This window comes from Emydura macquarii, unplaced genomic scaffold, assembly GCF_026122565.2.
Source record: "Emydura macquarii macquarii isolate MOO-44397 ecotype Brisbane River unplaced genomic scaffold, CSIRO-AGI_Emac_v2 contig_1253, whole genome shotgun sequence".
NCBI lineage: Eukaryota > Metazoa > Chordata > Testudines > Chelidae > Emydura > Emydura macquarii.
In genome coordinates this window covers 25,413,016-25,902,250 of record NW_027131390.1, presented here as the reverse complement: position 1 = coordinate 25,902,250, position 489,235 = coordinate 25,413,016, and the positions used below count along the sequence as shown (strand labels likewise).

Genomic DNA, 489,235 nt, shown 5'->3' with positions numbered 1-489,235 from the left:
TGATGTAGTTGATTGAGGGAGATACCTTTTTCAATTCAATGGGACCGCTCCTACTTACAAGTTAAGCCTGTTCATATGTCTTTGCAGGACTGGGGCTCTATTTTGTATAAGGAAAGAGTAATAAGACCTAGCTCTTATACAGCATTTTTGATAAAGTACATTATAAAGGAGGTTAGTATCATTCTTCACATTTTATAGCTGGGAATAATGGTAAGATAGTGTGGTAAGCAGGCCATTCATCTGGTTTTAAACCACAGTCCTCTTTTTTTTCATGGTTTGTCCCCTGTTCAATCCGGAGACAAAATCGGATGTGGTTTTGTCCAGTATAGGATGGGCGACACCTTGTCAAAGAGCACATTGCTCCATGCCTGCTGGTGTGACCTCACACACCATGCAAGTGAGTTCATGCTAGTGAAGGTAGATAGGCATGCTCTTCGAAATGGCATCCTCTGTGACCTTGTATATACCATGTGTGCACAGTCATGCTGGTGGGGGTGGGCATGGCCATGCCATTTCCCCAAGTACTGGAATGTCTGGTATTCTGGGAATGTGAGAGTGGCCACCCAAGATACCAGGAAAATAAAAATATACAGTGGTTATTGATTAGACTGCACCCCCCTAATTCATCATTGTGATTGTTTAAAATTCCTTAATTTTTTTAGTAACGACTTGACAGGCATCATTCTTTGTTTTCAAGATTGTGGGAATACAAGTAAATCAGTGTTTTTAAATTTAAAACAGCATTAAAAAAGTAATTTTTCCCAGTACATTCTTCCTGTCTCTGTAAAAACGCAGAACAGTGGTAACCATCTTAGTTCCCTGCCACAACTATAAAATTTCAGTTTCTAATCTGCTGGCCTTTTCAGTATTAATTTTGGATGTTAGCTCATATCACCACCCTTCATTGGTTCCATGGTATCTTCCTTATAAGAGGTATATAGCAGTCAGGTTTTTTTTTCCAGGTGGTTATAGTTTTCCTGAAACTATTAGACACTGAAGGAAAACAACACCTGCAAAAAACAAAACAAAAAACCATGAGTCTGTTCATGTAAATCCTAAATGATGAGCGAGATTCTGTATTCACTGTAATCTAACAGATTGAAGACATAATTTGGAGTCTCCCAGAAAACATTGTCAGGAGCCTGTTTCTGGACCTCAGTTTGCAGAACAGGGACACTTTTGAATATACTTGTTTAACTTTCTGAGAACAATAAACTATTTTGTTCCCTCTGTGTAACAGATATTTCTAACCAGCACAGGAATAAAATGAGCACTTAATGGTTATACTAGAACGGACTTCACTGAATAAGCAAGATTCCTTTGAGACCTAACCCACAGTATCTCTGTTCTAAGGACCCTATCCAAAGCATGGCTGATTTAGCATTATTTGATCATTTGAGCACTATTTGATCATTATTTGAGCCTTTATGGATTTTGCCTGTTGTTTCTGCCTTGAGCATAAATCTGTGTAAACCTAATGGCACCACCAGCAAAGTCTTTGATCCTATGATGGATTACCAGCTGCTCTCTGCTGAGATAACTATGGCAGAGTTGCTCCTTTCTTAGCCCCTGGCAGTTTTTCAACCCCCAAAGGTCTATTTCACAATTTAAATTTATCAATTATTCTTACTAAGAACGCTAGGGTGGGTAGCCTCTAGAATGAGCACTTAGACCGACACTGTAGCTGCTTTTTTTTCCTCTCTCTCTCTCTTTTTTTTAATGGATAAAAAAGGTGGTGCTTTCCCATTTCTGAGACCCTGACATAATTTTGCTCCGCTAAGGAAAGTAATGAAGGACTTGAATTTCTAGGGTGAGAAAATACAGTCTATCTCATAGCTTGACTAAATAACCTAACTGTGAAGTTCACACAATGCAACTAGCAAAACATTTCTTCTTGAGAGTAAACATGTTTTGATAATCATTTCTAATATCTTATATGGTGTACGCCTGGAAAATGGCTAAGTTTCAACCTTAAAAGATTATGTTCATTCATGCTCATTCACTAAAAAATAGTTGGGTTTTTCTACAAAATTTTCCAGCTGAGGTAAAGAAGCTAACCGGAAAATGAAGGGCATCTTATGACAAAAAACAGGTGTGGGAAATAAAAAAAAACAAAACAGGTGTGGGATAAATGTTATCCATTTATCAGATGTATGTCCTCAGCTGTGAAAGATAACCAAGAGCAGGGATACATTTTTGAACAATCAACCAAGTACATCACCACCCTGAAACATGGCAGAAGCTATGAAAGTGACTGGACTAATTAATATCAGTGTCTTCTCCCATTGAAATAGGAAACTTTAATAATTTATGTTTCTGGGAAGCAACAGAGCTGGAAATATACTTCAAGCTTCTGGGAAGAAATAAAGTAGAAAAGTTGTTTCAGGTATCTAAGAAGTTACGTACTGCTGACATATACGATTTCAAAGGGGGAGATATTCTGGAGGAAATTAATGAATCAGAGAAATAAGAAACTGGATCTTCCAGTCTGACCTGGCTACTTTGGGCTGAACCAATGATGCAAAACAGCCAGGAAACCAGCTTAATGAATACTCAGATGGGGGTAAAACTGCTGTAATGACTTGACTTCTGTGCACACTCTCCTTCCCAGCAGAAAGGGATTTAGGCATATCTGTGTTGCCACACCTAACTTTTAGACACCTTTAAAATCAATAAGATTCAGAAAGCCTGAGTTAGGTTTCCTATAAAATGAATGGAGGAAGATAGGCACCTAAGAATGGGACTCATAAAAGCCAAAATACTAGGTGATGCCCTACCTCAGCTAGCCAATAGGAGATGCCAAAGGGGTAAGAGCTGAGAGCTCAGTCCCTAAGTCTGGGCTGGAAGCAATTACCTGTCTCTTCTTAGGATTCTCAGCTCTCCTGTAGTCAGGTGCTTAAGGGATTTCTTGCAGGAAGCCATGGGGGGAGGCGGACCTTCCTCAGAACTTTTAGCCCGATGGTTAGGATATTTACCTGGGGTGTGGGAGACCTTCCCCCTCTTCAATTCCCTGCTCTGCCCGAGAGGGAGAAGGGAAATGCTACATGTCAGGAGAGTACCCTATCTACTGGGCTATGAGATATTCTGAGCACGGGAGGAGGTGCCCTCAATCTCTCCTGTTAAAACTGTTCCACTCTGGATAAATAATTAAAGAGTCATTGCAGCAGAGGGACAAGGTCAGGTTGCAATGCCTGGAGCAGATAGATAGCAGAGCGATGGGATCCGGAGTTTCCCACATGCTGGGTGAGTGCTCTAAGCACAAAGCTATAGAATCATTCCTGTGCCTGTGCTTTCTCTCACTTCTGCCCCCTCTCCTCACCCTCATTACTCTTTATTTATCCAAATTGGAACAGCTTCAATGGGCGAGATTTAGCTTGGACATCAAAATATCATATAAGTCAATAGTTAAGGTACTTGCCTGAGAGGTGGCAGACTGAAACTGAAATATTGATAAAGTGGAAAATCTCGGTGTTTTGTACTGTTTCCAGATTTACACATAAGACATGACTTTTTAAAGATGTTATTGTGGTTTGTGTACTCTGCTTTTCAGTGTGCTCCTTCTATAGAGTGAAATCCAAGCCCAGTTTAAGTCGGTGCAAGTTTTTGCCATTGAACTTCAATGGGGCCAGAATTTCACCCACCTTTTTTATTAATGTTAATGGGAGTTAAGTAGTATTGCCTTTTCAAGGGGCTTTATACCACATTAAAGTTATTATTCACACATTATGACTGACTGTTCTTCATTTTAAGGACAGTATTCTACCCCCTTAGCCTTTGAAATCTTCTAAATCTCATTGTTCTTTTTGTGGCACTTCTTTGGGAGATTGCTTCCTTCTCTTCCATACCCAACTTTATTGTTTGTTTGTTTTTTTTAAATAATGTATCTAGGGAGTCTGTCTTTCTTTGTGAGCAGGGGATAGCCAAATGTAGCTCTCACCTTGACTGGGGTATTTAGCTGTTACTGTAATACAAATACAGTAAAAAATAAAAACAAATAATGAATAATGTGCTAACTCACCTCATTTATGAGAGGAATCTGGTGTCATGTGCTAATCAGTATCAAAGTTAACTGAAAACTACTGATTAATGTGACATGCAATTTTGTGTAAAATTGAAAATATGCTTTAGTATTCCCTAGTGACCCTTAAGGTGGCAGTCGTAATCTGCTTTTATTGTCTCATCCCACCATCACTCATACTTAAAAATTCTGTCTTTCTCCTTTAACAGTTGTAGGGTTTGATCCTTCAGACAACTTACAGTCATGAGTAGCTTTACTTACCTGAATAGTCCCATTGTACTTAGTGGACTACTCTTGTGCATAAGTGTTTTCAGCATCAGGCCCTTAGATAACCCCCAAGTAAACATTAAGGTGTATTTTTCACATTTACAAATTTCTTCTCTTCTGGAGCATGCAATAAGACTTTGATGGCTTTTTTTCTCAACTTCTTGAGTGCTGGTCCAAACCCTGATGCTCACATTTTAAATAAGTGAATAGTAACTCTCACTTGAAAGGAATGGGAAAGCTGATTAAATTATAATTGCTTTGGCTAAAAAGCTTGTTTAAACAGCCACCTCAGGATGCATGATATTAACCACACAAAGTTTCAGATAATAAAATAAACCAAAGGGTGTTACTAAGAAAAGTTAGGCTCAGTGCTGAATCCATGCAGGATTCTTACGCCTGCACAAATCCTCTTGCAGGACTGAGACCCAGGTTGGGTAACCGATTTTAATTATATCATGGGATAAAAGAAGATAGAAGCACAAAATTAAGTGCAGATAATTCAGTTTATTGAAGTCCAAATTTACAACTGAAGTTTACAACTTATTTCCCCCAAAACAAAAGCTACTTTTGAATTTAGGAGGAATAAATGTCCTTTTCATAATTTACAGACTATATCTTTTAAATAAGTTAATATCTTTGAAAAAAGAGCAATATGTTCCTTTTTTAATGTTGCAGTGCAACTTACAACTTACACGTCTGTGCAATGTACCATGAGGTATATGCCCAGTGAGCAACACACAGTGAAATTTTCCATTCATAAATTCTCATTGTAGACACACAAAAAGTTAACCTGTGATAGAAAAAATGCAGCCAGTTACAATAATTCACACAGAACTAATTTGAAAAGAGAAAAGAAAAATAAACTAACATTCATAGCCTATATAAACTAGTGGATCACCTTCCAACATAGGACAAGTATAAAATTAAGTATACTGTTGTGAAACTGAAGAAGTACTGTATTATCCAGGGGTTGAAATTTAGTTTTACCTGTATGAGTCCAGAGCAATTCATTTTCTATCTCTGTAGCATCAGTGAGCTAAAGGACTTTATCTACTACAGAATCTAAATGGTGTCTACTCATAAAAAGGACCTTCAGATATAAATGTGATGGTAATTATTATACTGCAGTCTCAGAATACCCCTGTATAAACCGTAATACATTCCAGGTTTCTTCCCTGGCTCAGACAGAGGTTTTGTCGTCACCTCTCAGTTTTATTTCATAGCTAATTAGAAGAACATACAGTAGGTGGGGCTGAAACATCTGTAATGTGGACATACTGGTATTTGAAGCTTTGAATCTTCAAACTTCTTTTCAGGATGGGTCCTACCCTACTAAAATACTTTTTTTCTCTTTATAACAGAAAACATACATTTTCTTTTAGAAATAATCAACCACAACATAACTTTGTGATAAATAACAGTTCTGCCTCTAATACATATATACATATTGTCTGTAAACAAAAATGCCCACAAATCATGGAGTCTCCATGATTTTTATACAAGGCGCTATAGAATTTTTTGTTGTTGAAAACAGTCCTAGTGAAAGTTTGGTTTATAACCTCCTATTGCTACAGAAATAGTAAGAATGTTCATATTTACAAAAGAAAGACCATGGAGACTCCATAGCATTATTTGCTAATGATCTTAAGTTAGCAAAGTTTTCAAAATACACTTTGTGAGCTTGTTCAGATTTGCTTAACAGTACAGGTTGAACACCAGCAGTTTAATACTCTAGTGATTTGGTATTTCAACCCCTGAATATACAAAGACATTATTACTACAGCCTACTTCACAGTTTATATGCAAGTAAAGTGCAAGCCATAGTACAAGGGTGTCATACATTTTCATACATTTAAGCATTATCTAAAATAGGCTCTCTATTTGTACAAGTCGTCTTATCTACTTTAGTAAACTAGACAGAAGTCACCTATGGCCCAGCAATTAATGGTGTTACAAGGATATTTTCTTTGTAATTAATACAGCTTCAGTGTCAAATGCAAAAGGATCCTTAATACTAGTGCCTTCCTCTTATTGTCTATGCTTTTCACTTCCTAGCTTCTTAGACTGAAATGCTTCAATTTCTTGGTAAAACAGAAGTCCTTACTGGATACTAAGCCTAATTTAGCGTTTATAACAGGTCTCATTGTTACTTTGACCAGTGAACAGGATTTGTTGGTTAAGACGTGTTTTGTAATTGCTGTGACAAAATTCAACAGAGACTCAATATGGAAATATAAGTTATTTGCAACATTCTGCCAGATGCATTTTCAGTAATTAAAAATAGCTGTATTGAGACCCCACAAATGCCTGAGACTGTAATACTCTAGAAGTTTGGGGACAGAAGTTTATTGGGCATTTCCAGTCAAGCAACATAGTTTTCTACCTATTTTATCACTGGTATAACATCAGCACTTACATCAAGTACTGCATATGTAGTGGCTGTAATGCACACTATACAGTACTCAACTGTCATATTTAATGCATGCAGTGAGAGTACATATTTTAATAAAAATAGACAGTTCCATTTGTTTATTCCAGCACTGGCCTGTATTAAGAATTGACTATAAATATTTCCTGAATATTGTGAATATACAGTCAGCATCTTTTTTAATAAGGTGTGTAACATTTTCATTAACACCAGATTGCAGTAATATATCAGCCATCTCAAAATCAGACAAAGGCCAAAACAATATTAATTTTAATCTTTCTTCCAAATATGGAAGCATGGCATAAATTGTAACATGAACAAAGTAAGTTTTCTTTTTAAAAAATGCTCCTTAATCTATTAGTTATATTAAGAATAGAGAATCAGATGCCGATACATTAATAAATAGAGCTGATCATAATTAAAATACTGGTTCTGCTAGGGAAGCTAAGGAAATAAAATCTTTTAAAAATGAACCATAAAAAAATTAACACTTTAATAGCCTTTACTTAAATAGTACGAAAAAATATAAAACAAATTTCCATTCACTAATGGATAACATGACTGAGATTCGATATAGATACTAAGTGGTATGTGTTAAGTCAGCATCTTCGCAGTGCCTAAACTACAATATGTAAATTTATTTAAGTGCAAAAAGGAGATAAAAGAAAAAGTAAAGAGGAATCTAGGACACCCATGAACGCTACTTTGCAGCTGAAGTTTAATGAGAAAAATCTGATAGAAGGAACAGTAAAAGCAGGCAGTTCAATAAAATCTGATAGGTCAAAAAGGAGCTATAACGCCTCTCCTTAAATAAATGTAACAGTCCACAAAAAATCTAAGGCCCCAGCATAGCAATTAATCACATGCTTAACTTTAAGCAAGTATGTAGTCCCATTGACTCCCATGGGACTTTGCATGTGCTAACATTTAAGCGCCTGCTTAAACGTTTTAGATAGATCAGGTCCAGAGTGCTCAGAACCTTGCATGAGTTAGCCCTAGCTGAGTTAACATTGCCATTGCCATCATTATCCAGTTTTTGCATTCTCCCCCTATGGGATCCTAGAGCCTGGACTCCAGCCTGAGCTCCAATGTCTACCCTGCAGTTTTATAGCCCTGTAGCCTGAGTCCCGTAAACCCAAGTCAGCTGACATGGACCAGTCGTGGGTGTTTTATTGCAGTGTAGACATACACTTGTGTCTTCCCTACAAATGCCTAGTTTCCAATTTTTTAAAACCTAAACCAACTGAATACCACTCTAGGAAGTTCTCCCTTGTAGATATTACACTAGCATTTGCGCAGTTTGAATTGGGGTGTGCTGTGGGGGACATTTTAGAGGCACAAGTCCCCAGTCCTGAAGAACAGTCCATGCAGGCAGATCCCTGGTGTCCTTGCTGACCCTTTTCAGAATTGGATTCATGGGCAGTAGCCCAGTTTTCTGATTTACCTATGTCAGTAAATTGGTGTTTAATCCATAAATTAGATTATACTACAGATATCATTGGTAAATTGACCCTATACAGTCTCAAGTCTCACAGGTCTTTCTGGGGCACTTGTGTCATAGGAGAGCTAAGCCATTGGGCTTAGATTCTCTGGAGCAGCTGAGTGGAACCTGGCACAAGTCCAGTGTGTTTAAAGAGAGCAAAACTGCTTTAAATCACCAATCTGACTCCCTGGCCCTGAAGCCATTAAGTAGTGGCTTCCAACAGCTCCAAGAGGCTGACAGCCAAGGTTTGCCAGGATGTCAGGAAGCCCCAGCTATGTACCCTTTCTCACAGGCACATGCATTGTGCTGGTGAGTGAGAGGACTTTACACTGCACGGTGGCTCCATGACACTGGAGGATTGCAGGAGATTGCATATTGAGACAGAACGCAGAGGCCAAATCAGATGGTCTTAAGTGTTGTTTGTGTCACTGGAGAAGCACAAAACAGATTTAATGGGCCTGAGAATTGGGCCTTTGGAATTTCCTAATGTTCCTCAGAGATGTATTTTAGCTTAGGCACATGCTATGGAATTTCTGCCAGAATCTTAATTTTGTGTCAACAGTTATGTCACCACCGATAACATTCCCAGTCTTTACCCTATCAATGGTCCAATCTAAATCCCCTTAAAGTCAATAGTAAGATTCCCACTGACTTCAGTGAGAGGTTGATCAGGCCTCAAGTCTTCAGGAGAGTAACTGGAGAACTTCCTTAATAAAAGCTCTTCAAAAGGTACTCTTCCCCAAACTGCAACACTTTGACACACACAGAAAGCATACTTTGACCTAGAAAACTATAATTACTGAGGAGAGTGGGGGTAAAGTCTCTACTACATCTCTACTATATTATTATATTAAAGAATATTGATGCTGCAACTTGTTAGAGTTTCTCTTTTCCTTTGATTATTCCTTTTTATTAAATAGAATGAGTTCAGGGACATTTTCATTTAAAAATATGACAAAGAAAAAAATGCCTCAGACCCTGCTGGAAGTGCTGCTGAGATAATTACTGAGATAGATAACAGGATGATCAAAGAACAGTATTTAGAAGAAATGGAAGAATAACAATATTAAATAAGAGGGTGGGTAGTGAAAAGCATACAATCAGTTGCAAAATGAGTATCTAGCAACAAAAAGACATTGAAGTTTGTGGAGTCGCAGGAAAGCCATGCTGATTGAGTGATGTCTTTGGTTAAAAATATTACTGGCAGAAAGTCTGAATAAAGGCTCAAAGTGTTTGGATAACTTTGAAAATGTTTGAATAAATAAAATGCATCCAACACATTGTTTATGTGGTTAAAGAAAACCGGATTTATCTGAGTATTCAGGCAGGAATTCTGTTTAACTAACAAATATTATATATTGATTCTGGGCTTGATTTTGCTCCACCACTGAAGTCAAGGGAGAGCCAGATCCTGCCCTGATACAAGTGCAACCATATTGATTTCAGCAGGACTGTACGGGGTGTTACGTCACATTTGGCCTAGGAAATTTTGCCACTGATTTCAATGAAAGTATGATCAGGCTCACTGTTTAAAGTAAAAGCTTTGAATCAGAACTTTGGATTCCAGCTGCTTAAAGGTCACAAAACCCAAAACAATTTGTGCTAAAGCAGGTTTGTGCACCATTTGTATAATATATAATATCTATAACAGTATCTGTAGCTAGATACTGTGGAAGCTGGATTTATTTATTTATTTATCAGAGAAACGCTATGGACTCCAACCCTCATTGCACTGGAGCAGAGCTTGGCACAGCTGAAGCAGTGGGGAGGCAATGGTGGCTCTAAGGCATCTTTTGTCTTCCCTGAACCTTAGAGCTTGCTAGGAGCTGAGCCAACTATGAGCACAAGTTGGAGCAGCCTCAGTGCCATTATGCCACAAGATTCATTAGAATGCTGTGTTCCCTGGCCCTGCCCCATCAAACCTTTTACACCGGGAGTAAGAACTGGTGAAGTAGATCTGTCTATGCTGTTTTTTTCAGTTCCTGAGATTCTTCTATGCCAAGATAAATCTCTAACAGCCCCTTTTAGGAGCTTTTTGACTGTCTTGCATCACCTGAGGAGGCAAAACAGGCAGAAACAGAGCAAAATATCTGACCCCATATGTCAGACAAGATGTCTTTATTAACCAGCCTAGTAATTTATTTTATCCAGTGGAAAAGATGGAGGCTACTTTTAAAATGCAGGATGGATAATTCACATTTTAAAAACAATTTCTTGTTTTAACTTAAAGAACTGCACATCTTTATTCTCCTTGAAGCGTTTTTTTTTAAACTTACATACAGATTCTGGTCTTGTTTAGTTTAGGAAGTTAAACTCTGCTTCTCCTAATATTAAACTGAAATCAGGAGGCATATGTTGGTTGACATTTTCTTAGCAAATCAGCCTTAACTGATCCTTATTTATTGTACAGAATTTTGTATGCATATAAGTAAATATGTCATAATTCTTCTGGAAATACTTTGTCTTTATTGATATATTTGTGATATTTGTAAAAGCTAAAAGAATAAAAATACTGTTTTAGACTTAGAAATAAGTTTTTCCTTGTTCTAGGCCCGTGACTAAGGATTGTTCCAAACCTATCTCCCAGTTTGTTTCAACTCCAGCCATGGGAAACCTCTTCAGAGAATATGAAAAGGAAAAATAGTTCGTTTTCCTTATTAGCTCACTTTTTTTTAATCCTGAATAACCAAAATACATTTTAGCTTCTTTGATGGGGATGGCTCTCCAAGAGCAAAATATATACTCATATCACTTAGTACTTCAAAACGAATAGACACACGCCAAGGAAAGCTTTTTAAGAAAATATGATCAAAAGAAGTTGTGATCTTTTAACCATGGGAGAGAGTAGTTTTATGGCCCAGACTAATCTCAGCCACTCATTATCTTTCAGAAATATCTGATTATTTTTCTTTTAATTATACTAAACCCTCTGAGAAATGAAGGTTGTGATCTAGTCTCTTTAGCTACCATTTTTATTTATTTTTAGAGGCACATATCTGCTAAGAAAAATTATTCTTTTTCTATTTTATCTCTGTCCAATTAATATTTGAGAAGAAAGGAGTGAGTTCACTTTAATGTCTACTGAAGAGTTCATTTAACATGTTCTCCAGTCAATTGGCATTTTCTGATCTTTGGGTTACAATACAGTGGAATCCCTCTTGAATATTGTTTTAAAATCTTACTGGTCTTTTTAGTACAAAAGCACCAACTGGTTTGGGTTTGAAACAAAATGCAAATGTTTACATTTCAGAACATCAAAAGCACAACCCATTTAATTAGTATTCTGTGACTATCTCTAGCTTCTTGTTAATGCACATACAGTATGCAGTACAATTCCAAAGTGGTTTTTCCACTTTATACCATTGCTTGTTTCAATACATAATACTCCTCCCACACTGTATGGAGGACAGCAATAAAAAAATAGTGATACATCTATATCTATCTATATCTATAATATTTATAGATCTGATATGAACAAAAGTTAGAAAGATAAGAACTCTCTTCTCATGCTCTTTTTATTCAGTGGTGCACTAATTAAAATGTTCACATAGTAAATACATTCAGATTTGTGTTTACTGTTTGCATGAATATCGTAACTCTGATTTTGGTGAATGTGTGATGGTAAGTTTTTCTCTCTCTGTTCCCTGCACCTTCATTATTGCTCCAATTCAGCAAAGCACTTAGGCAGAGGCTTCACTTTAAGTGCATGCTTAAGTCCATCATTATTCAGCAGAGCACTTAGGGCTTGATCCTGCTCCACTGAAGTCAATGGGAGTTTCACCATTAACTTAAATAGGAGCAAGATTGTGCCCTTTTAAGCTCATGCTTAAGGTCCCATTGACTTCAATGGAACCTAGCATGGATATAATTGCTTTGCTGAATTAGGGACCTGTATGCACTTATTTTGTATGCTCTATCCAAATGTAATTATAATTGTAGTGCAACGATTTTATGATTCAAGAGCTGATGTGATGTGGAGAACCCAATACAAATATCAGTAATACTCTTCTACTACTAATATAACTGTATCTTGGAATTATTTCAGAGTGAATTCTTTTTACCACTCTGTCCACTGTGGTTCAAATAAATGCTGGTGTAATAGTAATAACAGAAAAATAAGTCTGAGTAGCATTCTTTTTTTTCCAGCTACTGTATCGTAAATGAACTAAACAAAAGGATGCTTTCTCACTAAATTCTTGTCTCTGTAAGGTAAGTAAATTCCATCTCCTTGAGCCATTTTTTTCATTCCATATCACAATGGATAATTTGAACTTTACAATCTGATTCTTTCTGTGACACTAGAACTGGGCAAGTACAGCAAAAACTTTTTTCTACAAATATCTGTTCAAATTTATATACGAAATTGTTTTGATTGTTCTGTTTGCTTTCTGAAAATATTCTTAGTAAATTAGTTTACTAGCAGGAATGTTTGTGGAAATTTTAGTTTTAGGTGCACATTCAAGAATATTTATGGAAAGCAGATTTTGTTTTCATAAATACAAGTATTCACTCAAAAAACCTGATTCTTTAAATTCCTCCCATCCAGGCAGAGAACAAAAAGATGCCATTTGATTTTACGCATCCAATCAAAACCAATACAGACTAAATTTCAAATACTGAATTGAATACTTTCAATTAACTTGTTCATGAACTATCCACAGGTAAAGAACTTTTCACAGAAATTATATGGTGAATAATTTTGAATAATAATATGAATTATTTACCCAGCTCTATGTGACAGTCTGATATACAAACAATTGATCAGTTCAAGAATCTTTTACTTAATTATCAGTCTTGAAGCAGCAGATAAAAATATCTGAATTTTATGACTCACAGGCTTGTGGCACTAAATGCACAGTGGCGAGATTATGAAAACTGCCATAGCTACCATCTTCAGAAGCAGATGGTTTTCTTTTACCATGAAATACTTCAAAGTAAATGAAAAGTCAGTTCAAATTACAGAATCAGAAAAAAACCAGCTTTGTTCTACTTGTATCTTAACCTCTTCTGTGCCACACTTGCATGCCTATAGGGCCACTCCTCTTAAAGGCAAGCGCGTTCTTTTAAAAACAAGCACAGCATCCAAATGGCATGTACGGTATGCCCATAAGGCCAATGGAGAGTCTATTTGCTGGATATACACTATACATTGTAAGGCACACTAAAGTGGTTAAGTTTACTTTATTACTCTGGTATTCTCTAATTTCATAAAGATGGTAGCTACCACTGCTTGGAAATGTTGGAAAAAAATGTGCATCCCTAAGAATAGTCAATGTATTTTTTTTCTCATTTTATATTTCCTTCAAGAAAAACTTGTGAAAAGGTGAATTTTAGGGTATTTTTAAAAATAAATATAAACTGCCATGTTACCTTTTATATATGTAGATATGTTTATATATAACATATATCTAAATATATAAAATGGTTGTAAGAACTCATTACTATAAGCTTAGCTTTAGTACAGTCCTTAAATAAATATACTGGTGTTTATTTTCCATTACACTTCTGCACTGCTCCTTCTAATGCAGAACTTGATACACATGTTGGTTGATAATAGCAAACAAAAATAATTCAGAACAGAATAATACTGTCTTATCATGCAATGTAGTAGGCATCCTGTGGCACTATTCTCTTATCCAAGTTATTTACAATACTGCTGAGTACATTATTTACAAATATTACAGTGTTTGCCAAATTAGATTTCTCATGGCACCCAGCAAGTGTTCCCGGTGCTAGTCCTGTCAGACATGTGTTTCAATGAATGAATGTGTGTGTGTCAGCAGTGGTGCTGGGGTTGCAAGTTCAGAGGCTCCATTTTGAGGTTTCAGAGCAGTGCTGTACTCACAAATATCCAGGAAAAATTCATAGTTCTTTAGCTTCCACTCTTTGAACTTCTTTGATGTCAAGTTGGGATCATCCAGAAGTTTGTTGATAATTACCAGATCCCCTTCCTTTGCCTGTAAAAAAAACCAAAACACAGCATATTTCAGAAATACAATTTAAGCTACGTTATACTTTGGCCTTTTATTTCTCCTTGAGTGCTAATGAAAGGTGCTAGAGCAACTGCAATGGACACTAAGGTCCTTTTATCTATACACAGAACTGTTATAGCTCACACAGTGCAATGCAATCTTCCCTATATCTGTTAGCATGATTCCACAATGGCTTTCAGTGACCATCTCTAATTGTAAAAGTGTAGTAAATTAGGTCTTCTTCACAGTTGAGTCTTTGGCATCCTCCATGAAACAGGTAATAAGAGCACCAAATAGTGGCAATGGTTGTGAGGTGGACACCTGTCCCCTACCTTCTGTTTCTCTCAATACTGCAAAGTTTCCTTGTGACTTAATTCTCTATCTAAAATAAAAATCCATACAATGAAAAATTTAAAAAGCTACACTGTTACAATTTCATGTTGAGCATAAACATTAATGATAACAGCTTACTTTTAAAGTGCTCTTGAGAACTCTGATGTGATGAAGCTTTTCATTGATAACTGGATCATTGCACCTCTTTACAAAAGACTTCCGGAATTCCTGCTTGGTGGAAGGACGCTGCTCTCCAAAGGCTGACAAGCTGGCCTGTTCCAAAGACTTGTACAGCTCTTGCAGACCATCTGTACTTTCCCTGATTTCCTGTATGTTTTCTGGAAAAAAATTACAATTTTTTTAAACAATGATCCAGGCAACTTTGAGTGGGAGGGTAATGGAAGATCCTGAAAAGTCCAGAATTTTGAAAGTTGCTTCTGGAATAACTGCCTGATACCTTTTCCCAATTAGAGAATTGATAAAATCAAAACATTTTGGTCAACAGTAAAGTTGGAATCACAACATACATAGACTTTCTGAATGAAAACTATGGTGTAGTAACTAATTCAATCACCATATTTTAAGCTTTTTTGGAAATTATCAATCTGCCACAAAGATACCCATATAAAGTCTGATTATTCATCCATGAGGTCAATGGCAAAGCTGTCATTGATTTCAATGGTGAGTACTGGGGCTACAGTCCCTTCAAAATCTTACCTTCTATACAGAAACTATTTTGCTTTTTTATAAGAAGTTTCTCTTCAGGCTTCTCTTCTGTTATGCCTGAAGACTTTACACGTCCTTTGCCTCTGACATCTCTGTTTCGTGGAAGGCTTTGACTACGTTGCTTCTGGGGCCTGTTATGGGAACTATATCCTCTTTGACACTCCGCCAAAGGGAAAGGTCCATCCCGTTCATGATTGTTACGTCTTTGGACTGGTAACGTTGCCTGTCTTCGCCTCTCTGGTGACATTCCAGGTCGGCCACTCATGTATTCTGGGTCAGGAGGAACAGTCTGAAGAAAATGGAGCCCTGAACTGGTTAAGGGGGTCTCTATCAGGTCCTGCCATGAGCGCCTTTCTCGGTAGGGAGGTCTACATCCTGACGAATGTGTACTTCCTGTGGCATCTTGTCGGGAATCCTCCGCAGAAGAATGAGAGTAGGTAGATTCACTTGAAAAGTGTCGACCATGTTTGGGTTCAGGGAATGGACTTGAAGAATTCACCTAAGAGGGAATGAAAATATCTGATTATAAAGGCATGATTATGACTAGACATTGGAGAACCACAACACATACAGTTCAGTATATGGTTAGTACTAACCTAATGATCTAATTTGTATATTTTGGTATGTCACAATATAAACTCTTAGTAAGCAAGACATAACTGTGTAATACTTTATGTAAGCACTACATTTTTAACCACTCCCTATTCTTGTTTTGACACATTCTGTGCCCAAGAGCAACTCCTGCTGGAAAGGACAGGATAGCACTGGAATAGGTTTTGTAAAGACCTACCCAGTTTACACCAAGTCCAGCGGTGTGTTGTAAGGAAGACATGGAAACCCCCAAAAGAAACTATAACTGGATTTTCTTTCTTTTCAGGGGGCAGATGTTCCAGCCAAACAGGAAAAAAAAAAAGAAAAAAAAGACACTTCAGCACCCAAGAAGATATTTAAATTTTAGGGGACTGCTGAGCTTGTCCAAATTATTTTAATTAAATTCTGCTTGGTCTTTGTAGCATTTTAATTAAGAAAAAAAAAAGAGAAAGGCAAAAAAGTGGAAAAACAGAAAGGGAGGGGCTTAACCTGTATCCCAGTTGATAAAACAGCATCACATGGGTGAAAATCAGTCTGAACTTCACCCATGTGATGCTGTTGCCTCAGTCACTCTTTCTTTGGTTCTGGTTGTGTGAGGATCGTGTCATTCACGCTGAAGAAAAATCTGAAAGAAAAATAGAGAACAGTCCTATCTGTTCTTAGAAACAAAGATTAAATATCACAGCCTACCTATGTACTGTATAGCAGCAATGTTTTATCAGCTATCGGAGCCTGCACATACACTGTGCACCACAGCTTTTATCAGTTACTTTTTGCTTTAAAACACTTAAGAAAAATATTGTAACTGCAATGGGTACTTTACACAATGCTATATTTTGAAAGAAACTGGTCTTTAAAGAAATGTTTCTTATAAATGAAGTATTTTTATCCAGATCATGACTACTGTATGAATACAATCTAAAAATCTTAATTTCCAGTAAATATGGAACATTGTAGATACAGTATAAAGTCTGTTTTAACAGAGGTGACCCCATTACAAGACATTTAATTCATAATGGAGTCAAAATCTATGTACCCTTTTCATATTGGATTTTTTAGAAGAAAAAATTGGCTTGACCACACTAGGTTAGCACATCAGAGTAAGATGGTAGTAGCCTCTTCTTCCCATGTGCTTCCATCTCTTATTTTCAGAACATTCACTCCTGATCTTAGCCATTAGAAATGATAATATTCTCATAGTTTACAGCTGAGAACCACATTTGTTCTGCTCAAATGCCATTAAAAACATGCAAAATACCAATTAAAGAAGCATGAAAATGTATTTCTTGGCCTTATATAGCATGTAATATTCATGACTTACTGAGGGTGTTCGATGGTAGGTGTCACACAGTGTGGAGGGGCCTTCCTGTTTCAGTGTTAAAGAGCCATCAATATCGTCCTGGTCACTTTCACTCCAGTAATCTGGTAACAAAATATTGTATATTTCCTTGAAATATTTACTCATAATATAGTATTGGCAACATTTGCAAAACATCATTGACACACTTTTTCTCTGATATAGACAGAGTAAGTTTTCAAAACTGCCTAAATGATTTAGGACCTTACGTTCCGTTCTCTGAAGCATCTAAGGGCCAGATTTTCAAAGACATTTAGGTGTTTTAAGATGTAGATAGGTACCTCATGGAATTTTCAAAAGAGCCTGAGCAGATTAAGCATCTAACTCCCATTGATTTCACAGGGAGTTAGGTGCTTAACCTGCTCGGGCACTTTTGAAAATCCCACTAAGTACCAATCTGCATCTTTAAGCACCTAAGTGCTTTGAAAATAGGGTCCTTAGACACTTACGATGCATCTACAATGCAAAAAAATCTGCTGTAGCATTGAGTCACAGAGCCTAGGTCAACTGATTTGGGCTCATGGGGCTTGCACTACAGAGCTAAAAATAACAGTGCAGCAGTTCTTGCCCAGGCTGGAGCCTATCTGAGACTCACCCGCTTTACCAGATATCTGAGTCCAGGCTCCAGAAATGTCTATATGGCTATTTCTAGCTCCATAGTGTGAGCCCAACAGCCTAAATCAGTTGACCTGGGCTCTGAAACTTGCTGCCGGGAGATTTCTTTTGTAGTGTAGGCATAACCTTAAGAACCTCAGTCCCACTGACTTTTAGTGAGACTTTGGGCTGGTCTACACCACACAGTTAGGTCAACATAAGGTGCCTTATTTTGACCTAATTATGTCAGTGTCTACACTACAGCCTTCCTCCCACATATATAAGTGCCCTACTATACTGACATCATAACTCCACCTCCACAAGGGGTGTATGTTGGTGTAATTACAGCGATGCAGTGTCTGTGTAGACATTGCATCCCTTACACTGGCTGTTAACAAGAAAGCTGGGCAGCTAGAGCTCAGCTGACCCTGCTCCTCTAGAGAGCTGGGTAACTGGATCCTGCTCCTGGATATGGAGTTGGGGCAAGAACCCAGGCAGCGTTTCCTGCTCGCAGCTGGGAGCTGGGGCGAGAAACCCGGGCAGCCCTCCCCACACCTGCTCCCCGGACCCTTATCAATTTCACAGTTTAGACAGAAAGTGGGGGGAGGCAGCCCGCCGGGAGCTGTGGGGCAGTTGGCCTCCCTGCAGGGAGCTGCCAGTGGAGCTGAGACACCAGGCTCTCAGCTCCCTACACTGTCCCTCTGAGATTGATGGAAGCACTCCTGGTGAGGACACACTCCATCGACTCAAGGAGCATAGTAGTATGGACATGCATCACTGCACAAGTTGATCTAATACAGGTCGACTTACATTTCTAGTGTAGACATACCTTTAGGCTCTGAAGTGCCTAGATCACATTGAAAATCAAACTCAGACGTCTAAATTACTTAGGCACTTTTGAAATGTTTACCCCAAGACATATACACAAGCAAGCATAAATATTCCAAACATGTTTTTAAAAATTTTTTTAAAATTCAGGTTTGATTTTTTTTCTTTTAGAAAAGCAATTTATAATGAATGAGCCATGTTCTGCCCATTGTGTATATCACTGTGTTCATTAGCTGCCTATAGGCATACTTCCTGGATGGCTGAAAGGCACTTAGCTTTCAGCCTTCTGCCTCAAAACTCACCCAAGGAGTATACCAGTGACTTATGAATTGAGGCATTTTGTGTTGTATTACTAGTGTAATTCTCTTCCTGAACAGTAATAATCGGAAAGGAATTGCATAGTTCTTCACAGAAGACAAAAGCTCTTTTACAAACTGCAACATCAAAATATTCAGGCAATCAATCAAGCCATTCTATTATCCAAATGTTCCTGGGTATTTTATCATAACTCCTAGGTGATGGTAGAAAAGGCTGTATCTGGATTGCATAATGTAAAAACAAAGTATACTTTTTCTCAGTTCATTTTTCATTCTACTGTTTACTATTTTCTCTTTAAATGAGTGCATTCCCCTTACCCCACCTGTATGTGGCCTGCTTACTGGCTGATGGAGAAGTGGGGGGCAGGGCTCTTACCCTGTCTCTGTGGTGAACAAGGAAGTTATCTGTATTATTTTTTATGAACATCATATGCAACTGTACCTCAGTTTATTGGCTTGATATTATCCTGCCTAATTTCCAGCAGTTAACTCAAACAAGGCCAAGGGGGGGAACAAAGAGAAAATTAAACAATGGCAAAAATAAGGTACTGTCAGAGAGGCAAAGTGATGTCAGAGAGCAAGGTTTATTCTTCTCAGGCCCAAACCAGAGATCAAAGGGAATACTAAACCACTAAAGTTCCCAGCCTTGGGAGGAAGCAGGGATTGAATGGCAGCAATGACTTGAGGTGAATCTCTGACAGTGAGAGACATGGAGAATACTGCAAAGGCTGTCGTCTATCACTCTCAGCCAGTAGTAGGGATTGCTGGGCTGAGAGGGACAAGGAAAGAATAAAGTAATGTTAGAATAAGGTATATAGGCCTTTTGTTGTTTTATCCTTCTTACCTTCTTACTATTTATCTCTGGAGAACAAAAATATGTTTTGATAAAACCTTTTAAGTCTCTTTAATCAGTTGCATGTCACAGATTCCCAAAGAGAAAATTTCTTGCAGGTGCCAAGTATATTTGGGCCTGTTGCATTTACATGGTTGGGAATCAGGGCTGCAACCCAGAAATCCAGGCCATGGGTGGTTGGATTTTGGGATTCCACCCCTGAGAGAAATGAAGGAAGCCAAGCCTGTCACCTGAAGAGTGCACTCGAGAGGGACTAAACGGGGTTTAAAGTGCAACTTATAACTATGTACAAACAAAGTACAACTATGCCTATGACACTCTCCCATTAGGCAGATTAGCACAGCTGATGGCAGTAGCAGGGAACTATGCCAAGCCAGCTACTTTCATTTAGCATTCTTGTACTAAATGTAAAATAATAATTTTATTCATCATCCTTGTTTTCCTAAAGAGTATTTTCCTTAAGAATGTTTTCTTTCTTCTTTCAAATGATCATTCGGGGTTTTATTTTTTCTGCTGTTTACACAGTTAAATATATTTTTAAAGGGATATAAATATCTATGAAAACATAAAAAGTTAAAAGATACGGTCTACATTAATGAAGAAGAATTAATTGTGATATATCTATTTCTTATGTCCAAATCATGAGTTGACTTAGTTAACTGAAGCATTTTCAGATCTTTCTTTCTTTTTCCTTCCCTCTCTAAATTAATTTTGATTAAAATCATAACAGCCTTACCTTCGTCTGGCCGAATATCCTTGTCATCGGGTGTGTAACCAATGGCTGCAAGACCCAGACGGTTCATCCATCTAATAAAATAATAGATAAGGGAGAAGAATATTGAAAGGATCCTCCAGTGATAAATGCTGTGACCTACACTCTCTTATAATGTGGGAAAACAGAGAGAAAAGAAGTAGTAGTCTGAGAACTGGATGGTTTTCAAGCTGTGAAAAACCTGACTCATACTTTCATCGGAGTAGTGAGGTTACACAGAGGAGGCAGCCATTGAAGTACATAGAATCTGAGGAGCCATGGAGAAATCTGATCCCAACCTACAACTTGTGGGACATCCCTGTGGAGAACCAGACCCTCTATGCTTCTCTCTGTAACTCACTCTGTACCAGCATAGCACATTTAAGAGCCAGGATGCCAATGGTCCCCCTATCATGCCACCACAATGGAACAGCAAACAAAGCACACCAGCTAAAACTGCAGATAGCAGAATTAATTAACACTGGCTTTTCTACACATATTTCCACTAGATACTTAGAAGACATGCTGTGTAGAACAGAGACTTCCTAATTCTGCCCCCGTCAAGTGCAATCAAATATCCTTTGAACCCCAACTGCACAGTGCTTGTGTGGAAGGGCTTCCATAGTCTCAGGGGAGGGGAACATACTACTTTGGTTCTGATCCCTCTGCTGCTTGTTTATGGGCTTTTCTATCCCTTTATGGTCCCACACAACTGGCTCAGAGACAGATCACTTGCTGGTGCATCTACTGCCAAAGTAATAATTACTTCAGAAACCAACAACAGTATTTTCCATGGTGACATCCATTGTACATTTAAGGTGATAATACAAGACAGTATTCAAATAAAAACAAAATGATGCTCATGATTTCATGCAAACATAAATTAGGAAAGAAAATTCAGTACTTGTAGAATCAGAAATCTAAAAGTGAAAATGAGACTGTAGTATATGATTGATTTCTGAAATATTAGTCTAGGTGTAGATACTACTGGAATCATGGAAGCAAATTTTAATCTTTTCATCTTCTTATGGCTTTGCTTTTATCCAGACAGGAATATACCCTGACAGCATCTATAATAATCTAATCTATAAAGGAATATTATCCTGACAGCATGCTATAATTCTGCACACACATTTACTCTTTACATTCCTGAGCTGCTGCTTGTTTGACAAGAATATCTGGTATTTTCAAAACCAGACCCTTTAGATAAAGCATATTTTTGGACTGATTCCCAAAACACTATCATTGTTGAAAGACACTAATTTTGATTTATACAATGTATTTACTTGAACTGTACAAAAAGAAGAAAATGAACAAGATTAAAGAGACGGTAGATACTTGTTTGAAATAGTACTCTCCAGAAGGAAATCTATCAAGAGTAATTCACTTCCTCTTGCCTGCACATAGAATGATCATGTTGCACTGAATGTATCAGTCAATTTTCAGCAACAATGAAACATCAAGATCACAACGGATGATGAAAAAACCACTAATATGTACACCAGTGTTTTCTATGCCAGATTTCTCTTCATAACTAAAAACGATTCTCTCATTCAGAAATATTAAGAATGTGTGTATAATAGAAATTGAGAACAATCAAATACTTTCTTAATCAACAATGACTTAGCTGTCTAAAGGATAGCAATTTCCTTATACAGTGAGATTACGGGCTTTCTGGAAGCAATTCTGCCCTCTTTTAAATGGCACAACTTGAAGCTGATACAGTCAATCAATGAAGTATAAAATGATTAGCCATGTGACAAGATCACCCTTCAAGGGTTTTTCATAAGAGACAAACATTCGTGAACAACATATGTATTAAAATAAGGTTGATTTTTGTGTAAGTTACATGAAGAAAGATAGTTTAATATATTTATTTTCTACTTAGATGAGCACAATATTCAACAATAAATTTCTAACTCACTGAATTTGAGAGTATTCTGATGGTACAGCATGTGAAATGGGGTGTAAAATGAGGGAAAAGTCAATGCTACCATAACAAGAAGGCAGATAAAATGAGATAAACTGGTCTAATGGTTTGCACAAAGACTAATGAATCAGAATGCTTTTGTCCTAATAAAATACTGGATCTGTCATTGACTTACTGTGTAGTCCTCAGCAACCACTTAATTTGGCTGAATCACAGCTTTCTCAGGTGTACAATGAGGACAATGACCAACTTATTTTCAGGTTTATAGGGCTGTTGTGACAATTAGTTTGTGTGTAGATCTGTGAAGATGTAAAAAACTAGCTACTGAAATGCTAAGTATTCTTGTTATTAAATAAAAAAGTGGTCCATTTAGAAAAAGGAATGAAAATGCAAATCACTTTTCACAAACATCCGGTGCAAATGTTAAAACTGCCTACAGATATCTAATTTATGTAATTTGCCTTGCCAAATTATTGGAAGTCATTTTTAAACAATGAAAAATTCTTTAACATATCCTCTACTATAATACCCAGAAATGTAAGTTCATACAACAAAAGTCATGTTTATATATATGTGTGATACTTGCTTTTCTTGACAAAAACCTATTATTTATTGCAATAACTGAAATCACATTTTCCTTTTGTTGATTACTAATAACTTATGCTGGTAATTTTTAAATTAAGTGTTCTTGAATTGCCAAATTACATATCATAATATGGCACTGACTGTGAGTACAAAGTTCTCACTTATGTAATTATATATGAGTCGTTTGCCATGTTTCTTTTTCTTTTAGTTTTATTAGTTTCTTGCTTTAGAAAAACACTGTTATGGTCTTTAGGCACATATGGACTGATACTGATCTCATTTTCTTTGCTAGCTAATAGTACAAATTATGACCTCATCCATCAGTCCTTACTCAAGCAAAATGACCACTGACTTCAGCTGGCATTTCATCTGAATAAGGACTGCAGTACCAGGAATGATACTGCAATCAGAGAAGGAAGATTATTCCATCATAAACCCATAATAATTTATTTTTGTTGACGTTTACCTAAACTTCAAACTTATGTTAAATTCACAGAAAAGCCCTGAATGTACTGAACAAAATTACTATATGCATATGTAGAATCTACCTATAGAAAAGGGACTACAAATATGATCATAGTGAAGATCCTGTGGAGTAATTAAAATTCCCAAAAGAACTGAAAGAAAACAGCCGATTGCAAACCTGAGACATTTTCTCTTGAATCAACAGAGGCAAAACTGTATTTGCATACAGATGTTATCCCATTCCACCTCAATAATCTAAACATTGGAAAGACTTACATTTTATTCTTTTGTAATCTGAAAATTATTTAGGTTTTTAGATTCAATATGTATAGCTGTGAAATAACTTACATTATTTGATATCATAAACTATATCAACTTATCTTTAACATTTTTGGACTTACTTGTATTAAGTCAGTATGGTCATAAGGTTTATCAAAAGTACTGTATTTAGATATATTCTATTACAGACCATCTCACTGTATATAATTCCAAATAAATTGGGAGATTTCTAAAGAAGATTACACACAATTCAGTTTTATTTGTGCCACAGACCTACAAAATAGAAAGAATTTAAGAAAACCAATTACTTGGAATAAGAAATGTTATCAAGGAGTAGTCTATCATTTGCTCACGTCATGTATTAGATTTGTGATAAAAATGGTGTTAGTAAAAATGGACTATAGCTTCAGTCTGATTAACTTCCTTAGTACGTAGCGTGTACCAGTGTCAAATAAAGATAATCATAAGGCGACATCTTCATAATTCTTATTAATTAATGAGACAGTGTTTCAACATCTGATTTTATCAAAGCCCCCTCTCTCCCCCCATAAGAAAAGGTTACTGACTTGATGAGATGCTATTTATTTATTTCACCACAAAACCCCTAAATCCAAAACTTTGCAACTAAATCAGTCTCTGCCGATGAACCATCTGCTTTCTTATGTGTTAATTCCTCAGTAGACACCAAGCATTAGTTAGGTTCCTAGGGCTAGACTGTCAAAGCCTGTACTTGGCTGCACCAGGGAATAAGATTGAATAAGTCTCCAATTAGTCTTTTGCTAGACCCCCTGCTCTGATTGTGACTTTGGTTGTGATGGAGAGAGTAAGGACTCTTTGCCTTCTAATCCTTGTTGCAAGTAAGTGGGGAGGTGAGGTGGAGAAGAGAAGCAGGAAGTGGGAGGAGCCCAGACTTCCCTTTCTCTCAGACCGCTTGTCAGCTAGAATAGCTTAGGGAGAAATCAAGCTGCTCTATGGATATAAGTGAAGTAATTTACTCTTCCCCTAGATCAAAGGGTGCCCTGGGGCCACTTTGCAGATCTCCAGAAAAGGTTCTGCCCAAGATATTGAGACAAAACTTTTTAATGTGTTCTGAGAATTCCAGCCTTTATATAACTTTCTAAATTAGCATATTTTGTCCATTTGAAAATGGTTGTATTAGATGTTTTGAGACTTTTGTTCTTGCCAACATTAAGAGATGAGCTCAGCATCTGACTGTCCAGGAAGAATCTAATAGTTCTGTAGACAACCAGACAAAGCAATCTGGACTCTTGAGGATGAGCAGGTTTAGGCAAGTGATGTCTTGACTGAAATGATAAAGAGAAACAAGTTTCGGCAGGAATTCTGGGTAGCCTTGAGTACTACCTGATATGAAGGAAGTTGAAGAAAAGGCTTTTTGATACAGAATGCAATCAACTCACTGACCCTTCTAGTGGAAGTGACCACATTTTAAAAAGTAACCTAGACTGAAAGAGTCAAAGTCTTCCAGATATGCTGCACACATTGATTAGTATCCAATTTCCAGGAAGTTCACCCTCTTAAGTTCCAATCTGTCAATGAGAATTTGACTAGATCCTGCACTTTTTGACCCTGCACATTAAGATTGTCTTTTAGGTATAGATTCCCAGGAACATATAGAAGCATCTCTTGTAGATGAGAGAACCAGAGGAAGTAGAGAGCTATCTTTCTCACCTGATATTGGCTTTTCTGGCAAGGAAAGTCAAATCATGGATCAGATGGCCCATCAAGCTGAATGAGATATAGGAAAGTTGCAGGATATTTCTTCTGGTGCCTGGCACAGAAGAGATCCATTTTTAAATGTATGGTTTGACTCTATTTTAGTAGTGCTCCCCCCAGAGGAGAAACAGATAAAGAGAAAACAAGGAAGTTGAAAAAGAGGAGAGAGTGAATGTGATCTCTATAGCTCTCAGATCCAACCCCTTGAGGCTCCTCAGTTTTGCCAGAGACCACTTGCCTTGATATAAAAGCAGTGCTTTTAAGATACACTAATTCAGCAGCTGCTTTTTCAATTTCTAAGTTGAGTCATAAAAAAACTAGCCCTGCAAGGAATGGCCCTGCCAACAATCAAAAGAAAACAATGAAGTAGAGATAAACAAAGACATTTAATGAACAATTTCTGGTAGGCCCAATTATTCAACCCTAAAGAAGACATCAGAATAAAGGGGAAATTGTACTATGTCACTTTATAGCTTAAGGGGAATTATGACAAAATCAATTACTATAAAATGGTTCTCTCTCCTGATTCAAAAAACGCTCAGTGACCCGGAGCTTTAATGCTGGTAGAATAAATCCCACCTTCAGGTTACAATGCAGTATGAGAAAGTTACTGACATATAGAATTACCATTGCAATTTCATTGAGACAAACTACCACAGACACATTTTTAGAATTCTCTTTTCTTCCTTTGGGGTTTGAAGAAATTCACTATATAAGCTATTAAATTGCCAACTGGGGCCTGGATGACCAAAGGGATTGATGATGAGAAACAGTCCTCCATGTACAGTTCTCATATTTGCCTTCAGTTGATAGCTGATAGTCATCTGATAGCTGTTTTAGTGGCCCACAATGAGTTGATGGTCTCAGTCCAATTCCTAGTGTGTAGCTTTATATATAAAGCATCCATATATTCTGCACCTTTCCTTCAAGGGCATTCAAAATGCTACATTAGTAATTAAAATACATCTCTCTACATTTCATTACTATGGTATCTGAGCACTAGCTCCAATGCAGTACAGGATACAATACAAGGAAAGAACCATAAAATAGAAAATATAAAACCAAATAAAATACCATCACCATTGGGACTAATTGTCATACGTCTGAGCATTTTCTCAAGAGAGGCCAATAAGTGAATGGAAATAGAAACTGAACCATTAGAAATGTTCTTTTTCATTACTTAACTGTTTTACACACTATTCACTTTGGCCTCCTGATAAACATTACACTACCGATTACTGTTTCATAACTTTGGAGGGAATCATAAATATTCCTCAATCCCTTTCAAAACTGTTTCATTTCAAAATCAATAAAGATGTCACAGTGAATACATTAATGCTAACAGTTTGTTATAGAATGTCACATGAATACCAAGTAAGTGTATTTTAATTAATATTTTTACTAGGAATGTCAAAAGAATTGCTAAAAACTAGTTACTTACCGTACAGTAACTGTGGTTCTTTAAGATGTGTTGTCCACAAGTATTCCACTCTTGGTTCGCATACATTTAATGTGCTTGAGATTGGAATCTTTTGGCCAGCAGCACCCACTAGGCCATACCTGCACCCTGAGTGCCCCCAAGGGCATAAAGGGCAGAGTAGGACCAACCATCCCTCATCAATACACAAGGTGTTATCAGACACTGCAGTAGCGGGAAAGGAGGGCATGTTGTTGAATACATATGGACAACATGTTTCAAAGAACCACAGTTACTGTAAGAAGTTTTTTCTCCTGCAAGTGATTGTCCATATGTAATTCCAGTCTTACAAGCAATGACCTGTTATGAAGGAAATGTATGCTCAGAGTCTCTCTAAATAGTAAGTGTAAAACAGTTCTGCCAAAATGAGCATTTTACCTACATGTTTCAACCAGGGAATAGTATTTTGTAAAAGTGTTTATCAGTCACCAGGTAGCTGCTCTACATATGTCAGAAATGGGAACACTTTTGAAAGAAGCCACAGAAGCTGCCTGACCAAGATGTTCAATAGGAGGTTTAATACAATCTGAAACCCATTTTGATAATCTTTGGAATGGTATAGCTTGTTCCTTCATTCTATCTGCAAGAGCAACAAATAATCTAGGTGAGACCCTGAACTATTTAGTTCTATCCAGGTAGAAAGACAGGACTCTAAGTTCATCTAAACTATAAAGTTTTGTTTCTTGGGAAAAATGGGGTTTACAGAAGAAAACTGTTAGGTATATAATCTGTTTTAGGTGGAAATCAGCTATCACTTTGGGAAGAAATTTAAGACGGAACCTGAATGTGATTCTGTCTTTGTGGAATACAGTGCACGGTGAGCTTGCCATCAGTACCTGTAACTCCTCTATCTTATGCACTGAAGGGATAACCACTAAGAAGTCCATCTTAATTGAAAGATGGAGAAAAGAACTAAGTGACATTTTTTAGTGCTTGAAGAGTGGGACCCATCAATCCAGCTAGAAGAATATTGAGATCCCATTGAGGTGGGGGAGGAGTTCCCACACTGTTGTAAAAATAGACAATAGACCTTTTAGTAATTTAGCCTCTATAATCAAGCCCTGTGTGGGACTATTTTTTTAATCCCACTCCCGTCCCACCCCCGCATTGTTTCATGTATTTTTATCCCGCACCTACACACAAAAACCTTAGATCCCGTAAGAGAGAGAGAAAGTCCCCCATGCTACCAAAAACAAAACAAACAAAACAAAATAAAAAAAAAGGAGTCAGTTATTATATATAAACAGAATTCAGACACAATTTTTACCACTAAAAGAATAAAACATCTTGCTTAAACTGTGTAAAAATACTTGAACTCTTGTTATAATATCTCTTTCTATACCTCACTTACATTTAAGTATTAAAAAACTTTACTTAAAAAAAAAAGATTGTGTTGTTTTCCTGCAAATTACCACAGTCTGGTTTTTTTGTTCTTACCCAATCCTGCCCACAACAAAGTACATTTTACCTGCTCCCGCTATTATGGCAGTGGGTCCTGCTAAATCCCTAGTCCTAGTCCCGCTGCAGGGTTCTACACTATAGGGTGAGAGATATCTTGTGACCCCGTATATGGGGATAGTGTGCTGATATAGTTAGCATGTGAACTCTGTAGAGCTAAGAGAAAGCGTCAAGCTGTTCACAGTGACAAAATGTACTCTTAGATGTGAGGGATTTCAATCTCGGTGGGAGAGCGGTTACATTATTTCCAGTGCTTAATTTGTAATGAAAGAGATGCCAGGGCTCAAGCAATTAGGTGTTGGGGCTCAAGCAATTTTTTTACATTCATAACTGATACAGCAAGCCCAGAGGTGCCAGGGCTATGAACCGTCAACCCTAGAGGCACTGGGATTTAGCGCTGGCCCAAATTAAGTACTGATTATTTCACCCAAAAAGAAAATCTTTTCCACTTGTCTGCCTAAGGCTTCCTTACACAGTATTTTATACTTCATACCACAATGTTTTGTATATCTCTAGAGGAGGTTCCCTCCAAGTTTGTTAATTAGACAGCATCCACCCTATGTGATGTAGAGAGGTTGGGTCTGCATGGAAAAAGTTCCCATTTTCCTGGGAAATTATGTCCAGACTAAGAGGTAATGCTATTGGTGGTCTAACAGAAAGTTTCATGAGGTCTGGGTACCAGTACTGTCTGGGCCAAACTGACAATATCAATATCATTACTGCTGCTTCTTGCCTGACCAGATTCAAAACTACTGGTATCAGTGGGATTGGTAATTATGCATACATCACTCCAGGAGTCAAAGGATGAGGAATGCATCTGCTTGAGAACCAGGGTTCAAACCCATCATCAGCAAAGACACTTATTGTTTGTCTCTATGGCAAGCAAGTCTATAACTGGAAGACCACACCTGTGAAATATCTTCTGAATGACAGCATCCTTTATCTATCACTTGTGATTGCAAGAAAACTGTTTGCTCAGGTGATCTGCTAAGGTGTTTGTAGTCTGGGCAGAGGCAGAACTATTGGGCAATTTTGTAATTGATGCATCAATTCCACAAGTGGACAGGTTGCTGGCATGGAGGGGAGGACCAGGCTATACCTTGTCTGTTCACATGAAACATTGTCATGGAGTTGTCCATCATTATCTGAACTGCTTTGCCTTAAATCAGAGGAAACATGTTACACAGGCTAAATTGATCACCCTGAGCTGTAGGACACTGATGTGAAGACTAGTCTCCTTGCACAACTGTAATCCTTGAGTTTGGTGGTGGTCCCATGGAAGCATCTGTTACTATGTCTTTGTGGATAGAGATAGAGAGAATGGAATACCCCTGCAAACCTAGTTGAGGTTCTTCCATCAATTTAATAATGAGATGACTTGTTGAGGAATTTGCATTGCCATGTCACTGTGATATTTGTTTGGGATGAAAATGGACTTCAAATCACCTATGCATATAACAAAGGTGAAGTCTGGTATGTTGAGTTGTGAAAATGCATGAGGACATGTGGCCTACTAGCCTTAGACATATTCTTATTGTTGGTCTGAGGATTGTTCTATAATTGACTTATGAGATCTGCCATGAGCTTGAACCTGGTCTGAGGTGAGTATGCTCTTGCAGTTGTAGAGTCTAGAAATGCTCTTATGAAGTCTATCTTTTGGGCTGGCACTAAGGAGGACTTTTCCTTGTTGCCCTGAGTCTCAAAGGGATGAAGAGCTGTAATATGTAATGAATGCTATCTGTGTCCTGTTGAGGTTAGTTCCCTTAACCAAGCCAATCATCAAGATAAGGATAAACCCATACTGTTATCTCCTTAAATACATTGCCTCTACAGAGAGACATTTTGTGAAGACTCTTGGTGTTGCTGATAATCCAAATTGCAGAGCTCTGTACCGAAAATGTGAGGTCCTTGCTTGAAATACTAGATATTTCCTGTGTGCTGGATATGTGGAAATACAGGGCCTGGAGGTTGAGAGCTACAAAATAGTTGTGTGGATCTAGGTATAGGATTACTGAGGCATGGGTTACCATTCTGAATTTGAACATTGTGTTTTTTCAGATCTAGAATTAGTCATCCTCCTTTTTTGGGGGGAATAAAAATCTCTCCCTTTGTACTGAAGGTAGAATTTATTTTATCATTCCAAGAAATAGTAACTCCACCTTCTGTTGCACCAGTCCCTCAAGAGAAGGGTCCTTGAAAAGGGATGGGGAAGTTGGGCATGGGGAAAGGAGGCCATGGACCTATATAGAATATCCAAACCTCAGTGATTTGCAGGACCCAGCAATCCGAGGTGATATTCCAGGCTGCCCAAAAGTAAAACAAATGGTCCCCAAAGAAGATGAGGAAAGGGTATATATAGATCATTCAAGAGTGGTTTTAGGTAGCTCTCGACTGAACTGTCAAACTGGCTGTCATGAGAAGGGTGACAGTCTCATTGCTGATGATTAGGAAGATACTGAAGGTCTTCACCTGTGGATTTTTTGTTTCTTCCTCGGTGGCTATGATGGTCTTTGTTATGTTGTATAGTAAGTTGAAAAAGGCATCTGCCTGAAGTAGGTCTAGTGTTTTGCCTGTTACCTTCTGGGATGCAGGGTATGTATCCCTAAGGACCTAAGCATAGCTTTGGAGTTCTTCAATAAGTGCTGTGTCATCGCTCAGTAGAGTATTGCTGTCGCTAAATGGATTAGAGTCCTTAAAAGGACATCTTCTATTGTGGTCTGTACTTCCCTAGGGATCCACGAGGATTGCAACCAGTCTCTCCAACAGGGCAGAACAGTCCCACCCCATCCCTTCCCCTCCCCCACGCCACCCCAGACCCCTCCCCCACTCCACCCCACACCCCACGCCCTCCCCCACTTGCCACTGCATCCATCCCCCCATCACTCGGTCCCCCTCCTCTCTTCCATACTCCCCCTTCCCTCAGGCAGTGATAGACAGCTGTGAGGCTGATCGGGGATGGGGGGAGGGGAGGAGGATGGACACGGTGAGCAGCAGTGGGGGGGAGCAGGGGAGGAGAAGAGGGATAAATGTGTTGAGAAATGGTGGGGGGGCCTGAGTGGGGAGAGGGGACGCAGCTGTGGAGAGACCAAGCAGGGAAAGTGGAAGAGTGGAGGGGAGCCAAGAGGTGGGCTGGTGGAGAGGGACACGGCACCAAGCAGGCCGAATGGGGCAGGGGCAGGGCCTGGGGCAGAGTAGGGGTGGACTGTGGTTGGGGGCCACAGGCAGAAGAGGCAGAATGGGGAGCTAGCCTCCCTGTGGGAAAGCTTTCACCCCACTGTCCATGGCCTGGACCCCTTTTAAAATTGCCAGGGCCCCCTTAAAATTGCCAAGCTCCTGGGCAATTACGCTCTTTCGTCCCTCTATCGGCATGCCTGATTGCAACCATGATGCTTGCCTTGTAGTCACAGCAGTTGCCATTGATCTTGTTGTAGTGCACCAGTTGCAGCCCGCAAGGAAGTCCACAGTGCAAACTGATGCTCAAAAATCAATTATCTTATTTCCCGTTTAGACTCCTGCATTAACTTGAGAAGAAAGTCCAACACCTTGTGCCAATAGAGGTAATTGTACTTGGAAAAAAGTGCCAAGAAGTTGGCAGTTCTGAGCTGGAGGTTCTCCTGAAGAGATTCAGATACTTGGGCTCCTTTTCCTTATATGTAGCCTTGGAGCTTTGCTATCTTGTCCAGTCATGGGCCTTAGTGACCACCAATGATTCAGGTCTAGGATAAGTATAAAATTATTGAAATCCTTCTGAGGTACCTGGTACCTTTTATCTGCTTTCTTAATAGGAATGGACACTGGTGTCTGCCACAAAAGCTGCGCTGGCTCTAATACTTCTTCATTCACTGTATAGCCAATCTCTCTGGCAATGAGGAGCACAGAATGTCAAGCAGTTCATGCAATTTTTCCTTCATCTTAACTGGTGTTGCCAATCAATGTCTCAGTCATTCTCTGCAGGATGTTTTGACAAGACTGATATACTAGTGACTGCTTAAATCACAGACCTCTGAGACTGGGTGTGAACACACCCTTCAATTAACATAACTGTCAGGTAAGTTAATCACAAGCCCCCCATTTGGGAGAAAAAGGGGTTGTGAACCTGCCCAAGAGTTTTTGCACTGAGTGGGCAAAGGGCTTTTGCTGAGTATTGGTTTATGTTTGTGTGCGTGAATGCAGAACACATAGAAACTGAGAACAGACAGAAAGAGAGAGGCAGAGGTAAAAATCAAGAAAGTCAAAGCAATAGCCAGTGAGCACAGTGTGATCCTGGAAAAAAGCTAGAAAAAGGGCTTTTGGTCTGTTGGCTAAAGAGCCTTGGAACTGCAAGCTAAGAAACTGCTTTTTTTGTCTTTGGTTTCTCCTGCATCTGGAGAAGTGAGACTTTGTACTCTCTTTGGAAATAAGACTGCATCAAAGACATACCTGGCTATCACCAATTTCTTCTCCTAACTGCAAAATCCCCCAAACCCCAGATTTTCATTATCTGCTTGGGTTGAAAAGAGGCAACAAACTGTATAGTAATCTGGATGAGATGATATAAATGGGACCACAGCCTCATCAGGTGATGATGAAGAAATGGTTGCTGTTCATCAGAAGCTTGCAGTTGGGCAGGCTCAGGCCAGGCCAGGAGTGAGAACAATAAGCAAAGTGAATAGAGTCACTGTGGTGGAGAATACCTGATGGGATAAACCCTCTCTTTAGTCTCTGCATCTATTATCATAGCTTTGAATTCTGGAATCCCTGTCAGAAGCATAGACGGCATATATGTGAGGTCTTGGGCAAAATGAAGGTGACTCTCCCCCACTACAGTTTGAGGCAGAAGAGGATAAGGAATACTCTTCTATTGGTGAAGTAAGCTTAACAAGGGTCTCAGGACATGATCTGGGATGATCCCTTGTTCCTACCAAAGATACTGAGGTATCAGTATCAGGACCTGGTACTGAAGTAATGGTGCTGAGCACATCAGAAGATTAGAGAGCAGATACCATCAGATCCTTCAGGACTGTGAATCTCAGTGCCAAGGTGGTCAGTACTGTCAACAGCAAATTACAAACTGTCAGCACCGCAGTAGGTGATGCCGATGAAGTTGATACTGAGAGAGCTGATACCGGTATAAACCCGCCAGATGTCAGTACTGTGCATTTGAGGGTGGAACTGCCAGGTCAGTACTGAGAGGCCCGAGGATTGTATTGTAGGGTCGGCACCAGAGACCATGTGAAATCTGTCTTTAGCCGGTACTGAAGTGTGGACACTAAGGTTCACAATATGCCCAAGGGACTTAGATCAGTCCTTGTGCTGCCCTTAACTGAGGTAGGATGAAGCAATGTCTCCTCCTTTTTCTTACTAGGTACCACAGATGATGACCTGTGATTGCGCTCATTAGAAGAGTGGTGCTGAGTCCTACTCCTGTCAGCCAGTGAAAAGGATTTGAAAGCAGGAACTGAAAAGGTGTGTTTTGAAGCAGTCGGGATCCTGGTACTGGTTGCAGAACCAGTGCTCATCAGGGCAATTCTGAAGGAGGACTGTTCAGATCTGGGCAGATTTTGTTTACCCAGATTAGAAGTGGTTTCATAGACTTGTCCAGAAGAAAAAGTTTCAGGAGAGTCTTTCTTGTCTGTTGTGTGTGGGTTTTTTTTTTTTTTTTTTTAAATGAATGGCAAATTGAACATTTGTCCATGATGTGCCCTCTTGCCTAGACAAAATAAACCTTTTGATTGACTGTCATTGAAAGTCATACTTGCCTCACATGAGGGGAAATTCTTAAAACTCGGAGGTTTTTTATCAGTCATGAAGGCTGAATGCTAAACTAGCCTAAGGGAACAACTATTTGCAAAACTTTTTACGTTCACAGGTGCGCAAGAGGTAGAAACACTGCTCACAGTTCCATGTCATGGCCACAGGTGATAAGAAGGAACTGAAGGATGTTGGCCTTGCTCTACTCTTTATGCAGGTGGGTGGCAAGAGGGCACTCAGCACGGAGGTGTGGACCAATTAACACTGCTGACCAAAAGATTCTGATCTCAGATGCATGGGACACATGTGAACCAAGAATGAAATATATACGGACAATCACTCACAGAAGCAAAAAAACATTTCTGATTACAAGGGTTTCCTTCAACACCAATTACCTAGCTGCTAAAAAATTTGAGATGATGGATGTTTTCCTTACTACCTCATTATAAGTCTCTGGGAACCTCTACCCCTTATTACCTTAGAGAGACTTAAAGTAAAGTGATTTAATAGATTCTGTCCAGGTTCTCTGATTTTTAAAGGTTAATAGTAATGAAGGACAATTTGTTGTTATAAAGCATTTATACATTACAGTATAATAGTTAAATGGGTTGTAGGCTGTATTTGATCCTTTGACTTACTATGTTATGCAGTATTTTAATCACCTGAAAAAAACAAAATCTGAGTGCATATAATTACAAAACATTCCTAATTGCTTCACAAAGGAATATAAATATAACTTAAAAATACCTACAAAATTCATCAAGGATTTTCTGAATCTTATCTTACAACCTATTATGCTGCTTGAGTGATTTCAAGACAATATTAATCAACAAAATATTGCACCTTCTGTATATTTCAAAAGCAGCAGACAATGAATCAGAACAAAGAGAATATCTGATCACCAAAAGGCTCGCAAAGCAATGGTAACAACACACAAGAAAGACAAAGATAAATAATGTAAAATGGAATAATTTATGTAATCTGAACACATACAAAATGATGGATTTAATGCGGTAAAATTCTTATTTTAGTTTAACTGAAGATCCAAGTTCTGCAACACAAAACTGTAAAATAATACTGTAGAATATACGTACTAATATATGATTTGTGAAAAAAACACTGTGCTAGTCATTGTTAGATTTCTAAATTAGAAAGTCTCTGACAGCAGTTCATAGTGATTTTTATCATTTTTTTTTTCAAATACATATGGTGCACAGAGATGATAGTTTGTTTTCTAACATAATGGCATCATCAGTCTTTCATTATAAAGAATTGTCAAACTCTTAAGGGATAAAAAATGGTACAAGCTTTATTTTCCTTACTGTTTTAACCTTTTAAAAGGTATATAGCTAATACCTTAAAGAGATAACATATATAAAAAGTTAGGGCAAATGCTGCAAAGAAAATTTGACTTTACAGTTAACATTAGTTAGATCTTTCACAATAAATATAAATCAAAATCAGCTCAAACAGCCTATTGAATAGGTCAATAAGAGCTTCTTTAACTCTCTTTCACCTCACACATGCATCTTGGTTTTTTTCTAACCACGTTAAAGAATGCCCTTTATGTAACACATCTGAAGAATAGCCTTTAATCTTCTTGACAGGATCAGGAGTTCATCCCTTTAGTCCATTTAATTCAGTCAGAAATCTAGGGTTGCAACATGTATGTTTGATGAATATGTTACAGGAACACGCCTCTATAAGAAACAAATACACAGTCTTAAACGTGAATGGTATTAAAGTTTTCTTAGAATCCCATTATTGTGTATTTCCAGTGTAATGTTAGTTATTACAAGGCATTAGAATGTGCAGCATGAAAACAACAGAATTCTGAAGAAGTTTAGAGAGGCTGATGTGTCTTGGAAATTAAGAAAATAAATTCTGTTTAGAAATAATTCAATGAATAAATCATTAGTTTCCGGAGCCAAATTCAGGCCAAAAATGTCAAGTGGAGATGAAAAGGCAGAATGTGTAGGGACAATATGTGCTTGCATTATGAACCATAGACTCATAGAATCTAAGGTCAGGAGGGACCAATATGATCATCTAGTCTGACCTCCTGCACAACGCAGGCCACAGAACCTCACCCATCCACTCCTGTAATAAACCCCTGACCTATGACTGAGTTATTAAAGTCCTCAAATCATGGTTTAAAGACTAAGATACAGAGAATCCACCAGCAAGTGAGCCATGCCCCATGCTACAGAGGAAGGCGAAAAATCCCCAGAGCCTTTGCCAATCTTCCCTGGGGGAAAATTCCTTCCTGACCCCAAATATGGCACTCACCAGCCAGATACCCACAAAAGAATTCTCTGTAATAAATCAGAATCCACCTCATCTAACATTCCTTCACAGGCCATTGGCATATCTACCACCAGTAGTCAAAGATCAGTCAATTGCCAAACTAGGCTGTCCCATCATACCATCCCCTCCATAAATGTATCAAGCTCAGTTTTGAAGCCAGATAGGTTTTTTCCCCATTGCTGCCCTTGGAAGGTTATTCCAGAACTTCACTCCTCTGATGGTTAGAAACCTGTGCCTAATTTCAAGTCTAAACTTTCTGATAGCCAGTTTATATCCATTAATTCTTGTGTTCACATTGGCGCTGAACTTAAATAATTCCTCTCCCTCCCTGGTATTTATCCCTCTGATGTATTTATAGAGAGCAATCATATCTCCCCTCAACCTTCTTTTTGTTAGGCTAAACAAGCCAAGCCCTTTGTGTTTCCTCTCATAAATCAGGTTTTTCATTCCGTGGAGCCCTTCTCTGCACCTGTTCCAGGTTAAATTAATCTTTCTTAAACATGGGGGACCAGAACTGCACACAGTATTCTAGATGAGGTCTCACCAGCGCCTTGTATAATGGTACTAACACCTCCCTATCTCTACTGGAAATACCTTGTCTGATGCATCCAAGGACCGCATTAGCTTTTTTTCATGGCCACATCACATTGGTGGCTCATAGTCATCCTGTGATCAACGAATATCCCAGGTCCTTCTCCTCCTCTGTCACTTCCAACTGATGCGTCCCCACCCATAGATATCTGTAGTTGAGAATGTTCCCAACCTACTGTAGGAGGGGCTGCTCAAGGAATGGTTGCTATGCTCTCCACCATGTCTGTGTGGTCAATATGGGAAGGCAATTCAAGAAGCCTTTCCCAGCACTTAAGTTAACTTAGAAACTCTTCTAATGCACCCAGTAAGAGAGACTTTCTTCTCTCTCCTGTCATGTTTCCCATCATAGCGTCTTCCTCCCTTTGACTATCTCGTCAGTATTTCACTTCAGCTCTAAAATGGAATAAGTTACATCTCTTATTGGTTCAGTCTCTTGGGCTCTGCATGTCGTATGGGTGTATCACCATCAGAAATGCATTAAGAACATTCTGTTTTTCTAATGTACATCTCCACTTGTGGAAAATCTGGACGGCTGACATTCCAAATGTTTGGGTGGTAAACTATACATGGGAGTGACTTCTGGTACATAAGTGTTTTCAGTTGCAGGTGCTATTTTTACCAATGTGTGGATCTCAGATCTGAATCATGTCCTATACTTGTCTTCTCTTGTTCTTCATGTATGAGTGGAAGGTCTCTATTTCTTACGAATTCATTTACTGCTGCATTTTCCTATTCCCCAGCTGAATTCAGAATGAAGTCCTGGCCCCATTGAAGTCAAAAACAAAACTCTCATATATTTTAGTGGGATCAGGATTTCATACACAGTTTTCTATTTATGGCAAAGTCCTCTGCTGCTATGATGTCACAAAAAGCTTGGAGATCAACTTCCGGTGAGGAATGCACAGCAAGAGTCCAGGATTCTTTTTAAAAGGAAACATGAATTTCCTGCTGCTGAAAGGTGTCAGAATGACAGCCCTGTAAATTGAAGTCTCATTCAATCAAAAGAATATGCACAATATGTGCAGTGGTAGTACAGTCTTCCTCACACTGCACCACCAATGTGCCTCAGCCTTAGTCTGAAGCGATCACCTTTATCGGTGACAGAATAATTTCATCTAAATGTCCATTCAATTCTTGGTGTCTCTAATAAAAGGATGCAAATTGCAATGATGGGTTCTGTGTAAGCAGCAAATGAATTAAAAAGAAACAAAGAACCTGTGTTTATACAAATGTCTGTATTTTAAAAAGGACTGAGAAGACAACTATAAGAGAAAATGGAATTAATCAGAAGTTTCTCACAAAGAAACATTTTTTAAAACAAGTTTTTCAAATTGCTGAAGCAGGTATTTAAGGATTAATATCTAAAAGAGAACAACAATAATACATTTATGGATGCAGTTAATAGCAGAAAATAAAATTCAAGGTTCATTGCCATGCATATCTGCTGCTAAATATGTGTTTATTATTTTCTTCTTTCTAGAATAAGAAATAGTATCTTTTTATCATGTTCTAAGAGCACGCTTTCAAAAAATTCAATCTACTGTTCCCACTCTACCCCTGGCAAACATGGGTGGATAAGGGGGCCCCTGGGACAAGAGCTGCCTCTGCCAGATTTACAACAGAAAGTTCCATTCCACAAAAGGGTTATTTACAGTTAAACTGGTTATGTACAGACAGAAGCCAGCCACTTTTACACCACCAGAGCAACACAAAGGGACCAGATTATACTGGATAATCTGGCCCATTGTACTGCCTCAGTCAGTTTTGGATTATGCAGATGTCCTTGGTGAAAACGGAGAAGAGACTAGAACAAAAGTCATTACTTCCAGCAACTCCAGAAGTATTGATATTCTGGGAGAACTGACTAAATTAAAACCTATCAAGGATAATACTGGTAAATCAGGAAGACTGAAAATATACTTGAAAGACAATTAATAAAAAAAGGCATTCACAGAGGCACCGTACAAAGGCATTTTTACTGCAGATCTAGAGATGAAAGTCAGGCTATGCATTTTTCATGAGATCCAAGAAGAAAATTTGAAACTTGGATGGATGGATGGATGTTATCCACATGTGTCCAGGCTTAAAATGAAGGTGGAAATCACAACAGTACCTATGCCCCTTCTTTGATCTTTCTTATTAACTAATTCCTTTATGCCTGTCCTATTAGACATGTATGTCTATGTGTATATTGCAGCTGGATGAAAAATGGAAATGTGAAAATTGTTATAAAAGATGTCTCTTTTTTGTTGAACATTTTCAAAATTTGAAAATTTTTGATGGGGCAGAGAGAGAAAGAGTTACTAACATACCCTTTTTCCTCCCTCAGAAAAAAAATTAATTGAGCTAACATGGTGTTTGCAAACCAACACCCCAACTACTATTTCCACTCCCTTTGTCTATCTTGTCTATTAGACTGTAAACCCTTTGGGGCAGAAACCATATCTTACATGGGATTATATAGTGCCTAAAACACTGGGGCTCTCTCCTGATTGGGGTTTCTACTTGCTACTGTAATACAAATTAATACTGCTAAATTAGCAGCTGTGTAGAATACATCTTCTTATATTAGAAGCTGCTACTTTGCTGATCTTTCTCATCCCAGCAACAAAACATCACAGAATTTCCTACAACTGTTCCATATAACCTGAATTTCACATTTTACCCAAATACAATATTACAAAAACTTTTCTTTACGTAAACTATTTGTTAATACGTTTAAAGAGCAAAGACAATACAAACCAATTTGTTTAACAACAAACATTATTGTAAAATGAGCCCTATGAATTGACATGGCTTTGTATTGTAGTATTTCATTTCATGCAAATTTTGTTTACAGGAGTAATAGTCTTATGAATAAATGTGTGCCATTATAAAGGAATTTTACAACTCAAAGACAACAGTAGCATCATGGAATGCAGCTGTTCCTATGGCATTTATTTAGATTGTTACCATAAAGAGTTGTGTGTGTCTACATGCTTCCCAAATATCTTAGAGATCTTTTTGGATTCAGAGTTTTTTCTCTTCTGAAGAGCAAAGATATTCAAGTCTTCATTTGGAAGTCCTTTTCACAGGTAACTCTGACGCAGTTGCTCTTTGTCAAGGTATGTAACAGAGATATCAAGTGACTCACATGGAATTACAAAGACAAGAGCTTGTTCTGATGGGAAAAATAAATTGCTCACTTTGAGGCTTTGTTCTCTTTTTAAAACATGCAGATAAATGCAATTAAGTTTAATAGAGAACTAGGGTTGGTGAAGTAATAACTTTTATTGGACCAACTCAATTAAAGCTCGAAAGCTTGTCTCCCTCACCAATAGAAGTTGGTCCAATAATAGATATTACCTCACTCCCCCATCTCTCTAGCATTTTGAGACCAATATGACTACAACAACACTGCATACATTAAGGTTAATGGGCGTTACATATGTGCTCCAAGGAAGCTATAAATCCTTTGTCTTTCCAAGGAAATGCAAACAAGGATGTGGAAAAGTTAGAGAGAGTCCAGCGGAGGGCAACAAAAATGATTAGGGGGCTGGAGCACAAGACTATGAGGATAGGCTGAAGGAACTAGGCTTGTTCAGTCTACAGAAGAGAAGAATGAGGGGGGATTTGATAGCAGCCTTTAACTACCAGAAAGGGGGTTCCAGGGAGGATGGAGCTAGGCTGTTCTCAGTGGTGGCAGATGACAGAACAAGGAGCAATGGTCTCAAGTTGCAGGGGGGGAGGTCTAGATTGGACATTAGGAAAAGATTTTTCACTAGGAGGGTGGTGAAGCACTGGAATGGGTTACCTAGGGAGGTGGTGGAATCTCCATCTTTAGAGGTTTTGAAGCTGCGGCTTGACAAAACCCTCACTGGGATTATTTAGCTGAGGTTAGTCCTGCTCTGAGCAGGGGGTTGGACTAGATGACCTCCTGAGGTCCCTTCCAACTCTATGATTCTATGTGACTAAAGTAAACCTTGAGAAATGTTAGGAACTTGAAAGGAATTTTGAAACAATGTGAATTTTTAAATTAATTGGGTTTCCCAGGAAATCTCTAGGAGAGGATATAGTATTGAAACCCCTCTATTTAGGATAGAACTCAGCTGTTTGAAGCTTCACCAAAGGAACCCATTGTCTGGTTGATCACCCATTCATAGTCTCTTCAAAGACCCCCTAACTGGATAAAGGAGTCCCCAACAAGTTCATGGGGGTTCCTGTTCTGAGGAAAGGGAGTTATGAACTTGAAACCACAGGAAAGCCCCTGTGTGGGGTTTGAAGGACTGCTCACCTGGCAGAGCTCATGTTAGATCTGAGGTGATCTCTGGTAAACTGATAAGCATGCATGTAGGTCCTTTTATTGTTTTTAGTATGTTTTCTCTGTATTGCTATTACTTTAAGAATAAAATGTGCTTGATTAGAAAGAGCGGTGTGGTAGATTAACTGTGGTAATTACACTAACCATCTCTGAAGAGAAGGCAAAACAAGCTTACTTAGGCAGCCTCTCTTTTCTGGGGATATCACAGTGCTGGCAGGGGAGTGTTCAGGCTGGAAATACCCCCGTCAGAAGGGAGAAAGACACATGTTTTCACCCAAAAGAGGCAATGGCTGGGGAGCTAGAAGCCTAGAGCAGGTGCCCTTGCTGGACCACAGAGGAGAATACAAGTGCAGTTGTCCTGAACTATGACAAATGGTATGGGGACCATGGAAGACACACACAGCCTTACAAATGGTATGGCGGGAATGGTGGGGGGAAGAATGGAACACAGAGCCATTGGCAGAGGGGTGGAGAGGGTGCAGGGAGGTCCTGAAATAGAGCCCCTGGTATGTGCAATAAGTCCCACTTACCAAAGCTAGGATGTGTGTGACCCCCTACTGATAACACTTCTTTAACTTCAATAATTAATTTACATGCAAGAAAAACAGTTTTTTGTTAAAGATTCAACTCTCTCACCCCTTCAGTTAAGGTGTTAAAAAGTTACAACAAATCTTCTGACCTCCCTTTTGTACTCCAGCAAAACCATGGAAGATTAGACTTGACATGTCTGAATTTCTGAGGTAAAAACCAACCAGGAAGAAAAGCAGTTAAATAAAATCTTCCAGGGCCTTCTCATATACATCAGAATGAAGAAAAAATGTCTTTTGCAGATCACCTTTACATTTTGGTTAGCCACTGTTAAATTAACCAAATTAAAAACAAAGGAAAAAAAGATTTACCCTAAAACAACTGCAAATGTTGTTAGAGAATGGCAACTTTGACTGAAAGATCCGTTACAGCCTTCAAAACAGTGACACGCACGTGTAATACGTAATAACTATTGTGTAGATTTATTTTAATATATGTTCTAATATACTAAAATTGTATTTTATTTTCTTAAAGTATAACTCATTGCAATTATTTTATTAATCACTTGTACTGCAGTAACACCTGGAAGTCCAATGAAGATCAGCACCCTGTTTTTCAGGCATAGATGCACTGTAAGAGGCAGTTCACTGCCCCAAAGAGTTTACAATGAAAGACTAGATCCTGCAAATGATGGCACTCAGGCACACCTCTTCAGGTGTAGAGGCTCATCCCGCTGGATCCATTTGCAGGATCTAGCCCTAGAGAAAGGAAGAATTATTATCCCTATTGTATGGATGAGCAATGGAGGCACAGAGAGATTAAAGGACTTCTCCAAGGAAATCATGAATGCAGTTTTCATGTATGGATGAAAAAGAAGCTTGTAAAGTTCCTTTGCAGAGGGAGTAAACTTAGTTGCAGCATCAGGAAGTAAAGGAAACGTGCCTTGTATTATTTAGCTTTACCCATCAGGCTGCTTAAGGATTGATGCTGCCAAGTGCTTTGCTTGGAGGAACAGTGGTTATGATGCAGTGATGTGCTGCCAATATTTGAATAAGAGGCTCCCACAAAATTATTCCTGATCACTCCAATGAGCCTGGGTTGCTTGTGCTCCCAGAGGTGAAGACTAGGAAAATCTATTAATTTGTTTTTTAAATTAAACAATAGTCCCCTCTCATATTCACAGTGAAGGTAGAACACAATATCCTTAGGCAAACAAATATATATTAAGATGCACTTTGCATGAAGGGTTATACATTATTCGTGAAAAAATGTACCAAGTATATTGCTAGAACAGAACAGTGTTCAGTTTGTGTAATTTGAGAGATGGGGGATATAGTGTGTACTTGACTGTTGGCAGAGGCTAGTGGTATTTTTCACTAGCAATTAAAGAAAAGAAAAGAAAACTGGCATTTGGTGAAATATCAATTCTAAAAGCCAAAAAATTGTTCTTTTGGAATATTTTTCTGAGTCTCCATGTCAGAGTCCTGTTATATTTAGAAGTCTTCAGAGATGGTAATGGATCCAATCACCAATGGATCCAAATCACCCATACTTCCCTTCAAACTGGTGGCAAAAATTTAACAGGGGAAGCCCAAATCCAATATCTTCATAACACTGTTGTGATGCAGGTCATGGGGGAAGGCAGTAAAGTAGGAGGAAGTAGATACATTCTTAATTCTCTGCAGGGAAGCTGTTACAAAAAAGTGTTCCCTTTGGAGTTCTGCTCCATGATGCGTCTCCTTCATTACTTCCTTAGTGTTTCTGACACAACTCAGGTGTGAATGTGCAATCAGCCCCTCCCCTTCGAAACAATGAACATAAAAAGAATCAGATTCAAAATAAAGTCAGGATGTAATGATCTCATTGTTATTTTTATCTTTTCATTTTGACAGCTGTGTTGGCTTCCCTCCTTACTGAAGTTTGAGCTTTTCTGGAAGCTTGGAAGCTCAGGAATATGGTTTTTGAACTCTCTTCTTTGCATACCTTGTAGACGAATGGCAGGTCTTAAAAATGCAAAGGGAATATATGTCAGAATTCAAATCCCTAAGGGATAGCTGGTTGCTAATCAAAGATTAGGCAATGAAATAACTTATGCAATACCTGTCAAGCAGCCACAATAAAAAACCAGGAGATAATTTATCCTATTTGGTTATATGGCTGTTTTTCCACAGGGCCCAGAATTCCATGTGATCACAGGAAGAGGAGGGGGTTTTGACAGATCTGCATATGTCAAACATACATGTGTCTGTGTGTATCTCAGATCCCTGAGGCACAGACTTTCACCTCTCTTCCTCCACAAAAGCTATCTGGGTTTTATTGCTCTTCTTTGATTCACTTTTCATCCCAAAGAGTAGACAGAGTACAACATATACTTTGTGCCATGCAGGGTGCACACTTTTCTATGCTACTGAGAATTTATGGCTATGCCACTCAGTCACACAGTCTGTGTTCAGGGCCCCAGGCTGAAGGCCCACATAGGGGAACTGACTGCCCAGGTGACCATTTAAGGGTTAATTAGTAAATGCACACTGGACTTAATAAAGGTCATCCAAGCTTGGTTAGAGACAGCACTACTGAGGAGAGAGGAAACTCCTGAGGAGGGAAGCTAAGTAGAAGGTATGCTCCTAGAGACAGAGAGGTCTCTGGGGAGCCTGGAAGGATGCTCCTAAGATGGGAGAATTCTAGAGAGAAAGCTGCATTTGGCAGACATCCAGCAGGGCCTGGCCTCAGCCAGAAGATCCCCTAAGCAACAGCCAGAAGCCTGGCCTGCTAGGAACTATGAGCTCTCATGGGGAAGAGCTGTCCCAGGGAAGGGCTACTCTTGACAAATCTCCATAAACCTCCGACTCCGCACAAGGACTCTATCCTGAAAGCAGCAGGAGACCTGTCTCTAGGGGCGGCAAGCTGAGCTGAGTGAACTCCAGGTGAAGAGCCTGGATGAGATGAGTAGTGGAACAGATGGACTGGGACTGACTTGGTGTCTCAGCTAGGAAGAAGGTTTTGTTTATGCTTTGTGGTGGACTGTCTGTTAAATAAATCAGATCCTCCAAAGAGGGTGCTCCTTAATTTCTAAAGCCTACTTGGACTCATCTACACTTGGAGTGAAGGGAAACTGAGGCAAGTTTCATTAGCAACACCATGCCTGGCTGCAGAGTGGCATACTGGGGCAGCCTGACTATGACAGATAAACACAGAGGATAATAACTAAATTACATCTCCCCTTCTCCTTCAGCTTTCCTTTCTATCTATTTTCCTGAGATTCTTCCTTACTCCTCCTTACCTTCCACCCCAGGAAAACACTCAGCTTCCCTTGCTGCATCCATCCTCCCAAATCCCTCCACCTTAACATGAGTTGGTTAAATATATATACACACATATATATAGGCTGTTTAAATTTTGGGAAAAAATTAAAAATATATTGATATTGTTATATCATTACCAATATGTTGCCTAATATTCGTTATTCTGTATTAAGATGTGTACCTGTACATGTCAAGACCAATGTAATTGCAATGTTTTAATGTAAATTACCCAAGATACCAATACATAAAATCTTTTCCCAAAACAAATACAATTATGAGGATCTTGTCTCCATGAAGATACAGCCTTGTTTTGTCAAGTTAAGAGTCCAGGGTTCACTAGAACACTAAACAGGTAAAAAGCCCTTCTCTGCAGAGAAGGGGAGGAGGTGTCAATTGTCATGAGGTGTCCAAGAAGACAGGCTGACACAGAGAATCTGTGCAGGCAGTCTTCAGAAGTTGGAATTTATCCCCTCCAGATCCAGGGAAGAGTAAGTTTTAAGGAAAGCCAGGCATGCTCATAGACTGGGTTATTGTTTTTAAGATTTGTTTTCTCTTATATGTCTTGGTTCTAAATAAATAATACTTTGCTTTAAGAAGGCTGTTTGGTCACTGGATACCTGTCATAGTTCCTGGAGAAAATTACAGGATCTGAACCTAAGTTAGACCTGCTGAGCTAATCATGGTTAGTACCACAGGAGAAGTTTAAATTCATTTGCAGAATATTTAGGTGTAAGAAGGGGAAAATATTAGATTATCATCAAAATGAGGTAAGCATTTTCCCAAGTATACAAGTCCTATTATACTTTGCTTAAAACTTGTGGAACCCAATACAAATAAATAAATAGCTTTTTTACTTAAACAAATGCAGTAAGCATTTAATTAGCCTTTATCTGGGAAAAGCTCATGTTTCTTGTTTCCCTAAACAGAAATGTTTTTAATTTGGAGTGTCATCTAAAACCCCTACAGTGAATACAAGTGTCCACAACTTTCAAATAAAAATCTACAGTTAAATCCCAAAACATCAATATCTATGGATACTGTTTCCATTATACCATATTCACCACAGTTTGTAATATAATTAGGAGAAAACTAAAATTAAAGAGATTTTTAGCTATAGAGTATGAATTTATCTCACAGGAATCTAAAGGCAGCTAAATTTTAGAACTTATTAACAGAACAGACTGACAGAGATTACTAACATTTCTGGAGCAACTGTTGACTTCATGTACAAAAGGTAAAGTGATTCTGTATGCTCTTGTTTACATTAGGGATTTTTCTTTTAAGTGTTCTCCACCATTGCTAACAGTGTATCAATTCAGAGCAGGTCTAATTGACATAGTGCTTAATACACTGGTGGCAGCAGGGCTCAGCCTATACCAGGACATCTCAAGTTGCTAACTCTGGTGGAATTTAACTGTGAATTAAAAAAATAATAAAAAAGGCCTATATAGATAAGGCTCTAGGGCTTGATCCTGTAAACATTTGCACAGAGATTCACAATTTTTTAAGGTCAGGGGAGACAAATATGATCACCTATTCTGACTTTCTGCATAACGTAGATCAAGAGTGTCACCCACTAACTCTTTCTCTAATTCATAACTTCTGACTGAGCTCAAGCACACATTTTAGAAAAACATCCAATCTAGATTTATAAATTGTTGGGACAGGGGCTTGACAGAGAAGAGGTAATGCACACTTCAAACCGCATGGCTTAGAGTTGTCCAAGAAGTTTTACATTTGAGTGAACCTGATTCAGGCCATTTGACTCCTAAAGACTGTTCTGTCATTGCCCATCAATCCTTATTTGCATACTTGTATTCCTTCCAGAGTTGACACCTGGGTCTTGAAAGGCTAATGTACTAACAACTACACCATCTAAGTCCCTGCTTCAAGCAATTTTTATTTATTTATTTATTTTTTTAACCAAAACCCCATTTAAATTAGTAATATTTGAAATTTTCCCCAATTTTAGATATACTTACTTTAAATATTGGATGGTACGGATATAGAAGAAACAGTTTAAGTCAGTTGGAAAAAGTAATTAGTGGGCATAAATTCAAGAAAGATCTAATTTCAAGAAACAGCCCCTTCTTCCTTTGATTGTGTCTTGCTGCTAGAATGCAAATTGCTTCAGAATGGAAGCCTCCAAATAAAATTTCAGTCAGTAAATAGTCTGTCAAATTTTGGGGCATGTAATCTCAGGATGAACTCATTAGCCTTAAATACCAATGTCTCATCATGCCTCCTGCTTTCTTCCTCCTGACCTTTATATCTCCCTCTCCCCATAACCCTCCATGCCCTCTTCCTCCTTCCCGTAACACCCCCTACATTTCCCTGTCTGCTATTATCTCCTATTTTCACACACTCCCCCTACTCCCTCACTCATAGCACCATACATCTTCTACCCATGACATTCACGTCTAAAAACTAATATATTTATAAAAGTACCTATATACACATTGATACCTATCATGGGATGCCAAGATATGCACATGACATACTATGTAATTATATACCTGTATATTCTCAACCAATGTGATCCATTCCTCCATTTACCCTGCATTGATTGCAACTCATTTGTGGCTTATCTCATATTTGCATTGTAAGCTAGCTCTTTGGGACAGAGAATAGGTCTATCTTATTTGTTTCTGAAGTGCCTACCCTGCTTTGGGGTGTTTAAAAAAAATTCACAGGAAGCTAGAGTGGAAAAAATAAACATAAATAAAACCAGATAAATACATTTTTAGTTTAGTATCATACGGATTCTCTGGAATCATTTATTAGGTAGTTGTCATTTATTCTGTACATTTTATACTGCCATTTTGACTGAACTTTATATTTCATCCTCACATTACAGCAAGGTACTTAAGTACAATACGGAGTTAACTACAATGATTTAGATGATATAGTAGCATTTTTAAATAATTGATTGTGTATCATGTGTCCTTGCTATTAGTTTATCATTATTATTATTATTTTTTTTTACTTGAGATTAAAAATATATTCAACTAATACGTATCAGGAAATCAGACAAATATTATTTTCACCATTTTCTAAGGTAGCATAGGTCATGTGTACATGTGGGGTTGAACAAGCATTTATGTAATATGTAAAGCTAAATTGGACATGTCTTACAAACATTCAGTCCTTTGTTTTCCTTGGAGGAAAAAGAATCATAACTGACTTTCTACTCCGAAATAAAAGGGTAAACAGACTTGCATTAATGAGCTCATCTATCCAAATACATCAACTCTTAGCAGACCACATTTCTGCTATTGTGTCTGTCACCGTTGCTGGATTTTGATAAGTAAAATCACTCATGGGATAAAACTAAGTGTTCTCTCTGATTTGATAATTTGACATGATTCTGTTGATCTTGTTTCATGCAGTGTCTACTTAAATTTGTCAGGCCTGAAACAGATGAATAAGCTCTAGACAGCTTAACAGATGACAAGTGAACCATAACAATTCATGGTCTCTGTGTGTGTGCATCTATTTTATGCATTTAATGGGATTTTTTTTTAACTTCACGCTATCAAATGAAGGCACAGTTACGTCGTTTTAGCCGGAAGCCTGTTTTCCTTGCCCTAGTGGCACTGTTAAGCCCATTATCTCCGTAGGGGAAACCACTGCTTTGATAGTGCAAAAACATCGTCATATTGCACAAAAATCACAGTGTGCCACAGAAAATATACCAAAAGTAATTTTATAACACACTGTGGCTTAAAAAAAATCTAACAACAGTCACATGACACAATCAATTGGGACCTCATTATTATTATTAATAATACAGTATTTACATATATATGTTTTGGTAGCACTCACAATGTACTGTGCACTTTCAAGATATCCAGAAAGAATGGTCATCACCCTATGGGGCATGATTCTAAAGACCATAAGATGTTCCTTAAAAGGAATTTATTAAGATAAAAATATATTTTTAAAGTCCTTATCTGTACTGCTAAACAACAACTTGGACAATTAAACAGTAACCTTAAAAATCAAATGTTTTTTCATCATTTATTCTGTTTGGTTTTGCATTTCACTTTGATGTGCAAATCTATTCTGATTTTCATTACCACAATAGCACTATCTAAATATTTAAATTTAGTTGTCAGGGAAAATGCTTCATTTAAAAAAAAAAAAATATCAGTATTCAGTGCAAATAAAAACAACCACCACCACCCCTCTCCTGATGAAATATTTCTGTTTCCCCATTTTATTTTATGTCACCAAAGCACCAACATTAAATTTTGGGTTTAAGCTACCTGACACAAAATTCTTCCATATGTTGTTTTTCATTATACATTATTCATTTTATATTATATATGGAACTCTTTCAGCACTCAGAATGCAGAGATACTGTTTAGTTACAGAGACATAGCTGTACTTTCCCCTTATTTATGCAATTTCGTGCAATCTGATTCATTCTAGGGTGTTATTTATATAATCACTTTATGTTTTATTCTCAGTTAATTCCTCAATATCTATGAAGTTTACTATGACTGGCTCCCAAAATAAATTCTATGGTTATTACTCAGTAACTATACTCTGAATATATACATTTCTTTCCTCAAACTATTATAATTGTTCAGCTTTGATTGTTTCCAGTATTAAGTTCTTTAAAACTGTTTGCCAGCAACAAAGATGCTACCTCTGATTCTCACTGCCTTCTTCTGAAGCAACAAAGACTCCATCATTTGAATGTTAAAGAAAAATGGGATTTATAAACCAATGTTAAACTCAGATTTATTCACTTCCCTTCTTCCTGCCTAATCCTGCTTCATGTGAAGTCAATGGAGTTTTGTCATTGACTGGTCTATACATAAAACTGGTGCAACCCCCTATATGACACACTGAAGCCAGTTGTAAAGTGATTGAAATTGATGTAGCTTAATTCAGCAACAGGGTATGCTATAGTTTAATTAAATCAACTTAAAAAACTATTTTAGTTAAACCAATGCAAGTTTTGTATGCAGATCAGCCCTCATATGGAAGCAGGATAGGACCTTTTTCTTTCTCTACCTCCACACACAATCCTTCTGTCCTTGTTAGGCAGGGATCTTGTCCCCACAGCATTAAATATTTGTGGACTGGGTGTTTCTTTGCCTGCTTTTTTCAATTCATTTTTGAAACAAAATAAATATTAACCAGAATATATGAAAGTGGGGAGAAGATTGTTGCTGATCTGTATGAAGGGGAACGGGATATGGGGAAAATATAGGGGAGATGATATTATGGAGTGGGAAAGGAAAGGCCTTAAAGATTTGCACATTTTTTCAAACTTACAATTCAGCATTTTCACAACCCATTTCTGTGGAGGCGTTTTCCCTTTTGTTCCATTTAACATTTGCATATTTAATAAAAACAATATAGTAATCAGAATATGCTTCCTATTAACTCATTGGGAGTTCTGGTTAAAAATTTATGGCACAATATACTACCATAGTCTGGGCTAAAAACTCTTCAGCCTCAGAGTTTATTTTCAATTTAGAAACCCAAAACAATAAAAACGGTAAAACCCAGTAAAAGGATAACACACAAATAATATAAAAAATGCAACGAAGGAAAACAAACATTTAAAACTTCATGATTTAGCTATCTACAGTTATACAGCTTGATTCTTTTTCAGGCTAGAATTGTGAAAGATATTCTCTCTATGAATTTCATCTCCATTTACTCGTCTGTTTTTCTCTGGAGAGACTCTCTAGGACTTCAGTTTTAGGGCCCAATCCTTTAAACACACATGTAATTTTGTTCATGCAAATAGTGACAATGAGCTCAATGGGACTACTCACTTGTGTAGTCATTTTTGTGCATAAATATTTGCAGGACCAGAGTCTTAATTAGTACAATATGCTAACCTCTTATTTTCACCGTGTCCAGTGAAATCATTCAACAATATGTGATTAAATGAAAAAAGTCTCATCAACCATAACAATATATTTTCTGATTACAGACATTTGGTACTTAATGTTTATAGTAATTCAGATGGGAACATTAAACTAAATTTAGAAATGTGTTTTCTAATATTTGCTTCAAATCCATTTAATAGAACATATCTTTAATACTAGTATGTGTTTAGAATGAACAATTGATATTGTCTATCAGTTAGAACAGGGCCTTAGGACTCAGGAATCCTGGGTTCTATTCCCAGCTTTTCTACTGACTTGCTGTGTTTCTATGGGCAAGTCAACTAAACTCTCTGTGCCTCATTTTACTGCCAAGTATTAGCTACTGTATATGTGCACCACTTCTCTTTTGCTGGATAAATCATTAGACCTGCTCCATTGTCTGTAATCATGTAGCCTTCCAGTGTCTGACTCACCAGTCTAATACTAATACAGTTAAGAAAGAAGTGATGATGAAGGAAGATAATGTTGTAGCATTACGGATTTTTACAAGAAGCTCCCATGCATAAGCAGGGATGTAGGAGAAAACACAAATATGCTTGAGTGAAAATTGAACTAGTGGGTGATGCTAGCATCATTGGCAGAACTATTATAAAATCCAGTTTTGGGCAGTGGCTCATCCGGCCCTAGGCTCTCCCATGCACTATAGGGTTCTAGCCTCTACAGGTCACTCCTAGGAGAAACATCCAGAAGATGTGGTAGAAATTATAGGTTGACTTTTAAGATGGATTTCAACCCAGGTTCCATTTGTGGGTACAGTTTTTACTTCAGTTTTTCATATTATAACATGTTATCATTCATCAAACTGCACCAAATACTGTTCATTTATTACCATCTATTAAATCCAGGATAATTTCATTGACTCCAAAGGAGTCTTGTATAACTTAGAGCAAAATAGGACTCAATAAGTTCATTTTACAGAGTAGACTTATTGTGGGATATGTCCTGAAAATAATGAAGTATCATAGAAAAGCGCTCATTTAGCAAATCTAAGAAAATCTCAATTCCAATATAGTTGGGCTAAATTCACCACTAATAAATATCTGTAGGTGCTACATAATGTACAGGCTACTAAAATAGCAAATCTAACACTAATGATCTAAACAATTTTTGAGTTAAGCGGAAAACACACACAAGAGGCTTTTTTTTTTTTTTGGCAAGTGGAACCTTTCATGGTGAAAGTCTGTAAATTCTGATAAGCTAGCCTCCCACTAGCAATGTCTCATAGTGCTATATGAGCTTCAGGAACGTTTCCTGTTAATACAGCTAACATGTTTCTGGGAAAGTCCTCGTACAGATGATTGGAAATTTTACACCAAAAAGCAGTTTCCTGGGACCCCATGCAGATTTTGAAGGAGGATCATTTCTCTCTCTCTCTCACTCTCTCTCTCTCTCTCTCTTTTTTTAAATTCCTTAGCCATTTTCATGGGTTCCTTCCAACACAATATGCTTTTTGTGGGATGTCCCTTCATCCATGCGTGGGAAAGAACATACAAAAATCGGCAAGGCTCTTCAGGCAGCGTTTTTTGTTGTGCTTGTAACTAACAAAACTAAAACAGACACCTGTCCCTTTGGGGTCCAGTTTACAAAACAACACAGCACACTGGGTGTTGACTTCTACAGAAAATCTATCCAAGCGCTACAGTGGAAGTTGCTAGGTACTCTTAAAAATCTGGTCCTTATTTAGGTATCTATATGGGAGCTGAATTCCTTTGAAAATCTGGCCCTAAAGGGCTAAGACAAAGTCCTCCAATCAGGAACTCTATGACAGGGTGAAACATGCAGGAAAGAGTCAAGGGCTACTTGCTTGTCATGTGACTCAACCGGGGATTTAAGGAAGGGTGTCTCCTGTTTCCAAGGATGAGAGATACATAGGGAAAAGCCTCTGGGGATTTTTGCAGATGCTTATCAGGCAAAATGTTTTGGGTTTTTTTGGGTCACTCATGAGTTTGTGTTTGAACAATAAATTGGGCCGAGGCAAGGACCTAAAATGGAGTTGGGCATGGCATTGGTTCTTTCCTGGGCTGATGATATAGCTCTCCAGTTTACAGGCACATACAAGAAGGGAAAAGGAGACAGACACTAGTCAACCTGCCTGATGACAGTACTCGAGTATACTTTCATTTTAAGGCTTCTAGCCCAGAATCATCCTTCCGTTCACTCTGTTTCCTTCGGCAAGAGACTCACAGATCCTCTACAGATCACCAGGTTCTACTCCCTGGCAGATTTCTAAAATACAGACAGACAGCTGTGAGAAGCAGATAATCGTCTTTCACTTGCCCAGGAATGGGGTGGTCAAGTTCTTGCTTAAGAGTGATAGTATGAGGTGCATGTGTTTTATATACTAAGTAGTCTCTTTTTTTTTTTCTCAGATAAGTATTTATGTTTGAAATCTTTAGTTGTAACTGTCTGTACTCAGGCCCTCATCTATTTGCAAACAAAGATGGGTCTACGTAATGTTATAAGAGAAGTGTTTATGTGGGCCCATATTGTGACTTGGCAGGACATAAACACAGAGCTCCCTTACAGAACATACCTGTCCGGCAGAGAAATAGTCTGCACAGCGTAGGGGTGAGTGAGGTTCAGTGCTAAAATATGCTGAACACCTGAGTCTTTATTTCAGCAAATTAAACACCATGAATTTGTAACAACTGTCCCCTGTCTGGCACCTCTCACACAAATACACATGTAGAGGAGTTGACCTGAATTTTGCCTATCATCTGTATGCATTCAATTCAGAATCTTCCAGTTTTGGAATGCAGTGTCCTATTAATATGTGAGGAATTGTGTTAGCAACTCCCATTAGGATTAATGGGATTTACCTGCAAAAATTCAAAACGGACCCCTTTATATAAGTGCATCATCTTTCAAAGCTTCTTCACAGCAGGGATACTTATGTTTTTAAATGAATGCAACAGTTTTAAATTGGTTACCTAAATTGCAAATTAACCCCATTTATCCGATTAAAAAGTACAATATTGCTCTTTTCTAGTGTTTTGATAGTTTATAATGAATTTCTGGCAACCTAACCTTTCAAAGGATAGGTTTTCTTTTTAATGTCATCAACATTAAATGCAACATAAATAGCCTCTGAGAGCAAAATGTTCTCTGATGTCCTTAGCAGTCATGTTTTTAAAATCAGTAGGACATAGTTTAAAATATTAATAACCTGCTGCTTTCCCTAACTGGAATTAATGTAGGAGACCTTTGTATTCTATTGCATACTTAGTTCACATGAAAAGATTTAATAAAAAGTAGAACTGCACAGATGAATAAATATCAAGTTTATTGTCGATTTCTTTAAATGTATGAACCATACAATTCTCCATGCCTGATGATTAATTTTCAAGGACATACGTGGCAGTGACACGAAACACTCTATTCACACCCTCCACACTGTTGTAATAATCTTTGTACAAAATATGCCTTGAGAGATTTCAGTGGAAACTAATAATATTAACCGTGTACAGACATCACACAAGGTGTATTAAGAGTTATGAATATATGCTGGAATTATAACAATAGTGTGAGCAAACCAGGTATGTGAGGGGCAGTTGGTGAGCAGAGCTATCCTAAACAATTTGTATGATGGGGTGCTGAGAGTCATTGAACCAAACTGTAAGCCCTCAACATGATGCAAACCACTTCAAGCCAGGGGGTGTGGCAGGACCCCCAGCACCCTTAGTTCCAGCACCTATGAAACAAAGGAATATGTGCTCCCCTCAATTTACATGTAAACAAGACCATCAAGACAGCAATAGGCGGAGATGGCAGGAAACAGAACAATTTGCATTTCACCAAACACAGCGTGGAGGCTCTTTCACACAGACTCACATTGCCTCCCTCAGTGCTTGAATGAACTTTACTTTGAGGGGTAACCTTCAGAAGAATCCATTTTAAAGGTTTACTGAACCTCAAGGGATAAGCAATCACCTGATTGTATACAATATTACTGTATTATAAAAGTGTATAGAATGAGATATCTGAAAGCTAATGACACATTAGTGATTACTTTTCACAAGGAAATATGAATACTTAATGATATTATGTTTTAAAGTCTGTGGCCAAACTGGGAGAAACAGGTTCCCACCCAGACAAGAAAAAAGACAGCTATTTACCTGTCTCCTATGTAAGTTAAGCATCGGGGAATCAAAACAATGGAAACCCCATTTACATACAGTGGGACAGGAAGCCCACAGGAAGGAAAGGACAGCATTGAACTTTGGAAGATAAAAGCAAAAAGAGACATCATCTTTGGCATCTATCACTAGACAGACACAAGGGAACAGCTCTTCCAAGATGAGAAAGGTGGGTTCTTCAGCATGAGGGACGCTGAAGTCTCTGGAAACTGGATATCAGTGAGAAGGCATCTTGAACAAAGCCTGCATCTTGCCAGATTAGGTTTAGGATTCATGTTTTCACTTTTATTTGCTTGTAACTTTTTCTACCTTGATTCCTTTTACTTGGCATCACTTAACCTACGTCCTATTGTTAATACCTTAGTTTTATTTTTACTATAAACAAAGTCAATGCTGTTTTTAAATGAAAGTTAAATTAGTAAGTTGTAATGTGTCTCTAGAGTTAGTAAGTTTAGAGACACAAACTTATTAACTTGAGGAACAAATGGACCTTATCATTTCTCTGAACTGTCCAGGAAAGGGATGGACATTGCAAAGCCCGTGGTTTTGAAAAACTTGGAGCTGGCAGTGTGTTGGGGTAACCTTGATGGTTGTCACCAAGGCTGGTGGAAGCCAGAGTGGGGCTGTAGACAGGCTGACTGGGTCAGAGAGCTGCTGAACCAGGGCTGTCTAAACACACAGATACTTGTAGACTAGTTCTGAGCATCCCACGGTGGGAGCTACAACAGCAAAACATTGTGAGGCATCCAGGGTTGCAGGGCAAGTGGTGACACAACCCCCTCATTGATCTGGATTACACCCTCGAACCATCACAGCAGCATGAGGCTTTAATCAATTTATGAGCCACCTAGTGACCAAGACAAGTGAGAGATGAGTTAATTAATCTAATTATTAATTCATTTTTAAGAACACAAGTATGCTTATGTAGATCTGACAAAACTGCATGTGTACATTAATTTTGCAGAGCAAAGTCTGTCTGTAGCATGCAACACAGCAGGAACAGAATCAGCAGCAGAGCAAGTGTATGTGTTACAAACAAGTCAAATGTTACTGAGCGGTACTTAACTCTTTCAGGAATTTAGGACATGTGAATAATTGCACAGTGTAAAAGAATACATTAATTACTGTTCAAGTGCAAAAATACTGAATCTGGACTGAGAACCTGAAGTAAAATTAACTGTCAATGAGAGTCCAAGCTAATGCCATTAACTAAGTGGATGTACTTTTCATGTTTTGGATGCAGACATTCTATTAAATGTTCTATTCATGTTTTTCAAATAAGAGAATCTCAAATGATATGATCAGATTGTTCCCTCTGTGGAAAACCCAATGGAATCCTATGGGTATTGCAGGAGTGGGTAGTGACACCTTTAAGATAATACTTCCTCATATTTCATGGAGCCCCTTCATTGATGGTGAATGAATAGAGCTGAGGAGGTGGGTACTGCTGTACACTGTCCTTAGCCAGTCCCCAGTCCACTCAAGAACACCCTCTAAGTCTGTGGTGAAAAGTAGGGGGTATAGGATCACTGAAGCTTTTTGTCCCCAGTTGGAATCCCCAAAGTGGCATAACGGGGACAGAGCCAGGGGCTAGCATGTGATCCAATGACTCTAAGATGTGGTGACTGCTCCATTCGTGAGAATGGAACAGTAACTTTGAAGTGTCAGATGAGTTACACATCAACATTGTTAACTTTTTCATTGTTTTTAACTCCAGCTGAAATTTTCCATTTTTCTGGGAACGTGGACAAGTTTGAGTACAGTCCTATCATTTTCCTCCCAAAAACTGATCCCGCTACTTCTACCAAAGGAGCTGAGTCTGAAATTTCAACTACAAAAGCAGTAACAGTGCATTCAAGTTTTGACAAAGTTTCTTCCACCATTCAGGCAGAGATTCCTTGAGCCTATTTTAAGCTTGATTGTTAAAGTGAGACTAGAATTTTAGTGTTAATACCAACAAAAATCCAGAGACAGAACAAGAAAACAAAACATTTGGTCTATCCACAACATTTCGAATTATACTTGGAATTAGGATGATAGAAAAAATCTTGAAATAACAGAAAAGTTTGAAGTTTTAATAACGTATACAGTGCAGCTATTTAGAGACCTTTTAAAGCCTCATGGAAAACTTTAAGACATATTTGATATAGAGATAATTCTGTTAATATAATATATATGTTTGTAGTTCTGTTGCACTTTCCTTTATTAACAAGAATATTTGTATAAGAAACATCATCCTTATTCCTTAATAGTTTATCAGTTTACACAGTTGCTTACCTTCTACCTGCAATCACAATTCTCTGTTTCTGACCTCACAACTGGGGCTAGCGTAATAATGTCATCACAGATTGCAGGTTGTAACATCAGGATGGGAATAAGCCACAAGCACAAATGACCTTTCATAGACCAAAGCTACTATTTTAATATAAATGTATTACTAAAAAAGCAAAGGAAAATCCTTCTCCTTCCACAATGGGATTTATGGACAGAATTGTCTATAAAGAGTGTATGTGTGTGTTTTAGATGAAGTGTCAAGTGCATTTTAACACTAACGGTAGAGGTGCATTTTAAGAAATCTCCTGGAATTGAGACATCTGGGCACAGTTATATTGGCTAGTGTGTATTTTATATTAGTGGAACTTATTCTTAAAGAGGTAGAGAGCTGCTTCATTATCAAGTAGAGTTGTAGAAAACCATACAATTGTGTGACATCCTGATACCGAATTGTTTTAAAGTTCGTGTACCAAGATAAAATAAAACTAATCATGGTATCATCACCCCACCTATAGTGAGCTATAGTGGTCTCTATTAAAAGATCAGTTTTTATCTATGGTTACCATATAGTAGTATATCAAATATAACTGGGGTTTTTTTTGTACTGAGAAACAATTATGATATCTCAGACCCTATTGTATACCTGTTGACAAATCATGACTTTTAAATGATGACTATTGTTTATGCAACAGATTCCCAAACACCCCACTCTTCCAATACTGTATGTTAGCAGGTGCTTTTATGCTTCAAAGGTATGCACAAAGAGGAGCACAGGAGTGAGAAGCACTTGGTTTCATTGTGAAGGAATCAATAAGAACACTGCAGTACGGAAAGAAACAACAGAGGTCCTGATCTGAGCCCACAGTAGCTAATGGAAATTGGATTTGGATTAGGCACATAATGAACACATTGTTAGGCCAAAGAAGAAGTTATATCTGACAGACAAAATGCAAATAATAAGGCAGAGGAATGCTGCTTCTGCTATCATTCTACTTACACTGCAATACAGTTACACTTAAAATGAATATGTAGTGTACCATCAGCACTTAACACAGAAAATGAAATAATTACCAGCCTTCTCTTACCTTGAACACCTTTGAAAACTCCCAAGACAAAAGACATGTACAACCTGGATGTACTACAATAATTTACAGCACTCACTAGCTCCAATCTACCAACTGTACTATTAAAAGCCTATATGGGCCAGCCCACATTTTAAGATCATTGTGGAGACAAGTATTAACATAGGGATACAATCACAAATAGGCAAAACAGCAGACCTGATTAACAGCTTTAACTTACATTCTTTTAATCTCTTGTACAAAAAGAGCCATTTGACCTTTTAGCTGGAGCTTTCTATAGACAATTATAATCAAATACACAAACAATTTCAGTTGGATGACTTTGTTAAAAATTCACTAACAAAAGGAGATTTTGCCAACAGTATTTATAAGAATGTGATCATCACAGTGCAAGTACAGTGGCAGAAGTTGTCACTATATGCTGAACATTTGCAGTGAGAATAGAACATCAGGCAGGCCTATGTATAGGAGCTTTGCTGTTAGTACTTGCCCATTTCAGACTATTATCTAACTGGGAGTATATGTTTTTATATTTATTTCATGAGTTTGTTACACTGTGGAATGAAGAGAGAGTTTTTTATGATAAATAAATAGTGCCTTCATTTGTGTGGGAGCCAGGAACCAGGCTGCGGGGTTCACCTCTTTTATTACTGATGTGCAAGTCTTATACTGTATATATTAGTGTAAAAAAAAGTTGCTGAAACTATGACATAATTTATATAGTATACATTCATCTGTATGGATCCTTGACTCTTGAGGTTGTCAAATATTATTGCATTATTTTAAATACCTTGCTCACTGCATTTTAAAAATATCTTTCTGTATATTCTGTAATAATAAATGCCAAGACAATTAAAACAAATTTTATACTATCAACAATTTCAATATGCAATGTGTTTCATTTTTTTTTTTTAAAGTGAGACGCTTCAACTACCCAAGAGTGTGTGATATATATTATGCACATACATACACACAATAAAAATGAAGGTTACTAACTTGTTACTGGAGTTCTTTGAGATGAGCCTCTGCATAGTCACACTTATGGGAATGTACCACTCAGTGTAGCATAGATGGTACAGCCTTCTCCAAGCAGTGCCTATCAGAGTGCTTGTGTGCCACCTCCTACTCTTTGTGAACATTCTGAGCGTGAGGCTATAAAAGAGGGTTCAGTGCCTTCTACTGCCTCAGTTCCTTTTAACTGTAGCCAGAGCCGGTGCAAGAGTATTAAGTGCCCTAGGTGAACCTTCAGCCTTGCACCTACCCTCCATAAACTTTTGAAAATGAATATTTGTATTAGTATGAATAAAATTCTGCATTTATAATTAGAGATTTATTTTACATGAAAAAAGAGCATATTGTGATACTGATTGTACATTCTCATTGACCTTTAATTCCCACTGCTGAAGTCTGTTTGTTTACTTATGTAGTTTCATGAATTGTTCATTCAGGTTTTTGCCACCCCCACAAATTTTGCCTCTCTAAGTGACTGCCTAGTTTGCCTCGTGGTTGCACCGGCCCTGGCTATAGCACTCTGCAGAAGTGAACCCCTCTGGATCCAGTGGACATGGAACTTCTCTCTTAGGGCCATAATAGTTGTTAGTTCTTCAGTGTAGTTTGTTGTTGTGCTTAGAGTTAGCTGTTTATAGGTAAAGTTACTATAGGATTAGTCTCAGTTCCTTTCTACAGAATGGCGGCTCTGTAGTAGTAGTAAGCGGGATTCAAAAGGTGTGCTTCCTGACTGGCAGTTTCCCCAGCATTGAACAACCAGGTAATGTTTATCGGAGAGGGACATTATCCATCTAGATGTACGATATACTCTACATTTATGCCTAGAGCATGCTAGGGGAGACTCAATAGACTTCAGGAACACCATCACCTAAGCCTTTCCAGATCTGAGAAGTTGGAGCATAAAGGGAAGAGACCTATGTTGGTTCTATCCTCATCACCGTGCCTAAGATGACTGTTGAATTGGCACTGGATTTACCTCCATGTATTTTCATAAGCTCTGAGGTCAGAACTTCAGATTTGTTCAACATTTATAAAGTGCTGAGGGCACTTTCTTCAAAGATGTGGAGCAAGCCTAAAGCTAAGCCTTTGGATCAGTCAGTTGCGATTCTGAGGAAGAAGGCTGCTGCTAAGAGAGTCACTGTTAGCAGGGCCTGATCTCAGACAGGTAATGCATCAGATCCATCTGACTTGGATCCATCTTCCTCCTTTCCATGACAGACATCAAGACTGGATCCATGAAGCAACCCCATCCTTGGACCTGAACCTGCAGATCCAAGAATTTCCCGAGGTCAGAAAACTTCTAAAGTATCAGACTGACACCAGTAGTTTTATCAGCTTTGGCACAATATCAGATCTGAGGAAGACAGTGGGTTGTTGCCAAAATCCATCACAGGGAGTTAATTCAGCCTCTGGATCAGAGTATCATATCTTCTGTGGAAAGAAGAGAGAGGTTCCAATGGTGGTTGTTTCTCAATCTTCTACTCCTCATTAGAGGTGTAGGATGGAGGACATTATTAACTTTCCAGAGTTGCCATGGTCTCCTCCTAAAATTCTATGGGATCACCAGACAAATCTTTCTGTCAATTCAGATCTATCCATCTTCTGGTTCTGATGTTGTTTTCTATAAGATCATTCTGTTACATATCCAAGATTGGATCTGCAATCAGAAGTAGTTCAGGACACATCTGCTCAACCTAGACAGCCTAGATTTCAACTACCTAGGTCAGAATTTATGGACCATTTGGACCTCCTTATCCCATGGGCATATTTTCAGAGAGGAAGTTTTGGCAAGAATGATAGCTTTGGACTCCATGGAGAAACTGGCCCCAACTAGGTATTTATGGGATCTCCCCAATATGACTGAAAAAAGGGAGTTTCTGTTGGTAAAGGAGAGACCATATCAGTGCCTCTGGATTCTGTAGCCCTGGATCCCTTAGTCTGCTCCTACCATGAGTTGGTGATACTTGTCAAAAGAAGATGAGGAAGTAGTTGAGCATATGAAACATCAACAGTTTAAAATTAAGACTGAATCAGATTTGTCCCCAAATGAAAATAGGGCATACTCTCTCTGTTTTCTCCTTCAGAAGATGCTCTCCAATTGCATGAGCTGGTGTGGTTTCAACATTAAAGGTACCTTTTGTGGCTGTGGAGGAAGCTGCTCATTCTGTGTCTGATATTTTGGGAATTCCCTGAAAAATAGTTTCTTTGTCTATTTTGGAATTTTTTAAAGAGCCTGCAAAAGCTATTTGGGCCAATCCAGCTTCTTGCTAACCCATTTCTAAGACAGTTAATAAACTGTACCAGGGTGTCACGTCCCATTACCAGTTTCATTTACAGGATAAGATGGAGAAGACTACCATCTAGGCTGCACCAGGTGACACATTCCTATGAATGGGAATATGCAGAGGCCACTCAAAGAAGAATCTGGGGTACATTGTATCCATAGTTCCCAGACAAATAGAGCTATACTACATTATTGGTCCAGTCCTGGTCTATGGACTTCAATGGAACAGTTGGGATCTGTAATGTACATGGCCCTAGTTTTCAAAGATGTGCATGTCCAAGTGCCAACCACCAATCTGGGCATATGAATCCTTACTGTATGCAAACAAGCAGGGATTGCATACGCACACACATCAGAATGTGCAATACCAACCTGCAGCTGTTGTGCATGCACTAAGGATTTGTGCACCAAGGTCTGCACACACATAAGGGAAACTCACCTTTGAGAGTTTGGACCCAAGTATGTTGTTCTAAATTGTTAAGTGTCAGCTATAAAGATTAGGAAGGACAAAGGTGTCATTAAACATAGTTATAAAATAGCATTTATTGGGGAAGCAATCACATTTGCTGACAAGTGATCTGAAATGTGTAGCTTTTAGAGCAGAGAACAAATTCTGTTGGCAGGTACACTGCCCCATTGAACTCTATGGAGTAGCATGCATGAACCGGACATCTGAGTTCAGATATGCACCTATGTATTTTAGAACTCAGGTAAAACATTACACATTCTTGGTGAAATTTTCAAATATGAAAATCCCAGCCCCTTTCTACAATTGTGATAATAGCAGCACAGTTATGGAGTGGTATAGTTATTAAGTGTGCAATTTTTGTTGAAGATATACAATTCTTGGGTTTTGGAAGCATTTGGCCTTCAAATTTGGGCCTTAATATTTGTAGGCCTAATCCTGCAAAATTTATGTGCAGAAGGAACTTTACTTATGTGAGAAGGCTCATGAACTTAAACGAGATCAACTCATGGGAACAAAGTTACTAACATGCATGTTTACAGGATCAGGCTCTGTGGCATTGCAAAGAACCTTTCACATGTATTGCTTCAAACATCACATATAGAATGAACTGAAGAATGAAGCATGCATGCATTATAACAATATTAGCAAAGATATGAAGTCACATAAATCAGTAGCAAAGTAAGGAGCATATATTGAAAGCATCGTGAATCTGCTTATTATGATATTCCCTCAGTGACATTTATGTTCCTAGAACAGCTGATATAATATTTTCCTGACGTGCTATTTTACATATCTCAGTAAAATCATTATGGTATTCCTATGAAAAATATAGGAAACTTACCTATTCATTTCTTCAAGACAGTCAGTTGCAAAGTAGAAGCTCTTAATTTTGGGGTGGCAGGCTTTGAAGGCACTGTAAAACAAACAAAAGAGAAAAATGTAGTTTTCTTTTCAAATTGTTTGTGTATAATGATTTTACTCCCTTTTGTTGATAAATTTACATGATGAGGCTGAAAAGTCCACCTCAGACTCACTTGGGTTCTTCAGCATGTTATAGAGTTACACATACATTTTTCTATGGAAGTTCAATGAAAATGATAAAAGACAAAAGCACCATATCACCTATGGGTGAAAACTCTTCTAAGTGATCACTCTATAACTGACCTCTCAAATCTTCATCCTCAAAGAAAACTGCTCAATACCTTCAAAAGATGAACCTGAGAGCTTAAATTCATAACTTTGTTAGACAGTAAAAATCACGGACTTGATAAAGACACTGGATTTATAGCTCATTACAACAATCTGTAACTCACTAATTCGCCTTTCCTTTCCTATGATGGAAGTGGTGTTAACTGGACATTTCACCTTGAATGGTCTCCCTCAATATATCTTACTACTACTGATAGTTCCAGTATGAGAACTAAACAATCTCTTACAGCTTGTATTTAGCTGTGACACTGTGAGTATCTTTCCTAGACCTAAAAAATAAGAGCTCTGTGTAAACTTGGAAGCTTGTCTCTTTCACCAAGATAAGTTGGTCCAATAAAAAACATTACCTCACCCATCTTGTCTCTCTAATATCGTGGGACCAACACGGCTACAATAATGCTGCAAATAAGATCCTATAGCACCCAGAATAAATTTACCTATTCACTTCTGCATTTGTTGTGTCTCTCTAATCAGGGATTTTCATTCAAATTGAACTTGATGGCAGCAACTTTGTCAGTCTAGGGAAATATAAGAAATAGAACTACTTGGTAGACAAGTGAGCAAAAATGAGGACGCGCTCATGAGTTGAGGTGTCCACCTACCCCTGGGTTCACAAATAGCTTCTAAGTGTAAAACCAAAACCAGCCAAATCTCAAGTGGTTTGGGGGTTTGTATTTACTAGCTGTGGTATTTTTTGTTTGTTTGTTTCTTGTAGTCACAATGGGCCCAATTAATCTCTAGTGTAACTTCACAGACGTCAATGGAGTTACATCAACGGTGAATCTGGCTTGATTTCTGCAGTTGTCATCATCTGTGTGGTCAATGCTTTATCTTTCACATACAACTTTTTTAGAGTTGAGTTTTCTTGCTGTGCCTATTGTCTAGATGATTTACCATTTCCTCAGTTTTGGGACCAGCCTCTGGCTTGTGATTCAGGATGTATATATCTCTCTGAATCTATTGTAGCATCATTCTCTTATAAAACTCCTGGGAAGGCATTCATTCAACAGTTTTCTGTTTTTTCACTAAAGAACTCATCCCAGGTCACTAAAAAGCTAAAGGTAATATCCTGCAATATGTAATCTTTCATTTCCTGAAAGGTTGTCATTTCAGAATAGGTATCTGCTGTTCACGCAGGGAATTTTTTGTAAAAAGTCACTTCCTTGTTTCAATGGCTCTGGCATTAGTTAGCAGAAAAATGAAAAGCATCTTAGTCTGTAGTTTTCACTGGTAAAATGGATACAATGAAGAGTTGTCCATCAGCAAAATAACTATGGAGGATAGAATAGGTGATGGTTCTGCAGGTGAGTATGTTACTATGGAGACAAAACTCTGTACTTTAAACATAATTTGTTAACCGTATCTTCAGTTATCTATGTTTCTTGAGTTTACCTATTGTTGCTGACAGTATTATAAGCTTAAAGCATGTGGGATTTGCATACAGAAAAAATAATCTCATTTTATAATCACCAATACAATCTGCACTAGTTTTAGGCATCATTGTGAACAATCCACGTAAGTACTAATCTTGGATTCCGTTGACTGAGGACTCCTGTGAATCCTGTTTTGAACTTCATATGCAATAAACTGTGGAAATAACATTTTGTTCAGGATAGTTATAAACATGTTTCTCTTAACAGTACTAGACTGTATGTTACTTGATAAATTCCCCTTAAAAACGTATCCTCCCACCATAGGGAAAAAAATGTGTGTGGGAAGGCATAGACAACAACTGCTGATTTAGAAATTTAGAATCCATGCCGATATTTTCATTTTTAAAACATTATCTTAGCTCTATATTAATAGAAACTCAAGTTAATGTGGTGCTTGTGAACAAAACAAGACTGACAATGTTACAGACCGACACTCTCTAATTATCTACAGAACAGCAGAGGCAAGCTTCTTGCACACAGCACCGCAAATGTCTCATATCTGGTCTATGGGACCATCTCTTGAAGTGGGCCTTTATTCTTGTTTTATTCTTGTTTATTCAGTCTTTAGCTTATCTGTTGACACTGCCATGTGGGTGCCAATCATATGGACAGCTGCCCACCAAGAATTTGATTGAGACTCCCAAATGATTTTCCACGTAGGTCACTAAAACAGACATCTGATAAAAATAAGTAGACAGTGAAAGGCTTTGTATCCTATTATTAATTTCTAAATCAATTATGTAGAAAACCAGGGGGAGACTTAGTCCTTCAAAGTTAATGGATTATTACCTAAAAGCACCCATTAAACTTTGGATGAGCTCCCTAACTTGAAAAATGTTCTTCTACCAGTGTCCTGATTCATCCAGCATAGTCTCAGGCAAGCATCATGGTTCAGAACAGCATTTATCAAACTGTGCATTTGGTCTGCAGAGAGCTGGTTGGTTACATAGTACTTCTGTTTTTAGCTGCTTTTAAAGGCTGGAAGTGGCCCACTTCACTTGTCCATGTACTTCACTGAAAAAACAGCTTAGATGTCTATAAAACGAGCTGGAAAGAAGGAGAAGCCCTAATATCTGTTGCTACGTAAGAGGATGTGAAGAAAGTGGAACTGCTGTCAGGAAGTAAAGCCATCAGTGGGACACTAACAATTAACCAAATACTCTATCATTTTGTTACTACAGGGATGTTCCTCAGTAAAAATTGGAAGGCCGGCAGTCTACCCAAGTTAAGAGGCAGGGTCTTGCACAAAAGGGATTTGAGGTGCCTGTCCGAACACTAGGAACAGTGAAGACACTGTCATTCACGCTATGAAAAAGTGCGACAACACTGGTAAAAGCGTGGTGTTGAAGGCTAGGAGCTGAGACTGCTTAGTTCTAATTAATTCTCTGCCATTTACTATGTAGCCTTAGGCAAATCACAATCCTCTCTGTCTCAGTTTCACTGTCCATAAAAAGGGGATACTTACCTCACTTGGTTGTTGCAATTAGATAGTCTCAGCATAAAGCCCACTTAAGTCTCACTTCAGCCCATGAAATAGGATTTAGATAACATTTGTAAAGCACTCTGAAAAGTGCTATATAAATCCTAAGTGTTCTTATCATAGTAAGACCCCCATATCTTTCCACTTCCCTCATATTAATTCTTTCATTACTGATTATCTTTAATAGCTGTATTCTGTTAGTGGCTTTAAAACTGTTTCTAAAACATCTGGACCAGAATTCATTTTATATTTACAAAGTCAAAATATTAAGCTCCCCATTTTTATTTTTAGTAAGAAGTCCAAGGACATGATTTAGATTTTAAGACAGCAGGTGTTTTTGCAAACACCAGCAGTTCCTGTATATATACAAACCTAACGTTTTAAGATATGTAGAAAAATGCATGTTAAATTAATCAGGCCTAGATGTGCTGTATATATTAAAAGATCCACTAATAGTGCACATGTGGAGAGATGGCTGAAACAATCCCCCTCCCCCCCTCCCACACACAAGGGGATTAATTCATTTTACCACTGAAATAAATGGAGTTACACCAAGGAATAATTTTGCCCACTGTCACAAGTATATTTTGTACAATTAACTAAATACAAATTTTAATAAAAGCAAAGCAGTCTATTTATACTTTAACAAGAGGAAAGCTCCTTTCCTTCTGTCCTCTTCAGAATCTGATCATATAATATCATCAGATACCATATTTGTTACCTCCAAATGCCATTAATGTTGTTTCATTGACACAAAGGGGAGTTGGATTGGGCCTTGCGGTAATGCCATTTATGATGCATCTTGATGGTTCCAGATATACTTAGCCTCTTTTATTAACAGTTTCCCTGTATCCGTGTGGGGATTATGTGCATGCACATGTGTACATTTTGCTGCAGTTATATTTAAGTGGTATTATGTCTTTAGCAAATATATATTCTCATTGTTGAACTCTATAATGGTGCATCATAATCCATACTGTAGTGTATCTAGAAAAATTTCCTTTAATAACTATGATAAAAAGCTGTCAACAGCCAAGCAAACAAAATAAAATAATTATTATTTTATAGCTACATTATAATTCATTGTGTGTTTTATCACAGAATTTACTACCATAATGGTGAGTTTCATGTCTTTTACTGAGTTTCTGGTATAGACATCATCTTGCCCTCTGAAGGAGGCTGAATTCTGGCCTCAGGGTTTCCTAAGGCAGAAGTGTGATGGCTATATATTCTCTCTTTCTTTTTTGTTGTTGTTTTTTTTGTGTGTGGCTCAGGTTTGTGCAGTGCGCAATTTCCAGGTCTTTTAAAAGAAACTCATTCTGTCGTTCATCAAAGTGTGTGTCAAACTCTTTTGTTTGGAAAAGTCATTGGTGTGGCATCAAAGGAATATGTTAATGTTTATACTTGTTTTTTATAAGTGGAATTTTAAATAGTATTTTGGCTGCACTGTTTTACTTTGAGATGCCTAGAATGGTACGAGGGAAAGAAGCTGTAAGATTACAGGCTCTGTCCTATATTCCTAGAGTTCTCTCAACTCCCACTAAAGTCAATGACCCTAGCTCCTAGGCTAGTGTATGTCAGTCTTGCTTTATTGACTTCAGTGGACTGACAGATTTATATTAAGCAAGGATCAAGATCAGCAGGCCTGATTCTCATATCATGCTGACATCAAGTTGATTTAACTCCATTGATTTAAATTGGATTACTCCTGCATAACACTCTTGAGATCACAATCAGGCTCAATGGGAATTGGGAACTTTCATCACTTTGCAAGACAGGGCCAATATAGTACACACAGGTATGCATCTCTTTTAAAAGAACTCTGCCCTTCCGGAGTCATCCTCTTTTGAACTGCAATAAAATAGCTTTTGAGAGCTATACTAGTTTTGCCTAGCTCACATTTCCATAGCTATACTATAGAGGATATTCTTGACAAAGAAGCAAAGACCCCATGGAATGAAGGTCTCTATTATTCTGATTACTTATGAAATATTCCATGATTAATAATACCTTGCAATATCTAAATTAGAATACCCAGGCTTGTATGATAATTAATAGATGTAAGAATTGGATCAGGAAACAGTACACTTGGAGTTATGAAAAAAGCTGAGCTGAACACTTGTGCTATTAATATCCTAAATGTAAATCACTGTGCTATTTACCATTATGATTTATTCTAACTTTCAGAGACACAAAGCAAAGCTAGAGGAATCCCGTTTTGGCTGATTTCTTTTATACCCCATTGTTAACATTAATACATACAGGAGAGAATTTCCCAGGACAAATGCATTCAAAAAAGGTAAATGTGGGAACAGCAAAAGAATGCAGAATCTTCTTCCTGTACAGTTTCCTCTCTGTTGGCAAATTAATAATTCATTAGGGGGTAAAATTAACCCCTGGCAATGTCTAAGCATAAAGTCCACTTAAATCTCATTTCAACCCACAAAATAGAATTTAAGTGATTTATAGGCCTTGAGCTGGCTCTCTAGTCAGTGTTAATTTCACCCACAGACATTTTATATTCTCATCTCACTGGCTGATTACTGGTCATTTGCTGATGATTCAATTGTATCACAATCTCTTGTGACCAGAATTCGATGTTTTAATGAAGTTATGAGGACAAAATATCCAAGAAAAATGAGTTATTAATACCTGTTGGGGAGATGATGTAAAAGTTAAGGAAATAAGCAAAAGGACAAAAATACCGTTAATATTGTAATTGTTTTAAATATTACTGGGGTATTCAATTAACAGGAAAAATTCTGTTTTGCAAACGTAAACAGTGAATTCCCGAGCAACCCCTTGAAAGGAATGGCACATTCTTATGGTGCCCACTAGATGGCATACACCAGCTAATTATAAGTATATTAAAAATAAAGTTCCAGTACAATGGCTTTTTGGTTGTTATTGTTACATGTAAGAAATTATAGGTGGACTGTGATCTACCTGTTTGTGTGGTTTTTTTTTTTAATTTAATGTTTTTAGTAGCAGGGGACCTAGCATCAGAGCACTACTAGTGTCCAATTTATTAATCCTTGGCTATATCTTTCACTCTCCTCCATGCCAAATGACTACCAGAATTACTATGCATCTTTGGCAAGATAGATTGGACTTGTGCCTCTCTATGAGGTCCTGATACCAAATGAATGTGCATATACATAGTGGTGCTCAAAAGTCTACAATGAATGGTTCATTAAAATGGAAATTAATGCCCCTCACACCTCACAGGGGTGATATGGAAAAAAATTAATGTCTGTGAAGCAAGGTGGGTGAGGTAATATCTTTTATTGGACCAGCTATTGCTGGTGAGAGAGATAACCTTTAAATCTGACGAAGAGCTCTTTTTCAGGTTTGTCAAGCACTCAGATAGTCTGCTGGTAAGCGCCCTACAGAAGCCCATGAGGAAATTAATAACTGTTTTCAGAGCAGAGTTTGACTAATGCAGAATGGTATTTTTCCTTCTGTGGTTCCAGGTTAGTACAATGCCAGAAGTCAGTATCTGTTAGAATGGTGTTCAGACTTTCTTAATATGAAAAGCCACTTGTGTGGCATCAAAGGTATATATTTTTACTTATGTAGGTGGAATTTTAAATAGAATTTTGGTGTACTGTTTCATTTTGAGGTGTCAAGAAAAGTCTGGCAGTAAACTCCCATTAAATAAAAGGCCCAAACCTGCAATACTTGCATACCTAAAACTCATATTGAATTGTACGGGACTTTTGGGTGCACAGGGAATGTAAGATTGAGACCTCCAATGTTTTAGCATTATTCTGATCAACAGTGATTCATTACAGATAGATCCCCACTAATCCCAGCTCTCATAATTAGTTTTATAATAGGCCACCATAAAGCAGCAGCAGCAGCACATTTAGATTATTTACAAGAAACTTATAATATCTGAAAAACTGCTAATACTAAGTCTACTATACACACTGGCAAACTCCATGTCATAAGTGAACATATAAATACATTTTTTATTAACTGGGTGGAAAAAATGCAAAATAAATATGATGAAGTGCTTATATTTGGAAAAGTAACATGAATATACTAATGATACATATTGGGCAAACTAAACTGCTAGAATACTAGCAATATATTATGTTTAGAATTAAATGTTATTAAATGTTTTGAACTTGATCCTGCCCCAATTGAAGGCAATGGGTTTTTTTGTCATTGATTTTAATGGAAGCAGGATCAGGCAGCCTTATGCACTTACCATAGCATGATAACCACAAAATTGACAGTGTCTTTGGAAAAAGAGTATTTAAACAAGTGATATTAGTACTACCTCATATGAAGATTTAAACTATTTTGACTTCTGTTTCGGTTCTTATATTTCTGCTTAATATTAAAATGTTTTTTTTTAAATATGATAAGGATACTGCCTAGAATCAGTGGAACATCTTTCAGTGACATAAGCTACTCAACCTCCACTGGTAGCACCAAGGACATCTTAGCACCCAAATATTGAGCCTACAATCATTACTTTGACTCTGGAGGAGAGCTAAACCTGTGTGAGATAATGCCATGTCTCCTATTTATACAATTAAGAACCTTCATTAATTGCATTAGTGAAGCAACTCATCAAACTACATAGGGCACAGTAGTCCAACAGTTACACATTCTTGTCAAAGTTTCTCAATGTGTAACAATTATTCAGTAAAGTATCTTCCCCATGATTGATAAGAACACTGGAAAGAGAAACACCTATTTATTTTTGCTATAGGACCCAAGTTTCCTTTGTTCAATTAACTAAGGTCCCAATCCTGCACTCCTTACTCACTGAGAACTCTGAATTATGGCAATAGGTGCTCAGAGAGAAGTGCATGATCAGCCCCTAAATGACACACTACTATTTTTGGCTGTGCTCTGAGATAGTGAAAACAAAGTGTGTTGTGATCTCAGCTAGAGCTATTTATATACTAACAGTAAGCATTCCTTTTGGAATATTTTTCTTCTGCTTACTTAAAAAAAAATTGAAACCACAAAACAAATAATTGAATAAAAAAGAGTTTTCTTCTTCCCTGTCCTTATTTATGTGAAATATTAGGACTGATGCTCTTCTGACTTAAATCAGTTACCAGTAGTGTAGTTCCATTGAGTTCACTAGAGTTACTCATGAAACACAACAGTGTGTGAGGAGGATCAGGTGCCCAACTTTTCATGTTACTTGGGTCTGGGCTGAATGTAAAACAAGTCTCAAAGACCACTAGTGAAAAAAGCCCCATCCAGTGAAAAAGATCTCCGGAAGTAGAGGGAAGCAAAAGCAGGTCTGGTGAGGGCAACCTTCGTTAATCCCTCCTGAAGGGAGGAAGGAGGTACAGGCCAAGAGAGGTTTCTTTTTGCTCCAGTGGAGAGGAGAATTAACCGTGTCAGAAGAGACTGTCACCAACCTTTTCCATGTACAAGGGGAAGGCAGAAGGATCAGGCCAGGAAAGACTGTCCCTTCCCAAAAATCTCCTTTTCCTTTGGATTCACAACCTCCTTCAGACTATGGGAAGTCATTCTCAGTCCTCCCTACACAAAGATGGTAAGAAAGGATGCCAGAACCTTCAACAGGGAGAAAGAATACCTAGGATGGGTGTAGGTGGGGGTTGGAGGGTACCATGAAGGGAAAGAAGCCTGCATTAGGGTATGCCAAGTAGGTACATTTGAGGTCTCTCTCTTGAGGATGTGCCTCTGCACATTTTAGATTGTGTGTCTCAGGGGAGAAGGTAAAGGAATCCAAATATGGAAATGTAATGCCACATGAGTACTAACAGGTGTTTTTACAATGGGGGAATATATGAATGACACTGCTCAGAGGAGGAACTCAAGGTGAAATTGAGTAGGGGGGACTACAAGGGAACACTTGCAACCTCCTCATTATGGTCTTATCTCCACGACCTGGCTATTCTGGAAACTTTCACAACCTGCACGTATAGGGCGTCCCAGAATTGGGAGAGATCCCCACAAGAAGGAGAAGGAGAGAGAGGGAGGGAAGAGGGACTGACTCTTCTGGTACTTGGCTCTTCACTCCACAGAAGGGGAGGAGGGAGATGTTGACCTTATGCTGGAGCTGAAGCCATAGGTCTTAGCAAGAAGCAGGTCCTCGTGGTGGACTGAACACTGGGAACATGTCCCTCACCACTGATGAGACATGAAGGGAAGGGAGTTGGGTGTGTGGGATAGTGCCTCAGCTTCCTCCAGGCTTCCCCTGAGTAACAACTCCAAACGCAGCATTTTTTAAGCTTGCTCTCTATGAAGGTAATAGTGCCACAGCAGGGAAGGTACAAAGGGGGCCTTTGGCTCAGCAAGTGGGCTTCCTCAGTGGACCTATCCTTTGGATGACAGTGCCCCCAAGATGGGGCTTTATAGGGTTCTGCATCCCCATGGGTGATGGTGGCTCAGTGGGTGAGTGCTCTGGGGGCCTCCCACTATGGGTAAGTGTATCCAGAGTGGAGGCTTTCTCCAGGTTTACATTATATGGGAGGTGACAATAAATTGGTTCTGATAAAGCCCTCAGTGTGCTTGAACCATCCCTGCTCCAGGAGGAGATGGAAGGGAAACAAGCAACATGAGCAGTTTACTGTCATCCAGTGGAGCCTGAGGATTGTTTTTTAATCCTTTTTATTTAATAGCACTGAATGATGTTCGGACTGTAAACTAAAAACAGCTTGTGGTTGCTGACAGAGAGTATCACACAATCAGAAACACTGAGAAATAATTTTGACCCTTCAGGTATGCAAGCATACAGTACTATCTGGATGGACATGAAGGACCAGTCTTCTGCTTTTTAATGAAGATAAATAAAGTTTGCTACTGATTTCAGTAAGGCAGGATTAGGCCCTAAATCTGATAATTTAATAAAAATATAGTGAAAACTAGAATTTAGAGTCAATCTCTCTTTCTCTCTTCTATGGGAATTGTTCCCTGGGAGTGTTCTAGTGCTTAGACCAGGAGACTGGAAGTCATTCCCTGTTCTGCACAGTGACTCACTGGTGATCTTAAGTCAGACTCATTTACACCATCTATAACATGGGTACTATCCTGCCTATATTTTGGCTAAGTATTGTTGTTAGTACTTACTATCTTTTCTCATAGGGGTATAGAGCTAGGCAAAAGTTTTCAACCCAAACTTTTTTCAGTGAAACACCCCCCCTCCCCCCAAACAGATTTAACAACACTCAAATGTTTCACAAATTCATGTCAATTTTGCCAAATTGTTCATTTTGAAACCTCCACCCCCAAAATTGAAACATCACGTTTTGAGACTTTTTAAATGAAACATTTTGATTTTTCCATTCAAAGAGACTTTTTGTTTAGAAATTTCCTTTAATTGTATTTTAAAAAATTAAAGTAATTAAAAATGTTCAAAACTGAATCCGTTTTTTTCAACTTTTCAGCTCATTTGACACTCTCAAAAATAAATAAATAAATAAATAAAATAAATAAAAGGTTTTGGTTCAACTTGAAACTTTTTAAAATATTTTTTTCAGAATTGCCAGCAAACTGAAAAATCTGTTATACCTGGCTTTAATTATGAGACTCAGTTAATTTTTAATTTAATGCACCTTGACATCCTCAGATGAAAGGAAAAATAAAAGTGCAAGTTGTAATTCTGTCTTCTGTTTTTGAGACATTAATGATAGATACCATGAGACAATAATAAAAAAGTGACTAAGGAAAATTGTCATCCTGATCAACATTCCTTGTTCTAACTAATATAACCAGTGGTTTCCTATGCATATGATCACAATTGTATGAAGTATGGTTCTGAGAGACCAATGCCATGTTCATCATTTGAAGAGGCGTGACAAACAATGTAGGACATTAAATTATAACTAGGAAAGCTTTAGTAAAAGAATATATTTAATGTTGCTCTCTTCAGTTCCTGTATGCAGCAGATTTTCAATATTTTATAAGCAGTGTGAAAAAAAGTGATGGGAATAAATCAGGATTGCTTGAGGAAGTGTTAGTCTCAAAGCAGAAGAACTGTTGTGTCAATCCTGCTGTATTCAGCAGCTGTTGGTTACAACTGCAGCATTGCTGGCCAGATAGAATTTCCAAATTCTGTCAATAAATATCTAGCATTAAATATGCCAGAAAGATGGGTCAATTTATCATATGCTTTGTGCTAGGAGCACAAGCCACTCATAGTGATGAACAGCTGGGCAATGGAAAGGCTGAGATACTCAAGCTTCAGCCCATTAACCTTTGGAACTTGAATATTATAACAGCTGGGAATATCTCGCTCCCCTATAATAGGTTGAAAAATAACCACTTTCAGCATATTAACACCCTCTCCAAACTAACAGGCATAGCAAGTGGGAGGATTCTACTCTGACACGATTTGCTCTGCAGAAGGTGGTCCCATCCTTAAAGCCTAAACTGAATGTAAGTGTAATGGGTCAGTCTATAGCCAGGGGGCTAGTGGCCAGGCAGTGGCTCCACAGTACTTTCTGGCCTGGTCATTCTCAAGGGGGCGCCATCCAGGTCATATGCAGCGGGCCTCAATCCCTCTTGAGTGTTCCTTTCCCTCCTCTTAGGGTTCTGGCATGGGAGAAGTACAGAGGAGCAAGGTTAGGGGACCTGGGTCCACCCATTCCACTGGGTTCCAACCCAGGCCCCTAGAGAGGCATTGCAGTGTCTGGATCACTCGTTGGTCCACCCAAAGCTATACTACCCCCTGGTTGCTTCCTACCAGGCTGTGGCTTCTCTGTTTGGGGCAGTATCCACTTAATCTGCCTGTGGGACAATGTGCAATTGTTGCAGTTTTTTGGGAGTTTCCAACTCCTAAAGAGAGGGGGAATCTGGATCACCGCTTCCAGAGTACCCTTATCAATGCTGTAGCCATTCTTCACAGCGCCAGGCTTCAGCCTCACTTCCTGGTGCAGCCTGTAGCTCCTTCCCCATTTCCCCTGGCTTCCAGTGTCCTTTTAAACATTCCCTCCACCTGCAGCATGCCCTACAACAGCTGAGGGATGGGGCCTCCCTAGCCCATTACTGCTCCGTTCCTTGCCCTGGTTTAGTGTAGGGTCTGCAAACCCCATCAGAGTAAGAAAGTGTTATCTACTTCCTAATTCATACACTTTTCCCCCCTCATTCTTTCATTTCATTAAAATAGGAATTGGGTATTTGGATAGCTCAGAAAAGAGTTTTCTAACTGTTTATTTGTGTTACACTTATGCCACTTAATTCAAATTACACTTTTTAAATAAAGAAGACACACTGGTGCTCATATGAGGCTGTAAAGCAAGATCTGTCTGTTTCAGCGTTTTCTGTATAACTCCTTTTCCAGAGCTTTATGCATTCTTAGTACAGATTATAGATAAAGACAGACAGACTGCTTTCCTCAGTGCCCTACTTTACACAATATCCTTACGATGGTGGTCCTTTTACTTGTAGAACAACTTGACTCATACTCACTGTTTCCTTCTGCATTCGATGGCTCTATCTATCCTGAACTCCGGTAAACTGATGAATCCTTCTGCTTTTTCATCCTATCACAAGAGAAGAGGAAATGCAGGTTAAGATGAGTACATAATTGAGAAAAAAGGAAATGAGAGATGAGAAGTAGACAGCTGAGACTTATGGTCAAAAGCCAGGTCAAGTCCAATTAATAAAGATAAGGAACACATTATTCCCACACTGTTAATTCATGAAGATAGTTTACTTAAACATATACTGTTGACAGTTTTTTATAAAGTGATTGACTTGTCAGTTCACTATACATGCCATAATAACACCAGCCCTTCTGTGTTAAAGACAATAAAGAGCACATTCAAATGTGAAAATTACTTTCAACACCATACTGGGTATTTGAACCCATTATTAATAACTCTACAGAGAAGTTCTCAGGGTTTTTTTTTTAGTATATATTACATCTTAACAGTGACTGTATTGTGGACACCTCCTTTCCTATTCATAATCGTATGGACCACCTGCCCTCATAAAGGTGACTGAAATCATTACTGTGGCAATTTCAGCAATAGTTTACATGGAAAAGTAACATTAGGAAAGTATTCCATGTAATTTTCGCTTCCTAAAATGTGATTTAACACTGGAAGAAGAGGACCAGCACAACATGACTGGCCAGCTTTCTGAAGACCACCAGTAAGCACTGAGTGGATCATTGGTGATTCATGTACCACACAGCCTGGAAACCATTGGCACTCACAAGGAGCACCATCTTAAATTTGCAATCACATCAATAAGCAAATATACACACAATACAGGCATACACTCTTAAGCTGTTTTATTACTACCCAATATAACCTAGGAAAACCCAGTTTTGAGCTGGAATGAGAGGAATTGAAATAGGAGATAATTAATGATGCTTATAAAATTGCCAACTTATTAAAACACAAGCACACACTAAAATGACAGTAATTAGATCAGACCATGTGGAACAGTACGGATGTTAGTTTAAGAAACGGATGGAAAACATTATATATTTTGCCCATTTTATTATGCACCTTTATCTACACAAAATTTCTGCTTCTGTTAAAGTAGCTTTAGGTGTTAGCATGAAATGAAACATCATCATGAATGGTGATTTAAAAATGACATGCTGCAAACTCCAGACTAAAATCACAACAACAGAACATCCGTGTTTTTAAAAATAAGTCTCCATGCCTCAAATCAACTGCTCTCCTGAATCAGATTTTCATATTTGGTTTAATTTTTAGAATGTAGGGATGAATTCATCCCAGGTGTAACTCAACTGACATTCATGGTTAAATTTCCCCATACTGTTGATAACCAGGTTTGCTGTCATCTCACCAGTTTTGTTCACCTAATTAATAACAAATGTGGAAAAGTAGTACTGTTTATTGCAGACACTTGTAGTTCTTAAAGAATGCCATGTAGCTTTTGTGCTATTTTATTGTGCTAGACTCACACATAGCTGATTGAAGAGTTCAAAAGAATCATTGCAGCTGAATTTTTTTCCTATCCATATACAGGTATCACAGGCTCATGTCCAATCAGAAATTTAGTAAACTCTGCATAGTTAACTACTAATTGGTAAAAATTAACTTCCTATATTTAAAAAGTAACAAAATTTAATTTTGGCCGTTTTTTCTTTCTTTCAAGCATAGCATATACTTACATTCTGGTTTGTGTACCAGTATAGTGAAGAATCCTTCAAAATAAACCAGTATTTTTTCCATTTCTGTGTAAAGTATCCTTTGGCATCTTTTTTCTTCCACAGCCAGCCCTCACAGTCTCCATGGCCCAAGTCTTTGCAAGAAATCCTCCTCCTGCTCCCACTAGTCAGAGAGCTCCCTGCAAACAGAAGATAATGTCAGAGACTGAGGGATCCTATTGCTATAAAAATAAATACAACAACTTTATTTTTAAAACTAGAGATGAGCCAAAACAGGAACCTCTAAATTGAAACACTTCATATTTCAGGGATAAGTGTGATTTTCAGATTATAATTCTTGAATCCAGACATGTCCCATGATTTTGATTTCAGGATAGATGCAAAGATGGAAGAGGCCTGGTCTGTAATTCTGGTTTGGATTGAATAAAGTTTTATCCGATTATTCAATCTCAAAAGAGTTCTGCCATATGAGGCCAAAATCTCATGAGAATTGTTTGTGATATTTTGGCATCATCAAATTCAAACTAAAAACTTTGTCCTGATTTGACCTTTAACACAGTAGAATAAATTTAATCTGGATCCAGATCCAAACACTGCTTTCTCAGCTCATTTTTAGCTCTCAATTTTAGTAGTCCTAAAATACATCAAATTCTGGTAAGGAAGTTTATTTTCAAGAAAAAGTGAGTGTCATCATTAAGGTTAAGAGTCTGTCATGGGTATTTTTAGTAAAAGTCAGGGAAAGGTTATGGGCAATAAACAAAAATTCAAGGAAGCCCACAACCTGTTTTTTACTAAAAATACCCTGCAGGAGGAGCAGAAAACAGAACTGCTGGTCTTGTAGCTGCTCCAGCCCCACTACTCCTGTGGCAAGGGCTGACTGCTGCTGCTCCAATTCCAAGGGGGCTGACCCAACCTGGGCCACTGTTCCAACTGACTGGTGGCCGGTCAGCTGTTGGGTGGCCCGGGGCTGCCAGCTGCTCCAGCCCTGTCCCAGAATTCACGGAGGTCCTGGAAAGTCATGGAATCCATGACTGAATCATATCCTCAATCATCATTCCATAAGAATTATGGAATAGTGTATACCCACAGTACTTGTACTCTGAATTTAATTCATCAACAATATTTTAGCTTTACTGAACTCTGTTTAAATGCACTGTAACAGGAAAATATCTTATTTTCATTACTTCACCACATCCTAATTGATAACTGAAATGTCACTGTCTTCCAGATATCACTATCAAATATAATTTTTTCTTAATAGTGTATCATTTTTCCTTAAAAGCCTATGGCAAAGTTAATTGAAACATTAGACACTTTACAGTGAAAAATCAAGTTTACATTACCACATAAATTATATTTGTCCTACAGCTGTGAAGCAGTGCCAGAAGGTTAGATCACATTAAATTACTATCCTTTCCTTGATAGTATTCTACAGATCTTAACATTTTTTTCTTTTCTAAATAAGATACTGCATCCTGATCAGCTTTAGAAATACTAAGAATGTATTGACTGAATAAAGAAGTCTTTAGGCAGTGAGTTAAAATTGCAAAGAGAATAAAAAGGCCAGTGGTGCATGTACTATATATAAATTACACTGGATTACTTTTAAATTCCCTAAATACATTATAGAATGATAAAATAAGTGCCTTTTTATTTTAGAACTTTTTATCAAAAGTTTGTTTTCTTGATATTCTGAAATAGTTGATGGATAAAGAGGTAAGAAATGGCATAATATATATATGGCACTAACTTTCTCCCATTGAAGTCAAAGGAAGTTTTAACACTGACTTTAATGGGATCATTAAAGTACAGTTCACTTGAGAATTTATTAGCTAAAATGTAGACACACATATATGATATCTAGAAATACATGAATTAGGTCTGATCCTGAAATTGGATCTTTGCAGGTGACCCACACATCTCCACTGCCATAACAGGGCCTTCTTTTTCTAAATTCTGAATATTTATTAACTTAAATGGTTTACCTTTGGACCATTTTTTGGTTTTTACCCTCAGGGAGGCGTAGTGGAAAGACTATAAGCAGAGGGAAAAAAATATGGATGAGTACCAGTGCACGCAATATTAAACCATGTCATTATGTTGATATACAGTAATCTCATCATTACTTATTGTTTGTGCCTATGATCTTTCTATCTCTGTCATTTCAAGTATGATCAGATTAAAAATATTGTTACTATATTAACACAAATTACAGTTATTAGGCAGCAACAAAATGGTAGTAATAATTGGAGGTACCTTTGGTTTTATTTTGTTTTTTTCCTCCAATTAAAATAAAACAAACACCAAACAAAAGCAGAACAATTCAATGTTAATTTAATAAACTAACATCTGTATTTTCACAGAGGGACCTGGCGGTATATTCAGCCACATACCTCCCCATAAAGTCAACTGGAGCTCTGTGGCTGAATCCTTATGCAGTAGTGAGGAGACAATTTCATAGGTTTCACAGGCATTATAGAATATAACAGAAATTCACATATTCATTCATTTTAAGAATAAATTAAGCAGTTACATGCAACTAATCAAATAAAGAAGAAATTTCTGTCCCAAATCTTGTAAAGTTAATATGTGATTTTAGCCTCTGTTTAATGCCATATTAATGGGAACTCATATACAAGTCATCTAAGTATAGCCATGCATATGACTTTGCTGTAGCAATGAAATGACACCCAAAATTTAATAATACAGCATCATTTTATTCTTTAGAGAGTCAATAACTACCATTCTTTTGTGACTGCAGAATATACCATGAATTCTGAAAACAATGGAAAGTACATCATTCTTTATACTTTTAAAACGTAAGTATTATTTAACTGAGAATGGGGAAGTTTTTTATGCATGGGAATGGCATAGGAGAAAGATCAGACCAGCTTGAGGGAGAAGTGGACTGCTGGCGACTGAGACTGTAGTCACTGGCAGAGTGAAGGCAGGAGTTCATGGCATAGCAGATCACATACATAGAGCAGGGTCGCATTGTGAATGAAGGGCAGTCTTTTTCAGCCACCTGTTTTGTCCTGTTTGATATATAGATTGTGAGCTCTCTATGTCACGGACTGTTGTCTTTTTTTATTTGTCTGTATAGTGCTCAGCACTTTGGTGCCCTGATCCTTGACAGGGGATTCCTAGGTGCTATCATAATACAAATGAATAAAAAATAATATAATGTCTACATCCACCACAGAAACGTACACAGTATTTCAGATGTTTCTACCATATTAAACATGTATTTGTAACACTCTAGTAACTAGAAGAAGTTATTGTGGTTAAGCAGCAGGAAGCGGATCATAACCATAAGCAATAGATACTATAATGTAAGCAAATCAGAGTGCAGCATGCTGTACAGTTATTGAGCCTAACCGTATAGTGGTTATTTCCCCTTTTTGTACAATTCCTTATGCTGTGATTGCCTGTGAGGGGTTGATTTATCTCTGTAAGGATATTTCTCAATAAACAGTGTAGTATGTAAATCCCTTTCCTAGGTGACACTCCCTTCCCGTCAGCTGTGAAGGTATTTGCATAATCCCTCTGTGGTTATTTCTCAATGACCATACTGCACTGATCTTTGCTCTGATTGACTACTATAATCCCTCTCTCGCCAGATTGTTTCCTACTCTCAGGATTTTCAAGCTGATTATCAGCAAAAATGACACCACTTTAGCTTCTTATTTCCTTCACATGAAGCAGAAAACCCCCACTACCTATATGAAAAGGAGAAAAAACAAAGAAACCCACCACTTCCAAAAACCAAACCAAACAAAGAAACCCTGAGATGCAAAGAGAATGGGGCTGGGAAACTGTTTAAAGGGAAAACGTTTTCTAAATGTTTCAAAAAACCAAAACCCAATTCCCTTTTAATCATTACCCTCCCTCATGCTGCATCCTGCTCCCACTGAAGTCAGTGGTTCAGCAGAAGCAGCCTGGGGTCTTTTGTCTCATTTCTATTCTGATCTTACCCTACAGACCAGTAGGGCTCTTTTTGTTGCTTTAGTCAGTCCCTTCCTCCTAGTTCCATTTTGGAACAAAATGAAAACAAAATATACTGCAATCTGAGGGGTAAAGAGCCTCACTGAGACACAGAAAGAAAAGAGAGTGAGGAGAGGAAAAAAGACTGGATGGAGGCCAAAGGGAGAAAAGGGGAATAGTAGGAGGGAAAACTCAAATATCAGGATAATGACCATGATATGACTGCCTACACATGAGTAATATAATCAGTACAGTAGCCCAGCCCTTTTATTTATTTTGATATTAAATTTATTTCAGTGTGTCTCCACATTTTTATTTTCAATATGTTGTAGATTTTTGAATTGATAATGCCTTATTTCATCTCAGATGTTGTCATAGGTCTAGATGGACATTTTTGCAGATAGGAGGCAATCGGAGATTGTGAAAAAAGCACTTTAGATAGATATTTCTAACAACCAAGTGGAATACATGGGGCAGATACTACTTAAGTGCATTTGTTTCAGCCTGTATGCATATGCAGGCAGACATCAGTTTACACTCCATTCCTGTATTCAATGTAATCTCTGAAACCAATATGGGCTAAAAACATGTTTGTTTTTTTGTTGTTGTTCTTTAAAAAGAAAGTTTCGATTCTGGAGTTCAACTGTGTGGAAATTTTGGATTCTGCAGAAAATTCCGTAGTCATGGAATTGCAGAATACATGAAATCCTGAATAAAATACTAGATTATAATATGTGGGATGGCAACTTATTTTAGAATAACTGCTTACTATTTTATATGTTTTAGACCACAGTCAAAAGTTTAAGATAGTACTCTAAATTGAACTTATATTTTTATTTTCACACAACCAACTTAAATATACAAAACTGAGTATTCTTAATTTTGTTGCCAAAATAGTGGTTTTGGCTTGAAACTTTCTGTGCTGAAATTCAATTTTCATCAAATTCTTACTGTTCAGGTGTTTTCCCCTGAAAATAGACATTTATGACAGGAAAACTGATGGAACTCCAACTATATTGGCTTAGATTCCTTCTGTATTATAAAAATAGTATGAAGTGAGACTTGGGCATTCTGTGCTTTTTTAGGTTAGCAAGATCTTTCTGTTCAGGGAGGACATTCTGTAAAAGTAGCATTTTTCTGGATAAAAAGGCCAACAAATACCACTGCAAATAAACCCTGGTATGCTGTTCTATTCATTAGAAATTCCCCTGATGATGCAGCCTGAAATTAGAGACAAAAATATCTGAAAAGCTACTCAAGAGTGCAAAACTGTGTGCAGATACATCAGGTATTCTGAGTTAGCTCAGCACAAAGCAAAGATTAAGTAGTAAATCCCAACAAGATGGCATTATTAGCCTCTGACTATAGTTTGGGCCACAGAGGGAAGCTGCAAATATCAACCGCCCTTTGGTAGATATGAAATAAAAATAAGAACATAAAAAAATTCCTGCAGTTACAGAGAGGTAAATAATACAAATAAGTGCAACTATTTTTTACTTCTTTAAAAATTTACGATTTTATTTGTTAGTCAGGGGTTGTGTGTGCAGAGGCAATTGCAATTTAGTGGTTAGAGCAGAGGACTGGCATAAGGAGACCTGGGTTCGATTGATGATTCAAGCAATGACTAATTGTGTATGAGTCATTTTTCTGTGTGTCTCAATTTATCCATCTGTAAAATCAGAATAATGGTTGTTTTTGTAAAGGGCTTTGAGTTCTATCAGAGAAGGTGCTGTAATAAGTGTTTAGTCTAATTACTATTCATTGAGGAACATCCTTTTTCTGAGTAAGGGTTTGAACAGTGCAGCATAGATTATGTAATTTAGAATAATTCATTTTTAAAATATTTAACAAGGTTCATAATTTAAACACTGTGTAAGTATATCACATAATAGCAGCACCTGAAGATAGGAGTCTGAATGCTGGAGAGGCTTAAGCAAGGCATAATTTTAAATGACAGTGGTGGATGGGAGGGATTGTCTCAGCATCACCTTGGCCCTGCTTGTTGTCCCCTTACAATTCAGCCAGAAGAGACCTACAATATTTGGCAGCATGGGCACTTCCTGGCCCTGGATCTCTTGCAGGACTCAGCTATGCGGTACTTCTCTGAGGCCTGGTTCAGTGCACACCAGATCAAGTATCTACATGCAGCCAATGTCTATAACAATGCTTCAGAAGCACCTGTACACTAATGTGTGTCTAGAAAGTCTTGTAGTCTCTGAGTGATTCTCACCTTTCTAGACCTGCTCCTTTCTCTCTTTTCTTCAGGCCACTCTCCCAGTCAACAACAGATCAATGTCTGATATGCTGAACACAAAAAGAGTCAAACTCGGAGACTGACAAACCCCATAAATTTAACAGGTATGATGTCATCCAAAGACTTTGTATATTTTTTCCATCTGTTGGATGTGGGAACTGTATTTCAAGAATGTGGAGTGGTATGAAAGATTGAAGAGAGAAAAGCTAGCAGTACGTTGCTGTGTTGTAGGAGAAATATTGGAAACAAGGTCAGTGAATGTATGTTAAATGGGAAAAAGTGACAAAGAATTAAACATACAGGGATGCATTGTGGCTTTTATATATTTATTTTAAACTGGAGCAGTGAGGAGAGGAAGAGGTACTGTGCAACCAGACTGCCCCAGCATGCACACTCTCTGATGATGCTTCTTATGAATGGGGGTGCATCAGGAAGGACTAGGTTGCTCTCTTTAATGTACTGTCCCTCCTCCGTGAGCCATTACAGGTGACTGTGTCATGGCCCTTGCTTCTCTCTGTCCCATTTTCAAGATCATAGAACCATAGAATATTAGAGTTGGAAGGGACCTCAGAAGGTTCATCTAGTCCAACCCCCTGCTCAAAGCAGGACTAACCTCAGCTATATCATCCCAGCCAGGGCTTTGTCAAGCCTCAGCTTAAAAACCTCTAAAGATGAAGATTCCACCACCTCCTTAGGTAACCCATTCCAGTGCTTCACCACCCTCCTAGTGAAAAACTTTTTCCTAATGTCCAACCTAGTCCTCCCCAACTGCAACTTGAGACCGTTGCTCCTTGTTCTGTCATCTGCCACCACCGAGAAAAGCCCAGCCCTATCCTCCCTGGAACCCCCTTTCAGGTAGTTAAAGGCTGCTATCAGATTCCTCCTCATTCTTCTCTTTTGCAGACTAAACAAGCCCAGTTTCCTTAGTCTCTCCTCATAAGGCCTATGCTCCAGCCCCCTAATCATTTTTGTTGCCCTCTGCTGTACTCTCTCCAACCTGTCTACATCCTTATGGTAGTGGGGGGCCCAAAACTGGACACAATACTCTAAATGTGGCCTTAGCAATGTCGAATAGAGGGGAATAATCACTTCCCATGACCTGCTGGCAATGCTCCTCCTAATGCAGCCCAATATGCTATTAGCCTTCTTGACAACCAGGGCACAGTGCTGACTCATATCCAGCTTTTTATCCACTGTTACCCCCAGGTCCTTTTCTGCAGAACTGCTGCCTAGCTCGTCGGTCCCCAGTCTATAGCTGTGCATGGGATTCTTCCTTCCTAAGTGGAGGACTCTGCACTTTTCTTTGTTGAACCTCATTAGATTTCTTTTGGCCCAATCCAGAGTGTGCAATCCCCACTCCCCAGAGCGCTGGGAGTACAATGCTCTAGACAGCAAGGAATGAACCTGCAACCTTGTAGGTCTTCACTGCCAGCTTCGTGGCGATCGATTCAGTGGGATCGACTGAGCGGGTAGTGGAGACCTGTTCAATTGATCCCAGATGAGCTCTCTGGTCGACGCCAGTAATCCACCTCCCCAAAAGGAGTAAAGCTGTGTTGATAGGAGAACATCTTCCATTGATGCAGCACCATGAAGATACTGCGGCATGGCAATGTAAGTACGTCGACAGGAGATGTGCAAGTATGTTATGTAGCTTGTGTATCTCCCATCGACTGCCGGCAGCAGTGCCGGCCAGGCCTTAGTCTATAACCATGACCCTCTATCGCCTGAGTTAAAAAACCTAAGTCTGTTATCTCAAAGTCTATAGCAGATACACAAATCTGTAAGTGGTCTAGTCATTAGATTTGAGGGGGATAGAGATACACACTCTATAAGCATAGGTTGAAATGAATTTGTTAATTGATAAGTCATAACATCTAAAATAAATAAATTATATTTTCAGAACATTTTTAGAAATAGCTTTGACTGACTTTTTAAGGAATTGTAAGCAAACAGAAGAGGTTGAGAAGCAGAGTAGTAGGTCCTTAGAATGATCTAGAAAATGCCTATATCAAATTATTCATTATCCATTAAAAATCTCTAGATCTGATTCAACATAAAACAGGGTGAGAATACAAGCACAACAGATCAGAGAGAACAGAAAGGATTTGAAATTTTAAAAATCAATCAACCTCATTTTCCTTCTTTTGTGTGCTGAACAGCATATAAAATCACTTTGGTTAAAAGAAGAAAATAATTAAAAATAAATGGGCATAAGCAAATACACTGAGCAATGAATGCTTAATTTACTATTGGTAACTTGTTAAATTCTAGATTCAAATTTTAAGATGCAAAGGAACCAAATAATCCACTTTATGTAACACAGTGTAAGTAAACATTTAAAACTTGCAAAATGATTCACACAGTGGCTACCGGAACCAAGCAGAAAATGTGAGAACGTACTGTGGTTGTCAGCATTTATGACCTTCTTTCAAAACCACAGCATGAAGTGTGATGTTAAAAGAGCAGCACAAAACACGGGCAGACAATGTTCTGCATTCGTGAAGTTCCACCAGTGAGACAAACCTCAGCATAACCACACAGAGGAATATAATGTTGTTTAGCAGACACAAAACTACCTAACTGAAAAGCTGCACCTATGTTTAAATAATATTACAGAGATCAGTGATTTTGCTCAGTGCTGTACATAGCAGCAGGAATGGGCTTTTGGACTGGGAAGACAGAAAGAGAAAGAGAGAGAGTGCAACGGGTCAACCCATCATTCCCACCCATCTCAAACATGTTCCACATGGAACAGATTTTCTCCTAGAACATCACCTAAGAACATGTACTTCAAAGGGAGAGCTATAAATCACAGCAATTAGCTCTTATCCTGTATTTGTGTGCTGTCTCAGTCATTGGAATGGATATTTCATTAAGTGTACAAATACCTTGAGCACAGTTGTCACTGCGGATGGGAGCATCTACTGCGACTATATCAACAACAGCACAACTAGCTGGTGTAAATGGGGACAGGTCAGTACCGGTAAGTGGTGCTCCAGCATCTATCAAGGGCCAGGCACATGCTGAGAGAGAGTTCCATTTGGAGGAAGTTCAAGTGGCCTATTGGGTCCAGGAATCACAGTAACTACCTCTCATCACATATTTATCTGCCATCTCAGACAATAGAATAGGTGTTTCATGAAAGATCACTGTTTGCTCTATATGTAGATAGAAGAATTCATGTTCATTATGCTGGCCACTATGGAACTCATGCTTGCTGTATACAAAGGAGAAAAAATAACCAGGGTCATGTGGTCAGAACAATCTGGTGTGGAGACATGGGGAATAAGGATGTGTCCAATGGTCTGAGCAATGAAAAAGTAGGCTCTTTCTACATTTAAAATGGCAGAGCTATGGTGTGTCTTTCAGAATTACCCAAAGGAGTACATATTTATTGGAAGGGTGTTTCAAATCTCTTATTTAGACACAGGGCACACAGAAGGGCAGGAATTTGAGATCCACATACAAAATCGTGCATCTGATAATGCTGAAATGGTTACAAATAGTGAAAGTGAGGTTTGTGGATCCTCTGGACCCACTCTTAATTCCAATCTGAAGAGTATGTTGTTTGCCTTTGGGAACTAGTATACAAAATAACAAAAGTGACAAAATGGTAGAAAATGACAACGTACAGATATTTTCCATTATTTTAAATATCTTTAACAAATTGATACCATTTTATTATCACCAGCCTTTGAGAATCTTAAAACTTAATCCCACTTCCCCTATATATATAGCATGTGTGTGTGTGTCACTTGCAAATCTTTTAGAAAATATTGCTTTTTTATTTTCAAAATATATTTTCCTTGGGGGTAACCATTTGCAATTTTAATATTGTGACAAACCAAGACTAAGCACACCTAAATTTTAATTAAAAAAAAGGCTTGGAAAAGGCTTAATTAACAATGTGATTTTAATAGTGCAATGGATAGGACCCACCCTAGTTTTTATTAAGAAAACCAAAATCACAACAAACTAAAAACACTCCCCCTACAAACTACAATATGGGTGAAGGAGATTTAAAGGCTAATTTCCAGATTGATATTTAAAATAAGAGAAACAGCTTTAGGGCACCTCAGTACTTGAAAGATGGCAACAAACAAAGAAATTCATGGATATACAGCTAATATAGTTAAATGGCTAGATGAACTGAATTATCAGGAAAGATTTAAAAAAAACCTAAATGTGTATTGCTTAGCAAAACAGCGAATAAGGAGGAGATATGAAAATCTTTTACAAATATCTAAATAGTACAAACACCAAGAAAGAAGAAATATTGTTGAGGGAAATAATCCAAGGGTCAAATCCTGCTCCTTTTACTCATCTAAGTATTCCCACTCATGCCAATGGAATACTAGGATGAGTAAGAAGAATAGAATTTGGTTCCATAAGTAATGAGATGAAACTGGATTTCAGAGGAATGCAGATGACTTGGAGTCTTCCATATCTAATTTCTGTGATCCTGTTATTTACTTATACCTTATGGTCACATTTAGAATATACAGGAGAACCAGAGTTACAAACACCTTGGGAATGGAGATTGTTTTTAACTCTGAAATGTTTGTAACTCTGAACAAAATGTTATGGTTATTCTTTGAAGAGTTACAGCTGAACAATGACTTCATACAGCTTTGAACCTTTACTATGCAGAAGCTAAATGCTGCTTTCCCTTTATTTTTTTACTAGTTTATGTTTATCACAGTACTGTACTGTATTTGCTTTTTTTTTTTTTTTGGTCTCTGCTGCTGCCTGATTGCATATTTCCAGTTCCAAATAAGGTGTATTGTTGACCGGTCAGTTCGTAACTCTGAGGTTCTACTGTATATGGAATTATATTTACTAACACATGAATCACAGCCCCCTGTTCATACAGGCAATGCTGAAAGAAAGCTGGGAAAGGAAGATAGAAATCATCTGAATAAATACCACACTAGTATTATATTAGCTAATTTACATTTATACCACATTATTTATGATTATATTATCTTAGTTTCAGCAAATTCCTTTTCCACTAATCTAATTTCGCAATGAGCTGTCTCAAGTGACCGGGGCAGGATTTGAGCAGTTGGCATACTAATTAGACCCTATCTAAGTACTTTAGGACGTCTCTCTACAAAGTCAGTTTGCTAAACAATCTCATTTTCCACTGATGTGTCTCCAGAAACCCTGTAGTTCTTTCAACATTTTCAGATTCCCTCTACCCCTTTCATTGCCTTACTTTGTCCCTCCTGATCCTTTGCAGTATTTCCATATACTACAAACATCATCAACTTTTTTCCCTTTGCTACCCTCTTCATCTCTGTAAAATCTGCTATTATTCACCTTCTTCTTTAAAAGCATTTCCTCACAGTCTAACTTCTGCTATCTTTAATCTTCCATTTTCCAACAAAGCCTTCTCTCATCTCTTCTTTCACTTTGCATGCAAAAATATCTGTCCATAGCACAGAAATCATACTCCACAGCACGTATAGGCAAAGGGAACCACACTCATAGCTACTGTTCCAGCCCTCGCTCCAGTCCTGCCCTTTAGAATAAAGTCCACATCCTGTATCGGGGTTGTGGCCAGTGTTTCTTTACAGTAAAAGGTGGGGCCATATTTCTGTTCCACCCAGAGAGGGCTAAAGAGAGCGCAAGAAAAGAGAAGATGCTAAATAGTTATGCTCCAGCAGAGGCTAGAGTCTTCCATTCTAGTTAACAACAATTTAATGCAATACAGCTTAAAGGTGACCCCAAAGGGAAAAATATAGAGCTGTGTCCTGTTTTGCTTAATTTTGATACTCATAAAAGGCCTAAAAGGTTTTTTTCTGTTTTTTAAATTTTGCTTAATTCTTACATTTGTACTTTGAACCTTAGGTCCACTTCTTATTTTTAAACATTGTGTCTGTGAATTTCTTTGTTTTTAAAAATTATTTAAAACACAATGCATAAACACTAACTAAAAAAATCTATTGTGAATGAAGCTACATGACTATTAAAAAAAAAACCCAAAACTTTTAAGGCCAGGTTCACAAGAATTGTCTACTTCGTACCACTGTAGCAATATGAAGTTGCCATAAATTGGAGCAAAGCAGCCCATACTCTGGTGAATCTTGTCCTTAATTTACAACTGACTTATTGGTTTCCTTTTCCAAAATATTTTTAAAAAACCATTAAATTATTTCTTTAATACATAGGCTAACTTAGGAAATAAATTTCCAAGACACAAAACTGTACAATTTCACTTCTGAAATGTCAAGAAAATAGATATGATTAATTTTTTAAAATGTTGATTCTCTATGAAAGGTGAGACATAGATTGGCCAGCACAAAGCAATGAAACTGGTGAGAATGAGCTGAGGTAAGTGCAGAGTAAGGAGAATAGGGAGTAAACGGAAAAGTATGCGTTTCTGGTTACTGGAGATACCAGGAAGAAGGAAGGGAAAGAGGGTTTGGGGGGTATAGGAGAATGACTGAAGATATAGCAGGGGAAAGAAGATTTGGTGGCAATGTTGGGGATGGCATAAGGCCAGGGATATAAGTAGAATCTAGAGGAAGAGTGTCACATGAAGGATACTTGTATTGAGGGGATGTAGGCTGTGCCCATTGAAAAGCAAATCACAAAAAGCTATTTTCGTAAGGGTTTTGCAGGGAGTTACATGAAATGGGACACACAAAGGGATTCAATGGCCATGTAATTAGGTAGGACACAGTTTTAGTGTTCAGTTAGAAATGGCAGGGATGTCCTCTCTAGTGATATAATTCATTTGTGATGCTCACTTGTCTCTCAGATGTTCAGTTTGTTTTCCATTTTGTGCACTTAAATACTCAGGAAAGCATAAAAACATCTGCAAGTTTTTCAATACTTTATTATTACCATATTTCATATGCCCACAAGCATTTATTGTGGTAGAATATTTATATATATTCTAAACCAAAAGGAGGAAAAAAAGGATTATCAAACAACAGTTCTGATAGAAAAGTTTTCATTAAATCTAATTGTCCAATTGAAGGAAGAAGTTTGAAGTGACATATTAACTTATGTTTTTATAAACATATTAAATTTATGAAGAGTCTCCCCTTAAGAGCTTTGTTTACTTTTATTTGCATCTAATGGTAGAGGCAAGCAATGAACCCCTTCCATATAAATGACAATTATGAAGTAACTTGGATGGATCTTTTACAGCAGTGCTACAATCAAGTGTTCATTAGAGTTATGACTTTCTGGAGAACAAGTCTCTAGTCTCAGGAGCTCATTGCCACTTGTTACTGAAACTTGTAATAAAGAAACAAGTTGAAAAAAGCAGGCCACGGAGCTGCCAGAAAAATTTGAAGTGTTCCAATTGTAAGAGCTGACAGTGCAGCTGGGACTACAAGAACTATCCTTAATTTAGCATTTAGATATTTATGTAGTGTTCTCTCCCTTTGGTCATGAGGAAGCTGGGCCACAGTCTGTTGTGATGAATCACGTCATATGAGGATTTTCTGGCCTAACACTTCACTAATTAAAATAAATGTTCACAGCTGGTTGCGTCTGGATTTCTTTTATCATTGTAAACTAATTAAAATAACAAAAAATTGGTAACAAAAATGCAAGCATGTGGCAATTAAACTCGATACAAATTTTTTCCAGGATCTCCTTTTTCCCCATTTGTTCTATTACTTTTCTAGATACTATATTTTTTCCTAGTTCCCTGCCCACTCTTAATTACTTACATAATAAAACTACCTAAACGAGTGGCTGTTGCTATGTTGGTGGGAGACCATCTCCCGCCAACATAGCGCTGTCCACACTAACACTTATGCCGGCAAAACTTTTGTTGCTCAGTATGTGAAAAAAACATACCCCAACAGAACACGGCTACACATGCGCTCTTACAGCGGCACAACTGTACCTATATAGCTGTGCTGCTGTAAGTTTTAAGTGCAGGCTGGAAAGAGACTCATTGGACATCTTCACGTGAGAGGAGCCCAATATGATACCATCCAATATCAGGTAGGCAATTTCATTCATAGCTGTGAAAGCCAATCAGCACTAAAGCGTCTGAAAAATATGGAGCTGGTTCAAACTGATATAATCTGATATTCTGATTGGCTAATGAATATTCTTTTGAGGAATTTAAATTTTGTTTTGCAGAAAAGGTAGTACTCTTCCAGTTTCTTGTCTGGTGCATAAAGCATCAAAAACACGCTGGAGGCTCAGGCTTTACACAATATTTAAAATGGTTAGTTTAATGAGGGCTAATATGCCTAAATTCATGAGTGATTATCTCATTGGTTCTAGAGGCAAGAGTGCTTGAGTAAGGCCAGCAAAGACTTACACACGTGATTAACTTTATGCACTGTGAGCAGATATATAACAACACTCACTCAAATACACACTCATCGTATGAGCACGATTGCTGCCTAAGTTAGGAATTTCAGATAGTAGACTATCAATTATGTTTACATCTTACCAATATGGAGCAGCTTTAAACAGTTTCTGTCATGAACTAGAGACCAGGGGACAGATACTCAGATATAGCTCCTCAGCTTCACTGGAGACACACCAGTTTACACAGGGGGACCTGGCTCCAAAAGCTTGATTCTCTACAGTTTGGCACCTGTGATTGTGATATTTTATATCCATTACGGTCCTCACTTTGTATTGATGTAAATTACTATACAAGAGGCAAGGCAGTGGAGAATCAGGCCCAACATAGTTTAGATATTCCCCACTTTGGTTATCTATGTTAAATAGAGGATCAGAAAAAGATTTTCAGCTGAAGGTTAAATCCTAAAGTTCGTGTTGTATGCAATGTGTTGATGAGTGCATTTAAAAATAGAGTAGCTCCCCTTTTGAAGATCATTATAACGAACAACCAGCATTAGAGATGAAGGCCAATTCTAGGAACTTACATCCGGCCTCTTTACACAATTATTCTTACGGTCATCTGAAAGCATCCAAGTAGTAACTACAATTATAGCTGTTTGACTTATTCCCTTATTTTCTTACTGTTCCCAATCCATTAAAAGATATTTGTGAACCATGTTACATTGTTCAGGAAGACCTTCCTGTTTCTCCCTTAAATTATTTAGCCTGAAACTACCAAACAGTAGGTCCATCTGGCAGTATGATCATGTAGAGAGAATTAAAGATTTTTAAATAGTGGTGTGGAATTATCTAGAGTAACTATTTTTAGAGTCAGGCAATATATCACCTTCAGAAGATCATCCTTAAACTAAAGTTGCACAGACTAATAGTAACATTACACAGGGATTTTTGTGTATGTATATGTGTGTGTATATCTACATGCATCTGTTTCTGCAAATTATCACCAGTTCTATATACCAGGTAGCACAGAAATTCTTGGAAATGACGTTATCTTTCCATTTGTTCAGAAGGTAATATGATTTTTATGTCCTGAAATGTCAGACTAGAACAAAAAAGGAAAATAGTTATTTACAGTGGCCATGTAGGACAAGCCACAACTTTGGCCTAAAAAAGGGAAGGGAGGCAGTTTGATAAAAAAAATCCTGGCATTGTCTAAAACTCAGATGCAGTGGAGAATTTTAGAAATATAAAGACAAAAAGTACATCCCTCTCCCAATACTCATGCACGCCTTGGAACACAAGATTCCTGCCAAAACTTAATCCACCATTTTTGCAGTTCATTTGAATGCACTTGCAATGCTTTGAGCTTTAAAGAATGCACTACACTACTCTTTTTTGTAAATATAATGTTGCCCGTTGTTTCCTTTTTACTTGAGAACCCTTGACTTTTCAAGTCTTTCATCCATATAAACAAAACTCAGTGTATTCTTTACATCAATATAGGACAGTGAAACTTAGATTGTAAACTCTTTGGGTTAGGGACAGTCTTTTTGTTCTAGGTTTGTACAACGCCTAGCACAATGGGGTCCTGGATCATGACTGGGGCTCTAGGCACTATTATAAAACAAACAAATAATAATAATAATACATAATAATAATGAAATTGGATTGGTTGGGATTTTTTTGTTTTTAAGGTACTGCAATAATTATTTACCTTCCTCATGGATGTGCCTCCTTGACGGTCAGTGACAGAACTAGCGTACCTATAACAGAGATGAAGATGATTTTAGAATCTAAAAGAAAACAAATACAATCTAAATAAAAATGACATATATACAGGCATGCTTAGGGATTTAACTGCATGACTCCCAGCAACGGCAAATGCAAATCATTTAGCTAAATCCCTGTGCAGCACTTTGAAAATATTCCCAATATTTGCAGTTTATACAACTGAAGTATTAAGAACGAATCCAGATCCATCTTCAACATTTTGATTTACAAATGGACAAATACAGTCTAAGAAAGTCTGATCCCTTTGCAAGCCTTCATCCTAACCATCTTTTAAGTTGATTAGTTGAGGTCTAGCTAATGCAAATATTGACAAAAATAGATTTTAAAAAATTAGCTGAAGTGACTCTTTCCTCTGTGTCTTTAGTAAGTCTTGTATGTTCTAGGTTGCAAGCTCTTTGTGGCATGCATCACTTTGATATCTGTGTCTTATACCAATGGAACTTTATATGACTGGAAGAAGGCCACCCTAGCCATTGCACCCTCCAGGCCGAAAGCGGGCACCAGAAGATGTGGTTGGTTGCTTGATTGGTAGGTAGATTGTGTGACACTGGCAGACCAGGTGCCAGCTCATGTCAAGTCCCCAGGCCTCACTGAATGCTTGCAAAAGCATAGCTGGAAACCTGCTTTGCTTACCTGTGTGTTAGCACTATCAAAATAGATATTAGATGTTGCGTTGATAAGAATGTGTTTGATCTTTATAAAATGCTTGTAGGATTCAGCATGTATTGATGTCACTTACAGCCTCTATAGCCCCTGGTGTAAAGTTATACTGAGTGTTTGCATTGTAAACCTCTGTTATTGTGTAACTCACCAAACAGGAAAAGAAGCATTAATTAAGTTAAAGGGCTCATCTTGCATACAAGATGGCCCATTGAAGGCAAATGAAGGTATGGTGTAGCACCAAAGGAGAGGGGCCCTCTTGATTGCATTCCTAATTCCCTCCAAAGAGGACAGACCTACAAGTGAACTCATCCCATCAGTTTGGCCTCTGGGGTGAAGGGGATAAAAATCCTTGAAACTGAATCGCTTTTATGCTGTCCATGCTGTGAGGGGCAAAGATTCCTAAACATAAGCAAAGAGATCCCCCCAGGCATAGGTTAGCCCTGAAAGACATTTTGAATTGATAGATTACAACAACCCTGTCTCCTTTTGAAACACAGAGTGAAACTCATTTGTGTATATATGCTTGCTTGCTTTCATCTGTAAATAACTCTTATTTCTTCTTCCTAGTTAATAACCCTTCAGTTAGTTTATTACAGGATTGGCTACAAGCATAGTCTTTGGTGTGAGATCTAAAGTATAAATTGACGTGGTGTAAGTGACTGGTTTATTGGGACTTCGAGCAACCATAACATTTTGTGGTCTTTGGTGTAAATGATCATTTACCACAAGATAGCCTGCAGTGTCAAAGGGGACTGTCTGTGACTCCATTATAAAACTATTGTCGTACTTTGAGAGTTCACATTAGTTACTGGGTTAGTGAAATCTAATTATAGAACATGCAATCAGTTTGGGGTGCCTGTCCTGCTTTTTGACAGTCTTCCCTGAGGTTGGCACTCACAGTCATGAACGACTCCAGAGAGCAGGACAGGTAGATAGATAGGTATATAGAATATTTTTATTCATATTAAACAGCATTTTCTTGGCTTCTTCAGGAAAAATACAGTAATATCAGTTAAAATTGTGTGCATTTTGTTTTAAATGTCACCTATATTTTGTATTGTGTTAGTCTGTAGACGTGTGTTTGAATTGTGCCTTGTAAAAATAATGTATTCAATACACTAAGCTGTGTAAATTTATTATTTTCTCCCATATATTTATACAGTCACAACAGGGATAATTTGAATTATTTCCTGTGCTTTTATTTTAGCAACATATAAGGAAACATACGTACATACTGATGCTACTGATTGTGGTGCCAAAACACTAATTTGACCGGACTGGTAGGTACCACTTTTGTCACTGAGAGGAGATCCTAAACCTTTTCTCTCATTCTTATCATCCTGTGTTAAACACAGTTTCATGAGTCCTCAATCTGTTAGACAGTCGATACTTCTCTAATATGCCCTTCAGCAACTCTTCCCTCACATTATAGCTGCTAAAACACTGCTTAGTAAGACATGTAATGACACAGATGGTGACCTGTCTGTCTTTTCCTCTCTAAATATTTCAGTTTGAGTTTTCCAGAGAATCATATTATCACATCAACAAGACATGTAAAAAATATCGACACACACCTAAAATATGTTCTCTGTTTTCTCCATTTTCACAGTAAATAACAAGAATCTGTGCGTGCCTCTCACCACCTTGATAGAGCAACTGTCAATTATATAAAACAGAGAGACCATGGAGAGCAGAATAAGGAAGCCCAGAGAGGGAGGAAGGATCTAGAGATTCAGAAAGCCTGGGATATACTCTACCCCTGATGACCTAGAATTATATTCTTGGCTGGCAAACATGGTATGTAACTGTCACACTTGCCCTCAGAAAACAGTTGTCATGGCCATTTCTTCCAGACCCAGAAACTGACTATGCTAGGGAAAACGGGGGCTCACTTTTAGATAGAAAATGAAAGCTGAATTAACTGCCACAAAATAATCTCTATTTATGACCTGATTCCTGCTGGTATTGAACTCATTGAGATTTTTGCTATTGCCATTATTTCCCACAGGTTCTGTGGTACAATATGCAGACAGCCTTCTATAGGGTGTAGTTTGGAGCCACAACACACTGGGGAAGCATCAGGAGAATTTGCTCCTCAAGAAGCACAATATCTCTGGGGCTATATGGTCTGTACCCTCCATTAGGATGGCATCAGTTAGTGCCCTGGTCCACTGATCCTGCTTGGCAAGTCCATGAAAAGAGGGAGCAAGATTACCAATCCCTGCTCACTGGGATCGCCACTGTACTCTGCTCTGGTGCAGAAAGGGGGAGACTTCTTGCCCACTTCTCCCCCACAGCCACCATAAAGTGGGGAACACCCAATTTTCCATTCATGATTGCCTAAGTCCCTGATCAAACGTCTTTTCACATTCATTGGCAAAGACAGCCATTCATTTTAACGACTATGGTGAACAGTTTCAAAACCATATGTAGCAAGAATTCTACATAAGTCATGAAAATTTACCATCATGTACAATTAGGTAGGTGAAGTTTTAAATTGTTCTTTCGTTTCTTTTGGCAATTGTTCCTTAGTCACAACACTGCTTATTATGAATACAGCACTATTTTCTCTCCTAAAGTGAGATTATTACGAGGCTTAAAGTAGTTAGTGGCTGTTGAATAGTCAATGTCAAAGCATAGAGAGCCTTGTAAGAGAAAATGTACACTTTGGAAATGAAACTGAAAGCATATGTAATGTGCTAACGAGATAAACAGAAATAGCAGAAGGTTGGCTACACAGGACGTAAGTGTAGCTTACAAATAAAGCACATGTAACTCAAAGTGCAGAGACAACTCTCACACTATATAAAATTCACATACACTCAAGCAAATCATCCACAGATAAGCTGAAGGAAACAAAAAACAGAAGCAAAGGTCATAGGAAAATTATTTCTGATATTTAAACTTGATAAATCAACAACATTTTGGCTCGTGTGGGTAACTAAAAGCAACTTGGCATAGACAAAAGCAGAGAAGCCATATAGTATCATTACATCCAGTTACAAAGTGCTATTTTTAAAGTAAATAATTTAGAACAGAATTTTGTAATGTTAAACAAAATGCCCTAAATCCATTTAGCTACATCATTTTTTCATTTTTATAGCAAATATTCATGGAAAAATACTGAATTAACTAGTTAGAGGTTTGAAATCCTACATTTATTCACTGAACTTAATACAACTTCAGCAGGAGCAATAAAAGCTTCTCTTACCATAGCTCACTAACATGCCTAATCCCTGCTCTTCAGAGATTTTTGTTCAGTCTTTATTCCTGGGCCTCTCCGCTGAGACTTTAACCCGGGTACCATTTCTGATGATGATGTTGTGGTGATGACTAGTGCTGGTGCTAGCCCATTGGGGGCCCTAAGCGGGAATATTTTTACCCTGCCCCCATACAAAAACAGGCAAGTTCTTGTAATAAAAAGCAAATAGGAGGTGTTGATTGGAGCCCTAAGCAATTGTTTAGTCTGCCTAGCAATGGCTCTGGTGATGACTCCTGTCTACTACAAACTGGACTCAGACCACAAACTCTTTTCACATAATCCTCCAAAAACTCATGCAATGGTGATATCTTTCAGAACAAGTTGCTGGGTAAGCTTTAAATGTTTTGAATGTTCAGTACAGGAAATCCCTCTAAAATGCGGATCTGAGGCTAGCCGTAAAGGGAACTCCACTAATTCATTAAATTTATTCTAGTGCATTGCCACCAGTTTTACAGAGAACACCAGTGTCATCAATGAGGGCAACAGAGCTCTAGAAACAGTGTTTGCTGGGATTGAAAACAAATATTATGGGAGCAGAGGGAAAGAAGAGGGATGGGGAAAGGAAGTGGCCAGGTGAGGGGGGAGAGATAAGAGGTCATAAATAATTTTGTCGAAAGCAAAAGATATAGATATATAACTAAGTAAGCACCCAAAATTTTAGAGGACCTATTAGAATGATACACCCAAAACATCTGAATTTCACCCATTGCTAATAAATATATACAAACAAGAGCTAGATTGCGGACTTCAGATACAGACGTTTTCATTGAGATGAAGTTACATATGACTCTCCTATAAAGGAAGGCTGTAACTGAGTCCACAGCTTCTATAAATGCACAGGACACAATGCTACAATTACATTTGGTTTCAGTTTTAGTTTTGTCTGAGTAACAAGTGCAGGAACGGATCTGCAATTTTTAATGCTGATTATCCCAAATCTATTCTGTCAAATGTGTCCTCTTTAATCCATGGTAGTGAACAAGTCAGTTCTGTTGCTTTGTGAGCCAAAAGTTAGCACATCCCTGAGGTAGGTTAATGAAGGCTGCAGTAAATAGTCAGAAACAGTTATGTAAGTTGCTAACAGGATTAGCTCAAAAGACACCAGCTGTCTGAGCTTTCACCTGTAAAACATCAGATATAACTGAATTACCAGTAGTAGGTATTATGTGCAGTATAAGATACAGTAGAAGAAAGTTAAAATCATGCTGGGTTGACCCAAATTGGGCTATCATTTTCTCTTAATCATAGATGGTCAGGAGATTCCCCACAAACTTTTCCTTTTTTATTAGTTCCCTTTCTGGCTTTGTGTCACTGACACTACTCCTTTATCTTAGAAAGAATGGAACACAATTTAGGCCCATCAATCCTGTTATTTAATCAGCCAAACAGATGCCTGTGGAGTGATGTGATGCTGCAAACTCTGGGACTAAGTGCATTGCCTTTGCAACACTCTGAATCACTAGGGAATGAGAAAAGATGTATCTGAAAATCACACAGGAGTCTCCAGAATGACAGTGCAGTGAGGGACAGGGAATCCACAAAATTTGGTCCAGCTGATAAACTGTATTTGATTATTTATCTGGAATAGTCTGAAGGATAAGAACTAGAATTTATAGATATATTTTAAACAATATTCCCAGTTGTTGTGGTACATAAAAATCTTCTGCAACTACCACCGACTTCCTCAACCTTATTTGCACTCCTTAAAAGTCTCAAAAGACATGGAAGTACAACAATGCAGATGATAACAGCCCATTTGTCTTAAGTGGTTGATACAAATGGATCTCTAAAATTCCAGATCTCTTTGACAGAACCACAAAAATCCAAGCACCTTTGATGTCAAAGACAAGTATATCCATTTATGAGTGAAGAATCACTGGTACTCTGACTAACCCACATTTTCTAGCTATGCAAAAAAGAATTCCTACATAAAACAATTCCTGTAACAAATTGAAATAGCTTGTTATTTCTGCATGTACTAGATATCACCAAATGAATGCAATTGCATTCAATGCAAAACCACCAGATAAGGGCTACATGAAGAGCCATTTTACATGTAGTGCCATTCAGATACATTCATAGTCCACTCTGATTCCCTTTTTCCTGTTTGGGAACATGATTATTTCTTTATTGAAAAATGAAAAAGTTAAATAATTTTTTTAAACTGCCCCATAAATTCTCTTATGGGCCAGTTCTTCATCTGGCATAAATTAGCATCACTCCAGTGAAAGTGAAGCCTGGTAGCTGCCATTCATACAGACTAGGAAACAAAGTTGAGTCTACCTAGTTGTATCATCCTATTTCTCTTTGTATCATCTTCTAGGTCATTAAATCCGTCATTAAAGGAAAAGTCACAATTGTGCCAGAGCAACCTAACCCCCTTTCTAACTGAGTAAAACTGCTATCATTTTGGCTTCTTCACAGCTGACAGGCTGCAGTTAACAAATCTTGAAATAATGGCCATGAGTTTGGTTTAGAAAAAAGAGCATTATCTTGAACATTGTGACATCACATCACTCCACAGGCACCTGTTTGACTGATTAAATAACAGCATTGATGGGCCTTAGTTGTGTCTCATCATTTCCAAGATGAAGGAATAATTAATGACACAAAGCCAGAAAGGGAGTAATAAAAAGGAAAGAGTTTGTGGGGATTCTCCTGAGCATCTGTGATTAAGAGGAAATGACAACCTAATTTGGATCAACTCAAATTTTAGCTTGATTTTAGCTTTCTTCTACTATATCTTATATTGAACATAATATTGCAGAAGTCTGAAAAATATCCCTACTACTAATTCAGTTCTACCCTTAACCAAGTAGATCAGGTTATGGTAGCAATGTATCTTGTTGAAATATATATTTTTATACCTCTGATTAGCTACTGCCTACTAAGTTTAAATTATTATTAATTATTATAATTATTATCAGTAGTAATAAAAAATTTCTATAGTGCATTAAAACCAGATAAAATATATTCTCCATTAATTCTGGGATTAAATTATTTGACTGTAGTGAAGGTTGCATCTGAAAGAATATGCATTCTTGGCCACTACTGCTACCTGGGCATTTAGAAGCAGCTGGAGATCCAACAGGTAAATAACTAAATTGTGGTGGGCAAACTTCCTCAAACAACGGAGGTAAAATAAGACTACAAGCTTTATCACAGTCCAATCCAGGTTGAGTCTCAACCATCTGGAACCCATCCAATCCCTAATCTGGACCAACTGCACCATCTAGGACAGACTAAATGGAGTTGTCAAAAAGGGTAGCATCCATACCTGAAGGCAGAAGAATTCTCACCACTTCCTTATACCATAATAGCCTCATATGGCCTTTGACTTGGAAGGATTACAGACTAGATCTCTGTAAAACCCAGCATAGGATAACTCCTAGGGCAGGTGCCTAATTAGGCTCTCTTGGATCAATCAAAAGAGAAAGGTCAGTGCCAATAAAATGCTAATGTCAAGAAATGGTTTCTTAAGAAGAGACCTAATAATTGCTTCTTTAAGAGTCGCTGGCATCTTGTTCTTCCAAAAACAAGCAATGACAATCTCCTCCAGTGATGGACTCAGTACATTGCATCTACAGGCCTTCACTAGCAAAAGTCATGGGTGCTTGCTGAACAGATTTGCACTTGTGCCTGGTGTTTGTGTGCAGGTGGCTGTTATGTGTCTTCCTTCTCTACAGCAGATCAGCCATACCAATGGCTAATACAACGTGAAAATAAAAACTTGCCTTTTGATCTGAAAATATATCTCAGGTGGCCAGCAAGTTAAATACTGGTGACCAACAGAAGGTAAACTTTAAATTTCAAATTGGGGGAGAAAATGGTGCAATGTGACTTCTGATCTTGCAAAGTTGTTGGAAGTTCTTAGGGTTTACCAATGTTATTTATGAACATCATGTGTTTTCCTTTTAGCTTGTTATGAAAATTAAAGCCAAGTGACAGGAAACAAACTGTAACAAAGGAAAATCAGAGCACCGACTTATGTATGATGTGGAAAAATTCAATTGCATTAAAACTGGCAGGACAATATACATCTCTGGGCCAGATCCTCTGGTTCCATAAGGCTGCTTGTGCTGTTTGAAGTGCAAAAAGCAACTCTAAGCCTGGCTTACCTGGCTATTTCAGGATTCCCCATCTAGGGGAATCCTCAAGTGGTACAGTCACCATAAGAAGGGCATGGCTGAGTTGTCCCTGAGCCCTGGTGATTCGTTGTTGTCAGAACAACCTCTCCCTTGGGGCTATGGAAAACCAATGTAAAATAGTGCATCTCTGAGCCTACTCTTTTTTATACCAAGGACCAGACTTGTGGCCAGATGGCCCCAGGATAAGAGTGAGTGCAAGCATTTTCCAGCCTTTGTGCCTCACCTCCTGAGCTGTGCTGAATGCAATTTGGTCCCAGCTCAGGATCAAGACCCTTATATTTAAGTTAACGAGAAAGGTAGAGATAAGCTTTTAAGCACTTTCAGTTTTTCATTTCCTGTGTAAACTTTGCTCTATTCAGATGTAAAATGTACAGGGGATCTAAGAAGATAAATTAACCTTTTAACATTAGGTTTATTTGTAACAGTCCTTAAATAATTTTAAACTGCTAAAAATATCTAAAAGGACACAAAAGATACAACTTTGTCATTTAAAACCTTCATTGCAACCTATATTTCAGGTTTTCAACTTTTGACATTGAACATAAGTAGTAACATATTGCCCACAGCACTTGATACCAAATGTTTTCTTTCTGCCTTAATGGATCTATGATTGACTGCAGCACTCATTCAAAAGTGGTGAAGGGAAACCCATTAAAGTACAGACAAAAGGGACTAAATTCATCACTGGCGTAACTCCATTCCATCATTGACTTCAAATTCCATTATACCAATAAATGTTTGTAATGAGAGATACTATACTGTATATGAAATTTTACTTCTTGCTCACAGGAATATAAAACAGCAAAGATACCTCATATTTTTTAGATGCAAATATAAGAAAATACTATACATGTAAAAAAAGAAGTCTACAAAATATTTGTCCCTGTTTTTCTTTTTTGGACATTAATACAATGATTGAAATACTTATTTTTAAGCATGCAATATTTACCGAGGATGTGATTAATTCTATTTTTAGATGAGCACGGGAGTGCTGATCTTTACTGATATTCACTGAATACAAACACTAAGAATAGTTGTTAAGAGATTTCATGCTGACAATGATTTTCCCGTGCAAACTGAGTATTACATCCCCAGTAAACAAGGTTGCTTGAGTATGAAATGACAGTTCAAGAGAGCTCTGTGGAGACAGTGGCCTCTAATACTGTGGCTGAAATTGGAAAATGATGATTCCACTGCATTTTGGTCAACAGTAGCTATACTGATCTGTAACATCCCTATGCAATTTGATGGGCAATATAATTTTCTTTCCTTTTGATTTGAATACTTGGGCAACTAAAATAAAGGAGCATCTTCTTCTGCTTTTCCACATGGGTGTTCAGCAGCATGAAGAAACAGAGGAGAATGATGATGGGGAAGAATGGGGGGAATCATAATCTCACAACATTTCAAGATAGAACATATGTAATTCTTCACTATACTCTGCAGAGAGCAGCAAAACGTGGCAAGAAAGCTGCTAAATAGGTGGAAGGGGAAGCTAGGTGAAAGGATAGAGATAGGAGTAAGATGGGTGGGGCAAGAAGGAACTCCTAGTGAGAACTGTTCAGTAGTTTTTATTGCTCTAAATAGAAATAGCTGTTCCTCTGAGCATTCTACAAACTGAACGGGTTGGTGTGGTTAGACAAGCAGAATAACTCTGAAGGGCTCTTTGCCTATGTTCTTCGTAGTGATGGCATAGCTCTGTGGTCACATTGCTCACAGATCTCAGGAATGAGAAATGTGCAGGAGAGGGAGAGGGGAGGCAGGAAGCAGAAGATGGGGAGAAGAAGATAGGAGCTGGTGAGGGGGGTGAATAGGAGCAGAAGTGGAATATGTAGGGAATATATGGGGGAATATATCCACCCATGCCTAGAGGGAAGGATGCAGGAGCTGGAGGGGTAGATAGGAGTGCAGTTAAGGAAAGGAAGAGTTGGAGGTGGATAGGAGCAGGGTGAAGGGCAGGAACTTTGATGGGAGTCATGAATAGGAGCAGAGGGAGAGGTGGGCAGGAGCTCAGGTGGGGGTGTGTGCAATGGATTTGGCAGCTGTGGAAGAGGATAAGCCAGGATGGAGGAAGTGGATAGGATTAAAAGGAAGGGGGTTGGATAGAGGCAGACAGGGAAGGGGCAGGAGCCAAAGAGAGGGAGATAGCAGGGATGCACCCAGAAATTTTTCACAGGATATGCATGACTGAACCACTCTCACTTTAATTTAGCATGCTGTCTATAAGTATAGTATTTTATCTCACTCCCTTATCTGCTCCCCGCCGCTCCTCTTCCGGTGAGCTCCCCTGTGCAAGCAATCACTACAGCCCCTCGGCCAGCGCTTCCCTTTCTTGCTGCTGCTGTTGGTCCCGCTCCCGCACCATTACACCAGCCGGAGGTCAGGAAGATCTCCCCCCACCAATTGGGCCTTAGGCATGTGCCTACATTTGCTATAGATGTGAAATGCACTGTCAAATTGTGTGTCTCATCCCCCTCCAGTAGCTGTGTCACAGAGGATAATAGCCCATTACCACTAGCAGCTAGCTCAAGTCTTAGAGCTCTTTACTGTGAACTAAATGTCTGAATCCTGCTGATGTTTCAAGTGGGAGGTCATTGTGGTTTCACATGACAGAGGTTTGTTTTTGTTAAAAAAATCACATCCAAAAAAAAACTGTATTAAAAGAACGTTAAGGTAGCAGTCGAGCACCAAAAAGTTAGGAAATGCCACTATAAATGTTGCCTGTGCAACCTTAAGTTGGCCACTTTGTGTGTATGCATTATTATACAGTTTTTAATTACATGAACTTTTTTTTTTTTTTTTTAAAACCACAACTCCTGTCTCATTCAGTGCACAGAATGGACAGTGCTCTGGAATGAATCAGAGTTATGTAATTAATGAGATTCTCATCTGTCCCAGAAGTTGGAAGGCGATGAGGCAGGGGATTGCATAAGAGAAAGGACTGTCTCCTAATTAAGAAGGCTGAATGCCATCTGGGAGAACTGGAGTTTATGCCTGCCACAGAGCTAGCACCTGATGCTAGGCTTAACCACTTAGGCCAAACACTTACACCACAGTTCATCACAAATTCTGTGTTCTTCATTTTAGGAGCCCCTAATGTGAGACAGCTGAGGCCAGGCTTGCAGAAGTGCTAAGTGCTCACAACTGCCACTGAAGTTGACTGGACTTGTGTTTTGAGCATATAAATGGCTCTAAAGAACTCTGAAAACACAGGGCCTAGGTGACTCAGGTTAGGAACCCAAAATCAGTGGATACTTTTGACCTTAATATTTCTGTGCCTCGGTACCCAAGCTGTAAAATGTGGACAATAATACCATCAAATCCCACATGTGCATTGTGAAAATAAATTCTTTAGTGTTTATTAGAGAAGCATTTGGATACTATTTTGAAAGCACCATCAAAACACCCACGAGAATTTTTTTTTTTTATTCAGTGAAAGGTCTGATGGTTAAATAAAGCTTAGTGCCACACAGCAAAAGAGAAGGATAAAAAGAAATGCTGAATTGTTATCCAGACGCTGAGTGAAGCAGTGATTCTATGGAAAAAATAGGATGTGATCATGTAATTAAAAACTGTATCATAATGCATATGCATAAGGGGACCTCAATTTAGGTTGCATGGACAACATTAATTCTGGCATTTCCTAATGTTCAAGTGTTTGACTTTGCAACTTCATGTTCTTTTAATGTAGTTTATTGGATATAATCTTTTATATATTTTGTGCATAATAAGTCTAATTGTAAATTAATCAAAGATAGTGTCACTATTATTTGTTTCTCTGAATTTTATTTGACCAAATACAAACACTAGAAAATAAATAGAACAATAATTCCTCATCCCTAGTATTTATTAAAGAGATCCTAAGAAAGATGAACATTAGTTCACATTTTTGTGCAGATGGGACTAGCATTTAAAAATGCTGGTGGAACAAAAAATAGTCACAGAAAGGACTATTTCCTTGTTGTTTTCCAAAAATACTACTACTAAACATTTATGTGGACACTTTTCATCTTCAAAGTGATTTTGAAAAATTAATCCTTATAAATAAAGAATGAGAAAAGAAAGAAAAGGGAAAGACATTTACTCTCTCAACTGCTTATTACAGTTTTAATGTATTTAATTTATATCTGATACTATTTTAATTTTTAAAAGGTTCTCAAGAAACCCTTTAATCTATGTTCATACTTGAAGGAATCCGCAGGAGAAGCAGTTAAGAAATATACTGACTGATATTTATGTTTTTCCTCACTAAAATTTGGAAATGACTTCAGTCTCTCACAAAAACAAAACAAAACAAAAACATCCCAACAAAAGTGAAAAACTTCTCAAACTATAATGATTATGAACTACAACAATTTTGTTCATTCAAATGCAAGATGACAAAAAGTAATTACCTTTCAGAATCTCCACTGATTGTCTCCCCTGCTCTCTGTTGAGAAGAACAAAAAGTAGTATTTAGTATCTTGTTAAAAAAATACTTCCTCATCTGATCAAAACCACACTATCTATAGGAAAATGAGGTCACAGAAATAAACCATAACAGCAGCTCAGTAACTCTAAGAGGAAGGAAACTGAAAACTTAATTTTAATTTCAATATTAAAAGTGATTTCACAATAATGATACATTTAAAAAACCTGCATTTATAAAATAAACCTCAGCTGATGATGTTATTGTAATGAAGGCTCTTTAAAATACATAGTGGTGTTTTACGATTAAGTTATTATATTTTCTTCAGAACAGGGCATATACCAGGGGTGGCCAAATTCACTGACCCTTCGAGCCACATACAACAATCTTCAGAAGTCTGAGAGCCGAGACGCATTTGCTGGGGCTCAGGGCTTCAGCTCTGCAGCATGGTGATAGGGCTAGGGGCTTCTGCCCTGTGTGGGAGGTGCCTGCCGAGGCTCGGCCTGCTACTGCTGAAGCCCTGAGCCTCAGCAGGTGCACCTTGCAGGGCTAAAGCCCTGAGCCCCACCACCCCACCGGGCAGAAGCCCCGCGTCCCACCACTCCATTGCAGGGCAGAAGCCCCGAACTCTCCCCTCCTCAGTCAGGCAGGTAGAGAATGGGAGGGAAGATGGGGGGTTCCACGAGTCGCACTTCAATTGTAAAAGAGCCGCTTGTGGCTCATGAGTCGCGGTTTGGCCAAAAATGCTGTAATATTTGTATTTCAAATGAGCTGAGTGGGGATTTTAAGGAAAAGGAGGCAACTGTCAATTTAACTTACTTTGCTGCACAGAAATTATCCATATGAGGGCCTATAGATAAATATTTATATGCCAGGAGTAAGTGATCCATGGATAAAAGAAGAAAATCTTCTGGAAAATGTTTTGTTTATGAAGAACTTAAACCAACTTTCCCTGAAGGAGAAGTTTTCTCACCAGTTAAGAAAGCAATAAAATAATTTCTTCTCATGAAATCAACCAAACAGCTTGAAACCACAAACATATAAGTTCTAAAATTTTCATACCAATTATGTATTAGGAAACAGAAATGTGTGAGTTTTAAAAAATGAATTCTGGAAACTTTTAGAATTTAGTCAGTAACAGTAATGAATAGTATATTGTAAGAGCCTCGGCATGTACTAGTTTTCTTCCTCTGGATTTCCTATGTAGTAAGATATCTGTGTATCTGAATACCACTACACTGAAGTTTTACCATGAGGCTATCCAGCACACATGGGCTCAGAGAGGCGAGAGATTTTTGATTAGTCATGGGGGCATATTTCATATGTAGTGACAGGAAGTCTCCAAGTGCAAGGCACATTTCTTTGAAATTGCCTTCTCTAATGAAAATACATTGCAACCTGAATATTTAAAAAAAAACAAAAAAACAAACCAACCACCAAGATAAGACACTGCACTGCATATGCGTCTCTCAGTGGGGTGAAGAGGAGAGAACAAACAGCAAGCGACAGATGTGTAGTCATGTTGCTAAATGTCTTATTAAAAGGCACTCAGATGCTATGGTGATAAGTGTGGTATAGCAACCTATATAGAATAGAACCGAAAGTCTGTTGATTCTCTTTAACTATCTAGGTTACGAACAAAAATGTCAAAGAATTTTAAATAATCTTTCTTCCATTTATATATATGGGATTTATATGTAGAAGTATTGTTCAAGAAAACTTGAGGAACTCGTGCGTACAATAAAATCCACACCACATTGCAGGACAATGTAGTTTTGTGTTGAAACTACACAAAGTTTCACAAGATTTTGAGGCAAAATTCTAAAGGGACAAATCCTGCTCTTTTTACCTAGCTATTCTGGAAGTGCTGGGCCAGATTCTGACCTCTGTTACACCAGTAGAAAACTGGATTAACGCCACCAAATTAACAGAGTTACTCCAGATTTACACAGGTGTAACTGAAGCCAGGTCTACACACGCCACGAAATTCAGCGGCAGTCGATGGGAGATACATAGAGTAGCTTGTGTATCTCCCGACGACTTCCTAAATTCTAATTAGTGTGGCACCAATGGCAAATGCCATCCCGTTGATGCACTGTTACTCTTTTTGCGGGGATGGATTTACTCAGTCAACTTCCGCATTAATTGAGCGCGTCTGCACTGCTGCTCAATCAATCCCACAAAATCGATCCGGTGGCGCCAACAGTGCCACCGTGAGTGAAGATGTATCCTGAGATATGAAGATGTTCCTTTAGTCTGCTCTGGGTTCTGTAGGCATAGCTGGCTCAATTCTGGCCACCTGATCTGTCTGCTTTGCACTGCTCTGGAAAGCCTGCTTAAACCCTGCATAAAGGAAATCCCCTGGAGGTGCAGAGCAGGCATAGTGGCTCTCCTTGCCTCTGGCATAGGGGAATTGCCTGATTGCTTCTGCATTTCAGCCATTCCCAGCTGATGGAATGGCCTCTTGGAGCCAGAGGCAGCCAGGCATAAGTTAAAGGAGCCTTCAGACTACTGTAATTTACCCTATGGACTGGGCTAATCTATGGCCGGCCATGGAATCCAGGAGCTACATGGATGACCTACAGCTAACTTTGCCCTACAACCCTGAGCTGTGCTGAGCACCCTTTGGATGCAGCTCACAATGCTTACAGAAGCTCCCACAGGAAGAGTGCTCTTAACACAGGAACCAGGGGGGTCACCCAATGAAATTAATAGACAGCAGGTTTAAAACAAACAAAAGGAAGTACTTCTTCACACAGCGCACAGTCAACCTGCAGAACTTTTTGCCAGGTGATATTGTGAAGTGCAAAACTATAACTGACTTCATAAAGGATTTAGACAAGTTTATGAAAGATAGGTCCATCAATGGCTATTAGTTAAGATGGTCAAGGATGCTACCCTATGCTCTGGGCATCCCTAAGCCTTTGACTGTCAGATCCTGGGAGTGGATGACAAGAGGCTGGATCTCTTGATAATTGCCCTGTTCTGTTCATTCCCTTTGAAGCAGCTGGCATTGTCCCGTCGGAAGACAGGATACAGGGCTAGATGGACCATTGGCCTGACCCACTATGGCCATTCTTATGTTCCCCTGACTCTCCTGCAGTGCAGCACAGCCTGGTAATGACTTAATATAGCCATAAGAGCCCAATTCTACCCTCAGTTATATTGGTGGTACAAAATGATAAAACTAGGCTCTTCAATCTTTAGTAATGTCTTTGATCCTAGGGTGACAGAGTGCTGGGAGCTACCAGGTGAACCCACACTCTAATCACTTAGGCACCAATCAGCTCCACTGGAGAAGGTTGATCGGGGATATGCAACTAATCATAACGTAACTGATCAGGTTGGGAGGGCTGATGAATCAATTAGCCATCAGCTGAGAGGTATAAAAAGACACAGAAAGGAGAATCTAGGCTAGCTGAGTCCAGTAAGCTGAGATCTCAAGGAAAGGAGACCTTTGGGAAAGGGTTAAAGGACAAGAAACACTATAAATACTTTGCTGCACCACAATGTGTTGGTGCTATAAATAAATTTACACAAAGTTGCCACTGACTGGAGAGGTTGAGAAATTTCTGGGACATCAGAGGATGGTGATGGAATGTCCCCTATTACACCCAGCTATAAGTAGTTTTATAGCTATATAAGTACCAAACAGTATAAAATGAACTCACCAAATGGATAAGATTATTCTTAAATGTTACAAAATATCATAATTTATAGTTCATATAATTGTATTTAATAAAAAACAAATTGTGCCATTATTTACATAGAATAGGACATGATTCTGATCTCATTTACACATTCTAAGTCAAATGGAATAATGGTAGTATGACTGAGCCCTCCCCAGAGTTATATATTATTGTAATTCCTAATGATTTGCTTAAATTCAAAAGTAGGTGAACAATGAATGGGATTGCCATTTGCGTTCCAATGTCAGTTTGATATTTAATAATGGGTTTGTCTATTCTACAGTTTTTGTACTGATTTAATATAATTCCATAGATTTATGGAAATAAGTTGTAACAGTAAAAACACCTTTATACTGGTATTACTGCATATACACCATGGGATGTTTCACCAATTTAGCTATATGGGTTTCTAACCTGGTATAGTTAAACTGGTATAAAAAGTGAGTGTAGACCAGGCCAAAGAGAGATGTTTCTTCTTGATGAGATCTATAATTACCCACTTAATTACATTAACGCCTTCCTTGGGCCTGATTCTCCACTGCTCTGCTGCTGATTTGAATATGGAAGGATCCTACCAGGATACAGGGATCCTCCAAGATTGTAGAACTGGAATAGCAGCTCTTACTCTACACCCCTTCCCTGGAGACACCATGGAGTAGTTGTTGGAGAAAAGGTTGTTGGTTGAATAGGACAATGCTAGGACCTGCTGATTTCCAGATGCTTATAGCAGGCTCCTTGGGGAAACTGGCGCAATGTATACCAGCCTTCTTGTTCACTAATATATTTGTGAATGGAAAACACAAAACAGAAGAAAATTTAATTTTTCTTTTGAACAAATAACCACTGAAATGTATTTGAGGTGTTTCCCAGCCCTAGTTTAAGATACCTATATGTAACCCTTCTGCCACTTGGAGTCTGCAGCAACAATGGCTGGGTTCAATATCATGGGGTTCCTTTTCAATAATACAACACAAAACTAGCTTGAGACCCCATTCAGTAACCTGGGACAACTACATCACCCCTGGGGCACCTCTAGAGGCGATACTTCCTCTCTCGCATGCACAGAGTCTGTGTGTAGAAAATAATAAAATAATAAAAGGAGGAAAGTAACCAAGCATTAACTTGGGAAAATACTGCAAGCAAGATTCATAAGCATAAAACCATTAGCAAAACAACCCGCCCCCCCCAAGAGTTCATTGGGTAGTGTCCTTTTGCCTTAGATTCCTAAATCTAGCAACCAAAAGTTCCTATAACATGCCCCTCCCTTCACAACACCCCCCACAGTTGTTCTTGGTCAGTGAAGACCCAGAGTTCAGAGGTACATTTGCGGAGTTCACCCTCCCACCCTGGCTGGGAGAGAGGGGAGGAAGGCACCTTGCTCTCTCTGCTGTCCAGCCACTCACCGCTCTGCCATCTGCCCACCGCTGCGCTCTGCTCTGCTGGCCACCTGGCCAGTTGCCAACTGGCCACCCACCTGCTCCTCCGCTCCACTCGCCAGCTGCCTACTGCTCCGCTCCAGGATGTCTTGAGGTCCCACCACTTAACAGCTCTCAGTGATTTCAACTCCCACTGACTTCAGCTACAAATGGGAGAGCCTCACTGTTAATGCATATTGGGCAGTCTCTTGCATCAGAGACACTATCCCAAAGCAGGTCTAATGCTGAGACTTGGTTATCAGTGATTTCAGCTCTGTGGTGTATAACAAGACTCTCAATTAAGTCTTAATCAGCTCTTATTACATTCTGGAGAGAGGAAGGGTCAAATGGTGTACCTTAGCCAGTTATTCCCCACTTGTCTTTAACAAATTTAATCTTTTATTGATTTCAGACCAATTATCCAAATTATCAGTTAATCAAGATAATGAATAAGAATCCCAAAAATCTTAAGATTTTCTAAAATAATATATGTGTGAGTTTTAAAATTTGTGAGTTTTTAAATTTGCCTTCTGATTTTTCACTCTTTAAGGGGAAGCCACTTGCCCCCAAATATGTGAGAGCTTTTAAGGATCAAATTTCAGCTTCAATTCCACATGTAAAGATGTTTCCTTTTCATTACCTGCTCGGCCGGGACTCTCCTTACCTTCCACTGTCCCAACGGTGGGAGAGCTACCATTCTAGCCCCTGCATCTCCTACTCCTCATATTATCCCATTTCCCTTAGCCTCTTCCTGCACCCACATCCCTTTGCACCCCCCAGCCTTCCTCCTGCCTCCACATCTTCCTGCAACCCCTTTCTACCTCCTGTCCACACATCCCCCTCAGCCATCCTGCCCCCCCTTCTGACTCCTGCCACCAAATCCCTCTGCATCCCCATTGGCCTCCTGGCTCCTGTTTCTGTCCTCTGCCCCTCATATTCCCCTGATGCCTTTAGGTGTGCCTTCAGCTCCCCACTCAATCTCTCAATTCACTTTTTATAGTACACAGCCTGCTCCTCACAGTCCTAGTGTCCCATCTAGCCTCACCCCCACCCCCAAAAAAAGTCATAGAGTGGCAGCCATTTTGCCTGTGAGCATGGTCTCATTAAAAACAGTGATTGGTGGCAGCCATCTTTATTAGGAACAACCTCACATCCACATGCAGATAAATTGTAAGGAAATAGCAGCCATCTTGCTGGCTTCAGCCCCATTGACTGTTGTGGGACATTGCAGCCATTTTGAACAAAGGAAAATCCACAACTTGGCAGCCTTTCATTGTGTTTTCATGAGACAGGCAAATAAACAACACAGCATCACTAGATTCATAAAAAATATCATGAGAGTTTGCAAATTGTTGCAGTCTTGAGTGTCTAAAGTTAGGCATCCAAATCCATTTTGGCCAATAAGTTTTAAATTTCTATAATTCCTTCCATTTGAGAATCTCCATATACTTTTCAGGCTTTAAATCAGTTAGCCTCACAATATGTCAGTGAGATAAGTAGTATTATTCCCAATTTACAGATGGTGAAACTGAGCCACAAAGAAGTTAAGTGACCTGCAAAATCTGTGACAGACACTGGAATAAAACTGAAGTCTCAAAACTTCTCACTCTCACTTTCAAGTCTCTTCTGTCTACATCTCATCTCCCCTTATTCTCCTGCTTGGATTCTACACTTTGCTCACTTGGCATGCCACGTTGCTGTACTTCTCCCAACAGCAACTACAACTTTCTCATGCTGTCCCCTATGCTTGTTATATCTTTCCTGATCCTTTGTACCATTCATTGCCCTTCATTCTTCAAAAGTCACTTACTTCATTTAGCTTTCCAAAGCTAATCTCCTGTCCACAGTTCCTGCCCTACTTTATTCCCTCAAATACAAACATATTATAGTAGTGTACAAAAATAGGAAACTAAAATACATACCCTAACAAAATTCTAAAATGTTAAAGTAAAAAAAGCATGCAACTCAATCCTTTACACTTGTAACTCTCTTTGTTCATATAACCCCACCATCATCCACCCACCCATCCTTTGTTTGTTATCCTTTATTGTGCCATTTCTACTGTAGATTAAGTTGCTCAGGACAAGGAACTTTCTTTTTTTTATTTGTCTGTACAATGTATATCTATAGTTCTATGTAAGAAATAAATAGCAATAAATAATAAAAAACTACAAGATTTGTCCTTCCCTGTATGATGATGTTTTAAATCTCAGTGAAACATTAAGAAATGGAAATCATAAATCAAATATGATTCTTGAGCCTGAGTTAGGAATGTTTTAATATAATGTTGACTCCATTATAGGTCCAGGCTACAGAACTGTTAAATTATTTTTTTTTAAAAAAGGAACACCAAAGCTCAAATACACCCCATCACGCTGGCTGGATTGTGGGGCGGGGGGGGGGGAAGGGGGAGAAGCCTTGAGGTGTATTCAGGAGCTCTGATTACTCCCTTCTACACCAATCTCACGTTTGGGGTGTCACGCTGGCTAGATTGGGGGGCATTGGGCATTTATTATATTATTTAACATCAATGTGTCAAAATCATAATAATTAATATGAGATATGCCGTGTCAGGTATTGTTAGAAAGGCTATAATGTGCTAAGTAAGATCATAATATTTATGTTCATGTGTTATATGTCTAATGGAAGATATGGATATGTTTGATAAACCCTGTATTTCAAATTGTGCTGTGTCTGGGCAACACCCCAGATAGGATGGCTGCAGCAGTAGCCTGCTTAATGGCCCATTAAGAAATTCATAGGTACAAGGGGCCCAGGGGGAGAAGCCAGGGATATACCTGATGAGTCACCAGGACTTACTCATGAGACCCTGGACTCCATTTTATTCCTGTATAATTCCACAAGCAGCATGGCCAAGACCAAAGGACATAAAAGGCAGCTGCACAACATCCATTTTGTCTTTAGTCTGTCTTTAGTGTTCACCTACCTCTGGATCTACTCATCTACAACTGAACTGAATTTAAGCTGTGAAACAAAGGACTGAGACCCATCCAGGTACTGGATGTATACCAGAGGGACTATACAAGCCTGCAAACTCCATAATCCTTCTAGAAACCTGATATATATGGACTTTCAAATCATTTGTATGTACCTGATTGATTTAATCCTTTAACATTTCTCTTATAGTTTGTTTATTTCTTTTTATAATAAAGCTTTAGTTTTAGTTACTAAAGGATTGGCTGGCAGTGTGGTATTTTGAGTAAGATCCAAACTTATATTGATCTGGTACTGTGGCTGATCATTTGGGGTCAGGAGCAACCTTTGTGGTAAAGAGCATAGAGTTTTAAATAACTGGTCTCTTTACTGGATCTAGTGGCTGATTGGGAGCCAGAGACTGAAATGCAGTAAAGAGGGCTGTGTATATTTTTATTTTGGCTTTGTGATAACCAGTGTAGGGAATCAGAAGCACTGTTTGTGGCTGGTTGGGAAGTCTGACTTCAGTGTCACCCACCAGTGCTGAAAGAATCTGCTTTCCTTTTACAGCCTGCCCTGACCTTGGCATTTTCAGGTGGCTACCCTAGGCATGGACGGGTCACACACCCTATGTATACACTTTGAAAAAGGTCATCCATTCTAGTGAGGTTTAGGTAGGGTTTAAATATTCCAGATATGTACTGCAAGCTGTCACAATCTAGAAAGATGTTAGTTTGCTGCTATACTGATGTTACATGTAAGAATTTCTATACTATATCTATTAGAATTGGATGCTAATCAGATTCATTAATCATCCTTCCTGGCCATTTACCTTGGTAAGGTTTGAAAGCTTTCTGTTGAGAGATATTTGCATTAAATATAGGTTTGGTTTTTTTTGCAGTGACACTACTTACCACCATTTTTCTTAATTACTTCTTTTGTCATGTCCATAATACTTAACAGCCAGTCTCCTTTAAGAGCAAAGTGAGCAAAGTTTATAAATGGCACTGTGCTAACATAAAGGCATTAATGACAATGCCATTGCACTTGTTTAAAATATGACAGAGTTGACAGTCCATACCAAATGTCTCTAAAAATTGCATGGGAAATGAAGAGAAGTGTTTTTAATGTTAATTTCTTGCACATCTATTTCCATTGATTGACACAACCACCTTTGACAGAACAAGCAGCTCAGGATGACTGCAATCAGTGACTGATACTGATACTCTATATTTCAACTGCACATTCTGTTCAGATGTGATTGACTGACATTCAAAATACATGGTAGTGACAAATGTATCTGCATACATTGCCAAGATGTTTAAAATATTCTGTGGAGATCCTGTGTAATTATTATACATTAATTTGCATATTTGATTTATGGAATGTCTTTTGGATTAAAATGTTGCCATGGTAAATATGTATTTTTAATCAAAACCAGAGTATGTGCCAGTATTATTACACCGATAGTACAATATAAATGTAAAGACAATAAGTAGCATCTTTATTTGAAATCCTTTTTTCTCCTCAATTTCCTAGCTATTTTGGATTCTATATTGTTCAGAGGGATGTGTCTGTTCCCTCTTGTTGCTGCATACAATGACACTTTCAATGATCCAATTACAATAATTTATCTAATACCGATGTCAAAGATGGTCTTTCTTCAAATAATATTTTATAGCAGATGAAAAGTACTTCTATAACAACAATGTTGCACCCTGGCACCAGGAAGTCAGGGAATTTCATTATCTGAAATGATTGTTTAGTAATAGTGCATGAGCTGCCACTCAGTATAAAATTCTATAACAGGTTTCCCATTTATACTAAAAGTGAATAATAAAAGTGACTTCATTCCACCCAAAGTAAATTAGGAGGTACATGCCTCAGTACCTACAAGAAAAGAAAACTTATGTTGGAGTGATCTACATTTTCTTGAAACATAATGTGAAAGATCATTCAGCATACCATGTGTGTCAGCAGCACAGTATCAGTTAAAAGGGTCACAATAAAATCATGAATAATAAATGTCAGAATTTCTAGTGCAGTTAAAATGGTATTAAAATATGAATGAACCAAGTTGATCTCCCTAGAATTACAGCAGACAGCTAAAGCTACCTAGTAAAAGAATTTTTAGAGACAGCTGCATCATCTTTCCAACTGTACTACTGCCATCCACATATGATTTATTCATATTAAAAGGCTAAACAATTTTTTTCTCATATGCCTCTTCATTCTGGAGTTAATTTTAGACATTGAAAAATGGAAAACTCATTCAGTCCATTTAACTGTTTCCTACTCCACATGTTAATCAATGAAGCACTTTCTTTTTCTAGAAGTGCTCCCAATATACACAAAATTAGATTTAGGAACAGACTGAAATAATGAACAAAAAAATTAAGAATTTTTACAGGTAATGGGAACTGCCTCAGTGAAACAGATCACTGTGTAGCAAACCACGTCTGATAAATCAACTGGCACATGGGGTGAGCTGCTGACATAGCTACAGTGGAACACATGGCTGTACACAAGCAATGTTTCCTGCACATGCAATATGTATGTATTTCTTATTTGTGATTTCAGTATTCATATGGTTTCTAATGCAATAAGGAGCTGATCATACACTCATTGACATTGATGACAACACTCCCACTGATGTCTGTGGGTAGAGGATCAACACAAATATGTTATATGCACCTAACTTTCAACATAAGCAACACATCACTATATAGTCTTTCTTTACTTTGAGACAAGAATTTGTCATCATTTTGGTGAAGCACTGCTTTAAACAGTGAATGCACAATCCCATTTCAGCACACAAAAAACAATGATGGTACAATGAAATGCTAGCCGTACAGTCCACTACAAATAAACAAAAAAAAAAAGTATAAATGGGCCCAACCTAGAACTCCTTTGAACTTTTGGAAAATGAATCTGCATCTGAGCTTTGCAGCTCAGGCTAAATTTTCAGAAATTGCTGTACACTTGAAGACACCGTGACTTTAAGCGGGGGGAGGAGATGAGGGTGTTATCTGGCTTGTCAGTGGAGAGGGAACAAGGCTCAGAAGCTGCTGCAAAAAGAGGGAGTGGGTCAGCATGGCAATGCTGACTTATCCTCATGGACTGGAAGGGCTGGAGAGTTCAAAAGGGGCAAGCATGGTGGGAGAAGCCCCTTTCCGCTGGGCAAGACAGAGCAGCACTCACCCTTCTTCCCCTTTAGGTGGCAATATACCAGGTTTGATCAGGACCTGCTATGTGTATCATGCTAGCCGTTCCTTTCTAGGGGGACTGGGAAGGAATTTTTCCCTCACCACGAGATTAGCCTAGGTGGAGTGTGAGGGGGGTTTCGCCTTCCCCACAGAGAGTTTGGGGAGGGCTTTGTTATGGTGAGCAGGGAAGGATGTTAGGCTATGATGCTGCAACTCATTATGTAACTGTGGGTCGGATGTCCAGTACAGGTACTTCATAGGAAAGGTGTACAGTGGCCATATAAATAGCTTGGTAAAGGACTTAAAAAGGAGGTATTGGTTAAAGGAGTGGAAATGAGGGGTGGGGTTGGGGCTCCTATGACTGGTATGGCAGCAAGCCAAGCCCCCTTTCTTATAGCCCACCTGAATCCTCATTCAAGGTAGGGGATGGTAAGGTTCCAGCAATGGGTTGGCTGAGGACCTGGATGGAAAAAGAGGGGGGCTGGTGGAAGCCCCCCCCCAGTAGATATTGAATGAACATGGAGTTACCTGCACTGTACACTTTTATCTGCCAGACAGTCCCAGACATCTAGTAATAAAGTTGTGGACTGATTAAAACCATATGAAGTGTCTCCTGCTCTTCTTTCAGTATAGCTGGACAATGATGTATCTTTTACCTATGTAAAGGGTACATCATCCCCCATAACATACATTTCTCAATCAGTTATTACCTGCTATAAAATTTTGAAAAAACCTGCATAAATTAGCTTTTATTTTCATGATCCAGAACTAGTGATCTAATTGGTGACATTCATACTTTACATTAGATACAAGAATGTACTGTAAAATTGCAGACTATGGACGTGCACCAATCTAATGCATAATTCACTTGTATTGAAGTGCTGCAAATACACACACACACACACACACACACACACACAATATTAGAGTGTATCCAAATGCAGTAAAATGTGCACTAGCACAGAATTCCGAATTTTCTGTCCCATAGCAAAACCAGCATTCAGTATTCTGACAGTAATAAGAACATATACAAAATAATCAAAATGATGAAAATTTAATCACATGCAGGTTTCTGTACAACAGATGAAAGATCGAGACTGACAGTGGACAAATCAGGTCAATGCGGGGAAAATGTGTTTTAAAAGGGACTCTACTACTTTCCCTTGAGATAGCAAATGTTCTAACGGGCACACAGCCACCTAATTCCAATCAACTTTTTCACAGCTCACTCTTAAAGCTTTTACATTCTAGTGAACAAAACAGTAGCTAGTACCTTAGCCTACAGAAAAATCTGCAGATGAAAACCGTCAGTTTTACTCAATCAACATTCAATGAGATAAATTAAACCAAGTTTGAAAATGAACATGGGGAACAGAATAAAACAGGATTAGTAACAATACAGTTTTTGGCCTTGAGGTCACCAGTTCAAATATGGCTAATGATGATTAGAGCCCCAGGCCTGCAAAGATGTATGCATATGAAGAACTTTACACACTGCTTACTTGCATAAGTTTGTTCTCAACTTTATATGGCTGTGAGCAGTGTGTAAAGTTAAGCTCTTGCTTAAGTCTTTGCAGGATCAGGGCCTAAAAATTATTGTCGTCAAAATGTTGTTTGGTACTTTATGCAATTCAGTCCATTTTCTAGTTATTTTATAATCTAGTCACATCCACCAGCACAGCTGGCACTAATTAGAATCCTTTTTGGTCATGGTTTGAATGAATTTGGAACCCTCTATCACCTTATGGTATGTCTACACAGCAAAAAAAAGTGAGTTAACTTGGGTTAGCTAAATTTGAGTTAGCTAACTTGGGTTAGAGAAGTGAAAACATCAACTCAGATTTTAATTATGAATTAGCAACATACATTCAAACCCTACTATAGGCTTTCTCTCTCATTGCTAATCTGAGTTATAAACCAAGTCGCCTTGTCTTCACTGCTATTTTAACCAGAGTTAGCTAACCTGAGTAAAGATGACACCTTTTTTGCAGTGTAGACATATGTTTAGAGGTGACACTCCCAGAACAAGACGGAGACACATTGGTGCCTCAGTGTAAGATAGATGACACTATAGCTATCTGTGCCGTAACCTTTTTTGAATAGAAAGATTTAATTCTCCAGCACCGTCTATCTGGCACCTTTCATAAGTACTAAACTCTCTTTTAAAGAGAGATCAATGTTATGGAAATTGGGACATTACACTGAAAACACCAAACTTTTTTCTTTTTTGGTTGTTCTGCATAGTCCTAATCATTTGGACATTACATAAGGAAATCATTTTATTGTTAATAAGTATCTTATTTTTGGAGAATAGTAAAGTAAAATGTTAGGAAATAGACAAAAACAGTAGATTATTATTTATTAGGCTTTTAATTTTCTACTATTTAAACGAGAAAAATAAATTCTAAATTAAGTTTAATATGTATGAAAATTTGTATGCACATGAATATTATCAAAATAATGTGCATTTCTATAGCACCTTCCATCTTGCATCCAAAAAACACTTTATTGATACTAACAATTTAACCCCAAGATGCCCATGAAGAAGGTATAAGGTATTGCAATTTTATATGTGAAGAAACTGACACAGAAAGAGACGATCAGGAAGACTATGGCAGAGCCAGGTTAAAAGCCCTCCTACCTCCCACTGTTGTGTCTTACCCACAAAGTCTACCTTTCTTCCATTGATATGAACTAGGAAATAGACTTTGTTTGAATGCTAATTAAAACATATGTAAGTGTAATGTTACCCTGATAATTGTAAAAATTATGTTTCTATTTTAGAGAACAGGGGAGCTCTCCCATAACTCATTTTACATATGTAATTTCCCACAAGTCAGTAATTAAACATGATGCATGCTAATAGAAACAAACTTGCCTTGTGGTTTGGTAGAAAATGGGCTAAGATTCTAAGGTTGCAAGAGAAGTGGTTTCATATATTTATATTATTCAGATATGGTCTAATTTTCAAAAGGTCACACAGAGTCAGTTAGAGCCAAAGGCACACTGCAACTCTGAAAATCAAGTCAATATGTTATCTTATTGTCAAAAGAATCAATCTATTTGTATTTTGTTGTACCTCATCATTTAAATTGCTCCCACTTGTCTCATGTTGCTGATATTTTAGATAATCACTTCTTCATATGGATGACTGGCTCTTTGCTTAACTTTGCATCTCCACTGCACCACAAGTGAATTGTTTTTATTTCATATAACTTCAGCCACTGAGAAAATAAAATATGGTACTACATTTTTAACGTAAGTTCAGATAGTTAATAAAATACTACTAGTTTTGATCAATATTATATTAATAATTTAAAATTTTAAACTTCTATTCTATTCAGGTTCTATTCTATCCAGCACTGTAATGTCAGAGTGTCTTGAAGAAGTGCAGTAAGCGATGTGACTAATGTCTGTCACATTTGTTCTCTCATTTTGTCCCCAAAAAGAAATGTGTAGGGTTTGCTTGGGGTTTCATTTTATTTCAATTTTTCTTAAATTATAATTTAATATATTATATGTACCATGTGCTATCTGTTTATATTAGCAAAAGCAAAGTCCACGAAGTGCACCTTACACTTCGATGACGTTTGTGATGGTTCTTATTTCCAGTGGAAGTTTGTTCCACATTCTTGGACCAGCCTGAGAGACCAGCCTGCAGAGCTCTGTCTCCTGCACAGAGAAAATTTGTCATTGCAATGGACAGTTCTATTTTGCCTAAGGAGCACAGCTGTCATCTGTGTCATCTCCTTGTGATGGAGCTTTAGCAATTAGGTATCCTGGACGCAGATTGCTGCGTGCCTTGAAGATAAAAATGAACACCTTGAATTTGACATGGTATTCTATGGGAAGACAGTGTAAAAAGCAGGGGTCAGATATGAGGTGCTCATGGAAGCCTGAGTTAAGGAAATAGGCTGCCACATTCTTTAAGTGAGGGTAATTTTTAACAGTGAGGGTAATTAACCATTGGAACTATTTAACAAATGTAATTGTGGATTGTCCATCACATACAATTCTTAAATCAAGACTGGATGTTTTTCTAAAAGATCTGCTTTAGGAATTATTTTGAGGACGTTTTATGACCAGTGTTATACATGAGCTCAGATTGGATGATCACAATGGTCCCTTCTGGCTTTAGAATATATGTATTAGTTGGTGTTTTCTGAGGGCTGATGGTTTCAGGACCAAGTAAATAACATTGCTGTAGTCCAAATGGGAGGTGACAAGAGTGGATATGTACTGAGGTTAAGTCATCATCAGCCAGGATGGGAGGCAGTCTCCTGATCTGCTGTAGATGATATAATGTATTACTTGCAGATGCATATCAGTGAAGAATCCAGCAACACTCAAACTGCAAAACGAATTGACCAATTGTGGTTGTGCAATTTCAACCAATGGAAACTGTACCACACATGCAAACTCCTCAAAGTGATTCCCTTTGCATAATTCTCCATCTTGCTTGGATTCAGTTTTGGCAAGCTGTTTTTTATCCATAAGATGATCTCATCTAAACACTGCCAGTTTAGTGACAGTCGTGCTGTCATATGTTGTAAAGGATAGATAGAACTATGTGTCATCTGCATATTTTTGGCACTTGAATCAAAAATGTCTCCCCAGTTCCCTTAGTGGTTGGATGTAGATGCTGAATAGGGGTAGAGAGAGAACTGATCCTTGTGGAACTCGACAGTGTGTGGGGGTCTAATGGTGGAGTTTCCCATCACTTCTCCTTGGGTGTTCCCTTGCAGTAAGGGCTCTGACCATTTTAGCACATTCCCCTGGAATCCTGCTACCTACCTCAGGTGGGAAGGGAATATCTCATAATGCATTCTATTGAATACTGCAGGGGTCCAAGAATATGAGAATTGATCTCTGCTCTTTGTCCATTGACAAAGAGAGATCATCCATTAGTGCCACCAATGCTATTTCCATTCCATGTGCCGGTCTGAATTGTGCTAGTTCTAGGATTTTTGCTGTAGCATGGATGAGTATGAAAGTGGCTTTTGTTCAGCTTCTCTATGAGTTTGCTCAAAAATAGCTGTCTTAATAGAGGGTGTTAATTAACCACGTCAGATATATCCAGGGTGAATTTCTTAAATGTTGGTCAGACTAAGGCTGGAAATGGGGGAAGGAAGATTCCTTCACAAAATGAGACACTGGCCATTTCAGTCATGAATGGCCCAAGTTGCTTCTGACTGTCTTTCACCAACCTAGAAGGGTATATATCATTCAGACTCACAGATATTTGATCAAGTCCCCTTTAGATGCCCTATATGTCTTGTGGACTGAATGAACCAAACTCAAAGAGTGAAGGTAGGCATACAGAAATTGGATCCATATGTCTTCTGAAATCTTCCCAAATGTGAGTGAATGTAGAATGATAGATTAAAAAAGCCAGATTTTTCCTATTAACTTATCCTTTGAAAAAGATGAATGCACTAAAACCTTTTGACCATGTATTAATGTTAGAAATGTTGGCATTTACAATGATTATTTAATGGCCTGATCCTGCTCTTTCTGAACCCAGTGGCATAAAAACTTGTGCTTCATTAAGGGCAGAATTGAGCCTTAATTGTAATTTATAATAAATGAGCTTCAAAAGGTTAAACAGTGTCTTTGATATCAGATCTAAGCTATATGGTTTTAATCTGTAAATCATGGCAGTAAGTTGAAATAGTATCACCTGTACTGGGAAATAATTACAGCTATGTGAGTTTAGTCCCAAAATACTGAGATTTACATTGCGGGATCAAGGGGTTTCAAGTCAGATTGATCCAGATTTCTAGACACAAGCTAATGTATTTCAAAAGGATTTTGAGTGAATTGTCTACTCCCTGTTTTGAATTTGAAAGAGAAGAGAGCTGAGATAATTGGCCCTCCACAGCTCTAGCTGACTAGGGGAATTTCAGTCCATAAATGGGGTCGTATGAATGTATATATTATGAGTTGGTAATTTCTAACACTATTTGCTAGCTGTCAAGATGATCTGTTAACCTAACACTAACATTGTTTCCTTAACTGCTCATCTCTCTCCTATGGACTGGTTCTTCTCAACAGCCTGTTGGCCCATATTTATCCATTGAATCTGCTCCCATTCTTTCCTAGGTAAGGTTGGCTGACCTCCTCCCCCAGACTGAACTTTTCCAGCCCTGCTCTCTGGACAGGGCTAGCCTGCTCCTCTATTTACACAGTAGCAGCATTCATTGACATTGTGAATTGATCCATTTATTTATTGAGTTCCTTTTTTAATTACAAGGAGCACCTACACATAGCAGTTCTAAGCTCCTGTTTGACTAAAGATATTAAATTCTTAGTATAATTTACCAATTCTTTGGATATTGTTACAGAATTTAGATATACAGAAGACAGAATGTAATATGAAATGTGCTGATATTAACAACTTTTTAAATTAACTTTTTTATTTCTGTAAGTATTTCCTTGAACTCTTTGTAATCTTTTCCATAGTGAAGATCATATATTATTTTAAAAATATTTAGTTCTTTGAATAGTGTAATTTAATTAAAAACTGGTTGCATTAGAGCAGTACTGAAACCAACATTTTCCACCTTGGATGCCCTTCATTAGACACCTATTTCCATAATAAGGCTCCTATATAAATGAATGCTGAACCTCCACAATGTGCATTGATTTCAATAGGATTTGTAGAGTATCAATGCCTCTGAAAAACACTCATTTAGGTGCCCAAAAATGGATTTATGTGGCCAATTTAAAGCTCTCAGAGGGCTTCAAGTTAAGAACAGTCTAGGATCCAAGTCTGTATACGTTTGAGTGTTTAAAGATGACTAATTCCTAAAACCCAGAGACTCCACTCTTCTACTGCTCAGGAGTAGGTGCACTGGAATGCAGGCCATTAGAAAGGCCTAAGAGAATGCCAAAACTGTGATAGTGATGTCATCCTTTGTACCAAATATAGTACACACTTAATTGCCTTATAAATCACTTGACACTTAGAGGCACAACAGGCTATATGTGGTCAGAGAAAAAATGAAGCTGAATTTCCTGAGTGGAATAAGGAGCATTGTGCATACATCACAAGGACTTCTTCATATATACCTAATGGACTTCTGTATGAACATTATGAACATATTCTCTACCAGATCTGATCATTGACCACAGACTTAGCTAAAGGAAACGGGTTTTTAGAAGTAGAGGAAGGAAAACATTTTTAACAATTTTTTCATACCATTTATAAAAAGAAATTATTTTAAAAATGTATTGCAAGGTCATTCTTGCTTTAGATAAGAATTCCATGAAAAAGCAAAATACTATTTGCGTCATGGATCTACACAGTTAAGGTTTAAATTGCTGAGTTTCTAACTGGCAGTCGAGTGAACCCATGATGTGTACAATTAAAAAAAAATCCAGTTCCAAATAATGAGTCAGATTCTGAGCTCACTTACATTAGTGCTAATCAAGAGTAACTCTACTGACTTTAACAGAGTTACACTGATATGTAGCTGAGATCAAAATTTCACCCAATAACTACAAGATGACACTATAATTTTTTCTTCTGCCAACTTTAGGATAATTCCAACATTAGGATAATTCTTGTGCAAGCCTTAATTAAAAGCACATCTTCACATATTTTTGAAAATAGAATATGGAGCTTAATTCTGATTTGAGGAGACTGATCCAGAATCTGGGAAACTGCTCAAGAAGATGTAGGTTGAAAGCACAATTTTTCTCTGACTATTGCAAAGTGCATTCAGATATCTTGCATGCTAAAGGAGATTTAATCAAAATTAACTTGCTGGCAGGCCTGTAAATGGATATACACCACCACTGGTTCATTCTGGTCCCAAGATCAGTGAGATTATAAGGGAGATAAATTTTTATTGGTATGATAACAGCAGAATAGATTTCTGCCATTTGGAATAAAGGACTCTTTGCTCAGCTAATTCATGGAACTAGAAAACTCTATTCCAGAAGTCTGCAACAAAGACTGGTTAGGGGATTTGACAAACGTCCTGCAGTCTGATCCTTCTTCCACTGGAGTCAATCACAAAAATTCCATTGAGTTCAATGGTACAAGGTCTGACCTTTTGGAAAAACTAGTTGCCAGTCTTCAAAGAAAATAAGAGAACCATGACCTTCAATGGTCACACTATGGATTTAAGTAAAGCACAATAATATGCTCCCATCTAGAATGGCTTCCTATACATATCTTTGATAGTAATCTTTTGAACTTCATTGTTGTAATTTTATAGATTTTTGGATGCTGAATCATGACATATTCCCTTTTGTTTTGTTTGCTCAGTTTGTTTCTTATGGTTTATTGAAAGAAAGTTTCATTTTTAAATATTACCAAGTAATTATAAAGTCTTGCTGTCTGTCCTATAAAATACCACAACAGATATAAAATAAAATGTGTAATTTGTTGTAATCCTAAATTTTGCCTCTCTAATTGAAGCCTACTTTGTGTGTTATAACAACATTGGGAGGGGAGTTAGAAAATCACTTTAATTGTTGTAACTTACATTTTTACTCTTAAAAGAGATCCTGAATAAACTCAGGGATTGTTCTTGAACAAGACATTGATGGCATAAACTAAATTATATCTGGTCATTTGACTTCCCCATTTAAAATACAAAGACAAAAGGAAGACTGAATAAATTAACAGATGTTACAAATGGTGAATGTGACTGTTATAAGTATACCCTTGAATTTATATTGATATTTGAATAACTTAGTCTACCTTTTTTTACTGACTTCTAAATTTCTATTTACTATATTTTCATGTATTTTCAGAGGTTTCTGAAATTATATTTCTGTATCTGAATCAAAGGATTCTGATTCAGTTGCTAATCCACAAACTACTAACTATATAAAGAAATGGCTTCTGATTACTCATGTCCACACACCAACCCAAATATATTTACACAAATGTGTGTGTGTGTGTGTGTGTACAACTGTACACTTAATTTGCATGTGCAATTATGGCAAAAGCACGTACAAATTTGGTATTTGCACCTATTAATGACCAATTAGAAATCTATCTTCAATCTCAGTAATTGTATGCCCAAATTATGCAAGCTACCATGAGCACATTTTTATTTGTGGTCCTAAATTTCTGATCATCTGAAAATAAGAAATAGCTTACCCTAGTTCCCCCACTGCAATTTGAACTCCACCCATCTTTCCAAAGGGGCCAGTTTGGGGATCAGTGGCCACCAGGAAGCCCATAGAAGCATAATTCCTGCATAAATCATGATGCCATCAGGATTAGGGCACTGCTACACCATCTATATCAATGGGAGTTTTAATGTTTGTGGGATAAGGCCCTTGGGTGGTAGGCAGGCAGTGAAATTTTAATATAAATATTATAAGTTCTGAAAAATGATAACTCAGAGCAAAATATATGAACTGTTTCCATTCTACACTTCCAGTTTCTATTATTAATAATAGTCATTTATATCACAGTATCACACAAAGTCTCCAGTCAGGCTAGGAACTCCACTGTGTTGAACTCTGTACAGACACTAGTGAAAAAGACAGTCCCTGCTCTGGACAGTCTATGGTTAAAAACCTCATGACTGGTGCAGCAGCTACAGGATTGATTCTCCCCTCACAACAGTTTCACATCAGTGTTGCTTTATTGATTTCTGATTTACACCATTAGAAAGGAGAGGAGAGTCAGGCGTTACATTTTTCTCTATGCAAGCCTAGCAACAAAACTTGTGTGTAGTGTTCTAGCCAAAGCCTGTGAGAATTCTAATCAGCCTGACATTTTTGTAAATTATTAACATCCCTTACATTCATCTCTTAAATCACAAGGATTTTTACGAAAAAATAATTGATCTTGCTAAGAAATAAAAAGGTAATCCCATCATAAAATAAAGAGCTGGATCTTGGCAACAGCATGAAATCTTTCATAGTCCATCCCCTGTTCACAAAAACAAAGACTAGAATTCTATGGAAATCAGAATTTGTAAACAAAGAATCTTGATATGCTATCCAGACAATCTCAAATGCAATATATTCTATCTGGATATGTCATTTATTTTAGATGCAGATGTAGCTTTGCTACATCTTTATTATAGTCACTGTTCTGCTACACTTGGGCAATTCATGCTCTACAAAAATCCTTTTTTTATTGCTTTGAAACCCATGTATTCTTTATTCTAAGCATTTTCTACACTAGACTTGTTCTAAAGTGAAGCAGCAGCCTTAGTCCCAGAGGCTTTACATATCTCTCTAGTTCAGTAAGCTGATGCTTAACCCATCAAAGATACAACACTTGCAAATTTATTATGCTCAGCTAAAAATAAAAGCTGCCTTTGAGGTTTTTCTTCTAGTCGCTCATGTAGGGGGAGGGGGTGGAGACAGGAAGGTACTTTCCTGCAAGCTGCATATAGCTACAATTCACAGAGACATTTAATTTCTATGATTAAAAAACAGAAATGTAACAAAAAAACTAGGAAAAAAAACAGAAAAAGATAATTTCAAAATTCCTAATTATGAGATACTTTATACAGATTATGTTAGTGCACAGTAGGTAACAGACTGATCAGACAGAAGCATCCAAAAAGAAAGATTTCGTTTCTTTTGATTTTTAAAAATGCCCATCCAATTCTCTGGGTAAAATCACACTTAAAGCACAGCAACAATTTAGGATCAAAGTCCAGTAAACTAATCTTCCCAAATAGTCCTAACCCCAAAATTCTTTCACCCCCACCCACTAGCTCAACCTTCCTCCCCTACATCTCAGGAAAAGCGTGAAAGAACAAATGGGATTTACAGTATGATCTGTAAAACGAATGGGAGCTTTGGCAAACCAAAGAAGGAAATGCATCCCACAGCCAAGGATCCTTCACTGAGAACACCCAGCTTCCAACCTTATCACACTTAAACTAGAGATTAATTTGCCCCAGATAGCAATTATCACTGTCTCACACAGGGATATAGACTGCATCTGAGGAAATCAGAACTCAACTCATTTAAAACATTTTAAAGTCATTTTGCTCTAATGGAGATTCCAGGCATCTGTTTGGTGGCTGGAGATTGCATCTCTGACTTCCGGCAGAATATGCCCTCAAAAAGATCTGAAACCTTCATTGTGAAGGGGTTGGTGTCCATTGAGAGTTCATAACACCTTGGTTTGGAAGGTCATTGCTAGAATTATATTGTATTTCCTTCACCTCAATCCACTGATTCTAACATGACGAGCCATTGTGTTAATCAGAAATGATGATCTTTACACGTCTACTTTTCCCCTTAGCAGTTTTTATATTGAAACATCACATCATGATCCACGCTACTATCTGCTATATATTTTCATGGCAGGAAAAGCTGGTGTAGTACAAAGCAACAAATAGACATTATCTCAATTAATATGTATGGATACAGAAAATGCAACAAAACAAAACAAAACAAAAAGGGTTAAAAGAGGAGTGGAAATCTCTGCCTAACCAAATGGGTAGAAAATATGCAGATCATGAAAAATGCCTAAAACAAGGCAAAGAGAACAGGCAGGACACTTCACAGCAATGGTTTTTACATTACTGGATTTAACAGTGAGCAAAAGCCTAATTACTGATAATCCAGAAACATTGTTTTAAACAAATTCACATGCATCTGAGGTCTGGAAAAATGAGGTTTTTGCCTCCCTTCTTCAGGGAACAATGATAAAGAATGCATTCCCAAATAATATCCCTTGCCAGGCTGGGTTTTTTGGGCAGCTGGGAATGGCACAGTAACTTGTAACCAGAACCACAGGTCTTAGTTCTGTTCTTTTACGTGATTGGAACAGATGAGAGACATATTTGTGTTATAGCAAATTCAGCAATGCTCTAGTGTTTTGTGGAATTCACAATCTATCAATAGAGTATATTATCAACATAAATCCCTGCTAAGATTAAGGAGGAAAGGAAAAATAAAGATCATTCATCCCTGGTGAAAGCCATGGATGTTTGCATTTAACTGAAAACCTAATAGGAATTATCTGAATCTGCAGATGGAATCTAAAAGACACTTTTATACTGCTCATTTGAAATATCCACCAGAATTTAGAGAACAGGCTGTGGCTTGATCAGCGAAAAGTGGAATTTAGTGTCCCTTGGTAAGATGCAGTAAAATGAGCCTATAAACTGAAGGAAGAGAGATATTACACGTGGAAAATGGATTGCAGATCTCTTCAACAGAAGTTATCACCATCCATGGGAACCTTTAGAGTATAGTCTTCTAAGTAAACACTGCTCTTAGAAGCTCAGTCATGTGGGATATTGCTGATACTTACTGTTCCAAATGGAACAAGCTCCTGAACTGCACCTTCACACTATGAGCACTTGCAAGAAACATGTATTTTACCCAGTGAATGGAATTAACAAGAGACAAACATGCAGCAGTAGTACTTCTAGATCTTTTGGGCATTGAGCCCAGTTTGGCTTAATTTTATTGTGAATAATGTCCCTGACACTGAATGCTTCATAAATGTATCAGTTGACAAAATAAAATGAATACATCTATTAAAATGAAAAACTGAAATTTGTTGTTAGAACCATATGATAGCTAGCATTTGCTTACTTTGATTTTAAGATTTAGGAGGCTGGTGAATGGCGACCAGTTGATGGGGGGGGCGGTGCACTTGCACAGTTGGTAGCATACCCTTCAATGGACCCCCGGCCAGGGTGTCCGCTCCTCAGTGCGGGGGTCTACCCTCTCGTGGTGTAGGTGGCTCTGGCATGGCCAATAGGTCCTTCATCGCCTGGAACACCTCAGGTGTGAAGGGGACCAATAGGTGGTGTGGGCCTCTGCTACTCTCTGTGGTCAGTGGCGGTGCAGGTGCCCAGCTCGACGCCCGCCTGGGTGGAGACCCCTTCCGAGCTGACTCCAGCTTCCCTGAATTTTTTGTAGCCAGCTTCGGTGCTGGCGAATGCTCCTTCCCTGAGTGTGCTTTCTTTTGGTACTTCTTCAGCACTGGAGATGCTGAGCAGTGCCAGGTCAACTGATGCCAGAGGAGCACTTTTTAATCGATGCTGCAGTACTCGGTTCCGAGTCCAATTGTGGCTCCGAAGCCAGTCTGAGCATCACCTCCATCAGAAGGGCCTTAAGTCTAATGTCCTGGTCCTTCTTAGTTCTTGGGCAAAAGCTCTTACAGATCTTACACTTCTTGGAGACATGAGCTTCTCCCAAGCACTTTAAACAACTCCAATGCGGGTCGCTCAGTGGCAAAGGCTTCTTACAAGAAGCATAGGGTTTAAACCCTGAGGACCAGGGCATGCTCCGACCCTGGGAACTTATTAACTAGCTAATGAACTAACAAACCAAACAACCAACTTTTAAAAACTATATATACTAGGAATAGTTAGAAACCTAGAACCACGAGGAAATGGAGACTTGCGAGAGCAAAAGAGCTGTTCCATTACCATCACGGGTGGTAAGAAGGAACTGAGAGGGAGGGGGGCTGGTAGCACCATATATACAAGTGCATATGTGTGCTGCTGCAGAGGGTGCTAGAGCCGGCCCTATGGATACCACTAGGGGAAAAGCTTCTGGCACCGGTGCATGTGGTGCACACACACATCTAAATCAGAACGGACATGAGCAAGCACTCGAAGAAGAACCAGACAATACAAAATCAGCTATCACCTAAATATACCATGATAGGATAGGAGTAACAATAAAAAATAAGATCTACATAATTAGGCAATAAATGGGAGGGACCAGCATGAAGGGGAAGAAAAAGCAGAGCGGTCAGGTAGAATGGAAGTCTGGCATTCTTTGAGTTATCTCAAAATTCTTTACTACAAGGTATCAAAAAACAGGGACCAAATTTCTTCAAGTCCCCCCACCTATTGAGGGCTGGAGTTTTTTAAGTGATAGTCATGGACATTGACCAGGACTCCACAGAAAGGCTCTAATAATGTTATTAAACTTTCTAAAATAATATAGAGGGATATATACATGCAGGCAACTTAGTATATAGAGGTGCCTAGGCATTCATTTTTATTGCAGTAACCCTTCCCCATAGGCTCAGGAAGGGAGGATGCCCCTATTTGTTTCAGTAGTTATATAAGAGAATTCAGGATCTAAATTTGTCTTCACGAGTTTGTTAATGTTTCTTATTACTTTTATACCTAGGTATTTAATTGCATAAAAGTCTGCCCATGGAAATTGCATTGAGAAAAAAACCCATTTCATGAACCCCAGGAAATTTCCATTACTTCTGATTTTTCCCAATTTATGGTATAATAAAAAAATCGCATCTTCTGCCTATCTGCAGTTTATACTCCATAGAACCAAACTGTATGCTTCGGGTATCTGGATGAGCCTATATAGCCATTGCCAGGGGCTCAAGAGCCAAATCAAAAAGGAATGGAGAAAGCGGGCACTTTGCCTAGTATTCCGGGGTTACATTCTTGGTTGTGAAGTGAGAGGTCGGGTGAGAAAACAAGTTAGATACAGAAACTTGGATTTGGACACAAATCCAAATTTCTGTAGGGTATAAAATATACACCTTCAGCCCACTCTATCAAAAGCCTTTTCTGCATCTAAATATGGCTTATGGTTTGGGGTCATCATATTTCACTGCTACATCAATAAGTTGTTAAAGATTATCAGAGCCATGACAGCCTCTGACAAACACAACTTCATTCGGGCGTATGATAGAAAACAAAACTTTCTCCAATCTCATCATCAGAACTTTTGCCAATAGATAGCACTATTAATAAATGAACTTGGCCTATAATTGGAATGTATTGTAGCATCTCTTCCTGGGAGGAATAATTGATATTAGGACTTCACTTAGTGTAGGGGGAAGAGTGCCCTTTAGGACTGATTCATTAAACATTTTAAGCTTTTCGCCATACAGGAGGTCAAAGTAGTATCTATAGAATTTGTCAGAGAAGCCATCAGGCTCAGGGGCTTTCCACATGTTCATATTCTTAACCTCCATTAGATCTCATCCTCCATTAGATGCGCATCAAGATTTCTATGCTGGGCTGCTGTAATTTGTGGTACTGTAATATTTTTGCAAAATTGATCCAAAGCATCTGTGGAAGACTGTGTTCAATTTGTACAGGTCTTTATAGAAAATAAAGCACTCTTTATTAATATCTATAGGTGATGTACATAATTTACTATGTTTATCATGGATGGCTGTGATTCTACATGTAGAGGTGTTTTGTCTTAGGCAGTATGCCCACAACTTGCCATCTTTTTACTTGAGTCCCAGAAGTCCTACCTGAGTCAAAATAGAGCAAATTCAGCATGCACCAAGGCTTACAAATCTCTTACTTTTTTTTGAGGAGCTATCATATTTTCTCCATTGCTTCTTCTTGGTAGATGCAAAAATTATACTATCACCCCTCAAATATGCCTTGAATGTCTCCCAGAATAGTCTGCTAGAAGATGCTGAGGGTAAATTTGTCTCCGGAACAGTCCCATTTTTTTTTAAAATAATTTGAATTGGGAATCTAATGAAAGTGAAGTATTAAATCTTTATCTATACGGCAATTTCTCAGCCATATCTGTTATTTGAGGAGTTATAGGGGCATGAGCAGAGACAATTGTATTCAGGGGTAAGTAGATTACAGAATTAACCAAGTCCCTGGAGATCAAAAAGAAATCTATATGGGAATAGGACCCATATACCAAAGTATGAATAACTCCTACCCATTGGATGTATAAACTGCAAGGTATCACATAGTCCCAGATCTTTAATATGCAACTCCAGACTCATTCTCATTTTGGTTGACTTATAGCTCTGAGGCCAAGATTTGTCCACAAAAGGATCAAGCATCTCATTAAAATCTCCAGGAATCACAGTAGGGATATGGGCTTCTACATATAATTTAATAAAAAAAACGTATGCAGTGTTTCAGGATCACCAAGTTTAAGCCCATACATATTCACAATGATTAGTTAAGATCCATTTATGGTGACCTTAAGGATTAAAAATCTGCCCTGATCATTTTAAATTGATTCAGAGACTGTAACCATCAGTGCTTTATGGAAGAGGATGGCTACCCTTTTGGATGTGGATGAGAAGCAGCCAGACACTGCTTTTCCTACCCAGTCATATTCTAATTTAGCAGCCTCATCTGAGAACAAGTGTGTCTCCGGCAAAAGCTCTTACATCTGCTTTTGCTTTCTTTCTTTTGAACATTTTAGAATAACTGAACATTAAATGTCTTAAAGATGCAATAATACAGCAAAATTACTTATGAAAATATGGAATAAATTTGGATCAAACTAGTATTGTCTCACAGTCAAAACAGCCATCAAAGAGTCATCTTGAATTATAGGGCCTGGAAAAACTCCCATTGACTTCACTGGGCTTTAGATCAGGCTCCTAACCACCTTCTAGAACACATGGGGGATGGTGGTTAGATGAACTTCAGCATCCCAGCAATTTAGGAAAGTGATATTACCATGCTACAGATAGTTAAACTAAAGCACAGGAAGTGGTTACTAGAGGCTATAAAGCAAGTTCCCAGTTAAACTGGAAATAAAACTCAGAAGTGACTCTCAGTTCCATGCTTTGACCATGAGACTGTCCTCAAACAGGAAGTAAGAAATGAAGGGCCAGCACTTTTTCAATCACATGGAGCTGAATGCATGAATGTTTTCTCAGCCCATCTTATTATAATATGTATTATGGTAGTGCTCATCCAAAAAAAGGTGTTTGGTGCAGCTGGTACAGCCCAACGTTCACGTGTGAAGACACGAGTTAACTCTACATTTTTTGTTCAACTATTTCACTGCACATGTTTTTAGCTCTCAACATGTGCTATTAAATTCTGTACCATTTGTCAAATTGGCTTCTGGCAGTTCCAGAAATAGTTTCATAGCTTTTACTCCAGTCATCTATAAAAGCTCTGTACTAATGGACATGTATTAACAGCTCTGCTTGGTCAGCAGACAGAAAATAAATTGGAAGTTAAGCAAGCACTGTGAAACAATGATAAGCCCTAAACCATTTTAATACTGTGACATACTTAAAAAATAAACAAAGACATCTCTGATGTACTATTTTCAGTGACGCTGCTCCAGACTGGACTCAATTTCACTGTGTAGGGAGTATGGTAGTGAAAGCATCTGTCATAAAATTTGTCAGCATCCAGGATCTTCATCCACACATTAAATATATAAATCAAAAACGGGAAGATTTCAGTGTTTAGAATCTGATTTCTTTATTATGAAATAAAAATACATTGTTACTCAGTGGATACTGAGGACAGCTACTGTATTGTGAAATAAAAACTAGTGACCCCTCAACCTTCTTATTTAGGGGCTTGATGTCAAAACAACTAGATGAAATTCTATGGCCTGTGTTATGCAGGAGACGAGACTAGGTGATCATAATGGTGCTTTCTGGCCTTAAATTTGGAATCTGTGAAAGAAAACTTCAGCAGTTCCAGTGTAAACATTTTAAAGAGTACTTAATTCACTTTGTGGATAACCTTCTGTCTGTGCTCTCTCTGCCTATGGTACTCTTGCCCTGCCTTACAGTTCAAATTTTTGTCTGGCACCTTTTTCTTTCTGCTCTTTGTTTACTTGCTGGTTCCTGATGCCACACTATTATTCTCTGTACTGCTGCATGTCTATACTTTCTCCCACTATCTGGAGCCCAGTCTCATTATTACTAATCTTTTTGCTGTGGAACCACAGCATCACCAATGTGTTCTTAGAGCCCACTTTAAGATAAAGTAGATGAACCAGTTTTGAAATAATTAAGTAACATGAAGAACTCAGACCTTCAAAACTAGCTCAACTTGAGCAATACTTATGCATCAGAAAATGAATCCAATTCATTAAGGTTTCCCAAAGCCTTGAGATCACTACATTAAGATACGCAAAGAGTGCCTTCCAATTGAGACATAGCTCCCTGTTGGTTCTCCTGGTAGAACTGTGAGAATCAATAAAATTAATAAATAAGAATATAATTTAAAGTCATTTTCATGGAAAAAAATTAGAAATTCCTGCCCCTTTTCCCAATATCTCCATAGTTAGAAATGGTGCTGCTCTCTCTCAGGGTGAGCCTCCATTTTGCAATTCCCTTCAGGAAGTCCAGGGTGATGACAGCTGTTCTTGACAATGAGCTCAACATTTTTCTGTTTCAAACTATGTCAAACTATCAACATGGGAGTTTCCTCTTTCATTGTCATTGTTACATCAGGTACTTCAAGTATTTTTTAGGAATTTAATATTCATAATTTAATGAACTGAAGAGATTAGAAAGTATTTTATTTCACATAGCAGTTTTCCTTTGAAGATACTGAAACTTCCCAAAGCATTGATTTAAAGAAATTGATTAGCTCTATTAAAGGAGGAATATAGTGACACTAAAAAACCTCAAACAAAAATCCTCCATCCAAGGAAATGTTGGTAAAACCCTGAAATTAGAATTCCAAACTTGCACTGAAGGGGGTAGTATTTCCTGACATATTCCAATTAGCACAATCCTGTGCACCATTTTATAATCTGGGCACCCAGCAATACTATATTACTTAACTATCCATTTTATACAGCTAACTCTACATCCTTACAACAATTTATGAAACCACTCTAAATGTTTAAGATTCCAGTTCCACATTTATCTGGTATGATGGACTGATGTAACTATTAATTCTGTAAGACTATATCTATATTCAGTAGTCACAACTACTGTTAAATAAGTGTCATTGTGCTTACTTCTTCGTAAATGTCGTAAGGAAGAGGTGGTGGTTAGCCAAATTATACTGAGTCCCTGGTTTACTTATTAGTTCATATTATATTGATTATACAGAGCCCGTGGCATCACCCATGTTCATTAAGGTTGCATAACAGTTTCCATTATCATACTGTCATCCCAACTTTCCAAAATATTTACCTTTAATTATTTATTTATATATTTTCTAATCTTGGTTTCTCTCTAAAAGTGATTTTGGAGTGAGTGTGTGGGGGAGAGGGCGGGTGGGCAGGAATGTAAATTTGATCAAAAGTACTTCAGCAGTTTTTGAGTTAATTTACCTTTCCTATTTAAAAAAAAATCTTATTTAGGGCCTGATTCTGCTCCCTTCAAACACTTCAGATACCAGGGAAAACAGACGGATGAAAGAGAAAGAACCTAGCAGTGTTCAAAACAAATGGTTTCTGCATTTTTATAAGCCAGTAGCATAAATTAGTTTCACAACAAATTTGGTTTGATAAAACCACAGTCACAGAATCTGGTTGTCCTTTATACTATCTACTGTATACTCAAGTCTGCTAAAGTAAAGACTCATTATCTAGTTGGCAGTATGTAGCATACAACTTAAAATGCAGAAGAAAAAATTCACAAAACATTATTATACAATAAGGGGACAGTCTGCTCAGAGAAACTAAGCCTCTATTCAGAAATATAATCTTGTGTCATTTCCACTGTCTTTTTGACACCAAAATGCCATTAAATGTTTTCAGGCCCCTTTGGATAGCTGTATTTCAGGACAGTTTTGTCAACCAGGACCCTGTTGTTTTATCACTGTATGCTGTAATTTCCAGGGTTCTTGTCAGTGCTCAAGATGACAAGATCAAGGTGACTCTCACCATCCTCCCTGGTAAGAACCTAAAGAATCTGATACAGCAGAGAAATCAGTTACTTCTGACCATCCCAAGAAAAGAGAATCAGCAGAGCTGTAGATGGCTGGGATATTTTCACTGATGTACATTTACCTCTGAGGGACTGAAAATTCAGCCTCTAGAAGGCAGTACTTCTGGGACAGTGCTACATTGATATAATGGCAAGAGTCCTGTGGCACCTTAAAGACTAATAAATTTATTTGGACATAAGCTTTCGTGGGCAGAAATCCACTTCATTGGATGCACTTCTGCCCATGAAAGCTTATGCCCAAATAAATTTGTTAGTCTTTAACGTGCCACAGAACTCTTGCTGTTTTGCTAAAAACAGACTACCACAGCTTCCTCTCTGCAACTCATTGACATAATGCTGATTTATACTGCTACATCAATCCAAAAATGATTATCTTCCAGACGTTATCTTCAGTAATTACACCACATTATGACAGGTTCTGTACACAGATATTACCGTGATTATTAAGAGACCTGAGCATGGTATGTAGTATGACTGCTTCCCATGCTATTGTCTGCTTATAATTTCCTCAATTTCTTCTAGCCCATTCTACCTCACAGTTGACAACACTTTTTCTTACCATACCTATTAATTTAAAATGGTTGCAGCCTTGCAGTACGAAGTGCAGGCCACTGTTTTTGACTCAAAGAGTGAATTCCCATGTCTGTTTAAAATGTTTAAAAATGTTGTGTTGAAAAAGTATATGTGAGCTTCGGAAATGTCAAATATACTTTAGAATACGTATCAAGACTTGTAAAGCTATAAACGTCTTCAAAGGGCTCATTACTTAGGTGGAATGAATACAAAATATCAGTCACAGCAAAATAATTTTGTTATCATTCTAAAAGCTGTTTAATATAACTGCAAAATAAAGCCTTTCAAAGCTTTTAATGTGGCCAGGATAGAGTGAACTGGATAGTTTTCACACAATGAATCCAAGCAGGTGTGGCAGAATTTCATGTCTGACATGAATTTTATGTCATTGTCTACACTTGAAATGCTACAGCAGCACAGCTGCAGCTGCGCCTATAGTGCATCAGTATAGACACTACCCTATGCTGATGGGAGGGGTTCTCCCATCAGAGTAGGTAATCCACCTCCCTGAGAGGTGGTAGCTAGGTTGAGGGAAGAATTCTTCCACTGACCTAGTGCTGTCTACCTGGGGGATAGATCAGCTTAACTACGTTACTCGGGATGTGTGAATTTTTCACACCTCTGAGCAATGTAGCTGGGTTGACCTCATTTTTAATGTAAGCCAGGCTGCAGGGACCAAGCCACAGGAGTTCTTAGTTTTGCATACAACAAAAATGATAGCTAGTCAATCAGTAGAAATATGATACTGAAAATGGACATTTTACTGTATGTATAACTCAAACGATGATTGTTCTTGGCCCTAGAAGTAAAACAATATTTCATTGTAACCATCTAACACTATAGCTTGTCATATAGTGTTACAAGTCATTAACTAATAATCATTTTATAAACAGTGGATGCTTTTCCTTTTATTACATTAATTGGTAAGATTATATGTGAAACACAGAGTCTGTGTGACACAGTGAGGCAGGATTATAAAATGATGAAATAATCCCTTTAGGTTTGAAGCCACATAAAATGACTATCTTGCATACTAGTGACAGGCAGGTATTTGTACCCAGTTTCAAGCTGTATCGAATTACAACCCTATACTGTGATAATGAATTTACTCTTGGATTTCTATAACCACTGCTAAATTGCCTTTTTAAACTTTTAACCTGGGTAATTTAGGAAACTGTGGCTTCCAAATGCAGTGCACAGTTGCTTCTAACCAACTGCTGTAAACTTATTTACTGAGTGTATTTTCTTATTATACAATTGCCAAGCTCTGGTTAACTACAGAACATTTCTCACTATGGACATAATGAAAACAGGAATTTCCAAAAGGCCCAACTGTAAAGAGGCAGAGGAAGAAATAAAAGAAACTCATCTGGAATCTGAAGGCTTCCTCTTAGACACTTAACTTTTGGTCACTCATTTAAAACGACTTGCTCTAAGTGACAACTTTTCTTAAAACATTCCAGATCTAGTTTAATGTACCAGTCTGCATATGACTTTTTCCAGAACACACCTATCGATATATTAAATCATAAAAATCTATGTTCAAATAATAACAGTCTAATTTAAACCCATAACGTGGTTGCCACTTTCTTATACAGTATGGACACAAGGAACTTCAAAGTGGAATGAACTTCAGAACTCCTCCCTGCTCCAGAAACACTGATCTCTAAAGCCACAAGCCTTTAGCTATAAGTATTACTGGGCCTGTGTCACACAGATACACAATTCTGATTTCACTGTATAGATTGCTGAAGTACAAACACACACCTGCTAATGCAAGACCTTATATAAAGATAGCACTCTGTTTGGGAACACCTTAGTATTTATATCTAATTAAAAATGACTCAATACAGCATATTTCAAGGGTCCTTATAAACCCAGCCCAGGTTGCTTTAAAGGTTTTCTATGGCTTACAAACTTTTCAAATAAGTCATCACCAATTAATTATTTTCCCTCAAAATCAGGCAAAACTCCGGCAGTGAAATTCACCACACTGCCATTCATGGGACTATGCTGTTGGGAAAGGAAATTGCTAATATACTAACCAGCAATACTAGTTATAGTACCAACTAGCTCTATTTCAGGGGTTGGGCAGGAAGAGAAAGACAGGAGCTATGTAAGCTAAAGATTGTCAAAGATGGGAAAAGGAGAATAGATCAAACTACCACCTGATTCTGGATTTCAAACTCCAAGAAGCATGGAATTGTTTATTTCTGAGATTCTGCTTTGGCCCATTATGGATACAGCTGGATAACTTAGATTCACCCTTACGTGCATGGATTTGGGTAAAAATACTGGTAAATTAATACACTGTTTTACATGAATGTCCAAAATTACTTTAGAAAGGAATCTGGGGTGAGGTCAAAGGACCTTTGTCTTTATAAAAACGGTATAAGGGGAAAAGCTCCAGAGGGGTATCCGTGTTAGTCTGTATACAGCAAAAACAACGAGAATCCTGTAGCACTTTAAAGACTAACAAATTTAATTTCTGCAGGCATAAGCTTTCATGGGCTGCAACCCACTTCCTCAGATGCAAGAAATAGAAATCAGATAGGGGGTATATATATATATATATATCCAAAGGTAAGGAACAACAATGGGGAGGGTAAGTGTTAGCAAAGTCCATTCAATTAGAGTAGATGAGGCCTATTCACTACCATTGATTAGAAGGTGAAAATGTATGAACAGTGACAATTACTTCTTGTAATGAGATAACCATTCCAAGTCCCTATTCAGACTTGATTGTGTCAAGTTTGCATATGAGTTCCAGCTCTGCAGTTTCTCGCTGAAGTCTGTTTTTGAAGTTTTTTGTAAAGGGTATGGCAACTTTCAAGTCAGCTACAGAGTGTCCTGGAGATTGAAGTGCTCTCTGATTGGTTTATGGATGTTATCATTTTTTATGTCTGATTTGTGTCCATTTATTCTTTTGCATAGTGACAGACTGATTTGACCAATGTACATGGGAGAGGGGCATTGCTGGCACATGATGGCATATATTACATTAGTAGATGTGCAGGTGAATGAGCTCCTTATGGTGTGGCTGATGTGGTTAGGACCTGTAATGGTTTCACTAGAGTTGATGTGCGGGCAGAGCTGGCAACGGGGTTTGTTGCAGGGATAGGTTCCTGGGTTAGTGTTCTTGTTGTATGGTGTACGGTTGCTGGTGAGTATTAGCTTCAGGTTGGGGTGTTGTCTGTAAGCAAGGATAGATCTGCCTCCCATGGCTTGAGCGAGTGATGGATCATCTGCTAGAATAGGTTATAGATCCTTCATGATGTGTTGGAGAGATTTTAGCTGGGGGCTGTAGGTGATTGCCGGTGGTGTTCTGTTTTCTTTGTTGGGTCTGTAGTGTAGTAGGTCTTCTGGGTACCTGTCTGGCTCTGTCAATTTGTTTCTTCACCTCTCCAGCTGGTACTGTAGTTTTAAGAATGTTTTATGGAGATCCTGTAGGTGTTTGCCTCTGTCTGAGGGGTCGGAGCAAATCCGGTTGTACCTCAGGGCTTGGCTGTAGACAATGGATCGTGTAATGTGTCCAGGGTGGAAGCTGGAGGCATGAAGATATGTATTGCGGTCAGTTGGTTTTCGATATAGAGTGGTATTAATGTGCCCATCCTTTATTTGTATTGTAGTGTCCAGGAAGTGGATTTCTTGTGTGGACTGGTCCAGGCTGAGGATGATGGTGGGGTGGAAATTATTGAAATCCCAGTGAAATTCTTCGAGGGACTCTTCCCTGTGGGTCCAGATGATGAAAATGTCATCAATGTAGCGTAGGTAAAGGAGAGGTGCTTGGGGTCGAGTTTTGAGGAAGCGGTGTTCTAGGTCAGCCATAAAAAAGTTGGCATACTGTGGGGCCATGTGGGTGCCTATAGCTGAGCCACTGACTTAAAGGCATAGATTGCGTCCAAATCTGAAGTAGTTGTGGGTCAGGACAAAGTCCAGCTACCAGGTGTTCCATATCATCATCAGGGAAAATGTTCCTGATGGCTTGTAGTCCATCTTTGTGTGGAATGTTGGTGTACAGAGCTTCTACATCCATAGTGGCTAGGATGGTGTTTTCTGGGAGATCACCGATGGATTGTAGTTTTCTCAGGAAGTCAGTGGTATCACAAAGATAGCTAGGAGTGCTGGTGACATAGGGCCTGAGGAGAGAGTCCACATAGCCTGACAGTCCTGCTGTGAGAGTGCCAATGCCTGAGATGATGGGGCGTCCAGGATTCCCAGGTTTGTGGATCTTGGGTAGCAGATACTAATCCTTTAGTGGATGTGATTGCTATTATGAATGCCATCTTTATAGAAAGATGAAACAAGGAATACTCAGAGAAGTTCAAAGGAAGGAGACAAATTTAAATGAACTCAGTTTCATCTTGGTGGGTACAAATTCAAAAAACCTTTAAAAATCTTTTGACTAAGGAACTGGGAAAATAGATTTACTATCAATATGAATATGAAAAGCTACTGTCACTGCTAAATGGACCTTAAGTGAGGAGACAGACTAACCCATGGTTTTAGTGTAATAAATGTTTAAAAATGTAATGAATAGGAGCCGAGACTGGGGCACCTTATTAGACACCCATATAACATTTATTTCCACTCCAAATAATAATATTTTCTAGTGGACTGCTTCCTAGAATTAGTGAAAACATGTTGCACCTCAACAGAACATGAATTTTCTAAATCTGTCAAATTCCTATTGCCCAAACCATTAGGGGTCCTGGGTAAAAGACCTTTCCTTCCTGCTGGGAAAATAAGTCATTTTCACTGGGAGCAACCTGAATACTCCTCTGGATAGAAAAAGTAGATCAGTATGCCACTGCTGTCTTGGCCATGCAGAAGCAAGTAAGATCATCTTAGCAAAGTCCTGTCTTATTTCCTTATCTACCTTTAATATTAGTGGGAATGGAAGAAAAGCATATATTAGGCCCCTCCCCAAATGAAGAGGAACACATCTGTTATTGACCAACTTAGCCTGCTCTTGAACAAAATTGGGAACACTTGGTATTGAACCTGATGGCAAATGGGTCTATGGCCGGAAAGCCCCAAAGTTCAAAATAGTGCTGAATCACCAAATGTTTGAGACACCATGCATGCATCTGTAAGCATCCCTGTTCAGATGATCCATGCTCTTGTGATCTTCCATTACATGTAAATAATCAAATAAATGTTGTATAGGACACACTAGTTCCAAAGTTTTATCACCTCCTTGCAATGCTGAGGTGACTGAGCTCCTCATTGTTTGTTTACGTAGTACATTACAGACATATTTGTTGCTACTTGAATTCTGTAATAGTAGAAGGAAGGATTGGAAGATGAATAGCTTTCAGTTCTAACTCTTATACAAAAAAAGGATTCTTGGTGTCTCTAAAGACCACAAATGAAAAATTATTTTTAGATATGCTCTTCAGCCCATTCTGGAACAGTTTGACGTAACTATCACAGTAGGAGAAACAGGGTTGAAAAAAACTTCTTTGAGGACATTCTCTGGTTTCAGCCACCACTTTACAGATATTCATATTTTCCTCAGAAATCTTTAATACATTGCCAATGCTGGGTTTGAAATTTCTTGAAGTGACCTCATTTTGAGCCTGGCATAAGGTACCATATACATTGCTGAGGCCATGAAACCTAGCAGAATAAAGTTTTTGAGAGTGTTCTTGAAGTAGTTTCTGAATATTGGAGTGTAGCTTCAAAAACCTTTCCTCTGGCAGGAAAGCTTTCCCTATATTTGAATTGAAAATTGCCCCAATGAAGGGGATTTTTTGAGGAGGAGACAGGAGAGACTTCTTTTAATCTATTAGAAGAGAGTTTCTCAAACAGAAAATCAGAAACTTGAGTGACACTTTTCAATTCCTCTTCAGAGGAAGCCTTTAGAAGCCAATCATCTAAGTATGGGGAAAAGAAAATTCCTGGTCTCCTCAGATATGCTGCTACCAGAGACAGGCACTGGGAAAGACTCTGGGTGCATGGGAGAGGTCATATAGCAACACTCTGCATTGGAAATGGTATAGACCAAGTGTAAAAAAAAATATTTGTGATGAGAATGTTTTCTAGAAATATGGAAGTATACATCCTTGAGATCAAGAGCAGTGAACGAAATTAGAGTAGAAAGGGAAAAGATAATTGATTGCAAGGGTTAGCATTCTGAACTGAAACTTTTTGATGTATGTATTCAGACTTCTGGTACCCAGAAGTGTCTGAGGCCTTCATCCTTTAGGATCAGAAAAGGAATGTGTATTAGAATTCCCTGTTTTGGGAACTTACTGGGAATTCCTCTGTTGCTCATGTTGTAATAGAGCTTTTATTTCTCTCCTGGGTAACTTTTTATGAGAATGGTTTCTGATAGAGAAGGGGAGGGGAAAGGGATTGTATGGAGGCAGGGATTCAAACTGAATGGTGTAATCTTCCTTCACTGTGCCTAAAACCCATGTATTCAAGGTAACTGCTTTCCATAAATTGTAAATATGAGAAAAATGATCTCTAAAGGGATGAGTAGATTTTTCTAAGACTGATTCAAAGCACTTGATTGTTATGTCAAGCCTGTGGTCTAACATTGGGTAACGAGGGTGTACCTGAAGAATGTTTACCTCTCCTCTGAGATTTATAGGCCCTTTTCCTTGCTGCCTTCTTTGGGTAAAATGACGATGATGAAGAAGGAGTTAGGTAGTACTGCCTATGATACCTGAACATAAATGTTAATGTATTTCTTCTAAAAGGTTGAAGTAAACCAAAGATCTAGTTGTCAAACATGTCTCTCATTTTATCTAAAATTTCGTCAATGTTAGCACTGAAGAGTATATCTCCTTCAATGGGAAGATCCTCTATTTTAGATTTTGTCTCCACACACAGTGACAATGATCTTAGTCAATGGAGAGCTACTCATGAAGCAATATATATGGATGCAGTATCTGAAATGTCAAAAAATGCCCTCAAGTTCATGTTTAGCATCATTCTGGACTTCTTTATAAGGGCAGCTATTCATTTTCTTTAAAATTCTAGGGGGTTTATAGTGAAAAGTGAATTTTTTACCCAAAGTTGAAATTGATATCTGGCCATTACAGCTTGGTAATTGGCCACTCTCATATTCAAGGAAGCTAAAGAAAACAATTTTCTTCCTAAAGAGTCCAGCTTTTTCCCTTCTCTTTCATTTGGAGTGGAGTGTAAGAGATCCAGACTTGGATCTTTGTACCATTGCTATCACAACAAGTGAATTAGATGGAGGTGAATATGACATTAAAAAAAACTTTATATGGAATCAGGTATAATTTGTCAGCCTTTTTTGAAATTGTCTGACATGAAGATGGATTGGACCAGCTTTTGATGATTGCCAAAACCCTTCCAATATTGGCAAAGATATTTTATTTCTTGTAGTAGAACCTAATATTTTGAAAACCAGATGGTAATTTTAAAGTTGACACCATTCTGTCTACTAGTTCATAGAACTGAATAGCATCTTCTGAAAGAGATGATGCTGAAGATTATCCAACATTCCTGGCCAGAGATGAACTACTATCTACTTCAATTTCTTGTTTTTGAAATTCAACTGGAGGGAATTTAACTCCCTCTTCTTCTGAAAGTGTATCTTGTACTAAGTTAAGAGAATGTTCTCTAGCTATTGATTCTGATTGTATAGGAACTGATTGCCTCAGATTCACAGATTTAGGCTGTCCATGATCTGGAACCAAAGAGTCAGACTTTCTTACAGAGCAAGGATAAATGGGAAATGGTCAGTATGGTCAAGGCATCCAAGGTGGCATGTGCCAGTCCTGCCAGTTGCTCCAATCCAGCATCATGTCACATGCCTGTTGCATAGAAGGTCTAGGAGTGTCTATTTAAGGAGAAAAACCCTGACTCGGAGAAGTCTGTTGAACTTTGGGAAACATTACTGGATCCAATTCCTCTTCTGAGTGTGAATCTGATCCTGGATCTGAAAGGGAAACAAATGACGATAGAACTGATGCTGGAATCTCAAGAAACAATAATGGTGAGAGCCTTTTTTAGAGAACCAGTTCAAGTCTTAGGTGGTGGCAATATGGTCTCTGGAAATCTATCATCCCCAACATCCCAGCTGTCCTCCCGACAGGAGAAAAAAAGAGAGCTAATAGGATCAGATAGGTATTGTGGATATGCATGAACTTGGATTGTAACTGCAACATTAGGAACAAAGCAGGGGGAAGTAGCTGGTTATACTGGTCTCTTTTGGGGATCTGTTCTCTCAGAACCATCCAGAGCCTTTATGATTTTAGGTTTCAGATCACTATGTGACCTGTCTGAAGAGTTACATGAGGTATGTTTTAAATTCAAGCTTTTCTTTTTCTCAAAACTGAAGTGCTTTGTTCCTGCATATTATCTGATGCTTTTGAAACTTTGGTTGGAACGGACTCAGACGGAAGCTGTAACTGTTTTGGAGCCAGATCAGAGGACTTAGCAACTGAAAGCTTGGTTGAGTTGGAACTGGAGCTCAGTGCCGTGTTGTATACCTTTAAAATTGTAGTCTTCTTGTATCTAGAAGTACTTGGAGCCAATGCAGGTGTCTTATTCTTTTCCTTCACCTCTTTTAGAACTGTCCAATTCCCAGAAGCTTGGCTGATAAAGACTCTTGTAACAGAATGGCCTGAATTCTGTTCTGTCTCTCTTTACAGGCCCATGGGGTGAAAGAGCTGCAAATAGCACAGTGTGAAGGAGAATGTCTTTCTCCAAGATTCTGTTTCCTCTTCAAGTGTCGTCTGCATATTCCCGCTCATGGGATGCGCTGACTGCTGCAACTTAGATGGTGGAACTTTCTGATAGCAGTTCCTGTTAAAGAGCTCACATGAGGAGATGAGGAGGATCATGTAGTTTTGCATATCCCCAAAGATCTTGGAGAGATTGCTAAGAACTCTGTGTTGGCATTCAGTCACTAAACTGTTCAAGTACACCCCTACGGCTTTCCTCAGTTGAAAATGTCATGGCAATTCTTTAAAGAAAATAGCCATGCATATAATGGAGAGTTAACTAGGACTTTTCTTCTGGAAAAAATATTAAATAGATTGACCTAGATACTCTCACAGTTACAATTCTAGGTAAAACATCAAGGGAAGGTTATAGTAAGTATAATATGTCAAACACTTTCCATTCTAAAAGATTCTTGGGATTTTTTTATTTTATAAGAAGCTCTGACACCTCTGTCAGTTGTATAAACTTTAAAAAAATACCATTTCTCTTCTCTTACTTGCATTCTTCAGGAAAATTGTGGCAGTATGCCAGAATAAATGAACATGAATGTGCTGAACAGCCAGCACAAGCTGCTGCCAATGCAGCCACAGCAGCAGCATCATTGGAGATGCCTGCAAGCTACCAGAGCAGCTGTAGTGTCAGATGTGGGGAGAGGAGGAGACAGAAGGATTGTGCTCCCCATCCCTGACGTGGCAGACCCATCATGGGGTAAGAACTTCCTCATCCACAAGGGTGATGGGGACAGAGCTGGGCTTCCCACATTCCCCCCTGCCGCAGCACATGGGGTCAGCAGCCCACTCCGTCCCCTATGGGTTAACAAGCTTTTTCCTGCTGCCTGAAACTCAAGTGGTAGTTGTCTATGTTGCAATATTGAAATTCAGGGTTCCATCCCTATGGATAATACATGATGGAGGAGGTGGTAACAGTTGTTCATAATAATTTGTTTTACCTTTTTAATCTTAGGAAATGAGATACAAACAAATTATGTTAAAATAACATTATTTAGGTTATAAAGTCAAGCACTCAAAAATTAGCAATTGCCAGATATATAGTTGCCTGTGCAATATTAATTCTAGCCCTTGGTATGTATGCACTATGATACAGTATTTAATTTCATGAGCACATACTATTTTTTCACCTGTCTATTTAGTACACAAAAAGAACCCACAAGTGGGCAGAATTAAGCTTGCCCGGGCTACAGTAAATCTGGCATTTCCTAACTTTTGAGTCCTTGTCTTTGCAACCTAAATAACTTTCTTTTAACATAGTTTTTATGTAATTATTTTAAGTTCCCAAATAAACTAACTACACTCTTTATTTAGATTTAATATCAATGACCATTAACATTTTTTTTCCATATTCTCTTTTAAGTTTGCTATTTCAGCTACATTCCATAGCTATGATGTCAGCCAGTAGTTTTATAAAGTCTCTCATTAAATGTATCTCTCTGACTATAGCATAAACATGAAATATGTCATTTCTGCTAAAAGAAGAGCATTTCTGATGACATTCTATGATTATTTGATGAACTCAGCAAAATTCTCCATGCCAGTTAGCAAAGTCCTGGTAATAATGTTATTGGAGGTATATAGTAACATAGTTATAAAAATTACAATAAAAATTAACTGAATTTAAATTTGTGACAAATACTTAGGCAGACAGTGTTATAAAACTAATGTTTTTACTTATTCACAAGAGAGATATTCAATATGTGCAGTAAAAGTACAAATTTCCTCATACTGACTCACCAGTGTTATAGCATATTAATGGAAGGCTGCACACTTAAAAAAATACTAATTCAATCCTTCCCTTCCACAATATGACTACCAATAAAGTGGTGTTTAGGATGTGGACACATTTCCACTAGAAAGTGAGAGAACCACATGATTTCATAGAAGTCAGTGAACATTCATCTGAGAGAGTGATTTTTCAGTATCTATCAATTCATACTGGATTAAAAGCAATGACTTAGGTTTAAAAGGCTACGTATTCCACTGCAAATTTCATGAGTCATCGAGTCCCCCATACGTGACATTTTAAAAGTTCAGTATAAAAAATATACATAATTTTTCTCTATTTTACCAAAAAGATTTATCAAAGTATATAGAAATTGCAGCATTTACAGATGATGAAATTAAGGACATAATCCATAATAGGCACAAAAAGCTACAAAAAGAGTTACATCTAGTATGGACATAACAGGTAGTAAGAAGAGGTTCTTTAAGTACTTTAGGAGCAAGAGAAAGACAAAGGAAAGTGTAGGTCTACTAAGTGGCAGAGAAAGAGAGCTAATAAATGGATGACACCAAGAATGCTGAAGTGTTTAATACCTATTTTGCTTCAGTCTTCACTAAAAAGGATAATTGTAACCAGAAGCTTGACACAATTAATATTAACAGTAAGGGGGAAGGAACAAGACAGAATAGGAAAAGAACAGGTTAAAGAATATTTAGAAAGTTAGATATATTCATGTTGGCAGGACCTCATGAAATTCACAATAGGGTACTTAAGGAAGAAGCTGAAGCAAACTCGGAATCATTAGTGATTATCTTCAAGAATTCATGGAGGACAGGTGTGGACTAGAGAAGGGCCAACATAATACAAACAAACGACCAAAAAGGTCTGGAGTAATTTTTGACCAATTCGCCTAACTTCGATACCCTGAAACATGCTGGAACAAATTATTGAACAGTCAATTTGTAAGCACATAGAGGATGATAGGATGATATGCAATAGCCAATATGGATTTGTCAAGAACAAATCAGGCCAAACCAACTTAATTTCCTTCTTGGACAGGGTTACTGGCCTAGTGCATTTGGTAAGCAGTAGATAGGATATATCTTGATTTTAGTAAGCTTTTGGCATAGACCTAAATAACATTCTCATAAGCAGAGTAGGGAAATGTGGTCTAGATGAAATTACTATAAGGTGGATGCATAATTAGTTCAAAGACTGTGCTTCAAAGAGTAGTTATCAATAGTTCATTGTCAGACTGGAAAGACATATCAAATGGGGGTCTGTGGCAAATGGCCGGCTTCACCCTAGTGGGTCTCGCGCTTTTGCCTCTCGTAGTGGCCAAGGCGTCACCAGTTACCCTGTCTCCCCAGGGAGGGGGGTAGGGACCCAGGCCCGCCCACTCCTCTGGGTCCCAGCCCAGGGGCCCTATGCGTAGCAGCTATGTACTGCTGGTATCGTACTCACAGCTGCAGACTTTTCCCCGGGCTAATTTCCTCCCCCCGTCCTTCTGGCTTCTTGAGCCCGGTACCTTCCTCAGCACTCCTTTCTGCTCCTCTGCACTCCTTCCTGCTCTTTCACACAACTCTGCACTCCTTCACACAGCACAGCACAGCACAGCACAGCACTCCTACTCCTCCAGCTCACACACTGTCTGTCTGGAGCAGAGGGTTTCTATCAAGCACCTGGCTGGGCCTTAATTGGGCTCAGCTGCTCCTAATTTCCCCCCTCCTGACTTCTAGCTAGTCTGCAGGGAACAGAGCCCCGAGCATTCTGGGGCTTACATAGCTCCCTTCAAGCACTCTCCTACTGCCCTCTGCCCTTGCTATGTCACAGGTCCCACAGAGTTCTATGCTGAGTCTGGTATTATTCAATATTTTCATTAATGACTTGGATAACGGAACGGAGATTATATTTATAAAATTTGTGATAAACTGGGAGAGGATCCAAGCACTTTACAGGACTGGTTTAGAATTCAAAATGACCTTGATAAATTGGAAAACAGGTCTCAAATGAACAATATGAAATTCAGTAAAGACAAGTACAAAGTACTACATGTAGGAAGGAAAAATCAAATGCACAAATACAAAGTGGGGAATAAGTGGCTAAGCAGTAATACTGCTGAAAAGGATCTAGGAGTTACAGTGGATTACAAATTTAATATGAGTCAACAATGTGATGCAGTTCAATAAGGGAAATGTAATTCTGGGACATATTAACAAGTGTCTTACATAAGACATGCAAGGGTATTGTCCCACTCTACTCAGTACTGATGAGGTCTCACCTGGAGTACAATATCCAGTTTTGGACATCACAATTTAGGAAAGATATGGACAAATTCAGATGGGTCCAGACGAAAGAAACAAAGATGATGAGAGGTTTAGAAAACATGACCTATATGGTAAGGTTGAAAGAACTGGGCATGGTTAGTCTAGAGAGGAGAACACTGGGAGTGGGGAGGACATAAAAGTCTCCAAATATGTAAAAGGTTGTTATAAAGATGTTGGTGATCAGTTGTTCTCCATGTCCACTGAAGAAAGTAATCGGCTTAATCTGAAGCAAGAGAAATTTAGGTTTGATATTAGGAAAACTCTCTAACTTTAAGGATATAAAAGTACTGAAATAGGTTACCAAGTGGAATCCCTGTCACCTGAGCTTTTTAAGAACAGGTTGGACAAGCATGGTCTAGGTATACTTAGTCGTGCCTCATTATCGGGGGATGGACTAGATCAGTGTTTCTCAACGACCGGTCCCTAGACTGGCATCGGTCCCTGAGATCTCTCTGACACAGTATAGGAAGCTGAGTTCTGACACAGTATAAGAAGCCGGTCCCTGGTATCAAAAAGGTTGAGAAACACTGGAGTAGATGACAACTCGAGGTTACTTTTAGCCCTACATTTCTATGATTCTATAGTGGTCACTCAATGCTACAAAATCTCCCACAAAGCCATGAGGTAGTTGGAAACATGTACAATGAGTAATGTCATGATGGAAAGCCTTCTGAAGAAGCTTTTATGTTATTTTCTTTGGACCCAAGCACACACAGTCAGACCTTGATGTAATATTCTTCCAGATAGAAATAGCTCTTTGCAAACATGAAAAATAGCATAGCTGTTTTTTATTACTCAAAAATATCCTGATCAATTTTGCATCTGAACAGAAGTGTTAAAAAACCACAATCCCCTACCACTCTCAAACAAAACAAAAACAAAAGCCATTTGCACTCTGGTTCTAAACATTTTTTAACGGCTTAGAATATATTTTAAGATTACAATTATATGTTCCAATGGAAAACAATAACATCATTTTGAGTTGCACATTCATGCATGTAGACACTATAGTCTAAATTAAATATCTTTTGTTTACCAAGACTAATTAAGTGTAACAAAGCTAAATCCATTGCATAACAACTTAATTATGTCTCAGAGGTAAGCATTTTGCCTAGTTTCAGTGAGAGAAAGTATTTCTTCATGCTGACAAAAAAAAAGTCCAAATACTGAATACACTGCTGGAGCACTTCAAAGTAATATACTGGGAATTTGATAATGTAGATTTTTGATGTAATGGAGTTAAGATTAAATTAAATTATTTTAAAAAACAATATTAACTGAAATAGTGTTTTGGGATAACAGTTTTACAAAAGAAAGTTATAATGTCACAGTAACTTCACTTTCAACATTATTTAATACATGGCTAAGATTTGTCCCTGGTGTATCTTCACTGACATCAGTGTCATTATAATAAGTGAGGTTAAATCAGGGATGAGTGTGGTCCACACTGTGTATGTACTAATCTCCCTCTCACACACATGTACAACAAAGTTGATTTTGGTTTTACCTTGAATACTGAGTTTCTGCATAGCAGGCCAATCTGGAATGGCTTCTCCCTTCTTATCTCTTAACAGGGAGCTCCAACCCAAATGATTGCTAGGATTTTCAGGATATAGCCTTCTCCCATGTAAAAAAACTCTGCCTAAAGCACCAGCTGATAACTTCCTTTGCATCTACATTAAATAAGCATATAACTCTGGGCAAAAACAATAAATTGAGCAACATTTACATTACTGAAGTTTCCATATTATTGGTCCCACTCTGCAGAAACTCAATTTACAAGATAAGAACAAAAATGACTTTTTTTGCTAAGCTGGACACCAGTCTGAAATGGTCTGTAAATAGAAGTACCCTGTTCTCCTTGCACCATAACATAAGATCAATGGGGACATTCAATAACATAAAAAGGCAGGAAATTCAAAATGGATAAAAGGAAATACTTTTTCACACAATATGTAATTGGACCATGGAACTCATTGCCACATGAAGTTATTAAATACAGGAATTTAACAAGATTCAAAAAGAGATTGATCATTCATATAAATAAATTCATATAAATAAATCAGCAGAGTTATTAAATTAAGGACAACAAATATGTTGTGGAAGGCATATTAAACCCCATGTTTTAGGGTGTAGGCCAATTTTTGATGACAAGAAATAAGGAAGAGATCTATGGGGCAGATTATCATACTTCTGCCTACTCTGAAGTTCTGTTACTCTGAAGCCCCTGGTATTGGCTACTGTTAACAGGATATTGGACTAGATGGACCTCGGGTCTGATCCAGCATGACAAGTCATATGTTCCTTGTACTTAAACTCCAGGGGTGAAATCCTGATCTCTAAATAAATGGGAATTTCTCTATCAAATGTAATATGGCCAGGATTACACCCTGAGATTTTAGAAAGCACTTGCTTGAATGACTGAACCACAGGGTCTCAGGACAGTAGGTCTGCAATTTGGAGCAGGTCCAGAGGGATCCTGCCAATAAGGTTAACAGCTCTGAGTCTCATGACCTAAGAAAGCAATTAGTGACAGGGTTCCTCTGTCCAATTTTTCCTTCCTCAAAAGATAGGTAGATAACATGTATGTCAGGGAACAAACCTCTCATCCCACCATGATTGAGAATGGTTCCATGGTCCAAACAATGAGCTCCTTGTATTGACTACAGAAACTCAAACTGGGGAGGCTCACAGTCTCAGATGTTGCAAAAAGTTGATTATTAGATTCACCTAATGACTACAGACCAAACTGAAGATTTCCTGGTTCGGCATCAATTGTCCTGGTAGTAGAGTCTGGGATTTAGACAATCCTCTTGGATATGAAGAGATACCACTAAGTGAGTCACACTGGCCTTGTCTTCAGTAGGAATAAAGGAGTGTTTTTAACGTGTTAACTGATAGAAGTCAACTAATGTGCTAAAATCCTAGTGAAGACATGGCAATTAATATTTTTTCACATTAGCTGGTTGAAGTAAACTTTAGACTCTACTCTAGGATTCACCATGATCATCTAACATATTAAAACTACAGGTCACCAACCAGTAATCAAGATACATAAGAATGTAACCTTTGACTGAGGGAGCTTTTCCCACTGCCTCCGCTCTGCCAGAATCTTTTACTGTGAAGGGGAAAGGCTCTTTCAGCAGGACACCACACTGCTAAAAATAGCAGTGCAGATGTGGGAGGCACTGCTTGAGCATGTAGAAAGCCGTGCAGGGTTCTGGCCCATCTACTATACTTGCCTAAGCTGTGCCTCCCTGACTACACCACTATACTTACGCTAGCTGAACAAGCAACGTCTGCAGTCAACATGCTACTGCATGCATAGACCTACCCATAACGCACAAGTGTTCCCTGTATTATGGACTGAACTTTTTCATAATATCCAGATGGTTTTCAGATGAACTGTGTATCTTATAATATGAATGTGAAAAATGAACTGTAGAACCCTGCCATGCAATATGATACTGTAAGATATAAGATCATATTTCTGCTATGCCAATCCTAGTTCCATTGGCTATTAAGAAAAAAGAATTAAAACTTCAAATTTTTATGAACTTACGTGATAAAGTGGAACAGTGTTGCTTTCAGCTAGTGAAAAATTCAGGACATCTTGCTGCCCAGGTTCAAGCCTAACACTAACAGTAGACGTCAATGTAGATGGGCTAATTGGATAATTCGGGCTACTTGTGTTTTTGCCCTTTTTCCTTGACCTGCGGCCTGTATCCCTCTTGTTGTCTTTCTGTGTCAAAGGCTCTTCTTGAATCACCAAGATCTTGTCATCACTCAGGTATCGCAGGAGTGAATTCTCCGAGTCAGTTGTTGGAGGAAGAAGAAAAGAAATATAAATAAGACAAAACAAATACAACTTATAACCACGCTTCCCTTTTATATCTAAGTGCTCATGCACATATCTGTGCAAAAATAAAGCCTCACCGTAAACAGGATTATAATGGGTGTTGCAGTATGACATTTCAAATGGAGACCACAATCCCACAGTCTTTTATTCACATGGGTATTGTCAAGAGACTGTTTACTAAGACATGAGAAATGGAACACAGCAATTATCTCAGTCTTTCATAGCTGTTTGATCCAAAGTGCTTGCTGCTCTTGAGAAAAGCAGTCCTTATTAAGTCAGAGTTCATTGGCATATAGGGGGCCACTTTAAGCTATTGTTCTATATGGCAAGATAACTGCAAGTGCACATTACCTTGTTTCTTTCCCTCTGGAAACAGATGGAAACAACAACAATTGATTCTGCTGTTTCATTTACTGCACAAAGCCTCAAAAATCTTGACTTTTATGAGCTAACAAATACCCTGGGCTTCGTGCATTAACATTGTGAACCACTGAGATTCCTGCCCTGATCGTTTTCTCAAACTGTACGCCCTTATCCACTTTTGGCTTGGCTCCACAACTCTGGAGCCCTGTTTTTTTCAATTTTTTTGGCTATGCTATTTGGTTAACTCTTTCAGTACATTTTAGAGTACAGCATAATATATATCCAGGGAAGAGGATAGATACTCCAATGAAAGCAAATGTGCCATCACCTAATAATGAGGCACTCCAATGGCTTTTTTGTAGGTTTGTACAGCACACATATCCAAAATCCTGCCTAGCAAGGTTTCTAAAATGTTGTTAATAAAGCCTTTTGACTACAGGCATTTGAGAATGGTATTTTGTAGATCTGATCAATAGTTTTCTGATGAAATGTTTTTCTGTTGGAAAATGCAAATAGTTAAAAAACTACATTTTGCAAAAACATGTCGATTTTGATGAAAACTTGTTTCAAAAGACAGAGAAAAAGGGTTTTGATATGATCAAAATATGCCATTTCAACCTCTTCAGAATGGAATGTTTCAATTTTCCATTTTGAAATGAAGTCATTTAAATGTTTTTTAATTTATAATATAAAATGAAAAGAGTCAAAATCAGTGTGAAATGTTCCATTTTTATCAAAATATAATGTTTCAATCAACCCCAAATGAATTTTTTTTTAAATTTTGTTTTTCAGGAAATTTTGAATATTTTTGTTTTCATTCTGTTTCATAATGGGAAAATTTCCAGACTGCAAATTCCACCTGTGAAATGCAAAATCCAGTTCTCGCCTGCTTAGCTCTAGTGTTTTTGAGAAGTATTGCTTGCTGTGCTTGGATCAGCAATAATTATTAACAGTTAACTAGTAAATCAGAACAGTAACTGAGCTTAAGAAAACTGTAAATGTAGGAAAAAATCATTCTATAGACTTCCACAGAATTCCATCCTCGTTTCTCCAGGGTAAGAGCTTGAATCAATGACCCTCCTAGTCAGAAAATGTCATTATCAGGAAAAACTCTTCTTGGCCAATTACTGTTTCTAGCAGTTTTTTAAAGCTGCCTTTTCCAAATTAATCTTTTTGTAGGTGTCATATGCAAGGCTTAGGTTCAAATATGCTTGAAAATAATGCAACAAATCAGTAGAGGAGCTGGGAATAGAACGCAGATCACACAACTTCCAGTTCTGCACTTTAGCTGTAAAATCATCCTTTTCTATTCTTGGTTAATAATGGCTCTCAGCCAGTCAGCCTTTTTGGATCTGCACCATCACTGCAGGTTTATTTCTTATTATGACAAGGAATTGCCTCAGGGAATCAGAGGGCAAAGATATTGTCCAGTTAATGAACAATAGTGGTATGTCAAGGGATAGCTTTTCAAATTTGGGTGTCTAAATGTAGGCAACTAAGAGCTTGTCTATATAGGGATGTCCAGGAAAATTAACTGAAGGTGTGAATTTGAAGTGGATTAGTGAAACCTCATTAAATCACTATGTGAACACGCTCATACAGAATTACAGTGGCTTTAATTTGGTTTAGTTTAGTTCATTGCCAAAGTGAATTAAAATAAAACAAATTAAGGACACTTTAATTCTAAATAACATCATCCAGACAGGGATTTAATATGTTCTAAGTAATCCACTTCAAATTCAAACCTCTAGGTTTTGTCTACATAAATATTTTGTTTGTGGCAAATTGGGATATGAATCTACCCCACACTGTCCTGCCATGGACTCCATGTGGACCATGCTGATGTGCATTAACAGTTTGTTAAAAACACTTTTTGATCTAGTCATCTTTGAAATGGGACCAGATCAAATGAACACCAATGGGGTCCACATGGATAATTAGTTCGTGGCAGGCTAGTGTAGCATAGATTCACACCTCAGCTTGCTGTGAATTAATTGTTTATGTAGACAAGCCCCTAATTAATTCAGATTACCTTTCTTGGATGTCACACATATACTATATTTAGATAGTTAAATAAGTGACCTGATTTTTCACCAGGTGTGGAGTATCTGCAGTTCCCATTTTCATGAACATACATACAAACCTTCTCTTATATACAAGTTAATTGTAAATTCTTCAGGGCAGGAACCTGTCTTTTGTTAGTTTGTTTAAGTGTAATGGCAATATATAACAATAACTACTCATAAATGATATTACATTGGGAGGCTTTGCCAACTCCAGCAAGGGGGAAAAACCCACACCAAAACACCACCAACCCCCTCCCCCCCAAATGACAATATCAAACATGCACACACACACACGCACCTAGGAAAGTAAGCAATTAATCAAATAAGATAAAAATTAAATATAAAAATAGTATTTATCTGTTTATGTAAGGCCATCCATTCACACCATTGTAGTTTTTTTATGGGGAGTTGGGTGGTGCAGTATCTATTCTTAATACATACTATAGGTTTCCCTTTACTTAAGAAAATAATTTGATGTACTTGGGAGAAAACCATTCGTTTAAATTATGAAATTATGAGGAGCAAAAAATCTTGCAAACACAGACCATTTTCTAACTGAAAAATAGTTCATGAATCCTTGAATTCCGTAATGCCTAGCTATCCTAAAATCATCCTTGATGCATTGCAGCTGTAATATTTTATCATTCTGTCTGAAATATGCATAATTAACTTTATTTAGTAGCTACAAGGGGTGATAAACAACTGGTAATACTCCATTTCAGAGAGGAACTCAATACTTAACAGCCAACCAATTACCCAATTAGCCAACGTATTATAAAAAACTAACAATAACCATGATTAGTAAACAAAGAATATGTTACAGTGGGCAATATAATATTCAGTTAGGGTTCAATTTATAAATAGCAGATAGAATTGAGCCAGAACAGGATTGAGTATGTCATCCCAATCTCATGATAAATAAAATAAGTATATTAAACTGTCCACTGTAACACATCTACGAGTTTTTCTTTAAGTAGGGGAAAATGAATATTGGCAACCTTTACAAAGTACATACGACATACAAATATATTTTTATTAGTCATATATACACAGAGCCCTTGAGCCAAATTCTATCCTATTAATTTTTTATGGAGTTCCCACTGAAAACTGTGCATTCAAAGGCAAAATTTAGTTATTAAAATTACCTGAATTGAAAGACCCTATGGATGTCTGATCTAAGCGTGAATGCTTCCTATAATGGAAAATCCACAAAATCCCTTCAAAATATCTTTCATTATCCAATGTTATAAAATTCTTCCCCATATATTCAACCTCCGTACTTCTTGTTCTTTCCAAATTATATGAGTTTAATATAGCCCTAACCACTTCATAACATTGCTTTAAAGACCGTACTTCTAGAAAGTTACCAGATTTCCTTTAAATCTTCTTTTCCCTAAAATGAACATTCCAAGTTCTCTTTATTTTTCCTCACAGGTCTTAGTTTTCAAATCTTTGGACAGTTTCATTGCTAGCCTATGCTTTTTAAAACAGTGTCCAAAACTGAACAGGTATGCCAACTGAAGCTAGTATGTTTTTTGCCTCACTGCTGTATTGTTCACTCATATTGAATTTGTCATCTACCATAACCCTCCTTGTTATTGAAACAGGCCATTTTATTGGTAGTTTACAGAAAAAGGGATATTTGATGAGTTTCACTCTACATGCCAACAGTTGTACATCAATAATATGTGCTGTCTATGCACAGTTTGATCACCAATAAATAAATGGTCAATTAATATATTAAAGGTAGTTTATTAATCAGGGGTCTGTTAATCTTATTTACTGTATATGAGTGGCTTACACATGCACGTAGACCCACTGAGATCAATGCTGTTCTCACATCAGGATCCGGTTCTTATTTACCAACACGTTATAATATTATTTGAAGTGTACATGATTAATATGAGGGTCCAAACTAGAACATTTTCATCTAAACTGTTTTTCAACTTAAAATAATATTTTTATCAGCATGAAAACATTAAGAAAACATGTTGATTTTGAGAAAATTTTGTTTAACAAAACAAAACATTTCAATAACGTCAAAATTTCCTATTTCAACATTTTAAGAATGTTTTCTATATAGCTTTTTGAAACAAAGTCAAATACTTACATAAATATATTTTAAAAGTATAAAAAAGATCAAAATAATAATACATTTTTTGCTTTTATTTAAGCAAAATATTTTATCATCCCCAGATGTCTTTTTTTTTTAGAATTTAATTTCAATGTTTTTTTAAAAAATTGTTGTTGTTGTTCCTCCATTTTGGAATGGAAATTTTTTTGAAATTGTGGATTTCCCATGTAACAGAAAATACATTTCCCTCCCAGCTGTAGTCCTAACCTCTTTCCACTGAAGTCAAGAGGAGTTTTGCTATTGATTTTAACAGACGTAACACCAGACTCCTAATATAAAGTAGTAATATGGATTGAAAAACATTAGTGATCTGATTGCCTACAGGATATTGTATTTTCTCAGATATTTTTATCCCAATCACATAATTTCAAAACCAGTAAACTTTTAGATAAATAAAATTAAATGTTAATATTTAGAATAAAATAGGAAAAAAATTAAAATATGGTATGAAAACTTGATCGGATATGAATTAACAGGGAATTAAGATGTTTGCTGAGTTAAATAGGAGTAGCTGTATTTTGGAATGGAAGAAGTTAAATGTAATTGAAAAATATTATCAAATGTATTTTTAAACTCTTTATATCAGCTTTCAATTATACTCCTGAGTTTTCATTGAGCTGCAGTCTCACTCCTGTGAGCCCTCTACGTGCAGAACCTCCAATGATTATAATGGGAATTCTGTGTGTGAAAGACTCATTATCATCTATCTAGATATTCATATTGCACTCATGACTTTAAGAATCTCTGAAGCTCAACATCACAATCACCCTCATTCTTGCCAAAGAAGATTTGAACAGATCTTCATTTGAAGCATATTGTCCGTCCACACTGGAAGAAAGATCAAAAGGCAATGGATGTGGTTTAATTAGGCCACAACTTTACTCACCTAAAATATATCTGGCAGTACCCAGCAATAAATTGTACAATGCAGGTCATCATCATTTTCTTAATCATTTTCACATAATCCCCTACCAGGTTGCAGGCACCCCATTGCCGGGATTCCACTGCCCTTTCCTGGCATGAATGTTAAAGGGGGAGTAGAAAAAAGGAGAGGAGTTGGCTTCCCTGCTGCACTCAAGGTAGGAATACTGAACCCCCATTCCTAAACTCCCTTAACTAGAGTTAGCAAAACAGAAATGGGGCTGGATCCCCGCTGTACCAGATAAAAGAATCCCAAATCCCCCTTCCTCATAGGATGTTCTCCTTCAAATTCTTTGCATCAGACTTCACTGCAGAGAATAAGGGGAAGACTCCCAAACCTGAATAATTATTTTTAGGTGACAAATCTGAGGAACTGTCCTACACCATTGAGATGTCAACAGAGTGACTTTGGAACAAATTGATAAATTGAAAGTAATAAGACACCAGGATCAGATGGTGTTCACCCAAGACTTCTGAAGGAACACAAATATGATATTGTAGAACTTCTAATTGTGGTATGTAACCTATCACTTAAATCAGTCTCTGTGCCATATGACCGGAAAATAGCAAATGTAACACCTATTTTAAAAAAAGGCTCCATAGGCAATCCTGGCAATTACAGACCGGTAGGCCTAACTTCAGTACCAATAAAACTTATAATTTTGTTCTTTATTATAGTTTCAACCAAACACAGACAGAAACACAATATGTTGGGGAATAGTCGATAGCTATTTTAAAAGGAAATCATGCCTCACCAATCTATTAGAATTCCATGAAGATATCAACAAACATGTAGACAAGAATGATCCAGTGGATATAGTGTACTTTCAGAAAGCTTTTGACAAGGTTCCTCACCAAAGGTTATTAAGCAAAGTAAGCAGTTATGGGATAAGAGGAAAAATCCTCTGATTTTAGTAATTGGTTAAAAGATAGGAAACAAAGGGTAGGACTAAATGGTCAGTTTTCACAAGAAAGTGAAGTAAATAGCAGGGTCCCCCAAGAATCTGTACTGGGATCTGCGCTGTTCAACATATTCATAAACGGTCTGGAAAACGGGTTGAGCAGTGAGGTGGCAAAATTTGCAGACAATAAAAAATTACTGAAGATAGTTAAGTCCAAAGCAGACTGCGAAGAGTTACAAAGAGATTTCACAAAAGTGAGTGACTGAGTGACAAAATGGCAGATGAAATTCAGTGTTGATAAGTTCAAAGTAATGCATATTGGAAAACATAATTCCAATTATACATACAAATGATGGAGTCTAAATTGAGTAAACACTCAAGAAAGCGATATTGGAGTCATTGTGGCTACTTCTCTGAAAACATCCACTCAATGTGCAGCGGCACGTTAGAAACCATTAGGAAAGGGATAGATAATAAAACAGAAAACATCATAATGCTACTATATAAATCTATTGTTCACCCACTCCTTGAAAACTGTGTTCAGTTGTGGTTGCTCCATCTCAAAAAGATATATTAGAATTGAAAAAGGTGCACAGTAGAGCAATGAAGATGATTAGGGGTATGAACAGCTTTCAAGTGAGGAGAAATTAATACTGGGACTGTTCAGCCTGGATAACTAAGGATATAACTGGGATAACTAAGGAAGGACATGATAGAGATCTATAAAATCATGAATGGTATGGAGAAAGCGTAATTTATGCCTTCACAGAACACAGGAACTAGGGGGTCACCCTATGAAATTAATAAGTAGCAGGTTTAAAATAAACAAAAGGAAGAACTTTTTCACGCAATGCACAGTCAACCTGGGAACTCATTGCCAGGGAATGCAATGGCCATAAATATAACTGGCTGCAAAAAAATTAGATAAATTCATGGAGGATAGGTCCATCAAAGGCCATTAGCCAAGATGGTCAGGGATGCAACCCTATGCTCTGGGTGTCGTTAACTCTCCAACTGCCAAAGACTCAGACTGGCATCCAACAGTGGATGGATCACCCAAATTGCCCTATTCTGTCCATTCCCTCTGAAGTTTCTGGCTTTGGCTACTGTCAGAGAGGGGGTACCGAACTAGGTGGATCATTTGTCTGACCCAGTATGGTTGTTCTTATGAGCTGCAGTGAGCACATTATCACTGAATCTTAGTGATGAAAAGAGATTGTTGATGAGCCATGCAAGACACTTCCCTTCTCTTCCCTTTTCTTGGCCCAAGAAACTGAGTTTGCTGCATGCACAGAACTTGTACAACCTTTCAAAGAATAAGAAAGCTGGCCTGGAAAGTTTCATTTTTCTCTTACATGGTTAGTGCAGGTTAACAGCATTAAGTCACAAAACTAGACACCTGTTTTATTTTTAATGCATTTTACACCACATTCCATAATAAAGGTGCAGCAGAGCTGTACTCAACGTGTTTGGGAATACTTTAAGAAGAAGCTGATTGATAGTGCCAGTCTCCTGTAGAGGTTTCACTGTACAGATCAGAGGCTTGTGAGGCTGTTTTACCATATCAGGGAAATTTATTATACTGCACACCTTATGAAAGTCTACAGATATTAGTTTTAAAGTATGTTTACCTGGAAGACTAGAATTGATTTTTACAGCCTCCTTGTCTATTTGTCTTATATATATTTGTAAATATTTTCAGAGAAGCACTATAGTGTTAGCAATTTTGGGATCAGACACAGTTGAAGCACCATGGGAACTCAATTAATGCAGTTCAGATATAGATGAAATTGTAAAGGTAACTGTAAAAATTTCCCAGTAGATTCACCACAGGCACAAGCCAGACAGGCTTCCCCGTACAACATCGAGACACTACCAGTAGAATTTAGATACATCACCAAGAGCTGTGAGAGATGAAGAACAGTCAGTAAATTTCATCCACCACCAATCAAAGCTGAATTGTGACAAATACATTCTTTTATCTTTTGGTACTGTTTCTACCACCAGCCATCTTCCCAAGGACCCCATCCTGCATCCTTGTGTATCCAAAACACTCACTGAAATCAGTGGAAGTTTGAACACTCAGGGACTGCCGGACTGAGCCTGGATGTTGCAGTTTCATGACTAGATGTAAAATCCTCATCAAAGTAGGCCTTAAATTCACCAGATTGTATGTATAATGTATGGAATCATAAGGAAGATATTTATTTAAAAATTTTATAGACCATTACCAATTATCTGAGCCATATACCCCCTCTGGAATTTGGAAGGACATTTTATTTTATTTTATTTACAATTAAAGAGAATAAAACCCCTTAACTGACATAATTCCATTTTAATTTTCAGGAATGCAGAAGTAACACGACAGCTAGTAGACAGACTCTTGTGTACTCTCCATGGCATTCATGAGTACTTCAGCAGGTGTCTGTGATGCACATTTTCATCTTTCTTAAAGAATAGAGAGAAAAATCTTGGATCACAGCACTGGAGAAGGTACTCACCTCGGCTTCCTCTCTTGTACATGTTTGGTTCTTTTGACTCCCCTATCCAGCTGAACTCTGTAGGCATAGAAACAGGCCTCAAGTCACCTGAAAACAATCAGAGAAGAACTAATTTAATTTTTGCAACTCACTAATAAAAGGTTGTTCTATGGTAGAATAATTAATGCCTGTAAACTGGTTAGAAAAATAGCCCTCCAGTGTAATCCCTTTTATTAGCATCCATTTATTATTAATGTTGCAGCTCCCAGAAGCTATTAAATATCATAGGCCAGATTCTGCTGTTCTTTATCATGGTTTAAATGTAAACTCCACTGATTTCAGTGCAGTTGCTCCTTACCGTAAATGAGATTAGAGTTTTGCCCCATAGCTATTTCCTGGAAAAGAGTTCCCAGCTCAGCAAGTAGATGATTTTGGATGAACAAACAAAGCTTTCTAACGCTTCGATAAAATTAGAAAGATCACTGGTACACCCAAAATAATTCAGAACTCTCTACTTAAAAACAGTAACATCAATCTTGTAAAATTTCTGACTCTGAAAATTACATGCTGGTTGAGGCGGGCATCTCTTACCCACATAGAAAGTGGACTAACTGTAAATGCTTTGAGGAAAACAAAGGACACTTTATGAAAAACAAAAATTCAGAATTTATGGTTTCCATTAATCTTACCTTTACTCTAATGTCCGCACTACAACCACACTGAGTAAATGTGTACACCTCATTCTATATTATAACATTATTAGCTATGGTAGCAGGCCCATTAAATCAGGAATACTGCAAACTGACTATAAGGGATAATCTTTTTGACCTTGTCAGTGCAGATTACCATCAGTGAATGCATGAACCACCCTCTAGATTATGAGTCAACTCCCATCTGAAATACTCATCTAAAAAGAGCATTCCAAATGGCAAGCTGAGTCTAGTTTTGTGGTCTGCTTGTTCTGGAATCGAGTAATTTTCTGAAACATTAGACATTGCCCAACTATCTTGTTCCTAAAATAATCAGAGATCTGAAAACGCTGTACACAAAAGTTTCTTTTCATGTTTCCAATAGCTCATTTCCTAATTCTACTGTTAGTTATGGAAAGAAAAGCATTTATGGTGCATAGCTACTGTACTGATGGATGAATGGAGTTTGTTATTTACTGATATGTGAAGCATCTTCACTGACTGTTCTATTAAGTAAGGTGGCACTAATTTATAATATTAGTGCATACTATTAATTATTTTTGGGAAATTTTCTTTCATAGTAATTATGTCCTATAAAATAATAAATTATTATTTACCTCGTTCTATTGTTCTAATGGCACTTTTCTTTAATCCTTTATTTTAAAATATATATAATTATAATAAAAGGCATTTTTAGTATTTCTTATTTGGTTTTTCCCTGACATGGATTTTGCCGCCGTTGTATTTTTTTAAATACCTTTAGTTTCAGTTTTATGTATAATGTCTTTCACCATTTGTAAAGGCTGTATTGGGCATTGTACCTTAGAAGAACTAAAGAAGATTGTCCATCAAAATTAATTAAAAGGATACAGGTAGGCCAAACTTGACTGCAAGTTTTAGATTTTGTAACAACAAACTTTTACAAAACTCGAGATCAATAAAAATCCTTCTGTGAAGTTAAAAGACATCATTCTAACTGCAAACATTTAAAAAAAAACAAACCAAATCATTCTCCTCTAGGGCCTGCAACCCAAACACGGCAGCACTATGATAAGTGCATAAGATACTGAAAGTAAAATGGATTAGAAACTGATTAATACTAATTATGAATGCAATGTCAAACTTACGTGATAATGCCCTATTTTTATTATTTCTTATCTGGTACCACATGTCATAGGGAGGCCTCCAGGAGTAGATCTAACTTTCAAAAACAGAGTTACAGGTGCCTCTCTTTCTTGAGAGTTAAACAAAAGTTTTATTTACCCTTCCCTGAGATGGAAAAGGATATGCACAAAACATTGCAAACATAAAACCATATTGCTCATTTTCCAACAGAGTCTTCAGCCTGCAGTCTTCACAGGTTTAGCCCCAATACATGGAGCTTAGCATCCACAACATTCAGGTTCAGGCCACCTGAAGCTTCCAGTGTTTAAATTTGTTTAAATTCAAACCCAGGAGCTGTTTTTTCTGGCCCATGTCCTGTTCTGATTGGTCCTAGACTCTGCCTTCTTAACAATTTGGTCCAATAAAAGATATTATCTCACCCAACTTGTCTCTCTAATATCCTGAGATCAATGTGGCTACAACACCACTACATAGAATTAAATCAGGGCAATCATCCCCTGAGTTTTCTGCCTAATTGTAAGGCAACCCAACTGATTCCCAGGTGTCGGCATTCTCTGCTGCTCTGTTCAACTGAAAGGAAGAAAGCATGAAAGGAACTAGAATAGAAAAACGCTGCAACATAAACAAACATAATATGGGGAAGAGAAAGAGAACAAAAACAACAAAAAAAGAATATTTTCAAACTCTATTTGTATCACAGAGTTCCTTAATCATTTGCATGCAACACAAGAGTCTTATAAACTATAGAAACCTCCAGTAGTGGATCCAACCCCACAAAGCACCAGATCACTCTTTCACAATGTCCAAGCACTTTACAATACTGATGAAGACAGATTGTAATTTCTTAGGAGCAAGCAAGCTAAATTAAAATAGCAGAGTTTCTTTCCTTTTTGTTTCTCCCCTTTCCTCTCCACATTAACTTCTTTTGTCATTTTGTCATTTCTCATTGTATTATCATTGCCACATGAGACTGTAAATATCTTAGGGTGGACCATGTCATCTCTAAAGTCTATATAGAACCCATGACAAAATATATTAAAATAATAGTGAGTGCTGATTTGGCAGAACATAAAATCACAGATCTGCTCATTTCTATTTGTGTATAAACTTTGTTCACTGTCTCTCAGATTTCACGAACTATAAGTTCTTAAGACTTGGAGAGAATGTGAAAGAGGAAAAGACTACGACCTTCCAATTTATTGCTGAGCAAGCCCATGCTGAGATTTGGAGAGCATTAGTGCCAACCACTACAGAGCAATCAACATAAAAGATAGGAACTTGGGATGGGAGACGAACACAGCCCAAACAAAACAAATTGCTGATTTTGCATACTAATTCTCATAATGCAAAGTTCTGCTCCAAATACATGCAAAAACTGCCAATGTGTGCAAAATACCATGCTGAAATGTTCTCTGAACACCAGGAGTCAATATTGCATTGATAGCACTCCTAGCTCTGACTTTAAAAAGGCTTCACTTATGTATATTGTGTGTATCTGCCAACCAGAGTTAGACATTCACAAAGGAGTTAGGACACTGCTCTGCAGTTAAAAATAAAATCAGATATTTCCTGATTTAGATGGGACACCAGGCTGATGCATGAAAGAGCTGCTTGTTCCTTAGACAGCTTTTAAAATGGAGCTGGACTATATTTAGGTTTTTTTTTTTTCTTCTCTTCCTTCCAAATACATGCCTACTCCCTTTTTAGGGACTTCAGGAGTCTCATACGTTTTGGATTTTAACAGTTTGGCCAGGAGGAGGTGGTTGGATATGGATCTGTTCAGGTCTTAGTACAAATCATGAATAGGATTTAGAGTCAGGAGTAGAAATATTATGAAATTTGGAGTAAAAATGGAAGAAATTTCACCATATCATTTGTTATCAGAAGATTTCTGTTATCTTGAGCTAAAATTTTGTGAGAAGGTTTGTTTATATGAGATTCTGGGAACATTTTACATAGACTTATTAGGTAGATACCTTCTGATTTTGGATCTGAACTGATACCAAAGCTGTAGGGATGGGTTTGAATCAGGAATCTTGTCTGAAATTATAAAGGGAATTTAGATCTATTGATTTTGGCTCACCCCTTATTTATAAAAGAACTGCAACAGCTATATTGTTACTTCAAGGACATACAATGTGGATTTAAACAAGATGAAATTAAATTTAAATTACCACTGGAAAGGGTGATTCTTATAATGTTTTTGTCAGATTACAGTAGTTTTGCAAAACTCAAAAAATAGAAAGATTATAAAAATATTGTAACTTTTATACTAGAATTCTCCTGTCAAGTAAAATGCTTTGGGCAAAAATCTGTACTCAAAGACCATTAAAATTGTGAGACATTCTGTTCTCCATAACAAGGACATTTACCTATTGAAAAAATTCTCAAAGAGTGAGGCAGAATAGGATACAACCTGATAGTATGAAATGTCATGTTCTGCCATAACTGGTTCTAAAATCACAAAAAATACAAGAATAAATAATTATGTACTCATGCTTCTGAATTACATGCTTATAAATGTTTGTTTCTGGGGCAAAAAGCATAACAACTTACTATAAAACCTCCACATTTTTACCTAGGTTAATGGGTGCCATATAGTTTACAACATAAAAAATGGCCTTATGCAAAAGACCTGCAAAAGAGGCCTGGATTAACCTCTCTTATGAGAAAACTGCATCTAGAAAAGCCAACCAGCATGGGAAGAAAAGCAGCATTTTGACACTCAGGTTGCTTTATAGAAACTTCCAGAGTCATCAGATGAGTCAGCAACTAAGCCATCAACAACCATAGAATAATCACTTAAAGGAGCTAGACAGATTAAGATCAATGCACTAGAAAATAGCTCTGAAACTTGGCCTCTACAGCTGTTAAGCATTATTTTTATGCATATTGTACAGGGTTGCAGCCTGGAACCTGAGAAAGGTAACATTAAGGAGTATTAGGCATAACTAGAAGCAAGCTGAAATGTATTACAGTGCAATAGGGTGATCTATCACCTTCAAGGGCAGTAGAAAGTAGGTGTCAGCCAACCCATCTTTCATGGCATGACCCTTTAAGGCTCTAGGAGTTTTAAGATATGTGAGGGCCTAGTGACTGGCAGAGGCAGATATGGGAAAAGAGGGAGTGGCCCTAAGGAAATAGCATTTGTGGAAAATTCATGCTGTGGTTTCTTTAAGGTCCCAGGAACTCTTGTAGAACAGGGTGGGGCAAAACTGGGACAAGTCCTGGGAAGGAGGGCAGCATATGTGCTGCATCCTCCCTCATAAGCAGAGAGGCATTAGTAGGTGAGGACTAGCAGTCGCCATGTCCTGCGGAAAAATGATGCCTGAAATGAAGCGGAAATGATGCTGGAAAAAAGCGGAAACGTGACAAAACAAGCCCAGTCTGGCAACTGGAGGAAAGATGGTGGATTTTGCATTTCCAGTTCCAGTCACCTTAACAAAAATGGTGGATCTGGCATTTACGGTTCCAGTGGTGCTGGCACCAGAAGTGACAAGCCCAAAAACAAGCGGAAGTGGAGCTACAAGCCCAAAAAAAGCGGCTGCGGGAAGGCGCGACCCTCACGGGAAACTAGCACAGCCTCAGAAGGAAGACTGCGGGACTCCTGATCCTAGGAGAAGAAACTTGTGTGGCTTATAGTACAGGCCCCAGAAGGAGGGCTGTGGAATTCTTGAATACAAGCCTACCTGAATTATTACATAGGTTCAGAAGGAGGCAGTGGAACTCTTTAATTTAGGCCTGTCTCAATAAGCCCAGGCTCCCATCAGAAGGGGCAACAGAACTTTGTACTTGGAGTCATGTAACAGATATGGACTTCAGAGCTTCCATCCCAGAGAAATACACAGATGTGTTCCCTTAAGAAGGGCCCTTTCCTTCAGGCCTCTGCACCTGGAAAGGCCCTCAGTCCTACTTGGGCGGGACTCTCTCCCAGCCTCTGTACCTGTGGGGCTCTTCCCCTGGCATTCCACTTCTCCCTTTGCCCCCTCCTGGTTCTTATGCAGATCTGCACCTTTCAACTCTCCAGCAGTTCGCCTCACCCCCGCAACTCCTACCATCTGTCTGGCTGAAGGAGAGGCTTTTAACAGGCCTAAGGTGCCCTAATTAACCTGAAGTAACGCCTGTTGAGCTACCAAGGGAAAAGGGACCTGCTGATCCTGGGGCTGATATATGTGCCTTCTGCCACGCTCCTGTGGCCATCTGGCCTGACCCTGTCACACCTAGAAGCCTAACTTAGGCATGGAAATAATTCTCTGAGGGAAGGAAAACAGGAACATGAAACAAAATTAAAAAAAAATACTCTAAAGATCAGGAAGAGAAATTTCACAAGGTTGCCCTCAACAGCCTAATAAATTCTGTGCTGCCTAGTCCTATCTCTAAAGAGATCATGCACGTATTTGGAAATATGCCAGTCCCATTTTAAGGATTTTTAGAAATATCTATCGTGCAGTTACTCAGGCTTAAATAGAAACCAGTTCTTACAATTAAGCATAGAGGGCTTGTGGTATCCCCTGACTTTGTAGCAAAAATTCTGCCTCTGCAGTGTAGCCAATTATGAGATCATATTCTTATTAATCCTTTGTCCCTGATGCCACAGATCAACTGGATTCACCAAAGAGTATCCTTAACTTCCAAAAGCAAATTTGCTACTAGTTCTTATGCTTTTTCCTACGGGAGTAAGTCATGGAGCATGACTGTATTTAAGCGCTGTGACTTCCCAACAGCCAACCAAGCCCCAAATATGCAGGAATGCCAGAGGTGTACTGCCAGGAGTTTGGTGAAAGCAAGCCATATTGGATCCACTCTCCTTTTTCATTAACTTTAGGATTACTTTCATGAGTGGCATTGGTTTTATGCCCTCTATGGAGAAGAAGAGGTGGCAGCATTAAGCCCCAGAACCGCATCTTTCCAGAATTTAATTTAAAATCCAGTATCTTACTGTTAGTTTCTGCCAGTGCTTTACATGGGGGCTGAACAAACTAAAGTAGTGTAAAATAAGTTCAGTAGGAGACAAATAACACAGAACAGAACCTCTCCAAGATTCACAGTGTACATCTTATTTACTATTAAAGTTAGTTCTCCTGCAGTAAAAATGTCAGCAGGTAAAGAGTAGTGTGCGCTTACATTTACAAAGTTATAGATGTCACCTAAAAATCATTAGTGGAAGGTTCCTGTGTGTTTGCAGTTTCCCAGAGGAATTCCTGGACTCCAACTCTGCTTTTAATGAGTCTGCGAGAAGCCATTTCTCACAGTATTTACCATCATTTTTATCAAGAGTAATTCAAGTGTATGTTGGGAAGTGGAGGTCAGAAAGTTGCAAGCAGAAAGGACAAACCTACTATTTGTGATTAATTCCTGACAGTAATAGGTGCAACTATTTAGAATTATTTCAAGTGAAATAGAAGACCAAGGATGAAATTCAGCCCCAAACGTGCATATGGGCTGCTGACCGACTTCAGAGGGAGGCAGATGCATGTATCAGAAGACAGAACCAGTTTCTTAGGGAGTGCCCTGGCTGACAGAAAGGATCATTCTTTTTACTGGTGACAATGACAGGGAAATGTTGTCACTCTCGCAACTAAACAAAAATAAAAATCAATATGGTGTATTACAAGTTGCATACAAATATATATTTAGTTATAAATATGCTCAGCACATACCATTTTAAAGATGTGTGACCCTCACAAGAAAATAATCTCTACTGCATTGAAAAGAAAAATACCACAAATACAAGAAGAGTGAATTGGCTTCCTTTATGTTTCAGTGATGTTATTCTAAAGTTCACTGAGCATCAATGCTCATTTTAATAGATACAAATATATTTATAGCTCAGTAATCCTTTTACAATGTATTATATACAATACTTGATTTCTACCTAAAAATCAGAGTTTATTGTGGTTACAGTATCTTGCAATCATATTTAGCAGGAACCATCCTAGGATCTCAAATTGCATTGCAAGCATTATGCAATTAATCCTCACAATATCTGTCAAGGTACTAAATAATTATACCCTTTTATACAAGGTTAAATTAGGGATAACATTACATTTTTCAGATACTTTCATCTTCTAACAATGCTTTTTCAGGCAGTTCCATAATATTTTAGTAGCTCTGCAAGTTGCAGGTAGGAATCTCTCCAAGAGACTATAGGTAGAGACTAATAAGTGAAAGCAGCATCTATCTCCCCATCCATTCAAAATGTTTAAAATATTTTTCATACACAATCTTGTGAGTTTGAAGTAGATAATGTATAAAAAGCTCTTGTACCTTGACCCTGAATGTTTAATCATACTCATATCTAGTCACTCTTCAAAGCAAATGCATATTCCTATCAACTTTTGGTCCCAAACAGGTCATATTCTAGCGGTGAGTGTCTGAGAGTTGGGAAGTAATACAGTGTTAGTGATACAATTTGTTAATCTAGTCAATTTTTAGAGGCCAAAACAATCAGTCATACCATGAGTGGGTGTCTTTTCTCTTCTCCGAACCCCTGCGGTTCTCCCTCTCTCATACTCAGAGCCCATTGGATGGCCCTCACCTTCAATTAGTGTGTAATACTTCCCACTTTCATGCTCCAGAAAGTAGCTTGGTGACTCGGAGCCTTTCATTCCAGACTTTCCATATTTGCTGATGTCATCACAAGACAGTATTCCAATTTCATCCCTAAAAATGTTGACATAAGACAGTAAACCAAAAGAGATATGGGAAAAAAAGAGCATTTAATGGTGAAGACCTAAAGCAGATCTAGGACTCCCCACTCCACTCTAAACAATGCTACATCATCATTAGAATATAATTTATGTGAAAAAGAAATGTGGTATTTTGCACTATTGGACAGTAACTGAAAAAGAAAGAGAACGTACCTGTAGACAAACAAGAAAGCAGTGCAGAGCATTTTTTCCATAATTTCATTTTCTTTAAAATAATTAGCTGAAATGAATTATTTTGCTTTCAACATTTACCAGGCTTGTGGAACAAGGAGGACTCATTTTTACAAAACACAGTATAGGCATTGACTGTAATCATAAAAGAACAACCACTGTTTCCAATATAAATTCCTGATGTGCTGATCATCCCTAAAGACCCTGTGCTTAAATTTTACATTAAGTTAAAGAGGCAACAAATCTCAAAATTGTCACTGTGCATTAAGAATGGTTATTTACCTTATATTAACTGTGTTTCTTTGAGATGTTGCAGTCTGGGTGGATCCCGCAAAAAGTTTGAAAGTGCCTTGAACACCCAAGATCAAATTATTTTGAATAGCAGGGTCTGTCGTGGCCATATGTGCACTGTGTACTTCCCTCACACTCGTATGCAAGGGTGAAGAGATGCAACCATTTCTCAGGACCCTCACAATTCCTGTGACAGATGAGGATTCAGAAAGTGAGGACGGAGGGCGGGAACTGGGATCCACACTGACATGCTGAATAACCACTGTTACTGTAGGGTAAGCAATAGTTCTTTCTTCTTTTCCAACGTCAGTGTGGATCCCAGTGTAGATGACTGTCATATAGTATTTCCTCTGGATGGTAGGAATAAGGAGTTTTAGCTGCATCAGTCAAACAGATATTGTGGTACTGCCCTCTTGAACTTGGCATCTACCATGGTGGTAAGTCCACTGCATAGTGTTTGGCCAAGAGCAGTGAGTTACTTCATATTGCTGCCTTGCAGGACCTGGAAACTGGCACATTTCTGAAGCAGCTAGAGGATGTCTCTTGAGCTCTGGTGGAGTGAGCCTTGGTGTACAGTGGGAGATGTGCACCACCTGATTGGTAGCCCCCAGTGTTATGTATGTAGATACTCTTTGTGATGAGATGGTCTGGCCTTAGGAATGGCCAGCTATCGCCAGAAATAACTAGGGAGATCATCTCAATGGTTTGGTTCTGTTGATGTAAGCCCCTGGAAACACGCATCATATGTAACTTCTGTAGATACCCAGGATTGCAGAGTGGCTTAGGAGTCTTTTAGAGAATAGGGAGTTTTGTGTTCTGCTATTAAAGAGCTCCATCCTTCAAAGGGCAGTCCTGCATGGTTAACTGCACTTCTTTCGGGATGCCTGAGTTAAGCAGCTCATGGCTGTGTTGGGTGCATTCATGGCCATATACAAAACTGTTCTTGTCACCATGGGGCCCTCTTACGATCTCCTCCAGTTCCTCCCTGTTTTCCTGGGGAATTTTGGACAGCAAGGCTTTGGCGCTCTTCCAGGTAAGGAAGTTATATTTTGTGAACAGGATCTGGTAGTGCACCATGTGGAACTGTAATGAGGTGGAGGAATATGTCTTGTGCCCGAAGAGGTCCAGCTTTATAGGGTCCTTTTCCTTTTGAGGACTTGGACTTCTCTTACACTGTTAACCTAGATTTGGATATGCATAGAAGTATTCAAAGCTCTTTGGAGGCACCTGGTATCACTTATCCACTCACTGAAATGTGGGGGCAGAGTGGCAAGGATCTGCCACAGGCCCTTTGCCAGTTGGAGTGAGCCCTCCTTAACTGAGAGAGCAAACCTGGCTGTGGTTGTGAGTTCAGTACATTAAAGTACTTGTGAGATCTTTCTTCAATCAGCTTGATTTCAGGGGCCTGGGTCTCCACAAACTACAACAGGATAGCCTAGAAAACCATAAAGTTGTTGACTTTAGTGTTGGAGCCATGACTTCATTTGGTGATGATGATGATTCCTTAGGCGTGGACAAAGATTACTGCTGTCCCTCCATCACCTCCTGCTTTTGGATGCTGATATCTGGCTTTGGTGTAGGTTGCCTGAATATTGATGCTGGGAAGTGGGATGACCTCCACTTTCTTGATGTATGCTGAGGGGGAGGGGAATCCATTCTGTATATATGATGCTGGTCCCAGTATGGTCAATATGACCAATGTGGCATGCTATAAGGGTATTTGCCCGGTTGGGCTTGGCTGGCCCAGTGCCATTAACATCTTGCCTGAGGTGGGTCCCAGATTGGGTGGCTTACAGAAGCCTCCCTGACGTCACTCTCCAATGGTAGGGTAGAGGGATCTTTACTTGATACCAACAAGAATGAAGTAGAGTGGTGAGGGTGAGGAAGAGTAAGTTTCCTCAACTGGTACAGCCATAGTGTGGTGTGGTCCCATTGCTGGGGATGCTGGGGCTAGCTGCTGTTCTGGTATGGTAGATGTCCCTGTTGAGGTACAGATCAAACCTTTGACAGGCTCAGCACTGAGTACCAGCAATGAGTACCAGATCTTTTATCCTGCAGGCTAGACCGGTTCATTTGTTCACCTCTTCTGCCTCAGAAGAGATCAGGAGTTTGGAGCCTTTGTCTTTGCAGGAATGGCATTTAGAATTCTTGTTGAGTAGTTCTGTGTGGTGCTTGGAGCTGTGTTTGTGCCCCGTCTGGCCTTGCCTCTCAGAGTCACCCTCTGCTGCAGGGAGTGTAGGGGATCTATGCGGGTCATTGCCAAGGATGTCAGTGCCAAGATTGTTGGGGTTGAAGTTGTCAACATTGAGGTTATTGGTGCTGATGTTGTTGGTACTGTTTTCTTTCTGGACTCTTAGTATGGTGCCTTCTTGAAGGACTACTGATCAATGACGAATTTTTTTTTTGCTTTCATCTGACTGTTAGTGTTTCCTCAGGGTCAGAACAGATATAACTCGAGCTGAGCATCCTGGACTTTGAATCCTTGAGGAGACCTGTCTGGCTCTGTCCCAAGCACAAAAAGCATTGGCTATGTCGGTCTCTGAGCTGGATGAGGCTGTCACAGGACAGGCAGGGTTTGAACCTTGCCAACTTAGGCTATGTCTACAGTGCAACCTAGGGGTGTGTTTCCCCAGCTTGGGTTCATATACTCATGCTATCATCATATACTCATGCTAGCACAAACCAGTGGGTATGTACTCAACACAGCTCAGCCATGCCTTCTCTGCTCCCACCTGTGGTACCACAGCTGCACTGTTATTTATACTCATGCTAGCTTGATGAGAGGAATCACACCCCTAGCTTGTTGTGTAGACATAGACTTAGAGTCTGCCATGAGACATGGTGGTTGGTGAAAAGTGCCTCACCCTGCTGTCTAGGAGCTTGCTGATGAATGTTTTTTTCTTTCTTTTAAATGTCCAATTTGAAAGGGTTGAGAATATGATGTTCTTCACATTTTTTTTTGTGAAAAACACAGGTTTTGAAGCTCCCAAAGAGAGTAGTAGTTTGGACATGCACTGGGTTCTGTCTTGCTGACACAGGCAGTAACATGTTACTGAGGGTGGATAGTGACTGCTCTGTCCATTAAGTCCCCACATGGAAGCAAGGAGGCACAGGACACATGTGTTACCTGGGCAGACAGTGCTATTCAAAAGATACCAATTTTACATGCAGGTGCGCTTGCAGTGGAATCCATACTGACACATATCCTAAAACTCTGTTTCTTTCTGTGAACAGGGGAGGGGAGTTATCTAACAATAGAGGGAGAGAGGCTTGGAGAATTGGTCCATGAATTTCATGTTGAGATTTTTGAAAATTAAAAAACCTCAATTTACAACTCAACTGAAACTACCAAGTTTTACCTTATGTCAGGTCAAAAGTGCACAAAGCTACTGAGTCTTGCAAAACTTTCTCCCAAAAACAAACCTGTTCCTGCCTAATTTCAATTGGATAGCTTCCTCAAAACACAAGTTTGTCATGTCCACTCCACACTTCCAACATCTTCAGGGTTAACTCTCTCACCTTTCTGGCTCTTCAGGTCATGTCTGGCTAACCTACTCCTATTACCACCGCTATCTTTATCTTCAGGAAAGGCAGCAAAGTAAAGCTGATCTCACAATCCACAGGAAACTGCTGCAGAACATCAGATTTCCTGCCCAGTCCAATTCAGAAACAGTGGGATTGTAAATACTGCAAGTTTATCTTTCTGCTAATGACTGAGCTGGCTTTTAACTCATTCTAGAGCTGAAAGATGCCTTAGAATGCACTGGTACTATCTCAAGATATTTTCTTTGGAGAGGGAAAGAGATATTTACCCTTCCTACCCCTCCCCCCCCCCCCCAAGAAACAAAATATGTGGACTCATACGAGCTGACCATTCATGAAAAGCCAGAAAGGGATCATCTGGCTGCCTCCACAAAGGTGGCAGACAGAGGTGAAGGAACTACTACATCACAACTAGAAGCATAAACCTCTGAATAAAACATAAATAATCTCACTGAAGTCAGTGAGACTTCTCACATACTTAAAGTTAAGCATCTGTTTAAGTGATTTGCTGAATCAGGGACTAAAACAGGTCGCCTTGTCTTCTCCCAGTCAGTTGTTTAAGTGACATTATTAAAATAAAAAGTCACTCAGAATTTTGGTATCCTGGTTAACATATTCCTTCCTCTTAATTCCATTGCACATTAATTGGCAATCTAGAATAGTGCTAGAGTTTCATGGCTGCATGGAGAATGATAGTTATGACATTTTCTACACACAGCCACTCTGTTACAGCTTTGTATTCTAATTAAGTGCCTTGTAAAACACCTTGGAATACTTGATTATGTATAAAGTGGAAGGGAAGAATAAACTGTTTCTGTTTTCTAGTCTGAAGCAATTAACCTGTAAAATATTGTCTGAGTATGCTCAGGCTGATTGGGAGATTTACCTTGGGCCATAAAGTCCTGACATGGGAGAGAGGATGAAAACATCCTGAAGAGCAGAGCTGTCCATTTTTGAGGACATGCCCATTGTGCTGGTTGGAGTTGTGGCGCTGCTTGTCGGGCTGGTTGGAATCACAGGCTGTAAAAGAGAAGCAAACAAGTTAAAAATGACACTCGTCATTTCCATGCTACATTTCAGTGGTGTATAACAAAGCTAAACTATGTTCTCCCAGAAGGAAGCACCATTCTCTTGGCTGCTCTCTTTTTTTCTGGATTAGCAATAATTGCAACTGCTTTCAAAAGGGATGTTGTTGAAATTTTCCCCTGCTTTTATAAGCGTTGCAAGGCCTAAGTTATTTGGTGGAGGAGGCTGACCTAAAGCGAACTTATCTGTATTAGTGTTAAAGATGTCAATAAATCAATAAAGCATGATCTTTAAACTTCAAAAAAAATAAGCAACAGACTAGAGAATATTTAGAACACTGGAGTATGTTACACCCACCCTGTGCTGGACCGCAGGGTAGTGTTACCTAGCAGCTCTGTGTTCTTGGGGAACCAGGGCGCAAAACCCCAGCTGCTCACCCTGTAGGCTGCTTGAACCAGAAATCAAAGACATTCTCAATATGAAAAGGCAGGAGACACAACTGAAACCCTCCCATCAAGGGTGAGACAACTCCCCATGCCTCATAAGCATCTCAGTTAGCACATGAATGGAGAACAGAACCTTCATCTACATCAAAGATGGAACACGCACGGAATTCTGGGATTGGTACAGCAGGGAACGCACTGAACTCTGGGATTGCTGAAGCAGGGAAGCACTGCATGTTGGGAAATCCCTGCTCTTGATGTAAATGAACTAACACCAGTACACATCCAGCTCCACAGTTATCAGACCATTCTAGGTATTGATATGCAAAACACTGTATCCTGGTTGCATTGTGCACTCTATCTGAAGGAAGGATGCCCTTCCAAGAATGATCAGCTCCTTTTGTATCCATAAACAAACCTGGGATCTACAAAACCCCCCTATCAGAAATCAAGTTTTTGTTCTGATGCTTGGATCCAAACTCTGCATCAGCTCCACTGTAACCTGTCTTCTCTTCCTGACTGATCGTGTTGGGGGCTCTGCCAGACTCAAAGCCCTCCAGACCCTGAACTGGCAAACCTGTTCCTGGGAACCTCTGAACTGCATGGAGTGGTGAGATCAACCTCCCTTCTTCTTCCCCCAAATACACCTTTTCTCTTCCCCATCCCCCTCTCTTAGTCCAGGTATAACTTTCTATTTTTGTAATCAAACCTGGGATAACTTTCTCCAATACCTCAATTGTAATTGTATAATATTGTAAGCTCTCCTTGTAGGGTATTACTATTAGTATCATAAGTTTTATATACCTAGCAATAAATAACTGTTATACTCAAGCTGGTTGACACTTTCTTTCTCCCTCTCTCTCTCTCTCTCCAAACTGCATGTGCTCTTTTGTGTTGTTGGTCCCTATCTTGCTCTGTAGCAACGCTTCTTTTATCTAAGCCAAAGATCCCTGGAGTGCCCAAAAATCCTATGGGGTTTGCTCATCAAGGGGGTTACTGCGAGAACAATTGTGGGGTAAAGGGGCATATGAAGGGAACAGCCAGGAAGTGCTACTCTGCCTAGCCTATGGGGTCCAGGGGCAAATGAGGGTGCAGCTCAAGTGCTGTTTGACCCAGCCTGATTGATTCCAAGGGGCAATTAAGGAGAGTAGCCAAAAAGGTGCTGTTTGGACCCAGCCTGCTCTATTCTGGTGTGTTGCACAGGGGCATATAAGGGTAGCCACTGAGTGTGTGGTGTCACCCAGGCTGCTGAGTTCAGGGACACATAAGGGGTCAGCTGAGAGTGCTGATAGCCTAGTCTGCTCAGACGCACTAAGTTGAGCTGAACTGTGTATGTGTGTGTGTATCTGTGGGGGGGTTTATTTGAATCTGGTGCCTGAGGAACCCAGCCCTGAAAACCTTAGATCCTGCAGGATACCTCCATTGGGAGGGGGCTTGTAGCCCTATGAACACACAAGTAACACAAGCAGTACATTAGTAGAATCACACCCCTAGAATCATACCCCCCTTCCAGGAAGGTAACCCTAATAAATGAGCATACCCCAAGGTGAAGGGCAAATCTGGTAACAGTAGCCATTAATCAAATGAGAGTCAAGTTGCTTGTGGTTTATGTTCTCCAATGGATCCCCTCCCTGCTAATTAAGGTGGCCACTGATGCATCCTCAGAACACTGGACATTGTGATACTTCTGAGAACGGCGTGCGTCTTCCCTGCCTTCATGACCCCACCCCTGCTATTATGATCTCACATGTATAGTGCGTGGAAGATCACAGCAGTGGGGCGGAGTGGCACCCTTTCCAAAAGGGCATTCTCCATACCATGAGGCATGAAACCGGACAAAAACAAGACCTGTTTTATACCAGTACTGGACAGGGGACAAACCTTGGGGAAAAGAAACAGGACAGTCTGGTTTAGAACTGGAGGAATGGCCTGCCTATTACTAATTCAAACAGATATTTCCACACTTTCAGAAGCTTTCCTCTCTATTCCTGTGGGAACACAACACCCGTAAATTTAATTTATAGTATTTAGTCCCTGCTATAGGGTATGGAGTGGCTTCAAAAGTTGGGATTTATCAATAGAAATGCAATTAATTGTATACAAAAGTTTTTTGTTTCCAAATAGGATTTTCTCTTGGCAATATCTGAAGAGAGAACTTCTATAGTGTATCCCAGTCTAATTGTATTTAATTATAGACTGTAGAATAGCGAAGCTTATGAGTTCAGAACCGTAATATCGTGGGGAGGAAAAACTTCTCACTGCTCCTACTTCTCCCTTTGGAACATAATTACAGGATTCTTATGAAAACAGGATCTTTGGCCCATCCGCTCCAGCTGCTGCTTATTCCTCATCTGAAAGCATAATCCTGTTTGTGACGTTTGTGGCGCCATACCAACTGATTGTGATACCAACAACCTATGAAATATAAATTAATCTAAGGAATAAGCAGAAACAGCACCAGCATGCATCTTTTTTTTTTTTTTTAAAGTGAAATTCAACCCTGGTTGCAAGGCTGGTACCACATAATGTTCTGAATAGGGTCTCTGTGGGAGGTCAACTGTGTGCTTACCCATATAGGGCACTGCACATGCCCTGCATGACACAGAAATGGGCTCAACACTACCCTGCATAGATTGATGCATAGAGGCCATTTTGCAGTCGAACGGCATTTCAAGATGAGCCAGAGAAGGATCCCTGGATCTGAGTTTACATTGATCCAGTGACCTCTGTATCCCCATGCAATTGGCATGGAGGGGCTACGGTTGTTATTCTAGCCTAAAGCCTTGGGCTGGGGAGGTGGATTTCACCTTCCTTACATCTCTTCACTCTGTCTGCATAGAGGCCAGACATTTGGGCTCCATGTAGATGGAATTAATTTAATCCACAGATACTGTTTTCATGCAAATGTTTTAATAAAAACATAAAAAGGGGAAGATCAATACAGACATTATATAGATCTGTACATTACTTAGATCTGTCACTACACAGAACTTTTCAGAGAGGACTTTCTGGCTCAGGGGATTGGTAATGCAATGCACACCCATCACTCAAATGGTCATTCATTAGTTCACAGCTAACCCAGGTTTCTAACGATTGTTGGTTACTGCTAACAGATTGCTGCTTGAGTAACCTGTTGATAGTTTCACTCCAGTTCCTGGTGGAGAGATGTGCACATAACTAAAACCAAGATCATAACTAATCAGCTTTTCGGCAGTATCAGCAGAGAAACTCAGAGTGCTCTAGGCATGGATACTGAACTATCCTCTCACCCCTAAAAGGATGTCTCTCCAGCTCAGTGTTCAGGAATACTGGTGGTATACTATAGGAAACTTTGAATAAGACTGTTTAGTCTTTTTCTGTACATAGACAGAAGATGTCAGCATCTTTCCTGTCAACTATAGTCTAAATCAACTTTCAGAGCGAATTTTGGAGAGGGGAAGGGAATTAAAAAAAATCACAATGAAAAATCTGTACTCTTTAAACTTGTATTTTTTCCTAGAAATATTTTTAGTTTCTTTTTTTTAGCCTTTTTGTGACTATATTATTTTGTATGTTTATTAATACTTTTTTGAGGGGTGCTTAGGACATCTGGCTATTTACGCTATTTGTCCCTGTTTCACATACACTGATAATAGATGATACAAAATGATTTAACATAGGCAAAAATATAACATGAAGCCAGCAAATACAGTAAACTACAAAGTTTTTGTATAATACAATTTGATTTATATTAGAACATAGAAATAAGGGAAATATAGGAATGAACATACAACATGACATTAAATAATGGGCTGACCATATTACAAACTCGTATGCAAAGGCCCCGCGCACAGCTGTGACCTTATTCAGCTCATGATGTGATATAAATCACTATTTGAGAAGCCAATCTAGATTTTTTATTTACAATATAAAAAGGTACAGGTTACTACCAGTCAGAGTAATCAGCAATGACTTGTCTTCTCACATCAGCTTGAGGAGCCACGCCCTACAATAATCATATTTACAGGGTGGTATGATTACAAGTGGTTAGAATGATCTAATCATACAGAATTGAGATATTAGGTTAACGTCCTATCCTTACATGACACCTGCAGTCGAAGACAGATCCATTGATTACCTATAGCAACACCCACAGGATATTAAATAAATAATAAAAAATTAAGAAAGCAGGACTATAGAAAAGATAAATATATAAATGAATTTTAAAGTATAAAACATTAAGCACTCATTTTATTAAGCAAACTATTTCAGGCTCCTAGATATAAAGATACACTTTCATTATAACGGTGTTTTTCATAGGTGTATTATAATCTCTCTATCAATAGGCCACTCTATATGTATTTAGGGCATGGGTGCATATATTCATTTAGGCAGTTTGTACAGATAATTTATGTGGAAGCCTCCAGTTTGAAGACATATACATCTGTTTAAATACTTGCAACTAGTTTTCTAGCAGGCTAGAAGGAAATCCAACTGAATCTGGGAATCAGGTGGGGAAATACCAGAGTTCTCTAGAACCACATCTTTAAATCCTGACCCAGCTCAGTCTTTCTGATGTAGACAAATTGAACACTATGCAGTTTCATTTGTGGGAGGTATGTGGAGGGGTGCTGCTTGCTCCTCCCCCTCTGGGTTGGAGGGGGAATTAGGCAAAAAAGCTGAGTAGCAGTCTATTGCCCCAGGCCTTCAGGCAGGGTGGGGCAGGCAAGCAGCCTATCACTCCATCCGGTAGGGAGTGGAACACCAACAGTCTAGGACTCAGGTAAGGAGTGGAGCACCAACAGTCTAGGGCTCTGGTAAAGAATGACTGCCATGACTGGAGTATCAGGGGGTAGGGAGACATGGGCCCTCCCGACTCCACTGCATCCCAGCCTAGGGTCCTAACAGTGGTGGAGCGTTCCACCACTGGGTCAACGGGGCTCCAGCCAAAACATGCTGACTATGCCTCTGTGGCACTGCAAACCGACTGGAGTCGACTGCCCCTGGGCAACTTCCTATTCTTCCCTTTGGAGGTACCTGGCTCTGTGGGGCGTTCTGAGTCTCCACAGGCTACTTGGCTAGCAGCAGTCCCGACAGTTCTCTGGTAGACAGATGCACCTAGATGGGTAGTGGGCTTCTGGATTCGCCAGCAAAGACAGCAGCTCAGAGCAAAGAGGATGCATCCATCTTCCTCGCTGTTTTGGTACCAACTAAACCAGAGGCCCTGCTTCTTATACTTTCTGTCCCGCTTACCCACTTCCGGTGGGAAGGGCGAGGGTGTTCTGGCTCCACCCACCCAGGTATAGAAAGTGACCCCTCCCCGTCTGGCTCAGAGGGAGGCCACGCTACCTCACTACAGGGTACTTTCAATGAGATGCTAAAATTTCCATCCAATGTGAATAAACATAAGTTCCCATAACACTTTTCACAAGAGAGGGGATTTCCCCCAGTGTCCTTACCAAACATGTTCCACCACAACTGCTGTGCAGCCTAAAGCACTGCAGACACAGTCAGATTTTCTGTTTACTACTCCACTATTACTTCAATAGCCTTGTTTGTACACACTATGATCAGTAATGCTTGCAGAATTGTGAAGCATGTTAGGATCCTTCAAGATGAAAGGGGATAAACTGGGATCCTAGTTTCCCATTACAAAAACCACAAAATTCTCTGATTAAAAAAAAAAAACCCTTAAAAATCCACATTTTCTGTGATTAAAATGAAATTCTGAACTTCAGTTTTTGTAGTTACTATATATATAGGTATCAGTTGAACACAATGTTTTACTGATATACAGTAGAACTCCATTTATCTAAGCCTCCATTATCCAGCTCTCCGTATTAACCAAACCACCAGTCACCTTGGTCTAACCATCCAAGCCGCAGCCACACATTGAATAAGTGACACTGGTACTTTCAGTAAAATTTAGTTAATAGTTAATATATGTTTTTATTTTTTCACAAAATATAAAAATTAAATGTTCTCTGTAAAAACACAAATTCTGTATTTTTCTGTGGCGAACAGATTTCTAGGATCTCTGGTGATAAATAAATGCAATTATTATTTATTGCCTCTGCTTATCTGTAGAAGGTATCAGGTTTTCATGTCATCATAAGAATTAACACCAGGAGAGCCATACTTGGAGAACTGATATTCTAGCTTTAGAAAACTTGACTGCCTGCCTGAAGAACTGCTTTCTGGTGTTGTACATTCAATAATTATCAGTGAGGGATTAATCAAGGAAGTCATCACACATACACAGATTGTAGGATTACTCATTAATTTTGACAGTCAATCAATATTTTCATGCTTCCACATCTCCAAAACATCATCTAAAGATATAGACCCTGATTCTGGTCTCACTTCAGTGTAAATCAGGAACAACTCAACTGAAATCATTTGCGTTATATTTGTTTATAAGTTGTTTAGGCATGAGAAGAATCAGGCTTATAGGACATGTTTATGGTACAATCTGGAAGGATGATGGCAGCTCATGGAGGCATGCCTGAGCTAGCTTTGATTTAAGCTAGTAACAACAGCAGTGTAACCACAGCAGCATGAACAGCAGCACAGGCTACCCACAATCCTGGTCCGGAGCTTGTACAAAGAAGGCTAACCTTTGCCGCTGCCCATACTGCTGCAATTTTGATCTAGCTGGATCAAAGCTAGCTCAGGTATATCTACATGAGCTACAATCACATCTGATTTCAGTGTAGATATTCTCCGAGTTTCCTCCCCCCACGTCTGAGTCTTTCATATGAAATCAGTGTTTCCATCTCTGTAACTACCAAAAGAGAATTTGCCTTCCTGTAACTAATATGACTTTAATAAAATCTGCTGAAAGGAAAATTATAGTATAAGAATTTGCTTCACAGCATCTGTTGCTATACAGTGAAAAAAACCCTACTGTACAGGAATTTAAATTAAAGAAAACTTGGAAATAATTACAACCAATTGGCTGTATCAAATTTAAACAGTTTTGTCAGTTTAGTTATTTATATCCTGATCTGACAAAGCATTTAAGCAAGTGCATAACTTTACTCATGTTGGCAGTCCCGTTAAATTCAAAGTTATGTAGCTGCTTAAATGCTTTGCAGAATCATGGTTGAATGGAGAAAGAAAATCATTTATATGTGAAGCCTTAATTTAACATTTTTATTTGGAACTTTTTGTGTCCATTTATCTGTGCTGATTTACAGCAGCTCAGGAGCCAGCCTACTGAATTTTTTTGCTATCTGTATCATGTGCTTTGTATTACTCCACATATTTTTTAGCAGTAGCATCTGTATTACTGATGAATCTGTCTATTAACTACTATAGAATAGATAGAAAACATGCAGGTGGCAAATGCATTAAAAAACCCTGCAATTAGTTTAAGTAAACTGTTATATGTTTATCTGACACTATTATACAGAGGGAATTTTGGTGGTGAAAGTCCTGTCTGTTGGGTTGTGTTTTGTTTTTATTTGTATTTCTATTTTCTACAATGTGAAAGCATTCTCAGAGTAGCAGATTGGTGCTTTTTATGTTGTAAATTTTAGGAAGTAATTTTAATAAATGATAAACATCATCAGCTATTTACTATTAATGACTTCAGTTAAAAAGACTTTGACAAGTATTTGGGGCATGATTTTGACGTAATGTAAACTTGCTCTAAAATGATGATTCTATATATTGCGTACATCTGTGAGCACATACCCACACGCACACTTTTGTCAAAGAGAAAATCCCCCTCAGCAATCGAAAATTGGTTTATGTGGGGTCTCTGAAAAATCAATCCTTTTGGCTCCTTTATATATTATTTAGCATAATCTAACTATCAAAACCTATTCTCAGAGCAGTGATAGTATTCAGGATGCTAATATATAAGCCAGAATACAAACTAATTTGAATTTCAGCTCTTCATTAGAAACACACGAACAACTGTCTTGAAAATTGAAAGAAAAATCCAATTACTAAGGAAACAACATTTATTTTCATGCTTCTAAGAGTGTACTACCAATAATGGGGTTAACAAAAATACAGCTATTTAAAAATATGAACTTATGGCCTCAGTAAATCTTGCAAGAATCATAGAAACGTGGGGCTGGAATGGACCTTGAGAGGTCAACAAGTCCAGCCTCCCCTGCACCCAGGCAGGACCAAGTAAACCTAGCCCATCCCTGACAGGTGTTTGTCCAACCTGTTCTTAAAAAACACCATAGAACCAAGTGGTTAGAAGTCTGACTCTTGCCAGATTCAGGATTTATTGAGTCTAAACAGTCTACGACAGATGACTATCCAGCCTCCTTTTGAAGACCTCCAATGAAGGAGAATGGAGATTTCACAACCTCCTTTAGGAGCCTATTTCAGAATTTAACTACCCTTATCATTAGAAAGATTTTCCCAATATCTAACTTAAATCTCCCCTGCTACAGATTAAGCCCATTACTTCTTGTTCCACCTTCAGTGGAAATGGAGAATGATCACCATCCTCCTTATAAGAGCCCTTAACATATTTGAATAATATTATCAGGTCCCGCCATCTGTCCTCATTTCTTGAGACTAAACATACCCAGATTTTTTAACTTTTCCTAATAGGTTAGGTTTTCCAAACCTTTTATTATTTTTGTTGCTTTCCTCTGGAGTCTCTCCAGTTTATCCATATCTTTCCTAAAGTGTGCCACCCAGAATTGGACACAATACTCCAGTTGGGGCCTCACCAGTTCTGAGTAGAGCAGAACAATTACCTTCCATGCCTTACATTCAACACTCCTGTAAATATACCCAGAATGATATCAGCCTTTTTTTGCAACAGTATCACATAGTTGACTCATATTCAAATTGTGATCCACTATACTCCTCAGATCCTTTTCAGAAACACTATTCCTTTAGTGTGACCAGATGTCCCGATTTTATAGGGACAGTCCCGATATTTGGGGCTTTGTCTTATATAGGTGCCTATAACGTCCCACCCAGTCCTGAGTTTTCACACGTTATTTGGTCACCCTATTCCTCTTAACCAGTTATTCCCCATTTTGTAGTTGTGCGTTTGATTTTTCCTTCCTAAGTGTAGTACTTTGCACTTGCTGATTTCAGACCAATTCGCCAAGGTCATTTCAAATTCTAATCCTGTCCTCCAAAGTGCTTGCATCCCCTCCTAGCTTGGTGTCATCTGCAGATTTTATAAGTATACTCTTCATTTCATTATCTAATCATTAATGAAAATACTGAATAGTACTGGACTCAGGACTGATCCCTGCAGAACCCCACTAGATCCTCCAAGTTTGATAGCGAACCATTGATAACTTCTCCGAGTATAGTCTTTCTACCAGTTGTGCACCCACCTTATAGTAAGAGCACTGCAGTGTAGGGACAGCAGGAAGCTGGTAAAGCCCAGTAGTAATGCAGAGAAAGAAAGCATGAACATGGTTATCACCCCTTACCTTTTGTGAGGGGTTATGATGACTTAGGGTGGGGGTATTGAATCTCTGGCTTCTTCCCTGCGGGGAGTAAACATAATCCCCTCAACTCCTTCATGAGTAAATTAACCAATGTAGAGGAGTGACAGCTGTGGGTTTTCTGTGAATTTGCTCATGAGGTCACAACAGAAGGTAGCTTTATGTCTTAATACTTCTTTACAGGAAGGCCATTTTTAATTTTTGATCAACGATTCTTACCCAGACAGACAGTGGGCACCCAGTCTTTCCTTCCAAGTGCCATGACTCTATCCTGAAAAATTTTATTATGTTTTAAAAATGCTGACTGCTTGATGCCAGGACTTACTTTCTTTGCAGTATTATTGAATACAAAGGACTAAACTCCTCAGTACAAAATTCCTAATCAACCATTTTCTTTCCTACTAATTTGCTTTATGTTAGCCAAAGGATGTACAAAACTAGCCTCTTTTTTACTTCACTTTTAGGTTTTTCTTTCAAATTTTGCAAAACTACAGCAATATTTGTGAAATTTAACTGAAATCGAATCTGTAAATTTTCATACCTTAAACTGAAGCAAAAGTAAAGCAGCAGCACAAATGGTGAGACCTAAATTAGATTTTAAAAGTTCTATCAGGGCTGCTATTAACAACAGAGGTAAAATAATTTTTTTTTTTTAAATATTACTTTTAACTTAGAGTGACTGAGTGTCAAACCCTTTGAGATGGAAAGTTCTTTGCAGTTTGTTAAGAAAGTTTCTGCACAAGGAACATAAATATTTTGTTTTTCCAGGGAATATGTTCAGAGTCTACCGGTACATTTCAATTAAATAATCAAACAATTATTCCAGCACTTCATGATTATTTACTTTTTTTTCTTTGATTACTTTATTTACTTGCTGCATTTCATTGCATTCCCAGTGCTAACTAATGTAGGGACCAAATTCATATTACATAAAAAAGAACATACTTAAAATTGCAGAGATTTATAAATGCATAGAACTTGCAAATACTATAATTATACCTGCTGCTTTTCAGTCATGTACCATACCAATGAATTTTTACCAGCTTCATAGGAATGATTAAGCAATATTCATAAGGTGTTCTAATTCTGACTCCTGGGTGTTCTTTCCAGTAACCTTACTCATGTGAGTAGTCCCATTCAACTGAATGGGTCTACTTGGATAAGAGCTACACATTGAAGTAAGAATTTATAAAGTCAAACCTAGTTATGAAACCACTGACAAAAAATTAGAAGAAGGGCTTTCCCATAGAGGAAATACTAAAGCATAAAGCTGCCTTCTATTAAGACTCTCACTAGTTACAAAAGTCCAATAAGATGTAAGTTAATACAGTTAATATAGTTAGTAAGTACATAACTAGCTTAACAGTGCTTCAGTGTTAAACAAAAATGAAACCAAAACATGAACCCCAAAACAGCAAACGACTTTCTTCCCTACCTGGGCACATATTCACACACCTACATACATATGCACACACAGAATGCAATCTGTAGTTTAGATCACTTCTTATGCTATATTTTTTGTTATGTTAAGTAATTAGAATTTATTTCATTATGCTTTAACCAACAACTTTCAATTAGGTGCAAGATTTCCATAAAAATATTTCCAGCTAAGATATATTTCACAATATATATCCATTATCCTTCACCAACTCTCTACATGATGAAGACAGAATAAATTTCCTATTGTAAAATAATCTACATACCACTCTAAGTACTATTGGGGCACTACCAGTGTCCATATAAGTAGTATTAAACCTCACTGCTGCAGCCACTGGGTGAAACTAGCTCCTGTCTTATACCTCCACAGTTTAAGAAATTATTACATAGAAAGAAGGTCTTCACTTTCACCATCATAAACAGGGAGTGTTTGGAGAGAGAGGAAATTCATGAGGACATCTGGAGAGAAAAAAATCCCAAGCATCAATGTTTAACATAGTAGTATCTTCTTTGGGTCAAATTTCCACTACAAAATATTACTGTGCCTGAATACTGCTCATAACAGTCATGTCAAGTGACACAACGTTGAAAGAGGTTCATCTTAGTCCACATTGACTTCTAAATGCTAATCAGCATTTGTTAACACAATTGCTAGCAAGAGTTCTCAGGCACAGTAACATTATGTGGTGTAGCTAAAGCCTTAATTCTTTGCTTTTTCCTTCTTTGCCTACTTACCTTGGTTGAGAGAAGTTTGGCAAATATACAGACTATATGACAGCAAAGTAAAGCTCAGTTCTGTCAGGATACCATATCTGAACTGTGAACTGAAAAATCCTCTAATACAAAGAGAGGTAACCTCAGAGAGTTGCACAAGAACCATCAACTTGTCATTTGCCCTTCTATATTGCTCCCACACCTGCTCTTAAAACGTTACAAACATTTTCCATTAATAATAATATTGGTCTGCAATGCGGAATTCTATATCTCAAGCACAGCTGATAGCAAGATCTGTGTGCAGGGACTACTGCTTGGAGCAGGGACTACTGCTTGGAGCAGGAAGGATAATTCCACTTAGAAATAATCCTCTATATTTTAAAAAATGTTAATTGTTTTTAATTGAGTGAAGTTAGCAGTATTCATTTTTAATGAAAAAATAGAGAAGTATTTGTCATTGCCAATGGAAAATCTATTTTATACTGAGTGGGAAAGTGTTTGTGTGGATTAAAAGTGAAAACAGTCCTCCAACATCAGGTAATGTCCACTGGAGACAACAGTAGATAGGCTGGCAAGACTGACATGTTTTCTAATTAAAAGATGACAACAATGGAATAGAATATTATCATAGGATAATGGTCTCCTGCTCTTACATAAACACTGAGGCAAAGCCAAAGTATTTATGGGAAATGGAGACTGAGATGAAGCCAAGATCTTATTTTTAAAGAAAGATTCATAGATCATATGGCAATGATCTATTAAAATTGCATTATTTCTGTTATAACAAGTAATTTCTTTTAGAAATTAATTGTTTTGATGAATTTTAATAAAAATAATTTATATCTTAAACAAAATAAAAACAGTAAAGCACAGAAAAAAGCTGAAGAGTAAGTGAAGAACTTGTGTATTAGCTAGCAGAATCTGCATTCTGCACCTGGTTGGTTGATACTTACCTCACTTTTGCCTGGGAATTCTTTTGTCAGTTAGAGGTGAAGTTGTTATAGTTGAAAGTGCCATTATTAGCCCCAAGAGGCTTTATACACAACAAGCACCATAATTTGAAGCCACTGGTATGTCTGGGTGTAACTACAGAAGGGTCAGACTGGTTTTCTAGAACTTTTTGTAGGAAAAGTTTAGGTCATTACATGTTGCTCTTGAGATATGAAAGGAAGTTCGATTCAACTGTGGTTGAAAAATTAAAATTTTGAAAGTGAACTGAAATTCAAGAGGCTGAGCTTCCTAACCTCCCCTCCCCCCCAAAAAAAATTAGGGTCTGATACCCTTGCTCACATTGAATAGTATCTTAATCCACAAAGAGTCCCACTGAAGTCAAACATGAGTCATGGGTTTCCATCATAAGTCATGGTATCAGCATCTGGCTTTTAAGAACCATTTATCGGAAGCCCTAAGATTCACAGAAAAAAATGTCCTCTTCTTATGAATGTTTATTTTTCCTGATAAACACAGAGCAGAAGCACCTGAAATTTGGGTGAAATAGGGAAACAGCATGTGAATGCAATGAAAAATTCTGCATTAATTTGTGAAATTTTAGATCTTCCTGAAATAAACTGAGTCTCAAGAGGCACATATTCATAACTTTGGTTTCCTCTTAGACGTATATATGAGTGAGAGAGAGCATGCGTGATGTGGCTTTTTTAAATGTTATGCTGATTGAGAAACTAACATTTTTGCTTTTAAAAACACATTCTTTCATATCTGGAAAACCCCTAGTAATTTTAAATAATAAGAATGCTTATTGTTTATACAGCACTTCAAACCTTTTGAAGGCACATTGGATACAGTTTGGATTCCCTTGTACTTGTATGGAGGTAGTTGTGTTTGAGGGAGGATGGCACGCAGCAATACCACTATAGGAGCAGTCCTGACAGAAGCTCTGCAAGAGAAGAGCTGGAGCCTGGCCCTCCCTGCTTTGTAGACTACACTGTTGAGCTTCGCTGGGTTGGAGGTGGACTTTCCACTATCAATGCCTATTTGGGACAACTGAGGCCTAAAGTCACAGTTTCATATTTTACAGTCAAGATATATAAAATCTGAAAACTACATTTTACCTGTTATTTAACTATAAATATTGGGTAAAAATTTAGGGGACATCTTTTTTGGCACATGTAGCAGTGCTATGGAAGAGTCAGCTGAATTCAATTATGCTTTGTGCAACACCAACACAATTGTCAACTAAGGAAATAAAGAGTAGTTAGTCAGTTTTCAGTGGAGAGGTCCCCCAAAGATCTATATCAGGATCAGTACTGTTCAACATATTCATAAACTATCTGGAAAAAGGGGTAAACTGTGAGGTGGCAAAGTTAGCAGATGATACAAAATTATTCAAGACAGTGAAGTCCAAAGCTGACTGTGAAAATTTACAAAGGGATTTCACAAAATTGGGTGACTGTACAACAAAATAGCAGATGAAATTAAATGTTGATACATGTGAAGTAATGCACATTGGAAAACATAATCTCAACTATGCATACAAAATGATGGGGTCAAAAATTAGCTGTTAACACTCAAGAAAGAGATCTGGAAATCGTTGTGGATAGTTCTCTGAAAACATCTGCTCAAAGTGCAGCAGCAGTCACAATAGATAACAGTGTTAGGAACCATTAGGAAAGGGATAGATAATAAGACAAAAAAATATCATAATGCCACTATATAAATTCATGATACATCCACACCTGGAACACATGCATGCAATTCTGGTGGCCCCATCTCAAAAAAAGATATGTTAGAATTGGAAAATGCATAGAGAAGGGCAAACAAACATGACTAAGGGTATGGAACAGCTTCCATATGAGGACAATTAAAAAAGACTGGGTCTGTTGAACTTGGAAAAGAGATGACTAAGCAGGGGATATGATAAAGGTCTATAAAATCATGAATGATGTTGAGAAAGTGAATAAGGAAGTCTTATTTACTTCTTCACAGAAAACAAGAACCTGGGATTACCCAAAGAAATTTAAAAAATAAACAGGTTTAAAACAAACTTAAGGAAGTACTTCTTCACACAATACACAACCTGTGGAACTCATTGCCAAAGGAGATTGTGAAGGCCACAACAGTAACAGGATTAAGAAAAGAATTAAGTTAATGGAAAATAGGTTCATCAATGGCTATTAGTCAAAATGGTCAGGCCTTACCCGAGATAGGACCTAATTATGCTAGGTTCCATACAAACAGATAGCAATAAATAGCTCATGCCTCTATGGTGCTTTTTGCCCTCACTTTTGTCATTGTTTTGTTATGGATGACCCTGTGAATTCCTTGGGGCAAGAGCACTGCCATTGTGTACATCTGTAATGCATTATGTGCACATGACTATGTAAATAGACAATTAATAGCTATATGATTCTATCATATAGTTATGATGAAATAACTATGGTAATGCAAAAGATGCAAAATAAACATTTTTGATTTTAGATACTAGGATAAGTAGGCACTGTTGGTAGTTTCAAGAAAATAATTTTTTGATTTTTTCATTGAATAAAGCTAATGTAGTCATTGACAGGGGGAAAATACTGATCTCCACAATAAGTTTTTTAAATTTCCCCTTAAGTATATCCATTTTTTAAATAATGAGCTCTCGTACAGATCTTTATACCTGGGAAGTGTTTTCCGATCATTACTCTCCACAACATCCCACTATAGAACCTCTGACTGTATGCCCAAACAGAAATGGAACATAGTCTGAGAGGTCAAGTGAGTCAGCCACAGAAGGAGTTAGTGTCAAGACCCAGGACTAGAGCATGGGATTTCCTGGCTCCAAAAGCCAGTGCTCAGTTCTAAGACCATACCTCTTGCTCAGAGCATTCGCTAGTGCATTAAAGGAGTAAAGTCTACTATTGTCCACTACCCATAAAACAACAGTGAACTGGAAAATGAACAGGGGCTTGGAAGACAGAATCCAGTTTCTTAATTCATGAGCAAGGCATCATACACTCCTGTGTGGTCACTAATTCAGTCTCTGGATTCATATAGAAAAATAACCACCTTTGTCCTATATGTGGGTGTATGTGGCTACTGGATCTGTATGATCATGAAACACTTCCCCAATCCTCTTTATGACAGTCTACGCAAAGCTGGTTGCAGATAGAACAGAATCTCCCTGTGTGCCCATTATGCAGAATTGCAAAGGTTCTGCTGCACGGGGAAACTCCTGCAGTCCTATAACAAGGACAGCTAAAACAACTGTGGAAATAAGCTATAGGAAATTAGCATGATAAAGATTCTCTACACAAAAGAAACATTTATTATAGTTCAACCATGTGAGGTTGTCTGAAGGGTCTCATGAACCCAAAATAAACAAAATTCAGATATGTAAACAACAGTGTGAAAATATGAAAATACCATGTTCGGCACTCATATATGACAACAATGGGGGACACAGACAGAGATAGCTACTGCACTGATCGATGACGTTATACGTACACTACTTTTGAAGTCTATTTTATAAATGTTCAACTTTTCACATGCTTAGTTTGCTTGCAGTAAAAGTTTTAAATTCAAGGCCTCTGGTTTCACTGACTGCTTACATTGATCATTACATTAAGGTGACTGAAAAATGCTCACAAATTTTTACAACGTTTATTTATTGCAGATGTACAGAAATAAAATAGACAAGTTTCAATTCCACTCATTAAATATAAGTAATTATCCCTTAAATAAAATACTAGTTCAGACAATAGATAGAAAATCTATCTGCTCAATGAAAGGGCTCTGGTCCTTATAGAAGAAAACAGAAGAACATGGCATAAATTATATATTATAAATGGTACCTTTTAGGTCGCATTTCATGTTATCTAGCCTATTTGCCAGTAGTAAGTAATTAAGGGCCAGCTTCCAATACCAACGTATTCACTGGCAGTTTTGCCAGTGACTTCAATGGGAACATGCTATGTGATGAGAACATAAAACATAAAACTTTTAAATAAATGGAAGTTTAGATAAAAAAGGTTTTAGCATTTCTATCATGTTTAGATATTCTGACTTTAAACATAAATCATTCACATGACATATGTGCCAATACAAATGATTGTATATAATTTTATTGTTTCAGTGATATAATATATAGGGCCAAAATCTACCAATCTTACTCAAATGAATAGTCTCATTGGAGTCTAAAAAATTTCTTTCAGAAGTAAGGTACTACTAATGTGAGTAGGAGTGGCAGAATGAACCACAAATAATGTTTTTTTCAGGAAAAGAAAAAGAGAAACTTATATAATTTTTATTGATGTGGACACAAACTGTGTTTTATTCTGATCTACTATCTCCAGAACCTGATTAGGAGCATGATGTTGTTCATCTCACTGAAAAGAGCATGCCTAAAATCTCAGTCAATATGAAGTACTTATTTTAATCATGGAAAGGAGCACTCATTACAATTAACTGATCAGGTGATTTTGTAGAGTAACAAGGGTACACCCTATAGAAGATTAAAGTTCATAATCTGTATTGGAACTCTAATTCGCTGGTCTCATGGATTTATAAAGTATGAAGATGGTATGTTTGTATTTCAGGAAATAACACAACTAAATTATACACTTGTATTGATCCCTTCTAGATAAACAATGGGATATCATGAACAGCAGCTCTAGATAAAGCCTTTTATTCTCATAGCCATGGGGAAAAACTGTCTTCATGGGCAATTCTGACACAGAGAGGTGGGGGAGAAACAGAAACGATATACCTCAGAGTAAGATAGGAACCCTGACACTCCCCACTTCTAAAGCTTTAACCTATGAGGTGGAAGAAGATGATAGAGCTACATGACAATAACAAAACATGAGTTTAAAAAAATGTTTCTCTGTCTGAGTAGTTTCATATCAGCATCAAGCAGCATGTTTACATCACTTGCAGGCAGTAAAGAGGGATGGCCAGTAAATTGTTCAACTAATGCCGACCTACCAAATATTATCTCATTCACATAGAGCCTGATCCAGCTCCCACTAAAGTATATGGAAGTCTTTTCATTGACTTCAGTGAGTATGAAATTGGGTTTTAGATTAGAATGAAAATCTGACGGAAAGTCTAATACAATTTTAAAGAAAAATTAGTTTCCATTTCTTTCTCTGTGACCAAAAATGGGGTAAATGCACATCTGTAAAATCAAATATTTCTGGGGGAGATTATTTGGGTTAGAGAGAATGAAGATGTAGGTTAAATATCATGTTGGTTGGTGTCACCAACCCCAACCATTCAAAAATCTGAGTAAGGCCTCCCAAAATCTTTAGATAAGCTTGAAACTCAAGGGTTTTTTTTGTTTTGTTTTGTTTTTTAAATACATTTTTGGTTCTTTTTATTTGCCTTCCTGGTTTCTGAGCATTTGGGGTGCATTTGAGTCATGTCTACAAGTTTTTCTCTGGAACCATGAGGTCTACAAACTAACTTTTAAAAAATGTAAACTGATATTTTCACCTAACCACATGCCTCCAGGTGGTCAGGCTTTAAGAAAAACATCACTTATTAGGAGATTCCTGAGAAAATCTGGAGAGTTGGCAACACTACAATATTTGTCTCTCTGTTATGCACTGTGGAAGCAGTAGATACCTGGGCCAAATGTAGGTAAATAATTTTTCTTGATGGAAGAGCAGATTTCTATATATCACTGCAGTAGCTTAAAAGGATTCCCAGAAGTGTCCATTTTGTGATATTGACAAAAAGATTCTGTGGCGATTTGTGTATTTGTTGGGTTTAGTAAAGAGCAAAGGTATTTTAGACTCCTCTGCAAAGTAAGTCTGTATGAGATATTTACTACCCTACCACCACATGCTTCCTGAAGAGGTAAACCATGGGCCCAGAACATTCATACAGCTGGAGTTCTAGAAGAAGGTGCATTTAAGCTACAAGAGAGTCTAAGGAGTCACCACGATCCCACGGGCTGGACAGTGGGCCATGTGGTCACGGGCCATGTGGTCACAGCTCCTGTGAAGGGGTACTATGAACCTCAAGAGTGTGCCTAGGAGCCCCAAAGCCAAGGCAGTGCCTGAACTCTGTTCAGACTCCAGAGGCTTAAAACACCCACGGATTCAGCTGCTGGATCCTCTCACAGCAGTCTGGGTTCAGCAGGGGAGTGTTCATCTGAATCTGTCACAGGATCCTATAAACAAGAGCTGCCAAGTCATCTCTTTTACACCTTGAAGTTTGTTTGCGTTCCTGTTAACATGACCATGAGTCTCCATTAAACAGTTTCTTAGCAGAGAGATTACATTTACAGTAGAAAATCACTCCATAATATTTAATTCCTGTGAATCTTGGGAGGGAGGCAAATTATCTTTAAAAACCAAAGAATTCTTCAGTTCATGAGAGATTCAATTCTCAAGACTTTACAGGGCCACATTTTCAGCCTGTCTACAATATATTTTGTTTATGAAATCCACTTCTGCACTAAAAGCCTGCATTTGTGCACAAAAGTAGTTATTTATGTTCAAAATGGGAAGTTAACATAGTGGCACAATTATCTAATTTACGCATGCATAAAATATTGCACATGCATATATTAAATGCCTGGAAAATCTGTCACAAATTAGGCTGGCATGTTTTGGTGTCTCCTTGTTGTAAGATATAGATGAAATAAAAAATTGGTATTTTGAAATCTATTTAGGCACTTACACAGTGTTCATAACTGTGGCATCTGAGTGCCTAAAAGAAAGATAGATGCTGGGGGGTGGATGGGGGGCAGGGGGGGAGGGGAATATTGGCATTACAATTTTATTGAGTTCCTTCATTGTAAAATTTCCTCCTTATTGGGGAAGCATGTTCTAGTGGAGTGATAAATACAATATACCCTGCTAGTCCCTAAATGAAGAAAATCCATGGAATAATGTAATGCAAAACATCTAATTCCATACTGAAAGAGCTTCTTGGACTTGTGTTCTGTTCCTTTTCAGGTTCCTTAACTACATAAATAAGGTTCTGGTCCAAAGGAAGGATCTCTGCTTGTCAACCCAATTTTGCTGTCCAAGAAGGTTTCTCTTTAGGTCTTCAAATATTCTACTGGATAGGAAAGCTTTATTTCTTTGACCTATTGGTCGAAAAATCTGCATAGTTTTGAATTTTCTATGTGTCACAAAGTCCCCCTTAGAGGCAGGTTATTCAGTCCAGGTGTTAGCTTTGAGGGGGAGGAAGGAACAGAACAAAAGTCAGAGCTTCCAGACTCTGAGAATCAGCTAGAGAGCTAAATGGGGATGTGATCATTGTTGGGAATGAAAGCTGGGAAACATGGAAAGGCTGAAGAGAGGACACTCTTCTTTGGTTGTGAGTAAGGAAAGAGAAATATGGGACATAATCAAGTTTATTTATTCTAACTAGATTCAGAAAATTATTCACTTTTTTTGAATGAGCCAAACAAAATCTCCAAACCTGGTTTGTACATCATCATAAAAGTGCAGAAACTTCTTAGCGAATCTTATACAATTTTAAAAGGTTGAAATAGGCAGCCATATCCATTTGTTTATTCAGGAAAGATGCCTTTAGCAGTTTTCCTTTGAAGGCAGCTTTTCTTGCTGGGACAGTTTCTACCCCGCATGTCAATGTTTTCAGAAGAGTGTTCCCAGTTCCAAATCATGGGAAAGCGTAGGAAATGTTTAGTAAGTTCAGGAAAACCAAGCAGGCAACCACACCAACCCATTATTCTTTATAACTGCTTATTTTCACATTGGCAGGCTACCACAGAACATGTAAGCATCAAAGTATTACTGGCTCTACAAATGAGCCATAATCTTATTGGCCAAAAATGTAGAAATGTCAGAAGTCCAAAGGGACTGGAATCTCAGATTGAAAAGATTACAAAAGACTTGCTGTGAAATGATGGAAATGTAGATTGATTGGAAGGGCTGTATTGCTTTTGCTTGGAGACTGTAAACAACTTGAGTTGGAGTTGGCTCAGAATGGTAGATATATTGAATATATTATTGTCTGCAGCTATTTACTGTTTCTTTCTGACTCCTTTGGTCCCCACTCATACAAAAATATGGAGGAAAAACAATTAGCTTGATTGTAACAGAGTGCTGATTCTTGGGCCATGAGCGTGTCCCAGCACCCTGTTTCACTAATTTTTTTTTTCTGTCTGTCTGTCACAGGCTTGCAGAACCAGTCATTATGAACTGTGATATACTTTTTAAAGGTTACTGCAGCTTCTGTTTGGAAGGAATATCCACTTTACCACCTTCCTCTTTAACAAAAGATAGCATTTACCATAAAATGTTACCATTTCAACAACTTTCTTACCTGAAGTGCCAGAGGCTTCCACCTCACATTCTTCAGAAGTGCAGGAGCGGAAACCAGGGTGTTTTGAGGACGTTTCTTCAAGGTTAAGATCACTCCATTTGGGTCTTCCCGCAATGCATTTACAAGGTTCTTTAACTGCCAGCCAACCTAAGAAGACAGCCCATAATGGAAATTTGAAAGATTTCCACTTAACTTACTTAAATGTGATGGAAGTATTGTGTTAAACTGAAATGGTCTATTAAAATGAAACTGCTTTCATTACAGTCTATTTGTTGCAAATAGGAGCATCATTTAAAATTATATTTGATTTCTCTTTGACAGAATGATGCTGCTGATGCTGTTTTAATTTGTTTATTTTTTGCTTGTTTTTTATAATAGAGATGAAATGCCTATTTTATTCCTAAAGTAACCAGACATTTTTAAAAATAATAACGCAATGCTATAATTCTTCCGGTCTTTAAACAAACTGATAATTTTTAATTATCCTGGCCACTGAATTATCATTGTATTTCTCTGCAGAAAGAGGAATAATAGTCGTGGAATAATTACAAATTGCATCCTCAGTGTTATAACTGAAACAATTTAATTTTGGGGGGGAGGGGGGAGAGAAGAGGGGATATCATTGGGCAACAGTAATGTGACTTCTTCAAGGGATTAATTAAAGATAAAATACCATTTGTGTTTGAATTACCAATAGTTCCACTGAGAGGAATTGAAGTTCCCAAATTATTAGAAATGATAATTACAGCACAAAGCACAGTATCACTAACTCTGAAGGGATTTCACTTGTGTCTCTTGTTGAAAACCGCTTAGAGATATTTTTTTGGCATTCTTGGTTATTTAGTGTACTATTTTTTTCTGCTTTTACATTTGAACATTTAATTTAAAAAAAATAGGCTATGAATTTTCAGTTTGTATTAATGAATATACCCCTTATCATCCTATAAAGCTAAATGCTAAAGGGGATTTTAAAAGTTATATATTATACAAACAATGGTCTCAATGTGCAAAGAAGTGTATACAAGAATTTTTTAAATATTTATGTAGTCTACATAATTTTAGTAGATTTTATGCAGTAAAAGAAGCATGAATTCTGCCATGAGTAAAGAACTTTTTTTTATCATCATCAATAAATCAATATACACTGGATGTCAGCAAGGACCTCTTCATGAAGTATCATAAAGGAATGAAATTAGGAGATTGGATGAAGTCAAATATAGGGCTGTGGTTTCAGGTCCACAAGCTATTGTTTTTCTTCAAATACATTACAAAATAGGACTAATATCTGTTGTACTGGGCCTGCATGGCCTTAATTTATATGATTGTCATTTATGTTGAAGGTTGTTTCTTTGATGTAAATATCCCTTGAATATGATGAGTTTCTATTTCCTAGTAGTTCTTAATGAATTCCAAACAGACTACATCAGGAGAAAACACTGCCTGGAGGCTAGATCACACAACTTTGAAACAAGAAAGCAGCACCAAGGTTCTAGTGCCACCTCTGACACCAACCTGCTGTGTAAAGCTGACCAAGCCACTCAACCTCTCTGTGCTTTAGTTTCCCATCTGAAAAATAGTGATAATAATACTTACCTACTTCAGAGAGGTATTATACATGTATGTTTGAGATGCTTGGATAATAGGTTCTGTAGCACTCCACATTTACCATAATGTATTATGCTATCATTTCTGTTACATAGTATGAACATTTTAAAAGCAAATGATATTCTGAGCATATTTTCTTCCCAGGAAAGGCTAAAAATCTCCACATTTTATTGAGACTGTTAATGTAGTCATCTTTGCTGTCACTGTTATCATTCCCATGATATCTACATGTTGTGATCCTCATCAAAACACAGTTCTGGAGAAACTCCTTAAAAATCCTAGGAGGACTCTTTGGAGGAAGAGCTGGAGGGGAGAACTGGAACAAGGAGTGTATCTGAACAACACAGCAGAAAAGAGCAGGGACTTTCTGAAGAACAAGGACCTAGACACTCAGATCATGAGATATTTAAGGCCCAGTAAAATATATAGAAAGACTCTTGTTGAGCCATGCTCTCATGCATTTGAACTGTATCCTTGAAATAAAAAGAGAGCTCCAAGAATCCTCCTCTGAGTTTCTTTAGCTAGCTTGAGTATTTACTCAACATTATTTACTCTGAAGAAAAATGTTTGGTACAGTCATTTATTCTATGCTCAAATTGCCTTTTCCTGCACAACATCATTCTCTGAACTTTGCTTGTCCTTATTTTACAAGGCAAGCAAAGCACACTATAGCATAGATTATCACATTACCTCATATATCTGAAAACTATTTTATGTTAATCACATCAGTGTCCAAATCTCAGAAAAGCAGGGGCCTAAAAATATAATTCTTTTGCCATGTCTACAGTGTCAAAAGTGTTGGGTCTTTTAAAATTACAATGCGGGCTATTGTTTGTTTAAATGATAATAAATTGGAGAGTTTTCCATTTCTCTATCTTATGACTCACCTTCTAAATGTTCTTTTAGCTTCACAGGAACTTGCTGTTTGCCTCTTAGTTCTTTATTTCTGCTGCACAAATGAACCTCTAAGCATTAAGGCAGCTCAGCATGACAGCCTGCTCTCCCATCTCTCTACAAAATGCAGTAATTCTTTTTTTGAAACAATCTTAATTTTTTTGAATTTCTACATGCACAAACAAAATACAGAACATCCAAATTGGGCCAAATGATTGTGGATTTCAGTTAGTCAATGTGTTTGTTTGCTTGCTGGTTTGCTTTCAGTTTGCAAAACGTCAGGTAGGGGGACACTGTGGTATGACAGAGCCTGACCTTTTGATCGCATCTGAACCTTGATTAGGGGGTGGGTCTTCTCTAATGAATAGGCAGCCAGCCAGTCAGCAGCACAGAAGCCAGCAAACAGAGCTGAAAACAGGGGAGTATGAGTGGGCATTTGTGGGAGGATGGGTGTGGTAGGTGTTTGTTTTCCTCTCGACAGGAGTTTAGGAGGGGAGGCTATGACAGGTACAAAGACTGCAGTAGTAATGCCCTGAATAATGGAAGAGACAATGAAGATGACTGAATGTGGAAGGTGTGGGATGTGCATTATTCTGGAAAGGGTACCTGAAAGATGTTTAATGCGTATGAAGTGCTGCCTGATAGATCTGACAGAACAGAAGAGCTGAGGTTAGGAGACGCAGCAAGAAACTATGGTTGAGTTTCAAAGGGGATTTGAATGGACGATGGAGGGAAGGAGAGAGGAAGCCAAAGGGAAACCTCAAGACTGCAGATGCGTGCTGAACTAGAGAACTGTGACGGTGGACTGCTGGATAAGGAAAATGGCCAGTGGAAACATTTGACTACAAGAACAAGGCAGAGGAAATGACTGGCTAGTGAAGGAGAAACAGAGCTGAGGACCAAGTTTATTGAGTTAGAAAAATGAAGGGGAGAGAAAGCAGAACAGCTAGTCCTACAAGAAGAGGGGAAGAGACAATAGAGATAGCCAGAGTTTGAAGCCCCGGAGGATAGAGAATGACTTCCAGAAGATTGCAAGAAAGAACAGAAGACAAGACGACTTGCACCTAGAAATAACAGGAAGGGGAAGGCCAGAGAATTACACCAACAGCAGGAAGAAGCAGGTCTATGTGACTGGGGACTCCCTACAAATAAGACCAGACAGGACTGCCACCAGAGCTGTTGTCTGCTGGGAGCTAAGATACAGGATGTGGACCAGAGACTGACGAGGATCCAAATGGAAGCAGGAAAGAATCCACTGTTTGTCCATCATGTGGGAACAAATGACATTACTAGATTCTTGCTGGGACTCATCAAGGAAGGCTACACCAGGATGGGGAAGACACAAAGAAATGGAGGCTCAGGTCATCTTCATTATGATTTTACCTGTCTCTAGAGAAGGAGAGTGAAGGTGAGACAAGATTATGATGGATCAACAATGGTACTCTAAAGAGGACTTTCAGTTGTTCAACCACTGGGAGGAATTTATGGACAGAGGATTGTTTTCATGGGATGGACTCCACCTGAGTAGGGAGGATAATATACTTCTGGAATGGAGGTTGATACAGCTAATTAAAAAGCTTTAAACTAGGAATTCAGGGGAGACAGTTGGGAGATGCTCATGTAAGAGATCATGGGAGATCTCCATGCCTGATTCTAATTCTGAGCAGGAGGAAAATCAAGTAAAAGAGGATACAGCAATGGATAAAGGAACAACAGAGGGTAGGAGAATGGCCAACAAGAGCGAAGACAGTCCCAATATCAATGACAGTAACAGTCAGGAAGGCGATGCTGGCAGTAAAATGACAGTACCTAACAGGGTGAGGCCAAGTGAAAACAATTAAGATGGTTGTACACCAATGCAAGGAGCTTGGGTAACAAAATGGAGGAGCTAGAACTACTGGTGCAGAAAGTGAAATCAGATATCAAAGGGATAGTGGAAACATGGTGGAACAGTAGTCATGACAGAAATACGGGTATTGAAGGGCATTTTCTGTTGAGGAAAGACAGAAATAAAAGGTAAAGGGGAAGTAGTACCATTGTATATTAATGACTTATAGAAATTACTGTCAAAGGCAAGATACATTCATTCTATGTGTCAGTAGGGGTACCTTCAATTTAGTGATTTAAAATGTAGTATCCAAGGGATGGTACAGAATAAGTTAAGGAACTGGAACAAACTGGTGGGTTGGATCTTAGGTGACGTATAAAGTTGTTTCTAACTTGAAAGAAGGCACGCTATAAATATAAGTGGTTTTGAGTGCATGTCTTTGAAGCACACCTGTGTAAGGTGAACATGTTGCTTCCCAGAAAGAGGGTATGTAGATCTCCTTTCCATATTGTACCATTTAGTCACTAGACAATAAACTTGGCTGAGCCAGATTATTTGGTCTCAATCATTTTTAACACTGAACCACAAGTATAGTTGTGCATTAGGCTACACAGTTAATCAGTTAACACTAGAGCTATGCTAGTGTTAATTATTCACATTAAACCTTACATCCACTCAAACTGAGGATTGGTTTGGACATCTGAGTCTGTGACTGTCAGTCTATGATCAAAAAAATTCTGCAAATGTGGGTGGAGATGGCTTGCACAGCAAGGGAACTTCCTATTGTGTTCTCCCCTCCCCTAATAGCCACCTCCTTCTTGTCCCCAAAAGCCCTGGGGTCTCTTCTTCTTACCTTGTTGGCTATTTTCAGGGAACGGGGTTAGGGTCTTGTTGGAGTGTCTCTGAACTTGTGAAAGCAAGGGTGGGTCTGAGAGGACCACTGCGAGAGGAGAAATTTTGTTGTTGGATGTTTCTCTTTGTGGTTTGAGGTCAAACTTGAACCTTCCAAGTGACCTGTTTGGTTCACTTTCAAACCCTACAAACTAAACTACTGGGCTAAATTTGCAAAACTGTTTGTAGACAGCGCTGTCAAGTAAATTATATTTTAAAAATAGTTATAAAGATAAGGACATATTTAACTTTTTTTTAAAACCAGATAATGTACTTGATATCTATGCAAACTAATTGTAATTCCATATGAATGTTCTATCTCTGTGCTTTGCTTAGAAATTGACAAAGGCTAGTTTCATCACCACCTGGTTATGTGATGAAGACCTACCTACTTTTGATTTTTATAGATGGGTATACTTTTAGAATTCAGAAACCTCTGATTTCATGAGCTCCTCAGAGAAGAATGATAAATAATTAATTTGTTAATGATAAATTATTCTCAGGAGAAACATTAATGACAAAACTATTAAAACACTGATTATATATATATGGTGGCCAAACTGCGGCTCTTTTACAGGAGTCCCCTATCTTCACCCCACCCCATTCTCCTCCTACCAGACTGGGGTGGGGAACTTGGACCTTCTGTCCTACAGCGAGGTGCTGGGGTTAAAGGAGTCTCAGGGGATCGGTAAGTTTGGCCACCCCAATATAAGTTATTGAGGACAATATGCATCATTACCAGTAGACTATGATAAAACACTCTTAGCAATATGCACATTTTATTATAAATTGTATTACTAAAATTATCATTGAGAATTTAGAAAGAAGCCATTACTGTGGATTGGAAATTTAGCTAAGAACTGGTCCTTGATAAATGTTTGGTCATATTTTTAAGTCATCAGCCTTAAATAAAAGTCTGTAGCTTCTACGGTTTAGGGTCATTTTAAAAGACATGCATCCCTACACAGGGGATGCTGCTCTTCTACATTTTCTAAAGTATACATGCAGTTAATTAGACTAACTAATACAGACTAAAGGTAATTCACACAACAATGAAAGCTAACATTAAAATGATCCTAATGAAACAGAAGAGAGCAGTGAGGATGCTTAATAAGGTCTATCTGCATAAATGAGATCAGAGCAATTAGAACCACCACTGTGCTCATATCACCAAATACAGCAGAACATTATTGTATCTGCTTTGCACAGCATAACTGAACTTTTGTTAAGCTCTGAATTAGACGTATCTATATATTGTGACACTGTGCACTGCCTTTCTATCTTTGTGTTCTTTTTCCTATTCATAAAAAGGCATCACGAGCAGGGAGAGACTAGGAAACAAAAGTTGAGATATTCTATTCACAATCTCTGCACAGTATCAAGAACCAGGCATAATCCCCAACTAGACAGATGTTTCTGCTGAGATGCTTAGCAGTAGAATTATTTAAAATGTTGACATTTCAGTTTTCACATTAGGCTTCAGAGTTAACAATTATAGCCAACACTATCTTCAGTCACCAAAGCACTGGCTAGAGATCTGCCCTTTTATGGCATCTTTATCTATGGCAGAAATGATCACTTCACAAATGGGAGAAAAAGGTGCTAAAACCAGGGTGCATTGGTTGGGGGTCCAGTACAAGGATAGCCTCATACCAGCAGCAGTGCTGCTTTCACACACAATTCAGGGATCATGCAAGGTATATTGAGAAGGCAGCAGTGAGAACTGCTACCACCCATACTAACACCACAATTTTAATCCCTTCCTTTTTAAGTTATGTGAGCCTGGCTGGCTAAAAGTGTTCAAACCACTTTGTACTCTTAGCTAAAACATTTTCTACATGTTTAAAAGTAAAAACATGGAAAATCCTAAAATAACATGGAAAAGCTATCCCACAAATTGTAAGAGCCAGGCAAACCTTTTAGGTTCTTTGATGGATCGCATTTAAACTGTTCTGAATCAAATTCTATAGACTCATATCTCCAGTGTGAATAATAACAGACTAAAGAGACATATAGGGCCAAATTATTCAATGATTTGACTGTTATAAGACAGTGTGTGTGACACATGGGATGAAAGTACTTCAGAAAGCTGGTGTAAGTGCAAAAGAATGTAACTCACAAAATAGCAGCTCTAAAAATACGGTTCCACAAAACACTAAAATTTGTGAATACGAAGATACTGTGATCTAAATAGTCAGAATGTTGTGACACTTCTGCGCACCTAAAATCCCTCATTTTCACAGTTAGCACTGGAGAAAGTGAGAGAGATTTGTACGGAACCTATTTGTTCAGAAACACTTACTTGAAGAACTAAATAGGATTGTCACAATTACTTTTCATGAATCTGTGCACATCTGATTCTCCTTCTACCTCTCCAATCTTTTCTTGAATATCTCCCCTTCCTCTTTTCTCTCTTTCTGTGAAAGCCCATGGTCTCTTCTTCTATACCACATCTTTGGAGGCACAGGAGTGATTAAGGTTCTCCAATTACTATCTCCACTCTGACTTGTCCCATATCTTTTCCCAGTTTACCATCTCTCCCGACCCACATTTTTGCTTCTCTCTCAGTTGTCTCTTGTTGGCTAGCCAGCCACCAACTCAGACTATGATAAAACCATGAGTACTAATCAATTCCCACACTTCCTTCCATTTGTATCACTGTCAACAATATGCCATCCTTAGGTTTTCCTTGGAGCATGAACCTATATTTTTATTTATTTGTGAACTGCCATGCATATCAATTACAATGCAATCAATAATAATTATTATTATGTGTACAATAAAAACAGATCTCAAAGTCACTTACTGAACTTATGAGCTTCCCACTTCCCAACAGGCTAAAGGGGTTACTGGCTGTTTCAGATACTTTGCTGGGTCAGAGTTCCCCCTCAGCTCAAAATTCTTTAGGGAAGAAAAGAATTATCAGTAATTCTGTTCAACATAATCTCTTCTGTAAAGAACAAATGGCATTGAAACTCCAGCTATCAAGAAGCAAGGAAGCAAAAGATTTGAGAGTTGGAACATTCCATATAAGAAGACCTGGTCAGATCCCTCCCTTAGATATTTCCAAAGCAGAAATAAGGATAGACATAGCAGAGAAAGAAAAGAATAAGCAGCCCCCTTTCTCAGATGGAAAAATAGTGAGGAACAGAAAAGGAGAAGATGAGGGGACCACAACAAACAGAATTACCTGCAAGAAATTTCCCTTTGTTACACATCTCTTTCTTCTCCCTTCCTAGGAGTAAGCATTAAAGACAAATGTCAAAGGTAGCAAACGGTACCTTAATATGCCACTTTCAACACCTTTCTACCAATTTGGGTGTCCTATGCAAACAGCAGATTCATTTGAGACTGAGATGAACATGCACAGAGATAACCAGGATACTGCCTTGTACAACTCAGAGACAGGCACCTCAGTCTGCCCACAAGTGGCACTATCTAAAAAGCAGTTGGTCTGCTCATAGGCTATACAAATACATTCTTTAACCCATCTAGCAATGGTAGTCTTAGACGCCAGAGTCCCCTTGTGGCAGCCTTGAAAACAGAGAAAAGAAGGGTTACTTGCCAATAACAGTATAACTGCAGTACGCAGTAATGACTCCGCGTGTGATTTTGCTGAGTCAGTTGTGCTGAATCCTCAGCACCATACTCAATTGACCAGATAAGGGACACTACTGATGATTATACTGGGGCACCAAAGCACCATGCTTCATGGTGCTGAATCCCTGGCACTGGACAAGGTTGGCCCAGATGTATTTAGGACCTTTACTGCCCCTTATTGTGGTCATCAAACTACTTCATACGCAGTTCAGAGTCAACAGCACTGGACTTCATCAGATGGAGGAGACCAAGAACTTGGATGCTGCTTAAGCAAGGCACAGAGGAATTTTGAAGAGCCAATCTCAAAAGTTAATGCTGGATTTTCATCACCAGACTTATTCAAATGGGCCTGAACAGTCACTAGGTCAGTAGAGGTGTGTTAGCTGTTCTTCCCATTCCTACAAGTCAATGAGCAAAGACAATGCTGGATTTGCACATTTATGACAGGACTTAAGGAGCCTCCCTATCAGCAGGAGTTTGGCAATTGGTCTGTTCTGTGCAAGTCCAGATGACACCCATGCTAGACAGGCACTTTTCCTCCTTTCTGAAATTAAGGAAAGGCAAGTAACTGACCAAAAAAAAGAAAAAAGCCCCAAACCAAACCAACCCACCTGTTGAGGAAAGTATCAAGGACACTGCATGAATCTGAACTTGCTGCACCTTCATCTGTTAAGGAACTGAAGGGCAACTGGGGCCACTCCCCCTTTTATAATCTTAGAAGCCTCCATGTTGGAGGAGGGGGAAGATTTGGTGAACCATCCCAACTGGCACTGCTTGTCAACTGATTCCAGGCACCAATCCCACAAGTGGGACCATGCACAGGCAACACTTTCAAAGAACAATAGGTTAATTTTCCTGAAGTCTTGGGAACAAGACAAGTAAAATATCTGAAATCTTTTAACTGCTAAAAGAATGTAAACACTTGTCCAGAGGAAAAAATGTATGTAAAAAATTAAGATGAAACTCAGGGTTCACTTTGGGAATAAGCTCCAGAGAAAACCAGAGTTCAGAGTTTATTGGGAAAAAACTAGAAGTAAGGAGGAGAAATAACCAAAGAACTTATTTCTCCAGTCTTCCTTTTAGAAATAATTATAAACAATAAAGTCACTTTAAGAGTTAGGAATTTGAAACAAACCTGGCCTACGGAGTCAACAGGAGATTCCATGAGAACATGGATAACTAAGGAAAATTTTGGAAGGACAAGATTAAGTAAAGGTCTCTGTTACAAAAGGAAATAGAAAAGCAATTTGAAATAAGCTAAAATCCCTGTCAGTAATAGGGCCCTCGAAGAGCAACATAGACGCTTATACCCAGAGCACTCTGATTTAAAGCCCCCTCAAATCCTGCTAGTACAAAAATCCAAAATGTTCTTTATAGAAGAGGAAAAGCCCATGATGTTTTGGGCAGAAGCACAACCAGAGAAAGAGCTATCATGTTAGTGGAAGGTTTCCTACTCAAGAAGACAAATCTGCAACCTCCATTGAAAGGCAGTCTTTTCTTGGAACCAGCTTCACTCAATTTCTATATTAATTTCAAGTGACTGGATTAGGCATGGAACAAATGAACTACAAGATAAAAGCTTGGGTATCTTGAGAAGTGGCCACCATTGAGGTTAATTAAATAGGAGCACAAAGGACCCTGGGGCCTCTAAGAAGCTAGCATTATCATCACTGCCTTATCTTGTTTGTTATTTCTGTGACATTTTGGGTGGAGAGAGATTGGGGAGGCAAGATGGCGCTTCATACTCCAGTCTCAGAATTTTGGATTTGGTATTCCTCGAGCAGAAAGAAGAAGTTTGGCATTTGGCAGACTTTTAACTATATTTACCTGAAAAACCTGAATACTGAGGCTCCACTCTCATGAGCTAGTTTGCAAGAGAGTTGTCTTTCCCATTACTTGGAGGGAAAGCAGATGAGACTGCATCCCGGAGGAGAGAGACTGATATAAAAAGGGAGGCCCAACTCCAGGAGTCATATGTTCACATAAAAGCAGGTACAGTGTTTGCCTAAGTTCCTAAGAGATTTTTGGAAGTTCAGCCAGAGTGAGGGAAAGGTGCAGAATTTATGCTAGTGAAAAAGGACCATTGCAATAGAGAGAAGAAAGGAACTACTGTTGTGCTAGAAGTGTTACTAAGCAAAGGAGGGTGATGTGGGGAGAAGAGAATTCCTAAAGAGCTGGGCTTACCAGTAGTCTGGGGATCTGGCTGACAGGCAAGGAGCATAAATAAGCTGCAGCTGCAAATACCAACAGTTTTGCAGGAGAGACAGAGAGGGGGAGCTTAATGAGAAATCCTGGTTGTCTTCAAATTGGACAAACAATAAATGGTGGCAATAATTCTCAGAGGGAAGTGAGCCCAAGGAAACCCACTTCCTTTACATATGAAATCAGATTTCTGGAATGGCCAGTATCAGGTGTATGAGATGTTGAGATAGCTGGCTCCTAAGGTCTCTCCTGAGATACAGGAGCAGCCTTGCTGTCAGCAAGGAATTCAACAGCAGAGCTTAAAGCTCTGTCATCCGCATCTCTCTCTACAAGAAATCCCCCTAAAGCACTGCAGAGGGGATAACCAAAGCATTAGTCTTCTCCAATATGTAACTCTCCTTCTTTTCTTCCCTCTGTCACCTAGTAAGAAGTGGAGAAAAGGGTTTAGAAGAAATAGAGGAAGAAGGAACAATGCAGGAGGACTCCCTCCTTATTCGATGGTGAAGACGACAAAATGATGTGGAAGCAATCTGACTGCTGCTCTAATTGGCAAATCTTTTCCCTCCTCGTTTTCTAGCATGTGGAACTGTATCATCATCTGTCCTTCACTCAGCATTGCCAAATCCAAGAGATCAAAAATCATGAGATTTTAAAAGACAATACTTTTTTATCTTGTTTAGTTGCCTTCTGGATTTTGAGCTGTGAAGATCATGTTTTCAAGCATTTCTCCACAATTAAGAGAGCTTGAAACAAACTTAAAAATTAAAGCTGAAATTTTCATGTTATATTATTGCCTAGCTCTTACAAAGCAATCAAATGTAATCAAATTAGTCCAATAGTTGGAACTTTAAAGCAAAACACCAAATATAGAAAAACTTGTGATAAAACACTGTTTACTATCTCTTCTGAGGATAGTTTTAGAGAGATATGCAGTCATCTATGCACACACCCTTCCATAACGTCTCAATTTACTGGGAAAGTTTTATTCAGCAGAGAGTAAAATTAGCCATCTGAAGCAGTTTAATCATCTTTAATATGATCCCATGATGCCTCTCATACCAGCTTCCTTCCCTTCTCCACCATACTTTATTTTTCCTGTTCCTACCTTCTTCCATTGATACCTAATACCCAAAGTGAAGCTAAAGTCATGTTAGATGAGCTACTATGAAACAACTCTGCAAATGGAGAAGTTTAGTGCTACATTTACAGTTTTACCTTTATTTTTAAACTGAACGCTCGTTAGGATTCAAATTGACAGTTCATTAAACATGCTTCATATTAATGCAATAAACTCCATATCAACAAACATTAAGACTATGACAATTACTTCATTATGCCGTGGCTCTTCCTACACTGAACTGTAATTTTAGGTATGTAATTAGGTGCACAATGAATATTAAGAAAGAGTGTTAACCAGCTGATATTGCTTTTGCACAACATCTTTCATTCAAAGGAATCACAAATAGCAACAAGGATCTCTTTATCAGTCACTAAAACACACTAAAGCTACCTCAGGTGAAAAGAGCAGTTGTTTAGAAATACACCATTGCATTACACAACAGTTCAGGACAAATAGCCAAGAACATCTTTCCAATTGAAACTACAGGGAACAGATTTAGGTTGATGGAATCTAATTAATTAAGTTGGAATTAGGCTAGGACATAGGGTAAACACATCTAGGGTATGTCTACACAGCAGCTAGACACCCGCAGCTGCATCATGCCTGCTGGGCTCATGGGACTTGGGCTGTTTCACTGCTGTGTATGCTTCCACGCTCAGGCTGGGGCTCCACCTCTAGGACTCTGAGGTGGGAGAATCCCAGAGCTCAGGCTGCAGCCCGAGGCCAGAAGTCTACACAGCAGTCCGAGCCTCATGAGCCTGAGTCAGCTGGCACGGGCCAGCCATGTGTTTTTCTTTGCTATATAGACATGCTCTCACTATTGCTAGAATCTCACTATTGCTTCTTATCCATCAGCACAGTAGTCTAATCTCTGTCTTAATTAAGATACTGATTAAGAGGCAAGAGTGTCACCTACTGGATGATCATCACCTCTCCCAGTAGTACCTGAATGTTCCTGAAGGGCTTTCCATCTAAGTAATCGCCTAGCACAATGCTGGATGCTGAATCACAACTCAAAGTTATATAGCGTCAGACTATTCACCAATTTACATACAGTGGGCGTGTCTATACAGACTGTGTGCAATAAGCTAGGTGCAAATCTACAGTGCGCACTAACCTGCCATGCACTAACTGGTCATGTGGACCCTGCTACCGTGCACTAAAAGTTACATACAGCACTTTGCAAGGTAGTGATTTAAACTTCAGCATATTGTGCACAAACTGTCCATACGGTCAAGCCCTAGGAAAAAAGAAAAGTTCAGTACCTTGCAAAAATGGATGGAGCTTCAAATCTAGGAATTCAAATGAAATATTCAAAGCATATTTGCAAATTCAATTTCTATTCAAGCTGGGACATTAAAAAAGACAAAGGCTTTATGGCACTATAAAAGCACCTTTTTTTTTTTTTTTAAACAGTCTTTTAAAAAAATAAAAATCTGCCAAAGGCCTCTCAAAGGCTCTAAGAAAACTTGACAGACATGTAGAATACAGCAAAGTATATAGCAATATCCAAACCAAATGAGTCTGCAAAGCTTATTTATCTTCCACATTTTAAAATCGTTTGTGGCCAAAATGTCATTATTTATAAATGGAAAATAAATAAGCTTCATCAACTCATTTGGTCTGCATTTTGGTGTACAGTGAACCATACTCCAAGAGTCTGAACTTTATGCCACCGTTGCCCATGATTAAAAGAATGCCACTTCCAATTTTACTATAAATTATAGCAGAAATGTCTGTAATGACCCATTTAATTGCTAAAATACTTTGATAAGTTGAATTTAGAAGAAGGACCCTTACAAAAAAGGTCAAATCAAAAAAAGAATCCCAAAGGGAAAAATGAAGGAAATTCCTAACGATACTTTGCACATGTTAGTTTTATTTAGATTATGAACAGGCCATATTTTATCTCTGTAAAATACATTTAGCAAATTAAATATAGAAGCCACAAGCTGCCTGTAACTGAAAACGTCTCATGATTTACAGCATTTTAAGCTTAAATATTCAACACATCATCAACTCAGTTAAAAAAAAACAAAAAAACAAGGACTCTATTTTCCTTTTGATGCAAAGCTGCAATACAAGTATGCCATGATTTACATGAAACATGACAATATTACTACTGTTTTCACAGCCATGGAGTGAATTCATTAGATAATTTCTCAATTTCAAAATGGTTCAAGATGACTGAGAGAAGTATGTAGTCTTAAATCTGCTCCCTGGGCCACTGGTCATAATTAAAAATGGAATTTGACCCTCTCTACAGAATACAAGTTAGATACTCTTGGCTCCTAGAGTGTCAGCAAGATAATGCAGGAGGCAGACACAGCAAGGATCCAGGGAATAGGAGGAAGGCTGAGTGGGGCACAAGGAATTAAGGATGAAACAGAGGAAGAACGTGAGAGGCAGAATATATTGAGAGAAAAAGGGAGGAAAATATGGGGACAAGGAATTATGGGGATCATATAAGCAGAAAGTGTGTGGGGTAGGTGTGGGGGAGGACGATGAGAGACTAGGAAGGAAAGGAAAAGATAGTGACAAAGGGAGAGGATAGAATGACAGAACATAAGAACGACCATACTGGGTCAGACAAATGGTCCATCTAGTCCAGTATCCTGTCTTTTGACAGTAGCCAATAGCAGGTGCTTCAGAGGGAATGAACAGAACAGGTAAACATCAAGTGATCCATCCTGTTGCCCACTCCCAGCTTCTGGCAAACAGTAAGGACACTTCAGAGAATAATTTTGTCTCCCTGACCATCTTGGCTAATAGCCTTTGATGGATCTATCCTCCATGAACTTACCTAGTTCTTTATTGAATCCTGTTACACTTTTGGCCTTCACAACATCCTCTGGTAAAGAGTTCCATAGGTTGACTGTGTGTTTTGTGAAGAAATACTTCCTTTTGTTTATTTTAAATCTGCCGCCTATAAATTTTATTTGGTGACCCCTAGTCTGTGTGTTCTGAGAAGGAGTAAACAACACTTTATTTACTTTCTCCACACCAGTCATAATTTTATAGACCTCTATCATATCCCACTTTAGTTGTCTCTTTTCCAAGGTGAACAGTCCCACTCTTATTAATCTTCCCTCATAAGAAGCTGTTCCAAACCCTTAATAATTTTTGTTGTCCTTTTCTGTACCTTTTTCAATTCCAATATTTTTCTTTGAGATGGGGCAATCAAGATATGCCTGCAGTATTCATGTGGGTGTACCATGGATTTCTGTAGAGGCAATGTAATATTTTCTGTCTTATTATCTATCCATTTCCTAATGATTCCCAACATTCTGTTAGACTTTTTTACTGCTGCTGAACATTGACCTGATGTTTTCAGAGAACCATCCACAATGACTCCAAGATCTCTTTCTTGAGTGGTAACAGCTAATATAGACTCCATAATTTTATATGTATAGTTGGGATTATGTTTTCCAATGTGCATTACTTTGCATTTATAAATACTGAATTTCATCTGCCATTTTGTTGCCCAGCCACCTAGTTTTGAGAGATCCCTTTGTAAAACTTCACAGTCTGCTTTGGACTTAACCATCTTGAGTAGTTTTGTATCATCTGCAAATTTTGCCACCTCACTGTTTACCCCTTTTTACAGATCATTTATGAACATGTTGAACAATACTGGTCCCTGAGGGACACCCCTATTTACCTCTTTCCATTGTGAAAACTGACAATTTATTCCTACCCTTTGTTTCCTATCTTTTAAGTAGTTACTGATCCATGAGAGGACTTGCCCTCTCATCCCCCATTACTGCTTACTTTGCTTAAGAGCCTTTGGTCAGAGACTTTGTCAAAGGCTTTCTGAACATTTAAGTACTCTATATCCATTGGATCACGCTTGTCCACATGCTTGTTAACCCCCGCAAAGAATTCTGGTAGATTGGTGAGGCATGATTTCCCTTTACAAAATCCATGTTTACTCTTCCCCAACAAATCATATTCATCTATGCGTCTGATAATTCTGTTCCTTATAGTTTCCACCAATTTGCCTGGTACTGAAGTTAAGCTTACTGGCCTGTAATTACTGGGATTGCCTCTGCAGCCTTTTTAAAAAATTGGCGTCACATTAGCTATCCTCCAGTCATCTGGTACAGAAGCTGATCTAAATGATGCCTTCAGAACTTTTGGGTGAATACCATCTGGTCCTGGTGACTTATTACTGTTTAATTTATCAGTTTGTTCCAAAACCTCATCTAGTGACACCTCAATCTGGGACAGTTCTTCAGATTTGTCACCTAAAAAGAATGGCTAAGGTTTCAGAATCTCCCTCACATCCTCAACATTGAAGACCAAGGCAAAGAATTCATTTAGTTTCTCCGAAATGGCCTTATCTTCCTTGAGTGCTCCTTTAGCATCTCAATTATTCAGTGTCCTGACTGATTGTTCAGTAGGCTTCCTGCTTCTGATGTACTTAATATTTTTTTGTGTGTCTTTGACTAGTTGTTTTTCAGATTCTTTCTTGGCTTTCCTAATTACATTTTTTATACTTTATTTGCCAGAGTTTATGCTCCTTTCTATTATCCTCATAGGATTTAACTTTCACTTTTTAAAGGATGCCTTTTTGCCTTTAACAGCTTCTTTTACTTCGTTGTTTAGCCACGGTGGCACTTTTTTGGTCCTCCACTCAACATTTAAATTGATCCTCTATTATGGTATATTTAAAAAGTTCCCAGGGATTTCACTTTTGGCAGTGTATCTTTTAATTTCTGTTCAACTAACTTCCTCATTTTTGTATAATTCCCCTTTCTGAAATTAAATGCTACCATAGTGGGATGCTTTGGTGTTTCCCCCCGACAGAGATGTTAAATTTTATTATGTTATGGTCACTACTACCAAGCGGTTCAGCTATGTTCACCTCTTGGACCAGATCTTGTGCTCCACTTAAGACTAAATCAAAAATGGTCTCTCCTCTTGTGGGTTCTAGGACTAGCTGCAGTCAATTAAGCAGTCAATTAAGCTGTCAAGAAACACTAACTCTACATCCTGTCCTGAGGTGACATATACCCAATCAATACAGGGATAGTTGAAATCCCTCATTATTATTGAGTTTTTTATTTTTATAGCTTCTCTAATCTCCCTGACATTTTGCAGTCACTATCACCATCCTGGTCAGGTAGTCCATCCCTACTGCTATAGTCTTATTATTCAATCCTGGATTTACTATTCGTAGAAATTCTATGGTACAGTTTGGTTCATTTAAGATTTTTACTTCATTTGACTCTATGCTTTTTTTCACATATAGTGCCACTCCCCCACCAGTATGACCTATTCTGTCCTTCAGATATATTTTGTACCCTAATATTACTGGGTCCCATTGATTATCCTCATTCCACCAAATTTCTGTTATGCCTATTATATCAATATCCTCATTAAATACGAGGCACTCAAGTTCACCTATCTTAGTATTTAGACTTCTAGCTTTTGTAAATAAGCATGTAAAAAGTTGTCACTTTTTAGCTGTCTGCCATTATGTAATGTAATTGAATGGGATTCTTTTTCATTTGACTGTTACGCATCAGATCTTACACTTATTTTATCATCTTCCATTCTCTCCTCCTTACTGGGATCTAGAGAATCTCCATTAATAGATCCTCCCATAAGGAATATCTCTGTCAGAACTACATGCTCCTCTGCACCTGTCGGCTCTCCTCCAGCCCTTAGTTTAAAAACAGCTCTATGACCTTTCTAATTTTGTGTGTCAACAATCTGGTTCCATTTTGGGTTAGGCAGAGACCATTCTTCCTGTATAGGCTCCCCCTTTCCCAAAAGGTTCCCCATTTCCTAATAAATCTAAACTCCTCCTCCCTATACCATCGTCTCATCCATCAATTGAGATAAATTTATCTTAGGATCTGATTTTGTGCATGGAATAGTGAGTTAAAGTCTCACTACTGTAAATAGAAGAAGAGATCAAATGGTTTGGACCAACATTAGTTATTAATTAGCTGCTTTTATGGAGGAAACTGATGTTTATTTATGTATCATTCTCATCAATTACTCTTTCTCTCATTTATTTAAAGTATGTAAAGATTAATCTTTTCAATACTTGGGGCATTTTCTTTGTTACCTCTAGCTATTTCTCCAACTTCTCAAATAAAATATTTATTGATTTTTGGGAAATACCATCTGTTATCAGGAAGAACAGTGAAAAAATTATCCAAAAAAAACAAACAAAAAAACAAACAAACAAAAAAGAATTACTACACTGCAGCAACTTTAGAACAAGCAACTGAGAATAAATATCAGTGCATGAAGCATGTCAAAGAATGTCATTAACTTGATTATTTTACGTTTTAATGTCATAAGTCTTTCATTATTTAAAATTTTGTTTCTTTGTTCAAACAAAAATGAACACCAACCCAAAAAGTATTTCCTAAACAGGACTTAAAAATACATATCTTTTCATAGATTTCATGGTTACAAGAGAACATTAAGATCATCTAGTCTGCCTCCTGCATAACACAGGCCATAAAATTTTATCAATTCATTGCATTTCATGTTTCACTCAGAATTAGACATGGGCCCAAGACAAAACTCATCTCTGGATCTGAACTTTCCCAAGTTTGAATGTATTTGGATGTGGGATTTTGATTTGGACCTACTTCTATTCAAAACAGAACATTCTTACAAATGAGAAAATGGGTTTAGGTTACAGAAATTAGAAATCCTTTAAGTAACTACAATCTAAAGCGATAAATATAAAAATACTTCTAGTGGCAGATAGGAAATGGGACTTGTAAACCTACTAGTTCTGAAATTAGTTACATGAAACTCAGTGAAGTGTGTTTACTGAATTGGGTTCAGAGTTTAAAACTGCATTTTATGTTCCCTTCTCACCACCTTTTCTTAAAGGTTTTATATTTTGAGGTTAAAAATGGGTGTGCTGTATTCTAAAATTGTTTTAAACATTATTTTGGTTTGGGCTGCTTTGTGAATTAGTGATTTTATTAGCATTTATTTGTTACAAAATGCACAGATTGAATACATACAGCTCAGACTAATAACTGACTGCCAATCAGAACAGTAGCATGTCCCCTAAACTTTGGCAGTCATGCTTCATTACATCACTTTATTCACTTATGGTCTGTTACATTGGGCCACACTGGCAGTTGGTGAACCTCCAATGGGAATTTGGTGCCAGATGGCACAGAATGAATGCTACTTTTGAATAATTCAGCACATCTTCAAGATAAATGATAGAAGTAAGATTTAAAAAACCCATAAGCATACTGTAGCTAGTACAACTGTTTTCAAACAAAATCCATTTTAATGAATTTCTTAGCTGTTTTCAGTATATACCTTGCTTTGGATATAAAAGACCAAATAGTCAGAGAAAGCATTTAAAGAATAAAGTTGGTGCTAGTAAGCTTGAAACTACATGCACAAATAAAATGCAACTTTTTTTATTACTTCATTTTTTCTGAGATTTTTGGATCACATACTGAACACACATTGTGAACTTATAATAGATACAGCACTGTAAATGAAAAATATTTTCAGATCAGGAAAAAGGTTGTGTGCTCTAAATTGCACACTAACAACTACTTTTGTTCATTATCAGACATACTCATTCCTATTTCTGTCTCATTTGTACTGTACCACATCTCAAAGAACCTCAGTTACTGCACCAGATGAGTAACCTTCTCTTCTTCATCAAGTGTGTCCCTGTGGGTGCTCCACTCCAGGTGATTATGGAGCAGTATCCCTCATTTGGTGGAGGGAACTTTGGAATTTTGTCTACAGATGATAGTACAGTTATGCCTATGGTTGCATCTGACCTGAAATCTTAGTCAATGGCATAATGTTTTGTAAATGTGTGAATCGAAGCCCATGTAGCCGCTCTACATATGTCAGGTATGGGAACATTCTTAAAGAAGGCTGCAGATGCTGCCATCCCCCACTGGAGTGCATTCTAATCCCTAGTGGAGTTTGCACATTTTTCAGGGTGTAACATAAGTGAATGTAGTCTTCTATCTATTTGGAGAGTCTCTGATTAGATATGGACTGTCCCTTAGCACGGTCTGCTATTGATACAGAGAGTCTTGATGTTTGTCTGAAGGGTTTAGTCCTGTCCAAGTAGAACACTAGTGCTCATCAAACGTGTGTAGTAAGGCATTTTGTGCATTCTCATGTGGTTTTGGGTAGAAAGTGGGTAAGTGGATTGGTGGGTTGATATGAAACGGTGCATTGATCTTTGGCAAAAATTTCAAGTGAGGATGTAGTGTGACTTTGTTCTTGAAGAAAATTGTATAGGGGAGGTGCACCATGAGTGCCTCGATTTCCCCTACGCGTCATGCAGATGTTATAATCACGAGAAAAGATACTTTCATGGACATGTGTAGTAAGGAACATGTTGCTAATCATTCGAATGGGTGTTCGGTTATGGTGCACAATACTAAGTTGAGGTCCCGTGGAATAGTGGATTTGTGGATCTCTGGGTATGCATTCTGTATGCTGCTAAGGAATCATTTGATTAATGGGTAAGTAAAGATAGTCTTTAGCAGCTATAGTGGTCAAGTGAACTTTGAGATAACTGAGTGACAGGCCTGAATTTTTAAGTTTGAGCATGTAGTCTAGCACATTCGGGACTGTAGCAGATACAGGTTAGATATGTCTACTTTTGCACCATTCATTGAACCTAGTCCACTTTTGGAGGTAAGTTTTGCGAGTCATTGACTTTCAACTGTTCAATAACACATTTTTTTACTTGTGTTGAGTATTCTAGTTCTTCCCCTTGGAACCATGTAGGAGCCACACCGTGAGGTGCAGTTTGGCTGTGTGTGCATGCAGGGTGAGGTCGTTGTCCTGATGGAGAAGGTCTCCAGGTGTTGGGAAGGCTACTGGTGTGTGACCCAACATCTGAAGCAGGTAAGAATACCATACTTGACTAAGCCATGCAGTAGCTATGAGGATTACTTGTGCTCTGTCTTATTGTATTTTATGTAAGATATTCAGGATCACTGGTATGGGGGGAAACGCATACAATAGATCCTTATTCCAACTGATGAGAAAAGCGTCACCCATATATCTGGTACACAAGCCCCTCTGGAACAGAATAGTGGGCATTTCCTGTTCTATGGGGTTGCAAAGCATCAAGGGTTGGACGGCCCCATTGTCAGAAGATGTCTCCTAATACTGCCTCGTTTAGCTTCTATTCGTATCTCTGTGCGAAGTTTCCGCTGAGGGCATCTGCCATTATATTCTGGCATCCTGGGAGATATGAAGCTGAGATACTGATGCTATGATGGATACACAATCTCCATAGCCTCGCTGCCCCTCTGCATAGCAAATATGATCGGGCTCCCCCTTGACAGTGTATATAATACATGCATGCAATGTTGTCCATTATGATTTTTATCATTTTGTTCTTTATAAAGGGAAGGAAATGCAAGCATGTGTTGCGTACTGCCTGAAGTTCTAGCAAATTTATGTATAGACACATTTCCATTCGAGACCACCTGCCCTGTATAATGTGGTGTAGTAGATAGTAGACGTGCTCCCCATCTAATAAGGGATGTGTCTGTTGAGAGTATAATTAATGGTGGCTCTTGGTAGAATGGGATGCCAGTCATCATGTTGGAGGGGTAAGTGCACCACAGTAGTGATTCCTTGACGTGGTTGGGCATCATTAGCACTTTGAGTAGGCAATGTCTGCGAGGTTTGTACACTGTGGATAGCCATACTTATAGGCCACGCATATGTAGACTACATTCTCACTGGACACAAGTAGGTTGATCAGTTAGCTACAGGTGCTAAGTCCCATAAGTGGGAATGCACAGAGACCCTTAGAAGAAAATATGCCCTATAGTGAAAGGCTCAAGGAGCTCAATCTATTTCGTTTATCAAAGAGAAGATTATGGGATGACTTGGTCACAGTCTGGAAGTTCCTAGATGGGGAACAGGTATTTGATAATACCAGGTACTTCAATCTAGCAGATAAAGGTATAACAAGAGCCAACAGTTGGAAGACAAATTTAGACTAGACAAATATAGATTAGAAATAAGGAGTAAGTGAGGGTGAATTAACTATTGGAACAATTTAACAAGGTGCTGAATTCTCCCTCTCTACACATTTTAAACTTAAGATTTGATATTTTCCTGTAGTTCAAACAGGAATTAATTCTGTGGCCTTTGTTATACAAGAGGTGAAACTAGATGGCCTCTTCTAGCTTTATAATATGTGAAAATATGAAATAATTCTTCCTCTAATCACGAAAATATTTTTATTAGTAGACTTATGATTAACTAGTACAGTATCTGATTCCAGTCTTTACACCACATTTTATTTAGAAGCATATGACCTCTTGAATAAGATTCATATTGGAGGATTCAGCAAATTCCCAACCCTTTAAAAAAAAATCCGTTGTTGGCCTGACCATGCCTTTCTTAAGACAATGTGCAGACTGTGAAAATCTTTGTTTGGAACACAGAAGCATCTGAAGAAAGTACAATTCTGCGACGCAACAAGGATGGTGACTTATTGCATGTTATCTCAGATTTGCCCTGCCTCTCTCATGAAAGAACGTAAGACCTCAATTTTCAACTGAATTGAGAAAAACAGTGGTAATGGAGGAGGAAGCAGGAGAAGGTAAATGGAAATGGGAAGGGAACAGAGTAAAATAGAGAGAGAAGCAGAGGAATAAAAAGAAATTGATAAAGTTGGGAGAGGTCTAAAAAGAGAGGATGAGGTGTATTGTATTACTTTAGATGGAATATATGGATTGAAAGAGTCAAAGGTGTTAACATAATGCAGTCCCTGTCCAACTTTAAACAGTTTAAAACAAGGTTCAGGGTTTGGTATTCAGAGACCTCAGCCTGCTTAGTACTGTGGCAAATACACTGTTAAACATCCTTTTAGCCTTTTATTAAAGACATGGAAAAAAAGGAAAAATAAACGCTACAGCATTTGAAATGTGAAATATTAAATATGGCTATCATTTTAACAATATTTTTGTTCCCTTTAGCTGGGGAGATTTTTTTAAAAAGAAACACCCCATCCCCCGCCCATCTTAGCTGGTATCAAATATGGTAATAACTGTTCTCTTGGGGTAAAAGAGAAGAAGTTAGTTGCGATGGGCTGGAGCTGTTGTTATTGCTGCTGCTGTTACAGTCTGATCCTGTTTCCTAAGATGACAAAATAAGGCACAAACACAGAAGGGGAGAGAAAAGAACAGCAGAGATAACAAGTGCAGCTTCTGTCTCTGGTGTTGACTTTCACTTGCAATCTCACTTCTGGAAAAATACAGGCCACTTTGAGACCTGATAAACTTGTACCAATATTGGGCTGTTTAAAGCATTGCTTTTAGCTGTGTGTTTGGTCTCAAGCTTATAGAAGTATTGCAAAATATGCAGTGGTGGCTAACTAAGCCAGATTCTTATTAGACAGAAGGCAAAAGGTGTGAGCTAAGAAAAGAAAAGAAATAAGATAGGGAAGAAAAAGGACACATATGCAGTGTAAGAGAGGAGATGAAATCTCACATCCCAGATGCAGTTCGGGATTTAACCAGAGCTGGTGGAGATTGCAGTGTCATCTTGGTCCCACTCTCTGGCCTGGTCTGGCCAGGACATCTCTCCGGATCAGGACAAAGGAGGTCTGGGGACCCAGAAGACAATGGTGATGTTAGCTATGATGGTGAAGCTCACGTCTTCCCCTTTTTTCAGTCAATCAGTGTAGCCAGCCTCTTTTTTGAGGACCCCACAAAAGGAATGATGAGCAGAACAGTCTATCCTCTCATTATTTTTTGTTCACCAATTAGGCCTAATTTCAAATACAACAATTTTGGTTCACCTATTTCCTGTTTCACACTTTTCTTGTTTGCCAAGCATGATCTTAACACTGTCCTTGAGTTTTTGTTTGGACTAATTCAGTCTTTCTGTCTTGCTTTTGTACTTCTCCCCCCCCTCGACATTTATTGTTATAGTTTGTTGTGACATTTTATGAACTTTCACTTTTTACAGTTGAGCTCACGCGTAGGGTAAATTTGTAGGCTTGGTTATCACAACAGGGGGAAGATAAAGCAAGGAATTTACACAAAAGGCTTTGGGATCATAATGGAAGGGGGAGTGAGAAAGAGACCACAGGATAAGAGCAAGTGTCTGAGTTAAAAGATGCAGATAAACATGGCACAGGACTTTCTACTCTCCCTTGATATCACACATTTTCTTGGCAGTTCTGTTTGCACATATATATACACACACATACACACTACAAAAGGAAATCTGTAGTCTTTTCTTTTATAATTTATTTACAGCAACCAATTTATTAGTTCAAATGTTCACTTCTGCTATATATGGAAGCTGCAGCTCACCATGTGAATTGCTTATACCAGTGTTAGTGAATATACTGATTATACGAGGATTTACTGAGCTGTAACCAACAAATTATTCTAGCTCACTAATGGAAGTAACAGTAATTAAAAGGACCATATTGATTCATGCCAACTTATGATATCTGAGCAAGTAATAAACTACTATATATGGCTTTGAAGTTCAGCAACACACTAGTAAATAATAGAACATTTCTTCCTTCAAACTAGTCAAGGATAAAATTTCATTTACTTAGTGAAGTTGGAGCTTGCTCTAAGAAGCTAAAAATAAGCTTTCCTGAAGGTCATGTACTGGCTTTTTCAATTGCTTCCATGCAAGAAAGGAAACAAAGATTACTAATTTTAATACATATGGGTGCAACTGCTCGAAATTAGGTCCCATTATTAAAAAGAATAACCAAATCTGAGCTTTTTTTACAATCCGGTAATTAGATACTGAATGATGTTGAAACTGGTAGAAGACTGCACACTCATGGCATTTTAATTCAAAAGATAGACTTACTTTAAACAAAGGCTAAATATATTTAATGAAGAATGAATTCATATATAAATTTCATGAAAGTTTAAGCATTACTTTCGTTCCCAGAATTGGCCTTAAATGATCTGTTTAGCCTAAAATTGAATTTTAGTATTCATAATTCAATGGACTGTAGGGCTAACACTGATGTATCACTATTTATATTTTAAACCAATTTTCTATTGATTTTGAGTTATAGAATTTCTGCTGATACTGAAACCACCACTTATTAGTTAGATGAGGCAGTTTTTCTATTAAAAAAAACAACGAGAATTCTGTGGCACTTTAAAGGCTAACAAATTTAATTTTAGCAGGCATAAGCTTTCGTGAGGCTCAGCTCACTTCGTCAGATGCCAGGAAGTGAGCGGAGCCTCACGTAAGCTTATGCCTGCTAAAATTAAATTTGTTAGTCTTTAAAGTGCCACAGAACTCTTGTTGTTTTTGCTATATACAGACTAACACGGCTACCCCTCTGGAGTTTTTCTATACTTTCCCTTTTCAAACGGTAGAGTAGAGATGTTTTATTTGCACTTGTGTTAGTCTCCCATTTTTACAGTCTCACAGCAAACATGCTGTAAGCAAGCAAGCAGAACTGGTCTTGGTGAAATGAACCATCACATAGCTTCAGAGGAAGCAATGAGGAAGAAGTGCCTCTGCTGGAAGAGAGAGATCATCAGTGAGAGTGCTTAAAGCACCACAGTGGCCTTCCTGTGCCTAAGGACCCCTGTTCCGTTCCTCTTACCTTCTAGGGATAATGAAAATTCCCCTGGTGCCCCTTCTATCTCCTCTGGGCTTGGGAGAACAGGGGAACTGAAGATATCCCCATGCTCGGTCCTACAGATCCTCATGTATGTGGGGTGGCTGAAGGAATGAGAGGGATGTTTTTGAGAACTGAATGAATGAGTGGAGGGCAGAGAAAGAGATGATGGGTAGGTGCAAGGGCAGGAAAAGCTAAGTATAAGGAGGTGAGTTAACTGGGGCCGGGATCACATGTGCTGGGAAAATGGACCCCCACTTGGCAATTCTCATACTTCCTACAAAAATCCATGGGTGCTCGTGAAGTGAGAGGCTAATAGTACCAGCAATCACCAAGCACAAGTCTGAATTGTGCCTCTGTGTAGCAATGCTCTTAAAATGGATCCATGTACTATAAAACAAACATTTTAAAAATAGCATTAATGTGCAACTATATTCAGACCAGCAAAGGCCAAATTCATAGACTCTTCATGCAGGAGAGCTTTCTGTTAGGAGCTTTAGACATCTGCCTAGGATTGGGTTTTGGCGCTGTTGACTACATCAGCAAAATCATATGAGCTTTGCCTTGGTTCCTAGAGGCCCTTTCTAGGCTTGTGGATTTCCCATCGGGTTTTAGCATGCCTGGAGTGAGGTAGAAATATTCAGAGGCACTGGAACTAACCAGGGAAGACTTGCAAGTCCAGGAAATTAGGCTCTCTTAGCAGCTGGATTACGCTACTGAACTCCCTTCCACCAAGACCTCAGACTGACCACAAATACCACCACTTTCAGAATAAAACAATGATCCATCCTTCTTTACATTAGCCTTACCCTTAATGACTATCCTATACAGATAGTGACAAAAATGTCTACCAACTACTTTACATAAATGTATTTGTGCTCAGATATCACAGTGATGGGTGTATTCAAATACAAAGATTAAATAAATTAGATAGATGGTAATTTTATTATATGGATAAATATTTTCAGGACACAAGATCAAAACCACTAAATTCATTTTATACTTTTTATCGAAGCAGGATTTGAATCATGTGAGAAATCCATCTGAAAGGTAAGAGACAGGTTTTTGGGTTTTTTTGTTTTTACAAATTTCAGTGAGGGAAGTGGCATTCTTGTTTTTTAAAATTCAAAGAGACATACTTAATGATTAATTTTAGTAATAACGGATGAATTTTGATATTTGTAAAAGGCTGGCATAAAACAACCTGCATCAGTGGAGTTATTCAGTACTTATACAGAAGTGCTGTAAAGTGCTTTATAAGATATGACAGAGTCCATGTCTAAAAAGCTGACTGGTAAAAGACACAAGAAGGTACAATAGTGTCCACAAGAAAACAGGAGGAACACCATGGGTGTGATTTCTCTGGCTGGAAGGCTTCACAGACGAAAAGGGAATGGGTACCAAACTTGAATTGGGAGGGTGTCTGATAATTAGGGACAGTATGAGAGAGGTCAGCAAAGTCTCCTTGGCCTCCTTTGGGTCTTTGAAAAATTAGCTTATGAACTAATTTGCCAGGGTCTCCCCCACACTGATTGCTTCTCCCTATATTTCCTTCTGTGGGAGAGGGGAGGACGTTACTACATGAAAAGAGAAAGTAGGTAAATCAAAGTAAGGACTGTGCCTTTAAAGCACAATCTAGCTCTTAAAGACCCACTGAGTATCTTTTCTCATTCCTGTATTAATATTTTTCCTTTTTCCTCTGGGATAAAGCATCATTCCACTGCTATTTATATTACTGTTTAAGAAAAAGGTAACTTTGCTATCTACACAGTGAATATCAACTCACACCTCAAAATTACTTTTTTTATAGTATAGTAAACAGAGTATTGCAGCTAAAATGTAGAATTTATCGGAAAAAGCAGGCAATATTTTTATGCTAAAGAACCAGAGTATGATATATTCAAGAAAAATGTAGAAATGGTTCATAAACCTTCCACAGGCTGAGGGCTGACTGCAACAGAAGGATTATATGAAAAAAATATGGTTATTTTAGTTTTTCAGCCAGCTGTGGTAACTATGTCCCTCAGATTTCTTGACGGTTAAAATATCAACCAAATTAGGAAAAATATATAGCTGTGTAGGATACTGATTCAAGTGGCCATTAAAGTGAGCTGCTAAATCAACAAGCAATAGTAGCAGTCTGTAATATTTCAAGTACCAATGTATGAAGCATATTGTATATTTTTTTACATTGATTTAAAAAATAGCTCCAATAAAAATACTAATAATTAAACTAATAAAAGTAGCAAAATGTTTCAAATTATGACATATCTTCAGTCTAGACATTCAAGATAAATTATTCTGCTGGTAAGTATTATTCAAGCACTGCTGTTATGAACAGCCATACATTTGACAGTTGAAGGGTAGCAACTGACAGCATTATGAAGGTTTGCTCAGCATGTAGATAGGTTTACAGCCAGGACCATGATAGTATTCTAATTGGTAAGGAAAATATCCCCTATACAATGAGTGGACATAAGCTGACCATACTGAGAGATTTGTTCATTCTAGTCCCTTTAGAAAGGCTCTCAAGTTTGCCAAGTGCTCAGTCTATTGCAACCTGCAAGTCTAAACTAAAGAAATATCTGCCACATGCTGAACATTTCTGCACTGGAACATAGAAAATGTCATCCTGGCTCACACCAGTGGTCTATCTAACCCAGTACCCTGTCTCTGGTAGTCACCAGATCCAGGGAAAGAAGCATAAACTTCATAATAAGCAACTGTGGAATAATCTATTATCAAAGGGTGATTGGACCCTGTAAGGGGAGATGGAACCAGCCATACCTGTGCCATAAATAATTAGCTAATTCCAGCCTATGGGGGGACAGGGCAAAGGTGGATCAGGTGATAGTTTAAGGGATATCTGGGCTTTATAAAAGTTGAGAGAGTTCAGTCTGGGTGGGAGAAGGAGTCTGTTGACGGCCCTAAGCCATGGTCTGCAGAAGAAAGGGTACTCCAGGAAAAGCAGCCTGAGGGCCCAGTGCTCTATTCCACAACCTGAAAGACTTGTACAGGTAGCTCAGAAAAGGGACAGGAACAAGGCCCAAAGGGTGGGCTGAAAAGAAGCCCTGAAGGACAGAAATATCTTTTGGGACTTTTTAGTTGGACTTTTGCCACCCCAGAAGGGGTTATGTTTTGTCTATCACTTGGCCAGAGGACTAAGCCACATCTCCAGCGCAGACTAGTGTCTGCAAAGCTGAGGAGACAAACATAAGGCAAGGAAAGTGAGGCAGGGAGTGCTAGTCATTGCATGCTCTGCCAACAGGGGGCACTACAGGGCAGCTAGTCCCCACAATAGCTACCCATAGGGGAAGCTATTCCGAACACCATTAATTTAGCAATTCCGTTGAGCATGAGGGTTTCTATCACTTCTAAATAAACCCCTGTTTATTCTGTATCTAATGTACCTGTTGACTGAGATGGAACTGGATTCTGTCTTTTTAATTATGTTTACGTGAAGCATCCTAGGATATCCCTGTGAAGGACACCACAGGGATACATTTTGTTGTTATTCCTGTTTGTTGCAATAAATTCTTGCAAAAATATTTTAAAAACTTAAAAGCACCAAATTCATCTTTGACATAATGCCAGTGAAGTCAACAAAACTACATCAAGGATGAATTTGCTCCTGTTTGTTTCTACTTAGTTTCTAGAATCAGAATTGTAATGTACAAAGTTTATTGTTTAGAAATAAAGAAAAACCAGAGAAAATATAATTCCATCAGTTCTACCAAAAAAATTAAAACATAAAATCTTTACTTTGTCTCCTGTTTTTGTTCTTTCCTCTTTTCTCTCTCTTCCCTTCTAATATATGAATGTTTTCTATAACTCTAAAACAGCTGAATTTTGTCCACTGTAACTCCATTCTTCTCATCACTTATTTATTATAGATTTCTTTCTTCTTTGATTCCCTCTGTTTTCCCTTACGTTTCCTATTTTTTCATCTCTGACCCCCACTGTCTGTTTTCCCCTCTCAATTTTACTTCAACTGCTTTCATATGCATTTTTTCTGTGTATTATTTTCTTATGCATCATGTCTCCCCTCTGCTTCCCTAAGCCTCTCCCTTTCCTTTTCTCTTCTCCAAAACACGAACAGAGATTTGTTCCCTATTAGGGTGACCCTTTGTGTTTCAAAGATAAAAAAGAAACTACCTGAAATATTAAGGACAAGGCTCATGTATATAGGACTGTACCCTATAACGTTTTATTCCTGGCACAAAATCATGTGTGTCAGAATGTGATTACATGGTATAATAATTGTTTGGAAAATATTCGTTATCTGACCAAATGCTTCTTAGTGGCTTTCTTTCTTTCTCTCTCTCTCTTCTTTTTTTTTTTTTTTTTTTTAAAAGAGAGAGTAGTCATGTTACCTCTACCACCAAATAAAGGACATCCTTTAAAATACAGCCTTTTATTCTCTTGCTCTCTTCTGCTTCCATTTTCCCTAATACTTTCTTCTCTAATCACTCATTCCCCAGCTCTGTCTTTTTCTTCCCCTAATCTCTTTTTTCTCCCTATACTCCTGTAAGTTTAGGGCACTCTTGCACATGTGGCATCCCCAGAATCTCCTGCATCTCCTTGTTCGCATAGCAGGAATTCTCTTCTGCTGACCAGACCCATCACTAGCCAAATGTATTCTAATATAGCCAGTGTTTCTTTCTGATTCTACCATGGAGACAACAGCCAATGCTGCAAAGAGAAGAAACAAATGCATAGCAAGTGAGAGAGAGAGAAGCACTGATCAGTACAAGGGTGCACAGCAAGTTTTATCTTTCCCAATCAGAGAAAGCAAAGCAGTGAAGAAACAGTTATTATCCCTTTGCTGCAGCCAATTGGGAAATCCACGAGCAGACAACTCTATTGCAGGAATCTGGATGCTGCTCCCGAAAAAACAGAACCACCAGAAGAAACCAGAGTTGAGAAGTGTTAGGGCTGAGCTGATGCTTTTTTAAACTAAGGATGACCCAATCCAAAATCCCAGATCCAAACCCCACCAGACTTTGAGACATTTAAAATATAGATTCAAATTTTGCCACAAACCTCGTCTCTGCTTTAAACTATTCAGAGAAAATCCCAAAGCAGATTAAATAGGGGATTTGGGGTTTTTGCTCAGGGCTGCAGAGAGAAATATTTGATTCAAAATAATTCAGTTTCAACCATAGACATTTATTTCAGGAGTATAGAATCCAATTTAAGCCAGAGTACATTTTCCTCAGAACTAGTTATCCAACAGCAGAAAATACTGTCAAACGTTTGAGAGAGACCAGTGAGTTTCTAACAATGCGATAGCTCTACAGTAGGTGCACTGGAGCAGAACGGGCTCCAGACAGCCATTAACATTTAAAATCACTTTATTGTCTAACACTGTTCAGAGAAGGACTAGATGATATGGGTATAGGTCCTCATTTGGTGTAAATCAGCTCCTCCAAAGAAAATGGAGCTATGCCAACATACACCAGCTGAGGACCTGGCCCCTGGTGCTTAAAATGCCAGTATCCACCAGCTCCTTTGTCTACATTAACACATCTAATGTTGCCTCCTGCAGTGGAGTGGCATTGGTGTTTGAAAATGATTCTAATTTAAACAAGGCCTGAAACTACCATCCACTTGATATCAGTGAAGCACAGAATATGATTTTAGCTGTCAATATTTAGCTACTAAACAAATGGTACTGAGATTTCGCTGTGCACATTATTTCACATCACTCAGTTATCACTTCTTTTGCTTATTAGTATCTACTGAAAAAATTAAATGATTAACTATAGCATTCATTAGAGAATTAAAAAACAGAGACCCATTGTATTAGCCAGGCAACAGGTCAATCACTGTACAATACACACTGCTAAACTCTCATTCCAATATAATCAGACCTGATAGACACCATTCTTTCCAGATTTAATATCTATTTTATAGTAAAACTGGAACTTTTTTTGTATTTTAAAATATAAATGGAAGGCAATGTATGGTTGCAGGCAGATGTGTGTGACTGCTCTACATAATGCATCTTATCCTGGATAGCAGGGTCTTGAATTGAGAATCGTTAGTGGGTTTTGTTGTTCCAAAGAGATAGTTTTGCTTAATGAAAATTCAAGCTCTTTTAGGAATGAAAAGTGATGAAAGACAAAAGATTAAACCTTTCCCAATTTATTAAGCAACTCAAAGCAGCCTAAGATTAGCCCTGTAAACCAAAATCACATTGCTAATAATAGACACCCACAGAAATTCAAATCTGGGCAACTGCAGAAACAATTTCATCAAGAGACATTGGTGACACAGACTCAAGGCAAGAGTCTTTGGAATGACACTCTATATTAACAATCCGCATGGGGAGGTCTCACTAGATTTCCATATTTGGCCCTTATCAGACTGGAACAGAAGTAGGATTCTATCCATATTTTGATTATTTGAACAGAAATTACACTGGAACGAAAGACTGGTTGTGTAGGGAAATACTGTGAGGGAACAACTCAAAAAATCATTACCCTGGAAGCTCAAACAGATCTGTTAATGAAGGGCAACAACAATCAATTAGGAAGGAAAATACCACATTTGGAGAACACTCCAAACTATTCCAATTTACAGTTAGTGAATTTCCCTAAATACGGATGGTGATTTAAATTAGTAAAATTGCACTGTTCAAACTATATTTGACAGAAGGCTTTGATATTTCTGAAGACTGCTTCCCATTTACTGCAATGAGTTCTAACTAATTAGAAATCTATGTACTGAACTTAATTAAAGACATATAACTGAGTTACTAAAATGTTAAGGCTGTTCAGTTAAAATCACAAAACCCAGGAAATACAAAAGTTAAGGTTCCAACAGCAGTGTTATCTTTGCTCCATTATATATCCTATATATACTGTAGTCAAGTCTGGATTCAGGCAATCCAAAGAGAGACACACCATGACATCAGGGTTGTTTTCTGACTTTTAATAATAATAAAAAATGAAACCTAGCACTTACGTAGCACTTTTTGTTCTGTAGATCTCTAAAAGCTTTACAAAGATGGAGAAATAGCATCTCCATTTTACTAATGGGGCAATGGGGGACACAGAGAGATGCAGTGACTTGCACTGGATCACAGAGCAAGTCAATGACAGAGGTAGGATAGTTAATTTAACTAGGCAATATTAGGCCATATATCATAATATGACTGCCAACCTTCGGAACCCTACAGTAGACGGTGTTCTGGCTCTGGCAGCCATTTGCAGCACTAACTCAATTCCTGGAAAGAAAGAGGGAATTGCGTGTTTTTTTTTGTTTGGTTGGTTTTTTTTGTGATAATGTATAATATGTATTATATCATATGCACCTCAAGTTATCTGCTTAATATTATTCTGCCTGACTGCCAGAAGTTAAATCAAAGATGCCTGTTAGGGGGAAACAATCAGAAAAATGAATCAATGACAAATAAGGTACCTGCACAGAGGATATCAAGATTCCTTGAGCAAATACTTGGGGGAGTTATTAACTGGGGAATACCACCTGCCTGGCTACAGCTAAGCTAGCAAGGTATATTCTTCCCAGGCTCAAACCTAGAATCAAAGGGGATACTAAAACCTTAAAAATGCCAGCCTAGAGAGGAATGGGGCTTGAGTGGGCAGCAGTAGCGAGAGTTGAGTCTCTGACAGAGAGACACAAAGAATGCCACAGAGGCTTTCTGACTCTCCCAGCCCAGCAGCAGGATGTCTGAGCTCTGGAGAACTCACCCAAAACTTGCAAAGAAAGAATAAAATTTACATAAGAACCTGGTGTATTGGCCTTTTGGTGTTTTATCCCTTTTCTCTATTTCAGTGAATAAACAAAGCTTTGTTTTGAAGAAGATGTTTTTGAGTCACTTTAACCAGCTGCTGGTCACTGGCCCCTGTAGTCGTGTTAACACCATTGGGAAACAGAGGAGCTGCCATCCAGTGATCCTTTTCCAGAGTGGTTGGACTCAGGGTTCAATCCTCAAGAGAGATGAAAGAAGCCATGCGAGTAACCTGGAGGGTGAACTTGGGAGGCATTAAAGGGTGTAAGTGAGACAATCCCATAAGGGTCTCTAGCATAGACAAGAGCTGCATATTATAGTTAGGAAAACAGAAAGGAGCATAAATTCTGACAAGTCAAGTGTAAAAGTATAATTAGGCAGGCCAAGAAAGACTTTGAAGAGCAACTAGCTAAGGACACAAAATCTAACAGCAATATTTTTTTTTAAGTACATGAGAAGCAGGGGATGGCAATTACCATTGGTCTGACGGGATGGCAATTACAAGCCAGTAAGCCTAACTTTATTACCAGTCCAATTGGTTGAAACTATAGTAAAGAACAGGATGATCAGACACACAGATAAACATGATATGTTGGGGAAGAGTCAGTGTGGATTTTATAAGGGAAATCATGCCTCACCAATCTATTAGAATTCTTTGACGGTGTGAACAAACATGTGGAGAAAGTGGGACTGGACAACAGGGGATGGATCACTTGAAATTGCCCTGTTCTCTTCATTCCTTCTGAAGCATCTAGCACTGGCCATTGTCAGATACAGATACTGAACTAGACGGACCATTGGTCTGACCCAGTATTGACATTTTTATGTTATTAACATTTTTAAAATTTAATTTCTCATGCAACTTTTTAAGAGAAAATTATGTATGCTTTATAGCGATAAACTTTCAATGGTCATATTTCTGTGTTGGTGTTCACACCTGGCTGAAATGAAAGAGGTGGAAAGAGGTATGTTTCCACTTTTACTGCGGTTGTTTGGATGGAGACAGTTTTGTGCAAGACTATGTTAAGAGGCTGAACTGTAACTTTTCAGGGCACTGAGACGGTCTTTATTTTTCTTTATAATGCTATGTGCACCTATAGTGGTAAATACAAACGTTGAACAGCTATACCCCCCACCACACAGTTGTGGTGTCTTTCCAGCAGAGAAATTTACAAATAAAAATTAAAAAGTTGTATAATATTGCAGAAAGAACCAAAATTGCAGACAGACCATAAAAAACATTGGATTCATATTCTTAATTTTCTCCTATCCCTGATATTAAGGAAGTTTTTGGAGATGATTTTGCTGCATGTTTAAGTGATATAATTACAGTAATATATTCAAACTCATCACCAAGCTGAAAGCAACAGCTCCTGTAACTATCAGAATGGCAAGAGAAAATATATGGTCATATCGGATAGGACGAGGCTCTTCAATGGGGTGTTTTAGTACATTGATAATTATTAATGTTAATAAAAATTAGTATTAATGCAACATTAAGCTTCAGAAATCTAGCACTCAGAAGCCAGAAAATACTGGCCAGTGGGGTTACAAGTGGTATAAGTGAAGGTAGAATTCATTGTATGCTGTGGAGATGAATGACTGTTGTGTTTATATAGAAAATGAAAGATAGTCAACTATTGCTGTGCATGCAATTATGTAACATCTGTATAGTGATTAAAATATAAAATTGAGGAAAGATAATTAAAAGTACATTTATGTGCATACATGTTTTGTCTTGTAGTATTTTAGACTCTGATCCTGCAAATACAAGCATTTTTGTCATTAAGCAGATGAGTAGATCCATTGACTTTAACAGAACTGCTCATCTGCTTAAAGTTAAGCGCTCACGTAAGTGTACGCAGGATCAAAGCCCTAGAGATTTCTATCTACATCATAGTAATCTTGTTTGTTTTAAATAAAGTTTGGTTTAATTCTCCTGAGAATATTCAGTATTTCACTGTTACAGTACTTCTGCATTTATCCTCAAAATCCCAGATTATAAACAATTTAAAATCCATTTTAAAATAGTTGTACTAAATTAGTGTGCTTATTTATTATGAAAACCAAAGTGTAAGAATTAGAGTTGATTCAATGAAATAATGTGTTTCTGGATCTCCTTCCATAACATGATAGTGCACAGCAAATACAGAAATATACAAAGGTATTTCAATACCCCAAGGGATGGTTGATCAATCAATCCATTTCTTTCACATTTTCTGGATAACTTTTACTCATTCAACATTGGCTACCATATTTTAAATGCATATATAATAATTTACATTGCAGAAAGCTAACTACTAAGTGGAATATTTTTCATAGTGCTGGGAACAGAACAAACCCACACCACAATATCTACTAAGTACTCACCACAGTTTGATGGTTGACCTGGATCACCTCATCCCCTGCATGGATCTTCTTACACTGGTCTGCAGGAGACTAAAGGCAAGAGATAATTAATTTGGCAACCATGACGCACCAAGAACCGGTGGGGGGGGGGAGGGGAGAGACAATAGTCCCTGTCCAAGGAAAATCTATTCTAATAACAATTGTATTTATAAGGTGCTGTGTTTCCTTTCCCAACCACTGTATGCATACTACTATTGTGACTAGGTACTTTAGGTTCCCCCTCCCTACACCAGTGATCATCTTCTCCACTAAGCCCTGGTGCACTCTATTGCCCACCTCCCATCCAATGTAACTTGTAGTTGTACTACTGCGCTTGCAAATGTGAGATTAGGGCTTCAAGCAGCCCAAACTCCATCATGGGTGTGAATGCACATAGCTGAATGGAAGGTGCCAGGCACTGGCAGGTACAGCTAGGTCTTACATTGTTAAATCAATACAGTAGCCCAAAAATATTAGAGAGCACCAATATAGTTAAGAAAACAAAGCAAGTAGCAAAACAAACAATCCACTGAAATTTTAGGTTGCAACCATTATGAAACCTGAAATATCAATAGGTTTGCCTCTTTCCTTTAACAGGGGTGATTTACAGTTAGAAAGTATGCTTTTCTTTTCATATAATTCTGTGAGTTTGACTCTGTTCTTCACTGATGGATAGTGGCCTTGATCGGTGATTTTCTTAAACTTATTTAAGAGCAGTTCATCTACTTCAGACTAGACCTTCAAAATGAAATATCTTCAGTGGTCATAATATTGGTTGCTTTGGGCCAGACCGTGTCTTTACTTAAACATAAGCCAGGCAGTTTACAATAAAGCAAATATAGATTAAGGCCCTGGATTGGGCAGAACACTTCAGCTCTTGATCAGCACGTGCTCTGATCTCATTGGGCCCTAAGTATGCGCATCAGACATTTGAGAAATAGGGAGGAACTTGAGCATATGTGGTAAGTGTTCTGCTGAATCAGGACCCAAAAAACCAACAAGATTAACCCTCCAATTAAAACAAGACTAAAACTACAAATAAAACCAAGGTGCTGCGTCCCAGATCTTCTGAAATAAATAAATAAATAAAAGGGGTGGGGTGGGGGTAAAGACAACTTTCAAAGGTATTCGTTCTAAAGACTTTCTTCTCCCTAGAAGGAAGGCATGCCATAGTCCTGAGGCTACAGAGGCAAAGACCTGATGAATGACTTCTGTAGGGGAGAGACCTCAGTGTTAATGCAAAGATGATATTAATAATACTCTTTTTGCTCATTAAACTTGCCTATACCTTTACTGAAGCTTACAATATATTTATCCTTACTTTCATACACACGGTGATTGGAGAAAAAGTGCCTCATGCATATAATTCAGTTTGTTTAATTATATGAAATATTCATGCTAACCAAAGGAATTAGAGGAGGATACTACTTTCTCTCCCAAGGACAAGATAACCCCTCCTTAGCCATAAACCAATGGTTTATTGCCTTAAGAGTATCATACAAACATAGAAAAGCCACATTTTAAAAGTTAAAGCAAGGTAAAGTTTACACTCTTTTCCTCTGTGCTACGTTTAAAAGATATATTGGCTATTGAAATTTGTTCTTTGTACAAAATATTTAACAGAAGTTTAATTGTTGTAACAGAGAAATAGTAATGCTGGGGACCCTTGGTCAAAACAGAATCCCCTAAGAATGTCTTATCTAGATCAGGACATCTCCCTTTGTTTAAAATACCAGTTTAGTACAAATCTTTATTTCAAGAAAGCAAATCACTTAAAACATTCATATTTTAGGAAGAGACCTGATTGTGAAAAGGAATGTAGTGCTGTGTTATCAGAGCAATAAATCTAGAGGTCAAGTGGGCTTTTTTCACTTCCCCAGAAAAAATTATAACGCCTGGTCTACACTGATAATGTAGGTCGATGGAATGTGGCTTCCATCAACCACATAAAGTACGCATCTCTACTGACACGTCAGTTCTACCTACCTAAATCGCAGTAAAATTCGACTTAATAAAGCCATCTCCACAAGTGGCATAGCACTGAAGTTGAATTTTGTGGGTTGAATGAGCATCAGTGTAGGCAGAGTGCAACGTAAATCGACATCATTGGCCTCTGGGAGGTATCCCATAATGCTCTGTTGTGACCGCTCTGCACATTCACAGTCTGTTGCACTGTGACCACAAACAGGAAATAACTCCTCGCCTCAAGCCCCAGGAAATTTTGAATTCCCATTTCCTGTTTGGTCAGCGTGGAGAGACCTTGTCAGCACAACTGATCATAGCACCTGCACACTCCAAATGCGCTCCAGCCTGGAGTCGACCTGAGGTCTTGGATCTCATCAGTCTGTGGGGCACAGTGTCTGTTCTGGCTCAGCTCTGAGCCAGCAAAAGAAATTTGGATATCTATAAGAAGATATTTCACAGCATATTGGAGAAGGGGCACAACAGTAACGCACAGCAGTGCCTCGTTAAGATCAAAGAACTGAGGCAGGCTTATCAGAAAACTAGGGAAACCAACAGTTGTTCTGGCTCCTCACCAAAAACATGCTGCTTTTACAAGGAGCTGCATACGATTCTTGGCAGATACCCCACCACCATGCCATCACGCAGTGTTGATACCTCGGGGGAATCCGAGGCCAGGACGAATGAGGATGAGTCTGTGGACAAGGAGAGGAAGATGACGAGGAGAAAAGGGTGCAGGAGAGTGGGGTATCCCTTCTCCCTGAAAGTCAGGAGCCTTTTGCAACACAGGAACAGCTCACCCAGATGCAGCAACCTGTGACTGACTGGGATGCCAGGGAAGGCACATCTGGTGAGCATATACTGCAAATTACATGTCTTTGGTTATATCCCCAATCCAGAATCTTGTACCAATGAAAAAAAGTGGTGTGTGTGGTGGTGGGTCTGTGTTTCTTCATACTTGGTGTGCTTAAGCATTGGGTTCACCCCGAAAAAGATTATTCATGTGCACAGGGATGCTCTAAGAATCCTCCATGCATATTTCTAGGAAGCTTTCACTTAGGTACTCTGCAATCCTTTGCAGAAGGTTTCTTTGAAGGGCAGCCTTATTTTTTCCACCACGATAGGACACCTTCCCCCACCACTCTATTATTAATTGTGCAGGCTTCATCGCAGAACACAGCATAGCTGCATAAGGGCCAGGCCTGTAGCCAGGTGCTTGCAGCAAATCCTCCCTTTCCAACTGTGTGACCCTGAGCACGCTGATGTCACTCCAGGTTACCTAAGGAAGATGGCACACATTTACAGTACCCACTCAAGAAAGCTTTTTTAAAGTGTCTGATTGGCTCTCAGAGTTGCAGTGGCATCTGGCTGCTCAAAATTTGTGGCCAGCCTACCTGTCTCCACAACCCAACCCAATGGGAACTTCTCCTCCCTTGTCTCACAGACTTTATGGAGCACACAGCAGGCAGAGGTAACTATTGAGACTTTTTTCACTGAGGTCTAACCTAATGAGCAGACTGTGCCAGCATGCTTTTAAATGTCCAAATGCACATTCCAACACCATTCTGCACTTGCTGAGCCTATTATTAAAACGCTCCTTGTTGCTGTCCAGGTGCCCAGTGTACAGCTTCATTAGCCAGGGGAGCAAGGAGTAGGCAGGATCCCCCAGGGTTACTATTGGCATTTCAACATCACCAATATTTATTTTTTGGTCAGGGAAAAAAGTGCTCACCTGCATCTTTTTGAACAGACCTGAGTTCCTAAAAATGTGCACGTCATGCACCTTTCCAGACCACCCTGCATTGATGTCAGTGAAGCATCCCCTGTGATCCACAAGAGCCTGCAACACCGTTGAGAAGTATCTCTTCCGGTTTATGTACTCTGTAGCAAGGTGATCCGGTGCGAAGATAGGAATATGCGTGCCATCTATCGCCCCAGACAGTTTGGGAACCCCATCGCAGAAAAAGCCTTCCACTATGTCCTGTATGTTTCCCAAAGTCACCACCCCTCGTAGCAGAGTCTATTAATGGCCGGGCACACTTGTATCACAGCTGCTCCCACGGTGGATTTACTGACTCCAAATTGATTCCCAACTGACTGATAATCTGGCATTGCTAGTTTCCACAGAGCAATGGCCACTGTCTTCTCCACTGTCAGAGTAGGTCTCAAGAGAGCTCTCCACAAAGTTAAAAAAAAGTGGCCTTCTGCATTCGAAAGTTCTGCAGCCACTGCTCATCATCCCACACCTCCCACCAGTCATGGCTTGTTTCCTGGGACCAGAAGCAGTGCTCCACCAACTGCAGATGGTGCGTGACAGCCTGCAGCAAACAGGAATTGTTCCGTTCTATGGCTTTTAGCAAGGCGTCCTCTCTAACATCGCAATTTTCAGTGCTGCGGCTCCTGTCTCACCTCTGAAAATACTGCAGAGTAAGTTGTGAGGAGTTTGAGATTTCACAATAAAAGTGCAGAGCTGAGCGGCCTCCATTCCTCTCAGGCAATGGCATGCGTGAGGCAGAGAGTGAAGGGTTTGAAAAAATGGCATGAAAAGGCGATCGACTGTTTGTTCGGACTAGGACAAGAAGGGAGGAGGGGAGAGAGTACGCTGCATCATGGGAGGATGACAACCTTCCCAAACATCTCTGCTGACAGTTGCACTATGGGATGCTACCCATGGTGCACTGCTTTGATTGTGCCTCCAAATTCTGCAGCTCGGTGGGTGAAAGTCAATTTAAATTAAATCAACTTCACTCTGCAGTGTAGACATACCCGTAGTAAACCTATTAAAAAATTCCAGGAATATCCTTGTTGTAATAAACTTTATAATAATTCTAAAAACTTCATTCAGGAAAGTGTCTAGGACGTGTGTAGTAGGAAATTTTTAAACCTTTTATTTCTTAAATGTTGAAATTGCAAATACCTTTGTGAAACACATACTTGCAAAGATGTTCAATAAACGCACAACTCCTAATACAGCTCCTAAGATCATTCCTATGTAAATGTTAAAATGTTTAGGGATTAAATTTAAAAATGCTTGTAATAATTTTACTGAAATATTGAAATAAAATTCTAACTTAAAATATTAACAGTTTTCCTGTTAATCACCACATAGTTAGAACACATATTCCTGAAGAGGCAATGGAAGTTAAATGTGGGTAAATAAATTAATTTGATTAAAAAGTCGTAATAGTGGTTAATTGGCCTGTTTCAAGACAGCTCTTTGAATGGCAAATGGCTTAAGTTACTGATTTAGATATTTTCTTCAGTTTCATAGAATTTAATTAAAATTACTTTGCCCAGTTATAAACTGTCTGGTTGTTATCAGCAATAACCAACAAGAGCCACCTTTCCTTAAACAAAATTATTTTGCCCATTCATAAATATTTTTAGTTATCCAAGGACGGACTAAGACTGGCTTCACAATGATTTTGGGAAAGATGACCTTGGCCTCAATTTAACAAAAAACAAGTGCCTCATCAAATGCAGGCCCACTCTCAAAGGTGTAATCCCTGTTAAAAACTCTGCACAGAGAGACAGAGATTGTAATGGAAGTAACCAGTTTGTCATTTGTGTTGTTTTGTTTAATGTTTTCTTTAATACTAAAATAGCCATAGCTGTAAATTGTCATTAATTTTCTTGGTCTTCGTCATGATGTCCAATGAGATTGTAGAAGAACCCATTACTAAAATACTGAGAGTCACAGCCTTGAGTTGTTAGAGTAACAATTAATAAGAGCTGGCTTACCATTCCTTGCTTCTCTTAACTAAATTTTTATTATTTTTAAAAATCAAATTAATGGGCATTCAACTATTTAAAATTATCCCCTTTTACCATACCTTCCCTACCATTGCATACTTCAGGTTCTGACAGTCATATGCTCTTAGACCTCAGCAGGAGTAATGGTATATAGCAGCAAAGAGTTCCGAAAATATGAAAATCCATAATTTATACAGCATTTCAAACACCACTGAAATCCCCATCCTTTCTTTCTTAGAAAGCTGAGTTTTGGATCAAATGCTACCAGTAGGTATAACACTATATTTAGTTCACAAGAATTTTATTGAGCCTAAGACATTGTGTGGTTTAGGTGACATATTCAGGCCATGGATTAAAAACTGCTGTCCATAGCCACCTTTTCTGCATTACTGCAGGGTGCGTCGAAAGCTGATCAATTCTATATTTTTATTATGGGTGAACAAATGGCATTTCCATTCATCATTCAGGGGAGTTATTGATATGAGCAAGTATTATGACCATTATTTTTGACAAAACACTTGATATAATTTCCAGAAGTGAAGAATAATTATTTAAGGGAAGTGTATTTAATACGAGTGTGTTATATGGTGTTACTTTTTTTTGATTGTGGTTAGGAGAAAATGATTTAAATAGGAAAACTGATGAATTGCTATCTCAGTCCTTGACACTTCCTCTTTGCAGCCACATGCAAACCTGGCCAAACAAGGTTAAAGACAAACTAAAAGGGAGCATATTAATGGGAGCCCATTGTTAAATATTGATAGCACATTTCTCTTTACGGTTTTTATTACTATTAATAATATTTTTCACTGGCATATATTTCAGAGCATCTAAAATGCTTTACAGTATTATTTGATTAACGTCACAACATCCTGGAGAGATACATAGGTAAATATTTCTATTTCACCAATGTGGAATGGAAACAGAGGCACCATGTTTTGCCTCTTACATCAACAGTAGCTTATTTTGCACATAGCTGCACTGATTTCAGTAGGACTACTAAAGGAATAAGAAGCTACTCAATGAGTTAGTCAGGGTGACAGAAAAAAGCTGTAAGCAAATGTGCCCAAAAGCCTATATACCAAGTTGATAGCAGCCAATAAGAGAACCCCATGATTCCCAACTGCAGTAACCACTGGACCACCAGTCTTCCCACTTTCTGAATGCTGAGGCAAAATGTAGCCCACCTCTAGGTAGGGCTTATCTAGCAATTACTCTGAGTGCCCACACTATCCCCAATTTCTATATCTTATTATGGTGGGGTTCGGAAAAAACTTGCTAGAGCTGTGGGGATAACAGGCACCTGCAGTTCAGGCAAAGTGAGGAAATAATTAAATGATACTTTGTTTAGAGATAGCTGAAACAGTAGTAGCCACCACCCAAAACACAGACTGTATGTAAGGCTGCTCAGGAATTTGACCGTTTGGATGGAAAGGTTTCACTGTGGACTGAATGTAAAAGCAAGGACAGAGGATTGATTTGCCTGAAGCTATGAGAGTATGGGCAGAAACACCATAAGAGCACACAGGAAGCAAAGCCCGAGACGCTGCCAGAAAAGCCATGGTAGTATTACCCTGAAAAAACGCAAGGGGAGAGAGCTTTTGGGTAACATATTCGCTGGAAAGAGGTTTAAGTTTGCGAGTAAAGAAACTGTCTTCTGCTATTTAACTCCTACTGTGTTCAGGGGAAAAAGATTTTATGTTCATTCTTTTAAATAAACACAATTGTACCAAAGAAATACTTGATTCCGTCATCAATTTCTCCTCTGAATGGACACTATTTGCTAGAGCCTGAATTTTGGCTAATTGCTCAAATCAAAAGGGAGTCTACTTACTGGGTCACCCATAGGTGCTTTTAGGACATCTGCAGATACAGGATATTTCATCTCCATTTCTAGACCGTAAAGTCACTGTGTATTAAATTGCTATATCTACAGTGAATGAGAGGTGGATGGGAAAGAGAAAGAAATACCGTTGTTCCCAATTTGTTAGTTTTCAATTAACATTAGCTGTAAAAGTTAAGATCTGGCTCTTGTTCCTTGTAGGTTCTTTTTCTGGCTTTGAAAAAGCTGAGTTATTTATTATCTTTTCAAATTAAATTGTGGCTTTGGGGTCAATTATCCCTTCAAAAGGGATAATAAATTAATGTACTGAAATGCTGGAAATAAAGGTCTTTGAAGTTGCTTTATTTCTGGACACATTTTTAGCAGCAACTCTTGGTGGTGTCCTGTTTCCTTATGCCAGCAGCACAGCAGTTTGCAGATTGGAAATTAGCTTCTAAAATATTTATGGATTTCATTTGGTCTACTGACAATTTTTTCTTATTAAAACAAGGTATAAGCTCTTTAAAAAGAAATGCTTTTCCCCTTACCTTTAATAAAGTATATTTTCGTAAAAAAAAAATTCAAGAAATTTCTGTAACAAGGAAAATACAGGTTCTTTCTAGTTCATTACAAAGTTAGTTTCTGAACATTAAAGGCATTGTGCAATACTTCAGCCACCAACAACATTTCACTTAGAGTATGATTTGAGAAGCCATCTCAATGTTATGTTTATCACAAACCAGAAGACACAGAAAATTGGTTCACACAGCTTAACACGAAAAGGCAGACATTTAAAAAAAAAAAATCTGAGCCAAGCTTCACAAACCAACCAACCAAGTCATAAAGAATAAAGCGACGTAAAAGAAGAACTGGGTTACTGAGGAATTTCAACTAATAAGGGATTTTTTTTAATTCAATACAGTACTGGACTGGATGCCACTGACCTGAATGACCATATTTAAACAACAATGAGAAAATACGTACAGATGCACTGAATTAATTGAAAATAAACCAGAGAAGGAAATTGCATCACAACGATAGGAAAAATGTCAAATATTTTATGTGAATTGGGACATTTGCCCCTTAGAAGTATACCCTATACATGTCATGGCACAAACTACAGAAATTATAAGTCTGATGATTTTATCTCAATAGCACTAGAGGCTGTCCTATTTCTCCACTTGCCCACCTTGACTGAATTGCAAGGGCTTACAAATGCTATCTGACAGATGTGTTAGACACACAGATTGAAAATTCATCCATCATTATAAGGGCTACATAGGGAGCGGATGGCTGAACAGCAAACTTGCAGGAGAAATCCACAGGTAAGGTATACAATGGAGTTGAGTTTCATTCCAGGGTCAATGGCCAGTTATTTCAAGGGAATTCCAGGAAGGGCTGCTGGATTCAATATATCCAAATGTCCACTAATCCTCTATATAGTTAGCACAGATGTATCACGGCATCCATTTCATAACAGCAGATGCAGAGGACTACCACAGTGGGGTATGTATTACACCCCCCAAAAATCTCATATCCTTTTCCTACACAAAGTCTGTTTATTCTGCCTTTTCCCTGATGAAAAGCAAGTTGGGCCTGGGATAAGCTTAATGGTCTATATTATGGTTATGCAAACCCTATATTGTTTGTGTTTGTTTTAATTTCAACATCATTATGTATTATTTGTATTATCATAGTGCCTGGGAGTGCCAGACCTGGACAAAGACCCCATGGTGTGAGGCACAGTACAAGCACAGAACAAGAAGACAGTCCTTGAACCAAAGAACTTACAGTGTCAGTAGACCACAAGAGACAACAGATGTATATGGACAAACTGACGGGGGAGTACAAGGAAACAGTGAAACAATATTGATCAGCATGCTAGGTTGTGGTCTTAGCACACCAGTAGCCTACCTGTTGTCAAGCATTTTTTAGGTATGATGGCAAAGGAGAGTTTTGAAGTAGGATAGTAGTTAGTTTTGTGGATGATTATGGGGAACTTCTTCCAAACCTAAGTGCCAGCATGGGAGAAAGCATGAAGGTGCTTATTTGAAAGTGAGCGATGGAGGCTGACATTGTAGGCTGATCAGAGGCAGGAATCAACATTTTGATATTGACAGCAGCCCCTGGCATCAGAACAGACCAGTTCTTGGCTTTCCTCTTCTTGAACTCTAACATATGCTTCTATCACAACTTCCTTTTCTTTCCCTCCCACTTTCTGCTTCCCCTATTCTCCATCTACCTCTCTCTTTCTTTCACTCTCCTCACACCTTTCCTTCACTACCCTCACTCCATCTCTGCCCCATTCCTTACTTTTCCTCTGTTCAGCTCTTCCATTGTACTGTGGTCTGTTAGCCTTCCATGCCCATGTTCTCATGTCCTCCAATCCCATCTGCATTCCCAAAGAAAGCCCATTATCTGCTTTAATTCATTACACCATAACTATATTTTAAACAAAAGAAAACAACTATTTTCACCAGGGTATGTGCACAAAGTTAAGTACACTAATGATCTTATCACTGTAACTCCTCCTTCTTTGTCTTCACCACTTCTGTGAGACTCCTATGAGCTCTGAACCACCCAACTTGTGTGTCCATCTTCTGTTTTTGCACACCAGTCTCTTTCCCCTTCTGTGGGCACACAGAGGTGAACTGGACTTTGGAGAGGTAGGGAAGAAAAAGAGAGGTGAGGAGCTCATGGGACTAAGAGGGGAAATAGAGAGAATCATAATCATCAGGGGATTAGAAAAGTTTATCTTCACAGACAGAAAAGAGGGAAAGTTCAGAGGCAAGGAAAAAGGGTGTGCTAATTCACAAGAAATCTTGTTCATTAAGCAGAATGAAAACAGCAGGCACAGAAAACTCGTGCCCACTAATTCCTCATTTACCTTACATTCCTGACTATGGCCAGAGAGAGTGCCAAATTTAGGTGCTCTCTTTTTCAAAAAGATTGTGATAGGAACCTTCAGCTTTCTTATTTCATTACTCAAAGTATTATGAGTTTCTTCAGCTTTTCAAACCTTAAACAAGGACCTTGCTGTAAACAATTATTCTCCTTTAGGCTGTTGATAGTCATAATATTACATTTAATATGTTTACTGGAAATAAAAAAAGATCATTTTAACCTTCTGTACTGAAACGTACAACTGTGTCATCACAGCATAGCTAGCTATGCATGTTCCTCCTAAAAAATTGAAAAATACCTCCTAAATGTTTTATGAAGACTGAAATTGGCCTGATGCCATTAATTTATTGAAAAATACAGAAGCAACTGTTGTGAAGTAGATACATTTCCAGTGAAAATGTCCCTTTTAGGCATTGCATACACATTTTTCCTCTCTTGGCTTTTAATTGCAAAGAGCAGTTCTGTGCTGAAAAGTACCGCCCCAAAAAATTTCCCTGGAGTATCAACATCTTTGTGCTTCTTTTAAGTCTGCCTCCATCTTCCTCATGGATTTGTCTCCCAAAACATTAAAAGCTAATGAAGAGAGTGAAAGCTTGTTGGCATCGCTTTGCAAAAGCCTGCGCTTTCAGCTACAATTCCCTGAGAGACAACGATATGTTTGGCACAATGGCTCCTAAACTTTTCTTTTTTAAAGGATGTGCCTCACTTGAAGATGAAGCTGCAGCACATATCAGAGATTTCCTTCCCCATCATTTTAGACTTGCATGGTAGGCCTTAGATAATTTACCAAGATATTTCACATCTTACAGCTCAGGTTGCTGCATGTACTGCTTTCTTCTACAGCATTAGTTAATAAATACAATTTGGACTCATTTTTCTGCCTAGATGAATGTAGCTGACATGTTATTACTCATGCCAGCATAATGACAGATTTTAGTACATCAAGTTTCATCAAGAGCAAATCCTCTAAAAAGCTACAAACAAAGTATTTCTTAGAACTCAGAGCAAAAGGTTGAAATGAATGTAGCAGTTTAATGGCTAAATTTATGAAAAAAATAGAGATTTTACAAATAGGAAGAGGGTATGCAACATATTCCAACTCCCAGGAAAAGACGTACCACCATCATTTACTAAGTGTTTCTTCTCTATGAACAACTTTCAACGTTAATTAAAGAGGTAGATCCAGCATAGAGAGAGAAATCTGCCACCAAAAACAAAGCAGAAGCATTATAAAAGGGAGAGAAAGGTGCATAAAGTAACCCAGTTGGATGGGTTTACTAATGTGCTTGCTCTGTTATTTGAAGACTAATGTCTTTGTGTTATTTGAAGTCAAGAATAACGTTAGCTAACCAAATCCTCTTCACTATCTATCCATCAGTAATCTAGAATGGAATGGCATCATAATATGTAAGCAGTTCCACTTGAAACATATGCAAATTTAGGCCCTGATCTTGCAGAAAGCTTTACTTAGGTAAAGAGATCCATCTGGGGAGATTATGGTCTTACACTACACACAGACAAAAAGTACAATATATACCCAAACACTCAAAAGAAACCACTCTCACAAAATAGAATACCTATAAAACAATCACCTGTGATAGTGTTGTCAGAACACAAGCAACTGAAAAGAGAAGTCCAATATCTTGAGGCCAACACAGCTACAACTACACTAAGAGGAGGAGCATAAGGACTGGCTGATGCAATAAGCTTTAAATGAGGAATCAAGATGTCTTGAACATTTAAGCAGGATCTGCATTCCAAATGAAGTAAAATATGAGGAATTTTTTCACCCATGTTTCAGATTAATTAGAATTCAGCTGGGAAGAAGACAGACTTAGCCAGGCACAGGGAACACCTGTCTATCTTCAGAACTACCAATTAATCAATCCATCTCATTCTCTTCCTTTCACTCATTCTGGCTGTTTTATACCCCCCCCCCCCCCAAGTCCATCAGTTACTCAATTAGAGTACCTGGCATCCTTCCAACCAGCTCTTGCTGATCTATCTACTCATTAGTTAGTGGCTCACAGACAGTTAAGTGGTTCTCCTTCCTACATAATGCAGGGTGCTTTTGTAAACTCCTCTGGTTATTTGAAACAGGGTTTCCACCCCTTTCTATTTAAATCCTATGTGATATCCACTCACTCATTTTTTTCCCTAGAGGAAAACTGGTGGGGATAGTAGGAAGACAGGGACTCTTTGCAACAGTAAGTCTTAAGAAAAATGAGAGAATTAATAATGTTCAACTCCATTACCCTAGTGTTGGAATTCAGCTGCTGGAGTTTGTGAAAATATGTACATATGCATGTGGTTTTCATTCAATATGAAATTTCATAACAATAGGGTATGTATTTGTGCCATTTAGGCTGACCACCAATTGTAAAAGACACAAAACCTTCTCAACATACTACAGTCATCGCTTATAACCTTGCCAATTCCCTTGGATAACAAAATAACAACATTACTTCTGCATCTGTAGTATTCTCTATAGCATGTGCTGATAATTTAAGATAACACTGCAAAATAATGAGTGACTTGATCCATTTAAGGTGAAAATGGAAATTTATTTAAAGGGTGATCACTATAAGAATTGGACAAAATGCAGAAGCCCTACTTGCTTTCCAGCAAACAGAAAGTTAACTGCTTATTAACTGAGACTATCTATCCAAGTTTTTATACCATGCTCTGGATGCCCCACCCACACACACCCACACCCACACAGCAATAGCCCCCAGGGAAAACCCCATCACTCAGATAACTCAGGTTCTGATCGACCTTGCATTATTTTTGTTTGTTTCAAGCAATGTTACTCCAGAAAGCATCTCACCTGCTTCTTACATTTATCCTCATGAAGGTTGGCCAGTACCCACCAACAGCTTCAACAAGGTCTTTATAGATTAAAATATGCCTGCAGGCAGCCACCAATGCCCTCCAGCATAACACTATTATTATAATCAATTAACTCTAAGAAAACCTCAAGAATACATTTTGAGAAGAAATTTATTGACTGACAATTTTGTTGCTGAACCAGCACTTCGCCAGCTCAGGATCCCTTACATAACACCACTGTTAGCCCTACACATTACATTACTCACCATCTAATAATTCCATTATTTTACAAACATATATTTAATTGACTTAGCATACAGCACTGTTCGCCACTGCTGCACAAATAGTTACTGAAGTAAATAGGAGACTGGACAATCTGATTTTATTAGGTCTATCTAACCATCTAACCTACACTGGATTAAAGGTTTTGTATTGTCATAATGGGAACATATCTCTATGTTCAGAGATTTTTCCAGTCCTTTATTATTACAATTTACTGGCTACATAAAGTCAACCCCAAATAGCAATCACTGAACAAATGAGCCAGGATCTTTCTCTGATTCTTAGGAGTGGATTTGGAGAGGGCACCTTCTTCATAGTGTTCAGCTGTTCTGTAACGTGTAAGTAGTCTTCAGTCTACAAAGTCTCCTTGGATAAGATTCTCCTCTGCTTTCCTTTATTTCTCACTGCTTCAAGACTACAGTACATCTAATTAAACACGTCAAACATCTACAATTAGTAGGATGGGAATTATGGTGAAGGGGGTATTGAGGATGAGAACAGAAAGTTGAGGAGTAGTCTAGTGTGTTGGGAGGGATAGTTTGGCTTGCACAGCCCCGGGGGCAGAGTTTAGGTTATTGTGGGTTCTGAACAAGTAGCAATGGTAATATGTGTGCCTGTGAATAGAGGCTATGTACTGCCAATAGAGGGTATATATTTGCTTAGCTTTTCATTTCCTTGTTTATTAGTTCAGTGTCAAGTATGTTACGTGTGTGGCTACCTAAAATATTTAACAACTATGCTTTTTGTGTATTTACACACGTACTCAGATACAAATGCTATGTTAAGATGAAGTAAAGGTTGAGAGAACTATCAGTAATGGAGGGTAAAATACATTAACAGGGATGTTATAATAATCCCCCAGACAAGCATTATAAACCTAGTCAATTCAGAGGTAAGTTTACTTTTAAAAGAAATCCAAACATGTTCAAATATAGAAATGCGCAATTAGTGCACCCAAGCATCATTAACTCTGCCCTATATTGGTGCCATGCAATAACCATACAATTATGATTGAGACTTTTTGATGTTCATAGTCCAGATTAGTTAAAACTGATTTTTAAAAATACATTTGATTTTTTTCATCAAGATGTCTAGTAGGAAACTCATCTCCTCCTTAAATATGGAGCCATGACTCGGGGTGCTTCCATAATATATATTGCACTTACACAAACACACACACCCCTCCTTCATGTTGTCCCTTTCACTTAGATCCCCTCCTCAGTGCTGCTTGACAAGCCACCTCCCTTTCCTCATTTAAATCACTCATAAAGACTAACTCTTATGCCCTTCCTCCTTGTCTGTTGATGAACCTCACTTCTTGTATCATGTCAAATTTAGACTGTATGCCCCTCAGGTCTGGGTCCTAATCTTTGTTTTGTGAGAAGACTCGTACAATTTTTGAAACTTAACAAATAATAAATAAATTAAAAGTTATTCATAATAATAATAAAGCATATAGCTACAGTCTGGAAAGGGATAACCATATCTAAAACCTTAGCTGTCAATTTGTTTCGGTTCTTAAAAAAGGGCTTTCAGAATATGTAGTTGGTTTGACACTCCGGAGCTAATATGCTAAATATATATTGCATTAAACACAATCCTATAGAAACACATCCCTGATGGCTTCAATAATTGGAATTTAAATGGAAGCAATCAGGAATAATCTTTTGGTTAACAGCTTTCATACATTTACTACTATTAACCCCTATAAGCCTTATAGAGTTGATTATATTTCATACAATATAAATGTATTGTATAGTTACATTTTAGCTGGAAGAATGTGATGAGCATTTATAGAGACTTATAGAGACTACAAAAGAACAGAATCTAATATGAAGAAAGATCTTACTGTTACTTATTTTGTTTTCCCAATCTGGGAATGAAGAAATGATAAGTACACAGCCAGAGGCACAAAAAATGGAGATGAGCCCGGACACACACTTTTATATCTGTTATGCCCACTCTTCCTACCAAAAAAAATCCACATACAGGGTGAGGAGACAATGTAAAAGATAAATAATGTGAGATAATCACTGCTCCACTGGGTAGTGTGCTTGTTTATCATAAATGCTATGCAAATTGTCCAATTAATGGTAAAGGGTGGTATTAGACTACTTCAGGAGGGGGCAACTACCTACATCAAAGGGGACAGAACGAAATGGTTTGTAACAGTGTATAAAAGAGGGTGTCAGAGGGAAGAACTTTGTCCAGCCTAGGGGATAACGGAAAGTCCCGCCGTTAAGTTGTGCTGAGTCCATTGTAATGGAGCACTCGTATTTGAAGTGTACCGGTAGCTATTTTATAGGTCGCTTTCTATTGTGCTTAAACTGAAATAAACCTGGCCTGGGTGCCTTCGTTGCTCAGCTAATCCATGGTTGTGTCGATTTATTCGATCATGAGTGCCGTCTCAATTACCTGCGCAGAGCTGGGACAAAATCTACATGGGGACACATGTACGCAGCCTACACCGACAAGCACCAACACCGGTAATAACACCGATAACAAGTGGAGGGATAAAAAAAATTATGCTTCAGGATATAAGCCAACCGCTAACTGAGGGGGTTAGAAAAGAACTTTCCCTATGGGCCAGATATTATATTATTGCCAAATTCAAGTTTTCTTATACCTCCCTTTGAAACATCTGATACTGGCAACTGCCAAAGACAGACTACTGGACCAATGTGCTTCAAGAATGACCTAGAAGGATCACCTATAGGCATGAAAGAGGAATTCAATCTTTACTGTTAAGAATTCCAACAAGGATGTAAATAATGGAGGTTATGTTTGTTATGTGAATGAACACTAATTTACTTGAAACTGGACTGAGAGTATCAACTCATTTTACATAGGCCACTAAATTACCATCAGATGGTAACAACTTCTAAACACTATTGACCAGGGATGATGGTATCCTGTCTTTCGGCAGTGGCTGGTGCCAGATGCTTCAGGGGGAATGAATAGAACAGAGCAATTATTGAAAGATCCATCCCCTATTTTCTAGTCCTAACTTCTGGCAGTCAGATGTTAAGGGACACCAAGAGCATAGAGTTACATCCCTGACCATCTTGGTTAATAGCCATTGATAAACCTGTCCTCCATGAACTTCTCTAATTCCTTTTTAAAATAAATTATAGTTTTGACCTTCACAACATCCCTGGCAATGAGTTCCACAGGTTGACTGTGTGCTGTGTGAAGAACTACTGCCTTCTGTTTGTTTTAAAGCTGCTGTCAATTAATTTCATTGGGTGACTTCTTGTTCTTGTGTTCCATGAAGAGGGAAAATAACTCTTCCTTATTCACTTTCTCCACAGCATTTATGATTTCATAAACATGTATGATATCCTTCTTTATTCATCTCTTTTCTAAATTAAACATTCCTAATGTTTTTACTCTCTCCTCATATGGAAATTGTTTCATACCCCAATCATTTGTATCAGCCTTCTCTGTCCTTTTTCCAGTTCTAATAAACTTTTTTTTGATATGGGGTGACCACAACTGCATACAGTAATTCAAGGTGTGGGTGTACCATAGATTTTTATAAATGACATTAGGATATTTACGGTCTTATTATTTATCCTTTTCCTAATGGTTTCTAACACTCAATGTTTTTTGACTGACACTGCACATTGAGGAAATATTTTCAGAAGACTACCCACAATGACCCCAAGATCTCTTTCCTTACTGGTAACAGCTCATTTGGACCTCATCATTTTGTATGGTTAGTTGGGATTATGTTTTCCAATGTGCATTACTTTGCATTTATCAACACTGAATTTCATCCCCCATTTTGTTACCCAGTAACCCTGTTTTGTGAGATCCATTTGTAACTCTTTGTAGTCAGCTTTGGACTTAACTATGTTGAGTAATTTTGTACCACCTGCAAACTTTGCCACCTCACGGTTCTCCCTTTTCCAGATAATTTATTAATATGTTGAACAGCACTAGTCCCAGTATACATCCTTGGGGAACCCTGCTATTTACCTTTTACCCATTTTGAAAACTGACCATTTATTCCTACTTTTTCCTCCCATCTTTTAAGTAGTTACTGATCCATGAGAGGTCTTGCCCTCTTATCCTATTACCTCTTACTTTGCTTCAGAGGCTTTGGAGAAGGACCTTGTCAAAGACTTTCTAAAAGTCCAAGTAAACTATATCCACAGGTACTTGTCCATACATTTGATGACACCCTAAAAGAATTCTAATAGACTGGTGAGGCTTGATTTCCCTTTGTAAAAGCCATGTTGAATCTTTCCCAATATATTGTGTTTATCCATATGTCTGATAATTCTGTTCTTTACTGTAGTTTCAACCAATTTGCCTGGTATTGAAGTTAAGTTTACTGGCCTGTAACTGCCAGGATCACTTCTGGAGCTCCTTTTAAAAATCAGCATTAGATTATGTGGCAGATTGCCATAGGTCCCCTGCCCTTCTGGGTCCTCTCAGCGGTCTAGCCGTACAAAATAAATGAACTCATAGTCTTGACTCAATGCAATCACCCGTGCTCATTTATTTACAGTGTACAAATGCAAACCCCAGTCCAAACCGGGGCCACTTGGCCCTGAGGCTTTGGGCTGCTAATCCTTCCTTGGCCAGGAGGCAAACTGAGTAGCAGGGCTTCCACCCCCTCTTTGGCTAAGCCTCCCTTGGTTTCTCCATAGCTGGCTTATATACCCCTCCATCTAGGGAAACAGCTTTCCCCCATTGTCTCATTAGGCACAGTTCTGGAATGCTCTCATCAGCACCATCAGCTGTGGCTTCCTTGCTTGCAGTCTGGGACCCTGCTAGCCCACTTTACCCCACCCTAGGCAGCTGGGGTGGGGGTGACAGAGGCATGAAGGGCTAATCATCCTCTACTCTGCCACAGATTATCTATCCTGCTGTCATCTGGTACAAAGGTTGATTTAAGCAATAGGTTACATACCACAGTTAGTAGTTCTGCAATTTCATATTTGAGTTCCCTCAGAACTATTTGGTGAATATCATCTGGTCTTGGTGATTTATTACTTGGTGACTTATGTTTCATTTGATCAATTTGTTCCCTAATCTCCTCAACTGACAACTCCATCTGGGACAGTTCCTCATATTTGTCACATAAAAAGAATGGCTCAGGTGTGGGAATAATCCCCATATCCTCGGTAGTGAAGTCTGGTGCAAAGAAATTATTTAGTTTCTCCGCAACAGCCTTGTCTTCCTTGAATGTTCCCCTTTAGCACCTTGATTGTTCAGTGACCCCTCTGACTGTTTGGCAGGCTTCCTGCTTCTCATGTAATTTAAAATATTTTGTTGTTACATTTTGTGTCCTTAGCTAGTTGATCTTCAAATTCTTTTTTGGCCTGCCTCATTATACTTAAATACTGAATTTGCCAACTTATGCTCCTTTCTATTTTCCTCATTAGGATTTGACTTCCAATGTTTAAAGGATGTCTTTTTGTCTCAAACTGCCTCTATTACTCTCTTATGGTGGCATTTTTTTTTGATCCTCTTAATTTTTATTTTAATATGGGATACAGATTTAGTTTGAGCTTCAATTATGGTATTTTTGAAAAGTTTCCATTGAGTTTTCAGACATAAAATATCATCATAGAAGTTCAAACTCTTCCTTTAATAATCACAACTATGCCTTTTAATTTTCATTTAACTAGTTTTCTCCTTTTTGTATAGTTTCCCTTTTTGAAGTTAAATATTACTGTGTTGAGTTTCTTTGGTATTTTCCCCCCTGCAAGAATGTTATCTTTAATTACTTTATGGTTACTATTCCCGAGAAGTTCAGCTATATTCACCTCTTGGACCAGATCCTGTGCATCACTTAGGATTAAATCAAGACTTGCCTCTCCCTCTCTGGGTTTCAGGACTAGCTTCTCCAAGAAGCAGTCATTAATGGTGGGTAGAAATTTTCTCTCTGCAGCCTCTGTCCTGAGGTGACATGTACACAATCAATGTGCCCTCTAGCCTTCCCGTCTCAGCACTGTTAGTGGTTCCTTACGAACCCTCTTAGGTTCTCTTAGGTATACTCTTTTCATTCTTCATTTTACTTTCAGTGATGAGATTTCTAGGGTACTGGATAATGTATTTTATGGCAGGCTAAATTTTCATAAATAAATATTTACAAAGAGCAATTGCTTTAAGTAGCTGTGTTTAGCATACTAATGATTTAATGGTATAAAATAATAATATCAAATGTGATGTGATTAACTTTACAATCACTTAAAATTTAGGTGTTGGAATGGCAGTGATGTGTCTTATGTACTTCTAGCATAGGCTGCATTGTGGGCCCAGAACTGTGAATGGACAGAGCTCAGCCACCTGTGTATCACTGTCTCACTTCTTCTGGAACAGGCAGGTCTCTCTGAATGGTTCAGCGGTGTGTGTGCGCGCGTGCGCTGAAGCAGAGGTTGAAGACTGGGCATGCTAGGGGATGAGCATGGCCAGAGAGAAGGAACACTAGCCTCATTATGGCCCAGCAGAAATTACTCCCAATAACTCCGTGTAAGCTATATTATCTTCTGCACAGGCCTCTTTGGAGATTCCAGGAGGCAAAAAAAGTTGCCAAGTGGGCACCAAAAGCCAAATCCAGTGTAGAGGGACATGACATTTCTGTGGATGGCATTAGCCTCCTCTCATTCCCCAAGCAGAAGATGGTCCAATAAAAAAAATTACCTTACCCACCTTGTGTCTCATATCTGGAACCAACATGGCTACAACAACACTGCATATAGGATTCATACATATAGTATATATTAGAACATAGATAAATTACACCATCCAGACTCTGTGATATCAATATTTTTCCAACAATGGAAACTGACCTGCTGCAAGGCCCCTGAAATTTACCTCTGGTCAGCCCTAGGGGAACAATATTTCGCATTTTTGCATGCGTGTGTAAGTAATGATTTCTCTCTTTTAAACTAAGGTTCAGAAGTGAGCTTGAATATAAAACTTATTTTAATGAAAAATCATTAACTAGTGAAGTGTAAGAGTTTGAAGTAGGTTACTCTACCACAATGAGGGAAGAGCTAAAACAAAGAGTATGATTTGTAAACTCTGACTTGCAAATGATCATTAATACCTCTCCCTTCACTCTACCCTCACCACTGATTATACCACAAATAAGTTGCTTTCAGAGGAATTTTCTCTTTAGCCTTTCATTTGTTAGAAAGTTGCAAAGTTTACATTACAAAATACATTTTAAATATAAAAAGTTCCAAAACCACAGGGATCATTTCAGCTTAGTATGATTTCCCTATACCCTATATTTTAGCTCTAAAATATAATCTAATTTTAGTTGTTGTAAAAACTCATTCTTTGGATTTAGCTTAAGCAAGCATTTTTAGGTCCAAGCAATTAAACAGCAATATATAATTAAACCATAAAATACAGCATAATAGAAAATAGAGATGGAGAAGTCCAGTTAGTTCATGTGGTCCATCTTCTTGCTAGTGCCGAGTACTTCCCTACATTTTTGTTTAGTCCAGTTATAAATGACTCAAGCAATGAGACTTTTACTACTTCCCTTGGGAGATTATCCAATAGTAGAATAAATTTCACAACATTAGGAAAATTTTCTTTATATCCAACCATAGGTTTCCTTTGCTTATTTTCATTGTATTAATTCCCTGTTATATTCCTTTCACGCATCCTAAATAATTCCTCCCTATTTTAGGAGCCAGTTTCTTTCCTGTGCCAAGAGTGCCTGGGTGAGAAAGAAGCTGGTTATAGCTCCCTGATTCTCAAGCTGCCCTAACCTCAGAGCTGATAAAGCCTACGAGACAACAGCTGGCTCTGCTTCCTAAGGGATCACACATCAACTAAGATACACCTTTTATACTAGGGTAATGGGTGAGGCTGGTATCGGTGCACAGTACACAGAGCTGCCCACCTTACACCCATGTAACAATCCTACTACATGGTCTATGCCAGGTCAAATTTATACTATAGACGTTACTGTTTTATATTAGTATAATAGAACACTGCTTTATGCTAGTTATTATAAAAGTGAAATGGACTAGTATAACATTATTGTCCAAGCCAACCAAAATGCAAAAACATCCAGATGGCATAAATAATGAAAAATTAATTACATTTTGAAAACTCATACTTTTAATAATCTAATGTGTTATTTGTAACATATGTAAGACAATTTATTTTTAAACTGATTTTTACTTGACAGCATTCTTTCAGGATAGAGAATTTTTCCCAATTCTCATGTTTCTTTAATAATTATATTTGAATGACATAAAATGCTAAATAAAAAATAGGTTAATTATATCTTCTCAAAGACACACGAAGTGTGAGGATTTTAATTTGCTTTGCAAAGGCTGTGTGAAAGTATACAAAAGGAAACTGCACTTTCTTGTAACTACTTAAAAAAAGATTGGAACTAGGCAAATTTCACATTTCAGTTATATAGCTAGACAATGAACATTATTAAGTGAAAACAGTTGAATTATTAGGCTTTAAACAACAATTTATGTAAAAATATTTTCATTATTTATGTATTTCAGGTTGTTAAAGAAAAAGATATGGATATACTATGCTATTTTCTTAATAAATGATTATAGAATTATATTTATAATGAATTGTCACAGTCACTAATTCAACTGCAAAAAGACCAAGAGAGTATATCCTAATTCTGTAATAATATTTATATGATTTAATGTTAATCATCATATTTTGGCTTGCCCTAATGAAGGAAGCATTTTTCCTTGAATGCAGTAAACAGATTTTTTTCACTTATTCACTGGGTTTAAGTAAGAGGCAAGAAAAGTCCTCAGGACTAAACTCCAAATAAACTTTTTTGTAATTTCTTAAATTTTGCATTTTAAGCCTTCCCTGACCCCTCCTATGGAAGCTTTTCCTAATCTATCATACTCTGAACTAACATCAAGGCACTAATGAACAATGATCAAGTTTAAAGTCTCTCAGTCTCTGTTACAACAGCTTTGACAGCTCACGAATTAAATGTTCAAATTCAGAGAACTAATCTATAATAAAAGGACCTCAAAGTCTTGTGATGTTATCCACAAAGCAATGAAATTTACATCTCTGATACCTAGAAACGATAAAGCACCAACTTTAACATTATCCCATGATACTGTTATGGGCAAACATTGAAAAATTAATCTTTAAACTACAATTTTCTTTGCTCTTGTGGATTTCTCTGACAATCCATTACTTAATATCACATTAAAAATTAACCAGTTCTGGGTAGAGTGACACTGGTATGTACCAATGTGCCATACTGGCCCTTGCTCTACAGGTGATACTCATACTGTCTTCATCTAATCGTTAGCAGCATTTTTATTTTTCCAGTCAGAGCACTAGCGATGCATAGCTTTAATATTTGCTTTATAGAGTTTGAATACTGTTGTTTAGGGCTTTACACAGCTGTATTTTGGCAGAAAGATTTGTGATTTATGCTATTCTAAAATATTAACTAACTGAACAGCAGGAGAGATGGTTCCTCATCAGTCATAATTCAAAAGGTCTATCACATTCATTAGGATTTCATGGTTGAAATCATGCTCCTTTCTGAAACCTTTAATTATAAATTATGAATTAAACAACAAGTAGGAATTTGGAAGCTACTTTTTTTAAATTTCATCTTAAATATTGAGGGCCAGATGGTCATCCTTATTCCCCTTTAATAGTACCTCATTCCACGATTAGTTCCATTGACTTACACTGATGTGCTTTTCAAAAGTATTAAACTACATCCCTGAGCACCTTTATCTGATGTCTTGAATATTTCTGAGAATACAATAAAATGAGATTTAATTAATTAATTACATCTTTCCTTCTCATCTCTCCTGTATCTTTACTGCAACAATGGAAAAAGCGAGGATACAATGGTGCCTATCGGAGGGCAAGCTTAACTTCACCTTCCCATAATGCAACGTAATCAGGAATGGTTCACATCATAAAGGAGTTGCACACAGATTACTGCAGGTAAATTTTCCTAAGTAAGCAGTTATACAACAATCTTCTCCATCTATAAAACTTGCCATCTCACCCCAGCCTTTCCCATGACAAATGTGAGGAATTCATTTCCTTCATTCAATACAGAATCACCTTACTTTGTTATAACATCTCCTGCATCCATCCTCACATAGTTCCATTCCTATCATACACTCTTTAACAGTCTCCAGTGGTGATTCCATAAACTGAGTAAAGCTTTCTGGAGTTCCACAAATTTCAGTTGTCACACGTCTACTTTTCTCAGTCTATCTTCTCCCTAAATCATCTCATTGAGATCTTCAAACTTTCACTATCTTAAATACACTCAAGCTTTCAACTTACATATCTTTAAATGTCTTTAATAATTCATTCTTATATATCTTTTCTGCTTGTCTATGGCAAAGAAACTATGGCTTCATCTCAACTGCCTCAGTTATATTTCTCAAAAACAGAAATGCTTCTCTGAGGAAAAAGGACCACCAGCAAAAACAAATTCCATCTACTCTCTCTCTCTCACACAGAGACACACCTAGTCTCATCCTTTTTATCCTTTACCGACCCTAATCTAAACATCAGTTTAGTATTCTGCTTTACACTGAACCCTTCTTCTCTACCTGTAAATATGCCTTTTAACACCTTCACAACATGGCCCATGTACACAACTGACCTACTTCCTCCCCTGCTGCAATCCTAATTCATGCCTTCATTTCCTCTCTTCTTGATAGTGTAACATGCTCCTCCATGCCCTCCATAGGCCTCAGCTCTTCAAACTCCAGAATATATAAAATTCTGCAGGCCACTTCCCCACATATGCACTTCCAACCTCAAACAATTGTACTACCTAACCTAGTATTCACAGATAATTTATTTTTGTATTGAGTTCAAAATTGCTTTTCCTTGTTTTTAATATTTTTCTGTAGATTGTCTTCCTATTCCTTTCCAACTTTCTCTTCTCATATAGCCTGTCTCAATTTGTCCTTTCCTACAATCTCTCCACTATTAGTGTGACAAGTTTTCTCCTCAGCAGTGCCTCTCACCTTGTACCATCTTCTTATGTATCGGTGCATCACTGATTACTTTTCAAATCTCTTCTTTAAACTTATCTTCCACTATAGCCTTTGCCTGTCAGATTTTCCTCTCAGCATGTGTCTGTTTTCTTCAATTTATTCACTCATCTATACCACTACTTAAAAATGTGTGTGTGTATGCATGCACACACATGCACACACACACACTATCTACTATTAGTTTTCTTTGATTACCTAATTATGTAAAGAGTTTGAGGAACATTTCTATGAGTCAATCCCAGCAAATGCAGCATGACAGAAAGAGTGAAATATGTACCCATTTGCCTGAGAATGCCTCCAAAAGTCTACAATGCTCATTTTTCTGCCATTGTTAATAAAACCTGCTAACCTTTATATGTTAGATTAGGTTAGCTAAGACTATCTCTAGCACAATGATACAATTCACTTTGATTACACAAGGAAGCAAAAAAATATTTAACAGAAAATTATTCACCATCGCATAGCAATGTTAGTGCATAAATAGCATGATCATAATTAAGAGCTGCCAAACAGCAACTGCTCTCATCTGTGACTTTGTAATGGTATGAATGTTCTTCTCCACCAAATTCTGGAAGTTGCAGGTGCTTGCCACTTTTCAACATCATTCATGGGCACTGCATGGACAAGCAAAACCTTTCTGCTAAGTCTGAGGCAGCACAACTAAACAGGTATTAGGTGGACCAGAGCATATCTAATAGTATAAATGCATAGATAAGCTGCCTGTAACAAAGCAGGGCTTCTTCCCAGCTTGCAAAGGATCCACTGTCATGCACACAGTTTTATTTCTTAAAATAGGCAAAGCAAACAAAAACAGTTTTTCAATTCATCCTGGGCTACATCCCCAGGGGACTTTTTTCCTTTCTGCCGCTCAGGCTCTCATTGCCTCCCCTCCCTGGAGACTCTAGCAGTCCTGATGCTTCTATATCCTGCAGCTTCCTATTTCTGACTCACCTGGTGACAGTTTCTCTGTCTCTGGGTCTTCTTTAGGCCCAGATGCCCTCTTTTAAGATTAATGGGGGTCAGCTGACCAGGCACAGGTGCCCTGGTCCTGCTCCCTGTTCAAGGGCCAGCACTGCCTCATATTATGACTGGCCTGCTTAAAGACCAGGAAAAGATATATTTGTGCTTCATCTCAGTTGTGAAAAAGAGACACTCATTTATCTTCTCTCATTAGTTTAGGAAATACCAAGCTATATATCACTACTAAGTGTAGGAAAAATTATGATATAATATAATAAATATAATATATACATTAATACTAGCCTACAATACATCACTACTAAATATAGAGCAAAAGACTTATGCCAAGTTCTTAGCATGAAGTCTATATATAAAAATAGCCACATTTATACAACTCACAGGAGAGATTCACTGGGGAAATTAATTAATGGACAATGTATTAAATATTAATATGAAAAGTTTGGACCCACTCCACTCTGTTGTAGGTAACTCTCTGGATATAGTAAAGGTGTTTATTTGGTTGGAATGTTTTTCATATATTATTATTATTTAACCTGTATAATGCAGTAGGGTGTAGGTACTGGGTTAGGGCCTTACTGTGCTCCGGGCTGGGAAAACATATAGAGAGTGACAGTCCCTGCTTCAAAGACTATACAATCCAGAGGACAATACATACAAGGTGGAGAAGATAAACAATTGGTCTGATTGTGGAGCTGGCGAGAAAGGGTTAAAAAGTAGGATGCATGTGTAATGATTCTGAGACAATCAGAAGCAATAATCACAATTCTCCACCTGCCAAGCTATTCCTGACGCTATTAAGCGTTATCCACTGTATATATTTTTTTTTTACGTAATAATGAAGCTACTCAAAAAATTAAAGCATTAATAAATAGTGGCTTGATTTAAAATAAGTCTTAATAATATGAAATATACTGTAGATACATGTCTCATAGTAACTGTATGTGTAATAAACAAATCTCATTGGAATAAAGAAACTTACATTTTCCGTAGTCCCAGTGATTACATGCAGCCCGTCATACGTTGACTTGATATACATCCCCTAAAGAAAGAGTAAGAGAAGGAATAATTAGTATCTGTGGGTGGTTACTGCTTCAAAAAACTAGCTCTTTAATACTGCAATAAACAAACAATAGATGTTTGCACAATAATGTAGGAAGAACACTAGATAAAAGTCAATGGAGTTTCAGCAGATTAGAGCAGTGGTTTTTAACCTGTGGCCTGTGGACCCCAGGGAGTCTGCAGACTATGTCTAAATTCTAAATTTTATAGGGGCCCACAAATGAAAAAAGATTGAAAACAACTGGATAAGAGCAAACTGTGGCTGAATACAACTTTCAAAACAAAATTAAAACAAAAATATGTTACAAAACAATATAAAAATACATTTCTTTTTAATGCACTTCCATTAATTTCAGCATCATTAGATAAGAAATCTTTTGGATAGGATTTAACATGACTGGGGAGAAGGACTCATCTGGACACCTGAAACACACAGTAGTTTGTTACTTTACTAATCTGAAAAAGAACTAAAGTTGTCAGAGCCCAAGTAAAGCACAGAAATAGAGGCTTTAAACTTAAATAGCCCATACTCCAGAGGTCTACTGATTCAGTAAAAAATAAAACTAGGTAAGATAAAACCTGGCATGTCAGTAAGGTTCAGCAGTTAGCTCTCTTGCATCTTAGTAAGAGGGTCAAAGTTTCATATCCCACCCAAATACTTGAAAATCCATCTAATGCTGACAAGGTAGCAATGTGCTGTTAAATCATTATCTTTTGAAGAATTCTGATGTCCCTTCTGCTGTCTAAGACACAATTAAAAGCCTCACAACCAGAGCAGGGTTCTTCCCCCGCACCCATGGAAAATTTAGACTTGCTAGTTTAAATAAATAAATACATAAATAAATAAAAATCTGAAATACTTTAGCAAGAAATTTTATTCCAAAATGTTTTGCTGTACCTCCTTAGAGTTGTAGTCTTGGTGCTTCATGCTTCCGCCCGCACCCTCAACCACTGTTGTTCCCTACAGGCTATGTTCCCTGTTGGAACTACATCTCTCAAGACGAACAATGGGAAGCAGTGCACTATGGGAGTCACATGGCCAATATGTATGATAGGAGATGATCTCTATCTGGGAAACCCAGCCCATAGAAAATGAGACACAACTGAAGGACAAGTCCCATGAGGCACCACAGCAGCATACCCACATCAAAATATTTTTTTTTGGCCAAAATATTTAATTTAGTCTAACCCCAAATTGACAAACAGTTTAGATGGATAGTTTTCAACTAGCTCTATTCACATTTTTGGAAAAGGGATAATCTGTGTATCTATTCTAGCCAATATTCCTTCCCTCCAGTTTCAATAAATAGATTCCAGTTTTCAAGCCTGTTTTTAAGTTATTGTTGAATGCATAATATATAGCTGCCACATTGGCTGTATTACATTACTATTAACAAAATTACTGCTTCATAAAGTACTTTTAGAGTATGAAAGTCAACCTAGAAAACCATTTTACTCACTTTATACAATACCAACATCGGTAGGAGACTCTTGATAAAAGGAGGGGGGAAATAAATTTTTCCATAAATGTTGCAAAATCGTTCTAAAGTACCTAGGATATTTTACTTGCTGGGTTTGTTTGTTTGGGGTTATTTTGGTTTGTTAACAACTGTTCACAGTTTACCAAGGTATCTATCATTAAATTGATACTTTTGTCAAGTCATTTTGTTGAATAAATATTTATTAATCACAAATTATAATTTTAAGGAAGGAAGGATATTGACAGCAGCTGAACTGTTGCCAACTTCTGTGCTTTGCAAACTTCTTGTAATGTCCAGTGGCCAAGGTGGGCTAGGGGCAGTCCAGAACCATAGATTGAGTGAGTAGTTGTGTAGCCAGCAGGTCAATCTGTATTGGAGGCAGTCCAGGGCAATTGTAGTTCTCACAGAGGCCAGCAGCTGGGAGATGCAATCCAAGGGGCCAGGTCAGTGAGTTGCAGAGTCAAGATCGGGAAACACAGCACAGTAAGGTCGGATGAGGCAACAGGGCAACAAGGTGGCTTTCAGGCAAAGTAGCATGGCAAGGTGATCTAGGCAACGACCAGCAGGCAATGGTCTGTTGCTCAGACAGTTTCCTCTTGCTGTTGGGGCCTTTAAAAAGTCCAGGCACCCAATTAGAGTGTGTCTGTCCAGCCAATTGGGGTCCTGAGGAATGGATCCTATGGGCCTGTAGGCCTTTAGCAAGAAGGTTGTTGGTCAGGGGCAATATTTTGATGCATCACTGTGGCACAGTGGCTAAGAATGCCTCCTGGCAGGTCAGGATTCAATGGTAGGGTTCTGACACTTCTCTGTAACCCAATATTTCAAAGATCTCCATCACAGATGATTCATTGAATGTCTTTTTAGGAAGACTAAGGATTATAGTTGCTTTGCTATCCAGGGATCCACTATTGCAAGCTCTTACTCTTGTGAATAGTCCTTGTGACTCCAACAGAACTAATCACATGAGTAAGGATTACTGATCGCCAGATCAGGCACTAGGGATTCACTTTCAAACTACAAATGAGCCCACAAAAAGGATGAAATTTTATTGTATTCAACTTTCTTCATAAATGAATGAAATACGTTAATTTAATTGTCATGGTTAAATATATATGCATACGGTACTGCAAAATACTGTGATTCATAGAAACACTCTTTTCTTTTCCTGTTTGTGATAAAGGCTGTCATCTCTGCATTACTGTTGACAAACAGAAAAAGTAGAAAAAATGCTCTGGTATTTGGAATTCTGCTTCAGGATCAATTCTTAATGAGACCAATTCTTCCTTTGGAACATCACAGCACAAATGTCAACATATTGCAACATACCGTTACAACATGACAAAAAGTGATTTTGGAACCCCTATCCTTATTAGCAGACGTGCAGACTACTGATGTGCCCAAGAAAAACTACTATGATAGCACAAATTCCATGCTGGATAGTTTAGCACTACCAGGGTTAGCTGTACAAACAGGTTATGTCTAAAGGGGGATAAAACACCGTGGCTGGCACAGGTCAGTTGGGTTCAGTCTCCAGAGCTGAAAGAGTGCTGTATGGACGTTCAGGCACAGGCTGGAAGCTGAGCTCTGAGACCCTGATAGGATGGAGGATCCCAGAGCTTTTCCTCCAGCCCAAGCCTGAACATCTACACAACAATTTTTAGCCCCGCATCCAGAGTCCCACGAGCTTAAGTCAGCTGACCCAGGCCAGCTGCAGCCATGCCACAGGGCTTTTATCCCTGTGCAGACAAACACACAGACACCAGGAACTCTGGGTTCTGGTTTAAGCCAAGTCTCTCTATTTCTGGGGTTCTATATTTATTAGGTCTTTTACAGAACAAAATGCAGCTAAAACATATTAGGTTCAAGGCTTAGTGCTTCCTTCTGTCAGCAAGCATACAAAAAAAAATAAGAAAAAAAAGTATTAAGAGAGAAAAAGATATACTCCCTCCACTTATTGGATAAATCATGTCCCTCTATACTCTCAAGTTTGTGCTTCTGGCCTCCCATTGCCATTCCAAGAGAAGATCAGCAGGCTGTTGAGCTTTTAGTGGTATTGTAATGAAGACCATCTTCCACGTAACTCAGTGTATTAATTTCTGTTGAACCTGACTATATACCTGTAGTAGGTATAATTGTAATGTTTTGTGGTTTTATTCTTGAGAACAGTTTGGGATGGAGTACTTCAAGTCCATATGATTTCTCTGCCTGAAACCTAGAAGGGCAGTACACCACATCACAGATGGCAGATAGACAGGGTGGAGAGGGCGGCCTGTTCTGCCCTTTCGTGGATCCTGCACCCTTTTTGGCTATGCCGGCGATATGCCTGGGTGGGAGCAGGGTCCCGACCCAGGGACCCTGTGTTGAGTAATCTCAAAACTGCTCAGTCCGTGACTTACTCCCTTCCCTGAGTCGCCTGTCCTTGGCCCCACTGCTCGCGGGCCGCTTCCTGGAACCGGGTGGGGAGCGGTTCTCCCTCAGGCCTGTGTGCCTTGGATCCCTGACCATGCCCGGACGGGCACCCCCCTTGTCTCTGGTATCTTTTGGGTTGTGGTAGCAACAGTGTTTGCTCCAAATCCTGTAGCAGCTCTCCTCCACTCCTCCTAACTCCCTTCCAGCTGCCCCCGTCTGCCTGACAGGGAGGCTTTTAACTGCTGGGGCAAGCTCCTTGATTGGCCTCAGCTGGCCTCATTGGCCTAATTGCCCTGGAGTGGCCCCAGCTGGATCACCCAGGCAACAGGGATTTGTTGATCCTGGGGCTAATATAGATACCCTCCACTACTCTCCTGTAGCCATCAGGTCTGGCCCTGTAACACTAGTTATTAGAAGCAACAGCAGAAAGGTCAACCTATCTACTTCTATACATTTGTACTTTTTATGCAATGGAGTCAATTTTATTTCCTCTTTTTTCTTTCTTTTTTTAAGAATAGCATCATGTATACTACTGGACAATATTACTGGCCAGCACTTATTTGAAGCTTAAAAGCCAAGCTTAGTCTTGATATAGTTAATGGAAACTGACATTTTTCTACAAAGATGTATAGATTTTAAGACGAGAAGGGACCATTATAATCATCTAAGCTAACCATTTGCATAACACACGGAATTTTACCCATTAATTTCTACATTAAGCTTGTAACTTCTGGTTGAATTAAAGCATATTTTAAGAAAGACACCAAATAAGGATTTAAAGACCTATGCCATATAAAAAGGCAATAATAACTCAATACTCCTAATCAATGTTCTCCTGTTTCTTCATATAAAGTTCACGTTAGCCCTCTTCACCACATCATTACACAGGGGGTTCCTGTCCAATTGCTTATCCATTATAACCCCTAAGCTCTCAAAGTCACTACTTTTTAAGATATTTTATTTGTTTATTTAGATTTATTAAATACACCTATCCAAGGCTCTAAGTGCCTTAACATAATTAATTAAATAAATACAATTAAATGAAATCAGTTCCACAGGAATATGGCCAGTGAGCCAGCCACCTATCCATTTCATCTTCTAGAAAAAACCCTCAGACATTTTTCACCAACAGGTGAGCAACTTTCAGAGTCTCAGAGCTCTTACAGCAAGCTCCCTGCCATCTGTCCCTTTTCTTTGACAACTAGGGAGATCTAGCTCGAATGCCCCTCCTGACCACGGCTGTAGCAGTATGGCCAGAGAAGAAAGGCAGTCCTTCCACAAGGCCAGTTACACACCATTTAAAGCTTTTATAAGTCATACCCAACACCTTAAATTCAATCTGGAGACTAATGGGCTGCCAGTGCAGATCCCAGAGCACTGGTGTCATGTGCTCCCAGTGAGATGTCAGCTCAATAAAGAACAGTTACTTACCTCGTAACTGTTGTTCTTCAAGATGTGTTGCTCATGTCCATTATGATTTAGGTGTGTGCATGTGCACCATACGCACCAGTGCCTGAAATTTTTCCCCAGTTGTATCCATACGGCCACCTCTAGTGCCCCCTGCAGCAGCATGCATATGAACTTGTATATATGGTGCTGCCGGCCTCCCTCCCTTTCAGTTCCTTCTTGGGGATGGAGGGTGGGTTGTGGAATGGACATGAGCAACACATCTCGAAGAACAACAGTTGCGAAGTAAGTAACTGTTCTTTCTTCCTTCAAATGCCTACTCATGTCCATTCTGACTTAGGTGACTTACCAGTTGTGCCTTTGGAGTTGGGCAGGAATTCATGGCCATGAGGATTGCAGTACTGCTCTGCCGAATCCCGCATCATCCCGGGCTTGCTGCGTGATAGCATAATGGGACCTAAATGTATGTACGGACGACCATGTAGCGGCTCTACAAATATCTTGAATAGGCACATGTGCCAGGAAAGCAGCTGAAAATGGCTGGGCCCTTGTGGAATGGGCTGACAAAGACGCTGGAGGTGAGACTCCTGCATGCTCATAACAGGCAGTAATTCAGGATGATATTCGCTGGAAGGAAACTGGCTTGCTCTTCATCCTGTCAGCAATTGCTACGAAGAGTTGTGTGGAGCGGTGAAAAAGTCTGGTTCTATTGAGCCCTTTGTACATCAAGAGAGTGAAGGTGCCTCTCTTCATTAGAGCCATGAGGCCTTGGGCAGAATACCGTCAGGAAGATATCCTGATTAACGTGAAAATGAGAAACGACCTTCGGTAGGAACCCAGGATGAGGGTGGAGATGGACCTTGTCCTTGAAAAATACTGTATAAGAAGGCTCTGAGGTCAGGGCCTTGACCTCTGATACCCTTCGCACAGAGGTGATTGCTACTAGAAAGGCCACATTCCAGAACAGATGCAGGAGGGAGCAGGAGGCCAACAGTTCGAAAGGCAGAGTAGTGAACTGGGATAGGACAAGGTTCAGATCTCACTGGGGAACAGACTCTGTAATTGGAGGGAAGAGCCTCTCCAGTCCTTTGAGAATCTAGCCACCATCTCGTGAGAAAATACTGAGCTGCTCTGTATTGGAGGGTAGTACAGGATCACTTGAAAAGTAGACTTTGTCTGTGATATTTTTTTGACAGGCCGCCCAGCAGGTGAAGCGCTTCCATTTTGCTAAGTAGGATGCCCTGGTGGAAGGCTTCCTACTCTCCAGTAAGATCCTCGGGACCTGGTCCAAACAGTGACGCTCTTCCCTGTTCAGCCATGAAGCATCCACACTTTCAGATGCAAGGAGGCCAGATCCAGGTGAAGCAGCAGACCCTTGTCTTGGTAGATGAGGTTTGGGCACAATGGCAGAATCCAAGGTTGAGAGCTCCAGCAGCATCCCGAACCAGTGCTGGCGAGGCCATGCTGGGGCTATCAGGATGATTCATGCCCTTTCCCTCTTGACCTTCACCAGTACTCTGTGTACGAAAGGTATTGGGGGAAACATGTTCGAGGCCTCTTGACCATGAGAGAAGGAAAGTGTCTGTCAGGGAGCCATCCTCTGACCCGAGAAGAGAACAGAAGAGAACACATTTCTTGTTTTCCCTGGTTGCAGAGAGGTCCACTTGGGGTGTTCCCCACCTTTCGAAGACATGGTCGGTGATGGAGTGACCACGCATGGTGAGAGCAAAAGGATCTACTTAAGTGATCTGATAGGGTATTCTTCATTCTTCGAGGTGAACGTTGCAGTCCACACAGGGGTCTCAGTGATGTAAGGCTTCCTGGCACAGGGCTGAGGATCCTCCTTACTTGTTGATATAGTACATTGCCGCTGTGTTGTCTGTGAGAACCTGCACCATCTTGTTGGATAAATGCAGTAGGAACACCTTGCAGGCCAGATGGATGGCCTTGAGTTGTTTGACATTTATATGAATAGCTCATTCCCCTCTGGTCCAAGCCCTGGGTCAGCAGGGCACCCAGGTGGGCATCCCATCCCACGTCCAAGGCATCTGAGACCAGGGACAGTGTTGGTTCCAGGGCCTCGAAGGGTACTCCTACTAACACCTGCTGTGGGTTCATCCACTATGATAGAGAGGTGAGTATACAGGGGCGGGATCGTGAGGACTCTGTCCAGGGAGTGCCTGGATGGGGAGTAAACTGATGCCAACCACAATTGGAGGCGTCAAAGGTGAAGTCTGGTGCATTGTACAATGTAAGTGCAAGCTGCCATATGTTCTAAGAGACTGAGGCATAGCCTCGCCATGGTCAGGGGGTGGGACCATAGACTGGCTATAAGTCCCGTCATAGCCTGGAATCTGGTGTTCGGCAGTAGTGCTTTGGCTTGAATAGAGTCTAGGACTGCCCCTATAAAGTCTATTCTCTAGACTGGTATAAGTATTGATTTCTGCTCATTTATCAGCAGGCCAGTGACCGACACGTGTCTCTTACGATGCTGATGTCGCGTTGGACCTGTTCCCTTGAGCAACCTCTGATAAGCCAATCATCTAGGTAAGGAAACACCTGTACTGCCCTGGGCCTGAAGTGGACCACTACTACTGCCATACATTTGGTAAATACTTGAAGAGCAGTGGAAAGGCCTAATGGAAGAACTGTACACACTGGTAGTGTCGAGTGCCCCTCTGAAATGATGTTGCTGAGAGGATCTAAAATGTCTTCTCAACATAGATGGCCCAAGAAGTGTAACGTGACCCTTTAGTCTTTTAACTCATGCAGCCAGGAGTCGATCTAGTCCACGAATAGAGCAGTGCCATCAAACGGGAGATCCTAGATGGACTGCTGGACTTCTGTTGAGAGACCAGACAACTGGAGCCATGAAGATCTCTTCATTGACACCGTAAATGCCAATTGCCCATGCTGTCAAGTCTGCTGCATCTGAAGCCTCCTGTAAGGAGGCCCTGGTCACCATCCTACCCTCTTCCAGGATTGCCTCAAACTCTTGTTTGGAGGACTGTGGGAGGGAGTCAGTGAACTTTTTCAGCAATTGCCAGATGTTAAAGTAGTATTGACCCAGCAGTGCCTGTTGATTAGATACCCTCAACTGCAGGCTTGCTGTCAAATAAATCTTTCGACCAAATAAATCCATTTTCTTGGCCTCTTTATTCTTTGGTGTAAAGCTCATTTCCCATGCATGTATTGCTTATTGGCCACCGCGACCACTAGTGAACCCAGGGATGGGTGTATATACAAGTATTCAAAATTCTTAGCAGGCACACAGTACTTTTTTCACCACTTGTTTGGATGTGGGGGGCAGAGATGCTGGGGTCTGCCATAATGCTTTAGGGAGCTTCACCACTCCATTATGCACCAGAACAGCCACCCTGGAGGAGGCTGCAGATGCCAGGATGCCAAAAAATTTGTCAACAGGTTCTTTAAGTTCCTCTATCTTGAGGCCTAGATACCCACTACCTGCTTCAACAGCTCCTGATGCCACCTATTGTCGTCCAGCAGAGCAGCATAAGAAGGGCCTGCTACTGCCTCATCTGGTGAGGAGCACTTCTTGTCAATGGTGCAGAACTCGGTCCTGAATCCTATCACGGCTCTGATGTCGGTCGGAGAGCCACCTCCATCAGAAGGGCCTTAAGCCTAACGTCCTGGTCCTTCTTAGTTCTCAGGTGAAAGCCCTTACAAATTTTGCACTTCTGAGAGACATGAGCTTCCCCCATGCACTTTACACAGTTCTGTTGTGGGTCACTCAGTGGCATAGGCTTCTTACATGAAGCACAGGGTTTAAACCCGGGGACCAGGGCATGCCCCGACCGTGGGAAACTTGCTAACTAACAAACTAACAACTATATACACTAGAAACAGCTAAAGCCACTGGGAAAACAGACTTGCAAGAGCCAAGCGAGTTGTTCCAGCACTGTCACAGGCAGTAAAAAGGAACTGAGAGGGAGGACGGCTGGCAGCGCCATATATATGAGTGCATATGCACATCGATGCAGTGGGCGCTAGAGCCGGCCCTATGGGGAAAAATTTCCAGCACTGGTGTATGAGGCACACACACATACCTAAATCAGAATGGACATGAGCATGCACTCAAAGCAGCAGCAAGTTTATTAGTACAATTCCCCTCCTGTATTTGTGACCCACATTCTTTGCTCCTAGATGTTGGACTGTACATTTGGCTATATTAAATGCATGTTGTTTGAATGAACCCAGTTGACCATCAATCCATATCATTCCATATAACTGACCTGCCTTTATCATTATTTACCACCTTAATAATCTTTCTGTTATCTGCAAACCATACCAGCAAAGATTTTATAATTTCCTCTCTGATCATTGATAAAGATAATGAATATCATTGGGCCAAGAACAGATTCCAGTGAAACCCAGCTAGAAACACCGATGATTCTCCATTAACAACTATATTTTATATCAATTAGACAGTTTTTAATCTATTTAATAAGTACTACATTGATTTTGTAAACTGCTAATTTTTTTAAATCTTTAAATCTTTAATTAATTCTTTAATTTTTTTTAATCAGGCAGTTTAAAGTCACGTGTTACAGACTTACAAAAGTCAGAGTACATTATATCAACACATACTATATTTAGACTTAAACATACCATTATCAACCAAAATTGTAATCTCATCAAAAAATGATATAAAGTCTATTTGACTATCTATTTCCTATAAAACTATGTCCACAGACTCTCAGATTTTAAGGCCAGAACATACTATTTTGATCATCTAGTCTAACCTCCTGCAAAACACAGGCCATAAATTTCACCCAGTAGTTCCTGCTTCAAATTCATAAAACTTTTTGTTCAGCTTCAAGTACATCTTACAGAAGAACATCCAATCCTGATTTAAAGAACTCCAGTGATGGAAAATCCATCACATTCCTAAGTAAGCTGTTCCAAGAATAAATTACCTTTACTATTAAAATGTGTGCCTTATTTCTAGACTGAATTTGTTGATTATGGATTCACATTAATTATGGTACCATCCTTTAATTCTTTATAATAGATTCCTGTATCAGTCATTCCAAGATTTTTCCCAGGATCAAGGTCAGGCTAATCAGCCTATAACTACCCTGATAAGCCAATATATCCTTTTTCTTAAAAAAATATTGGCACAATGTTAGTTTATATCCAGCCTCCTGGAATTTACCCAGCATGCCAAGATTTATTAAAAATCAGCATCTATAGTTCAAAGAGCTCCTCACCCAATTCTTTTGAAACTCTTAGGTGCAAGTAATCCAGTATTTTTATTATCCTCTCCTTATTTTCATGAATCTGTCTTTTACAAAATATTGCTCTTTCAGAATTTGAATAAATTTTGCATGTGTTTTCCTAAATACAAGCATCAGACCATATGCACATACCTGCTGCACCTCTGCATTCTCATAGCTAAATATGACGTAGATTTAATCAATTCCATGTGAGTGAGATGTAATTTATTTGACTGATTTTTTTTATATCTTGAATATACTGCTGTTCTTGCTAAAAAATCTGCACAAATTTGGACTAATTGTGTAGCTAGGTTGAACAAAAATTTATATCTTGATATCTGCATATTCTCTCTAACTTGGTGAGTCTGGGAATCAAAAATAAATGAATACACGAGCATCTCTGTGCTTGAGGAATTACATGCATGAACCCCCAAACAGTGAATTGAGGCAGTATTATAAAAAGTTTCCATCCCTTGCCTCCACAAAAGAAAAATGAGCTAGTGCCTGTTTTTGTAAACTATTATTACAATATGTGAAGACAAAGAGAATTTTTAAAATTGTACTTCAGAAAGAATAATTCAAATGTGAATAAAATTAAACTACAAAGAATAGCATTTTTATCATGACAACCTATTTTTATAAGCTTGTATATAGTAATATGTGGCACCTATTTATCTACATAATAAGATTCTAGGATTGTCACTGTGTGTCACTCTGAAAACTAGAATGTCTGTTGAGTCAATGTAAAGTGATAGAAACAGCTACAAGCATGGCTGAGAGCTCTATTTAGAATATCACCAGGTTCAGTAGTCTCTGAGGGTATGTCTATACTGACAGCGGCAAAGTCGCCGCCGCCAGATCAATCTTTCTGGATCAATTGAGCGGTCAGTGCAGACCCGCTCAATTGATCAGGAAGTCAACCAAGTAAAACCACTCCCTCAAGTAGCGTAGCGCTGCATCGATGGGACCACAGTTCCCATCGGCACAGTGCAGTGAAGATGGTGCGCAGAAGGGAAGCACAGCAGTCGACGGGAATTACGCAAGCTACTCTGTGTAGTTTGCGGAACTCCCGTCAACTGCTGCCAAATCTCCAGGTAAGTGTAGACCAGGGATGAGATTCTGTTACCGTCCACTGTTTATGTTCACAACCATTTTCGGTTTATACACTTTATGAATTACACCCATATGACAGCACAAGCTTTCACCTAATAAAGCCATAAAAGACTCATATCATCTTGGTCTTTTTATTCAAGTTTTCTTTTTTCTTTTTTTTTAAACATACTTTGGTATGTGGAATATGATAGGTACAACTGTATTTTTCCATTGGGGGAAAAGATTTGACTAAAACACTGCAAAAACAAAAGAGAAAATTACTACAAAAGAGGCTTCCTGTTGTCCAGGGCACCTATTTTACAAGCCAAATATGTGCTGCTTAAAAGATGGCACTTCAAATCATCCTTTTCAGTGCTGCAAACATTTTTCATGAAACACCCTGTCCTTGATATGTAGACTGTCCGTGCTTGCCTGTCGTCTTATGCAGTGAACACATAGTTCAGTTTAGCTCTCGGCTGCATTCTCTGGTAGGAAGATCATCAAAGGACTCAGTGTAAGAAGACACTGACACAGAGATATATTGTTTCTAAAGGATAATGTATAGTGATACTAACTTTAGGGATTGCTTTGCATTATTTTAAATTAAGTTTTATAATGAGGAAAAATTGAACTTCTAGATTCAATTTCAAACAATAGTGAAATATGTTTAACCAACCCTTCAAACTTTCTGTTTGTAACATGGATGTAAAGTGTGCCAGAGATAAACAAAAGGCTTTCAGGGAGAATTTTCTTCCCACAGTCTCCTAAAAGCAGAATAATCTACCTCTGGCTCTGAGTGGTAGTTCCATTTGAAAGTTTGTGTGTGACTGCAGAATTTTTGATCTTTTAGACACAGAGCTTGAGCATGGCATAACATTCTGGAGTGCGGTGCTGGCATTTTTTTTAAGGAGCCACAACAGTGTGCTGGTACTTCTGCTGGTCCTGGGCCAGGTAGCTCCTTTCCCTCCTGTGTGGGAAGCAGGAGTCAGATCACTTAGGGAGAAGGCAGGGAAGAGGCAGTCTCTGCAGGGAGTTACTCCTTGCTTCTCCCGGTTGCCCCCTGCTCCCTCCCAGAGCTTCTCATCGCCCTGCATTCAAGCACTTTTTTAAGGACTCCAGAACTGCTGAGAAACCTTTTGTAAACTCAGTAAAAAGCACCTAGTTGATAAACTGATATTCACTGGTAGGATTAGGCAGAACAGCTGGACCTTGATCTAGATGTCTTCATTGTGTTTATCAGTGCTTTACCACTGAGGTATTCCCACAATGAACACTTTCCATAATGAAGCCTAATTAAAATGGAAATATATCTTTTACAGAATTCTTACACTTAATACCTATATATTCCATGCCAAAATATAGAGTTAATGAAATAAGACAGTTGAGAAACTGAACCCTCAAGCATCCAGTTTTTTTCTCGAGACCTAGCTTGTTTTGTAGATCTCACTGTAACACTTACTGCTGGAGTTGAAGAAGTGTGAACAATGATGGAAATTCTTTGTAAAATGTTTCTACTGTAAGCAAAGTTTAAAGCAGCCATATTGACTCAGTAACCCAAAATAGTGTTCTGTAATAACATTTTACATTTATACAGAAACTTTCATCTTAAAACACTTTATAAATTACATACAGAGGGTACCCTGTCCTGTATTACTGTAGTTAATAGAAGTTTTTCTATGGATTTTAATGGAAGCAGCATCACATCCTTACAATACATGTAGGACACTTCATAGTAGTAATAGGAAGGGAATATTCATATAACATTGGTGCAAATCTCTGTTCTTTGAAAATGCATCATGGGCTCATTAATGTCCACAGAGAGCTGACAGTACTTTAGAGTTAAGATTTTGCTTGAAAAGTCTACTGTAAACAGCTTGGAGCTCAGTTTATTAACCTTTGAGGAATGCAGAACTGAACAAAATCTCCAGAACTTTGAATCTGTGCTCCAGGAAAACAAAATGCTCCAAACCTAGCATTTAGATCAGCAAGTTGTCCCCTCCAGCAGAGCCTAAAATCCCACAGAACATATTTCTGCTAGGATCGGCTGGTTTTTTTCTTAGATCCATAAGAATTGTTAAGCCTGGTGTTAAGCCTTTGCTGGAGAACTTGTTGGGGGTCTCTGGTGTGGATTGAGAGATTTCAGAACCAATAAAAATGAAGAAGCAGGCTGATGAATCTTTCTGAAAGTCTGGTTTTCTCCCATTTATTCATTTGGTGCATGTGTTAGATAGATATTAACAAAAACTAAAACTATAAACTGTTATGATCCTCATATTCACACTAAGGCCTTTTTTTACAGCTCTGGAAATCATACTATATATACACAAGGGTGATAAATTAAGGTTGCATAGGTAATCTTAATTTTGCTATTCCCTAACTTTTGGGTTGCCAGCAGAGGAAAGGTGGGACTCAGGAATTTTGAGTTCCATTTACATAAGAAAGGCCATACTGGGTCAGAACAATGGTCCATCTATCCCAGTATCCTGTTTTCTGACAGTGGCCAATGCCAAGTGTTTCAAAGGGAATGAACAGAACAGGCAATCCATCCCCTGTTGTCCACTTCCAGCTTCTGGCAGTCAGTGGCTAGGGATGCCCAGAGCATGGGGTTGCAACCCTGAACATCTTGGCTAATAAGCCATTGATGGACCTATCTTCAATTAATGTATCTGATTCTTTTTTAACCCTGTTATAGTTGTGGCCTTCACAACATCCCCTGGCAACAAGTTGACTGTGCGTTGTGTGAAGAAGTACTTCCTTTTGTTTGTTTAAACCTGTTGCCTATGAATTTCACTGCTGACTGCTGGTTCTTATGTTATATGAAAAGGTCAATAACACTCCCTTATTTTATGGACCTCTATCATGACCTCCCCTAGTCAACTCTTTTCCAAGTTCAAAAGTGCCGGTCTTTTTACTTATTCCTCAGAGCGAAGCTGTTCCAAACCCTTAATCTTTTCTGCTGCTCTTCTCTGTACCTTTTCCAATTCCAATATATCTTTTTGAGATGGGACAACCAGAACTGCATGCAGTATTCCAGGTGTGGGTGTACCATGGATTTATATAATGACATTCTGGTATTTTTTCATATAATCTATCCATCCCTTTCCTAATGGTTCCATTTCACAATCTGAAGCGTAATGCCCAGTATTGGGCACAGTCTCTTCTGCCTGTTCTCCTCAAGCTTGTTTCCTTGTTCCTTGTATTCCTCAGCCTGTCCCAGTCCTACTCCTGTCTCTTGGTCCCATTCCCATTCTCTTGGCTTAATCAGTGCCAGTCCCCACACCTTAGGCTTCTCATTCCAGTCCCATTCCCTCTACCTAGCTAGTCCTAGTCTCCCCACTATGCTCACTGTTGGAAGTCCCAGTCTCCCCTGAGCAGTCTCTTCCTCCAAACAGATCTAGTCTCCTTGTCCAGCCCAGTCCTAGTTTCCCCCCAACTCTCATCCGATCTCAATGTTTCCAACCCCCTCTCCCATTTCCTTCACAGGCTTCAAGTTCCAGCCCCCACCGCTCAATAAGTCTCAGCCTTCCCACCATGCAGCAGTTCCCAGAGTGCCCTCCCCTTGATGGGCTTCCATATCCGTATTGTCTTGCCAGTCCCAGTCTCACCAGACTCCTTGTTCCAACCTACTCATTTCCCAGTCTGTCTTTTTCCCCCAGTTTATTAAAATCAGACAGCCTCCTCCTCCATGCTGCCTGGGTGTTAGCAGAGGGAGGGGTTATTCAGCATAGGCAAGGCAGGCTCCCTACTCTCAGTTCATAGACTCATAGATTGTAAGGCCAGAAGGAACCATTATGATCATCTAGTCTCACCTCCAGCACATTGCAGGCCACAAAACCTTGCCCACCCACTTGTCTAATAGGCCCATAACCTCTGGCTGAGTTACTGAAGTCCTCAAATCATGATTTAGACTTCAAGTTACAAAGCATCCACTATTTCCACTAGTTTCAATTTGTAAGAGGCCCATGTCCCATTCTGCAGAGGAAGGCAAAAATAACCCCAGGGTCTCTGCCAATCTGATCTGCGGGAAATTGCTTCCTGACTCCAAATATGGTGATCATTTAGATCCTGAGCATGTGGGCAAGACCTAGCAGCCAGATGACTGGGAAAGAATTCTCTGTAGTAACTCAGAGCCCTCCCCATCTAGTGTCACATTACTGGCTGTTGAAGATATTTGCTACTACCAGTTGCAGATCAGCTACATGCCATTCTAGACAGCCTTATCATACCAGACCCTCCATAAACTTATCAAGCTCAGTCTTGAAGCCAATTGTGATTTTTGCCCCCACTATTCTAGAAGGCTGTTCTAGAACTTCAAGCCTAAACTTACTGATGGCCCGTTTATATGTCTGGCTCAGAGCAGCTGAGCTGAGAGCAGCCATTACACGGAAAGTCCAGATTTACCTCTACATCCCTAGGCTGGAGCATGCTCCATTGTTCCATGGGGATGGCACACAGATGGCCAGGTCAGCACTAGAAGCTCGGAGAGACTCGTATGCTCAGCAAGAACGGAATCTTCTTCGACTTTTATCAGCTAAAATCAAAGACATCTCTACTGGGAATATGTGAACTGGGATTTTTTTTTTCCCCCATGAGTTTTATAACTTGGGCAAAGATAGGTGGATTTTGAACACCAAATTTCAAATCCCTTTTCTACAGCTATTCAAAGAAAAAATTGCCTTTTCTTTTTTTTTTTTTAATCATGGGCAAAACAATATATGTTTTTTCTTGGTCTCAGTCTCAGTCTCGTAAATGGCTTAACCATTTTGGCTGAATTTTTCCAAAAGAAATAAGTCTGAGGATACCTGGTATTTAAAATTTCAGCCCAAATGGTAAATGTTTGGGAAAGTTATAAGCAACTGAGAATAAGATCTTATAATGTGAGGTGTCAGGCAATCTACCTCTGCCTATAATTAGAGAAGAGAATAGATTACATTACTTAATAAAAAGTAGTTATATATTTAATTTTCTTTCATGCAAGCAGCATGCTGACCATTTTGAAAAACTTGTCTACTTATGCTCTTTATTTTTCTTCCACGCCCCCACCACTTGCCCTGTCATCTGTTTTATTGCCCTCTCTCCTGCTACCTGGTTTTCATGTCACCCGGGAATGTCTTTCTCACTAGTAGCTCTTGGCTTCCCTTCTACTCCTGCTGGATACTAGCAACTCCAATCCAAAGGCCACTTGTGTTTCTTGTCAGAGAGCAGTGAGCTTCAGTGAAGACAGCTAGGCTAGCTTCTCCTCCTCTCTAGCAGCTTTCACATGTATCCAGGCCCTTCTTTGCTATGCAGAGCCTGGGCACTTGTAGAAACATGAGAAAAGAGGAGGAGCCAGCACTATCTAATCTTGGATCAAGTGTTCCAGGAAACACAAGCTACATCTTAAGAAAATGTTATAAAACATAAGTCTTGACTGATGAATCTCTTGACTGTAATAACGAATATATGCCATCTGTGATAATCCACTGAGATCTTGCACAGTTATAATAAGCCTCTGAAAATGACTCTTTACACATGCTCAGCAGAGGTTTGCAGTATTGCCAACCCCAAGCTTTCAGAAGTCATGAGTCAGGCTCCCAAAAATAATAAGATTAGCTGCAAAAAGAGATATTTTGCGAAATAATAAATTTTGGGTTCTTTTCATTTGCCTTCTGTTTCTAAACCATTAGGATGCATTTGGTCATATTTTCAAGCTTTTCTTCATAGCTACAATCCTAGAAACTTACTTTATTAAAAATATGAAAGCTGAGAGTCTCATGAAACTTCTTGATTCCAGTAACAGGAGCTTTAAGAAACAAATATTGCCAGAGTTGATATCGCTGAGTTTGACTCTGCTAGACTCTGTGAAGATTCCGTGCATGCTGAGCATGCTCTAGCCTAGGGCTGCAAGGTCTAAGCAGGACTTTTCTTAAAATTGCTCCTCTTAGCCAGTAAGAGCCCCTGGGGTGCTGGGTGCCAGAACTGAAAGCAGGAAGACTCTCTCTCCTGTGCTCTTAAAGCTTCCCTGGCTGGTGCCCAGGCAGAGTGGTGAAAGGAAGGAAACAGCTTGGGTGGAATGCATGGGGATGATGAGCAGAGAGGGACAGACTGGGGAGGAAAGAGAAGCAGCAGGGGATAATTATAGGTTTGTGGGACATAGGAAGAGGCAGGGATATGCTAGGTGGGATAGGATTAGAGGGGGGACAGGAACTTGGGGAATGGGGTTTGGGAGGACACGCTATAGGGCAGGCAGAGGATGGCAGGATGTAGGGCAAGAGCAGAAGCATCTGGACCGGCTAGAAACTCCTCCTCCAGAATTGGCACAGAACTTGTGATTTCTGAGTCCCAAAATTCCTCTGTTATCTAGCAAGTAGCTGTGAAACTAATGGCAAAATGTGTATCATCCCCTCTAGTGGCTGGTCCACAGAGAGGATGACAGTTTACTACAGTTACTCCATTATCTCAAGTGGTAGATGTCTATGCTGTGGATCTAAAGGCTCCAACTCTGTTGGTGACCTGTCAGGAGTCAATATGGCTCCACGTGAGAACATTTTTTTTTCAGTTTGCTTTTTTTAAAAGAGTAGGAAATTACTTTAAAAAGAATTACGTTGAAAGAAGATTTCAAGACGTGAAACTTGTAAATCTGGATTATAACTGAGAAATAGAATGCAATATGTATAAAGAGACATGGGCCCAGATTCACTAGTATACTCTGGCTGCTTTTGTGCTTCTCTGTTAATGCAAGTTAGCTATAGACCTGGCTTAACTGACCAGATACACTGGGTTTACAGCTGATTTGTAAGTCTAAAATGGTGCAATGCAGCTGCACACACGGGTGAATATGGCCTAAAGTCTGTTCTGTAAATAGCATCTACAAATCTTTGGGGGTTTTTTGGTTGGTTGGTCAATTGGTTTTGGTTTTCCCTAATAAAGTAGTCTTGCTAAAATTTGAAGTGAACGCCATAAAAGCCTTTTGTCTTAACTTAATATTATGAAAAACAATATTCCAATGGCTTTAGCTATAATGTTACTTACCAAACCCTCACTGGGCATAACGCTGGTAAGGTGAACTACTTCAAGATGTGCTGACTGAGATACCAGAGAGTCAGATGAGAGAGAGATGATGTGGTCACAGATTCCACACAGAGTTTTACACTAGAAAGAGTAAACAAAGATAATCATAAGTACTTACGTTAAAGTGATAAACTGCTGGTACTAAAACACAGTTCAAGTGCGAGATTGTTTACATTGTGTTTATTTACTCATATTTGAGCAGCAGTACTTTTTACTTCTTACTGTTATAAGAACACAGAGCTGAAGTTCTATATTTATCACAAGGCCAACTACAAGAGGGGCAGGAAAAATAAAATTCTTATCAATGCCACAACTAGCGTTCATTAATCTACAGGACAGTAACCCAAAGGAACCTTCTTGTGAAGTAATAACCTAAATCAAGTGTGTGCACTTGAATTACCTTATTCATTCAAGCTGCAATCCCTAACTAACATGCCTTATAATACTATGTACAGCAACAGGTAAAACCAAGTTTAACAACACAGATTGAAGTCAGGCAAATTATGCAAATAGTAATTAATTTACACATTTATGTAATTACTTTTTTTGGTCAACAAATAACGGTAATTTATAAAGTCAAGCATTTATTTAAGATGTAATTCCACAACAAAAAAACATAGTGAGGTCTTTTCTTTATTAAAAATTACACTGACGGGTAAAATTAATGGGTCCTCCATTCCTTACTTAAGTCTCATGGTACCTTCATTATCAATTTTAATGGAAATAACCTTCCACATCACTGTAACTAAATAATAATGATATATTGCCATGGATATCAAAGCACTTGAAGTATGTGTTAATCCTCACAACACTCCAGTGAGATGGGAAAGTAGTGTCCCAATGTCACAGGTGGGAGAAGTGAGATAGAGGGATGAAAGCAATTTGTCCCAGGCCAAACAAAAAGACCACAGGAAACAGAACCCAGACCACCTAAAACAAGAGGCATTTCCCCAAAATAAGGGAAAAAATCTGGGGACAAATCCATGTTTTCTACATTTTTCTTTCAGACATAGTATGCCTAAAAATATTTGTACCTAATTTTCAACCATCCATATAGATATATTTCAGAATGCTCTTTTGGTGGGAATTCTATTGAATGCTTCCGTTTTCCTTCAGGGACTACATTATCACTTATTTTAATTACACTGAATGGTGGTGAAATCCCTTAAGGGAAATTGTACTTCATGTATTTTCAAATACATGATGAATTCTAATATCATATTTGACAATACATATATAAAAGCAGAAGAAGCAAAGTTGTTGCAGTGGATAACTACTGACTAAATATATAAACAATGTTTGGAATCATGTCATATTTACTCATTTAGAAACCAAGGTAAAGCTCTGGAGTACTGGATGCTGCATTTGCACCTCTGTATCATCTGAAAAATGTGTAAAATCACATGTATGCTTGCAGCTCCCTATTGACTATGCATTTGAGTCTCTATCAAATGGCCACTGGAAAAAAAAATTCCAATGATTTCAGTCAGCTTTGGATCAGGGCCTTGAAGAGGAATATATGCATTATTTATTCCATCAAGTATATGAAATATAGCCTACGCTTTAAATGTGTTCAGATGCTTTACATATTCCTATGTGGCTGACATGCAAAATAAAAATTTCATCAAATCACATCCCGTTCTTGGGATCTGTAAGCATGGACATATTATCCATGTGGCTATGTTCTTACCTGACTTTTCAATGTTGCAGTACCGCTGTATAATTATGGTTTGGAATTGAGACCCCCACTAGCCCTTAAAATTACTTTTATGCCACACATACAGAGTAGATATCAAAAGCAATTGCACAGTGAATCCTTTGCACTGTATGAGCCATATGTAAGTTTTCCTCTTAACTACTGTTTAATGACAAAAAAATCTAGTTAAGTAAATGTTAGAACTGAATAAACTCTAGGAAAAAAAAGTGCTCAGTGAGCAAGATGATGATAATATCTCAGTCAAGTCCTCACCAAGATTCAGAAACCTAATCACAGTCAAAGAAGAATTTTGATGCTAGGAACAAATATTAAAGAGCAATAAATAGAAGAAGAAGAAATACCTGGCCACTCTAACGTAGCTCAACAGACATCAGAGAGCCAGATGCCCAGTAATAAATGATGCAAAGGGTGGGATTTGTCGTGTGATAACTCCCAAGAGACAACAATGAAAACGCAAATAATGCACTGCCTGGCACTATCAATAATACAAACTGAACCAGCATCTGTTGCAGCATTTTTTGGATAAAATCAAAGGAGAGATTAAAAGCAAGTAGAGAAAGGAAAAAGCTTTCTTAAGTTTTCTCCAAATTTAGTCATTTCTAACGGATCTCCTTTCCAAACTACCATGAAAAAATAATAATTGATAATGATACTTTGTACTTGTTTAGCACATTCTAGCCAAGAATCTCAAAGCATTCTACAAACAAGTCACTGGAAGAATGGAAAGTATTGACCCTATTTTAGAGATGACACTGTAATCTGAGAAACAGAATTTAAAGTGACTTGAACACAGTCACCCATCAAATCCATGGCAGGCAGCACTAACAATAGGACCTAGGATCCCTGTGCTTTAGTCACAATACTATATTAAAAGCAAACAACAAGTTCTCCAAATGAAGCAATACTACTACACAAAGGTAGACTGAAAAATGTCACAAAATTGGCCAAAACAATGGATACTTCAAGTAGTTCAGTAACTGCTGCAGAGGGAAATTACAAGTACTCAAACTGTCTAAGACTTAGTTTTCTTATAAACAATTTATTGAAATCCTATCACTGGATCTTGACAAGAAAAGCACTTCCTCAAAACCGCTTTAAGTCCTGGATATACAGTTCAGCATGTGATGCATAGAGTGTTTTTATTTTAAACTAATAGACATTTCCAGGTTGGTATCATGGGTATCTGCAGTTACTGTGCAGAGAGAAAGGGGTGCTTTGGTATTGGTGTTTTTAGTATGGTATCAGTAGCTGTCTTGAGCTGGTATTAAGAATTGATACCATGGCTGTGGTCCAGGTAATAGCCTTTCACTGAGCAGTTACCTAAATCTGGGAAAACTTGACCCTCAGCATTACTTTGTGAACGTATGTCTCCAAGATGCTGCTCCAAGTTTTCTTTTTTGTAATTTTTCCTTTTCCATTATGCATGAGTTGCACTCTCAACCAGCCACTGAGAATTGATCAAGCCTCAGCATTTTAAAAGTTTCTCTCTCTCCTGTTTCTAGTAACATTACATAAATATACCTCTCTGACAATCTTGGATGCTTTCCAAAAATAAAAATAAAAGCACTTACACAACTTTAAAGTGCTGTTTCAGGTTATCCCCTTTCCTCCTTTTTCACATATGCACATTTTTATTTTAAAGCACTTACAAGTGAGCTTTTGGACTCCAAGTTCCCCTCTCCCTGGTTTCCTCTCAATCTTCTATTTTCTTTGTATGAACAAGACCGAAGTATTTAAGGAAGATGAAATCAAACCAAGACCCACAATCCCACACTCATGTGGCTTCTTTTGTTAAGTTGAGTCATGCAAAGAGATGCAACATCTCCAAAAATAGCCATGTGGGCATGTTAAAATTCTGTAGCTAAGTAAACAAGATGAGTTTTACAAAATATAATCTGAATACAGTTAACTCAGTCCTCTTCCCTAATTCAGAGGTCCCATGTGTGGTTTTATGATTAAAGCTATGTAGTTCTCAGGGGACTGATTTCATTGCTGTTTTTTCGGTTAGGGTGGGTTTCCATCCTAAATTTTGCTTTGTGTTTCAGTTTAAAGTGAACCAGAAAACTTAAAAAAATTCAGCTGAAACCAGTGTGTTTTATCAGACTTCCGGTCAATGCCATGGGTAATGACTGAATTTTGCAGTCACCAGAAAACAGAATCTTGACTCAGAATTTGACATTTATTTTATAAAATATGTATTATAGTTCTGAAATCTGGATCTATGCCTTGTACAGATACCCAAGAGCTCCATTTCCTCCCTCTCCCATCTCCTCAAAATTCCATATCAACTTCGGATTCAATCACCCCCTCTATCGCATTAGTTAAATTAAAGAAAGCAAATTTCTTCTTACAGAAAACATTAATCCTCTGCTATTGTACATCATTTCTGTGCATGTATTATTGTATGAATTTACTCTAAAGAGTAACTGTGTAACAATGTTATTCTCTTACACAACGTACCTACTCCCTGTGAGTGAAATCTTGGCCATTGACTTCCTAGGGTCAGGATTTCACCCTGGGTGTATTATTCATACTCATACAATATACTGACTTTAGTTTTTACTGTTTTTAGTCCCATTAACCCAGCAGAGCCAACACCAGTATAGAGTGAGCTGGTTTCTATTCCTTTTCACGTTACATCAATAGAACTGTTTACTAAGTTCCAGGCAATTATGTCTGTGCAAACCCACTGATGGTCATAGAGATGAACAGGTGTCACCAAAATCATAATTTGGCATGAAGAACTTTTATTATTGGTTGTTTGCTAAAAGAAAAGCCCCGATTGATTATCAGATCCCAAACTGAGTTTGCTGGGCTGTCACTCAGGGAAAATATATTTTATTTGTAAACTGAGCACATATGATATGGAAATGATTGAGATCAATAAAAATGGGACCCTGTAATGCCATTTGTACAGAGTCACTTATCAGAACAGAAGCATTCTTTAAGCTAGTAGTTTAGATCAGTCTCCTATAGACAAGTACCTTGATGTCACTACACTTTCCTCATTTTAAAACACATAGTATTAGCAAGCCCACCACTAAGGGTTATAGTGTCATTAGCACTGTGTTAAGAAAACTGATGCAGTACCTCAAGGGGTTCCTGTGGATTTGTAGCACTTTGACATTGAAACTCTGAGAAACCAGGCAAGATTTCAAAATCTGTTAGTAAGCTTCCATATCAGACTGCATATTGGTAATCTCAGTAGTGGGTAACACATCATATAGTGCTTGTGTATTACAAAATTACAGAATAGAGATAGGAAACTATTTCAGTTGACTTGGCTCTGCATAGTTTGACAGTTGTGGCAGTGTTCTGAATTTCCTTAACAGCAGTGTCAAAAGTTAATAGATCTGCAGGAACACACGTCAAAACAATAGACGCAAGTATCTTTCTTTTATTTTCCCACCTATTGAATCTGTTTCATTTATATATATGCATGCACTTAAGGTTCTCAATTTGTATTGCCCTCCCATCAACATTCACTATTGCTCAATTTACAATCACACATCATAACATTCTTTACAATTTAGGGAGGATCGGACTTCTCTGAAGTTTTCAAATGGTTTGTTTATAAATGTGATTAATCAACCCCATCTATCATTCATTCATTCCTACAAATATCAGTTTTCAACCTTCTCAGTACATATTTCAATACTTTGCACCCAGGGTAGAGCTGGATGAATAATCCATCTTCTTAGATAAGAACTTCTCAAAGGAACTATTTTAGCCACTTGTAATGTCCCCTTCAAAACTTTATTTTTAAATCTACAATTTTCTAATAGCTAGCTTTCTAGTAAAAGCAGAATCTCTACACTTAGGAATTGTCTGATAGTTCTTAGGCAAATGATGCACACATCTTTGCATCAAACATTATTATATGCTTCTGTCTGGTTTTGTTTCTTTTTTACTAGTTACTCTAGTGAGTGCATTAACAACAACAAAAGTAATGTACAATTTAAAAGCAAAAGCAATATTCAGCAATCATTAAATTAAAAGTGGCAGTATAACCCACATACAGGAGAGAACGTATTTTTTGTGCAACCACCCAGCAGGTCTTTTTATGAAGTGGAATGAACACAAAGCAATCTTTACAGTCCCAAAACGTCAAGTGCAAACAGTTAGGATATCAAGCAGAACATAAGATTAGAAGTTATATACAACTAAAAAGAAAAAAGGTTCCACACTGAACTCATTTAAACAAATTTTGAAATGGAAGGGCAGAGTGAGAGAAAAAATTAACAAGTGGACAAGGGGTTTTGTACAGGTAAATTCTATCACCACAGGACTTTAACATTTAAACCATGTACTTACAGTAATAAATAGAAAATAGTCTTTCCAAGTTTTATCTGTGCACATGGGGTGAAATCCTGGATAGGTTGAAGCCAGTGACAAAAGAACTGTCATTTACTTCAAAGGGACAAGATTTCACTCATGCTGTAATTTATTTTTAATACTGAAATTAATGGGAATACAAAAGGTTCTCCTCATTCACCTTAAAATTAGTTACCATTTATTAACCTGAAATTTGCACAAAGTACTCAAGACTAAATACTACTAGTAGCTGCTTAATTAAAATATCTAAACAAGTCTCTCTTTTTGTGATGCAGATCTATTTAACAAAGCTTGTAGTGTAAAAACACACATATCTAGAATGAAAATATAAATGAGCCGAAACAGTCTAACTCTATACCTTGAATTTATCTCTCATGCAAGGATTTTACACTGTGTTTCTGTTGAACAAAATGTAAATACTATGAATGACTTCCCAAACAGTTTTCTTTCATGCACTGCCTAGACAAAAGAGCTACAAAGGTGGTGATTTCTGCAGCCAACCAGACTGATTCATAGAAAAAACTATTTATAAAGTAACAAATATGTGGACACTGAAGATCTGCATGGTTGTAACTGTGTTGCACATTATGGTCACTTAGAACTTCTCTCAGAGAGCAGAATAGAACTTGGATCCCCTGCACATGAAAGGCATGTCCTTACTACATGAGTTACAGGAGAATCTCCCCTTAGTGTTAGCAGTATAGGTGCTATGAGGCATCCAGTAGAAGGCAGTGGTACAACTACACAGCTCATTGCAGAATTTGTAGCTAAATCTACAAAAAGAATGTACCTTATAAATGTTATTAATATTTGTGTTAATGATACTAACTAATGCATATGAAATAAAAAAACTTCTTCATTGCGGGCTAATTTAAATCATATTGTCCATAAGATTAAAACCTGAGATTGCAGTTATAACTTAATACAACTCACTACTGAATTAAAATGTTGTTTGAAATGTACTTCAATAGTAGTGAATGACACTTTCGGTTATATATTTCATCTTATTTTTGTTCTATCATAATTAAACAAACAAAGAATCTGATGTACCTGTTGTATGTGATGAATTACTATTTTATGATAAAGCGTTGGTAAAAATTATTTTAAATTCAAATTTAAATTGTGGAATTAGAGCAGCTGTCACAGTTCTGACAGACCACAAAAGAAAGTAAGTTTCAGACGCTATTTTTAACAAACATCAAAACCAGTCTTCCTTTAAATGATTATATGCATATTCTACAAAAACAACATCTTATAAGGTTCAGATATTTATGGACTTAAATAAATACTGAAAAATTCCAGACCAATAAATTAACTGAAAGAAATCTATTACTTAGAAATTCACCTTTAGAGACATAATGCCATATGACTAGTATTTCCACTGATAACTGAAATGTACAGATAGGCAAAGGAAGACCAATGCTGCTTGAGAACTGGTGTGTGCTTGATTTAAGGATATTTATTTTGTATATTTTGATGTGATATTGATAGTTTGTATTTTAATGATTACAAAGCTTTAATTTTTTGAATCTCAATGTCTGTCATTAAATAATTATTGTTTAACCTCCCCCATAATTTCCCACAACTGTTAAAATTTAAATTGATGATAAAAAAGCTTAAAATACATAACTGCACAATTGTAACAATTTTTTTAAAATGCTTACAAATAAATATAAATATTATCAATAGAAATTATTTTTTTTTAAATTGAATTCTATGAAGCCTATATGTGTTATGCTAATTAAGTTGTGATTGTGAAAATGCTAAATTAATTATGAACATCTATGCTTTGTTAAGTGCTGTTAAAAGCTTCATTTAAATAGTGATTTGAAATTAGCATAGAATTTTAAGTAACAATTCCTTTTGTGAATCCAGAATTGCATTAACTTAAAAAGCAAGGAATCTCTGAATGACTTGAAACAAAGCTGAATTTACCTACATGAGCTAAAGATCTGGCCCATTATCTCTACTTCCGTGAACTGACTAAAAATAGATTCTGTAATTAATTTCTTCTGTTTTACTCCAAAAAAGAGAGAGGGAATGTAGGCTAACAAAGGTGAAACAGAAAATGTTTGTGATCACTAAGGATTAGAATAACTGCAATTGGCAATACTTCCACATATATCTACTTCACAGGGAGTTTGGTAAGAATTAGACCACTGAGACACTTAAGTTACTTATATTTTTAGAATAATTTTCTTAAAAAGTAAACAAGTCTTTGCTCTGGAAAAGCCACTAACTTTTCAAGTAAGTCAGCTTTGACTTAGATTAAAATAATTAATTTTGGATACTGTAATTAGTGAACTATCTGATTTATCTATGATAAGCAAACAGGATTCCCTTTATACACCCCCCCATTCTTTTTATAATCAAGGTTCAGCAAATCAGGAGGCTCATGCAACACAACAGCTGCCTTCAATACCATGATGTTCCCCAACACACCCATCGCCAAAAATACTCAGGCATGTTTACCCCACAGTTGTCACACATGGCCCATGCCAGTTATCCCCACACAACTCAGATGCATAATTGCCTTATTCAGTGATGTACTCCTTGAACCCCCTCTGCTCCCTTTCCCTCATGACCTCATGTACCCCCATGCTGTCAGCCCCCTTTACACCATGATGCACCACCTCCTCCATGATATGATCTCTCGTATACCCACAGAATCCCTATGATGCATCCCCATAGCTGCCTGCCCTATTTACCACATGAGGCACTTCTCTTCTGTGCCCTGCAATGCAACACACACACCTAACAATTGTCCAACCCCATACCATCTGCACAGTTTACAGCATAGTCTTTGTCCAACTACCATGTGAGTTAGGGTGCCCTGCCCAGGGGGTGGTGGAGGAATCAGTGCACTCTTCCTTGGGGATGGAAGGTCTAGCTCCCTGAGAGAGATTCCTTCCCACCCCAGTGCAGACTGTGGATTACCCAGTGCGATCTCCTCTTTACTAAAAGTCAATCAAATCTCCTCAAACCTTAATTTCCAGGTGGAGTAGTTTAGTTCTGGTGATGTTAATATGGGGTTAATATTGGGTTTATAATGAAAAGCTAGTTTCAAACTTAACTGAGGTGAGACTAGTGTTTTTCCTCTGGTACACTATAATTCATACTAAGCTTTAGATCGGATATATGCAGAGTATCATAACACACTTTACAGAGGCAAAAAAAGAGAACGATTTAGCAAAACTTTCACTAACGGCAAATTTTACTATTATAATTTAAAAGGCATATAAAAATGTAGGTACTGGTTTTTGGGGGGCATTTAACAATATGCTGACATCCAGGGTAGTGCTCACTGAAACTGAAGTTTACACTTCAGCTCTACTTTATGTATAACTATTTATTAATCTAGAATGGAAGGTCAGAATTATATATAATTTCATGTTCCTGACCTATTCCTGGACAAAGTTATAAGCAAGAAGATTGTAATCTGATTTCATTTTGTGTCATTCTTGACATACTGCTTGACTTATTCTATTTACACATGCCTTTGCTTTTTTCTATGAAAGTCTGTTTAAAGAAAAAAATCATATTTCATTAAAAATAGCTTATGGAAGAGTCCTGTGATCAGAACAATAGGGTCTACAGAAATTTAATAGAAAATAACTTTTAAAAAAATACCTATTGAATTTAACAGAGACTATATCTTTTCTATAGGAGATTTTAAACCATCCTAAAGAATTTAAATGAGAATTCTCTCTCTCTGCTATAGAAAGTTCTACAAGTTATTTAAGAAAAACCTGTGGAAAAATTATCACATGATACTAAATCTCATAGGACTTTTCCCTCCTGAACAAAGCATATCTGGATATCTATATACTACATAATTTTGCAAGAAGCTACATATCAGCAGGGGATGGACATCTGCAGGCTCATAATTTACTGTTGGGTGTCCAGATGAGAAATCCAAAATTACTATATCCCCACGATGTATGGGCAAAAGCCAATGTATACAGAAAATGAATTCAATTGGCTGCTTAAAAAAGAATAACTGTATAATCAATTTTATAATAATTTTCATTGGTGGAAGTTATTCTGGTGAAGCGTTAAAAAAAAAGGGGGGGGGGCCTGCCATTATCATATCAGGATATCTTTTAATGCATCCTCCTCAAAGGCCAAATTATTACAACTGAATACTAAAGAGATTACAATTCTAGAAACAAACAAAAATGTAATAATGTGGTTCAAAGACATGTTCACGTTTTCTTTGTTATCATTACAGTATGGACCTAATGACAGGATAGCAATGTATTTGACTTTTATTATCTGCAGTGAATTATTTTAATTCTTTGCTTCCAGGTCTACATCTCCCTTTATTGCCTTGCTGTCTCTCAATTTACAATATTATCAGGGTATTTTTTCTCTTCCACACGCTGAAAAGACCATATGATGCTTTCTAGGGAATAGGGAGATGGCATCCTAGAAGCAGAGAAAGAAGTTTCTCATTACACTTCTGTACCTCATAAAAGGGCATCCATGGGTGCTCACGTCTGCCTCCTTTCTCTCGGTCCTGCTCTCTACAATACCCAGGCGTTCCTGTACTACCTTCAAAACTGGGTTCCTGGCCACTTTCAGCCCTAAGCACTTTAACCTCATCCACTGTGTCCTTACTCTTATCCTCCAGGGCTTAGTGAAAAGCACATTCTGCTTTTCAAAGTCTGAACATTAGTATGAGCCCTATCAAACAACATTCTAACTGCCTCTCTCACCTCTGAAAGTAGCTGTGAATAGCCTGGATCATCACGGGCTGGATTGTTCATGATGAGAGAATAAGCCCAAAAAAAAAAAAAGGTCACTCTATATTCCAGAGGGGACTCCTTATGTTTTTGCTTTACAGTATTGACATTGGTGACTGCTGCATCAGACCCAAATAAAACTCAGATAATCTCTGAACACAAGAACTGCCACTGTCCCTGACATCCATAGCCCTGTGGAATATGCAGCCAAACACCAGAACCAACTCCATTATGGCTGATATCTCCTCTGGTGAAAGGTTTTTAACATTCACCTTTGTGTATGTATCACCCTGGTTGTTTTGGAGTGTGGTTATAAGCTCCATAGGGGCAGCTTTAGAGTCCAGATTGCTCAAGAATGAATGAATTATAAGGAGATGGAGCCTCCTCAGACAATAAAACACTGTCCACATTAATGCTTTCTCTTTCCAAAAGTTTCACTGTCTGATTAAAAGTACTTGTCAGTTCTGTATTCTCCAGTTGCACTTCTCCTAGCTGTGCTTGTACAACACCATTCTGCTCCTTAGGAGACTCTCATTCCTAAGCTTTCTCAATCAATACCTCAGAACATGTTACACATTGTGCCCATAAGCTCAGTGACCTTGTATCTCAGTTCTTGTATCGCACCCTCCTGCACATCTTTGATTCAGTTTTATATTTTTTGCATTCTAGTTTCAGTGCTTCATTTTGTTGCTACTATCAAATCCTGAATAACCGCAGCTTTTGCCCTTTTCTTAGCAACCTTTTTGTTACCAAAAAAGTTGCTATCCAGCAGTTTAGCCACCACTTCAAGTGGATTCTGGCTTGCTAGGATGGATATCCACCACCTTAAGGGGACCCACACGTCTACATATCTTCCGAGCTACTCCACTGTCCCTTAAAAATGCCTTGAGCCCTTCAGTACTCCTAGGTAGCAGTCCCTGGGACATTGGCTGTCAATGTAATCTGCAAACTGCCTAGCTTGCCAGAATGTTGGATTGAAGTTCACTTCCTCAGCAGATGGGTCTAATAAATATTTATTAAAGAAAAACACTGTGTAGTCATCAATTACTCACAAGTGGGAAGCTATGAGGACTATCTTACCACATTCATCTTCAGCACTGGACAATACAGCTTCAACCTCACTTTGTTACACAAATTTTCTTCATAACTTTTTGTTATCTTTTCTTATACATATGTATTAGTCTCTTATTTACATGTAAACTCTCCTCCCCTGTCAGTACAGGTTTAGTATTAGGTCAAACCAGTCTTTTCTTGCTTTTTAGCTACTTTATCTTTTCTTGTTCTCACAAAGACGATTACTCAGGAATTCCTTACACATGAGCAACACTAAACATGATTATTCTGCAATTACTTACATATACACAGTTCTACTTATGCTTACACTATTAAATGTTATCAGAACAGACTCTTAAAATCCACAGCAGGCTTCTGTCAAGTCTAATATACCTTCACTACCAACACACTGGACTCGTGCTCTGGGAGTCCGCCAAAAGTATCCCACAGATCGACTTTCTTTTTCCTCTGGACAGTCAAATCTGGTGGACAGTCAAGTTTTCCCAAACTGCACCACGAACAAAAGGCTAGAACAATTATGTTTTAGGAGGGTGCTAGGAAGTCTGGGAAATGGGTGGTTGGACTCAGGCCCATATAATACAGTGTAGATGCTCGAGCCTCAGGTTGGGACTCAGGGATCAACAATTTCTAACCTGGGTTTACAAATGAGTGTAGATACTCATGCCAAAGGTTAACAAAAGCAGGATCTGCAAACTCAGATTCTACTAACCCTGGGGTTACATTGCAATGTAGACAGATCCTAAGAGACCATGCCATTGTTTGTGTTGTATTCCACAGACTTGCATTCTAGCATTTCTCTCATGTGATTCTTTTTTTCTGGTGGGGGGACGGTTCTGTCTCAGGAACTCCATTATAAAACAACCTCAAATCTGAGCCACCAATCTAACTCCAGACACTCTAGAAGGCACTGCAATTTTCAAGACAATATAAGGAAGCACATGAATTTAGAGTACTCAGAAAAATCAGCTGTTAAACAGCAAATTATTTTTAATGTTAACTATAATGGTGTTGCCACCCCACTATAAAAACTATGATTATATGCCAATTAAAATAAGGGTAAATCAGATTTCAGGTTTTAGTGCAAAAGCTAAGTCCTTCTGCCCTTGCACAGAACTGCACAATTGCCTAGGAATATGATGTGTCTTTTTTGTTTGGTCTTACTCCAATTTATCAGGTACGGACCACTGGTGGAAGACAGAATGTTATATTTACACATGATTGACCAATACTCTAAACTGGAAAGATAAAGCTAGTTGAAAATTAGGCCTACGTGGTGAAAGTAGGCAAGGTATCAATTGGTAAAGTGCCAGATTTGACAGGATTCTCTGCTGTGCTTCCATGCCACTATGTTTAAATCTCCCATGCTTAGAAGCCCCAGAGTGCACTATCTTCCAGTGCAAAGTGACACTTCTACTGACTTGACACCACAAATTAAGTGATAGTGATTAGTTCTAGGATCAAACTTTTCAAAACACCTAAATGTTTGGATTTGATTTGCGTCAAAGAAGAGGAATTGGTTCAGTCTGATTATTATCTGCTCCTAACTAATCCATCCAGCCCTAATTATTTTTAATTTGTTTCCATGTATACTTTTGTACTAAAAAGGTATAAAATTAATATGAAAATATGCATTTGCATGAGGAGGTAATTAAGTTATATAACAATGTTCTGACATCTACTACTACCAAAAATGTTATATAAATTGTATTATATTTTTATTTTCTGGATTGGTTTAAAAACAATCAAGTTAGCACTGTTGATTATTTCCAGACCTTTAAAAGAGAACAGTGAAACCATTCTGCATGGCTGGAGACAGACAATGATGGGCTGGTTGTGACAACTAAGAGAAAAGGACCAGGAGGAATTCCAAACAGCCAGAAGTTTCCAATCCTTACCATGTCCTCAGTGTGGAAACTGTAGAAGAGATCTCTATCGATCAAGCTGGTTGACTGGAACAGAGAAATGTGCGGGACACACCTGTGGATGACTGGTTAGTCTAACCCATAGGAATAATCAAGTATGTCCACAAAGATTATCCAACTATTCAAGAATACAGACAACACTGGTTGGAGATTCTACATCAAGAAGACAGGGAAAAATACACTGCAAAAGACAGGCAGACAACGGAGCAACATGTTGTCTTCCTGGACTGAAGATATGAGGCATGACTAAGATTGGACAGCATTCTGAAGTTAGGGGCAAGAACCTACTGGAAATGGTGAATATGGGTGCTAGTGACGCTGCTTCACAGGATACATCACAGATTATAGATGATTTAAGGGAACTCGGAAAGATGCTGAAGGAGAATGCCTAAGTGATCTTCTTGGAGATCCTTCCTATTCTGGGAGTGAAGGAAGTCAGAATGCAGAAGATTCTGGAAGTGAACCACTGGCTAGATAAACAGTATAAGGTAGATGATTTTGGTTTTGTGGAACAGTGGTCCACCTCCTATGGGAAGAGTATAGTTTGAATGGCTTCCATCTCATTATCAGTAGCAGGGAAACCAATCTTCATGGGGACAAGTTGGCTAGACTAGACAGGAAAACATTAAATTAACAACAAAAGGGGAGGGTGAAAAGAGTGGGCAAAAGAAGGGAGGGGAATAGCACTCTATGTCAAAAAGGGCATAGCCTGTTTCCAAGTTCCTGACAACTTGGAAGCAAATGATGATGAATGCTTATGGATCAATGTTTTAACAGATACAGTACAAGATGGGGTGCTATTTGGTGTCTGCTGCAGACCACCAAATTACACTAGAGAATAGGACAATCTATCCATAATGCACCTGTTTATAACGTGTAAGAAAAAAGCTGCATTACCATAGAAGACTTCACTCTGGGTGATATATGCTGTAAGTCTCATGCTGCCAGTACTAAAGCATCCTCGGAGTTTCAGAAGTTTCTAAATGACAATTTCCTAATTCAAAAAAGTGTTGCGTCCATTATGGAGGAATTTTATATTAGATCGTATCTTGACAGATAAAAAGGAAGTGATTACAAAACTAAAAAGTAGTGGTAGCTTAGATACCAGTGATTGTGTGACTTGATGACACTTGTAATGTGCAAACCGAATAAATTCCAAAGCATATACTTGGTGCTTTAAAAGGGCCAATTCACAAATCTGAAAACAATTATAAGCAGATCAGTTGGGAGAAAGAATTTAAACCAAAAACTGTGAATGATAATTGGGAACTGTGTCAGAAAATTTACTAATGGCCCAAATAGGCACAATCCCGCAATTGAGAAAGAAGGCCATACTGGTTTAAAAAAACCCAACAACCTGGTTTAGAAGGGAAGTGAATGCAGCTAACACAAAATTTAAAAAACGTATAACAGATGGAAGAAAGAAGAAGTTGATGGTAATGAATATAAATCAGAAGGTAGGAATAGTAGAAAGTTGACAATGGAAGCAAAAGGATCCAAGAAGAAACTTATGGCCAGCAGAGTTAAGAACCTATAGAAATGCTATTGGTCCATTATTAAATGAAATGGTAAAACTGTCAATAATAATGCAGAAAAAGTAAAGGTTCAATAAATATTTCTGTTTTGGGAAAAAGTCAGATAATATATTCATATCATATATGGTTGATAAAATACTTTCCTTTTCAACAGTAAATAAAGAGGATGATACACAACACTTACTGAAGTTAGACATTTTTAAATCAGCAGGTCTGAATAACTTGTAACTGAGAGTTTTAAAAGAACTGCCCACAAAGTTCTGTGTACCATCAGTGTTGCTTTTTAATAAGTCTTGGAACACTGGGGAAGTTCCAGAGGACTGGAATAAAACTAATGTGTGCTAATATTTAAAAAGGATAACTGGAAGAAGATGGATAATTATAGGCTCATCAACCTAATATAAGTCCCAGGCAAACTATGGGGATGGCTCATATAGGACTTTAAATTTTTTATTTATTGAGAAGATAATATAATTAATGCCAATCAATGTAGGTTTATGGAAACCACACCTTGTCAATGTTACTTGGTACCTTTTTTTGATGAGGTTACAAGTTTGACTGATAAAAGTAAAACCATTGATGTAATACACTTAGACTTTTGTAAGGCATTTGACTGGTACCATGACATTTGGATAAAGAAAATAAAACGATATAAAATCAACATGACACATTAAATGGATCAAATAGTGGCTACTGTAAAATAGGGAATCATCGAATGTTTCGAGTGAGTCCCACAGGGATCAGTTCTTGGCCCTACCTTGTAATATTTTTATCAATTATCTAAAAGAAAACATTAAATCATTACTGATACAGTTTGCAGATAACGAAGATTGGGGTAGTGGTAAATATTGAAGACGATGGGTCACTGTTAGAGAGTGATCTGTATGGCTTGGTAAGCAGGGCACAAGCAAAAAATATGCATTTTAAAGCTGCCAAACATAAAGTCACATCTGGGAACAACGAATGGCAGCCATATTTATGGGAAGGGAGCTTTATACTGGGAATCAATGACTCTGAAAAGGATTTCAAGGTTCCAATGGATAATCAGCTGAACATGAGCTCTCAATGTGATACTTTGGCCAAAAGGATTAATGTGATCCTTTGCCTAAATAGGGGAATATCAAGGAGAAGTAGGGAAGTTATATTACCTCTGTGTTTGGCAGTGGGGCAACTGCTACTGGACTACTGTGTCCACAATTTTGGTATCCACAGTTCAAGAAGGATGTTGATAAATTGGAGATTCATAGACTTTAAACTCAAAAGGGACTATCATGATCATCTAGTCTGACCTCTTGCACGTTGTAGGCCACAGAACCTTGCCCAACCATCCCTATAATAAACCCATAACCCCTGGCTGAGTTACTGAAGTGCTCACATCATGATTTAAAGACTTCAAGCTACAGAGAATCATTTACACTACCATTTACACTAGTTTAAACATGCAAATGACCCATGGCCTCATGCTGCAGAGGAAGGCAAAAAAAGACGGTTCAGAGAAGAGCCACAAGAATAATTAAAGTACTGGAAAATATGCCTTGCACTGATAGTCTCAAGGAGATAAAACCGTCTAGTTTAACAAAGAGAAGATTAAGGGGCAAGATGGTCACAGTCTGTTAGGATCTATATGGGGAATATAAATATGATAATAGAGGGCTCTTCAGTCTAACACATAAAAGTATAACAAGAGTCAATGTCTGGAAGCTGAAGCTAGATACATTCAGACTAGAAATAAGGTGCAAATTTTTAACAGGAAAGGTAATTAACCATTGGAACAATTTACCAAGGGTTGTGGTGGATTCTCCATCAATGGAAATTTTAAAATCAAGGGGTCCCCCCCCCCCCCTTTTTTTTTTTTTTTTTTTTTAAAGATACGTTCTAGTTCAAACAGGAATTCAGGGAAGTCCTATGGCCTGTGTTATACAGGAGGTCAGACTAGATGATTACAATGGTACCTTCTAACCTTATAATGAATAAAACTCTTAACTCCCAGTGACTAGTGTCATCCATTGGCATTTGCATCACCACTGCCAAATTCTAAGGAATCTCATTTTCCTACACTAGATAAAAAATATGTACTGTAAGTCTTGCAATTAAGTTTATAGTATATAATTTAAAAGCAGGAACATTAGGTTTACTTACCACATGAAGAATTTTATTTTCTGTTTCATATACTGTGCAATCCTATAGTAAAGGGAAGAAAAAAAAAAGAAATGTGAAATTATTTAAAATCCTAGACCTATGCACATTAATAAAATATTAACACTTTACACAGTTAGAATATGTCTTTTACATTCACACTCCCATGTACATTGCAAAGTCATCTCTCCAGGTTTTATATGAATGTCTAAAGGTTATTCTGTATTCTCTGGGAAACTTTACTACAGTAACTACTAATTAACCTTAGGGATCCATTCTATTTATATGACTATAGTTATTGTTCTTTGTAATGAGAACTATGCATCTGTATCGGGGCAAACAGACCATTAATATAAGCAGAGATATGTATGCAGAAACTCACTAGCATGTAAATGATAGGAATACATGGCCATTTAGACCTAGACACACGTGACCTAGTCCTAAAGTTCTCAGTCAGGCAAAAAAGCTTGTTGACTTTAATATGATCTTTTTTTTTTGAGCGAAGACTGTAGTGCCAGGCCCACAGCCATTGAGTACACATTTTTTGTATTACTCATGTACCAGATGGCATGACTGAATGATGGGAAGACAAGATGTTTCAGGGAATAGACATAATTTTAATGTTTTTTTAAAAAGTTGCGCTTGTCCCAGATTACAGGTATCATATCTGACAATCAAGGGTTTACTGCTGTGAGCTCAAAAGCTCTATATATCGCAATGCAATATATCACAGCAAGTTGCTATATTTTTAGACATTTGCATGTGAAATGGCAGATATCCCATCTTGAGTTATATTTACAGATTTTTGTGAAACAAAGCTGATTTGTCATTACTGATTTGTCAGGGACTAGAACCACATTGTGCTAGGTGCTGTTCAAATACAGAACAAAAAGATGATCTCTGCCCCCAAGACGTTATAACCTAATTATGTCAAAGAAATTCATACCATTGATATTATAGTAATAATATAAAAAAGAATATAAATAAAAATATAAAAAAACACATTACTTCTAAGATCAATTTTTAAAAAATAAGCCATAAAATTTTGCCCCCAGTTTTGGATACACAAGAGTTTTTCCATTTTTTTGTTAGCAAGAACTAAATTTTAACAGAGAGATTGTCAGAGATGTTACAGTTTACAAAGCCGGCAGCGCTTGCTCACACTGGAATTGAAGTTCCCACAGAAAATAATGAGAACAGGGATTTATTTTCGTATTTCTTGTTGATAGATTTTTTTTCCTAATAGAACCAGGAATTCTCCACCATCTTATTTTAAGGTAAGTGAAATGTTGACCCTAACTAAACTACTTGGCACTTCCTCTTAAATATTAAATGGACAGGAAAGAAGGGGACTGTTCACTTTATTCAGTGCAGAGGTGTTATAATTGCAAATGGCCACAAAGACATAGGTACATTTTATGTTTTTGGATGGACAGAAGTTGCTTACAGGAAGTGGACAGATATTTAAGAGGATAGATTATCTTAGACATGACAAGGAAATAAAGGTCCAAAATGTTCCTGACCCTTGTGTGGTTGCATAGGAAGATGTCATGGAGCTTCTTCTTCCGTGTCCTGCGCAAGGATCAGAAACAATTGTAGTCTCATGACATGGGGCCCACAGAAAGGAGCAGGCATCACCATCCTAAGGACAAGTGCAGCATGTGCACATGTCAGGGATCAGACCTCCTGTAGAGCAATCACTCCCCAAGCTCCCTGTGATAGCATTTCTCCACGTCACTGCAACAAAAGCCTGAATAGCACAACCTGGATCAAAATCTATTGGCAGTAGGGTTTTAAATACGCAAGAAATGCATTCATATTTCTTAGCTCATTTATCACAGCAAGGGTAATGAATCATGTCACTCTTGGTCAAAGGCTACTACTCCTTCATCTTGCACTTTGATTGAATCCAATTACAGGTGGTTGGACCATTAAGTGTTTTTCACTGGACCAATTACATGCTTTGATTTCAAGAATACACTTTAGGGAGAACATAAACCCTAATTATAAAGAACTAAAATATTGAATATTTGCAGATCAGATCAAATTATCCATCACCACAACAATGAAACAGACTGGTCTTCATCTCTCTTCTCATGACAATATGCTTCAGAGTGACCAGATTTCTGCCCAGCAGAGTTACATACAATATTAATACCAGGCAGTTACGTGCTCAGCTTGTGAAGCTGAAGACATTGGTTTTAAATAGTAATGTTGAACAGCATGGCATAAAGATATATGGACACATGCATGCTGCACAAGCCACAAAATACCATTTTATATCCTACAGATAGAACAAGTAAAATATTTGAGGTCAGATAAGAATATACAAGTTTCAAAACCAGGTTTTTTTTTTCTTCTGGTGTAATTAGACAAGTTCTGAAAACTTCACCTCATTAAGGTTCCCCAAAAAGAGAGAGAAGCAATCGTGGAATGAAGATGGCATTTATAACATTTAATTATGATTTCCTAGCCAGACATTACAGGAGATTCTTTTTGAATATTTAATGTGTTTAATAAGTTCTGAGAAAGACATAATTTTGCTATTACAGAGCTGAGGTACAATAGGGATTCTGGGGAAACATGAAGGGGCCTGGGATGCCTCAGCATGGCTGGTAACATGTCTGAATTTTTCATTCTCCAGCAGAAAAAGTCAGTCCAGCAGCACACTAGGATAGTGTGTAAAGGCCCAAAGTGTTGTATCTCACTGGAAAGGGGAGATGACCACTTCCTTATTACTAACACTGACGGTTCACTAAACTTTGGACCTTAAATCTGTAATTGGTCAGGATGTGAATGTTGTTCATACTGTACTTCAGAGCAGTAACATCATTTGGGGAAATAATATTTTCTTTTAAATTTTTAAATATTTTCTAATATTTTAAATGGCAGCTGTTTGAAACTTCTGGGAGTTTAGAATGTTGGAAATAGGTTTGACAGAGATAAATTCATGAGCAGACTGTAGATTCAGTAGGTAAACAGGCAATATTACATAGTTCTGCAAAACAGCATACATATATTTATGCCACATATTGCACATATATTTAAATACACACCTCTTACAAACTACAAGCAGTAACAATAGCTTTAAGGAATATCTTATTAGAACCCTTAAAATATGGTTTCCTATATTATCAAAGACCTGCAGAAAGAACAACTAGGACAATAACCATTTAGAATGCGTTAACAAAATACAGCATATCATATTTTAAAATATGTAAAGCTCATTGTTGCAATTACTACACAAAACTGATTATCAGAAGAGTTTAGCATTGTGGCTCATTCAGCAAATGATACTGTAAATTTCCATTACTATAACGCAGGCAAAAAATTCATCCCATATTGAACCTTACAATAGACTTACAGAAATTAAAAAATGCTTTTTTTTTTCCCATATAGTTTCAAAAGATATTCAGTTTTGGAAATTATTAAACTACAGAAACTGGTAAATAGCTTGTGATTATGATTCATTTTGTGTCCACATATCTCAGGAGTGTGCTTGGGGATTAAAAATAAAATATAATAATGTATAATCAAAATGTAATCCCTTTTGACATGACTAAAAATGACTGAAATGGATGAAATCTTACATTTGGGAAATGGAGAAGAGGTTTGCATAATAATAATTTGGTATACAATTTTTAAATATAAAACTAAATGCAAAAAATCCTCCTTTATGCCTTGTCTACACACAAAGTTGTACTGATTTAACTAAAATTGGTTTAAAAACTGATTTATTCTGGTGCAACCCCCCTGCATGCCTACTCTTGAATTGATTTAAATCTGGTTTATATTGATTTAGCTTACATTGATTCTTTACTGAGTTAAACTAAATTGATATAAACCATGTCTAAATTGAGTTTAAACAACTTACAAAGGGGTTTGCAACCTCTAACTAAATGAGTTTAAATACACATCTTTTGTTAAATCAGTGGAACTTGCTATGTAGACAAGGTCTTAAGGCAAACCTTTGTTCTAATGGCAACTTTAACCTAGCATATTGCATATTCTACATATCTACAACAAAATAGTTATTGCGCTATACATAATATGAATGGGACTGGAGAAAAATAGTCAGATTTCAGGAGGAACCTAGTTCAGAAGTGGAAGTTGCCGGCCATGCTGCTATCAAACAAACACAAATTTCTCCACAGCACCACTGGCCTCTATGCAAACTCAGTGATGATCTCTTTTCTCCAGCTCTGCTTGCCTGCTTGCAGCACTTACTGTTAACAAAACAGAAAAACTGAAATACAAAATATGGAGCCTTGAGTTTTACATTTCCTGACTTTTTTTGGTGATAATGATGTGATCCACATATTTTCCCCTTTAATAGCCTTGCTTTCAGTAAGAAAGAAAAATAAACACATTGGCCTGAATAATTAGAGTTGACCCTAAATAGGAATTCTCAGTTCTGCAGGAAATTCCAAAATAAAAAAAAGAATTGATCCAAAATGGAACAAAATATGAAATTTCCCATGGGATAGGAATTCCAAAATTTTGTTTAGATAAAGTTGAAATGACATCTGATTTTGATCTTTCAGAGATGTTTCCAAGGCTCACTGAGCTGTCTGGAGCCTACCATTCTGGGGTTCTTGGGAGCCCCGGGAACCCAAGCACCATGGCAGTCCAATCTGGTGGGCTGACTTGGAATCAAAAACATGGAAGTCCATGCTGCTGAGAATCCAGGAGCGCTAGAAGGAACCCCAGGCTGCTGAAGAGTTGGGCAAGCAAACTGGCAGGCAGCTAGACAGGTTTCTCAAATGGGTGGGAAGGGCACAGAATTCACACAGCACTGAAGTGGTGATAGAAGGAGCTACCACCTTTACTATTGCTGTTTGGCTGGACAGAGTTTTCTGCAAAGTTTGGTTAAAGAGTGCAGCAACACATTGGTCTATTTTTCAAGGTTAGGATACGGAAAAGGAAAAAGCTTGATTAAAAAAAAAATTAAATGACACTAACTGAATATAATTATAAAGATCTCTTATTTTAAGTAGAAATAATTCTCTGTAAAATAAGAGATCCAGGGATTTTTTTTCATGCCTACGATTTTCCTATCTCTGACATTCTTGGTTTTCGCATCTGAGAATTTAGGTGTCTTTCAATAAAATAATTTTTAATTTCTCTCATTTAATTTGTCCCAGAAGCAACACAGCTACCTTAGTCAGGTCAGGCCAAGTAGGTAGAATGTGCACCGTGTGGTCACAGAGGAGACAGGGTTTTTAAAAACAAACAAATAAACCTTCCAAACTCCCCAAATACTCAGCCTAGGGAGTATATTAACCAGTGACTTTTTTTTTGGTTTATAATTAATATTTCCATCTCAAAGCCTATTCAAAGCAAAGACATCAATGTGTGTTCGTGCTAAATTTCAAGTTACAAAATTCAATCTTTTTTACTGTAGTTCTCTTCTAAAAACATATGCTTAGAATTTCTTTATAACGACAATAGTAGTCTTTTCCTACTTTCCTATGACTAAAAAATGACTGAAGAAGTTTTGCTCAAACTTAAAAAAAATAGTCAGCGAAAGCCCAAAAATGGAAAATTGCAGCCCAAGGGCTAATGCTGCAGAAGAATACCCTGAATTACAGTGGATACTTTTTGCAGTGTTGTACTAGATTAATCGGTAGGCTCTGGAGTCACAAAAGAGCTATATGCCTAGATGGTTAGACTGAATTTATGGCTGCTGTGCTTTGCCAGAACAGCACAAAGCAGCTGGAACTCACTGGTGAATCAACAGCATTTTTTCCCAAGTGGGTACACTTATATTTGCCTTAGTTAATATTCAGTATGCATGATGGAGTACATTTCCACATGCAAGCTTATATCATAATATACCACATCTCGGACTCACAGAGATAATAATGTACCTTTACAGTATGTATATTAATGAACTGACTTGTTGGAACAGATGGACAGCATGAAAAATCCTGGTTTTAAAAGAATTGTACTCATATGCCCACTAGATCTGAACAGTTTACTTTAAGTTGTGAACTATGAGTTTAAAAATAAAATAATGAAAAATTTCAGATCATTCCAACATATCTTTTTAACAATAAAAAAGTTGAACATACAAAAAAGTATCCTCAGAATACAAATTATATATTTTTTAAAGGACGGAGCTTGAAAGTTAATGACAGATTTAATTAGCTTTAATTTTGAAATTCACTGCATCAGTTATGTTGCAATCAGGCCTTTAAATTTATAGAGTTTGTATTAAAAAGTTTAGTCATATGAGTACTGATAAATTAACAGCTGTACACAGCATGTTAGGACAAAAGGTGAAGAATAATTTAGTTCATTTCATTTGCAGTTGGGATTTAAAACACACCATGTATATTGACATAATTTGGGAACCTTTAGAGAAAAAAAGAATACTGGGCTCTAAAGCTCCACACTCGTAGTAAAGAAATGGCTCAATGGGTGAGAGTCTGGAAAACACAGGAAAATGAAAATCCAGACCAGTTATTAAACTGCCATAATTTAAAGATAAGATATTGATAATGAATACTATCAGTTAAGCAAGGGAAATGTGGCACAACGGTCTTAAAAATTCCATTTCTTCTTATTTTTCTGTTGCACTGGCAGGGGAAAGGCCTGAATTTACTAGAATAAAGCAGATGCTGAGAATAACTCACATTATATAAGGGATCAGGAGCTTTCTGTGCTATGAACCTGGCAGATTCCAGAAGATTTTGCAAGCCATCAGCAGAGGCTTGGCAGACACTTCAAGGCCAAAGAACAGACCTGACCAGAAATAATAGTATGAATTTTGAGTAGTTAAAACTTGCCCAATGCTGAAGTTTATCTTTCATCCACAGTGCTTAATTTCTGGAGTGAAAATATTATCATTAAAATTATAGTATTCCAGAACCCAAGCAAACAGTTTGACTGAAAGTATGCTTTCAAAATATTTAAGATTAAGAATTTTAAATTATGCAATTTCTTATTGCAATGCATGTATTATCAAACATTGTTTCTATTTGGGTGTCTGGGTGATACATTCGACTTCATAAATCATATAACTTATTTTGTGTGCTTGTTTGGGGTTTTTTTTTGCAAATTTCAAATGAGCTTGAAGATTTCTTTACATTCAGCCAGATGATGTTATTGAAATAGGTAGGCTCAACTATTTATCCCATTTTCCTTTATACTACTACTAATAGTGTAGTTACTGATAAGCATTTCCCACAATGTGTCTTTCATTACTATATTTGTTAATGAAGTGTTATGATGTCATGTTATGTTAGGCCAGCTCTCACTTATCTGTAACTATATCTGTGCCACATTGCTAATGAGAGGTACAAGGTTGGTAAGGTAGTATCTTTTATTGGACCAACTTCTATTGGTAAGAGAGACAAGCTTTCACATTTTTCATAGCTTTGTGAAATGTGTTCACCTACAGCTGACATGGTGCTTTTGTCTTTTATTGTTTCCTTGTGTGAGTTCATTCGAGAGTGTAGTGATTGTCCGGTTTCACCCACATAGTTGTTATTGGAGCATTTAGTGCACTGGAGGAGGTACAACACATGTTGGGATAGACACATGTAGGATGCAAGGATCTTGAAAGGTGTATTGTGGGGGGTGCTGATCATTGTAGTAGAGGAGATGTGTCTGCACATTTTGCATTTGTTGTTCTAGCATCACTTTTCACAAAGCAATCACTGTATAATATATGACCTAACAGACCTCATTCTCAAAGGAAACCTGCACACTTTCAAAAGATGAGCCTCAGAGCTTAAATTCATAATTTTCTAGACAATAAAAATCATGCACTGAATAGACATTGGATTTAGGTCTTATTATAACAATCTATAACTCAATACCAAACCCTCCTGAGCAGCTACTGCTCCTTTCCTCCCTATGACTGGAAGGGAGTTAGTGGCCACTTCACTTTGAATGGTCCCTTGAAATATATGTTACCTACTCAGGCTAAACAATCTGTTCCACCTTGTATTATTAGCTGTGAGACTAGGTTCATAGACCTGGAGAAGAGCTCTGTGTAGCTCAAAAGCTTGTCTCTCACCAACAGAAGTTAGTTCAATAAAAGATATTACCTCACCCACGTTGTCTCTCTAATATCCTGGGACCGACATGACTATACGAGCATTGCATATGTTATTAACAAGTCATTTATGACAAGTTATATCATATACCATATGAATTCATTGTTAATATTTTTTCTGCAATGATAGGTTTCTGGGAAGACTTCACAGACTGTTAACTTACATCTTTATAATCACCTCTACCACAAAGTTAGACATAATATTGACTGCCCAAGCCATCTGGATGCAGTATTCCTGCACCTCACATTGAAAATTGTGGAATATGCCCACTTGTATTCTGAGCTATAGAGGAGATATATATATATATATAACCATAGGACTGGAAGAACCTCAAGAGGTCATCTAGTCCAGTCCCCTGCAACTCATGGCAGGACTAAGGGATATCTAGACCATCCGTGACAGGTGTTTGTCTAACCTGCTCTTAAAAATCTCCAGTGATGAAGATTCCACAACCTCCTTAGGCAATTTATTCCAGTGATTAACCACCCTGACAGTTAGGAAGTTTTTCCTAATGTCCAACCTAAACTTCCCTTGCTGCATTTTAAGCCCGTTGCTTCATGTCCAATCCTTAGAGGTTAAGAACAACAATTTTTCTCCCTCCTCCTTGTAACAACCTTTTATGTACTTGAAAGCTGTTATCACGTCCCCTCTCAGTTTTCTCTTCTCCAGCTAAACAAACCCAGTTCTTTCAGTCTTGCCTCATAGGTCATGTTTTCTAGACCTTTAATCATTTTTGTTGCTCTTCCCATAGGATCTTGCCTACCAACTCCCTGAGTTTGCTGAAGTCTGCCTTCTTGAAATCCATTGTCTTTATTTTGTTGTTCTCCCCCTACCATTTCTTAGAATCATGAACTCTATCATTTCATGATCACTTTTGCCCAAGCTGCCTTCTACTTTCAAATTCTGAACCAGTTCCTCCGTTTGTCAAAATCAAATCTAGAACAGCCTTTCCTCTAGTAGCTTTCTCCACCTTCTGAAATAAAAAATTGTCTCCAATAGATTCCAAGAACTTGTTGGATAGTCTGTACCCTGCTGTGTTATTTTCCCAACAGATATCTGAGTAGTTGAAGTCCCCCATCACCATCAAGTCCTGTGCTATATATAGGAGATTATATATATAGAATTTTAAAATAACATAAAACTAAAATTGATGTCATGAATGGAACAATGGTAGGATGTGGCCCAGAGGCAATCCACAGAGTCCACTTGACCTGTACATAACGCATCTTCTCTTTCATGTTTTTCCAATTTAGTTAAGTTTTCTATATAAACATTATCTGAGTTGCATGCAACTCAGATAGACAAGAAATGTACGAGGGAGCCGAAACTGAATGCAGTCAGAAGGTTGTTTCTATGAACTGGAAAACAGACAAGCTATTGAAGATGACCACAAAAATATGTAAAAGTAAGTCCTTAATGTCTTGATGGAGTTATCACTCTTTATTTGTGCCTGGAAGCCCTGCCAGACTATCCCCATTGGCTTGAATACTATGCCCACTAACAAGAGGGGGGGAAAGCAGACATGTTTCCATCTCTGCAAAGAATTTTCTGTTGTCTATATTAACATAATAAATGTTCATGATGACTTAGGTGAGTTAGCATATTGTATTGCTTCTATTTTCATACCTGGCACAGCCAGTCTTGAGTTAGCAGGTGTTTATGAGAGAAGGTATACATCTGTCTCTCTCTCTCTCACACACACACACAATATTAGCTATTATACATACTCCAAAATATAACGCTGCTTACAGGTGACTGCATATTGCCTCTTCATCACACTAAAACAATGTCAGCATTTTTCATCTTTTAGAACAATGAATGTATATGTATTTTAAATCAAAGTAATTTGCTTGGGAGAGCTACATAACCAACTATTCGTTAATGTCCTTTTTTCTGCAGAGAAACTTATGCAGTTCCCAAGTTATATCAAGACACAAGATATGTTATAAATCCCCACATCAAATTAAATCAACAACATTATTTTTCACTTCTTGTCCTGACATGCTATGTAGAGTTTCTGTGCTTTGGTAAACAGCTGCCATATTTCACCCCACTGCCCATTTCAATGGCAATATTTCATTGGTGGATGAACTGATCTTTGTATAATCAATTTAGTGGTATAGATCCTTTGCTTTGGGGCACAGCTCCTTATGGAGCTCCCAAGTGGGAAGATGATGTTTGAACACCACTGTGCCCCTTAAGGAGGAGGTGAGCATGAGCTCCCTTCCGCTGCGTGGTGAGTGTGTGGTACAAAGGCACATTTAACTCCTGCCCTTCCCTGCCCCTTTCGGGTTGGCTTGCATTGCAAGTGAATACAAAGATGACGACTGTGGCTGGCCCCTGCTCTAGAGACGCTCCCCTTTTGCATCTACACGAGGGCCAGTCAAAATCTGGCACTAAGTGCTTTGGTATCCTTCAGGAGGAAAAGATACAGTTATATGCCTAGTTTTTAGATCATAGTTTTAAAAAAATTGCTATATGCAATTGATTCTTTTAAAAATATAATAGCTAGGTAACTTATGACCACTCTCCACAAAATATCCATCTTAGCCCTATTATAGACCTTACGTTCAAGCTCTGTGTTTCAATTAAAACAGTACAGAAATGTGTCTGCATCCACTATTTTCTAATAAGGAATTTAAAGGGAAAACATGGGACAACTTATCTATAGTGGTGACACTGCTGGTTATAACAAGAAAAGTTACATTTTTATTCGTGCAGCCTGTACATTTTATGTTAAAAGTTTGAGACCAGATATACATTTTTCAAGACTGTATGTGCCTGGGAAGATGCTCCCCTTGCACAGCAAAAATCACAAGCATGCTTTTTTATGCACAGTAAAACTGAAGTAAGGCTGTATTCACTGAATCTTTGAACCTACTGTCTTATATTAACACACTAGGACATCCTCTCAGTTCAACAAAGGCTTCTGTGTGAGTACGGTTATTCAGAAAGAGTCCATTTCAACTCCCACATAAAGAGTTAGTCCAAATAGTTATATCTGCCACGACACTTGCCTCAAACATAAAATTTCTCAGTAACATTTCCCTTTTCCTTAAACATTAAATCATATATTCTTTAGGTTGAAATATCAGCATATTTCTTACAAACCAACAGCCTGAAAGAGTCACACCGTCAATTTTGAGAGAGAGAAGGCAAGCAAATTTATGTTTTGATCGTGGCTTTATGGGGCAGCACGAACAATGGAGAATTTTATGGAAAATAAAAATGCTGTCCATTTGTAAGTGAAATGGTGAATACATATATTTACTTCATATTTTCACTTCTTTAAAAATGGCCTACCGCTCTTTCAGTCCCAAATCTATGCCTGACTGCTATAAAGTATTTGATTTTTTACTCAACTAATATATCTTAAATAGTCCTGCTAATTTTTTTTATATTTAAGAAAATTGCACCAAATTTTCAATAACTGCTTTTTCACTCTACAGTTCTGCAAATGATAGAAACCCTGTGAGAATCATTGATTTTGTATTATAGAGTATGTCACAGGGAATTATGTAGTGGTAGGCTTAGGCAAGCTTCTGAAGCGCAAGAAACTGGACTAGAAAGAACATGAAAACAGTCATTAAAATTCACCTCTTCCCATTTTTGGTCAGAACATAAATTCTGCAAAAAAAGCCACTCTGTCATAGTCTGTACTTTACTAATTGTGCTCCTGGCCCTAGCCTGAACGAGGAATTGTAGACACAGATGAAAGAGGTTATTTTTAATTTCAACCACACTGTTTGAAACTACGAAAAAGGCATACTGTGAATTCTAAGCAACAGTTTCGGAGGCTCATATTTTAAGCCAAACCGTGCATTTAAACCAAATTCCATTCATGCAGTTTGTTTGCATCTTTTCACTGAGGTTTCCTTTTGTGGGTTTCCTTTTTTCTTGAGGGAATCCAAGTACTGTTTGAGAAATGAAAAGAGCTCAGTAGGACAACACCTATATGCAGGCAAGCAAGGAACAGAAACTTTATAAAAACAATTGTAATGTTACCCAAGATGATTACATTAGAATATTCATTCTCTCCTTCTTTAACAGTTTCTGTTGTCTTACTATATATTGTTTTGAAACACATTGGTGGGTCTGACCAGAAACAAGAATTCTGTTTCAGGAAAAATTTCAAGGTTTCAGAATTTATTTTCATTCTTCATAAAAACAAAACCAAGCCCTTTGAAATTTTTTCAGAGAAAGAGAGAGAGACCCTAAAATTGCCAATAGCTTGGTGATTAGGACGCTCACCTGAGGTATGGGAGACTCAGGGTCAAGTCCCTGCCCTGTGTGATTCAAAGAAGGCACTTTGACCTGGTTTTCCCACATCCTAGTCAAGTGCCATAACCATCAGGCTATCCAGTCAGTCTCTCTTTCAATGTCTCCTGTGAGAGATGCTCCATTTCACATAAATAATTAAATATCTATCTGGCCAGAGAGAGACTGACTCAATAGCCTAGTAGTTAGGGCACTTGCCTTGGATGTGGGAAACCCAGATCAAGTCCCTGCTATAAATCAGGCAGAGCCAGGACTTGAACCTGAACCTTCCCACACAAGTGCCCTAATCACTGAGTTATTGGCTTTTGGAATGGGCTGCCCTCTGGTTTTGACCAGAAATTCCTACCTAGCTTTGAGCAACTTTCATCGAAACTGATACGTTTCCACAAAAAGTTTCAATTTCAATAAATTGGCATTTTTAGTGCAAAAAAATGTTTTGTCCAAAAAATTCCCGATCAGTGCATCACTATTTTTGTGATAATTAAATGTAACTCTATGGCCAGTCTGCTGTCAAAGCAGTATTTAGCTATGCTGCAGAACCAGATTCAAAAGTGATAAAAGTGTATGTATTTATGTAAATGTCATGATTCTGTTTTCTGTATGCTACACCTTTAAATGTAGGAAATTTTCTGCTTGCTTGCCCGGAAGTGGGAGAAGGGAAACAGTACTGACAAGCTACTTTAAATGATTGTTAACAAAGAGAAACCACAAGATATTGCTTTCTGCAGCTGTCATCTTAAACTGGCATTCAGCACTGCCCTCAGCAGCCTAGTAGAAGGCTCCCTGTATTTAAAAGTGCAGCACAAAGAAAGCTAAAATCACATGGGACTGAATCTCATCTCTCTGACATGAGTATAAATCAGGAATTACTCTATTATTTTCAATGGAACTGCACAAGGGTCAAAGCAAGCTGAGGGAAGAATCAAGCTCAGTACCTCCCTGCAGTGGGTCAGTTCAGCAGCCAGCTGGCCTAGTGATCACACGATGGCTCCATAGTTCTTTTCCATCCGCTTGTTATAGAGTGGGCCCTGCCGGGTCACGTAAGGAGGGTGGGAGAATGGCTCACCCTCCTGTCTATTCCTTCTTCTCCCCTTGGGGTCTTGTCATGACAGCTTTGAGGGGGAACAAAGGAGTTGGACCCGAGCCCTCCCACTGGGTCCCAAGCCAGGGCCCTAAAGGGCAGCATCCGGACCACTCGTTAGTCCACCCCAAGTCACACTCCCCCTGGGTCAGTTCCTTCCACGCTGTAGCTCCGTTTTGAGTGTGGTCACAGCCTTTGCTGTTTCAGCATAGCTGGCAGGGGAACCTCCCCTCCTTTGGGTTCCTAACTCAAAGCGGGAGGGAATATGGATCACCCAGCTTCCATAGTGGTCTAACCACATCTGTAGTCACTCTTCCATAGCTTCAGGTGTTACAGGTTGCACTAACAAATGAGGCTAACTCCTTTGACCCCAGCCCCTTGGATTCCAGTGCCCTTTTAAACTGCCCCTTCACTTGGAACAGGCCTGCAACTGCTGAGGGACGGCATTTCCCTGGCTGAGTACTGCCCCATGCCTTTCTTTGATTTAGTATCTGGTCTGTGAACACCATTATACTCCCCTCCATTTACACAGCTAAATACATCATGATAAGAACATCAGAAATTTTAGTAACAGCGAAATGTCATTATGGACCTACACTTCTTTTGTTTGTTTGCTTATTTTAAATCCATTTTCTGGGTTGTTCTCAATCTCCCACGTCACATATACTGGAATTGATTTACCTAGTATTAGACTTCTGAGGGAAATTGTTCATTTCATGGGGAAACTTTACAGTTTTGAAATTCCTTTCATTCTGAATTGGAACGAAAGTAAAGAATTTCAAAATTTCCCATGAAATACAAATGTTTTTTAAAATTGTTTTCGGTTAATCAAACTATTTCATTTTGATTTGACATTTATTTCTTTTAAAAATTTTGTAATATAAAAAAAAAAGAATTTGAAACAAAAAATATTTTAAAAATGAAATAAATCAACAAGTTCCACTCCAAAAATGTCAGAATTGAATATTTTGACATCATTGAAAAGTGTTTTTTTTTTTTAAGAATTTCATAAATGAAATTTTGTCAAAAATCAATATATTCCCAGAGGAAATTTGTTTTTGACAAAAAAGTATTTTCCAACAGAAGATGTTCTATAAGAAATTTTTCACCAGCTCTGATATGAAATAGATTGTCCTAAATTCTTTACCAAGACCTAATTTCTAGATAATATTCCATAGCTTAGCTAATAATAATATAATAGTCTAACTCTTAGCATCAAAGACTTTCTTCCTCATTATTTCCTTTCCAAGTTTTGAATTCTTCTATTGGGCTAGCTTGAATTTTCCTTTTTTCTAATGACAAACAGCTAAAAACTCTTAACCCCTCCTACTTATCTAGATTCTTGACGCCTAAGAGGCATAGCAAAGAAATCATAGTCCAGACAGCTGAGGTAGTTATAAGCCACCTATGCACCTGCTGAATTCTGGGCTGCTCCAGGGACCGCAGCAGCCCCCAGAATAATTTAGCGACAGCTCTGGAAGCCTGTCTAAGGCTTGGTCTACACTATATACATACTTTGGTATAACCACATCACTCAGGGATGTGAAAAAATCAACCTTAACTCCCCATGTAGACTGCACTATGTCAGTGGGAGTGCTGAGAGGAGAGCACTCTCCTGTTGACGTACAGCGTCTTCACCGGCATGCTGCAGCTGCAACACCATAAATTTGTAGTGTAGCACTACATCAGTGCAGCTATATCGATGCAGCTGCAGTGCTGTATTGGCAGGAGAGCGTCTCCCGCTGACAAAGTGCCAGTGTGCACAGCGCTTAGCTAAAACTTGCGTCGCTCAGGGGGTCTCTTTTTCACACCCTGAATGACATAAGTTAGATCGACATAACCGTTAGGGTAGACCTGCCCGTAGTTATGACAGCCTCCCTGGACTGCCCAGAATTTCACCAGCACAGCATGCTGAAGCCCCATCCCAACACATCCCTTCTGCCCCCACCAGCACCTCTTCCATGGCCCTTACATCTCAGCTAGAAAAGGGAACCTCCAGAGGCAGTCTGTAGTTGTCTTCCTCAATTCCTGCGCTGGGGGAATCCTTTCCTGATCTGGGGTTTTTAGAGCCCCTTTATTCAGCTGCAGCCCTTTTACCCTGTGTAAAGGACTAGAGAGAGAAAGAATCTCACCCCTACTGCTTAAAGGTATTGGATTATGGAACTTGTTTTATAACATCAGCATTTGTTTTACAAAAAGTGATTTCTCTATGGACACAGTTTTGAAAAAAAATTAGTTTCAGTTCAAGAAAAAAAGGTTGAAATTGGAAGATGATGAGAACCAAAGAAGTTAGGGATATAGAAGAATTTTTATTTGCATTTCATGGTCAAGTATCCCTTTGATGTTTCTTCTGTATTCATACTTGGGGGGGTTTCTACAGCACAAAAAGTATTCAATTAGTGTGGCTGGCAATGCCTAAGGCACTTTTTTTCCTACTAGTTTAACATACTTCAAATAGAATACCCATTCTATTAAATACTGTCTCCTTTTAACCCTTCAAGTACCAAGACAACAAAATGATCACAGCAAGGCTTTTAGTTTGACTTTAGAGCTAATGTTCCAATCTAAATTATTCCTTTAATTTATGTGTCAAATACAATTTAAGTTTCATTCTGAGCAAACTTAATTATTTCTGGTCAAAGAATAAAGGACTCATATGTGTAGCAAATCTGAAATTTCTCTGTTTTGTAGAGCAGAATGAATTAATTTTAGAGAGAAGAGTCTATGCTTATATTGCATACTGACTTTATATAAGAATTTTAAAATGTTCTTGTTTTAATAGCTACTAGGATACATTTTAGAAAATATACATAAGGTTTTTTTCTTATTTCTGTCTGATTTAAATAAGCATTTAAGACCACTTGGTGCATTACACTTACAATATTTACAAATTTAGTTCACAATATTTTGTTGAATTATTTTATTTCTGGCATGTAATATGCATTAGAGAAACTCATTGAGAAAACCACAGGGCTTAACATGCACAGGGGTTCAGTCTATTTATTGTACTCAGGAAATAAATTATAGCTGAAGTGACATTTCTCCCTCTCCAAAAATACTGATTACTGACATGTTTAAAGGTGGATTTTAACTTGGGGTTTTTATACCATAATACCCATTATTTAGTTCTGTTCTATAAAATGGTTTAAAAAAAAAAAAAGAGAACTGCAAAATAGTAATAGTAGATGTTTCACATTCAAACCAGATCTCAGCCAGCTCTTGCTTCATCCAGCATATCTTCCTGCCACAGTATCTTGTGCCATCACCATTCTAATGGATTAAAATACTGAATTTCTATTAATAAATAGAGAAAAGGCAAGTTACAAATATAAGATGGAGAACTCGATTTAGCCCTTAACCTACAAATACACATGCTTAGAACAAAATGTTTTTGATCTCAAAATGTGACTATTAATGGGGATTCTTCAACAAGTGGTCGTGTTTCTTCTTGGGTGCCACAAGGATTGATGCTCAGCCAAATGCTATTCAATGTTTCTTTTGTATCAATAATCTGGAAGAAATGTACAATTATGGTGATAAAGTTTGCAGGTGACACAAAGACTGGTTGTGTGATAAATAATGATATGGACTGGCAACTGACAGAATGATCTAGAACCTTCGCAAGTGTGGCACAATCACAGGCTACAACCCCATACTCAGTGATGACCCTATCCTGAAAGAAATCTTTCCACAACCCCCACAATCTCACCAAGATGATCATCAGAAGCAAGCTCCCCACAGACCAACTAACCAGGACACACCAACTCAAAAAGGCACCATACCCTGCCAGAACAACAGATGCAAAACCTTCACTGCGACAATGATCAACACCACCCATAACAAACATTTCAAGATCAATGGATCCTAAACATGCCTATCACAACACGTGGTATACCTCATCCAATGCACTACATGTCCCAACAACTATGTGGGTGAAACCAGATGATCCCTACGCTCTCAAATGAACTCACAAAGGAAAACACCATATTAGCTGTGGATGCACACTTTTCACAAAGCAATCACTCTATATCTGATTTAGCAGTCCTCATTCTCAAAGGAAACCTGCACAACACTTTCAAAAGATGAGCCTGGGAGCTTAAATTCAGTACTCTGCCCAGACCTGGAGAGGAGCTCTGTGTGGCTCGAAGGCTTGTCTCTCTCACTAACAGAAGCTGGTCCAATAAAAGATATTACATCATGCACCTTGTATCTCTAGTATCCTGGATCAACACAGCTACAACTACACTGCATACAATATATTAGTAGTCAGTTAAGTATATTCCCACAGGGCAGATCTAAATTCTATTAAAGTCAATGGAAAGACTTATTAACGTCAATGGAAGTTCGAGATTTACAAAGAATGCAGGATTATGCACTGAACATACAACCATATTATTATTAATATTATATGATGTCTGAAACACTTACTTTTAAATATTAACTTTTTTTTTAAAAAGTCAAATACTACATTCTTAGGCTTGTCTACTCAGGGACACACAAGAAAATTAATCTGAAGTAACTAAAGGTTTGAATTTAAAGTGGATTTTTAAAATTGCATTAGCCCCCTGTGTGGACATGCTCATTCAGAATTAAAGTGACCTTAATTTGGATTACCTTAATTCTTGAAGTGAACCCCATACAGGGGTTTAATGCAGATTAACTAATCCACTTTCAGTTCACACCTTTAGCTAAACTTGGAATAATTTTCCTGAGGGCTACAGGAACAGTTTATTTGCAGCAAACTGGAGTGTGAATCTACCCCACATTAGCTTAGTGTGTGTACTAATTACGTGGATCCTACTGATGTGTGATAACAGTTCATTAGTTCATTTTTGTCTAGTCTTCTTTGAAATGTGACTAGATCAAGTGAACTAGTGAACTGTTAAAAGCAGCAGAATCCACACAGACAGTTGGTCTGTGGCAGACTAGTGGAGAGTAGATTTACACGCCAGCTTGCTGCAAACTAAATATTCATATAGACACGCCCCAAGTGTCCCTGCATAGATAAATCCTTAGTATTTGAGAAGTTAGATGTCATTTCAGTTGATTATCAATTATTTAAATATAAGGAAAGTGAATTACATATACGTTATCTATTTCTAATATTGAGCTAAACTCATATAAATGTATTTAATATGGCTGTGTGTTTGTATTTCTCCAGTTAAACTTCTATATCTTCTGCACAATTACTTCTGCCTTTGCCTGACCTATAGAATTGTCATTTAGTAATTTCAGAGTTCCATTTTTTAATTAAACAATGTGTCCAGAATCAATAAAAATACCTGCCTGTTTCTGGAGAGGAAGAACAGCCACAAAGAGTCAAAAGCTACCAAAATGAAACAAAACTGTTTTAATGAAAAGCTTAGAACTCCAAACTACTGAGATCATATAAGTCCAATATGTGAATTTTGTTCTGGATTTCCAGACACAATCAGAAAGTTTATTACAGTTTAGTACAAGCCATTGCTACATATACTTAATTTTTACAATCATATGTTTATTATTTATATTGCTTAGGAAGGTGTTACCATTGTGATAGTATAACTACTCTGGTCTGAAAAGCTGCTGTATCATCAGGTTAGAGGACTATCTTGGTGGTTTTAGCAGCACAATTCTCTTTAAATCTGTTCTTCGTTACTTAACAGATTTCAATTTTAAGGAGAGAAAGTCAACATTACATTTTTATTCAATAAATCTCAAAATGTGAAAATTACATGAGACCCTTTCTAAAATCTATAGATTTACATCAGAAATATACCTGCAGATTTTATTGAGTTTATATTAGACATTTTTGAACTGCTAGGCTCCAAGTGACAATCTCTTGCTGTCCATTTGACAGTACAGCACACTTCTTTAACTATATGCATTTTCAGCTGATGCTTTGCCATGTCCTTTGCTATCTGTGCTCTCTGCCAGCTCTTGTAACACTACATTAGTAATCATGATGCTTTCACTTTCTATGAACATTCTTGGAAATTTAGTCTTGCTTACAGTACTACTTGAAGTTACAAATGAAAAGGTCAAGAGTACCAGTGAAGTGAATTGGCTGGTTTCCTTCACAACAATTTTTATAAATATAATATATACTTTTATTGTATTTGTCCAACTCTTCTATGCATCCACTTTTAGCTTATTTTTGTCATTTAGCAGGGAACTATGGAATATTTTGTGTCAAGTTCTAGATATTTTTATCATCAGAAATATATTGAGCAAGTTCAAAGGGCTGCAGAGACGAACAACAAAATGATTAGGGATTTGGTGGCTGTGAGACTGATTATGAGCAAAGACTGAAAGTCATATGTATAAGTTGAGTAAGCAACTACTAAATGCTAGGTAAAATGTGTGGGGAAAAGGAAATCATATCAAGGAATCATATGCTGGAAAGAGTGGAATAGAATATGTTGGAGGAGGAAAGGAGGAAGATAAAATGAGGATCAACTGGAGACACTGCAACTGTTTTTTTAAAAACCTTTTTGAGAGAAAAGCCATCAATATCCTTGAAGACAATTAATTCTTTATTAATATTACTAGTAAATAAATACTGGAGTGGTGACCGAGATGTTGCACACACATACCTCTTCCTTCCACATCCACCAGCTCCCAACACACACTCAAATTCTTCTGAAGCGATGACAAATTTCTAACTATTTTTTGTAATATTTTATTATTTCTTCAGCAATGTGGAAGCGATTCAGGTATAGTACACAATGAACCTATTCTTACCTGTTGCACAATGGTTGTTAATTCCAGGCACAGTTGAACAATGTTGTTTTTCAGCAGTGAGTATTCTGTCACACTGACAAATGGAGACCTGCCAGAGAGGGACAACAAGTTGTATGAAAGCTCACCAGTCTATGCATTCATGAGCTATAACTCTTTTAATGTATCTTTACAATGAGTAACACACTAAATAGTGCACTTGAGAAGCTGGGATGTTAATAATTTCAATAGTACAACACTGGATTATTCCAACAGAAACTCCAAGAGTCAGTCAGATTTAGACAGTCACTATACCACATTAAAAAGAATTAAGATTTTTTATTCTCTGACAGCAAACTTGTACTACCTACAGCTGCCATACTGGACAGTGCTGTCATCGTCAACTGGTGTATTTTACAAACAGTAACAACTTCAGAAATTGCTGTCCTCACCTACTGGCATTGACATTACACCAAAGCAGGGTATAACTCTGAAAATGATATTGATCTTATATTCACACAGCAACTGAAAATTAGTAGCAGTTTTGTTTTGTTTTTTAAGGATTTCATCTAAAGGTCATTTCACACCTAAAAGCACCTATCCAAAACCCTGGGCATTCTTGACATCCATTTAAAAACGCTAACATCAGGTCATTGTAGTATTTGCTTTGATTATTTCAATTTAAAATATTTGTCAATATGTGACTTCATGTTGGACTTTTTTGCTTGCAAGACAAACAGCTTTTAAAATGCATTGTTAGGCTTAGTAACTTTACTTTGATTAAACTAGACTGAACCAGGTCACCTAATTTCTTTGTATTTTTGTATTGTATTGTATCTAAAACAAAGCTGTATTTTTATAAACACCGCATCCCTTTTCTTTCTGATGGGTCCCAAAACCCTTTAGAAGACATATTTGTTGTAGAGATAACTCATTTAACCATTGAAATGCCAATCACCTCACGGTAATCATGCCGTTCTGCACCAGCAACAATGAACAACTTCTTTTAGGAGGGAGAGTGACAAATGTATGCATTGAAATAACTGTAGATAGTTAGAACAAATTATCTGAAGCTGGATTTTGGGCAGAACACCAGAGTTAACATCCCTATTCTTGGAGAAAGTACAACACAATCTCTCAAATAAGCACAAGTAGAGTGATGGATCTGCTAAGCAGACGACTAGGAATCTGATCAACCCCTTCTCCACTGCAAATCCCCTTCCTGCTGGCCGTGTAAGAGATGGGGGCAGAAACACCACAAAAAGACACTGAACCACGAAGGACTGCACGCTTTGGGAAGCCACAGCAGCATGGCTAGCCAGGAGCTGCAGAAAAGCCAGATAGAGCACAAAAGATCCAGGATTTATACACGGCGCAGGCTGCGCAGAAGCTGAGGAACCCCATGTAGAACAGGGTATGACTGCAGGATGCACCTAGCATGCATCTAGTATCTTAGATGTTCGGTATGCCCCAGCACTGAGCAACTTTAATAATTATAGCAGTCAAGTCCTCATTTTCATGGCTTATCCAAAAGGCAGCACACTGCTCTTTAGGGGCAAACTATAGCTTTAGTTCAGTATTAACTAAGAGAAATGAGTGCCATTTATTGAGCCACTAACACAACTTCTCGCAGGACCTGGGATTTCCTTGGAGTCTTCAAGTATTGTCTGGATCTGACCCATTTGGCTTATGAAGACTGATGAGATTACATTCCAGATAGCATGACTGCTGGCATTAGTTCAGAAAATGTCGTCAGGGCCATAACAAGCCTTTTGGAGAAGGGTCATGCCATTCATTTATATGCCCAATAGTTTCAGATTTCAAATGAAGCTATTCAGTTCTATAGATCAAGAGGAATGTAAGTCTATACATAAAATAGTATTTCTTACATAACCAATATTTTAAACACAGTTCATGCAGAGAGTTACTTTGTAAACAGATTCTTAATTCATCAATGAGAAAGCATTCTCTCACTAAGCAGAAATTAACACAAGAGTGATTAATGTATAAACCTGCCCCCTACTATTAACAAAAAGTCAATGAGTAGGCATTGAGTTTCCAGAGATAAGCAAGCAGTATGACTTCTTTTGGAAATTATCCAAGAACAGATATGTAGCATGGGTAGCAGCAATTCCAACTTCCCTGCACTGCTCGGATAATTTGCTTCTGTCCAGAATGGTCAGAACCACTTTTTGCTCAGGTTATAGGCACTCAGCTTCTATGCTAATTTATACCTTAGCCTCTCTTCTGAAACTGAAATGATCCTTCCGTCTCTGGTGGCAATTTTTATGATGTGTATGTTTGTCCACTAGGAACAGGACTGAAACTGCTAAATTCACACAGATCACCACCAACCTGGGGTGACCCAGAAGAGACTCCAGAATCCCATAGCTAGCCCCTAATCCAGGCCTATTCAGCCTGGAACTCAAATATATAACAAAATTTACAAGTAAAACCTATAATTACAATTCTTGTATTAGAACAAGAAAAAGAGAAAAGAGCAAGAGAAAAACAAACAAACAGTGCAAAAAAATTACTCTCCTTTGGTAAGAGTTAAAAAGTTCTAAATTACCTGTCCAGCCAGGCTAGCAAGTTCTTGGCAGCACCAATCAGGTCAACAACAGAGGTAAGAAAATCATTTGGCAGTCGTCTGGAGGCCCTGCCATCATAATGGCCACTCCTCCTTCTACCCGTTATAAAGTTCTGAAGATTTTTGGCTGAGGCATTCAGTTTGTGAGAGAGTGTTCTCAGATTTTCTGTCTCCAAGCCATAATTCTGAAAGCAAAAAAAATTAAAATAGATCACACAGCCCATTTAAAGCAGATAGCTAAGCCACAGAACACTGAACTTGCAACATTTGCAATTTGCTTTGATTCACTCTATTCCTGAACACAGCAAAGTCAAGGCAAGACAGAAATTGATGAACTATACCAGTAGATCGTGAGTATTTAACAGCTAACCTTTCAGAGCCCTTCCTTTCCAAGAACTTGATCAAGAATGATGAAAGGCCAAAGTCTATCTGTGAGGTAGGTAAGTAATAAATGCATTGTTCCTATTTTTCAGAAGTGGAAATAGAGGGTCAAAGATGTCAAATGATTTGCTCAGGATCACCCAAGAAGTCTATGGAAGAGCTCGGAATAGAACCCAGATCTCTTGACAATACAGCTGGTTAAACTGTTCACTGCAAATAATGTGATGAATTTAGCCCATTTTCTTGGTTGTGATTCATTCAGACTTTTATTCTTACAAATTAATTTGTTATTCATGACTGTTCAAACAGTTTCTGTGGACAAATTTCAGGTCATCTATTAACTTCAACTATTAGTGTATAACTGGTCCTTAGTCATGTAGCATTGTCATCCATTCAGAGAGCAGAAACAAACTTTTAAATCAGGAACACAGATATTAATGAATAGCTAATAATGAATACCCTTGTTTGTATGAGAATAGAGATATATGTACAAAGAACAACCGTTTCTCAAACATTAGTGAGAACAGAAACCTGTTTGTGTGAATATTCATTGCTAGGTTAAAAGCACAAATCAGGTTGGACTGAACAGCCGTGTGGAATCCGAACAAATGTTTGTGAACACAATTTGTAGGATTCACCTAGCTCTACTGGATGTCCAGGCCTTTGTCTTAACTACAAGACCATCCTTCCTCAGAAAGGTTGAATGTTAAAAGTGGGATTTGAACCCACGCCTCCACGTGGACTGCAACCTAAATTGAGAGGAAATACATTATCTTACTATTCAGCTTTCTGCTCTGATTTAAAAAAAAGAAAAACAGAAATGGTTAGGGACAATCCTTTCTTCTTTTCACCTACGTCTACCCTGCAAGAATGTCACAATACCCAACAGCCTATGGAGATTTAAAAATTAAAGACTGAGTAACAAAACAGACAAATAAAAATGTTTACAGTGGTGGTGTACCTGTGTTAGTCCCAGGATATGAGACAATGTAAATGAAATAATATCTTTATTGGACCAACTTCTGTTGGTGGAAGATACAAGTTTTTGAGCTGCACAGAGCTCTTCTTCAGGTCTGGGAAAGGAAATCAGAGTGTTTGAGCTAAATACAAGTTGGGACAGATTGTTAAGCATAAGGGGTAATGCATGTTGTAGGCAGTCACTTGAAATGAATTTGGCAACTGAGGGTTAGATTGTTGTGCACAGTCAGGGCCGGACTAACATTTTGTGAGCCTGGTGACTGCCAAACATGTTTGTGAGCCCCCATGGGACACTACAGCAGGAGCACCAGAACCTCCCTCCACTCCACGCCTTTCCCTCAAGGCCCTACTGCTCGCTGCTCTCCCTCCTCCCCCTTCCCTGTCCTTCAATCCTCTCCCTGCCACCACTTCCAGGGGTTTAAGCAAAGTGAATGAAGTCACTGTATGCTTTGCCTTTATATTCCATATACTTCTTTTCTGATAAAGAAGAAAAAACAATCATGTGGACCAACTACCCACTTCCAAAAAAATGCAGGCATAAACATACACGAAAAACCTTTCCACATAAATGAGCCTAGTTTGATTCTTCATAATCCCATACAATTTTTGACCACTCAGTGCATGGCACTTTCTAAAGACAGACCTTAATTACATTTATTTCTAAAAAATGTCATAATCTGATATATAAGAGCTGTATTTAATTTCTTTGGCATCCAAAAATCAAAGACTTCCAGACATGGTAACAAACTCTACATAATAGTAAAATTATAAAACATATATATATGGTATTACACACACACACACACGAACAGGATTAAAATTAAAATCCTTGAGATTTTAATGTGTGCACAGAGGACAAAATGTGCAAATTCCAGCAACAACAATAGGAAAGTAATGTCTAATATTCTTCTTACTGTGCTGAAGATGGTGGGGTTTCTTGTTGGTTTTTTTTTTTTTTTTTTTTGGTATTTGTTTTTTGCCTTCATCTATCACTATTACTTAATTTCCTTGGGATCTGCTAATTCTGAAAATATTGAGAGAAATCAAAATACCTCAGCACTGTACCAGGTTGCATACTGTGCTAGGATCCTTTAAAGATACAAAAACCTTTAACCCTTTAAAGGAACCTTTAAGATACAAAACTAGAATGACTGAGATAAAGAGTTCTTTTATGAATTAACTGTGGTAATTTCAATCTCCATTTGGATCAAATGGAGACCCAGTTCAGCAAGAGGAAATTAGCTGTTTAAGAAAGATGGCAAAGGTTAAAAAAGCTCAGTTAATACTAACTGAAACTGCAGCATTCTGAATTTACTAGAGTTATTCCTGATGTGTGCTTTTAATGGGTTGTGTTCATGTTTGCTCTTTCTTGCAATCTGAGTTACATAAATTGCAATGCAAGCACAAAATGTTTTCAAATAAACTCATTGGCCCATTTATCTATAGCACTATAATCTGCCTGAAAAATGGGGAAAAAATGTTATTAAGCTGTGAAAGTCAGCTCCCTCGGGCATACAAGGTGTCAGCAACTCAGTACTAGCTTTGTTGACTCATACAAACATCTGCACTTGGAAATGTTCATTTTCTTAGAGAGGCTGGGGACAAGAGCACAGCTGGGGAAAGAGGGGATCAGTCCGCAACAAGACAGATGCTAGGGGCAAGCATACTGGGCAGAGAAGGAAGTGGACAAGATCCCACACACACACTCTGGGGTGGCGCATAGACAGTACCTAGTTCCCCAGTGACTCTCCACCCCACCAGTGTTACCTGCAGAGGGGCTCTGTCCTTCTCCTGCTGTGCCTCCCCCAACCCCCAGCACATTTCTGGGTCACTCAGGCCGCTCTCCCTGGCAGCTGGGCCCAGGCACGGAGCTGAGGGGGTGGGACGGAGCAACTTCTCATGCCAGCTGAAGGTGGCCGCTCAGGGTTGCTGCTATTTGCAGTGCGATTGCTGCCGACGAGAGCCCAGCTAGGGATGTGACAGCATCGGGCCATCCCAGCTTCCTGGGACAGGGGCTGAGGGAGCTGGAAATGTGCCACGGGGGAGAGGTGACTCTTGCTCATTCAGCCTCTGTCCTTAGCAACTGGGCCTGGGCAGGGAGGTGCCCTGCCACCATCTTTCCAGACTGGATCTCACAGGCAGCCACCATGCTGCACAGAGCAGAGTCCCAGAGCAGCCGATGGTGTGAGAAGCCCCTTCTGCTTCCCGCCCAGGTCTGGCTGCCAAAGCCCCTCTTCCTTTCCCTCCCCTCACGTCAGGCCAAGCAGAATTGGGGGGTGAGGAAAGAGGTAGAGCTGAGGCAGTGCACAAGCAGAGCGTGGGTCTGGTGCCATGGCACCACTGGCACCATTGTAAACCCAATACTGTGCATAACGATTTTAAGTGGGCAATTAAGGGTAGCAGAAGATGTATGTAAAATATGGGGTAAGTCTGTTCTGTAATAAAAGACCCACAGCATTGAGTCTCAGAGCCAGTCCCAGTCAACTGACTCAGGCTCACAGAGCTAGTCTCCTGGGGCTAAAAACAGGAGTATAGAATTCATGCTCAGGTAGGAGGAGTCTCACATCTCAGGCTCCAACCCCAGCCCAAATGTCTACACTGACATTTTTAGCCCTGCAGCTCAAGCCCTGAGAACCCAAGTCAATCAACCTGGACTCTAAGACACGGTGACGTCGGGTTTTTTTATTGCAGCTTAGACATCTCCATGTCAAACACCATGGGTAACAATTTCAATCACTCCCTCCCCCCCAAAATGAGCATTATACAGTAAATGTTTGACAGTTTTACTTATCTAATACATTTTAGTGCTGAAATCCTTGTTAAAAAGCAGATTGTTTTATATTAACTTGTCATCTTCTTAACATTTACAGCTACTTATTAGTTTATTGAAATCCAAAGAGGATATGTTTTCCTTAATTTCTCTCTCCCTTTTTCTTGTACTGAAACAATAAGTAAGTTGTCCCACTAAAATGCATATATAACAGTTAGTAAGGAGGAGTACTGTGGTCCCCAGCATCCAAAAGGAGCTTGATTTTGCCAACTCAGTAACCCATATTAAAGGAGTGTAAACCAGTTCCTCCTGTTTTTATTTCAGAGTCCAAAACTCCCTGTCCTTGCGCTAACAGGCCAAACACCGTGCCTGCCCATAACTCACTCCTATGTAGAAAATCTGGGAGACTACCAACTTTCTCTCAAGAAAGGCCGTTATTGCCATCAGGTAAGAAAAGGAAACGATCTTTAGTTGTTGCAGTTCAGACAGGAATGTATTGGCCTCTCTCAGTCAGTAAATTCCAAAGTGCTGAAAAATGTAGACTTGATCCTGGCAGCACATTCACCACGGATCAAATTTTACACTCTCATTTATTACAGAAACAGGTGTAGAACTTCCCTTGGAGAATCTGAAGGTAAGGACAGGTGGCCAGAAAGGATAAGGGCTTGGTTAAGATCCTCGTTTTTCATCTGCATGCATAAACCACTAGAATACAGTGTGCATGCACCACAATTAAGTTATATATTTGAATGGTTAAAAAAAAAGAACCCTACCATAGGTGGGTCTAACTTGGGAAAAAAAATAACCCTGAATTTTTCGCTACTCTTTTCTTATCCCCCAAATGGCATATGAGAAAGGTGAAAGCAAACACAATGATGTTTCTTCTCTTGACATTTGGTTATAGAGCAGGATCATTTATAATGAAAGGACACAAGCAAATTGAAAATATCACATCCGTCCACAAGACAGGAAATCAGAGAGCTGTATGAGTACAGGGACTTTGATCTAAAAAGAAAGCTGTAATAGAAACAGCTGCTTTAAAATTTTGGCTTGTAAGACCCACAGCACAAAACACAGGGTACAAAGTCAAACATTGGTGCTCTCTTACTGAGGATTTTAAATCTGAAGAGAGCAATATCTTTGACTAATAGATATATTGTAGAAAGAATAACTTCCTATTGCAGAAAGTATCGAAGAAAGACTAGAAAAAGAAAAAAGCCTAACTAGGATTTTGCCATAGTGGGCGGAAATGTGTAAGATGGGGATCTGGTTGATAATACTAATATTAGACACTGACATAGCTCTTTATATGCAAGCACCATATAAACAGTAACCTCAGTTTATCTGTTCCTGAGAGTTAGGAAAATCATCATCATCATCATCATCACTGCTTAAGAAATGTGGAAAGAGATATAGAAATGTTGCCTATGATTTGCTCAAGAATAACACAGTGACTCAGTGGAAGAGCTAAGATTAGAGTTCAGGAGTTCCTGACTCCAAGTCCCACTGGTAGTTTAAAGAGAAGCAATGGTGGGAATAGTGAGGATAGTTTCATGAGGTGGAGATTAAAATAAAATGTAAATGCAAGATCAGTGACTGAGGGGTTTAATTACAAAAGGGCCTGGCTATGCTTGTATGGTCTAGAGCTCATCAAAACTCACAATTTCTGTTTCATGGGGAACGCTGACATTTTGTCTTTTTGTCCCAAATCAGAAAAAATATAATTTCTACATTTCCTGCAAAACAGAATGTCTAAAAAGAATTTTGGTTTGGGAAAATTTTTGTTTTGGAATTTTAAAAATTCATTTTTAATTTTACTTTATGGGATTTTCAAGTTTATATTGTTTCACGGCACAACTGCTACTGCCATATAACAAAACAGTAGAAATATACTAGTTTTTATTTCTTTTTTAAAATCACTAAAGACAGTTGCTATTTAGTATTGATGGAAACCCCTTACTCTTTTGTAGGTCAAGCGTCATATTTTATCGTTCATATTTTAGTGAAACAGTTTAATGCAGAAAATGGGTGGAAAGCATCAAAGTGTTTAACTTTTCAATGAAAAATTACCTCACGAGTCTAGTACTGACGCTTGTTTAGTGAACTGCTCTACTGACTTAGAATTTTATATTCATCACAGAGAAGGGGTGTGTGTGTGGGGGGGGGGGGTGCGTGTGCATAAAGTGCACTTTGGTTTTAGGACTGTTTTATTCTCCATTAACAGTTCATTATTTTTAAACGCATCAGTGAGGCTTTTAGTTCACGTTCCATGCTACAATTCATTTTGAGACATCTATTTCAAAGTTTGTTCATGCTTTCCAGAGATTAGTGCCATTGGAAGCAGCTGTGGATAGTGAAGTGACAGAACTGAGTGACTCCAGAGCTTTTGCGGTTGACAGGTTTTTCAAAGTATAGAAATAACAGGTGGCTGTTGTCAGATGTGTGACAACAGCATAGAATATGGGAGAACAACAGATTATTTGCACAACTTGAAAGAAATTGTAGCCTTTATTAGTGGATAATTTGCTTTTAAAGATGAATGACAGCGCTTTTAAGAAACAAATCTTGAATACCTAACCTTTCCATACCATTAACAACAAAAATGGGTAAATGTAAAAATGGCACATATATTTGAAAAGCAGAAAAATCTTTTATTTCTCTGCAAAACCCCAAAATGGAAGTTTATGTAACTAGTTACCTTGTTAAAATATGGCTGAAAAAACACAGTGTAAAACTGCAATTCTCTGGTTCTTTATTATATATTTCTTCTAAAATAGAAGTTGGCTTACAAGATACTATCCTGAGATTATTTTAGTTAGATACATTCTTTTAAAATTTGTTCAATTACTGTATTTGTAGAAAAAGAGTAAATTGATCATGGGATAAAAATAACTTGTGCTTGCATAGTTAAGGCAGTGGAATGAAGCAAAACTCAAGCCTAGAGTAACGTCTAATTTTTAATGTATTTTTTCATTAAAATTTTCATTGCACATATTGTATTATATGTAAAATTATTGTTATAAATTTGGCAGAGTTTAATATTGTGTTATAGAAGTGTAGCAAATAGGTTGCTGAAAAACTCAAAATAGATGTTGATTGGAAATTCACAAATGAATGCAATTTTATATTTATTCTTTTAGAGAGCATCCTTTTAGATCAAACACAGTCAGTACAAGTGAAAACAAAAAAACTTAAGTGCACATCAGTATTCTTGTAAATTGTGACATGGAAAAAGAAAAAGCAAGAAATACCTGAGTTACAAGAGAAGGTTAGTTTAGTTTTATAGCAAGAAGAAATACATTGTATTACTGGGTACTGACCCATAAACCATGAAGTCACTTCCACAACAGTGTACTGAACAAGATAAAAATATATATATATATATACACATAACACAATTGGCATATAATAAGTATGAGATTTGTGTTTGCATTAGGACAAATTTTAGTTAAGTATTTTGTATCATAATATTCCAAAGAAATAGATTCATCACATCTTAACAAATTTATTGTTAATCAAAATACAATAGTTAGTGTTTCTTGATGCTGTCATGCAAGTAACATAGAGGGAAGCAATCTGCATAATCAGCACTTGGATGCATATTTGGGTTCTGCTGTGTGATATTTTGAGCATGTTATGGTTTAAACTGGGCAGTGCAGTAGAGCTGAGTGATGAAGTTAAGGGAAACAATATGTCCCTTACTGTTCCTGTCCCTGACTGACGATCAAACATCTTCATACATAGCCATATAAAGTTAATGATATTTAAAGCATGAATTTAAATAGGAAGTTACCAAATTTTTAGGATGTATTATGTTTCATATGTGTATTTAAAGAATCATCACAGTTATTTGACTTATACAATAAGACATTTCAAAGCAATTCTGAATCCTACTTTTAAAATATTTAACTGTTCATCAGATCTCTCTCTCACACATCTTATTTTGCTGATACAGATTCTATCATTTCACTTCAAGGACTATCTAGGGAAAATAGCCTCCTCCCACTGTTTCAGGACAACAACGCTACATGCTTCCTTTTTATAAGTAAAAGCAGCCAACTGGTTTAATATGGAGGATGATATACCACATGAAGGTAAAATTTAATGGAAACAAAACAATAGGCAAAGATGTTCACTATAAAAAAATTGCTCTTCAGTAATATCTTTCTGTCTAGGTACTTATATGGCCCACATCTTCATAGTATCTGGGTGTCTTACAAATAACAATGAATTTATTCTCACAGCATCCCCATTTTATCATGAACTAAAAAAAAAATGGTTCTTCAATTCACAAACATTTTCAAGATTGACTTCTGGTCCCAATTTGAGATGGTAAAAATTTTCAAACTCTTGCAAATCTTTGTGCAATAGGAAAACCATTTCCTGCGTTTCTCTGTTAAGGAACCAGCTCTTTGTAGATAGTCCTACAGTTATCATTATTATGTGACTTAATTAGGGGAATCAGCTGTTAAAATTTTTCTAAGTGTCTGATATGATTGTATTACAGCTGAACACTAAAGTTACCAAGTCATTCCTTGCATCAATCAGTGGACCATGAGTATAAAATATAAGACTTTATCCCACGGTACACAAAGTGCTGAAAGATCTGTGGTTGGTATTCTGCATGAGCAAAGTTGACGCAAGTTGAACTGAAGGCAAGAACAATTTATGAGACTTTGAACTACTGTTGTATGCCTGTTCTTTTTATTTATTTTATTCAGTTCTGAAGCTCTCCTGACGTGGCATGAAGATGGACATTTTTACTTGACTCCCTACTCTGCCTCCAGGGTCTCCACAGCAGAATAATTATAGCATTCTCTATTCCATTGCAAGAGAGCTGCCAGTAAGAAAAACTTTGAAGCAGTGTATCACATATAATACGCTTGGTCCAGCGTGGGCTGTGGGGTGAAAGAATATGCACTATTGCTCAGGCCCACTTGCTGATTAGCAAACAACCCAGTGAAAACAGAAGCTGCCATGGCAACAAATTCATAAGAATGACCTGAAGGCATCCAGAATGATAAACTGTGCAAGAACCTTTATTCTGATGTTTGAGAATTCCCTTCATCAACAACAGAACCAAAAAAATCCTCATCCATCATTTACCATTCACTCAGAAACCAAAATTCAGGATTAGAGCTCAAGACATGAAATCTGACACCTTTTATGAATGGCAGGAATGGGATGAGCATTCCATTAAAATACAAGCTTTGACAATTGTTTCATGAGATGTAGAAAATTCTAAGAAACAGTAAAAGCCAGCTTGAGGGAGCCTTATGCCAGGTGTAATTCACACAATGTCAGCCTTGTCACTGCATACTAGTGTTTTAATTGGCTAATGAACCTAATCACATATTCTATGGTCACAGGAAAAAGATAAGAGTCAATTGGACCCAACATCACCAAATTTTCAAATGGTCTTATTACAGAAACCTACCTCCACACAATTTAATTTATCATTTTGTAGTAACTGTTTGGTGGAATGACTATTATGATTGTTACAGCATCTTAAGAAAGTATTGTGTTGTGAAACTCCTAATATACTAACTCATACAATTACATTTATTCTGATCTTAAATTGGAACCACTGACAGAATACACCAAAGAAAACCATGTGCATCAGTTAATTAATTCATTAAATGAAACTCATTGGTTCAGCTCTTCACTAAGGAAAGAAAAAATACTAATATGGCCCATCTGTATGTACACTACTAAAACCAAATTATGCACTGATTTACACTCTGTGCAACCTTAAGGAATCGGACCTTTAGTGTTTTGTAAACAATAAATCAGTCCCATTAATAAAAAGGCCTCCAAATAAGACTAATAGCATATACTATTTTTCTGCATTTCCATGAGCATTACTAGGTCACTGTGAGATAACTTGGTGTGACACTATATAAAAAATGGGTGACAATTTATATTGATATCATTATTATATAATTGCAACAAATCTTGTACAAAGTATATCATGTAAGGTATCAATGGAAAAGTTACAATCTGTCCCGTATGATTATCCTGGTTAATTCCATGTACCATCACTGTTTCTGAAGTTATGAATATTGGCTATGTATTTTTATCTCAAATGTGTTTGTTCTTGGAGTGACACCCAGAAGGTAGTTTACATCCAGTCTCTCCAGCCCCTTGTGAATGGACTATTCAAGCTTGATGGGCCATTAAGAAGAATCACCTGTCCAGATGCCTCAGACAGCAAGGTACCCTGTGATTCAGCATAACATGTAGGGGCATGTGATATGGACATATGACCTCAGACTCCCTCTTTGTCAGTAGTTTTCCATATACAGAGGCTGTGAGCTTTGTTTGGGACAGTAAATTTCCATGCACATGGCAGAGGGTATGAAACACCTGAGACATCTCCATTTTGCTTCATTTCTGCTCCAATTCTCTGGACTGTGGATTTACAACTAAAGGGAGTATTTTGAACAATGGACTGAGGACCTTACAATCTTTTGGAAGTTATTAGAGAGACTTTTGCAAACCAGCAGACTATTCCATCACTCCTACAAACAGGATCTAAGGACTTTGCAATCATTTGCATGGATATGATCCTTTAACCATTTTCACTCTATTCTTTTCTTTTATTAATAAATTCTTCGTTTACTAAGGATTGGCTGACAGCATGATATTTGGGTAAGATCTAAAATATATATTAACGTTGGAGTAAGGGTCTGATCCTTTGGGATTGGTAGAACTTCGCATATGGTGAATTGAGTTTTCTATAACCTCTCACTATGTTAGACCAGCTTGTCTGGATGGGAACCAAGGGCTGGGATACCTAAAGTGGACTATGTTTGGCTTCTTGTTAGTCAGTGTGGTAATACAGAAGCTCTTTGTTACTCGTTTGGTGAATCTAATTATAAAATAAACCATCAGTTTTTGGAGATGGTCTGCCTTGAGAATGGCATTTTTTCAATGTGTCCATTTCAGGCACCTGGTCACACTTGGTTCTAAAATCTTAAGTATCCTTCCTTCTTTCCATATAAATTTAAAAATATATCTATTTCAAGCTAGAAGCTCAAAATAATTTTATGCTATTGCTACAAAGAATAAAAATGGGAGCTGAAAGATCACAGATTAAAAACCTCTGAATGAATGTGTCTTTAGTTACACCAGTCAACCTCATTCATTTCAGTGACATTGCACTGATATAAGACAGCAGCATGTGATCATGTTTCAAGAACGATGCCAGCACACTTTTGATAACTATCAGCAAAGACCATAAGGAAGAAAAAGCTACACAGTCCATTCTGGCATGTGTTCCACTGTGGAATGGAATGAAGGAAAAGTGACTGCATCAAGTTGAGTACTGATGTTGCAGCTGTGGTCTGCATAAAAACAGCCATCAGGACCAAAGACAGTATCTGTTTCACAAGACCCTCCATACTGAAGAGACCGAAGTCATCTCTGTGTCCTTAGTTTGAAGTGGTGCAGAAGAGCGTGTCGGCAGCAGTGAATGCTCTGCAACTAGTCTATTTAGTGCTGAAGACACAGAAGAAATCACCGCAGCTCCTAAATTAAAGGAGAGTTGGGAACAGAAAGGCAGAGCAAGTCTGATACTGCCTGATACACTAATGAAGTGGAAACAGTGCCAACACTGCTCTCATCTGGACTGTACTCAACAGACGCCTATATCAACGATATAGCGTAAACTTGTTCCTGTCACTGTACCAGAGAGCAGTTAAATGGCCCGGCTCTATCCTGCATAAAGAGGGACTCCCGAGGCAGGCTGCACTTCTCTTAGAGGAGGAGGAGGAAGCATCTCTCCAAGCTCTGGAGTGGCACCAATCTGTTTTGTCAGTCCTTTTCCTTGGAAGACCACAAGAAAGAGAATGATCTGTCTTTCTCCTCAGAGAGGAATCAGAGTCTGGCTATGGAACAACAGACTACACCAGCTTCAAAGTTCTCTGAGGGACTGGACAATCTGTAGAGGCCTCTGGTACCATTGCAGACCTACTAGCCTGCTCCATAAGGTACTGTTCAGATGCAAGTCCCGTGCCTCCTGTGTCCTCTTCTTGAACGATATACAGATGGAGCATTTTTCTTTAATTGTCCCTCTCCAAGGCACAAGAAACCTATTGTGGGGCTCACTATAAGGGAGAGGCGAGCAATGTTTAACTTTAAACCCTACAGAGGGCAACACACCAGGCTAAATAATGAACTAAACACTCCAACAACTAGCCAACTATATACACAAGCTCACAGCAAAGCACTGTGGCAGTAAAGTGTGATGTAAGATACTACACATGATGCTCCAACTGAAGCCACTGGTGGTGACAAGGAACTAAAGCAGTCGGAGTGGATGCTAGTATATTGGTAACCAAATTCAGATACCAACATGTGTTGAATAAAATGGGGGGCAGGTGGAGTGTGTATTGTTAACTAAATAAAGCTCCCACATTAACTATACTCTAACAAGCTGGTTGTCTACCTCCTATGAGTGACCAAGAAAATACCACTAGAGCCTGGGAAATGACTGTTTTCATTAGATTAGGATCTAAATAGTTGAAGTTCTGATCTAAAGTCCCATTGGCTTGAATGGTCTTTGAATCAGGCCCTAGGTGTTTTACCTTTAACATAAAAAAAATTGTTCAGTGCAGACAAATAAATGAGGTACTTAGTATCTAACAATATTTTATTGTATTCTAACAATACATAGTATAGCAACTAACTTAAACTATACAGTGGGCTCTGGTAAAAGCCACAAAAGTCCTCTTTTTTTATTAAAAAAATAAGTAATCTGAAGCATAAACAGAGATATTCTGGAACCTGGATATTTTAGAAAAAGAATGATTTTTCTTATGCTTTGTGCTCCCTAAGTCCACATTTTATATCTGCATTGCAGTACACACCACAAATTATATTAAATTTGAGCACTTGAGAATTTAAAACCACCCTATATAAGTGAGATTGCTTAACTGCCCCAATTTCTTTCTCTATTCCACACAAGGTTGGGTATTTAACCCCTTCTTCATGAAAAAGCAGCACATTCAGAAAGATTTGAACTTTTATGCTTTATTGAATGCAGCACTAAATTTTTAAGTGTCATGACTAGGGCAACCAGTTTCCAGCCAAATTAATTGTAATGAATATAATGACATGATTTACAATCTGCATTAATTGCACACTATTTGATAGTCACTGAACAACTGTGAGGATGCAATAATGTATCTGCCAATAAAGCATACAACTTGGCAATAGTTACTAATACTGAAACTACATTTAATTATTTTATACTGCTGCTATTTCACCTTCTCTTTATACTTACAGGATCACACAAGGAGCACTATCAAAGAAGAAAGGATGCCTAAAGCATTGACATCATAATTCTTGGTTATATATGAATCAGTGCACATCTGGCAATGTGGATTCGGTAAATTAATTTGGACATGCATCATCAGAGAGTCATCAAGTTTTATGTCAGCCAACAAAGAAAAATAGAATCGAGGGCTTACAGCACCAAAGCTGCATTACATTGAACTGCAAAAGTTTTATCAGCTGTAGAATTTAATTCACTAATTAAGAGTCCACATACACTTCAAACAGATCATCCTCAAACCTCAGAAACAGGTATCTTGTTAACTGGAATTATAGCTCTGTATCTTGAGTGATGTTTCTGTCCTGTCCAGGCTTAATGATATTTCTGTATCACACAGAAGAAAAAGTATTCTCATAAAATTCCATTTGCCAAGATGCAATTATCTAAACTAGTTACTATAAAAAGCTCCACTATATTTGATATATTTCTGGCATACACATTTACATGAATGTAATCAGAGTTGCTGGCTGCAAAGCTTTAGAAAGACAAAGTGGAGTCTTGGATAAGGATTCAGGACCATTCCCCTTTTAAAACAACAAGAAAAAGAGTAGCATAATGAGAACAACATTATTGGCACCTGTTTAATTATAGCATATTAAACAAAGAAAAATGTACATTCCTTTTTAAAAATCACATGTTGCAATACCATGGCATAAAAGCACAATTATTCAAAGGGTTAGAGGCTATAGCCTCAGATATTCATGAAGTCCTATGTCACAGTAGGAACTCATAACAAACAAAGGCTACTGCATCTGACCTGTTAGGTAAATGTGATTTTCATTATAGAATAGCAACTAATACTGTAATGCAATCAGTGCCAAAGCAAAAGCCAGGGTGATCTAAACAAGGTCAATTGACTTCCCTGGAATCATACATCACAATTCAGATTAGAACCCAGGCATTTCAGGACAAACAGTACTTGTCTAGACCCTCTAGATAACACAACCAGCAAGTTTTCATATTCCTGTCTTTCAAAAAATAAAGGAAATTCACAATTCCCTTCTGGACCGGATACGAACGTTAATGCTTCTGCAAATTTAAAAATACTGAAATATATGGTATGGGAATATGAACATGGAACATAAAGCACTGCTTTGCTCCATGGTGATCAATATTGTTCCAGCTCTAACTATAATCTTTCACAGTTTTGTTTATGGAAAGCCTTTAGCAAATACATCACTTCCACTATCAATATCACTACAGAAAGCAAAACAAGCTACTGTAGCAATATATCATCTACCAAGTAATGAAACAAGACACCAAAACATTACAGGTATTTCTTTTTTCCTCCTTCAAGGCAGAGAGAAATAACAAAAAGGGAAATATGTACCTCCTCTCCCCACAACATATGCACCTCTTTCTAGTTAACACGCTAATTCATGAACATTCATTACAGGTATTGGCTCAGACGGCCCACAGGGTTTAGAAAAGTTTCCGTAGGAGATCCCAAGATACCTCCTAATAGCAGCAGATAAAGCATAGGTTCTTTGATCCAGGGGCTATGGCAATTTGAAGTGGGGGTGAGGGCGGCACACATTTGCCCACCTGATTCTCCTCTTCCCCTCTCCAGTGGCTCACTACTCACCAGCAACCTGACTCCCCTGGCCCATGAGACTCTCCCCACACCTTCCCAATATCCTCAGCCCTCAAGGGAGCCCCCACTACCATCCCCTCCCAGGAGACCAAGATTCCCCCTCCCTGCTGGTGAGCCTCACTCTCAGGTGATGGGTTCGTCTCACTTCCCAGCCAGTCCCCAGCACTGAGAGGAGCCACTGCAGTTTCGGCAGCCAGCAGGTGAGGGAACACACAGAGTGGGACTCAGGTGCCAGTCACAGCATGCTCCCAGTTACAAGATCACTGCATGTGTCTTGGACATACATGTTCACAGAAAGAGAAGTTGTTAGGCCATGCCCCCACTGGCTCTGTGGCCTATGTTTTGATCTGCAGATCCACACCCTGGCTTGCATGTGTCCCGGGGCTCAAGAGAACCTATGGGCACAGAGCTATCTGAGACCCCATCACTGGAGAAGACTGAGGCACAGATAATGGGGATTTGGGTAGGAGCAGGAGCTGGCCTGGTCTGCCTTCCCTTGCTTCATCTTTTTGAATGTGGCACACTACTCTGTTATGCATTATGAGGTGTGACCTAAAACACTGTACTAAATTCAAGCACAAATGACAGCAAACATTAGGGCCACAGCTACACTGATGGCGGCAAAGTCGCCGCCATCAGATTGATTTCTCTGGATCGACTGAGCAGTCAGTGAAGACCTGCTCAGTCGATCCAGAAATCGACGTACTAAGACCACCTTCCCAAGTGGCATAGCGCTGCATCGATAGGAACGCGGTTCCCGTTGGCGCAGTGCAGTGAAGACGGCATGCAGAAGAGGAGCAGAGAAGTCGACGGGAGTTACGCAAGTTTTTTGCGTAGCTTGTGTAACTTCTGTCGACTGCCGCCGAATCTCGGAGATAAGTGTAGACAGGGGCTAGGATGTCAGTGCATGTAGTAGCATTGAGCTATTTGGTTCCACCCAACATTTATAACATCAAGTGGTAATAGTGTGCTTCCACACAATCCTTGTCAGGGTCTGTGGAGGACCAGTACCAGTGACTGGGACATGGACAGTCTGGCCTGCTGATCTGTGGTATACTCAGGAACCAGAGGCCAATGGGCAGGTCTGGGGTCAGGAGCCAGCTGTAGGAGCTGAAATCAGAGCCAGAGTCAGACAGGAGCCAAAGGTCAGAGCTAACTCAAAACCAAGGAGGATAGTCTAAGGTTGTACCTGGAGCAGTCAGACACCAAAGCTACAGTGTTTAGAGACCAAAATGAGGCTGAGGGCAGGAGATGGCAACAAGGCAGAATTGAAGTCAGAAACCAGGGACAAGGCGGAGAGTTAGGTAGCAGATCGCAGGGTCTGTAGCATAACCAAGCCAGGATCCACTTCGTTGCACAGACAACTTCCAGTGTCTCTTTCTGGCTTAAATAGTGTACCTGATCCAATCAGAAGCTCCAGAGCACCTCCATTCAGGTCCCTGTGGGTGGAGAGTAAGGCCTTAGGGCTCCCAATTCTCCAGTCATTTTGCGTGGTTTTGTGAATACAACAGCAGCCCATGAGCCTGGGCTCATAGCCTGAAGATTCTCACAGTCCCCTCCCTTATATCGGGAAGAAAGGACTATCTCCATACCCATGAGTCCTAGCAATGGTTGTGAAAAGACTCAGCATGAATCATCAATGACCAGATCACCATGATTTAGAGGCTTCTCTTCTCCAGAGGCTTTGTGTCCTTAAGACAACAATGCAGAGATGGAACCTACTGCATCAGCAATTTCAGTTGAAATAGCTGAAATTCTTAAGAAAAAACATCCTTCCAAACATACTTTTAAAACCTTCAAAAAAGAACCAAAAAATCCTAATTCAGGTATTAAAACAAATGCCTCAAGAAATCCCCAGAACATATGCAAAAGCATACACTGAAGCTATAATGTATACAAACTTTAAAACATTGCCTATGGATTCAGTGCATCTAGTCTTTTTCCTCCTCAACTAGATACTGGATGTTGGATCAGCCTGTGTGGAGTTTTCAGCAGGGCTTTACCACGCAATTCTTCCCTACTCATTTGTACACATTTTTGCTACAACATTGCTCTAAAGTAGCAACACAGGACAAGCATTCGCTATAGTCTACTATTCCCCATCAATGAGTGCAGGTAACTCTTATTAGTAATGGGAGTAACACCCATACTGAGTGAGATCCCACTGCGTTTTACTAGGCTACATAACAGGATATAATATGCAGTGATGGATTGTGTTAGTCCATCTTATTTATTTTTTCAAAAGTGGCTTCTCTTTCTTGAGGTGGCTATCACCTTCATAACCTGCAGGTAGTTGAGGTTCTTCATGTTCACAGTTACTTAAATGCATGAATTTCATTTGGAAAAACTGTCTGTCTATCTCTACTGATAGACTTTAACACTCGAAGGGAATGTGTCTCAAACTGTCTCAAAGAAGGAATGAGAGACTAGGAAATCTTTCTGATGTGTCACATATAATATAAAACAGAAATCCGTTTGCTTTTCACTAGTTTGTCAAAAATGTTCTTGACATGTTCATTTTGCATTCAGCAATTAAAAGAGTTAAAACAGAAGATTCACACCATAACGGTCTTTATATGTGGATGTTATTACTTTAATGTTAACTGACCTGCAAGTCTTTGACAGAAGTCACAAAAAATATGGAAGAATTTGGAAAGCTTCTGATTTTAAAGTAATTTATACTAAAACTGAAATTCTGGCAACTGATATTATGCAGGAAAGGTAAATTCATATAGGATAAAATTTTCAAAAGAATACAAGTCCCATTTTCAAAGTGACTTAGGCACTTAGTAGCTGCTGTATTATTTAGATGAAATATATACATGTTAATATAACCCAAATACTGTCCACATTAAACAGTGTTAAAGTTCGTAGTTTAATCTACAAAATCCTCAGCCTGCTTAGTACCACATCCTTTAAAACATCCTTTTTAACATTTAATAAAATATAAAAGTTAAAACATTTAAAATATTAAGCAAGACTTTCATTTTAACCATATCCCTCGTTCCCTTTTCTTTTGGCTAAAAAAATAAAATAAATAAATAAAAAACCCTTGTATAATAATCTCTTAAATAGTACCAAAATAACAACTGTCCTTTCAAATAAGTGAGAAAGTTAGTCAAAAATGAGCTATAGTTGCTGCCGTAAAATTCCGATCCTGCTTCATCTCACATGGTGTTTGGAGATCAGCTGAAGCTAGTAAAAGTACCGATGTCAGCTGAATCCCTCTCTCTGGCCCAGTCTAATCAAAACATCTCTCAGAATTAAAGCAACAAAAGCCCAGAGTTCCAAAAAAAAAAAAAGAGAAAGAAAAAGAAAAAAGAAAGGTGGGAATGGCAGCCACAATGGTAAAGTTTGCTTCATTAAGCCTCTGCCTGTTCTTCTCTATTTTCCCCCAAAGTCTTTCTTTAAAGACCCAAAAAGGGAGTAATGGGTAAGAGAGCCTATCCCTTCATTATTTTGTCCACCAATTAGGCTTAATATCTAACACACCAGTTTTAATTCATTAATTTCTGGTTGAACATCATTTGTTTTTAACCAACATAATTTCAGCATAGTCCTTAAATTATATTAACATGGCCTTTTTGTTTACAATAATTTAGTCTATCTAGTTTTTTGCACCTGTTTGTATTAGTAAAAGCAACTTGACCTACTTTCCCTCTCCTTTTGTTATTCTATATTGTTCTAACAGCTTATAAACTTTCATATACTTTTTGTAATTGACCTTACAATTAAAATAAATGTATAGGCCCAGTTATCACAACAACTGTAAAGATATAGGATTCCATCTCTTCTAGCACTGATATATGGAAATGAGGATTTCAATCTAGACTAGTAAAAACTGTGAACTTTGAAGACGAAAATAAGGACGCAGGTAAAATTCGGTAATGTGTGCACACCCGAATGAAATGTGCACACCCGAAAGAAATGTGCTGCGCACGCCTCTGACTTCAGATTAAGAAAGAAACACATTTCCCAAGATATTCAATATTTACAATATTTACAAATCAAAGAACATGTCAGCAAAGAGAAGAATAAAGAGGTTTTTAAGATCTTTAGGAAACAGAAAAATGTATTACTCCAGATATGGGCATAAAGGAGTGAATTCAGTTTATATAAAGCTTTGAACAGTTTTAATGCAAAAGAATAGTCTTTCAGAAGAAGAAATGATGGAGAGGAGTGGAAACATATGGAGAGTAGATGCCTCATCTTCAGTATGTGCTACTGCAAAAATAATTAGTGCAAATTACTACATCAATGGTACCTTACAGTGGTCAGATTAAAAAACGATTTATGGCAAAGGAAGAGCTGGCTGTCAGAAAATGCTAAGTGAAAAGGGATTTCATTCAATTTGGCAGCCACATCCTAAAAATAGAAAACACTGGAAACAAACATACAAAGAAATTAAAGATATTGATATCTGTTACTAACTGTTAATCCTAATGGCCTTTTTATAGGGTCTTCCATCGTAAAAAACAAAATGCTCAAAAATCAGAATTAATAACCCACTCATTGAGTGCTGCTAGATGTATTTCTGATATTTACTAATCTTTTGTTTCCATCTAGCCATTATCATTACCTACTAAATTATTTCCTTCACTTAGCTGAAGTCTATGAATACACAGTGTATTTTAATTACATTAAATATTCTTTGTAATTCAGAATTATTTATTCTTTTTCATTTACTTCTGTTTGCGTTTATCATTCTCCTGATCCTCCTCAATAGACTGATTATATTTCTTCTTGTAGGGCTCTCTACAACAACATAAAAATAATGGCCTCCAATATCCTTTCACTTGCTTAGACTTTACATGCATAAATTGTAATTGTAGCCCATACTGGCTGCTAAAATACATCCCATTTTTCCCCTACTGATTTTCTATACATCACAGATCCCATTCCCCAAGACACCATGTTCCTTCTATTTGCCTTCTTAAAGTCAAATATTTTTGTGTAACTGACCGCACTGGGACATAGGCCCATTAACATTTTACATCCAATAAAGGTTACAACCAGTGCCCTACATGCTCTCCACTTTCAAGCCTATGTATCATACTAAGCTCATTTCCAGAGATTAGGTCCAGACACACCCCTGGCTATTGAGGTTTGCTCAGCTAGCTCTGAAAAGGAAGCACCTACACCATCTCTAGGAACTTGCACGTTCCCTTAGTTTTTTCCCATGGCTATCATTCCAAACTATCTGAGTAATTAAAATACCTCCATGGTTTTTCAGACCTACAAAATCCTTTCAGAAAGGAGGAAGACCCAAAGCTGAAACCATGGATCATTTCATCACCTCTCACTGTACTTAACGTCAGCCCAAAGGGTCTTTGCTGTTCCTGCCCAAGTGTGTGTCTATTATTTCTCCCTGCACCCCTAACATCCCTCAGGCATTCTTCTCTTTCACTCATGCATTTGTCCCTCAATTACTGTTACCCCAGGATTTTAAATTTTCTCATTTTCTTACATACAGATTGTATACTTCTAATTCAGCATATCATCATATGGGCTCTTCATAACTGCATTAAATAGATTTACTGTTTCCCCATTTCATTTCCTCATGTATTCCTACTTCACTTTTCCTTATTTTCACCTTTCACCTTTACATGTGGGAGTCTCACAAATCATCAATACCTGTATGTTACAGGATTTTTGGAGTTCAGATTTATAAAAGGAGAAACATGTTCCAGGATTATGTATATTAGTGATTGCTTTTTCAGTTTTAAACCAGACATAATTTAGAGTTTAAAAACAATACATTATCATCTTAATCAACAAGGTTTGATACTTTACGAGACACAGATGACACAGGGCAGACCACCGAGGACTTGATTTTCCCCACTACCTTTCAGCTGTTGCAATCATTTTTAACTGTGTAAAGTGGATGTAAACTTCTATCGGAATACAAGTACAAGTACAACACACATCACAAGACACAAGGCGTGGAGAATCAGGTAAACTGCCTCTACCTTAAGTTACTTGCAACTTAGAGGCCAAACTTTAGATGTCTCTGTGCAGGTGGACAAGTGGGGAACAGAAGAGGGTGAGGGGCCCTGGTGTCAATGGGAATGAAGCCAAACTCACTGTTAATGCTAGCCGTTCAAAATAGAGAGGGTGCTGCCCAAGCACCAGAGTGAGTGCATGCAGAGGTGATGCCTCTGCAATGTGAATTTCCAGGGACCTGCGAAAGTTCTGGCTGAGTCACCCACATTGCCAATACCGAGCAGAAGCCATGAAGAACAATTTAGCCTTAAGAGAGAATGGAATACAACACTAATGCAGACTGTAAACCATGGAACACATAGCATGGGCACCACCAGCTTTTAAGCAGAAATCCCCACTGAAATCAATGAAGAATTCCATCTTTAAAAACAATCAATGGTCCACAGTACGGCCCAGTGAATGGATGATATGCAGAGTACAAAGTAGAACTGATGTTTATTGATATATGGAATTTTAAGGCCAGATTGTATTCTGCTACATTACTGTAAGTAATCAGTGTATGCAGTGTTGTTATAGCGGTATTGGTCCCACAATATTAGAAAAACAAGGTGGGTGAGGGAATATCTCTTATTGGACCAACTTCTAAGATATTAAAAGTTATTCCCTCACCCACCTTGTCTCTCTGAGGTCAATGTAGTTATTCAAGATATTGTGGCAGATGGCCAGCTTCCCCCTAGTGGGTCTCACGCTCTCCGGTTTGTTGCCCATCACCCAGTCTTCCCAGGGGAGGGGGTAGGGTCCCAGCCCAGGGGCCCTATGAGAAGCAGCTATGTGCTGCTGGTACTGCTTTCCAAACTGCACACTCTTCCCATGGGCTAATTTTCCCCCTCCTTCAGTCCTCCTGGCTTCTTGAGCTGGTATCTTCCTCCTGGCTGCTCCATGACAGAACTCTGCTCTCCAGTCCATTCCTCTGCACAGCTCAGCACTCCTAATACAGCTCAGCTCAGCTCGGCACTCCCACTTCCTCCAGCTCGTGCCCTGACTGTTTGGAGCAGAGGGCTTTTATGGAGCACCTGGCTGGTCTTTAATCAGCCTCAGCTGCTACCAATTGCCCCCTACTGGCTCTGAGTTAGTCAGCAGGGAACAAGGCCCTGAGCATTCTGGGGCTCACATATCTCCCACCACTCTCCTACTGCCCTCTGCCTTAGCTATATCACAATATGCATAGATGTAACTGAGATAAGAATCTGTTTCTCAATGATTACATGTATAAAATATGAAATAGGAAGAATGTATATACTCATAATTGATAAGTCTAATATAAGAATGTTTTATGCACAAAAATGGGAGGGGGGAGTTGGGTTTGATTAGTTTTTCTTATTCTGTTTCTCTCTTTTTCAAAGGATCATATATATTATGTTCTTTAGTATTAAGGTACTGGAAGATACCATTATTCAAAAACCAATATAATACTATTTACCTGTAAGTACAGTTAAAATTATAAATGACAGGAAATTATACTTGTAAGTATACTTTTCTGGGTTTTATTTTAATTCAGGCTCTATAGCCATGCAATGCAGCATATTTAGAAAAATCATGTAATACATTTGTGCGTATGTCATCAGGGAGTTTTATTTTTCAAAGATATACAGTAAGGTGTTGCTAGACATTTCAGAGTAGACTAGAGCAATCAGAATACAAATTTTCCATTGTCCTTCAGCCATTATTGACACAGTTGTAGCTTTTGACTGTTCGCCCTGCATTTAAATACTAAACAGATGACTGAAGTGGAAAATGTCATCCTAACCCTTTGCCAGTATGCTCCTCTGTATGATTTAAAATCCTTGACTATCTACATAAATATTTAATTAAATACCCATATACTGGCCAAATCTTCAGCATGATAAGACAGCATAGTTCCCTATACTTCAATGGAGCTCATTTTATTTACATCTGCTGATGATCTGACCCAACGTTTCTAATTCCAACACTCTCTCCTGCTCACCTTCTTTCTTTACAAATGTACCATATAACAGTCCTTACTCCATATTCCTTCAGTCTCTTCTCTATACTTTTTTGTTTGACCTACTTCTTGTTTATACAGTGATAAACTCAGGTTGCAAAATTTAGTTCCAGAAATTTTAATGAGGTTGCTTTTAACAAGGAATCCTGGTTGTGAATAAGTTTTCCACTTTTAGGGAGACAGTGGTTCCAGTCCACACTTTATGCCTTTACAGTGTTCAGATACTAGGGTCATGAAGGCAGTATAGGAATTTATATATAGCATAGCATATCTCCCAAATTTTTGTTAATTCATAACAAAGATACATCAATGCATAGCTGTTCTACTGAGGCAGCAATTAAACTGAAATCACAGAACTGAGAGAAATGTGAAATATCACATTTTAATGGGGTGTTAAGGCAAAAACAGGTTTGTGACAATTTACATGTAGCATGTAGACATTAAGGTCTCAATCCTGCCATAGGGTTCCACTAATGTGGACTGCTGTCACCCATGTCTTATATGGTTTCAAAACAAGCATCAGTGAGGCTATGGAGAGGTTCCCCTGCAACTTCTTTTTGGATAAATTTCCCATCACTTACCCTTGAAGAGAAGGCCTAAAATTTTGTGTGTGTAATGATTCTCACCAGAAGTTGCCAGCAGAGTTGCCTTCAGAACCAAAAGCACAGCATTATTACTTTACCTACAGGAGTACCTCTTTTAGCTGGTAGCAACAGTAGGCTCTTATCCTCTACATGGACTAACCAATAGAGAGAGGAAGAACACTCTTAGCCAGTGTGTTAGACACGGAGATTTAATTAGGAACCCTGTTACTTTCCAGTTTCCCAATTTCATAGTATTTGAGGGAGGAACAGCCACACCCCAAAAGATCCACTTAGGATATACAGTTGGAATTTAACCGTCCCTCAGAATTTTGTGTGGTACAGCAGGTGACCTTTCAATCTCTCTTGGTTCCTTGAGGCTACTTGTCTGATTCAAAAGTATTTCCTCCATAGGTGACACTGGAACAGGCACAGACTCCTCCTAGTCCCAAAGGAGTTTTAAGACCTGGTCATTAAGAGGGTTTAGTGTAATATTTGCTAATTTGCTTCATGTACCTGGTACATGAGCCAAAATACATTTCTAATGCTACCTATTTGTGCTACTGTATACTCATGAGATGCCTCATACAGAAGTTGTACAACACCTTTAACATTAAATCTATATCAAGCCAATGTCTCAGTGCTATCTTAGTAGGGCAGAGTATTGCTGCACTGTGCAGTTTGATCTTTATATGAAGGAGTCATGTGGCTTTCACACATGTTCAAGAAGCAGGTGCATGACACAAAGCTATCTTTTTAGCTATCTATTAAAACAATGTTTGTGCAGACATTTCCATGGCGATTAACTTTTGTCACTATGTTGAGCACTGTACTATTAACCCTGATATATGGTTTAACATAATGCTTGATGCTAGCCAGTACATAACTTTGGTTTTTGAAATGTTCATTTTCAAACCAAAGTTTACAGAGAGCAGTAAAATGAGATGTAATTATCTGTGCAGCCCTTGCTCTAAGTGTGCTACAAGTTCACAGTCATCTGCAAAGAGCAGTTCTTTAATAAAAGCTTCCAATGCCTTCATTGATTAATGTCTTTTGTCTGCATGAAAGAGTTTGTATGAAAAAAATCTAACTTTCACTCCCAATAGCAGGTTACAAATTGCTGAATATAATATGTCTGCAAAGAAAAGGCCAAATAGAGAATGGAGGATGATGCACCCCTTGCTTAATACAATTTGCAGTGCTGAAAGAATCAGACTCTTCAGTTTGGGCAAGTGTATGCAAACTGTTGTTCATGTAATTGTCAGACAATGCTGGTCATCTGATCCAACCATTCACATTTTCTCAAAAGCACCAACAAACGAGGATAATAGATTGTAACAAAGGCATTTCGCAAGTGAATACAGACTATGTAAGCATTTTTCTATCATTCCCATAATATTCTTAAATGTCAAAAATTCATATCAGTAGTTCTTCATTATGCTCAAAAGTTGCCCCATACTTCTGGGAGCATAGTGATCATGATTTGTCCAGCGGATGATTAAGAACACTTGTCAATATTTTGTTTGCAATTGAGAGAAATGAGATTTCTCTGTAATTAACAGTCACCTTTGGGGCCTTTTTGCTTAAGAATGCCACTTTTAACTATTGTATTACTGTTTATTATTGTATTGTTTATTATTGTATTACTGTATTACTGTTGTATTACTGTTTATTGCTCCCAAAACTTGCAGAGAAATTAGGTTAGATGGTTTAATCATCATGTCACATCGATATTTTTAGTGCTCACCACGTATTCCCTAGGACCAAGGAGCCTTACACTTTTTAATGCTGCCATGCCTTATATCTCTTTATCTTTAGTAATGTATATAGTACTTTTCCTTGCAGCATCTTGCATCAAGTATGCCAGTTTTGAAATGCCACATAACCACATTTGATAAAAATACAGAGATCAGTAAAGAATCTTACTTTTCAGATGCTCATATAGTCTTTTCCATTTTTCCTGATGCTTAGTTTGAATTGGAAACTTTAACCACCCATAATACACAAAAAGTCTTAGCCCAGTGTATAAACACATTGCAATGACTCATTTTAACAGTGGAGAGTTGATCCAGATGCAGATGGTAGGAGCATCTAAACACTTATTTTATAACCTTAGGTCATCGGAAGTTCTCAATAATTTTGAATATTTCCTTGAGCTACTAAAGATTCCTGACGATATTAAGTTGAAAAGGTCATGTATTGAGCAGGACTACTACAGTACATACACCTTACTCACCGAGCAAAATCAGTTCAATAAACAAAAGGGCTTCTGGTAAAAGTGGTTAATAAGCAGCATTTTTCAAATACCAACAAAAATGACCCTTCTCTAATAATGCATGTGCATCTTACAATGTTTAGTGTTCCTTCTTCGAACACTGGATGTTTTGAAAATATTTTATATAGAAGCTACATTAGTTTATACATATTTTCAGAGCTTTGGATTGGTGATTCTGTTTATCTAAATTAAAATTCCTTCCAGATCATAAACTGATTTCTGACTGCACAAAGAATCAGAATATGAGATAAAAACTTACTTTTCCATGGGACTATTATCTAACCCACATTAATTAAACAGAAGTAATGTACATATTAAAAGTTCCTTTCTATCCACTATCCTCCACAGCAGTGGTGAAAATATTCTATGCAACAATTAGATACACATCCAGTGTTGACCAATAAAATGTTAATTTACTTGATATTTTGAAGATCTTGGGCCACATCTTCTCCAATATAAATAAATCTCTATACACATATGGGGCCAAATTCTGCCCTAATATATACACTGCTGTACAGCCCCATTGCCTTTGACGGAAGGGGGAATAATGAAGAAAGTCAGGGTATTTCATACTTCTCTCTGCCTCCTGCCTCAAATCCCACCCCCCAACCACAGGTTTCCTGGCTCTAAACATTCATTTAAGTCCTTCCCAGATAATATATTCATTTTCTTCTCTGCTGCAGTCCGCATCTTCTCCAACTCTCATCTCCTCCTGAATCTATATGCCTCTGCCACTGTCCGCCCACTGCAGCCTGATGGCAACAAACTCCATGCCTCTTGACTGAGACAGAGGAGAGTGTGGCTTGCAGAAACTCTTTACCCTGCAGCATCTCTCTGTAGAGATTAGGGGATTTTCTTTTCTTTGGGAACATCTCCATGAAATTACCTAGACTACAATAATATTAACTACACTAGATCTATTAAAAACAGAGAAAATGAACTTTTTTAAATGGTTTGCTTAACTTATCTAGGTTCACCTTCCCTTAAAGTTAACCAGATAAAATATTTTCAACCTTGTTAGAGAGAGGAGAATAGAGGAAAGATGAATCGCTTACATCTCCTGAATGCAATCCCCTGGCCCCTCTGGTTATATTGCAAACTCTTTGCTGTGCTGCATCCAAAGATCTCTCTTACTACTATTCCCAGAGCCTGCTCATCAAATCCTGGATATAAATAGGTCAGCTTGGATATCTAGACATGCTTCCCTGAACCCAGGCAGCTACTCTCACTTTGCAAACCAGTTTTCTCCAGTTACCTACTGTGATGGGATCTATATACCCCACGCTGGCTCAGTGACCAAAAGATTAATACAGGCATTGCTGGCCACTGCTGATTGGAAGCCTCAAAGCAACTGGGAGGATAAAAGAGCTGGGAAGCAGAGGAGCAGGGCAGCTATCAGAGGAGTGAGGAGGCTGGAGAAAGGAGCTTCTTGTAGCAAACTACCAAAGAGCTGCCTAGAGACACCAGGCCAGGAAGGAACAAACTGACCGATGGGCTAGAAAGCCTGCAGATATCCAGGGGGAGGTAGGATAAGCCCTGATGCAGAGGCTAAAGGATGTCGGCTGGAAGTAGTTGAAGCTGGAGTCCTGGATGAGCAGACAAGTAGCCGACCTGGTTATCCTTGAGCAGTTCCTCTGGGCTCTGCTTGCGCCTATGTGTGAACGGGTACAGAGACACTGACCAGAGCCTCCAGAAGAAGCTGTGAGACTAACCAAGATCTATTCCAGAGGTCGATACACACCATAAAAACATAAGAATGGCCATGCTAGGTCAGACCAATGATCCATCTAGCCCAGTGTCCTGTCTTCCAACTCTGGCCAATGCCAGGTGCTTCAGTGGGAATGAACAGAACAGGTAATCATGAAGTGATCCATCACCCATTCCCAGCTTCTCCAAACAGAGACTAGGGACACTTCAGAGCATGGTTTTGCATCCCTGCTCATCCTGGCTAATAACCATTGATGGACCTATCCTCCATGGACTTATTTAGTTCTGTCAACCTGGCCTGGGAGGGCAGAGTGCACCTCCACTACGTCAAGTAGGGCTGAACAGAGCGGGATATCTGCAGGATTGAAAAGTTTAAAAATGTTTTCAACATTTTAGTTTCTGTGGTTGTGGTAGGGGTTGGCTCTTTTCTTGACTGTAGATAACTGCTGTCATTAGAGGATGTTCATAATCGTAAGGTTAAAGCGCGATCCAGTCTGATCCTGAAAGTCTACTGTTCAGCTTTATTCATTTGAAAATATTTTCTGGTGACTGCCTGTGCATATATACTGACAAGCTCCCAGATGATGATGAAATGTCAATTTGTTTCTTCACATCATGTCTTATAAAGAGATGTTTGACTAGGTAGGTCACACAGAGATGCAACTGTTTTTTTCCTATCTGTCAGAAAAGAGTCAACAATATCCTTGAATTCAGTCAGCAGAAAGTAACATATCTGTTTCATCTTTATATCTTAATGTAAGAAAGGGAAATAGCTTTTAAAGGATTTAATGAATTTTTTCACTAAAACCCATCCAGGCAGCCATATAAATATGAGAAACTTGTACTGTGAAATACATTAAAATGTTGAAGCTTAACACAGCATGAGCTTCAGAAGCAAAGTACATTGTACACACGAAATTAGTACAAAGCTAATCCAGTTGAGGATCTGCCTCTAAACTGCCATAGCTGGAGCTATGAATTTATACCAGTTGGGTTTCTGCCCTTGGAAGAAACTCGATTACCCAGGTACCTAATACCTTCATCCTTCCCCCCCACCAGGAATCTGTAGAATTGCTAAAGCTTTAATATTCAGAATTTCAGTTTGGAATTATGTATTTTGTCTTCCTTCATAATACAAACATAATTTTTATTTGTCTGAAGTGGATTTATTTAAACCAACACATCCTCCCTCTGTAACTGTAGAATTTTACAGTGAGAGAGAGTGATTTTCTTTTTTTAAGAGATGGGCAAACCTCAAAAGATGCAGTCAGATGAGCATCCCAAAGTTTGGATATTTCTCCACTATTTAATCAATCTTGTCTGAGCCCTTTTAGTTGAGAAGTCAAGCTAGAAGTCTCATAAGCACAGGTTCTCCCAAAACTTCTGATATATCCTGATTCCACCAGGTCAAAACTACTCTGAGAAATATCTTCTTGTGCTTCCTTTGACTACTTCTGCTTAAAGCCAAACCAGGAAACAGGCAGGAGAAAATGAAAGTTCAGTAAGCCCTTTCAAATGCCAGGAACATCTTGTTTAAGCAAGGGTGGGAAAGGTAAAAGTATACTGAGCCTAGAACAACTAAAATGTCCCAGCTTTCTTCTAGCCTCAGAGATGTGTGTGGGCAGGTGAGCAGGTTGTCTGGGCCAGCAGAGAAAAGAAAACCCTTGTCTCCTTTAAGCTGTACATGCCACTCCCCACCTTGTGGGAATTCAGTGCTCTTATGGTCTTGGATGGTTGAGTCCTCTTAGCAGCCCCAAGATACCAATGAGCGTGTTAGGTTATAAAGTTCACTTTTGTCACAACTTGGCTGGTGCCCAGTGCAGGTAAATCAATCAATAAGTCTCCAGTTATCTGATAAACTGGAATTGGAAACAGATTAGAAGAAGGCATCTCCTGAAGAAGACACGGAATGGGGTTGGAGTTCCTAATGACTGGTACAGTGAGGAGACAATTTTCTATTCCCCATCTATTACCCTTTCTGATGAGGCAGGGTGGTGGATCTCAAAAATGGTGCTGGACCCAGGTGGAACATATTACAATAAGATGACGTGCACTGTATGAGTTATTGCCAGATAGTTCCCACATGTGTTACTTAATAAAACTGCAACCTAATTAAATCACACTCTTGATATCTTGTCTTTTTTCCCCCGTGTTCAGAACAAATTCAAATCCCTTATTATGAGAGTTGGCAGTATATGCTAGGCATGCCACCACATCACAAACACATCGTTTTGGCTTCATAAATTGTTATCTGAACCTACTAGATTTCACTGCTAGGTTTGTTATTTCCAAATATTTTACATCAAGTAGTCTGTACTGCATTCTGTACCCCACATATAAAATTTATTAAATGTGAACAAGGGATTTTATGCAATAAGAAACTTCTATTGTAATTGTTCCAATGTTAACACATGATGCTTAACACAGCAAGAGAGGTATTGGGAATTAAATCCGTTCACTTATGAAATCATATTTCAAATTTAGCCCTAGCAAGATTGACTGACTTTTTATACAGATGACAGACAAGGAACCCAGTGAAGTGTGTTTGGTGGTCTCAGCTGATTTCATCTCTCAGTACAATCTAATTAAAGTATAGATACGTGGTCAGAAGTTTACGTTTGTCAGTCCTATCTTAAATCCTCTAAAATTATACACCAGAAGAAAAATACTAAAATGAGATTCATGTAGCATTTTATTCAACAATGAGAATGCAGGTCTATCAGCCAATCACATAGAAAAGCCAGTGGAAGTGAAAACTTAACTTGGACTTTCTGATACATCATTCCCTACATAGAGGTGGGGTCCTATACATTTTCTGGGTACCCCATATTTTCAAGGCAATAGGCAGATTTCAGACCACCTGTGCAGAGTGCCAGCCCCTCCATGGTGCTTCCCTCTCCCTACTGGCAACATGGCTCACGCTACTGTCATCAGTTTACTAATCTTCAAGGAGTCTTTGTAACTCCTCCATCTCCAAGGAGAATATCAGCTGAGCATATGATGTTAATGCTGTAACTGAGCAATTGTAACTTCCAGTGGAAAATCTCCTAAATGTAGCACGGATTTCCTAGAATATAATGCAGCATACAGTAGCTGCTGCCCAGCTTGGTACTCCCATCTCTCTGACCTGAAACTCCACCTTCCTGCACAGTGTTTAAACTCTTCCTGCACAGTATTTAAACAGAGAGCTTCTGTCCTCTTGATGAAGTGAGGAAAAAGTTGCTCCAGGCCATCTCCCTCTGGAGCTTTCTGATGAAGTTTCCACTTTTTTCTTCCCTTCCTACTTTAAACTAAAAAAAGTCTAGCAGAAGATACAAAATTCAGAAAAAGAATTGGAGGATGGAGACTTAAGACTAGAAATAATAATAATTAGCACATGCAAACCAATACCAAAATCCCTGAGTACTACTTCCTCAGCCTGTCATCTCCTTCTCAAACAATCCTTCTACATCCAACCACTTGCCTTATTCTGGTTGGCACAAAGATGGACACTTGGGCAAATGGATTCAGGAATGAAAGGTGTACATCTGAGCTGTGTGATTAGTCACCTAGGTCATGGGCTACTGTTACTGTTCTTTAACTGAACAACATAATATCTAAATACAATATCTGTCTCTGTCTCTAAATTTTTCTTTTCTGATTACACTAATTAATCTCAGATACAGGTCCAAATGGTTTTTCTATACAAACAAACTTTTACTTCCAAAAATGTTTATAAATAAAACAGTTAATGAAAAGGATTACAACCACAGTCAAAGCAAAATTCTGTATGTTCATTAATATTTTTCTACTGTTTTTCTTAGAGCTACTCTCAGTACATTCAACTTGCTCCCAAAATGATTAATATTAAATGTTACGGCCAGAAGAGACAATTATAATAATCTGTTTTGATCTCCTGCATAACAGAGACCACAGAGCCTCACCCAGCAATTTCTGCATCAAGCCCGTAACTTCTGTTTGAGACATAGCAGATCTTTTAGAAATATATAATTCTGGATTTAAAGATTTCAGAAGTGATGGAGAATCCACTATGTGCTTAGGTAAATTGTTCCAATGATTAGAATACCCACAATGTTAACAGTTCATGCCTTATTTCTAATCTGAACTGTCTAGATTCATCTTCCAGCCATTGGATCTCATTATGATTTTGCCTTCTAGATTAAAGAGCCATCTACTATCAGATATCTCTTCCATGGATATCATAATTAAGTCACTTCTTAACCCTCTCTTGGATAAACTAAATAGATTGAGCTTCTTAAGACTCTCACTATAAGACATGTTTTCCACAAATTACTCTTGTGGCTTTTTTCCGAGCGCCATCCCATTTTCCCAACATCTTTTCTGAAGTACTGACATCAGAACTGGACACACTGTTCCAATAAAGGTCCCACTGATGCTGTATGCAGTGGTAATATCACCTCACTACTACTGGATTACACATCCAAAGATCATGTTCGCTTTCCTAGCTACAGCATCACACTGAGAGGTTATGTTCAGTTTATTATCCATTATTACCCCCTCAGTCCTTTTCATTGTCACTGCACTTCAGGAAACCATCTCCCTTCTTCTAAGTGTGTAAGTTTTTTTGTTCCTAAATATAGGACCAGCATTTGCTTTTATTAAAATGCATGTTATTCAACTGAACGCACCTTATCAGGCAATCCAGATCAGTCTGTATAATTGATTTATGCCCATCGTTATTTAACACCCCCCTTTTTTTAAAAAAAAACAATGTTTGTGCTATCTGCAAATTTTACTATCAATGATTTTATATAAAAGTCTTCTAGATCATTGCTAAAACTACTAAATAGCATCGGGCTAAGAACAGATCTCTAGTTCTGAATCCATTTAATATGGGCAACACTGATTTTGCATAGTGCTAGGGTTTTGTTTTTGTTTTTTTTTTTAATTAGAATTGCGTGCTTTTCAGAACTCTAAGTATATTATATCAATAGTGTTACCTTTATCAATCAAACATATAATATCAAAAATAATAATGTTTGACAAGACTTATTTTCCATAAAAATCACATTGGAATGGCATTAATTATGCTATAGTCTTTTAATTGTTTACTGATGGTGCCCCATATCAACTTTTCTATGATTTTGCCTGGAACAGATGATAGGCTAACCTGCCTGTAGTTATCCTGATCCATTTATCCTTTTTATGTATTAGCACAACATTATTTTTTCCAGTTCACTTGAACTTCCCCAGTGTTCCAAATTTGTTCAAACAAACAAACAGAAACAAACACACATTAATGGATTCAGAGAGCTCCTGGGCCAATTCTTTTAATACTCTTGGGTACAAATTATCTGGTCTTGCCAGATTTAAAAATCCTTAAACTTTAAAATTACTGTTTAACATCATCCCTAGCTAACAATCGAATAGAAAGTATTTCCTTATCATTGTAAGATATTAATATATCATATTGCTTTTTCCATATACAGAACACAAATATTTACTGAATATTGAGTCTTTTCTGTATAATGATGGACACATTAAACCTACATCATTGTTAGAATGTCACTTGTTCCTGACACATTTAAATGATTTCTTCTTGTTGTCCTTAACCCAGCCAGCTACTGATTTTTCATTGACACGTTTAGCTCTCCTTATCAATTGTCTGCATTTTCTAATTGATGATTTGTACTCATTGCTCTCAACTGCCCCATTTTTCCATTTGTTATAGATGTGGTTTATTTTTATTTTTAATTGCCACTTGCCCTCAACTATTTAAAAAACAAACAAAAAAAACAAAAACAGAAAAATCTCTCTTATACAATTGAAGAATTGTACTTTTGGACATCTAATGAAAGTATTCTTAAACAACCCAGTTATCATTCATATTTTTATGTTTAAAACTTTCCCACACACTCAGTTTTATTTATAATTCATTTTAGCTTGGAAAATTGGCCATTTTAAAGTATTGTGTGTGTGTATTATGCTTGCACATAATTAAATTAGATTGTGATCACGTGCACTTAGGCATCCATCAAATCAATTTATGTTTATCCATTGAAGTGAGATCTAAGATGGAAACAACATGGAGAAATTCTAATATTTTCTGTGTTAAAAAGGTTATCTATAATTTTTAGAAACTTCAATGGTGTTTTACTAGTGGCATCATGAGACCTCCAGCCATTTTATTGTTTCCATTCCTTATAGTGACAGACCTTTACTGTACTTCTCATGTAATCTCATGGCCCCTTATAAAATGTCCTCTTTCACAGGCCAAAAAGATTTTTTTAATTGATCATTAACTTCAATATGACTAAACAAACAAATAGAACAATACTTAAAAAAATGCAACCAATTCGAAACACCACCTTGTAGAGAAAAGACTGTCTTCTAGACACAAAGCCTTCTCAGATTTCTTTAGACATGACAGTAATATTTATAGAATATAGAAAAACTAACAAGACTGTGGGGTGGCACTGCAAGGAGAAAAGTGAAATGTTTGCCACTAGCGGGAGCAAAATGTATGAGTTTGTTAAAGTTAGCAAGGCTGTCCCTAATGGGCACACAAAAATTAATGGTCTCATTTCTCCCTCATTCCATCAAAGGAAACTTTATGGGTCTATTTCAGAAACAAAACAGTGTTTTTGCTTGCTTATTCATCTTTCGAGTTCTAGTTCTCATTCATAGTTCTAGTTCTCTCATAGTGTAAACACCTAACATACTTAACATTGTGTGGAAATTAGAAGACTGGATTTCCTGTTATGATAGGTCACGAGAATACAATAGTGACTGAAGCAAAAACTTCCGAGTTATTTTTTCATTTGTCTTCACTTCAGTTATGTTTCTGTAATCATGCAGTATGCATACAAAACATGCATGTTTGCACAAAGATCAGAATTATTTCTCTGATCTGACATCTATAGCAATTCAATTGCAAGCTGTATATTTCTTCTTTTATAGTTGATGTGGTCTTTTGGACAATCAATTTTGCATGTTAAGCAGTTTTGCTATAATGTATGTTAATTTTTCTTCTATTTCCATACAGCGTGTCTTCCAGGTTAATTTCTTCTTTATTATTAAATGGCAGGTTTTCCCATCTCCCTTGCAAAGACCTTGCGTTCTTAACTCCCCCAAGTGGGCTCCTCAACTCATTGCTGAGCTGTCTGTCACAAGGCATACTGATGGTTGAGGTGCTGAAAAGGGGACTCCTGCACACACATTGTTTGGGTCGCACCACCAGGTCAGGGATTCCAGCACTGATGGGGGGTAAAGGGAGGAAAACTATACTGTCTAAACTGTGACAAGCTAGCCAGCACACTGTAGCTAACCAACTTTGCAGGGATCTGAGGTGCAGCCTTGCATGCAGTAACACGTATGCACATGCCGCCATGTGCCCTAACAATCTCATGCAATTCCAAGCCATTGTGTGCGGATATCACCTCAGATTCTCTATGATTCTCAGTGCACAAAAGCGAGACTCTGGGAAGGAGGTTCTGGTTAGATCTGCATCCAGCACCGCTCCAATAAATTCTATCCACCTGGTGGGGATCAAAGTCGACTTTTGGACATTGAGGATAAGTCCCAACCTGTTGAACGTGGCCATGATGAACCTTATGTCCTACTCTACTTAAACTCTGGTTTGTCCCTTGACTATCCAGTCATCGAGGTAGGGAAACACTTGTACTCCCCTTCTTCTCAAGGATGCTGCTATCATCACTATACACTTGGTGAAAATGCGGGGAGCTGTGAGAGGCCGAAGGGTAGGACCGTGAATTGGTAATGTATTTGACCGACAATAAAACGAAGGAATCTCCTGTGGCCCGGAAAGATGGCCACATGGAAATACATATCCTTCATGTTAAGGGCAGTGTACCAATTGCCTGCATCCAGAGATGGGATAATCGAGGCCAGGGTAACCATACGAAATCTCAACTTCTTCATGTACCTGTTGAGGTTTTGGAGGTCAAGTATAGGGCATATCCCCCCTCCTTGGCTTTTGGGATTAGGAAATTCCAGGAGTAAAACCCGTTTCCCTTAAGATCCTGAGGGACCTCGTCCACCGCTCTGATTTCTAGGAGTGCCTACACCTCTTTTTCAAGGAGTTGCTCGTGAGAGGGATCCCTAAAGAGGGACAAGAAAGAGGAAAAAAGGCAGGTGTGAGGAAAACTGGAGAAAATATCCCAGTTTTACATGGCGAAGAACCCACTGGTTTGAGGTGATCTGGGACCATGCACTGTGAAAATAGGATTAACAGTGTAAAAAACAATAGGGCTGGATCCAGGGAACTGAATGTTATGCCGTTCTTGGGCACGTCCACAAAAGTTCTGCTTGTCCTCTGAGGACTGGCTTGTATGGCCAGAGATCCTGCTGGAAGAGAGATTTTGCGGCCTCCATCTGTTATTGTTTCTATCCCTTCAGCTACTGGCATCCTGCCTGGATGAGCTCTGGTAGAAGCGGGACATGAGTTGCAGCCTAAATGGTCTCCTATGTGGTGCTGGCATAGGGAGCCCCAAGGACGTTAGAATGGCTCAGGAATCCTTCAAACGGTGTAGTTTTTCATCCGTCTGTGAAGAAAAGGGGACTGGCCCCTTGAATGGGAGGTCCTGGATGGTGATTTATACGTCATGTGCGGGTCCCAAAGCTTGGAGCCAAGAGCCCCATCTCATCGCTACCCCAGATTACATTGTCTTAGTGGCTGCATCAGTGCTATCCAGTGCTGCCTGCAGTAAGGTCTTTGAAATGCCTTCCCCTCTTTCACATGTCCAGCAAACTCCATCTTGGCATCGGAAGGCAATGAGTCTGTGAAGTTCTTCATAGATAGCCATGAATTGAAAGCGTATCTACTGAGGATAGCCTGCTGGTTCGCTATCCGAAGTTGGAGCCCTCCGGTGGAATACACTTTCCTCCTAAAGAGGTCCAACTTCTTAGCCCTCTTTGCTTTCGGGGTGGGACCCTACTGTCCCTGGTGTTCCCTCTCATTAGCGGCCGCCACTACGAGCGACCCTGGGTGCATATAGAAGTGCTCATGCCCCTTTGAGGGAATAAAGTACTTCCTCTCAACACTTTTGGCCATTGAGGCCAGAGAGGCGGGTGTCTGCCACAAAGCCACAATATTGTCTTTGATGGTCTTGATTAGAGGGTGTGCTACCTTAGTAGGACCTTCAGGGATTAATATATCCACAATAGGAGCAGTTCCTGGTGCGCTCTGCTGTCATCTGGAACTGGGGCAGGCAGGGCCCCCATCTCATCCAGTGATGAGGAGGAGGATGCTCTGATCCCCGGATCCTGTGTTCCCAACGGGTTGCCCTGTGCCAGCTCCTCATCCTTGGTGCCTGGATCATGTATGATGTTGGCACCGGTGCTGGGGTGAGAACTTCCTATGGCGCCACATGAAGCACTTGCCACTGAGTGGGGGGACCGATCTCTTGCCTGCAAAGCAATTGAGTGGGACGTCACTGAGAGTGACCCTGGGGCCTAGTGGTACATCCATGGTGTCCAAAATGGCCACTGAGAAGGCATTTGCCACTCTGGGGCCCACAGTACCACAAAAGGCTGCATCTCCCATCCACGCTGTCTGCTGCAGTGCCGGCTCCTCCGTGAGGCATATGACTCTGCCTTAGAGTCCAATGAAAGCTGTTTACTTCTCAGCAACTACAGGGGGAGGGGAGTTGCCGGGCAGTGCCGGGAAGCGGCGCCGAGGGGACCTCGACTTAGCCATCATGGCCAGTTTGCCCCTGGATGGCATCATAGATCTTCTTGGTACCAGATCACAAGCCTGAGAGCGGCGAGATGGTGGTGGAGGAGCAGTCTCTTCAATAAGGTCTCTGCCTGCCTTGAATGTCTCTGGAGGGGAGAGAAGCTGAATGCCCTTCTCCTTCTTCTCCCCACGCAGGGAGGCGGTACCAACTTCAACGAGACTCTTCTCTGACCCAGAGTCAACAGTCCCAAGATTGAGGTCTGAGGCTCAAGTGGCCCGGCACAGGTCGCACCTTGCTAGCCTCCGCTGGCTTAGACTTAAGAATTGGAGAGCGCCCTCTGTCCTTGCTCCTCTTCTGTGGCACTGGGGAATGGGATTGGTGCCATTGCCCTGACCACATAGGGCCCTTCGGTGCCAGGGAAGCATGTCAGTGCCGAGGATCCTTTGGTGCCATTTCTTTTCTTGCTGTCAGCTCCTTCGAAGAGGCCAGGGCACTCTGCACTGACGCCAGTGAGCATGGTCTCTGCTCCACAGGTCGAAGAGCAGCCTCTATTACAGGAACTTCAGTTGTTGATTGCGCTCCTTCTGAGTCCTATGCTTGAAGCCTCTGCAGATCTTACACTTATCTTTTAAATGAGACTCCCCAAGGCACCTCAGACAGGCCGAGTGCAGGTCCTCTCGGCATATGGTTCAATCAGGACTCACAGGGCTTGAAGCCAAGTATACCCTGCCCCCGGAGGGAAAGGGAGGCTAATGACTCAATAAGCAGGGTACTTAACCTAACTACACTATCTAAACAAACTATTTACAGGTACTTAAGAGCAACGAGATAAGGAGGGAAGCACTTGCTAGGCAAGAGCAACCGTCACAGGCAGTAAGAAGGAACTGAGGAGGCGGAGGGTCAGTGGACCCCTATATATTGAGTGCCATGGAGGCGCAACTCCAGTGGGCACCAGAACCAACCCTACGGTACTTTTGAGGGAAAACTTTCTGGCGAACTCTGCATGCGACGCGCACACACCTACTTGGAATTGACATGAGCAAGCACTCAACGAAGAATCATGGATGGTTTGGTATATTGTGTCTACTTGCCTTCATGAATTTCTTGAAAAGGTCAAAACAACAAGAGATCTGTGGCACTTTAAAGACTAACAAATTTAATATTTGCAGACATAAGCTTTCGAGAGACTTCAGCTCTCTTCTTCAGATGCAGTAATACAGAAAATGGGTAACACAGAGGCATCCAGTAATGACTTTCCTTTAAACATATCTATAATTATCCATAGATTTCATCCTATATTGATTACATTATAGCAAATTTATTTTAAATATGTTCTCTCTTTGTGATTTTGTCTATATATGTAATTTATGATCCGACTTGTGTCCGACTATGTAGACTTGACCAAGACTACAGTGTCTTGACATTTTATGAGGCTATACATATTGTAAGATCTTTCATTGGCATACCTTGCTCCCACTTTATACCTTTACACTTCGCTTTACCCATCCATCCTTGATAAGTACCTAAGGGACACTTCTGCAAATATAACAGTTGTTGTTTTCTATACATGGGGTGGTACATAGTCAAAAATTTCCAGCCTGGGCTCCCAAACTATTCATCACATATAAAACATACCTTTCTTTTTAATTAGTATTTATACTCTCTTGTATCCAAGTCCCTCTGCTTACAAACCTTTCTTAGACAACTGCAAACAATATTTGTTTTTTGTTTTTAGATTGGTACCCGCACATTTAATTTTATCAGCTGTGTATGTAACTTAGTAACTTTTCACCAGCCAGAAAACAAGTTTGCTTCTAAACCCGAGTCTTCTGCACAATAAAACTATGCAACTACAAAGCTAGTAAAGTGTTCACAGGCTGTCAGTATTTAATGTTTAGGGCAAAGTCTATTTTGATTTTTGCAAAAATGGTTTAAATTTCATTTTAAAATCATCTTCCAGTCTAATTAAAACTGCCATCTGCAATTTCTGCATTCACTCCTTGAGTGCTGGCATGCCTTGCACATGCAGGAACTACATGGTTTATTGCATTATGGTAAACTTCAGTGGAATGTGAGGGCATATGACATACAATCATAGGGCCATAAGGATGCCAGTGCTGATCATGCACTTCATAGGAGTATGGTACTCATGAAGCTAAAGGAAGAAGACTGAAAGAATCTATGGAAAAAGAGCAAAAATAATTTTAAAGTTTTCAGAAGGAAAATGGTTAATTCCTTAGTACTTAATGGAAGCTCCTGCAAATACATCCTATTCTGAAACAATAAAGTGCAACATTTAAGTAAGGCATGAATTGGAGAAGGTGCTGTATTTGATGCAGCCTTCATCATCTTACCTTTGGTTAGGAGATGCTTAAACTTAGATTATTAAAATGAATGTCCTCCCTACAAAAAGTCTACTCACCAATGCACAGAGAAGATCAACTGCTTCTAAGATCAGTTCTTGGTGTCCAATGCGAGTGACTCCCAGTTCTTCAAGTTCTTGATGAGTGATGTGTAACAGCTGTTCTCCATTGATTTTTTCTCTTTCAAAATTTTTAATGTATTGCTGGAGGCAGTCATCAAGACCTAAATTTAAAAAAAAAAAAAAAAAAAAAAAAAAAAAAAAGCTTGTTCAGAGAATGATGGCCAAGAATATCAAATCTGTAATTCAGTCAATGTACAAATTCCCTTTGGTGCTGACACACACTACAGTTTTGAAATTCTTCAGGATGAAAGTGTTATATAATTGTAAGATGATCTTACTGACCCTGTAGCACAGTTAATACCAGGTGCAATATGGTTTTTGTCAGCCAGTAATACTTCCATCATTTTTATTTTTTATTTTGATTTAGATAGAATTGAAAAATATCTATCCCAGGTGATAGGCATCTTAGCCAAAAAATAAAATCACAGTCAGATCAAAAGCAAAGCCAGCAGCTAGTCCTAACCTACAAACCAGAAAAAGACCAATCAAATAAAAAATTAAGCTCATAGTTTCTGCCTGAAGCCCAGGCTGGTCGGACAAGCAAATATACATTCCTTTGTGATTTGGACATGCCGACTCCATAACTACCTTGTGAGCTTTCATGGTTCTATTTACCATATATGTACATTGCAATCCCATTGTCACTGGTCAACCCTGCTTCATTTGTTTTCAAGACCTGGGCAGACCGGTTTTCTGCTTCAAATATAGACTTAAAACATAATATCAGAAAACACCTATAACTCCACATACAGTATTAATACATATATTTCACAATGATGCTAATCACCAGCGTGTGGTTAGTTTTCCAGTGATAATTACAGGACACATTTAAGATACAGGTCATGACATTGAGTTGGAGTACACTGGTTGAGACAGCTGAAACTCATTGCCAGATATCAAGGAACCCCTTGCCCACTGGCCTGGGGATGCTGTTATGGTTACAGTGTTCTAATCCTATCTGACTGAGTCTACTCACATTACAACTTTGCCTGCAACTTTACTGAATGAAATACTTACAAGTATTTTCATAAACAATATGTGACCGGAAGCAGGAAGCTTGAGAAGCCTGACGCACCACCTTAGTGATTCTTGGCCGGTCGCTTCCTGAACTTCCTGCTTCCAGCCATGTGACCGGAAGCAGGAAGTTTGGGGAGCCACCCAGCTGAGAAAGCTCCAGATGCACAGGTAGTTTAAGAGAAGCTTGGGTTTGCCTGCTTTCAAAGTGGGTGGGCCCTGGACCATCCGCAGCTATGCCCCGATTTGTTATTGTAACTGTTGTATAGTTTGTGCAGATATTTAATAGGAATTTTTAACTGCAAGTTGTAAATGTTATAAATAGTAGACTATAAATATAAAAACCTGTTGATCAAAGGGCATGCAACCAATAGGATTTCCTTATCAAAACTGAAGACACACCAGTCTGGTGTAAGAGATTAGTTGGTATAGATAGGATTTTATCTCAAGCAACAGACTTCACAAAATATTTATGTTTTAGAAAGAAGTCCTGAGTTTAAAAGAATGAAAGGATGTTCTGTTTAGGACAAAGAGGAATGTAGAGATGTTATCAAAGGATATAAAACTATGTTGTAAAAATGTTCTTCTTTTATTCCCCTTTTGCAAGGAAAAAAATCTTTGGTAAACCTACTCAAAAGGTGCTAGAGAATTTCCCTACTGAAAGTAATTTATAAATATTCTAAAATCTTCATTAATGAAAAATATGTATAAATGAGAAATATTTTGGAAAAAACCTTTGTTTATTTCTGAAGTTTTTAAAGGTGGCACCACCTTCTTTTGAGATGTATATTTGCAAATGTTTTCTAAATGCAAAGCTTCTAATGTAATAACTTACTAATATCATTTATATATAAACAGTAAGATGCTTTATGTACCAACATAGAATCCAATGACCTTGCTAGACTAGTTACCAATACCAGAAGCCATTTGGGTATAAAATTATTGACATTTAATGGGGGGAATGGATTAATTAACTGGCAATACTTAAGCAGCTTCCTTATCGAACACAGAAAGACAAGAATCACCTCTCCAAGAAATGTTTAAAAAAAAATTATTTGAGAACTCCTTAGGTTTAAAAACTAAGAACTATTTAAGTGTAAAAAGACTATTTTGAGTGCTTACACTTACTGGAAACAAAATTTCAACTGCTATTAAACCCTGATGAAACTAAAGGGATGTCTCAGAAAATGGATTGAATAGAAGAAAAAGTTAAAGCCCTATTTTAAAAATACTCTAAATTTGGTCTGGCCAACTCTACAAAGTTAGGTCAATGTATGTCACTTTGTGTTAACTTATTTGTGCACGTCTTATTTGTGAAATTTGCCTCCCACCCATGTGCCTACATAAGCCCCCTGTTATAGTAAATCATCTCCCTGAATGCCGCTAAGCCATGGTACATGTACTATGATTGATGCAGTGCAACTGTAGATACTGCATGTTCTATATGTTGACCCTAACAGTCCTCCAATAGCTAGCTGTCCAACAATACCTGGCAATGACTGTTTGGGTCACAATTCTGACCACCACTGCCCAGGGTCATGGAGCCTGGAAGTGCTCCCCTCTTTTATGGCCCCCAGGTCTTTCTGATGCCTTTTCCCAATTGCCTAGCTTAGAGAGTACATTTAGCAACTCTCCCTTGTTGCGTGCAACTGCCCAACTAACCATGCTGGCTACAAGCTTTAGACACTCTCCTACCTGGAGTAGGCAGAAGATATTGGATCTCCTGGACCTGTGGGGAGAAGAAGCTGCACAGATATGGCTATGGACCAGTCGTAGAAGTATGGACACCTATGAAAATATTGCCCAGGGAATGCAAGTAAAGGGTATGACAGAGATCAACAGCAGGATTGTGTGAAAGTGAAGGAACTGCGGAAGGCATACCACAAGGCAAGGGAGGCCAATAGTTGCTCTAACGCCAAGCTGTAGACCCCTGCCAGGAACAGTGAGGAGGAGGGACACGTGGTGAGGTGACAGAAGGTCCAGCTATGCCAGAATGTGTTTGAGACTCCAAGGCTGTCTAACCAGTCCCCGTTAATGGCCCTAAACACTTGCATGACAACAGCCCCCACTGTGGATTCTCCAACTCCAAAATGGATTTCACACTGATGGTAGCAATCTATTGTCGTAAGCTTCCACAGCGTGATCACCATTGACTTCTCAGCTATCAATCCAACTCTAATTCCACTGTCCACAAGCTGGATGGCTGCCATGAGCTCAGCACACAGATCCAGGAATGTGGCCTTTCACAGTCAAAAGTTCTGCAGCCACTGCTTATCATCACAACCTGATCCAATCCCACCAGTCAGTGCTTGACTTTTGACCTGAATATGGCACACCGCCATCTGCAGCTGCTCCCTGACTGCCACCACCTATCTTGAATTGTTTACACTAGGTCCCTCAGCACTCCGTCCTCGAAGAAATCATCATGTCCCCCATTGTTGTGATACGTCCTCTGGCTCTGCAAATACCAGAGGATTTTTCATCCTACGTTTGTAATGTTCATAATAGCGCATAACTGTGATCTCCATGGTTCTGTCAGAGATGGCAGGCAGCGGCAATTATCATATAAGCTTGTGCAATTTTTAATAAAGGTGTGAAAATTATGAGATAGGGATGGCATAATGGGATGGAGAAAATTGCATGACAGGAACTTCATTCCTTGCTCCCAGCCTCCCCCTCCCTCAATGTGACTCACGTGTGACTCATAAAGCAAGGCAGTTAGATGCAACTAAGACTAACCCATGAAGATGTTGAGCTAATGAAAGGATAACAACAACTAAGTTTTGCCAAGCCTCAAAGAGGCGTGTTTCCTTCTTCAGGGAAGTCCTGGAAAGCAAGGGGTCTAAAACTCTATGAACTGAGAAAACAAACCAGCAGAACTCTCAGCTCATGTCTCAAATTCATGCTATACTCTCTGCTTGTAGACACAGACTGAGGAGCAATAAAAGAGCTAAGAAGAATAAAATGGCACCACAGAACATCATCAAGAAGAAGCAACCTTCCAGTTCAGCACTGTTCCTTCAGCAATATGGGTGAGATGAAACTTGACAAAGCACTGACAAGAAACTAGATTTAAGTTTTTCTCTTAATGATATTGATAAACTATTGTAATTTAAGATATTCACAGCTTCTCCTGTGAAACCCTAAAGTGCTTAGATTATGTTATCATCAAAAAGGAGGAACAAGCTAATCTCGGTAAACAGAGAGAGAGACAGCAGAATATAAATTGGATTTACAATTTTTAGTATTCATTAATAGGCCTCTCTCAAGACAGCTTCTTGAATGGCTTTGTAGCAGGGCAGCCTCTGCTCCTGCCTCTTCACACCACAGAAATGAGCTCAGACAGGTAGTGTATCCACTGTGCTATTTGAGTTCCCTCCACCACTCTTACTTGTTAACTGGAATAGAGCGAAGTGTGTTCTAATCACTGTTAAAATATTCAGGAATTTACCATGAATTTCCTTACAGGCCCGGACCTCTAACAGTCAAGCCTTGTTGTTAATAATGAATTATCACGAGATGATCAAACAGGTAAGATTTATTGGGAATGGCTAACAAAGGAAACAGTTGCTCAGGGGTTAAGAAATCAACAGATATAAAACCCAGGTCCCCTACCAAAATACAAAAGGTAGGCCGCAAGGAAAAAGTCTCTGTACATCACCCATTTCCTTCACTCCACAGGGCCTGGAACACTGAACAGCAGAGGTGGAAGGGACCAGGTGAGGATCAGTGGAGCATGTGGAGGAATCAGGAACAACAGGATGGAGGAGCGACAAAGACAGCAGGAACGGTAAGTCTATTTTCTTCTTTTTAGACTGCTAAGCGATGAGACGGGCGTGGCTGTCTCTCTTCTCTCAGCTCCAGGTGGTCTAGCTGCTACGCTGCCTCTAGGGTGGACAACCTCAATCTGTCTCAGTCTTAGTCTCCTGTTGCCAGGCAGACTGCATAGTCCTTTTCCCGCCAAACTCTCAAAAGAGCGGGGAAAAACTCACGAAGAGGAGGAAACAAAATGGAGTTTTCAAAGAACCAATATGGTGTTAATAAGGCAAAATAAAATATCAACAATGTCAGGGGTCTTCCTACATTACTGGCCTGTGCAACAGTACAGTTTACAAAATCTCCTGTGTTTACAGTCCTCACCTCAGGATCCAGGAGGAGCCAAGGTCTCCCTTCCCTAAGATGTCTGAGAGACTAGATTTAGCTAGCCCTGTTCTTCTCCCCCTGGCATTTCCTTCTTGTGCTTCCTTATCACTCTTGAGATGGACTAACTGGCTCATTAGTTCACCCAGCCCACTGGTCTGATTAGCGAATTACCTTTAATTACCCCAATCAGCTTTCTCTAGTTTTTCCTCACAAATTTATTCTGAGTAACTGCTTTAAATACTGTCTTTGGTTTTATAGGATTTAAAATTATTCACCTTTGCCCATTGATAAACTGTTTTATGTTCTCCATGATATACCAAACAGGAAGCACCAATCCCTGAAATGAAGTTCTTTTGCCCATCTATAAACTGTTTTAGTTATCTGTGATGCATTGAAACAGGATCACTATTAATCTGGAGAACAATCCATTTTAGTCAAAACCCCACAGAGGGATTTAGGCATTGCTATGCTGATGAGTTCCATAACCAGTGGGCTAGAGGTTTAAGCGAGGTCACCTCCACTTCCCGCCCCACACATAACCTGACCATTTTGTGTGAAATTAGGCATGCTTTGGAAATGCTTATTGAATTGGGCCTTGCACGTAAGATAGCTGGGGCAATACCTATCTTCACCTGGTTTAAGTATCACATTGGGGTTTCAGCATGAGATAGGCTCCCAGCTGCCTAAACTGAGGCAGCACTGCCAATGTCCAGAGGCAGAAACTTAGGTACCTAGGGGAGTTCAGCTGTGGAAATGTAGGTGCTAAGGAATTTTAGGCACCTCCAGGGCAAGCTAGCAGCTTAGCAGGGGTTCTGAAACAGCAGTGGTGCCTAAATTTTGGACTTGGGCATCTAATTTCCACTTTAGGTGCCTTAGTCCTTTTGTGGATCTCAGCTTTTGGTTTTAACTTATCAAGAGAAGAGTGTCCCACCAGAGTGCCCCACTCTCAAAAGAGCAATCTGTTAAAAGCACGTCTCAGAAAGGCATAAAGAAGAGATTGTGACTGTAGTAACCATTATTGCTTGTTTGTGTTTTGCTTTATTTAATATTGTCTTCTCCTTTCTTTAACAAAATAGTCATATGTGATTTTTTTTTTAATTTAAATCAGGGTCCCCATGGCAAAGACCCCCATGTGACTAAAATAGTGGAACTCATGTTCCTAAATTGACACAGACACTGTTATTCAGGTTTGGACTACCATTTCTTGTTTCTCTAGACAGCACATTTTTAGTATTTTTAAGGATAAAATTACTTGGTGCTCAACAACTTGAAACACCTTTGTAACCCACATAGCCTAAGAGTAGAATTTCACCAGTGACCCCCCTAAAGCTACTTTTTTGGTAGGGCTGGGAGGAGGTAGGTGGCCAGGATATGCTTTAGGAGCAGAGCCCTCATCTATCTTCTCCTTCACCGTTCATGGTGCACAGCTCTATTCCTAGGTCTACTTTGTTGCTCCTTTGTTGAGCTAGGTCAGGACTCGGAGTGGTAGTGACATCCTTCTCAGTAAAAGGAACTAGTGAGTGATGAAAAGTTCCTACAATTACCTGACATTTATAGATGGAAGAAAGCTGACAGTTATTGGTAGATTTTTCCCTCAGAAAAGGGGACAGGTGATAGCCAGCTCAAACAAATATTTAAACTTACCTCAAAGATCTAAATAAAATACCAAATGAGGGCTGGCCCCACATTCAAATACAGAAAGAATAAAATCAGTTTTAATTTTCTCTCCAAAACAAGAGCAATTATAAAGTCAGTCTTTTTTAAAGTAATATTTAACATTAACAGTAAACTTAACTATTAAGTAATTTAAACTTATTAAGCTTTTTGAAAATTCATGTATATTTGCAAACTTCAGATCAAACTTAAATATTGGTGAAAAGTGAAAAAGACAGCCTAGGAGACTGACCTCCTTTATTTATCCACACAGCGTGCACAATATAGGTATTGGCAGTACCAGCATACCAGTAGGCCTCAAACCTATCGTGAAGGGAACTGCATCTGAACATTTCATTACTTGCCTTGTGAAATTTTTAACAAGAACACCAGACAGGACCAGTTGTTATGGATGTGTCTGTGGTGACACTACAATTAAGCATATAATTAATGACATAATATATTTGACAAATTTAGCCTCTTCTTCTGCTCCTAAAATGCATGCGAGCATATCACAATTACTTTGAATTATTGAAATTTATTAAATTATTTTTTTTAAATCTTTATATAGATGGATCATCAATTTTTGAAATTTCAGTTACAATGCTTAATTGTCACTGATCAAATAATGCACACAGAACTATAGTCAGTGTGTGTGTGGATGGGAACACTCAGCCAACCAGATGGTAGCTTTCATCAAAGCTATTTTAGAAGGGTGATTATTCAGTTGAAAGCTATGTAGAAGAAAAGATGATGGACTCAGAAAACAGAACATTATTGATTCAATCGGTCATGAAAGCAGTCTTATTGCAGGTTTATGTTGTAGATCATGAAAAAGCCATTTTTTCCATAAGCTCTGCAACACTGCAAACTATTTGTTTGATTGTACAGGGCAGTGATTTTGTCTCCTATGGAATAAGTTATAAGAGAAAACTAAGTGTAATAAGCAATTTAATTTGTTTGAAGGCAAAACCCACGTATTTTCACATTTTTTTTCTAGGTATAATCCTGCTTGCTGACCTGCATGCTCAGCACTGAGGCTCCACAAGGAGGAAATGAAGGAAATGACAAAGCTGGAAAGGAGAGATATAGTTTCTTTCAGCATAACAACAAAAAACTTTAAAATGGGCAATGATGGTATCTTATCTAAGGCTGTTTTTTAAGGCAGTGATATGCTATCTTTCCTATTTATAAATGTGATGTATTTTCAGTAAATACTTTCTATTTTATACTTTTGTAATTACATTTCTTTTTAAGTTATCTTCTATGTTATTATGCTCACTAAAATGGTGGTTTTATAGGGAAAATAAATTGTGTGCTATTACAATTGAACCAGCATCTCTTGCCACTTTGTTCCATTACTGAAAGAAAGTGCGTATGTGAAGGGGAAGAACAGGAAGGCAGGCAAAGTTGCATTTTTTTTTCAATGTGGATATAAATAATATTCCATACAGAAAACTAGTTTGTTCTCAAACATTAGGAAATTACAGAAGTTGAGGTGGCCTGTGGCTTATAAATGAGCTGGTTGGATTTACATGGGAACAGTGATGGCACTGTCCTGACCCTGGCAATATCTCCATTGCTAATTGCAAGCTCCTGCTCCATACCTAGAAGGTACTAAGGGCCCTGATTCAGCAAAGTATTTACACACAAGAATAACTTTTAACACAATTCAGTTCGATGGACTATTGATATGCTTAAAGTTAGGAGAAATATGCCTAAGTACTTTGCTGAATCAGGGCCTAGACCTGTTAAAACATTAACAGAACCACCTGTTGTTCCATTAACTTCATCATGGAAATCACTTATGTGCTCAAATTTAAAAAAAAAAAAAAAGCACCTGAGGTATGTAAGAAGCATGGAAAATTTCAGCACAAACAATAAGGCTTGTCAAAGTAATGGGCAACTGAAGACTGATTTATAATGCAAAGTATTATGCAACCTTAACATTGCTCCATGAAGAACAAAAATGTGCACCATAACAACACTGGTTTAAGTGTGTAGGATTTGTTTTGGGGACCTCCTGTCTTTAATGCAAAACAAAAAACAAAAAAAACCACAAAGTGAGAAGTGACTGCAGTGAATTGTATTTATTACTATTGAAAAATAATTTAGATGTCCTCAGAAGCAAGATACTAACCAGTTTACAATAGTCAATTAAGCTTCACAACACTTCTATGAAGTAGGTATGTATCATTATTCCCATTTTACAGATGGGGAAAATGTCTCCCAGGACATTGCCTTAACTGTACTCACACTTTATTCTTTGTGATAGCCAGAATCAAATGCTTAGAATAACTTCCAGTTATCACCCAAAAAAATTCTGCTGAGAGCAATAATCAAACCTAGGATTTCAGCTTGAGAACTTAATTCTTTTAGTTCTGTTTATAAGGTTTGCTTGGAGTTACAGGTTCATACTAACTAGATACACGTTCCCCTATTTTCCTAGGAAGGAAAAAGAATATTTTGAGTGATTCCTTTGCCACAGTCCACACAAAACACCAAAGAGACTTGACAAAAAACTGAAAGAGCTCAATCTATTTAGCTTAGAAAAGAGAAGGTTAAGAATAGACTGTAATCAAGTCACCAAATATCTACATGGGAAACAAATTTTTAGTAATAGCCTCTTCAATCTACCAGAGAAAGGGTATCATCCTCCAAAGGCTAGAAGTTGAAGCTAGACAAATTCAGACTGGAAATAAGGCATAAATTTTTAATGGTGAGAGTATTTAACCACTGAGAATATTTACCAAGTGTCGTGGTGGATTCTCCATCACTGTCCATTTTTAAATCACGATTAGATGTTTTTCTAAAAGATATTATGTAGGAATTATTTTGGGGAAGTTCTATGGCCTGCATTATCAAGGAGTTCAGACTATCTGTTCACAATGGTCCCTTCTGGCCTTGGAATCTGTGAATCTACCATTTAAATTTGAATTTTAAATTACAGGTATGCAAAAGTTTGAAATCAGAAATCTTATGTAGAAATGCTATCATGACTTTGGTTTCAGGAGTGCTAGTTGCTGCTACTAGTGAATAGCAATAAAATGTGATTACTGAACAAAGTTTTGGATGAAATCTGCCATTCAGATTCAACAAAAAGATTATTATAGGCAACATCTGGTATTTTATGTAGTATGTACAACAAGACATGCAATATTTGTTCTTTCTTGTTTGCCAAAAGTGGGGAAGAGTTTGTGCACTAGGCAAATACGGTTGGTAAACTGCTCACAACAAACTATTAGTAGCAAATAAGCTTTTTTCCTGTTCTTGAAACGTCTGCAAACAAATAATGATTTTCATGTATTTTGTTCCTTGTTCTAAATTATCTGATCAATGTTTTATGTGAACATATTTCAGCCTTTGGATTGCTCACAAACTATTCACTGCAAATATTGCATTGAATATTAAATATTCAAAATTCAAACGGTTTTAACTGGAAACATAGGTCACATTATATTTCTGTTCCCTGACTGGATGAGTAACTCAAAACTAAAATTTCTCATCTGAATACTTGAAATTGTAAATTCCAAATATGCTTTCAGTTAATAATGTAGAATATTTGCTTTAAAATTTACTCTTTTTGCAGACAAGCCTGCCAGGAAACTAGGTCATTAAAATAGGTGCTGAAAACAAATGTGGAATGAATGCAGTTTAAGCAAATTTATTTTAAAAATTCAAATCAATGGTCACAAAAAAGAGTTTTAGGGGGGTTTTCTGCTTGCAGTACTTGCTCTATTCTAGGAAATACTGAACAAATGTGACATGGCATGAAAAGGAAACTGTGTAGCTGGTTGCTCTAAATGTGCCTTTATGCCAGGTACGATCTATGACAGAAAAGCAAAATCTGCTGCTTTTATGACTCATACTGCTCTGTAATAGCTCCCCAGGGCATGGTTTGGAAGACATTTACTTAATGGTACAAACAGTATGGCAGCTGACAATGGAAGAATACAGAAATTCACTGTCAAAGGACGAGGTTGTCTCATAACATGACAGCATGTAGTAAGCACACAAAAAATAATTCCATTTGGGTGGCTCTCTGCTTTAACCATTCACCTAGAGATTAAAGTATGAATTCCATTTTTGTCTATCCTGTAGTGATATAAAATTTTTCTGAGCATGGCATTTTATAAAAATTAAGAATTTAGCTATCAGTTACTAGTACTTTATTATTGTGGTAATCACTAGTTCCTCCAAGTAATTGTGCATTACTGGGGAAGCAGTGCTGAGAATAATAAATAATAATAATAATGATAGGCTTACACAGTGTGAATTCAGACCATAATTTGGTCCAAAGGGAGCCAAGTGGAAGTGAACAGGGGTTTTGTAAGTACGTTGACTGCTCCATTAGGCCCCTATAGTGTTTTCCATAAAATGATCAATGAACCTTCTAACATTATTTTATTAATACTCTCAACACTCCTCTGAAGGTAGTATTAACCCTATTTTATATGTGGATGAACAATCATAAATTATTATCCTAATGTCACACGGAGTCAGGAGCAGAGTTAGAAAACCAAGGCATGCAATTCCTGAGTCCTTGTACTCTGAAGTTCTGTTTTTTCACACCCTGGCTCCACTCTGTAAAAAGCCTGCATATTTCTTAGCAGTAGTTTAAAATCAGTGAAGAGCATAAAATGGTTTAACTTTTCATGTGTCACCTTAAAGATTGGACTAATGCCCATGGTGAGATATAGCACCATATGCTAAAATCTGCTGCACTGTCTTCCTCTCTATTTTTAACCTGCAGGGGGAAAAAAGTGTATTTCTCTCCCTGGCACTTGGGCTACACTGTGTCCTTGGTGCAAATAAGTGGATTCTGCGGAAAAAATAATTCTAGCTCAGGCTTGCTCACTACAAATTGTGAGTATGATAGTGTACGACGGGTGGATGAGTGTCACAGGAGAAGAAATAAGCAAAGAAAGTTAGTTCCAGCTCAGTCAATGGTGATTGCCTGATCAACACACACGTGAGCAGGAAGAGAGCAGTTTCAAAAGAAAGACCTGTTGTGATCATTGGGTCTCAGCTGTGAGAAAGTGTCACAATAACCTATAACAATAAATGCTGATGGGAAAAGAAGCAAGAGAGACAAAAAAGTTATTAAAAAGCACAAAGTGGGGAGAGAGGGCGAGAGAGTTAGCAACAGACAAAGCTGTCTGCCAACAACTGCTGCAGCGAGTTTTTCCATTATGGCTGTGTGACAAAGTGCTGAGATCTGACAGGTGGGTCAGCAGCCTGATCATTGTCCCCCTCAATTCTCCCACTATTGGCTGATTGAATAATTAGCTAATCAGAAGGAGAGGCTGGGAAGTCAAGAAACTGATTAGGCCTCAGCTGAACAACCTAATAAAAACCAGGAAGGAAGTGTTACAAGGAAGGAGGAGAACAGGGAAAGCTGAGCCTTGCATGAAAGAGCTCCCTGAAGAGGGAAATCTCTTCTCCTCTTAGGGCCCTAGAAAAGAAGGGCAGAAAGGTGTAGGGATTTAAAACTGTGATGTAGCATTGTACTGGTGTGGGTGGAAGGGTTTAGAATAAAATGCAGCCTGAACACTAAAAAAGTGGGTCTGAGCAATTTCTGGGGCAGAGGACTGGGACAGAACATAACCCTGTCCCAGGCTGCAACACCCATAGTCTCCTGTGACCCCAGACCTCCTTCATCTTAAATCCTGAAACATATTGTGATCCAATCAGGCCAAGGAGGGGGACCCAGCTGACATCACCATCTAAGAAATGGAACTGGACTTGAACAGCAATAGCAGTAGCTCCAGCCCTTCTCAATGAAATTCAGCAAGGACAGATAGTCTCTTATATGGCAACGTCAAACGCCATGGTTTCCTTCTAAAAACTCTCCAACTAAAGAGAACAAGGGATGTTAAAATGAAAACCTTACACTTGGTCTACAGTGGCAGCAGCAATCGACGAGAGATACAGCTTGCGTATTTCCTGTCAACCTCCTTACATTTACATAGCGCTGCATCTTCACTACACTACATCGACAGGAGATGCCCTCATATTGATGCAGTCTTACTCCTTTCGGGGAGGTGGATTAATGGAGCTGACCGCAGAGAACTACACAGACCCGCTCAATCAATGCTGCTGCATCGATTCCTGCTGCCACAGTACTGAAGACATGCTCCTAGTTAACACTTCACATTTAAAATACTTGAATTGTTTTTCCTCCTTTTCTGTATCTTTAATAAAAGGTTAAAAAGGATTTATAATGTGTGTGTATGGAACTAAGCAGGTTGAGGTCTCTCTATACCAAACCTGGAACCATGTTTAAAACTGTTTTATGTTGGACAGTTACAGGTTTGTGTTACTACCTTTGACTCTTTGGGCTCTTTATTCTGACTGCACTACTAGCACTACAGCAGCACAGCTGCAGCACTGTACCTACATTGCTGTGGTGCAGACACTTACTACAGAAAAGTAATGGGGTTTTCCATCACTGTTGTAAATCCACCTCCTTGAACGACAATAACTTGTTCTCCACAGTGGGCATTAGATGAACTGATCTATGTCACACAGGATGTGATTTTTTTTCCCCTTTAAAACAGCCCTGAGTGATACAGCTAGGTCAACCTAAATTTTAGGTGTAGACCAGGCCTATGCACAGTTCTTAGGTCACATAGATCAGGAAGGAAAGTACAGTCCTTTAAGATTGGGATACTGAAAAATAAAATATTCCAAAAATTACTTTCTAAAAAGCATAAGCTTTTGGCTTCTCTAAGGGAAGACTTTAAACAGCTGGTGGTGGCAAATCCAGAGAGGGAATCTGAGGGACATGTTGAATGTAATAGTATGGCAATAACTCAGACTGGATTGAGCATGATGCCAGGTTTACATAACAGACATTTTGAAACATATGGGGAAATTTTCAAAAATGCCTAATTGATTTAGGAGAGAGTCCTAGTCTCAAAAGTGACTTAGGCACTTAGAAGGCACTTTTACTTTCACTGAGACAGACTCCTAAGTACCTATCTATCTTTTCAAAATAGAACTCACTCTCCTAAATCAATTAGATGCTTTGAAAATTCTACCCAGTGTCTAGCTAATAAATACAGTTTGTGTCTTCCCAGGACACAAACTAGAGGCTGAGATTAGCTGTAATGAAGCTGATGTGTTCCAGTGCAAGAGAGGATGATCCTGGCTCAGTAAAGAATGCTATTTAGAAACTTGACTGCACACGGTACAGCAGGTGAAATGTGTCAAACATAAGCCCCTAGCTCTGAGGACCTCGCAGTCTAACAGCATATGGGATATAATAAAACCAAACTGAACAATCACAGAATGGGTATTTCAGCTGGAACACTTCAAATAGAGCTGTTTATAAGGAATTTTTGAAAGCAGAGGAGGAAGGCACTTTGCATACATTGTTCCAAGGCTAAGGGGAAAGAATGAAAATAAGTATGAACCAGGAATATGCAAAGGAGATGACAGGAGAGAAATATAGGTGGACTCAGGGAGCAGAACAGATTGCAGGAGTAACGGGCAAAAATGTTAAAGGAGATGACAAGACAGAGAACTTTGAAAAAGAAATTAACTTTTTTTTTTTTTTGGTAAGCAGTCATTCCTGCTGGCATTAAACAAAGGAAATGAATGGAGTAAATATACAAATCCTCAGAGGAAAAGCAAATTCATAACAAAGAAATTAGGGGTTGTCTACACTAGGACATTAAGGAAAATTAATCCAAATTAAATAAAAGTGTGAATTTAAAGTGGATTAGTTAAACCACATTAAACCTGTGTGGATGTTCTTATTCAGAATTAAAGTGGCCTTAAATTAGATTTATTTTAATGTTAAGCAAAATCAAATTAAGGCCACTTTAATTCTGAATAAATATATCCACAGGGGTTTAATGTGATTTAACTAATCCACTTTAAATTCACACCTTTAGTTAATTTGGATTAGTTTTCCTGAGTATCCTCCTGTAGCCAATAAGCCCTTTGGTTTCCTGCTAGGACATCAATGGAGACAAACTGAGAAGGTGAAAAATCAACTCTATAAAACAAACAAACAAAGTCTTAAGTAAAAGTCTGACATTTAAGGAACAGGAATTCCCACTGGAGGTGATTCTACTGACAGAAAACTGCCTATACAATTATAAGTTCTCTTATTAAAATGCCTGCATTCATTGTCTGGGTTTAAAGAGTGGGGAAACAGCTCAATGGATCTATATTTACAGCTTCTGATTTACCCAGTTTAGCGCTGATGCAAGGAAGTATCGGAGTCCAGTTACAGCATCAAAGCAAAATACAGCAGTGGGAGGAAGGAGAGCATCAATAATCAACACAATTTGCAGAGCACAAATGTCTAAAATACCAAACCACCTAGATACTCAAGGAATGCTGCCTTTCCACTGTGGAGAAAGACCCAATTGCTCAATGAACATTGAACATAGTGTCTAGGTTTGTTAAAAATCACATTTTGTGTGATTACAGCTTAAAATAAACCAGCCTCTGTAACATGAAAACAGAGGGTGGTTGCATTGTTGTGTTTATATTAAATCTTAACTTTATTCTGAATGTATATCTTCATATTATGTAGCACCTCTTATCTATCAAGACATGGAAGAAGTCAGAAGCACACTCAATAAGAGACTAGTGAGCAGTGAAAAGGGTGTTTAGCAACCATAAAAAGGACTTATTTGATTGTTCATTTGCTTTAATTTTAAGGTGATGCTACATTGAAAACTAAAGACCTAATCATGCTAACACTTAGGTGCTTCCATGGGACTGCTTAAATGTTTATCGAATAAGGGACTAACCCTATTGCTATTCAAAAGTTTCCATTGATTGAGGAGGACCACAATTTGATCCTAAGTTTAGCCCAAAAATAGGTACTGAATGCCCCTGATGTAACTTATCAGATCGATGCCTGTCATGGGGCAATGTAACATAGGACAATTGTACCAATGTTATCACATAATGGTGAATTCTGGGATGTTTTTAGCAATCCAGGAAGTGCTAGTGTGTTTCAGAGAGGGAAAAACTAAATTTAAACATATGGTGATTTCTTTGCTGAAAGCAATCCATCATCTGGTTAGTGGGGGAATTCAGCACATATTTCTGATTTTATCTCAATTTTAATTTTGTTCTTGCAACCAACCTTAAACAGGACCAGTACCAAATCATATCTGGCAGCAGTGTCCAATGTGTGACAATTACATAGAGTGAAAACTGTTTTCCAATCAAAAGATATTTTCAATAAAACAAGTTTTAGGAAAGTGTACTAGGGAACAATTGAAAGTTTTCATCTTTTTAAATTATTAATGGATTTTTTCCTTACAGTTGAAATTTACAATTTTAGATCATCTTAAACTGATTTAAGGCTTTTAAATCTAAAAAACAAATACCTGGAAGGAACAAGAAGCGACTAACTGGCAGGCATTTAGGTAGATGGTAGCTGGTTAAGAAAGACTTTTAAAAATGCATTTTTACGAAGTGCATGCTTACAAAGTTACAAATACATGAACATTTGGCCTGATGCAATGTGCAGTGAAGTCAATGGAAAGACTGCCAGTGGGCCTTGGATAAGGTCCATTGTGCCAATCTTTAAGTTCTTACCTCCCCACAATGAAAAATACTGAATGAGTATTTTCAAGCTACAATATTAAATGGCTTTAAGAGTCATTAAATCAAAATAAGTTTTTTTCCTCAAACAAAGAAAGGTCTCAAATCCTCGATGAGGATTATGTCTAGGCTAAGCTTCATCTTTCAAACTTCTACTTTTTGTGCTTTAGTCCTCTTTGAAAACAAGTTTGCCTGGACTGCCTGAAAGTGGTAATAGTGTATATTTTCTTTATACTCCCATTATTCAAAACAAGCTAAAGGGATTTTGTTCAAAAGATTCTAAAACACTAGGCATGGAAAATTCTAGCACTGAAGGTGAATGTTTTTTAAAATTAGGTATGTGTGAAAATGAGAGATTTTGATGCAATGTTCTGCAGCCTTAATTTTAGCACTTATTACCAGCATGACCACTATCAAGATAGTATCAGGATTGCAATATACATTTTATATTAAATAGAAAATGTATATTAAAATATATTAAGGTTGGAAAGTCACATACAAAGGGACTAAATTAAGATTGTACAGGCATTTCCTGAGGAAGACACATTCAGCATGTAAAAATGTCAGCCCAAACTGTCAAGGTTTGGCAAAGTCATAAGCAATTGAAAACAGGGTCTTATAATTGAAAGTGTTGGACAACCTTAACAACAGGTGGTGTAACCGCCCCAGCCTACAGTATAGCATTTGCTGTCAACAGTCTGATGTCAACCTCAAATTGACATTTGTATATGTGCATGAAATGACTTTGTACAATTCTTTCTACACATATCCTGTCACTGGTTAATAGGTAAGTGATGTACCTGGCATTATATAAGTGAAAAAATGAAGACTGAAGTGAAAGAAGTCCTACTTTTTTAAAAAAAAAATCAAAATGACAAGAGGATGAAGCTACAGGTACTCTGAATTGTTGGGCCGTGATGTATAGTGAGATTAATGAACAGCATTTTCAAAAAGCTTACCAGAAACTAGAGCCTGATCTTAAATTTGGTTTGAGTGCATCACATTTTCAGATACAAGTCCATACCCTTTGCTGTGTCACATTTCACAGCAATCTTAATCTGTAGTTTGAATGGTGCTGCTACTGTTGTGCCAGCTGCATATTCCAAACAAGTGATGAAATATAGAAGGGACTGCACTTGCCCTCTGTGATAATAAAAGGTTTTTAAACCTTTCATAAGCAACATTTGTTTTGATAGAGATATAAGAGCAGCCTGCAGCCATATTTGAAACAAATGTGGCTGAGGAATGAGGCAGCAGTGCTAGATGATTTTAAAAGTAAGCACGTACATAGCTCCCATTTACTTGATTATGTGCTTTCAAAGTTCCAGGAGATACTGTGGCAGAGCTGAGATTGCTTTGGCACTGATTCTGTGTCATTATGATATTTATTTTAAAGCGGCAAGGTTTCTGTCAACTGTAAAGCAAGCACTTGTATCTCACGCTTCATCTGATTCACAACACACACCGCTCTGTCTCCTCCGTGAGCCACACTGAGCATGGCTCTATTCCATTTTCACCTGTACTTACCCAGGTAACATTTTAAGATTACACTCTGAATGCTTTTCTTAGAAAGTAGATATTGGGGGAAAAAATTTAAAAAATCGAAAAATGAGAAAGATAAATTAAATTGAAATTGGTGCATGCCACAGAGCTTGGGTTCCAATTTCCCCAGAGTTTATGGGAGTTTTTTATCCACTGTTTTGTTTCAGGTCCAATACAAAATGTAGGATCACTAAAGAAAATCATGGGACCTCTTTATGCTGTTATAAAAGGAACAGATACCCTATATAATAATGTAAACAAAGATGACCAGTTCTGAGCAGGTTGAACCCGGTTCCTGAGGAGAAGAGAAGTAAGGATCTCCCTGACAATAAGGAGCTCATATAAATAGGCTTTCTGTTCCTCCTCCCTGAGTTGATGACCACAGATCTTGATTCTTCCTTCATTTTTTGGAGACTAAGGAGACTGCATTAGCCACTGCCCTACTGCCACAGGTGAGAGAAAAACTAACGAAGTATTTTTTTTAAAAGTTATAGCTGCGTGGGAGGAAGAATTGGGAAGGTGAAAGTGTCTCATTTCCCTTCCTTCCCTCCAAAACCATGGGGAGGTAAGGGGTGAGTGTTATCTAGCACAACAGGCCTTGGGTCTACTCCCAAATGACAGCTCCACTTCAGAACTGTCAGCAGGAGATCCGTACTGGTCTATTCACTCTCCCCAACTGCCTGTTAGACAAGGAGAGGGAGAACTCATTCACTGTAGGAGGTGGAAAGCATTTTACAGGCTCTTGTCTATCAGAGCTGTCTTAGAAGTTGAAAGATGACTGGTTTATTAAAACAAACCATCCCCTTCTCTTCCCTTATGCCCTGCCCCCCAAAAATCACGTGAAAAATTCCATGACTGTTTTTGTTAAAACAGACTTGAAAGGCTACATTAAAGCCTGTTTTAAAGGCATAATATGGGAAGCAACCCTCGGACCTCTCTCCTGGCCTCAGCCTCTCTCTCTCTCACCTCATACTTCCAAGAGTAGGTTGTGTCTGACTGTGTCAAGAGTGGACTCAATAGATTGCAGTTAAGTGCCTTTCAAGAATCAGGCTACTTACAAGTGATTCAGCAACAATTCCCCACAAACATGCCATGAACTACAGGTGAGATGCAAGTCTTCTGTCCATACTTCAATCCCAGGAAAAATGGCACCATGTCCTCTGGAAAGCGGGCAGCCAGTTAACAGGTTTCCTGAGTCTTCATGATGCTCTTGCATGGAGGTTCGGTGTTAAATTTAGATGAGATCCAGATGCTGAGGTGTTCAGTCATAATGCCACAGATGGCAGATTCAGCCTACTGATGCCTCAGCCAAAAACAGACAGACATCTGAACCTGCAGTTCCCCTTGTGCTGAGCAGAATTTACTGTTGTAACAACAGTCATCATTAGGGCAAAACAAACTTGTAACAGGGTGGTCTAAACCCAACTCATGTTTTCTATTAGCAGGGGAACAATCCAATAGCTGGCAAATTTTGCTGTATGATAATAGAAACAGCTGACAGAGGGATCAAAAAGCAATATCACTATAAATACTTTGATGCTGCAAACTACTTCTCTTCGTGTTGACTTTTCTGACAATTCCTACTAAAATCCCTAAAAGTCAGAAAGAGTAAAATCCATTCTTTATATTCTTACTAAAAGGGAATAAGATTTTGCCCTTCTGCTCTAGACAAGGTTTCCATCTTTATATTTTACTGCTCACCTTAGGACACCCAGATGTCAATCTCACTGCCCAAGTGGGCCAGAAATTGCGACATTCTCCTCAGCAAGGGAGGCGACAGGAAACCACAAAGTTCATATATTCTTCATCCCCAAACATACAACTCCTTAGATTTGCTTACACAGCTTCAGAGGCTATTAGGAATTTGGTCCTTGTAGACTGCCTGCAACTTTATTTATAACAATTACTTGTCAACAATTTTTCTGACATTTTGGCACAATTAGCCTAAATGCCATGTGATGCCTGCTTACACTGTTTTCAGTGAAATATGAAGGATATAATGCATAGAGCCATAGGCCAATGGTCATGTCACTCTAATGACCATACAAATTGTAAAATATAATAATAAAAAATAAAAAATCCCAAAGCCTGGGTAATTCTAGATAAACATACTTTACTTATGCAGTTTGGTGGAATTAGTTCTGGCAGTTAATGACTGGCTCAGGTCAGAGTCAAGTCTCCTCCAAAAGTCATTAACTGCCAGGAAAAATCTCCAATCCAGGAGCAATTACTGTTATTACTATAAACTATATGAAATTAGTAAATCAAGACAATATGAAGTAATTACAGAAAAAATAAGACTCAGCTGGCATCTGTTCCATGGAGAGAGGGAGCAGCTTTTTTGCTTTGTTTACAGTGACCCAGTTTTAGTCTACTTCTTAAAGGCAAGTATGATATCCTCTGGGAAGGCAGTACCTCATTCTGAACTCTATCAAGTTTTATAGTATATGTTGATGCCAAAGAAAATGGTTATGGTCACCATTATTGAAATAGAATGATGGTTAGAAATCTTTATTGCCTACCACCTTACATGCAGTGTTGGATTCACATGGATTAAACCTCTTTTGCCTCATGATGCAAAAATGTTATTAGCATGTTTTAGATTCTTATATTTGCCTTTTAAATCTTGATTGCAAATATTTTGATGTTTGATCTGAATTTAGCTTCTGTGAGCCTAAATATTTCTAGGAAATTACAGTAAACTAGCAAAAATGTCCTAATCTAAACACAAAACATATAGCCAGAAGTTTTGGAATCTGAATAGATTTGGATTTGTTTTCAACTGCATGAGATGCATTCATCTTTCTATTTTCAGCCAGCTAAAGGATCAGACCTATAAGCTTTGAGAGTAGTCGGTATAATTCAGAACAAAGGGATAGAGTCAATGGATTGTAAAGTGCTTCAAAAACTATTGTGTGTTACAAGTAGGATGCATTTAAATATCAAATTTTCATACACTTAAACTTTTCACCAGAGGACTGAATCTTTTTACAGCAGGACTAGAAGAGAAGGGGGTGAAAACCGGAATCTGAAACCTCATCCCCTTTGAATTTCAAACAGAATACATATTGCATGTACATACAATTCTATGTTTATGATTCATATCAGATTAATAACTGAAAATGGTGTATTTTTTATTTCTAGTTGGGAAAGGGTTGAAGTCTTTAAAGAACAGACACTGGTGAAATTTTTGGCCCAAGATGGCAGAAACATTGGTCTTACGATATTTCTACAATGTTGGTCTGAAATCTTGTAAGAAGAGTTTATGAGATTTTAGTGCCATTGGTTGTGACTATCAAACTGTAGCCTAAATTAAATCCATAGCAGAACCACTTCTACCTAACACTGTGAAAATTGCTAATACTGAAGAAGCCATCATAGCCAACTACACAAAAATTATAGCTGACAATGTATAATCATAAAGAACAGGAAAGAAATCGGGAATGAACTGGAAACAGTGTACAGTCTCAAAATGTCAGATGAGGAGCAAAATTTCAGAACACCAATATTAACTAGTAGAAATCTCCCAAGAACTACAGATTTACTCTACTGAAAACTTTAAATAAAGCTGTAAACCAAAATTTGTAAAGTCATCACTTGCAAGACAGACTGCAGCTATGGATTGACCACCGAGTTAACTCAATTTTTTTACCCTCAATGTACTTCTCTTGAGTTTACCTACCTTGAGTGAACATGGCCACACTGTGAAACAAAATTGGTGCTGCTGTGTCCACATTGGCACTGCACTGACTTAGGTGTGACACTAAGAGTCCTGGAGCCTATTCCATGGTTCTTTGTACTGCAGACAGTAAGATGAGCCACTGTGTGATTTTTTTCCCAGTAAGTTGTGAAAGAACTTGTCTGTCCTTTCTAGGCATATGAAGGTGAAGTGTGTGGGAGGGGGCAGAATTGTGGGAAAGCATTAGTGAACTAACAGCATTTGAGTGGAGCTAGCCTGCATCCACACTACAGAGTGGTTGTGTTAGTAGTTGAATAATCATGCTAACTTGTATTTTAGCCTTTTCCCCCCGACAGACCAGCCAACTTGAGGTAAAAGCACCACCACACTTGAGTTAAGGATGTGTGTGTGTGGACGGAACTCCCATTAGGGGCAACACCCAGGTTATAACTCAAATTAGCTCTATAGTGAAAATAATCCCTTATTCATGAGTTCTCTAAAGACTCCTTCCTCTAAAGGACTTGTGAAGTAAGTCATGATCACCATGCCACAGGATGACACAGCATAGGTTACTGGTGCCTAGGAAATGGTTCACTATTAATATATACGTGTCCCAGTCACAGGGCAAGCTGCACTTTTTGGCCCTCTTGATTGCACCCCTCATGTGACAAGCCTGGCTTCCTTCAGCTCTCTGAAAGATGGAATCCTGCAGTCCAATCGCTTTGGGAATGGATCTCTAGGTGACAGCCCCTCTTTCCCACAACAGGAAGCTGATTAAAGTGATTCAAAACTAGCATAATTTTTTCTTTCACCCAGAAGTACGGAGCATGCAAAGCACAGGGGATAAAATGATAAATATACACACGGATCTTACCTACACCTTCATCTTTCCTTGCCAGCTTTTGTAAACTCCCCTCAGTCCAGTTAACAACATCTGTACCCCATCTCTGGCTGGGAGAGATGGAGTTAACAGGGCTGAGTAGCATGCTGTCTGTGACTCTCCCCCAGTATGCGTCTCTGTCCTCATGCTGACAACCCACTCTGCCCTCAACCCGTCCACTCCCCCTTTTTTTCTTTAGGCGAGCATCTTCAAGGTTTTAGCATCCCTTTTGAATGTAGGATTAGTCTAGGAAGACTACATCTTGCCAGAGTAGCTAGAGCCAGGCAGGGGATAGTCCCCAATCAAAACCTTCCCCAGGCATTTTCTGGACCCTGCCTCATCTTTGCCATTGTTTCACTTCTTGTTAGCCTCCCCCTTCCGGCTTCCTGTGTCTTAATTCTATGTCAAGGCAGGATAATATCATGCAAGTAAACTGAGGTGCAATATCTGATCTAATAAAGATTAGAACAAATATTTCCCTCATTCTTCACAGATGGGAACCTTTAGAGGTTGCAGAAGAGCACAATACTGATGCCATGTCTGAAAAATCAGTGAACTTAAACCAGCCAGAGACTCCCCCATGAGAATTCCACAGATATAGTGGGAATCTATGCTGGTGAAAAATAAATGTACACCTATGCCAGCTTCCCCCTCACTCCACTCTCCAGCATAAGCAGGAGAAGTTATGTTTCAGAGGCAGGCTATGATCATGTTGCAGCAGGATGTCGTGTGGTGAAGCTAACTCTACTAAGCTGGATCCCTTACTAGTATAAAATCTGTTAGTTTCTTTCTAACCTCCACCAGGGCCAAACAGTTGGGAACATCGCAGAACTGGGACCGCAATCATATAACTGATACACACAAAAGAATGGAAGTCATAAATAAAAATAATAAATAATGCTGTCTTTGGGATTCAAAAAAACAAAAACTAAGGAACCATCTGAAAAGAAAAAAAATAGATCAAACAGGAAATTTTTTGCAGAAAAATAAAATAAGTTATTGGAGGAGTGAGTCAAATCACAAATATAGTCAATCAACACAGTTTTCTTCCTAGAGGAGGAGAAAAGGAAGGAAGGTTGGCTCAATATATTCCAAAAAGAAACAGGCATGATGAACTAGATGGCTCTTCCTATTCTTAAAACCTATTTCACATTCCAGTCTTGCAAGTATTATCTCTAAAGGAGCAGCTTCCATATTTGCTAAACATTTGTATGTTTAATTGATGCACCTTTGCAACAATGTTGTAATTTTAGAAGATCAGAATAGATTTAAGTAAATACATTTAGCAAAATGAAGTAGAATATTGTTGACTGGCTGATGCTTGATGAAAATGCCTAGTGTCATTTGTGATTGAAACTATTTCCCCCCAGAATTCGAGTGTAAATATGGCAGCTTCCACCTCTCTGAACATCTATCTGCAAATAAGTAGTCCATTTTGGCCAGAAGCCAGTAATAAATGTCATCTCCTTCCCAGTCATATGCATTGTTGTAGACAATGAAAACATCAAGAGGTTTTATGCATCACGGTGACAAAGCTGTAAAGGAAATGTTTTCTATAAGAGCAGCTTCTTGTCTACAAATTAATATCCTCATGAACCGAAGTGAGTGTGAAATGGATTAGGTGGTTACAAAGATCTCCTATTAGTGGACGCTACAGACTTGGGAAGTGCTAAATGAGCAGGACTGCTTGGAGTAATTAATTACAAATAGCAAATTCAAGCAAAGCCAAGGCAAAGAACATATGTAGTTTATGGTAGTTAATTCTACAGACCACAGCAAAATTTCACACACTGCTTCTTCACTAAGAGGATTTAACAAAGAGTGAGTTACAACTTGCCTCTTAATTATCCAGAAATGGAAACCCAGCACTTCTATGCTAAGAAGATTGTACAGGCCGAGTAGGTGGCAATCTGCATCTTCATTTTAGCCAGGAACCTAAAACATTGTGGGACAAGAGGATTTGTCAGGTAGCTTTAGTTACAGTCTGCACTTTAATTATGGATCATTTGGAAAAGCATACCACATTTCCTGGCTTGGCTCAGCATGGATATAAAAAACCTGTTGTTCTACAAGTTGCACCTTAATTGACTCCAAAAAAGAAACCTAGCACTTGAAAATCAGGAAGATGAATCCAGCTGTTAGCTGATTTATTTTGCACCATAATTTTAAATTACCACAGTTGCAGATCTTCATTATTAAAAAAGTAATTGATAAATATATCTATTGTACTAGTAACAAATATAATAAGCTGGTTGTTTCATATAAATTTTGAAGATCATGTAAATGATTAAATATATATAAATTCGGAGGCATGATTGAATTACAGAAAGTGGGTTGTGTGCGTGTTTTGTGTTTTCCTTTATGAAAATGCTTAAAAAGAATCTTTCCAGGAATGTCTACATCCATAGATAACAAATCCCTACCACTGTGTCTACCAGCTGATAAGCTGCAGGAAGAGGTTTTAACCAATTTACAGCATATTAACTAGAGTTGCTAAGTGCTACCTACCAATCAGTGGACTTCAGAATCAAAGTAGGGCCATTTGGGCCTCACAGATAGCAGCTGTACCAAGAGACTGAAATTGCAGCATTTTTCTAAGAAATGAGCAATGGTTTTGTCAGCTAAATGATGTTCATTACATCCTACAGGATAACTTTTTTAACAACTATTTCATAATTTAACTGGATTGGAGGTATTATTCATATTCTCCTTTTTCACTATGACAGGATAAAAAGGATGGAGAAAATTCTGTTTATGATATCACTAAGACTTATTTAATTATATTATTTGCTTCTTACTATCAATTCTCAACTATAAATCAAGGCAGCTATCAGAAACTTTGTTAAAAATGGATTGGTTCAGTGGAATTTTTAAATTAAAGTCTTAATAAATTTCGACTTTGTCCTGTAACTTTTCACGCATGGTAATAGGCCTTACTCAATTTAGGAAGCTTCACTGACTTCAGTGAGATTTGTGAGAGTCAGAACTCCTCACATGGGGCTTGATCCTGACTGTTGCTAAGCACTCTGGTTCTGGTCCAGAAGAATAGTTAAGTACTTGCATAACTTTAAGCATGTGAATAACCCCACTGACTTCAACATGACCACTCACATGAGTAAAGTTAAGCATGTGCTTAAGTGCTTTGATGGATCCCAATGTGCATCCCGATGTGCAGAAATAATAGCAAATATGGTAGGTGTCCAGCTTGGCTTAACAAAGAAGTCTTTGGCGAACTTAAACACAAAAAAGAAGCTTACAAGAAGTGGAAGCTTGGTCAGATGACTAGGGAGGATTATAAAAACAATGCTCGAACATGCAGGAATAAAATCAGGAAGGCCAAAGCACAATTGGAGTTGCAGCTAGCAAGGGACGTGAAGGGGAACAAGAAGGGTTTCTACAGGTATGTTGCCAACAAGAGGAAGATTAGGGAAAGTATGGGCCCCTTAGAGAATGAGGGAGGCAACCTAGTGACAGAGAATGTGGAGAAAGCTGAGGTACTCAATGCCTTTTTTGCCTCTGTCTTCACAGACAAGATCAGCTCCCAGACTGCTTCACTGGGTGGCACAGAATGGGAAGGAGGTGAACATCCCGCAGTGCTGAAGGAACAGGTCCAAGACTATTTAGAAGGATTGGACATACACAAGTCCATGGGGCCAGATGCAATGCACCTGAGGGTGCTGAGGGAGTTGGCTGAGGTGATTTCAGAGCCATTGGCTATTATCTTTGAAAGCTCATGGCAACAGGGGGAGGTCCCTGAGGACTGGAAAAAAGCAAATATAGTGCCCATCTTCAAAAAAGGGAGGAAAGAGGATCCAGGGAATTACAGACCAGTCAGCCTCACTTCAATCCCTGGAAAAATCATGGAGCAGGTCCTTAAGGAATCCATTTTAAGGCACTTGGAAGAGAGGAAAGTGATCAGGAACAGTCAACATGGATTCACGAAGGGAAAGTCATGCCTGACCAACCTGATTGCTTTCTATGATGAGGTGACTGGCTCTGTGGATGTAGGGAAGGTGGTGGATGTGATATACCTTGACTTTAGCAAAGCTTTTGATGCTGATAAGAATACTGTGAGAGACAGTAAGTTAAAGAAGTATGGGTTGGATGAATGGACTATAAAATGGATAGAGAACTGGCTAGAGCACAGGGCTCAACGAGTAGTGATCAATGGGTCTATGTCTAGCTGGCAACCAATCACAAGCGGAGTTCCCCAGGGGTTGGTCCTGGGGCCGGTTTTGTTCAACATCTTCATTAATGATCTGGAAGACGGGGTAGATTGCACCCACAGCAAGTTTGCGGATGACACTAAGTTGGGGGGAGTGGTAGATACCCTGGAAGGTAGGGATAGGATACAGAAGGACCTAAAGAAACTGGAGGCTTGGACCAAAAGAAATCTAATGAGGTTCAACAAAGAAAAGTGCAGAGTCCTCCACTTAGGAAGGAAGAATCCCATGCACAACTATAGACTGGGGATCGACGAGCTAGGCAGCAGTTCTGCAGAAAAGGACCTGGGGTAACAGTGGATAAAAAGCCGGATATGAGTCAGCAGTGTGCCCTGGTTGCCAAGAAGGCTAATAGCATATTGGGCTGCATTAGGAGGAGCATTGCCAGCAGGTCGCGGGAAGTGATTATTCCCCTCTATTCGGCATTGGTGAGGCCGCATTTAGAGTATTGTGTCCAGTTTTGGGCCCCCCACTACCAAAAGGATGTGGACAAGTTGGAGAGAGTACAGCGGAGGGCAACAAAAATGATTAGGGGGCTGGAGCACAGGACTTATGAGGAGAGGCTAAGGAAACTGGGCTTGTTTAGTCTACAAAAGAAAAGAATGAGGGGGGATTTGATAGCAGCCTTTACCTACCTGAAAGGGGGTTCCAGGGAGGATGGGGCTAGGCTGTTCTCGGTGGTGGCAGATGACAGAACAAGGAGCAACGGTCTCAAGTTGCAAGGGGGGAGAGGTCTAGGTTGGACATTAGGAAAACGTTTTTCACTAGGAGGGTGGTGAAGCACTGGAACGGGTTACCTAGGGAGATGGTGGAATCTCCATCTTTAGAGGTTTTTAAGCTGAGGCTTGACAAAGCCCTGGCTGGGATGATATAGCTGAGGTTAGTCCTGCTTTGAGCAGGGGGTTGGACTAGATGACCTCCTGAGGTCCCTTCCAACTCTATGATTCTATGAAATTGGGTCCTTGAAGTTTATGGACTGAAATTCATACCTACACAAATGGATAGCACAAGGTCTACACATCATTGAATTCCTACTTAAACTCTATTTTGAGGATTTAAGAGGCTCAGAAGTCTTGTGCTGGCCTTCTGCACTGGAGTAATTTCACCCATGACACTTAAACAGATGGTACATCGGATGTATCTGTGCTCATTTCCTTAAAATAGGAAGATGTTTTTGTTGATATTCCTGTGCTAAGGTCACAGAATATGCAGCGATTTCTTTGACTCAAACAACGTAGATCTGTAAGCTCTGTGGAAGAGAGCCTGTCCTCGTTTTTGTACACTGTACAGCACTGATCAGATTGCAGGTGCTAAACAAATAATAAATCATCATTTTAGGGAGATTCTCATTCAAAGAGCCTCATTGCTTGTACATAGCTCTCTTTGTTCCTGATCATATTTAATCCTACTTTAAGTGGATTTTATTGTTTGTGTTATGAACCCTTTTAAAATTGTACATTATGGTAATTTTTCAACAGAAGTAGACTTACAGTCTCTCAAAGACTCAGGCTGTCATGGCTTCCCAGGCAACTGTGAGACTATCTTAGACTTAAATCACATCACTAGATGTGTTCTGGTTCTATATTTGGTAAGGGAGACTAGCCATATGGAATCAGATTGTTCCCTACACCTCCAGATGGCACAGCACAGAAGATGCAGCCCAAGGGGAGAGTTTTAAGTCTCCTTTCTTTCCTCCTGACTCTGGGCTGTTTCTGGCATAATTGAGGAAGTCCAGAGGGCTGCCTTAAGTTAAGCAACCAGTGGGGAACAAGCCAGAATGATGGTAGCTGCATGCACTGCAGCGCTGTGCCCTACCACGCCAGGGCTTAATGCAGTACCTGCACAAGAGGGAAATATCCCCTTCACCACTCGCAGGCTGTCTTTGGCCAATACATAATGTTAGAGCAGCACATTGGAGCCAGAAGAGAATGCCCATCATCGTGTCATTCTTATGCACACCTTTCACAAAGTCAAGTTCTCTCTCCTACCAGGGTGAAATTAGAGCCTTTTGCACCTGTCACAGAATTGTGGACTACAGCCCTGCAGCAGGACCGATTCCCATAATAGCAGAAGCAGGTAAAATGTACTTTGTTGAGGGCAGGATTGGATGGGCAAAAAACAAAACAAAAAACACAGACTGCAGAAATTTGCAGGAAAACACTGAGGTTTTTATATTATTATATATAAATAAATAAAGGTTTTAATACTTTAAATTTAAGCGAGGGATAGAAAGATTTGATGTCTGTTATAACAGGAGTTAAAGTATTTTTACATGGTTTAAGCAATATTTGTTTTATTCTTTTAGTGGTAAAAATGGTCTGAATTCCATATATATATAAAAATAAATAAAAAAACAAAACACCACTACAGTCAGTTTAAGTAGCATGGAGGAAATTTGTCTCTCATTGGATTTGCAGGATCTAAGATTTTTGCAGGTGGGAGCGGGATAAAAATGCAAGAAACAATGTAGGAGTAGGTGGGAGTGGGTATTGTGGAGTGAGACAGGAGAGGGATTTAAAAAATAGTCCTGTGCAGGGCTTTATTGTGGACCCATTTTTTCTGTCCCAGAAGCTCCACAGTAATCAATCTCAGAAATTCATTTGCAATCAGCCAGCAAAGCTGGGAAAAAAATTGTGTTTTCCATACTGGCAGAGTAGTTACTGCTATTAACATCCACTTCACAGCCCCTGGCATATGGAAACGATCAATAGAATTAGCACACCATGCACCTAAATAGTGCAATGACAGTATATTCAAGAAGGAAAAATATATCCATCTTCCTTGTCAAAGAAGCCCATCCAAACCTTAATTTATAGAATATACTCTACAATAAGGAGACCCACGGAACAGACATGGCTGGCTCAGGTCGATTGACTTGAACTCATGGGGCTTTGGCTACAGAGCTAAAAATTGCAATGTAAACATTTGGGCTTGGGCTGGAGTCCAGGCAGTGAAACCCAGTGAGTGGGGAAGTTCTCAGAGCCCAAGCTCCAGTCTGAGCCCAAAACTCTACCCGCAGTCCAAACCCCATAAGCCCGAGCCAACCGACCCAGGCTCCAAGAGTTGGTGCCATGGGATTTTTATTGCAGTGCAGACGTACCCTAAATGGCCACAGTATAGGAGATTAAGATATTTTGCCACTTAAAATTAAATCTTACCCAAAAAGAGATTGATATTTTAGAAAACTTTCATTAACAAAATTAAATAATTCAATTCCTAAAACAATTAGACATTTAAATAGACATCATAAACCAAAGTTTAACTTGATTGTTTTCTGGGGAGGGGTTGTGTTGGTGTGTATGTGAGAGAAAGATCCCTAAAATGTCACAATGATGCAATCCTAAATCACAGGAGATTTTCATGTCAAATATTTTGAAAACAGGAAGGTACATTTTCCTACTATAAGCCTGGCACTTGTGCCATGTTTTGGATATACTGTGAACATATTTTGATTTGATTCTGGCAGCCTCCCAGTTAAGACCAACTGAATTACAAGAAATGCCAACAAAATACAACATCAATAAACACAAGGTCCAGTTTCTGAGGCAAATGGCCCATGCTATGTACTTGCTCTATTCATTCAGCATAGGGCTGAATTCAGCCGTGTGTGTCTGCGGATGGCACGACTACACTGAAATCAAGGAAGTCAATGAAACTACACCCACACATACAAAAGCTGAATTTGTCTGTGTAAGAGATTCCCTGTGTGAATTTGGAGTGTGGCTATGCCAACTGAAGAATGACAATTTCATTAAGAGGATCAGAAATAGATCGGAGAGCATATTCATTCTGAGCCTTGCTCTCTATGGTCTTGATATTGCAATACTGAAGTTAATGGAAACCTTATCAGCTGCACTTGGGGCAGGATCAGGCCTGTGTTTCACACGACTGATTTTCATTTTATGTAAACACATTTGAGCACACAGATTTTTGGAAGTATTGGTGAATTTAGAAAAAGGCAAAAATTCAGCAACGGATATAGTTTTCGCACAATAAATAGTTTTTTTTTTAAAAAGAGAAAATTTGCATAGTGGGAAAAAACAACAACAACTTGAGTGCATGTGCATAAGCGACCTTATTTTAAATATGAATGGATTTAGTACTGTTGAGAAATTACAGACTGTCAGCCCTGGAGACTACAATCTATTTATCCACAGAACAGGTACAGCATGGGCAGTCGGACTGCAAGGCCTTCACTGTCATGCCAATATAGTAATTCTGGCTTGGAGGGCTATGATGGGTGAGTATTTCTGTCCATACAACTCTTGGCCTGTCTCTCTCTCTGCTGAAACAACCTGTTTTTATTCAAAACTTTCTAAAAGTTTTTGAAAACAACAGCTCAGATTTTATGTGAACGTTTGTTTTTTCTATAGATGATACCAGGGGCACAACCAGAATTTTCCTAAGAAGGGGGTCCAGAGCTCTCCCTCCCATGCCCTGCACCCAGCCCCAAGCCTTCTCCCCTGCCATTCACTCCTACAAACTCCCACACACACATCCAAGCCAGCACTCTCCCTCCTGCACCCAGCTCCACACACACTCCCTCCTCTTGCTGCCCCATATCCAGGCCCACACTCTTCTCCTCATGTTGCCCCTCACCCAGTCCCACACCTAGTCCAAAGTTCTCACCCAGAAGAGCAGCATCTGCACCAGTGGCCAGGCCAGTTTTGGGGAGCCCCAGAGACCTCAGCCTACTCCTGTGTCTCCACTTCCCCAAGATGACCAAAACCCCAGATTGAATCTTCCCACCTTGTTGTACTCTGTGGGTTCCCGGTGACCTCCGCTCTTTTTCAAGATGAAAAACCCCAGTCTTGGAAATCTAAGGAGGGGAGTTTCCTCTGTTCACTGTAGCCATGAATTACAAGTTGAAAGGATTTGAAGTGAAAACTATCCAAAAACCAAACGCCGGCATAAGCAGGGTGCTGTCTGTATAACACTAGATCCCCTTTAAGGCAGGAAGCATGCTGGAAAACTATTCAGAGGCAATAGGTAACTTGTATTAGAGAAGGGAATATGGCTAATACAGAAGGGTAAAGGCTGAGGTTGTGTCTTTATGTTTATTTCCTGTGTAATCTGTATGTGTTTGCTTTTCCTTCCTATTTCACCTTTGAATCCATTATTTTTCTATCAAATAAACTTTTTGTTTATTTTTATCTCAAGCAAATCTCTGGTGTGCAAACTGTGCAGAAAGTCTCTCTCAAGAGTGAGCTGATAATTGGGTGCAGGTTTCATGCCTTTGAGGGTGACAAACCAGAGGGGAACATCTGAGTGACTGGTAGTTAAGAATTCAGGGGATGGATTTGGGGAAAATCACGACCAGAAGGGCTATTGGGGTCACCCTGCAGGGAGTAACTATGCTGGTAGAAGCCAGGATGAAATCTCATGCTTCTGTCAGAGCTAAGCCATAGCACCATAGCATTAAGGCACCCAACGTTACAAAGCAGGTGGTGATAGAACACCTTACTGGTCTGGGTGATCCCTAAAATATCACAATGGTTCAATCTTAAGCCAAAGAGAAGATGCAGATTCACCATGTATTTAAAAAAAAATAGAACTGCTTCTGTTCAAAGCCTAATTTTGATCAAAGTGTTAAGTTGTGTTACATGCCATCACTTCCCTCAGCTAACTTTTCTGTCTGTCACTGGTTTTCAAAAAGAGAAGTTAGGCCTGTGAGCAGAGGGTTTTTGCTGTCATTTTTTAAACCTGACAAAAATGCAAGCTTTTTTCTTTGAAGCTCACTCAACAGTCAGACAATAGGAGATTAAGATTAAGACCAACATTTCCCAATTTAGATGTCTGAAATTAGAGTAATGAAAATTAGGCTGTTGAACTAGAGGTGCTGGACACCCATAACTCCCATAGGAGAAGCTAGGGGTGTTTATCGCCTCGAAAACCTCAGGTCAGTGATTTAGGTGCCTAAATATAGATTTAATAATATACCTAACTCTTATATAGCACTTTTCATTAGTTGACCTCAAAGACTCAAATGTTATCCCCATTTTACAGATGGGGAAACTGATCCACAGACAGATGTAGCGAATTGCCCAAGGTCACCTTGAGGGCCAGTGGGAATGGTGCTCCATCCACTAGGCAACACTACCTCCCCTAGGCGTAGTTAGGAGCCTAATTATACAAGTGGTGTGTAACTGGTGATGGAGAGGGCATGGAATTCCTGGTAGCTGGCGACTAAAATGAATGAAAAGGAAAACAGCAAAATGACAGAAACTGTGATTGGGTACAGTTAGTGAATGCAGTCTTTCAGATGGCAGCAGTTTGTAATCATCACTCCCTTGTGGAGTCCCTGAAGTGCAGCGGTAGCTAGCCTTTATCCTGAACCCAACCTTGGTGGCATGCTCTCTGTGTCACCATTCAGGCAAGCAGAATAGGAGCTTAAGCTGGTAGGTGCTAAGACTCTAGCTCCAGGTGGGTCTCAAACAGCACTCTGTCAGCTGGCCCCCACCACCAGACATCAGACACCAGACATCAACTTCTGTGACCCACTCCTCACCAGCTAGCTGCCTTCCAACTGCCACAGGAGCAGGGTGGGATCTGGGGCTCACCAACCTACCACATCGATAATTCAGATCAGGAGAAAAATTGCTGCAGCAGATTCATCCTTAGCAGATACATTAATTACACTACCCTCTGCTGACCTATTACCACTCAGCTAATTCACCACGCACATGCACAGTACCTTAGGTTACTTTCAAACCCAATGGGTTAAAACACTATGAACTGAATGAGTTTCTACTCTACGGGATAAATTCATTTGAACAACACCGAGTACTTGTAAAAAGTAATTCACTTCCTGTCGGACAAGTGATGTTTAAGGCTGTAGGACTGCATGTCAAAAGCCAAAAAGCCAAGGTTTTGGTTTGTTGTTGAGTTTGGAGCTCCTTCCTAAACAGCTGTAGTAGTGTCTTCAGAATCTTGAGAGTAACCTAGTGTTCTACCAGTTTGAGTAAGAGACTTGGAGTCAGGACTTCTGGATTTGTTCCTAACTCTGCCATTGATTTGCTGTGTGACCTTGATTTGCTGTGTGACCTTACACAAGTCACTCCTCCTTTCTTTCACCCCCACCCCCCAACTATAACTTTTTATAATAAAACATACCTATCTCACAGGAGTATTGTGAGGGTTCAAGTTTTTAAAATGGTCTGAGGACCTTGAATGAAAAATATAATATTATTTTATGCCCAGCAACACTTTGCAGTAATTGTTACAGTTGTATGAGCAGATGTGTTTTCAAAACAGAAGCAGCACATTAAAAATCTTAAGTATGATGGTTTACAGTATGTTTCAAATACTGAAAAAGTATCCAGATTGGGGTTAATGAAGGTTGGTATTTATTTAAGATGCTTTCTTTTCTATGTTTTACTTAGCTGACTGGTACAGGAAGTAGTCTGTGATTCATTGGTTAATTGCTGCTCCAAAATGGGCTACTGTTGCATGTCATTAAATGTGGGCTACTTTGAAGGTCAATATTTGAAAAAGTAAATACAATGGAAGGAAACCAAATTTCCAGCAGCCTTTTTCTGTTGAATTCCATAAAACAGCTTACCTCCTCCATAGTATAGGCCAGATCTTTGCCCTTCATGTGGCTGCTTTGTGATTTTCCAACGGCACAAAGCAACCTTACAACTGTTCTAAGTACCCCCAACAGATATTCCCCTATCATAGGGTAATTCTTTAGTGGTGTACAACCAGCTATGCACCTTCTATCATCCCACAGAGGGGCATGTGTCAGGTAGGGGGACAGGGTCATGGCTGGAATGTACGGTGCTCTGACAATCCCCACCTGCTGCAGAGACCCCTTAAAAGCTGTTGTAGGCAGTCAAATTAGAGAAGCCTTGAAGCTAATAAGGAACTGGGTGAACACAGAAACACTTCTGCCCCTAGTCCCTATCAGATCCTACATCTCAATCAGACCCCAAGGATTAGGGCATATATACTTCAGTCGATACATGGTACTTGCATATGCCTAGTTACTGATTTTCCAGAATCTCTCACCACCATCTGGGTTGGACTCAGTGGTAAACTGAGGCAGACAATGCCAGTTGCAAAGTTCACTGCTTTCTTGTAAACTGGCTGCTTGCTTCATACTTCAAGACAAAGACTGCCTAGGAATAAGACATGGGTCTCCGCCCACGCATGGTGATGGTGGGGAGCCAGAAACCTTTAAGTGGGTGCCCTCGAGAGACCACAGAGGGGGAATACAGGTGCAGTTACCTTGAAACTGTGATTTAAAATTACACTGTCAGTCATGTGAATCCACTTATTTGTTTATGTAAAAATGTTTACAAGGTTAACTGAAAGAAGCACTTTTTTTTCAAATAAGGTCTTTTAGAACCTGATGCCTCCTTAGTTCACATATGTTTATGATCAAGATCAGTTTCAACCAAATACTGTAAATAAGAAGTGAAAAACTGCCCTAATTTAATAATTGCTGACATCTATATGGCTTCTTTCATGCCAAAAAATCCCAAAATATTTTATTCATTGTGTATTCATGCTTTTTAGCAATCACCAGCTCTCTCAACACTGCTCATTTTCCCATTCTCCTCACTCTTGTTATTCATTCTGTGATCTACATTCTATCAGCCTTCCTCCTGCTGCTGCTACTTTCAGCCTTTGCTTCCTTTCGTCAACTCCATTGTCTCTCTTTTTAAGTGTACCCTCTTCTCCATTTGACTCCTTTAGTCCACTCTCATACCACACTGTCTATCACTCTGCTCCTATCTAGCAATTGCTACCTCCGTTCTTATTGCTGAGTGCATGTGGAGAGCCTAGTAACAATACAAACTTCTTCCATTTTCCACTCATTCTCTTTTTTTCCAAGTCTGCTCTATTCCTTTCTAAACCATTTTAATTCCACTCTGAAAGCCTGTGGTGTTTCCATTTTTCTCCAACAGCGATAAGCTGCATTAGTTCAAAATGCATCCCCTTCCCAGGTTTTGGCTTTGTTAACAAGTTAATCCAACACAAATATACTCCAGCCTATGCCTTCACCTGAGATTTTCTGTTCCTAGTATCAGCCCAAAACCTAGTTTCCTGTGAGTGGAAGAGCTGTTTCCACTCCCCTTACACCCAGGATATTTAATGAACTGCACCTGCTATGGTGAGTCAGCAGAACTCAGCATATCCCTGTAGGGCTTAAATAGCTGATAATAGGTCAATTTAAAAAAAAAAAAAAAAAAAAAGAGTCCTGAGAGGCAGTTACATACACCCTAAATGATTCTTGTGCCAATCTATAATTAATCTTCCCTACCTTTGAGTCTCCGCAGCCCCTCTGTTGCTTTAGCTTCCATGTCTTTGAACTCCCCAATTAGAGACAAAATTGAAGTGACAATCAGTAAGAAGTTTTCCCTTCCTCCTTGTCTCCCACTTCTCATTCCATCTTTTCCTCCATCCCAGTCTTCTGTCCCCTTGTAACTCCATAAGCATCCACCTCCCCGAAATCCGATGATAGGTAATCTACCCCTCCTGCCTAAGCTTCCGCTCTACCAACTTTCCCCTCGATCTTTCAGCATGATCTCTGTCTTCTTTTCCACACAACCAAACTGCTTCTCCTTACATTCAGAGCTCTGTATGATCTCATTCACACTTCCTCATTTCACACCAGCTTACAAAATAACCTAGACACACAGAGCCCCTCATTGCAGCACACACCCCTCATTCACCTGCACAATTCAACTCAGATCTCCCAACACCACATGCACACATTCAACCACCCTCATTTATACTTACCATAAAACTATAAACTTGAGCGGCTAGTCACTAGTGTATATTTATTGGTTGAAATGATTGCATTTTTCCCCGCAAGTTAACACCGGTTATATGATTTTGCTAGAAGGATGTGAAACATTTAATTATAGATTCGAACTCTCAGATCTTTGAGATCAAAATGAAATCAGCAGAATACCTTTGTAACAATGCCGTTTAGAAAAATGATGAGTGCCGTCGTAAGGTTTCTTACGCACTGGATCACTCAATCACCTTTATTCAGGTTCTCATTTTCCAGAGAAAATAATGACTTAGAGATAATTATGTTTGGGAGCACTCTCATTTTCCACTCACCAAGCTGCAAGTCTATTTCAATTCAAGGCTCTCAGAAAGCTGCTGCCTGTTTAAACAACTAAGAGGTTAACAAAAACAGTTGAATAAATGCTGCATTTTGTGTCAATCTTCAGCACTGTTGATTAACAGGATACTCTTGAAGATGTTCTTATACACAGTTATATCATAAAATTGAATGGCATGTATTAAGAACGGCGCCCTGTAGGAGCAAAACTACTTTCTGATTACAATATTTGCTTCTCCGAGCTTCCATAATGATTATTCTTTGTTATGTTGGGTTTCAGTTGTTTCAGGCCAAATTTAATTGGCTTCTACTGAATTTGGCACTTAAGTAACTTTAGTATGAGTACTGTACTAACTGAAGAGACATTAGTACACATTAGTAGTGCAATGTAATTATACAAACTACAGGAAAATGGAGTATTCAATTTTCAGTGTCATCACATTGTACTAACGAATCATAATGCTTCCAGTATAACGCAATTAATCCCATGTTGTTCAACAAAAAAATTGGAAGTAAAAATCTCTAAAATCTTAACTCTGAGTAAATAAGTAAAATAGCACCAAAACTCTCTATTTTTCAAGATTTGGTCTCAGAATTGGGGGTGTTTGTCTCTCCTCCTCTCCAGATCTGGGGCCCTGACATTCTTTTCCCCTCCACCTGCACACATGTGGTGAGCAGGGAGATTGTTAGAGCTAGTAGGAAAACGGGAGGGATTCCCTCATAGAAAATTTCAACAAAAAAGTTTCAGCTGAAAGTTATCCAACAAAACTCAACATTTCATTTTTTAACTCCCACATATCAGGTTTTTCTGATGAAAAAAATATAAGTTTTAGCTTAAAACAGACAATTTCCATGAAAATGTTTAGTTGAATAACCAATATTCCACCCAAAACCAGGTTACAAGTAAAATTTTCAACCAGTCCTAGAGAGAGAGAGCGCATATGAATAAATGTTTCCAGGAATACTGTTTCCAAGGAGCCTGAGTAAGTTTATACCCCTGCTGCATCCAGCAACTTGCAGTTAGTGCATATGTAGCAGAGGAAGCAGACCAGTCCTTCAGCCAAAGGAAGCAGCTTGTTTGCTCAGCAGCACAGTCTATGCTTGGATACCTAGATAATGTAGCACATCTGCAGCACCCTAGATACTCCTTACACTTACATAAAAACAAAATAAAAACAAAACATGATGGTAAAAGGACATTACTAAGTCAAGCACTCAAAAGTTAGGAAATGCCAGAATTAAGGGTATTCATGCAAACCTAATTCCTCTCTTGGGTGTATGCATCATAATAATGTTTAACTACATGTTCCAAAAACAAACAAACAAACCTGTCTGAGGCAGACATCCAGCATGCAAAATTTAAGTTGTAATGGTTAAAGTTTAGCAATGTTGGATGCAACTGAAAACAGGGTTTTATAATAGGAAAAGTCAGGCAACCTTAACTATAGGTGGTCCAACCATCTCTGCCTACAATATAGACAATCCACCCTACATGGGTTCTCTATACTTTATGTAGGAAATTCTAGCAACTGCTTCAAATGCTGGAGTTATGTTATTCAAATATAAGGCATTTTGAATGATTTCACATAAATATGTTGTAATTATAACCTTGGGCTTCATTAAAACAGTGTCTGATATCAAACCAAAACCAATTGAACAAGTTCAGATCCAGTTATTAGAATCCAATTTCTCCACAAATAGAGAGTCATTGTAAATACACACAAGTTCCATCACTACATTTTTTCCTGTAATGTCCCTAGGATCCACTGCAGAGATCACCAGCTCATCTGCTGTTGCTAAATATTATTTTATTTAACTTTGATTTACTCTTCTTCATATTTGTGTCGATCTGTGTGCACATCCAGGCCAGCGTGAGTAATGGTTCCACATTAACAAGAGTTGGACCCTGCAACCTCAAAGGCAAAAGCTGTTGTTCGCAATTAACTTTGACCATCGGATTTCGTGTTTGCAAAGAAGCAAACAAACACTTAGGAATTTATTACTTTCAATTTGCATGCACAGTGGAACAACTCCAATGTTTGCAGAGTGCTGTCAGAAAAGAATCAGAGGGAATTACCAAGTGTTTTATTTATAATTAGTTTTAGTCATTCAAAGGGGGTGGAGAAAGATTTCCTCTTACCAATGTGAGTTAAGTATTATATACATCTGTTGCAACTTTTGTAAAAAGCCAAATAATTCAAAGTTTAGAAAGAGTTGTAGATCTCCAGGCATTACACATGAAGAGGCAAATACAGTATACGCCACAAATGTGTTATAGATTCTGGTGCTGGATTTTTATTTACGTTTGGTTGGTTTGGTTTTTTCCTGTACATGTAGAATTAAAGCTATGGTTAAAATATATAGCTGCAGTGTTAGAGATAATGCCCAGAGGAATTTCACAAAGAGCTATTCAATTAACTGTATACATTGTTAAGAAACTTACTGAATTATGAAACAAACTAGTGATGGACCCGTGCTTTTGTCTTTCAGGTTTATGGTAAGTATGAGCAATGGTGGGTGAATGTTTATGTTGGGCTGGGACAGTTGTGTTGTGCTGGGATGTGTGTGTTGATTAGTGCAAGTGCCAAATGAGGTGTGAATACTGACTGGGGTGAGAAGCTGTGTGTGTATGGATTATTGTGTATGCGGTTTGTGTTGCTATGTGGGTGGCTTTGGAGAACTAGAAATCCACCATCTGTGCAATCTCCCTCATACGACCAATTAAATTGTTTCATGAAAATTATTTGTAGAGTTAGGGTGGTGATATCACAATGGTGTAGGACTCTTGGAATGGCATAGATACATGTTTTGCTGTCACAGGGGTATACTTTGTAAAGTTAAAACAGCTGAGAACTTAAAAACTGGATGGCAACAGACAATAAAACCCACTGAAGATTCAACCTGTGATAGTCTGAATCAAAAGAGCACTCAACCGTGCTTGTAGCTGCTCCATCATTTCACACTGACTCAGCCATTTTAGGCTTCATAGTGACACACAGACACATTGCTGGATATTATTATATAATCATTCTGCAGCACTAACTGTAGAGACCAGACTGTAATAAGTATTTCAAAGCAGGAAGCTATGTTTTGCTGCTACAAACTATGAATCTGTATTAGTCTGCAGCTATTATCATGGCAGCGCAGGAATTGCCATACCATGTATACCAGTGGTCCATCTAGTCCAGAATACTCACTTTACAATGGCCACCACCAGATTCTTCAAGGAAGCTGGAAGAAATTCCATGATGGACAATTATAAAATAACCTATCCATAGAGGCGGCTTCTCTCTCACATGCGTCTGTTAGTGGTTGGCTTATAAACCCTCATCCTTCAGGGCATACTATATAAACATTTTATCCTAATAGTAATGTAATATTATTGTACAAAGTAATTCACAAACTGAAATGTTTTTATTGATATCAGCACCATTGTGTTACTGTTCCCATTCATATTAGTTCCAATCATGCACACACAAACCAAAGCCAGCAGCTGTCATGAAGGAAAGGCATATCTCACTATTACTGTCAAGTGAAGAGTAAAACCCCCAATCTCACTGCCTGCCAGCATCATCAGTTTTTCTTGGTAAATCTATGCCTTCAGGTCAGGCTCCTAGCATTTTGCTCTGCTAACAACAGCTATTCAATGCCTCAGTGGCATCGGGGTCCTTTTTGCTAAGCCCTTATCTAGCATTAAGCAGTCACTGAAAAGCAGCATGTATAGTGGATCTATCATATAGTATTATGGGGTTACTGTAATCATAGCTGCTTTCTTTGCATTATTGTTTCATAGAAAACATTTTATGAGGCGGAGGCATGAATTGGATACTTCACGAAAGTGGTAATGAATGGGAAATTTTACTCTTTTTTACCAATTCAAATCCAGCTCACACTGATAAAATACATTACTACCCAGTTCAATGGTCTGGGTTTCTTTAAGAGATAAGTGGTCATGGAGATTCTCGCCTCTAGAGACAGTCCACTGGAACAGGTTGTGTCACTTTGGCAGCAGGGCTGGTTAAGCTTGCACTGCCAGGCCCCTCTACACTATTTGTTCTGTGGAAAAGGGACTTCTCTCTACCTCCCGAGTTGTCAGTGTGACCTTCCGCCAACACACACCCACACCCACCAAACTCTCAAAAATTTACAGGAAAAAATATGGTCAGTATGTAAATACCTAATTCAAATTGCAAGAATGCACAGGGGCAAACGTGTCTGACATGATTTACTATGCACATTTTTCATCAAATATAGTTACAAATATATCACAAATGTGTATATAATTATTGTTCCTTTTTAGGACCATCATTGAATATAAGAAGTTTTTGTTTAACAGTATAGCTGATAAAGATCATATCTGCTGCCATTGATAATGCATACATAGTTGTAAAGATATAACAGATTCAGAGGAAGAAACAATGCACTGAATGACAAGCAAAGTAGCATCTGATTCAACAGACCCAATTTTCTTGAATACATATCTTTAAGATAAAAGGTTATCAACAGAAACACCTTAAAAGAGCATTTCCTTTTCTCAACTTCCAATCTTCTCTTGGCAATGTGTTATAAAAATATTTTGTGGTCATTCACACTTGGGGAAAAAATGCTGCAAAAATGCAATTCATGCACTAGCTCCACAAAAGCCTCTATCCTGAGACAAAATTTAGCACTCATCTCTCTTGAGAAGTTCAAAAGCCTTAGTTTGGGACAAAACAGTTTTGTCCAGCATAGCTTATGATTTATAAGTGTGCCAATTGCACTTAAATGCTTCCGAATTGCTACAGCACTTCAAAAAATTTTTATTAATATTTAATGTATCTGGACTATTTTGGTTGTGTACATGCTTTAGTACTCTGCCACGTTAGAGTGATTTTATTTTTGAAAATACAAATAAATAGTTCACATTAGTTTTCTTCATCATTGATTTCTTTGGGTCATGAACACCTATTTTGTTTTCTTCTAGCAACTTCTGAGCAGCCAGACATGTCTAGTTGCTCTTGTGCTCGGTGTTATAGCAAAGGAGAGTCAGCAGGTAAATCTGAAAACTAAATATTGCTCTCTGTTAAGATCTAAACTTCAAAAGCAAACTGTGGAAGAGAGCTGGACTGTTCTGATTGAGACAAGTTTCAGAGAGACTCCACCCACCAGCTCTCCATAGGATAGTGAAAAACACAATCACCAAAGCACAGGATAGAAACATTACATCATCAGAACATTCAACAGCTGACCAATGAATCTGAAGCCTGGACATTATCTCCTAACAACCACTGAAACAGTAATAATGGCCTCTGAGTATTAGTTGCAAGGAAGAAAGAAGTTGAGACTTCTCATTTGAAAACTCAAAATGCCAAATCCTCAGCTGGTGCAAATTGGTGTAGTTCTATTAATTTCAAAACCACACAAAATAGCAGCAGCAGAGGCCTCTCTTTCAACCTTTAGGCCAGTAATTAGGATACCCACCTGAGACGTGGGAGACCCTGATTCAATTCCCTCCTTTTCCTGGTGAGGACAAAGGATTTGAAGAAGGGTTTCCCATAACCCAGATGTGTGCCCTCACCAAAGGTTACAAGAAATCCTCTTCCAACCTCTTCTGCCCCAGCCATTTTGTATGGAATCAGGTGTGCTTAGAGCACATATAAGCCCCACACCAGTCAGTCAGTCTCACCAGAACACACCAAAAACGCCGTAGGGCTGCTTTCTGCTCCCACATTGTGTTCTCTTTTCAGCTCCAAACCCTTTAAGAGACAGGGCATAACCTTAAAAGGGACAGTGTGCAGATCAATATTACACTGACAGTAAATAATCCTGATATTCTTCGATGAGTGCTACTCATAACTACTGGATCAGGCCTTGCAGGCGAGATAGATTGGTGTTCTCCCATTTATCTTCACTGGGTTTGAGAACTGTACTGGGCTTTAGACATGAGACAGGTGTCTGGATGCCTACCTGAGGAAGTAGAGTATGAGCCCAGAGGCAGAAACGTAAGTGCCTAGGGAGTTTTTACTCTGGCAGCTATAGCGTTAGATAGATACTGAGGGGGGTTTGTGACTTGCAATAGCACTTAAATCTGGGGTCTAAATTGCTTTATGGCTCAGGGCCACAATCCTTGTGGCTTTGCAGACATTGGAGAATATCTGCAATTATAGACCATGCCTCTATAAATACCTTAAAATATTTGCGTATTTTTCCATGAGCAACATCTCATGAATTAACAGACAGACTTATTAACTAATGTGATGTTCGGAGACTTCCATTCTGAGGCTGAGACAAACTAATGCAAAAAGACAACAAAAATCATCACTGTTTAAGTCATCATGACAGCCCAATGAAAGCAAGTCCTGGAATAAGATCATATTGTTCATTAAAAAATTACAGCAGTGAAATTACATTTTCCCCTCAAATGTTGGAATGGGATTCTCAGTGACATACGTTCTGGACCTTGCTTGTATGTGTTATCCCAAAAGTGGCACCCCTTCTCCCTCAGCAGGACAGGGTAACCCAATACAATGAGCTGGCATCAGTTCAGTACTGAGTCAGAGAGAGAGTAGTGCCACCTATTGAATTGCTAACAACATGGAACTTTCCCAGCAAAGTGGCTGGAATCCTGCTAAGACTATAAAATCTGAAGGGCTATCAGCCAAAAGTGGTATGGTTGCATGCCAAATAAAAACTGCATGTTAGATGGTTTGATTTATTTTCACCCCACTAACTTTCCTTTCCCCTCTCACTGCTGAATCTTAACAATTAACAGACTCTGTCCTGGTCTGCATCTTTTTCAGGATACAGAGCAATCAATTATAGAATTTTATATGCAAAGGAGTTGATTTTATTGGGAACATGAAAATATATCACATTCCTTGGTATATCTAACCTCATAATAAACCCTCAAAAAAAAGAGAAAATAATGCAAAGAAATTAGAAAGTAGTTAGTTACAAATGCAACATTTTGCTGCTACAGCAGTGATTCTGTATCAGGTACTTTAGTAAAGATTTCCATGTTGATTTCATCTCTAAGCAAAGGAGACATGTTTAGAAACCAGTTTCTAAGAATACATTTGGAACAATGCCACTAAAACAAGCTAAAAATTCTACAGTGCCACCAAAACGCAAGCAAAATGGCTAAAAACAAGCATGAATTCATTACATCCTCCCACGCATTGGAATGGGGGAGGGGAAGGGGAATAATCAGGAAACCTACTTAGAGATTATTCAGGAAACCTAGAGCAATCATCAAAAAAACCTCATGACAACCATCCAACACAAAAACAAAAAAAGTGGAACCAACTACAAAACCACTCCACAAAACACCACCTCCAGGAAAAACTATGATGTGAGGACCCACCACAGGGAAGATACATGACACCCTAACATTAGCATCCTATCAAGACTATCTCTAACCAGAGCTGAATTATCTATACTCTAAGGGACTGAACTTTTGCCCCACCACGGAAACTGAAGCTGACTAATATGTGGGGAATTAAAATAATGCCTTTGCCAACTCTGCAGCAAATATGACAACACCCACGACCACCACATGCCCAGCGACAGTCATATGAAAAAAATAAAATCTCACCGGACACACCCCCAGTGGATGAAAACATACACTTGATCATAACATTGATTGCTTCATAGAGGGGAAATCAACTGTGAAATCCTTAAATGTCACATTCACCACAATCACTCCACTGCAGGGAGCAAACCTAAACAGCCCCTGAGAACCGATGACCAGATAGCAATCAAACAAGCAGACAAAGGGGTCACCATCATAGTCCTCAACCATGATGACTATGTCAACAAGGCCAACTGACAATACTGACATCACCTGCTATAAAGAACTCTGAGAGTACCCCAAACCACAGTTCACACAGGAATTTAAGGATGTCATCGAATCCTTCCCCAAACAACTCCAAGAGAAACTCTATAACCTCATCCCCCATGAAGCTACCCCAGAGACCTTCTACACACTTCCCAAGATACACAGGCAAGGGAATCCAGGAAGAACCATCATATCTGGTCAAGGCACTTTGACTGAAGGAATATCAGGACTCAAAGAAGTGATCCTCAAACCACTCACTAAACACAAGGCAGTTTGCTTCAGGACTTCCCACTTCCTCCAGAACCTCTGCAATTAACATCCCTCAGGACACCATCCTTGCAACCACAGATGTCATCTTCCTATATGCTAATATCCCTCACCATGAAGTCATTGCTGCCTACCTCAAACTTCTACAAGGCAATAGACAACACTCATACATCCATTTCATTGTCATCCATAATAAAAAACACACTTTTTCCAAACCATGGGAACAGTCACAGGTACTAGGATGGCTCCCCAAAATGTCAACCTCTTCATGGGCTACCTTGGAGGAAAAGTTTCTGCAAAAACACACCATAAAACCAAATGATATACCTGAGCTACATCAATGATATTTTCATCCTCTGGACAGATGACCTAAACTCCCTCACAGATTTGCACCACAACTTCAGAAGCTCCATCAAACTCTCCCCAGAATACTCCCACACCAGCATCAACTTCCTGGACACCATGATAAGCTTCAATAATGGAACTCTACAGACAATTATATACAAAAAAACCCCACAGATCAGCAATCTTACTTTCACAGATTCAGTAACCACCCCAGAAACACAAAGAAGTCTGTTATCTAAGCCAGGCACTCAGATAGCACAGCATATGCTCCAAGGAAAAAGTAGGGGAAATACACTTTAAGACATTCTACCAGAGAAGTAGATCACATCACGGAAAGGGCCACCCAAACATCCTGAGAGAATCTGCTTCAATACGGGAAAAAGAACCCCCCACCAAACACAAACCCCTAGTTGTCACCTACCACTCCACACCGTATCATCAAACAAATGCAATCCATACCTGATGGGAGACCACATCCTGAAATAAATCTGTCACAAATCCCCGCTTCTAGCCTTCCAACACTCCCAACCTCACCATACTCATCATCAGAAGCAAGCTCCCCACAAACCAGAATACACCAACTCAAAGCGGCACCAGACCCTGCCAGAACAGATGCAAAACCTGCAGACATATCTCCATTGCTACGATGATCAGTACCCCCAATGTATCTTTCAAGATCTATGGATCCTACACATGCCTATCAAGATGTGGCATACCTCATTCAGTGCAAACACCCCAACAACAACTATGTGGGTGAAATCAGACAATCACTGTGGAAGAACCCAATCCCAGGGGTCCTTACTTCACATCCATTGCCCAGCAGATGGTCCAAATTAAGCCAGACAGCAGTTTAGCGAAGTCAAGAGTTTATTCTTTACGTAAAGAAAGTGGTCCCTATATGCAAGGGGCGAACTTAAACATACATTTCTAAAAGTTTTTATAGCCTTACACAAACAAGCCTATTCACGTCACAATTTCCATGGCAATGCATACTAAAAACTACTTATCTAGGAATATTTTGGCCTAGTACTTTTCAACTATCCCTATCTAAGTTGCAAGGTCTTCCTCCGCATTCCATCTCTGCCGGCACCCAGGCCTCATAACTATCTTGTTACTGCTAAACATTCTGAGACTAAACATCTGCTAGAAAGGCACATTCCATCTGGCTTTTGCAGCCATTCCTATAGATCAGTTCTCATAAGAAACAGAGACTTCATCTTCTTTTCCCTCCACATCACTAAGCTCTTGAACGAACTCTCACAGCAAAATGATTGCTCCAGGCAGAGGAAGTGCTAGCTGAGCAACAGTGACAGGGGTGTGTGTCTGTAGCTCCAGCGAGCAGGTTCTCACATACTGAAGTGGCCAAGAATCAGCCCAAAGCCTGAGAGGGATAAAACAGCCAACCGGGGATGCCAGGAGGAGCAGCCTGACAGGGAGGAATTATCTGAAAAGAACACCACTGAGCCAGACCCAGTATCACTGTCACCTAGAGTTGTATGGGCCTGTGAGTATTGCAGCTTGTGACTTTGCATTGGGAATAAGGCGGGAGGGCGTAGCTAGGTAAGTGGGGAGGTTGTCATTCTGTGAGAGTTTGCAGAAAGCTGCAGAAGAGGGCACTGGAGGGGTTTGTTGGGGAAAGTTTAGTGGCGCTGAAGACGATCAGGAGCATTTGAGACTCACTGTCGGACTGGAACTCTGCTGAGGATTCCTGAATTCTGAATGTAGACACACTGCTCAGTGTGTCTGCACTTTCATATTATCATTCCACTGGGTCTCTGGATCCTCATGTCGGATGTAACCCTGTTTTACCATTCCCCCTATTTTTCCCTGTTGTTTTTCTCCATCTCTCTGTAAATAAATATTTCCCTTTCATGTATTATTGTACTGTTCCAGAGCATGTACTGTGTCTGAGGCATTTGGAACAGGTACCACGGGGTGGAAAGGAGTTTCCCTGTGGCATTACCGCACATGCCTTTTCTTGGACGGAGCCACCTGCAGAGTGGACTCTCTATCAGCCTTGTGGCCAAGGTGTTTACAAAAGATGCATCATCCATGGATGAACACTTTTCACAGTTTTCACTCCGTATCTGATCTCTCAGTCCTCATCCTCACAGGAAGTCTGCCCAACACCTTCAAAAGATGAGCATGGGAGCTTAAATTCATAACTCTGCTGGACACTAAAAACCACTGACTAAAAGACACTAGTTTTATGGTTCGTTACAACTATTTGCAACCTACTAACTGTCCTTTGTCCTATGACTGCAGAAATGTTCATTGCCCACTGCATTTTAAATGGTTTCCTGCAACATATGTTAACCAGAGCTAAATACAAGGTGGGACAGATAGTTACCTTTTCCAGACCTGAAGAAGAATTCTGAAGCTTGAAAGCTTGTTTCTTCCACCAACAGAAGTTGGTCTGGTACTAGATTTTACCTCACTCACCTTGTGTCTCTCAAAAATTCTCCCCTCAATCTTATTTTACATTCCACTACTAATGAGAAGTAGGCAATGTAGTTTACATAGAAGCAAATGTGAAAGCTGGTATAGGATGGAATTGGCACATACTGCCATGGTAATTGGCTGCACTGAAAAACAGAGAGATGCAGCTATGAGATATCTTACTCTCAAAGGAGCAGTCAAATTTGTTTAACTTTATGTACATTTCAGATAGTTGCACAGACATCTCTAAGGGAAGCATTTCTTTTGTAACACTAATAATGTAGATCCTCTCTTTTTCTTAAGGAGATAAATCACAGATAGAGTACACAAGCACTAATGATCTGAGTCAAAGACAAAGTAAATTCCTGATGAAAGGAAAGCGAGACACAGATACAGCATCATCAGAAACTTACAATTCCCACTTCAACAAAATATAACTACACAGTAGGAAGGAAGGGCCATTGGAGATATAAACCAAAGAGAAACTCCCATGTGGGCTCCTCAAATCGGGGAGCAAAGCTTTAAGTTTAGTGCTAGAAAAGAATCCAGATTGTTTTACCAAACCATTCTATTCAGTATCAGATTTCCTTATGAAATCCATACTATCTAACATTATAATTGACCAATGAACCCTACCAAATGCTCAAAAGGCTGAAAAATCCCTATTCAATGATAACTATCTATCTTAAATACTCTATATATTTTCTCCTTTTATGTTCCTGGAAGACAACAGGATAAAAATTATGACTCTCTAGCAGTATTTAATTGTTGGGAAGAACTCAACTATTATTGGCACAGTCCGCCCAACAGCTAATCATCAACTGCACTTGCTGTGATCCATCTGCAAATAAACATCAAAATCTTTCCTATAGAATGGCTTACATGAGGGAATTCAGTTATTTCCAAGCCAAGACTGTGAAAGTACTTTTAATATCCCATGGCAGACACATGCTTAAATGGCTGGTGCTGTCAATAGCTCACAGTTGTCTGAAGTTGCATATGCTTTTCAGTATTTATCTTCTGATTTTCTTTTGACACCCTGCCAAAATCATTCATTAGCAGTATGCAACAATCTAGTAATATGATCGAAATAGCGAGCCAAACTGGAGATTCAGTCAGAAGATCGTAGAAAGCAAGCACATTTTTACAACATACAATATTTCAGTTTCAAGATTTTAATGCCCATTCATCTCTAGGAAGAAGTAGCTTAAAGCACTACTTTTATAAATGCCTAAAGAGTCATCAATACTGTCAAGTCTAGCACTAACCTAATCTCACATTTATCCCACGCACTCATACCCTAACCTTGTCAATATGTACAGGTATTTCAGATATCAAAAGTTAAACATAACCTCCCCCCAAAGTGATGTACACGGCTGGGGGAGTGAAAATTAGGAGAGTCTTGTGGTTTATGACTCTTCCATTCAAAACCAGTAAAAGATGTGAAACACAAAATTAAAGTTTCAGCGCTAGCTCTGAAGAAATAGAAATGTCTCCTTTGGCATTCTTGAAGAATGAGGCTAGGATGCAGCTTTACATGTAGCTACTAATTAAACCAAATCCTAATAAAATTCAATTTACTCTTCCATAAAGCAATAAAAGATTTCTTGTGTTGAACAGTTATTTGTTTAAAAATTTATTATTTTCACAAAGACGAGAGAAATGAAAATGTGTCCAAATACAGTTTTAAAAAGGAATACATAATCTTGATCTTAGCTAATCATTGCATGGAACAATTATAACAAACTTGGCACTATAATTTAAGCATGCTCTTTGCCACTGTTTCTCCTTTAGATTCTCCATGCCAGAGGTTCCTAAATGGATGTAGATGCCCAAATGCTGAACTGATTCATCAGCAGATTAAACAAAACTCGTTAGTAAAGTACAACTCTGTTGTCAACAGATGAAAAATGGGTGGCTCAGCAGATTGCTGCAGGAAAATCTAATAATAATTCATCTAGATGATCTGCCATGTTTCTCTAGCATAGTATTTAACAAGAACCTCTACTCACCAATTTATTCTGTAATTAGATTCTTTTATATCACATCAAGTCATTCAAGGTTCATCTATGTACTGTGTATCATCTTCTAAATGCTAATTTTTGTATTAACAGACATACTTCTGATCACAGTTTATTTATGTAGCACAAGTAATATTTCTGTGAAGCACAGAACAGCTCATTGAAAAGATTTATTTCTTATCTAAACTTGTGTCATTTCAAAAAGAGATGCTCCTCCAATTATTTTATTTGATCACCAGCATGAAGAATAAGAAAGTATGCATTTCATTGTGTGTTGCCCTGGTACACATATACTTCCCTCTAGAGGCAATCAAAGGTCATTCCTTAAATATAATCTAGTTGCTATATGGGGTAAGAGGCTTTAGAGACAAAGGCATAGTCCACATCTACATTAAACTGACCTAAACCACAGAAACAGGAATGTCAGTGTGAAAAACAAACATCCACACTGCTATGAGTTTTAATTAGTCACTTTTAGTGACACTAATGAGTACTTGGAGAATAATGGCTCACAAATCTTCGGCTGTTTGTGCTACTCACAGCAGTTTTCTACTATCCGTCATTTTGGCAGAGAGACTATCACACTGTGCATCTGCCTTTTGGGAGAAGTTTCCTTTTACATTACTTCTCTTATGCTGTGGTGGCTTAAGATTACTGACCTTAATTACCAGTTCCTCACTTTCTTTTCTCTCACTAATCTTCAATCCAGCATAATCCCTATCTATATTAGACAAGCGACACAGACAGCTAAAATCGAGAGACCATAACTTCCCCTCTTGACTGGAAATCTCTACCTCAATCCAACGTTAACTCTGAAACAATTGGCCAAATTTCACCAAGGCACCATAGTGTTCTTAAAATGTAAGCTTTCATTTTACTGGATTCTGAGGGCAACATAAAATTCTTTGGGGAGGAATTCTCAAAGAGGAATTTACTGACAATAAAATGAGGCATTTGGTGGCTTAAACAGGAATTTTACCTGTATAAGAACTCCAGGTTTGGTCCCACAGAAAGTGGCTGGGCAGAGGATATATAAATGCAATAGGCAAGTCATCAAAGGGTTTTAAAACAAATACTTTTCCCAGTATAACTTTGTAGCTTATTCTGAGCAATTTTTCTGGAAAATTTAGGCATTTTTCCATCAAATAATTGTTCACAAAGATGTTTCCATTATTCAGCCAGCTCTAATGTCTAAATATCTCATTGGAAAATACTAGAATTTTTATATACACATGATAATAAAAGATCAGATAGGATTTTTAAACAAATATACAAATTTCCCAGATAAGATTTTTTCATAATTCCTGTGCAAGTTGCTTCTCTCATATAAACAAAAGGTAATTGTTTATTTCCATCATTTGGATAAAGAGCTGCTCTAGATGTCTGAGTGTGTCATCTCTAAAATAAGTTATGTGGAAAGCAGTAATCCAGGTCCTGGCACTTTATGCTCTAAATGACATGACCTTTGCATGTCTGACATTTCTCCATATCACTCTTCAATAAAAAGCTCTAAATCTTCCTCCCTTCCCACACCCAGAAACTAGGGAACAAATAAATACTCTGAACACTCACTGCTCTGAATATTAAGATCCCAACATAACAACAGGGAGAAAATAATCACGAAAGATTTAGTTTAGATGCATATCAAAACCTTCTGAGGTGGTAAAACTGGTTTGAAACTCTTGAAGAATTAGGCTCTCTCAGGACATTACAAATACTTTCTTCCCTCTTTCAAGCCAAATACCTTGAAATAAAAGCCTATTTGGGATCCTACAACATACACACTGCCAGAAGGTCCCAATTAATACAAGGGAAGGTGAAAGTGAAAAAAATCAATTGAAAAATTTCTTTAAGAATCAGGAAAATTCAGAGACCTGCCTCATCTTGCACAACAAATGAAGCAGAGACTCTGTGGAAACAAAAATATGTGATTATGTAGTTAAAAACTGACTAGATATATGTGGGGGCAAAAATAACATTGCATAAACATCCTTTTTGACATTCCCCAATGCTGCAGTGTGTGACTCCACAAGCTGAACATTCCTTTTGTGTGTGTTTGTGTGGAATAATATAAAGGGATAAAAAAACCTATATATTTTTATTAAATACACAATTGGAGAGATTGTAGTAAAATAGTAAGTTATATAAAAGTATTTGATGCAAGGTCTGTCAGGTTTGCAGCTATAAGCATGTGACTGGTGCCATCTTTACAACAATAAAAACATACCGTCCACAGTACCATCAGAGTAACTTACATGAGCAAACTCCCATTATTCTTCCTGTAGCCTACCCCATTTTTGGGGACCTGTTGGTAATTTTCTATAGGAGATCATAGATGCTTTTGAAAATTTTTCATAAGTCTCACTAACTTTCTTAAATGTCCAAGTCACTTTTGAGGTGGCATTTAAGCTCCTAAATCATTTGGGCACTTTTGAAACACCCCTTGACTTGTGTGCATATTTCCCAGTAGAAGAATGGGGTTGTATGTTAACATATACCAAAAAGGAAAGAGTCCTTAGATTCCTTAGAGCCCTTCAAATAAACTAGCCAGGAAATACCCCTCTGATATGCAGCATATACAGTAATGGGTGGTAAAACTGACCTCAAGCAGGAATCAATGGGAGTTTTACTTGAGTAAGGATTTCAGGATTAGATTAATCAGAAATTTGTCCATGACAATTATTGAAGATGAAGTTTTAAATAAGCCTTTTAACTTATTTATTTTATAGCATATGAGAATGTTACATACATTCCAAATTGCTCTAGTGGCATCCAAGCTACTGAGTTTAACTGGAAAGAGAGAGAGTGTCAAGTGTTTAACCCACACATTTTAAAGATATATTAGAATATTCTGTAGTTTGCATTATTCTTCAAAGTAGATTAGGATTTTTTTAAGGCACTGATTACAAAAAAGTGCATCTCCAGAAAACCCCAAACTTGCAAATACTTATGTACATGAATAACTTTATCCATGAGAGTTCACTATGGAAGGCTTTATCTAAAGTTCCTCATGTGGGTAAACATTTGTAGGATTAGGGCCCACATATATCAAGTTACATGTCCACAAGAAACTTTCAGTGCGTAAAAAGAAGTTGAGCAGTTACTGGTTTAGAAACATTTGAGTAATATGCATATTAATGGTATCACATAATGAGATGTTCAGCTTTCTAGAGAACACATAAGCATGTCTTGGATAATCTTCAGCAAACCCTTCCCACCACCACCACGTCACATTATGAAAACAGGAGAAGTATCATCATCTTTCAGCCTCCACGAAAACTTTACTCAAGTGCAGGCATTCAGGTAATTGTCTGCAAAATATGGAGAGTTTTAATACATAATAGCTTGCGGGTAACTTACTTTGTGTAGATTTTTTCTTTTAATAATGTTATTTTATATGAAGTATTTATTATATTCAGATTTCACAGTTTTAAATTTATTATTAAATGGTAATTGTTTTCACCACAAAAACTAAAAAAAAAAAAAAAAACATTAGTATGATTTGAAATTGTATAATCAGCACACACACTCAACCATACAAGTCAGTCTGAATCACTCCCTGAACCAACTAATTAACTTCCAAAACAAAGCCAGGGGATTCAAGTTAGAGTGATAACGCTACAGACACATTATGCAAACTTCACCTCTAGTAAACTATCTTATAAACAATACAGAAAGCTCTTTTATTTTGTTATGAATAGAATGTAATTACTCAGTTTATTTGCAAAAGTCAGGAAAATCTTGTGTGCTTTTATAGTACTTTAATTTATAAAAATAAAAGTGCATCTGAGAATAAGATGATCAATAAGAAAATAAAGATATGTATATTAGCTTAAAGATTTGAAATCTTTATACTGTAATATGTGATTCAGCTATAGCTAAGAAAAAGCTACCCCTTTACCACATCCAAACTCCTAAAGGCAAAGAACAAGTTGATGAGGCCACCATCAGGAGATGGTGTTCCTTCATTATTGGGGAACTAATAATATAACACACTATAAAATAATGGAATCAAAATGCACAAAGATTTGCAAAATATTTTCAAACTATAACAGTGAAGCAGGGTAATATGATGGATCTCAAGAGCTACAGTCTTTTGAAGCCTGTTTTAAATTTTACACATATTTACTAAAGTGCTTCTTGTATAAAATTTTACACACACACACACACACACACACACCAGAAAAGTGCAAGCAAAGGATTTTAGTCATCGAATTACTTCTCTGCTCTCCCAGTCTGTCTAATACATTGCCACTGAAGTTGCTTTCCTCTCTAACCTTGACATCATCTTCTTAAGCTTTTTGTCTTTTATGGCATCAGATTCAAGTTTCTTATTTTTACCTTCAAGGCCATACACATTTGCCTATTTTGTAACACCAATCTAATTTTCTTTTCCTCCCACTATGATCTTCTCAAACCTCTCTCCTTATACTGCTCCCTTTAGACACTTATTTTTACACATCCATCTTGCTGCAACCCTACCCTAGGAACAGTCTTCCTGTCTGCAAAGCCACTCTCCCATTTCTAATCTACCCTTAATTAAAACCTGACCTGGAAATAAATGTAAAATCATTGCTGATAAAATTTATAGATGACACAAATGTTGGTAGAGTTGTAGATAATTATGAGGACTGGGCAATCATACAGAGTGATCTGAATTGCTTTGTAAACTAGGCTTATTAAAACAAAATTAATTTGAATATAGCCAAATGCAAGGATGTCTACTCAGGAACAAAACAAAACAAAAACAAAAACAAAAACTGCAGACATTAACTACAGAATGGAAGACTGTATCCTGGAAAGCATTGACTCAAGCAACTGAACATGAGCTTTCAGTACAATGCTGTGGCAAAAAGGGATAATGTGATCCTTGGATGTATAAATACAGGAGTGGCAATAAGAGAAGTGATTTTACCTTTGTATGTGGCACTAGTGAGACACATACTAGAATACTGCATACAGTCGCAGTGACCATCATTTTAAAATAATGTTGAAAAATTGGAGAGAATACTTTAGAGAGCCACAGATATGATTCAAGGGCTGGAGAAAATACTTTACAGTGAGAGACTTAAAAAGAGATCAATATGTTTTGTTCATCAAAAAAGGATTGAGAGGTGACTTGATAACAGAGTATAAACATCCTCATGGGGAGAAAATAGCAGATAATAAGGGCTCTTTAATCTAGTGGGGGAAAACATAACAAGAGCCAGTGCCTAGAAGTTAAAAGGTAGACAAATTAAAATTAGAAATAAAGTGCACATTTTTATCAGTGAGGGTACATTGGAATGAACTACCAAGGGAAGTGGTGGATTCTTGATCTCTTGATATCTTCAAAACAAGACTCAATATCTTTCTGAAAGGTATGCTCTAGTCAAACAAGTTATTGGGCTCCCTATGGTAACATGGGGAATTCTATGACCTGTTTTATAAGGGAGGCCAGAGAGATAAATCCCTTCTGGTCTTAAAATCTATTCATCTATATGAAAAAGCACTCTTTGAAATAGAATCCTTTCTAGCACGCTGCCCTCACTAATCATTTCTTCACATTCTTACTTGAAGTATTGTCTCATCTATTGTATATTTGGAATTATCTTTAGTATTAATGTAATTATTCTTTTTATAGCATTATGTATACTTGGCACTTTGCAGACATGCATGAAGACAAAGTCTAAGCCCTGAAGACCTTAAAATCTAAATAGGAAAAACAGATGAAACGTGAAGGGAGATGGATCAGAGATGCAGCATGCTATTTTAAAAAGAAAAAGAAAAGAAAACCCTTTTCCCACCACAGACTTGGACGTAGTTATGACACAGAACCCAACAAGAAAACAGTTAGCTAAAACCCAGAGACATTCCCAGTGGCAAAAGAAGCCTCCTGGTTTCAGAGAAGCAGCAGGGTGGTCTAGCCTCTTTTGTCACAAGCAATTCAGAAAATATTAAACATTTTCTTATGCCAATTGGATCTCCACAGTTCGGAAATATTCTGAGACTGCCCTTTTTATTATTTACAAAAAAATGAGAATTTAGATTTTCAATGTCCATGACAGCATAAGCTGTAATTGAATGTGTCAAGACAGTGTGAAAGTGAAGAATATTTTTTTTTAAAAGCTTGTCTGTTATTTTCTTGTTTTTGGAGGAGTGTGAAAAAAGGAGGACAAAGAAGGAAGAACAGACTGAAGTATAAAATGTGTCTATTTTTTAATCAGAATGTTTTCTCTTCACTCATCATCATCATTTACATACATTTTAAAAGATGAATTTTCTGCTAGTGTTACCGTTGTAATACCATAGTAGTAGTCCCTTTGTTTCCTTTCCAATAGAATGGCGGTTTATTCCAGTTCTGGTTCTAGAAAATTATTCTTTTGTCAAACCTTTACTTAAGGAACCTGGAATGCTAACCAAGGGAGAGTTCCAATTTCTAGCAAGCAGATATCGTATATTTACACTATTTACATACTTTAGTGCAACTTTGAATTTTTCAGAGAAAAATTTGCCATATAGTTTGAATTGGAGCCTGCTGCATAAAATAGTTGTAGCTTGAAATTATTTTGCTGATGCAGCCTGGAATTTCAGACTTCAAAATTCCTGACGTGAACAGTCTTTGCTATAATTCCTCAGGCATTGTGTAGAAATATCAGTTGACAAGAATTGTGTTAAAAAAAAGTCACAGCAAAATAGGTCAGATGATGATTTGAATGGATTAAAAAAATATGGTGTTTTTTTCTGACAGAATCTGCTTTTTCTAACCTCCAACAGTGTCTTGAAAAAATTCCTATTAAATATCCAGACCACATTAACCCAAGCACAAATAAATTTTAAGAAAAAGCAAAAACAAAAGGGTTGGGGCATTTTACCATCCCAGACTATTACCTTGCCTTTGTAGAAGGTACCCAACTCCATGGAAGACTAAATAATTGTCCTTTGGTGATCTGCCCAATTCTGAGTTATAGTCCAATTCACTGAAACATGGTGCCGCCTACAGTCTAAATTAATGTAATTCTAATAACTCTAATTAATAATATATCACTGCAACAGAAAACAGTCACAGGATCAATGAATTTTACATGCTTTGAAACATGTTTCCCTTATCATTTGTTAGTAGCAAGAGAATGCCAACAGGCTTTTCCACAAATGTTCTGCTCAGTTACACACCTAAAACCCATTAGCTACAATGGGTTGTAGATGTGCAATTGAGAATCGAATGTAGCCTTATTTCTGTTATTGTACAGTAACGAAGTTGTCCAAGAAAAGGGCAACTAATCAGCTTTGGAAATATTTCCCAACTTTGAAAATATTAAGACAAATTATTTCACTTAGCTCCCCATATAAGTAAGAGCACAATTTGGCCAATCAAATTTTAAAGGTAGACCAAACTTTCCTTTAGAATATTTAGATTATATGCATATAGTAAAATGATTAATGGAGTTTTTATACATACAAAATGCATAAGACAACATAATTTTATTCCTCTTACTTTACATTTTAAGTATCTACAGAAAGTATTTTTAAATACACAATTAGTATTTGTATAACTGTTTAAAATATAAATCACTGTGTAAATGCTAAGTGTTATTAAAATATTTACAACAATTGAAACATAGCAGCTAGGCATATTCTCAGTAAAGATTGCAACATTATCTGCATATTTTTCATTTATGCAGTGTGAAATATCACACTGAAATATCACAATTGATTTTGGGCCAATTTCATCTAGTGTGACTCATACAGAACTACCAATATGAGTGAAATGAGCAAAATTTGGCTATGCAGCTAGATGTAACTATGTTGAATACATACTTTATTATGAAGTGGCTTGATTTAGTGGCTTGTATTGGTTTACAGAAGACTTGAATGTAATAAGTGTAGTAATAAGAAGACTATAAAAACTAAAATAATCTACATTACCGCAGTGCTTGCTCAGAAGTGCACGTGTGTCACAAACTAAGAGTGGCAACAAGATCTTCTTTACTTTATCATTCAGATCCAGGAAACGTGTTCTGTTGTAAACAAGCACTGCTCTATTGCTGGAGATATTTAGGTCTTATAACAAGGGGAGGTGCAAACTCTTTAATGGCTGTGGTTTAGAATGGTTTGGAAGTTATGCTATAAAAATCAATCCAAACTGTGTCTAAAAATTGAAAAATATTAAAAAGTTGATAAAGGTAACAGAAAATTATCTTTAGTGCAACTATTTGACAGCTGGTTATCAAATCAGTAGTACCTAATGCCCTCTGCCTTATCTTTGTCAGTCACTTGTATAGCATCTAATTGCTATAGCAAAACCTATATTCTAGAAAATAAATCCTGCACATATGCCATGAAGATATCCTATAGCCAACCAAGGAAAATACCATAAGAAAGCATAGCATTAATTCTCAAACAAGTAAGGTGGCTACCTATGGTATAAAATGTAACGGTAGACACTACGATCTCTATATGTACCTGATCTGGCCCCACTGAAGTGAATGAGAGCTTTACCATTTACTTTAAACGGTGCAAGTTCTCACCCTGAAAGCACCACAGGAACTGAAAATATAAAAATCCCTGTCATATGCAAACATGAAAGAGAACTATGATTATATAGGTAAATTTGATTATCTGGATTATCCAAAATATTTTTGCCCTTAAATCCAAATTAATTTACACACATAGGTTCAGCTCCTTAGATGGTGAAAGAGCAGTGTAGATCTAATATCTTCATTGGAACTGCTAGAAATTATGCCAGCTGAAGATCTTACCAGTAGTTTTTGTTATCCAACTATCTAATTACCTCAAGATTTTGGATGTCCCTGAGACATTTAGATAATATGAGTAATATCTGTAATGTACATAGAAAGGTTTTAGGAAATATTCCTATATTTTCTGTTACCTGATACTGTCTGTGGCCTCTTCCTCTTTCCATTAAACTATATTGCCTCTGACAGTCACATTTTTTTAACAAACAAATGACTGATATTACAACAGTTTTCTTACAGGGTTGTTGAATACCCTAAAAATAAGGGAGTGCTTGCAACAAGGTATCTAAACATTTCTAGCAACAAATGGCAACTGAGGCATCATAAAAAAACCCAGTAAGACTACTTGCACTTATACTACATACTTACTTATATGAAACTAAACAGTTTTTAAAAAGAAGCACAATACAATCAAAGACAATTTTCCTTAAATATTTTGGGGTCAGATAATCACGTGGTGAAAATGGAGGTAAGCCCATTTACTTCAATGGAGCTATAGCACTTATGGGTCTGAATCAAGTACTTTACATGTTTCCAGCTTGCAACAAAAATATCCCTACCTGGCAATTCATCTGAAAAACATTGGCTCAGCAAATTTGTGCTTGCTTCTATCCTATTATTAATGGTAACAGCTTTAACTGTTCTTCCACCCCACCCCCACCCACCCTTGGGCTGCAGTGAAGCAAAATAATTGATTTTTAAAGGATTGTACCAAATTAAAAATAAAGTTTAGAGACTTTAGACTGAATGTTAGAACAGAGCACTGGAGCTGCTCAGGGTTTAAGTCAGGGGATAATAAAACCCAGGGAGTTTCCAGAAAAAATTACAGAATTTTTAAAGTCTTTCAGCTTTCTATCAGAGATGGGCTGAATGGATTAGAAGAATGATGTTATATCTCTAGATAGATAGATACACAGATAAAAAGATTTGGAAAGATATGGCTTTAGTAGATATTTTTATTATTCAAACAACCCTCATCTGGAGAGCTGTGGCTGCTGTCTTTTTTTATTTTGATAGTCCCAAAAGCACTGTATCTAGAAGTATTACTTGTTAGGGCATCATCACAATGACAAATCACAGATAACCAGGGCTGTGAATTTATGCTTTTGGAAACGGCTCTTCCGAGACTGATGAAATATAGCAACCCTCAGCATGACAGCAAAACTGGATGGGCATAGGGAAATTATTTTCAAGCACCTGGGCAGGTCGGATGTATCAGTACCCATCCAGCCCTATCTTTTTTTATTTGTAAATTTGCAAAATTGACTTGAAAGTGTTTTATTAGCAAAAACAAAACAGAACAGAACACCTGAACACTATGTGAACACTATAGCCATTAAGTCATGTTAGACCATAGGTACACTATTAATTTTCATTTGGGGTGAGAAAAAAGGAAGTGCCAGATCATTGTTTTTTGCTTCTTTGATATTTATTTTTAACTCTGCTGTACTCTCCATTAAAACCAACCTACTTTATCAGTCCTCATACCATTTGGCTAGTTTTCATTAGATCAGCATTTTAATTCAGTTCTCAGTCCACTAAAATGAAATAAATACTTCTATGTGCCATATCCTGTTTACAGCAGCAGCAGACCAAAAAAAAATTCTCCTGTCAAACTGAACAGAAGATATTGAACATTAAGTTCCAGTAAGTCCAACAGTCAGGAGTTACAATCCTTCTAAACACCAGTTCCCTTGTCATCCACAATTAGTGAGAATGTGGCTAACATCCCCATTACTGGTACCTAAAGATTAGTAAGCAAGCAAAATTCCTGCTAAGTACATGCAAAAAAAAGAAAACCACTCTGCAGTATGTTTATTCAATCAGGACTACACTTTCAACTGGAGATATGGCAATACTTTCAAGTGGTCTAGAAAAGCCATCACACACACTACTGAAATTAGAGCCCAAATTCAGATCCAAACTTTAGTTAAAAACAAGATGGGATTGAGTTTCAACTAGATTCTTCCAATTCTCATCTCTTCAAGCACACTGATTTTGCTATAATTATTTGCTCAAGTAGATGCTGTAACATTGGTGATGCCAAAAATGTGTGAATGGTCTAGAGAATATTTCCTCCCCTCCCCCCATAGCTGGAATTGTTGTGTGATGTACTGATGTTGCTCCTTGAAATGCAATACTAATTTCTGAGAACATATCTGTAACAATGTAAAATGTGAGGGACCCAATGTAACTCGCTGACTTCTGTAAAGGAAGAGATTTGGTGGAGTTCATAACATCTCATATGGGAAGACTCTGTCAATGAAAATCTAAACCAGGAAGATGGGTGCCAGAAAGATGGACAGTAGTTACATGGTTTATGTTTCTATCATGATGTACTGACCCATTTGTTTCTAATAATTGCTATACAAGCCACAGCACTCACATACTGAATCATCAGATTAACACTAAGGAGCACGTACATGTTCTTAGCTAGTGGTTGGCTATTGAATAGGTTACTGAAGTAGAAAGGTCATTTCGGTGCAAGTGATATATTGCCTAGAATAAAATGAAGACTCCGTTTCTAATTTAATCAGCAAAATCAGTACTTATTCTGGTTTGGAAAGTGACATTTACAATGGTGATTATATAGAATTTTTAGATATTATTAAGTCTCAGTTTTAAAAGGTTCTCTACATGCATAAATAAGTATCAGCACCAAAAGGAGTTACAGTATGTGTGTTCACCAAAAGAACAGACTGAGTTTCCATTCAGTAAGATGACTGGATGTTAATTAATATGATGAGCTGTCACTAAGCCACAAGCCAATTGTGTGTTGAATTTTTTAAGTGTTCCAAATTGCAACACTTGAATGATTCTGTGTAGAATTAACTCTAGTTGATAATGCAGAGGTAGCTACTGATCCACAGAACTATAATTGATACACAGTGAATCCTCAAGTTTAAGTGGTCATGAAATTTCCACATTTTTCATCTCAAGAAATTATGCACCGGATTTTTGTAAAGTAGGCATCTATTGTGATGTGATTTTGTAAAACTCTGACCACAGTACACAGCACTGTTTAGTAATGTTAGCATGTGTCAGGTTAGTCACACAGAGACAGAGGCAAAATGGACACTAGCAACAACTTTATTGTAAAAGTATTTACAAAAAGACTGTCCCCAGCAATCCCTAAAGATGTGCTGCGGTGTACTTCTTACAGCTCCACCTAGTGACGGAACATTATATTACAGTTTAAATTTTTCATCACACCATGTGATTTAAAATAATTTAAAAATACAAATTATTCTGGTTTTGTTTGTTAAAATACTTTAAATCATTGCAGACAGATGCAAGTAGCCATATAAGAGCACTCAGCTCTGATGCCGTGTGAGAGAGACTTGTCACAAAGTAATACACTGGTTACTGTGATAAAATGATTGCTGGAAGTATTATATACTAATTTATTCTCTTAGTGGAAGTCTGGACAGTAACTGAAAGCGTTTGAAAGGCAGAATTATAATTAGTACCCCACATAAGATGAAGGTAAAGTCACTTGTGGCATTAGAAAGAGGAGAATAAGAGCTACATAGTTTTGTTCCAGGAATACACATCTCCTGCTTAAGGAAACATCCATGTATACAAGCAGGCCAGTAGAAGCTAATCCAATGTTCCTCTGCCTAAAATGAGGATTCTATTTTGGGACGAGACTAAAGATCTCATTGCCCAAAAAACAATAGCTAGCCGCACATATCTGATATTGCATTTTACTATGTATGGTTGGTTTAAAGGACTTTGTTCATGCTGCTGAAGACAGAAAGTGCTCTTTACATTATTCTAAAACTTGAATTTACATAATACAGCCCTGAGTAGCATATTTATATTGTACTTGAAGTAAAAAAGTTAAGAGGTGATTTGAAAATTTACTGCATGACGGAAATGTTTTACAAAACTATTTCTTGGTACCTGAAACAACATTAAATTTCAGTCAACTTCTTAAAATACAATGTAAGCTTTTAGAGTGAGATACTTCAAAAATTTGAGCACTCTGGCCCCAGTTCAGCTAAGCACATGCTTAATCTACCACAGGTGAATAATCCCAATCATTGCTAGATCAGGATCAAGTTGTTCAGCATTTTGCATGAGGAGTCTTCAATGCAGTGGGCTAGATGCCCCTTGTGAGTGATCTAACAATGAGGAAGGAGTGCACAGGTGGCCTAAACCCATATTTGATAATAGAGCCATATCTGATAATAGAAAGGGTAGGTACCAACTTGGCAAGCAGCCTCTCTTCTTATGGTCAGCCAACTGATTATTTCTGTTTATACTTCATGAACATATTTTTCTTTTCTTAGTGGCAGACTGATCAATAATGGACCACTGCATTCTGCAGCTGCAGTATTTATGGCTGCATCCTTATAGCTGACTGTGTGCAAAGACAATTTTGCAATTTTTTCTAAGATAAATAGCCAAAAGATCATTGGGAACATGAAAGAGTGGTTACTGTATTCAAAACAAATCAAGGATCAGTTCTGTATCTGAAAAAGCACAGAAAGGCGTAATATATAATATAATGAGGCACTTGGTAAATTATACATGATCCTCCTAATTATGGAGGAAAACATTGTATACACATAATTGTATAATTCACCAAAGTATAATGCTTTACTGCTTGTGAGTCAAAAGTAATGTCCAGCAAAACTCCACTAATTTGGGACATAAATGTCAGCAGAATTTGCCAAAATTGTCTGCAGATGTCTGCTGGCCCTGCAATCATGTAATAAAATGGCATAAAATACTGCCATGAAAAATCAATTACAGTGGAACCCTATCTTGTGCCATTTTTTCAAAAATAGCAAAATTCCTCACATTTTGCTGTCTGCCTCTCACCCCGATTTGTCAGAAGCCTTGCAGAGAACTGAATTTCCAACTATAATTTCTCTTTATTTCATTTGATCTGATCAGATTTCTTTATTTACAGGCTAGTCAGGTTACAATTGTAGATCCTACAGTATACAGAAGAGTCTTTGTTAGTACTATTATAAAACTGCCCATGGCCTTCATATCAATCAGCATATTTAGTCAACCAAGAGTTACATTTTAGGAAGGCTATTTTGTTCATGGTCATTCAGCTTTGTAGTTTTCACATCTAGATCGTGAAAAGAGGAAACACTCAAACAAAACTGTAATCCAATGGTGCATATTAATTTATAAGCATTTTACCTAGTGGAAAATACAATATTGCACTGCTAACATTGCTACATGAAACCAGTAAAACTTTTGCAAGAAAACTATGTTTCATAATTGTCCTATATTGTTTTGATTTTTAAACAATTGATACCAGCAAACTTAAAATTTCTTCAATGCTCTATGGAAATATAATGCAATATAGTATATTCGTAAAAATAAATTGTACATTCTTGCATTCTGTGAAAGTTAAGGGTCACAGTAAATGAGTCTATAACTAGGCACTCAGGATTAGTATTAAATATTTACACTGATGGAAATAGTGGATAGTTAATATCCAGAGCTATTGAGATGGTGGAATTCAAATTATTATTTTGTAAAGATCCATTAACATAGTGCATTATGTTAGCAATGTTTTCCAGATTGGTATGACTGATTTATCAGAGATTGATGCTGCCTTGTGTTACAAATTTTATAACAAAGGAAATGTAACATTGTTTCCAATAGCCCAAATATAAAATAAAAATTCCTATATTAAGTCCTAACAAATATGAATCCACACTATAGGCTTTGGAGTGGAGCACTGGTAATGCTGCTATGAAAAACAGTCTTTTAGCCATAATAACAGCAGTCAAGAGAAACAACTGGTTCACAGGAGGCCTGCAGCATATTAGTTACATAGGAGCAGAAATCAATTTAGCTCAGGACCAAACAGCCTTTGAATACATATGCACATTATAGATACTGAGTCTTTTTTCACCTTCTTATAATCCAGGAACTCAGATCAAAGCCTAAAATTTCTAGACTAGTATTTAAGAATTTTCTGAAAAAGTACAGCCATTCTAATTCAGTCAACATAATTCTGAGCTCAGCAAGCCATCTGCTCTGCGCTCCAAATGTGCACTATAACTATAAGGATAGACGTCACCTTAAAATAAATTTATTTTTTAATATTAGTTTTTCAGCAACAGTCCTCAACATTCCAGATATCCTGTTTTCATTATCAAAAGCCATCAGTTTCCTCAGGATTTCCCAGGAGATGGATACACTGAGAGCATGTAGGGGTAGTGGGAGAACTTTAATGTTGGTGGATTGGGAACTTTTTTATATGGGCATTAGTCCTGTGGCAAATGATCTGAATATATTTTTTCATAAGTTGTTTTTACTTTGTATCTTGAGTTTTAGATAGGAGGACTTTCAGAAATGAAATAATAGGAGCAACTACACATGCACAAGAGTATTATCCCAGAACTTCTGAAACTTTCAGGTTCAAGCCAAAATATACAGAATACTCCTCCTACGATGGATCAGGTACAGTGGACCAAGATGTGTCAAATGTTGACAAAGCTATACAACCAAAGCTAAACAGAACTCATCTTGTCTCTTATTCCATTACAAATTCTATAGTCAGTCTGTGTTTGTCAAAGAGTCCACTAAAATTTACAAATCTTTCTATCTCAAGATAGGTTGTAACCAATTTATGGTGTTATACTAAGTCACAAGAAGTCTGCATTTTCACAACATTCATGAGAAACCATGTGGAGATTTTGAGTTTGTTCAAACCTGACACTCAAACCAGAAATCGGGGGCAAATCCACAAAGATCAAAACTGAAGAAAAGGTTTGCCCAAACTGTGGCATAGTGAAAATACCCAAGTTTCCCGATCTCTTATTGCCACACAAATAGATTCCTAAGAAAATAAATTCCTAATATTTTCCTTTGGATAAAAGGAGATACAAATTTTACTTCCAGTGGACACTTTCCTGATATTGTACTGACATTACAAAAAGTAAGTAGATAGAAGAAAAGATGTACACAAATGTTAATTTAACAATGAGTTTGCTTAGTGTTGTACAACATTCAGAGTAAGTGCCCAGGACTCTACATGCTGAAAACTCCACAAGGCAAATGTATACAGCTCTAGATAACCTGAAGATATAATGATCGTCAGGCATTTTAAAGGTTGTTTTCTTTTTTAAAATATACAAAGATGACCTTTCAACAAATGGGAAACCAGATGTGAAAGGCTTATCAAAAAGTACTTTTTCCAAGAGAAATTTGAAAAGAGATTTAATTTACTATAGAATAAATCTCCAGTAAAATATTCTTAAAAGAAAAATGTATATTGCCAATGAAAATGTTCAACTGCCTCATTGTCCAAAACCCTCAAAAAATTAAAAGATTTACAATTTCCCCATGTTACCTTCACTGATAAATATCTTGTTCAAATACACAATACCACATTCCTTGAAAATTTAATTTAAAATAATTCTAGGTACATTTATATCTGTCTAGAAATATTTTTAAAACCACAGATAAACAGAACAAAATGTAGACTTATGTCATATCTTACAATAGATTCCTGTTCCAAACACACCTTTGTTTATTCAAATACTTTTGTTTGCTTCAAAAATCTGCTCACAGAATACTCATGCCACACTGCCTGGCACAAACAGAGGAGGAAAAAATTGGAGCATGAATAACTCTTTTAGAATCAAAAAGCCATTAAGATATCTTCATCATCTACTAACCGGGAGCAAATTTCCGAATACATATAGGTCAGCATCTGTCCTTCAGATAACCAATTCCTTACTTCATAAAGCTCCTCTAGATACCCGTTAAAATATTTTAAAGTGAGACTGTCAAATATGGACTGTTGCTGTATGCATCAAGCAGCTCAGACCCTGCTAAACTACCTTTCACTTGACTGTTCTGGGAGCAAGTTATAGATCATTCAAAAAACAAACAAAAACAGATTTACACATAAAAACTGCAAGATTAGGTCCCAAATGATTTACTAAAAAGGAACAAACTGATAACATCTATTAGTATTATTTTATAAAACCAGAAAAGCTTTCTGGTTACATATTGATTACTGGATGTACTCTGTCCTTGATGTATGTGAAAAGGTTAATGCTTCTGAATGTAACAGGATTAAATCTTTTTAGCAATTGGAACCTAGTGAATAATTAAAATGCTGTTCTGCTCTTGAAAGTGACTCTGCAACAATGGCATCATGAGCCTCCCATGTTTGCCGAGTCTCACTGATTCCATACAAGTAAAAATATGGTTTTTTTCTAAGTACTAGGACTGCAAACTCTGATTTGACACTGTAATATACAATATTCTCACATATACTTGCAGGTTTAATCCTTTGCCAAATCTGGTACCAAAAAAACTCCCCTGTAGTCTGCTGGCAAGTAGGATAGGGATCATCAATATTTGTTATCTCTGGCCCCATGAAGGCTAATCTGTCACTGCTGACATCTGTGGAGTTCCTATTGTCTATACCTGCAGATTCTCAGTCTCTGAATGTTTTGTTCTCCCAACTCCATGCTTTACCTATACCAGCACAATTCCTACTTCATCAAAGTGATGATGCAATGAAGCTTGGGAGACATGAGGATCATGGATTTTGTGCAGGAGAGGAAGACATGGCTCTTAAGATTTATTAATCTTTACTATATGGAAGAGTCCTTTTTTATTAGGATATTAAAAATATATATGGAATTTTTTATTAAATTCTATATGTTCATTCACATATTCTATAGAAAGGATATAATTTCCAATTAAATTACATAGAATATAAGAGTAATTTCTAAAGAATCCTATTTGTTTCTGCCCTGTTAAATTCTATAGGGTTTTCCTATAAAGGAATGAGTACTTCTCCAATCTTCCATTCTCTTTCACTTTCTTTCAGCAGGTAGGCTCAATTTTCATTTAGATAGGTAGGTTTGTAGCCTATGAAATCAAATCCTGACTCAGAGCCCAAAGGCAATGGGAGTCTTTCCATTAATTTTAATGTGCTTTGGATCAGACCCTCAGCTATGCCGCTTGCTTTACACACTTTTTTAATTACAGGTATTTATTTGAACCCATTTATTAATGTTTCTTTATAAAATGTTCCCAATATACATCTTGGCATACATGTACATTTCATACCAGAAATAGGTATTAAGTCCACAGTCACTTGTTCTCTGATCTGTGTTTGTCTCCACAAAAGTAACTAAGTGATTTTCTGTACTACATATACTTCTTCCTGAATGCTTTCTTTTTTAGACATTTAGGAACTACAGGGTAAATGTATAGATAGTGACTTATGTATCAGATTAAACATTGCGTAAATAGTATAAATGTAGTGCAGAAAATAAGTTCACACACACGTCCCAATTAACTAAATGTGTCTATTAAACAATACCAACAGCAAAAATTTGAATTAAAATACTAATATACTTTATGCATTCCCCCACCCCCACCTGAACAGGCAAACAAAAATCTAAAGACAAAAATTGGGTTATGATTCCAGCCGACAGAAAGGACTTAAACATAGTAAGAGATAAAAATAACCAAAACCCCCTACACATATGTGAATTATTTTCTGTACAGAGAAGCATGTAGTTTACACTGCAATTAGAACTGTTGTGATATGTTGAGCGTGCAAATTTTATTTCTTAATTCACACAAATCTGGGATTGGATCAATTCCAAAAGATCCTTCTATTCTTTATCTAGCTCTAAGTGCATATCTGTAATGTTCATTTTAAAATATTACTGTACACATCTAGTATGTAACTCTGTGCACAAAACACCACATTTTTCATTTACACCACATACAACCAGCTATAATCAATACTAAAATGATAGCACAAGTAGAATGATGTAAAATTGATACTATATAAAGATTCTGACATTGTACCACTTGATAGCAGGGAAGGAATACAGAGAAAGAGTTGTGATCTTTTAACTTACTGGGGACCACAAGTGTCTAGAAGAAAGAGACAGTACTGATAGAGTGATGCTGTTTAAACTAATTTTCCAGTTTACGTGAGAGTTTCCAATTTACGTGAGAGCATGAATGTTGTTTTTACATTAGTGAGGTTCCATTCCAAATTATTTTATATGGGTGGAAAGTATAAATCAACTAGGGGCTGGTAGCGGTGGTTCTCAAATGTACTAGCTTTGTGACCATGATTGAGTGAAATTGTCCTCTAGAAAGCCCACAGGGAAGACGTAAAACCTACTACTACGGTAAGCTAAAGGAGTTCTCCTTTAATTCAGATGGTAAAAGCCTGTGCTTTAAGGACTGACAAATCAGTGCTTTAAGGACTGACAAATCAGGAGTCTACTGCTGGTTCCCTATCATGCAGGCACACGCATGATTTATATAACTATTTGCATCATATGCATTTATTACAGCATGCTACCTATTCTTTGTCTACAATTTCTAACTCTACCCATGATCCCGGGATAGCTGGATTTTTATTTTATTTATTTATTCTTACTAATATGATCACCACTAGAAAGAGTTAAACATTGAGATTGGTTTCATAAGGCTTCAGAGTTAGTACCTTTTTTTTTTTTTTTTTTTTTTTTTTTTTAAAGATAAACTGGGTAGTCTCCACCTTTTTAAGAGCTATTGTTTCAAGCTGGATTGTTGCAGAGTCAGTATGACAGCACTGTATTCAGTCACATTTGGGAGACTTTCTTCACAACAGCTATTTTTTAATTAATACTTAAATTCTGCACAACTGCTCTTACCTCAGTTCAATCCCTGACTGAAAGGGTTATTTTCAAGACAAATCTGACCAGTTTTAAGTCATATATAATGTCTGAAACATAATGTTTTAGTATAACCCTTTGCAGGAGTTTTAGCTTAAGGCTGGTCTACCCAAAGATGTTGAACAGCTAAAACCATTTTGGTTAGGAGTGTGATTTATTTTAATGAAACAATTATGCTGGTCCATCCTTAATGGGGACAGAGTCATGCTGGTGTAAAAGTGTTTACACATGAATAATCTTATTCCCTTTTCCATACAGGAATATGCTATACCAGTTTAACACTTTAATACCATCCTATAGGGTGTGGCCTTAGCTATACCAGTATAGTTAAAGAGATACAAGTTTTGTGTGTTGTAGACAACACCTTAGTGGAGAGGAGTTCAGTATTAAAATCAGCAATGTATGTGCACTGAAAATTGCTATTTAGTCCATATGTAAATCAGTTTTTGTTTGATCTTATTTTCTTCTTTTTCCTTCCAAGCCTCCTTTCAAGTGTTAGACAAATCTCCTCCAGTCTAACATCAAAACACACAGACAGCAATAAGACTGCAAAGCTGCCAGCTTCTCTCAAGCAATGCCACCCATTGATCTGTGAATAAATGTTCCGGTTTCAAGGCACATCATTGCTGTAAAGCTATCCCTTTGAGTTTCAAAGAAGAGCTCCTTGTCTGGTTCCCTCAGATCTGAAAACCTGCTGGAGTTAGTGTGGGAGTCAGAAACTGAAATCATGGCTTGCAGGAGGATTTACAACCTCCTTTTTTCCCCTCTTATAAGTTAACAGCAAAGAGCATAGCATTTTTAAAGGATTACAGGTATTGTTCATATATTTTTATTTTAAAAACTTCTCAAATTCTGTTGCTGGAATTTCACCCTTTAATAGTTAAGTAAAAACAGCACACAATTTGTTTTTATGAGTGTGCAGTCAGGAGCCCTTCAAAATACTTATTAGGACTACAATCCTAAACAGGCAGTAATTCACAGATTTCATATCTGCTTTTTATTTTGTTTTCAGCCACTGCCAACCCTACTGATAATTACTAAGAGTACTGATGATTTCCTGCAGAAGAAAATACTAGAACATTCTGTTAGCCTCACTATGCACTTTTAGGCTAGAAGTTTAATGTTGTACAAATTCTATTATTAGCATTCATCTCTAAATGATTCAAGTTTCCAACAACATGAACTTTGCTTTTAGAACTGTACAATCAGTAAGTCTTAAACATGTATTTTACACTCTCCCATCGCTCTATCCACAAAAATCACCTCTCTCACCATCCATCATAAGGTACCTCTATCATAACCCAATGAACCACCCTGCCTGGACAGTTCATGGGGTTTCACAATCACCAACACACACTGAGCTGTTGCCTTTTCACTGTAGGTGTATTTATACTGTGATATGTAAGAAAAAAAGAATAATACAAGTTTACAGCAAGGGGAGACTTCCCTCACTGCAGATTCACCCACTCTGAGCTTCCTTCTTCAGCTACCTTTGCTTCTGGTTCCTTCCAGCTCCTGTATCCTTCAAATTACCTCATTGGCCCACTTATTACCCATCCACCTGCTCAGGCTCCCCCAACAGAAAGTGTATAATTGGCTTCAATTAAGCCTGTGCTCTAGCAAATAAAGTGACCAGGGTGCTATTAAGAGTACCCTTTCAACTATCACTCTGACCATATCTAATCCCTCTTTAAATCCCACTCTGGTCTTTCCCTAGATCAGTTGATGGCAACTGAGTATAACCGCCAGTGTCAGAAGATGACTGTTCAATAGTTCTCTACTTGAAAATGCCCTATAAAATTAACCCTGCCTGCCACCTCTGTGACATTCAGGCCCCCTTAAAATTTATTACTACAGGGAACATGTAGCCCAAAATATCATAAGTCAGGGGGAAAGCATTAACTCTCACATCTAAGTTTTGATTAGGTAGTTTATAAACATCTTTCATCCAACATTTTCCAAATTCTCAGGAAAAGTTTTTCTCTTACCCTATTCTAAGCATTCCACTTTGTAAACAAATCCAAAGATAACAGAAGTAGAAGTTATCAAATGCAGAAAATAGGATTGATAATTGAAGTCCTGAATCAACCTTATCTAAAGAGTCATGACCAATGCCTCTATAACACAACAAATACCAGATAACAATGGTGTACTACAAACAGGTTGGCTTTAGGTCATATCTTTTCCTCAAGTTATTTTTGGCACATGCACAAAGTATGATTCAGCCCAGGAACATCTGCTGCAGTCACAATAACATACTAATGTCTCCTGATCACCCACTTACTTTAAATAAACATTTTCCTGCAGAATATTGTTTTCCTTTATTCTGATAATCAGAGGATTAAAAAAGGAGAGAGAATTTGTAAACATTACTGACTTTAAACAAGAACCTTTTCCCACCATTATGTCACTGTGAGTGGCAGCGTGCTGCCACTCAACCTCATTCACATGTATCTGAGGTAAAGATTTTAACTGAATTCTTAACAATTCCCAACACTAACCTTCTGAAGCCCCAATTTCCCCTTTCATTGCAGAGACTTCTAGAAGGGACCCAAGGCCCCACACGGTGCTCAGTGATCATGAATGCTTCAGGTGCTTTCAAAAGATCTCTGTGTCCCATTCTAATTGACTGTTGGTAAGACCTTCCCCCACCTACAACTTTGTCTAGGAAGGTCAGCCCTTAAAGGCACAGTCCTCAGTGTCACCTCCTATATCCCAAGCTTCAGGGGGTACCTGGCTATTTCTCCTTCTCCAGTCCTCCAGGGTCACAGGTTCCCACATCCACACAGATACCAAGTACAAGCCATGATCTCAAACAAGGGATACAGCTCCCACCACTAGGCAGGGCCCAATCTCATTTGCAGATTGAGCCTTGTGTATCATTCACAATCTATAAGGTTCAATATAAAATGAAGGGTGTAGGTGTAAGAATGAGCTGGAACTCTAGGGCTGTATTTGCCAGCATGCTTTTTCTTTAAGGTTGGAACTCTGTTGTAGAGGTCACAGGGGGACATCTCTGGTGAGCAGAGTATCACTGCAGTAGCAACCCTGGAAATCTCTCCAGCAATGGGGCTTGTGCAAACTGTTAATGGATGTTGGATTCGGACATGAGTTTGCATAAAATGCTGCAGTTTAAAACAGCAGGACACCCAGGAAGGTAATGCTTCCCAGTTTCTCCAATGCCCAGTCAGTGTTTCTCCCCTCCCTGAGACTGGGAAAATGTCCTACCACCAGCAGTAGCAAACCCCTCCTATGGGGTGGCATCACCCCTGGACCTGCAGAACTGTTTGTGAATAGGGCTAGGTCCATGCAGTGTGGAAGTGAGAAGACTGAATACCTTTGTGGATCTGAGCCTGCATCCCTGCCCATTCTACAAGCACTTTCCCACCTTCCTATGAATTAGGGGAGGGAGCAGCCACACCACCCGCTCCAGAAGTGGAGATACAGAGGTAAGTAGTCAGACAGTGAACCCTGAAGCAAGGAGGAAGGTGAGGCAGTCAAGGCTCCTTCCAGAAGCCTCTCAGGTAAGAGAGGGAGCTGGGGTTTGGTGTCAGGGATGGGCAAAGAGAAGACAGAAGGTACTTGAGGCAGTGGAAGGCAAAAAGAGGTCAAAGGTACATGGGAGGCAGGGTACACAAATAGTTAGAGAGCCAGCTGGGATTCCCTGCTTTATTAGGCTCAGCCCTTGGTTTACCCTGTAAGGAGGTGGAGCTCTGGGTTGAGTGTCTATCTGCCTGTGTAGCAGCTGTGGGACTCTCCAGGAGGTGGGTGAATGGGAAAGGATAGCCAATCAAAGGAAATTTTCCTTAGATTTGTTTGAGGAAAACCTAGGGCAGGCAGAGGTATTATTTAACTAAATTACTACACTAGTTTATAGATACCTTCTCTCCATTTTATGGAGGCAAATTATAAATTTCCCTTTCCTCTAAATGCTGTAGCAAACTGTGTCTCTAAGACACATGCAAGTGATTAGCAGCAGGAGGTACAGCCTCCCTGATTCAGTTGTGGTCTATGCAACGTAAATTGTAACTGTACTGAAATAACCATCTATTGTTTGGAAAATCTTTCTAGGGATTCTGTGTTAGTTACTTCCGTGCCTATAAGTTACTGCACAAAATGAGAGAGACACCATTTTGCTGGTTTTGTTAATGATGACACTATTTATAGATGAATTAAAAGGAAATGTTTGTATCATTTTTTTAAAATTAATAGAACACAATATTCAGGGTGGGCTTTAAAAATAAGGTGAAATTTTGCCCGAAATTGATTTATACTGATGTTTAAAAATGTTGTTAGACTGCAGGTGTTTTCAACACTGTCATGCTCATTGCATGAATGACCCTAATCACTGAAGTGGCTGTTCATCAGATCAATCATATGCATGTGTTAAACATTTTATAAGTAGGTCTTGTCAGTATATGACTCTGAAGAACAATAAAGGGCTACAATGACCAGATCTGTGTTTAAATAGCTGTTTAGTAGTGTATTGTCCTAAGATAATGAATGTAATACGTGCTATTTAGCATTTATTTAGTGCTTTTGATCTTCTAAGCACTTTACAAAAATTACCAAAGTAATCTACGCAACCCTCTTTGAGGTACATTTTTTAATTCCCTAATCAGAGATTCATTGCAGAGTCTATTATAACACCAAAAAAATAATTGTGTAATTAGACAGCTTCTCAAAATGTTTAGAACTATTTTATCATATTTAAAAAACCTCATACTTTAAGTTTTACAAGAGCGAGGGCAGAAACTTGAGCATCCATCTGATATTTTTAGCCTTAAATTTTAGTCTATACTATCATGCCTTTAATTTTCTAGAATTTTTTTAATAAAGTGGCAGATTTAGAACAAGTTTTTTAAATAAATCGATACACAACCTCCCCTTAATAATAATCGCAATATTATTAATATAGCAAGAAGATATATATCAGCACCTTTCAATTGTTTCTGTTGGACTTCTTTATAACTTTCTGTAAGGAGAGACCCATCGGTAATGGTGTCAGTTTAGGTCTGGGAGCCTAAGATCAAGAGTTTTCATCTGAGTTCTAATCCCAACTTTGGCTACCTCTGTGATCTCAGACCATGTAAACTCCCTGCCTCAGTTTTCCCAACTGCACGATGAGATAATACAATATGTAAATAACAGGGGAGTAAAATACCTTGAACACTGAATGTACCTTTTTATTATGAAAGAAAAATGAAACTCTGCAGTACCTGTGACTTTAAAATATTTAACACTTTGTTATAAACCAGTTTAATTAGACTAACTGTAACCAAATTAGCTAAAAAGGAGAGGAATAGTTTCCTACAATTCTCAGATTTTCAAACAGTAGGAAGTTTTGCAATGGCATGTACTGCACAATAGTATATCTCTTACTGTGTACAAAATATTTATGGAGAGGATTATATTTATAGTAAGCAAAGGTGACAAGAAATGGCATAGCAAAAAATGCAAAGGTTTTAATTTTTTTAAAGAAAAGTGATGATACATTATTTCAATTAATACGGAGTTATTTAGCAAGGGAATTATGAGGAAAAAATCAAGCTCTGGCCATGGGGAAAAATGAAAGTAATAACATTGTAGAAAATGTGTATAAAGGTCATGTTATTTTTAAGCAAAATCCCTTTTTCAATCAGTGTGTTAAATGATTTAATAATATTGAACATACTTTAATTCAATTTTAAAAATGCCACTACATGCCTGATATACATGTGTTTTAAAAAAATCTCCATCCAGATCTGCAAAAATGTAGTGACAAGACTTGCCTAATAGTTTCAACTTACTGTAGAAATAGGGACCATCAGCTGAATCCTCAGGTGTGCTGAAGCAGTGCTTAGTGTACACCTGGGTCAAATAAAGATAGCTTTATGTCACCCTACCCTCTCAGTCCTGGGGCTAGTTTGGCAAAATGCCCATTTAAAATGTTTTATTAGCTAATCATTGACTGAATAGGATATTGGAAGGATCTACTTGAAAATGATATTGCCTAATATTCATGCATCTTAAATGAAAACAAGGTAGGAACCATAGTTACTAGACTCAAACATTCTACTATCCTGTGTTTGATCTGAGGTGATGTAATCCCAGCATACTTACAGAAACCTTAAAGTACAAATATGCATAAGTTATATCTACAGGCTCAGAGGTAAAACTAAGACAGAATTTTGGGATGTATGACCCTGAGGCTTGGTAACAAGGAGGCAGATTGATTTCACAATAGGAGACATTCTTTTGGGATGAAGGCAGAAGTTTTTGTTATGCTGCAGGTAATATTTTCATATTTTATAGTACATGATTTGTGCATACCAAGTGGTGATTTTCATATATTGTTTGTTTATATGGCATTCAAATTGCAGTTGGTGCTTTACAGAGAAAGGAAGAAAAAGCCCCTGACTCAAAAATCTTGCAGTATATTAAATAAAAAAGGGGAGGAGGGATAAAAAAATAAAAGCAACATAGCTCTGTATGTCTTCTAATTTCATGGTTTTGCTGAATTTGTGTTTTGGCCTTTTCAATTATTTTTAAATATTAAAGTGTAGACAAAATTAAATGCCTTTTTCTGTCATATTTAAGCTTATAATTTAAACTGCCAAGCCTGTATCTTTTATAGCTTACATTTTTGTTTTTACCTATCCTTACTTCATTTACATATTTTTACTTTACTCTAATGTCTTTCACACCATGTAATGCTTTTTGTTTTGTATGGGTATCCTGTATGCATCAGCATATCTGATCCTAATAAATTATTCCACTTAGTGAGAATCAGGCAAGGAACAATCTTTACCCATTCATACAATCAGATTTTTAAAAGAATTGCATCCCAACATTTTTTTTTCTAGGATCTAACTGCCTATACATTCAGTTAAACAGAACTTGTGGCACTATTGCAAATAATGTTACCTGGTGACAACCAGTATTATTAGAAATGCTACATCTTATCCTTATCCCATGTGTGGTCATGAATAGTCTCCGGGTGCATATTAGTATTTTTGCTGATGTCTGTTTCCTGGTAAAACTTCACAGATAACATTGTTTGGACATGGAAACTTACCTTTGGGATACGTGCTGGATTCCAAATGTAGATTCTCTACACATCAGATCTTTTTGGTATGTGGTTTTTTAAAAAATGATTTTTTTTCTAGTGTGCACTGAAGTCAGAAACAATGAAGACTGAGATTTGTTTACTTCACTCACATATTGTTTCATTTGCGTTCATATAAATTGGGGAAAAAGAGACTCTGGATAAGAGAACTGACAGAGAACATACAGGAAGGAAAGAAAAAAGAGCTGCAATTTCACTCTCATCTTCCTAGCATATTAGAACAGGGTCTGTAATACAGCATTAGATATGAAGAGTAAAAAACTGCAAGGTAAAATATTACAGTACGTATGTGAAGATGGGTAAACAGCATGGCGCAAATACAAAACCCACTTGGACCAGCTCTGTTTGTAGTAACAGAATGAAAATCCAGCTTCTTGGTTTTCAGTTTGGTGTATTCAAACAGTGTGGCAACATCACAACACATCAAAGGGCTGTGCATATCTCAGCATCAACCCAAAAAGTTCCTGTTTTGAGAACCCAAAATTGTAAGGTTATGTAGCAAGTTATAAATATAGGTATGATTATGAAAATGAAATGTCATCACTTCCATGCTGTTATGACTGGCTTATTATCTGTGTTAAGCTTCTGAGCATGCTCAGTGTAAATTAGATTTGTTATAGGAATTTTGTAGAAGACTGAGAAGACACAGACTGAGCTGAGTGCTCATGGATTTAGTAAGTGTTTGTACCTTGTCTGCAGCCTGCCTGCCTCCTGAGTGCTTACTCAACATTTATATTGTGTCAACAGTTACATCAAACCAAAGATGGAGTAATTACTTCAAGTCCACTAGCTTTGCAAGGAAACATGGAAGGAAAAATAAATAAATTTAAACAGCCAGTTTGATATTTTTCCCATTGCCAAGGAAACTGCAGAGAAAGGACTTTACATTCAAGGCAATGTTTTTTCATGTAGTGAAATCAGCAATTTTGCAGTTATTGATTGCTATTACATGGAGCTTTTAGCATAGTTGCTCCCATACTTTCCATATGTTTTCTCACTTCCATAGACCAGTCCCATATCGTAACTTCATATATATCCTCTAAAGTGCAGTGCATTTGAAAGCCATCCATGGGACACAGGGAAAAAGAGAAGCCAACTGTTTTCCCATACAATGAGTGTTATTCTGTTATCTAAAGTCCATTCTTAGCTTCTCTGAGCTATCCTTGCAACATGATGACTTCTGCATGTTGTCCAGTTACACCAGAAGAATGACAGAAGACACTGGATGTGGTTTAGTTAGGCCGCAACTTTATTATTAAGTGTCTGGGAGTACCCAGCATATAAAAGTGTACAGTGCAGGTAGCTCTATGATAATTTCAACGTCTACCTGGCTTTCACTTATATAATCTCCTCTCTCTTCTGGTCACTTGGAAGATAAGTCAGTGTCCCCATGCTGATCCACTCTGCCTCTCCAGCAACATCTGTGCCTCTCTGTCCTTAAAGAAGTATACCCTTTCCTCTGGCAAGCTAGGCAATGGCCCCTTTGCTTAAGGTGCAGTGCGGTCATTTGCCAAACTTTGTGGTTTTGTTCCAAATTAGAACCACAAAATTCTAAGAGTTCTTACTATTCATAATTGCTATTGTAGTTTAAGAAAGTTGTTTAAGCCTCAGACCTTTTTTTTTTTTTAACTATAGTAATACCATTAACACGCAACTGGTGATCTACAGCAATACCACGGTTTTAAATAACCCACTTTTCTGCAAAAATTTCAATAATATTCATCTCTGGTTGTGTGTTCTCCAAAGAATAATGAGTACAAATTTCTTTAACTATATTGTGTGTATATGAAATGCGAATGGATTGTTTGCTTTTAGGTTATTCTTCATACTGCTATGTAGTGATTTGGTTGTCTAAATACTGATGATCTGCCATAGAATATATAATGACTCCAATCCAAATGTGAAAACATCACTTTGCTGTTCATATATGAAAGTGTTTCTTGATTAAAAGACTGTTATGAAGTAATGAATCTGATTAATTATGTCCTCTATCAGAATTGTATGTGTGAGTGTGTGTAAAAACATACATATATGTATGCTGCACCCTGAACAGGTCTGTTTCAAATTTTATAAATAGCATTTAAAGCTAAGCTATAAATATCTTTCTTTTATATTTAAAAGTGGCTATGTCACCTCTCTCCCCTTTTCCTTTTGCCTCCCATTTTACTTGTGTAGAAATAGAAAGAAATCTGATCTGATATAGTTCATGAGTAAATAGCCAATTTGTAGAGATGCATGATTTTCTAAAAAGTCATATTTGAAAGGAATATGCTATTTAAAAGGTCAAATTAAACAAGGCACTGTTAGGACTAATTTACTTCCTTTCTGAGGATTCGAAAACTCACATCTTAGAGCTGTGAATTATGGAATATGTAACTGGGCCAATTTTTTCTGCCTGGCCTTAGCGGGATCTCATCTTCATGCTCACAGATAATTAAAGGTGTAATTTTATGCCCTTAATTATGTGCCACTGAATGAAGGCGAGTGTCTGAAAATCTGACCCATAATAGCTTCCCTATCATTGCTTCCATGTAGGTTCAATATGTTACTTAAAAAGAACAAAATGTGAACTTGCTTGCCTTCTCCAAAACACAAATAAAAAGTTTAATACTATAATCCACCTGCTTTAATTAAAATATCTATATGGTATATCAAAGCCAAAGCACCAGTCTGTTCATAAAACACTTTTTCCACATTAGCAGAAACAAGCAAAGATTTTTCATTATCTGACTGAGAATAAAGAATTAGATTAGTAATTTTCTCTCTTCATCATTATCTCAGCCCTGCTGCACAAAGCTGTTGTTACCCAGATGGAATGATTCTTGTCACAATATTATGCCAGTGAGTTGCTCTCATTTAGTCATAAATTTAAAGTCATTATTGAGCAAATGAGATTGGTCTGTCTGTATGACGAATACCAATCTGTAGATAATTTCTCTCTTCATCAAAACAAATATAAAAAGCTTTCTATAAACGTGCTTCTTTCAAGTAGATTTTCCAACAGTGAAACCCAGGCATTAATTTACAAAACAAATACCTTTTAAAAAAAGTGGAAACTAGCATTCAGATTACTTCAAGATTTTATATTGTATTAATCTCCTTTCTCAACTCCAACCCTTTTTTTAATGCTCTTTCTCATTGTCACACTTAGCTTATTATGTCTTTCTCAATCCATATGCTACTATTCATGGAAAAATGACACCATGCATTTTTGTTATGAGCTTCGTTTTTATACTTCACTACGGCTCTGATCCTGCAGGGTGTGCCACATTGAGCCCTCCCGACTACAGCCGTCCACTTGTGTGGTGCACAGTGCAGGATTGGTAATTTAGGTCCCGATCCATTGAGATCGAGCCATTGACATCGATAAGATTACACAGATGCTCAATGTTACACATATGCCTAAGTGCTCTGCTGGATGGTGCCATGAAAGTGGCTGGTGCTTTAAAAATACCAAGCTAAATTCTCAGCTGCTGTAAATTACTTCAGTAGAGCTATGTAGATTTACACTAGCTGAGCATCTGGTCAACAGTCTCCTATTTGTGTCTATAGTGCTGCATAAATCTATTATTATTATTTATTTTAAGTGCCCAGAGGCATTCTAAATTGGTAGTGAAAATGTTTGTTTATCCATGGGCCAGATTCTGCCATGCTTACTTACACTAAGCAGTACCTTATTCCATGAGTAGTCTCACTGAAATCAATTTGAGTAAGGTTGGGATATAATCATAGAAAATCAGGGTTGGAAGGGACCTCAAGAGGGCATCCAGTCCAATAATAATCAGGTAATCAGGCCATCTGTTGATACTCTTTGTCCGTGTTCTTACACCTATCTATGTGAGTAAAGGGAACAGAATTGGGCCACAGGTATAGAACAGTCTAATTCTAAAACAGGATTGGCAAGATTCTTAGGAAGTTTTGCCTCAAAGTAGTTTTAGTCTAGAAACATGTCCCCTAGGGCTTTGTGCATCCCCAACACACAAACTGTACATTAATCATTCATTTGAATGCTGTAGGAAATTTAAATATTTTTAGGTATTCAATTTATTACATAGAACTAAATGGCTGTGTCTGACAGATTCTTAGTCCTACAATTTCTCTTCAAGTTTGTTGACTGTATTTTTATTAATATTTCTAACTGTTTTTATCAATGTAAATGTAGATTGATTGTTACCGCTTTTTAAAACCCAGAAATCCCTAACTGATGCATGCAAAAAAACAAACAAACAAACAAACAAAAACAAACAAACAATCCCCCCCCCCCAAAAAAAAACAAAAAAAAAAAAACACTAAATTAACAAAGAAGTGCATCAGCCATATCAAGAAATAATATATGGAAAAATGACCACATATCTTGGGGTATTGGTATTTAGAACTGCTATTTGTTAGAAGTGAGTAATAGAAGTAATAGAAATTTGTATTTGTTTTTGTAATATTAAATAACTGTCAGAGTATTCAGAGTCTGTATATGGGCCCTCTCTATTATTCCAAATGGAAAATAAAGTAAGAAATAGATTGATTAACTTAATATACCTCACCAGTTCAGCATTCCTAAGTCTGTGTTCATACCCCCTAATTGTTTTGAGTCTACGTAGGGGAATATCTATGGATTTCATCACTGTAGAATAAGTTGACCATTTAAACTGTACAGCATTTTCTAACTTATTAGTATTTACTGGCTTCATATCACTATAAAGCCAAATATTAATTTTGCTAACTTTGGCCCAGTCCTGCAGAAACTTATACAGGTGAGTATTCCCATTGAACTCAATGAGACTACTCACCAGCATAAAATTACGCATGTGTATTTGCAAGATCAGTGCCTCGTGGCCTGATTTTCTTCTCACTTATCCTATTGTAAATCAAGAATAACACCACTTAAGTCAATGCTGTTCTACTGTGCAAATGAGAGGAGAATCAGGCAATTTATTTTTTGTACATGAGAATGATTTTAGTTTGTAAAATTACAGATCAACAATTCTTAAAATTTTTTACAGTACTGAAATATCAGAATTATTTTGGACTGCTTCTCTGATCTGCTTTTATTCCATATGACTTCTATAATGCTACACTCTTCCAGGTGCAATCTTCTAGCCCTTCTGCATTGCACATAGCTTCACTTGGGTCCCAGTTCAGCAAAATAGTTAAATATGTGGCTTAAAGATTTAGTTGAATTTGGGCCTTTTGAAGTATATTGTTTGATATCCTTTGTTACACCTTTTCTACTTCATACAAATGTAATATTTTGGCCAGCTATGTATAGCAGAAGTTGGTCCAGCAAGGGACAGTAAAAATTATTGAAAACACAATTCTTCAATGGTACATATCTTTGTGCAAGTGTACTACTTTGTTTTAGCTATCTCACGTTATGTTTCTGAAACAATGATGAATGATGGATATCTCTTCCCATCCGTCTCTATTTTCATTAGCCAAGCTTGTCTTTTTTTTTTTTTTAAACTTAAGTACAAAATGATATGGACATGCATCACTATTCAGTGTTAATCATCCATAAAGTTTTTTTCATCTTTTATTTGGTGAGGAATTCCTCATGTAAACAGCTTTCACCAAACTGCTTTCATTGATGTTATTTTAATTAAGTGTACTTGGTTCCTAATTTATTTTCTTGTAGGTTATGTAGCTGCTAAAAAACAGGTGCAGGACAAGTTAGCATTTGCCAGCTCTTGTTTGTTTGTGTAGGTTTGGGTTTTATTTAATTTTTTGGGGGAAGGTTTGGATGCAAAACTGCATTTGTTTACAAGTTTTCTTAATGACAGCATTACAATATTTAGAGATCTTAGCAACATAGAAGGCATAAAAAACTTCAAGATGTCATTTTTAAAGCAGCTGCAAAAATGTATTTTTTTTGCTTTCCCACATTTACATAAAGCAATTTGAGATACCACGCTTAGCTTCACTATAAATCTGTATTACACCTGCAAACAAGCAGGGTCCTGCTTATTAGCTTTAATTAATGAGTTTTCAGAATGTAGAGATATTAACATCTCCATTCAACTGTGGGGTTTCCCAATCCAATATAACTTCCATTTGGCTTCTCCATTGACTTACCCTTCTAACTTTTTAATACATTAGGGCCATTGCATTTAACCAGTCTTAGTTGTGGATCAGTTCTAGAGCTTAGCCAGCAGAAGGTTCTTTAGCTTTTATACTAAATATGCGGGCAAAATACAGTATGTACAAACACGTCTATCAAGGAGCAATGGCTTTACAGGGAAGGGCATTTGTCGTCTAGCAGAAGCATCTGTTGTTCTCACAACATGTCAGTACTTTTGTCTGCATACTTTATGAAAGCAGAATATATGTTAATCTGGAGAAGTTATGCAAATAACTGGATCCCTTAATTTGCATATCTGGTGAAGCCATCCCAGAATAGCCAATAGCCCAGCACATAGGGCCCTTATATTGGTCTCCCACATCAAAGGCAAGTTCCCTAATCTCCAGGCAATTCTAGAGTGGGTTTCTTTTTTATTGTTTTGCAAAAATTTTTTGAAGGTCTCAGTTTTGTTGCATTGGAACAAAAACAAATTTTAATGGCCTGCATTTTTCATGAAACAGCATTGTTATTTTCTGGTCAGCTCTGATTATTCCCTCAACGCTGTGACTTCCCCCCTCAACTTTCCCATAGGTCCTTATGGCTGGCTCCCCTCTTGTGTTTCTCCATATCTCCTATCTTTGGCTACCTCTTTGCCACCTTGGTCCCCCCCAACTTCCCTACTGGAACAGCAATACCTTTTCTATATGTCCAGAATGGTGGCAGCTGTATCGTAAGGACCTGCACCACAAATCCTCTCCTGTACTGGAGTTTGCTATGGTAGGGCAGCAGAGCAGTCAATTTCATGGCCAGTGTGCCTATAGCCTCACTCTACGTTGCCAGGCAACCAAACTGGAACACAAAGATCAGGGCATAGAATGCCATTCTGCTCTGCACACAGATCCCCTCCGAGTCTCAAACTATAGAGACTTAGCTTAGTGCAATATCCCAAGTGGGCCTGTGGTCAAAGAGACAGGGTTGCATTATTACACTACATAGTGCAGCTTTATCCATTACATTGCTCAGCATCTCCTCCAAGACTCTTAACCATGAAGATGCAGCCTAGGAATGCCCCACAAGCCCAGTGGCTCTTCCAGTGAAGGACAGGAGATCAGGCATGTGCTCAGGAGCCTGAAAGTGAGTGCCTGTGATCAGGAGAAGTAAAGGGCCAGAGTCTGGAGGGCAGCAGAGAGGTTTATCACACTCCAACAGGCAGAAGCAAAATCTCTCAGTTCAGTTCTGCAACCTTCTTAGCTCCCACCAGCCTGCAGTTCAGCACAGAGGGTGGGTCTTCAGCTTTGGAGGCTCACACTAGTGTGCTAAAAATATCTGTATAGACAGTGCTTTGAAGTTGCAGCATGGACTGGAGCCTGGGCTCTAAAGCCCAACCCCCACTCCTAGGCTTCAGAGCTCGAGCTCCACCTTGTTTTGGAACAGTATGATGTGTTGATTGTCACTTTAGTTGCTACATCATAACATTCTCCTCAGAAACCAAAAATGTGTTGAAATGTTGATGTCCAAAGAGGTTTTCTCAGGCAATTAATTGTGGTGGAAGAAAATAACGGGAATGAAGTATAGGGTTAACTAGTCAGAATTTGTGAAGTGCTAAAGTGAGTGATACTTTTAGTACATCACTCCTTTTAAATTATTACTGTCTGTCTATCTACCTCTCTTCCCCCTTCTTGCACAAATATCCTATTTAGGCCTCTCTCTCCAGTTTGTTGAATTTTTATAGAGTGATGTGATAAAGGAATATGATTGTTAAATTATAAATTGCATCTCAAAGCATTTGGTTGAGTAACAAAAAGCAATTGAAAAATAAGGTGGCCATGTCACTTTCATTTTAATCGGGCTAATCTGACCTTTTAAATGTTGAGCAGTTTCACTAAAGAAAACAAAAATCCAAAAATTAAAAGGGCTTATTCTGAGCTGGAATTTTTGACACACAAATTTGGCCAGCTATTTGAGGACTAGCATAAATATACACTTAAGTTAAAAAGTCATGTTAAGTTCATAGATCTATGGATTCCAAGGCCAGAAGGGACCATTGCAATCATCTAGTCCTCCTGTATAATACAGACTAAAATAATTCCTAGAACATCTCTTTTAGAAAAAATCTAGTCTTGATTTAAAAACTGTCAATGATGGAGAATCGACTATGACCCTTAGTAAACTGTTCCAGTGGTTAATTACCCTCACTGTTAAAAATGTATGTCTTATTTCCACTCTGAATTTGTCTAGCTTCAATTTCCAGGCACTGAACCATGTTATACCTTTCTCTGGTAGATTGAAGAGCTGATTATTAAATACTTGTCTCTCCATATAGATACTTTTAGACTGTAATCAAGTCACCCCTTTTCCTTCTATTTGCTAGACTCAAAGAGCTCAATCTATTTTATCACTATAAGGCAGGTTTTCTAATACTTTAATCATTCTCGTGGCTCTTCTGTGAACCCTCTCCTATTTAACAACATCCTTCTGGAATTGTGCACACCAGAACAAGACACAGTATTCCAGCGATGCTTGTACCAGTGCCAAATACAGAAGTAAAATATATTCTTTACTCCTACTTGAGAGTCCAGTTTGTGCATCCAAGGATTACAATTAGCACATTTGGCCACAGCATTGCACTGGGAGCACATGTTCAGCTGACTGTCTACTGTGACCCCAAACTTTTTTCAGAGTCACTGCTTCCCTAGATAGAGTCCCCCACTGTGTAAGTATGGCCTACGTACTTTGTTCTTAGATGTATGCATTTACATTTAGCCTATTAAAAGCATATTGTTTGCTTGTGCCCAGCTTACCAAGCAATCTAGAATGCTCTATGTAAGTGATCTGTCCTCCTTTTATTTACCATTCCCTCAATTTGAACGATTAGATAATTTGTTACGTCATTAATAGCTGGTATAAATATATATAAATACATGACACCACTAGAAAGACATTTATAAAATGCACTTCATGCACACAGAGTAGTGATGAAATTACTGATTGTTAGTCATTACCTACATTCTGAAACTAACAGCTGAGCCATTATGATGTGACAAGGCTGTTGGAAGAAGTAGCAGTATGTAACTTATTGGGTTGAATTTAAATAACCTATGAAAGCTTCCTAAAAGGATGCAATATGCTAAGACTGATTGAAGGACCCAAATGAGGTTTAGTACTTGAAGTTTGCTAAAATGTGTGCAGAGCATCTCTGGTGAGAAATAGGTTTGAAAACCCAATGTGTTTTTTTTTTTTTTCTTTTTTCTTTTTCTAGTCTCCAAAGAAAATACAGCACAATGAGACAGTTTTCTACTGAGCTCAAGACTTTACATCAGACTGACTCCACCTGGAATGCTGACAGAAAAGACTAATGTAGATTCTGTCACGCCAGCTTCTCCTTCTCCCTTGCTGCAGGTTTCCACACTTCTCTCTGATATTTTATGTAAATATTACTGCTGCCAGTAATAACTCTCACCTCTTTGTCAGTTGTTGCAGTAAGTCTCTGTGAAGGTGGATAAAAATTGATGATTATGAAATTAAAAAACAGATTTTTAAAATGTAAATATATTTTTCTTTTTTAAAATAGATCTCTTATATTGGAAATTATGACAACTTAGATTAAGGACTAAACTTGTTATAATTTTAAACATTAACTGGAAAAAAAACAATATTCAAGTAGTAGTTACTTGCTGTCAAGTTTTAAAGAAAGTCATGCCACTGAACTGGTAGAAGGCACTGGCTAAGCATCTGGAATCAGAGTCTGTTGAAGTGTTCAACTAGCTTTTGGCAGCAGTAGCCTTTTATGCACATACAGAAAGAATATTTTCTTCACTTCAATTTATTCAACTATTCAGTTCAATAACTAAGGGTTTGTCTACACGGAGGAAGAATTCACTCCACAGAGGTGTGATTTCTAAAGCACACTAATGTAGTCCATTAATTTGTCTATGTAGACCCTGCTGATGCTCATTAAAGGTTCCCTTGTGTGCAGGTATGAAAGAATAAGATCTACTAGCTCTAAAATCTTGAAGGACACAATGACCAGAAACAACTGGTTCAATTCGCTAACTACAGATATGTGTCTTGTTTAATAAAACAGTTTTAAAAGCAAGTAATGTTTTGATAAACTTACTTTTTCCCCATATGTATCCAGTACATTTAAGGTAATTTTATTTAACTAATAAAAAATTATTTGAAAATGCTGTTTTTGTGCATTTTAAATGAATTCCAATATCCAGCCAGATACAGATTGACACACATCATGAATAAAAAACTTAATCAGCATCTATTAAATAAGAAGCATAATTCACAATTTTCTAATAATGTAATAAAAATTAAGAATATGAATAAATGTGTGTGAAGCTATTTAATTGTTTAAATTTGTATAGATAAAGTGTATCCTCCTGGTTAGCAAAAAAAAAAAAATATATATATATATATATATATATATATATATATATACACCAAATTTAGTGTAAAGAGTATATTCAGTTACAAATCAACCTGTTTTAATGGTTACCAACTGAAGAGAATCAACCTTTCTTTATGAAAATAACTAAAAAGTACAAATGCAAAACAAATCAAAATGATTTAAGTCACCAATTCAATTTCAAACTCAATATAACTTGTTCCCTGCCTCTGTGAATGCAAAAGATGAGTGAACTGGAAGATCTCAGTATTTTCAGAAGACTATGTACTTGCCAAATTTCAAGTTTCCATCCCCTAGATCAGAAGCTTCAAGCAATTACACTTTTTTTTTTTTTTTTTTTTTTTTTTTTTTAATTTAGCAGAAAAACTACAAAATGCTCTTGCTACTTAAAACTAACCAAAAGAAAACTGAGGTAAATTTTTTGAAAGCACATATTCCCTATTTTCAGAAGTGACTTTCAATGGAACTTAGGCTTTGAAATCCCAAGGGTACGTCTACCAAGGGATAAAACACACGCGGCTGACCCGAGTCAGTTGACTCGGGGTCTGGGGCTGAAAAATCACTGTGTAGACATTCAGACGTGGGCTGGAGCCTGAGCTCTGGGACCCTCCAGCCTCGCAGGAATACCTTTGGATTGAAGAGCCATTATGAAATACTTGTTTCCCATTTAGATTGTTTTAGATTTTAATCAACTCATCCCTTAACCTTCTCTTTAAGATTGACTCAAAGAGCTCAATCTATGTATCGTTACAAGGGAGGTTTTCTAATCCTTTAATTATTCTCCTGGCTCTTCAGTGAACCCTCTCCAATTTATCAACATCCTTCTTGAACTATGCACACTAGAACTGGATATAGTATTCCAACAGTGCTTGCACTAGTGTCAGAACAGAAGTAAAATAACCTCTCTACTTCTACTTGAGAGGCCCCTGTGTGTGCATCCAGAGGATCCCAGAGCCTGGGCTCTAGCCCAAATATCTATACAGTGATTTCTTTTTAGCTTCGCAAGCCCGAGTCAGCTGACCTGGGCTATCTGTGGCCATGCCACAGGTCTTTTATCCCTGTGAAGATGTACCCTTAGATGCTTTTGGAAATTTTACCCCAGATCCTTAGCTGGTGTAAATCAGCATAGCTATATTGACTTTCAATGGGACTTAGGATCCTAAAATATTTAGGTGCTTTTTAAAATTTCAGCCCTGATTTTCAGCTTTTGGTATGATTAGTCAAATGAGAATGTTAAAATAAATTATACTGTAGGCACTTGTACTTAGTGGATCAATTATAGTTCTTAAATGAATTCCTGAACGTTGCTTATGACTAAGTTGTGAATAGCCTCTCATTGTGTGTGCTCTAGAACTGGTGTTTCCAAGAAGCAATAGTATCAAGTGCTGAGAAATTATTTCTCTAAATCACACCCTGATGAGACACTTGACCAGTCTCTATGTGAGCAGTTGAAGTCATCCACTACTACTGCTTTATTAGATCTAGTTGCCTCTTTGGTCTCCCTCAATATTGCGTACTCTATCACTTCTGCAATCCAGAGGCCAGTAATATATAACATTACTGGTATAATTGTAGATTTTGACTTTGTAGCCATATGTGCTCTTTTCCACTTAGAAATTTTATCTCTTTTAATTCTATAGAATCTTTTAGGTATATTGCTGCAGTCCCAACACTATGATGTAATCTGGCCTTCCTGTATCATTTACAGCAAAGTCTGAGAATAACTCATTGATTGCCATTCTCTTGTGTTTCAGAAATGCCCATTAGGTTCCACTGCCAGGCATTCTGATTTTTGTTGTTAAGACTCTCATGTTGGTATATTTGTTATTTGCAGAGGTGGTATTGTAGTCATATTGGTCCCAATATATTAGAGAGACAAGTTGGGTGAGGTAATACTTTTTATTGGACCAACTTCTGCTGGTGAAAGAGAAAAGCATTGAAGCTACACAGTGTAGATTGAAAGCTTGCCTCTTTCACCAGCAGAAGTTGGTCCAATAAAAGATATTAACTTACCCACCTTGTCTCTCTACTACTGATATATAGACATTGATTGATTGTTTTTATGTTTAGATGTGTCCCTTAACATTACTGATCTTCCTAGCAGAGGTCTTTGTTTGAACTGAGTGCTCCTAATCACCCTACTTATCCCAGCTTTTAGTTTAAGTACTTCCCTAAAACGTTATTAATTTTGTGTTACATGAGTCTGGTTACACTTTGGTTGAGTTGGAGCCCATCCCTTAGACTGGGAGCATTTCAGAAAAAGCCACAATAAAGGCTTTGGACTGAAGCCTTTTCCCTATTAATCTAAATTTAGGATCCAGGATCTCTTTTATGTTTCCATATGTCATTGATACCAGTATGTATGAAACTATGGGGTTTTCCCTAGCACACACTAGAAGTCTGTAAGCGTCTTATGATGGAGTATAGAGAGCTGCTTAGATAAAGAAATGCTGTCCAGTCAGACTGGAATTCAAATCCTCTTTATCTACCTCAGACGTAGAGAACTGTGTTGCCCCAACAGGGCACTTGAAAACTAGGCCTATGTGTGGGAATTGTAGATAGACTCCACTATTGTTTGTCAAAGCTTCCTGTACATGAAGAGTTGTCTGAGATAACATTGCTCTGCATAGCACACACTTGCATGTGCTTGCTCTTCTGAGAGGAACATTCCATCTTTTGGATGTGGAAGTGAGCTGAGGTAAATGTACGGGGAATAACAAAAGCTGCAATATACAAATAGAGAGAGTAGTGCTAGATGTTCAGTATGAAAAGCCCACCCCACCTGAACTAAAAAAACAAGTTTTCTGGGCCTTGAAAAAAATTGTCTTCAATATGTTTTGCTGTTTAGTATTTTGGATATTTTTTAAAGAGTGTATGAGCTTTGAAATAAACAGTTTAGTTCATAAATCTGAACTGTAGGTTACAGTACAGTTACTGTGCAATGGGTGTTTTCATTTTATACCCACTTTTCTTTTCCCTCTTGCTATAGGTCTCAGACTGTTTGGATTCACATTGTTCTAACTATAGAACTTAGTAGAGGGTTTGTTTTTTTTTTAAACATGAGGAATTAACAGCTATAGTGATAGACATGATATGGTTATGCCTCTTTCTCTTAAAAAAGAGGATCTGAAGTCTGACAATATGTGTGTGGGCCTCTTTTTAAACCTGGCATAGCACATTCTGCCTACATGAGCTTGAATCAGATTGTGATAGTCATTTAGTGCTGGTTTTTGTGCATATCCATTTACTTGATGTCTTATGCCGCTCTCTGGGGGAACAGAATGTTGCTTGGAGAATCACAGAAAAAGCCCATATGCAGTTTTCTCAACAGCCAAAGTATATCTATTCCTGTGAAAATTCCTGGACATGAGCCTGAAGCAAGGAAAGGCACCTCCAGTTTTCAAGACTGCAGTAAGAAGGTCAGAGCTATCAGAGTATTTTATACTCAGTGATTCCTCTCTGTCCATCAGTTTATCTTTCAGGCAGCCCTAAAGGGCAGAACAGACATTTTATTCCAGACTATTTTTTATTACACTAGTTTTGAAGTTATTTGAACGAATGTGGAAACCAGAGGTTAGTAGACAAAGCAAATATAATTTCTGTTTCTGAAGAATAATGCATCTGTGGGGATAAACTAAATGTGACCCCAAGAGTTGTCAATACAAATTGACTGTTCAAGCACTACCAAGGTTTTTGAAGACACAGTTTCCTAAAATACATTTTTTGTTAGAAGTGTTTTTCATCATTTTATACCTTAAATTTTAGATCTGCAGTATTTATGTAACCGGTGGTTCTTTTAGAAAGGTTTTAAAGATACCAGGTTATTTAAAAAATAGGGCCAGATTCAGGCTGAGTTCTTGGCAGTGAAAAGTCTGTCTGAGAAGGAAGTTGCAGAAGTAGAAATAAACTGTAACCCTTTCCCTGTTAGGGTGTCCTTCCAAGATGGCAGCAGTCCTGGTTGGGAATGGTGCAGCCAAAATAATAACTCAACAGCTCTCATCAGTGTGGTGTCCATCATGGTCCAAGTCATAATTTAAAACTGCTTTAATTTCCCAGGAAGATAGCCTCAGACACCACTAGCTTTCCAGTGAGGTGATGCTCTCTGGTGAGAAGGAGAATTAGCTGTTGTAGGGGGCATAGTTTAGACATCTAATGAATCTGGCTCTGAGGTTTTCCAAAATTAAATGTAAAGCAAATGAGAAAAATTAGGAAAGAAAATATGTATTAACTATTTTAAAGATACTTGGTAGGTTAAATATTGAAATAATATGCTGCGTCAGGGGCTTGTCTTCACTGCATTGTTAGCTCAAAGTTTAAGTATTGCCCTGGATCCCATTCACACACACAAATTTCTAGCTTGAATTAAATGATGCTTTAAATTCAAGTTGACTCGCCCATGAAGGGGTGGTGAGTTGAAGCTCCAGTGCTGCTGACTCTTCAGCTAGTAATGCAGTGGAAACTCAGCTACTCTGTGCTGCTAATCCAAACACTGTGCAGCTGAAATGTTGTTTTTCAGTGTGAGAGCTCACTTAAGCTAGGTTAATTTGAGAGGAGTAAACTTGAGTGTAGATAACTCAAGTTAACACAGTAGTGAAGACCAGCCCAGAGTGTGTACTGCCACTATTGCAAGATTGCTGTGCGCAAGATTGGTGCAACAACCATACAGGGTGTCACAATGAGAATGAGATGTTGCCAAAGGAAACAGCAGCACCATACCAGTGGTCCTTAGAGAAAGTTTGTTTTTTGCCAAATGCTACTTTGAAGTATGCTGTTCACTATACTTATTGGTGTAACTGTGGTGCAAGAAAGATACAAGTAGGGCCAGTGTGCACATCTGATCTTGACAAATGGCATGGAAGTTTGGTGTAGAAGACCCTAACTATTTAGAAAAGAAGTGTCCTACAACTATTTTTGCACAGGCAAGCCAGAAGATAAAGGAGTGCAATGAGCGTCATATGCAGTTGCCAACTGTCAGTCTGAACCAAGCTATGCAGAGGGAGAGCCACAACTGTCTGTACCAGTATATGAGCAAACCCAAAAGAGATTCAGAAGGAAGTTTCTGGCATGTCAGACTGCATTGTCCCTGAGCAGTTGTTCATAACTTAAGCATCTACATGCATTTTAAAGGTTAATTTAGAAATATATATACACTGGCAATCTCCAAGGACAACAACAATTTTTTAAAATTGTCCTTGTGTAAAATTAAGTAGTTTGGTGATACATATTATCATTAGTGTTTCCCTTTCTGTAATATGCCAGAATATCAAGTATTGTGTATACTCTTACAACATTTTACCACTGTTGCCCTTTGGGTCAGACATTACTTATATAAGTGAAAGAAACTTTTTGAATATTCAAGTCTTGTGCGATGATAAACAGTGAGAGATGAGGGGCCCAGATGAGCTTGTAAAAAAATTATACTTAATAGAATCAACTTTGTGTTATAATTTACCTTTGGATGCAGTAAAAAGTGAAATGTCACAGCAGTGGATCTATAATTAATACTTATACGCCAACCAGTACAATTTTTCCCTATTTTTAATGTTCAGAAAACAGTAAAACTCTCTTAAATAATTACCTGACAAATGATTATACCTGGTTTTATGTTTTTTTGGGAAAAGGTAATGCTAGACCCAAATTTATCATGACCCTGCTGTGCATAATTTGAAGAGAGTACTACATTATTAGTGTCAACACCAAATTTCATGCAGTTGTTATAAATGCTATATTGTACAAGCAATATGCTGCTTTCATTCAGGCACAAAATTCCCACTAGAAGTAATGCACATGCATCAAAAAGGGACTATATACTGAAGTATTTATTCCTGGATTTTGTCTCTTTGTTGCTTACTTTTTCTCTAGTGAGGGAACTTCTAAAATCTGCAAATTCTGGGTTGGACACTCAAATTCAAACAATACAGTGAAAATTAAATGACTCATATACTCTGTGTATATATCATATATGATAATTATTAATAGCAGAGAAGAAAAGTAGCACAAAACCTTAATAAAACAAATACATTTCTTTCCTCCCACCCCTGACTTTCTGTCAAGAACATACCTGCAGCGGGCAAAGAAGCCACATCAAATTACATTAGCCAGAAGAAACAGAAACAAAAGGGAGAGACATGATGGAAATTCCCATAAAATCTATTTTGTGATTAAAGGTATTGTAAAGAAAAAAGAAGACACACATAGGATTGCCTGGAGTTCTCCTATGAGTCATGGAGGTAGTCACATGACAATGCCAGACTGTTGTAATCTTTGTGAAATGGCAATATCTTCTCCAGTGTGCTTATCACAAACAGAGAAAAAAAGAGGAATAACAGACAAACAAAAAACTGTACATGCTTCCTTAGGTTTGAGTTCACAAAAAATGAGAGCTAGATTGTATGGTATTGGTTTAAACTAGAATTTAAAAGACCTGACTACTCTAGATGACATAGGTAAATTAAATATAAACTGTACGAAAAGCACAGACAAAGTAAATATGCAGGGAATATATGTGAGCAAACTGTATACCTGCGGTAAATGCACAGTACTTTGTATGTGTCAAATTTGCAATTCTGAGAGATTTGTACAGTACAGGACTAGAAGGAAATAAAGCAGTGAATTTTACAGACAGACCATTAATGCCCTAGAATACATGATAAATATCTTTGTACACAGAATGGAACTAAAGTAATGGCCCTTCATTTTCATGTTATAAGAGTACATATTAAGATCCTAATATATGAATTGGAAAGTAGAAAATATCCTTTTTACACTATTTAATAACATATCACAAAAATTATTCTGTTAGTTGATATTGCGTGCACACATACAGTTCTAGTTCTAAATATGCCAATCCACTATGGATGTATAATGAAGCAATTTCTTTCAGATCCTTGATGGAAATAGGTTATATTAACATTCTATTCAGTTATATTTTCTGAGGTCTCTTTTCTTTGACACATGCTTTAATTTCATTATCTTAAGACCAGTTTTTGCAATAAATTGTCATATTCTCTTGATCTTCCAGAGAATATCTGTATCCTAAAAGCCATTGTTCTTGGTGTCTTACAATGGCTAAGGAGATATGTTGCCCTCATATGTGGATTTTCTAGCAGAGATTCAACATACTGCTGAAAAGGAGAAGTTCACTTTTAAAAGATGGAAGAACTAGCAACACTCTAGCAGGACTTTGTATCCTGTGATCCCCTGTACTAATGTGATACTATATAAATGAACAGTAGGCAGCTGGTTCTTCATTTTGCTGTGATTCTCTATGCAGTGGTGCCAAAACCTGTTTGACCCCTCCCCCATGTGGTGTAATGCACTTACACCTGCTGAGGCGTATTCCTTTTATTTTGTATCTGTTTGAGCTTTGTATTTTATTTTATGAAAATCATCACCATTCTAAACCAATGTGTTTTACAGGGAAACAAAGTAAATCAGAAAGACACTTCTCTGCCCAATCTCCTTGAAGGCTGAGGCTATCCCTGTGACATAACCTCAACTTCTTTGTGGGGAGGAGGTAAAGTACTGACTCCCGCCCCCCCACATTAGGGTGACTTTTGGTCCCCATTCACTGAGTCAAGGTAAGCAAAATTTTCTCTCCCACCTGACTCAAGGGTCATTTACATTGTCATAAACCATCAGGCAGGCAGGAGGGTGGGTCAAGGGGGAAGTTCCCCCTTCCTTCCAGGCTGGCTTCTTTGTTACCTGGGGAGTGGATCTAACCTTCCCTTTTCTGTCAGCTACTACATTTGCATTGTAGCTATCTGGCTGACACCTCCCTCTGCATGTTTGGAATCAACTGAGGAAGTTTGATTCACCTTCTACCTTTCCTGGAGGAAAAAAAAAAAGCTGAGTTTAGTTTTCAAGCTCAGTTTCATTTCCCAAAAGAACACCTCGGAAGACAGACTACCGTATTCCCAATCAGAACATTCTTTGTTGTCCATATTAACTCAGGGAAAACTGTATTCATCACACCCACATCTGTTTCCCCAACAGCCCTTGAATAGGTACAACCTCATGTCCTTCCTCAGGAGTCCCATGCATGTGATTTGACCATCTTTTCCTGTTTGACTTAGCTGTGTTTGTCCTGGTCAGCACACTTCTGTCACTCCAGCTCCTTCCATCTCTCCTGCACTAGCAGCCATTTCCACTCTAACCTCCACATCTCTGGACCTCTCAACATTGCTGCTACCTCTCCTAAACTGTCTCTGGCACTATCTTCTTGCCACTGTCCTCTACATGCCCTATAGAAGGAGAAGAGAGCTCCTCTAGCCCCATCATCATCTGAGCACAACGTGGCTTACCATCTCTGATTTCTTCAAATCAGCAGTGGACAAATCTTGCTGTCCATGCATAGTCAACAGCTGTTGTTTCTTCAGTGCTTCCTAATTCTTGCTTCTCTCTCTCTTTTTGGTATTCTTTTCCCAAAAAGACTGAGACCTTCTTTTCATTCTGCTTTTTCCTTCTATAGCATTTGCTTTCAGTGCTGTTGGTGCTCATGACACTTTGCACTGTCCTATCGAACACATGCTGCCACCAGTCACTGTTTCAGGGTAACTGGATCTGTATTCTCCCCCTGTGATCACTGAAGGGTCCCCATTTAAAGGTTTCCAGCTCCCAGCCATCACCTCTCCTGGGCACAGACAGGTATCTCACCTCTTCCTGACTGGGGTTTTAAGACTGTAAGTTTCTTTGTCTTCTACTGTGATATCCCCAGCAAGCCAGCCTGCCAAAAAAAGGCCAATGCCTGTGCTTTCCTTTCTTTCGGACAGCTATGAGCAATGTATTGCTAGCTGTCACAAACACAGCACTTTGTAAGCAAGCATATTTATTCATGAGGTAAAAGCATAACAGAAAAAACATAAACAATAAACGTTCCTATATCATGCTACCCGCTTACCAGAGTTCACGCATGAGTCTTATGTGGCCCAGTAAGTCGCAGTCCTTCCAACCCTTCTGCAAAAGTTAGGACCCCCCCACCTTTGGACAGCAGGTCCTGTCAATTTGCTAGGTCAGAAAAAAGGTCCTGAGCCAGCTTAAACTCAGCCTATTAATCCAAAAGTCCTTTCTTTCTCTGTTTTTGTCTATGTAGAATCCGGTTTGAACTAGTTTATGCAAGCCTCATCAGGAGCTAGTACCTCTCTTGCAGGAGGGGGAGGGGGTTTATAATCTGGCTGATTTTCCTTAATCACCACCCACTGTTTTTAGTTCCTGGAGGAGCTGTGGTAGTCCTTCCCGATGTGGAGTAGAACATAACCATACATAAACTGATGATAATTTAAAACAGTGAACCACAAAGCTAGTGCATGGGTATGCAATGTCTGTCACAGACCTGATGGTACCTTTCCAAATGAATAGGCTGTTCAAACACAATGTTCTAGGATTGTCTGTCTGTATTGTAGTTGATGTCCCTCCAGAAGAGTCTTAGGCAGATATGATTTAAAAAAAAAAAAAAGGCCAACATCAAAGAAGGCTGTATGTATGTCGATCAAACAATGATATTTAGCACACTGCTAGCATTTATGTTATGTAAATGTGGGAGAATCGCTGTTTGAGACAAGCTGCTACAAAGCAGGTAGTGATTTAATGAAAAGCAAAAAGATTGAAAGGGGTTTGCCAGAGGCTTGTGTGATGTGAATGTTAACAAGCCCTCTTGCGTTGTCAGCATCCCTGCTCTCCATCTTGCTCTCCCTCCCTTTCTCCAGCCAGCTTGAAACCAAGGAATGACATGCTAAGGAAAACCCTTCAACTAAACTTATATATTCAAAACAGAATCAATGCAGCACAGTTTATCAGATTACTAACTGAATTAAGTTTTATTTTTATCATGTCCGCATCTCCTGTTGAGACTGCAGAAATGGAGCATATGCTGAAAATGTATTTGCATTTGGAAAATTGTTTCCATTTATAGACTCAATAGAAAAGCATATTTTTATGGTTTCTATATACAAACATTTATTTGGAATGTGTTTTTAAATAACTGAGCACCAAAAAGTCCTTTCATGTATGTTATTCTTATAGATGGGACCCAAAAACTGCAAGTTTAGATTCAAGGGGCTTGATTCCTCTCTCATATAGTGTAAATCAGGAATAATCTCCATGAAGTAAATAGTTTGTAGTTGTGTAAAACCAGTACCAAGTGAAAGAAAGTCAGGCTCAAGGAGTTTCATTCCCTATGGGGCAGGGTTTGCCATCCTACAAAACAGGCAGTCACTGGATTACAGCCACTGAAACCTATAGATATCCTGAGATATACAGGAAGAAAGAGCTAACCACTCAGAAGAATGTATCTCAGCACAGCTTCCGGACTTCCCCATGGCAGCACATCTTCTGCCTCAGTAAATCTGCAGAATTCACTTAACCCTTTCCCAACAAGATGAACACCTTTTAACAGGGTGCAGCATTTGAGGCAAACTCTGCCAGACTGCTTTATAAGCTTATTCATCGGGACCAGATACTGTCAGCCTTTCTAACATTGAGTAGTATTTTATTTGTGCAAGTAGCCCCATGATTCTGAATAGACTACTCAACATATGAAAGGGAGTCTGGAGCTGAATGATATCATTATGATATGGTCTGGGACTGAATGATGTTGTTTAACTCTGAAGCACCAGGAACTAAAAGTGCAAATTCCTTTACCTCTAATGAGACAGAAAGGGAATTACTTCTACTTCAGAATAAGGTTATGGATCAATTCTTCTCTTGACTACACAAGTGTTACTCCAGTATAAATCTGTTGACATAAAAGGAATTTCTCTTAATTTTACACTGGTGGAAGTGAGAGAAGAATCAGAGCCTATATTATTAAAACTGGTTTTCTGTATGGATATACTGCTATCAACATATATATATTCCAGTATATAATTGCTTTTATATGTATTAATATTAATGAACTGCTGATTTAACTTCACTATGTGATGACAACTTTTTTTAGAAGATGGCTTGGAGTCCGTTCTTTGTTGTCCCCCCTTTTTGCCAGAAGCAATGTTGAGTAGTGACTACTGCCCTGAGCCCTTAAAATACAAAATTGCATCTATACTTCAGTGCTGGTGTGAGGCTGAATTTGTTAATATTGGTATAAGACTTTGAGATCTTCAGATGGAAGTTGGCATATAATCTCAGAGGAATCTATTATTATCTTGCAGTCATAGTCAATAATCATGTTTGTAAGAGGTTTTTTTTTTTTTTTTTTTTTTTTTTTTTTTTTTTTTGACGATAGCACATTTATTGTGAAAGATTCATATGATTGATTAATTTCCCAAATTCAGTCATATACCCCTGGTCAAATGAAGAGTTCAAAATAAAAAAATCTATACTTTCTACTGTCATGTTTAGTGTAATAACCAGAAGCCTAACCTGGCTTTTCTGTTTTAGAAACTAGGTTCCATTTTAGACTGTTGGATTATTATAAAGAGGACCTATAAGACCCCTATTTACTAATAATACATGGAAAAGTGCTGGAAGCCATTTTTCCCTCTAAAGCTAATCTTCAATATGAGTAGGAGACTGTATCAGACTCCTAGGAATAATTATCACACAACCCTATTTAGAATAAGTAGATAAAAATGACAGATTACCACGGTCAGGCCATTTCAGTCTCTATATTTAGGTTTTGTTAAAACAAGCTTTGGCAAAACCTAAGATGAACACAAATGTTTCCATTTTTTGTAATGCTAATGAAAATAGTTAGTTTGTATGCGGACATTCCCCTGCAGTATTTCCAACCCAAACACTGCTGCAAAATGAACCCACTTAAATTGTTTTCGTTCTCCAAGTTAAGTGAAATGCAAAGACTAAACAAGCAGCACTGTGAAAAGTAAATTAAATATTTAAAATGTTTTACTTTTAATAATCCAAGGTAATGTTAGTACACAGAAAATTAATGATTGAATCAACTATCTGAGCTTTTACCCTGACCGTGTCTCTTTAACATATATGAATTGACTCTCACAATTATAGCTGTTTGAATTCCCTCTGTGCATATGTTATAACCATAAACTACCAACTCCGGTGTGTCAACTAAGCCCTTTTAAAACAATATATTTCATAAGAATACATATGTGTCACAGTATAATTAGTTGGGCTGTCTTGTCAAGCTTACTCATATGAATACATTAGAGAGTAAATCCTTGAACATAGGGGATTCCATAATGATTCATAGAGTCCTTACTATAGGCATCACTTGTCCACCAACAACCCTGCCTTAGTATTTGGTTGGTTTTCATTTGAATAAGTAAATGTAATACCTTGCCTCATGTGCATGTTATAATCATTTTTAATGTAAACTAGGTGCATATATAAGTAAAAGTTTATTCCTTTTACTTCCTTGAGCTTAGTATGTAAACATTTACATCACATATGCAGCCTAAGTGCATAAGTATACCAATGATTCTGTCAAATATATACAATCCAACAATGACAGTTTCTATGAAATAAATGTTTACCTTCATTAAATACAAGTTTTATTTATTCAAATATTTTATAACTGAAATGAACAAACAGTGAGTGACCAAAAATGAGAAAGTGGAATAATCTGAAAGGACCAGATTTTGATACCCTTCTCACATTGGTTTGTACTTTACTCTAGGAGTAGCCTTATAGAGGAATTTACTGGGGAGACAGGAAAGGGGAAGGAAGTTTTGCCATAAAAGCATCTTGCTGAGGGCTGAATTTTAACATTATAGTCTAATCCATATTAAGGGGCAGCATGATGTGCTCTCCTTGGACCAGCCTGGCAGGGAGATTGAGTCCAAGTCATAGTCTTCTTCTGGTCTCCCTGCTACTCAGAAGGGAGAGTAAACTGAAACAGTGCACACTTCCTGACACACTGGCATAACTACACCACCAGGTGTTGGGTGGGGATAAAGTCAAAGTCCTACTCACTTCTGTGTTGCTGCATAAGGAAAGGTGTAACAGATCTGTGGAGTGGCAGATACAAACAGCATTTTTAAGTTCCACACACTTAAGAATTAACATTAAGAATGTTAATACTAGATAGAATATATAACAATTTAATTTTAAAATTAGGTTTCTAAGTGATAGCTATGCTGTTCAGGCCAGTGTCTAGACTCTTTGAGGGTAAATGGGTAGCACAGAAATAGCTGAGAGCATCTGTGTTAGTGTATTCCAAGCTTTCTCTGCCTCCTGCTGGAGGCATGGATGCCCAAACACTTCCCTGTCTTGAAAAGCTCAGGTACCAACAAGACTGGGTCTTCCATTGGCTAGAAGGGCCAGGAGGAGGACATAGAGCCAGTTAGGTGAATTAAGAATATTTGCCTGCTTTGTCTATGGAAGAGTGCTATGAGAAGCTTTTCAGTCTTAACCTTTAGTGCAAGCCTAACAGTCAGACTGCATCTGCATTGAAGCGGTGCAACCAACTGGTTACTTTTGTTTTGAAATTTTAAGATCCAGGTGGCCAATTCCTTTAGTTTAATTTTAATTCACTATTGGAGGACCTAGTGAAAACTCCCAGCATGACACACATTGCTCCAGGAGAGCTGTCACAGAATCATTTGGCCTGTAGGATCTTAATTACTGCTGTGGATGTTGAGAAATAAAGACCCCAGCTTTTCTTGTGAATTGGCAGGAGTGACAATCTTTTCGTTTGTAAATTGAGCAAATCTATATGAAATCAATGAGAAGGAAAAAAAACTATGAAACTTCTACTCCCACACCCCCATATCACTTTCAGAGTACAACTGCAGCTTCTCTACCTGAACTGCGTATACAAATATGGGGTTTTGTGCATGCAAAGGACATGCCTACATATCTAGCTGGCACATTAATGAAGGCAAACTGACAGTATGGCCCTATGTGTTTTGATTAGATATTGTGAGCCTTTTGTTGCAGCTGACCTTCCAATGATATAGCTGGAAAGTGTGTTCATTAATCAAAATCAACATACAGTCCTGTCACTTACCTTTATTTTATTTTGCAGATTTAAACATTTTATATATTTTTAAAGCCAAGTTGGCCAAGCTTTTCAGCACCAAGTTCCATATTGATACCTTACTATATGAACCCAAGGGATGCACCTATACTGGTTGACCTTAAAAATCTGCCAGTTGCCTTGATCAGGGTATCTCAGTACTTGTATCATTCTGTATACTTCCTTATGTTTTCATCTAGTGGACATTGCAAATACTTGGGCAACTTATTTAGTTATCTAAGGCAACTGGCAGGTTTTTAGAGCTGGCCATTGGATATGTTAGTAATAGTGCATTTGGAAAAAAACAAAAGTCAGATGTTTAAATGTGGAAGGAAGGTAAATTTATCTGTTCCTCTTCTATATTTTAAGTGTTAGTATCTTCATGCCTATTAAAAGTATTTGCATACAATCCTAAAGTCTTTCTTCAGGCAGTGACTTCAGCAGGAATTTTGCTATCTACAAAATGGGGATAATGATTCTGACTGTCCTTTGCAGCATGCTTTGAGACCTTTGGATGGAAAGTGCTACATAAGAGTTACGTTTATTATTAGACACGAGTAAGGACTTCAGGATTTGGCATGTCTTTATGTATTTTTTATTGCCACTAGGAATATAAATGTTAACTACTCTCAGTTCCATATAAACAGTGAATTAGAATACAATACTTGTTTTGCCTCAAATTATTACAAAAGATGTAATAATTCCTAACATTGCAGGTTATATTTATACTGTAAAACACATTCATAACTCTGAAATATGGTACAGAATTAGTGGCTGCAAGAAGGAAACTGTGATCATCAAAAAGAAGAGGGTTCTGTGGGAGGTAGCTAGTGTGAGGAGAAGGAGAGGAAGAGGAAAAAATTTCAGAATTCCTACAGTCAATTGGAAAAGTTTGCAGCAATTTTTCCATTCAATCACATTCCCACATAAAAGAACTCAGTAATAATATTGGCAATCACTAGCTAGCATTTAAACTGAGTAACCTATAGATAACTTTTTTTGTTTACTGTATGTAAGTATCACGTTTTTTAATTAGCTGCCAACACAAGGGCTCAGCTCTGGGCACCAGTTGTTCATAGTGCCAGCCTAGAAGTTGGGAGCTGTAGTTCCTGCAAGAGTTTCCTTTATTTTCATTTACTTTACTTTGAACAGGTGAAATTTACATTTAAGCCCACAAAATAGGGCTTAACTGAGACCTAAGTGGCTCATGGGCCCCATGAGGCCCTCTGCATGGGGTAAATTTCAGCCAATGTGAGAGAAATGGACACTATTGCACTTCATGCCACTTACATATAGTATGTAATTGTAATGCATGACGTGAACTCCATTATAAGGATCACACAGAAATAGATGTTTTGTGAGTCCCTTGCAGCCAGGCATACTGCCAGCAATGGGTAGGTATGGTAGGCATTGAGGAAGGGATGTTGCATATGCACGGGGCCATATTTGGACATGATTTTCCTATGGAGACTGCCTCTGCATGTTTAGAACGTGTTCAGGAGATCATGCCTCCTGCCAATAACATGCTGCTGTGGTGAATTTAGACGGTCAGTAAAGCCATAGATATATTGTCCTCTTCCAGGCATTTAGTGTGGGTGGGGAGCATTGTGTCCCTTGTAACCAGATTCAGCAGTGTAGATTGTTCAGATGATTGGGTTACCAGACATTGTTCAATATGGACAAGTGTAAAACAATTAGTTTTGGCAAATGGAATCAAGTTGGGAATATCTGCTAAATTTATCAATGATACCTTATGAAAAACAAATTAGTTTAGTAGTCATACTCAGCATTTATAAGTGTTACATTATTAATTATTGTTTGCAAGGGCTGCTTTGCACAGTGCTGCAAATGATAGTCCTTGCCTGAACGAGTTTAGTCTCATCACTTTACAAACATTAATCACAATTCCCTAACTGGGGGTGAAGGGAGGGGGGAGAGAGAGAGAAAGTGAGTGAGAGAAAAGGGCTAGTAACTAGATAACTGAAATGATCACTGCAGTGTATAATAAAATATTTGGGGGAGAGGGAACAAAAAACCTCCAAACAAATTGCTAAAATAAAAAGATGATAGTTACTGTATAAGGTACATGTTAGTTCATCAGCTGGATGTAATCTACATTATAAAGAAAGATTTAGTTTGATTTATCCATTTATCTATCTCTAAAAATAAGCACTCCACAGTTTTAAAAAACAAATGCTTTCTACAACAACAGGTTAAGTCATTATTCCTGGAATTTCAGGATGAAAATCTTTTTTTAAATTATGGAAGGATAGTTATTGACTGACTTTAGCTACATAACCAATAAAAAGAGAATACATTAATTTAAAAAGTCAAAGGAGTTACACAGGTATAAAATTGGAAACAGGTCAAAATAATTAATATTATGGAAAAGTCTTTTAAAACGAAACAGACAATGCTAACCTTTCTATGTTTTTTTTTTAAAATATCCCATATAGTTTAACAAAAAGTTATATACTCATGATAAAAATTATATAAAGTTTAAAAACAAGCTATTGAAATGTTATCATTCTCCTAATTTCTATAGTTTTAGAATAATTTCCTAGAATATTACTGGTTAAATCTTTATTACATTTTCTTGATATTTTTCATATGGATGATAATAAAGTGTGTGTATATTTTCTTATCCATTTTATTTAGTACAAAGATATGACATTTTTAGGATAAGAAAGAGGACATTTATCCGTACATGTCCTTTTTTGTTTTCTCTTAATCCCACATTCTTGTTTTATATCATACTTTTCAACTCATCTAGATACAAATCTAAGTGTCTATTGAACCCATACACAGTACTATAATTTAAACTCTGACATGATAGCAATATTAAATATTGACAGTAAGGATTTTTCCCATCCACATACCTCTTCAGTGTGATATTTCAGCTTAAATCAAGGGGCACTGGTATCTCACTCATATCTAGCAATTTCAGATTTCTAACTCACTAAGTGACCTACTTAGAATAATTACCATCTTTCTTATGCTGAACTGACAGGTACCTGAGAAACAGCAGGCATTTTCAATGTCAATAATGCTATCCAGCCCAAGGGTTTTTCCATAAATTAATAGAATAAAGAAAGGTCTGCCGCAAGTCAGATTTGTTGACTAAATCGTGAAAATGTTTTAGTTTTACAGAATCAAAGACCAAATCAGAACAACAGAAAAGAATGGAGTATTAATCTTATGCCTTACCAACTATGGCAGTGTAAGGCAACTGTATTATTATTATTGGTACATAGTAGTTCCTAAAGGCCCCAATCATGATCAGGGCCTCACACTGTGTATGTACAGTAATGAGCACATAGTAAGAGACAGTCCATGGCTCAAATCCACCAAGGGACTTAGGTGTTGGAATGCTTGGCATTGCAATGCCTAACTTTTAGGCACGTAGTAATCCAGTGGAATCCATAAACCCTGAGCTAGGCTCCCTATTCAATGCATGCGGAGAGATAGACACCTGGGTATGGGATCCCCAAAAGCCAGCACATTAGGTGGGGAATCACTAAATAAAATGGATAAGAAATATAAGCACACTTTTTAATATCATCCATATGAAAAAGATCTACAAAATGTAATAGAGATTTAACCATAGCAGATGCAAAGGGAGAGGTTTGGCCTAAGCCCTGCCATTCTCTGGGAGTTAAGTTCATATTCGTGGTTGCGATCCACAGCAGGGATCCTCTCCTGGAGTCAGTTTCCTTGTGCACCTACGTTTCATGCAAGAAAGGCAGCGGTGCATTGCTAACAACACAAAATGGCTGGGAAGCAATGAGAAAATGGCAGCAGGGGCCTCCTGTATAACCTTTAGCCCAGTGGTTAGGGAACTCTCTGAAGAGGTGGAAGACCCTGTTTTCGTTCCCCCTTCTGCCTGATGAGAAAGGATTTGAGGGGTTTCCTGCATCTCTGGTGAGTGCCCTAACCACTGGGCTATAGCACCATTCTCACTCTCTTTCTGGCTGAAGTATGTAATTATTTAACACAAAGTAGGAATGGCTTCAACAGCACAGAGTGAGAAACTATTATCAGAATGTCCTGTAGTTCAGGCATCTGAGGGGTGGGAAACCCATGTTCTAATCCCTTCTCATCAGGCAGTGAAAGGAATTGAAGAAGGGTCTTCCAATCCTGGGTGAGTTCTCTAACCAGTGGGCTAAATTTTACAAAGGAGGCCTGCTCCAGCCATTTTGTGTGGAGTTAGGCATGCTATGAGCATGCTTACTTGATTGAACCCACAGATGAGATAAGTTGAAGATTGCATTGGGGCTTAAGTGTGAGAGAGGTGTCCAAACACCTGCCTGAAGTGGCAGTGCACATGACCAGAGGCAGAAATTAGATGCCTACAGAGTTAGGTGGCAGCTGAGCGGGGTTTGTGAATCACAATCCATTTAGGCACCTAAGTCCCTTGATGGATCTGGGCTCTTTGTAAGATCTTTAGAAAACTGATCGACAAAGGATGAAAGGGGAAATAGGGGAAGTTACTTGCCCAAGCACACACAGCAGGTCAGTGGCAAGGCCAGGAATAGAGCCCAGGTGTCCGGATTTCCAGTCCAGTATCCTATCAGCTGGACTATCCTGCCTCTCATCTTCCCACCCACTTACAACAATTATTCATTCATTAGCTTACTGCTTTCAAGTGTACCTTTTTACATCCTGCAAATGTGCACCTGAACACACTCGCTACGTCTTGATGTGCCCATGCACACAGAGTCCAAAAGTATCAGTTACATTCTTGCTAAATAGCGACTAACCCCTTCAAAATAGGATTTGAAAGGCATTTGCCTCTCAGCAACTATGCCCCATAGTAATGAATATTCTGTAAAAAACTTCTGCTAGTGGATATATAGACTCGTTCCTAATTTGAATGTTTAAAAACATGTGCAACGCTAAATACGACAAGCAGTATAACTGCGCTGGTCACACACTAGCAATGAAATGTGAGATATAATAGTGAAGGCTGGGAACCTTCAGTTGTTCAAGTAGCTAATGTGACTACACTTCCTGAAGGACTTCAATGCTGTCATAAAATGATGGTTTGTTATATTTTTGTAACAATTAGCTAATGATTCCCAACCCCTATGGTTATACCAGATGTCTGAACCTTTGTTAGCCAATCAAATTTCTCCCTTCATATGGATCATTTTATAGTACTCGATAATAATCAAAACAATTATTTTAATTTTCATCTATCGAATTCCTGACATAGCAGAATATGATGAATAAATATGTTCCAGATTTCTCCTTTGTTTAGTGAGCTGTCAGTGTGCACAGAAATATTTCCTTTTATCCTGAAGACATTATTTCCCCCAATGAAGCTATTGTCAGAGAGACAGCCCTTCTCATTTCCTGAAGCTGTACTGTGGGATAGTGATGGTGATTCAGTTATAATGCTAGTGCCAGAAATGGAATGTTGATAATTTTCATGTAGTGCCAACTCTAGTTGTGTTTGTTACCATTTGCCATTTCCTCCGCATTTTACTCTGACTCCTTGTCCCCCTTTTCTATTATTGTTACTATCTATATAAAAAGATTCCAGGAGTGTCAGTCTGTCACTCTGAAGACTAAAATGTCTGTTGAGTCAGTGTGAAGTGAAGGAAACAGGTACAAGGATGGCTGTGAGCAATTTTTGTTCAGAATATCACCCAATTCAGGCATCGCTGGGCTTAGTGAAAACCAGAGGGAATGTTGAAATGCAAAGGTTCTGTGGCAGTTGGTAGCAGTTTGAATGTGACAGTTGATCAGAGAAGATGGGAGTAAAAGCTCCATGGGGTAACAAAGAAGTGGTTGTGCCTCCAGCTAGGGGGCAGCTGAATAAACAAAGTTAGGGAAACGTATAAACACTCGCATTGTTCGCTACAACACAGTGCAGAAACAAGAGCCCCAAAATACTACTTCCCTATGTGGCTTGTCTGCTGCTATATATGATTGCCTATTAACTAATATACACTGCTTTGTGTTTTTACATGTTTACCACTGTGATGTTTTGTGAGTGTGTTTCCTGCTAGTGTTCAGTGGAATAGTCCATAGGCATATTGGTGTGAAGGCCTGCCACAAGTACTGAAATAAGCTGATTCAAAGTTGTATGGAATTGGGCACAAGTGAAAACAGTTCCCAGATTTATTGGTATACAGTGGCAGCATCACCAATACTACTCTAAGCTTTGACCACACACACTGCCAAGAAAGCAAGCTACACTCACTAGTCACAGAGAGGCTAAAAGAAGAACACTACGGGCTTCTCTACACAGGGGGTTTAATCTGATGCTTTTTGATGTTCATCATGTAATGCACAATAGACAAGTCACACCAATAATGTACACATGGAGCAACTGTTCCATCTTTCAGTTCACATTGTGTGTACACACAGCCCCAGCTTCCTGAGTATTAAAGGTGTAGCATTCTTGGAGGATATCCCATGGTCCTTTGTTTCACTGCTGAGCAGTGTGCATCCTGGGATTCTTTTTTCACTATCAATTGTGGGGTGCAAAGCAAAAGCCAAGTGAGTTCAATTTTTCTAAAAGTCCCACATTTCTGCTGTCTCTGTCCCATACTTCCTTTCTGGGTGCCCTCAGATTGCTATTGGCCACCACAGACCCAACAACATTCCATGCCACTATGCCGGCAACCGTTTGTACATGGTGGCTGCTTGGGCTGTATTTCTGCACAAAGCTGGACAAATTCGGCATTGGACTTCACCCATTGCATCACTAAGTAGGTGCTGTGACAGCAGCAGCAGCAGCAGATTCTTTGGCAGCAAGAGGAGATTCAGCAGCAGAGGAAGTGAATGAGGATGGAGAAGAACAGGAGAACACCATTATTGTTATGTTTTGGGAGCACCAGCTCCTGGAGCAGTTTCACATCATGCAGTGGTGAGAGAATTTCAGGATGGGGAAGGCAACCTTTTTTTGAGCTATATGCTGAGCTGACTAGAGAGCTGCAGCAACAGCATATCAATGTGCAGAGCACCATACTTTTGGAGAGGTTTTTGCCATTACCCTCTGGCAGCTGGACACTCCGAATGACACCAGTCTGTAGCTAACTAATTTGGCATGGGGTGATCAACTCTTGGGGCCATAGTGATGCAGGTATGCCAGGCCATGAAAAAAATACTGTCACACCGATTATAAAGTGTGGTAAAGTTTGGAAAATTATTGGGATATGTCTATACTACATTGTAAACCTTGGTCTGTGGGACCCACACTTGTGGACTTGGTGTTTCCAAGCTCATGCTTGAGTGTCCACACTGTATTGTAAATCTGGGTTTACAATTGTTGAACCCAGGTCACACAACCTTGCTAATGCATTCTGTACTATGCAGACCTTCTGACTTGGATATATGGCTTGAGTTGTGTCTACACTGCAAAATGACAGGGCTTTGGCCTGAGTCTCAGCAGGACTCAGAGTCAGACCCATTGTCCCAAGTGGGTCTTAGGACCCGGGTCCTGAGCACTTGCTTACCTGAGTCAGACAGATTTTGAATGGATAGTAGAGGGGTTGGACTGAAACCTGAATCTTAGCCCTTGTTTACAATGCAGTGTGGATAAACCCTTTATGGTTTTGCACACATGGGGTTCCCAGACTGTATTGTGGTGCTTGATGGGTCCCATGTACCTATAACTTGCTCACGTATCCCCCACCAGGGCACAGAATTTATAAACAGAAAGGATTATTTCTTCATAGACTCATAGACTTTTTCTTCGTGGTGTTCCAAGTACTGGTTAACCACTGTAGATGGCTTACAGACATTAATACAGGGTGTCTGGAAGGGTACATGTCGGTGAGCCTCCCAGCCCATGTCAACAGACCCAGGCTCATGGAGTTCATGCTATCTTGCTAAAAATAGCTGTGTAGACATTGCAGCTTGGGCTGGAGCTCAGGTTCAAGGAGAGGGCCTCAGAGACCAAGCTCCAGCCTGAGCTGAAATTTCAAAGCACTGTCTATGCAGCTATTTTTAGCATGGTATCATCAGCTTGAGTCTATTGATCCAGGATGGGAGGTTCACAGTCATAGGCTGTGTAGATGTAACCAAAGGGTCCACAATTCTAGGATCTTTTGGAACTCATCTCTGTTTACATTAATGGAGAAAGGATCACTGTGGACATTAATGGTGTGGAGGTTGCTCCAGTTAGCCTGGGAGACCCTGCTTATCTTCTGATTCCCTGGTTAATGAAGCCATTCAAAGGTCACTTGGACAGAAGGAAGGAACTTTTTATCTACCAACTCTCTAGTTGCAGAAGGTTAGTGCAGTGTGCATTTGGCCATTGGAAAGGAAGGTGGTGCTGTTTGTAGAATAGGTTGGAAGTAAGCAGAAAAAATGTTCTGTCCATTCTATCAGCATATTGTAGTCTGTACAATATTTATATGAGAGAATGCCTTAATGATGTTGGAGGGCAGAGGTGCTGGTTGCTCAGCAGTTCAAGCAGCCAGCAAGGTGTTACACAGATGGGAATAGCTGGGGCAATATTATTGGGATGCCTGTTGTTTTTATTTTGAGCTTCAGGCCTGAAAATGTGCAATTATACATCCAGCCCATGGAGGAGAAGGTTGGGATCGATTGCAAGTAGTACAGTCTTGTTTATGGGTGCTGGAAGTGGGATGTTGTGGTAGTCCTTATTTTACCTAGTGTCTCTGCCTATATATTTCGGTGAAAACCTGTGAATTATTTCAGTGGTTAAGGATTTTCTATGTTAAATCCAGTTATGACTAATTGTGAATTAATTTTAAATGGTTTTTATTAACAGCAATCAATTATGTAGCAAACAAAAATAAAGTTTTAATTGAACCAATAATAAAACAACAATTATATTATGAAGCAATACATTTATATAATAATCTATTGACCAACAAATGTAAAAAAAAAAAAAAAAAAAAAGCCAAAAAAAAAAAATCAAAAAACCATTTTTAATTAAAAGAACAGTGAAGACAAAATTGAAAGTGCAACAATGCAGTGCAGGGCAGAACAAAACTGGAATAGTGCAAGGCAGAACAAAACTGGAATGGGGGTTAAAGTCACAGGCAAGTAAATGCCTTGTTCAGCCTTTTCTTGTTTGTGGGACTTCTGGGGTTGAGTGGTGCAGCTGGAAGTTACCAGTGGTGTTGGAGATCTTAAAAGAGCGGGATACCCAGGTGCAATTGTTGTCTGTGTCCAGAGGTTACCTCTGCAAAGGAAATGGCCTCTGGGAGCCCTGCTGTGGGGATTGAACAGGGAGGAGTTGCTGGTGTTCCCAGTATCCCGTATTGTCCAGGGACTGAAGAATGTGGTAGGATTTTCCGATTTACAGGACTGTTGCACCTGCTGGCCTAACAACAAAGTACTCCGAAGCAGAGCATTTTGGCTTAGTATTGCATCCGTGAGTTATCTCTGCATCTCCCTGTCTTTTTCTATACTTTCTTTGGCCATAGCGATGCTTTCCATGGCAACTGCCATGCTGTTCTTGGCCACTGCCACAATCTCTTAGGAGAGCTCCCTGTCTTTTTCCAAAGCAGTTGGATAGCCACTGGATGCTCACTGAAGTGGTGCACAGCACTATTGTGTGCACATGAACAATAGACCAAACTAATTTGATTCACAGAAAACGTAGTTTACTTTGCAAGAGAACTCCAGAGTTTGCAATAAATGAGGAGTTAGTGCACTGTGATAGATTGCATCATATGTATGCAAGTGTTTTCAAATCAGATTAAACTGACTTAAAGTTAAACCCCTCGTGTAGACAAGCCCTAAGAAAAAAATGAATCAGATACAGAGCACAGATAGTGAATTACTTGGCCCAACTGCCACACATGTTCAACAGCATGGGCTTTCATCTACCAGTTACTGTAGTGCTTAGAGCCCTGTATCAGGATAGAACCCAATTTGATCCCTTCAGACTTCTTTCCATGTTCTGACTCTCTCATGATTATTCTTTTCTTCTGCCTGCGCTCTATTCCACTTTTTTAACTGTTGTCTTCTCCTTCCCCTGCTTCAGCTTCTGCCCTGCCCTCCTACCCCATGATCACAGGCACTGCCTGTTTAGCTGTACAGAATTCCACTTGAACCACATGCCAGTGGAATTTTGCATTGGAATATCATTGTATTGAAGATTACACCAAAGGGGAAAAACTATAATAGAACTAGGATTGTGTGCTAATAGGTTTACCATTACTGCTTTATAGCAAAACTACCTTGTCCCCAAGGTACCTGAGTATGTGCTTACAAAAGATGATAATTGTACATTTACACAGACCTTTTAATTTCCAAGGATCTAAAAGTGTTTTAAAACCTTTTATAAAAAAAATCTACACAAGGATAATTTTATCCTCAACTAAATGCAGCCAAATCTGAGCTGAAATGTGACAGCTGTTTAACAGGAGACAACAACACAATGCAGACACTGAGAATAGGAGTGCAAACTACCTTTTCCAGCTGAAAATGAAATGAGAATTTAGGGAGGCACAATGAGTAGGAATTTGATGAGGGCACAGATGTTAACATCATTTTCTATTAAGAGTTTTCATGGGCTGTTTATGGCAGCATGCTATTAGAACCTTGATTTTAGGTCATTTAAATAAGATTACACTTTCAGCAACACAAAGACTGTGCTGAGGAATAGGTTTAGTATGTTCTCAGAGAGAAAACTGTCACTTACCGCATCATCAACACCACTCTCTAAAGCAGCTACTGTGATCACCATTATACTTACCCATAATTACCACTACTTCAAGATTAATACATTTCCACTTTATTATATAAGGTTTGAACAAAACAGGGTTTACTCTAAACATTTCCTTCTGTATATAAGCTACTAGCATCTATTTCCTTTTTTTTTTTAAAAGAAGGTTTTTTGCAGTAACATGCCTTCCTGTTTAAATTTAATCAGCAATTACACCTGCATTTACCGATAATCATATTTGATGACTATTTCTTTGTAAAGTGGGATTCCTAGATTATTTTGCACTTCTCATGTTAGCATCCTGGCAGTCTGAAACAGTTTATTGAGCTTTAGAACTGAATCAACTAGTTAAAATACAAACGCTGAAAGCACAAATTGCACAGAGGCAAAACAGAAGATAAATACTCCAAACAAGAATACCTTTCATCCAGTCTGACACTTGTTTGGACATTCACATGCTAGCAGATTCCATAACAACAGCCATGATTAGATCACTTTATCATTCACATCAAAAGCAGAAAATCTGTCACAGCATGGCTGGGCTGCATTGTAAATTCTTTGATCTCAAAGGCAAGATAAGCTTTGTCCCTCCAGGTTTCCAATTACGCTGATTGATCAGTTCTAGCAACTCGACCATGGCACACAGCTTGTAATATATACTGACTGAATCTTCTGAATCAAGACTGATATACATGCACTATTTTTACACATGCATAACTATCTACTCACTAGATTGATGATCAGAGACCAAGTCCAACGAATTGTATGCAAGCCTCAGTGTTGTGAACCTGATCCCAATTAGATAGAATTTTCTATCATCATGGAAAGTTTGATAACAGATTGTCTTGGTTTCTTGCTAGTTTATTGTACAAGGGATATTGAATGACATTCAGATTGCAGGCAAGATAGATGATGGTGCATCCATAATCTTTGTACGTACAATAAAAGTCAGAATCTCAGATAATGCACATCTCTCAGGAATGACACGGACGAAGTTTATCAATGCCTAGAGCATACCAAATGCAGCCCAAAGAGGACAAAATTCAGATCTCAAATACACAGACAAAACAAAATCCATTGATTTCGACAGAAGTCAGATGAATTTGTCTAAGGGCAGAATTTGGCCTTATAAACTTCTGAATTAAGTTTAGTGAGAAAAATTATCTATAGGAAATAAAACTGACCTTAATGCTGAAACAAAGTAAACTAAGGTCACCTTTAATCTCTTCCTTATTTTTAGTATGTAACTTAGAAACCCTGATAAGTTTGCAGCCTACAGAATTAGTATCTGCAGTGCTAGCTCTATTATGTTTTCATGCAATGGAACCTACAGGATAACGTATGGCTGCCATTTAATATGTCATTGATCCTAGAAGAGATGTGGCTCTCTCATCTCCGAGTGTGTCAAGTAATGCAAGAAAGACAACAAATGGTAAAACAAATGCCCCTATAAAATGATGCTGTGCACATCCGTTCTTTCTTGGGGAGAAACAATAGAATTTGATTTCATCCTGTAAACTTCTAATTTTCATTTTTTTCAACCACATATCAAGGGCAGTTAAAATCTCACTGACTCACTTACACCAGTTTAACATCACTAGTTCTAGTGGAATAACTCCTGATCTACACATGTCTAAATGTAATCTGAATTGGACCCCAGATGTGGGATTTAAAACACTGATGCTGAGAAAGACTTGATTCTGAGAGAGAGTGATGCTCATTCACTGCAGTCATTAATGACTAAAAACCAGAAAATATCACGTATCAAACATTTCTTTCCATGGGGACTGAACCTTGATGTGGTGGAAATGTTCATGTGCCCCAAAGACCCTGAGACTGCCTATCCTCATTTTTAAAAAAGGGTTATAGAAACACAACAAGGTAGCCCTTCTGAGAAATCGCATGCCAAAATAACGGACTCTGTCTCAGCAGGAATTATTAATCTTGGTGTAAGCAATCAGGTCAAAGCTGAGAAGATCTTTGCTAAAAGTAAAACAATCTATAAACATAGGTTTCTGGAGCATTAGAACAATGGCTACAATGATAACAGCCTTGCAGGAGATGAAAGAAAGGGATGAATATAATCTTGAAATCCTTGGAGTAAGCAGTAGTCAGTGGGCCAGGAGCTGATAAAAAGATATTCGTAAATGAAAATAAAGTCATAATATATTTGAGAGGGCAAGACAGTTACCACTGAGAGGGAGTAGCATTAATTATGATTTCCAGAGCAGCACTTAGACTGAGAGTCAATTAACAGACAACTGCTCCAAGCTAGGTTTCAAACATAATACATGAAAATGACAATTATACAGTGTTATGCACCAACAGACAACTCTGGTGATGAGATCAAAGATCAATTCTACAATTGCCTACAAACTCTGGTTGACAATCTTCCCTAATACAACATTTTCTAAGTAATGGGGGATTCCTGGCCAAGGTTGGGGATGGCAACCATGGAATGGAGAAATGGGCAGACATGGCATTGTTTCCCAAAATCAGAACAGTGAAAGACTGGAGATTCATCATGATTCACTGGAATATCTTGAAGTATTATAGTATTCCAGTAAAAATAATTATCATCACCCAGGCTTTATATTAAGGTGCAGCTTGCATAATTAAAGTAAACACAGACTAGAATGAATGGTTTAATATAAAACTGATGTCAAACAAGGATGCATTCCCTCACCTCTCTTGTTGGGCATTGACATTTACTTCATTATGAGAACAAGTGTAGATGAATACAACACAAGCATCACATAGCTTATAAGTATACTAGAAGATTTAGATTTTGCTGGTGACATAAGTCTTCAAAGTGACAACTGAAACAACACACAAGCAAAGACTGAAAGACTGTTTAGCATTGCACAAAATACAGGCTTTGTAAGTAGTTATGAAAAAAAAGCAATCTAATGAGGACTCCAGCAACTCGTAACTCAAGCTTCAGGTTAAAAGGCAAAGAAATACAAGAGGTGAGTCAATTCACATACTCTGGCAGTAACATGCACACCAGTGGGGATATCCAGAAGGAAATAATGTTAAAAATTGGCAAAGTTGTAGCTACATCCATCAGCTTAAACAAAATTTGGTCATCAAAAATCTACAACTTAAAAACTAATCTATGAAACTTCAGCTCAAATATTTTTTCCACCTTAACATAGCTGAAAATCCACCAAAGGTATAGATATGTCTAAATGCTTTCAATAGCAAATGCCTCAAGAAAATACATCTTAAATTGAATGAATATATAAGAAATGCTGAGATTTATCAGAGCTCAACTTCTTATCTCTAAAGTTATCCAGAAAAGAAGATGCAAATATATGGGATACATGTTAAGATTGAAGTCAGAACATTTGCCATGGCAGATGTGCCCCACTGGGCAGCTGGAGTAATACATAAAGTAGCCAACCAAAAGACTCCCTCCACTGAGTAGTACTTAGAGAGGGAAAACTTATGGTACTTAACAAGAGAGGTGATGCAAAGAGCGACCCAGGATAGACAGCAATAGTGGAGCCTGGTTTGTGTCCCAAGCAACATTTGACATCATGAGAAGGATTCACCCTTCTGTCAAACAAATTATTTGAGCAATTTAGTCAGTAGTTAAAGCATTCTGTGTTTGCTGAAAGGTAATAATGATAAGTCGGACATTTACATTGTACTATGAAAAAAACTGATGTTAATGAATGCCCCAAAATAATTTTCTATACTTCATTAAATCAGAAAAGCAAGAGATGGAAAAAATAAATTAGAACATCTAGTCCAATTCCCAGTCCATGCAGGATGGTTTCCTGAAGCATATTTACCAGTGTTTTGTCCAATCAAAGTTCCAAGCGGTGGGGTTTCTACCACTTCCCTTGGAAAACTTATCCACAGCCTGATATATCTCACTGTCAGAAATATTTTCCTGACATTCGGTCAAAATTTTCCCTTTACATTACTCATAAGCATAACCCTATGTATCTTTACCCTCAGTATTTACTCTCTTTAGACATTTGTAGACTAGTGAATGGTAACTCCTTAATCATTGTTCATCCAAACTCTGGATATTTAACTTTTAAATTTTTCCTTATAGGACAGTTCCTCTAGTCCTTGAATACTTATAATTTGCCAATTTCTTTCTAGACCCGTACAGAAAGAAATTATTACATCAAATCATAGGGCAGGGATGTATCTTCACATTAATACCAAAATTTACTTTGACATTTTTGCAGAAATAGTCAACTGCAAACTCATGTCTAATTTGTTGCTCATTGTCACCCTGAGGTCAGCAGACTTTTTTGTTCACACTGAGTATGTATTTTTCAGATTGCAGATTCATATAAATGTAGGGTCAGAAAGGACCTCAGGAAGTATCTAGTCCATCCCCTCACACTGAAGCAGTGTTAAATATAACTAGACTATTCCTGACAGGTGTTTGTCTGACTTATTCTTACAAATCTCCAATTATGAGGATTCCTACCTACCTAGCTTACCTAGGTAACCTGTTTCAGCTTAATTGTGCTTCTAGTTAGAAAGTTTTTCCTAATACTTAACTAAACCTCCCTTACAGCAAACTAAGCCCATTACTTCTTGTCCTACCTCTACTGGACATGGAGAACAATTTATCACTGTCCTCTTTATAAAAGCTTGTTACATATGTGAAGATTGTTATCATGTCCCCCACTCAGTTTTCACTAAACATGGCTAGATCTTTCAACCTTTCATCTTAGATCATATTTTCTTAACCTCTTATCATTTACGTTGCTCTCTTCTGGACTCTCCCCATTTTGTTCACATCTTTCTTAAAGAGCAGTGCTCAAAACCGGACACAGTATTCCACTGCTTTTTTATTAATGAGAATGTAATTTTGTTATTTCCTGTTAAAGTTTCTAATTTCTCCTGGTCCTTTTGTATTATTGTAGTTGGTGAACTTTTAATGTCTTCCCATTGCTTCTTACTCACTAGAATTCTTCACTTCCCCAAAATTGCTTTCTTGAAATATAACACCTCTGAATTCATGTAGTTAGTGAACCCATTCCTTAGTATGCAGAATTCAAGGAGTTCATGGTTCCAAGCTTCTATTATTTTCACTTTCTCTATTAGTTCTCTTTATCAGTGAGTAGAAAATCCAAGATGGCTTCTGCTCTACTTGGATTGTACGTGTTTTTTCTTAGTCATAAAGTTGTCTTGTGAATAATTAAGGAGTTTTTCAATGTAGCCCACTGAAATCTGAACAGTTAAAATTCCCCCACCGTGGCCTATGATTTAGGGTACTCCTAAGATTAGCTCAGGGATGTTCAGTTCCCACTCTCCTATGTTAAGTTGTCCATAGAAAATGCCCATATTTGTTTTTCCTGTTCTGTATTCTATTGGGCCACATACCAATTGCCACACCTTCCTGCCCACTCCAAGGGGTGCACAAGTAGACACCATGGGTGAAACCCTACCCTCGATGGAGTTAATGGCAAAACTCCCAATGTTTTCAATGGCACCAAATTTTCACGCCATGGAGCAGAAGTTAGAAACATCCTTAATATCCACAGGGATTTGTAGGACAGTCAGTGGGGATGATGGTACCTACATCACAAAGTTGGCAAAGCTTCATACTGGGGGCCATAGGAATCCAGAGGCAGGTGGTGGTTTCAGCCCACCCTAATGAATTTTGATGCTATAGAAATAGCAGCCCAGATGCAAATTTATTTGTACAAAAATAATTTTCATTTAATCAGTCATTTGTGAAATACAGAACTGTCAATGGTTTGCCAAGCACCAGAGCAAAACTTGCTGATAACGTCATTTAAAATGAATGAGTTTTTGCAGGCTGCTAATGCTTAATATGGATGTCTTTTGGGGGGTTATTTTGTTTTTTGTGTTTTTAAACAAAATGTTTTGTCACAGCTGAGATATTTGCATCTGAAAGACAGATAGCAGGGCACAGCAGCTGAGCTTTGTGTTATATAGATTGTATCAAATGAATTTCATACTCAAGTGAATGTGAAGTTTGTGGTGATAATTGTCATGCAAGACGAGCCTGGTTGGAAGACTAGAGAGAGAGAAAAGGATCTTGTTACAACTACTTTACTTCTTTCCTTCTTTTCTGCTGGAGCTCACTGAATTTGCTTGCTCACCTTTCCTCATTCCTTACCTCTCTCTAGTCCTTTTGGTGTTACCAGAGTGCTGCATATCTGCAAACCATTAGAGCATGTCACTCACCTGGAAACACAGGCCAGAGCATTAAACAAAGAAAGGATTAGTCTCTGAATTCATGCTTAATTCCCATCTGATCATGAAATAAGCAAGGACAAGAAATAGACTGGCAGAGAATAGTCTGAATAAGCAACAGAAAACAAGAGAAGCTGTGATATGGAGCTATGGAGAGGGTAATGAAGTAGAGGAGATATGTGGGACACTCCTACTTCAAGTGGTAATTTTGGCAGGTCTGGTATAATGTTGGAGGATGCAGGCTGATGGTCACTATGGCCCATTGGAAGTCACATTTTTAACCCAGATGGAAAATGGTTTTCTGTATAAACTAAAAAGAGACTGGGACAAATTCATCGCTAGTGTAACTGCAGTGATTTCAATGGAGTTACAGGGAAAATAGATTCTGCCCATGATTTGTAAGTAGGAAAAAAGTTAAAGCTTTTTTAGTTTTTCAAATATAGAGAAATCCAAAATGGAGGCTATCCTTTTTTCTCCATATTACTAGCTTCTCTATAATGGACATATACTGCTTATTTTTTGTCTGAGCAAAGACTGCTTTATAGTAGAACATCCTTATATTTTTTAGATTATGACTACCCAATGAGCCATAATGGTTCCATAACCAGTCTGTTAGAATTTTGAGTTGGTTAGCTGCCTTAACAGCTGTTCAGGGTGACTGCTTTTCTACTTTCAGACTCAGAAAAATTGGATATTATATCTCTGCCCAAAGTTGTTCACACATTTTATTTATTACAGTGAAATGCATAATATAAAGATGGTATTTATAACTTATTGCAATAGAGTTGAAAGTCTGAATGCCATACCTTCATATGAAACACAGCTTTATAATGAAGATCCTTCTGGAAAAACAAAGGCAGAGATGTGGGGAAATAATGGTCTAGAATCAATTTAGTCCTTCCTCTCTACCCACAGCCTGGGTGGTTAACTGCCTACCTATGTAGCCCCTAGCCAGCCACTATAAGTCTGGGTAGTGGTAACCACTGTTCTGACTGAGGAACAGAAGATACTTTTTGTTCCTTTAGAGGATTACACTGCTAATCCTCAGTGTAATAATGTGTAATAATATCCAATGGAGCTATCCTTCTTATTATCAGGGTTATTTCACCACCTTTAAGACATGAGATAATGGATTAGCTTTACGGTGGATGCTGTGGAGTGGTGCACATGGAAGAAATTGCCCGAATTTGCATTTGAGGGATTGGATTATACCATGAAAGAGAGGGCAAACCTTTGTTCATCATATCTGAGAGAAAAAGGAATGTGGTGGAACTGCATCTGTGGTCATAGCTTGAGGATCCTTGGTGGTCCTTTCAAGGATGATGCATAGTCCAAGTAATCAGAGATCTGTTGAAATGGTCAACTGCCATGTCATACCAGAACTGCTAGTAAGCAGCAATGGACCTCAGTTTTGCCTCTTACTATTATGAGGCTGAATGGCGTGTGTCACACCCAACCAGCACATTACTGTTCAGAAAACAGAAAGCTTTGTTCAAACAATGAACCTAGCTTAGAGTTCTTCACCAGGAAGTTAATGTGTACATAATTTGCACTTACTGCAGTGAGGAAGGCCATATAAGAACCTAGATAGATAGTTATCATATCAAAAGAAAACTTCTGCCCCTACAAAGGAGTCTTTAACATTTCTAATCGTCAGATGATACTCATGTATCTGTTTTTGATACGGTACTTAAACTATAGAGTATGACACAGGTGTCACAACAACAAGCAGATATACAATGGTACAAGAAGGGCAAGGAGATGTTGATGGGCTTGTAGAAGCATCTATGAGACCTTCATAAGGACAATAAACTAAAAATTCAAGAGTTTAAAAGCCAGAACTTGTGGATGATTCAAAATCCAGAGGGCCAGTACACTGCTGCCCTGTGAAATTCATAAGCACCACACTTGAAGGTAAGTGCTCCTTTTTATGTTTTTGCATATCTTAAATAAAAAAATAACAAGTCAAGAGGAAGGCAAAGCCAATCAGAACTATCTCCAGGCATGAATCCTGAGCTGGTTTCACCTTTGAATGACCAGAATCTCCTCCTTTCCCAGCATAACATCCCCATGATTCCCCAAATATATAAGCAATTAGCCAGTCCCCAGATGACATTAAGAGTGAAAGAGGCAAACCTCTCCACAGTACACACAAGACCAGAGTAAAGTTTATTCTGTCTATGAGTCTGAATCTATTCTGTAAAGTCACTGTACAATGAGTTTTCATTTAAATAAACCATTCAGAAAATAGCTAGAAAGTGCCATACCTCGTTTATAACTCATATTTATTGGAAAGCAATTGGTTGAGAATTTGAATAGAAAACAATATCAATCGTATTGGCAGTAAACTCTTCTGAATGCATCAGTCTGAACAATACTCTGTATACCTGAAAACACTGTGAGGGTCCACTCCCGAGCAGGGCCAGATTTCCAATTAGTCATGATAGGCAGATGCCTAGGGGCCCTTGTGTTCTAGGAGCGCCTAAACAATGGCAGATTACCACACAGCTTAATAGGACCCGTGTCAGGGGCCCTGGCCAATTTAAGGGCCTCTCACAAGTGCCAGAACTCTGGCCCCACCCCCTGCTCCTCGTCCTCTTTCCTGGGGTCCTGCTGCCCTGCTCCCCCTCTTCCCCTTGAGGCCCCGCCCCTTGCCAGGCCAGAAGCCAGAGCCCAGGGCTGAGCATATTCTCCTTACATGTAGCTGGCTGAGTTGGTTGTCCCAGCTCCTCTCCCCCCCATCACTCCCTGCTCAGAGCTGGCCCAACCTGCCCCTCTCTCCCCCCATGCCCACCCTCCCACATGCATAAAACACAAAGGTCAACTGCAGGCAGCAGGAATGCTGAAGATGCTGTGCCTAAGGGCACGTAAGATATAAACCTGGCCCTGCTCCCAAGGGTGAATGGAGACAGCCCCTCCATGAGATCTGAGTTAGGCAGAATTGCCTCATACTGCTCTATTTAGTCATAGCTTTTCTGGCATGCGCATTGGTACAAATGCCACTCAGAATAGCATTCTCCTGTAGAGAAACATGTTTCTAATACTGACTTCCAATCCAAGTAACCAGAAATACTGTACTATAAAACTATAAAAGCACCCACTTTCTCTTCCACCTCCTCCTCTGAGAATCAGACTGTTATAAACCTATTCTAAAAATAAGTGTCAGGTGTTACATGTAGATTCTGGATGCTACTGTAGCTGTGCCAATCTCATTCCTGCCAAAACATTCTCCCACCCGGTTGTAAAGCAGGAACAGAATCTGTTAGTGACTCAGAGTCATGGGTTAGAGGGAGAAGATAGTGTCTTCAACACTATGCCTATGAAAAAGCATTAGTGTGATACTTTCACTTTCTGCCACTCTATATGCCAGATAGCGGTATATGCTACTGTGGATCCCACTTTAGTTCCTTGAGTATGAGCTACCTTATTTAGTGTCATTTGCAAGGTCCAAGTTTGAATTCTGAACCCAATTTCTCCATTTAAAGTAATAATGCAACAACAGGGAGGGGTTCAGAGGAGTGACCTTTTAGGACTCTTCTGTACTATCCAAAGTGACCAAAATTGTAAGGAAGGAGATGTGCCATCTCTAACATGAGTCATGTGCTAGGTAAGATTACAGAGGAAAAAACAAGTTCTTCTCAAGATGCATGCTAATCATGGATCTGGCTGCCTATTCAGATGTCTGTTCAGAGTCCAGACAATGGACCGGTATTTTTATAGATAATAACTTACTAAAAGTGAGTAATATTTGGCAATTGTAAATAGAGGCATATTCCTTCAACTCATACTCCTCTCTGCAAACAGTTGCATTTTACTGTAAATAATTTGAATTTATTTTTTACAAAATGAGGAAATTTGAGAATTTAGCAGTAAATCTGCCAGTATTATTTAGGGAGCATTTAATTTGCCAGTGCTACATTTCTTTATGCAGCTAGTGTAAATTTACAATCTGTCTTGGGAAGATACACAGACCAGTTTCTATTTGCCATTTGGAAGGTCCTAGAAAAAAATGGTAGTGGTGATATAGGTGCAGAAGTATCTCAACAACATGGAAAATTACTCTGACTTTAAAGATGGATACAGCACTGAGAACTCCACAGTCAGTCTTGAATTATCTGTTTGTCACGACTCAGAAGGAAGAATAATGCATAATGTGGCTGTGTGTTCTTGGGAAGGTGGAAAGAGGAGGAGGGTATTCAGCCGACCAGCTGTTTTGCTGTCTCACTGACTGCCTGTTGTTATATAGACTTGAATTCAAAGTGAAGCTTTTAATATTTAAAGCCTTGAATGTACTGGGTCTTAATTATCTTGTCGGTCTTCTGACACGCTCTGTACCATCTTGCCCTCTTAGATTAAAAGGAACAGGGCTTATGGTTGCAGGGTTAGTAGGAGTAAAGTGGGTACATTTTTGTTTCTGTTGCTCAGTGTCTGCAGAGAATGCCCTGCCTTCTTCATCTCAGAAAGGCTGTCCTTTTAGCTTCTTATAACAAGACATTAAGACTTTATTTCTTAAGGCATTTAGCACAGTATATTGATTTTGCTTTTGAATATTTTATCTGATTTTGCTAGGTTTTAACTGGAGTTTTAAGTATTCTCAATGCTATGTGTGGTATCTATCCATGTATGGTACCATTGATAGATAAGCAACATGAGCATCTATTTTATTAGTGCTCTAATTTTTATTTAATATGGAATACTATCATTTCAACCTCCTTAGACAGAGTAACCCATTACAAAACCATTACATATCTCTCTGATGTTTTGGCCAATGACTTTTAGACACACTAATAAACAAGGATTAAACAGAAAAATTTTAGAAGAGGGAGAATTAAAAAACATTGATGTCCCAAACAATTTTATCCATCTTAGAAGGACAATTCACTTACTTGCGCACCAAAAATTCTCAGGGGAAAACATTTCAAAACCTCTTTTCCCAAGGAGCTGTGGGCTGAGGTCCTGAATGTCCAGATTATAGTCTTAATTTTTTATACATCTAGACTTTTTCATATTTTCTCCTCCACGGGCTGTTCCTCCTATCATCCAGCTATTTCAAACTGGGTGCTTTGCCACATTTTCTGAAATGTGACCTCAATGTGGACTGCCAATGCATTTGGGAATGTCCTCTCATACTCGTATTCTAGAAGGAAAGATCATGAAATCTTGAGCAAAAAACTAGATCTACAATCTGGTTTGGGCCTTGCTTTGTATGTACTATTGATGAAGTACATACATGTGCAGAGGGCCAGCACAAGGCCTAGTTTGAGGGTGTAAGTGGTGCATGGTCTTGGTGCAGGCCCTCTGCCCAAGAGTGAATTTCACCTTAAATCCCATCTCCTTGTCACAATATAAAGTTCATAATCCTTTTTCCTTGATTGGTGAAAATTTAGTTCTCACCACCCTTGCCCATAGTCCCTACCATGCTCTATTATAATCTTGGGCTTGACCCTCAGACTCCTGCATCCCCTTTTTACTTTCTACTATTCAATCCCCTAGTTCTGTCAACAGGAGGGTGGAGGGATTGCACTGGAGGATAAACCTAGTGCTCAAATCAAAGTAGATATTGCTTTTTTTAAAATTATTTTACCAGATTCTCAGACAACTGTCAAAAACAGCTGTAGGTGTGTTGTAGGAAATAATCCTGCACTGGTAGCTGTCAAGTTAGATGACCTATTGGATATTTTCCATTTTTATTACTATGATTATAATTCTGTGACAGTATTCTATAACCCAGGGCAGGTAGCCCCAATTCATGCCTCCACTTACTGAATATACAGAACAACAATCTGTATTCTTCTGCTTCTCCCATTCAGTAAACCAGTTCTTAAAAAAAAGAAAGTATTTGTACTTTGGTTCAATTCACTGATAATTCAGAAACCCTAGTTTAATTGTTCTACGAGGATGAGGAGATTTAGAGATGAGATCTGATAACTCATTAGAGCCTTGTATTTTCGGTGATCAACCCTTGCTACAATTTATCTATAACAATCTTTTTTAAAAGTTACTATTGTTTATGATTGGCAAGAAAACATAGGGATCCTTAGCAACATTTAATGGATTAGTTGTTGCAAAAGGATTATTGCCAGAAAAGCATTAGATGCAGTTTTAAACCACTAAGAAGAGTTGGAGAGGAATTTTGGACAGCTCTGGTTCAACTCAAATCTTTCCAGTGATGAGTCATAAATGGAAAAGGGAAAATAGTGGGACTCTGTTATCCCAAATGTTCTTTGGGAGACATAACAATACATTCATTGTTTGTTTCACTTTTGAAATTGGTGAGCTTGCAAGGGCAATGATGAGACACACTTTAGTTTCTGCTTGAAAATCCAGCACGAAGTCTGTGCTTATGGGCACTCTCTTCTTTTCCAAATCTGCCTACAGAATGAATTGAAAGAATGAGATGAACCCCACATTTTTCTAAATAATATGTGCACCAAGGTTATATACTCAAGTTTCAGATTGTATCTCTTGAAGTAGAGTTCTTGAAATATGGGATTTTGGAAGGAAAGATTAAGTATTATACAGTTCAGTGCATGCAAGGCTTCTTTTGTGGAAGATCATAATATTTAGCAGAATACCCCTAATATGCTATAAGATTTTACATATTGCATTTGGTAAATGTGGGAGACTACTCTTTATGACATGTTGCTTCAAGCAGGTAGTGATTTAATGAAAAGCAAAAAGACTGAAAAGGGGTTTGCCTGAGCCCTGTGTGATGTGAATGTTAACAAGCCCAATCACGTCATCAGCATCCCTGCTCTTCACCCCTCCCTCCTATCCTTCCTCTCTCTTTTATGAGCCAGCTTGAAATCAGGGAATTACATGCTAAGGGAAACCCTTCAGCTAAACATATAATTATTCTGAACAGGATCAATGCAGCACAGTTAATCAGTTTACCAACTGAATTAATTTTTATTTTTTTCATGTCTGCATCTCCTGTGGAGAATGGAGAAATTTAAGATTTAAGGGAAAAAATTGGTTGTATTTGTTAAATGTTTTTTATATTTGAGCATTCATTATGAAAGGAACCTCTACTGAAGGCTGTTTTGGCAGACAAACATTACTTTCAATCAGCAGGATTTTGAATAACTGACTCCATGTGAAGTTATTACTAAAGGTACACTTAAGAAATAGCTGATTTCCTATTTTAATTTCCAGCTGTTTAATAACATACCATTCTTCTCACAGCCCCAACTATTTGTGTTTTGTTTTATGAAAACAAGTGGATTGTTGTGTAGGAGCTTCAATTTACTTATACAATATGCCAATTAAACACAAAGAAACATTTTAAAGAAACTAGTGCAAACTGCTTAATTCAGGAAGCACAGAAAGCCTCAGAGCTGTTATTTTAAAATCTAGGTAATAACACTTTCATATTTTATTTAAAATTTAAAAATTAAGTAACCTGAATGTTGTAGTTGTAAGCGCAGCAGAGATTAAGAAGCACAATTTACAGACACCAAAACTGTTTCCTTTATAGCGTTACTATCAGTCTTTCATTGTGCTATTTACATACATATGAAAATGGGTGACTTTTCCGTTTAGAGTTGCCCTTTTGATAAAATGTGGACTTAACTCCAAAGCTTCATTGGGTTGCATGGTAAATAGAGTTGCGGGGTGTTAATAGGTTAAAATGCATTAGAAGCCTCCACCAGGTATGGCATTACAGGAGTAAACATTAAGGTACACTTTGCCACCAAGTACTTATTTTAATATGCTCAGTGTTCACATGGCTATCACTAAACAGAAGAAAACACATGAGAACAATTATGAAAACATGTTTTTTACATATTTTACATTCTACAATGCTTGTGGAAAATATTTTACCCCAACATTGCAAACATGGAATTTAAACAAAATGACGTAAAAATTACCCTCTTTAATTTATGTTTTCATTCCACAGAGATATATTATATTATTCCAATGAAAGTATTTACCTGTAGTAAGAAAAGGATACACATCAGGATAAATAAAGTATCAATAATTTGTGTGAGAAAAAATAAAGTGAAATACACTTGATATATGGGAAATAAGTGAATCAAGAGTAATACCAAAAAACTCACTACAAATACCAAAAAATATTATTTTTCAAAGTCCCACACACCAATCCTTCTTGAAAACACCTCTTTTTTTAAAAAGCCACTACTTCTACAATCTATTTGTTAATCTTCACAGAATATTTGTTGTGTATCCTAAAGACAAATTCAATAATACAAAGCTATCGAGAGTCCTCATTGCCAGATCCTGAACAAGCTTCAAAAATCAATTTTTCAAGTCTTTCACAGCCTTCCCTGGGTGTCCAGACCGTCTGTTATTGAATCTGTTCCTAAGGAAGAATCCATATATAAATATAAGATACCCCCTCATTATAATGCTGTTCCTCAGATGCCATTAATATATACATTGTGGCAAATAATGCTTCTTAAAGGGAAAGAAAAGAAGGCTTGCCCTTTTTGGTTGGAATTCGGGATATGGCTACCTCTTTACAGTGAGATGCACTGTACAGGTATTCAAGTGTCTTAAACTATTAACATCAATTTGTGGCTTCCTCCCATGATCTCTTACATTACTCTGATGTTCCTGATATTCTGCACAAACTAGTTTGCAAAATAAAGTATTAGCTGATTTTTTAAAAAAAGTTTCAGTAACTGCAATAAAAGTTATAAAAGATTCAAATTTTTTAAAAAAGGCTTCTTACTGTGGTCACCTTACTGTGAAATGTGTTGTGACTAACAACCTTTAATATTTAACATTGTTGTGTGCAGTGTTGTTGTAGCCATGTTGGTCTCAGGATATTAGAAACAGATAAGGTGGGTGAGGTGATATCTTCTATTGTACCAACTTCTGTTGGTGAGAGAGACAAGCTTTTGAGGTTACACAGACCCCAGACCTGAAGAAAAGCTCTGTGTAAGCTCAAAAGCTTGTGTTTCTCACCAACAGAAATTGGTCCAATAAAAACTATTGCCTCACCCACCTTGTTTCTTTAATATTTAAGTTAATTGAGAATGTATTTTAAAAGACAAATGGTGTACATTTTTACAGGGGCTGATTACAACTGCAGCCTTTTAACATAGAGTTCAGTAATGTGTTGCTTTCAGTAGTTGAAGTTAAGTATCACCTTCAGAACACTGATTTTACTGCAAATGTCCCAGAGATGTGATTTTATAACAAGAATAGTTATGATGTAGTTTAATAGAATTGGGAGGCAGGCTGCATTGCCTTTTGTCCAAGAGATGTACAATATAAGTTTGGGGTACTAGTAATAGTTAAATTCCACATCTAGGTCCTAGTTACAAATACTAACTTCTGATCCTTTTAAAATAAATATATTTAAGCAAGAGGTGCAGAATATGTCAAAATATAATTAGCTTGGTTGTCTTGTCAGGTTTTGTCATGTGAGTATTTTCAGGGGTAAATCCTTCAGTGTGGGTGATTCAGATAGATAAGTTACATATCACTTGAACGCCACTAGCAGTCTGCAGCTTCATCCTGACTAATGTATTAAAATCTATTTAGCAGAATAACTATGCCTAGAGAAACTGCTACACAACATGCAAAATAAGCTATAGTACAACAGTGACAATGATGAACTCAATTGTAGTAAAGTTAGGGATTTCCAGCACATTTTGGACTAATAGTTACCATACTACATCGTCAACTATTAGATTGTGTTTGTTAGAAGCTTTTTCTTTGACTACACAGGGTGTATACTAATATCTGAAGCACAAATTTATACAGGGCAAATATTAAGGTGAAATATGATAGTTTAATATTTGTTTGGTAATATATGCACAGCTTGCATTGTCTTCAGGCATGCAGCACTCAAATTACTAAAGAAAATGCACCAATTCTACACACATTTCAGTCATCAGTGCACTATTCTTATTTATATTTGAACTCGCAAAACCTGGCAAATGTTACATGAGGATACTCTTGTGTTTCTTACATGATCTGTGATGTGCTGTCTCTATATAAAAATACTGGCAGACATAGCATGTTTTAAAATAATATAGGCAATGTCCCCCATCAAACGGGTGATTTAATATTGGGGGAATATATGGTGAACATCTGAATGGCACATTCAAAAAATCTCCTGTTTGCATGCACTAAAACTACTTGCTCATTGTAGAAAAGTTGCTGATGCTGCTATCATAGACTGTTGTCCAAGATGTAATTAAATTATATCAAAAGAATGAAGAGATGTCAGGGAATATTCCGAAATGCAGCAACAAGTATTATTTAAATATTACCAGTTGCATTACCTTACAGTCTTACTCATAATTTTAGGTATCATAACAGTCTCTGTCCCTTTTTAACCCTTTAAATACTGACAAAGGTATATATTATAATCAAATGCTCATCAGCACCAGCGTATGATTTCAATTAATGTAACTGGGCATGGCTATCAATCATATATCCAGTGATTTCAAGATCCATCCTTGGCCTGCTTAGGATAAATTAGCTTATCAACTAGCCTGAGCTGAAGACACTTGAGAAACAAACTACATGCATTCCCACAAAAGCCATCTGCCTTATGATACTGTATGGTTGTAGTGAGAGTGTTTACATTTGTAAGATTAGTGAGAAGAGCACTTAGCCCAGTTTCAACTGTGTGAAGATATATTTCAGCATCATTAAATGAAAGCCAGTCATAGATTCATTATGAATGTGAAGTCTTTAAAGAAAAATTACAACCATCCAGTTTAACCCTATAGTATATTTAAAATCCCACTATAGACAACATATATCCTCAGATGTGTTATCCATAAAAAATTGCACCTATTTCCTTTACATAATGGGAAAGCCTTTTACAGCAGAAATTAGTTGGTCTCTAAGACCAACAACTCATTAGAAATTGTATAACTATGGTAATGTGTGTGCTATATAAAAACACGTTTTCCTATTGAGGAGAAATTTTAAACACTTATCATCATGCACAATTCTTCATCCTTCCATCCAAATCAATCTGTTTGCAACACAGCAGAGCATCACAAAAGAAAATATTTGACAGTTTATTTCTGTGTTTATGAAACTATAAATGTTCAGGGAAATCATAATCCCTGTCAAGTTATCCAGAAGAGTTTCCCCAGGAAAGCTGTGCACAGACAAGCAGCCCTTCTCATTTCCTCTTGCACTCTCCGTATATGGCAAAGACTGCACTGTCCACGGTACTAGTGATTGTCAGAGAAGCTATGCATTATACAAAAACGTAGAGATACTAACAAGAGAAGCTGGGAAGCCTGCACAAATCAGGACATAATAAAAGAATAAGAATTCCATAGTCCAGTCACCGGCACCTTGCCTTCTCTGTGTATTACCCTAAAACTACACACGAGTGCTGCATACATGCACAACCACTGCATGAAGTCACCTGATATGAGCAAAACAGAGCTAATCAGGCAAATTTAAAGACAACCAAATATAATATCATTATACTGCAATACATAATGGAGTCTTAAGGCATAAACACTTTATAGTTATGCCTGCATTTATCCACAAATGCATTAGATCACTACTCAGTTCTCAGTAAAGATTCCAACAGCATGTTTCGCAGCTCATAGCAGGCTCTCTGTTCAGTCATTCCTCTGAGAACTATTGTATGAAACAGCATATGGATTTTTAGAACAGAACTAACTCTTGACAAAATAAAAAAAAAAAGAAGCAGAAATGGAAATTTTATAGAGCCAAAGGACAGATAATACATGCTAATAAATGATCATACCTTTCATCCAATCCACTACTTGCTTGGGCGTCCACTTGCTAATAGGTTCCATAACGAGAGCCATCATCAGATCACTTTATCATTCACACCAAAATCAGAAAAAGAATGGGGAAAATCTATCCGAGCATGGCTGGGATGAGAGAGCTGTAGGATTTTACAATGCAGTCCAAAGATGAGATGATGCTTTGTCCCTCCAGGTTTCTCCTGCACTGATTCAGTAATGTATAAAATTACACTGCTTGATCAGCTCTAGCACCTCCCCCACTGCACACAGCCTGCAACACACTGGAGCACACTGACTCAGGAAATGGTGCAGTATGTATATACTTACTTACAAAAAGCCTATACCCAATGATCTATTTATTAGATGGATATAAAATTAGAGTGCTCTGAGAGCATTTCAGGCTCATGTTATTCCAGACTCACAGCTTTATGGAGCTTGATTCCAATCAGCTCTGGGATCTTCATCAGGGGAAATATCACTACTGTAACTTGATAACAGATTGTCTTGGCTTTATTGTAAATATGCTGACTGTCATTCAAATTAAAGAGAAGATAGAAGAACTAACATAATATCACATGGCATCTGGCAAAATGCTGAGCATCTCCATCTTTATAATACAAAATGTTGCTGGAACAGTATATAATCATGTAATTCAGAATGTCAAACACGGTAGAGGGAGTCTTACCAAGATAAAACTCACTATCTACAGAAACATCTTTTTTCTGGCCACATTCAGAGCCAATACCCTTCCCCCTCTGAGTCTCTCCTTTCTGTAGTGAAGGAATGCCAGCCTAACGTGTTGGGGTCCATTCTTTTTTACCATAATTAAAAACAGACAAGAGGTAGCACTGGGACCATCAGTTAA

General features: G+C 38.3%; 1 protein-coding gene and 2 long non-coding RNA genes across 3 annotated transcripts; 2 read left to right on the top strand and 1 right to left on the bottom strand.

Annotated features, from left to right (window-relative positions):
• The first annotated feature begins 3,146 nt into the window (after positions 1-3,146).
• LOC137153985 (uncharacterized) lies at positions 3,147-16,663 on the top strand. Its single transcript, XR_010919995.1, has 3 exons — positions 3,147-3,243; positions 12,343-12,405; positions 16,105-16,663. It is a non-coding gene; the product is annotated as an uncharacterized lncRNA (long non-coding RNA).
• LOC137153984 (connector enhancer of kinase suppressor of ras 2-like) lies at positions 13,938-488,430 on the bottom strand. The gene is made up of 26 exons (XM_067549753.1): positions 488,367-488,430; positions 359,130-359,293; positions 319,442-319,644; positions 316,894-316,981; positions 296,749-296,790; positions 279,243-279,362; positions 260,526-260,585; positions 233,975-234,043; positions 198,097-198,243; positions 176,701-176,834; positions 171,557-171,762; positions 163,307-163,393; positions 156,757-156,761; positions 154,200-154,368; positions 135,078-135,084; positions 117,643-117,682; positions 115,780-115,809; positions 113,564-113,595; positions 77,587-77,746; positions 75,903-75,976; positions 63,214-63,285; positions 20,504-20,574; positions 17,140-17,240; positions 15,234-15,726; positions 14,640-14,839; positions 13,938-14,153 (listed from the first exon to the last, which is right to left on the bottom strand). Exons 1-26 carry the CDS (start codon positions 488,428-488,430, stop codon positions 13,938-13,940), a joined length of 3,054 nt encoding a protein of 1,017 aa, XP_067405854.1.
• Positions 434,463-444,977, top strand: LOC137153983 (uncharacterized). The gene is made up of 3 exons (XR_010919994.1): positions 434,463-434,563; positions 435,321-435,404; positions 444,711-444,977. It is a non-coding gene; the product is annotated as an uncharacterized lncRNA (long non-coding RNA).
• Positions 488,431-489,235: the final 805 nt, after the last annotated feature.

What these genes read in the sequence shown, in the direction of transcription:
- LOC137153984 (XM_067549753.1), bottom strand. Translation starts at nt 488,430, where the DNA reads ATGGCTCTCGTTATGGAACCTATTAGCAAGTGGACGCCCAAGCAAGTA. An exon ending in TAACAACCATTGTGCAACAG is followed by an intron (nt 296,791 to 316,893) that starts GTAAGAATAGGT and finishes CCTTTACTATAG; the next exon opens with GATTGCACAGTATATGAAAC. An exon ending in TTATGCCCAGTGAGGGTTTG is followed by an intron (nt 260,586 to 279,242) that starts GTAAGTAACATT and finishes CTCTTTCTTTAG; the next exon opens with GGGATGTATATCAAGTCAAC.